This window comes from Mytilus californianus, unplaced genomic scaffold (assembly GCF_021869535.1).
Source record: "Mytilus californianus isolate M0D057914Y unplaced genomic scaffold, xbMytCali1.0.p SCAF_1, whole genome shotgun sequence".
NCBI classification, from domain to species: Eukaryota; Metazoa; Mollusca; class Bivalvia; order Mytilida; family Mytilidae; genus Mytilus; species Mytilus californianus.
In genome coordinates, this window is record NW_026262581.1 from 5,368,563 (window position 1) to 5,933,534 (window position 564,972).

The window sequence follows — 564,972 nt, forward strand, 5'->3', positions numbered from 1 at the left end:
GCAAAAATATATTCAAACAAAAAAGAAGATAAATCGTCGTTTAAGGGCAAATACTCCAACTAGGAGTCGTTGGTTGATTTCTTCCATTTTGTCTTAATTGTAGATATTGCATTGTTGATCATTTTTATTAATCAAAGTTTTTTACTATCTATTATAGTTTTCAAGATAATAGCTACAATGTAAAAATAAATGGGGAATGTGTCCATGGGACACAGATAATGCCCCCGCTTGAATAAAATGTTATAAAGGAACATATATCAAGAACAGTAAATGTGACCCTACCCAAGTTTGTTCCTAATTTGAGTTTTGTGGTAATAAGCATTTTGTATAAGTTTCGTAACATTTGGTCGAAGCAAACTTAACAGGACAGTCACAGAAACGAAAAATTCAGCATTTTTTCATCTTGTAAAGGGCCATAACACTAGAACAGTGTTGCCACCAAAATTCAAAATTTATCTGTGTTATGTGGTAATAAGCATTGTGTTTAAGTTTCAGTATATTTGGTTAAGGCAAACTAAAGTTAGAAAACAGAAATAAAAAATTTAGCAATTTTTCCATTTATAAAGGGGCATAACTCTAGAATAGTTAAATAAACTCATCATAGATACCAGGATTAAATTTTATATTAAAGTGACACCACCAAAATTCAAACTTGATCTGTGTTTTGTGGTAATAAGCATTGTGTATAAGTTTCATTTTTGTTTTGTTTTTTGTTTGACAAGTTTACAGATATAAGGAACACTTTTAATAAGAATTGTTTAGTTGTAAAAAAGTTTTATACTGATAATGTCTCATGGCTGGATATTGATTGTTGTATGTGTAAATATCACAAATACTGTAATGGTTTTATGACAATTAGTATGTGACACTTTAATAAAGAAATTCATTATTATCATGAAATTCAATATAAAAGTCAGATGAATCCTGCCAAACGGACACATAGATCTTATCATCATTTCATACTCAACACATATTTACTATTGCTTATAGTATTTGACTAATTAATAATTAAAAAGAAGTAACATCAGATGAACCCCTTCTTACAGAAATGTATACCTCTTGTGCAGAGTTAATACCAAATATAATTGTCCTTTTACTCATGATAACTGACAAAATCAGGTGACAAAAACACTTAGATCAATGACACCAGACACAAGCCAGACATCTAAATATAATTTATCAAACTCTTCTACCTTCTGAAATAAAAAAATTGAGATCAGTATCCCTATGTCTCGCATTCTGTGACATATGATTTATAATCTATTGATTGGAACAGTAATCAAGAAAATGTTCATGCTTAGTTTAACAGGAGTAATTATTTTTAAAATGGACATAGAGAAACCCAAAACAGAAGACAAATGTTTTTTTTTTATGTTATAAATTGTGGTAGTTTGAATTGATTCAGAAATATAGAAAGACAGGTATTGCATTATATTCTTATTAAGTTTATTAATCAATGAATATTAAAAACATAAGTTTCATCCATACAGATAAACTTCATTCAACATTCAGCACAATGTACAATCAAAAAACAGTACAATTTCAAATTAAACATAAATTATGCACAGAAACCCCACTGTTTCTTTTAAAGTTTGACTTTCTATAAATTTATAGCTATGAACATTTTTATTTGCATTCATAATTCTTAGAAGTATCAGTAGGTAGGATATACATTAATTTAAAATGTAATAAGTTTTTCAATTTATTGTCTTTTAAATAAAAAAAAAAGAAGTGTTCATTTGTATATGTTTGAAAATGTTACATGTCAACTTAAATTATGTTTCAAATTTACAAAACTTATTAATTACCACAGATCTAAACTGCAGAATTTCAGAATTCATCAATTCTGAATAGTTTCACAATTAAGGTTGATATAAAAAAAAAATAAGCCATTACTATGTAATAGAGGAAAAGGAACAATTAATTTTAATACATAATACAGATCATCTCTAAATTCAATAAAATGCTTCGCTGAGCGCAGCTTGATACGACCGCAGAGGTCAAACCCTGAACAGTTGGGGCAAATTTGGACACAATATTCAAGCTTGATACTGTCTGAATTTGGATTGTGATCAAATTTTTGACATAATATAGGTTTCTGACACAAAATAAATGTGGTCAAAGATCTTACAAATCTATTGCACTATACTGTGCAATTAAAAATTTCTTCTTGAAACTTTTCAAAAATTCGAAATTTGAATAATTTTGAAAAAAAATATGAATCCCTTAAAAAAATTGTAAACAAAAAATCCCGCCCCCCCTTTTCAACTTATTGAAACCCCCTTGGAGCAATAACCCCAAAACTCAATCCCAGCCTTTCCTTTGTAGTATGGAACCTTGTAGTACAATTTCAGAGAGATCTATACACTTAAACACAAGTTATTGTCTGGAAACTAGAAAAATGCTTCTTTTTGGCCCTTTTTTGGCCCCTAATTCCTACATGTTTAGGGCAATTAACCCCAAACTCAATCCCAGCCTTCCCTTTGTTATATGGAACCTTGTGGTACAATGTCAGAGAGATCCATACACTTACACACAAGTTATTGTCTGGAAACTAGAAAAATGCCTGTTTTTGGCCCCTTTTTGGCCCTTTATTCCTGAACTGTTGGCCCAATAACCCCTATATTGAATCCCAACCTTCTACTTGTGGTATTAAACATTGTGGTACAATTTCAGAGTAATCGAAATACTTATACACAAGTTATTATCCTGAAACTAGAAAAATGCTTGTTTTGGGCCCCTTATTCCAAACGGTTGGGACCATCATGCCCAAAATCAATCCCAACCTTCCTTTTGTGAAATTGAACCTTTTTAAAAAATTTCATAGAGATCCATTCACTTAAACTAAAGTTATTGTCCGGAAACCAATGTGTCTTCGGACGACGAAGCAGACGGTGACATCATACCATTATACGATCCCAAAAAATTTTTGCGGTCGTATAAAAATACTACAACTACGGGACTGTTTGACAACCTTGAATACAAATAAAGATATTGTAATTAGTATAAAATCCCACCTTGTTTACATATATAACAAACATATTCTGATAAAAAAAATATTAAAGGGACATAACTCCTGAAAGCACCATATATTTAATATAAAAGTAATACTTTAAAGCAAGGGACAATTTTGCATCAGCAGATATAATTTATCATCAATTGATATGAACGTTAATCTCTATCAAGTGGCAAATCTATCAGTCAGTGATAATACTAAAATGAGCCACTTTAATTTACTATTTCAGATAAATAATTTAGAAGTAGAGTTATCTCCCTTAGTCATGCGATTTTGAAATAAGAACTAATTTAAGTAAAAGAGTCATATTGTTTGGTTTTACAAAATGTATCTTGAATTTCTATAAACTACATTTCTCTAATACAGTGTTAAATTGTCTGTCTTCAAAAATTATCTTTACAATTCATAAAAAAAAGAGAGGAAGACTTTTACAGTTAATTAAAACATCTGTGCACAGTAGGTTTCTTTTATTTTGTTCTTGAGATAAAAGGTTGAACTCCAATCATAAAACAGTAAACAAAGAAAGAAAATTTGACACACGTTTTGACCTTTTAAAAATTTTGAATTCTAGGAGTTGGAAAATAAAGAGGCTTGCATAAGTAGTTTTTTGGAGATTAATAAGGGGAGATAATTAAAGCCTTGAAAACTTTAAATCTGACAAATTTACATTTACAATACATCGTCAAGTATATAAAAAAAGTATTTGCAAACTTTAAACTCCTACTGAAATGTAAGACTGACATTTTAAGAAACAATCTTGAACAGTATTTCTTAAGTGTATTTTTTGTTATGTGTATTATTAGATTGAAAAAATAACATTTTCACATCTATTGTTGTAATTGTAAAATCTTTTCTTTTAATTTCCTTCAGATGGAGTTGCCTTCCCTTTCTTGACAGTTGGTCAGCTTGATATCTCTTGATTCTTTAATTCACTGAAATAATAAAGCGTACATGTATTAAATTAATAATATGAAATTCAATTACGTGTGTGCTTGTGACATTTGTTAAGTGCTACAGAATCAATCAAGATAGAATGAAATAAATTGTCTGAATCAGCTAAAATCAGCCCCTTAACAAATTGTTCATGTATTTATTAAAAAAAAGATGTGGTATGATTGCCTATGAGACAACTCTTTACAAGAGACCAAATGATACAGAAATTAACAACTACAGGTCATTTGCCACTTTTGTAATATTATAGAATAATTGTCTACTTGAAACTTATATTTGCCCAATTGGATATAAACTTATTGTTTACTTTAATATGTGATAATTTATTTAGATTATGTTTAATGTAATTTATCAAACTATGTGTAAATGAATGAACAAATTATTAATTGATAAAAGGTGTGTATACATTGATTTAATTTACATTTGTATATACTATAAAATACTTAAGACATGCATATTATCATACCATAAAAAGCTGACTGTAGGCAAAAGCTGTGAAAGGACCACAAATACTTTCATTCTTTAGCTGTGATACATCTGATATCTGAACACTTTTGATGTCAATTTGGATAAGTCTGCGGAAAGAAAAACAAGATTTAGATATATAGACACACAAACTCATAAAATTGATGTACAATTAAGAATCAATAATTTAGCATATGATTTTAAATGTCACATCATAATGAACATGTCATGTTATTTATGGTTTTTTTTTTTGTTTGTTTTGGTTCTATGTATCGATCTATTAAAATATTCTTTATGTGACTGTCCCAAGTCAGGAGCCTGTTATTAAGTTGTTGCTGTTTGTTGCTGAATATCATATTTGTTTTTTCTTCTTTTTTACAAAGTTACTTCATGTTTTTGTGGTGCTTATTTCATACTACTTCATGTGCTCCTTTAGAGGGTTCTTGCCTTGAAGACAGGTAGAGCAATAGAGAATTATCATAAGAATTTTAATTTTCTGGCTTTAAAATCTCCTCATAACATTTGTTTGCATTTACACAGCTTTAAGGATAAGGACCTGTCAGTAACATTTTGTGCATACATGTAGACCAAAGGGTCTTGTGGTGCTTAATTTGTGTTTGGTAGTGCTTAATTAATTTAAGATGTCCACCATTAAAGGACTATTGACTTGTTAAACAAATCATTGGGAATTGTTGACCAATGGGTCTTAGGAATCTACTTAGATCCTTAAAGAGAACATAAGACCTCTATAATCATCAATGAGGTTGTATTACCACCTGTGTTACTAAGTTCATTTTTGGTGGTGCTTTTATATAATTAATGAAGAATACCATAAGAGGTATCCAGACTTGTCAACATGACAATGGTTGCTTGTGGACCAATAGGCTTTACAAATTAACTTAAACCTTAAAACAGTGTTTTAGACCCTTATAACTGTCTGCTGGACCAAGGGGTGGAAGCTACTTCCTGTGGTGCTAAGATCGTTTTTGGTGGTGCTTATATTTTTCTTTGATGAAATATATCATAAAAGACTCCTGGACTTGTAGATTGGACCACAGACAATGGGCCCTATAAATCAACATAGACCTCCCAAAGTTTTTTTACACCCCTATACCTGTCTGTTGGACCAAGGGGATGGAAGCAACCATCCGTGGTGCTAAGTTCATTTTTGGTGGTGCTTATATTTCTTTAATGAAATATACCACAACAGACCTCTGGACTAGAAGATTGCACCACATGTGCTTTTCAAATCATCTTAGACCCATAAAGAGTGTGTTAGACCCCTAAACCTGTCTGATGGACCAACGAGAGGAAAGCTACCTCCCATGGTGCTTAGTTTGTGTTTGGTGGTGCTTATATTTTTCTTTAATGAAAAATACCCTTATAGACCCCAGGACCTGTAAATTGGACCACAGGTGCCTGTGGACCAATGAGCCTTAAAAAATAACTAAGAACCCCAAAGAGTGTTTTAGACCCCTATACCCATCTGTTGGACCAAAAGGGAGGGAAGCTACCTCCTGTGGTGCTTAGTTTGTTTTTGGTGGTGCTTATATTTTTCTTTGGTGAAATATACCCTGAGACCCCTGGACTTGTGTAGATTGGACCACAGTTGCCTTTAGACCGACAGGCCTTACAAACCAACTCAGAATCCCAAAGAGTATTTTTGACCCATTACCCATCCTTTGGACCATTGGGAGGGAAGTTACCTCCCGTGATGCAAAGTTTGTTTTTTGGTGGTGCTTATATTTTTATCAAATAAAATATAATATAAAAGACCCCTTGACTTGTAGAGTGGACCAAAGTTGCCTGTGGACCAATGAGCCTAACAAACCAACTTAGAACACCAAAGAGCGTTTGAGACCCTTAAACCTGTCTGTTGGACCAGTGGGAAAGAAGCTATCTCCCGTAGTGATAAGTTCGTGTTTTGGTGGTGCTTGCATATTCCTTGAATGAAATATAACATAAAAGACATCTTGACTTGAAGATTGGACCAAAGGTACCTGTAGATCAACGAGCTTCACAAACCAACTTAATACCCTAAAGAGTATTTTAGACCCCTATACCAATCTGTTGGACCAAAGGGAGGGAAGCTACCTCTTGTGGTGCAAAGTTTGTTTTTGGTGGTGCTTATATTTTTATCAAATAAAATATAATATAAAAGACCCCTTGACTTGTAGATTGGACCAAAGTTGCCTGTGGACCAATGAGCCTAATAAACCAACTTAGAACACCAAAGATTGTTCGAGACCCTTAAACCTGTCTGTTGGACCAGTGGGAAGGAAGCTATCTCCTGTAGTGATAAGTTCGTTTTTTGGTGGTGCTTGTATATTTTTTGAATGAAATATAACATAAAAGACCCCTTGACTTGAAGATTGGACCAAAGGTACCTGTAGATCAACGAGCTTCTCAAACCAACTTAGAACCCCAAAGAGTATTTTAGACCCCTATACCAATCTGTTGGACCAAAGAGAGGGAAGCTACCTCATGTGGTGCAAAGTTTGTTTTTGGTGGTGCTTATATTTTTATCAAATAAAATATAATATAAAAGACCCCTTGACTTGTAGAGTGGACCAAAGTTGCCTGTGGACCAATGAGCCTAACAAACCAACTTAGAACACCAAAGAGTGTTCGAGACCCTTAAACCTGTCTGTTGGACCAGTGGGAAGGAAGCTATCTCCTGTAGTGATAAGTTCGTTTTTTGGTGGTGCTTGTATATTTCTTGAATGAAATATAACATAAAAGACCCCTTGACTTGAAGATTGGACCAAAGGTGCCTGTAGATCAACGAGCTTCACAAACCAACTTAGAACCCCAAAGAGTGTTTTAGACCCCTATACCCATCGGTTGGACTAATGGGAGGGAAGCTACATCGCATGGTGCTTAGTTCATTTTTGGTGGTGCTTGTTACTTTTTTTTAATGAAATATACATGTACCATAACCTCTATACTTAGGATTGGATCAAAAGTGTTTGTGGGTTAATGGGCCCTACAAATTAACATAGACCCCAAAAGAGGTTTGTAGACCTGTCTTCCTGCTTATTGGACATTATTTGGACAGCGGGGTGGAAGTTATCATCTGTGTTGGTAAGTTTTTTCTGGTGGTGCTGATATATAACTTTTTAATGAACAGATGAAATATACCATAAGTGGCCTCTGGAATGGACAACACAAGCTTGTGGACCAATGGCAATGCGTCTTAAAACTCAATTTGACCTCAAAAGCAGCTGCTCACATGTGATATAGACCCCATATACCCGTCTGATAGACATAAAGACAGAAGCTTCCTCCCCTGGTGTTTAGTTCATTTTTGGTGGTGCTTTATATCTAATAAAATTTCCAATGAAAAAACATTCCGGTAGACTTTTAAATTGGACTAGATGTCCCGTTAGGGACTTTGTAATACACATTTGAACCTAAACAGTTAATTAGACAACCATACATGCCTATAAAATGTGGAGCTCAATGTGGGCTAAACAAACCGGATGTTTTGATTTGATTGAGCATTCGCAGAAATAACTACGAGCTTTCGATCCATAATAATGAAAAAGCTAGAAATAAATCGAAAAAAAAAAATGGTTGGTCCCTTGTCTCAACCACTAGACAGGTTACCAGGAAAACAATAATCCAATCAAACGGTGGTGCTTATAGTGGTTTTCATCACGTTTTGATATATATATTATTACTCGAAAAAAGCTAAAAATTAAAATGCTGAAACGACAAAACTTTTAGTAGTCTAAATAACAAGCAATTAAAAAACAATAAGAAGCTACAATTGAAATCTAAAACTTCTCAGCAAATGGATCACCAGGAAAATGAAGATGTCAGAGATGATGGTCCATCAGTAGCATCCAAAGTGTTTTTTGCAGAACTCTGTGGTCTGCTAGAGAAAATATCAAAAACTCAAGGAAATGATAAAAAGAAAAAAATAATGAAAGAATTTATTGATAAATGGAGAGATTTTCATAATCAGCTCCATAAAGATGATAAGAAAACAGTGAGCATTACAGAAAACATTAGATATAATATTAATATACCCTGAAGAGTGAAGTCCAGTAATTTCCATTGCCTGATAGTTCTGTTTATTTCGTAAACATAGAATGTTAAATGTACAGACTTATGAAATGAATGAATTTACCAATGGATATTATAACTCTGTGTCTAACCAGAGACATATATACACACAAAAAAATTGGATGAATTTATACAAAATTTTTACATTTCTCATGAAAAACATGAGATTATTGTCTTGTTTTTTTTTTTTGGGGGGGGGGGGGTCAACATCCTCAATGTCACCTGGATCTGCCACTGTCCAATACTTGCCCATCAGGGTTACTATATATATATATATATATATATATATATACCATCTTTTCCGCAAGTTTATTGTTTTCTGTTTGGTTTTAAATTAATAATTTTAAAAGATCCATTTTGTAACAACTTGTGATCCGTTTATTTGGCAATCGCCAATGGCAGTCAGCAGGGTTTAAGAACATCTGTTGTTGTATAAATTCATCCAATTTAGTCAAATGCGTTTTGTTAAAATATACTTTTTCACTGTTTTGGTCTATTGGAAAATGTTGTTTGTGTTGTATTTAGACCCCTCTATGAAGAAATTTGTTTTGCATGCACACTATAAAAATTGCGGTTTTTATCCAACGCAATCATAGGTTTGAACGTTGTTTTCAATTTAGACTTGTTTATATATATATATATCTATCCTTTATATACAATGTACAAATGAAATGTATAATGAGCTATAATTCATTCCTTACAGCATGTATAGACTGATTGCATTTAAACCTTCAGGAATTAATACATTAAAGTTTTCAGTTATTAATTTGTTTATTTATATCTGTGTATCTTGAAAATTCTTTTTGTGAATAGTGTGTGAGGAATCACAAATGGTTTTCTTAAACATGTGCATGTCAATGCATGTTGAAATTGCAGAATTTACAATCATTTACTTTGGAAATCTGACTTACTCCATGTGTCAAGTTGACACTGTCAACCTAATATGAAATTATTATGTGATGAATCGCAAATGCTTTCCTAAATGAACATGTTAAAACTACAGAAGAACGAGTTCCTTCAAAAACAAAAAACGTATAAGAAAAAGACAAACCATGGTGTAATAACACACCAAGAAAACAAATTAATTTAAGAAAACAGTTTTAAAATACCCAAGAAGAGACGAGGCAAAAGAAACAAAACTGGGTATAACTTCATTTGTTGCAGTTGTTACAACTCCATTTTAGCACTTAAACTTACAATAATTATATACGAGTTTGACATGCAAAGAAATGGTTATAATCATGTTATTTGTGCTTGATAATAATTACATTCATTTTGGAGATATTAGTTACTGCTAAGTGATTGATATTCCTGTGGGGGGAATAACTTATTACAGATTTATTCCTTTACTGCTATGAATCACAGTCATGACAGTTTATGGCAAAACTTAAAAAAGAGTAAAGACTACACAAAAGATTTTAACAATGCAGATGTTCTCTTTCAACAATCAAGATTGTTTTTAAAAGTACAAGTGAAATATTCCATCTCAACTCACTTTTACTAAAACAAACATTACTAGGGACATTGGACATTTTTTGGACATCGATGTTAGAACTTCTCACTGTACACTGGACTTAGTCATTGTATGTACAAAAGAATCTTTACAAGAATGTATATGGTCCACAATTATCATATGTCTAATGACACAAATGATGAAAATAGGTTTTCATACAGTTTGTGTTTATTTCAGAATGATTCCTTTTATTCAGCAATGAGACTTTTGATCCCACATCTTGAAAAGGAAAGATTAGCCTATGGCATTAAAGAAGTAAGTAGAGATAAGAAATACTCCAGAGGATGTTTGATTTAAGACAAATCCAAATGTTTTAAAGCCATAAAACAATACAAGACTTAGACAAAGACATGGTATTGGAAAACATAGGCACATAACAGACAATATTGATAACTTTACATGTTGCTTTCAACATCATTCCCATAAAAAATCAAAGAGTTATATCAAGTGCTCAGGAAAGACAAGCCAACCTGCTCTGTTACAGCACACATTGCATTTTTCAAAAAGTCCAAACCAGTAATTTTTCTATTCAATAGTGACTGTAAGTGGAGTTCAGTAGCCTTAAGTGTAGACATGCAATAAGATACTGTTGATCCATTTATTTTCGTGGGTACCAATTTTCATAGATTGAAAAATTGCGTTTTCGTTGATATTTGATTTTGCTGTTTTACCAAAATCTGCATACATCCTTATATAAAATGTGTAATTCCTTGAATATTTGAATTAGTGGTTCACTTGTACCCTTGGAATTCACAAAAATTGGTATCAAACGAATAATAATGAATCCACAGTATACCATTTACAAAATGTAATGGGAAAATGAAAGCATATATATATATATATACCTGTATACATGTATAAAGTCACAGATAAAGAAACAGATTGGGAAAAGACTGGACCTACATGTATATGTTGTGTGGCTCAGTGAAACAGATGGATATACACATATTTACAATAAAGGATACAAATTACCACACATGGATGGACACTGTTGTATCTTTTCTATCTTTATTTATAGGGTGTTATTATGATGTCTTAAATGTTTTGAAATTTTTTAAATGAAGAGAAATGTACCAGTACCTGTATATGTCTGGTTTATGTTTACAGTTAAAAATTACTAATCGGTAACATATTTTACAGCACATGCTAGCCAAGCTGTTAATAGAGGTTTTATGTCTTGGAAAAGACAGTCCAGATGCTAATAGATTACTTAATTACAAAGCTCCTAAATCTGCTAAAATGGTAAGTAGAATACAATATTTGGAACTGATGAATGACAAAGTGGAATCAGCTATTTCCTGTGTGCATTTTATTTTTCCAGATAGAATTTGAGAATAACAACCTCAATCACCATTTTGAAAGTATCAAGTCATATCAGCTGTTTGTTGAATTTCCCAGCAGCTTCATTTTCAAAAAGAATATTCCAGAATGCTAAATGTGATTTAAAGTACTAGTAGCTAAATTTGTCATAAGATCAAATGAAAATCTTAAGTTTGCCTCAGCCAAATGTTATGAAACTTATACACAATGCTTATTACCACTAAATACAGATCAAGTTTGAATTTTGGTGGCGTCACTTTTACTGTTCTAGAGTTATGCGTCTTTACAAATGGAAAAATTGTTAAATTTTTCGTTTCCGTTCTCTTACTTAAGTTTGCCTCAACCAAATGTTATGAAACTTATACACAATGCTTATTATCACAATATATAGATCAACTTTGAATTTTGGTGCCGTCACTTTTACTGTTTTAGAGTTATGCCCTTTACAAATGGAAAAACTGTTAAATTTTTCTTTTTTTTATGCCCCCGCCGTAGCTTTTCTTAGCGTATTTTGTACTTATCTCCCATGCCTATCCATTTTGCACTTAAAAATACGTGTCTCATCCTAGCGTTTAAAAGACATCTCAGTTCCGTTAGGGCTAAGGAAAATAATTTATTTGGCCTTTGGTATAATGCAGAATGCACGAAGTCTCTAATAACAAAAAATAATGGGCGCACATATCAACCAATCAGGATTAGCTATACTCTTAATTCTGAATACCATGTTATGCTCATAAAATGGCTGCGCCCATGAAATCTAATGGTGTATTGTAACCTATACGGTATTTAATACTTTCTAGAATCATGCAATTCATAGTTCGTTAGATGCACAAATATATATGCCACACAAAAATCATCTTCAAAACGTTCTGGCATTACTCTCTGAATTTTCACAATTTTTTATCAGAGGTGACCCCAGTCAAAAAATGGGGAAACAAATTTTCTGATTTTTTGAGTAAATGCGGGTACTGCTAAAAAGGGCCTGAAGATAATGTCCACTTTCTCCAATGATTCTTTGTATGTCATCAAGTACTGATTATATTGATACCAAAACCGATCCAATATGTAACTACGATGGTGAATTTTGAACAACAGTTTTAAATGAAACCATTTTCGTATAAAAGTACATTTTTGAAACAGACTATAGCATTTCAAAATATGAAAAATGTGTAAATATTTATGTTTAAACATCGAAAACTATTCGTTAACTACAAAATGTCATGCCTATTCTATTTTTTATAGTCTGTCATTCGAGTGAACATTTCAATGTTCGAAGGGGATCATTTCTGTACATTTTCAATGAATTAGGCAATTTCGATAACAGCACTTGGATCGAGATTGTCATGTTTAAAAATCGATTTGTATATCCAAACTCTAGACATGTACGTACTTTTTTTCAAATAAATCAGCAAAAGTTCAGAAAATGACATATTCTCTCCACAGTAAGTCAAAAGTCGAACCCACCCTTGTTTCTAAGGTAAAACGCAATACAAAAATGAAACAGACTATAGCTTAAAAACTAGTTAATAATTCATTGGTCACCAAATAATACGGTTTCACATCAAATATCAAGTAAAATTACTGTTTTTGATACTTTTTGAGCACTATGATAAAGAAATGTCGACGCTGTATAGATTGAAATAAACAATTAATTTCCCCATAGGCGACAATGATAGCCTTTTTCGAGATACAGACTTCAGAAAGTTGATTTTTTTAACGAAACCTTGCTAGAATTAAAGAAAAGTTATTAGAACAGTATTTTTTGGTCCAAAAAATATAGGTTCGCGTTGCTTTTCTTAGCGTAATTTGTATTTATCTCCCATGCCTATCCATTTTGCACTTAAAAATATGTGTCTCATCCTAGCGTTTAAAAGACATCTCAGTTCCGTTAGGGCTAAGGAAAATAATTTATTTGGCCTTTGGTATAATGCAGAATGCACGAAGTCTCTAATAACAAAAAATAACGGTCGCACATATCAACCAATCAGGATTAGCTATACTCTTAATTCTGAATACCATGTTATGCTCATAAAATGGCTGCGCCCATGAAATATAATGGTGTAATGTAACCTGTTGGTGGCGTCACTTTAACCGTTCTAGAGTTATGCCCCTTTATAAATGGAAAAATTGCAAAATTTTTATTTTCTTCTAAATATCAAGTTATTTTTAAAATTGGAGTTATCTTCCTTTGTCCATGATTATAGTTGAATCAACTACAATCAATGCTTTATACAATGCAATGTTTAATTTTGACTTCCACTGATAAAACACAGATCAAGTGTCTATAAACTATGTCTAGTGCTATATCTGTGTCTTTGTAATATTTTGTATCTGTCAAATTCATGCCTTTTTATCTTGAATAAATATATATGCTATGCAAGCGGGGGCATCATCTGTGTCCACATTTATTTTTTTCTAAATATCAAGTCATTTTTATACGACCGCAAAAAAATTTTGTGGTCGTATATTGGTATGACGTTGGCGTCGTCGTCGTCGTCGTCCGAAGACACATTAGTTTTCGCACTCTAACTTTAGTTTAAGTGAATGGATCTCTTTGAAAATCTGCCATAAGGTTCTATACCACAAAAGGTAGGTGGGGATTGATTTTGGGGGTTATGGTACCAACAGTTAAGGAATTAGGGGCCAAAAAGGGGCCAAAAATAAGCATTTTCTAGATTCCAGACAATAACTGTGGAACGGTGTATGGATCTTTCTGAAATTATACTACAAGTTTCGATACCACAAAGGGATGGTTAGGATTTGCTTTGGGGGGTTATGGCTCAAACCGTTTAGGAATTATGGGTAAAAAAGGAGGAAAAACAAGGTTGTCCTGGTTAATGGACAAATACTTTAGTACAAAACATAATTTAAAGCAGTGTAAGGGAGATAAATCAAATACATCATTGAAATTATCTCCCTTACACTGCTTTTAAATTATGTATAAAGTAATGGTTAATGAACAATTAAGATAATTTAAAACGGTGTAAGGGAGGTAATCCAAATACAACGTTTTGGTTACTTCCCTTACACTGCTTTTAAATTATGTTTAAAGAAATGCATATTTATAAAGGAAGACCAGTAAAAATATCTGCAAATGTTGCATCTTTTTTTTTTACCAAAAAATCCATATGAAAGATTTGACACTATATTTTAAATTCTATTATAAAATAGATTAAGTTAGCACTATGGTAAATTTAAATGGGTAATTATGGTTGCAAACTCCATAGGAAATTTGAGAATTGAGATTATGACCATATCTTGAGGGAAAGAATTTTTTTGGGGAAAAAAGGGGGGGGGGGGGGGGGGGGGTAAAAAGAAATTGTGGGGGGTCAATTTTTTCTCATTTCAGATTTCAGAAATTAAAAAGAATTATTCTTCAAATATTATTTTTTTTTCAAATTTCAAATATTGAAAAATTTCAAGAAGTAATCTTTAATTGCACAGTATGGCGCATTAGATGTGTAAAATCTTTGACCACATTTATTTATTTGTTATGTCGAAACAAGATGCCGTATTTAGATTTTTAATTTTGGGTCCAGTTTTCAAATTGGTCTACATTAAGGTCCAAAGGGTCCAAAATTAAACTTTGTTTGATTTTAACAAAAATTGAAAATATGGGGTTCTTTGATATGCTGAATCTAATCATGTATTTAGATTTTTGATTTTTTTGGCCCAGTTTTCAAGTTGGTCCAAATTGGGGTCCAAAATTAAACTTTGTTTGATTTCAACAAAAATTTAATATATGGGGTTCTTTCATATGCTGAATCTAACCATGTATTTAGATTTTTTATTTGTGGACCCCGTTATCAAATTGGTTCATATTGAGGTCAAAAGGGTCCAAAATTAAACTTCGTTTGATTTCACCAAAAATTGAATTATTGGGGTTCTTTGATATTCCAAATCTAACCGTGTATTTAGATTTTTAATTTTGGGTCCTGTTTTTTAAATTGGTCTACATTAAGGTCCAAAGGGTCCAAAATTAAACTTAGTTTGATTTTAACAAAAATTGAATTCTTGGGGTTCTTTGATCTGCTGAATCTAAACATGTGTTTAGATTTTTGATTATGGGCCCAGTTTTCAAGTTTGTCCAAGTTGGGGTCCAAAATTAAACTTTGTTTGATTTCAACAAAAATTGAATTTATGGGGTTCTTTGATATGCTGAATCTAAACATGTATTTAGATTTTAGATTTTTGGCCCAGTTTTCAAGTTGGTCCAAATTGGGGTCCAAAATTAAACATTGTTTGATTTCAACAAAAATTGAATATATGGGGTTCTTTGATATGCTGAATCTAAGCATGTATTTAGATTTTTTATTTGTGGGCCCTCTATCAAATTGGTTCATATTGAGGTCAAAAGGGTCCAAAATTAAACTTTGTTTGATTTCATCAAAAATTGAATTATTGGGGTTCTTTGATATGCCAAATCTAACCGTGTTTTTAGATTTTTATACGACCGCAAAAATTAAAAATTTTTTTGGTCGTATATTGGTATGACGTTGTCGTCGTCGTCGTCGTCGTCATCTGGCGTCGTCCGGCGTCGTCCAAAGACACATTGGTTTTCGCACTCTAACTTTAGTTTAAGTGAATGGATCTCCATGAAATTTTACCATAAGGTTCAATACCACGAAAGGAAGGTTGGGATTGATTTTGGGGGTTATGGTACCAACAGTTAAGGAATTAGGGGCCAAAAAGGGGCCAAAAATAAGCATTTTTGTAACTTCCAGACAATAACTTGTGTGTAAGTGTATGGATCTCTCTGACATTGTACCACAAGGTTCCTTATCACAAAGGGAAGGCTGTAATTGATTTTGGGGGTAATTGCCTCAAAATTTTAGGTATTAGGGGCCAAAAAAGGGGCAAAAAAACAAGCATTTTTCTAGTTTCATGACAATAACTTGTGTGTAAGTGTTTGGATATTTCTGAAATTGTACTACAAGGTTCCATATCACAAAGGGAAAGCTGGAATTAAGTTTGGGGGATAATTGCCCGAAATGTTTAGGAATTGGGGGCCAAAAAGGGGCCAAAATAAGCATTTTTCTAGTTTCCAGACAATAACTTGTGTTCAAGTGTATGGATCTCTCTGAAATTGTACTGCAAGGTACCATACCACAAAGGGAAGGCTGGGATTGAGTTTGGGGGTGATGAATCATAAGGGGGTTCAAAAAATTTGGGGGGGGGGGGATTTTTTTTTTTTCTTTTTTTTTCTTTTTTTCCTTTTTTTTTTTCTTTTAAAATTTTCCATTTTAAGTTGGTTATTTCTGATTAATATTTAAAAGCAAATAATAATAATATGGTAGGAGATACACACCAAACAGGATGTGTAAATTATTATATAATAAGTATTGTGCAATAGCAAGAAATTTTCAATTGCACAGTATTGCACAATAGCAAGAAATCTTCAATTGCACAGTATTGCGCAATAGCAAGAAATCTTCAATTGCACAGTATTGCGCAATAGCAAGAAATATCCAATAGCACAATATTGCGCAATAGCAAGAAATTGTCAATTGTACAGTATTGCGCAATAGCAAGAAATATTCAATTGCACAGTATTGTGCAAAAGAAGATACTTCGTATAAATTGCTTATTTCTTGATCAATTTCAATGGGGTTTTATTCTTGAATTCTTGGGGTTCTTTAATATGCTGAATCTAATCGTGTATTAAGTTTTTGGATTTTGGGCCCCGTTTTTAAATTGGTCCACATTGAGGTCCAAAGGGTCCAAAATTTAACTTTGTTTGATTTCATCAAAAATTTAATTATTGGGGTTCTTTGATATGCCGAATCTAACCGTGTATTTAGATTCTTAATTTTTGGTTCCGTTTTCAAATTGGTCTACATTAAGGTCCAAAGGGTCCAAAATTAAACTTAGTTTGATTTTAACAAAAATTTAATTTTTAGGGTTCTTTGATATGCTGAATCTAAACATGTATTTAGATTTTTGATTATGGGCCCAGTTTTCAAGTTGGTCCAAATCGGGGTCCAAAATTAAACTTTGTTTGATTTCAACAAAAATTGAATATATGGGGTTCTTTGATATGCTGAATCTAACCATGCATTTAGATTTTTGATTTTTGGTCCCCGTTATCAACTTTGTCCACACTGAGGTCATAAGGGTCCAAAATTAAACTTTGTTTGATTTCATCAAAAATTGAATTCTTGGGGTTCTTTGATATGCTGAATCTAACCATGTATTTAGATTTTGGATATTAGACCATAATAGGTGAATGTCCAATTTAAAATTTTTAAGTTCTTAGACCACATTCATTCTGTGTCAGAAACCTATGCTGTGTCAAATATTTAATCACAATCCAAATTCAGAGCTGTATCAAGCTTGAATATTGTGTCCATACTTGCCCCAACTGTTCAGGGTTCGACCTCTGCGGTCGTATCAAGCTGCGCCCTGCGGAGCATTTTATTAATTTTGGGTCCCGTTTTTTAAATTGGTCTACATTAAGGTCCAAAGGGTCCAAAATTAAACTTTTTTTGATTTCAACAAAAATTGAATATATGGGGTTCTTTGATATGCTGAATCTAAACATGTGTTTAGATTTTTGATTATGGGCCCAGTTTTCAAGTTTGTCCAAGTTGGGGTCCAAAATTAAATTTTGTTTGATTTCAACAAAAATTGAATATATGGGGTTCTATGATATGCTGAATCTAACCATGTATTTTGATTTTGGACATTGGACCATAATAGGTAAATTGAAAAAAATCAAGTTCTTAGACCACATTCTTTCTGTGTCAGAAATCTATGCTGTGTCAAATATTTAATCACAATCCAAATTCAGAGCTGTATCAAGCTTGATTGTTGTGTCCATACTTGCCCCAACTGTTCAGGGTTTGACCTCTGCGGTTGTATCAAGCTGCGCCCAGCGAAGCATTTTATTGAAATTGGAGTTATCTTCCTTTGTCCATGATTATAGTTGAATCAACTACAATCAATGCTTTATACAATGCAATGTTTAATTTTGCCTTTCACTGAAAAATTAAAGCAATGTTTACCCTTCATTTCTAAAAATATTTTAAAGTCTTCTTTGAAGATTGGAGTTATCTTTCTTTGTGCATAATGGTAGTTGAATCAACTACAACCAATGCTTTATACAATGCAATGTTCAATTTTACTTCCTACTGATAAATTAAAGCTATCTTTACCATTCAGTGCTTACAAGCACTTTGATTACCGTTCTAGGGTTATGCCCCTTTACAAATGAAAAAATTGCTGAATTTTTCATTTCTGATCTCTAACTTGAGTTTGTCTTAACTAAATGTAATTTCTAAAAATATCAATGTCATTATTCAAGTAATTTTTAAAATTGGAGTTATCTTCCTTTGTCCATGATTAAAGTTGAATCAACTACAATCAATGCTTTATACAATGCAATGTTTAATTTTGACTTCCACTGATAAAACACAGATCAAGTTGAATTTGGGTAGTGTCACTTTAAGCATTATTGAGTTATGCCCCTTTATAAATCGAAAGATTGCAAAATTTTAGTTTCCATTCTGTAACTTAAGTTTGCCCCAACCAAACATTATGAAACCTATACACAATATTCATTACCACAAAACTTGATCAAGTACAATTTTTTTGTTTCTGTTTTCTAACTTGAGTTTGCCTCAACCAAATGTTATGAAACTTATACACAATGCTTATTACTACATAATACAGATTAAGTACGAAATTTGGTGGCGACACTTTTACCTTTCTTGAGTTATGTCCCTTTATAAACATAAAAATTGCTGAATTTTTCGTTTCCATTCTCTAACTTTAGTTTGTCTCAACCAAATGTTATAAAACTTATACACAACTGTTCTAGAGTTATGCGTGTTTACAAATAGAAAAATTGCTGAATTTGTAGTTTCTGTTCTCTTCTTAAGTTAGCCTCAACCAAATGTTATGAGACGTACACACAATGCTTATCACCACAAAACTCAGATCAAGTTCAAATTTGGGTAGCGTCACTTTTACCGTTCTTCAGTTATGTCCCTTTATAACTATATGATATGCAAGCGGGGGCATCATCTGTGTCCACATGTGGACACTATCCACATTTATTTTTTTTTAATTTGATTGTTACATTATAGGAAGCAGGTGATTTTGCCAGTGTAGCCTACTATGTTCTAAAGAACAGATGTCCTGAAAAAGGATCCTTAACCATTAAGGAAGTCAATAACTGTCTTGATGGAATAGCAACAAATAATGCTGCGAAGAAGAAAGAACTTGTCAGGAAGAACATCTTACATCTCCTGACCAATATGTCTGCTATAGAACTTAAATGGTTGATAAGGATGATTGTTAAAGAACTCAAGGTTGGATTAAGTCAGGCATCTGTCCTTTCTGTTTATCATCCTGATGCTGAAGAATTCTACAATGTGAACAATAATTTAGAAAAGGTTAGTGTACTGGTGTAAAATCTGATATAATTAATGAAAACAGTGATTTCCTTATCTATCCCAGTTTGCATCAGGTTATGGGATAACCAATGTATTCCATTTACGTAGACGTAAATAATCATTTTCATGATGTCTTCATTCGTAAAATTTTTAAAACAGAAACAAAGCAGGCATAGTTGCATATTCTTTCAATTTGTTTTGAAAAAAAATCTTCATTGATTTAATTTCATTGTCATGTCAACTGATAATCACCAGTTCAATGGTTTATTGTCAACAGTAGTGTTGTTAGTTTTTAAGCAAACATTAGTTGTATAACATCAGTATTTGAGTAGCAATATATCATATATAGCCAGTCTTTTGCATAACAACAAGTTTAATATCAACTATATTTTTTGAACCAATTGGCCTGACCTACTTTCGTCACAATTTTGACCTTTTCCACATCTTACTTGCTTGATTGTGGGCATTTGTGTTGGTCCAGCAAGTGTAGTTTTATACAAAGATAGTTTTAATTTTTCACAAAAAACAGGTCTTGTTATGGGCTGATCTATAGTAGTTTCTTTCATAATCAAATCAATAATATATTTAGACGACTCTTTATGATAAATTAAACTTTAATAGATGGAGGGTAAAATATCCAGTTCTATACTGCCAAAATACAGTAACAAACTGTAAATACAGTACAAAATATGCTGGTTTGAAATTAGTTTTTGTACAAATTTGAACTTATATTTTAATATTTTTTTCATTCATGATATCTTTTAGGTGTGCAGAATGTTGAGAGAAAAAGATGTGAGGGTGCATGAGATTGGAATATCTGTATTCTCTCCCTTTACACCAATGTTAGGAGAGAGGGGAGCACCTGATCAGGTATTTTATATTGATTTGTCAGATTAGAACCATCATAATTATAACTTGACTATTTGCTCATTAGGCCTTTGTAGTAAGTACATTATGTTGAGTGGAGTATCTGTAGTTGATTCATTTAAAGAGATATAGTCTACAATTTTTTCATTAACAGTCACTTTTTTTCATGTTCAAATAAAAATATTAAATATCAATTCAAATATAAATAATGCATAGTCAAGTGACCATACAATATATCTCAGAAAGGCAAGTGGAAAGATATTTACAAATCAATTCAATTTAAATTTCCATAATTGCATATAAAAAGGCTGTTTTTGCAACCTACATAAAAAGAAAACAAAAATTGATAAAACAACATTTAGTTCAATACTTTTATTTTTTTTCTATTTAAAATTTTCGTGTGATAGATAGAAAAGATAATGGAAGGAAAGCCCTACTATATAGAGACAAAGTTTGATGGTGAAAGGATGGTGTTACATAAGGATGAAGGGAACTATAAATATTTTACAAGAAGGTTTGTGTTTTGAATTGTTTAAACATTACACTGTATTCAGAAATAGTTCTGCTTTTGTTTTATTTCATGATATGCTTGAGGTATTTAATTTTTTTGGTATTTTAAAATTTTTGCTGAAAATGCTTGTAATACTTTATTGGATTTGTGACTGCGTAAAGTTACTCACAAAACCTTTAAAAACTTTAAAAGTAGAAATTTTAATTAATGCTGAAAAAAATGGCCAGGTGTATTGAGTGTCATGACTCTTGGTTTCAGTTTTTCAACTTAATATGTATGATGAGAATAGGATATATAATTGTACCAAGAAATTCAAATTCTTTATAACAACATCACAAAATATGTTTGAAGTATTAGTCTCTTGTGTATTTCTAAGTTAAAAGTTGCATGTGTTAAAAATATCTAATAAATTATATTTAAAAGTTTAATGTGAACAAAATATCTTAAAATGATATTTAAAGTTAATTCTTCAATTATAAAAATGATAATGACTGAATTCATATTTAGGAAATTTTAGAAATTAAAGCAACATTTATTTTGAAAAATTTTATTTAAACACTTAAAAAAAATGTAATTGTTTAAATAAATATCCAAATATAATTTCAGTAAATTTTTTTAAAAACCTACAAAAATTGCATAGTTCTGTTAGATTTTGTAAAAATTTACAATCTAGATCAGACCAAAAATATTTGTTCATGTGAAAATGTTCATCATTGAAATATCATGTAAAATTTCCATTTAATGACAGTGTTGTTATATTGTGTGGAGGATTTAATTACACAAGCCTAATATTCTTTGATGTCCCTGTTGTAAGATTTTCTGATTTTCTACTTATTGGTTTAAATTGAAGGGGACAAATAATGGCTAACATTACACCTCCTTTTTTTATATTGGAGTCTTTAAAATATTACTAATTTTTGCGTATGCAGAATCTAATCTATTATGTCCACAAGCTTAAAGAAATTTATGACAAGGAATGATACAGTATTTTATATTGCAGTGGTAATGAATACACCAGTACATTTGGAGCTCATGAGTTGGATGGTAACCTCACACCACACATACACAATTGTTTCAAGCCATTTGTCAAGAAATGTATCCTGGATGGAGAAATGATAGGATATGATCCTGTTACGAAAACATTTGGTAATTATCTCAGAACTACTTTACAAGTATTGTCAACCAGTTATAGTGGACTGCTGTGTATTGGTCCAGGTCTACAATAAACAGTTATCTTTTTGCTTGTAAATTTAATTTCTGAGGTTTCAATATATTTTTAAACACAATTTCTGTATGACAATATGCTTTGACAGATTATGAAAGTGTGGTTCTTTAATCAACTTATTGCAGAATTTATTTTTCATGTTTTCATTCACTCTCCTTTGAACCATCTATTTGACATGAATACACTTTAGTCAGACTAAGACAAACTGTCAATGAAAGGCATTACAACATCTGATGGCTTCTACATAAGTAAATCATCATATGAAGGTGCGAAGAACATTGATGGACACCCACATTACTTTATACACCAATTTCAAGTTTGAACGCCATTTAAAGAAATAAAATGTCCTGTAATATATTAACGTCACAACAGAAAAAATTTGACACTCCAATAGATGTATTTTGTATTTAACAGCTACAAAAGCTATGAATACAGATATAAAGAGACAACATAAAGTTTGTACACAAAAAGAGTCATGGTTGTATATATGTATTTCGTATTTAACAGCTACAAAAGCTATGAATACAGATATAAAGAGACAACATAAAGTGTGTACACAATAAGAGTCATAGTTGTATATATTGTCTTAAGATGTATTTCGTATTTGACAGCAACAAAAGCTATGAATACAGATATAAAGAGACAACATAAAGTTTGTACACAAAAAGAGTCATGGTTGTATATATGTATTTCGTATTTAACAGCTACAAAAGCTATGAATACAGATATAAAGAGACAACATAAAGTGTGTACACAATAAGAGTCATGGTTGTATATATGATGTTTAGATGTATTTCGTATTTAACAGATATAAAAGCTATGAATACAGATATAAAGAGACAACATAAAGTGTGTACACAATAAGAGTCATGGTTGTATATATGATGTTTAGATGTATTTCGTATTTAACAGCTACAAAAGCTATGAATACAGATATAAAGAGACAACAACAGGAAGGTCTACAGTCTTGTCTACATGTGTTTGATATTGTATTGTTGAATGATAAAGTCCTCACCAACCAACCTCTAACAGAAAGACTGAAGATACTAAAGACAGTGTTTGAACCTGTAGAAGGCAGAATTTTACTGAGTGAACACAAAGAGGCTAGAACAAAGTATTTCATTTATTTGCCAATTTTTGGCATTAAGTTCTCATATTGAAAAGATATAAATTATCACAAATCTTAAACTTTGCAACAAAGGAATGCATAACAGATACATTTCCAATAATTACCAGTCAGACATACATATGAAAAAAAATGGAGATATGTTATATTTGGCAATGAGACAACTATCCACCAAAGACCAAGGGACAACTAAGGTCACATCTATGCCTTCAATAATGAGCAAAACCCATACCGTATAGTAAGCTATAAAAGACTTAGAGATGGCAAACTGTGAAACAATTCTTAGAGAAAACCAACAGACAGATTTATGTTAAAAACCATAACTGAAAAACATTTATGGCAGACAGCAACGCTTCAGCTTTGGAAGAGGCACAAAAAAGTAGTGAGGTTAATCAAGTTTGTGAGTGCTCAACCCTCCCCTAGCCTAGGACAGTCGTGTAACAGGACAACAAACTAAAAAAAATCCTCCATTGAAAAGGGCTAGTCTCCTCAGGTTTTCACTAAGCACAAACATTACAAAAGACACTAATACCACCTGTAAATTACTCTCCGTTACTAAAAGTTAGTTCAAAGTAAAGTTTCAAATAATAAATACACCATTTTTTCCCAGACAAAATGTTAATTACATAAAAAATGGAGTAGATAAGGTAAAATATTCCTTCTGCAGCACTTGAACATTTGCTGTTTACTAACAGGAAATGATGTATATAAACTTATTGAAGAACAGTCTGTGTGATGTATTTATAGCAAATGATAAGTAAATTGTATCAAAGTATTTAAAAGTGCACCCGCCGATCAAGTTAACTCTGTTTAAATTCACCCATATATGTTTTATAAATACTTTTCAGTCAGGATTGTGCAGATGCACTGAATGATGCTATTGATGGAAGGGAGGAAGGAATTATGGTGAAGAATCCCGAATCTGTTTATCGTCCAAATACAAGGAAAGGAGGATGGTATAAAGTTAAACCAGAATATGTAGGCGGTTTGATGGATGAATTGGATGTATTAGTAGTTGGTGGATTTTTTGGTGTTGGACATAGATCAGGGATGATGTCACATTTTCTGTGTGCTGTAGCTGTACCACCCGAAGAAGGAGAAGAACCAAAAATATTTCATTCATTTTGTAAGGTACGATAACTTTTTTCATTCAATAAAATGGTTAGCTATGATATCACGTCACCAAGTGTTAGCAATGAATTCTATATCAAATGGAAAGTGTACTGTAAACCAACTAATTTTCTTGACTTTCGTGAGTAAAAAAAAAACACAAATATTAATTGTCGCAATAATGTATATTTAAGATATTTTCTAAAAAGTTGTTATGCCCCCTGCCGTAGCGGAGGGGGCATTAAGTTTGTACGTCCGTCCGTACGTCCCAACGTTGGTTTCTGTTCTCTAACATTAGTTTGCCTCAACCAAATGTTTTGAAACTTATACACAATACTTATTACCACAAAACTATTACCACAAAACACAGATCGAGTTTGAATTTACTTAATGCCCCCTCCGCTACGGCAGGGGGCATTAAGTTTGTACGTCCGTCCGTACGTCCCAACGTTGGTTTCTGTTCTCTAACATTAGTTTGCCTCAACCAAATGTTTTGAAACTTATACACAATACTTATTACCACAAAACTATTACCACAAAACACAGATCGAGTTTGAATTTTGGTGGCGTCAATATAACTGTTCTAGAGTTATGCCCTTTACAAATGGAAAAATTGCTGAATTTTTCGTTTCTGTTTTCTAACTTTAGTTTGCCGCAACCAAATATTATGAAACGTATACACAATGCTTATTACCACATAATACAGATCAAGTTCGAAATTGGGTGGCATCACTCTTAAAATTCTTGAGTTATGCCCCTTATTTAACAAAAACTGCTGAATTTTTCGTTTCCAATCTCTAACTTTAGTTTGCCTCAACCAAATGTTATGAAACTTATACACAATGCTTATTACCACATAATACAGATCAAGTATGGAATTGGGTGTCATCTTTTGTACCTTTCTTGAGTTATGTCCCTTTATAAACATAAAAATTGCTGAATTTTTCGTTTCGTTCTCTTACTTTAGTTTGCCTCAACCAAATGTTATGAAACTTATACACAATGCTAATTACCACAAAATACAGATCAAGTTTGAATTTTTGTGGTGTCACTTTTACCGTTCAAGAGTTATGCCTGTTTACAAAGGAAAAATTGCTGAATTTTTTGTTTCTGTTCTCTAACTTAAGTTAGCCTCAACCAAATGTTATGAGACTTATACACAATACTTATTACCACAAAACTCAGATCATGTACAAATTTGGGTAGCGTCACTTTTACTGTTCTTCAGTTATGTCCCTTTATAACTTTATATGATATGCAAGCGGGGGCATCATCTGGGTCCATGGACACATTCCCCATTTTTAGCTCACCTGGCCCGAAGGGCCAAGTGAGCTTTTCTCATCACTTGGTGTCCGTTGTCCGTCGTCGTCGTCGTCCGTCGTCGTTAGCTTTTTACAAAAATCTTCTCCTCTGAAACCACTGGGCCAAATTTAACCAAACTTGGCCACAATCATCATTAGGGTATCTAGTTTAAAAAATGACCCGGCCAACCAACCAAGATGGCCGCCATGGCTAAAAATAGAACATAGGGGTAAAATGTAGATTTTGGCCTATATCTCTGAAACCAAAGCATTTAGAGTAAATCTGATTATCAGGTCAAGATCTATCTGCCCTGAAATTTTCAGACAAATCTGACAACCTGTTGTTGGGTTGCTGGCTTGCTGCCCCTGAATTGGTAATTTTAAGGAAATTTTGCAGTTTTTGGTTATTATCTTGAATATTATTATAGATAGAGATAAACTGTAAACAACAATAATGTTCAGCAAAGTAAGATCTACAAATAAGTTGTCATGACCAAAATTGTCAGTCGACCCCTTTAGGAGTTATTGCCCTTAATAGTCAATTTTTAACAATTTTTTGTAAATTTTTGTAATCTTTTACAAAAATCTTCTTTTCTGAAACTGCTGAGACAAATTTAACCATACTTGGCCATAATCATTATAAGGGTATCTAGTTTAAAAAATTTGTCTGATGACTCTACCTTCTAACCATCATGGCCGACTTGGTTAAAAATAGAACATAGGGGTAAAATGCAGTTTTTGGTTTATATCTCTGAAACTAAAGCATTTAGAGCAAATCTGACAGGTGGCAAAAATGTTCATCAGATATAGATTCATCTGCCCTGAAATTTTCAGAAGAATCCGACAACCCGTTGTTGGGTTGCTGCCCCTGAGTTAGTAATTTTACAAAAATTTTGCATTTTTTTGTTATTATCTTAGATATCATTATAATATCTAATATCTAATACTATTAATTATGATTTTAACCTTATTTTACATGATTTCCAAAGCATCAGTAAATACAGGTGAGCGACACAGGCTCTTGAGAGCCTCTAGTTTTTAATGTTTTAGCTCAGAAACTGAAAGTACCTTATACAAATAGGGTAATCTCGTTAAAACATCATATCCATGGATAGACAACATCAGCAACTCTGAATCAATTATATGATGGTAATATTATTACAGTAGTATAAGTGTTTACCTTTAAATGAGAATTTCTGCTAATAATTAATTTAGATTTGTATAATTGATCAATTAGATTTTTAAATTGTGTACTTGTAGAATCATGCCTTTATACTCTGTAGGTTGGGTCTGGCTACAGCAAGAAAGAGCTGTCAGAATTTAACAATAAGCTAGTTGACCATTGGAAAATATTTGATAAAAAGAATCCTCCAACTAATATAATTTTGGCTTCTGGATTTAAAGAAAAGCCTGATGCATGGATAGAACCTTCTAAGTCTTGTATAGTTCAGGTACATTACATTTATTAGGAAGTTTACCTCAGAAAATCTGTTACGGTTTTGGTATATTCCACATCAGTGATTACAGAAAGGTTAAGCTCTTTAATTATTTGAACCAAGTTTCTTAAAGAGAAACAACTTTGCCATAAATAGGTTTTTAGGATTATTGTGTATTTTATACATGAAAGCAGGAAAATTGTAGAAAAGAGAGTACATTGGGTGTCTCAATGTCTATGGTCTAATGTTATATAGTCCTGTTTTCCTTACATAAATGACAACAGCAATGTAAGATCTATCGCTTGATGAATGATTATTTCCTTGTATACATTGTGAAAGGTATTTCATGTATATCCATCCATATCACTTTCCCTCTATATTTCTACATTTTTTATGTTAAAAAAATCAGAGGCAGCAGAAAAATTAATGATTTAAAAATTCTACATGGGCTTAGATAAATACAGTACAATTGGCACTTTGCCATGTTACCTTTTTGCATCAATTATCTATTTGTCTCCTTTTATAAGTCAGGGCCGGGCATTGGTGGCCAAGTGGTCTAAGTAGTTCAATTACTGTATTGCTAGCCTGTCAACACTAAGGTTGTAAGTTTGAACACCGCAAGTAGTAGGTGTCACTGTGCATTTGACTCCAATCTTAATTCACTTGGATTGTCAGTTTTCCTACCGAAGGTACAGTAGGTGGATTTCGTGACTCCCATGATATAGCCAATAGTGCTGAAAGTGGTGTTAAACACCAATAATCAATCAATCAACCTATTATAAGTCCTTTCAAAACTCTTAAGAGAATATTTTCTTAGGACGGTTTATCATTCTTTAATATTTAAAAATATTGTTTTTCATTGTCAAGTAGTTTTCCTATGTGAAATATTTCAATGTCAAAGTAGTTTTCCCAAATGAAATATCAGCCAAATATAACAGGAAGGTTCCAGGTAAGTCTTTTTATGCTGATTTCCCAAAGAATTTTCCCCAAGGAATAATAAGTTATAAACCAATATGGACCCATTAAATGTAGACAATTATTTTTAAGTAGTCAAAAACAAAATATGACATGAAGTTTTTGGGTTATTTTATTACCAAGTATTGTTACTTAAATACCAAATTTCTCCATTAAGAAAGGAGGAGGGGTAGCTTAGTTCACCTCAGATTCTATGGAAACTTCTTGTAAAATCCTCTAATTATTACTTAATTCATTGAAAAAATATGTTTTCAAGCAGTAGAGATTATCCAGGGATACAATACTATGAATGAATTTGTTCTATATAGTTTTCATACAAGACTAAAATGACAATCATACATAATATAGGGCTATGACCAAATTTCAGATAAAGGCAGCAGAAATTATTGACAGTGAAAGATTTAAGACAGGTTGTACCTTAAGATTTCCACGAGTTGAGAAGTTCCGAGACGATAAACACTGGCGTGAATGTATGACAGTCACTGATATCATAGAATTGAAAGAGGTGAGAAGAATTATAACTGTTATATTTGATACTTGCATCAAACTTAATATTTGTAACACAAAAAAAAAAGTGTTCCATGCATCCATCTTTATATCTATATTTAGCCATATTTTTGTTAGGAAAAAATACAGCATAAAATTTTGATAGATTAACCATTGAAACTTTTATTATTCATCTTTGAATTATAATCATCACATTTATAAGTGTCTACAGTGTAGTAATACATGATTAAATAATTTATTTTTACTTTGCTGCATAATTCTTACAAAAGTGATTGATGTGACAATTTCAGCTTTTCTCTTACTGACCATCTTAATCATAGGAAAATATTCAGGTTTAAAAAATTTAAAGCATAATTATTATGCAGAAAGTGTTTCATTTTCAGAAATCTGGAGGCAAATTAGCTGGTGGACGTGTAGAAATTAATGAAGAAGCTGAACCAGCCAAGAAAAAACGTAAGGTTGTAAGCAGGGTAGTACGTCCCACATTAGCTGATCGATTTAAAGGTGTTGATGCATCGTCTATCACAAAGGTATGGTCAGACTGGTTATTATTTGCATATACAATGAATAAAGTAGTATTGTCAATGATGGATCCAAGATTCTGAAAAGAAGGAGGGGAGCACTTTTTATATTATTGACATTTAAATTTTTAATGGTCCTGTGGCAAGTGGCAAATCACAAATTGGAGTCCTTAATTTAATAGATCATACTGTATTGTGTGAGTATTTTTTTAGCTCATCTGTTAAGTATGTCTTGTCTAATATATATCCACACCATGTCCATTTTCCTTAAATATACAGCCAAGGCTCAGTGTTGAAGGCCATACTTTGACCGATAATTGTTTACTTTTTACACATTGCGACTTGGATGGAAAGTTGTCTCATTGGCACTCATTCCACATCTTCTTATTTCTATGTACAAGTATTCATGATGAATACATACTTTTCTATATTTTGTAATTGTTAAAGTACATAGAATTAATTGCATGGTTTACCTATTTTATGGGATCTTTTGTCTATTATTTTAACGTTTTTTAGGTGTCAGAAATGTTAAAAGGTAAAGAATTCTGTGTTGTGAATGGATCTTCATCTTTTTCTAAATCTGACGCAGAAAAGAAGATCATAGAATATGGTGGTACTATTGTTCAAAATCCAGGTAGATGCAATACCTTTATGACTGATAGAAATTAAACACAATCCAGGTAGATGTAATACCTTTATTATTGATAGCAATTAAACAAAATTCAGGTAGATGTAATACCTGTATTGCTGAAAGAAATTAAACAAAATTCAGGTAGATGTAATACCTTTATTACTGATAGAAATTAAACAGAATCCAGGTAGATGTAATACCTTTATTATTGATAGAAATTAAACAAAATCCAGGTAGATGTAATACCTTTATTACTGATAGAAATTAAACAGAATCCAGGTAGATGTAATACCTTTATTATTGATAGAAATTAAACAAAATCCAGGTAGATGTAATACCTTTATTACTGATAGAAATTAAACAGAATCCAGGTAGATGTAATACCTTTATTACCAATTGAAATTAAACAAAATCCAGGTAGATGTCATACCTTTATTATTGATAGAAATTAAACAAAATCCAGGTAGATGTAATACCTTTTTTGCTGAAAGAAATTAAACAAAATCCAGGTAGATGTAATACCTTTATTACCGATAGAAATTAAACAAAATCCAGGTAAATGTAAAACTTTATAATCGTTTTCATAAAAGTGCGGACAAGACCATTTCTTGGCATGATCAGGTCTCCCATTGACAGGGTTAGATTAGGTGAACGTTCGTCTGTAACACCCACTTATCACGTCGTATTTATTATAGACATTTAAACTGGGGTCACCAAAGGTTCTCAATGCCTTAATCAAATAATTCGAAAAACTAGTACAGGAATAACCTTTTAGTTTTGATTAATATTGAATACTTAAACATTCTTTACTTGCCCTTTTGTTATGTTGTGATAAACAATTTATATGATATCGCATATTCTTGTGTAAAATTTTATTTTAGAACGAATGCATTATCAACTTTTGATAGTTGTGCAATTACAAAACATAGACAAAATATACTTTCGTACGGTCTTTTTCGTACTTGCAAGAGATTGGACAATAAAAAGCTATTTGGACCAAGCCTTATGAAATTTGCATTTACTTTACTAAATAGGTAAAATGTAAAGTTTGGTGTATATTGGAAACTGTAACTTTTCTGCTAACTACCATACTTGTGAAAAACCCTTGGTAGCAGAATGATTATGCACCGACTATTTTTCCTTTCTGAGTGTGTGTGTGTGTTTTTTTTTGGGGGAGGGGGGATTGTTTTTTTTTTCTCATACACATACATGAACATTACTTTTTAATCTCAGTGTCATATTTTTTTCGTCCCTAATATGAATGTAAATCAATTCATTTTTTTAAAAAAACGGTCCAACTTACACACACACACAATAATTGACGGCAGTTTATATATCAACTTCGTCCTTTTTAAGATCGCAATGAAAATGTGCATATAATATATGTATCATATTTTTTCTCTTAAGGTATTTTGTGAATTAATCCCATCGACTTAATGTTTTTACAATGAAAATCGAAATGTGTAAATGTATTTTTCGATTATTTAATGATATTAGCTCTGAACATTTATCATTCTCTAAAATGAAACTATTGTGTGTGCGAATATTTCAAAAAATTCCTTTAAAGTTTTGTGAAAAGAGTTTCATTTTATGTATCAAAATGTATAACAAGTGATTATTTAAATCCCCACTGGAAGGCCTCTGACAGACTGAGTGAGCGTAAAATCATTGTTACCGATAGCCGATGACAAACAAGTTAAAGGTAAATGATTCGGTATTATTAACAACAAAAGTACTACAGTGGTCCACATTGTTACGGGAATACAACTATTACTGATAAAAATTAAACAAAATCCAGGTGGATGTAAAACCTTTATTGCAGATAGAAATTAAACAAAATCCAGGTAGATGTAATACCTTTATTTCAGATAGAAATTAAACAAAATCCAGGTAGATGTAATACCTTTATTACCGATAGAAATTAAACAAAATCCAGGTAGATGTAATATCTTTATTTCCAATAGAAATTAAACAAAATCCAGGTAGATGTAATATCTTTATTTCCAATAGAAATTAAACAAAATCCAGGTAGATGTAATACCTTTATTACTGATAGAAATTAAACAAAATCCAGGTAGATGTAATATCTGTATTTTCGATAGAAATTAAACAAAATCCAGGTAGATGTAATACCTTTATTACCGATAGAAATTAAACAAAATCCAGGTAGATGTAATACCTTTATTACTGATAGAAATTAAACAAAATCCAGGTAGATGTAATACCTTTATTATTGATAGAAATAAAACAAAATCCAAGTAGATGTAATACCATTATTACCAATAGAAATTAAACAAATTCTAGGTAGATGTAATACCTTTATTACCAATAGAAATTAAACAAAATCCAGGTAGATGTTATACATTTATTACCGATAGAAATTAAACAGAATCCAGGTAGATGTAATACCTTTATTACTGATAGAAATTAAACAAAATCCAGGTAGATGTAATACCTTTATTACCGATAGAAATTAAACAAAATCCAGGTACAAGTAATACCTTTATTATTGATAGAAATTAAACAAAATCCAGGTAGATGTAATACCTTTATTACTACCTTTATTATTGATAGAAATTAAACAAAATCCAGGTAGATGTAATACCTTTATTACTGATAGAAATTAAACAAATTCCAGGTAGATGTAATACCTTTATAACTGATAGAAATTAAACAAATTCCAGGTAGATGTAATACCTTTATCATTGATAGAAATTAAACAAAATCCAGGTAGATGTAATACCTTTATTACTGATAGAAATTAAACAAAATCCAGGTAGATGTCATACCTTTATTACCAATAGAAATTAAACAAAATCAAGGTACAAGTAATACCTTTATTACTGATAGAAATTAAACAAATTCCAGGTAGATGTAATACCTTTATCATTGATAGAAATTAAACAAAATCCAGGTAGATGTAATACCTTTATTACTGATAGAAATTAAACAGAATCCAGGTGGATGTAATACCTTTATTACTGATAGAAATTAAACAAAATAATCCAGATCTTTACAATAATCAACCAATAATCAACCAATAACATAATTTTTTTCTTCTTTTATGACTTAGTATCTCAGTTTCATTTGATTTTTATAATTTTGAATATTTTCCTTAGATTAAGATTGTTAGCTGATAAATAGCTTTTTCAGTGTCTGCAAAAAGGTAAGCAAATATTATATGTAATGATAAAAAAACAAGATTAAAAATTATCATGAGATTTTTGAGATTAATTACTTTCTTTTTACAGGTTCATCCACATTTTGTGTTTTAGCAGAAAAGGTTGCTTTAAGAGTAACCAATCTAATTAAACGTGATATGTATGACATTGTAAAGCTTGAATGGTTTCACAGATGTATTGAAGGTAGCACATGGGTTCCATGGTAAGTGTTATAGGTACAACCCTTAATACAGTCAATAAACTAATTAGTAATAAATTTATTACTATTTACTGATAACATAGAATTGAAAGAAGTGAGAAGATGTTTTTATTATGGTGATATCTTATATTATATACCATTATATGTCCTATGAGAATCATTAAGAAAAATCAAGTTTTGTATCTATATAAATGGTCCCATTTCAATATCTTGTAATTGGTTGAAGCGTGTAATTTCTTACAAAGAATTGATGTGTTCTTTTTTGTGTGTGACATATATATATATACAGTTAGACCTGTTTTCATTTAAGAAGTAATGCTAACTAGGCATCTAAGATAATGAGACCTCCAAGAGCGTAAATTGTCGAAAAGTAAATATCTTTGTATTTATAATTTATAATGCTAAATCCATCCATGAATGAGTGAAGCGAGAGGGGGTCTGGTGGCCTTTCCCTGAAATTTCTCAATGTGTACGTTTTTTTTTCGTAAGGATTAGACCAAATAAGCTATATCATTTTATTTTACATACAGGTATATTGAAGATGTTCTTTTCTGATTGGGTTCCAGTAATAGTCATTTTTAGACATATAAGCCCCAATTTGACTACAGCGGTTATCTCAATACCTGAGTCTATTACAAATGGGATGATTTCAATTTTGAAATTATGAATTTTCCACACCTTAGTAGAAGTTTACCAACTTCATCTGCATATGGATTATGCAGTTCTCAACTCATACGATATTCAGGAACTTGCACCTGCTACTCAGAATTTGTAAAATATCATCAGTGTCTGAGAAAATAAATTAAGCAGCTAGGCTTTAGTGAAAGAACGTCTCGTTCCTTTTTCTCAAAAAGTTCATCAGAAAGTACCAAGACAGAATAGATAAATATTCTTTCTTCACAAATAATAAAAGATTGTCTATTTATAGATTCTAGGTGCTGACTCTGTGTAGGATTTTATCTACTTTACAGTTTTACGTTTATTTGTCTTTGTACTGTTATGTTCCACTTGGTCGTATAAATCTTGACATGGTTTGGTATATGTGCATCAAGCTTTCATGTTTTTGGCTTTTATGCTATTGGGTCCAGAGATGCGATTTGGACACATGAGGTTTTCATTTTGTATACCCTTGTATTTATATTTTACTTATTTTTTATTTTATCGGGAAAGAATAAAAAATAGGCAGAACCACATTATTAACCTACATACAAGTGTGCTCTTGTGAATATTCATCTGAAAGCTTTCAAAATGATATTGATCATACTGAGCAGCACTGACAGACAAGTGTAAATCAGGGTTGCCACGCTTTTCCAAGAAAACAGGAAAAAGCAAGGAATTTTATTTGAGGTACTCTTTGCCAAAAAATAAAAAAAAACTGGGGAAAATCCTTGAAAGTTAAAATCTGGAAGTTTAAAAACAAATTGAATTACCTCCAATGTGCTCGTTGATTCGTCCCTCGAAAATTTGTACCCCTATGTTAAACAGGTACTCATGAGCTCATTATGTGGGACAATATGAATGGGGCAACTTGAAAAGTGAATCCTGATCTCCATTACGCTTGATGCAAATGGTCTTGAAATGTTTTGCAATGTTATTATCAAGCTCAATTTCAACGTCGATGCAAGAAGAGCTATCCTTGAAAACTACTGATAATCCTGAAAAAACTCTGTAAAAACCCTTGAATTTCATGTCTGAAAAAAGTGGCAACCCTGGTAAATGTATAATCTCCTTCCAAGTTTTGAAAAAAAGTGGTAACCCTGGTAAATGTACAATCTCCTTCCAAGTTTTTAGACAAGGCATTAATATAGTTTTCTAAATATTAAGAACAATACTGTATTTCAGGTCACCAGGAGATATGATTCACACGTCACCAAAAACACAAAAGTCCTTCCAAGTAGATTATGATCAGTTTGGAGACAGTTTTACAGAGGATACTACAGCAGAACAACTCAAGAATGTATTTGAAAGAGTGAACCAGGTTATAAATCAATATACATAAGAACTGTATTCAGTAGAATTATCATTTTTGTCTTGAGTCTATACAGATTAAGGAGAAATAGTTCTTAGCTGTATTGAAAGATTAACGTCCAGTTGTTACCATATTTTGTTTATGATGACAAAATTACAAAACTTAGTCACAGGACTTAAAATTTGCAAATAAAGCATTGCATAATCACTATAACAAAGCAAATACTTTGTTCTTTTTTAGCTCGCCTAGCTGAAAGGCCAAGTGAGCTTTTTTGATCACTTGGCGTCCGTCGTCCTTCGTCGTCATCGTTAACTTGAACAAAAATCTTCTTCTCTGAAACTACTGGGCCAAATTTTACCAAACTTGGCCACAATCATTATTGGGATATCTAGTTAAAAAAATGTGTCCAATGACCCTGCCTGCCAACCAAGATGGCCGACATGGCTAAAAATAAAACAATAGGGTAACTGCAAGTTGTGTCTATTATCTTGAAAACCGCAATGAATAGAGAAAATCTGACAGGGACAGATTGTTCAGAATGTTGAGATCTACCTGCATTTATTTACTTCAAAATTGTCAGATGACTATTTATAGGAGTTATTACCCTTAAATGTCAAATTTTACCAATTTTTTTAATTTTTATACGACCGCAAAAAAATTTTTGTGGTCGTATATTGGTATGACGTTGGCGTCGTCGTCGTCGTCGTCCGAAGACACATTAGTTTTCGCACTCTAACTTTAGTTTAAGTGAATGGATCTCAATGAAATTTTACCATAAGGTTCAATACCACAAAAGGAAGGTTGGGATTGATTTTGGGGGTTATGGTACTAACAGTTAAGAAATTAGGGGCCAAAAGGGGCCAAAAATAAGCATTTTTGTAACTTCCAGACATAACTTGTGTGTAAGTGTATGGATCTCTCTAACATTGTACCACAAGGTTCCATATCACAAAGGGAATGCTGGGATTGATTTTGGGGGTAATTGCCTCCAAATTTTAGGAATTAGGGGCCAAAAAGGGGCAAAAAACAAGCATTTTTCTAGTTTCATGACAATAACTTGTTTGTAAGTGTATGGATCTTTATGAAATTGTACTACAAGGTTCCTTATCACAAAGGGAATACTGGGATTGATTTTTGGGGTAATTTCCTCCAAATTTTAGGAATTAGGGGCCAAAAAGGGGAAAAAAACAAGCATTTTTCTAGTTTCATGACAATAACTTGTTTGTAAGTGTATGGATCTTTATGAAATTTTACTACAAGGTTCCATATCACAAAGGGAAGGCTGGGATTGATTTTGGGGGTTTTTCCTCAAAATTTTAGTAATTAGGGGCCATAAAAGGGCAAAAAAAACATGCATTTTTCTAGTTTCAGGACAATAACTTGTGTGTAAGTGTATGGATCTTTATGAAATTGTACTGCAAGGTTCCATATCATAAAGGGAAAGCTGGAATTGAGTTTCGGGGTAATTGCCCTAAACGTTTAGGAATTTGGGGCCAAAAAGGGGCCAAAAAACAAGCATTTTTCTAGTTTCCAGACAATAACTTGTGTTCAAGTGTATGAATTTCTCTGAAATTGTACTGCAAGGTACCATACCACAAAGGGAAAGCTGGGATTGAGTTTGGGGGTGATGAATCATAAGGGGGTTCAAAAAATTGGGGGGGGGGATTTTTTTTTTCCTTTTTTTTCTTTAACATTTTCCATTTTAAATTGGTTATTTCTGATTTATATATAAAAGCAAATAATAATGATATGGTTTGAATAGGCATACATGTGAACCTCCCGACGGGAGTACAATAATCCCGTTTTCAGGGGTCTCCTCCCGACCTCCCGTTGAAGAGGAAAAAATCCCGTGTATGAAATTTTTCATGAATGAAAAATTTCTGCCCAACATATCATCTCAGGCATCTGGTGTAACTGACATTACCTGAAGTTATATTTTACCTCTAAATCAATTAACATGCATAATTATATGGCTTCACTTGTCAGCTTGGGTGTCAAACATACTGGTAATCAACGATTTTTACCTCAGGCTAACTGCCGTTGTGTAACAAAAACTGTGTATTTATTGGGTTACTTCCCTTGATTTATCCTGTTTTAAGTTACTTTCCTTTTAATAATGAAAATTTTTAAAAGAATATAAATAAAATATAAATTGAACAAATAATCATAAAAGGATGGTTATTAAATGATTTTAAATGTCTTAGGACAAATAAAAAAATAATAATTTGAAAATTATTTGAGGATTCTATACATTTTGTACTTCCTTTCAAGGCTTAAATTGAAATTTATATAATAACTAATGACCCTAATTTTACAGTTAGAATGAATTTCTGAGTTTGCAAATAAAAACTATTTGCAAGAGAAAAAAAAAAAAAATAAAAACTATTTGCAGATAGCTAAACAAATGTTCTGGTTGCAATGATTGTTTTATAGAATATGAAGTAAAAAATTTAAAGAACATACTGAAAAAAAACAATGTTAGATTGAACATGTAGAATATAAAGATGGAGAAACTTTATAAGTACAAGGGTACTATAAACATAATAAATTGGATGGAAAGTTGAAGAAAACACACTTTAAAAGACCATTTTTACAGCACACGGTTACATTTACAACAAAATTAATGTCGATTAAAAACCTCCTGATCTGAGTCCTAATCTCCTGACCAAAATTTCCAAATCTCCTGATCTGAGTTTCACAGTCCATCACATGTATGAATAGGTAAATTGAAAATTTTTAAGTTCTTAGACCACTTTCATTCTGTGATAGAAACCTATGCTGTGTCAAATATTTAATTACAATCCAAATTCAGTGCTGTATCAAGCTTGAATGTTGTGTCCATACTTGCCCCAACTGTTCAGGGTTCGACCTCTGCGGTCGTATCAAGCTGCACCCCAGCGGAGCATTTTATTGCTTATTAGTAGGAAAATTATAATAGATAGAGAGAAACTTCATTTAGTAAAAATGATCAGCAAGACAAGCTCTACAAGAAAGTCAAACATGGCTGAAATCATCATCTGTTCTGCCAACTTTAACAAAATTAATAGAGAGACATGTATCTAAACATCTGTATGATTATTTGACTAAGTTTCAAATTTTACACCCTTCCCAGTCTGGTTTTAGACCTAACCATTCGTGTCAAACTGACCTCATCAATATCATTGATAAATTGCTACAAGAAATAAATAATGGAAATATCAATTTGGCACTTCTCCTGGATTTTTAAAAAGCTTTTGATGTTGTTGATCATGAAATTGTATGTAAAAAACTTCAAATTTATGGCTTTCATGATAATAATGTTGATTTTTTAAAATTATATTTGAAAGAAAGAACACAGCAAGTCCATATAAGTAATTAATATTCTGACATAAAAATTATAAATGTTGGTGTTCCACAGGGCTCAATCCTTGGTCCCATTTTGTTTGTTTTATACATAAATGACCTTCCATTATATATCAAAAACTGCCATACAGACTTGTATGCTGATGACACAACTATGCATACATCAGGAAAGAGTATTGCTGATATGCAATTAAAAGTACAAGATGATCTCCAATGTGTTGAAAAATGGTGTCATGAAAATAACATGTTCAAAAATTCGGATATAACGAAATGTATGGTTATAGGTACTAGACAAAGGCTGTGTTTCCATTATGTACAACCAGTTCTAACTATTAAGAATAATATTCTTCAAAAATCATCAGTTGAAAAACTTTTAGGTGTTAGAATTGACCGATCTGTCATGGACAGGCCATGTTAATTTCTTATGTTCATCAATATCATCTAGACTTCATTTACTCTCTAAGATCAAAAAATTTTTAAATATTGATTCAAGAAAATTATTTTATAATGGTTATATTCTCCCACTGATAGATTATTGTTGTATTATTTGGAGTGGTTGTGCTAAAAATGAGCTAGTAAGAATAATGAAAAGAAAAGAAAGAAAAGGGCAGCAAGACAAATTTTAGATGCTGATCCACTTTCAGCATTAGCACCTCTGTTTAAAGACCAAACAGCCTATTGTTTATGCGCATCAACTAATGCAACTTGGTTGTGACATAAAAGCTCTATGACGTTGTTTCTAGCCATGAAAAAAACGTCAAATTATAACGTCCTATTTCGCGTTTTTCACGCCTCCATTCTAATAAAAATAATAAAATATAAATTTTGCACTCGGCTTTTTGCATTTGCGCCGATCTGCATTTCACTTTTTTTCTTTCACTTGCGCCGATTTTGTCTTTCATTTGCGCTGATTGTGTACAGGTAAATTATAGGTGAAAGTTAATTTTTTTATTTATCATGTAAACCTCTTCCGTTAGCCAGTTGTACATATGTCATGAATTGTCAATTATAACAGATGTATATAACTGTTGTTCCCTGCCCACAAAGGGGAGGTAGAAGTAGAATTTCGAGCAGGATAAGTCAATTTAAAAGATATTTGTGCACTCTGTTTACATCCATTAAAACGACGGAGTAAAATTCTATTTGCAGCATTTTAAAGCACCACAATAAAATCCATAAAAACGTAATACAATGAATCATTATCTGTTCTTGCCGAGTATTTATACGCTACACATCTGATATATTCCTTTCTTGTCATTTCATCTTTTCTATACTTTTTGTACTTGTCAACAACGAAGTCCATCTTTTCTTTCTAGTGTCAAAACGAAGTTCTCGAACAATATGACCAAAATTATCTTAAACATAAGGAAACACTGTTTATATCCATATATTACAATGTACCAATATACATTCTAGGTTTACTACCTGTATATGTATTTATTCGAATAGCAAATATTATATATAATAATATCAGGGCTAGTGATAAAAAAATAAAATAGGCACTAATGAAAGAATCAAATCGGCGCAAATTAAAGATCGAAATTTTTTTTAAATTGGCGCAAATCCCATTCGCCCGTGTAACTTTAATGACTTACTCTTAGAATTTGAATTTATGTGATTTTCAAAATCGAGTTTTCAGAAGGAAATTTCTCACTTTCAAAAAACTACAATGACCGGAAAGATTGAAAACAAATTTCGATTTTCAATGCCGGCAATCTATACATACAACCTTGTCTTTGTTTTAATTTCCAAAATGAGCAATATAGATTCATAATATTTCATCCTGTTTTGGGAAATACTTTATAGTTTTCAACGGAAAATTATTTCTTAGATTCTAAATTAATTTATGAATTAAAAACTTATTTGTATTTTATATTTAATGTCTCGTTTATTCATAACACGTGAGGTAGTAATAACGGGGATCGTATTTTATGATAGGTTAAATGGATGTAAAACGTTTTAGAATCAGAAACTTTAATTCATATATTATACCTATAACTTTAATTTCCTTATATTTTGAAAAATTCAGAAGTAATGAATCCACAAACTAGATGGAATAATTTGTAAACGCTCGTCTTAGTCGGGACATATAATGGTTATAAAGAAGTCCGTCCGTGCTTATGTCTGTGTGTCTGTCAACAGTGGCGTAGGAGTGCGCTAGGACAAACTTCTGAAATTGACGCAACAAAAAAACCCACACATCTTGTCTAATATAGTCAAATAGTCTGTAAGTTAGGCAGTGTCATCTTTTATTTCTCTTTTTATTTTCAATGATTTTGCTAATGAAAGGGAGAGGACAAAAACAGACTTTTCTTTCTAAAGCGCGTAACAGGTTATTTCGAAAACAATTTTTCATTCCGATGGATGGTGTTTCTGAAGGTTAATTTTGTGCGGCAACAACATGTAATCTCTTGTATTACCGGATAATAATGTAGGTGAATATAGTTGTTATTCTTAAAAATTTAAATGTGGGTTTCAAACGTCCAATTTGCGATTTTTGTCAAATAGTGTGCCAGCAAGGAAAACTTGTTTTATGACGTCAGATTCAATGTTCTGAAAAAAGACAACTCTTTTCTTCAAAACGAACGAAAAAAAAACATGAAATTTACTCATAACTTTTTTGAAAGGTCGGTGACATATACTTTTTTTTGCTTTATTTTGAAGAGCACACATGGCACTTTCCTTCTTGAAATTTTTATAAAGAAATCACTGGTAGATATTTTTTAATACTGGAAACGTTTTTCATTCTTACGTTTTATTTTTGGCGGGAATGAAATAAATCATATTTTTTAAGATCAAAACAATAAGAGTCTTAAACTCTTGAACCTGTATTTGATAGACACAAATCTACTGTTTAACGTGAAACAAGAATTATGCTTGTAGGTTTGATATAATGGGATCTTTTGAGAGTTTAAATAACAAGCAAATATCACGTTAATATTCGGGAAAACACGAAACTGAGGTTGCTATAGTGACAAAACTAAGTCGGTGACCCCCAATTTTTTTCATCATATTTTGTTCCTCAAATCATGAAATACCTTCACATAAAATTTTAAGGAAAAATCACTGGTAGAACTGAATAGGCTGTTTGGTCTTTAAACAGCTTGGGTGGATGACAGTAGAAAACAGAATCTCATACCATAAATCTGTTGTGATGCATAAATGCATTAAGAATGAAGCCCCTGTATATTTAACTGAAAAATTTATGGAAATGCCAGAATACGTCTTCCAAAAAATTGCAAGTTCCAAAAGCCAAAACAGAGCTGTATAAGAAATCTTTTATTTATTCAGGATCTATTTTATGGAATAACTTACCAATATCCCTGAAAGAATCGACCTCAAGTACAAGCTCATTCAAAAAAGATTTAAAAAATTACTTGTTGGAACATTTAGAAGCTGTGTAATTTTATATGCATACTGGTAATAATTTTTCACACACTAACCTAAACTTTAAATATTGTTGAGGTAATTTGAATGATGCCAATACTATATGAATTCATCATTTTTACCGGTTTTGAAAATTGCATATTTCATAACAATTTCTTATATGATTTTTCTTATGTGTGTGTTTGTTTCATTATTTTGTAATTTTCTGTTTGTTATATTTCAATGTATTTTATGAGGGCCTCAGGAAAGATTAGTTTTATGGCTAACTGTGTAACCCTCTTTAAAAAAAGAATTATTATTATTATTATTATTATTATTATTATTATGAATCCTTATTGGAGTTATTTCACTTTAATGATGATTTTTAACAAATTATTACATTTTTGCCTAATATCTTACAAAAATCTTCTTCTCTGAATCTACTGGGCCAAATTTTACCAAACTTGGCCACAATCATTATTGGGGTTTACCTTTTAAAAAAACGTGTCTGATGACCCCGCCTGCCAACCAAGAAGGCAGAAAAAGAAGAGTAGACTGCAAGTTTTGTCTATTACCTTGGAAATCGCTATGTATAGAGAAAATTTAACACGGTGAGAAATGTTGAGATCTACCTGCTGTGCATTTATGTCAAAACTGTCAGACGACTTCTTATAGGAGTTATTGCCCTTAAATGTTAAATTTTATCAATTTTTTTTTCGTTTTTGTCTATTATTTTGAAAATTATAATAGTTTTAAAGAAACTTCTATTAGGAAAATGATAAGCAATACAAGATCTGCAAATAAGTTAAATGTGGCTGAAATCATCAGATGACTCCTTATTGAAGTTATTGCTCTTTAATGACGATTTTTACCAATTTTTGGGGTTTTTGTTAGTATCATAAATAAACTGTAATAGATAGATAGAAACTTTAAAATGAAAAACAATCAGCAGGACAAGATCTACAAATAAGTCAACATGATAAAAATTATCAGTCAACTCCTTATTGAAGTTATTGCCCTTTCATGATGATTTTTACAACAAAGTAGCCATTGTTGAAGATGCAGGTGAGCGACACCTGCTCTTTTCAGCCTCTAGTTTAAAGAAACAATAGAAAAAACATTATTCTTTTGTCTGAGCTTTTGTCTAAATGTGTACTGCATTTAGAATTTTGCAGGAGAAATCAGAAACTTTCTACAAGCTAAAACAGGTTTTCTGAAAAATTTATGGCAATTTTTTAATAATTTGAGAGATTTCATTATTTAAGAGTAGGGTTACATTTACTTTTTGTCTATTAAAATTCAAACTGAACAATGCAAATTGTATTTGTCTTCCTTTTATGTTTTACTCAAATATATTAGTATGAGTAAGATGTAAGAACATGCATGTTTCACTTCATAATAACTATACATGTTTGTAGGATGATATAGATGAAGTCAATGAAACTGATATTGCAGAACTAGAACAGAAATATTTTCCTGATGAGTCTCCATATGGACTGTTCAGAACTTGCAGGTTTGTAAATATTATTCAGGTTATGTAAACATGGATAATAAACTTCTTTTAACCTGCATCACCAATGGTGAAAGCAGGTCTAATAACTGGTTGACTCTGTCTGTCATTCCATCATTCTGTTTGTCCATCCTAAAGACCTTGGGATAAAAACTTTTGTCAAAGTTTTCTTGGCTTCTATGAAAGGGAATGGTCCGGAGCAATTATACACCATGATGCAGGGTCAGACCCAGTATTGGTATTGTTTCAATAGCTGTAAACAGTTGAAACACACAGATTAATCAAGCACATTCAGACTGATCTTCAATACAGTGTAATCTTAGAGTAAACTGAAATGATATTCATTGAAAAAAATAACACATTTTGAAACAGCTGCCAGCAGTTTGCACATCAAAATTTATCTAGCAGTATGATTACATTTACAATTATAACACATTTTTCAGATTTTATATTGATAAATATTTGGTGATTGATGATACCACAACTCACATTAAGGATTCCAGTTTAGATCTTTTAGAATTAGAACTACGTTTCTTTGGAGGGATAACAACAGATGAACTAGATGATGAAGTGTCACATGTGTTGGTAGATAAGAAGTAGGTGTAGATACTCATTCTTTTTAAGCAGGAATAAATATTAAGGTTAATTAATCTGTTGAAACAAATTTAGTGTCTAAGGAGTCAGAAAAAAATAAGTAGATGAATTAGATTAAATTGATATTAATTCATAGATATTTTTTGGTCTGTGAAAACTTGACAAGAATTTAATGGCAGCATAGAATGTTTGGCTTATGAAAATATTTAGCAGAAAAGTGCAATTGCTCCCTTGATTCCCTGCCAACCTTAGTTGCACTGCCTATTCATGCATTTATTGATGAACAAAAATACAAATTAACACATATCATTTGCATCAAATTTCATATCATATCATGAAATGAAGACAACTGCCAAATTTTCCTTAATTTTAAGTGCTATAAAATGTTCATGCCCCCGTGCGGCAGAGGAGGCTTTAAGTGTTACCCCTGTCCATCGGTATGTGATAAGATGAGATTCCATTCTCCAACTAAGTTTGCCTCAACCAAATGTGAATCTTGTACACAATGCTTATTACCACAAAACACACATCAAGTTCGAATTTGGGTTGCGTCACATTTACTGTTCTTGAGTTATGTCCCTTTATAACATTATATGCAAGTGGAGGCATCATCTGTATCCCATGAACACATTCTCCATTTATTTGCTTTAAGGGAATGTTTTAGTAAAATTAGATTACTGTAATATTCAGTTTGATTATCTCCCCCTGAATATGATAAATTTTGTGCAATTATCTCCCCTAGCTTAATCACATACTGATCATATTCATATACATTTCTTCTAAAATAAAGATGTTGTTTGAAAATAAAAATAAAACATGATGCTGACAAATTAAACGAGCAACAAATAAATGTGATAGTTCCAATAAATACTTGGTGTAATAGAGTTAGTCCATTTCAAATACAAGCGTTGACAATGAAATTTGTTTTATTAGCAATTTCTCAAAAACCCCTGCAGGTGTTAACATTTAGCTAAGAAATAATAAAAATGCATACAAATTTGAGAAAATTATTTTTGTGATTTTATGTTTTCAGAGATTTGTCAAGAGTACCAGAGATGAAAAGAGAAAGGCGCAATAGAAGAACAAAATTTCATATTGTAACACAAGAATGGATAAAAGAATGTGTGGAGGAAGGAGAATTATCTTCAGAGAGACAATTTGAACCAACTTAATCAAACTACTTATATTTATTTCTACTTTTCAAATTTCTGTTAATTCTTTAGTAGGAAAATTAAGAAATGCTTTAAAAAGAGAAAATCATCAGTGCTGTCCTTTAAAGATTAAAATCTACATTAAAAATCTAAAAGTATGACATTATTTATGTGTGTAAATAATGTATCTGTTTTCTCCTCAGTTAAAAATTTGTTTACTTCTTAAGTGAATTTAAAAATGTGATGTAGCAGAAAGCATGTGAGAGGTTGATGTATTATAAACTTGGTTGTTGTTTTGTCACTTAAAACATGAAATCTATTTAAAATGTTTTAATATTTGATTTTTACCTTTATGACAACTTTTTATAAGACCGCAAATTTTTTGCGTTCATATAATGTTATCATGTTGTCTGCCTTGTCGTTGTCCCAAGACATTTGGTTTACAGACAATAACTTGAGTATAAGTGTATGGATCTCTATGAAATTGTACCACAACATTTCATACCACAACAGGAAGGTGGGGATTGATTTTGGAGGTTATTATTTTAACTGTTTAGGAATTAGGGGCAAAAAAGGGGCCAAAAACAAGCATTTTTTCTTGTTTCAGGACAATAACTTGTGTATAAGTGTATGGATATCTATGAAATTGTACCACAAGGTTCCATACCTCAAAAGACAAGTTGGGATTGATTTTGGGGGTTATGGCCCAAACCGTTTAGAATTAAGGGCCAAAAAAAACTATGATTTTCATGTTTCCGGTCAATAACTTGAGTATAATCTATGGATCTCTATGAAATTGTACCACAAGGTTCTTAACCAAAAAGAAAGGTTGGGAATGATTTTAGGGGTTATGGCCCTTACTGTTTGGGACAAAGGGGCCAAAAACATTACTTTTTTAATACTTTGTATAAATGGCTTATTTCTTGAGCAATATCAATGAGGTTTAATTCAAAGTCTTGAATTTTAAAGGTTCTTTATTATGCTGAATCTAACTGTACATTTAGATTTTGACCTCATTTTTTAATTGGTCCACATTGAGGTCCAAAGGGTCCAAAATTAAACTTAGTTTAATTTAAACAAAAATTGAATTCTTGAGGTTCTTTGATATGCTGAATCCAACTGTGTAAGTTAGATTTTTATACGACCGCAAACAAATTTTGTGGTCGTATATTGGTATGACCTTGGCGTCGGTGTCATCTGGTCGTCGTCGTAGTCGTCGTCGTCCGAAGACCCATTGGTTTTCGCACTCTAACTTTAGTTTAAGTGAATGGATCTCTATGAAATTTTACCATAAGGTTTAATACCACAAAAGGAAGGTTGGGATTGATTTTGGGGGTTATGGTACCAACAGTTAAGGAATTAGGGGCCAAAAAGGGGCCAAAAATAAGCATTTTTGTAACTTCCAGACATAACTTGTGTGTTAGTGTATGGATCTCTCTGACGTTGTACCACAAGGTTCCATATCACAAAGGGAATGCTTGGATTGATTTTGGGGGTATTTGCCTCAAAATTTTAGGAATTAGGGGCTAAAAAAGGGGCAAAAAACAAGCATTTTTCTAGTTTCAAGACAATAATTTGTGTGTAAGTCTATGGATCTTTCTGAAATTGTACTTTAAGGTTCCATATCACAAAGGGAAAACTGGAATTGAGTTTGGGGGTAATTGCCCTAAACGTTTAGGAATTAGGGGCCAAAAAGAAGCATTTTTCTAGTTTCCAGACAATAACTTGTGTTCAAGTGTATGGATCTCTATGAAATTGTGCTGCAAGGTACCATACCACAAAGGGAAGGCTGGGATTGAGTTTGGGGATGATGAATCATAAGGGGGTTCAAAAAATTTGGGGGGGGGGGGGGATTTTTTTTCATTTTTTTTTTCTTTAAAATTTTCCATTTTAAATTGGTTATTTCTGATTTATATATAAAAGCAAATAATAATGATATGGTTTGAATAGGTAAATTAAAATTTTTTAGGTTCTTAGAGCACATTCATTCTGTGTCAGAAACCTATGCTGTGTCAAATATTTAATCACAATCCAAATTCAGTGCTGTATCAAGCTTGAATGTTGTGTCCATACTTGCCCCAACTGTTCAGGTTTCGACCTCTGCGGTCATATCAAGCTGCACCCAGCAGAGCATTTTATTGATTTTGGTCCTGGTTTTCAAATTGGTCCAAAGGGTCCAAAATTAAACTTAGTTTAATTTAATGAAAATTGAATTCAAGGGGGTTTTGATATGCTGAATCTAAACATGTATTTAGATTTTTGATTTTGGGCCCAGTTTTCAAGTTGGTCGAAGTCAGGGTCCAAAAATTAAACTTTGTTTGATTTCAACAAAAATTTAATTGATCGGGTTCTTTGATATGCTGAATCCAACTGTGTGTTTAGATTTTGGATTTTTGGCCCCATTATCAAATTGGTCCACTTTGACATCCAACGGGTCCAAAATTAAAGTTTTGTTTGATTTACTCAAAAATTGAATTCTTGGGGTTCTTTGATATGCTGAATCTAACCATGTATTAATATTTTGAATATTGGACCATAAAAGGTATATGTCCCATTTAAAAATTTTATTTTCTAAGACCACATTCATTCTGTGGCAGATACCTATGCTATGTCAAATATTTAAATCACAATCCAAATTCAGAGATGCATTGCACAATTAATAGAAATTGAAAGTAGATTCATAGTTAAAAATAGATATAGCATCATCATATTCTAATCTAAGAAATTATGTATCAATATAGTTTGAAATTTATTGTTCATTGTTAGATATTTTGAAAAATAATTAGAGGTATGATTTATAGATTTTTAAAGACATAGTATTAATGATGAATTATTTTTTGGAAATTGTTTTTTTCATTTTTTTTGTAAATTTTTTGAAGAACTTCGTGATAGGTTTGATTTAGTATAAATTAGTTTTCAGAATGCTATATATATATATTTTATGAAGTGAAGCTCTTTTAAAATTAGCTAATATTGTCCATTTATAAATAAATAAATTGAATTCTTGGTGTACTTGGATATCAGGGTCCATTAATGAATAAATGAATTGAATTCTTGGTGTACTTGGATATGCTGAATCTAACCGTGTATTTAGATTTTGGATATTGGACCATAATAGGTAAAATCCAATTTCAAATTTTTCAGTTCTTTTACCACATTCTTTCTGTGACAGAAACCTATGCTGTGTCAAATATTTAAACACAATCCAAATTCAGAGCTGTATCAAGCTTGAATGTAGTGTCCCAACTGTTCAGGGTTCGACCTCTGGGGTCGTATCTAGCTGCACCCAGCAAAGCATTTTATTTAAGATATCGTTTTGATTGATATACCAGTATATAGTTTACCTTAGATTATATGGTTTACCATACCAAATAAAATTACTGTCATGAATTTATATGAATGTAAAGAATGTAGCTTTACACCAATATGCCAGCAAACAATTATAAAAAAAACTTGTACATGGCTGTAAGCTATATAGTTACCGAATAACTCACTGTTCGAGTTCAGCAACACATCTTAGAGAGTCTACTAAAATATACCAGTAAAAGGTTTCATTGGGCATTTTAAACCTTTAAATGTAGTTTTTCTGCACTAGGTAAAAATACAAATGAACTTTTTTTTTTACAATTACAATGCCTACACTATTTCATCACATGATTCATACTTAAAATTATGGCATCTCACTTGAGTTGTTGATTCCTGTCTTTCAGGGAAGGGAAGTAGTTGTGAAGTTTGTTAATGAATGCATAAAGGAGATAACTCTCATGGTTTAAAAAAAATGGGTATTACTTCCCTTTATTTCAGGATCAAAGGAAATACTTACTTAAAAGTATATTAAACAATTGTTGTTTGAGTTAAATAATTGATGAAAGATTGGTACTTGCATTTCAAATTGTTTTGTCATATGTATGTCTTTATTTTAATTGAATATTCTTAGGACACAATGCAACGATACTTTATATGCGTAAGTTACATTTGCATGATAGCCCATAATGCATTTGTAAAGGGAATTTACTATTGAAGCATTGTCTTTTTGTATTAAACCTGCGACTATTATACAAACGGGATTAGAATATATTATGTCCCAGATTAAACCAACTGTCTTATCTGAATGTTTTTTAAGCAGTTAGTATATTTCATTATTAATAACTACAGGTACTATTATTCAAAGTGATGGAGATATGAAGTAAATTGACAACTATAGAGGATTGAACAAAATGACAAAAATAATTAAAATATTCCAACAATTATGACAGAAAACCATTATACATGGCAAAATTTGCAGAGATCAATGATTGATCTGACTAAATTATCCAGTTGTTTAATAAATGAGAAAATCATTATCATGTCTGTTTTTGATATTCTGATGTTGTAAATTTGTATGTTTTGTCATTTTGTGTATATTTTATTATTTGAAGATGTTATGACTGAGAGATGATGGAAGGAGTGAGAAAATTTTCAAGGACATGTTGTATGTAAGAAAAATATGAGTAGATTAGAGTACATTATTATATTTTATTATATTTTTAATATGGCAGCTGTTTGTTAGAAAATAAATATTTTTACTTATAATCATTTTTGTTTCTTGTTTGTTCATAGAAGACATCTGATTTACTTCTCAGTTTCATGTGGCATAAAGTATTTCAGTCTTGGAATATGTTCAGAGAAAATCGAGATAAAGTGATGAACTTTTCCATATAATAGTTAGATAGTTATCAGTGTTTATTAAAATACATGCATATAAACAGATATTGAAGTTAGATGTTTTTAAAGAATGCACTAGAAATGATGAAAAAAGGGAGACAACTTTTAACCAATAGCAGTTTATTTCCCCTCTAATTGTCCATAGAATTACATTTTAGAAGATAAAAGGGCTGGACAAATATAATTTTGTGATTGTTCATAGACAAATTTGTGTTGAAATTATTTGTTATTGAATAATGCTATAATTCTTTCATCTCATTGTTTTTTCAACAAGATATTCTGTTAAATTTGTTAAAACTGTGCCATATGGTGTGGCCACATATCCATCATTGACAACTATATATGACATTTAGATGGCTATTGTGGTAACCTTGTGTTTTAGAATTGCTGTCTTATTTGTATTTAAGCTGTAATAATTTACATAAAAAAGTAACTCTTTCTTGTTTGTTCTGTATGGAATGGATATTTTATGGAAACAGACAAAGTTGAGGTTAGACTTGATAGTGTTACTTCAAATTTCTTGCATCTTTGATATACTCTTATTAAGCCCCAAACAAACAAAGTTTGGAAGGGTATATAGGAATCACCTTGTTTGTCTGACTGTCTGCTTGTCCCTCCATCCCATCTCCTGCACAACTTTTGTACCATTGAACTTAGGTTAAACAAACTTGGTATGCAGTTGCGTCATAGGCTGGGGTGTGTCATATACCAGTCAGGTCACTCTGACCTTGATTTTGACCCTTTGATAGTAAAACCTTGTCTGATTTGTGTCCTGCTCATAACTTTTGTACTATTGAACTTAGGTTTACCAAACTTAGTATACAGTTGCATCATGGCCTGGGGATGTGTCATATACCAAAGTCAGGTCACTCTGACCTTGACTTTGACCCTATGATAGTTAAACCTTGTCTTGTGTCCTGCTCATAACTTTTATACCGTTGAACTTAGTTTAATCAAACTTGGTATGCAGTTGCATCAAGGGCTGGGGTAAGTAATATACCAAAGTCAGGTCACTATGACCTTGACCCTATGATAGTAAAATCTTGCTTGATTTGTGTTCCGTTCATAACTTTTGTACCGTTGAACTTAGGTTTACCAAACTTGGTATGCAGTTGCATCATGGGATCGGGATGTGTCATATACCAAAATCAGGTCACTCAATGACCTTGACTTTGACCTTTGATCCTATGATAGTAAAACATTGTCTGATTTGTATTCCATGCATAACTTTTGTACCGTAGCACTTAGACTGACAAAACTTAGTATGCAGAAACATCATGGGCTGGGGATGTGTCAAATACCCAAATCAGGTCACTCTGACCTTGCCCCTATGATAGTTATTTGTGCTCCAGCCATTACTGTTCTCTGGAGAACTTAGGTTAACCAAACTAAGTCAAACTTAGTTTGCAGATGCATTATGGGAAGGTGATTTCATTAAGATATGGGAATTTTGGCTTTGACCTTTGACCCTTCAAAAGTTGATTGACCTTTAACATTGATATCAAACATTACATTTGGAATGATCATCAAGAGATTCACATTATTAAATGGATGCATTAATTTTTGAGTTTATAGTAAACAAACCTCAGACTATGTTCCTGAGTCAGTATTGTTCTGCGAGATTGAAATATCAGTAACAATGTGTCAACCTTACACAGAGGCAATGATGATATGAAATGGATAGCTGAAAGCCAAAAATCTAAATACTGAATTTCACAACAGCAATTAAAATGTATGTATGTGGGGTATTAGTCTTACTGGTTTGTTGAGCTTCCAATGTCAAACTGATTAAAATGGGAGGGTTGAGATCTAAAAACACTAATTAAACCCCAACACATTTTTTGCCTGTTCAAGTCAGGAACCTTCTTTGTTAAATCATAGTGTATGGTATTTATGGCAGATCTTTGAATGTGAGATTAAGAGTTTGACAAATAGCGTAGAAACCTGTCTATTGTTGAAGAACCAGATGTCTTTTAGTTTTTGTATATTTCTTTGACAAATTAAATATGATTAAATACATGTTTGTAATCTAAAATGAAAACTTAAAGTTATGCTAAAATGAATACAAGCTGAAATGATATGTCAATGCATCATGTATTGTTACATTGGACCTCATAAACTGTTACTCGTGTGTCAACACTAGTTCATCTAGGAGAGACTTGCAAACTTGAAGAGGAATAGGAGTTATCTGCAGGTGAACAAAAAATTCCAATAATATATGGTACTTAAAGTGTAAGTGTTGGATACAATTGTAAGGTGGTAAAAAATATTCATACAACCTTACCAATGAAACTTGTTGAATTGAGAAACAACGAGTTTGTAGTGTAAATTATTTTATTCAAGAATTTATAACATAAAGTACATCAATAAGAAAATAAAGTGTTAATTATTCAATTTTTAATAACTGCATATGATATTATTGCAGGGTTTTAACATATAAATGCCATTTTCCCCTGTATTAGTTTTCTATGTATAATCTGAGCCTTACTAACATTCACAGTGTCATAACTACATGTGTGTGTGGAAATTGAAATTTTACTAGCCCTAACAGACAGGTTGAAATCTCGCACTTTGGACAACCTGCCAATTGACATTATTTTATTATCAATTGTTGTTTACCATGTTAAAATTGACAAAATTTTTTATGAATAAAGAATTCCAAAGCTACAGTGTGTGGCCATAAATATTCTTCACTTACAATATTTCACCATATATTTCATATAAAACTACTTTATCTAAAAAATATCATTGAGGGGTCATTCCTGGTTGGATTTCAACCAACTTGGTACCAATAGAAGCAAAATTATCACAGATTTATTTGTTTATTTGGTTGTACTTTAAGTTGTGGAGCTTTATCATTTTCTGATGATATAAACACAAGCATTATTTTTTATTAAAAATTTTCTATATATTTCAACCAAATTGATTTGTACAAAAATATTATACGTGTTCACATCATGAGAAAACAAAAACAACTGAAGAATAAAACCCCATAACTTGGAAATGTAAAATCTAAAATTTATAAAAAACGAAAGGGAGCTCACGTCAATAGATATTAACAATTCACCAAAGTTTCATGCAATTTGGTTAAAGCGTTTTTGAGTTAATGTCCGACATGTTGACGACGGACGGACGGACAGACGGACAGTCAGACGGACATCGGTATGCCATAATACATCCCGTAAACGGGCGTATAAAAACTACAATCAAATAAACAAATATAATTTAGACAATTCTGCATCTTTCAACACCTGGTTTGTAAAAATCCAAAAACAAATGGTTTCAAGACATATTTTTTTAAAATGTGTTTTTATATGAAATATATAGCAAAAAATGTAGGTGAGAAATACTTTTGGCCAGGCACAGTACCTGACATGTTTCAACTTATTTATGTATTAGTGATTTGAATTTTGAATAGGAGAATTTTTCATTCTAAAAATTGAGCTGCAAAAATTAAGCTGAAATAACATTGAAATTTCTATGCCAATTCTCCATAAAAACATCTTTATAGGGAGATCTCCCACTTTTGTTTGAAAAACTTGACACCTAGGACACTCTTTAGATGTTAACAAATCATCAATCTGACGGACATCAATATTGATATATTTGAATTTGCCTAAATTATAATCTAGACAATTACATGACTATTATATATCAAATGGCATGCAGACATTGAAAAATAACCCAGTTAAATGGGGAGTATTTACATAAAAAGGTACAGTAAAAAACACCAATATCACAGTTCATTTCATACCATGAATAAACTTTATAAAATAAATAATAATAATTTTCATAACATAAAAAATAATGGTCAATAAACCTGAGCATTATATAACATTCAATATGTCTATAAAAACTGGATCATAAATTAATTTTTTTTTATTAAGCATACTATAAACAATTAGAATAAATCCTATGCCCTTTCTCCATGACTTATAATATAAAAAAATAAAAGAACAGAGTTCCAATGTCCCCCGTGTTGCAAATATTTTATCTATCCAAGGCTCAAAGGCAATAACTAAAAAAAAACCTCTTTATTTTTGTCCTTTAAACTGTTGATAAATATCTTAGAGAAATGAATGCTTCAGAGCAAAGCACAGATTTTCCAACTCGTCCAAGTCACCGGTGATATAAACCTACAATATAAGTTTCATAAAAATCTGGGAAGAATGGTACGAATGAGAGTGCTAATGATGCAATTTTCCATATAATAATGTTTCCAATGGGCATAACTCTTTTAAAATAATTGATCGGCACTGATTTTCCAACTCGTCCAAGACATTGCTGATATAACCCTACAATATAAGTTTCATAAAAATCTGGCAAGAATTGTACACATGAGAGTGCTAACGATGCAATTTTCCATATAATTATGTTTCCAGTGGGCATAACTCTTTTAAAATAATTGATCAGCACAGATTTTGGAACTCGTCCAAGACATTGCTGATATAAACCTACAATATAAGTTTCATAAAAATCTGGCAAGAATTGTACACATGAGATTGCTAACGATGCAATTTTCCATATCATAATGTTTCAAAGGGACATAACTCTTTTTAAGATAATTGATCGGCACTGATTTTCGAAACGCGTTGCACGGGGGACAATATGATATTAAGAACAAACAAAAATCACCGCCCCTTGCAAAGTCAATGCTTTGGTAAGGGAAAACAAAAAAATAATTGCTATCAAACACAAAATAAGAGCTGCACTTTGGAAATATATATTGAATATTCTGAGGTAATTTCATCAAATTCTGACCAGGCATTTTGGGGATTGAAATATGAATGTGCACATGATCTGCAGAAGGAAACCCAGAAAATTCTCCAGATAAAAACAATTTTGAACGTGCTCAATAGTATTATATTGTTAAGATTGTGAGGTTGTTTCAATAAATTGTAAAAAGGGGTTTAGGAGTTGTGGATACAAAATGGCTACACCCTAAATAAAGCAATGGCAAAGTCCTGCTTTGGTAAGGAAAACCCAAAAATGGTTCAAGTCAAAAATCAAAATAGGAGATGCACAAAAGCATTATATGGTTAACATTGTAAGAAATTGTCAATAAATTGTAATCTAAAAAAATAAACCCCAAAAATCATTCATTTAAAAGAAACTGTTGACACAGACATATGTCTTGCCTGACGGCATACAAATCAGAAAAAGACAATCTGCTGGACAACAACATTGCTAATTAATTAAAAGTCCCTGGACCATGAACTAGTGGACAGGGCCTTGAAATGGTCATCAAACTGATTTAAGCAGAAAACTTAAGAATTGTTGGCGGTTGATGACAACGACATTGCCGGAAAAGAAATACCTATGTGTCGACTTCCACCAGTCACAGCCGAGAGAAAAATGAAATAAGAGGTGCAAAAGTACATTATGTGATTAAGGTTCTGTGAAAGTTTCACATTATTCTGTCTAGCAGTTCAGGAGCAGTTTTGGATACTAAATCACAGAAGGATGAAAGAATGAATGGAATAGCCAATGGATAGTATGAACGGACACCCCCATCACTATTTAAAGTCGCTTTAGAAAGCAGGGGTATAAGAAGTTTGTACACAAAGAACCTGAGTTTATTGTAGTTGATAGGATTATGAACATGGATTAGCCACTAGTGGGAAGAGGGTAAATAAGTTTGTTATTTGTATCCCTCTAGAACCCCCAAATGCAAAAGAAAAAATACATACAGGGCCTAATTAAAAATAAATGAATTTGGCAAGAGTTCCCCTAACCTTACCCTACCTAGCTGGTGATGAGATAGGTTGTAATTGCCCAGTTATACTGCTTTAAATCAACAAGTTTATGTTATTTGCAACCCTTTTGAATGTAAAAAAAGATGCATAATCGCTTCTTTTTTAGCCCATTTAAAAAGATGACTAGACCTACCAAAAACTTGAATCAAGTCATGTAAAGAAGTTCTTGTAAGACTGGTGATTGCTTTGCAGGGCTGCTTTTTCTATTGTTTAAAACCTACTGTAAAAGAACTTTTTAAACATGACTTGATTTTTGTTTTTTGTTATGTAGTCTGTATTGCTATGGCATATTTGCCTTAATGTTAACAGTGGGTATCCAAAGATAGTGCTTGAAAACAAATATGTTTCACAACATGTTATTTGAATCATGAGTCCCAACATTCAATAACACCTCTTTTGGAAGTCCAATCATCAAAATTGGGTAACGGTTTTCCATACCCTGCTGGTCTTTATCAACTATGACCTCTTAAATGCAACTGTTCCCTTTAAGAATCAGATTCAGAAAAAGAATTGGGTAGGGATTAAATCTCAATATATCCTGAAACTAAGGTCAGTTAGATTGGTACCCTTATAATATTTGTGGACTTGTCGCATCACAAAATAAATGGGGAATGTGTCCATGGGACACAGATGATGCCCCGCTTGCATATCATATAAAGTTATAAAGGGACATAACTGAAGAACGGTTAAAGTGAGACCACCAAAATTCAAACTTGATCTGTTTTTTGTGGTAATAAGCATTGTGTATAAGTTTCATAACATTTGGTTGAGGCAAACTAAAGTTAGAGAATGGAAACCAACTTTTGGACATATGTACGTACATACGGACGGATGGACAAAGGTAAAACTTAATGCCCCCTCCACTACGGGGGGGGGGGGCATAAAATACAGATCCATATCTGCTAGGAAGCTAGACACGAGTGCCTTCAGAAAACAACCAACTTTCAGTAGGAAAACTGACAATCCTAGTCAATTAAGATTGAGCCGAACACACCTGCCACGAGCAGGATTCGAACTCACAACCTCATTGTTGACAGGCTAGTGATACAGTAGATGGCATTTTCATGAAATTGACAGACTCCATCAGTTATCATAAGGTAAAATAAAAAAGTCAAATCAAACTCAAATATAAAAGGTGACTACCCATACATTATCATATATCATTTACAGCTCACCATCTACAAGGACCGCAACAACATTGGACCAAAAAAAAAGACCAACCAAAATAAAAGTCATGTCTGATCTGTGGAGGAGAACTTGTTTCACATTCTATACCAAATACCTGCTGAAGGACAAGATACAGTAAGGGGCTTATTTGTCCCTGTAAATTCACCAAAAATAAAACATTGTCTGATGTCACCACTAATCATATTTTTCAAGCATCAAGAGAAAGGCTTTTCAAGCCTTGATGACACTATTTGACTGTGATGTCGTTAAAGTGACATCAGAAACCAGATTTGTCAGAATTTAATTAAAAATTAGCTTTATATTAGGACATTTCGGCTAAATTTACATAGAGCACAAGCTTCTCCCAAAATATTTTTGCCAGTGAATAGATGAACACAATATATATTTATTCTCTATGGTTGTGCTCTATATTATTTCTGAGTATGCACAAGTCAAATAATCAAGATTTTACATAATTTCACCGATTCACTGAATTTAAACTCATTTCATGGCTGTATACCTCATAAAAAGATCTTTAACTAAAACTGTTGTTTTACTAAAAGACATACTTCACAGATGCAGATCCAGGATTTTGAAAAAGAGGGGGCCCCCAAACTAGACATGGTAAGTAGAACATATAAAAATCCAATGCATCAACCATATACATGTAGCTCCATAAAGGACCCCACTATTTCCACCCCTAATTCAGATGCAAGGTAGATTAGACAGCCTAGACAGATGCCAAGTGATGGCAATTACTCACTTAGTAATTATTCTCATTTACTATACTATTTGTTAACTTTCTTATTTTGCTCAGTACTAGTACTGTTAATGACTCTTTCTTCAATGTTGTTCTCCATACTTTGATCATTCAATTCATTCATTTCTTGCATGTCTCCTGAAGCATCAGGATCTTTTACACCAGGTAAAATTCCAACTTTCACAGAAAAGTCTCTTCCTTTGTTCCTATCAACTGTAAGAGATCTATTTAAATGATCTTTATCATGGTCAGGCAGTGGAATTTTTAACCTCTCTATTCTAGCTCTGGTTTTTCTTGCTGTGACATAATTGTCAACCTTGACCTTCAAATCATGCAGAATACCTCGTGGATCCACCTCTGGTAATGGCGGACATTTACACTCATGCCGTACATGGGTGTACTGTAAATAAAAATGTTTCAAATATCTTTAAATTCAGTATTATGAAAAATGTTTACCTTTTTTCCAGAAATGAGATAAGAAAATGTAACAGATGTCAAATTTTTCCCTTCTATGAATTGGAAGGATCTTCCCATGAGAACAAATGCTTACCCCGGTAAAGCCTTTTTTGAAGTACATTTACAAAAACAAATAATCAAGTGCACAAGGATAACGCTAGCTTCATGTAGTATTAACCTAGCTGAAGACGATCTAGGCAGTGAACTACAATGAGCTCCAAAGCAAGCTAAAATTATCTATTTTAGAAAAAATTAGATGTGGTATGATTGCAAGTGTGACAACAATCAACCTGAGTCCTAATGATGTGGATGTAAGCAACTATAGGTCACCATACCTTAAGTTAACTTTAGTTGCTGTGTTGCTTTCTCATTTGTGTATAACCACCATCTCATTTTATACATACTGATCACTTAAATACTTCAAACATATACCCGGTATCATAAAAATATAAATAAAAACATACATATGCACACTACGGTAATCTATCTGGTATTTGTCTGATATTGCAATTTTCCAGCATTTTTTTATTTAATAAAATTTAAAAAAAAAAATTAATTCTGCACTACACTTAGCCTTAAATGAACCTATCAAAATATTGTATACCTTATGAATGAGACAATCAAATAATTCTGCTCTTTTAAAAGATGATGGGTGAGTACTCAACCATTCTGGTTTAGATCTGCCTTCAAGCTGCTCAGCAAAGCTCATCATTGTCCAGAATACAGTTCCACATCTGATGTCATAACATGCCTGTAAATAGTTTATCACATGTGTCATAAAATTGTTTCAAGCTTTTCTTGTTGAGTCAAACATAGATGAACCTTTTTGACACTTCAGAGGTAATTGCATCTATGTACAAGTTTTGGCTTTCTAAAAAGCTTTGGAGTGCTTTGCTTACCATACTTTCAAGTAAAATAGGGTCTATGTGGTTGTTTGAGTATGAGAAAGGTGTTATTTATCTCCTTTGAGCATATACTCATAAGTGTGGTATTATAAGCTCGTTTTAGATTGGACTTATTATGGTATACTGTAGTTATCCACGAACACTTCCTACAATAACTCAAATTTGCTTTAACCTTTAACAGAATATCAGGATTGATTGAAGGAAGCTTCCTTTTTGATTGTAAAACTCTTTTTGGCATCATTCCAGAGATACAATTTAATTTTGAAAATCTATGATTCTGTTATTCCACAGTTTTGGGAATTTGACAGTCAGATTAATAAAAGGAAATATTCTACATGGCATGCACTAGATCTGGTATGCTTGGATCAATTAAATACATTTTACACTTTTGTTGGTATTGGCGAATCTAGACTCACTTGTAAATTTTACGGTTAGTCGTTTCAGAGTTATAGGACTTATGACATTCATTTTTACGCTATATTTATTTTCACATATGGATATCTTCATGCATGTTTTCCTACACAGTCATTTTACTAACTTGTTATAAGATGTTTCCTAAATATTTCAGATCATTCTCACGACAATTCTAATGCACAATTTGGGGCTTTCATGTGCTGTTTGTGTAGCTATCTTTTTTTATATATATCATTTGATTTTATAACATGGAATACATGCATTCTGACAATATTCTTGAATATAATTGGCAGTATTATGTATTTCAAGTGTTGGTGTATATGCACATATAGTCAGATGATCACTTAGAAACTTGTTCATCTTTGCCCCTTCTCTTATTTATCAATATGAATTTGACTGACATTATATAAGCAAGCTCAACCAGTAAAGACAAAATATTCATAATTAATCGTGCGGTCTGGTATCGGGTATCAGATCGGATTTTGAATACCCATATTGTAATTTTGTCCGTATTTAATATCGTCTCCTATTCAGGACATGTTCCCAATTCTATATCTCATTCTAGCCAATAGAATCTTTCCCACATCATAAGGGAACCAATGAAAACCAATATTTGTTACGTAATAATTTCAAGATGGCATGAATATCGTATGAAACTAATAGCTTCGCACCGTGATGCGAAGCAAAATATGGGAAAAAAGTACATAATGAGAACATTTTAAGTGGTATTTCCTAAAGTCCATTACTAGCAAAAGTGATCTCTGGTAAGTGTATTTCTAATTGTCTTTTACAGTTATTTTTATTCATATCCTTGCTTAGGGAACAAAGGTTGTTCAGAGATGGAAAATTTATTTCTTTGTCTGCTTTGGATCCATGTATTAACTTCTAAATTATGTAGAATAAGTTCTGTTCAATACCATAGAAAATTTTTGCCAGTCTTTGCCAACTAAATGGGTCAGTTTTATATAATGCTGCAGTGGAGTATATACATTTTATTTGTAAGCTTTGATCATAGAACATACAGTTGAATCATGTTAAATAAATCACAGTGATAATAAAACTGAAAGTGATCCTACTAATGTCTGGTCAGAAATAAAAGCCGAATAGATAAAATTTTAAAATACTTAAATGTATAAAAGTGTCAATGTAATGCAACTATATGACTAACAGACAAAATTTTGATTGTACAATGGTCTTACAAATGTGAATACTGTTTTCCATGAAAGAAATAAATCAAGAATTTTGGCAACTAATACTTTGATTTATTCATTATTATTTGTAGAGATTTCTCCATAAGGCACAAACTACTTAAGCCTTCTGTTTATTCATAGTCAAAATACACTAACCTGGTGCACTTTAGTCGTTGTAAACATAAATATCAATTGAATTATAACATGTTGTTATTTTGGTGTGTGTGTTTCTTTCTTCTATTCTTTTTATTATTGCGAACCCAATGAAAGTTTTCCACAGTGCCATCTCTATCTTGACCAGGTATTTAAACTTTTGTAAGTTCACCTGTCCTATTGAATGAATACAATAGCTATTTTTCTCTGTGTAGTTTATTCACTGGGACCTTTAAATTTCTTCTAAGAGAAATCTATCACTCATTGATTAATTTACCTGATTAAAAAAAAATCTTGTAAATAGAGGAAAATAGATATAGGAAGATGTGGTATGAATGCCAATGAGACAACTCTCCATCCAAGTTTTATACTCAAAACTGCATGTGATGTTATATTTATTCAATATTGATAATATATTTTCAATCGGTTGAATGTAAACAGTGATGCAAAGTTGAAACATTAATAAAATATAAAAAAGAAGATGTGGTATGATTGCCAATGAGACAACTCTCCACAAGAGACCAAATGACACAGAAATTAACAACTATAGGTCACCGTACAGCCTTCAACAATGAGCAAAGCACATACCGCACAGTCAGCTATAAAAGGCCCCGAAATGACAATGTAAAACAATTCAAACGAGAAAACTAACGGCCTAATTTATGTACAAAAAATGAATGAAAAACAAATATGTAACACATAAACAAACGACAACCACTGAATTACAGGCTCCTGACTTGGGACAGGCACATACATACAGAATGTGGCGGGGTTAATAGATATAAGAAGATGTGGTATGAGTGCCAATGAGACAACTCCCCATCCAAGTAAAAATATAAACATGTGAAAGCTCTCTCACAGGCAAACAACCCATAATTAAAAAATATAAGGGCATACACCACAAGCACGGGGACACATTCTACTGCATCCACACAGCACGAGCAACAAACCCTGCAGTAAATAGATATAAGAAGATGTGCCAATGAGACAACTCTCCATCCAAGTAAAGATATAAACATGTGAAAGCTCTCTCACAGGCATAAACATGTTAGCGTTGATTTATGTTATATTAATAATATATTAATAATATATTTTCATTCAGTTTAATATAAACATTGATTCAATCATAAAAAGTTGATTTCTGACAAAACTTTCAACATTGTTCCTTTTAAAAAAAAATTTGTTTGACATGAATAAAAACTTGAAAATTATGAATGTTCAAATCAAGATCTTCTTAAATGTATTCTATAACTAGACAAAAAAAAATCAAATTTCTCAATACGAACATTGATAAAACTTTTGTTTGAAATCAACTTTTTATGATTGAATCAATGTTTATGTTAAACTGAATGAAAATATATTATTAATATTGAATAAATGCATCATCACACGCAGTTAATGAGTATAAAAAAAGTATTTTTGTCTATATATAAGAATTTTTTTTTACTCAGGTTAATTAATCAATGAGTGATAGATTTCTCTTAGAAGAAATTTAAAGGTCCCAGTGAATAAACTACACAGAGAAAAATAGCTATTGTATTCATTCAATAGGACAGGTGAACTTACAAAAGTTTAAATACCTGGTCAAGATAGAGATGGCACTGTGGAAAACTTTCATTGGGTTCCCAATAATTGTTTATTGTTTAAATTGCATTGCATATATTATTGTTTAAAATGATATTGTTTGTGTGTTATATGCCCTCCTGGGGACCTAATTTGGTGAATAAAAATATTCTATTCTATTTTATTCTAATCTATTCTATGGATGGTAAATTATGACTTACTTTTGCTGCCAGTTCCAACCCAACTTTATCTGCTTCACTCTCCAGGAATCTACTGTAAGGCAAATCTAACAGAACCTAAATAAATTATATGTAACAGTAAAGAATGATCTAGCCTACAAAATTACCACAATGTATGAACGAGCAACTAATATTTCTACTATCGGTAATAGAATTGAAAAAGTACCTCTCTATTAAAAATAATGGAGGGCAGTTATATATCTAATGTGATGTATAGCAGACAAATATTTCACTATAAATAATAATGAAACATGTATATGAAAGCTTTATTAAAAATTTAAAATAACCATGTTCGTTTTTTATTAACAAGTCTTTGAATTACTTGAGACTTTGTCTTTTTTTAATTATATTAGATAGTTTACATTGCAGTTTTGCCCATATTTTAAGAAATTAATGGTACATAGTAACTGTAATACATCAATCTCTTACATTGACAACTTTGTTCAGGAACCAGTGAAAAACAATAGCTATCCCATCATTTGGCATTAAGGCCCATAAAGCTGTCATGGTAGATATCACAAGGTAATCAACTAACTGTAGCCTGCTTAAATTTTCTGCCTGCAAAAATAACAATTAATGTATCTTATTATTTTTTTGTTAGGTACAGACAGTATGATGAAGGGGTGCTCCTTTCAACCTTATCAGTTGCAGAATGGCTGTTTACCAGCATACCATGTTGTAAGCTGCTGATAGTTTAAAGTCTGTGCATTCTTGTGCATAAGATATTTTATTGGAGAAAAAAATCAAGGTAAACATGAAAATATTGACCATGTCATGTGATGTTTGTTGTTATTATACCTTGCATATATTATAAACAATTCTATTGGGTAACATGTTATCACGTGACATGGAATAATTCAGTTAATTTTCATTTAATTGCAAGGAAGGACGAATAACCCTAAAAATTTACACCAGTGGTGAATAACCCTATTATTCACCGATGAATAACCTTTTGAGTTTCTTGATTTGTACTCAAGTTATCTCCCATGAAAATGACGTCACAGACGTAAGTAAACAAAATGGCAACGTTCAAGTAAGGCCTACAGGAAGCCCATCAAGTGACGAGGAAACAAGGCTTTGGAAATGCAACTAGTGCAAAGGACATCTCTTAAAAACGGTCCTTTTCAGGGCCATCAATATTTTACAAAAAGATTCTACCTTTGTTGTACAGACGAAAAATTCTAAGACACAAATTTATTTTCGAACGTTTACTTGTGTTTGTTACGATACAGTAAGGTTAGTGATTTTTCAATATTTCAAAAGGCCGTTCCACTGTTAGTTCGGTATAATAAAACAATTGTGGCCCCTTAGAATCGATGAATATCCAAAATTGACAACCCTAAAAAATTATTTCACTAGGGTGCCAGTTTTTGATATTCACCTTATCTACGGGCCATAATTGTATATTGTTTGTGTTGGTGGTTGGAATGGTCTGTTGGATTGTCTAATATTTTTGGTGAGACCTGCAATCCTTTTTGTGTATTATGACATGCTAAAATTTAACCAAGAAACAAATACTCTGATTATGTAGAAACATTTTTAACAATTTCATGATGTTTCTTTTTAAGCATGTACAATTTTATATAAGTACAAATACATACTGTGTGTTTAAGAATAGCATGAGACATTTCATGTGCTAGTACAAAAGCTAACTGATCCACATCATGTACAAACTCCATTAGTCCTCTGTCTACAAATATGTGGCCTGTCTAAAATATTAAACATTTTACTGATATGTCAAATTATTGTAGCTAATTTTAAAGCTGTTAATTTTATGCACTGCATTTGTACTCGTGGTATTAATTATGTATAAATATACAGAAACAAGACACATCAATAAAATAATAGAGAGAGCGGAGATTAAATTTTGATTAGATTGAGTGTCAAGCTGCAGGCATTTTCCAATATGAATATTATGAGAATCGAATTATCAGAATGTTTTTGTATGGTGTTTAATACTCATAATAATTGTTTGACTTATCTAAAGCTGTCAATGCATCTAGAAGAATTTTTCAAGATAAGATAAAAAATTATGATCAAGGTCAAGTTATCTCATTGACTGACAATGCTAATTCATCAGGGGTTTTCAAGGTCGTTAAACACTCCCATAGTTATAATCCTTTTACATACCATAAGCCATGATATGAGATTTTTGTAAAGAGCTGAGCAGAGTAACATAGGCATAGAGAGTACTAATAAAGTAACATAGAATACAGGATGTTTAGAGATATATGAAGATATGAAGAAATTGCAAGTGGCCTATGCAAAGTTTACCCCACTCGTAAGTAGATATTGTTAAAAAAAAAATCCTAACTCATTTGGAATAATAAGAATCACTGTATCATAAAACAGGAATTGACCGTCTGATAGATCTGAAAATAGCTTACACAGTACAACATTACATAATAAAGGTCTAGTCCAAAAATCAAATGATTCCTTAACAAAGAATTCAGTGTTCTCCCCAGGCCATTAAAGGACCACGGGCCTGCGATGTATAATTTTTTTACTGCGGTGGTATCGTTCTTACCGCGATGTATAATTTTTCTCCGTGGTGCTCAAATTTTCAGTTAAAAAATCGTAAATCAGTAAAGTGTTAAACGACTGGTTAAATCTTTTCTTTGCGGTATAAAGTTCAAACCAGTTCAACATGGATTGTTTACACCACGTGATCGATTTACCTTTATGATGTTACCTTTGTTGATTGGATTTAATCGATGTAATTAACACTTTTTACATGATTCTTTTGTGTTTTAATTTAGAGATCATAACTTTATGATCATAGATAACTATTTTAAGGCTTCACTCACCACCTGACAAGTCGGCAAATACATTGTACACAAACCGTGTTGACCCGATAGTTGTACACAAGACGGTACATATTTTGTACATTATAAAGTTAGCTCAATACTTATATTATAGTTTTATATGTCTCTGATTAAACCATGGCAAAAATTATCTTTAATTATGACATAGTTATTGCATGATATTCCGGTTTCAAACTGTCAACAAGTAATTCAAAGGGGAAGGATCACATGACCCAGTTAGTTCATGTAGAATATTCAAGATTATTTACAATTAACTGCAATCTATTCTATTTTATAAATAAAATGCATGACTGTACCTTCCAACTTGATATCTATATCCATATGATCATTAATGAATAACAGAAGTGATCTTGCAATTTTAATCCATAAGCACATGTTAAATCTATTTATATCTACTTCCTGTCATTTAGGCGGGAAAATAAGGAGACTTTGTTGTTGACATTGTTACTTATAGATCTATAGACATAAGATAAATTTATAGATTTAGGAATTCTTTTTAAATGGATCATGACAAATAAAGATTTAGATTTCAGTGCAGTATTAAGTCTGTATCTATGTTTGATTATCACCAAAGACAAGAAAGGTTAATATTTACATGTACATGAAATCTATCGCAAAATGTTTTAAAATTTATGAAAAATATCTTTTTATTAAAATTTAAGATAGAAACTGGTTCAAATTATAACACAATTTTGTTCTTGTTAATTTTATATCTCCTTATGACAGGAATCCTTTCACGTACAACAACTTTCTTTCTTGAAACTAGAAATTTTTTTTAAATTGAACATTTTTGTTCTCTTTTGAATCTGGGAACAGTATATCTTACAATATATATGTTCCTGATTGAATGATATTTTATTCTTATTGATCATGGATAAAAGATTTAATTACTTTAAATTTAGATGAATATTATGTAATGAATCATGTTTTATTTATTTTTAAGAAATATTAAAAAGAATACAAACTGCTTATTGATCTTTTTAACCAATAATATTCTGACATAACACAGTACCACAGTATTAAAACAAAACAAGAGACATAAAAACTGCAGTAACTAGAAATATAGCGATGCCACGCGACACAACTGATTGTATGAATCATTTCACCAAGCTGTTCACACGCGTTACCCTGGTGCTATCCAAAAATCCTGGGGAGAACACTGAAAGAAGCCGAGTTATATATATATATGTACAAAAAGTTATGGATGAACAAACAGACTGATGGACAGATGGACTTACAAGGGGCTTGCAGTTTTCAACTCACTCTGTGATATAGGGTTTCATATTAAGGTTTTACTGTACTTGCAAGTATTTTAATGGCATGGATGGTAAGATTGCAGTTTGGTTGTCCATATAGGTAATACAATAGCATTTATTGCAGGATTAAGGTTTCACTATACTTACTAGTAACACAATAGCATTGACTACAGGATTGAGGTTTCACTATACTTACTGGTAACACAATAGCATTGACTGCAGGATTTAGGTTTCAGTATACTTACTGGTAATACAATAGCATTGACTGCAGGATTTAGGTTTCACTATACTTACTGGTAACACAATAGCATTGACTGCAGGATTTAGGTTTCATTATACTAACTGGTAATACAATAGCAATATTGACTGCAGGATTTAGGTTTCAGTATACTTACTGGTAACACAATAGCATTGACTGCAGGATTATCAACTATAGCCACTGTCCACTTTATGTCCTTTACCTCACTGATGTCTTGATTGGCATTAATCAGTACATTCAATGTATTCAGAACTACATCATAGTACAAGTGATTAGCCGGGAGGAACTTTTCCTTTAAATTAGCACACAGCTGCAAATAATAGAAACTCAATGAATGAGACACTTACAAAATAAAAAGTTGAATATAAATTTAACTGTCCAGCTGCAAGAAATAAATACATTACCAAAAATGTACTAGGGAGTTGTTTGTGGTAATATTTTTCAAAATTTAGGTAATTTATCAATTGTTGCAAATATAGAGATTGTTATGCTTAACTTTCCATAACATTTTGAGTGTTCAGTCAAAATTCAATAACTGGAAATAACGGTTGCCTAAAACAAATACTTTGGTCACTTAAATGCTTGTTAACATTTGCAAACTTATCCGGTTATGTAACTTTAAAAGTCTCATAATTTAAACAATATTTAACAGGTGCTCAAGGTGTTTGAAGTTGGTTTTGTAAAGTAAATAAATAATTAAACAAACCTTTTGAGCATTAAATTCCATAATTTTCTCAAACTGATAATCTGTAAAAGCAATAAACCTCTCTCGTCCTGAAACTGGTGCCACCTGGAGATGTTTCCAATGGTAAACATAGAAACAGCAGCCTAACAATGTGATTAGTAATATCAGTTCATGGCGCTTTTTCCTGGCAGAATGAAAGAAGTATCTTCTTTTTTTATCTGGAAGTGATTGCCACCATTGTCTAAAACCTCTGGAATAACATAATAAAATATAATATCTTAAAAAAAATAACAAAAGCCTTATTCATTGTTATTGATAAAGGTTCTAAAAGTGTTGTTCTATCATTTGTAAGGCATTTTTTGTGGCGATCATCAATTGGCGAGTTTATAGTTTGAAGCAAGACTAGAATATTATGATTTTTCTGCATTGTACAACATCTGCTGTCTTACTGTTTTGTTTATGAAGTTGCTGTAATAAATCTACTGTTCAGTACAGAGAGTGATATTAGCACGAAGGATGATACGATTCCACATCATCAGGTCAAAGTATTGAGCTTGCTTACAGTAACTGTGAGCATTCTTTGATAAGATATTTTCTATTTTTGTTTTATTTGTGCTTGTGTTTTTTATTTATTATTCTGTTATTATAGAGTTGAGTACTTTCCCTTTACTGATTATCATGTATTCTTTATGTAACTTTGGCCACTGAACGAGATCAAATTAAGAGGGAGGGTTGAGAGCTAAAACAAATTGTTTAACACTTCACAACTTTTAAATCTCTGTGATTTAGCGCTTGACATACATGTAATATATAGACACCTTTCTGTTGTGTGACCGCCTTGTGTAGGTCTAGTACAAAGCAAGGTTCATATTCATATGACATTAACATGTTCTTGTCCTGAATATGCATTTAACTTTCCACTGGAAAAAAAACAGCCATCCAGCCATCCTTTCAATTTTTAAAGACTGTAGGTTAAAACTCTAGGTGTCTTTTGGTTATTGTTGTTGTTGTGTTGTATACCACACAAGTCGAGAGAAAAACTCAACAACACCTGAAAGCACAAACGAAACAATAATAAATACTATTGTATGCCATAACAATTGTTGTCAAAAATCGTTTTAATTCCATTTTTAATTTGATAATTGGACATATTTTCCAACCATCATGACATGGTTCAACAGATATTGTTTCATGCTTTGATTTAGCCCCCTCACTATTCTGCAATCACTTGTTTCATGAAAAAATTACCCCCTCATCACTTCATTTCTATCAACGTGAAAAAAATCATGTAATGCTGCAGAGTAAGAGACAAAGCTCTGTGCTAAATCTAGGACTAATATAAATGTATTATAAAATATATACCAGTCAGCAGTGTAGTAGTACCAGCTTAAGTTAAGACTACCCTTACGTCAAATGGGATTACCTTTACATGTTTTTTAAAAGTGTATGGTCTTAATTAAAGCATGACATCTTACACCTGGGACCAATTAGTCCAAGCTTTCACATTTACCTTCCACTGATAATCCCTGTACCTTTCAAGACATTCCTAATAATTGGCCATACTGTTGGATCAAAATGACGTCTTGGACTAGTATGAAATTTGCTGTGTTTGTTTGGTGATTGCTGGGTATAACAGAATTTTGAGAAATTAAGCTCAAATAATAAATTTGGTCTTTTGCTGTTCAGATGAAAAATATGAATAGGTTTCCATGTCTTATGCACAATGATTCTATATTGACTATGGTAGTTAAATTTTAAGAGTGATCCTGTTTTAACTGAATGCATTGCTGTAAAATGACAATCCAAGCGATCATAATCAGCTCTTCTTCTTCTTCCTGTAAGGAACCGGATTCAAAACTGAATGTGATTGGTTCCGCGCGAAAACTTCGCAAAGTGTCGGGCAACACAGAAAGTTCAACACCAGTTCAGTTCATTTATCATGACTGTTGAATACACAAGTGATTACTAATCTCGCAATTTCTTATGTTCTTAACGGAAGAAGACACGGTCATGTTTAACTCATCATGTTTATTGTGAAATGGTTGTCAAAACGAAAGTAGAACACAAGGGAGATAATAAAATAATGATTTAAGCTAATAACCAACCAAACAGTTTATTTTTTTATAAACAGTAACGGCCAATAAAAGTAAAAACTCTTTTGATAAATACAAACAAAATATACAAGATGTTATGATAGATTGTTAACATTGTCTCAGCACCGAAAAGTTTTATGGGATATTTAGTATTCTTGTTAGGGAATGCTGGGAAAGAGTTTACACTTGAGATATTGGTGATATTTTCTACTTGCCAATCTTGGGCACTTTATATGTCTCTGCCTGAGACTAGCATGCATGTAGTCTGTTCACTTTCAAAATTAAGTATGGATTATCTGAGGGATAGTTTAGAATATAATTATTTCCTCAAGTCCTTTCCATTAATCTATGTTTCCATTTTCAATATAATCATCCCTTCAGAAATAATATGAATAAAAACCAACAACAAATCCAAACAACAACAAACCACAATGTATAAAATATCACAAGATAAGTCCAAAATCCCATTAAAAATGTCAAACACTATACATCAAAACATTCTTAAATGATATAACTGGTCTAATCATACAACATTTCCTTATTTTTATAAAACTAAGGTAGCAAAATGGTGTCCTTGAAAAACTTAATAAGGCAATTGAACTTGGAAAAAAATGTTAATTTATTTTTCTTTCCATTAGTAATTAATACAATTACTTTATCAGTTGTCAATGTGACTTTTGAAAATTAAAATGTTTATCTAGTTCACTTGCCAGCCATTGTGTGTGCATCTCTTACAATGTCAAACTCTAGAAGATACCAATAACTAGTTATTTAAAAGTAATAGTAAACAAACACTGGATCTACAATTCAGGAATGTATATGTTTACAATCATGCTATCAGACATATATTTAAAACTAGATACCCAAATGATGATTGTGTCCAAGTTTGGTTAAATTTGGCCCAGTAGTTTCAGAGGAGAAGATTTTTGTAAAAGTTAACAGACAATGGAAATTTGTCATTAAAGGGCAATAACTCCAATAAGGAGTTGTCGGACAATTTCCTCCACTTGTCTTTAATGTAAATCTTGTCTTGCTGATCATTTTTGATTATTTAATTTTCTACCTATCTATTATAATTTTTAAGATATGAGGCAAAAACACTAAAAATTGTTAAAAATCGTGATCAAAGGGCAATAACTCTAATAAGGAGTTGACTGACCATTTCGACTATGATAACTTATTTGTAAAACTTGTCTTGCTGATCATTTTTGCGATTTAAAATTTCTCTTCATCTATAGTTTTCAAGATAGTAGTAAAAAATGAAAAAAAATGGTAAAATTTGTCATTTAACAGCAATAACTCCAATAAGAAGTCGTCTGACAATTTTGACGTATATGAACAATTGGTAGAGCTCAACATTCTGATTATTTTTGCCACTGTCAGATTTTCTCTATTTATAAAGGTTTTCAAAATAATAGACAAAACTTGCATTTTACCCCTATGTTCTATGTTTAGCCATGTCGGCCATCTTGGTTGGCAGGCAGGGTCATTGGACACATTTTTTAAACTAGATACCCCAATGATGATTGTGGCCAAGTTTGGTCCAGTAGTTTCAGAGGAGAAGATTTTTGTAAAAGTTAACGACAACGGACAATGACGACGACGACAGTCGCCAAGTAATGGGCCAGGTGAGCTAAAAATGAAATAATGATCACTGTATTCATTTGAACAATGAAATCAATATAACATCATCCCTTGTCCTAAGTTGTTAATAGTCCATATCTTAATCTTTCTGTAGTGATTAAGGTTTTTCTTGTTATGGGTTGCTGTCTCATCTTAATATACCCTGCATCTGCTAATATTGATATAAACATTGTGATGTACATTGTGATGGCACTTTTTGAATTAACAATACAGACTCATCAGAAAAGTTCAAACAGTAATATATACCTCATATCACTCAGACACTGATCTATTCTCAAAAAGTTCAATTAAAAATAGATTCTTTGGCCATAATTCATAAGACACTTTAAAGTTATTTTTTTATTAATCTCTTAAAATATGTAACTTTCAAATATCACAGAATAAAAATAATCAATTCTGATTTTTTTCAAGAATTGGCTTCACATAATAAATTTCATATTACAACTGAAATGTACATTTTCTCTACATGAGAACCATTTATTATTTCATGAATGTCAGAAATGTTTGCCAAGGTCCATTCCTAGGCTATCGAACCCCTAACATCAAATCCTGTGTCTGTCCCTGATTGAGACATAAAAAAAAATGTGAGCTATTGCTCACTAATGATACTCCCACAATAAGTATTCTGTTAACAGTGTGAGTGATAGATGTTAAAACACATCACACTGTAAAGCGTGCTCATATGAAGGTTGATTCCAAATTTTGGAAAGCCTTGACTGGTAGTTCTGAGAAAAATTAGCTGAAATTTCAAATATTGGCATTATGTGGAAGAATACATAAGTATTCAGTAAATAAGAAGTTGATGAACAGTCAATCTGAAAACACCACACAAAATACCATGCTCACATGAATCTTGATACTAAATTTCAGAAAGCTCTGTTTTGTAGTTCCTGAGTAAAATGTGACAAAAATTACATACATGGTCATTATGTGAAAAAATAAGTAAGTAAATAATAAATAATTTAGTAAACAGGAAGCATTACATAGTATAGCATGCTCATTCCAAATTTCAGAAAGTCTTGGTTTGAAGATCCTGAGAAAAATGAAACAAATATTTAATGACAAGGTAAGCCGTAACCTCCGCTCCTTTGGAGTGGGTGTGTAATTATATGATAAGATACAAATATCACTGCTTCAAACCTTTTCTTGAATACAGAAAATCAAAATTCCATTTAAACCATACCCTGTTTGGTCAAATCAATGGAGTAATAGATGTAAATTAACTTCCCCCACAACTAGCCCACCAAGGCCTCTATTACTGTGGCTTGACCGTATTTGCTGTCGTTTTTACTTTGACATATGCTTTTGCTTGAAGCATAACTACATGATAGAGCCTCATATACTAATAATGCAACAGGATGATACATGTACCAAATATAAATATTTATAGAATAACTAATCGAAGAATTCAAATAGAGAAAAATATTCAACGAGTGACCGAACAACACATTAATTCACGAATGCGCGTAGCGCTTGAGTTAATTATCAGTGTTGTTCGGTCACGAGTTGAATATTTTTCGATATTTGAATTCTTTGATTAGTTATTCTTTTTATTACATTGGCAAATGGCTTTTTTTAATGAAATTAATGTAGAAAATGTAAGGAACTATATCTTTTTTCCACGCATTCCCAATTTGTTTTGATCCGAAGTTATCGACGTCTTGACAACGCCTATTGTTGTATGACGTCAGAGAGTGAAATAACCATGTTTATTTCACATGTGAAATTATCGGTTTTTATTTAACTGGGAAATCAATGTAATTCAATGCTACCAATGTAATATTCTGCTGTAAATATTTCTCTTTAAATTTGTCTAACCAGAAAACTTTTCATTTGAACAATTACAAAACGTCCATAGTCAATAAAAGATGATTGAGGGACCAAAGATTAATATTTTCTCCTCAAAACTGATGAGAATGAATGCTAATGCATCAGTATTCCATTTATCAATTTCAATTTTTATATAATCATAAACAGCTTTTTATAAACAAAAGTAATCTGAAAACTTAATATTTAATTTTTGAAGTCAATGGAGCATGACTGAGGGGACAGAGCCTAACATAATACATGTATTTATTAGGAAAGTCCATTTGCATTTCATTCTTTGTTCAGAAAATTCATTTGATTAAAAAAAGAAAGAATGAACTATGGAGTCAATTTCATTTTTCTGGGGTGATTTTGAGAAAGAGAGAGCTATGCTTTTGTATTTTTTTTTAATCTTTAAACTGTTTTGGTAATATCCTTTACCCAATTCTTTAAAAAATTGGTATTCCTTTGCTCTATATCATTTCCAAACCATTGATTCGATTATGAGTAAAATCTATAAGCAAAAACTTTATAATTTCATGTTCACATAGGTAATGCATTTTTTTAATAATGTGTTTTCAATAAATAGCTTAATTAAAAAAAAGAACAGATTCCTTTCTCAATTTCTTGTTAATTTTGTTGTATATTTCTTTTATTAAGGAAAATATATGATTAGTGAAAATTGACATTATGGCTGAAAAGTTCTTATTACTAACTTTTAAGGACAACATTTGTTTAGTCACTTTAAAAGACTAAACAATTGACAATGATACATTATTGAAATCCATCAGTAAAACACATTTCTTCACCCAGCAAAGAAAAATGATTACAGGCAGCAAATAGCAATGGGAAAGAAAAAAAAACAAAAAACAATTTTTGTTTGATAGAAGGACCTGCATGTCTAGTTAAAAATGTACTCCTGCAAATCTAATCTGTCATTGTAGAAATTTCATAAAGAATTCAATATATAGTAACCCTAATTAAAAAACACTGCATACCTTCTCAATGACAGCTCAAAAAAGCTTTCTAGATTCATATGATGAGATTTTTCATAACAATATATTATGTTTGATCTTTTTAACATGTTAAAAAAATAAAGTTACAAAATATTTTCTGCTCATCAACAATAAATATAATATGTATAAAAAATATATGTGCTTGAGTTATGAATCAGAATGAATTTTGATTATTAGATTATGTCTGAATTAGCCTGATTCCATGTACTCTGATGGATAGACATAATAGAAGGAATGAGGACTGTTCCATTTACTGCTTTGTAAATGGAATGAACTATTTGAATGCGCTTAGATTGATTCAGCCTCAGGCAGAAATGAGTTATTTCTTCAAATTGCTTGAAAAAGATAGCATGAGGCTAGTCAGAAGCAGCTGCATTCCTGGATTTATGTGTTTCACTTCATTAACATAACACTGTGGATTCATTATCATTCATTGGTTCCCAATTTTTATGGATTTTATGGGTATAGGTGAACAACTAAATTTAAAGGTTCAACTAAGTACAAATTTTTTATAGGCTTCAAGGTAGACTTTGGCAAAACCACGAAATCAAATATCTATTAATTTACAATTTTTACTCGACCCACAAATACTAGTACAATGTACCCACAGAAATGAATGAATCCACAGTATTCACCAAAATACATGAACAGGGATAAAGAACTGTACTTAACTTCAAGTTATTGAAAATAAAAAAATATCAGAAATATTTGCTTTAACATTTGAATCTAACTCAGTTATGAACCTAACAAAAAGGTTAATCATGCAAGGCCAGCAATCTATATAAATGCATTTTGAGCTGATGTATTAATATTTTACCTTTAAAGTAAATAGACATTTTTAACTGAGTACACAATTGAGAATCAATGGGCAGCAATCATGATTGTTTTGCTTGGGTTTCTTTTAAAGTTGATATTAACATTTTTATAAGTTACAAAAAAGTTCAAAGAATTTAAAATGCCTTAAATCTATAAACACCATTTAATAACACTAAAATTACTAACTTCTTCATGAATAAATAATCTCTGATTTTTGCCAGGGGAGATAAATTTTGCAAAAATGAGTTTAATTCAAAGGGGGTTTATTAGATATTTTGCAAATAAACCACATTTTTCACTCTTATGTGAAATAGCAAGAAAATGAAAATGAATAATAAATTGTATTACAATTTAATTTTATAATAGAAAACTAACTTCTAAAGTGTACAACAGTATCTTAACACTTCGTGCTAAGATTGATTGACTCTTTTTAACATTCAGCACATAATATAACACAATATCATGGTCAGAAAAAGTATAAAATATTGCAATATATAATGCAAAAAAGTTTGTAAATATTATTTGAAAATAATGCTTATTCAAAAGTAAAGAGTCAATGTACTGAGTACATTTCTTCTAAAAATTCAGTGACAGAGACACATACTATGCTGAAAATTCACTTGCTAAAATTAGTATATTAACTGTGATATATAAATATGAAAGACACTCAGCTGGACACAAAGTTATGTGTTAACAATTTAACCCTGAGATATTTCTTTCCAAAAAAACTGTCAGGACTAGAATAATAATTTTATATTTTTGTAATGCAAATTGTAAAAGAAGAGCTATTTCTAAGAGCAATATATAGCTTATATACTCCAACTCCAAATGATATTTGACTGATTTATACCTTTTTGATCCCTTTCAGGAGGATAGATTTATCAAATAATATTCTTTTGACAATTCAACCCCAAATAGCCCTACACTGCACAGCTTTATTAAACAGCAGAAAGTTGACAAGTGCTTAATTTTGACCTACCAATTATAGTATCAATTGGATCTTCCACTTGCAAAAAGGAAATTAATAAAAAAAAAAACATTAATAGTTATAACTATAAAAAAACAATCTAATAATAATAAACCTAATAAATAAGTCATCAAGCCCCTATTACTTCTTCATTTCTTCCAACTTGAATATTTTTGCCTCTACTATCCAGGTCCTGTGATATAATAACATTTGGCACAAATTTAGGAGAAGAAACAGCTTTTTCACTTTCTGCTTCAACAATCCCATCATCAGGTACTTGTTTATCATTTTTATCTGACCTGATAGGAGAAGCTGTTGACATAATGTTTTCTTTTTCAGTTGTGTCTTTGTCATTAGGAATTGTTTGATTGGTCTGTTGGTTCCTTGTTGATGGGTCGTTTGCCTGATTTGGTAAAGGTAGTGGTTTACGACTTGCAGGTGCAATCCTTAATCTTTCGATGTTTCCCCTTGATCTTTTAGAAGTAATAAGATTATCAATCTTTTCTTTAAGAGGAGGAAGTAATCTTCTTGGATCTTTTTCTGATAATGGTGGACATCTACACTGTTTTCTCATCTCTATGTACTATAGAAAAAAAAATATACATTTAAAATTATGTTGGTAATGTTTTAACATTTTATTTATGCTGGTAATAATTACAGTGGATTTATTCATTTATTTTCACCTGTTGCTAGACTGGCATCTCTATTACACTTTTGTACACAAATATTTCCTGCATTTTATGGGTCATAATTATTTTTATCATTCTTGGGCAATAACATGTTTTTAAATTCTTACCAAGCAAGGATATTCATTTCCAAAATTATCCTGTCTATCTCACAGACATACGGACAGATGGGTGGACAGACAGACATATAGCAGTATACACCTCCTTCATAACAGAGGTATAAAATAAAGTGTGAATCCCCATCTATATGTTTTAATATGATAGTTATAAAGAAAAAAACATTGTAATCTATTTTTTCATAGTGAGTGTACTTTAGGTAACTGAAAAGGCAATGCTAAATTCCTGGCTGCACAGAGATCACTTTGAAGACAGTAAACTGAGCTTCTAACTGGTTGAAATATTTGAAGATTATTTCTTATTAGTTTCGTTTATAAAATTAGAATACAACTTCATATATAAATAAACATTAAGTAAACAAATTTTTTTTTAAGAATCAGAATGTAAGGGATAACAGTGAAACTATGCACATTTTGGATTATTATACGTTCTGTTGTTTTATGTGTAAACTATTGCTTTGTTTAGCAAATTTGTCATGCTATGAATTTCAAAGAAAAAAAAACAAACCTCAGGAATAAAATGTTCAAAGAAGTCTACTCTTTTATCACTGGCTGGATGAGTTGATAACCATTCTGGACGCTTTCCATTTTCAAGTTTGTCTTTAAATTCAAATTTTCTCCAGAAAACAGTTCCAAATCTCACATCAAAACATGCCTACAGTTTATAATGTGCATCATAAAAAATCAAAGACAAAATACAGTAGCTGTACAAAAGAATCTGTAACTTTTCTTAAATTAAAACTGTACTTTATAGCAGTCATTTGAAATTTTGACTATATCATTCCAGATATCTGAAGACAACAGAATAGTATACACAAATTTGGTATGCCAAGATATATACTGTACCAGTAATTTAAGTGGTTTATTTTTTCACAATTTAAATTTCATGATTAATTTTGCTAAACCAATTCACAGGGTTTTATTTTTGTGCTTAAAAAATTGTGAAATTTGTGAAAAATAAACCCCTCACATAAATTTGCAATCTTACAGTAATCTGCAAGGATTTCTTACAAGAATTTCATGAAATATCCTTTAATCAATTAAACTGTGTGCACCAAAGAGAATTCTAATAAAACCAATTTCCCTCCAAAATTGGTTTTGGTTTAGAGAGATTTCTCAGTATTTTGTGTAGTGTACACACCTGGTGTAGCATAAATGATACATGCATGTGATCACAAATACAAAGGCATGTAAAGCGAAGAAGTTCCAAGTTTGTTGTTCTTAATCTGAGAAAAGTAGATGTCTTTCAGTTGCTTGTGCCATTGGGTTGCTGTCTCACTAATATATACCCCATATCTTCTTTTATTAACATTTTCAAAATACCAGTAACTAAAATTACAGGTATGTATTCTTTCCTCAATAGTTCGGAACAAGCATTAATAGTAATATCAAACAAGAGTTGATAAGAAGAATTCTCTTATGTTTGTGGCCTGTTCTCTATATCTGACATGAAGAGATATCACACTAAATGGAATGCGATATGAATAAGTGATACAAAAATGCCTTTATTTGATTGGCCTATCCTACTATCTGTTACAAATTTAAACATTTCCATTGGCTATTCACAGCGTCAATGATGACTTTCAAAAGCATAACAGACTTCATGGCAATGGAGATTTATGATTTCTTTACTAATACATTTATGCAAAAAACACTGACATGTTTCACCTGAAAGTATTTTTTTGGTCAAATCTGATTCGTTTTTGAAGAGTGCATTAGCTTGAAAAACTCTGATGTTAACAGTAGTCTGGGTTACGTTATTTTGATTGGCTAACAGCAATCTTGCGTCATTCTGAAATTAATCTTCATTTCAACATGAAATGTAACATTCATAATGACACGAGCTTCCACAATAAAGTGCACAGGTAAACAAAAGAAAAACTTGATAGAAATCGTGTTTTCATGATCTTAGCAAGAAAATATAATGATAAGTATTGAATGCTTCTTTTAGTAATTTTATAGGGTTGTAAAAGCGTTGACCGGGTGCATATTTTTAGGAATGAAGCGCTTCTGCTTCTGCGCTTCATATAAAATGTACTTCGGTCAACGTTTTTACACCACAATAAATTTACAAAAAGAGCATTCATTTCTTAAGTGAAGATTCTGATTGTGAAATAAAAAATATTTCACTGAATTTTCTTATTTTTACCATAAGAGAAATAGGTTGAACAACTCATGACAGTGGGATATTTCTTGTCATTGATATCAACTCAATTATCTAACTTCAATAATAATAATAAACTCACCAAAGGCTCGTTTTGAAATCATAGAACAAAATAAACTTATAACTAGCTGTTCCACTCTTATTACAATTTATTCCTTTATTGTTATGAAACACAATGTCTGCCTTAACTGCATAAGACCCAATAGAACTCCACTTGGTATATATATGTAGGACTCAAATCTATTGTGGGTTCAAAATGTATGGCAGATTCCTAATCTATGGCAAATATGACGTTACAAATCAAATCTATGGCAGTTTTTTGTTTTCTCCAAATCTATGGCAGATCTTGAAATTGCGTAATTTTCCGGGGGAAAAGAGTAACATATAGTGTCACAATTAAATAACGCCATAATTACGTCAACGTTGCCAGCGCTAACGTTGGCAGAACCGGCATAGATTTGAACACCATTTATAATTTTTTTCTTTTAATTGTATGATGTAAACCAAAAACAAATATTTAACAAGGGGCTCACAGATTTCAAATTTTTACAAACAAAAACACAGAGAAACACTCTCCCTCTAAAAACAATTTGCCGATGGTTTAAAGGAAGATGTGCTGTACTGTCCGAATCCTGCGATGAATAAAGGCATGGCTGTTTTTAGTAGTGGATATTTTAGTAGGGAATTATAATTAATATTTGAGCATCTAAGCCTGGCAAAGTATATGAAGTGAGAGATGAAATTACAGGATACCACTTTGACTTCAATCATCATTAGTTAAAAAAAAATTGATTAACGCTCAAATAAATATTTTATGAAAAATTAAACTGTTTTTTAAAATTCTTTTTATAAAAAACTGCTTTCTTGTTTGTCATGGGACTACTATTTTTATTAGTTGGTTTAATAAATAGACTAAACAGGTACCATGCACAGATAAGAAATGTTCATTTTTCCGGGGCGCATCATTTTAATCCTGAAGTCTGTATTATGGTATGGAATGTTTGTTTCAAAAATGTTTATAAACATGCTTCCGTTTTCATACATTTCCACTTGTTTAAGAAAAGGCATCGGTCGTATATGTACTGCCTTGTTTTCCATATGCACAAAATCCGCCATAGATTAGAAAATTACAAAACTTGCCATAGATTAGGATTGTAACATATCTGCCATAGATTTGGGATGGCATGACGTCATATTTGCCATAGATTAGGGATCTGCCATAGATCTGGAACACACCATTGATTTGAGTCCTACATATATATGATTCATAATATCTGCAGATACTTAGGCAATTTATACACTGTCCATAAGCAAACCAGATTTGATTAAATATGCAAATGAAATTTGTCCATCTCATTCTTAATCTATCTAATTTTAATAGTAGACAATAAATGTAGATTTTTAGACCTTGATATTATAATTTCTCATAGTAATCTTCATACCAAAAATTTTAATAGATGGGACACCTTTTCCTGTCCTATTGTGAATTTTCCTTTTCTTGATAAAGATATTCTGTTGGTTCCTTTTCAAGGAGTGTACATTTCTCAGTTGGTTCTATATGCTTGTGTTAACACTGATTTCTCTAATTTCAACGCACATACATGTAACCTAATTATTACTAAAATACTTTAAAACCAGGCATATAAACTTTTACTCACTTAATTACGAATACATAAATGTATAGAATATTTTATGTGTAAGTATGATTCAACCTGCAGAATTTATTTTTAAAAGTGGGATTTCACATCCAGTTTTTTATGGTAATTTTACTAATAAATCTAACCAGTTCAGAGTTGTCCTTAATTCTTTCTTTAAGAATAATAAACTTATTGATAAAGGTTAGAATAACACTGTTGTTTTTCAATCATTGCAATCAGTTTTTAGGGGAGATGAATATCAATTCATAAATTATGTTTGCTTTTCTGTAATGAAATTCTGTTCAAGTTTGATTGGGGATAATATGGAATTTCTCACTCTTCACCCCTTTAAATATCAAGTTCTATTACATTGATTGCAATGAAATACCGTGATTTCCCAGTGTAATAAAAACCGATAATTTCACTCCTCTGATGTCATACAAAAATGGGTGTAGTCAAGACCTTGTCGATGACGTTGCAGCAATACAATTGAGAAAGTGTAGAAAAAGATATAGTTCCTTTCATTTTTTTCTTTATTTTCATTAAAAAGTCCAAGGTCAATGTAATAAAAAGAATAACTAATTCAAGAATCCAAATATCGAAACATATTCAACTTGTGACCAAACAACACTGATAATTAACGAATGTGCTATGCACATTCGTGAATTAATGTGTTATTCTGTCACTCGTATATTTTTCTATATTTGAATTCTTGGATTAATTATTCTATAAGTATTCAGATAGTATAAGAGTTATTTTAAGTGAAGTTTTAATAGAGTATTTAGAGGGTTAAACTTAACTCCAGTAATCTGAAATAAATCACTAACAAAGTGGTGAAATAATTTATGACATACTTTAGCAGCTAGTTCTAAGCCAACTTTGTCTGCCTCTGTTTCATGTAACCTGTTATGTGGTAAGTGCAACATATACTGAAAAAGAAAGTATCACTTTTTTATTCTCTTTCATGCATACTTATCTATTATCTTCATCTTTATACCCTGTTGTACTTCAAAATAACCACTTACACAAAATGAAAAATATTACCTTAAACTGGATTACACAATTGACCTTGACATTATAAGAGGTATTTCTAATAAGCCTTTTCTATGAATATGTTGCATGACATGAAAGCACAAGAGCAGAAACACAAAAAAGCACTTACATAATTTTGGGCAACGGTTGTGATTTGTATAATTCCTGAATATGTGGAAGTCAACAGTCAAGATTTTGTTTAATTTCATAATTTTACTGAATACTGCTAAATAACCAACAAAAAAGATATACATGTATTCCATTGTCTTTAAAGTATAAACATGTACTAGATTCAACATTTAATTCTGCTAATTGGAGATATATAAAAATAATTCTTATATGATTTGCATATTAGAGAATACGTTGATATGATTGGTTGAGAGGACTTCCGGTAGTTGTTCTTGACGTTGTTTATTTTTCGATAGACGACGTTGACCGAACTTCTTTTCGTAACCAACGTAAACAAGATGGCGGCGATAATGACACAATCCGGATCGACGTTAACAAAATTTATTTTCAATTCGCGTTAACAGGTCTTAATAGTTAAATTAGATAATAAACACAAAACATTCGTTTGAATGATAATAAGAGTTTTTGTAGTTTATTTTTTATCAGATTGCAAATTTCATGGAGTACATATTTTTGCGTTAATCAACAAATATATTCATGCGCTAGGCCTATTCAATGACACAAATATACAATTTACGTGTGATAGAGGTTACGAGTGTGGAAAAATAAATTCCTTATCTCCAATTTTAAAGAATTATAAGGATTAAACGCCTTTTTAAAGGAATTTATTGGTGTATAAACTGTACCAAGTCACTCACAAACATATCATAAAAGTCCTTCGTTTAATCCTATAATAACATTTGATTTGGGACCAAACTGACTTTAAATCACACCTTCTACTTTATAGAGCAGTTATCAAAATGCATGTTTTTAATCATTCACTTACAATTTTTCAGACTGAATGGCACTTTTTCAAACTTTATTCAGTAACTGATATAAGCCCATTTATGAAATGTGAAAATTTGTTACGTACTATCATTCTATGAACTATGCTTAAAAAAAATGAAGTGAACTGATATCTCATTCCAAAATATTACTTGTGCTTGTTGATTTTAGACTTACTCAAGTACAGTTAATACTATTATTGTCATTGATAGGCCCTTTCATACATTGCTCTGCCTGGTACCTCCATTATTTTCCTATTTAAGTAACTTTGTGATAGTGTTTTATATGCATGTCCACCATACTGTAACTCTTATATACATTTACCTTAGTTACTTTGTGAACAAACCAGTTGAAAACAAAAGCAATTCCATCATATGGTATTACAGCCCACAAAGCTGCCATAATCAGTATCACAAAATAATCTACCCACTGGGCCTGACTAAGTGACTCTGCCTGCAAAATCATAATTCATTAAAGGTTAAAAACAAACTGAGGGAATTAACATGTCACAACATTAATCAAAGAAATCTTCTAAAAACTGCTTTAACAACACCCACCAAAAAAAATCAGACACCAAAATATCCCTTTTTTGAAATGTTCAATTAGGACTTTATGTGGCTATTTTGTAATTCATGAAAAATAATTCTTTTGAAATACTGTGGATTCATTAACATTGGTTGGATACACATTTACGTAGATTTTGTGGTGACAATGTATGGGTATATCATGAATTTAAATGTTCAACTATGTATACATTTCCTATGGGCTTGTATGCAGACTTTGACTAATCCAGAAAAATACAATTGACCACAATTCATGAAAGTTGGTACCTACGAAAATAAATGAGTTGTTTGACTGCTAATTGAATGTATGCCATGTATGGCATGATTTATCTTACAATTAAATTTTCATTCATTTTAACTTAAATAAAGGTTATCTATTTCAATGCACAATTTTCCTTTTTCAAATAACTGAATTAGTACATATATGGAATTGGAGTAAGTTTTTAAAGCTAAAGTAATCATTATAAGTCTAACCAATTCATGTTTTTGATTTCGACTATCTTGTCTTGATCAATTGATTAAAACCGATAAATAATTTAAATTGCAAAATTGCAAATTTAAAATGATTTTCTTCCAAAATTACATTATCATAGAATCTTCAGCCATTTATTTACTGTAAGATACACACTAATAGTGTTGGATTTATTGCAATATTAAAAGGCATTATTATCAGTATACTGATATCTGATTTGTTGCATTTATATATGAACACAAAATGTTAATATCAACTTTGTAAATATATTTTAAGGCTTCCTATATAACCATTTATATTGAAAAAAAAACTCTTATCTGGCTAGAGTTATTTCCCTTGTTCAGTGAACTTTTTTCTCAAAATATCCCTAAAAGAACTTCAGAAAAATGCAGAAATTAGTCAAGATCTATTGAAATTTCAAAAGTAAATGGTTAACTCATGGCCAAACAGCTTTTTTCTTCAATAAAACTGATTGACATCAAGTTTTATAAATGTATAAAATGTTGCATTTAACTTGAGCATAATAAATATACTTTAATGTTTAGTGTTTTAGTCCTATAGTTATATACCCGTATTCAAAACTTACTGCATGTTTGAGTATAGCATGTGCCATTTCATGTCCTAATACAATTGCTAATTCATCTTCAGTTTCCACAAATTTAATCAGTCCTGTGTAAACAAACACATCACCTGTCTAAAAGTAAAACAAGCCATGTTCAAATTTTAAAACATCTTCCTTTAAAATTTTGTTTACTAGAGAAAGCACTGAGTGGTGAAAAAGTCATACCGATTTTATTTTTTTTTGATAAAGACAAACTAGGAGAAACTGCTCCACTTCATTGAATACTGGAAATTTCTTGTCATGAAGAATAAGAAACTATATGGTTATCAGATGGAATCTTAACTCTTTTTGATATAGTTAACAATTTAAGGCTATGAGAAGGGGGTGGTACATGAACCACATGATATTGGACATGTTTCTAAATGATAGAAATGACTACACTTGACCATCAAATAAAGCTGGAAAAACTATGCATTTATTAAATTTTTCCAAGAATTTCGCTGTGTAAAATCAGAGAAGTCATATCAAAAGGGCTCCTGCTAAATGATACAAAATATAGTCTCATATAGTGCCCTAATTTAAATTTAACCATGTATGTGGAAATGTCTCAGTCAGTATATCATAATTCATGATAAGGACAAAGAATTGAAGATAATGTTACTATTACCACTTACCTGAAATGTATTTCACACCTGTGCTCACACACACTAGGACTTATGTAAAAATGTAGTTCTGTCAATTTTTTGCTCAAAAACATTTGGAATTTAATAAGTTTTTATATTATTTTGACAAACTATATCATCTACTGCTAAAATTATTTAGTTGCAAACCATTTAAACATGATAAATAACTTCAAATTAATGGATCTATTTCTGATTCTGTTAATCTGTCAGGTGAAAAGGTAAATCACAGCTGTCAACTAACCCTTGTTTGTAACTGTTTTAATGACAGGGTATTTTACTGGAGCTTGTTTTTACAGTAATTACGCTTCATGTCAGTTTTATGACTGAAATAGTTTGCCTGTATAAGGGAAAACTGTTCAACCAGAAAAAAATGCCTAGACCTTCCATTTTCGTTCTTAATCATATTTTTCAGATATGCTTAGTTTTACCCCGCCACATTCTTTATGTGCCTGTCCCAAGTCAGGAGCCTGTAGTTCAGTGATTGTCGTAGGTTCATGTCTGTTATATTTGTTTTTCGTAAATTGTTTTGTTGTAAATTAGTCTGTTAGTTTCTCAATTGAATTGTTTCATATTTTTCATGTTGGGCCTCTAATAGCCGACTATACAGTATGAGTTTTTCTCATTGTTGAAGGCAGTACGGTTGCCTATAATTGCTTACATCTACTTCATTTGAACTTTGGTGGATAGTTGTCTCATTGGCAAATCATACCACATCTCCATATTTTTATACTAGTGTCTTCTATCTGGAAATTTATTGAAAGATTCGTCCGGCAAATATGACTGTTTTGAAGCCCTGTTTATAACTATATTTTCTAATTTACTATGATAAAACATCCAATGAAGTATTATATGTAATAGTAAAAAGTCAAGCTCTATTTAACTAGAGGCTCTAAAGACCCTGTGTCGCTCACCTAGATCTGTGTGCGTCTTCAACAATGGACAACCTCCAATATTGTAGACTAGAATAGTATTCATGACAAGAAATCTCTTTTTGTTGATTTTGTATTGCTGATAAAAAAATTTTTTTACAGTTTCTCTGTATCTTCTTCAGTTTTTGCCCAAAACACAAAAAAGGCTAAAAAATCATCATTGGGTAATCACTCCTATAAAGATTGTACTAACTATTTAGCCAAAATTTGACTTATTTGTAGATCTTGTCATGCTGATAATTTTTTGCTATTTAAAGTGTCTATCCATTATAGTTTTTAAGATATTAGGCAAAAACGCAAAATATTGGTAAAAATTGTCAATAAAGAGCAATAACTCAAATAAGTCTTCTGAAGATTTAGACCATTATAATCATTTGTGGACCTTGTCTTGCTTATCATTTTTGTAAAAAAAGCAGATTGCATCAAATAAAAACAATCAATGAATATACTAGAAAAATTAGGTTCCCTTTGAAATACCTACTGGTAAAACAAATGCATTGACATTATCAGGGTCATCTACAATAGCTAGTGTCCACTTCTGATTCTCTACTTCTTTAATATCTGTGTTAGCTAAATATAATCGCTGGACAATCTTTAACAAAGCAGGATATAGCGGATGGTTTGTTGGAAGAATCTTTTCTTTTAGCTGCTCCTGAAGCTAAATAGAAAAAATTTTAAAGATTTTAATTTATTATGAAATTATTGCATGTGTCAGATTTGGTACCTATAGTTAGTTGTTTACTTCCTTGTACATGTGCTTTTTGGTGGATAGCTGCCTCATTGGCAATCATACCAAATATTCTTATTCTTATATTTAAAACTAAAAGATGGCACTGATCAAACTAAAATCAAAATATCACTGAAAAATGTGATTTAAATCAGACTATTTCTAACACAAAATATGTCTTGAAATACACATCTTCTTATATTGCTCATATAAGAGTAAAACCTGGTATTGTTTGATATTCAATTATAACTCACAGAATGAGATTGTGTAAAGTTATTGCTTATATAAGAGTAAAACCTGGTATTGTTTGATATTCAATTATAACTCACAGAATGAGATTGTGTAAAAGTTTTCAATAACAAAAATTTAATTTTCCTTCAACCTACATATTGTAGATTTTATATGCTAAATGAACACTAAACTCTCCCAGTGTTCAGATATTGGTTGATACATTTTTTTAATCATATTAAAATCACAGGCAATCAACATAGAATTAATAAAGTTTACTGAAGATAGGAAGAGTAATTTGTCTTATGCTTTATATTACTATATCCCTCAGCAAACTTTTGTGCAGGTAAGGGAAACCATTAGAGTTATCTCCCTTTCATCTGAATCCTGAGTAAGGATGCAATGTCCATGGAAAAGTAAAGCATAATTATGAAAATAAGATCTGTATCAGTCACTCTAACTTATCAAACAGATTACCTCCTCAGCTTCAATACTCATCACACGTTGAAACTGTTTATCTGTAAATGCTATGAATCTTCTCCTTCCTGTTATAGGGGCCTCTTGTATATGGCTCCAGTAATAAAGACTTCCAAGAACAGAAATTCCTGATATTGCTAATAAAATTTCCTTCCACTGTTTTTTGGAAAGATGAATAAAGTGAAGTCTTTTATGGTCAGGTAAGGTTTTCCACCATTGTCTGAAACCTCTGTAAAATGTATAAGAACTCATAAAGTTAAATTAATGTTACTAACAATAACAATAAGTAAATGCAAACTAGTATCACTTTCCTGTATGAGTTGAAAATAGATAATAAAGTAACAGGTATTTATTATATGATATGGAACTGTTGAAAAAAAACATATCTTAGGTCAAATTATTGGCTGTATATTACATTGTAACCTGTACATGTATATTAAAAAAGAATACTGGAATTTAATCAAGTCACTAAAAGATGATAAAAAGGAGGGTCCAGAAAAAACAGTAAATACAAATGTTTGGTATACCTACTTTAAATCACTTAATAAAATACCAGATAAATATCAATCTAGAATTAATCAAATTGACAAGATACTCAAAAACATGGAATTAAGCCACTCGTTCAATGAACTGGATTTTAGGATAACCTCCAAGGAGGTGTTAGACACTATTTGTAAGTTAAAATGTGGAAAGGCAGTCGATTTAGATGGCCTCCCAAATGAAATACTGAAGAGTGGTGCTAGTATTTTGGCTCCATTATTTCAAAAACTTTTTAATCTTGTATTTTCTTCAGGAATATATCCCAAAAAATGGTCATCAGCATATATTTGTCCAATTTTTAAAGCTGAGGATCCATCTAAACCGAAAAACTACAGGGGTATTACAATTAATATGTGTATAGGAAAACTATTTAATTCAATACTAAACAAAAGGCTTGATAAATATTTAGAAACAAATAATATCATAAATCCATGTCAGATTGGTTTTTCAAGTAAAAGTAGGACATCGGATCATGTTTGTATTAAAAACTATAATGGATAAGTACACCAGTATGAAAGGTGGGAAACTTTATGCTTGCTTTGTTGATTTCAAAAAAGCGTTTGATAAAGTCATTCATTCAGGTTTAAAATATAAGCTATTAAAACATAATATAGGTGGTAACTTTTATGCAATCCTGAGAGATATGTACAATAAAAGTGAATTATGTGTTAAAATAGATGATGTGCTTACTCCTAATTTTTATTCTCAAATTGGAGTAAAGCAAGGGGATGTTTTAAGTCCAAACCTTTTCAAGATTTTTATAAATGATTTACCGGATGCATTTAAGGAAAGCCCAGACACTGTTGATATAAACGGTCGCAGGATTGACTGCCTCATGTATGCAGATGATATTGATATTTTATCTAGTTTCAAGGCAGGTCTTCAAAAACGACTTGATGGTTTAACCAAATTTTGTACTAAATGGTGTTTAGAGGTCAATCTATCTAAAACCAAAGTTATTATATTTAACAAACCTGGTAAACTTTTAAAAGAATATTTTTATTTCGAAAAAGTTACAATAGAATGTGTTAACAATTATAAGTATTTAGGTTTAAAATTTATATCTAGTGGACTTTTTAAGCAAGGAAAGGAAGAATTATACAAAAAATCACTAAAAGCTGTATTCAAATTGCAAAGATCTTTATCATCTTCCAATCCAAGTATTTCTACTCTATTACATATATATGACCATACAATAAAACCCATTTTAATGTATGGCAGTGAAATTACAGGTAAGTTTATAACTAGCTCTGCAGCATGCCAGAAAGAAAGTGAATATTTATTACAGCACATTTATATGAATGATTTTTTAGATAAATCCAATTTAAGATATATGAAGTATATATTAGGTGTAAACAAAAAGTCTTCTAACCTAGCTGTGCTAGGAGAGCTTGGTAGATTCCCTTTATATTTTTCAGTTGTATTATCAATGCTGAAATATTGGTTTAGAATAAAAAATATGAAAGATGGTTTACTGTATGATACCTATATGTGTAACAAAAACATGTTTAATAATAATATTGAATGCTGGTATTCATCCATACATTACATTTTTAAAAAGCTGAATATTCATAATTTGGAGGTAAAGCTCAACTTTTTTATCAAGTCAGTTAAGCAAAAAACTTTGTAATAGTTTTGTAAAGTTTTGGAACACAAAAAGAAGAGATACAAAGAGTAGTAAATTAGATACTTATTCAAACTTAAAACTTGTTTTTCGAAAGAAATGTATCTATCTTTAAACAATTTTCAATTGAGAAGTGCCATATGTAAAATCAGAATCAGTGCACATGATCTCAAAATAGAAAGAGACAGGTATAAAACTTTATATATAGAAAAAGACCAAAGGCTTTGTAAGAAATGTACTCTAAATCAGGTTGAAGATGAACAACATATTATTACTAGTTGTCCAGCATACAATAATGATAGGGAGATATTTTTCAAGGAGATAAACTGTATCTGTCCCAATTTTATATATATTTCAAATGAGGCAAAATTTGTTTGGTTATTTACTAATGAAAATTTGTCTATACTTAAATATTTAGGGAGCTATATTATTACATGTCTAGATGGGTTCATTCAACCTATGCCAACATTTTGAAATTTAGGTATAAAATTGTATGAAAAAATGTTGGCATAGGTTGAATAATTTGTAACGGATTAAACGTTATAACAACATAAATTGATCAGGAGCTAATCAATTTACAACAAGTTTAAACTTAGCTTTTAATACCATTTTTGTTATTACATGTAATAGTAAAAATGTAGGTATAATTGTATTTGTTGAGGATCTCTATTTCATAAGGAATTGATATAAAATAATATATCAAAACAATGGAAAATAAGTGTTAATTTCTATAATTTTATTAAATGATCATCTATTCATATAAAATATATACCAATGTCAATCTAATGAATTATATAAAATATTTGATAAAAATATTTAATTCTATTTCAAATAGATTCCTTCAAATACATAGAAATACTGACTATCATGACTATACTATATATAGTACTATTGAAACACATAGTTCTGTATTTTTGATATTTTACTTTTTTTTTCATAAATACTAACTCGTGTAAAATATCTATTTTGAATGTTCATTATTGAATCCTACAATATTGACACAGACAGAGAATTGTACAAAGTTCACTATGATTATCTCAAAAGTCATACACTTATTAAAACGAAGAAGATATGATGCTGCATCTGCATACATAACTGCTGAGTACTCAGTCTGGATTATTGTAACCTCAATAACTGTTTGCTGTTTCTTCAGTAGTTTTACTTTGTGGTTGTCATGATTGTACCAATTTGGTAGTTTTGTAGGTATGTTATTGCGAGTATTTTAATGTTGCTGGACAATTACGTGTAGTGCATATCATGTATATTTTATCATATAGTCTGGATTTAACTCTGAACTGGTACCCACTGTGGATTAGATTCTGCTGCCTAGTCTATTGGTAACAAACTGAATATCTATATCTAAAACATTTGTTCTTAGATGCATGATTTTTTTTATTAGTTGTTAGTGGCTTTGAAGTAGCTGTCAGTAAGTGCGAGTACTCTCAGATCTGTACTTAATGTCTTTTTGTTGTTGGGATATACAAGTACCCGGCCAAGTCCACTCTGTGTTTTTGTTAGATGTATTTCTATTTGTATCCATCGGATGAGTTAAGCTTTTTTCAACTGATTTGTTTAGTTAGTTCTTATGTTTTACTGTTAAACCACTGTCCCAGGTTAGGGGGAGGTTTGGGATCCCGCATGTTTAACTGTATGTATGTGCCTTTCAAATATTTTTAAATAAAAAACAAACCGACACCAAGCACGTATTTCTAAAGTAAAACTAAGTAAGTAAAGGCTGCACTTTTTTACTGGAAAGCCGCTGTTTAATAAATGAATTTTTTAAAAATTTTATTTGATACTTATTTTAAATTTCATTTTGCTAAATTAATTTGATTTAATACTATTTTATTTGTATGTTGCATATTTAGTATAAGAAAGTTTATCATGAAAATTCTCAAATAAAATAGCTTAATTTCATTCTTTTTCTGTAGTACTACATGTACGTGTTCAATTTTTGTGTATTTTTATAATTAATTTAGTATTTACTTCAACACAATTTTGCTAGAATCAAGTGTTCTATTTTATCATTTTAGTCTTTTTTTATTTAAATCATTTTTACTTAATAGTAACAAAACACTATTGCACATATTTTATTCTTGTTTTTTTTTTATTTTTCAAAGAGTAATATTTTAATGCTTAAAAATACTGACTGTATTTTACCTGTTATTAATTAGTAATTGTTATAACAACACCTATTGCATTTTGTTTGTAGGCATAGGTTGAATATATATTTATCAAATGTTGGCATAGGTTGAAGACACCGTCTAGATGTTAGACGAAATGTTAATTAATGTATGTAATAACAATGATAATTGTAATGATTTTATAGTTCTGATCCTGCCTGGAATTAAATGTAATAAATTTATTACATTGGTTGCAATGAATCACCTTGATTTCACATGTGAAATTAATCTGATAATTTCACTCCTCTGTTGTCATACAACCATGAGTGTTGTCAAGACCTTGTCAATGACATTGCATCATAACAATTGAGAATGCGTAGAACATGTAGAAAGGGATACAGTTCCTTAGTTAGAACTTTATGCTCATTGGTTATAATAAAAATTCAAAAAATTCATGACATCTTTAAACAGGAAGTGGTCTGAAAATTCCTAACATGGTACCACTCAATATTACATAGATCAAATTATTCGTTTTGAAGCTTAAAAAGATGTATTAAAACATGTGGATGGACAAGGTCACAGGATGGACAAGGTCATTGTAGTTTACCACTCACTCTGTGAGAGGAGGTATAGTAATTATCCGAGAATCGGTAGTTAGTTGAATCTGTCATGTGACTTTAAGTTCAAAATTATTAAACTTGTAGGTTTTTGAGTATATACTTATAGTGAAATAATCTTGTCTAGTACATGTGCAACAGGCAATGCCGTTCTCTAAAACTGACTAGGGTACTTAAAAACTGCACTAAGTCATAATGTTTACATGTACCTGCCACTAATAATACTTGCTCCCTTCATAGCCAATTTCACAACAACCCATAGATGTGGCCCAATTGCTTGCTTTCTGGAACTTGTATGGAATCCATATTTGAAGTATTTCATGCATCCTGGTGTTAGTGGTTGAAACTTTAAACTGTTAGTGCCTGAGATCAATGGGCCTGGAAAAGTTTTGAGTGTACACACAATGTGTGTTTTTGTTGTAGTTCTTTCAGATAAAAAGTTTATTATTTTATTCGTATTTGAACGTGTAAATGGGTGAAATTGAAATTTATGTAGATGCTTTAGAAAAGACATTGCTACTGATGAGTAATTATGAAAAAAATCTTGCGTTACATCATCTGTTCTTAACCAAAGCAGGTGAAATCTCAAATCAACATGAAAGTGAAACTAGAAACAAGGGAGATAATGCTGTTGGAAATGGGTCTCACTAATTAGCGACAAGAAGCGTCAAGAAGCGACAAGAAGAATAATTTAGCGACAAGAAGATTATTTAGCGACAAGAAAACATTTTTTTTTTATTAAGATTACTTATTCCAAATAAATATTAAAAAATATGCATTTATTAATATATGGGCAGAAATAAATTGATCATTTTTTATCCTAAGGGATTAAGTTTGACACGGCGACGTGACAAAATCAGTTCGTTACTCAGTATTTACCCTTGCCCAAGAGAATATAAACGAACATGTCCACTATAGTCTAATTATAATACTTCTGATATGCATTTATCGAAGATCGAGTCGTTACCTTTTTTCCTTTGCCCAAAGGGAAATTCAGTGAAACCCTGTACCAAAGGGTTTGTTTGATACCGCGCAGTACCAAAGACGTACAAAATATACTGATTTATTAATCAAAGGTAAACCAGAGAGTCTGACATATATGTCTCTGGGTAAACCAAGATGCGTTTCGGATTCTAGCAATTGCTCTTTTTTTTTTTTTTTTTCTAGCAATTGCTCAGAGCACGTACTTTTGCAAAATTAAGACTGAAATGCTGACAATTTACTTTATACAAAACATAAAAGTTGAATGGCTTCCGTCAGCTTGTTAGAGCAAAGGAAATGCACACGCTATAAAATGGAAATAAAAACAAATATTTTTCAACTTTCCTTTGAAGAATTTATTGAAACAAAAACATGAAATATTATTTCCTTTCTAACAGTGCAATTCATTGTTCTTGTTAGGAACAACATTAGATGTTGGTTTACCATAAGGTAATAACAGTACATACAATGTGAAACATCTGAGATTAACGAGGCGCGTGTCCCTTGTTTTATTGCTACAATAACATCCAATTAACACCTTCAACTTTGTACACGCGCCAGAATATACTATCATTGTAAATAGTGAACACCTGTTGAAAACTTAAAATTGTCATTAATTTCCTTTAATCTTCAATCAACATTAAACTATACATAAACATGATAAATATCGTTAAATGAGGCAATACACAAAATAAAATGATGAAAAATATTCACATTTTATGTTTTCCTCCTGTTTGATTTCAGTTCTTTGTATTTCACAATTTGTGTCTCTATTTTCTGGACAATGATGCACAAATAATGCATTTTGCAAGTTTATTATATATTGAACAAAGAGAGTTTTAAAAACAAATTATAAGATAAATATATTATTGTTCTAAAATACAAATAAAATTAATATCATAATACGACAGGGTAAACGTAATACTTGCTGTAATACATAATAAATAATAAAATATCACAAATAAATGTAGCAATTAGTTCTATGTTTCAAAAATTTGTGATGCTTTATTACTATAAAATGACTTTTTCTATCTATTTATTGATAGAATATTAACTTTCTTGTCGCTAAAATTGTTTTCTTTTGCATATTCTGTTAATAAGGGGACGAAGTCCCCTATAACGGTAGAAAAATCAATAAAAAAAAAAAAAAAAAAAAATCCGGGAAAATTTCCCGAAATTTTCATTGTACTAATGAACTCAAAATCGTTAACTTTTTTATTTTCAGACTTTTTTATTTTCCCGCATTTGCGCAGAAATCTACTTCCTTTTTCCGGTCTCGTTTGCATGAGTCTTTGAGTAAAGTATATATTTATCAGTCTAGTAAAATATAGGAAGGAACGCAATACTAATTCCATTTTTAATAATTCCTTGAATGGCTTGATATGAAAAAACGTTACCTGATAGCGTTTCTTTGTTTACATTGAATATGACGTCATACCATAAATAACGTCACAACTAAAATTCCGAACAACAGAACCGAAATCGGAAACGTAATAGTATTTCCGTTTCTTTTTGAACAGATTTTGAAGTTAAAATATGTTTGAATTAAAAAAAAATAATTCATACAGTCTTCGTCGCCTTTCACAGGTAACGCCTGCCTCATATTAAGGGGACGAAGTCCCCTATAACAGTAGAAAAATCAAAAAAAAAAAAAAAAAAAAAAAAAAAATCGGGAAAATTTCCCGAAATTTTCATTGTACTAATGAACTCAAAATCGTTAACTTTTTTTTTGTAACTTTTTTTTATTCCCGCATTTGCCCAGAAATCTACTTCCTTCTTCCGGTCTCGTTTGTCATGAGACTGAGTGAAATATATATTTATCAGTCCAGTAAAATATAGGAAGGAACACAATAACAATTTCATTTCTAATTATTCTTTGATATGAAAAAACGTTACCTGATGATAGCGTTTCTTTGTTTACATTGAATATGACGTCATAACTAAAATAACGTCACAACTAAAATCCCTAACAACAGAACCAAAATCGGAAACGTTACGGTATTTCCGTTTCTTTTTTAACAGATTTAGAACTTAAAATATGTTTGAATTAAAAAAAAATAATTTATATAGACTTCGTCCCCTTTCACAGGTAATGCCTGCCTCATATTATTTGTTTGGAATAAGTAATTTTAATAAAAAAAAATGTTTTCTTGTCGCTAAATAGTCTTCTTGTCGCTTTTTGTCGCTAAATATATTCTTCTTGACGCTTCTTGTCGCTAAAATTCTTCTTGTCGCTAATTAGTGAGACCGTTGGAAACAAGTGGGCTAACTAATTACCATAACATAAGACCATGAACAGATAAAGAAAGAATTTTTCTTATATATATCTGTAAAGAGCTGGAAAAAAACAACCTTAAAGAAGATACTCATAATATTGGTTGAAAGAAAGAAAGAAACACAAATATTTCCTCGTAGGTTAACAGATCTATCATTTAACCGGAAGTTCAAAACGCCATTTGTCGTTTTGATCTTTTAACTCTTCTAACAGAAACTGGCACGTTCCCAGTGAAACCGACGTCACGAAACCAAAATGGGATATGAATATTTGATAAAATTGTGTCATTGTACGTTACGTGCGTCTAAAACAGTGCTGCTTTGCGTTTCCACATAACGATATGGACACCATCTGGAAAACCCCTTGAAAATATAATTTTCATTTCACTTTTCATTTTCGATTTAGAAAATCAAAGCTTCTTTATACAGCTATATCTTTCGTTAAGTCCGTTGAGTTTAATTCAAACTAATTGGTAATCCATTGATTAGTTAACACATGGTAATAGAATTTATTTTGCCAGAAAAATTGACATTATTTTGCTGACATTGCAGTGATGCTAAATTTAGACAGAACACTTTAAATTTGAAAAGATGTTTTAGCATTGTAAGCATCAATGGATTTCATAGACTTAATTAAATTGAGAATAGCCAGCATAAATTGAACTCTACATGTCGATGCAATTGGTATTTGAAATCCAAAATTGAACTGGACAAGCATAAGCAACAGCAATGGGAGATCCTTTAGTAAGGAAATCTGCAGCGTTGTCTCGCTTGAGGCATCAGTTGAGAAAGAAACGTGAATCTCTAGCAGACCACTTTGAATTCAAGATGTATATTATTTTCCATTTTAAAGATAAGGTAAATGTTACCAATAAAACATGATCGTTTTTGTTGTACCATTTTGCTCTTTACCAAAAAATGTATGCAACATCATCTGTGTGAAGTCTACTAGAATTTCATTTTCCTGTCACCTGTGGTAAGTTTTATATTCCTGAGGTAATCCTCGTACTGATGTGGGGTGTCCAAATCCAAATTATGGCTACTAATGCTAATTTTATTTTGGAGACTGCATGTTACACACTTCTTCCTGGAACAATATATTTTAATTCACTCATTGTAATACTTTCAAGAAATTCAAGTACATTATTTTGATAGCATAACTGTATTTATACAAAAAAGTAACAATGTTTGTGATGTATAAGTTTATTCATTCAAAGATAATTGAAATGTATGATTTATCTTCTTCTATTTATTGAAAAGTATGAATGATCAAATGATTATTTTTTTCCATTTTTAGCAAAAGAAGAATGGTGCAGTATTTGAGGTAGCAGAAGTTATACCAGTAATGACAAACAACTACGAAGACAGTATTATGAAAGGAGTAAAGGTATTCTTATAAATAAATATAATAAAAACAGTGGTCAGCTGGTAATAGTTAATTGTAACTGTTAACACATGGTTTTATAAAAGGTAGAGAACAGGTAATAGTTAATTGTAACACATGGTTTTATAAAAGAAAGAGGAACAGTAGACCCGTCACCAAGTTCAATGTTTAAAAAAAAAACAGTAGACACATTTCAGAAGTTATCTTGTGAATGTAAGTGTATATTTTTTCATGAATAAGTTAACTATATAATTTTTTTTAATGTACAAAGTGACCTATGGTGACCTATCCATCTTTTCATGCGAAGTCAACTAGTAGACTACATTGACATGTTTGCTGGATTTAATAATCCAGGTAAGCTGCATGTACATCTACAGAATCTTGTAAAAATTATTCAAAGACAGGAAATTCTGACTAATATTTTAAGGTATCAAAATTGCTACCTTTGCATTGCCTAAAATGAACACTCTTACATACAGGCCAGGTATACAAATTTCTTGCAGTGGAAACAGCACTGACAGTTGTAATTTTGACACCTTGCTTTTTTTGAACAATTTAAAGGTTTCATGCTAGAAATTAGTGTGGCCAGGTGCAATAAGGCTTATCAACTTGTCCACATTAGCTTACTAAGCTGACATAGCAAAAAATCTCTTTTTATTCATATCTTTAAACAAAATGAATTGTTCATGTATCAGAAGGGAGATGACATGATGATTATTACTTACGACTGCGGATGTGTAAAAGCTATACTGAGATTATGTTTATGTTTTTGTTAAAACATTGGTATATTTTATTCACAATTGGTTGTATTTGTAGGAGGAAGCATACTCTTTAGAAAGCTCAAAAGAATTACTTGAAAAAGATGTAGTTCAACTTCATGCCCCAAGATGGCAGTCAATGAGAAGGGTAAGATTATTTTTTAATGTATACAAAAATGGTGAAGATTTGAATGAAAAGGTGCAAATCCACAAGGAACAAATAAAGCAGCTGCAATACAGGCAAATCCCATTGAGTTGACACATTAATCCATGTAGAAAGGGAAAATTGAAAATATTTCCATTTTCAACTGCAGTAGGGGATGCAAAATATATCGAGAGGAAATGCTGCAATGGAACAATATTTCATAAAATATATCAACCAAAGCTGAAAGCTTAATGCAAGAGTTAAAGAACTTAACCAACAATTATGTAACTTTGTAGTCACCTCTGCTGCGATGTTTCCATTGAAACCTTGCCAGAATCTTGATAAGTCCCTGCAGAAGGATGAAAGCGCTAGTTTTTCTTGAAAAAATTCTTGAATAATTATTTGTTCTGTTCATAAGATAAAAATTTCATTTGATATATATAAATGATAAATAATAAATAAATCCAAAGTGCTGAAGAGAAAAAGTTGGTTTAAGTTATGATGACATTAAAAGAACTTTGGAAAGGGAATATGCTAACATGTTTTTGCTGTGCAATTAATAAAGCATTTTTTATGCAATCAAAATTTAACAGATTGCAATTTTTATTAGCTCACCTGGCCCGAAGGGCCAAGTGAGCTTTTCTCATCACTTGGCGTCCGTCGTCGGCGTTAACTTTTTACATTTTGAACTTCTTCTAGAGAACCACTGAATGGAATGAAACCAAACATGGCATGAATGTTCCTTATGAGGTGCTGACCAAGTGTTGTTACTTTGTAGCCGATCCATCATCCAAGATGGCCGCCAGCGGGGGACTTAGTTTAACATAGGACCCTATGGGAAATGCATACAAATGACTTCTTTTAGAGAACCACTGAATGGAATGAAACCAAACATGGCATGGATGTTCCTTATGAGGTGCTCACCAAGTGTTGTTACTTTGTAGCCGATCCATCATCCAAGATGGCCGCCAGCGGGGGACTTAGTTTAACATAGGACCCTATGGGAAATGCATACAAATGACTTCTTTTAGAGAACCACTGAATGGAATAAAACCAAACATGGCATGAATGTTCCTTATGAGGTGCTGACCAAGTGTTGTTACTTTGTAGCCGATCCATCATCCAAGATGGCCGCCATCGGGGAACTTAGTTTAACATAGGACCCTATGGGAAATACATACAAATGTCTTCTTTTAGAGAACCACTGAATGGAATGAAACCAAACATGGCATGAATGTTCCTTATGAGGTGCTGACCAAGTGTTGTTACTTTGTAGCCGATCCATCATCCAAGATGGCCGCCAGCGGGGGACTTAGTTTAACATAGGACCCTATGGGAAATACATAAAAATGTCTTCTTTTAGAGAACCACTGAATGGAATGGAACCAAACATGGCATGAATGTTACTTATGAGATGCTGACCAAGTGTTGTTACTTTGCAGTCGGTCCATCATCCAAGATGGCCGCCAGCAGGGGACTTAGTTTAACATAGGACCCTATGGGAAATACATACAAATGTCTTCTTTTAGAGAACCACTGAATGGAATGAAACCAAACATGGCATGAATGTCCCTTATGAGGTGCTGACCAAGTGTTGTTACTTTGTAGCCAATCCATCATCCAAGATGGCTGCCAGCGGGGGATTTAGTTTAACATAGGACCCTATGGGAAATACATACAAATGTCTTCTTTTAGAGAACCACTGAATAGAATGAAACCAAACATGGCATGAATGTTCCTTATGAGGTGCTGACCAAGTGTTGTTACTTTGCAGTTGGTCCATCATCCAAGATGGCCGACAGCAGGGGACTTAGTTTAACAAAGGACCTATGGGAAATACATACAAATGTCTTCTTTTAGCGAACCACTGAATGGAATGAAACCAAACATGGCATGAATGTTCCTTATGAGGTACTGACCAAGTGTTGTTACTTTGCAGTCGGTCTATCATCCAAGATGGCCGACAGCAGGGGACTTAGTTTAACAAAGGACCTATGGGAAATACATACAAATGTAATCTTTTAGAGAACCACTGAATGGAATGAAACCAAACATGGCATGAATCTTCCTTATGAGATGCTGACCAAGTGTTGTTACTTAAATGTAGCCGATCCATCATCCAAGATGGCCGACAGCGGGGACTTAGTTTAACATAGGACCCTAAGGGAAATACATACAATTGTCTTCTTTTAGAGAACCACTGAATGGAATTGAATTAAACATGGTATGAATGTTCCTTATGAGTTGCTGACCAAGTGTTTTTACTTTGCAGTCGATCCATCATCCAAGATGGCCGCCAGCAGGGGACTTAGTTTAACATAGGACCCTATGGGAAATGCATACAAATGACTTCTTTTAGAGAACCACTGAATGGAATGAAACCAAACATGGCATGAATGTTCCTTATGAGGTGCTGACCAAGTGTTGTTACTTTGTAGCCGATCCATCATCCAAGATGGCCGCCATCGGGGAACTTAGTTTAACATAGGACCCTATGGGAAATACATACACATGTCTTCTTTTAGAGTACCACTGAATGGAATGAAACCAAACATGGCATGAATGTTCCTTATGAAGTGCTGACCAAGTGTTGCTACTTTGTTGCCGATTTACTGTTCAAGATGGCCACCAGGATATTTTATTAAATAACAGGACCAATATTAATCAAAATTTGGCCTCAATCATTATTTGGGTATCTGTTATGATTTTTATCTATCTTTACATGATTTCTAAAACCAAAGTAGAGTCAGGTGAGCGACACAGGCTCTTGAGAGCCTCTAGTTAGATTATGTGGTTACTTCACTTGGCAAATTGATCACAAATCAAAAGGTAGAATAATTTTGAAAAACACTCTGTATTGTACTTGAAAATGGTAATTTAAATCTTACAACCTAATTAAGATATATGGGCAATTTCAAAATATATTGCAGGATGTTCTTGGATGCACAACGGAAATAGACTTCTTTTTGTGGCCAAGAAATGATATTGAAAAAATTGAATGTATCTTATTCTCAAGATGGAAAGGAGAGGAAGCACCATTTAAACCAATTCAGGTAATTTTCTTTTTTAACTTTAAAGTTAATATTTCAGAAAAATATTGTTTATCCTTCTTTTCATTGCACAGCATGCAGATTATGTCGATAATACAAGCTTGAGCTTGTCAGTCTAACTCTTTATCTTTTATATTTTCATTCAGCATTACTTAAATACAGGCTGGTAAAATTACATAGTTTTTACTTTGTTGTATAATTTTTAACTAGTTATATGTGTTTCCTTTGATTCTGGTCCTCTATGGCAGTGATTTTGCCAGCGCTGGACATTTTCATCATTTATGAAACGGTTTTCAAAATGACGAAGTTATTTCAAATCAATTTCGTCACTTAAATTTGGAAAACGTAAAAATATTTTTGCATGAAAATACTGTAATTCTACCTGTCTTCATGTTTCTGACAAGTTTATGACCCTCAGCTAATTAACATTTAAAACATGTGTAATAAGTTGTGATTACAGATAATTCGCTTATCGCCATCAGATGGGTCACTAATCTGTTAATTATTAATAAACCTCATAATTGACCATCATAATTATTTTTTCCCCAGTAAAATCAATCAGTCGACATTTCAATTTCAATATTTCTCAAACGACCACAATTTGCAGTTTGTTTATCATAATTTTGTCATTTGAGCAAAATTGTTTCCCCCCAGACAGTTTGCATTTTAATTTCAATATTTCTCAAACGATCACAATTGGCAGTTCGTTTGTCTTAGTTTTGTCATATGAACCTATATTCGTCATATTTGATATAACTTTTCATCAAAAACTTTTGAAAATTTTGATTAAAAAGATAGAACTTTATTCAAAACGTTCAGAAATATTTTCACGAGTCAAACAGTTACCTTTTTTTTACTATGTACTGTGCATGCGTGATAGTATTCTTATAAATTTATAGACACTAAAACGTAAAATAAGAAATCATTTAGTACCAAATTAAACGAGAGAGACAAATGTATTTCTTACTTAGCAACTTAATTTAAAAAATGATTATTTCCTGCCTTTTGTTAAACACAAACTAATCCGTAGATGAATCAGGATTCATTCTGAATTTATTATCCACTTGTCACTTCCTGTTTTCTTTTCGTTTAAAAATCGAAAGTAAACGTGATCTATTCTTGATTAATTTACAATTAACAGTCATTAGAATCGTTCCAATAAGGATTTGTACAAAACCTTGGTCCCAACTTTATAGAAATGAATTCCAAATATCGATTTAAATGTTTTTACAAGGATAATGATTATGCAGGGAAATAGTCGTTACAAGTTCATTTCTGCTGTGATTCCTGGTTTTAAAAAAATGGAACCCAACTTTTGTTGATCAGGAATGTCCCCTGAAAATAACTGAAGTGAAATTGTGACCTAGATTTCTGGATCCTATATCATAATCTTCATGTTTAAGCGCCACATCAGTCAAATTATGCAATAGCTGTCTAGCATGCCTAAGTCCTTCAAAGATGTATAGCTAGTAATATACTTCCTTGTTACCTTGCTGTTACCCAAAATGAGGTTGAATTTCATCTCGCGCAAAAGTGACTAAAGCCCTCAAAATCCTAGCTTAAAACCCTGTCTATGGACATTGACCTCTTCTCTGAATCCTTCACTTGTCAAATATTTACATTGGTAAGCATGTATTAAATGTTGTTTATTGAAGCAACTTATGCCTAGCTTTCAAACATGATGATTGACCTGGAAGTCATTTGATGGCTTCCAATCAGTCCATCACATTAAACAGCAACAAATTTTGTCAGACATTAAATTAGAAATAAGCCATTTAGTCCCATCCAATCTACAAGAGAAATGGCAAAGATTCTGAAAACTTAATGTCAATCATTGTTTGAAAAGACTATCTATTCATTACTTTCATAATGAATAAGATACATGAACAAGTAATTCCCAAAAAAATTGTTACTCAAGCAGACTTGTATTTTTAAAACCAATTTTCAAGATCAGAATTATTTACCTAAAATTTGATTTATGGCCTCCAGGTCATCTGAAAAAAGCTCATATCTTTAAAAAATTTGTTGTGGTTTTTTTCAGGCAGAATTTAATTTTCTACGTGGTGACTATGAAAAACAATTAATGCGGCTGCTAACAAGAAAGGAAAAATCTGGAATGATTATCAACAACCCTGCACAATCTATGTTTCTATTTATAGACAAAAATCAATTACAGGTAACTATTCCATGCCAGTAAGGTATAAATTTGACTCCTATCTATTGAAAATGAGTTAAATGTTATTCATGATATGATAATTTGATTTAAACTTTGCCAAATTTTACATGAGTAGAATCATTATTATCTAGCAATGTATGGTCTTAGAAAGTAAGAATTGGGAATACATACTATTGTGTTGAAAATGAAACCTTTCCCCACAATCAGTTGGAATTACCTTTCCATTTAAATATTTGCAGAATGACTTATTGCAACATTGAGTAATAACAATAATTATAGATTATCTATGGTTTTTCAAATGAGAGTGTCTTTCAGCTACAATCTCATTAAAGGGTGACAGCCATGAGATGAGATGTGGCCAAAAAACATCCTAGAGTTTGAAAGACTATTGATAACTTGTTTAACGCTAATTTGTCTATGACGTCATTGATGTATACATTGCAAACAGCACATGTGCCTTTAGTTTCTAGGGATAATTTTCTATCTCCAGTGAGTAGCATGATGTGAAAAATTATCACAAAAAAAGATCAAAGGAAAAATACACAAAACAACAATAATTATAGTTCTCTGTAGAGTTCATTCAATGGGAACTTTGAATTTCACATACATGTATTTAAAATCTAAACATGTGGAGAGTTCAAGGTATAAAAAGCTGATTGTTGACTGATAATGAAAAAGTCATATAAGCAAGAATAGATAGACAAGTCAAATAAGTAAGAATAGATGGACAAGTCAAGTCAAGCAAGAATAGATGGACAAGTCAAACAAGTAAGAATAGATGGACAAGTCAAATAAGTAAGAATAGATGGACAAGTCAAATAAGTAAGAATAGATAGACAAGTCAAATAAGCAAGAATAGATGGACAAGTTAAATAAGTAAGAATAGACGGACAAGTCAAATAAGTAAGAATAGACGGACAAGTCAAATAAGCAAGAATAGATGGACAAGTCAAATAAGCAAGAATAGACGGACAAGTCAAATAAGCAAGAATAGACGAACAAGTCAAATAAGTAAGAATAGACGGACAAGTCAAATAAGCAAGAATAGATGGACAAGTCAAATAATTAAGAATAGATGGACAAGTCAAATAAGCAAGAATAGACGGACAAGTCAAATAAGTCAAATAAGTAAGAATAGACGGACAAGTCAAATAAGTAAGAATAGATGGACAAGTCAAATAAGCAAGAATAGACGGACAAGTCAAATAAGCAAGAATAGACAGACAAGTCAAATAAGCAAGAATAGACGGACAAGTCAAATAATTAAGAATAGACGGACAAGTCAAATATGCAAGAATAGACGGACAAGTCAAATAAGCAAGAATAGACGGACAAGTCAAATAAGTAAGAATAGACGGACAAGTCAAATAAGCAAGAATAGATGGACAAGTCAAATAAGTAAGAATAGATGGACAAGTCAAATAAGCAAGAATAGATGGACAAGTCAAATAAGTAAAAATAGACAGACAAGTCAAATAAGCAAGAATAGATGGACAAGTCAAATAAGCAAGAATAGATTGACAAGTCAAATAAGCAAGAATAGATAGACAAGTCAAACCATTATATTTTTTTCACAAGAAATTTTCTCCAATAATGATTTTTCTACGCCACAATTTGATATTTTTTAGCAAAACGCATATGGCAGCCAAAATCGTCCCCCTGAACTTGGGGGGAATTTCATTTTAGTCAACTTCATTTAACATTGGTTATGACTGTTAATGGATCCTTGAATGTTTTTATGATCTCATGCATTGGACATATATATATGTACTTAATCTGAAATATGAATATTGTATGTTTTGTTTTAGACAAGTAAAAACAAGGTGATTGTGTTCAAGCTGTCAAGTGTATGTCTTTACTTGCCACAGGTAAGAATTATATTCTGTTTTCTTGAATATTGTCAGCAATACATTTCTCAAATTTAGTCAGTTTTCATGTAAGGTAGTTACATTAGAACAAACTTTCAAGAAATGTCTTTATGTAAAATTCTTACAAAAGAATGTTGGCATAAAAAGAAAACATGTTTTATTTTGATATAAAACTGTACTTAGAACTTATTGTTACATCACTTGACGTATTTTATATGTCACCTTTCATTATGATTTAAAAAAAAATATTAATCCATTTGAAAAAATTTCTCCAAAGCTCACTATGTTCCACACTTCTCAATGTGAGGGAAACATGATTGATTGATTGATTGATGTTTGCTTCAAATCCAGTGACAAATTTTGCATACATAGTTAGGATGAGAACATACTCAACAATGCATCTGCAAAATGAATAAACAGGGAATTTGGACTGCCACTTGAAAAGGGTACTTTTTGTAGCTTGCTCCCAAAGTAGAATAAAAAAAGAGGATGTAGACTTGAACATGTTGAAGATACCTTTTCTGAAATATTATATGATTATTTAGAAAATCTTCAAATATTTAGGAGAAATTTATAAAAGGTATTCATTTGACTACCGTACTACTGTAGATACATTATTTTCCATGGGGTACTAACTGTTGTTGATTTTGTGGGTATACGGAAACCAAAAATTAAAATGTTCAGCAAAGTATAAATTGTCTATAGGCTTGTATACAAACTTTTGGTAAACTATGAATTCAAATATCCACGAAAATATCATATTTCTTCAATCCACAAAAATTGTTAACCATGAAAATAAATGAATCCATAGTATACCATATTTTTGGCAATTTACCATAAAGTGTGATGTGTTTTCTATTTTTCAGGATCAGCTGACATCATGGGGACCTGGTACTGTGGAAGAAATTCTCTCACAACATATTCCAGATTAAACCAAAGCATATATAAATCAGGGATGTACTGTGTCATATTACTGTTACAAAGTCAATTTGTTGATATTGGAAATATCTATTGAATTTGCCAGTGCAAAATTATTTTTATGGATACTTCATTACATGACTCATATAAAAAGCTTTTCAAAAGATATATAAAAGAATGCAGACATTTCATTTCACATTTACTTTGTACTACAGATCTATCTGTTTAAGGACAATCACAAAGATGGCATTTACATGTGCAAAGTGTAATTTTTAACTGACCAATCAACTAGGATGGTGTTGATAGAAAAAAAATCAAATTTTCATTGTTTGTTAATAAATTTATTTAAATAAATGCACAGTTATAATCCAAAGGGGTTTATGAAAACATGTTTTGGAGAATTAATTTTTATGCATTTTTTTTTTATGAAATTAATTCAATTATTAACACAGTTTTTAGTGTCCTAAATTTCATTTTAATTTTCCTAATATGAAAATTATTATTAACGACAGTACACCACAGCCAAATATGAAAAAAATAACCTATCAAATAGCAGTTTTATGTAATTGTTAAGCTTTATTATACATATTTCAAACATTTATACCTAAAAAAAAATCATATATGATGAGATCAGAGACAGATTTTTCCTTTTTGTAATTTATTTATGACTTTATATATGACTTGAGAATCTTTAACTCTAAGGGAAGGGTTAAATGGTGTCAGAAAATAACTGCCAGATATATATCTTTACTTCTTCATGTCATCCAAATAAGTTTTCTGCATTTTGATAGCTTACTTGAAATATGACATATATTTGACAAATGAACAGAATCTTTTGTGTGTCTGTAAGTCAGTTATTGAGATATTACAAAAAGCATTTTAACTGTTGACTCTAACTGGTTTCCTTATTTCCGTTTATTGCAGGTTGATATTAATGCATTGCTCATTATTTAAAAATAAATCATTTGTTTTTATGAATTTCAACAAATATAACATTGAACTACAAGCATTGTTCACATCTCAAAAAGTAGTGAAAGTGCAGATATTGGATTTTTAGGTTCCTGTGGTTGGCAGTGATTTTTATTTGTATTCAGATGGTGAACCAGAACAATAGTAATCTTCTTGGACCATTTAGGCTACTTTCATTATCCTTTTTTATTTTATCTTTCCGTATGAATTTCTAAAAGGTTTCCTTTAGGCTAATATTCAATTGTCATGAAAGTGGAAGAATGAAGTTTGTATGGTAGTAATTGTTACAAAGTTATCCTTTCTTAGTTCTATGTTAAGTCTGTAAATTGAAATTTGTGTTATGAGTATGGTTTGGTTGAAAAAAAGGTTATTGTGAGTGTATGTATTTTATTTGTTTGTATATACAGTAGTGTATTGGGTGGTCTCCTGATATTCTTTTCAAGCAAGATGTTTTTCTTTTTGAAACAAGTTGTTATTCTTTTTAAACAAGATTGTTTTTCATGTTTTTATTGTGCGATATTTATGATAAAAGGGAGGGAGAAATTGAGCAATGATATTTTGTATTAAAAACCTATGACCATTAAATTAAGTTACTATTGAGAATTGCAGTAAAGTAGGATTCCTTCATAGAATTGAGCCACGAGAATTAATTTTTCGATTCATAAGATAGGTTGTTTGACTTGCTTGTGTTTTTTGGAAATGCTTTTTTTAATGTAGAAGTTCAAAACTTTATAAATTATTCAAACCAAAAAAAGTAGGGACTCTGAAAAAATTTCTATTAACATTTTCAATAGTTCTAGGATATCAATGTTTTTGAATTGGAAAAGTTGGGAGTCATTCTAAATACAAACTACTGTATGGTATGAAATTTTGTTTTTATCATTTGTTGATTTTGTTTTTATTTTTATTTTTGCTGATATTTATATATTGATATAATCTTTGGCAGCACAGTAATTGTGATTTCCATTTTTGCATAGGGTGAAAATAGATGATGTCTGCAGCTACATATCTTCACTGTACTATTTAAACATTTAAAGTAGGATTTTGGTTTGATTTTTAAACCACATATATTCAGTAAAAACTTGTGATTTTGAATTGTAGTACTTTATATGAATTTGCCAATGTTAGAAAATGTCCATTTACTGCAATGATAGGTTGCATCTTTTGAGTCCTGAACATGTCAATTTTAACCTAAATGAATTGAAAAGCAACTGAACTGGTATTTTTGCAATTAACATAAAAAAAAACTTTTGTTTCATAATTTATAATGAAAGCCTTAACTTATGTTTTTTTTCCTTTATTTCTATTTTTTTAATCAAGAGTTGGGGTATTGCAGTAATATTATACAATATGACCTATTTTGGTCATGTTTTAAGGTCATATGCAATGGTTTTTTAAAGTAACAAACCACATTTTTGTTCTGCTACACACAAATTTAAGAGGGACATTAGATAAAATTGTTGATATTTGACATGTTTGATACTTGTTATAACTCAAGTATGCTTTGATGAATCCTAGCCAAATTTTTACAGACTGTTAAGATCCCAGAAGGTTAGCAACCTTTTAAATTTGATGATTCCCATATTGGAACTTTTAGAATTATGCAAATTATGCAACATTGATCAACCAAAACAATTTTTCTTTTGTCTTACTCTCTCAGTAACCCAGGTATGCTCTAAGCAATCATCATTAAAAATGTTATCAATGGTATGTTTTATAGATGCAAGCATATTTTCACTTTGGATAATTTTCAGATCAGAAGTTCTAGAGTTATTGGACTTTCATGGTAAAAAAAATAATCAATGTTTCAAATGACTCCTAATACTTCAAGTCGAATTTTACCAAACAAAATTTGTTTTAAATGAAAAAGCATGATTAAATAGGAATTAACAAGGCTTTGAATTTGATTCTTTTTTATCGTTTTTGGTAACAACTCAAGAATAAGCAGTTTGAATAACTAAACCTAATGATGGCTAAAAAAATGGAAGATGAAAGTATATATAAATTGATATACATTCATAAACAGTTGCATATGACCTTTAAGTAATTTAAATATGAAAGCAGTGAAAATATCACCCTAATGAAGTTTGTTCTCTATAAATTCTGATATTACAAAATGGTTGACTTATCCAGGTGCCAACATGTAGTGTTACTAGATTTAGAATTTACTATAGTATGAAATTACAGTGCAGTACATGAATTTCATTTCTCATCATATAAGGTTTGGAAAAAGCCAGTCATAGACTTGTTATGCTGTTTAAAGGATGTCATTATTTGATCATTTTATATAACAATATTCATAAGTAGAAACAAATTTACATCTGCATTTTCAGATTGCAGGCAAGTAAGCTACTGTTTCATCTGCCAGAATGTTGACATTCCTTAAAGAGACAGTAAATTAATAAATTATATTACTAAACTTATATTTTGTGTTTCTCTTTTCTGAACTACCAAAATTTCTGTATCTGAATCAAACCAGTTCCATATTCTTTGTACCTCATCTGACCCAATGGTCAATTGGATTTATTCTCATCACTTGGTGTCCTTTGCTTGTCATTGTCCGTTATATTATAAAAATCTTCACTGAAACTTTTTGCCAATTGGGACCAAACTTGGCCACAACCATCTTTGGGGTATTAAAAAAATGTGTCCAATGATCCCGCCTGCAAACCAACATGGGCAACTTGGCTTGAAATAGAACATAGGGGTAAAATAGAAGTTTTATCTAGTATCTTATATATAGATAGAAAAAATTTGTCAGGGTCACCATCAGAAATGTACAGAATGTTGAGATTTACTTGCTGTCCATTAACATTAAAATCAAGACGACTTCTTGTAGGAGTTATTGTACTGAAAGGACGAATTACCAATTTTAATACGACTGCAATTTTTTTTTGCATTCGTATAATGCTCTCATGTCGTTGGGGTTCAGAAAGTTGGGGGGGGGGGGGGGGTTTTCCTTTATATTTTGGGGGTTTATATTTTTTTTCTTCAAAATTTTTGAAATTTCAAATTTTTTGAAAAGCTTCAAGAAGAAATCTTCAGTTACACAGTATTGCGCAATAGCAAGAAATATTCAATTGCACAGTATTGCGCAATAGCACAGTTTTGCGCAATAGAACAGTATTGGGCAATAGCAAGAAATCTTCAATTGCACAGTATTGCTCAATATCAAGAAATCTTCAATTGCATAGTATTGCTCAATATCAAGAAATCCTGTGCTATTTGAAATTTCAAAAATTACTGAATTATTGCGGCTGTATGATGTGCTGAATCTTATTGTGCATTTAGATTTTTTATTTTGGTTCCTGTTTTCAAATTAGTCCATATTAAGGTTTGAAGGGTCCAAAATTAAACTTTGTTTGATTTCAACTAAAATTAAATTTTTGGTGTTTTTTATATGCTGAATCTAACCATGTTGTTAAGATTTTGGATATCAGACCATTCTAGGTAAATTAAATGTCCCATTTCAAATTTTTAAGATCTTTGACCACATTTATTTTGTGTCAGAAACCTATATTATTTCAAAAATTTGATCACAATCCAAATTCAGACAGTATCAAGTTTGAATATTGTGTCCAAACTTGCCCCAACTGTTCAGAGTTCGACCTCTGCGGTCTTATCAGTCTGCTCTCAGCGAAGCATTTTATTTCATTATTCTTATTATTTTGAAATCTATGGCAAAAATGATCAGCAGGACAAGATCTACACATAAGTCACCACAACCAAATCTTCATACAACTTTTAGCAGTAATTGCCCTTGAATGATGATTTTTGCCATTTTTTGTCGCCTGCGATAAAAGTCACGTAAAGCAAGACATAGAAATTGCTGCGACGGTGATCGCAACGCTGCCATCAACAATTGTTATATTTTCTGCTAAGTTAGTTTGATAGGAACTAATTGTGATAGATCATTGATATTTAATATAAAGTTGCATTACTATCAGTACATATCAGTTTGATGATTATTTTGATGCCCTGCTCCCTAGGTCATGGTCCAGTGACTGAAGTAATTAGCAATTTTCAATGTTAAGTTTTCTGCTTAAGTCAGTTTGATAGGAACTACTTGTGATAGATTAATGATATTTTCTATGTTAAGTTTTCTGCTTAAGTTAGTTTGATAGGATCTACTTCTGATAGATCAATGATATTTTGTATGAAGTTGCATTACTATCAAACATATCAGTTTGACGACCATTTTGAGGCCCTGCCCCCTAGGTCATGGTTCATCGACTTTGAATTATTAGCAATTTTCAATGTTAAGTTTTCTGCTTAAGTTAGTTTAATAGGATCTACTTGTGATAGATCAATAACATTTTGTATGAAGTTGCATTACTATCAGTTTATATCAGTTTGACCACTATTTGGAGGCTCAGTCCCCTATGTCATGGTCCAGTGACTTTGAATTAATTAGCAATTTTCATGGTGACTATGTTGAAAGCATCTATCCCATCGAACTTGAGATAAAGGATACAACAGATACAGTTAAGTCTGCCTCATATCTTGACTTACATCTAGAAATTGACAATGAGGGTCGGTTTAAAAAAAAAACTTTACGACAAAAGAGATGATTTAAGCTTCCCAATTGTGAACTGTCCATTCCTTTGTAGCAACATTCTAGCAGAGCCTGCATACGCATTTGATACGATATTCCAGGACTTGTATTTCCTATCATGATTTCCTTGATAGGGGTGCTGCTCACAAGGAAGCTATTAAACCAAGAGTTCCAAGTGGTGCAGTTGAAATCATCCCTTCGTAAATTTTACAGACGCCATCACGAGTTGGTTGACCGTTATGGAATATCCGTTTCACAGATGATAGCGGATATGTTCCACATGTCGTAACTACAATCCTGTCCCCTTTTCCTTGAATGTGATCTACCAAATAGACTTATTACCGAGTTTGTACTAACATGAGCAACGCCACATGTGGAGCAGGATCTGCTTACCCTTCCAGAGCACCTGAGATCACCCACCGTTTTTGGTGGGGTTCATGTTGCACAGTCTTTAGTTTTCTTTGTTATGTTTTGTGTACTATTGCTTGTCTGCTGGTCTTTTTCTTTTTTAGCCATGGCTTTGTCAGTTTATTTTCGACTTATGAGTTTGAATGTCCCTTTGATATCTTTCTCCTCTCTTTTTCTGCTTAAGTTAGATTGATAGGTACTACTTACAATAGACAACGATATTTTCTATAAAGTTACATTAATGTCTGTACATCTCAGTTTGTCAACCATTTCTAGGCCCTGCCCACAAGATCATGGTCCAGGGACTTTGAATTAATAAGCGATGTGGCTGTCAATCAGATTGTCTTTTTCTGAGTTTTATGCCAACAGGTCAGACATTGAGACATATCTCTGTGTCAACAATTTATTTCAATTTTGGTTATTATTTAAAGATTTCAGGTCTAAACTGATTCATTACACCTGTGCTAGTTCCCAATTCATATATATACTGGTTGACAACATTATTACAAGTGACCTGAACACTGTCCACAACACTTCTCTGCAATTTGTATTAACCAAAGGGCTTAAATACTGCAATCCTTAATCCATAAATTGAAAACACAACTTGAAAATACTACTTTATTCAGTTGGTAACTATGCCAGGCTATGGACTAAACATTTTAAGAAGATACCTTTGACCAATGGGTTAAGGATGTGAGGTCCTTGCTACAAATTATAATTTAAAAAACTGAATGGGTCTCTGAAATCTGCCATTTACTGTTCCATGAAACTTCTTTCCAAACTGAAGAATCATATGCGGATACTAAAATAATCCAAAGATCTGTTAAGAGTTTATATAATATAAGTCACTTTCCTCTTGTTATAGTATAAAAACATTTAACTTCTACTTCCTTTACACTTGTATTCCCCATTCTAAATTTCAAGGTTGACAGAAAGCATTAGTCCATATGTGTTTCAAAAAAAGTGTGACCGATGTAGATACAAATATCTTGTTTAAGGAAGTGATCAATCATACTAAAATACACTATGATGCAAACAAAAATTTTCAAGATGCTTGATTTTTTTTTTTATTACATATTTAAAATTTGGACAAACAATCGGAATTCCTATGGAATCCCAACTGCGCCTCTCATTTCCAACTTGTTCCTTTTTTCATACGAGGCAGGTTTCATAACGAAATATCTTGGGTAGAAAGTAGGTAAGATAGCTACATCCTTAAACTTCGTGTTCCTCTATTTAGATTATGTCCTCTCGCTAAATTATTCGAAGTTTGGTGCCTGTTGGTGGCATCTTTCCCATTGAAGTTGAAATACAGGATGCCATAGATACAGTATAATATGCCTCATATCACGACTACCATCTAGAAATGGATAATGAGTTTCGGCTGGAACAAAAGTTTACGACAAAAGGGACGTTTTCAGTTTCCCAGTTGTGAAGTTTCCATTTCTATATAGCAACATTCCAGCAGAGTCTGTGTATGGAGTACCTATCTCCGAATTAAGTTACGATATTCATGCGATCGCTATCATAGTTTATTTGATAGTGGATTGCTGCTTACATTGAATTTATTGAACCAATGATTCCAAGGGATGAGCCTGACGTCATCCCTTGGAAGGTTTACGGACTCCATCATGAGGTGGTTTATTATTATTGAATACTAGTATCTGTGTCACAGATAGTCCGAGATTACTCTGACGTCCAACGGCTGTTTTGCCAGACAAGCTGGGGCCGTGGGACGTCAGAGCTCGTCCCATATCAAAAAGTGGATATTTGCCCGTCCAAAATAGATGCGCTGCTTCGTCGCTTCTTGTGCCAACGGACGGCCTTGGAATTATATAAATCGGGTATCAATTTGTTCATTTTTCATTTATCTCTTCATTTATGTAAGTTTCACCTACCTGACACCCTTTATTTTCTCATATTTAGACAGTTTTCACAGTGACCCATCGATTCAGACATTTTTACTTTTATTTTCAAATGGACGTCAAGTTACGAGAGATTCGCGACCTCGAGACTCAACACGGCCCCAGCTTGTCTGTCAAAACAGCCGTTGGACGTCAGAGTAATCTCGGACTATGTCACAGATAGCCACGGGTATGTTCTAATTGTTGTTCCTACAACCCAGTCCTTGTTTATTACATCATCGAACGTGTCTTGTCACTTAATTTGTACTCATCATGAGCAACATGACGGGCGTCAAATGAGGAGCAGGATCTGCAAACCTTTCCGGGACACCTGAGATCACTCCTGTTGTTGGCGGGGATAGCGCTAGTGTCTTTAGTTTTCTCTGTAGTGTTTCGTAAAGTTATCTTTCCTTTTCTTTTTTTCCCATGGCGCCGTCAATGTCTCTTTGACTTTTAAGTTAGAAATTCAACTTGTTATCTTCCAACTCTTTGACCATGTTTATTCTTTTTCAGTTTTGAACAAACTATAGAAGAAAAGAGAGAAACTAAACAGCAATAGGTCAACAAGGCTGAAATTGTCAGTCCACTTTTTCTCCCTTGATTGATTATTATAACCAATTGTGTCTTGGCAAAACTATAGTAAATAGAGAAATACAAAATATTATCAACAAAAAACAGAATTCACTCATAAATTATATTCTAGTCTAAAATGTTTAAGAGTGGCAATTGTTGAAGATGCTTTCAATTCCAGGTGAGCATCACAGGCTCCTGTGAACCTCTAGTTTAATTGTACCTACTAGCATGAAATTTCGTTTCGTTATTAATTATCAAACTTCTGAATAAATGAACTACATATTTGCTATGGACATGTTTACCGTTTAGTTGAACAGTTAAAGGCGATTGTCAGGCTGCTGGGCAGTAGTCTTTTTCTGTTTGACGATAATTTGAATTTTTTGTTCATATGGCCCATCCTAATAAAGTTTTTTTTTCAAAATATCCTCCTGTATGAAACCACTAGTACATTTCAACCAATTTTTGGATACATACTTAACAGTTTTTTGTTTTTTTGTTTGTTCTTTCCAATCAACCAAAATGGCCCACATGGCGAAAAATGGAACACAAGAGGTAAGTGTTTTAAAATATCTTCAAAATAATAAATTCTTTCGTTTTGCTAGGAACCAATTTTCTGTGATTGTGAAATGGAATTCTCAAGGATACTGTATATAGTGGTTTTTAAAAATTCTGCACACAGCACTGAAGGAAATGCAGTTGCATTTTTGTTAAACGACTAATTTCATGTTTCATCCAAGAAATCAACATATATTAATGCCACACGAATAATAATATATCTTTAATGGCATTGAGTACACTTGAAAAGCTGCTGCCTATTCGAATATAAATAGTTGGTTTTTGGAAGAACAAAAACCTGAAAGCCAAAATGGTGAAAATAAATATTTATATCAACTGAGAGAAGAATTTTAAATAATATATATGTTCCGGACCATACGAGTATTTGGACCGTACGCGTATGGTCATGACCATATGAGTATATACTCGTTTGGTTATCAACGGGTCGGACCATATGATTATTTAGATCATATAGGTATTTTCGAATAAATTCAAACTTCCTTAACAGACACAGCTCGTTCTCTGAACCAAAATCGTCACAATTTATAAACTGAAATCCTTTATCTTTATTACATATTGTCTGAATCTAGGTATATTTGTTGTCTTGCTATCTCTATCTAAAGTCAATTTTAAGCACCTTTGAGCCTCCTCGTGGGGTTTTTGATTATGTGATTACTTGGCTGTTTTTATATTGATTACTTGATTACCAGACCAAAATTTCATGATTAATTGATTATTTGATAATCTAGGACAGACTGTATTTTTGATTATTTGATTATCCTGTTTAAAAAAATAATTAACGAGTAAAACAGTTGATTTCTTGCTTTTAAAACAGTCCATTTATAGTTATTCTCGGATTCGACATATTGTGTTTCGTGAAATTAATAATGACCATGCAAATTTTTTTACTTGTGCCTAAAATTTATCTTTGTTCATTAATCACGTAACAATGATTACCAAATTATTTTCTAATTCAAAATTTCATTTTTAGAAACTCTTTATGGCACCTTGAAGAGTTATCATATGCCTAAATCAATTACTGTTGATGGTCGGACCATATGACTATATACGCTGCCGCATATGGTCATGACCATACGCGTATGGTCCAGATGCTCATATGGTCCGGAACATATACATATATATATAGATTATTATGGAACGCCATAGCTGTCTTCCTATTTTCAAAAGTACTGAATATAAAGACAAATCTACTCAATAGAATAATTTACCTACTGAACATAAAGCCAAAACTGCTAAGTATATTGATTAAAGTGCTGAATATAATACCAGATCTGCACAATATAATGATTATTCTACTGATCATTATGATGTTACTGCTCAACATAATTGTTATACTACTGAACATAATGAAAAGGGCACTCATAATCAAGAAAAACCCGCTGAAAATAATTAAATGATCACAGCATATACTAAATATGAACAACGGAAGACAGCTATGGCGTTCCATAGATTATGATTTGATATAAGTTGCATTGTTCAACATAAACCCCTCAAAATTTGGTGTGATATCACGTGTTCTGGTAAGCATCTTGCTACACATGAGCCAGCATCAACTGTGTTGTGGATGATACGTACAAATTCGGTAATAAGACTAATTCGGTGATATCCTAATGGGAGAAAAGGGTCCCCTGGCTACGACATCCATGTCACAGATCTGTCATAACGGTCAACCACATCGTGATGGCGTACGTAAAATTTTCTAAGGGATAACTTAATGTTACCTGTATGAGTTGTTGGTTCCATCGATACCTTGTAAGCAGCACAGGGGTGGATTCAGGCGGGAGCGTGGCGGGCGTGCCCCCCCCTGAAATTTGCAAATCATGGGTTGTCATCAGATTAATAAAGAATATTTCGATAATTTTACCTCCAAAAAAATTTCGCCTCGCTCCGCTCGCCGAAAATTTAAGTTTGCGCCCCCTCTAACCTAAAAATCCTGGATCCACCCCTGCAGCAGCCTTCTATCATGATGGATAACGCAAGTTCTGTAATATCGTATCAATTTGGATATTTTCTTGATAAGCAGGCCCTGCTGAAATGTTGCTACATATAAATGGAAAGTTCACAATTAGGAAGATGAATTCGTCTCTTGTGTCGTAAAGTTTTGTTCTTAATTGTCTCTTATTGTCAATACTTATATTTTAATTAAGATATGAGGCAGACTTAACTGTATCGGTGGTTTTCTTTATTATCAAGTTTAATGGGATAGATGTGTTCAGCATAGTCGCCAAACTTTGAATTATTTAGTGAGAGGACATTATCTATATCGCCGACATCATGTTAAAGGAAACATAAGCTTCTTTTATTCCCCTTGGAAGATCCTGTATGAAATCGGCCCGATATGAATAAAGGAACAAATCTACAAAAGGAGGAGCACACCAGGTTCACATAGGAATGCCAATTATCTGGTGAAAAATATATCTTCAAAGCATAACAAATATGCTGCAAAAAAAATCAAGCATCTTGACGCTGTCAAATTTTCTGAGAATTTTTTGTTTGATTCAGATTTGGTTTTTAAAAAGTATGTATTATCTCTTCCTAAAAAAGATAATTGTATCAACGTTGACCGTTCTTTTTTATGAAACAAATATGGACTGATTCTTTCAAGCTGTCTCTAGATTAGAAAGTGGAATACAAGTGTAAAGGTGTAGAAGTCAAATGATTTTATATTATTTCAAGAGGAAAGAGACTTAGATTGTAGAAACTCTAGCAGATTTTTAGAATTTGTTAGTATCCAGATTTGATTCACACGCCCCAGGAGTATGTAGTTTCGTGGCAACTCTGAAGCCCGGCTTTGATTGCTCATATAATAGATCTTATCAATTTTAATTTGGAAAGCTGTTTCGTTGCGCATTTTGCAAACCTTGCAAAATAGCATTGTTTGTATGAACCCTTGTTGTGGGAATATATGTTGCGTTTTCAATTGAATTATCAATACCTAATTTATGTATCAAGCAGTTTATGTAGTATCATTTTCAAACAAATTTTGCGTTTTTTTTTTCTTCGGGGACAATATCATATTTGCCATGGAGATATACTGGTGTTTAGCAAAGGAAATTACTCTTCATTAATTTAACATTTAAAGCATCGTATTTGATTTGGCCTTCCAACTGTTTTAAATCGACCGCCACTGATTAGTCTGATGTAGACGAAACGCCTGTATGTTGTACAAAATTATCCTGAGCTTGGGATCTTCGATGAGTTTTTAAAAGCACTGGTTCGATGCCGCTGTAGGTGGCAGTTTCGTCACCGAGGGTATCACCAAATCAGCATTTTTGTGTTGACATGAAATATTATTGATATATTCGTTTTCTGTAAATTAATTGTGTATAAAATGTTTAATAATTCGAAACACTATACGATTTATAGATTATCTTGCTGAATGGAGCTACCATTTGATTTTTATCGGGGGCTAGGATGAAATTTGAAAAAAAGCTAGACAGGAGTTTTGAGTAAAAAAAAAGGCAGGATGAGCAACTTGGCAAAAAAAAAAGGCAGGATGACAATTTATGTAAAAAAAGTCAGGATAAACTAATAAAAAATAGACAGGACAGAATAGAGTGAAAAATAAAAAGGCAGGACAGAGATTACAACTAAAAAAAATGCAGGACAAAATTTTTCATCCTAGCCACAATATGGAAAATTAAAGACCGAGCAACACGAATCTACCAATAAAAAACGACTAAAAGACAAACAACAGTTCACAAAAAACAATATGGAAAATTAAAGACCGAGCAACACCAATGATATCACCCATGGTTTTGGTAGATTCGTGTTGCTCGGTCTATAATTTTCCATATTGTGTTTTGTGTACTGTTGTTTGTCTTTTAGTCGTTTTTTATTTGTTTGCCATGGAATTGTCAGTTTGTTTTCGACTTATGAGTTTGCATATCCCGTTGGTATATTTTGTTTCTCTTTTGTAACTGAACAGCTTTTCTTTTTTTCAACATTGGCATCTAGATCTATAAAGCTATACATCTAAGGTCTAATAAATGTCGGGGATAGTTTGTGAAATATACTATAACTCCCTAACGATACCATGCTTATAATTTTGTACCCCAGATACTCTACCATTTATTACTTTTATTAATGTGTTATACATATAGGAACATGTTTTACCATATAAAAATGTTTCAATACTATAATTGCTACGCCATGTATATGCTCATGCTGATTTTTTTTTCAAAATATTTTAATCCGGATTTTTTGTAAAAGGTTTTTCTTGAATGCCTCAACCCCTACACACAAAAAATGGATACTACCTTTACACTTTTAAAGGTACGCTCAGTCTGATCTTTTATGAAAAGGGGTAAATTAAGCAGTGATACTGAAAAAAAAATCTCCTCCCATTAGTCGAAGAAAATAGACAACACGATGCTGGAGAAAAAGAAAAGAACGAACAGACAAAAACAGTCACATTGTCAACAAAATACCAAAGAGATATACATAAAATAAATAAAAACACAAACTCTACCAAAACCCATGGTGAACCCCATTAACTGGAAGGGTTAGTCTAGCTAAATCATAGTTTCTACAATTTATATCCACAAAATTATTTCTCTGTCTTCTTAGTGGAACACCAAAACTCATAGCATGTTAAAGAGACATTAGCTACAATGTAGACAAAATATTAAAGCATAATTATTTTGTGTTCCAAACATTTATAAATCGGAATATTGAAAGGATAATTCGCTATAAGCAGCCGGTTGGTTCAACTTTGTAAAATTAAGCTCAAAAAGATAGCTGATATATTTTTGTATTGCAGAACAATAATTCTACCTCATTTGAATCTGTATGCATTCAACCTTTGGTAGCAATACACAGTTAGGAAAAAAACTTAAAATCGACAATCAATATTTAATTACCCTCTTTCCCTGGCTTTTTAACAAATAAGGCTTACTGTTTGGGTCAAATATGTGCATGTGTATGGAAGCAACATATTCTATAGATTTGATTTCCAATAGTTAAATTGGTGAAATATAATCTCTTTTTGGTGTAACCATGGCAACAATCTTCATTTATTTGATACAAAGTATTGCAAAAAGGGAGTGAATTTGGTCCATAGTAGAATTTCGATCCATTTGAAAGATACCTTTTCTGAAACCATTGACATTTATTTATCAAGAGGTCAAATAAAAATCATATATAGAAATAAGAAGATGTGGTATGAGTGCCAATGAGACAACTCTCCATCCAAGTCACAATGTGTAAAACGTAAACAATTATAGGTCAAAGTACGGCCTTCAACACGGAGCCTTGGCTCACACAAAACAGCAAGCTATAAAGGGTCCCAAAATGACTAGTGTAAAACAATTCAAACAGGAAAACCAACGGTCTAATCTATATAAAAACGAGAAACGAGAAACACTTAAGAACAACATCAACAAACGATAACCACTGAAACAGGTTCCTGACTTAGGGCAGGTGCAAACAAATGCAGCGGGTTTAAACGTTTTAACAGGCGCCAACCTTCACCCTCATCTGAAATAGTAGTGTAACATTACAAAATAGAAAGACACACTATAAAATATCAATTGAAATGGCTTAACTCAATCAAAAAGACATATTAACAAAAATAAGTAAATATACACTGAACGAATAAATTTGATCTATGACGCAATGTCAAAAAGACAACTATAACCTTGGACAAAATGGCGTTAAATATGATAACGTACACAGGTAAATTTAAATATAATAATTTTGTTGTTAGGAGTAAGGAGATATTTTTTCAAAATACATAAATGTGTTGTTCATAGTACGACAGCAGTGGAAATTTATCGTCAAACTAAATACTTATCAAAGGTGGTACATATTAAAAATAGTGAGACGAGATATAATACAAAATAAGTAAACATTGAATAACAAAAATGCATTACAAATTGTGTAAAAGGTCAAATTAATACGAAAGTACGATTTGAGAGTACTCGCAGTTACTGAAAGCTAGTTAAAAGCTAAAAACAATTAATAATAAATAAACATGCATCAGAGACTTAAATCAACTAAAACACATCCCAGGGATTTAGTATTTTAACGCCATGGACAGTCAAAGAAGACATGACTTGTGCGATACCAAAATAAAAGTATCGACAGGCAGTAGGATAGTTTGGATTTAACCTTTTTAAAATAAAAATGTATAATGTTATATATAGATAAAGAAATCTCTATTTAGAAAATGAACGTGGATGCATTTCACCTCATTTTTCCATAAAATTGAATTGAAAAGTTCGAGCGTAAAATATTTGTTGGAAAACACTACAATAATTTCAGGACCTATGGGTTTTCGGATGTGAAAATAGGGACTGTCAAACAAAAATGGCCTATAAAACATGCAAAAAACAATCTTGATGTTCATATAATATCAAAATAAGGAGATGTGGTATGATTGCCAATGAGACAACTATCCACCAAAGTTCAAATGAAGTTGATGTGAGCAATTATAGGCACTGAACCGTACGGCCTTCATCAATGAGAAAAACCTATACCGTATATTCGGCTATAAAAGGCCCCGACATGAAAAATATGAAACAATTCAATTGAGAAAACTGACGGCCTAATTTATAACAAAACAGTTTACGAAAAACAAATATGACAGACATTAACCCATTTCTCTGACGTCAGTCTATTGTTCTTACTGTAGATTATTTTTTTCAAGAATCCACTGATCACAGTATTAATTTAAGAGAACTTATATTATAACTTTAAACTTTTAACTTACGATCTTTTATCCTATCAAAAACGAATGGCATGTGTAGGATTCGAACCCGGGCGTATTTTCTTCATAATCAATAGAGTCTTCAGTCTATGCATGATACCACTAATCCGCGATGGCTGACATCACTGAATCATTATATGAATAGTACTCTTGAAGCGCTTAATTGTCAATACATGTCATTTAACTGTGTTTCTGTCTCATTGATAATTCGCTTTTGTAATCTAATGAAATATATATATCTTGGTTTGTTCATGTTTATTGAATTTGTTTTATTTTGGGTGTTATTTTTTTTTTAAAGAAATGGGTTAAAACTACTTCTTTGACAGTAAAAACAGAAACAAAATCATCGCCATTATATGAAAATGAAATATATAATACTTCTACATAATCTAGGATTAAAACAATATTTTGGTCCAGAAAAAAATTACAATGAAATTTTTTTATTCCAGATACAAGGTTCGAACTTTGCACTGTTAATATCACCGTAGTGACATTCGTTACCAACGACTAGACGATCACGGCTATGAACGGCTTGATGGTAAGTTTATGAAATCAACATAATTATTCATTGTACATCCGTAGGAAGAGCAATTCTGATGGGGATTCAGACTGCGTACCACAGATAAAACTAGTTTATTGAACGATATATGCCAAATGTAATAACGTTAAAATAATCTTAAGTTAATGAAACGGAAACAGTTTAAACAAAAATTAAATATAATTGTTCAAATTAAATCGTAAGCACATTATTTTAATACTTCAGGAAAGCAACATGAATTTGAGCATTATGAAATGGCAGATTTATGGCATCAACGCTAATAATATTTATTTGACTATGAACGGCTTAACGGTCTTTAGTCTTCAATATACCAAATCATGTTGCTAAATATTATATATATAAATTTTGAAGGTTCTAAATTTTGGTAATTAAATTTTTTAACTTTTCAAAACAAGATAAATAAATTCTGTATATTAATATATGTCTTTTTTGAATAAATTAAATATACCAAAATCTATTAAATTTAAATAATTTGTAATGATTAAACATTAAATGAAATATGTATATACAAAAATAAAATCTGATGTTAAAAAGTGGAGCTAACACCCCATTTAAGTTATCTTAAGTTAAACTTGTCAATTGTCTAAATATAGATGCGAACCGTGTGGATATAATCATTTCCAGCTATTATAGAATAAAAAAGACAAAATACGAAAATATTTTTACGAAATATCGTTGATTCATTGTCAAAACGTAAAACAGACAGTCGTTTTACAAGAAATGGGTTAAGCTAGAGAATTGATAAGAAGTAGTGGATTCGGAAACGATAATCAACGTGCGACTAAAGTTGACTATCGTTTACGAATCCACTACTTCTTATCAATTCTCTACTACTGAACCAACGACAACCACTGAACTACAGGCTCCTGACTTGGGACAGGCAAACAGGCGCGTAGCAACCCGTACGCAAAAATGCAGTTGCGTACACATCGAAAATTTTACAAAAATAAAATTATGGTAAATTTAGTAAGAATAAAACTAAAGTAATAGATTAAATTAAAAACTATCTTACAAACATGTTAATAATCACTTTGTAGCTATATTCCGTTCCTGAAATTACGTTTTATTTACGGAACCAGCATCAGGATTATGTTGCTGATGCAAACAATATAAATGGTCCTCGAGGTGTCAGAAAACAATTCTATGCCTCCTTACCAAGTCCTGACATCTTTTCTGAAGATTTCAAAATAACTGACGAAATAAAATATGTCGTTCTAAAGAGACCATGGACAACGATTCATTCCCATGATTTTCATGTGAGGTATGTATAGTCTTGATTACATACGTCGTCATAACAGATTTTTTTAAACAGTCCAGTCTGACTTAAGTTTAACGGGGTTGATAAAGGGTAATTTTCGTGCATAGTGATTGCCGTTTATTTGTTGTTTTTTTTAATTTTAATTTAAATTGACGATCATCGAGTTTTGACTTTTTTTGTATTTTTTAAGTTCGGTTGTGCAAGACGGGTGCCTCGTTCAAAGTGTTTCCCCAACTTAATTATACGTGCTTCGAGATTAAAAGTACTTATTTTCCATGCTTCGAGATTCAAAGTGCTTGTATTCCATGCTTGGTAAAATTAAAAGACTATCGTTTAGGAAGTTAATAAAAAGAAATCGGAAATAATTTGATGATTTTCCTTATAGATTTGATTCATATGTCGGGACTTAAAACGTATATATTATATACTTGCCAGTTAGAGGTTTCCAACCTATGATATACGTTCATTATAGTACTTTTTTTTATCAACGTTCATGGACGAAATTATTTCACGTTCACCGTGAAATTGTTATTCCTTCTTTGTATTTAACGTTTTTTCCGTGCAAGTACCACCCTTTACCACCCCTTTTAACCTAAACTAACTAGCAACGAATATTCTTTTAATTTAATTTAATTAAGCTCAACCCACTACACATTAGAAAATCCAAATTCATAAGCCAACAGTACTTGTTTGTTTTTCTCTAATTAATATTTTTTTTTTTTTTTTCAATTTTTTTTTTCAAAAGTTGACTTGTTACTCATGAAAATAAGATTTCGGTGAGGTCATTTTAAGTCCCAGGAAATTGCGAGAATGCAGGTGCGGGATTTTGCACCTTTTACCCAGAACTTGCCCCAAACCCCTGCCGTTTGACTTCCTCCTTCGGCATTGAGTACACATCATATTGGCCTAGCTACGCCCCTGGGCAAGTAAGGAATGTGGCAGGTTTAACATGTTTGAGAGCGCTCAACCCTCCCCTAACCTGGAACAGTGGTGTAACAGTACAACAGAAGAACAAACTATAAAAATCAGTTGAAAAAGGCTTAACTCATCAGATGGATACAAATAGAAATACATTTAACAAAAACATAAAGTACAGATATGAGAGTACCCGCAGTTACTGACAGCTAGTTCAAAGCCAATAACAACTAATGAAAAAAATCATGTATCTAAGACTAAAAATTTCAATCAGTACACATCCAACATCCAATGGATTTAGTGTAAAGACGTCATTAACAGTCAGAGAAAAACATGACCTTGTCCAATGCCAAACTATAAGTATCGACAGATTGTAGTACCGTGAAAGTACATATGTGTTATATTTAACATTTTATATAAACCACTTTAAAGGCTATATTATTCTTTAGCTATCTAAAAATCAATTTCATTGCACAATAACTTTTATATTTGAAAATTCACCGGGGCCAAAATGCGAAACCAAACTCCTAACTGTGTATTGCTACCTTAAGTTTGACCCCTAGATAGGTCAGATAGAGGTGACCGTTGCGTTTGTGCTCAGCATGTTCAGTTTGCAGTCAATGCCCCTTTAAACGAAGAATATATGTTGCCTCGATTATTTATGCGTTTCCGTAATTGTGATTTGCAGTTCAAAATTGTGTTTCGGTTCATTGTCAGATCCTACATAATATGGCGGGAATTTGTTGTTACGGTAACAGTAAACAAAATGGCGTCGTGCACTCTGCTATTTGTCAACAATTTAGATTTTGTCTTGTAATAATACAGTGAGTGAAATAATAATGAAAAAAAATATTCTACGATGATTTTCTCAGAACTGACAATAGAATAATTAGTTATAAGAGATAGGGGTAGGAGGAAAACCAGACAAGTCTTCACTAGTAATTACAAACTGAAAATGTGAAATACAAGCAAACACTTCCAAGCAACTCATCACTCGCACACTGATGCATAAAAAAATTAAAAAGCAGTGAAATTCAAATTAACTGCCAATTTTATAAAACAGTGTATTGCAAACTCCATGATTTCCGGTTAAATAATACCAATGTATACTGCCTTCTTTGCCTTTGGTTTAGACGATTTTCAAATTCCTGTTTTATGAATAAACTACTATGCCTATGGTTGACCTACCTTTGTTTGGCAAAAAAACATCATAGGACAATATGGCATGAAGATATTTCTTTACCACTTCTTTTTTTCAGGAATATGCACCATTAAAATATAGATTTTGGTTAATACAGCGTATCTATCATTTGAGTTTTTGGGAGTTCTCGAAAAAATCGTGGCACTGCCATTTGCCCACAGGTCCCCCGTATTATTAATTAGAAGACATGTTTTATTATTTATTTCATTCTTGTAATTGAAAGGTAAATTTATAAAGGTAAAAACAAAATTCACAATTAATTGATTTGTTGCAAGCTGTTAGGATTCATTTATCGTGTTTATAGATTGGTATTTGATAATAATTACAATAAATTTAAATAACCAGAGCTCCAGATAAGAATTCACAAATTGGGGTTTTTACACACCATTTTTTTATGTAATTGAGTGATAGAGTTTTTTAATTGCATTATCAATTCTAATTCACCCCTCAAGCAAATATCAAATTGGGTTTTTCACCGCCAAGCTCCTTAATGTATTGGGTTTTTTCATCAACACAATATTGAATATTTAGGCATGTTATAATCACATTATATCAACCCCAGATGTGTTTCCATCTTAAATGTGTTTCTTTCTTTGTATATGTGCTTAGCTGTTTTATTTGGTTTATTCACTGACAAGCAATTGTACGTTTAATTTGTGTCCCGTTTTAAACATTCTGTCAGTTTTGTATTTTCTCAAAACTTATGTAAACTGCAGCTGGTGTCACTAGTTGGACATGCAGTAACTAATTGCCTTTCTAGATCCCATATGATCACCCTACAGTTTATAGTTTGGGGTAGGTGTGGCTAAGTGTTTAGATTTTTATGTAATATATGTGAAATTTAGGTGCTGTAAGAAATTTGCCAGATCTACTTTTTAATAAAAATAAAAAGTAGTTCCCAGGCTTAAGATATACCCCAAAACCTTGAGATTTATAGGGTGGTTTAATGATGGAGACCACATTCAACTTAAATTGACAAATAATTCTGCAACATCAAGTAAATAAATGACAATGTTATACTGCACTTGCCAATAAGACAACTATCTTAAGCATCCAGAACAATTAGACCAAAACTAAGAAAGTGTCAAGCTGCATAATTTGACGTAAAAAACGGATATGTGTATTCATTCATCAACTAAAATGAAAAAAAATAATATATCAACTGTTTTTGTTTAATTCAATTTACATAAATCTGGGTTAAGTTGTCCCTTATCAGAACTTTTGGTTTCCGATGCTTTCCAACTACATATCATGTCATAATTGATTTGGCCTTTCACTTTTTCCAACTGATTTCGTTTTTGACGAAACCATGTGTTTATCGTTCTATAGCAATGTTCTCATACCTTCAAACACGCCCGTGCGTTCAATGGACGCTTCCTAAAATCACTAGCTGAGTCTTGTTATCATCATAACTTTCCCTCAGCTTTCAAAAAGAAGCTGAAAACATGCTTCTATTCAATATTTTTATCGGACATTTACTTTTGTTTTAATTCATTGTATGTTATGATAAATCACGAGCAATTCGAAAAAATATGACAGCATGTCACACGCTAATTGGATAAACGCCGAGAAGATCGAAATGTTTTCATAAACACGTGTACCTTTTGAGCAACGGAAAATTCCAACAGGGACCCATTACAGCTACTTGATGCAGGGCTCTATTTTATGAACGAAAGGACATTTCCAATTATAAATATTATAAAAATAGATTTACGCGACGACTGTAATCAGATAAGGGTAAATAACGCAAACGATAGCGAATAAAAGCGTTAAGAACTCATGGTTTTGGCATATAATTGGGTTTTCCTTTGAATTAATTGGGTTATTGAACCCTGCAATGGGCAATTGCATTGGGTTTTTGTCGAGCCTGCGACTTTTGTCGCAGAAAGCTCGACATAGGGATAGTGATCCGGCGGCGGCGGCTACGGCGGCGGCGGCGGCGTTAGCTAACTTTTTAAAAGCTTTATATTTTAGAAGCTAGAAGACCTGGATGCTTCATACTTTGTATATAGATGCCTTATGTTACGAAGTTTCCGTCTGTCATATGTCCAATGTCCTTGACCTCATTTTCATGGTTCAGTGACTACTTGAAAAAAAAGTCAACATTTTTTGTAATGTTAATTTCTTTCTTATTATGAGTAATAGGATAACTATATTTAGTATGTGCGTACCTTGCAAGGTCCTTATGCCCGTCAGACAATTTTCATTTGACCTCGACCTCATTTCATGGATCAGTGAACCAGGTTAAGTTTTCGTGGTCAAGTCCATATATCAGATACTATAAGCAGTAGGTCTACTATATTTGGTATATGGAATGATTGTAAGGTGTACATGTCCAACTGGTAGGTGTCATCTGACCTTGACCTCATTTTCATGGTTCAGTGGTCAAAGTTAAGTTTTTGAGTTTTGGTCTTTTTTTCTATTACTGTATGCAATAGGTCAACTATAAATGGTGTATTGAATGATTGTAAGGTGTACATGTCTAGCTGGCAGGTGTCATCTGACCTTGACCTCATTTTCATGGTTCAGTAGTCAAAGTTAAGTTTTTGAGTTTTGGTCTTTTTTTCTAATACTATATGTCATAGTTCAACTATATTTGGTGTATGGAAATATTTTATGATCTATATGTCAGTCACGCAGGTTTTATTTGACCTTGACCTCATTTTCAAGGTTCATTGCTCAGTGTTAAGTTTTTGTGTTTTGGTCTGTTTTTCTTATACTGTATGCAATAGGACTACTATATTTGGTGTATGGAATGATTGTAAGGTGTACATGTCTAGCTGGCAGGTGTCATCTGACCTTGACCTCATTTTCATGGATCAGTGGTCAAAGTTAAGTTTTTGAGTTTTGGTCTTTTTTTCTAATACTATATGCAATAGTTCAACTATATTTGGTGTATGGAAATATTTTATGATCTATATGTCAGTCAGGCAGGTTTTATTTGACCTTGACCTCATTTTCAAGGTTCATTGCTCAGTGTTAAGATTTTGTGTTTTGGTCTGTTTTTCTTAAACTATAAACAATAGGTCAACTATATTTGTTGTATGGAAGAATTGTTAGCTGTACATGCCTGCCTAGCATGGTTCATCTGACCTTGACCTCATTTTCATGGTTCATTGGTCAATGTTTAGTTTACTTGGTTAATGTTAAGTTTATGTGACAGTTGTAATAAAGCTTTATATTTAGGACTATCAACATAATATAAATGATTAGTAAAGAAGGCGAGACATTTCAGCGTGTGCACTCTTGTTAATTATTTGTATTGCGTGATCACGCAAATACGCAGCTTATCTGGAGCTCTGAATAACTGTTGATGGATTTATATGTATACAATGCCAATAAGAAGTTTTTGTTCTGTGGTTGATCTCAATGATTGTTGTAATATCTATATATCTTTGATGGTTTAATTATGAAAGTATCAAATTTGTGAAGTAGATTTAGTAAGCTAAAACTATGAATTACTTTATAGAAAAAAAATAATACAAATTGAACCACAAGGCAAATTTATTTCAACAGCTTGGCTTCATTTTGACAATTTTTGTCGAGCCTGCGACTTTTGTCGCAGAAAGCTCGACATAGGGATAGCGATCCGGCGGCGGCGGCGGCGTTAGCTAACTTCTTAAAAGCTTTATATTTTAGAAGATGGAAGACCTGGATGCTTCATACTTTGTATATGGATGCCTCATGTTACGAAGTTTCCGTCAGTCACATGTCCAATGTCCTTGACCTCATTTTCATGGTTCAGTGACTACTTGAAAAAAAAGTTCAGATTTTTTGTAATGTTAAATTCTCTCTTATTATAAGTAATAGGATAACTATATTTGGTATGTGCGTACCTTGCAAGGTCCTCATGCCCGTCAGACAGTTTTCACTTGACCTCGACCTCATTTCATGGATCAGTGAACAAGGTTAAGTTTTCGTGGTCAAGTCCATATCTCAGATACTATAAGCAATAGGTCTAGTATATTCAGTGTATGGAAGGACTGTAAGGTGTACATGTCCAACTGGCAGGTGTCATCTGACCTTGACCTCATTTTCATGGTTCAGTGGTTATAGTTTAGTTTTTGTGTTTTGGTCTGTTTTTCTTATACTGTATGCAATAGGTCTACTATATTTGGTGTATGGCATGATTGTAAGGTGTACATGTCTAGCTGGCAGGTGTCATCTGACCTTGACCTCATTTTCATGGTTCAGTGGTCAAAGTTAAGTTTTTGAGTTTTGGTCTTTCTTTCTAATACTGCATGCAATAGGTCAGCTATATTTGGTGTATGGAATGATTGTAAGGTGTACATGTCTAGCTGGCAGGTGTCATCTTACCTTGACCTCATTTTCATGGTTCAGTGGTCAAAGTTAAGTTTTTGAGTTTTGGTCTTTTTTTCTAATACTATATGCAATAGTTCAACTATATTTGGTGTATGGAAATATTTTATGATCTATATGTCAGTTACGCAGGTTTTATTTGACCTTGACCTCATTTTCAAGGTTCATTGCTCAGTGTTAAGTTTTTGTGTTTTCGTCTGTTTTTCTTAAACTATAAGCAATAGGTCAACTATATTTGTTGTATGGAAGAATTGTTAGCTGTACATGCCTGCCTAGCATGGTTCATCTGACCTTGACCTCATTTTCATGGTTCATTGGTCAATGTTTAGTTTACTTGGTTAATGTTAAGTTTATGTGACAGTTGTAATAAAGCTTTATATTTAGGACTATCAACATAATATCAATGATTAGTAAAGAAGGCGAGACATTTCAGCGTGTGCACTCTTGTCTTTTCTAATTAGAATTTGTTTTTTTGTAGATTTTTTATTTAGACCCCCTTTGTACCTTGAAAAATATCTATTCCTTATTTACTTTTAAAGTGATGAGATTGAAATAGCCTTCCTAGAAATCTTACTTATTTGGACTAGGATGGTGTAGTTCTCACTAGGATATATTGAATGAATGAGAACATTTAATTAATGTCATTCTTCATAATGTGATGCTAGCAAATAAAACTGTATGTTTAATGACTGACTGATCAGACAAATAAAACTGTATGTTTAATACACTGACTGATCAGACAAATAAAACTGTATGTTTAATGCACTGACTGATCAGACAAATAAAACTATGTTTAATACACTGACTGATCAGACAAATAAAACTGTATGTTTAATGCACTGACTGATCAGACAAATAAAACTGTATGTTTAATACACTGACTGATCAGACAAATAAAACTGTATGTTTAATGCACTGACTGATCAGACAAATAAAACTGTATGTTTAATACACTGACTGATCAGACAAATAAAGCTGTATGTTTAATGCACTGACTGATCAGACAAATAAAACTGTATGTTTAATACACTGACTGATCAGACAAATAAAACTGTATGTTTAATGCACTGACTGATCAGACAAATAAAACTGTATGTTTAATACACTGACTGATCAGACAAATAAAGCTGTATGTTTAATGCACTGACTGATCAGACAAATAAAACTGTATGTTTAATACACTGACTGATCAGACAAATGAAAATGAAAATTCAGTACTTTGCTGTATTGGTAATTTTTGTAGTTACTGGTCTAGTTTCGTACATACCTGATCAAACATAATAATAACATGTAACTGCCACACATTCATTCACGAGTTGGATCCAGAGTTCAAGGGAAGGGAGACATAATGTTTGTTTTTCAAATAAATAGTTTTGGGTGTTTTTTACAATTTTATGTAAAAAAAAAAGGATATTTTTTGTAATCAAGGGTTTAAAGCATATCCCCACTGAATCTGCAAATGATTCTTATGGAAAAAATAAGAAATATACTTCAGTGTTCAAGGATATAAATAAGTACAATGTTAAGAACAAGAAACCATTCAAGTAAATATGAAAAGATGTTAACACTTACCATGCTGAATTGTTTTCAGAAAATGTCTAATTTTCGTTTATTTGCAAAAATATGCAAATTATATGCAAATGAGATTTACCCTGCTGCTGAAGCATATTGATTCCTTCAAATCTAAGGTAGGGGATCACGGGGCAGGGTGGTTGGGGTGAGGAGGCAGGGGTGGGTGGGCGGGAATTTGCCCCAAAGTTGGTCATCAGGTGCAAAAGGTGTCAATTTTGACGATTTTTGATCCTTTTTCTTGACCCCAAAGACCAAGGGATGCTGATATAGGTATCCAGCTGTAGTCTGCATGTGCTGTGGACCCCAGTTAGCACATTAACCCCAGCAGTTCTTAGGTTGGAGTGAAACTGATCTGGGAACACCAATCTAAAAAAGGTCATTTGTAGCAAAAATACAGAATTTCACAATTTTTTCCGATTTTTGACTTCAACTGGACCTGAAACCAGAAGTAGTCGTTTCCTATGCACATTTCAATAATAATTATGATCATTAGATATATGCCTGTGGGTTTACACTATTTTTGAAAGTTTTAAGCCTCTGAACTTCCTGTGTAAGACACCGAAGGGACTTAGCCCACCCCTCCAGAAAAACCAGTTTTATCCGATTTCATTTTTCCAAGTTCGTATTTGAGCTCAAAATGCAACTTAAACATGAGAAACATGACAATAGATAGCCTCAGGGTGAGGGAACATGCATCAATTTCGAAATAAGTATCATAAAGGTGACCTCTAAAAGTATGGAGAGCCATTGGAGCCAAATAACGTTGGTTTGGGTAATCCCGTCATATGACGAGCACAGCATGGTAAGGGTTAATGTGTGCAATTGAAAATTAAATAAATTTATTTGAACAAAGTACTTTTTTCTTTCACTTGATTGAGGATTAATATAAATGTTCCCATCACAAATAAATTAAACTTATTTTACTTTTTTTTTACATTTGTAAATCTATATAATTTTTAATCTATAAGAATGATATAAACTACATGTACAGTAGCAAAAACATTTCCGTAAATTTTATTCCACTGAACAGTTTTTTCCAATGTGTGTATGATTCAAAAGACAATTGTTTTAATATCTTTAGTAATCATACATTTATATTTTATTCAAGAAAATGGATGGGAAGAAAAGAGGGAAACGAGCAAAAGGTAGTGTAGCACCTGATGAAAATGGATTTGCTAACAGTTCCTTTGAGCTTCATTTGGATTCAGATCATAATGTGAAAAACAACAGGTATAGATTGATTTAAACTACAATCTTGTGTTTTTTACATTTTTTTGGCAGAATGGATACTATACAGAAAAACAGTTAATTTTGTTATATTTGTGATTTAGAAATCATACAAAGACTTGTCATTTGGATAACAGTTTATTATCAGACAGTAAATTAACTCTAGACTGTTTACTTAATTCATTGCAGGATTTTGTTAAACAAAAATAATACATTTCGTAATTAAGATCTGTAGCTAGTTTTCAGTATTGCGTTAACCTATTTATTTTTTTCCCATGGAAAAAAAAAACATTCTGTGGAAAGAATCTCGTACAACACTTGATATTATTATTATATACATTTTAGTAAAATGCTAAACACATTTAGAAGTAAGGTAGACGAAACTAATAAAAAAAAGAATGCACTGGCTGCAATTGTAGAAGCAAAGAAAGGAGCACACAAATGGAGACAATATTGTGCTACAAAAAGAGCTATCACAAAGACAAGTAAGTTTGCTGTAGTTAAACTTTGTGTGTAATGTTTTTAGGAATAATATCAATGTCAAATGAAACAAATGATTTAAAGACCGGTAACTGACTTAGCCATACCCATATATACATGTAAAAATAATTGTCACTATTTATGACTCTAGTCAGATCGAGATGTCCATTGCACTGGTATTGATTAAAAAATGTCAAATAACCATGTGCCACTGAACAAATATTTGTTTTTTTATTACCATTCAAATGATGAGAAAATCTAAGAAAAACAGATTTATTTACCATAAACATTTTCCTGTAAGATAAAGAAGTAGACAGTTATACTATAGTTTGATCTCATCTAAAATGCTGAAAAATTTCAATGGTCACTGGTTACTAAATTGCAGAAATCTAGAAAATGGCTAGATTGCTGTAGTTTTGTCACTGATCTTTCCAAAATCGATTAAAGTTATTCCAGAGAATGAACACTAAAATTGTTATAGACTTACAATATTATGAATATATTAACTTTTATGATATTTTGTTAGAAGCACAATCAAAAGGTAAATTAGGTGTAGTGCATGCTTTATTTAAAATTCTAAGGATACAGACAGCACACCACTGGGTTGTTTGGCTGTTACTGTTCATCAGCAAAATTGCTTGAAATTTTTAATTGTTGAAGATATGCATGTTTATATATACATGTATTTACTAATTTTTGAATGTAGATTAATTTAGGCAGTATATAAAACAGCATGTTGTGTATGGCTTAACCATTGACAAATGAAATACTGAGGATTCGTTATTATTTGTTGGATACCAATTTTTATGGATTTTGTGGGTATAGGCGAACTGCAAATTTAAATGTTCAATGAACTACTAATTTTCTATCGGAATGTATGCAGTCTTTGCATTCACTTATATCCTTGAAATCGAATACTTGTATCAACAAAAAACACAAGTTTTCCTCAAATCCATGAAAATTAGTACCCACAAAAATTAATGAATCTGCAGTGGCTAACATGTTTGGCTTTGTATTTAAAGCAACAGTTTTTAAATTCTTATTTTTAAATGTTCTGTCTATAATAATAACATTCATGGCAATCCTTGACATTTAATACAATGCTCCAATCTTATATCTTAGGGAATATCATAAAAAATTCAGAATGTACTTATTCGAACAGATTATTAATTGATGATTTGATCTGTAAAATTCTTTCATTATCTATAACTACCGCTATTTTGATTTGATATTATAAACCATAAATTTACATTGGTAAACACCCTACATCTTATTTGATAACTTATTGAAGGTTATTTTTGGGAGAAAAGTTCTTTCATAGGGTCAGTAGAAATAGAGCATTAAATTTCTATTTTTTTTTTCATGACCCCCTCCCCCCTGAAAATTTGAGTCAACAATTGATGAACAGTAACAGATAAAAGCTTGCTTTAAATGTTGGCAAAATTTGGAATGATTTAAATTGTAAAATAATAAACTATTTTATTTTACCTGAATGTATTACATGTGTTTGTAATGATTTTGGAAATCTAGAAAAAAGGATTATATTTTCCATTCCTTTTGTGCCTTCATTTGAAGTTTGCATAACTGTAGTATTTATAGTACATTGGTAAACTTAGGTTACTATTTATGATGAGAAACACTATGTTATAGATACACTTGCTCCTTATGCCTATAAGAAGGAATACACATATATTTTCAACACACAGTTGCACCTCAAAACAACACAATACACAGGGAAAGTATTTATAATTGTCACTTCTCACACCACACATTATTATTTTTTTGGTTTTTCTTTGTCATTTAAAACTTAGTAGATAGATAAACACTTAAAAACCAAGATGATCAGCAAGACAAGATCTACAAATGATTATAATGGCCAAAATTGTTGCATATTATTTTGACTAAATGGCCTACATTTTTGAGCTATTGTAACAGTTTTTCTAAAGAAATAACCCTCAGAATTACTCTTAGTGGTAAAATATAAGTCATCCCTTCGAAAGTTTTACAGACCCCATCATGATTTAGTCGACTGTTATGGAACATCTATGTTATAGATATTTCCAATTGTCTAGCCACACTCATTTTCTCCTTTCCCTGATTGTGACAATACTGGATGATACTTTTTACCCAATTTATACATTCCATGAGCAGTATGACAGGTGCCACATGTGGAGCAGGATCTTCATACCCTTCCAGAGCACCTGCTATCAACCCCTGTATTTGTTGTGGTTTGTGTTGCTCAATCTTGAGCATCTATGTAGTAGTTTGTAAACTGTTGTTTGTCTTGGTGTTCCTTTGGGTTTTTTTTTGCAATGTATTGTTGTTTTTTATTTGACTTATGATTTTTGGTTGTCCCTTTGGTGTCTAATGACTTTTTTTTAAACAGATGAAATGAAACCAGAAATACACATATAGATATTTATTTAGACTAAAAATATATCTGTATTTTCTGTTGAACTACAGATTTAAAAGATATGTTCAGTAGGGCTGGATGATTTGTTTTATGTATAAAGGATTCTAATATCAACAATGCTATTTCAGCAATTAGAAAAAAGTATATGTAAATCAGGATTTGCACCAAATGTTATTTTAATTATGGTCTATACCACAGTAGTAAACACATATTTTATTTGGCTTTAACTGTGCTAAATAGGTTCAAATTAAACTTCAGAAATTTTCCTTTTTTAATGATTAAGATGCTGGAATTCCCTATGCCCCATCAGGTGAATTGGAGGAAATTCTGAGGTATTTAGTCCCAAATGTAAATTTGTGTATTGGCTAAAATCTCATTGACATTTTGGAAAAACAAGATAGACCACTGGATGTACATTTTTCTAAAAAACACCAATATTCTAATCAATAAATCATCAACTTTATTGAAAGTCTTTCAATTTTTTTTTTATAATTATTTGTTAAACTTCTCTCAAACTTGAAAAGTCAATTGCTACTTAGCTAAGATGCATTTTGTGCATAAGTGAATATCTTTTCGTTTTAGAAAGTGAATTAAAAGGTGAGAGGTCTAGATCTGCATCTCCCCAAAACCAGTTATTACATCTTTCAGCCTAATATTTAGTATTCTGATGTAAATGCATATATGATAGCTTCTATCTTTCTTAGGTTTTCTGTTTTGAATTAGAGTCCTGCAATGCATTAAGCATATAGTTTCTCTTTGTCCACCTATTTCTGTGCCCTGTCTGTTTGGTTAACTTAGTACTTTATGAAATTTTGCACACTAGTGAGGTATCGTACAAAGATATGCACATCATATTTTAATGAAAATGTACAAATTGATTTGAGATAAAAACTAAGTGTTTACATAAATATCTTAAATCTAGAGAAATGTATGAGAGCAAATTCTTCTACAAATTTTTTTGTACTGAGAGTAAATTTTGCAAAATTATTGAGCATTATTATCAAGTTCATCTGGATATCATTTTTTTTCATTTAATCATAGAATAGTATTATTAGGTTAAATACTTTTTTTTACCAAAATACCCACATTAGAGAATTACTTAGATTTAGTGAGGGTAAACAATTCTAGTCTGGCTTGGACTCGAAAGATGAGCACTTCACTCATTCTTGAAAAATTGGAAATTATATTTAACTAAATCACAAAAGTTCAAAATTTTGGGAATTAATTTTGGTGAGCACAAATCTCCTCTTACAGTTTATCTTGGAAAGAATTGAAATTTCACATGGTTTTAAAAATATGATATTTATTTGTAATTATCACTTTTAAAGATATTAAGAAATCAGTTTCGGATAAATAGCCACTTTTAGTGGAATGCTCAAATACTTTAGTCTTTCCCCTAAACAGGCATTCCCAAGTGGGAACTTACTGGCATGATAATTTTCTAGTTTTTCTATCATGAGCTGATCTTTATTATACTTTTTCTTAATCTGTTACTATTGACCTGTAACTTTTATGACATGTTTTGTTCGTTATTCTGTTACACAGACCTGCCAACTTTCTCTATTTTTGGCCCTATTATATATAATTAGAAGTGTTGAAGTTGTTCTTGAAATCCTCTATTATTTATATAAACTTATATCTCAAAACAGGAATGCAAAGCAGTTCAAATTGCATTTAAGCACATACATACTCAATGAAAACTATAGGATATCAGATTAAAAACACTAATGGCATGTACATTGTAAAAGACATGCTTAAGGTCATTTTGTGCTGAAAATTTCCTATGGAGATTTTGAGAAGTTGACAGGTATGCATACAGTTTTGTTTTTACAGGATCATTTTAGTACAAATTGAAATTTCAATATCTACTGGTAGAAATCTGAATTTTTATTTATACTTAGTGAAATCCAGTACAAATCAGACTTTTAATATCAACAGTGTAGTATAAATTGGGTTACCCAGATTTGTACTAGGAGGATTCTGGTTTCTACTCCACTACTGAATTCTAACTCATACACTTAACATATACATGTAGTCATGTACTGCATTTGACAAATTGATATAAGACAAGTAATTATTGTTTTTATTTGAACATTACATTAGTTGGTCTATTATGATCTTAAATCTTACAATAAAAAAACATTGTTTTGTTAAATAGAACAGGTATTGTTGAAGAAAATTGAGAAAAGTAAGTTTGAGGCATGAAGATGATATGATTTTTTAACATCTAAGGAAATTGATATTCCTGCTTTTGCTTATGTTTTAAACTAACAGACTGATCAACTTGGCCAGTTTGTAAAAATATTGTGCACCTAACTAATTCATTTTTGTCTTGCCTGTAAAAGAAGTTATGTCTTAATTCACAGGGGAACATCATGGGTGTTGCTTTACTTAATGAAGTTATGAATTAGTTAAGTTTGACAGGATCCACAAATTATTAGCCAAAGATTATTTTTTTTGCATTTATATTAATAACATTACACCTCTTTTCAATAAAGATAATTTAGCTCCTTTCCCCTGGTACATAATAGTCCATTAGGTTTGAATCTTTTTTTTTATAAAAATTATCATGCAAAGTCAATGATTAGGTTTGTTTTAGAAAAATTAACCATGCATACTTGCAACTTTCTAATGTCATATTGCTTTCCATGTCCTTCCTGCGTCATTGACTTATTCTTATGGATTTACCATTGTATATTCTTTCAACTGTTTGTACTTATTCATCTCTGTTTAATTGTCAGCAGTGCCACAGGTTGGGGGGAACATAGAATAGTGGGTGTCAGTCTGGTCTTGTAAGGGCTCTCACATGAACAATTCTTGACAGATATTTATGAAATTTAAATCAAAGGTTTATATCTGCAATGTCTCAGACAAATACAAAAATCAGTGCTTATTTACTACTCATAAAAGAGTTGTGCCCCTTAAAAATAATTATATGGAAAATTGCATTGTAAGCACTCTCAAGCCTACATTTCTTTGAAGGATTGTTATGAAATTTACATGTATATTGATGGTTTTTATCAGCTATATCTGGAAAAGTTAAAAAAATCAGCTATGATCAATTATTTTTTATCAGTTATGTCCCTTAGAAATTAGAGTTTTATACAATTGCTGGTACAAGTTCAAAAATCAGTGCCGATCAACTATTATAAGAGTAGTTATGCCCCTTGGATATGTTAATTAAGTCTCCCAAACGAAGTTTGGGAAGACTTATTGGTTTTGCTCAGTTCTTATTATTATTATTCTTCTTCTTCTTCTTCTTTTTCTTCTTCTTCTTTTTCTTCTTCTTCTTCTTCTTCTTCCGCCGCTTTTAAATTTGAACTTGTCCGCACCCGTTCTCCAAAACCGCTTGTCAGATTAACTTAGGGTTTCACAATATGCTAGACTAACATGTCTAGTGGTGCAATCAGGGTTTTGTTTGTGCATTGGGGTTTATAAAGGGGTACTTTGAGGGGCAAAAAGAAAGGAGGGTTTTACTATAGAACCCTATGGGATTTTATTTTTTTAAATTTTCAAATGATTATAAATTGAAAACCGTTTGTGATAGACACAATCTTTTAAATTGAAAATGTTCTAAATGATAAAGCACATTAAATGAAATACAGGGTTAGTCCCCAGGGGTCACCCCCACCCCCTGCCATTTAAGAAAGTTCTAATATCTTTTAAATGGTTGAGATCCCCACAACTAAACCATATATATTCTGGTTTGTCATGCTAAGATGGTTTGAATGATATACAGGGTAAGTCCCCAGGGGTCATCCCGACCCCCTGCCATTTGAGAAAGTTCTAATATCTTGTAAATGGTGGAGATCCCCACCCCTAAACCATATATATTCTGGTTTGTCATGATAAAGCACATCAAATGAAATACAGGGTTAGTCCCCAGGGGTCACCCCCACCCCCTGCCATTTAAGAACATTCTAATATCTTGTAAGTGGTCAAGATCCCCACCCCTAAACCATATATATTCTGGTTTGTCATGCTATGATGGTTTGAATGATATACAGGGTTAGTCCCCAGGGGTCATCCCGACCCCCTGCCATTTGAGAAAGTTCTAATATCTTGTAAGTGGTCAAGATCCCCACCCCTAAACCATATATATTCTGGTTTGTCATGCTATGATGGTTTGAATGATATACAGGGTTAGTCCCCAGGGGTCATCCCGACCCCCTGCCATTTGAGAAAGTTCTAATATCTTGTAAATGGTCGAGATCCCCACCCCATAACCATATATATTCTGGTTTGTCATGCTATGATGGTTTGAATGATATACAGGGTTAGTCCCCAGGGGTCATCCCGACCCCCTGCCATTTGAGAAAGTTCTAATATCTTGTAAATGGTCGAGATCCCCACCCCTAAACCATATATTCTGGTTTGTCATGATAAAGCACATCAAATGAAATACAGGGTTAGTCCCCAGGGGTCACCCCCACCCCCTGCCATTTAAGAAAGTTCTAATATCTTGTAAGTGGTCAAGATCCCCACCCCTAAACCATATATATTCTGGTTTGTCATGCTATGATGGTTTGAATGATATACAGGGTTAGTCCCCAGGGGTCATCCCGACCCCCTGCCATTTGAGAAAGTTCTAATATCTTGTAAATGGTCGAGATCCCCACCCCTAAACCATATATATTCTGGTTTGTCATGATAAAGCACATCAAATGAAATACAGGGTTAGTCCCCAGGGGTCATCCCGACCCCCTGCCATTTGAGAAAGTTCTAATATCTTGTAAATGGTGGAGATCCCCACCCCTAAACCATATATATTCATGTTCATCATATGTCTCGAACATTTGAATGACGTATACGGTCAGTCCCCAGGGGTTCCCCCCACCTCCAATGTTCTAATATCTTGTAAATGGTCGAGATCCCCACCCCTTAACCATATATATTCCTGTTCGTCGTGTCTCGAACTTTTGAATGATGTATAGGGTCAGTCCCCAGGGGTTCCCCCCACCCCCAATGTTCTAGTATCTTGTACCGGTAAATGGTCGAGATCCCCACCCCTAAACCATATATATTCTGGTTTGTCATGCCAAGATGATTTGAATGATATACAGGGTTAGTCCTCAGGCATCACTAATGCATATACTTTACTGGACCAAACCAATTTTCACTGGACTTTGTCCAATGTCAGGCGACACTGGAAATTTCGAATTATGGGAGCTTCGTTTGGGAGACTTCGTAACAGCATCCTGTTACAATCATTTCTTGTTAATATATAGAAAATTATATTGTAAGTGTTCTCAATTGTACAATTACGATTTCTTTCTAGATATATTTGACATTTATATCAAGGTTTATATCAGCAATGTCTTGGCCACCTTTCGAAAATCACTGTCAATCAACTATTTTTAAAAGAGTTATGCCCCTTAGAAATATTTGTTATATAAAAAGTTGCATTGTAAGCACTCTCACACCTACATTTCTTGAAGGATTGTTATGAAATTTATATCAAAGGTTTCTATCGGCAATGTCATGGTTGAGTTTGAAAATCTGCTGATCTAGGAGTTTGAAATGTAATTCATATTGTAAATTGCATTGTAAACACTCCCACGCCTTCATTTATTGTCAAATTTTTATGAAGTTTATATCAAAGGCTTTAATTTGAGCAAGGTCTTGGATTAGTGCTGACCAACTGTTTTTACAGGTGTTATGCCCTTAGAAATAGAAATATATGGAAATAACATTGTTAGCGATCTCATGCCTACATTTCTCTAAGATATTTATAAAGAGTTTTTAAGAACCCCCAAATTCGTTTTTTGAAAGTTATTGCCATTGGACAGATAAAATATGTGCAACACAGCGGACATTGGAACTCTGTTCTTTTATTAAACTTTGTATTTAAGTCCATTTCTCAGGGTGAATGTAAAGTTCCGTCTTTTTATCCACATCTGTGTCACTATGACCTACATGCTGATAAGGTTTTTAATTAAGTCAAACACGAAAAGAAATATAAAAAATTGTTTCACAAGTACAATTTTCTGCCATGTTTCAATACTTTTTACCAATATTTGGGCCACTATGACCTTTCTTTCACAATAGTTCAAAGTCCATTACTCAGAAGCTTATGATTGATTTACACGTATCAATGATATGTTACCACTCTAAATTTTTTAACACTTCGTTGTACTATGAGGGGTGGACAGCTTTTGAGGGAGGTGGGAGGTGGAAAGGGGGGGGGGGGGGCAGGAGGGGAGAGAGAAAAAAAGTTTCTAAAAGTGGGAGGTGGGAGAAGGGTACCCCCTGTCCACCCCCTCTACTATGCTATTCTACAATGTATGGTCACTAAAACTTGCATCTTATTCTGTTTTGATTTCTGTTAATTTTTTCATCTTCAAAAATGTATATACATTTCTGAGAAAAAACGTTGTTGAGGAACATTTAAGTCACTTTGACCTATGCTATGATTGATTTACTTGTTTTGTTTCTTCTTCCTTTTGTCAGAAACCTATTTATTTCACTACTAGTGTGCTACAATCCTTAAATATGGTAATTTTCTAATTTGTTTTTTTCACCACTACAGTTGTCTTGTATAGAACAATTAGATCACTATGACCTACATTACACAATTAAATAAAGGATTTGCTGTAATTTTTATGTTTTTTTTTCAGATATCAATATATTGCAGTATTAACACCTAAGGGATATGTGTATTAATTGCAGTATCCCATATCTGTCATGACAAACACAGTTAATACCTAGAGCAATTATACTGTATTGACCAATACATGTACATCCCTATATAATAATTTCAAATACAGGCCTTGTTCAGAAAAAATGGATAGAGGAAGGACAAGATTACAATTTTGCATAGCTCTGAACAACAAATTAAGGATCACTGTGACAATTTCATCCCCATCTTACAATTTTATAAACATAAACAGCAATTAAGATATTAAGTTGCTTCATTGTTTTTAAGTTGTAATGTACAAATTTTCCCAAAACAAAAAACGATATAAAAAGAATAATACGTCCTTTTCTAGAGAGATACATATAAACTTAATTTCTTTAAACAGTATCTTGTTATGTTTAAAAAGATTGATTTTCAGATTGCTTTTTTTTTTATTCTTTGAAATATACTTTTAACTTCAACAGTTAGATGAAAGTGATTTCTTAATTGGTATTATACTTTTTATTTACTGTAATTTATTTTGCAAATTTCTTTATACAGCATATTTCTTTTCTAATTATTTTAATTAATGTTGTACAAATGCAATTACTAAATATCATGTCTTTAAAAGATAGAAATTTTAATTTATTTCTTATTGCACTCAAAAATTTAATGAAGATAAATTGCAAATGATACCCGGTAGTTGGTTTCAAAGTAATTTGGTGTTGCTATTAAATACTGGATGGTATTTAGTGAAAAGTTTATTTTCTATAAAGGTGTAAGTACAGAGGATGATGGGAATCAACCAGGAAATAAAGGTCAAGGATTAGATGCAATTGACCCCCAAGTCCTTCATTCTTTGAATGCTGGATTTAAGAAGAAAAACAGCACCATGATTGCATCACAGACAAAGGCACTGTTTGATCATTTTAAAGAACTTGGACGGTCCAAAAATGCAGATGCTGTAGTAGACCTAGAATTTATATCAAGTTTGCTAAGGAATGGTGCCAATATAAATTGCTCAGACAGGCATGGGCAGACATTATTACATGAGGTTTGATATATTTTTGACATTTTATATGATAATGGGCATGAACTGAGTCATCAAGAGTAACTAGGCTCTACCAGTATATTCATGGAAGTGTAAAGAGATAGTTTGTAAGAAATCATAATAAATTCTGTATATGAAATATTTTAAAAGCCTCCATATCTGTTTTTTTTTTATTGTTCTTCTGAACTCAGCTGAACATCATAACACTTTTATTTACATTTTTGTTTATTGTGAGAATAAAAGGAAATAATTAACCATGGAAAGTTAAAGTCCTACCCTGCTTTTTGTCTAGCTGCAACAAGAAACATGGCACATATAAATACCAGTCATGTCTTTTATGCACTCACACACACAAATCTTGCCAGATTTACTATAAAATTTAAATATAAAATGTTTATTTCAACATTGTCTTGAACAAATTTTACCGATAAAATTTTTAAAAGGAGTTGTGTCTCATGGAAATGCAAATTCTATGGAAAATGAAATTGTGCGTCCAATCAAGCCTATTTTTCTTATTTATGAAATTTATATATGTGGTTTTTATCATAAATGACTCTAACAAGATATAAAAAACAGTGCAAATCAACTATTTTTAAAGAAGTAGTGCCCATTGGAAACAAAAATTATTTTGAAAATTGCATTGAAAGCCTTCATTTCTTTTTGGGTTTTTATGAGATTTATATCAGCTATTTTTCCATAATAAGGGCTAGTCAACTATTTTTACAGGAGTTATTCCCTTTGGAAGTAGACATTTTATGGAAAATTGCAATTGTAAACAAACCCACTCCTACATTTCTTGTTGAATATTTATGAAACAGTTTGAAAATAACAAAAACAAATTTTAATATTCCCCAGTATCCCCACTCTTTAAGGTTGGATCATTCACCTTGTCCATCCATTTATCCAACAAATATTTAAGTTAGTTGATAATATTTTGTCTAATATACGGTATATTATTCCCAATCATGAATTTGATATTGCTTTGTATTTCATAGGTTGCTCGAATGTGGCATGTAGATATAGCCAAATTTTTACTTGATGAAGGTGCCGATATAAACCATCCTGATCACCTTGGTAGGACACCATTACATGTAGCAGCAGCTGTTGACTATCCTGAAATGTGTGAAGTTTTGATGGAAAGGGGAGGTAAATCTTGTATATGTATCAGCTTTCTACATGCCAATTTTCAACATGCGTTTAAAATCATATAAGAAAGAAGAGGTCTCCCGAATAGAGGTACCACTAAAAATAACCCCTGGTTTTCTGGAAATCTTAAATTAGTATACTATGGAGTGCATTAATCCTCAATGTTGAATGCAAACTCATAGACAAGTAAATTTTGGCTCAAAATGGTCTTAATATATTTCTCTTTCACCAAAAGTTTCATTTCTGCCAATTTGTTGGTTAGTTTAAGTAAACAATGACATCAAATGCACTATTTTTTGTCCGTGTAGGCCTACTTTCACATATGTTCTAAATTGGAGGGAGTAATTGGTGGTCTGACTCCTATTGTTAGTGTTAATCTTATGTCCTACAAACATTGACCATTGCAGCAGATTTTTTCCTGCAAAAAATTATAATTACTTCTAGAATACTTTATGTATCAAAGACAGGGGCTGCTCTGGCTCCAAAAACTTGGAGCCAACTTTAAAGCCAGTCTCAGTCCTCTACCTAGATTGAATCAGCAATTGACTTATATTTCTGATGTACCCTACATGATTAAACTATAAGTGGTGATTTGCTATGTAATGTATTACCCTGTTATTTTACGTTTTTTATTCCTTAAAACATTGTCACTCCTTTAATAACACTAACAGGTATACTGCCACTGTTGTCTGAAGTTGTGGAACTAAAGCCAAATGCAGATAACTTCTTTTACTTTGAATGAGGCAAATTTTGAAAAATTATGTTTTGAGAACGATTTACCATTCTTTAGTAGATTTCAGTTCTTTGCATAGCCTATTTGTGATGTCAGACAAAATTATGCATTGTCTATCTATGGGACTTATTTTCACTCCTTAAGAAATGAAGGGGAATAACCAATGTACTAAAATTTCAAAATAGAATTAAGAGATGTGGTAGGATTGCCAATGAGACAGAAAAGAGGAGGTAGTTAACAAAGGGAGAACTACCCACCCCAAGTCCAAATGATGAAGATTTAAGCAACTATAGGTCACTGTACATAAATATACAAATCAGATGTCCATATTTACTGGCCAAGTTAAGTAAAAATTCTTCAAATGAATGTCATTGTTATATATGGTGACTGACTGTCATATTTCTCATTTGTCACAGGCACTTTGCAAATGGAAATGTTCGATTAAAACAAGTTTTTGTCTCGCCTTGAAGGAGTCAAAAAGCGAGACATAGGTATGCTGTTTCTGGCGGCGGCGGCAGCGTCAACAATGTATTAGTTTGTGATTAGGTCTAGTTCATGGTGAACCACTATTGGTAGGTCAATGATATTTGGTATGCAGTTGTATTAGCATTGGCACATCTCATTACCATGGAGATTATTTGGCCCCGCCCCCTCAGTCAAGGTCTATTGACTTTGAAACTTTTCATAGTTTACATGTATAAGTTTGTGATTAGGTGAATTTATGGGGAACCACTAGTGGTAGGTCAATGATATTTGGTATGCAGTTGTATAAGCATTGGCATATCTCATTTCCATGGAGATTATTTGGCTTTGCCCCCTTAGTCATGGTCTATTTACTTTGAAACTTTTGCTTAGTTTACATGTATTAGTTTGTGATTAGATTAGTCTAAGATGAACTGCTAATGTTAAGTCAATGATATTTGGTATGCAAATTTTTTGGCATTTGCAATTATTGTTTCCATGGAGATTATATAGCCCCACCCCTGATCATGGTTCATTGACTTTGAAACTTTTACATAGTTTACAAGTTAATGTTTGTGTTTAGGTTTGTTTAAAGGGAACGACTTATAATAAGTCAATGGTATTTGGTATGCAATTGTATTAGCATTGGCACATCTCAAATTATGGAGATTGTTTAGCCATGTACCTTCAGTCATGGTTCATCGACTTTGAATATTTGCATAACTTGCATGTTTCTTTCTTTTAATTTTACTTAATAAGGTAAATTTATTCACATCTCTTTTTTTCACTTGATAGCTGACAAAGAAGCAAAAACTAAAGGAGAAATGCAGACAGCTGTCCATTTTGCAGCCAAAAATGATGCAGCAAAATCTTTAAAGACACTGATCAAAAGAGGCTGCTTGTATGATGGTGAACATGTATTAGATTACAGACAAAGAACACCTCTTTATGTTGCTGCACAATTGGGTAAGTATAAAGTAAAGTTAACAAAATATCCAACTCCAAGGAAAATTCAAAACGAAAAGTCCCTTATCAAATGGCAAAATCAAAAGCTCAAACACATCAAATGAATGGAAAACAACTGTCATATTCCTGATTTGGTACAGGCATTTCCTTATGTAGAAAATGGTGGATTAAACCTGGTTTTATAGCTAACTAAACCTTTCACTTGTATGACAGTCATATAGCATTCATAGTATGTGATTGAATTTAGGATTGTAAGGGTTAAACACTCCATGAAAGTTGAATTGCACAGTTAGCATGTGAGAAATTCACGACTTTCCTAAGTCAAGAACCTTGTCAGTGGTGGTGGTATCTTATGGTTTTATTATTTTAAAAATTTGGTATTGATGGCAGATCTGTGATAGTCTATAGTTATTATGAGTTTTTTTTTAGAATTGGTGTGATTTCCAACTAGACATATTGGAAAGACATCTGTCTTTTGTTGAAAACGGTAAGGTTGACCTCTAAAAATATTTGGTCTAAGTCTCGCTTTTGTGGAATCCAAACTTGGGCATGCTGTTTCTGGTGTCAGCAGCTTCAACAATTGTTAACATTTGTGATAAGGTCAGTGAAAGAGGAATCTCTAAGGTAAATCAATGATATTTGGTATGAAATTATATAAGCATTGGTATATCTTATTTTCATTGAGATTATTTGGCCCTGCCTCCTCAATCATGGTTCAATGGCTTTTTTTTTAAACTTTTGAATAGTTTACATGTTAAAAGTTGTGATTAGGTCAGTTTAAAAGGAACCATTGATGGTAAGTAATTAAATTTGGTATGCAATTGTATAAGTATGGCACAAATAATTTCCATGGAGATTATTTGACCCTGACAGCTCCGTCATGGTCCAATGACTTTGAAAGTTTGCACAGTTTTCATTGTTACGTTTGTAATTACAGTATATGGACATAAATATTTATTTCATATTAAACCACATTTTCTCAATTCATCTAATAATACTTTTGTTATTACAGATAGAAGTGAGAGTGCTCAAATTTTGCTGAATAACAAAGCCTCAGCTACAACAAGAGATGTCAGTGGACAAATATGTCTGTCTTGGATGATAGTTAAAATGCCTCCTGTGGTAGGTTTTCAATCTCGTACTGTAAATTCAGAAATTATTGTGAGGGTTTTATTAATGTGAATAATGTGACTGGGTGAGTATTGCAATAAGAATTTCTGATATCCAATCCAAGGATCCGGAAATTTTCCCAAGTCATTTCGGTCATTTTTTTTTGTGATGTAATAATATCGTGATGCACAATAATGCATTTTTCTGAGGGTGACAAGTCTTGCACATGGACAAGTAAAGTCCTTTTTTGTGAAGTATTGGGTCAAACAAGTGTAACTGTACCCTGATCTAACAGTAACAGTGATGTCTCTGAGTTAGAAACTACACGAGGAGACGTTTTGTTGTTGTGTATTGCATCACTGAGGTCGTATGCATAACCCTTTAAATTTGCATAAATTAAAAGAGGAATAATTACGGCATGTTTCATCATTTTGAAATAAAGTTATGTAAACCAATTAATAAACTGTGTTGAGTTTCTTATTGCATGTACAATATATCGTTTGTATTGTTCAAATTGCTGCTGTTTGGATGAGTGTAAGTGATTACCTAATACACAACAAGATAATGTGTATTCACCTGGTTTACGATAAGAGGATCAAAAAGGGGAAACTATGATTCAACTTTTCTTTGAATAAATAACTCAAGTCTGGTATAGTGATAACAATTGAATTTAATAATAAAATTCATGATTTTAAATAAATAAATAATTTATCTGAACAGAAGTTTGTACACAATTACAACAGTTCAATGAAAAACAATTGCATTGTAATACAGTCCAGAGAGAATGTATGGCTTCACTTGGGTAAAAATCGGAAGTTTAGCCAGGAAAACAAAAGAAAGGATAACGCCCATTACATTCTGTGAGTAAGATGGTTTCAAAAAATCGGAAGTGCAAAAAAAAACAAAAAGAAATCGAGATTGTTCATTCGCTGAGTATATTTCTAAAATAGGCTGTATGGCTTCAAATCTAAATTACGTTATTTAGTTTTAATTCCTTTTTTAAACATTTTTTTTTAATTCTGCATTCCTATAAATTATACGCTTGACCACTTTTGTAAATCTATTAATATCTTTATCTGCCATTTCCTACCGAAAAGTTAACAGTAAAATCGATCTTTCAAATAAGATCATCAATTAACCCATGTTGATCCCCATTTTCCATGCGCAAACTCAGTAAACATAAATCTATATTTAACTAATGTTGACCAAATCAGCTGATCGATTATAAATGGATTATATGTTTTATTTGGATAAAAATGGACAGATTCTCGAGTCAACAGTGTTATTTGACTTCTTTAATGAATAAAATAATATCTTTTTGGGAAAATCTAGGTCAGAATGGTTAAAACGTTAAATTTGATGCACAGCAAATCGCCATATTGTTTTTATTGCTTAACAGGTGTTTACAGGTGAGATTTGTGTACATGGCCTTTATGGCTTTAATCAAGACAATAACGACACCCAAGCCGAATTCAAACTTCCTGTACATTGATTACTATCCTCAAGTGGTGATAATTACTATGTAAACAAACCTAGTGGCTTGAACCCAGACTTACCCCACGGTGTGACTCGACAGAGTCCTGTACATTGTTTTCACTTACATTATAGAATAAACAACAGACTAATGATAAATATTATTAAATCACTAACACAAATCAATAAAATTTTTATTTTGTCTCAAACAAATCCATTTTTCTTGATGACCTGAAAACAAAAATAAGTTCAAAATGGCGACCGATAAAACCCTGATCTCAATGAAATGACCGAAATTATTTCTGTAAAAAAAAAAAAAAAAGACCTAAATCCCAATAAATCATTTCGGTCTTTTCAGTTTCCAAATCGGTCATGTCTGGCATATATGACCGTTTCCGGACCCTTGATCCAATCTACATTTTTAATTGCACCTCTGGTAAATTAGTGATGATTCGGTTGGCTAAACGCTGTAAACCAGGGCTTCCAAAAAATATTTGACATTTTTTTTTGTCTTATCCCGATTTTAAAAAGGCAACCATAGTTATCAGTTGGGCATCATATATACTATGACTGACACAAAAACAATATTTAACTTGATTTTTTATACAATTTTTTTAAAACTGTTAAATTGACAGTGCACCATTCGAATTGTGCAACATCAGCGTACTAATATCTGCCTTAAACTCTCTATTTGTGCAAAATTACGTTGTCAATAACTTCACTTTCGTTTTTAAAAAGTACAATTTCCTAATACCGGATGTTGATTTGACAATGGTAAAACACGGACGAGAGACGGATGCATAAAATCCGTGTACGTTTACAAAGCATGATTGAGTTTAAGTAGCTCTTTCCGCATTATTTCTTCAGGAAAATACTGAGATAAAGGTATCAATGATATTTTAAGCATTTTTGAAAATTCGGATGCATAATTAGATCTCACACCTGCGCACATGCACACTTGTGTACTAGTTCAAACAACGTAGTTCTGGTGATTTTTCACTTTTAATCTTTATCACTACCTTTATAAATTTTCATCAAATCATATTTATATACGTTTTCTGATAATCTAAATCTTGTTGACTAAATTAATAAGATGCAAACCACTGAAATTTAAGAAAATAACTTTAAATAGACCGAACAATGTCCGGAACAAAATAGTTTACCTGTCGCCTGAACAGGTAAATTTCAGCTGTCATAGAACTAATTAACCTTGATTGTAATGAGAGGGTATTAAAGTAGGGTTTGTTTTGATAGTAATTATTAATCATGTCACTTATATGACTGAAAATGTGTGGCTGTTTTTATGCCAAAAGTCAGGTCAAAAAAATTGCATAAACTTCCAATTTTTTTTTTCTGAACTATGTTAAAATGTGCATTTCAGCCTTGGCACAACAAGTCATTTATATAATTTACTGGACAATACGTCCGTTTTGGAAGCCCTGCTGTAAACCCCTATGAATCTGAAAGGTGTCAGTAGATTTTATTGTGGTATCATGACATCACGCCTACTATTATTGTTTATATTTATTCAAAACCTGGCAGGAAACTGTCTAGTGTCTGTTTAATTTGTTATACAGTTTGCTACTGACCCCCTACAGATTTGCAGTATGCAGATCTTCCTGAAATTGCAATGATTAATCTGCATTTTTGCCATTTCTTTAAAAATGGCAATAATAAATGCACACAGTAATTTCTGAATTTACAATTATTATTTTAAAGTGAAACATTCTAAATAACTGCATAACATTCAACAATAGTAGAGGGGCCTTGATGCCAGAGTGATCATCAGGAATGGTCATACCCAAAAATTTGAGAGCCAAGACTGTATATAAACTTGAATATACATGAAGCTTTATGACCAAAAGGGATCTAAAGTGAATAGACATATCCAACTAAAGTCAACTTTGTCTGAGGGAGTTGGAACTTTAGTTTTTTTATAATATCTAATTGTATCCATGGAAAATTTAAGAAAGAATACTGTACCGGTATATATTAAAAAAAATGAATGTAGATAATTTAGAAAACTTTTAACACTAATATAACTTGCAGTCAAACATTTAATATATTGTATTTATGATTTATCAAGGCACAAGATGCTTTAAGCCAGTTTTGGACATGTGACAGACCTAATAGGAAGCAGTACTATGATTTACATCATATGGTTCATGATAAAGGTAAGACTATTATGTTTTTAACATTAAAAGTTTTTTCCTTGGTTGTCATAAATGAAAACATGTTAATGAAATTTTTATTTTTCTTATAACAGACACGACATAATGGATGTGTTTTTACATGAAGAGTTAACCAAATCTTTCTGAATGTTTATGCAAAGAGGAACCAAAAGATCAAAAATCAAATTAAGATAAAAAATCTTTTATTGTACCAAGTATATTTGCAAGATTTGACTAGATGGACACAATAGGTTGATTAGAACACTGGATTTGCTATATTGGACTCTTAGATAACTAGTTAAAAATGATGATAATCAGGGAATATATATATATATAATTGGAGAAAGTTTGCATATGATGCAATTTATAAGCAATCTGACAGTTCAATTTAAATCAAGAAGGAAAAGAAGTAAAGTTCAGAAACCTTGAAACATATCTAAACATGTACAAAAAACCTACCTAAGTCTTTGTTTTATGACATATTTTTAAGGTAGTTATGATAAATTAAAGAATTTAACTATTGCCAAAATATTGACTACTTAGAAAATTATAATGTTAGACCTAATAGAAGTTGAGGCACATGAAAGGTCAGCTTTATCATAATTTTGATTCTTTTTTATTGAATTTCTAGAAGTTGACAAAGACCTTGTTGCTGTAACTCCTGTAAGTATTGGGTAGAAGTAGTTTAGGGTTTCAAAATTGATTGTGTGTTTGGGAGGTGGAGGTTGGGAGACACTCAAGTCAATTTTTTGTGGGTGGTTGCATTTTCCTTAGAACTTTAAAAGAATGTATTATTCATATTTCATTTGTATTCTATTATGAAGGGGGATAAAGTGCTTTACAGAATCAGAAATTTATCTTTTAATGAATCAGACCTAAGGTCTGACTTTTCTGTGATATACATGTACTATGTCTGTACCAGATTATTTTGATCTACCAAGTCAGTTTAAACAACTCTTTATCAATGCTTGTTTCATTTCAAATTGAATTGCTATAAAATGTCTCATCTGCAAAAACCATCACAGAAGTGGAAATAATGCATTCTGTTGATGGGGATGGTGGTGTCCGTGTCAACAAATACATGTATTAAAGTTTTTGATTAGGTTACACAGGCAAGACATACATCTGTGTTGACAATTTATGAAATTTATTCATGAATAAAACCTTTTTATTTACTTTTAGTTGAATGCAGCTGTCAACTATAAACAATATGATTTATTGATGAACAAAACATTTATAAAACTGATTAACACACAGTGGGTTAGATTTGCAAGGTTTGTACATTCATATTATAACTCTAAAAAAAGAGTTTTATATATTACTGCTGTTATAATATTGAGGTAGCTTTTTCTCAAGATATTGATATCAGAAAAATATTAATTCTAAAATTATAATGTATAATGAACTTCCCTAAGTTGGTGTTCTCCCTAGAGCATCTTAACACATTGCACCTTCATCCAATCAAAAAGGAGTTTCCATAAGGTTTTATTGTCTTCCCTTTGACGAAAGTCTCAGAATAGAAGATATAGGGATAACAATCCAGTGACGGCACAAACTATAAAGCTTTATATTTAAGAAGGTAGAAGACCTGGATGCTTCATGCCTTGTATGCAGCAGTCAGTTTCACAAAAAAACTTACGACTAAGATTGATCGTAAGTATACTGAATTGTTCATGACTTAAGATCAATCTTAGTCGTAAGTTTTTTTGTGAAACCGACTCCAGATACCTAATGTTACGAAATTTTCGTCTGTCATATGTCCATTATTCTTGACCTCACTTTCATGGTTTAGTGACTGCTTGAAAAAAAACAACTTTTTTTTTGTCATGTGAAATACTTATTATGAGTATGGTAATAGGATAGCTATAACTATATTTGGTATTTAGGATCATTGCAATGTCTACATGTCCAGCAGACAGGGTTCACCTGACCCCACCTCATTTAATGGATCAGTGATCAAGGTTAAGTTTTCATGGTCAAGTCTGTATCTCAGATACTATAAGCAATAGTCAACTATATATGGTGTATGGAATGATTGTAAGGTTAACATGTCTGTTTGGCAGCTTCATATGACCTTGACCTCATTTTCATGGTTCATTGGTCAATGTTAAGTTTTCATAGTTTTGTCAGTTTAGCAAAAGGTCAACTATATTATGTATATTTGATGTATGGAATGATTGTAAGATGCACATGTCTGTCTGGCAAGGTTCATTTGACCTTGACATCATTTCCATGGTTCATTGGTCAATGTTAAGTTTTTGTGTTTTGGTCTATTTCTAGGATACTATAAGCAATACATTATATTTGGTATATGGAATGCTTGTAAGGTGTTCATGTCTGTCTGGCCTTGTTCATCTGACCTTGACTTCATTTTCATGGTTAATTAGTCAATGTTAAGTTTGCATGGTTGTTTCTGCTTCTCAGATAGCATAAGCAATATGCTAACTATATTTGGTGTAAGGTGTACCTATCTGTCTGGCAGGGTTTATCTGACCTTGACCTCATTAACATGGTTCATTGAAAATGGTTGTAGTAAAACCTTTATATTACAGACAGTCAGCAGACATTCAGTTATAAGTAAAGCAGACAATACATTTCAGCATGTGCACTCTTGTTTTTTTATTTAATTTACCTTGTTGCAATTATTTTTAGCAACATCATCCTATTTGAACATCAGTCTTCATCCAGGAATCCGGTTGCTTTATGCTTGGGGGAATACTGCAAAGTAAACCATTAGTATAAAAACCACATACAAAATCATTTGTTGTAAACTTTAAAAAAAACATCTTCTGAAACCTCAAGACCAATCTGTTTTGGCTTATATAATTAAATTATCACAGATAAAGAAAAAATGTGTTGATATTGGGTATGCCATAATCTACTATTCTTTCTAATGGTCCAAATTGTCAATGACTCTTTAAATGACTATTTTTGTTTATATTATCATGAAAACTATAATAAATATGACCAACAAGAGAAGATCTACAAATAACTTGACATAACCAAAGTCATCAATTGACCATTTTCTGCAGTTATTACCCAATGATGACAATTGAGGTCCTTTTTTGTGGCTTTAACCTTGGACATAGTATAAAGTATCATCAAACAAGGATCTACAAATAAGTTAACATGACAGAAAGTTCAATGGACTTCTTGTAAGATTTATTGCTCTCAATTGACAATTTAAACATGTTTATAGTTTTTTTGGCAATTTAAAAAAAAAATATAATAGATAGAGAGAAACTATAAACAGCAAAATTGAACAGCAAGATTAGATCTCCAAATTAATCAGCATGATCCAAATATCAATTCACTCCTTATGGCAGTTTTTTTTAAATGACTTTTTTTGTTGCTATTTTTGCATATTTTTTTTTGGCTATTATCTAGAAATTTATAATAGTTAGAGAGAATCAGGAAGACAATATCTACAAGAAAACCAATTGTAATAAATCGTCAATTGACTTCTACTAATGCTAATAGGTTACTTTAATTGTCTTTTAATTACTTTACAACATTTCATGAAGATTTTTTGAGTGGATCAGTTTCAAAACTTAGTAGTATTAGTATGTGACAGATGGTTGCCCCTATTGCTACTGGTTTTGATGTTGCATATTTTTTGGAGATGAGTGATTCTGGGTCCTTAGAACCTCTTGTTTAGAAATCAATTTATTACAGAAAAAATATCATGCAATGTGGATAATAATTTCTACATTTTTTACACAATAGATTTAACGGTAAATATATATGATGAAATGAGTTGTTCGTAGAATATGAATATGATTTAAAAAGTAACATTTGGAATGATGAATAATGTACATATTGAGAATGGAAAATAATGATAACTTTAAAGAATCTACAGTTGTAAATGATATTGGTATGTTTTATAGATGGAGAGCATGGCTGAATTTATTCCTCAATTTTGTGTACATCCTTTTATGGTCATTAATTGGTATCTTCATTGAGTTTGATGAAAGACATGAATATATTATGCCGGAGCAGTGGTATAGAGTTGTACTGTGGGTAAGTACCACATTATGACTGAAATATCTCTTGCATAAAGACTTATCTTTATCTATTTAAAGTTTGTTCTTATGTTGTGCTGTAACACCACTGTCACAGGCTAGGGGGAGAATTGAGTGCTCACAAACATGTTTAACCACGCCACATTTCTTATGTGCCTGTCCCAAGTCATGAGCCTGTAGTTCAGTGGTTGTCGTTGGTTCATGTCTGTCATGTCTGTCATATTTGTTTACTGTTTTGTTATAAATTAGGCTGTTAAGATTTCTCCATTGAATTGTATCACATATTTCATGTCGGGGCCTTTTATAGCTAACTATACAGTATGGGTTTTTATGATTGTTGAAGGCTGTACAGTTGCCTATAATTACTTACATCCTCTTCATTTGAAGTCTGGTGGATAGTTGTGTCATTGGCAATCATACTACATCTCCTTATTTTTATCTTTAAAATTCATAAGTTATTTATGTTTATATACTGAATTACAATGTTCAAAGTCAGATATTGCTTTGTTTATGCCAGATAATACTCACATTACATCATTAGTATGAAATCATGAATTTATTAAATGAATTGTCTGATTTGATAGACAAAATTTCAAACAAGATTTTTAATTAAACCTTAGGGCATTACAGTAAAATCTCACACAAGAAAAATCAGAATGCTACAATCTCCTCTATGTCAGATTTGATATGCATGTATGTACATCATTTATAGGTTGCTGCAATAGGTTTTACAACATGGCAAATAATAGAAGAAGTTTTAGAATATAAAAGATCCCTTCGCAAAAACTATGTAAGTATGTTATTTAAGGGTAATGTAATTTTTGAATTTAAAAAATGTTGGTCTCTGATATTTGACAGGGGAGGGGGCATTAAGTGTTACTCTAGTCTGTCTGTGTGTCTGTCCGTCCATCCGTCCGTCTGTATGTATGTAAGTCCCAAAATTTGTTTCCATTCTCTAACTTTAGTTTGCCTCAACCAAATATTATGAAACTTATACACAATGCTTATAACCACAAAACACAGATCAAGTTTGAATTTGGGTGGCGTCACCTTTACTGTTCTAGAGTTATGCCCCTTTACAAATGGAGAATTGCTGAATTTTTTTGTTTCCGTTCTCTAACAAGTTTTGACTCAACCAAATATTATGAAACTTAAACACAATGCTTATTACCACAAAGTTCAGATCAAGTTCGAATTTGGGTGGCCTCGCTTTTACCATTCTTGTTATGTCCCTTTGTAATGTTGTATGCAAGCGGGGGCATCATTTGTGTCCCATGGACACATTCTCCATTTTTGTCTCGCTTGACGGATTCAAAAAGCGAGACATAGGTATGCTGTTTCCAGCGTCGGCAGAGGCGTCAACAATGTATTAGTTTGTGATTAGGTCTAGTTTATGGTGAACCACTAGTGGTAAGTCAAAATATTTGGTATGCAGTTGTATTAGTATTGGCACATCTCATTACCATGGAGATTTTTTGGCCCCGCCCCCTCAGTTATGGTCTATTGACTTTGAAACTTTTGCTTAGTTTTCATGTATAAGTTTGTGATTAGGTCGGTTTATGGCGAACCACTAGTGGTAGGTCAATGATATTTGGTATGCAGTTGTATTAGCATTGGCACATCTCATTACCATGGAGATTATTTGACCCCGTCCCCTCAGTCATGGTTTATTGACTTTGAGATTTTGCTTAGTTTTCATGTATTAGTTTGTGTTTAGGTTTGTTTAAAGGGAACTGCATATGATAAGTCAATAGTATATGGTATGCAGTTGTATCAGCATTGGCACATCTCATTTCCATTGATATTGTTTAGCCATGTACCTTCAGTCATGGTTCATTGACTTTGAATATTTGCAAAACTTACATGTTAAAGTGTTGCTATTTTAATTTCAACATTTGCATTATCGAAATTACAAAAAAGCGAGACATATCTCTGTGATAACAGTTTATTTTTTTTAATTATAATAATATTTAGATTTTGAAGTCTGTTATTAATTAGACAATATCATAAATAAGTGAATTTTAAATATTTGAAAATAACTATTGCTTTAGAATAAAATACCATAAGAAGTAGCCAGTATTACAATCACCATTTTTGCAAGGTAAAATTACCAACACTGAAGAAAAATAAAACAATGTAGTAAAAGTAGATGTTTTGGTCAGACATGCATATATAGCTCATCTTCTAATGCCTTCTAGTTATGGGAAACAACACGCTCAAATGAAATTGATGCAGACTTGAAGTACTGCCATGAACGATGGCCAGAAGAGAAAGCCTTTCTTATATCAGAAAAAGATGAACTAAAGAACAGAGGACCATCTTACTTTACAGATTTTTGGTAAATTATTTTATATGCATCTCTACCGAATATGATAGTAAGAACCCACTATATTTTGCAGCAGAGAGGGATACTTATGCTACTCTAGGCAACACATGTTTACTAGGGTTGAAAACTTACAGCCAGCAAGAAAGTACAGTTTTCCATTCGTTTGATGTGTTTGAGCTATTGATTTTGCCATTTGCTAAAAGGTTTCCGTTTTGAATTTTCTTTGCAAGTTCGGTATTTTACTTTTTGCCTTACTTAAAAACAAACTTTATTCTTTGGTCAATGATCATAATAGACTTGAACCCAGATAAATTTCTATTGTTTTTAAAAAAAGATGTCCATTTTATTTTGACAGGAATATATTTGATTGGACCTGTTACTTGTTTCTAATGGTGTGTATTGCCACCCACATAGCTGATGTTGTGGACCACAAAACAGATGTAGCAAGAGCACACATCAGACTGATGGCAGTCACTATCATATTACTATGGCTCAGGCTGATGAAAAATGTCAGATGTTTTTCTTTACTTGGTAAGCCTAAAATACTGATGAAAATTGATTGATTTTGGCTGACTTACATGTAAATTGTTCGATGTTTAGTAAAATGTCATTGAAATTAAGATACAAATTTATTTCATCAATTTTCTACTAGTCTTTGTGTTGAAATTCAAATTTCAAAACTAAACATCCTTTAAAGGAATCTTTAATATATATATATATATATATAGTACTATTTTAATTTTTAATTCAAGTGTTTATTCAATACATGTTTTTATATTTTACAGGTCCATTTATAGTAATGTTAACTCATATGTTAAAAGATCTGGTACGATTTACATTCCTTTACTTGGAATTCTTCATTCCATTTGGTAAGTGTAAAAATATAAAAGTTTGATATCTGAAAACCTTGTATTATACAAACTCTTGAGACAGAGTATACGTCAGCTTGGTAGCTTGATCATGCAGCTCACAGACTACAAGTAACTTTTCCGTGCAACTTAGTTCAAGGATTTCATTAATATTTATTTATTCAAGCATAATGCAATTTTTTTGTTCTGCATGACATGGCATGAGCATGTATTGGGCATGTGATATTGATGAAAACTTTAAGTGATTTACTCAAAATATATGAAGTTTATTATATAGTGACCTTAGTTTCATATTCAGTGTCCATGGATTATTTTTTGGTTAAGTTTAGGTCTTGCGGAGATAGATTTGAAGATTTATTTAACTTTGTCCCTAAATTTGAAAAAGTCTTTATCAAAATGGTATTGTATTCATGTATTCACAGTATAATAATCATTCAAATATGAAATCAAGGAGATATGAGAAAATTTTAAAAAGAAAAATACCACATGCAACATCATTGTCATCCAACTGCCTCAGTGGTCTTGTAAATAGAAATTGACATGGCTTAAACAAGGATGAGAAAGAGGACCCATAAAAAACTGCTACTTAAAAAGTAACATTAACATTATACATTTATTTCCCGTGCCTGATTGAGATATGAAGATTTGTTCACCCAAGAAAATTCATATTTCACGAGGGCATTGCTGATCAAAAGTGCATTATCTATTCTTTTATTTTTTAGATCTGAAATAATTTTGAAAACGATATTACTCTACTACATGTACCTCTATTAAAAAAAAAAAAAATCAAAATGTTATAAACATTAAACGTGCGTAACATCGCACTAGGAAGTCTTGACGTTCAGAGGGGAATATGAAGTTTTGTTCAAAGTCACTTGGGATAGTCTCAACCAATCAAATGTATCAATATTAACATGCAGTGGATTAATACCTTTTGTTCAAGATTAATTCAGGGTTACCACACACCTTATTTGTACATGCAAACATTTATTTGTATACTTGTTATTCATACAATAGTTGGCTAATTGAAAGATTAACATGTTAATAACAATTTCAGTGTTTGCATTCTACATGATATTTGGTGGAAATAAAGTAGCTTATTCCGGAAATGTTGTTGTTAAAGCCGATAATGTTACTGTGTCAGGATATGAAGATTTCAATAGCGCCCTCTTCAGTTTGTTCAGATTAACTATGGTTGATGATTATGATTTTGATGTAAGTATATGAATCAAACTGTAAATTTTCTGAGCTTTATTGTCAAGTTCATAATGTGATGTAATGTTTATTTATCTCAATATAAATAAGAAGAGATATGGGGTATGTATCAATACACCTTATCGCTATTTATTCCAAAACAGATAAGTTCTTAAATTGCACAACTTTTTTTGTTGATATCACAATTTCACAAAGCAGTTGAAGCTATCTAGGACCCTGTTTTTACAATGTATTGTGCATAAAAATTTTCAAAGAGACATGTTTAAACTATCCTAAACACTTTAAACAAAGCATTTTTATTACTTTTAATTTGTGTTAAAAAAGATTGGACCATAAACTATCAAAATTTCCCAATGTTCACTTTCTAATTAAACTTTTCCCTCCCTTAGCTCATTACTGATGACCTTTGTTTTTGTGACATGACCCAAACAGGAAGTTGTCAAAGTGACTGTTTTTTTCCAGATTGGACTAAATAGCAATAAGGTGTAGGAGACAGCAATCAAATGACATATATTTTTTAAATATGTGCAAAATGAATTATGCAAAAAGAGTTATGAAAATGATATCTTCTAAAATGAAAAAAACACAGATAACCTTTGACCACCATAAATCACATTTGAAATGAGATAACAATTGCCTGACATTATGTTTCACATTTTGGTTCATATTTAAGACAACCATAGGTATATCAGTGATATTTGATTATTACAGTCCTATGATTATATTAGCACTCTGTTCATTACTTTGTCAAGTTTTGTATGAAGCTTTATGAGATAATGTATATGCCTTGTTTAAGATGGCAGGGGGTATTATGTTGTCCCGTCAGTCTGCCTGTCTGTCCTTTAGTTCATTAATCAATTCATCTGCCTGTCCTTTCTTGATAAGGTTAAAGTTTTGGTTTAAAAATTTTTACCATGAATTTGTGGTAACATCAACTGGAAACTTAGTAAAGATGTTCATTACCCAAAATTTCCATCTTATTAGGAAAAAAACATTAGGCATCATTTATATGTTGAAATCATATAATGATAATTTATTAATTTGTAGAGTATGTTAACCATTGATCCTTTAATGGTCAGACTATTGGTTGGTCTTTGGTAAGCTCTGTTAGCTGTTTCATAATCATTTATAATATTTGTAGAATATGTTGATAATTGATGCTTTAATGGCCAGACTATTGGTTGGTCTTTAATTAGCTCTGTCAGCTGTTTTATAATTATTTATGATATTTGTAGAATATGTTAATAATTGATCCTTTGATGGCCAGACTATTGGTTGGTCTTTGGTTAGCTCTGTCAGCTGTTTTATGTCTCAATCTCTTCATTGCCTTGTTATCTGACACATTTCAAAGGTAAGTAAAACATTTTTATAGACAGATTTGGTTGATTTAAGTGGAAGTTTGCATTGTTATAGGTTGCACTTCTGTAAATATAGACAATGCAATTTCCCATAGGAACTCCCTTTGCAGCTAAAGCTGTGCTACTTTTACTATGAAGTTTTGTTAAAAATTATATTCTAGAACAGAAAGTTGATATGCACTACTTTTTTATTCAAAGGTCAAAACAATGGACTCTGCGGCATATTTTCAACATTTATATGCCCCGAACTTCTAAGAGTTTAAACATATACTAAAATTCTGTACTATCCCTACCTCCACTTTGGGTGTCCCTCAGATTTCAATTATCGTCGTTACCATCTGTTTTTATACTGGTAACATTCCCAAGTTATTTCTCTATAAGATGAAACATAGAGATCATATCTGGGTCCCAGTACGTAAACAAAACAAAATATCTATGAATATTATATATCTCCCCAAAAGAGGCGTGGCTTATGAAACAGCTGTATTTACCAAGTGCAACCTATACTTGTCTTTCTCTTATTTCCTTGACATATACTGTCCCAGATATTCTACTTAGTTTTCCAAGATTCTAGTAATCCTTGAAAAAAGTTTATTTACTGTAATATACCAATATAAAAATAAGAAGATGTGGTTTAATTGCCAACGAGACAACTGTCCACAAGAGACCAAATGACACAGAAATTAACTATAGGTCACCGTTCAGCCTTCAACAATGAGCAAAACCCATACCGCATAGCTATAAAAGCCCCGAAATGACAAACGTAAAACAATTCAAACGAGAAAACAAACGTCCTATATTATGTTCAAAATAATGAACGAAAAACAAATATGATACACAGAAACGAACGACAACCACTGAATTACAACCTCACTTTCAAAACTTGGTAGATGAACGCAGAATTATTTTCCATTCAAAGATACGGTAAACTAACTTATTTTTGTGGATACTTTATTTCGTGTTTAGCCTTTTCTAGCCCCTTCACAGAGATTTAATTTCCCTATTTTCAAATTTGCTTGATGTAGTTGAATAATAAAGATTTCTTTTTTATTGCTTTAACTTTTTTAATAAAATGCAGCTTATTTTTCCAATAATTGCCTATATCATGACCTTTGCTTCTTGGTTTTGCATATAAAGTCAGTTTTTCTTAAAATAACCATGTTTTGTCAGTTTCATTTCTCGATTATTTGCAGAGTATATGATAATGCACAGGCAAATGCTATGATGCAGAAAGCTCAGTCAATCATAAGTTTCTGGGAAGGCATGTCTCACAGTAGTCGAGATAAATTTCTTCACTATATAAGTGCAAATTGTTCACCGCTAAAACAATATTATGATGATGATATGACAGACGCTGATGGAGAAGATCTGACAAAGGTCACAATTCAGATTAAGGTACGTTAACATTCAGATGGAAAAGCACTATTTCGATTAAAGTATGTAGGTTGGAAGAAAGACTTGAATTTTGGTTTTTAGGGGGGAGTTACCAATTTCTGATTAAAATTCATTGAAAGAATCAACAGAAATTTGAAATAACTGATTAAGAGTTGTACAATTTGGATAAATGAAAGTCTTCAATCTTGAAAAGAAAACAACTAATTTTGATGGGTTTTTTCACTGTTATGGGGAATTTATAGTTTCAGGGGAGCACAAACAAAAATATTTTTGTTACATTGCATTTTCAGATTTCACATTTCTTCTTCTGAAAGAGACTAAATGGGTATAGGGAATATGAATTGTGAGATCTAATAGCATCTTGTTAATATTCAAATATTTTGTGCCAAAATAAACTTGTTTAAACAAAAGTTATTATATAGATATGTGAAAAGATTTATCCTTGCTTTCATCTGTGTAACTAACTTATTCAAATAGGAATGATAACATTTCTGATCTAATTCTGATGACCACTGATTATTTCTGAGATTTTAATTATCATTATTGAATAACTAATCAAATAATTCAAATATAGAAAAATATTCAACGAGTGACCAAACAACACATTAATTTATGATTGCGCGTAGCGCATGTGTAAATTATCAGTGTTGTTTGGTCACGAGTTGAATATTTTTCTTTATTTTAATTCTTGGACTAGTTATTCTTTTTATTAAATTGACCATGGACTTTTTAATGTAAATAAATTAGAAAATGAAAGGAACTATACAGTTTTGATGGGCTGTTAATTTGAATCTGTTTGTCTGAAACGTATATTTTTTGCATGAATTGGATATGTGATTTACATTTTATTGAGTTCTTAGATGTACATGAACTTATGCTTGATTTTTTATTAAATTGTTGTTAAAAATCTAAAACCTATCGGCATCAAAAACATCAAATGATTAGAGTCCTAACTATCCAGCAAAAAAGCAACTTGTTACTAGTAGAATAAATGGGACTTAATCTGATCTTATGAATATTACTTGTGGTGTACATAATAGGCCCTTTGCTTTTCTTCTTGTATGTTAATGATATGTCTGTCAGTTTCATTTAAAAAAAATTTACTGAAGTTCCGGGTTAAGACATCAAACTTTGACAGTTTGATGGACTGGTAAATCTAAATCTGTTTGTCTGAATCGATATACTTTTCACACGGATTTGACCTACTGTAATTTACATGTTATTAATCCCTTAGACATACATAAACTGAGGATGGATCTTTTTTTTAATTATTTTTATATAGGAACAATTAGATGATCTAGAAGAAAAATGGAGTGAAAGCTTTAAGCCTTCCGGTCAAAAGGTAGCCATTTATGTTTACTTATAATCCTCTGTTAAATGTACATTATTGCAATTACTAATCTTTATTTTATGTAAATATTTAACACTGATTGAATTTTATTTGACCTTTGCTTACTACTTGTTTAATTTTTTAAATTTTTAGTTAACATTTAATTTATCTTTTGCTGACAGAGCACATATGAGGGGAGAATTTGTGAAATTTTCTTCACTCTTTTAAATTTGTTTAGTATCATGATTTTAATTCTGAAATGTTATTTCTGTCACAGACATGCCAAAAAACTGCCATTATTGTATACATTCAAAATTAATCATAGCATATTGTTCTCCAACTCTATACTAACATTAATGATACCAATTTTATTGCAACAGATGCTCATTATGACAATATCATAATTTAAAATATGTCACACTCATGCAAGTTCATAAAAATAGAAATTGTAATACAATTTTTACAGTTACACAATATGCAAATAAGGAGATGTGGTATGATTGCCAATAAGACAACAACCAACCGAGACCTAAAGGACGAAAATGCAAAGAAGTTTGCTTTGACCTGTTTTGTGGTATTTCAACTCAATGAAAGAACTGAAAGGAACAAACTTCATTTTGATTTTTTTTTTGCTTTGCTTTTTTCTTTGCATATTAAAAAATGATAATGGTTTTAATTTACCATTTTCATTTCATTTTCATATAATGCATAAAACTGTGCAGTCATGATAAATGTGCTTATATAATAGTGCTTATTTACATAGTCGTTGTTGTTGTTTGTAGACTCTCCCTATACCAAAGGTAACTAACTACCACAATCTTAATGATTAAACCATTGATGTAGTTCCATGGGTGTGGAATTTTTTTACATCTTGTCAAAGCTGTTCATATCTGCGTGCTTTTTTGTATATGTATATACCTAATACCAATTTTTATTTTTGAGCTTCTAAATTATTTTTGAAATAAAATATTTTCAAGATGTTTTGGAATAATGAACTTGCTTAAATTGGGCTCTAATGATTTATTTGGGCCAGATTAAACATTATTTTGAGCCACTATTAGAAATCAGTTGTAAAAAGGATATTACAAAGTGTAGAACATTGAATTGTTAATACAGAAATTAATACATGTATAGTGAAAAGATAATTATCTTTATAATGTTTGTAAATTGTACACATTTTAAAGGCAGCTTTTGTTTGAAAATTCAAAATGAACAGTTTTGATGGTGGTTTATATGTATACACATATTATAACAGCTTTGCTAGATAGTTTGAAAACATGCATGCTAACTGAACTGTTAGTATACATCTGTAATGTTCTCAGTGTTCAAGTGTACATCTGAAATGTTCTCAGTGTTTAAATATACATCTGTTTTGTTCTCAGTGTTTAAGTATAAAACTGCAGTATTATCCATGTTTAAGTATACATCTGCAATGTTCTCATTGTTTAAGTTTACATCTGTAATCTTCTGAGTGTTTAAGTACACGTCTGTAATCTTCTGAGTGTTTAAGTACACATCTGTAATCTTCTGAGTGTTTAAGTACACATCTGTAATCTTCTGAGTGTTTAAGTATACGTTTGTGATCTTTTGAGTGTTTAAGTATACATCTGCAATGTTCTCAGTGTTGAAGTATATATCTTCAATGTTTTCATTGTTGAAGTATACATCTTCAATGTTCCCAGTGTTTAAGTATACATCTGAAATGTTCCCAGTGATATGCCAAGAAGCATTATTTTGCTTTTCTAGATTAACATGAATCGAGACAGATTAAGGGATGGAAATATGCTCGTAAAATATTATGGTATAAAACATTATGGTCATACCTGCCAACTGTAAAATTGAGAATGGAAATGGGGAATGTGTGAAAGAGACAACAACCCGACCATAGAACAGACAACAGCAGAAGGTCACCAACAGGTCTTCAATGCAGCGAGAACTATTTGTGGGGGATTTCCGCCATTGAGACCCCCAATTAGAAATTTTAAAAGAGCAATTTGTCCACAATTTAAAACAAAACAATCAATTTTACCATGGGTATATGATTGTAAAAGTATGAAGAAGCAAATAAACATTAAAATAAATTTGAAGCCCCTTTAAAGGTTTTATGGGACAATGAGAGCCATCTTGCATGCTAAACCCCCTTTGGCATTTTGAAATGTTGGCAGGTATGTATGTGATTATTTAACAGAATTTGATAAGAAAAAAATAGTTTTCCACTAGCAAGAAGAGTATGTTGATACCTCATAAACTGGCTATTATGGAACTCCTGCATTTTACAATTACCTGTCCATAGGACCTGTCACAAACATTGATTGGTACAAATTTCTTCGTTATGACATCTATCCTTTGGTTTGATTTGTTGTTGATTATATTTCTGTGGGATTATAAGTTTACAGTAAAAGAGGTATCTGTACATGTGCACATACTTTTGTATACACTGGATAGTTGTCTGGTAAAGCACCTGTAATATGTCCTTAAGATGCACACAAAGTTTCATGTTTTTCACACATTGCATGTATCATCCCATTGTGATTATTTGTAAAGATTTACCCTCAAATTACACATTATAGCTAGACGTTGATTTTTGTCAAAATTTATTTTGCAAAAGCGAGACTTAGCGATCCTAGATTCCGTTGTCCGCGTCATCAACATTTAGGTTTAGTCTGTGGTTAAAGTTTTTTTTAGACATCAATAATTTTGTCAAACCTACATGGAATTTTATGAAATTTTGACAGAAGCTTGTTTATGACCAAAATACAGTATCCATAGCAAAAGCTTGCAAATATTTATTTTCATTTTTCCGTATTTTACTGATAAATGGATAGCCTTCGGCTGTTTTCTGCTCTATGGTCGGGTTGTTGTCTCTTTGACACATTCCCCATTTCCATTCTCAATTTTATTAGTTTTTTTTAAAGTTAACATTCAGATTTAGTCTGAGGTTCAAGTTTTTCAGTCATCAATAACTTTGTCAAAACTTCATAGAATTTTATGAAATTTTGACAGAAGCTTTTTTATGACCAAAATACAGCATCCAGAGCAAAATTTTGAAAATATTTATTTTTTTTTTCTGTATTTTTCTGATAAATGGACTTAGTTTTTTACAGCAGATGTAGACTGAGGTTAAAGTTATTTTTTCGACATCAATAACTTTGTCAAACCTACATGGAATTAAATGAAATTTGGACAGAAGCTAAATTCATGACCAAGAAACATCATCTAAAGAAAAAGCTTGATTTTTTTTTCAAATTCTTTATTTTACTGATAAATGGACTCACTTTTTATGTCAACATTACACTTTTAAACTGACAGCAGCAATTGCAGGTGAGACACAGGGTTCCGTGGAACCCCTTACAAATTTTTTATAGAACATATCTTGATGTTTTGTACTTTTGTTATTCTTTTTATAAAACCTTTGTTTGAAATATTTTAGAACAGTATTTACCTTTAGTATAAGTTTTTTTCAGATTATATAAAGTTTGTTGGTGTATTTATAATAAGTAGGTTGATACAGTGTTAAGTAGATGTCTAATGTTTATATTTGTATTGTAGGATGAAGATTCAGAATCTAATGGTCAGACTGTGTCTGTAGAGAAGTTTGAGAATGAAGTAGAGGATTTACATAAAGGTATCAGAGACCTATCACTTAGACAGGATGACATGATGGATTCTATTAAAGCTATCAAGAGATTACTTCTCAGAATGACTGGACAAGGTATGTGGTCAAGATTTTTATGGCTGACAAGAGCTATAGATGGTTACTGTTTTGTTGAAGTAAATTTTTCTGTGCAGTGTTTTGTGGACTTGTTTATGCCTGTTTGTCTTTTATTTAATTGGCCACATTGTTGTCCATCTTCTTCAACTATCATTAATTTTCTGATTCCCCCCCTCCCCCCCATGGTATCTTCTTCCCTTTTGTATGGTTGTTAGGTTCACCACTGGCCCTTTTGTATGGTTGTTAGGTTCACTGCTGGCCCTTTTGTATGGTTGTTAGGTTCACCGCTGTTCCTTTTGTATGGTTGTTAGGTTCACCGCTGGTCCTTTTGTATGGTTGTTAGGTTCACCGCTGGTCCTTTTGTATGGTTGTTAGGTTAACCGCTGGTCCTTTTGTATGGTTGTTAGGTTCACCACTTGTTATAGTTGTTAATTTTAAAAGTCAATTCTAAGAAATTGGTTTAATTGTATATATCAACATAGATGTGTTCTGTTAAGCATTTCCCAAATAATAAAAGCAAAGTATTTGATAAATTTTTTTATTTGTGTCATTGGGATTTAACTAAAATTTTCAAATTTTGAGACTTACAACATGCTTTATTCACATTTAAATCAATTCACTTTAAAGACTAAAACATTTGTACCATTATTTTTTTATGATTTTAGATGAATCGGAGGATGATGATGATGATGGAGATGAAGGGGGAGATGATGATACACCTCCAAAGAGGTATAGTTTTCTGTCATACCTCACTGAAAACACTGAAATAAATTTTGAATCAAATGAATATTATATGAGCTGCGTTGGATAGAAATCGACCTTATGCAATTGAATATCAATACATCTGTTAACCTATTTCGCATTGAAGACATCTCTACCATAAGTCTGTTACTGTTTGAAAATTGAGTTGTTATAAGAACCCCACCAAACAAACCACAGTTCAGCTTTTATTTAGTATCTGAATGTATCTGAATGTTTTAAAATCAATCAAAGTCTTATACATGTACATGTATAGGTGCGCTTGCATAAGGTAGATTTCTCTCCAATGCAGCTAATATAATAAATGCATTAAATTAACTAAAGTTGATAGCAAGATAAATATGTAATTATAAGGGCATACGATACAGAAAAGATCTGTTGATTTTTCCTTAAAATTTTTACACCATTTAAATTTTATATGCACTATTGAAATATGCAAAGAAAAATATGGTTTCATTACTTACTTTTTGAGATATTTTATTTGATGTAAAAACACAACTTTCATATTGCAAAACCGATAAAATAGTAAAGCTCTTAAACAAAAAAGAGATATTTCATCTATTATTTTTTTAAGTGTTCCTTATTTTATAAGCTCTTATGGTAGTTTCCAAGTTTGAGGTAAAATAAGATATAATTGTTCTGAAAGCATGTTATTATAATTGACAGAAGGCCAAGCTTTTTTGTCAATACAATTTATGCATGTAGAAAAACATCTATTTTTTTCGTGGAATTATGACAAAACATTCTTGAAAGCAGTACCTAATCTATTGCAAATGGAAAGAAATGGGGTCAATGTGCATGGTTTTTTTTTTTGGCTAAAAGCAGGAAACTTAATTTTTAAATGGTATTGCTGTTTTTGGCGTAAAATAATGTGTTTTACGGGAAACTCAGATGTACATTATTAGCAACGTTGCTAAAAAAAAGTTAAACTTGGATGAGTTATCGGTGTTCCCAATGCCTGTATTACTCTGCTCAGCTCTTCATAAAATTGCAAATCACGGCTTTGTGACGTCAAATAGTTAACCTGGCCTATGTAACAATGTTTTAGATTTTAACGAGAGAAATTTATGTATTACTGAAAAATTATTACACCAGGGTTTTCGATATCACAAACTAGTCAAAACATTTACTAAATTTTATCATCGGTATAAGGACATCATTCGTAAATATAGCTCAACATGCAGACTTCTTATACGTTCAGGTATTTCACATCCAATTTTTTATGGAAATATTCTTTATAAAGCACAAAAATGTCAGTATTCACCTCTGAAGCTAACTAAACCTTTAAATAGACTTATTAAGAAGGGATATAGTTACGATACTGTTGTCAGGTCATTAAAGATTGCATATTTTGGCGTTAATATTGATTCACTTATAGGGTCTTTGCATCGGCACTAAACACAATTATTTAAAAACCAGTTGTTGGCATGACACGGGTTATGTTCTTCTCATATATGTTATGATGGTATGATACTAAACCCCTAACGGGAAGGATTGTGCCTGATATTCATATGATGAAGACATAATCTTTCAATCAGTTTAATTGAAGTCTGGAGCTGGCATGTCAGTTAACTGCTAGTAGTCTGTTGTTATTTATGTATTATTGTCATTTTGTTTATTTTCTTTGGTTACATCTTCTGACATCAGACTCGGACTTCTCTTGAACTGAATTTTAATGTGCATATTGTTATGCGTTTACTTTTCTACATTGGCTAGAGGTATAGGGGGAGGGTTGAGATCTCATAAACATGTTTAACCCCGCCGCATTTTTGCGCCTGTCCCAAGTCAGGAGCCTCTAGCCTTTGTTAGTCTTGTATTATTTTTAATTTTAGTTTCTTGTGTACAATTTGGAATTTAGTATGGCGTTCATTATCACTGAACTAGTATATATATTTGTTTAGGGGCCAGCTGAAGGACGCCTCCGGGTGCGGGAATTTCTCGCTGCATTGAAGACCTGTTGGTGACCTTCTGCTGTTGTCTGTTCTATGGTCGGGTTGTTGTCTCTTTGACGCATTCCCCATTTCCATTCTCAATTTTATTTTTTACAGAGTTTGTCTTTAGTGCCGTGTGGAGACAGTAGAGTGCCTCCCCGTGCTTCAGGTTTATGCTCTTATAATATACTAGATTATGGAGTGTGTGTCCGAGCGAGAACTTCTCTAGTTCATTACTTTAGGAATATTTATCAAAAAGTAGTATTTCAATATTCAGCCCCATTCTACTATTTAGTCAGACGTCAGTCGCTACCCTGATATACCCTTTCTTTTTCGGGTAATTAATACGGATAGCGTTTGACATCTTTAGCCGAACAGATTTATCATTTTTACATAATTTAATTCATTGTATGCTGGTTCATATTCTGGACGCCAGTCTTTGCTCCTTTCTAATATAATTCACAAACAAAAAACAAATATGAAGCTAAGAAATGGAAAAATATTAAATACTAAACTCGTTCAAAGGGTATCTACACGTCTCAATCTTCAAAATCGCTTATCTAAAAATACTACCATCGCTAACATTTTTAACAATAAAAATGGTGGTTACCCTTCTATCGATAAGTGTCATGCCAAAAAATGACTTACATGTCCCCGTCTTTCCACCAACAATACGGTAAGGTCCACGTTTAATGGTCGCACATTTTCTTTAAATTTTGAAACTGATATAACTTGAAAAACAAACAGTATTATTTATTTACTCACATGAAACAAACCGGGATGTGGTATTCAGTACGTAGGTGAAACTGGACGATATTTATCTAAACGCACTCAAGAACATCTGTATCGTTTTAAAAGACCCAATAAATTCAAAAGTATCATTTATCAACACCATAAGAAGCACAATCATCCTATTAAATATTTAGCAGTTCAACCTTTAGAAGTAGTAAATAAGCAGCCTGGTGAATCTCATTCAAAGTTTGTACGATCACGGAAAATAATTGAATTAAATTGGATTAAAAAATTACAGACAGTCTACCCTCTTGGTCTTAATGATAATATCATGGGAATTGGTAATATATCAAGAACCGATTCTGTTAACATTTTGGATATAGTTTCTAAAACTGTTCGTAAAAACCGTTCTCATGGTCGTAGAAAAAATCGCAATCAAAGAAAATTTCGGACCAATCATACCAATATTTCGGACCTAATTTCTATTTCAAAAAACAACGGCAGACATTATCTGTTAACAAAGCTCTGTTCATTACCGGTTAATAAGTTAAATAAAATTTTAGAGGATTGCAACACAATTTCATATAGCAGTCCTAAGTATGAAATCGTTCAAATTATAATGGCATATTGTTATTCTAAACTGTTTCCCAAAATTGATCGCCCTGAAGATCATAAAAAACAGTTTATTAAAATAAAGTATGTTAATAAAGGTTTTGATTTTGTAAATATTGCCGGTATTTTTAACGACCATTCTGTTAAAGAACAAATTCCGGGATATTTTGATAATACTGAGCTCCCTCTTATTTGTTATATTTACAAGAAATCTACCCGGAAATTTGTGTTTAATTATAGTCAATTGTGTAAAGATGTTAATATCAGTGAAAATACACCTTCTTCATGTAATTGCAGTAATTCCAAATACATTTATGGACCCATTTCCCATGTTATAACAGGAGATCTTAACATCGTTCAAGACCGAGAGTTAAAATCATTCCTCAGTAAAGGACCTAAATATCGTCCCCCGTCAATTATTAATTGGAATGAGTGTCGTAATATCATCCACGACTCACTCCATACTTACTGTTTGAAATGGATAAAACGGGAAAAAGCTGACAAAAAATCTTTGGACTCTTTTTTTAGTTCAGTAATGAACATAGTTGATATACGTATTCAACATTTTAAAGAACATTTTACTCTTAACAATAACCACAATAAACCTATTTCTCGTATCAAACATAAACTAAAAGAACTAGCCAAGGAATTTGTTTTTGTCCCGGCCGATAAAGCTGCTAATAATATTATTATTGTTTGACGTAAATTTTACATTGAGGTTCTGAAAAAAGAAATCACCAATTCACCAACATTCCAACTGACTCCATTTTCAGAAAACGACATCTGTAACAAACATAAACTTTTAGCTACCGCTTTACAAGCAGAACCAAATACAATGAAAGTCCCAACTATGTATTGGCTTCCGAAGCTACACAAAACACCTTACAAATATAGATTTATTTCGTCTTCAAGCCATTGTTCCACTACTAAATTGTCTATTCTTCTTACCAGTACACTTGGTACAATCAAAAACCTGATAATAAATTGTTCAAATAAGGCCTTCGAAAATAGTGGAATTAATTACTTTTGGAGTGTCAAGAACTCGTTGGAAGTACTTGATAAGTTACATGCATATATTGGTGATTTTGAATCTGTTCAAAGTTTTGATTTTTCTACCCTATATACCACATTGCCTCACATTCTCATTAAGAAAAAATTCACACACCTAATTAAATGGGCATTTAAAAAGTCAGAATGTGAATATATATGTTCAAACTCTTTTAGGTCATTTTTTAGTAGCAATAAACAAAAAAACTATGTCAATTGGACATGCTTTGATACTATATATGCCCTTGAATTTTTACTAGATAACATTTTTGTTCGCTTTGGAGATTCCGTATATCGTCAGGTTATCGGAATTCCAATGGGGACTAACTGTGCATCACTTATTGCGGACCTTTTTTTGTATTGCTATGAGTTACAATTTATGACAAAAATCAGCAAAGACCCATCGAAACAACATCTGATACACAAATTTAATAATACTTTTAGATATTTGGATGATATTTTGGCTCTCAATAATGACGACTTCAGTATGTATACTAAAGAAATTTATCCTGTTGAACTTACTTTAAATAAAGCTAATACTAACAATGACCACTGCCCTTTCCTCGATCTTGATATCTATATCATTAATGGAAAGCTTAATACTAAAATATATGATAAAAGAGATGATTTTTCATTTCCTATCGTTAATTATCCATTTTTAGATGGTGACGTTCCCTTGTCACCATCTTACGGTGTTTATATATCTCAACTTGTACGATTCGCTCGTGTATGTAACAATGTTTTAGATTTTAACGAGAGAAATTTATGTATTACTGAAAAATTATTACACCAGGGTTTTCGATATCACAAACTAGTCAAAACATTTACTAAATTTTATCATCGGTATAAGGACATCATTCGTAAATATAGCTCAACATGCAGACTTCTTATACGTTCAGGTATTTCACATCCAATTTTTTATGGAAATATTCTTTATAAAGCACAAAAATGTCAGTATTCACCTCTGAAGCTAACAAAACCTTTAAATAGACTTATTAAGAAGGGATATAGTTACGATACTGTTGTCAGGTCATTAAAGATTGCATATTTTGGCGTTAATATTGATTCACTTATAGGGTCTTTGCATCGGCACTAAACACAATTATTTAAAAACCAGTTGTTGGCATGACACGGGTTATGTTCTTCTCATATATGTTATGATGGTATGATACTAAACCCCTAACGGGAAGGATTGTGCCTGATATTCATATGATGAAGACATAATCTTTCAATCAGTTTAATTGAAGTCTGGAGCTGGCATGTCAGTTAACTGCTAGTAGTCTGTTGTTATTTATGTATTATTGTCATTTTGTTTATTTTCTTTGGTTACATCTTCTGACATCAGACTCGGACTTCTCTTGAACTGAATTTTAATGTGCGTATTGTTATGCGTTTACTTTTCTACATTGGCTAGAGGTATAGGGGGAGGGTTGAGATCTCATAAACATGTTTAACCCCGCCGCATGTTTGCGCCTGTCCCAAGTCAGGAGCCTCTAGCCTTTGTTAGTCTTGTATTATTTTTAATTTTAGTTTCTTGTGTACAATTTGGAATTTAGTATGGCGTTCATTATCACTGAACTAGTATATATATTTGTTTAGGGGCCAGCTGAAGGACGCCTCCGGGTGCGGGAATTTCTCGCTGCATTGAAGACCTGTTGGTGACCTTCTGCTGTTGTCTGTTCTATGGTCGGGTTGTTGTCTCTTTGACGCATTCCCCATTTCCATTCTCAATTTTACTTAATAACTTTAACCAGGACATATTACCAACGTCATAATGAATGAACCGATGTTGATAAGTTTGACCCAAATTTATTAAGTCATCTTCCGGTTTGCTGGTGAAACATGGAAAACACTTGATTTTATCATGCAAAATACACAAATACAATCAGATATATTGATTATCAGATTTTCATCATATTTAAATTGCAAAATATCAGCTGCTCGACACAATATTATCAATCGCTGCGCTCACTTGACAAAAAGCTTCATATTGTGACTCGCAGCTGATATTGTACAATATCAATATGCAGACAACCTGATAATCAGTACTTATCAGCCCCTGCTTCTGTATAGTGTGCCCTTAAATATTGACATAGGGTGCAATCAACAGTTTTTTTCTATGACGTCATATTTTAAGGGACCATGCCTAAGTGACCCTTAGTGGTGGAATGGTTAATAAAGATACTTGTATAAAACTAGATATTACTGGAATCAGAATTTTCTCTAGTTTATATTGAAATAAAAATATACTGTACTTTTAATATAGTAAAAAAGTTCTATCCAGAGAAAATGGGGAAAAAGTTGCCTAATCTGAACATAAAAAACCTGAAATCAGGTCATGTGCATACCCATGTTAACATGATACAGGCACATTTCCCATAATCAAAACTGTATGAAATTCATAGGTTTTTACCTGGCCTTTAATAAAAATCTTGTTTCAGGGTACGGTTTCCTGCTTCGAAAAGAGCTACAGTGGCTGCAAATAAGTTTTCAATTTTCACTGCCAAAAAAACAGGATGTTTATAGTGTTGTCTCCCCTCAAAACATGAATATTTAATCTAATTTTTAAAATTATTTTAATCATTCAACCTGTTTAATTTGAAAGCTAATTAACTAATTTTTACAATCGAATACAAAAAACATGATACTTTTTCACCAATTATATGAATAAAAAGGGATTTCCCTCCATGGTTATTTTTAGTCGGGGAATAACCCCTAGTTTTTTATACGAAACTGTTTATAGCAACATTAAGCAAAACTTTGTATGCGATATATAAAAAATTCTCTACTTTTCTGAATCTGTACACTATATTGATTAAAATGATGTCTTACTTTAAGGATTGCGACCATCGATAGTGAAACTACGGCTCATTTTTTATGTTGCATAGTATTGGCATATTGGCCAGTGGCAAATAGTTAAACTGGCATATTCCAAACATTTCCTGTATCACATTTTCATCAGTTATACAAAGAAAAAAAATCATAAAATTGGGTTTCTATTGAATAAATAGAATAAAAACTATGAAATAAACATAAATAAAGTTACTTTAAACATATTTTGTCCCTAGTATTATATGAACTAAGGTGTAGCTGAGTTGAGAAAAATATTGAAATAGTGTATTTCTTAGGAACGGCACTTGTAGCTATTTGACTATAAAAAGTACCAAATATATAATTTAATGAATAAAAATGTATGTTACACTGATCAGTAGTAAAGGTCAAAGTAGAAAAAATCTACACTTTTCATGTGCAACTTTTGGTTCCAAATATATGAGAGAATGAATAAAAATATTATGACGTCGCAAAAAGATGAAAAAACTTCAAAATTTGCACACAGTCTGGTTTTCTTATATCTGGTTGCTATGTACAAATCTGTAATATTTGCATTAAATATACCAAACTGATGCTTTTAAATTAATGTATGCATGCCATATGATATTTTTCAGAATTGTTTTACTCCATTCAGTAAACATTTCTATGCTAAAACCTCACTATATTATATGTTTGACCCTTTAAGGGTGCAATCAACAGTTTTTTTCTATGACGTCATATTTTAAGGGACCATGCCTAAGTGACCCTTAGTGGTGGAATGGTTAATAAAGATACTTGTATAAAACTAGATATTACTGGAATCAGAATTTTCTCTAGTTTATATTGAAATAAAAATATACTGTACTTTTAATATAGTAAAAAAGTTCTATCCAGAGAAAATGGGGAAAAAGTTGCCTAATCTGAACATAAAAAACCTGAAATCAGGTCATGTGCATACCCATGTTAACATGATACAGGCACATTTCCCATAATCAAAACTGTATGAAATTCATAGGTTTTTACCTGGCCTTTAATAAAAATCTTGTTTCAGGGTACGGTTTCCTGCTTCGAAAAGAGCTACAGTGGCTGCAAATAAGTTTTCAATTTTCACTGCCAAAAAAACAGGATGTTTATAGTGTTGTCTCCCCTCAAAACATGAATATTTAATCTAATTTTTAAAATTATTTTAATCATTCAACCTGTTTAATTTGAAAGCTAATTAACTAATTTTTACAATCGAATACAAAAAACATGATACTTTTTCACCAATTATATGAATAAAAAGGGATTTCCCTCCATGGTTATTTTTAGTCGGGGAATAACCCCTAGTTTTTTATACGAAACTGTTTATAGCACCCATAACTTGATGTTTTTTTTTAATCAATTATGTTTGCAGCCATTTTAAATTATGTTTATTTTCTACAGGTCAAAAGGTAAATCAAAGCCAAAAAAGAAAGAAGGCCAGAGAAGAAGTAGGACACCATCTTCAGTAGTTGATGGAAGTGCATGGGAGGTAACACGTCCATCAGGTAATGCTACACTTAATAGGAGAGGTGTAACTGGCACCACAACATTTTTAAATTAAAGATATAGACTAAGACTACCTGAATTGAGTCGATGACAATGGAATAGAGCAATTGAACCTCAGGCATTTAGTAATTTCTGTATATATATAAAAATAAGAAGATGGTGTATGGTTGCCAATGAGACAACTCTCTCCCAGAGACCAAATGACGTAAAAATTAGCAACTATAGGTCACCGTAGCTTTCAGCAATGATCAACACCCATACTGCATAGCAATATTTCACATATGACATTGTGAATTTTGAAAATATATAACACAATAACTCAATACACATGTCTACGACTCAGCAGGTGTTTTTTTGTATTACTCTGTTTAGAAGCAGTGAAAAACTCTTAAGATCTGCACTGCATTCATTTTTAGGAGGCAGGTGTTTTGCTTTTGCATAATTGTGTAAAAAATGAGTTTTTCTAAATATTAAAGTAGCATTCATTTCATATAAACTACTTTAACCAAATTTGAATTGTATAACAAATCTTGTTTGAAGCAATGAAATTCTTCTCAAATTGCAGGTGTCTCAACTCCACAAGTATGGAGTACTGGACCAGTGGTAGATGTATCAACACCTAGATTTACATCAAGTGGACAGGTAAATATACAACTTTCAAACAATTTATGGCATTGCTCAAAACCATTGGTTGTCATTGAAATATATTTTTATAGAACTACAACATTGAGCTGCAGTAAATATTATGTAGACATAATCATTATCGACAGGGTATTTAAAAGATTATAACATTAGAAGTAAGAGCACGACTGACTTTGTCAGAACAAGACTAATGAGTCTTGGCCAGGTGGCATGTATTCAGGTGGACTGTTACCTTGTGAGCTAGAATGATAAGATTTGGTTTAGTACAAATTAGGATACATTAATATGAAATTCAATCATTCATGGAAGAATAATTGTCAGTTAGAATCAGAAAGTAGAAGAAATGGAAATGTTATTATACTTAGTTTCTACATTAAAAAAATATTATTGTATCAGATTTCAAGGTAAAATATCAACTCCCTTCTTCATCTATTTGTTTTAACTGTTTGTATAAACTCTACAAATTTGGTGCTTATAAAATAAAATATGTTCATGAAAGCTAATCTAAAGTTATCTGTAATTCACAAATTACACTGATGTGTATTTCATGTTTATTTCAGTTCCCAGGACAGGATCCCACAACAGAATGTTAATACTCAATGATAAATTCCAATCTGCAAAAGAAAGAAACTATCATGCCATAAAGACATCAAAATATATACATGTATTTCGTAGTACAGAAATAAGCTTACTGGGCACAGCCTTCTGTAATTTCCACAGACTTTGAATTGTGGGTACTATCACCCACAAGTTCTGTCGAGTCAGGAAAAAAGATCAGTTGATTACTTGTAGTATAGATTATGAATGCGGTACATTAGTATTTATGTCTTTTATATATTTTTTTTATTGAAAATGTTATACATATTTTAGAATTTCATCCAAATTGATATTGATATTTAGATTTTTACCAACAGTACTTACTAGAAATATATTTGTTAGCTATTTTTATATTAACATAGCTTTGATCCGTCCATTGCAGAAGCAATGTATTTATTGAAAATCAAACTTAATGTTTGAAGAAACTTTTGTGATAGAAGAAATTTTAGATATAGTGCCAATATTGATAAATGTATGTAATTCACCATAATTCTTTGTAGATAGTCATCTGTTCTGGTAGAAGTTGGTGCTATATGATTTAGTTTTCCATTAATTTACTTCAATTTGACTCCAATGATTATTGTAGAAAGTTAATATCTTTTTATTTGGTCATTAAAGGTGTATATCTTTAATTTAAAAAGTCTACTTAATATAGTGCAAAACTTTTAACAATAAGCTGTTACAATCACATTTTTTCTATTTGTGCAGTTAACATATAATGTTAGTCTGAACTGAAATACATTTTATTGAATATCTTTACTTTTTACAACAACAAAATGAATTTTAAATGTTTTTTTTTTTTTATTTATTCTCTTGACTTGCTGTCTCTTATTTGTCTTACTTTTAATATCAATTATATATTGAACAAATCTGTAATGTATAACAATGTGATATTCTTTTTTACATGATGTCTTTCTATATTTTAATGGTTGTTGTTTATACTTTTATTTTGTTCGTAATTTATTGATACATTTTGATAGAAATATATTTATTTTATGTTTGTACTTTTTCCTCGGTATGATTATGAATTTCTAATTAAAATGTAGTCTCATTTATAAACTACATAGTGATACTAATTACATTCCAAACATTGCAGTCTTAAGGTAGAACCTGTCATTGTCCTTTGATTTTTATTTTATGAATGAAAAATATTAAACTTTAGATATGAAATTTAAAGTATATTACTTTGTTTATCAATACTAAAGGCAAAAACATATTTAATGTTAAAGTAATCTGACGTTCCCTTAAATTTTGAGAATTTCAGTGAGATAAATTTAGTTATTAATATTATTGATGCAAAAGTTCCAAATATATAACAAAAATGGTGGTGTTATTTATGACAGAACTGTAGATGGATTTTTAATATTTATATTGATTCCAAGTAATCAGTGTTTTTTTTATACATACTTTTGAAATTTTATCCAAATAAGGAATCGCCTATTAACTATTAAAAGACGATAGTGATTTTGTACTAAAAAACAAACGTGAAAAATAAGATAAAAATGTTGATATCTGACTTTTACTAGAAATGGGATCTCTTAATGTTAATAGGTAAATTTAATATGTTTCAGATAGCTGATAATAATGAGAAATTTGTGCAAAAGACATAGTAAAGGAAATAGGTGAATTCTTTACATATGTAACACTAATCATACAATTTGTAAGCTATAACTATAGCTTTTACACTGCTAGCTTTCATGATGGAGAATTAAAAGTACCAATGAAACATCTTCCTAGCAAAACAATTTTGAATGGCAAAATCAAAACAGTATCAATAAAAGAAAATATGGAGTATGATATGCAAAGACACACATATATCAAACATTAATTCACTACTGTATCATATGTAATAAGATATAATTAAACAATGATACTTTTGTCTGCTGGTTTGGGCAATTTGTTAGTTGATTGTTTTTACCAGTAGTCTTGTAATCTGAAGGAAAATTTAATTTTCAGCTCTGATCTTTGAATATTTTTTTAATAGAATGTAAGCAAGTATTTATCTATTTTTATATCCAATAATGAGTTTCTACATTGATTGACATTCATGATTTTTGAACATCTGCATGTCTAAACAGAGTATCTGCCAAATGTTTACAAAATATAATCAGATTCTATTTTCAATACTTTGCTGTACAATGCCTTGCCATTCTGAATCACTGAAACTCTTACTATTATTTACTTTTTAACTGCAATATGTGATAGTATGATAAAATAAAGCCTTCATACACTTAATGTTTCATTATTACTAGCTGTCAGTTGAAAACTTCACAGTTCAATATGTTAGTTACCATATACAATTAAGGAGTAGTGGTTTGATTGTCAATGACACAAATATCCACCAGAGACCAAAAGGATGCAGATGTTAACAACTAATGGTCACCATCCAATCTTCAAATTATTCACAGGAAGATTGTACATATGTTGAAGTTATGTATCTGCTATAATGGAATTGTTAGAGGATTTTTTCATTTTTCCAGACTTGGGAACTTATTCATTTTTCTGCAAAATTCCTCCTTCAGTTTTCAAGCCAGATCCCTGAAACGTCACCAGAAGATTGCACATATGTTGAAGTTTTGCATTGCCATTATGGAATTTTTCATTATGGAATGTTTTCTCATTTTTCCAGACTATGGAACTTAATCATTTTCAGCAAAATCTAGTCACAAATATTGCAACCCAGCCATTTGAGACTTTGACCTATTTTTAAATGACTATCTTACAGTTCATGTCTAAACGTTAAATTATTTTAAAATCAATAAAAAAAATCCAAGAAACCTTTTTTTCTAGAAATACGCAGAACCAACATATTAAAAATGAAAGACTTGAATGCCAGGTATTTTTTTGTTTTATAGTAATTATAAAGATATATGTAAGAATTGAAAAAAAACAATTTACTTAACTCCAAGGCAATTTAAAATAAATTTCGTTCAGATTCTTTGTTTTGGAATATGAAATTTAATTATGGTATACTACACTTCTGACCCATCCTTGCTATGCAATACTGTCACAATTAAAATATTCAAATCATGTATGTCTTAAACCTTTACTTGTTTTGGTTTTTTTAATTTATTTTGCAGAATACTTCTATTATTAAATCACTTCCTTGACTTGGATTTTGGCTTGATTAGGGCTGTGTTAACCTTTGACTTTGTATTTGTTATATGTTGAAGTTCCATCTTGAAACTTGAATTACCACAAAGAAATGTGAAAGCCATTATTAATTTGTTCCTCTAATTGATATGAGCACTTAGTTTAAGTAAGTCATAAGAAAATTTTGCAGCAGATAATTTCAAATCAAAGAAAAATTGAATCAGAAATGTAGAATACAATAGGCTAACTATCTACAAAATATGTAGCATACAGCAAGCTAACTAGCTACATACATCATAATATCAGCCAACCATGTAGATACGGCAGATTAATTATCTTCATAAATCATAAAATGACTGAGTAAAATACATAAATACAACATGTTAACATATAAAATAAAAAACCGAGCCAGATACTAGTAAGTAGCATACAATAGGTAAGCATATGATCTGTCATTTCTCTGAAGAGTTTCTCTATCTGTAATTTCAAAGACTTTTTTTTTAAATTAATGAAATTGCTGAAAGTTGGTGTGTTCTATTCTATGCCTTGCTCAAAGGAGTGAAAATTTGGTCAATGCATCTTCTTCGTTTTCTAAAGCATACTTGTTCTACTCTTTAAGTTTTTCATCTACAGCTATTTTCTTTTCAGAAATTTTTACAGAATACTTTGTTGGTGACGGGATGTAGTGTTGTCCTTCAGTTGTAATAATAACGTAGGTTATCTTTCTTTGGGAGATTTACAATGAGACCTTTGCACCTTCTTCAAAATGATGAAAAGAATAGGATTATGCATCCAGATCTGCCTTTAACATCTATGCGTGGAGGGAATCAATGCTTGGTGTCTTGCCTGTTTTTAAAGATGTAATGGCATTCCTTGTTTATTGTAAAGTTTGTGGCTCCGTGTTGAATCCTCACCTGCTGATTGAGGATTAGTTCTGACATCAGGACCATGGCAGTTACACCTCTAAAATGTTTGACATATCTTTCTGCTTGTTCACGTTTCGTTCTGTATGAATTACCTTTTTTGTCGTTTTCATGGGCTGTTTACTTTATGTTCATAAGAGCTGCTTGTACTTTGTTCTCAACTCTCCCAGATTGGCTGTTTGTTCTTCGTTTGTATTTGTATTGACTTTTATCTTTTCATTCGTTTCTTTTAACATCCATGTCTTTTGTTTTATATGTAACTTGTAATGTATCTTGTATTTACTATTTGCCAAGTTTCAGATGTAAGCCACTCTTTGTTTTTTTTTTTTTTGGTGACCAATTGTCTTTTCTACAGTATTTACATGTTTTTCAAATTATCTTGTATACTGCCTTCTCACTAACCGAAATTGTACAGCACACAAAACCAATTTTTCAATTTTTAACTTGAAATTTTGTGACTTCAGGCTTCCTTTGTCTAATCTCTTTCTGACCTCTTTCAGTTGATGCCTTTCACGGTTGTACTTTGTGAGTTTCAATAGATTTTACTATTTAGATCTGCAACTCTGAGTACTCGAACAACTTTTACATGATTTCTACTACTTGTTCGTCAATATATGGTTTATGTGGTTTTCCATGGATGGTAATTGTTCGTCCCTATTAGTCGACTTGTTCGTCAATATATGGTAAATGTGGTTTTCCATGGATGGTAATTGTTCATCCCTATTAGTCGACTTGTTCGTCAATATATGGTAAATGTGGTTTTCCATGGATGGTAATTGTTCATCCCTATTAGTCGACTTGTTCGTCAATATATGGTAAATGTGGTTTTCCATGGATGGTAATTGTTCATCCCTATTATATGGTTTATGTGGTTTTCCATGGATGGTAATTGTTCATCCCTATTAGTCCACTTGTTTTTGTTCTCATATGAAGCAGAACTCTTTCATAACCTTTTCAAAGTTAAAAAGAAAAAGAAAACATCTTGCACAGATCCTTAATTTCATTTTTAGATATTTTATATCGATTATGTCCTGTAACTCATCAACCCACATTTCAGTGAGGGCTTGCAGCTCATATTTCTAAGTGAACTATAGATTAAGGATACTACTGAAACTAGAAGGTCTGCTCCAATTCTTGATCTTTTCTAAACTAGAATTTATTACCGACTTGATGATTTCAAAAGAGAGGCGAAAGATACCAAAGGGACATTCAAACTCATAAGTCGAAAATAACCTGCCAGCGCCATGACTAAAAAAGAAAACGACCAATAGACAAACAACAGTACACAAAACACAACATAGAAACCCAAAGACTGAGCAACACGAACCCCGCCAAAAAGCGGGGGAATCTGTTGTGCTCCGGAAGGGTATGAAGATCCTGCTCCACATGGGGCACCCGTCGTATTACTCATGTTAGTACAAACCCGGTGATAAGTCTAATTCGGTAGGTCACATTCGGGGAAAAGGGGACGGGATTGTTGTAACGACAATTGAAACATATCCGTTGTCATTCGTGAAATAGCTATTCCATAACGGTCAACCAACTCGTGATGGCGTCCGTAAAATTTACGAAGAGATGATTTCAACTTCACCACTTGGAACACTTGGTTTAATAGCTTCCTTGTGAGCAGCAACCCTCTATCAAGGAAATCATGATAGGAAATACAAGCCAAGTGACGTTAAGGAATACTGCTAACTTCTCTTTCTTCCTAAGAAGTTCCCGTATGAAGTCAGCCAAATTTGAATAAAGGAACAAGTCGACAAGAGGAGCACAGTTGATTCCCATAGGAATGCCGATTTTTTTGTTGAAAAACACGTCCTCCAAACGTTAGAAATATGTCAATCAAGAAATCAAGCATCTTGATAATGTCAGTTTCAGAGAATTTTTTGTTTGGATCAGAGTGTTTTTTTACAAAGTACGATTTATCCCTCCTCAAGACAAGATACTTGTATCTATGTTGGTCATTCTTTTTTTTTATGAAACAAAGCAGGATCAACTCCTTCAATTTATCTTTTGGGGAATACTTGTGTAAAGTGTAGAAAAGTCAAACGTTTTAATACTATTGCATTTGTGAAAGAGTCTTAGATTGTATGTACTCTAAAAGACCTTTGGAATATTTTAGTATCCACATCTGATTCATGGCACCTCTAGAATAGGTAGTTTCACAATAACTTTGAAGCTAGGTTTTGATTGCTGATAAAATTGCTGATAATAATTTAGAAAGAGGTTTCGTGGTGCACTTAGAAGACCCAGCAACATAACGTTGTTTGTAATGACACTTATGTAGTTTAGGTATCCAATACAGTAAAGGAGGCTTAAGTTCTTCATCTTAGGTTGAAATTCCAAAAGAACATAGAACAGGCCTATGATTATCCAGGATTTCCTCCTTGGCAAGTGCCGTGGGGGTATATGTTGAGTTTCCAAGTGAATTGTCATTACTTAATTCATTTACCAAGCAGTTTATGTAATGTGATTTACACACAAAAGCGATGTTGTTTGGGGCTTTATCTGCAGGGACAACAACATATTTGTCATGGAGGTAGGACAGGTGTTTTGCAACATTTGATTGATGTAGTAAGGGTATTCATAGACCCACTCAGTTTTTTCAATTCTGATTTGTATCAACGAAATCACAGCCTTAATCCATTCGGAAAGATTATCTAAGTCTTCTTTCCCGCTTTTAACCCATTGCCTGGCATAATCCTCTACTGAATCCATCAGTATTTTGAAGTTGTGTTAGACCTGGAATATCTAAGCTGAAATGCTTATATCACTGTAATAATAACTGTATGACATTCAGTTAGGATTGCCAATGTCTCATACAACTTATTTTTTTAATCGAGACATAAACAAGTTAATTTTTTGTTTGAAAATTGTAAGACTGTGAGTTACATTTTTATTTTATAAAATGACTTGTGATGAATTATCTTCCATTAAGATGGGCTTTTGGAATGTGGCGGTCTTATTAAAAGGCATACTAATAAAATACAAGACCCACTTTTTGTCTGAAGCAAATAGAAAAACTAGATTTAGTGTTCCTTGCTGAAACTCACTTGGGGTATAGTTCTAATATAACTAATATTGGATATTTCCATTGTCATCTCATATGTAGACCTGTAACGAAATCCAATTATAGACATTTTGGAAGACTTGCTATATTGCACAAGCCATCAGTAAAGCCATATATTAAAGTTCTAAAATCTTCTATCCCAGATTTTCGGTGTCAAATTAGAGAAGAATTTCTTTGGATATAACAAAGATCTTTATTTATGTGTTGTGTATAATCCCCTGGAAGGATCATCATACTCAAAAGGACTTGACCATGATATTCTTACATGCCTAGAAAAGGACATTGCATTCTAACCAAACCAACGTAATATAAATTACTGTGTGGGGACTTTAATGCCAGAGTTGCTTCAGAAACAGATTTTATTATCAATGATAATAATAATTTTGCTCCTTTATATCAGTCCTATTTCAGTGATAACCAAATTCTCGAACGAAAGAGCAAAGATGATAAACTTGATTCGAGGGACAGGGACCTGCTTGACTTGTGTATAGGTAACCAAATAAGAATATTAAATGATCGAGTTCTTGGTGACACTTTTGGTGGCTTAACTTGCTTTACACCTAATGGTTCTAGTACAGTAGATTATGGTCAGATGACTCTCCAGCCCTTTTTCAGGATGCACTTTTTTCTAAAGAAATTCAACAGCGACTTGAAAAATTTCTTAATCAAGATTCTATAGATTCCCAGGAATCAATTGATAAAGCATCTCTAGAATTAACAGATGTCATTACCTCAGCTGCTAATATAGCTCTTAAGAAGCATAAAATACACTCGACTAAGAAAGTAAAACATCAAAAGTTGTTTGACTGTAACCTTTCATATATGATAAATAACTTCCTGAATTACGGGAAAATATATTCCAGATATCCCAGAGATCCTGCTGTTAAAAATCACTATTACAAACTGCAGCATGTATATAATAAGGCTCGTAAATGCAAATATAGTAGTATAAACAATCATTACTGCAACAAATCGAAAATCTTTTTGATGAAAATCCCAAGCAGTATTGGCGACTGATTGATGAACTGCAGGGTAAAGAGAAAGATGATAAAAGTGCATTGATTGCCGCTTCAGATTAGTTAAACCATTTAAAAAATTTAACAGAACCAAAAGATGAATTTAAAGAAAGACTTCAGTATTTAGAGCAAAAACTGAATATTCTTGAAAAAAGTAAATGTTTCAATGAACTTGACAGTAGGATTTCTGAAACTGAAATATCTACTGCTTTGTCATCTATAAAGGTTAGTAAAACAGCAGGCTTAGATAATATCCCCAATTCTATGTTAAAATATGGTCAAACCTCTTTACTACCATGTTTCCTCAAAATTTTTCATCTTTGTCTTTCTTATGAAAAATACCCTGAACCCTGGACCACTGTTTTTTATTCCCAATTCATAAAGGGAACGATGCATCTGATCCAAATAATTATCAAGGAATCACAATCACTGATTCATTGGGGAAGCTTTTTAATAAGATACTTGATACACGCCTTTGTAAATTCTTAGATAAATATCATATCATTGATGATAGCCAAATTGGGTTTACCAAAAAAGCACGACCATCTGACCATATGTTCATTCTAAAAACTATTATTGATAAGTATTGTAATACAAAAGAAGGTAGAGTGTTTGCCTGCTTTGTTGATTTCCAGAAGGCTTTCGATACTGTCATTCACCCAGGGATAAAACTTAAGCTGTTAAATATAGGGATGGGTTCAAACTTTTATAATATCGTTAAGAGCATGTATGCCCAGTGTAAAACTTGTGTTCGATTAAAGAATAGGGTGACAGATCTCTTTAGAACTAAAGTAGGAGTAAAACAGGGAGACAATTTGAGTCCAAATTTGTTTAAAATTTTCATAAATGACCTTCCTGATTGTTTTAAAAGTTCCCCTGATCCAGTTGTTGTTAATTCACGACCAGTCCATTGTTTACTATATGCTGATGATATTGTCATTTTTTCAACTTGAGCAAAAGGACTTCAGAGTAAACTTGATCGATTAAGTACTAATGGTAAAGATTGGTGTTTGAAAATTAATCCCAATAAAAATAAGGTGCTAGTATTTAACAATGCAGGCAGACATATCAAATATAGATTATATTTTAATAACATACGTATTGATTGTGCTCAACATTGTAAATATTTAGGAATGACTTTGAGTGCATCTGGATCTTTTTTCTTCGCACAGAGGGAATTGTATAATAAGGCGTTAAAAGCCTATACCATAAGCTACGCAAGGACTTTCTGTCACTGAATCCAAGTTTAAAAAACACCCTTCATGTATTTAATCATACAATTAAACCTATTCTCTTATATAGTTCAGAAATTTGGGGATATTTTAACCCTTTCAAAAAAAAATTAAAATCTATGACTACAAATGTAGATCAGGCTTATCCTAAGCTTCTTTCAGAAAGACTACACATTAAATTTTGTAAACATTTACTTGGCGTTACCAAAAGGGCAACAAATTTTGCCACTCTTTCTGAACTAGGTAGATTCCCTCTGCATTTTGAAATTGCAAAGTCTATGATCAGATACTGGCACAGGCTTGAAAATATGAGATCATCTTTTCCACTACTAAATGAAGCATATTTAGAGTCAAAATTACCATCGAGTCAAAAATTCCTTCATGGTATGGATCCTTAAACTTCTTTTTAAAGAATATTAAAGGGGTTTGCAATTTAGCTTCTGCATGTAATTACAGCTTTAAATTTTTATACAAAAAAGTTCTGTACCAGTACTATGAGGATCAGTGGAGACTCCAAATGCACAACGGTTCTGATGGAAATCTCTGTAACTATGGCACTTTCTCGAAAGATATCTTATTTTATTGCGATCCCCTGAGCGGAGGAGAATTTTTACTCGATTGCGTATTTCCTCACATAGACTTAGAATTGAACAAGGTAGATATCATGGTGTTTCTCGACAAAACAGAATATGTCTCAGGTGCACCTCAAATGAAATTGATGATGAAAAACATTTTTTATTTTCATGTACATCATCTTTAACTAGAAGAAACTGCATGTACTCCATGATCAACTCACTGTGTCCTAACTTTAAGCACTTGATTCCTAGCCAAAAACTAATCTGGCTACTTAATGTAGAGAATGTTGATATATTAATATCTGTTTGTGATCTGATTGATGAAGGCAAAATATAGATCTATAGCTAATCTGCATCAGGCACGAGGATGGCATGATGGTTACCTAGACTCACCTATAATAATAATAATGCACCTTCTTGTATTTATTAACATTGACAATCAGAATTATTCCCATATACAACATATTTAAGTATTTTTCTATTTCGTACTATGAAAACTAGGGCATGTCATTTAGCATCGTCCCTTGGTGCCACTTGCAGTCGGGTCATCTTACAATATGTATCAACCCCTTCTGCATCAGGCACGAGGATGACATACCAGGTTTGTGCATCTGCTCATAATATCATAAACAAATTATCTATTTTACATTCATGTATACCATGTGAGTCTATCTCCCACCTTGCCATGCAGCCCCGTTCCTTGGTGGCTTTTGCAGTTAAGTTAAATATCCAATACATTGCCAATTTATTTTTTGGAACTTTACATGTTGGGATGTATCTGAGAAGGAGGGAAACACTGTTGAACGTATATTTATATTTTATATATATATGTGTAGTTAGTTCATGATGTTCAAACTGTCTTTTCTTTTCTTTGTATGTATACTAGACTATTGTTGTTTCTTTTTGTTATTGTCTTATTAATGTCTTATATTGTACTATGCTCCTTGTGAGCCCAATTAATGGAAATAAACTATCTTCTTCTTCTTCTTCTTCTTCTTCTTCTTCTTCTTCTTCTTCTTCTTCTTCTTCTACATGATTCGAACATTCCAAGCTCCTACGATTATTTGTTTGTTTTGGCTGGCCCTAGTAGACTCATAGTTCCTAGAATCGGGCTTTCACTAAGAAAAGTCATTTCGCTGTTGCAAGAGTCCCACGTTGGACCTATAACATAGGGTTTTTTTTTTTTTGCATTTGCTGTTTCTATGACTATGATAGTTTTTACAGGATAAGGCATTTAATCTCATGTTCAACAATCGACATTAAAAACAAGGGCATTTGCGATCAAGGTATCCATCCTCTAGAAAAGCGTCTGCCCTGTGATAATGCATAAACTAGTATTCCATACAAAGTTGATGAGAACTTTTCAACCATAACAGATACAAGTTACGATACTGTTGTCAGGTCATTAAAGATGGCATATTTTGATATTAATATTGATTCACTCATAGGGTCTTTGAATCGGAAATAAACAAATTTATTCTAAAACCAGTTGTTGGCAAAATACGGGTTATGTTCTTCTCATATATTTTATGATGGTATGATACTAAACCCCTAACGGGAGGGATTGTGTTTGATTTTCATATGATGAAGACATAATCTTTCAATCAGTTCAATTGAGGTCTGGAGCTGGCATATCAGTAACTGCTAGTAGTCCTTGTTAATTTATGTATCATTGTCATTTTGCTTAGTTTCTTTTGTTACCTATTCTGACATCGGACTTCATTTGAACTGAGTTTTACTGTGCGTATTGTTATGTGTTTCTTTATTCCAGATTGGCTAGAGGTATAGAGGGAGGGTTGAGATCTCACAAAACATGTTTAACCCCGCCGCATTTTTGCGCCTGTCCCAAGTCAGGAGCCTCTGGCCTTTGTTAGTCTTGTATGTTTTTTTAATTTTAGTTCATTTATATGTTTTGGAGTTTAGTGTGACGTCCATTTTCACTGAACTAGTACACAATTCTATTTAGGGGCCAGCTGAGGACCATCCCCGGGCGCGGGATTTTCTCGCTGCTTTGAAGACCCATTGGTGGCCTTCGGCTGTTGTCTGCCCTTTGGTCGGGTTGTTGTCTCTTTGACAGATTCACCATTTCCATTCTCAATTTTAGTTATCATATAGAGCTCAGTTGGTATAAGAACCTTTTTGACAAAATTTAATATAGCGGTAGTGTTAGACTTCTGATTTGCTCTCCCGGTGAACATATGCAACCTTGTTATTCGATCAGTTCCCCTTTACTATGAAAAGTAAAGACATTAATATGTGATGTAAAGGTTGTTTAGGATAGTACTTATAACAGAAATAAGTTACACCTGACAATTTCGCAGACTAGTGTTAAGTTTAAATTTTGTTATCAGGTCAGTTCCTAATAAACTTTTAATCATATCAATTACCTAATATAAATAAGAAGATGTGGTATGAGTGCCAATGAGACAACTTTCCATCCAAGTCACAAAACCTGTTGTTGTACATGTTGTATGGCATATCTTAATGTGTTTTGTTAGTTGGAGAATTGTGTGTTAAATGCATATGGCAGATCTATATAGAAATAAATCAATAACGTCACATATTTTAAATATCCATGGCTGTAGTTACTATCTATTATCAGAATATTTTGTATTGAATGATATTGTATGATGTCATTACGACGAAAGTGATTTAAAAACTATTTGTAACCAATGTAACAATCGAAGCGATAAACTTGTCAGACCTATTGTTTTTATTTTTGGATACCCTCGGGACCTTTCAGTGAACCTCATTCAAGTATATTTTCCGCGTGCACAGTTCAGATTCGATAACTCGAAGTCTGGTTGGTTGAAAATGTCACATGCAAAATCCTTCAGAAGTGAAACTATATACGCATCGGCGTTAGAACTCTTATGGAGATAGCGAAATCAGAGTTCTATATTTTAATTAGATTGATCCGTGACATTTAAGTATGAAAGAAAGTAGATGTGTGGTTTATTAAACATATAATCTTAACATGAGTTAAACTTAAACACACGTTTCAAAAATGTTTTGGATTCGTTTCGAAATTTGGTATCCATAAAAGCATAGATGAACGGGTTCACAATGTTGTTGATTATGAACATATCCGATACAAACAACACACCTGATCTTTTCGCTGTTGACATTTCCCCCCAAAAATTCTTGTTTATTCCTTCAATAATAAGTACTGTTACCTTTGATATATAACAAAGTAAAAATATCGAGGTTATGACGAGAAACATAATTGTTATATTATGGGTAATTCGGCGATTAGTTTTCTGTCTTCTTTGGGATCCACTCTGCTTGCAAATATTTCCCGTTGAGATTTTTATATCCTGCTTTGCATCAAAATTATCCAAACCATCCATAACGGTTGAATGTTTTTGGTGTTTATCAGGTACGGTCAGCTGCAAATGTCCGCCAAGAGAGGCAGCACTATTTTCGCTCAAACTTTCCTTTCAAGTGTACATCGTTTTGATGATGCTTGCTCTTATGTCCATTAACTATTAGCTGATGAAATATTGTATATGCGATTCTAGAGTATAAAATGATAAGTGTAGATGTTACAACAATAGCAAACGACCCCAATACAATGGAGTATACAACCTGGTTGATTGTGTTACCATCTTTAACTGATCCACAGTGAATTCCTATTACCCCACGCACAGAGCTGTAAAAGGAATTAGTATCAAACACAAACGGTATAGGCAGTGCAATAATAAATGAACACAAATTTGCAAGACACAATGAAACTCTTTTTAACGAAAATGATATAGTTGATTTCAGCCGCTGACACACTTTTAAATATCGCTGAATTGCTATAATGAGCAGAATACAGGTAGTTAATCCCTCAAAAAAAGTTCCTATCTTGCAGACTATATTGTTTGAAAAAGTTACTTGATGTAAGCACTCATAAATTTTAAAAGATCCAAGATATACACTTGCTATCATGTCGAACACCGCTAAAATTGGTATGAAATATCTTTCATCTGATAGGTTCTTTATTTGAAGTGCATAAACAAACAGAACAAGACCGTTTCCAAATATTCCAGTCATGATATAGATAGTAAGTACGATAATGTTTGGTATAAGACTTTTCACTATTTCAGCGTTCCATTCCAAAACTGTGATATTCATATTTATTCAGCCGAAAAAAATTACCATAAACTTCTTGATAATTTTACTATAAAGATAAAAAAACACTTTTATGTCTTGTTCCTCATATAATGTTATATATGTAGTAGCTGTAAACATAGAATTTCCTTCCTTGTAAAATATAATGAAAAGGATTCTTTTCACACAATACAGAGGAACGGAATTGTTATGCATACCACTTAATGACATTGAAGGTTGAGTTTCCTGATCTTAAATGTTCACTTGGGAAAATTTTAATAATTTTAATAATTTTTAAGCCGGTCACGGTTTTTCAAGAATTCCATCAGAATCTTTGTAAGGGACTTGAAATAAAGTCCTTGTCATTTTGCTTAATTTCTTCTGTTACCTGTTCTGACATCGGAATCGGACTTCTTTTTAACTGAGTTTTACTGTGCGTATTGCTGTTTTTTGTTTATTCTACATTAGCTAGAGGTATAGGGGGAGGGTTGAGATCTCACAAAACATGTTGAACCCCGCCGCAATTTTGTGTCTGTTCCAAGTCAGGAGCCTCTGGCCTTTGTTAGTCTTGTATGTTTTTTTAATTTTAGTTCATTTATATGTTTCGGAGTTAAGTGTGACGTCCATTTTCACTGAACTAGTACACATTTTTATTTAGGGGCCGACTGAGGCCCGCCTCCGGGTGCGAGATTTTTCGCTGTGTTGAAGACCCATGGGTGGCCTTTGGCTGTTTTCTGCTCTTTGGTCGGGTGGTTGTCTCTTTGACACATTCCTCCTTTCCATTCTCAATTTTATTGATGAGAGCTAACGGTCAGCCTACACAATGCATCTTTACTGTCTTGCTGCTCCAAGGTCTGCAGTTTAGCATAGAGTATAGAGTAGTTCCAGTTTACATGGACTTGCGGGGAGGCACTACAAGAGTCTTTGTAGTACTGACGAGAAAGAGTTACTTTTCGCAAAGCAAGTACTAGCATACTAGTAATTTTTGCTCCCATAGTATCTTCTTTCCCTGTAATCAACAAAAACGTTTACCAAACATTTTAAACTCCTTAAAATGAACACTATAGAAAAAAAACCTTAATCTTCATGAATTATGTTGTTCAATCTCAGCGTCATCGAGATAAGTCCAAAAAAGTAAAAAAGTCGGATGTTTAAGTGATGCAGCACCGTTTCTTGAATTGGTCTATTGCCTAGTGTACTATTGTATTTTTTCTATATAAATTATTCAGAAACCGACACCACAAATAGAATCTAATAAAAATGATATGGAAAGCATTTTAAAATAATTGACACATCATTATACAACGTTTAAGATCAACCACATAACTCATCATTTCTTTATATAGACGTTGAGAATTTTGTGACGAAACAATCCCTGCTCAGTGAAAATGATAAAAAAAAAAAACGAAAGGGACTGCCACCCATATAAGAAATTCGCCACACAGTACATTTTCCAGACCATGTATCAGATCAAATCATTCATTTATACAGAGGCTGAGTAATATGTAACCAAAATACTCCATGCCTAGTGGGGACATGGGGACAAGAAGAGACTGCCTGACAGCTTTGAAAACTAGTTACACAGTACCACTAAACTTAGACCGAATTTTTCTGTCTCTGTATAGCATATATTTCCTGATCTTCATTTGCTTTTTACTAATTTTGCTTTTTTCTATTTTTTTTTTTTTTTTGCAATATAGATATCTTTTTTTTGCAATATAGATCTATATTGCGGGGAAAAAAATAATAAAAAAAGAAAAAATTGTAAAAAGCAAATGAAGATCAGGAAATATATGCTATATAGAGACAGAAGATGTCGGTCTACACTAAACTTTATAAAGTTCAATACAAAAATCGTTCCTGATAACAGAAGACGAGTAACTTGTTCATTTTCGGCAGGTATGATAACCCATTTAAAGTATCGTCAAAAGGAAGTGACTTTGGGGAGATGTAAAAATCATTACACAGTTTAACTCCACAATATACAGCTCCTGACCAAATTTCAAATATTTCTTTCATACGTAAACAGGGTAATATGTAATGACAGTTTTGAATAAACGGACAAGAACATTGCAGTATATCACCAACTCCTTGAGTGGGGTATGATAATTTTAATGTTTTCGCAGTCTTAGATCTTTCGATACCAGAATAGTCGTTTTTTCTGTGATTTTTCCTATTGTGTCCTATTCCCGGTTGTGACATTTTGACTGAATAAAATTGAGAATGGAAATGGGGAATATGTCAAAGAGACAACAACCAAACCAAAGAGCAGACAACAGCCAAAGGCCACCAATGGGTCTTCAATGCAGCGAGAAAATCCCGCACCCGGAGGTGAGTATGGATTCATATGGCTGCTGATGAGTTCATATTAGGAGACGCTTGACCTAAAGACACACCCGGTCTCACTTCCTTTGGAGTTAATGCAATTCCCCAAGTTTGTGTTTGTTACCTTGGTTTGTCTTCCTAATCGATTTATGAGATGTGAATACGGTAAACTACTGTTGTCTTATTCTACTGTTGTATGTATAAAGTATTTATTGTACGATATTTGTTGCAGGTCTATAGCAGTAAATAAACAAGAGTTTTAGTATAATTCCATCATGGTTAATTTGCACCGGCATCGCAGCCAATACAATCCGTGTTAATCTTATTTCGCCTTATATTTTTACTTACATCCTCTGACTTACATCTAGAAACTGACTGTTCGGTTGATTTTTGTCTTTTCTAGTGGTTTCAATTTCCCCATTATGAACTTTCAAATTCCATGTAGCAACATTCAATAAGCGCCTCCTAATTGAGTATATGTCTCCCAGCTGATAAGACATCCCAAGGTTTGCGTTTCCATCATGAATTGATTCCTTGATAGAAGGTTGGTTCTCACAATGAAGCTATTGAATCCCGGATTTTAGGTGGGGTCTATGAGCCTCATTCTTTTGTTTTCTGTATAGTGTCTTGGGACTGTTGTTTGTCTTTTCGGCTTTTTCTTTTGCCATTGTGTTGTCTTAACTATAAGTAAGCGACAATAAACAAAAAATATTGAAAAACTATGAATTAAAAGGAAAGCCTATATTGAAATAGTTACGATAGTATAATTTACCGGCTGGAATATTTCTGTTAAACGAAAGGGATATTAATTAATCAGATTCATGTATTCCCTTCTTTGTTGGTATATATCCGTATTATCGAAAAAATATATACCACGTGACCAACATTTGCAATACCATTCTGGAGCCGACAAAAATTCTTTATTCGAGAACTGCAAACTGCAACACCCATTGATGACCCAGATATATTTTTTAAGGCAAGTGTTTTTTGGCATTTTTGTTGACATGAGGGACATTTCCTGTCCATGTATGTTGCCCCTACATATAACCGAAACGTACAGATGTTTCAATAAATGACCTTCTATCATAAATACAGAAGATGTACGATTTACTCATGTCATATCCGCACGAAACGTTATTTATTGCCTTTGTAAATTGAATTCTATGTGCGAATTAAGTCAGACCTTGTTATAGATACCTATTCATTTTTTTATTTGCCAACGAAGGATGTGCTGTTTTTAAGTAGAAAAATTTCCTTCATTAAAAATAAGTTAAAATATATTGGGTGTCTTCCGTCATCTTGGATTGTAACAATAGCAGAAGACAATCGGTCTAGATCTTTAATAAAATATACAAACTTTGAGAGAGGAATGTAGTTCATTTATAAGTCTTTTCCTCTTAATTAAAAATAATTATGTGTTTTTTCCTGCTATTATGGCTGTCTTTGAAAAAGAAGGAACCTTTTGTATGGTTCAATTTTTGTTTATTTCGCATTATAATGGGAGATAACTCAGATAACCTTACTTTGAAGGAATGTGTAGGGAATTTACCTATTTTATTTTGTAGCAAGAAAACGAGTCATGCGACCCTACTTCAATTTTGTTATTTTCTGAAAGCCTATTGTAATAATTATCTTCCTATATTTTATCTTAAAAAATATTGCTTATTTTTCTTTTTATCACAAAAAATTGGTTTTTCCATGTATAATCTAGACAGAATCTGACAATATTTCTCAACCGATCGCTTGAAAAAGTTCGTAACCCATACTTATTATCATATGTTTGAAAAAATCATGATATAACATTTTGGAAAATTATCAAATAAATCTATCGATTTTAATTTAGAACACTGATCTACCTGAAATCTATCATTTTTTACATATTTTTTAGTTCAGACTATTCCAATCATCTCGTATAACTGTAACACACATCTATTGCTACAAGGCTTTCCAAGGTGGTCAACTTCAAATTTGTCAACAATATTTCTCTTCGAAGCTTGGTAGCCAAAGGGTCGAAATACCATGTGCTTAAATTAACATAACAGAGTTGTTATGGATTATGTCGATGTCTGGCAAAACGTAATATCTTTAAATGGTTAATAGCTGTGAGGGCGTTGATTACAGCACATTATACTTTGAAAAAATTAGCAGGTCTATCAACGCTCATTTCACACCTTCAGTGTCGAAAATATTGCTAGAACCGGCCACTCTCCATGAAAAATTAAGTGCTGTCCTCGTTCACGTTATAACTGTTTGTTAGAAAAAGAAATTAGGTATTGACAATTCACGTGGATACCAAACATTGACTCAAACAACTACAAACAAGTGAGAAACTACCAAGGTATAATCAAATTCACAAGTTGCAGAAGAAAGACAATACAGTGGCTAAAAAATACAGAAAAAGGACAAACAACAGTCTTCAAGACACTAATTACTAAACATAAAGAATTGGCAACAATCGGAGTTTAAATTCATGTGTCGTGGAAGGGTCTGTCTTACTGCTCATGACAAATAAAAATACGATGATAAGTCGCGTTTTGCATATATATCATTACCGTGATTTGGAGGATAACAAAAGAAATCCTTGACAATCATCACTTATTTTAAATTTCTTTGGAATTTTCAAGATAAATTTCAGGCAACAGTAGTTTACTGATGTTCATACCTATGAGACATTCAAAAGTCGTAGAGAAAATGACAAAAACATGACAAAGAAAGAATAAAGGACAACCATACGGTTGCATATAATGCTTACATCCACGTCATTTGAACTTTGGTGGATAGTTGTCTCACTGAAAATCAAGCCACATCTTCCTTTTTCATAACAACAGTCAACAAAACACTACATAGAAAACTAAAGACTTAGCAAAACGAACCGAACCAAAAGCAGGGATGAACCGTAGGGGTAAGAAGGTCCTGCTCCACGTGTGGCACTTGTCGTGTTGATCAAGGCAAGTACAAATTCGGTAATCAGTCCAATTACACATTACCTCACTAACAGCGTTGTATTGCAGGGTTTGCTGAATAGTCAACGAAACGTCTTTACATACGACTAACTTGAATGTTATCAGCAATTAACACCAGGCTTCAAAGTTACATTGTAACTAACTTGACAAGAGAAAAGAGGCTAACATCATACGTAAACAGCACGTTCCCCTTATAGACAATTTCCCTCTTGTTTGCATCTACCAAATGAAATAAAAGATAAAGTTAGGTCTGCTTCTAAGGATTAAAAGTTGAAAAGGTCAACCTTTAGTTTGCTTATACCTAAAAAGTGAGGATCGATTGAAAACAAAACTTTACAATACGAGAAATTATTTCATTTTCTCATTGTGAACTTTCCATATTTATGTACCAATACTTCAGTAGCAACTGCACATGTAATGCATATCTATCAGTTGATGCTATATCAAAGAGTTTGTCTTTCTTATCAGGTTTCCTTGATGGAGAGTTGTTGCTTAGAATGAAGCTACTTGACCAAGGGTGCTCTTTTCGAAAGTTTTACGGACGTCATCGTGATTCGCTTGATCGTTTCAGAAATGTTTGTTACAGATGAATTTGGACACGTTCCATTTGTCGCCGCTCTTTTCTTGTTTATGCCTATTATCGAAGATTACTTATGACCTGATTTTAACGTGTCATGTAATGTTTCTTTTGCGTGCATGTCTTCAATTTCTTGGAAGAGTTGTTGTAGGTTAGTAAAACTTGCTTGCTAAGGTGTCAGCAATTATCGTTGCTGTTTTAAATATTTATTATAGTAAAACTGGAAGCAATAGTTTGCCTTTAGGAAAACCTTGATATGAGACAAAGGACAGAAGAAGTTGAAGCAGCTTGTTGAAGTATTATCTCCATACGGGATCAAAGGTGCTTATTAAGTACTGATAAGATATACCCTTCTGCGCTTATACATTTCTATTTTAGTTCGTTTAACATAACATGATAATAAGTGCTCTTTTTTTTTAAAGCTTGTACCAAGTGAGCAGTATGGCAATCGAGATACACAGTTTATTTGTTTTTCTTGGTTTTGTAATTTTTTTAAGGTACCAATGGTTAATATTCACGTCTATATTCGTTTCATGAGGATGTGCTGACTTACATTTTCCTTAATTTAAATTGTCTAACACATGTTACTATATAAAAATAAGGATACTGTTTCAGTATTAATCTTTTTTTTTTATCTTGTACATTGCTTTGTAAATGTTGTACCATATCACTGAGGGTCTGGGTGGGGTTTACAGAATATAGAATAATGGACAAAAAGTGCAGAATAAAGGGTTAAAAAATAAACAATAGAGAAGAATAGGAAAAAAAAGAAAAAAATAGAGAATAATGGAGTATTAAAGTAAACAGAATAGAGAATAATGGAGTTTTAACATATACAGAATAGAGAATAATGGGCAAAATACAGAAAGAAAAGAGAAAAATGATCTAAATAATTAAAGATTAACGAATTGGGGGAACCCCCAACCAGACACTCATCACTTGTGTGTTGCACAAAAGGGAAAAAAGATATGTAGCTAGATGATAGCTCTTTACTCTATGCTTAGTTGGAAAGTTTCTTCTTAAATACCATCTTCAAGATCTACGACAATGCTTTTATAAATAAACGCCATTTTAAGATTCCGCAATTATATATACCTTAATGGCATACTATTGTTCATGTAAAATATATATAACTAAACACATTTATTTAAAAACCAGTTGTTGGCATGACACGGGTTATGTTTTTCTCATATATGTTATGATGGTATGATACTAAACCCCTAACGGGAAGGATTGTGCCTGATATTCATATGATGAAGACATAATCTTTCAATCAGTTTAATTGAAGTCTGGAGCTGGCATGTGAGTTAACTGCTAGTAGTCTGTTGTTATTTATGTATCATTGTCATTTTGTTTATTTTCTTTGGTTACATCTTCTGACATCAGACTCGGACTTCTCTTGAACTGAATTTTAATTTGCGTATTGTTATGCGTTTACTTTTCTACATTGGCTAGAGGTATAGGGGGAGGGTTGAGATCTCATAAAAATGTTTAACCCCGCCGCATTTTTGCGCCTGTCCCAAGTCAGGAGCCTCTAGCCTTTGTTAGTCTTGTATTATTTTTAATTTTTGTTTCTTGTGTACAATTTGGAGTTTAGTATGGCGTTCATTATCACTGAACTAGTATATATATTTGTTTAGGGGCCAGCTGAAGGACGCCTCCGGGTGCGGGAATTTCTCGCTGCATTGAAGACCTGTTGGTGACCTTCTGCTGTTGTCTGTTGTTCTATGGTCGGGTTGTTGTCTCTTTGACACATTCCCCATTTCCATTCTCAATTTTATATGCTTTGTTTCCTAAATACTGAGTGGGAAAACACTGTTACATTCATTGCATTTCCATATATATTTCTCTTTTGAAAGGTGTATGTATATACTGCATTAACATTACAAAGTGTAGGTTTATTGTAGTCATACCGTCATTTAACAAATTTAGACCCGTACCATAATTTAAAACAATTTTTCCGCTAGTATTAAGACATTTATGTGAGGGCCATCTGACAAAAAAGTAGTGCGAAAAAGGCTTAGTCATTTAAGTATTTCAGAAAAAAGATTTAATGCAAGCAGTATTGTCATTTCAATACAGTTTTAAATAGACACAGATTTCGTAAATATCATCGATTAGAAAAATATTAGAAATACCCGAATTTACCCATAGACCCATTAAAGTTACTATTTTGAAAGAATATATTGTTCTTTAACATTTAAACGAAATTATTTTGTCAAAATATTTCCATCAGAAGTTGAAAGGGCTTTATGTAAAATTTAAAAACTTATTTGTATTTGTATAATAGGTATAAATCATTCTTTTGGCTTGCATTATTCTTTATAACTTGCAGACGACAGAAGAACAATTTAGTTCGCGGTGACGTAATCGAAAGAAATGGTAAGTTAGGATTTTATATTAGATTTTGTGTCTGCTTTAATTTACATATTTAATTTGACATAAGAACTGTTTGCACAACCCAGCATCTTCACTTACTTTGTTTATTTAACATTGATTATATTTTTGATACTTATTGTGTCTAAACTACTAGTGGGAACACAAAATCCCCAAGAAGTCGATTTGGAAAAAAAAAGATATGATTTTTCCCAAAGATATTTCAATGATTTTTCACAGTACAAAAAAAATAAGAAAACACAATAGAAAAGAGGGTCAAGACATTGTTGTTGGCAAACTTTTTAAAGTTGTCATACAAGTCAATGATGTCGGTTCTTACATAAATTGTCACTGGATATTTTTGCCATCAGTTTCTTCTTTCCATCAAAATACACATGTTAAATATCCTGCGGTATATGCCTTTTATAATGTGACCTTTTTTAAATGATATTTCAGATCTAGGTTCTATTTTTCTTAGAAATTGTTATATTGACACAATGAGGATTTTTAAAACAAAACCCTGGATGGCGATAACATTTTTATAATTAAAGCTAAAGTCAATAAAAGAAATGTTTTCACAATATAGGGAACTTCTGATATATAATTTTGGATTTTTGCTCACAACGCTTTTGATTTTTTACAAATATCCAAACTTTTGTCTCTTTCTGTACCTAACAAAGAAATATAGCTTGAACTAAAAAAAAAAAATATTGCTTTCTCTCATTTCTTATTGGATGAGGCGCAACAATTATACTTTGTATGTAATTTTTGTATTAAAGAGTTATGTTTCACCATCGTTCTACCAAACACCTCTGTGACTAGAACTACTTGACCCTTGAAAAACACCCTGTTTGTCCTATGAACACACAACATGGCAAGACCGCATAGTCATCGGTCATCGTTGAAGATTCCATGATTAATAATTAAAACAAAAAACTTGCGAGATATTTTTTTCTCTTTAAAGAGCCCATAAAGTGACAGTTTTGCAGTGTTCATATTTAACGTGAATATACTCCTACATTTTCATAGTTGTAACGGAGAACCAAATACTGTAACTATATGCATCTTGACAAACGGATTATCTTATTTCAACCTCTGGTACAATTTTCATATATATCAAGACCAAACAATTTTTGCATTTTACTGACACTGGTTCTAAAAACAGTGGAAAATAAGGGAACAACCATTTGGCAGCTATGTTCACGTTTGAAGTGAGGTCAATGTCTCATTTGCTTACTCAAGTTGTTGTACTTGTATGTTGCCTTTTTAAAGCAAATTGTTTTCAAATGCATACATTTTTTACCAATTTCATAGACCATAAAGTATCCAATAATTATATACTAGTGCTGCTTTATCTTGTCTATTAGCACCGAGGTGGTTTTCTACTTCACAGTCCTAATCCTTGGTAAGTTAGGAACTACATGTAGTATCAAACATTTCCCATTTAAAGATAGGTGTCTGAATGAAATAAGTTCATAGTTCACTGATAGAAATGTTCCCAAATCAGAATGTAGAATTTATGTGTAATATTGGATAGATTTATCACCAGTCGTTTTCATTTACAAAGGTATTATCGCGCTCAGGTGGGAATTGAAAAATAAAATAATTTGTCGTAAAATCGATTGTGTATAATTTCTCAACAAATTTACCTCTTTATATTGCATTCTATCTTAGACAATTTATCTATTATTGATGTTCTCTTCAAATCCCGTCATTTGATCCCCTCGTGTAATAATTGGGTTAAAACAACGTGAGAATTGTATGACCAGTTGTCTATAGAATATTTAAAAATACAGAAGTGAATCCAGACAAAAAATGGGTGGGGGGACAAGGAGTTTCCACCTCTAATGGGACAAAGGGGAGTATAATCAAACATATCAGTTGAATTTTTTTAAACAAATTCACAGAAAAAGCATATATCTATAAGTACTAATGCTTGTTGTTTGTAGTTTCTTCACTATTTGTTTGTTTGTAAAAGTTGACGTATTTTTGGGCCAGAATAAAGGGGGCGACATAAGGTTTTGAATTTATTGAGATATACTTGGAAATGACCAAATATGAAAGAAACAGGGTTTTTATTAAAAGGTTTTTGTGTTGCTTTTTATGGAAAAGAGGGGGTGTAATGTATTAATTCATGACACAATTGTTTGTTGATTTTTTATTTCGATAAAAAAGTGTACCACAAATAATAGAATGTTTATGTAAGGCTTTATTTTTTCTGACATTAATCGGAAAGTGTTCGTGTCCCACTGTTATCAAGATATACAAGTATACTTTTTCTTAAAACTTTTAACAAATAAGTTAATGTATCCCTTTAATAAAAGCACGAAAACGACATTAACAGTGCGACCCTCCGTTAAAAATCCAGACCGTAGAACTACGGCTTTATTGAACACAAGAAAACATAATTTATATGGAAAAACAACATGACAATCTACGAATCAATAATAATATTTTGGTAATTTGATTAAAATATCCTGAAGTCAGATGTTCAACAATATTTTTAATTTCTACACAAAGCCATAATTGATTGATTTTCCACCTATTCCTTCGTTTTTTAAATCCTACAGAAATAATAAGATTCATACATGCAATGTTGAGATAAGTGACTCTCGATAGATAGCAACGAGTTTCGACCTGCTTAGTAAATATTGAACTGTCGGTAGGAGATCTCACCGGAGGGATAAATATACCTCTATATAACCGGACATAAAATACATATTGTGAAAAAATATTTCGACAGAATCTAACTAATATTTTAATTGAGTTTGAGAAAAAAAATAAACGATTTAAACAAGGTAGGTGTATCGTTAAATACTTAAAAGTTACTTTTCTGTCTACTTTTCTATTTAAACTTTATGTATGTGTTTCATTATTTGTTTATTTTTCAGGTTATTCTACCCACATAAAAATGAAAGATGGAAGTTGGATAATGTGATTCAATGAAAAACAAATATGAAGTTCACAATTTAGCTTTTGTAAAAACGTACTGAAAATGAAATACCGGGGGAGAGGGAAATCCGCTCCCATAGCTCGCTTGACAGATATAATTTCGAGAGGATATTTCCAACAAGTTCGATTTTTCGTTGATTTGGGAATTGATATCGACCAACAAGATGTCAATAATCGTTCCCCTCTTGTACTATGTGCGGTTATGGAACCTTCACAATGGGGAACTGGAATAGCTCGTTTACTTATAGAAAAAGGAGCAATAATTGACAGTCAAGATAAATATGGTATGAACGCTTTACATCTAGCGTGTATCTACAACAGATTAGAATTAGTAAAAGTTCTTTTACATGCAATTGATTTTGATTTAGTTCATACCGACAAATGGGGAAATACTGCCCTCCATTATGCCGTAAGAAGTGGAAATAGTGCCTTAGTTGAGATACTCAAAGATACATACTTACATTACAAATATACACTAGACACAAAGAACAAAGAAGGACTGACGGCTTTGGATGAAGGCTACAGGTACTCACAATCAGCATGTGTAGCAGTACTCCAAATAAAACATACCATGGCTAACAGCGATGATGAGTCTGTCAGTCAACATTCTGTTCCACAGTTACAGCTATCACATGATCATTTGTCCTCTCGGAGTATTTCAAATTTTAGCTTTAGACGGACCTTGAACAGACCAAAAACAGCACATTTTCCGCACAAACCTGATTTTCCCCGGGAATGTTCTACTATGTCAAATTCGTCTAGTACTTTACTGTATCCATTTCCAGAACCACGCAAATTTATACGACAACCCCGTCGCGAATTACAACCAAACGAGAAAGATCCGTCAAAACTGATCTTTTGTTCGGATACTACCGATTTTAGAAACCATCCGGAATACCTTTATCAACTAGTAGAACCTGGAGTTTTACCTATGACTTACATTTTCAATTCAAGGCGACCGAAATCAGCAATGCCAAATCGAGCATCCCCAGTATCAGACAATGGAGGCACGTTTTTCAATTGGCGAATCGAGTTTAAGAAACTGTATGTTCATTATGAATATCAGTGTACACAATCGTATCGAGATTCTATGAAAACTGTACCAACCTTAAGTCTTACAGAGGACAAATCCAACTCACCGTTACAGACGGACAATGAAAGTGAGGATTTCGACAAGGGAAGCAAGAAGGGTAGAAAACACAGTTCTAAACATGGAGAACGAAAACTACAGACATCGCAACAAGGCAAACGGAAGTTGTCTATAGTAGGTAGACATTCGCATTCGCCTACTTCTCTAGATGGGTCTTTGGCATCTAGCAGTGAATCATTGAGCAGTGGAACATCGTCCAAAAGAATGCTTTCTGCCCAGAAAGACCGCCTGAAAGTGCCAAGTGACCAGCAAATTATACCAAATGGAAGGACTAGTCGAGCGTCTAATCGGGAGCATTCTGCCAGTAAACTGAGGGTATCTTAGATGGAATGCTACTTAAGGAAGTACTAGTAGTTAAATGTGATAAAATTTTGATGTACACAATTTAAAATGAGTGTTTAAACTAGATAACTCGAGTATAAGCCAATTTGGCTTCAAATTTAGTGTATAGTTTGGTGAATAATGCAGTACTTTTAACATTTTGTAATATTGCCGACTCACTGACACCAAATCTACACATAACTCTACGCAATATTTACTTCATATCAAGTCATTAAAGACATTTAAAAGTCGTAATTTTGATTTTTGAATAGTTTTACCTACTTGTATATTGTACATGATGTGTGAACATACAGGTAGGCTTTTAAAGAATGATAAGTTTTATAAACACTTCACCCCATAATCATCTTAACATGGTTCGGTTATCTCTCATAATAAAATAGGTAAGAATTTGTGAACAACTTTCATAATTTAAATAAAACTCTACTAACTATCTTACCAATGGATTATTTGTTTAAATAGCTCGACTGTTTTGACGACAGAAGAATTTACAGTTACATAGGGATATACAGAAAATGTATAAATATAGTTCTTTTATCCGCTACAAAATAAGGATCTATCCTAATATATCGTCTTTCAAACAGCATATACATTTATGAATTCGCTTTAACGCTATGTTTTGTTCCACTGAAGACGGAATTGAATTTGATTTGAAGGATTAAGACAAGAGAGTTAAAAGATACATTTCTGAATGACATAATATATTGTCCGCCTAAAAAATAATTTTATTTACGACTCTTATCTTTGTTAGCTCGCCTGTCCCAGTCTCAGTGTGCGATTTGGACATCGCATGGCGTATGTCTGTTGTCTGTTAGTTATAAAAATTTCAAAACTATTCACCAATAAACTGGTCAAATGAAACATGAAATGACCAAAACATTTTATGAATTTTAGTTTCAATTTAGATCTAAAATAATTAATGTTCCCTGCCATAAAACAACATGGTTGGCGTTACTGTAAATAGAACAAATGAGTAAAACACCAGTGTTGATAATTTTTCTGTTAAAGTATTTAGTTTCTGAGAACTAAACAAGAGAAATTATTCCTTTGGCGTTCTCCATTCGGAATTGTGTCGGAGCTTTCTCGCCGTCACAGGAATATAACGGTTTGCCGTTACTACAACAACAAAATTAAATGGAAATACTAAAAATGATAATACTTGTATTTAGCTTTGTAATCTTTGCAAAAAGTTGGTAGAATTCCAATTTTACATTCAACTTCCCAGCTCGGCATTCAATATGGCCGAATAGATATTTTTTTTCAATTTGGATCTTGTCGGATATTATTAGATTTTTCCATCTGAAACGATTAGACCAAGCGTGCAATTTTGACAAAACTGATATCAGCTATTATATATTGAATCACTAAAAAGTTGTCTTGTTTAAAATAATATTTGGATGACACAGACTTCATTAAAGAATATTTCATCGGATATTTTGTAATATGATGAAGTAATATTATTAAGACCTAAACAGACATCTTTGCCTGTAATTTTATTGGACAATTTTAGCTGTCATGTTTTTGAGGCATGTATCATTTGAAAAACCCGATGGACATGGTCTAACCTCGTCGTTTTCGGTGTAGTGTTTGATTGAATCTTATAGTCCGTGCAATGTTTGCGGATACAGATGTTGGTATGCAAACATGAAAGGACTGGTTAGTTATATTTTAAGGGTAAAACTAATTTAGCAATAATTATTATAAATCTACATTAAATATGTGCAGTAAATCTTTGGTAAACATTCCGTTTTACTTTGTCCGTCCAGCATTGATTCCAATTGTGTTTGTGTGTTATACGGGTGTACATTTTCATGTCTTAACAAGATATTGAATACTAGTTTTTTTTATCCGCTTGAGATGGGACAAATAATATAAGATTTAGGAAAATTGAATAATTGAAACATCTTTCAACTTTTTAAAACAAGACAAAAGCTGTCAACTGCATGATTTTTCTTTTATTTTGCCATGCATTTTTTTCAATCATAATTGTAACAAGACATGAAGTTCAAGCAACTGATTATATTTACCACTACGTGCACGCTCTTCAGAAGCGACGATGCTGACGTGCACATTTGTTATTAATATGGATATAATTTTAGAGTAGGTTCATTTTCAAAAGGGTTTTCATTGATATGCTTGCAAATATATTTGTCTTTGTTTCGTTGGGTTGATGTCTCATCGACGTATGTATTTTTACTTGATGTAAGCGGCCTCAGACCTATGGCAGTTGTCTCATGCGGCTCACGTTGTAACAACTGATATGTTTTTTCCTTTCTTTTTTCTTCCCATTTTTACATAGAATTTCAATATTTTGAATTGTTCTTCGTCATATTAATAGATAACAATAATTTCGACTAGAGGGTTATTAAAACACTGTTGTTTGCTTGCTAATTTACAAGTTTAAAACTGTAATTGCAAAGAACTCAAAATTGAAAATCAATGAGAATATAACATAATTATGAGTGTTACCGCCTACTGTTATTGGATTTGTATTGAATATACATTAGAGAACAATAGTCCTATTAAAAGTTTTCAATATTACTTCCAGAAATCATTGATCACGTTACAAAAAATAATGCCAATCGACATTTCTTTAAACAGTTTGTTCTGAGTGTTTGGTTTCGTAACATATAAAGTTTACTTTTACAAGTATCATTTTCTTTTTAAAAAATGCCATCATGATAATTTTCAATTTACTAAGAACAAATGACGATTATCTTAATGCATTATTAAAGAATAATTCCATGATAAATCAAATTCTGTAAGAAGCAAATAGTTTCATGATTTGGTTGATGGTGAGTAAAGGTTGTACATACGCTTCCAACAAAGGAAGATGTTTTAAATCGACAGGTTTTGTTTAAGAAACTATATAAAAATTAATTTTCCCTTTATCAAATACTAGGATTCACACCTTTCATATATCTGTTTACAAGTAACATTTAGCATTTGCACACCCAGTTATTTTTTTAACACCTGCTCCATGAAAATATATGATATATGTAAAATCTTGAAAATTAAATAAGATTATTTACTGAGATTCCTGTTGCATCCTGTTGACCAAGACAGCAATATAACTGTAAAAAATTCCATGCGACTATGTAATTCTTCCGTATGATTATTCCGAAGAATGTAACATGAAGTTTATGTTTGAACACAGCCAATGAAAATATGGTTCTAATGCGTAACACTTGGTGTCATAGACATCACTTAAACGTACATGTAGAACGTTTTTAGTAAAATAAAACAAAAAAGCAAGGGTGAACTCAGGTGCTCCAGAAGAGTAAGCAGTTCCTGCTTCACATGTGACATCCGTCGTGTGGTATTATACATATAAATGAATCTACAGTTCTTCTGTTTTATATACAAATAGTAAGACCATTAATGATGCCAGTCATAGATTACATCTAGGAAAAAGAATGAGAGGAAACATATATATCTATTTTTCAGGACTTGTGGTCCCATGAACAAACTTTTTTTGCGTAAATTGTTTTAATGATGTTTTATGTCCATTTCAAAAATCAAAAACCAAAAGCATCTCATGGCCACTTCAGTCGGTTCTCTTTTTACACAATGATTGTTCTTAAAAATAAACTTCCAGAATTTTTTGCCACTAGACATTAAACTGCTATCATACTTCAAATACAAAAATTTGTATACGTTTTATATACTTGAATGGCTAAGTTTTACTATTAAAACATGTGTACATGGACTTTCTTTTAAAATAACATCCTTTATCTTATCAAAATCTTCAGAAATGTACTGGTACTGCATTATTGTCTTTCTGTACTGTAATTAACCGATAGCTTTTCCGTGTGCAGTGACCTTAACAACGAGATCGCTCGTTAGTACTTCGACAACAGCACAACGCAAATGCAAGGGAAAAACCGTGATGAAAGAAAAAGTAAACAAATGTGGAAGTTTGAGACTAAAAGAAAAATTTTGATACACCAAATTATTTAATAACTGTTACGAAAAAGTTTAATTTACAAATGAAAACGCATGGAAAATATAAAAAAACAATTAAACATCGCTCTATTGCATGTCTATTACCTCACGTATTTTTCACGTGGTCCATGATTCTGTATTGATTGTTTATTAACTTCACGATTGGTAAACTTCGGCAATAAAACCCGAAAGTTAATTAGCACGCAAAGTTTTCACTGTATAAAATATTTTCTGTCGACAAAACGTTATAGATTCGTAATTAATTTTAAAAAATCGTGCATGAAGGACTTTGGTTAATAGAAAAACAAAGGATATGGGGTATCCATCCATGACACAAAATCAGTACATGCACAACAAAAAACACAAAAAGCAAAATAAACAGCGTTTTGTTGCTGTTCTTCATCGCAAAGTCACAGTGAGGTCTTGAACACGGAGCAAAAGAGTTTAGTAAAGTATATATATACATGCATTGGTTCAATATTTTCCTTAACATTGTTATTTATAGAAACTTGTTGCATATGACTTTAAGCAAACAACAATCAATCATCATATGAAACTATGAACATATTTTGGAAGAATATTTCAAAACATCAAACAGTGTTTCTCGTGAGATATTCAGACAAGTTAAACAAAATGGAAAGTATAATGAATATTTGTATAGAGCTCATGTAGATAATAGAATGAAACATTTCTGACACCTACGGGTGTAGTTCTGTCAAATATAAAGAAACAAAAATATCTATATTGAATAATTTAAAATTGGTTGTGTTATCAAGTACATTAAATAAAGAACCATTTCAAAGGTTTGTTTACTTTATGTGTATTGAATTCTTCAAAAGACCATTAATCTTTCTTAAGACGACGTACAAATAAAGGATCAAAAACTATCGTACAAAGAAAATCTTTAATTAACGTTGACCAATCCAATAGATCGGTTATATAAAGCACACAAGGCTCATATTGGATAAACTTCTTCCTCGTAATTACCATCAAAAATGGCATGTTTTAAAGGAGGAAATCGTCGTTTCCAAGTTAAAGTATAGATCCTGTACTTAAAACGTGAAATATCTTTAAAGAAATTGGATAATGAAATGTTCCATAAAATGAACTTAATAAAAGTTTAGTAACATTGATCATACACATTTTATGTGAAGAATCACGAGGGCAGTAGAAACTGAGTAACCAGGTAAAACAATGAAGATTGCAAGATAAACTGAAGAGTCCAGATTACCCGAATTAAGAAACGTAATTCGTACCGATTGTCAGGTTGTCTGCATATTGATATTGTAAAATATCAGCTGCGAGTCACAATATAAAGTTTTTTGTCGAGTGAGCGCAGCGAACGAGTTCAAAAAGGCTTCATATTGTGTCGAGCAGCTGACATTTTACAATATCAATATGCAGACAACCAGATAATCGATTTATCGGGTTGTATTTGCATATTTTGCATGATAGAAACAAGTGTTTTCTTTGTTTCACCAGCAAACGTGAAGATGATAAGTTCGGGTCAAATTTATCAACGTCGGGTCATACATAATGACGTCGCTGATATGACCGGGTCAAAGTTATTTTAAAGCCGGATCAACGTATTTTACGTCACAAAGCAGTGATATGCAATTTTATTACCGATAAAGTCTAATATTCACTTAAATGAAAGATTGATTGATTGATTGGTGTTTAACGCCACTTTTTGCAATAATGGCTATATCGTGGCGGTCTGTTTCGATTGGTGGAGGGGGCTGAGTGCCCAGAGAGAACCACCGTCCTCCGGCAAGGAAACTGACTATCCTTGTCATTTAAGAATGGAGTCGAGTGCATCTGCCTCGTGCGGGGTTCGGACTCACAACCTCAGTGTTGACAGACTACATAGAAAAGACTATATAAAGAATATTAAATAATTGCTACATTGTGATATGGTTTTGCTATGAAATCAGTCGCACGACACTGTATCACATGCACCCAAATAGTAAGGCAGATTATACTTAATCATTTCTTTTAGTGACCACTTTACACACATGTCTAAATATATAACAATTTTATATACGTTCTCCATCGGATAACAAAAGGCTTGCACCCTACAGGGGCGTAGCTACCCGGAGGCACGGCAGCACGTGCATCCACGTCGTTTTCACAAAAAAAAAAAGAGAGAGAGAGAGAGAGAGAGAGAGAGAGAGAGAGAGAGAGAGAGAGAAAGACAAAGTTAACATATAGGAATTGGTCTTTCTATGTATGCATATTAAAAACTACACAAAGAATAAAAGCAAGAGGAATACACATGCAGCGGAATTTTTAACCCTGTAAGACATGTATGTGTACGATAAATACATACAACTGGTGTAAACTTAGAGGAACTTTTTATATTACGGGCATTGTTTAGAAAATACCAGCTACATAGTTGTTGGTACCACAACCATACCGTATACTCGCTTTGAGTGCAAAAAAAACATAATCCCTTTAGGGTTAACAAAAAAACTTGAAAATTATTATTTTCCGCTTCGCCCCAAAACACTCATCTTACTAGAATGAAGACTCTTCAACTTGTATCGATCCGGGAATAATAACTGTTACCTTGTGAACTAGTTCAATATTGACTAAGTATGTAGGTCTTGACAACACGAATAGTTCATTTTCACATCACGTCAACGTATCTCGTCCTGTGTGCATGTAATATTTGCTACCGGACATTAATAACCATTCAATCAATCAATAGTTTCCGTATACTAGTAGATGAGAAGTTGGAACTGTTGTTATTATAAAAAAAGTACACATTTTCCAGTACATGTTTTACGTTTTTATTTATTTTACAAAAAAAATCTTTTATATAGATTCGACAATTCGAAGTCGTTTCTATATGGGCCGGCTATACGAATGGTTGATTGTAAAACCATTTAAATAAATTGTTAATTCTAACTCGTTTTACTGGACTATTAGGTCATTCAATTTTAAAAAGAACTGTCTGTCCGAGTAGGACACTAAACTGCTGATTCTTGTTCGAAAGATACACCAAACTTTTATTACACGTATCTTCACTGTTATCATCTAGATATGGCCATACAACTGGTCGAATGCATATGCATTTGTTAATTAGCTGGCTAATTAAAAACGCAGATCTGATCATGAAAAAGATCGTGATCAAAGTACCATTTACTCTGAAAAAGTTCATTGATTTCAACTTCGAATATTCCTAACTACGTAAAATTTGAAATTCCCATCTCTCTCTTGTAGAGTTTACCCACAAAATTTTTAAACATCTAAATACATATGTTAAGCAAAATATATGAGAATGTGTCCACCAAGTATTTGGTATCCATGATGTTTTGCTAACAGAAACTCCACATATAGTATTGTGTTTATGTTTATTGTTTGTTTTTTTAAATCTACTTTGCTCAATACAAATACTAGCATATGGAACAAATCTCCGTGATTTTAAAAGCTTTCACGTACAAAAAACGCAAGCGACAATGTTAAGTCTTCATTCGACTCGAAGTTAAACAAATAGTTGACCAAAAATCACAACAAAAATGTCTAAGTTTTATTTCGGTTGTGATTGTTTTTAAACGCTATATATTCTCTCTCTCTCTATCCCTCTCTCTCTCTCTCTCTCTCTCTCTCTCTCTCTCTCTCTCTCTCTCTCTCTCTCTCTCTCTCTCTCTCTCTCTCATTTCTTGTCAATGCGGGTAGCAGACGTTATTTTTATTGAGAGCAAAATATTACAATAAAAACTATTTTATTCATGTTTATTTGTGTCCTTAACATGTAAAAGTCTCCCAAGGATACAGAAGTCGATCCGTCACTATTAACCTTGGAACGCTTTTCCATTAATGAATTATTTAACTCCATTCCAAAATAAAGATCTTTTATTATCAGAGAACATTCTTACAGAAAGTATAACTCCGTAAAACCTTTACTGCATGTATATTTGTAGCATAGCTCGATTTAGTATTGATAAGAAAATGAAATATATCTACGTTTGAATATAAAATATCAGTATATAAGAAACACAACTCTAGTAGACTATTATATGAAAGCTTCGACCAGTTTTGTATCAAATAAAACAGTGGATGTCACTATGATATGCATGCAGAACAGACAATTGTCTTGCCTGGTGCTTATCTATTCTTTGTTTTTCAAATTTTGTTTGGTTTTGAAAATTGCTTTTCAATAAAAAATTAATAAATGTTTGTGAAAGAAATCCTTTTTTCAGATGAATACGGAGGAATTTTTCAAAGTTTTGTAAATCTGTGCATAATTTTGCCCATTGAACAAATCTTATATAAAATATTTGCCCAACTTCTATAAGTAAACTTCCGGCAAAGACTTAAATTTAGGAAAGGCTTGAAAAATAATTAAACAGATTATACTTTGATTTTCGTCCGTTGAACGATAAAATAGTCTAATAGCACAATTAAGAAAAATCATACAGTTCTTTTAATGTCGTATGTATCACAAACGTCCACACAAGCAAGTCTTTTCAAACTTGTTATATCAACCTTGAGACAAAATATTGTAAAACTGTTAAATAAGCAAATCGAGAAAGCATTATATTTTGAAAAGAAATAGAAGTAAAATTACTAATTAGAAACATGGTTAAACAGGTTCAGTTTTCCGTGGAAATTTCTTTCGAAAAAGGGAAATACAATATAAGGTTATAAATATATATATATTGATGTTATTGTTGTATGATATAACATGCAAAGTACAGCAAGCGATATGATGGCATGATTGCATATATAGCAGCATGCTTTCAGTATCTGCGATTAATTTTGATACGGCGTAGGTTGTTATTGTTTTTGAAATATTTATTTTATTTTGTATAAAATTAAGAAGATGCAGTATGATTGCCAATGGGGCAATTATCCACCTGGGTACAAATGCCGTACATGTAAGCAACTATTAGCCATCGTACGGCCACCAACAACAAGCAAAACCCGAACTGTATTGTAAGCTATAAAAGTCCAAGAAATGTCACAATGTAAAACAAATCAACAAGAAATCTTACTGCCTGATTTATGTTAAAAAAGAATAAACAAAAAACAAATATAAAAGACAGCAACAGCAACCAACGACAACCAATGAATTATATAGTCTTCTGACTTGAAACAGGCACATATATAATGTGGTGGAGTTAAACATGTTAGCGAGTGTTTTCAAACCTCCCCCTAACCTGTGACAATGGTGGAACAGCACAACATAGAAACAAACTATAACAATGAGTTGAAAAAGGCTTGACTCCTCAGATCGACACAAAGCATCTATTATACCATTATTATGAAATCATTTACTTTTCTTCTAAAAACTCTATTTCATGTTCTGTTGTGTACCTTTGTGATAGTACGCGGAACGAGATTAAAGAGGGGAGGGTTGAGATTTAAATAAAAACGAAGTTTCCCCCGCGACATGTTCATGTTAGTGGTTGTTTTATGTCATATCTTACTGTTTAAATCGTTTTTTATTTGGAATTTCTTGTTTTGGTGGCATATATATGATTTTATCGTTTTCATAACAATGTTCATTTCACATTTTTTAGGCTGATACTATTCTTAGAGCTACACATATTATATAAACACCTGTCTATGATTGAAGGCTGTACAGGTTACCGATGAGAAGTCCCAGAAAAGCAAAATATTATATGATACAGTGCTTGCAAGGTGTGGTGATCCAGTATCAGTCGAAGATGTTTGAGAACTCCGTTACTATTTAAGATTATGCAAGCGTTATTTCAGTAGGTTTATCATCCTCATACTAATTCAAACAGTGTGTGAATGAACAGAACTACAGTCTATTCACTCTCATTAGCAGAACTGGTTTTGACAGTCGTTTTAGTAGGGCACAAATTATTTTCAGATTCAAGAAAAAATTCACGAATCAATTACTTGTAATAAGCAAGATTATGATAATATATTAATTTCTACTTGTTCATTCATGGACTTCTCCGGACCAGCATTTAAATCCTTGATGAAGCGGGCCGTCTGTTTGACGGTGAGGAATGTATGAATACGCTGCCACGTCCAGTTGGAATGGGAAATTTAAATCCGATGTAGAGTAAGATGAGGACTACGCTCTCTACAACAACAACTATTGCAACAACTCGCTAACGAGTCTGTAGATGCCCTGTTAAAATGCCACTTTTTGTGCCCTATCTAACATACCCTCATTTTCCAGTGGCAATCCCAAAATTTCCGGCCGAGCTACTTATCAGGACCTACATACTGTAGTAATTTTTAATTGTTAAATATGCATGTAATATTTGCCACTGGACACACAAAAACACTAAACAATTAATCACCTTTATAGGAAAAAACTGTTCCTTTAATGGTCGATTTTTCATATTTTATCTTCGTGTGGAATTTTGAACATCAATATCTGTATTTTTCTACAACGTACGTGTTATATATTTGTGTATATTTGGGCTTCGAACATATATTGGTAAGTGAGGTGCATAGTACTATGAGTACAACTAATATCAATTTTAAGTCGGACTTGATATTAGGGGAAGTAACAATAGGTGTTAAATTAAGGCAACAGTAGTTTACCAATGTTCAAACAAAACTTGAGGGTATATAAGCTTATAATTTGGTACGCCAGACGCGCGTTTCATCTACATAAGACTCATCACTAGCGCTCGAAACAGTAAGACAGCCATATTAAATACGAAGTTGTAGAGCATTAAAAACCGAAAATTCTGACAATTAATGTGTTCCTATGATGTATACAACACTCAGAAATATACGTTGATTTCGCATGTTCCAAAGACAAATAATGATATCATTTTAAATGCTGGTTTTATTCTTGTTTGCATTCTTTACAACTATTTACCATGAAGCATCTTAAAACTTTTTGAAAGTTTCAGCATATTGTTAATAATGTCTACACGACAGTATTTGTATTTTAAGCAGGTTTATTTCATAATACAAGAGAAACACATGAAAGGTAAAAATTACTCTTTTAAGTGCCCCTATGTGATCTCTCTCTCTCTCTCTCTCTCAGTTCCTTACACGTGTATTCCAAAATGTAAAAAAATAAATAAAATAAGATAAAATATATACAAATATTAAAGGGACATTAGCTACGGGATATAGAAAAAATAAAATTTGATTTCTTTTTGTTCAATCATTAATGAAAGTGAAATGGTGATATTATAATTCGCTTTTAGCAGCCTGTTTGGTTCAGTTTTGTCAAAATAAGCAAAGAAACATCGCTAATGAATAACTCGACCTCATTAAATCCGTATTTATGTGAACTTCAACTAAACCCCCTAGCTAGAGATGGGCTACGCATGAACTAGGCGTGTTCAGCTTTTAAAAAGAAAAGAATGTCAACATTGGAAGTGAAACAAGGGTAAAACATTTGGTTGACTGATTCGATCTACAAAAAAACCTAGAAAAATCCAACTGCCCGAGTTCGCTATCTTTTTATATCTGTGTTTATGTTTATTTGGGTGATATGACCGTCGGCAGTCTTCGGAGGTCACCTCGATGGTTAATTAGATGGCGTCTAGACTAAAATACACACGAAATGCTGATACATATTATCGAGTTCGTGCATCGTAAATTGTCGTAAATTGTTTAGACTTTTCATTATTTGGATATACGTTTTAGTATGTTATAAATCAAATATGAAAATTTGAGTGAAATCGGTGATCATGAATTTGACAGCTAATGCCCCTTTAATAATTCAAGTACTATTTAGGATACCACCTTATAGACGTACTCAAAGGGTATCCTGTCCACAAGTACCTGTGACAACAATGATTTGTGATGGAGGAACGTAGTTGTGCGGACAGTGTTAAAGAGGAGAGGGAAGATACCTAGGGGACATTCAAAACAATGAAAAAACTAAAGACTGAGCAACACAAACCCAACAAAAAACCGGGAGTGACCTCAGGTGCTCCAAAAGGGTAAGCAATAATAATAATAATAATAATAATAATAATAATAATAATAATAATAATAATAATAAAACACTTAACAAAGACACAAACATAAATTAAATATTTCAAGAACAGACAAGCTAAGACGAGAACTGTTATAGTTTTAATTCACAAACATTAGAGCTGATACCAGACAAAAATGTAACAATACTACAAAACAAAATAAAGAATACTCGTATTCCATTATACATAAAAAAAAAAAGAAAGCGATAAATTTGTTTATGTGTGACTATATGCCTAATAAAAAAAAATAGTATTATGATAAAAGTAAAAGCAGGTATTAAGAAGGGAACGCTGCATACTTTTTGTATATATTCACATGCTGAAAAGATGGAAAAAAAATACAAGTGACAATACACGCATAAGGAAACCAGGAATCGCCAACAATATCACACAGTATTCATTTTGTAACAACACCACATCAACAACCGTCTCCTTCCCCAAAACAGCCATGCAAACAAAGACAAACAACAACGTACAACACATGATGATGATCATGATCTTAAATGTGATGAGATAACACACATACATTTTTGTTAAACGGAAGGTAACTTTACTGTTTTATTTTCGATCTTCTGCAGAAGTCTTTAATTACAATTCATAGAACTTATATAGCTTTATTCAATTTGACCACTTTTAATAAGAAATATATTCACTTATTTATAGTTCATAGAACTCATACAGCTTCATTCAATTTGAACATCTTATAATAAGAAATATGTTTACAGTATATTTTATTTTAATATCAAATCAGGCACGTACAGCCTCTTTCATTTTTTGCCAGAAAACAACGTTCCCATATTCGTCACCAGGATATTCTATATAAGAGTTAGAATGAATGTATTCCATCAGAACCAAGGGGAGTTCCTTTGGGAGAATGCTGGTCAGAAAAACCAGAAAAAGTGTTTTCCCAATTTCTCGCGAGTACATACTTTCCATTCTTGCCATATTGAATTCAAACATGCACCACTGAGAATTTAAGTAATGGCGAGTCAGAATGATTACCGTTTTACGGCTGTTATGGATAGCACTCGTTATGTTTGCTGAAATCTCATTTCCAGGAAGGAAATCACGTCTGTGGACACAGAGCTTTAGGTTGCCTTCTTTCTCTAGATTGTCAATTACATCATGGTGAACAAAATTACCATCTTGTTCTGCGTAAGATATGAAAGCGTCGTAGAGGTATGATTTGTTTGAATTCTCTATGACAGGAACATATCCACGGAATCTATTTTTAGTCATATAATACAAATAACGGAGGTTCCATCGATATCTGTAGAATAGTCCAAACAGAATAATTGAAACAGACAAAAATATCGTGCCAGTGATACCTATGATGACTCCTGGATACGAAGAACAGTCCTTTTCCAATTTGTTTATTATATTGTTGACGTTTGCAAGTGAAGCTTTTGTTCCGTTTTCGTACTTGCATTCGTATTTTCTGCGATCAAGTAACAGGATTTTCGTTTGCGATATCCATTTTAGGAATTTCAATGAGGCACACGAACAAACAAACGGATTTCCTTTTAAATTCAAGGAAAACTTGCGATCGTCCGCCAAGGATTCCAAGTTATTAATCGCTGCAGATCCCAAAAGTTGTATTCGATTTTTAGATAAATCGACATGGGATAAGTTTTTCATTTGAATCAATTTGAAGTCAATATCTTCAATTAGATTGTCACGTAAATTCAATATTTCGAGTTGTTTCAGAAATATGAAAAACAAAGACGGGAGTTCAGGTATTCTGTTCTGCGATAGGTCAATAGTTTTTAAATGTTGAAGCGGCTTTAAAATTTCGCCTTTTACATCAGATGGAATGTTGAATCCTAGCAAATTATTTTGTATGTATAATGTTTCCAGTTTTGTCGTTCCTTTAAAAAAATACGATGATATATTAGAGCAATAATTACTGGATAAATTCAAAAATTTCAGGTGAATGAAATTCACTGTTGGTCCCCACCAGTTTGCAAGAAGGTTAAGACTTACATCAAAATATTCCAGCTTATTTTCCATTAGTTCCAACCTCGGAATATCAAATTGTAATTGACTTCTCCTAAAGTGGAGTTCACGAATATTTTTTGGGAACGGAAGAGGAAAATTAATTCCAACGTCTCTTTTTATACGGTGCGTTCTGTGCTGCGATATATATCTGTTGATGGACTCAAAGGATCCCAACGAAGGTGTATGTGAAGTAAACTGAAATGACACGTTCATAAAAGAAATGTTCATGTTTTTTCCTTCCAAAATATAAGTCCCAAAAGAGAGCATGTTATCTGCCATTGACAGTCTGTCAAGGGTTTTCGGCAATATCGAAATTACCCCACTTTTAACATATTGTAATCTGTTACTATCCATGTACATCTCTTTTAAATTCGTATTCTGAAGATATTTCAATGTTTTGCGACCTATTTCTGTGTTCATCTCGAATGTTTTATGTACTTTGTTGAATTTTAGTACCTCAATGGAAGTGAACTGTAAGTCATAAGTTATATTTTCGACACCTGCGAAATTCAACTTCTCATTATAAGAAACGTTAAGATGTGTCAGATTTTTCAAATGTCTTAAGCAATTTTTCCAAACTTTTACCACTGAACAGTTTGAAATATCAATATACTGAAGATTTAAAAGGGATTGGAAAAACTTTGAATCTATGATTCCAATGTCACAATCCTTACTCGACAAATCCAAGTCTGCTAGTTTACTTAGTTTTTCATATCCACGTTGAAAACTATCATGTGGTAATCCATCTAATTTGAGAGTTTCAAGTTCAGCGAGTGACGACAAATTTGGATATTTTTGGGCAGATGGATAAAAACCTACGTTATTTTTTAGGTTAAGGTATCTTAGTTGAGGAGTATTTTTGAAACAGTTCGGATGAATGAATTTGACATCATACAGTACGTTATTCCATTCGAGGTCTAAAGTCACGAGTTGTTCAAGTCCATTGAAGGATTCTGGTAATATTAATGATATGTTGTTATAAGATAAATCCAGCTTAATTACGCTTTTGGCATTTCCAAAAATATAATTTGGTATACACTCGATTTTGTTATGGCTTCCATCAAATGAATCCAAAAGATGCGATATGTTGCCAAAATTTGGAAGAGCTAACAGACCTCTATCGGAGCATTTTGCTGACATAAGATTTGTTGTTGTGTTTAAGACACACTCACAGGATGAATCAAACGAGCATTTGAAACAAAGGTCACTGTAAACCAAAACTGATAATAAGAGTATATGTTGATGCACGTTTAAGCGCATAGTTACATAGGCTGGTTGATGCTACTGTAGTGAAACTGAAAATAAAATACACAATTTCTCATTATAAAATTCAGTCAATGAAAGGAGAAACAATGCCGATCCTTTAAAGATCTTTCTTGAAATAAAGTAATTGAAAGACACGACAAAAGAATTCAATTTATAGCTTCAACAACACATGGTCTTACAATATCATTTTCTTTTATACTTTTAAAATTTGATTTGAGAACTTTCTAATGTGCGCATAAACATTGACTATAAGAAGAAAAAAGTGTATATAAAATATAAATGAAAATAACACTTTACCTATTTAGCCAGACTCTTTCTACTGCATTGCAAGCTATGAGGAAATCTATCATAATGTGAACGACAATGATAGAAATAACAATAGCGTAAACATTTCCAAATTTCTTGTTATCAATAAGGACGGAAATAAAAAAAAATAAAAAACCACTCGGAAATTGTATATTCAAAATCAAGAGTCCAATATCTAATTAAAACGTAGAACTCAAACTTATGAAGTAACCACACTTTCTCGAATCCCCCATGAAAATGAACAGGGTAGACGGAAAATCTGAAAACCAATACCCACTTCCGCAAATGAACTTATAACATGACCGATGGTTTGCGAATTTTGTGATGTTTTATGGTAAGATAAGAGTTAATTACCAATTCGAAATTATGTGATACCTTATCACTTGATATAAATTTTCAAAGTTTTTATAAGAGTAATACGACGGGTGTCTCTAGTGGATCTGCTTACCGTTCTGGAACACCTGCGATTTACCAAGATTCATTTTTCGGGGGAAGGGGAGGGGCGTGTTCCCTAGTCTTTAGTTTTTTATGTAGTGTTGTCTGAACTTGTTTGTTTTGTCGTCGTCTTTGTTTTTTGCTATGGCGTTGGCATCTATCTCGACTAATGAGTTTTGAATGTGCCCTTGGAATCTTTCACAATTGGAACCGGCTATCCGTTACATAGAGTCTGAGGTCGATGTCATTTCAGTCTATTTAGAGTATAACCATCCAGTTGCAAGTGGTATGGTACTGATATTATAAGATATATCTATTTTGATTGTATATTTCTACTAAATGCTATCCAAATGTTTTGGTTTTGAGCTTTTCTGAAAAAGGTTAGTCAAAAGGACACGCGTCATTCAAATTAAAAACAAAATACTTTATCCAGTTGTACAGGTGCTCTCTTCTTACAATTTCGTGTCTTTGCTATACGTTAAATAATGACCTAGTTATTTTGTTTGTTGCTTTGTGTGCCTATTTGATAAGTAAAGGCCTTACAAGTGCCTATAATTGCTTACATCCACTTCATTTGAACTTTGGGGGATAGTTGTCTCATTGGCAGTTGTACCACATCTCCTTATTTTTATAACGCTTGTTCCGATAATTTTTGTGCAGTTTGTTCTTATGTTGTGCTGATACACCATTGTCCAAGGTTTATAATGGGGGTTAGATTGAACAAATATGTTAACCCCACTATATTTTGTATGTGACTGTCCCAATTCAGGAGCCCATAATTAAGTGGTTGTTGTTTTTGTTTACCATATGCCATATTTGTTCTTTCGTTTACCAAGCGTCACATCTCTTTATATTTATACATAGAACAACGCACAACAAAATTTCTTTAGAACAACACTAATCATAAAAAAATTTGCAATTTCATTGGACGATATGTGACAGCCATCACCATATGCAATGGTATAAGGGTCAACTGTGGCCTCTCGTTAATTGGCATGCACTTACAAATCAATCTGTTGTTAGTTTGATGAATGTTTTAAGAATGTTCGATGAAGTAGGTCAACAATGTTGACTTTACAATTGAACGACTCGCTAAACTGTACGTCTAGTAAACGGTTTACACGACTAATCATTCTTGACGTCTTATAGCTGTGACGTTACGTTAAAGTCAAACTTTTGTACAGACTACCGATGCAAGAACCTGTTGGAACAAACGATGCAGGACTTGTAAGCAAAAACTGCATACCCAGACTTTCAACAACTACTTAGCTAGGAAAACTTCTTGAAATAAACCCCAGATAATATGTAAAAATGCTACAATGTTATTACGCTTTGCAATGTGTAAGTTGTTTTCCATTCGTTTGATGTGTTTGAGGTTTTGATTTTGCCATTTGTTAAGGGACTTTTCGTTTTGAATTTTCCTTGGAGTTCGGTATTTTTGTTATTTTACTTTTACTAAGAACAGCCATTTCATAAACTTATGAAATGCCACCGAAGTGAATATGACTGTACAATTTACATTGATCAATTGTCATTTAGGATCGCCTGATTAAACTAAATGTAGGCAATAGCTACGGGGCGCCGAACGGGACTCTTGTGGTTTTGTACTTGAAATTCAATTTTGTACGGACAAAAGTGAGTTTTGTTCAACAAAAATGAGTTCAGTTTAACAAAATTTGTAGCATACTACAAATTTAAATTTTGTCATACAAAATTATCTTTCAGAGGACAAAAGTTACCTTTATCATGACAAAATTCATGTTTGTATCACAGTCTTTACTTTTGTTACCAAATTTGAAAATTGGGCGACAAAAGTCAATTTTGTATGCAAATTAGTTTAGTTTGGATTCTGTGAACTAATTTGCATACAAAACTGAGATTTTGTCACAAAATTCAATTTTGTGTTTATTTTTGTGTATACAAAATTGAGTTTTGTTAAACAGAAGTGAAAATTTAACAAAAGTCAATTTTGTGTCACAAAAGTCAATTTTGTGTGTAATTTTACCTTCTGTCTAACAAAACTCAATTTTGTCTACACAAAAAATTATTTTAATTACAAAATCACAGGATGCTAATTTAATCAACATGTTAATTGCGTACAAATTCAATTTTGTCTCACAAAATTGACTTTTGTGTTTTAATTCCCATATCAGGTAACAAAAGTTTATATTTGCATACCTATTTGACAAAATTGAATTTTGTCATGACAAAAATGAATTTTGTCTACAAAAAAGAATTTTGTCATTACAAAATTGAAGTTCTCATAAAACAAGTCTGTATCACATAGTTTTGAAAGTCAAAAATGATTTTGTTATGACAGAATTGAATTTTGTGTACACAAAATTGATTTCGTTTACAAAAAGTTCAAGTCCCATTCGGCGCCCGGTAACAGTAGTTTGTCGATGTTAAAATCTCATGAATTGATTAATAGCATTTTAAAACAGTACCATTTTTTTACAGCACCAGATGCGCATTTCGAAAATAAATGTCTCTTCGGTGATGCTCGAGGCCAAAACATGTTTTAAGATTAAGAAGACAAATCGAGGTAAAAAAACAAATCTGAGGGAATCGCATTAACTCTAAAGGAGAAAGACCATATGCGACGACAAGGTAACTGAAGCGTCTCCTGCTAGGTATGCATCACCCACCATGCGAATCCATACCCAGTCAAAACGTCACAATCGAGGATAGGACATAGTCGGTAAAATTACAGACTTGGCTAGATGACCAGTTTGAGGATATAAGACAATCTAATAATTTGCAGACATAATACTAAAAAAAACTTTTAAAATAGTATAATTTGTATTTAATTTTACTTTTAGCGTGAAAATCAAATTGTCTAAAAATTATCATAAGTTAAAATTTTGTATTCAAAAATATTCAGACAAACGTCACCCGTTCCTTTGGGAAAGAATACAGTGCAAGAAACGACAAAAACAACAAAAACAAAACATTTCTTTGAAGACTTTGAAAAACTGTTGAATAAGAATATAGTTTAATTAGAGATATTTTATCGTCCAACTCCTAACCACCTTCCACACAAAAATCAAAAATGTAAAAAGAAACAATATTTTTTTCACTTCTTAAACTTCAAGAAAATGAAAAAGACCACTGTTATCCTTTTTTGGTATTATTAATTGACTGGGTAACGAAAGAATGACGATCTATGAATTAATTTGATGTGGCTTAAACATAGATAAACAAGACAGAAAAAAATATGTCGTAGAATGAAGAAAATTGACTTTTGGTGTTTGAGCTTTTGATTTTGCCATTTGATAAGGGACTTTCCGTTTTGAATTTTCCTTGGATTTCGGTATCTTTGTTGTTTTACTTTTTGCATGACTATTTTCACTGATGGTCCTAATTTTAATTTATATCAGCACAGTGTGATCCAAATACACATTTGTTTGGTTTCGAGATGTTAGCCCTTGTAAACCTCCTAGGTTTGTTAGCAGTACAAAACTGTAGTCTTACAAACATTTCTTTCGAATGAGGAGTAAGTTTACAAAGCATCTAAAAGAATACGTCATTGAAAATACAAAATTCGTCGTGAAATTTATGAATATTCGTTTAGAAATGAAGCGAAAAATTTACTACCAAGTATCTTCGTTTAGTAATGTAGTTTGGATCACATATGTCGATGGACTCAAGGAATCCTGACTTGGGTGTATGTTGTATACGACGCAGCTCAATTATGTTATTTTTTAGGTAAAGGTATTCTAGCTGAGGAGTATTTTTGAAACAGTTCGGAAGAATGAAATCCATGGAAGGATTCCGGAAATAAAAAAAAAATGTTATTATGAGATAAATCCCGGTTAAAAATAAATCCAGTATATGCGATAAGTCATTTATAAAAGAAATATGGACGAGCCAACATACCTCCGTTGGAGCATATTTGACATAAGATTTGTTAAAGTGTTTAAAGAAGAAACATCAGACAGGCGTTTGAAAAAAGACACCAATACTAATAATAAATAACGAAAGCCTATTAGAGTCACAAAAAAAAACATATTTAACTCGTAATTACGAGATAAATATCTCGTAATTACGAGAAAACTATCGCGTAATTACGAGATAATTATCGCGTAATTACGAGAAAACTATCTCGTAATTACGAAATAATCATTTTTTAACTCGTAATTACGAGATAATTATCGCGTAATAACGAGAAAACTATCGCGTAATTATGAGATAAGAAGTTTTTTTATCTCGTAATTACGAGATAAAAAACTTCTTATCTCGTAAATACGCGATAGTTTTTTTTTATCTCGTAATTACGAGATAATCATCGCATAATTACGAGAAAACTATCGCGTAATTACGAGATAAAATAAACTGCTTTGCTGAGCGCAGCTGAATACGCCCGTAGAGGTCCAACCCTGAACAGTTGGGGCAAAAATGGACACACTATTCAAGCTTGATACAGGTCTGAATTTGGATTGTAATTAAATATTTGACATATTATAGGTTTCTTAATAAATGTAGTCAAAGAACTTGAAATTGGTTATATGAATTGAATTTATATTCAATTAAAGATTTCTTTCTGTTGTGCAATTCACTGTGCTGTTGCGCAATACTTAGTAAATCTGTTGTCAGACTATAAACAAATAAAGTTCAATCAATTCTCAATGTCATATTAGAAATTTATGAAAATGTAAAGGGAGCTTACATCAATAGATATAAACTATTCACCAAAGTTTCATGAGAATTGCTGACAGCATTTTTGAGTTATTGTCCGAAAACTGGAAAATCCCCCTTTTTTATGAATAAAACCCTGTAACTCGGAAACGTAAAATCTAAAATATATAAAAATCGAAAGGGAGCTCATGTCAATAAATATAAACAATTCACCAAAATTTCTTGCAAGTTGGTGAAAGCATTCTTGAGTTATTGTCCGAAAACTGGAAAATATCCCTTTTTTTAATGAATAAAACCCAATAACTCAGAAATGATAAATGAAAAATTTATAAAATTCTAAACAGAGCTTATATCAATAGATATAAACAATTCACCACAGTTTTATAAGAACTGCTGAAAGCATTTTTTATTTTTTGTCCGAAAACTAGAAAATCCCCCTTTTTATGAATAAAACACCATAATTCGGAAACGTAAAATCTAAAATTTATAAAAAAAACGAAAGGGAGCTCACGCCAATAGACATAAACAATTTACCAAAGTTTTATGCAAATTAGTTAAAGCGTTTTTTGACAGACGGACGGACGGACAACGGTATACCATAATACGTCCCGTAAACGGCCGTATAAAAATGATAATCTCGTAATTACGAGATAAAAAAATGATTATCTCGTAATTACGCGATAGTTTTCTCGTAATTACGCGATGATGATCTCGTAATAATCTCGTAATTACGTGATAGTTATCTCGTAATAACGCGATAATTATCTCGTAATTACGCGATAGTTTTCTCGTTATTACGCGATAATTATCTCGTAATTACGAGATAAAAAATTATTATCTCGTAATTACGAGATAAAAAATGATTATCTCGTAATTACGCGATAAATATTTTTTTGTGTGACCCTAATAGGCTTTCGTAATAAATAGTATAGGTTGATGCAAGTGTAAACTCGTTGCAACAGAGGCTTGTTGATTGGTTGAAAAAGAAAGACAAAATGAACTGAAATTTCTGAAAATATAAACAGGTCAACAAAGGTAGATATATTGAAGTGTGATCATGGATTATTTTTTTAAAAAGTCAATAAATAATTGACAAAACCTCAAGGTATAATCAAATTAGTTTTGTTATACCTTCAACAGTTTGAAGAAAAAACATGTGCATGTCTGAATTTTTTTCTTATAAAATACATGTACATATAACCAGACTCTTTGCAATGCAATATTAGCCATGAGAATTATTTCATAGTTTTATTGTAAAAACCAGAAAAAAATAGAATACTTCCAATTTTAGCCTTTTTTTTTTAGAACGGAAGGAAACGAAAATCATATGATGAGAACCAATGGACCCGGAAGTTATACACGCTAAAGCAAGAAATGGATAACAAATTATACATACACATATTAACAATAATGTTTCCGGGTGCTTTCCGTCATGGCACATCTTATTCGGTTGGTTATTAGTACATAACATTACAATTTAAAAACCACCCCAATCTAATGAACACATGTGTAAGAGCATTTACGAAATCTCCTATTTCCACATCAACCTTTTATGTACGAAAATAGAATCAAATCTTGAAGAAAAAAAATCATAAACCAAACAACTGGGGTCATTTAGACAGACTGACCACAACAGTATAAACCCTTTGACTATATATGAAGGGACTGAAGACATAGTTGGCTGAGCGGTCTAGTGCGCTTGATACTGTGCAGGCGGGGGAAACCATGATGTTACAAAAGCATGGATATAAGTCCCACAGATCTAACATTTATGGGATAATTTGAGACGAAGTATACATTTTTATTAGTCTTGTTAAAAGTTAAAGATTGTGTATGATTTAAAGTAATACGCCATAGAATTTTAACTAAACCTGTTTAATTGTGACGTTAGTTTAGGCTGATGATATTTAAAATGACCGAGTCATTGTCCGATAATATTGCCCTCCGCTACTTTCCAGGATATATCATCGTACATATATTCACATGTATCCATTTGTCGACCACTTTATATTAGGTAATGTCAAATTTAATCATTTACGATGAGTACCTTCAACATCACACTCATAGTCGAAGTGCTTTTTTGTAAAATAACTTGACACCAATAATTCAGTATTTTTATTGAATAAGCACTTACGGCCTCCATAGTTTCATGCCAAAAATACGATTTCCCCATACTCGTCATCCGGGAATTCTATATCAAAGTTAAAATCAATGTATTCAATCATTATCAAATGTGTGATGAGTATTCGTTAGAAACACCATGAGAAATATATTTTCATTTTCTTGTGTGTACATGCTTTCATTTTTGGCTATATTGAACCCAAACATGCTTTGAACATTTGGAGGTCCATACAATGTATTGGATAGATCAACTTCACAAAAAACCTGTCAAATATCCTTTCGGCTACTTTAAGAAAAATCATATGAATTAAACAAGAATACTCTGGAAAAAACTACTCACGCGTTCACTCGCTTCTTACACACTGCAATCTTTCCAGTAGTTTACATAGATACAAAGATTTGGTTTGCAAGTTTGGCTGTACCTGTTAAAAACTTATTTCAGACGGAATAGCACATCCTAAATTTTACGATATATTGTTTACCGAGCCCGGACATTTATATACGACCCGGGTAAACTTATCAATCCTTTAAATAAACCTCTAAAAGGTTACCAATTCAACACTGTATTTGAATATTGTTTTGATTGGTATAAATATTGATTTTGTTGATTTTGTTATCAGTAAATTAAAATCATACTAACTAGTTTTGTTATACACATGCACTTTAACGGTACTGCAATCTGTCGATACCTTTCATTTGGCATTGCACAAGGCCATGTTTTTCTCTGACTGTTAATGACGTCTTTACACTAAATCCATTGGATGTTGGATGTGTACTGATTGATATTTTAGTCATAAAAAAATCATGATTTTTTTTATAAGTTGTAATTAGCTTTGAACTAGCTGTCAGTAGCTACGAGTACTCTCAAATCTGTACTTAGTGTCTTTTTTGTTGTTAGGGATGAGGGATGGATAATACCCTGCCACGTCCAGTCTGTGTTTTTGTTTGGTGTTTTTCTGCTTTGTATCGACCTGATGAGTTAAGCCTTTTTCAAACGATTTTTATAGTTTGTTCTTATGTTGTGCTGTTACACCACTGTTCCAGGTTAGGGAGAGGGTTGAGCGCTCATAAACATGTTTAACCCCGCCACATTCTTTATGTGCCTGTCCCAAGTCAGGAGCCTGTAGTTCAGTGGTTGTTGTTGGTTCATGTTTGTCATATTTGTTTTTCGTAAATTTTGTTGTTATAAATCAGGCCGTTATAGTTTTCTCAATTGAATTGTTTCTTATTTTTAATTACGGGGCCATTTATAGCCGACAATACGGTATGGAGTTTTCTTATTGTTGAAGGCCGTACGGTTGCCTATAATTGCTTACATCCACTTCATTTGAACTTTGGTGGATAGTTGTCTCATTGGCAATCATACCACATTCCTTATTTTTATATTGACAATATCATGGCAAAAAAACGAGAAACGATTGAAAGACAAACAATAGTCTACAAAACTCAACATACAAAAAAAAAAAAACTGAACAACACGAATCCCACCAAAAACCGGTGGTGGTCTTAGGTGCTACTGAAGGGTAATCAGATCCTGCACCACATGTGATCCTGTCGTGTTGCTAATGTAAGTACAAACACTGTGAAAAGTCCAATTAATACCTTACGCTCGTGCATGTTCACGCTATACGGGTTTCATCAGCAATTTGTAGGCTCCTTACACAAAAACTGCTCAAACAAAGTGATGATTAAGAACTACTGAAATCGACATTTACATAAGTTTAACGGTCACAATCAGGAATTGGTTGATCTATATGACCTGTCTGTGTCTCAACTCACTAGCGACATCGTTTCACAGTCTTAACTCTTTGAGATACCAGAACAGTTGTTTTATCTGTAGTTTTACCGATTGTGTCCTATTGCTGATTGTGACTTTTGGCTGAGAGTGGATTTGCATGGAGTGTGATGCATGTATAGCATGCGACGCTTACCCTAGGCCTGTTGACCCGATCTCGCTCCTTTAGGAATTCATGCGATTCCCTTGTTTTTTGGCTTGTTTCCTTGATTTATCTTCTAAATCGATTGGAATATCGGTAAACTACTGTGGCCTAATTTTAATTTTTTTCCATTTTCATATTTACAATAATAATTTTCACATCTTAGTAAATCAATTTTTGTTTCTGTCATTTATTGACGAAATCTTAACGAAACAGTTGAACAAATGAATATATTTTCACTTAGGTTCAAGGACAACATGTGTTCGTCTCCAACGGATTCTAACTGGATAACTGCCACAGATTGCAAACATTGAACATATTTTTAGATAGGTCAATACAGTTTCTCATTTGAGTCAGTCTGAAATCAATATCTCCGAGAGATTATCATGTAAGTTTTAATGCTTCAGTCGTTCCAGAAATATGAAAAATAAAGGTGGCAATTCCAGAATTCTGTTTTGTGAAAAATTGTTGGTTTTTTTTTACCTTGATTTGTATCTTCTTAATGGGTTTTTGAGATTTGAACATCGGAAAAAAGAAACTTTTTGGTGTGATTGTATAAATCATATTCAAAACAAATTCCAGTAAGCTTTTATACAAAACTTTTTATTTTATGAATGGAAATGTGTAAAGATAGTTATTATGTACATGTTCGTTGAGAGGCTCCTGTAATACTGTAATTGCGAGAAATCTTTGTTGTCGACCGCCAGTGACATACACGAAAAGGTTTAAATACCAGGTGTCTTTAATCTACGCTGTTATGAAAAAGTGTTAAATTTTGAAAAAAATAATTTGATTGATAGCTTTGCGCGAAAAAAAAAAAATTCTGACTCAGACAAAAAACCATAACCCCCCTTGAAGTTAAATGGTTTCTCCCCTAGAACTGAAATGATCAGTTTCATTTTAGATTTATCTTCTAAATTTACTAATTTTAAATTTTTGAATTAACTATCAAATTTTATATGGTTGAAGTCAAATAAAGATCCAATAGTTAATAATATAATGATAAAATTGATAGATAGTTTGATGAAGACTAGAAGAGCTAGCAAAATTAAGTAATAAGACATAAGTGGCCCACCAGCTCTTCCTTCCTGAGCGACGTACAATGGCTCTGTTTCGCTCCGGTTCACTTCCACTTGCGTGTGAGACAGGAAGATACTCCCGGCCGCCTATACCCATTGAACACGGAATATGTGTGTTGTGCGAATCCAACAGCGTTGAAACAGAAAAACACTTTCTAATGGAATGCTCATTATATGACGATCTTCGAAACAATGATCTCTTTAATGAATGCTCAAAACTAATTTAAGACTTCAAGATCTTGATATAAAAAGAAAATTTATTGAAATTATGAATTGTACCAATATCCAGTATTATTTTTGCAAATGGTTACATAAATTTTATTTGCGTAGAAAATTATTTTTACATTAATATTTTCCTATAATCAATTTTTAATGCTTTTATTTATCAGATGTTTACCCAATTGTGATCATTTTATAATATTTCATAGTTGATATATATCTTTTTTAATCTAAGATTTATTTATATTTTATGTGACTTGTCCAATTTTGAGTAAAAATATTACGAGATTATTAACAAGTTTAAATAGTATATTTTTGTATATATTTTGGTTTTAAGGATCAGTGTCTATAAGTCATTTTTTGGCTGGATATTGATTGTTATTTGTGTGTATATGAATATTATGTGAATGTCTTGTTTCAATCAATATGTGACACTATAATAAACATTTTTTATTCTTTATTCTATTCTTTTATAATTCGGCGGTACTGATTGTGCTCACTCACTCATTATCTTTGGGAATACAGTGTGTTTGTTGTCTCCCTTTTCATATATAGTTTTAGTTTTATAGTAATTTTTCAATCAAAAAAATTATCACAATTATTTCTACACTTTAATTAAACTGTAATTGTTCTGCTCCTCGGGGCGTCTTGATTGGTAAATAAAAATTGGTGGTGCTGTTGTTGTTGCAGGGGACTATATTCAAAGTATGTTTTATCAGAATTTCTATCAATTAAAGGAAAAGGTCCGGTAAGGGCCAATTTTGGCCTACAATTTGAAGTACATCTGATGAAAGATTTTTGACATTTTTTAAACAATTAAGTATCTACTTCAGTTGATTCAATTATGGTATGGGAAAGATTTTAACTGATTTGGTAATTGAAGACGCTCAAATTCAAGCTTTCATATGAAAAATCTATCAAAATATGCCATAAAACGTCACTTTTCAGATGGTTTTTGTCCAAAACAATAGTGGCCACATTCGTGTTCAGTCTTAACCTTTATATATGTTATGTAGTATTACCAAATACATGTAGTACTAGAATATTAAGACTGATCACAAGAGCGGCCACTTCCATTTTAGACAAAAACCATCTAAAAACTTATAGCACAAATGCTAAAATTGTGAAGATTTCAGTAATTTTGCATGAAGTAATGATGATAGTTCACGATGCATGTGTATTGTATTGTCAAAAACAGCATATATCTGTTTAACAAAAGTATTCTACTTTCTAATAAATATCTAAAAGTTTACATTTTTAACAAATTTATAAAATGCTATATTTTGAGGTCAAAAGAGGGTCTAATCGGGCCTACTCCTTTGTGAAGATCATCATCCAAATATCAACTGTGGTGCAACTATATGGCGTTAACTTACCTCATGTCTCCTTTCATTCATATAACACGATTTGTTTATTGCGAGGAAAAATAAACAAGAGATACAAAATGTAGTCAAATATTTTAATACTTGCATAGGTCATATAATAAAAAAAATGTGTCGTAACTATACAAGTTAAAAAACAAATAGTATTTATTTCAACAAATTACAATCAAATTGTATGATCAAATGCATTTCTTCTACAGTTATCAGCATAAACACATTTACAGAGACTATGATTAAAGTAATAGACCTGCTGTTGGAATTAAACAGCTGAAGTTCCAAAATAAGCCTCGAAATTTGAACTATGCTATATTCCCTCCAATTACCAATATATAACATCTAGTTATGCGAGTCAAAATTAACCAATCGTTTGTCTGTCTATGTTTTGCTATAGATGGTATTGACAACTTCAAATGGCAATGAAACAACTAAACCATTGTGATTTGAATCGTTAACAGAATTCATTATTAATCCACTTACAGTCATAATGCATGTATGGGTAATAAAGCAATAATATATCAATTCATCTATAAGTTATGAAGCTACTATTGCTCATACGATTGAAAACTGAACTCAACATTTGTATCGGCACATGTCTCTGTTTGAATACTGTATCTTGCCTTCTAGACGTATTTGGTTATTTCTGTCGTTAGGTGTTTGTCTCATTGACACTTTCTTATTATTCATATCAAGTTGCTGTCTCGTTGACATATCCCTATATCTCTTATTATTCATATCAAGTTGTTGTCTCGTTGACATATCCCTATATCTCTTATTATTCATATCAAGTTGCTGTCTCGTTGACATATCTCTATATCTCTTATTATTCATATCAAGTTGCTGTCTCGTTGACATATCCCTATATCTCTTATTATTCATATCAAGTTGCTGTCTCGTTGACATATCCCTATATCTCTTATTATTCATATCAAGTTGCTGTCTCGTTGACATATCCCTATATCTCTTATTATTCATACCAAGTTGCTGTCTCGTTGACATATCCCTATATCTCTTATTATTCATATCAAGTTGCTGTCTCGTTGACATATCCCTATATCTCTTATTATTCATATCAAGTTGCTGTCTCGTTGACATATCCCTATATCTCTTATTATTCATATCAAGTTGCTGTCTCGTTGACATATCCCTATATCTCTTATTATTCATATCAAGTTGCTGTCTCGTTGACATATCCCTATATCTCTTATTATTCATATCAAGTTGCTGTCTCGTTGACATATCCCTATATCTCTTATTATTCATATCAAGTTGCTGTCTCGTTGACATATCCCTATATCTCTTATTATTCATACCAACAACAGTTACATGTTATTAATTAAGAGACTGTGTGGGGTAAGTATTAATGAAACAGCAACAAAAAATCCAAAAGTCAAAAGAGATTAACATGCAGTATTCAACTATCAGTGTGTCAAGGTCTAAAAAACCCAAAAAAGTTGCGGATAAATTTGATAGAGACGACCAATATCTGAAAAGAGCATTACATTCACAAAATTGACAAAACCTTGGTTTATAACTTTAGACATTGACGAAGTTCCTGACTTAGGACGGGCCCATGATCATATGGCTGGGATAAACTAGTTTTCTTAGCAATAAACCTTCCAATCCCTTTTTTTTATCTCGGATTTCGTTTTTTTTTTGTGAATTTACATGTATTCAAAAAATAAATAGTTTTCCTAACTTTTCTTCACTTGATATTTAGGTATAAATTCACTCACCATAGTTGGCCTCTTATCATCTAATTGTACGTCTATTATTGTTTTGCATTGCTCAGTTTCTCTTTGAATAAAATGTTACATTTAATATTAATCTTTCTTATTTTGTAGCGAAGACGTCAAAGTCTTCTTGAAAAGATTATTTTGCAAGTGAACATCTTGTATAGATATATATTTTATATAAATGTGAAAAGAGTATTGTTGTTATTCAATGGACAATAATCCATCAAAAACTGACCATTCAATATCAGTGTCACATGAATTGAGTGGATCACGTTTTGGATCTAATCAAAGGGAAAACGTAATCAATGGGAAACATTTTCCCACAGATTGGTTTCAGGATGAAATAAGTGAAGAACTGACAAAACACTGTCACATATTTAATCAAATAAGACCGAAATCTGATTTCTCAAGTTAATTGACAGTGAAACGCTTAAATTTTTCTATATTACGGTGGGTCTGAACAAGTAATATTTATTTAATTATACTTTAGTTATAAACTGTGGTATTTTTTTGTTTGTCTGTTGGTGTTGTTAAAGAAACTTTCAGCTACCTTGACAATATCATGGCGACCAGATTGTATTGGTGGAGGAAGTTGAAGTACCCGAGGAGAACCACCGAGCTTTGGCAGGAATATTGGTAATGCTTGTCAATTAAGATTTGAGTCGAACATACCTCGCCACAAGCGAAGTTGGAAATCTGCGGTATTTGATAAATTTCATTAACAAAACTAGAGTAACTGAATATTCACATCCATAAAATACTATACAGTAAAACAAAATGATACAAGAAAAAATACTAATACCTCAAAAACAACACTTTTTACTGACATTTTGAAGTCTTAGTTGTAAGTCTTTTTATGTTCTTTGGTATTGTTGAGTTATTGAAGAAATATTCGGCTCTGTTACCAATGTCATTTCATCTCTATCAGCTGGTTTTCTGATGCCTTCTAGAACTTTCATTTAACTGTGAGTTTACGACCATCGTTTAATAAAATGCGCTGAGGTTGGCTGACAGTTTTTTTTATCTGACTTGGACCATGTTTAATCTTCCAAATATATATATTTTTTTTATTTATGATTGCAAATGCATACTTAATTGAATGGCTGAATGTGCCAAAACAGTGTGTTTAACTTATTGACTTTTTTATATTGATTTTGACCCATTTCCCTTTTGTATCACTCATGTTGTAAAACAACTGTTTCCGTTTTTGAAATATAAGACACCTAAACGGGATCAATACAAAAAAAAATGGAAGTTTTATCTTACTAGATAAAATTTTGGCAGATTTTCATGAGAATATTTTTGTACTTAAGTCAATTGATCGTATTCTCACAGTTCCCAATTAAAAATGGATAGAAACAGAGTAAAATTGAAAAGTTTGAAAACTTTATGTCGCATAATTTACCTCCAAATGCTATTAAAACTTTTACTTGTCCCTTTACCAACATGAGAGTTCGTGTCATGTTAAACAATGCACATGTATTATAATCTAAGCAGGAGGAAAGTCCTGCCACTTAGTCAAAATCAAATGCATGTATTTTTAGACTTTGTATAACCACCAGTCTAAAACTACAAGAAACGCTGCAATATATAAAACTTTACACACATATATAAACAGATAATTAAGTTTTAGGAATGTCGTTGTTTAAAGGTGAAGGTTCGAAAAATTTCATGACTTCTTCGTTGACGGTCAACGAATTTAATGAAGAATTATCACCATCATCTCGATCATGTTTGTTAACAATATTTCTTATTCTGTGTAAGCAAGATTCACTTCTGAATACCCCAATGCAGGTCTTATAAGGACCTCTTTTACCAATGACATCAAGTCGATCCTGGCTCTTATGTAAACTCTTTCTCTTTTTGTTAGCTTTTGAGATTGCACCCGTACCTCTTTCTGTATGAATTTCTGATACTACTGAACAACCATCATTGATGCCTGGAATGGCTCTTTCTTGAATCTTCTTCGAACTTGTAACATTGCTAGAACAACTATGCCTCCTCTCTGTAAATTCCCGACCATCAAACACTGTTTCGTGCGCATCAATGTGAATAACGACTTCTGACTGACGTGATTTTTCTGATATATTCGATTTGTCTAGAAGAAAATCGGTAGAAATATCGTCCAGTTCTATTGTTTCCGTTGGGGATCCGCGGAACGCTGGATTAGAAAAACAAGTTTCAGAGTTTTTCTCGGTTGTTTCAGTGTCGTGTGCGGACTTATCATCGGTGTTACAATGATAATATTTTGGAATATTATTCTTATCACCACAGTATTTAGAATATTTTGAAAACCTTCGCTGTATTCGCTTGAAAGACTTTGGACGGATATTTGGCATAGATGACGTTTTTAACCATGTTTCGTGATCACTTAAACACCTTTTTCGTTTGTGTTTTGGAGTCACTTTTTTGTCATTTAGCCATTTTCTTTGAACTTCCGGTGTTATCAGTAAGGCGGGTGTACTGATACTCAATGCTTTATATAATGTTGGCATTTTGGAAGCCACTTTATTAGAACGTTTACTTGGTTTTCTAATCGGCACTTCGATGCCTCGAAAGTAGTTCTTTCTAAATTCGTCTATTACCATATCATACAATACACCTTTCTTTGTATTTGAAATGTTTCTACTAGGTAGGATACTTTGAACGAATTTATCTCTTATTTCACAATATAACACAACCGCTACCATTAGCACAAAAAATCCTATTCCCATTAGAACTGGACCAACATAAGCTAATGATTTCAACTGCGTATATTTTGTTTCAACTGGTATTTTCGTTGTAACATTCGATGTTTTTGTACTGTTGTTAATGGACGAGTTTGCAGAAATGTCGAAGAATTTCTGTGGATTATATCCAATGTAACACAAAAGAGCACCACTACACAATACAGTGAATCCAATAATAGATCCTACTACATTCGGAACTAAATATGGCATTCTGATAAACTCGAACCATTTCAATTCTCGCTTCGGTAAGTTTCGTTTTCTTGAAGGTCCACCAAACCAACTTGGTCTTGTGTTTCCAAGCTTTATCCGTGCTTGAGGCACAAACATGGTCACTTACATTCATGTTTTACGTTATCATGTTCCTTTTTTCATAAAAAATTGTCATTTACATGCAGTAATTAAAATTATTTCACAAACTTCACGATATCTTCTCTAAAGTGCCGTACACCTAAAAAAGGAAAAGAAAAGAGAAATAGAAGAAATATAGAAAGACAATATAGTTGTCATAAAATCAGTTTTCCTCTATATTTTCGTTAAGTTATTTATCGTAAGTCACTTTTGTTTCTCAATGTATGAGAATATATATTTATATATAGATTTTTTTATATATTGACGTAAGTGTTTGGATGTGACGTAAGATTTATATAAATCATGACAAAATTCCATCAAGGTATATAGCACTCTCGAAGATAGCACTTGGGATCTTGATTAAATATACATAATTGGTGTTAGAATAGATTGTACCTATATATATATCTAGCAAATCTGAAAATAGTTCCAAATGTAACATTTCATTTAAACGATCCATTAAAACCGTATTTCTATGAATAACAAAGTATTCCCATAACATTAATGCAAAAAACTTTCACATTCAATAGACGGAAAATTGGAAAAAGGAATAACGACGCGACATTTTTTGTGTCAATGTAAAGGATGAATTTGCATTTGTGATATTAAAAGGTACGTTCGATTGTATAGGCTTTGATTAAAAGATATTTTCGTTGAATTGGGTATATTTATATATTGCCTACTTTTAGGCGTATATAGTTTATTTATTGTGTACAGTATTGTTTTTCACAACGACCAAAGTCCTCGTGAGAAAAATCGTTAAATACTATCTAGACGTCTAAAAACGGTACAAAAACACCAGAATTGAAAAAAAAGGAAAAAATTCATATATATTTGCTGCGACCGACAGGCGTTAATTGTTGAATTTCCTAAAAACGAAAATGAAACTGTAAGTAAAAGTTGGGTACAGTTAACTAAAACTTGATCTTTTGAATCTCGAAATGTCCATCTTGTAACAATGGAAAGACACTCTACACAGCAAAAAAAAAATGTGTAGGAATTTGTGCTTGATACGTAACTATTGATATAGGAAGGGGACAATAGAAAAGCGGATAAGATTGCGTTTGGTATACATAGTTAGATCCTACATATCATTCATCAACATCAATTGATAGAACAATATCTAGATAAAAAGCAGACATTTTGCATCTGTAGTTTTCTTAATTCTAATTTCACTTGACTGTTTGTCTGGTGCAAGTTTTCATTGAAATCGGGATAATTTTTTTTTTACTAATTCTATGTTTTATTAGTACAAGAACAACTCAGCAGGTAGGGGTGCACAATAAGTACCAACTTGTATACAGACTGTTGAAATATTTATCCGCCATACTCAAAACAAATATATTATCTATCATTTGTAAAGCTTTGGTTCATACAATGTATACTTCGATGTATTTATTGCTCGCGTCAGTATGGTACAATGTTCTAAACCTGGACAAGACATTGATATCTGCATTACCATTCTTATAAAAGATACATTGTTTTAAGAGTAGACAATCTTGCACTAAGGAATAAGGAATATAATCGCAGATTATAAAGTAAATTTTTAGTAAAACTGAGGAAATCCTTGGTGTCTTTCTGATTACTGTTCGAAAAGTGCACTTTTATTTAAGCGCAAATTATTTATTCATCATTTCTGAAGTTTTAATTGCTCGAAATGTTCAATCATGCGTAACATAAAAGGTTCTTTGCTCTGAACTGACATGCCATACGATGCGTAATTCATTGCACGTTCAAAGGACAATGAAACAATAGCAAACACATGTACGTATATATGTTTAAATACAATGATGATGTAAGAGTTCGTAATTATATTAATAATAGGAAAAACTCACCAGGAAACATAACTTGTAGGAAAAGATACTCAGGAGTTTAGTATGGCGTTCATTATCGCTGAACTAGTATATATATTTGTTTAGGGGCCAGCTGAAGGACGCCTCCGGGTGCGGGAATTTCTCGCTGCATTGAAGACCTGTTTGTGACCTTCTGCTGTTGTCTGTTCTATGGTCGGGTTGTTGTCTCTTTGACACATTCCCCATTTCCATTCTCAATTTTATTATCGTTATCTTTTTTTTTTTTAAATTTATTTATTTATGATTGATTGTTGGTCGCTTAACGTCCAGTGGTAAATATTTCATGCATGTTAAGGGCGAGAACAAATTAACAATAAATACAATAGGTAGGTCCTGTAAGGTCGTCCGGGATGAAGGTCTGGGAAATTTGGACTGCCACGGGAAAATGAGGATATATTGGATAGGGACAGAAATTTAGCCTTGCAACAGGCCACCTACGGACCCCTCAAAGAGTTGTTACAAGGGTTCTTAACGTACAAAGAGCGTGGCACTCTCTCTACACGAGGCATCGGATTTAACGTCCCCATTCTGACAGGACGTGGCTGCCAACTTGTACATCCCGCACAGCCAAACGGACGCCCCACTTTTGCGAGGGTTTTATTGCCAATCGGAGGAAGACCAATGGTGACCATATTTCTATTCCCCAGTCACCTTTGGTGGGGGGGGGGGGGGGTTAAAACATAAACAAAAACTAGTATTTTGTCGGTTTCTGTTTTTATTTATGGGTTGTGTTTTCTGTCCTTTTTATGCTTATTTACGATATTTATAGTTAAGTTAATCTTCGTTTTATGCCAAATATCAAATATTACGTAGAATTATTTGAATAGTTTGAAAAAACCCATGCCATGAGCATTATTTATTTCAAATATTTGAATTAGATACATAAGAGTGAAATTCTTGCTATCGAAGTAAGAGTTGATATTGTTAAGAGCCAGGTGATAGCGTCTGTAACAATTAGACCATCATTATTCTCTTTAATGATTAGTAAAACCAATTAACAGGTACAATTTTACTTTCATCACCTCCTTATTATAAAGATAAATTAAACAAAAGATCGGAATTGTACACAATGATTTGGCAGTTGCTAGTAAGAAAAATGTGATAGACACTTGTGAGATATACCATAAATTTCAACACTGCTACAAATTGTTCCATCGATCTTTTGATTTTAATCCAGCATGAATTAAAGAAAATAAGATTGTAATTAGTTACATCACGATCCAAGAGAATACAATAAGTGAAGCCTTTCTAGGCTTATTACGTCATTTCGCTTACTTCTCTTAAGACACAAAGAACCAAAATTAAAATTCTACTTTAGGTATCTGAAGATAAATAATTTATAGGATGTTATACTTGATTATCGAAAATTAGCAATCATAAATATCCAAATGAGCCAACTAGTTAAAGGCTTTTAATTGTGAAACTATTACGACTATTACACTTTTTGGTAAATTGGGCCTTTAAATGATTTATAATATAGGTATGCTTTCAACCTTGAGCTAAATGCCCATATTGTATGGTAAGCCGGAACCTCATCCATTCAGAAATGCATTTAAGTCAACGGTCATCCGCCTTTGCATGGCTTCAATCAAATGACTTGAAAAACAAAGAACCAATAGCAACGTTAATATAGATTTTAAATGCCAATATATACATGAAAGGACAACGCAGATTAACGTGTACACGACCTTGGATGACCTTCATAAAGTAACCTCGAAACCAAAATAAAATTGAGAATGGAAATGGGGAATGTGTCAAAGAGACAACAACCTGACCATAGAGCAGACAACAGCCGAAGGCCACCAATGGGTCCCGCACCCGGAGGCGTCCTTCAGCTGGCCCCTAAACAAATATGTATACTAGTTCAGTGATAATGGACTTCATACTAAACTCCAAATTATACACAAGAAACTAAAATTAAAAATGATACAAGACTAACAAAGGCCAGAGGCTCCTGACTTGGGACAGGCGCAAACATGCGGCGGGGTTAAACATGTTTTTTGAGATCTCAACCTTCCCCCTATACCTCTAGCCAATGTAGAAAAAACAAACGTACAACAGTACGCACAGTAAAACTCAGTTTAAGAGAAGCCCGAGTCCGATGTCAGAATAGGAAACAAAAGAAAATATTAAACAAAATGACAATAATACATAAATAACAACAGACTACTAGCAGCTACTGACATGCCAGCTCCAGACCTCAATTAAACTGATTGAAAGATTATGTCTTCATCATATGAATATCAGGCACAATCCCTCCTGTTAGGGGTTAAGTATTATACCATCATAAAATATATGAGAAGAACATAACCCGTGTCATGCCAGCAACTGGTTTTAGAATAAATATATTTAATTCCGATGCAAAGACCCTATGAGTGAATCAATATTAAAGCCAAAATATGCAATCTTTAATGACATGACAGTATCGTAACTATATCCCTTCTTAATAAGTCTGTTTTAAGGTTTTGTTAGCTTTTGAGGTGAATACTGACATTTTTGTGTTTTGTAAAGAATATTTCCATAAAAGATTGGATGTGAAATACCCGAACGTATAAGATGTCTGCATGTTGAGTTATATTTACGAATGATGTCCTTATACCGATGATAAAATTTAGTAAATGTTTTGACTAGTTTATGATATCGAAAACCCTGGTGTAATAATTTTTCAGTAATACATGAATTTCTCTCGCTAAAAGTCCTTTTGTATAATCAGTTAGTTTATATTTGCTCGACTACTATAGTGTTATTACTCTGACTGTCTTTTTTAAATATTTTATTTCAAATATCAAAGCTATCAGAGCATTATAAAGTAGGCCAAATGAAATGCTTAGGCCATCTGCGATATACCATTGACTGTACTAATTGCCGTTTCAAAGACCAAAAGAATTGGTGAAAAGACAAAAAGACAAAACTGGATTGTCATGCACAAGGTTAAAAGACAAAGTATTTAATAAAATGTAGAAAGGTTGAGGTCAAATCTTGTGAATAAAAAGATTCTACATAATTAAATTCTTTAAGATAATTCCTTTGTAAAGTATGAATATAATTTTTTGTGATTTTAAAATGAAACTGGCAAGGATATTTGAAAGTCTCAGAGTGACATGTATTCAGCCTACTGCATTAAGTATTTCATACCTAAAGTGAAGCAACGAGTATCAAATATCCTTTAGGATTATATTGACAACTCGTGTCATCGTTCAGTGCAGGATTTGCTGGACCTATCGTTATTCGCTTGTGGTGTTCTTTTGTATTTTTGTTTGTTCATTGTTCGTTTGGTTTATTCGTTGTTAATCTGTTTGTTCCGACTGATTTAGCATTCACTACGTGCTATTAGATACCATCGTAAAGTAAAACAATAGTACACACGCTAAAATGTCTCGCCCACTATACTGACCATTGATTTTATGTTGATAGTCCTAAATATGAATATTTACTACAAGTATCACATTAACATGTATGATCCAAGGAAATGAGGTCAAGGTCAGATAAACCAAGCCGGAAATACATGTACACCTTTGATACAATCATTCCATACAAACAATATAAATGACATATTGCTTATAGTATAAAAGAAACAGACCAAACCATGGAAATTCTATATTGACCAATGAACAATGAAAATGAAGTCAACTATGTATGAACCCTGCCAAACAGACATGTACACCTTAAAATCATTCCATGCATCAAACATTGTTGACCTATTGCTTATAGTATCTAAGAAACAAAGTTAATCAGAAAAACTGAGCATTGACCAATGAGACATGAAAATGAGGTGAAGGTCAGATGATACCTGCCAGACAGACATATACACCTTATAATCATTCCATACACCAAATATAGTTGACCTATTGCTTAAAGTTTAAGAAAAACAGACCAAAACACAAAAACTTCACATTGAGCAATGAACCATGAAAATGAGGTCAAGGTCAAATAAAACCTGCCATACTGACATGTACATCGTAAAATATTTCCATACACCAAATAAAGTTCACCTACTGCATACAGTATTAGAAAAACAGACCAAAACACAAAAACTTAACATTGAGCAATGAACCGTAAATGAGGTCAAGGTCCAACAAAACCTGCCAGATTGACATGTACATCATAAAAAATATTTCCATACACCAAATATAGTTGACCTATTGCATACAGTATTAGACAAACAGACCAAAACACAAAACGTAACATTGAGCAATGAACTGTGAGGTCAAGGTCAAATTAAACCTGCCAGACTGACATGTACATCGTAAAATATTTCCATACACCAAATATAGTTAACCTACTGCATACAGTATTAGAAAAACAGACCAAAACACAAAAACTTAACATTGACCAATGAACCGTGAAAATGAGGTCAAGGTCAAATGAAACCTGCCAGACTGACATGTACATCGAAATATTTCCATACACCAAATATAGTTAACCTACTGCATACAGTATTAGAAAAACAGACCAAAACACAAAAACTTAACTATTACCACTGAACCATGAAATGAGGTCAAGGTCAGATGACACCTGCCAGTTGGACATGTACACCTTTCAATCATTACATACACCAAATATAGTAGACCTATTGCTTATAGTATCTGATATATGGATTTGACCACGAAAAGTTAACCTTGTTCACTGATCCATGAAATGAGGTCGAGGTCAAGTGAAAACTGTTTGACAGACATGAGAACCTTGCAAGGTACGCACATACCAAATATAGTTATCCTATTACTCATAATAAGAGAGAAATTAACATTACAAAAAATCTTAACTTTTTTTCAAGTAGTCACTGAACCATGAAAATGAGGTCAAGAACAATGGACATATAACAGACGGAAACTTCATATCATAAGGCATCTATATACAAAGTATAAAGCATCCAGGTCTTCTACCTTTTGAAATATTAAGCTTTTAAGAAGTTAGTTAACGCCGCGGCCGCCGCCGCCACCGCCGCCGGATCATTATCCCTATGTCCAGCTTTCTGCGACAAAAGTCGCAGGCTCTACAACAAATTAAGTCGAGAAACCTTCTGGTGGCAGGATTTCCAGCACCCCCTCCAGAAAATCAAATGATTGTCCCTAACGTTTAACATTAAGATAATGGTTAATTTACAAATCAGATGTTCAGCTTGTAGAGGGGGAATGATGACAATGTTTGTCACTATGACAAGACTGAAGCAATTTTCGAAGAGGGCGTTAAATATAATAATCATAATAATAATGAAAATAATTATTTGAAATGCTCCCCCCTTAATAATTTAAAATTTTGATCAAAGTATTATATTTGATTTATAATTACATTTGAATTGTCACTCGAAGCTATGTCTAATTTGTCCATACAATACTTGATCATGATTTTAACACTTTTATAAGAAACATGACAAAAAGTTGTCCAACCATTTTGTAACTTTTCCCCATAAAACAAGTGAATTAAATTTAAGATAACAAAGTATCACATTAATGATTATGCCACTTTATCTGGACATAAATATTTTGAATATAGAAAAATGAACATTAAATAATTTAAATAATCTATCAGATAATTAATCAAAATAAATTAAACAAGCTATACCTTGGAAAGTGATAAATCCACTGCTCTAGAGCATTTTTCTTTGTGATGATTGTTTAGGAGGGTGATTGGTTTTGTGTTTAATTGGAGCCCTACTAAAATGATATAACTTATCGGAGGTGAATTACAAAAACACATTGCCTATCATTTCTTTCAGTAGGGTTTTGATAGATAATACTTCTATCGTGTGAATCTATCATTTCTAATCTCCACTTTTTTTAATTGAACACTTGGTTTGAATTTTTTGATAAAAGGAATTTTGAAATGCCACTGTATGTTCGGACCGATAATATCTACCGACACTTGATAATAGAAGACAGAATCGTACTCTAAATTAACAAAAAATCATTATGTTTGTACGTTATAAGTTAACCTTTCTAAAAATATTATCAATTTCAGCTTTAAGTTACCATTTCATGTGTCAAAACTTTGAAGTTGCAATTTTGTACGTCAAAACTTGCCTACAATTTTTTTTTAAAGAAAAGGCGATAGCTCCTCTCAGATAAAGAGAAAAAAATGAACAGCTCGTCAACAATAAAAAAAAATGATATGAAGAAAAAATTGCAAGGTAAATGAAATTTGGTAAAATAAATTAAAGGTCAGGAAAAAAAGAAGAAAAATCAAGGTAAAAAGGGGACACAAAGATACCAAGGGACAAGTAAAAAGATACATCAACCCGGACAAAAATAAAACAACAGTCTATTCTTTATTGGGTTTTATCTGATATCGTATGACTGATGGCAGTTTAATATGATCTTAGTCGCGGACAGAACTTAAAAAAAATAACAATTGAAAGTATATCTTTGTCTTCATTTTCTTTTAATTATTGTTATGTGGTAAATGGCTGAATCCCATTGCATTCAAGTTATAAGCCAGGAGCCTGTAGTACATTTGTTGCCGAATCTAACTGTAGGTCACGGTTATATTTGTTTTACGCATGGATAATGTTGTGTATGTTGTAATGAAATAGATTTTCGGCAATGTTAATATAATCTTTTGTAATGAAATAGATTTTTGGCATTGTTTATATCTGTATATTATTTTGTTATCAACGTGAAACTCGGCATTATTTATAGAGGAAATTTGTTATGAGATATCTTTAAAGCATTATTATATTTGCTATTTTAACATTTGTACTTGTGTAGATCCAAATAAATTAAAATTTGTATGTTTGCTAGCCGTATTATGAAATCAATATAACCATTGTTTTCCACCTATTGAAAAAAAGTTGTTATTATTTGCCAAAAAATTGGGGAGCAGGTATTTCAAGATTGACTGAAAAACCCTGCTTGACCAATTTGTTTCTATGTTTACAAAAGTTAAACAGAATTAATGGTAAAAAACTATACTTAAAAAACAAGCAAACATATCAAGTTCAAATTAAGTAGAAACAAACAACAGTCTACTAATCTCTACAGAAATAATCAAAGATTGAGCAACACGAACCAAAGTCACAAAGCACAACAAGTTAAGCGGTTAACTGAAGGTATATCACCTTCTACTATGATAAAGATTATCGGTATTTTCAAACTTATATGGTCATTTGTTATGTAATATTTTCTTAGTAAACGCTCATCGTCAAGGACAATACGACGAGTTATTAGTCTATGTTTGAATATTGTCAATTATGCATTTTCCCACCCGTATATCTTTTTATTTCTAGATCATTGTCATTCCATTCATTGATCGACCCGATAATCTGTCCTTTTCTTACACTAAGAGTTGCTCAATACTTCTGAATAAACTATCCTTCTCATTCACGACACAGACTAGTTTAGACAAAACAATCATTTCTTACATCAGAAATTTGGTATCCACTGAATAATTAAATGAACCCCAAAACCACAATATCTTGAAGAGAGTGAAAGTTTCTGTAAAAAATTTAGTTGACACACAAACGTATCATTCAAACTTGCGGAAAGCCAAAGAACAAATCGGTGAGATATTTAGATATTTTTCCAATGCACTCAAATAACCATATTTACAGGCATCTTCTGTGTATACAAACAAAATAGATTAAGTAATAAAAAAAAATATTCACAACACGAAAAGCTGGCTATAACCTATAGCAAGAGAAAACCTTCCCATCCTCTCGGATATCTTTGATCATTATCTAACAGAATCATCAGATATAAAGTAAACTATTGACTCCTCTTTTATGTCAGAATTTTTGAAGTGTACAAAATTAATAACTAGTATCTGATTACTACTTGAGACTGTCATTAGATGTTTTTTTTATATTAAAAATGAATTATGCAATTTAAAAATTTTTCAGATATGCACTTGATAACTCATAAAGTATCTTTAAATAATTAGGCTTGCATCGTGTATCATATTCATTAAAGTATTGATATAGTTATAGTACAGAAACGTCAAATGCATTGTCTGGTATTGGTCCTCATGTACATCGTATTAGCAACATTTTGATCATAAGCATTTAACCTCGACCTTTAATGACATTTTTGAATATTGACCTAAACCTCTAACGGCAACACTCTTTTATCCTCTGAACCAGATATTGATCTTTAAAAGATCACACAAAAAAAATCCCAACATATTTCTTTATCCTGTATGATAAGATTTTGGTTGTAAACTGTTTCGATATATAGGAATCTATCGTGTTTACAAACAGCGATGTGGTATGGAATTAAATATTAATACGTCATGAATTGTTGTTATCAGACTTGAAATACGTCTTTTGAAATAACACGGTGTTTGTGTATCATTTAAAAGATAAATCGAAGATAATGGATGCAGCTTGATTGATTTCACGAATGACTTACGTACCTTATACTCAACTAATTGATTTGGTGAATATTTGCTATCAACGGAATAAAAATCAGCAAGTTCAGCGATTTTAATCTACAGATATAAGATATATAACTGATGTCATTTGTTCAATAATGTTGTAACCGATAACATACATATAGAAATATATGTATTAGAGCCGCAATTCCGATTTTACTTAAACTAAGATTGCTTCTCCCTCAGTAAATATTAACAAAAGGTTTTCGCTGTTCTGTTTTTAAGTTTATATTTTAGCTTTCCAAGCATTTGATCTCGAACGTACCCATTTAAAAAACTGTGTATGTTTTAAAAATTTCTTTCAATAGTTTGTTGACAAAAAAACAAACTATGAGTCAAGGCGACTGCAACGTAACAGCATATGTTTATTATAACTTAAAAACAAAACAAAAAATACAGAGAAAGAAAATAGTGATGACTTTGTATTTATCAGTTGTTTACTAATATATGTGTTTAATACTAGCACATTCACAACTTCGACAATCATATGTAGCAAAGGTGCTAATTTTTCATTTTTATTATATCGAATAATATCAAAATATAAAATGTAAATTGGCATCTTCAATTATAGATGACCGTCGAAGTTGTCAATCCTTGTGAGGTTGTTTTGCATGGACTTAAAACACCGTGCCAATCCTCGCGATGTTGTATAACGTTTTTAAGAGATCACAGGACCACAAATCCCGATGTTATGTTATTTAACATGTACTAAAGACGCTGGCTCAATGCTTGTGAGGTTTGTTTAACAAGTACTTAAGATCCTGGTAATATCCTTGTGAGGTTGTTTTGTACTAAATAACCGAAGCAATCCTTGTAAGTTGTTTTCAGATGTTATTAAGACGCCGGGGCTCTCCTTGTGATATATTTTTTTTTATATCTGAATATCCCTTGTGAGATTATCTCACATGTACTAAGGATCCCGGGGTAATTTAACACTGAGGTTTTTATTTACATGTAATTGTTTAACATGTCCTTAGACCCCGAGTGTTTTTACACTTACTTAATACTCAAGGCAATCCTTAACAAGTTCCGAAAGATACTAGGACAAGCCTCGAGAGATTGCTTCAACATAAGACTTCTGGGTCAAGGAATGTAAACTTCGTTTCAGCCATGTGAGTTGGAAAAAAAAAAGGAAAATTTGTTAAAAGATTGGCTTAGTTTTCAGAGAAAAAAAAAATATGAAAGAGTGAGTATCGATGTTTGGTAAAGGAGGAGGTAAGAAAAGAGCCCTGAAATTGCAAAAAGTTGTTCAGGCTTCAATACTATGTTAATTCTATTGATAAATGAACAGGATGATTTAATCTGGACTATTGAGTGCAGACAGGTCACTTGTAAAGTCACTATGATGACATGATCATGTCCAAATTTTCGTATTTATCAGATATTTTACACATGTTTTATGAAAAAATCTTTTTTTTTTGTTTACCTTGTATCAAAATGTCTTTTTTGGTAAAGCCAAAATTTTAATTAAAAAACGAGTCTATTTTGGCAGTTTCTTTTTGCAATGTTTGGACTACATGCATGAAGTTTGAAGCCCAAATACAAATTTGTAAGAAAAAAATTCAAAACTGTAAATACTGATATCTGACAGACTAATGACATTAGTAATTTCTGACGAGGATCTGAAGGAAGTTATTTTGTAGGTTTATAATTTTCTAATTCAAGCGGTCAAAATAAAATAGCCTCTTTTACAGAAATAAGATATTATGTGTTGATTTTTTGGTTTTATGTATAATTTTAATCCATTTGTGAAATTTAGGGAATAACTATTGGTGTTAAGGTTACCCCTAATGGATTTGCTTAAAGTTTAGGTGTTGTTAAGGACTGTTCAATTAGTACGGTGTGGACCCCAAAGTAAGTACATGTACTGAAGTAAATCATTAATTAAAACATCAATATGTAACATTGGGCATTGCGAAAGATTTTTGTATTTGATTTTACGAAAAATAATTGACAGCACAGGTTTATGTACCGTGCAACCAAAATAGTACATATAAACTTTAAAAAGTACAAAAATGAACAAATGTATAATTAAACACCGATGATATAATTAGCCGTAAAGACTGTGTGCATGCATAAATGTATGAACAAATAGTATTATGTAAAATGGTAGTAACTTCATTACTAACATTTGTCTGGTGCACGGGATAGAAGATATTATAAAAGAAAACAAAATCATGATATCTTATATTAACTGGATGAGATCGTGATAAATGCACAAATTAATACGATGTGAAATGCCATCAATTCAATATATCATTTTAGTAAATAACTTTACTTATCGCTGATAAAATCAGAAGCGCTTCTATGATAAATGACCAGTGTAAAATTATAAATTGAACAAATATAACTATAGTAATTGACACATTTATCTTTTATTGATTTGAACAATTTCTTAGTAATGTTTGGAAGGTTCCGTGTAAACTATCATATGTATATCATATCTGTAACAAATACAAGTCTTAAGAATTCGAAAAATACACAAAACATATATTCTTAGTCTTATTGGATTGTTTGCACACATCACACTACTCGTTAGAAGATGCCCAATATGGATTTTGACGAGTAATGCCGTTAAAGTTGAATTTGAATGTTAAGCAACGAACAATCAACCATTCAATAAATAAATCACAACGACAAGAGAAGCAAATAATGATATTTGGATTAAAATTTACGTATGGGGTTTTCTCATTGCTGAAGGTCGCACGGTTGCCTATAATTGCTTATATCCACTTCATTTGAACTCTGGTGGATAGTTGTCCCATTGGCAATCATACCACATCTCCTTATTTTTATATAACTTACAGTTGAAATAATACATTGATTGGTTAATTGTCACTTGCCTAACATTCAGTGGCAAATATTTCATACATATTCAGGACGACTGAGAACAAATTAACAATTAATACAAAAGGAAGGTTCTGTAAGCTAGGTCGACCGGGATGTAGGGCGAGAGATTTGGACTGCTGCTTGAAAATGAGTTTTAATATTGGATAGAGACAGGAATTTTGCCTTTCAAAATGTCATATACGGACCTCTCAGAGAGTTGTTGCAAGGGTTCATTAACGTCACATCAGAGAGCGTCCCAGTCTCCCTACACGAGGCATAATAATTTTAAAACTTCCCCATTCCAAACGGAGTGGCTGCATATTTATCATTCCGCACAGCACAGCCAAAGTGAACACCCCACTTAAGCAATGGTTAAAGTTAAAATTTCAATATCACAGTCAACCTTTGAGGTACAATTAGTCAATAGTTCTATCAAAATGAATCGGGAAAAGGGTGGTCAATATGCCTCACCTAGTGACATCCTACATTATAAAGATATTATTATTTAACGAGTAATATTTATATAGTCGGTGATAAGGTTCATACCTTAGTTTAGCGCATCTTTGAAAATACAAAAAACCTGAACTGGTTGACAAGTTTGATGCCAATTGTTGAAATACAAATCACAGAAAATTGATTAATTTTATGTCAATGTGCGGTCTTCGCCATTTGACAAACGTCTATAGTAAATGTCAAGATCTTCATCGCACAGACTTAAGAAACAGTGGAAAACGTACAGTATGTAGATATAATTACAATAAAAAAACAGCTTTGACAATTAATTTGATTCATAGTGAGGATATTCCAGACGAAAAAACACAGGTATAATACTAAACAAACAGTTAACACTCACAGTTACCAACTGTACTTCCGAGTAGATCTTATTGTTATCAAACGAAGACTGATTTTTCTTTGAAACTCAAGTAAATGTATAGAAGTAGCATCAGTAAACTAAGGCTTATCCTATACCTTTAGAAAAATTGACAAATAGTAAATGAACTTACACCTCTTTGTTGTGTTCCTAGTCGGTGCAGTTGTATTTGGTCTCTCTAATTGTTTTCAGATTTCTAAACAATTAACATACTTGAAGTATAAACAATCGAGAACGAGAACGATCATGCACATTTAAAAAAAAAGACAGTCTCCTGATCAATGGCCAGTAGTATCATCTAATTTGAAAGTCCTTATGCTGAGGGCTTACATGTAAAAGTCCTTTTAGGCAAAATGGGTCGCTCAACTTCATGTTCTAAACTAAGAGTTTAAAAAATCAACGTTGATCTGTTAAAAGTTCTGTAAGAATCCATGATAACTAAAAGGTTATTGTTCTTTAATGGATTTAACATGACGATTTGTCCCGTTACCCCAGAAAACATATGTTGTTGAGAGCTTTAAGCAATAAAATTTCCACAAAGCAACTTAGAATATCTAAAAGGTTCAGATTTGTCAGTCGTATCGTATAACAGTAACATGTAACAGCAAAAGAGATTTTATGTGTCATTATATCTTTTTAGCAAATTATGTATTTTCGATATTATAAATGTGTCAACTTAACTAAAAGGATTTTGCCTTTATTACGGTCATCTAGGTCATATTTCTAAATAGGTTGTTAGAGGACAATTGTTCTTAAGGGCATACGATACAGTTTTGATCCCACAGTGATTTTGTTTATGAAAATTTGCATACAAGCTATTTTTCACCTAGTCAAATCAAATATTTAATAAACCATATACCTTCATGTGCTACTTAAAGAGATAAATGGGGTCGAAATTTTAGACATTTACTCAAAATTGTGGTTTCTCGGATATTTCTATCCATTGGATAGACATACCTAACTTTTTGGTTTCAAAAGATAAACACAAAAAGGTTTTTGTAAAAACAATTGGAATATCGTATTTGCATAAGTATGCTCTAAATTTGTTCAAAAATTCTATGGAAATACATTTTTATTAGCTTTTCATAATTTTAGATAAAAAACGGCAAATTGGTATGAATAATCTTCATACATAATCAAGCCATATGTCATTTTTACAGATAGGGGTACATGCACTCGTTTTGGAGCTAATGATTGAAATGAGTTGAAAAATGCAGCTTTTTCCAATATGTCACAGTTTGACGTCGCGAAAAATAACATCTTACGTTAAGCTGCGGTCACACCTTACCTGATAGCTCGAACGGGCGCCGAACGGATGCAAAAAAAGTTTTCCGTTGACAAAATTTTTATCCGTTGGGAGTCCGTTGGTGTACTGACCAAATAAAACGGACGCGTAACGAATGCCTAACGGACACACACAGGGTATGCAACGTACGAGAAACGGAAACGTACCGGACAGAACGGATGTCGACGTACATCCAACGGACGAGTACTGCATAAAACGGACACCTAATGGAAACGTACCGGATAAAACGGATGAACAAGATAAGCGGAAAATTAAAGGCTGCAATATTAATACATGTAAATCACATAGGCCTACACGTGACCTTTTAAATAATTATAAAGTTTCCGTGTGACTGGTTTTAGTTTATTCTTCAAAATGCCGCCAAAGGGTAGGGGTTGCAAAGTCTGGCCTGAATAAGAGCTGCTTGATAGTGAAGACGTGCTCTTACTCCAAGATCCATCATGAATAATAAACATTCATGACACTCAAGGAATCTGACATACCAATAATTTGCATTTCTGACGCGAAATTTTCAATTGGCCTTTATTCGTTTTACATTCGGTACGTATCCGTTTTATCCATTATCCATCCGTTCATGTCCGTTTCACATCCGTTCATCATCCGTTTTATCCGTTATACGTCCGGTAGAAGTCCGTTGGTGAATTTGTCTACCGGACCTCCAACGGATGTATAACGGGTAAGTTACGGATACAAAACGGAAACGGAACGGATGAGTACCGTAAAAAACGGGCGCCTACCGGACGTTCAACGGACACTTTATCCGTTGCACGTCCGTTCAAAGTTTTGAACATGCTCAAAATTTTCCACCGAACAGAACGGCCATCGACGGATAAAACGGACGCTGAACGGACATTAAACGGATATGGACGGACGTCTAACGGATAAGAACGGACGTCTAACGGACATGAACGGATTGAAAAAAAGGTATCCGTTCGGCGTCCGTTCGCGCTATTCGGTAAGGTGTGACCGGGGCTTTAGCGACGTCATTATCTCCCCTGTAACTGTATCGTATGCCCTAAAAGGGATACTTCGCAAAAAAATGAAAAATTGATATTATGTTGATTATCATGTATAAAAAAACCACTAATTCATAAATATTAAAGTTTAATTCTGCTAGATAAGAGATCACCATCGATTTTTAAATTTAGAGTATCATTTCTCCGCGTGCGGCCATTTTGACATCATCCCTGAATAGAAACCACGATGTATCTATAAACCACAAAGGACCAAAACAAGCAGTAACCTAACGTAGCCGTAATTGAGTGTCGATATCTTGTCAAGCGTGCGGTTGTTTTACCCGACAAGGAAAGCCTAAACAGTTTCCCAGGTCACAAAAAAAGTTTATAATAGACGTAAATATAGCTCAACATGCAGACTTCTTATACGTTCAGGTATTTCACATCCAATTTTTTATGGAAATATTCTTTATAAAGCACAAAAATGTCAGTATTCACCTCTGAAGCTAACAAAACCTTTAAATAGACTTATTAAGAAGGGATATAGTTACGATACTGTTGTCAGGTCATTAAAGATTGCATATTTTGGCGTTAATATTGATTCACTTATAGGGTCTTTGCATCGGCACTAAACACATTTATTTAAAAACCAGTTGTTGTCATGACACGGGTTATGTTCTCATATATGTTATGATGGTATGATACTAAACCCCTAACGGGAAGGATTGTGCCTGATATTCATATGATGAAGACATAATCTTTCAATCAGTTTAATTGAAGTCTGGAGCTGGCATGTCAGTTAACTGCTAGTAGTCTGTTGTTATTTATGTATTATTGTCATTTTGTTTATTTTCTTTGGTTACATCTTCTGACATCAGACTCGGACTTCTCTTGAACTGAATTTTAATGTGCGTATTGTTATGCGTTTACTTTTCTACATTGGCTAGAGGTATAGGGGGAGGGTTGAGATCTCATAAACATGTTTAACCCCGCCGCATTTTTGCGCCTGTTCCAAGTCAGTAGCCTCTAGCCTTTGTTAGTCTTGTATTATTTTTAATTTTAGTTTCTTGTGTACAATTTGGAGTTAAGTATGGCGTTCATTATCACTGAACTAGTATATATATTTGTTTAGGGGCCAGCTGAAGGACGCCTCCGGGTGCGGGAATTTCTCGCTGCATTGAGGACCTGTTGGTGACCTTCTGCTGTTGTCTGTTCTATGGTCGGGTTGTTGTCTCTTTGACACATTCCCCATTTCCATTCTCAATTTTATGGTTGCGCATGCAACCTTTCCTAACTAACTTGATACGGAAAATGTAATTATATATAATTTTTTTTGAATATCTAGTACTATGGTCTGTCATTTTAAAACTGTTTTTTTTACTAAGTTTTTGAAACAAGAAATTTTAATGGAAATTAGTTCAAAAGTTCAAAGTGATAAATTAAGTATTCCGTGTAAAAATGTTTTCGAAAATCTAGTGTGTTCATAATTCATTTATGTAATAATCTTATTTAAATAAATTCGGACCTTCCCTTATCTGATCACCAGCATGGCTAAAGGAATTGTTCCCAGAATTATTGTGAGTTGACACGTCCAGGTATTCAAGCGATTTCCTGTCGGGCTTTAAAACTCTTATTACACAATTACATAAAGCAAGTTCGTGCATCACTTCACCTCTGAGGGTATTGAGAAGTGTACACGGCCGATAACTTGTAACTTTCCATTTCGAAACTATCAGGTGAATATACATCTTTGTCTTGCGTGTCCGATAGTGATATGCTAGTCGATCGATCTTTACTAAACCATAGATATAATAGCCATTATATATGTGACTAAACGCATACGCTTGTTTATAAATAACATTTATGGTGTAAAGAATATTTATGAAAATCTAAATAATTCCAAAAAAAGATTTGATGAAATAAAAATATATTTACATATTTTTCAACGTAAATTGGGGAAAATGTAAGTAATTACTCGTTGTCAATAATTATGGACATTTTGAAACGTACAAATATTGATTTAACAAAATGTACGCACTTGTCGATCATTGGATTACACGCCTAGATAGAAGGCTTCGGAACTATTGATAGTCGCAATTTAGAATATATACATGTATATTGAATATACGAGAGAAACATCCAAAACCAATCTGATTTAAATACAGGTCGATATCTAACTTGCTTTGGTTCATCGAAGTTATGCACATAGTAAAATCACAGATTTGTATTTCAATTAGATTATTTTGAACAGTTTAAGAAAGTCGTCGTCATCTCAATGGTTGTGTGTTATGTATAATAATGTAATAATGTGAACATGGTTCTATTATACCGGTAGTACCACATGTCAATTTTCCTGTTCCGACTTGCATGTGATATATATGCCACTGGACGTACACTAATGATCCCCGAAGAGCTTATTTGAAGAAATAAAGAAACTTCACTCCGAATAGACTGATAGTAGATGTATTAACGTCTGGTCAGCTAGAGGGTTGATTAGTTTATTTAGTTAGCTTAAAACGGAGGGGGGACAAACCATTCCTAATATTGCACTTATGCATAAAATATTAAATGAGAGTAATATAAGAGAAAATACAAATACGAAAAGTCGCATATCTGGCAAAAAAAAAAGTCTCACTGGCAACTATAGAATTTCACGTACAATTGTCATTCTTAATCGAAATAACGGACAGTCATTAAAATACATGCATGTACACTTTGATAAAAAGGGGTGCTGCAGTTGCATATTATTCATCATAAATCTATTTCAAGTATATACTTTCCTGTCATTCTTATAAGTTAACGCAGAGACATTTAACTATACATCTCTAGTTAACGACAATCAACCATATAAATATATGAATCTGATGTGACTTACCGTTCATTTCTTTCTTTTTTTTTTCTTCTTTTTTTGTTTTTGTTTGATTTGGGCACTGAGGTACACAAACATTGTAATGTTAGATATACTGTTCCCAGGTTGGGAGGGGGCGGTGGTTGGAGGTGAAGTATATCGAAAGTTACAAAATAAGAACGTTGTATTTATGAATTTACATGAAGAATTCTGATCTTGGGAGTAGGTTTCTTTTTTTTTAAGTTCAGTGATTTAAATTGAGAGAAAAAAATCTAGTCAGAATTTAAATCGTACCGGCAATTTCCACCTAAGACTCCTCTAAAATCATGAATGGTCATGCTTCACAATCATCAGAATTTTCTTTGCATTGGTACATTCTATATCGGTAGTTATTTACCTTGACATTTCCGGGTATAACAGAGCTACTTGTATATTACATGTATGTGGTTAGGTGACGTCCCATGAGGTCTTACGTATACAGGTTCACATTTATAATGGTTTCTGATATAACAAGGTTTTATGACATTCACACTTCTGCATGTTCTGTATACCAAATTCTTATCTTATTTTCAGACCAAACGAGGATGTGAATATTTTCCAGAAAAATATTGAGTATCAAAGTATCAAATTAATTTCGGGATTTTTTTCTTTCTTGGTATTAAATCACAGAAACTTAAAGAATATACTGCTTGTCCGCTTTAGGTGTATTCTTGTCAGTTAAGACTGACATATATGTCTCTGGTATATAGTGGGTTTATGAATGAATGATAAGTCTTGCAAAGGTACAAGATATTATAAAGCACATTGAAAATTGATTCCGCCGGTATGTCTCCATTCAAAAAAAGGAAAGTTGACGTTAGATTGATTCTGTTATTTTTTTAAACAGCGATGGTCAAATAGCTAAAGTATGTATACGTTGTGAGATTTTAAATATTTTAATAAGGGCATTCCCGATTAGGTAAATGTAGATCGCTGTGGACGGACCAAGCTATATTAATCATGTAACCGCGATAATTTTCTCTAAACATTGAAATATTCAAGGTTAATACCCATGATAAACATTTGAAAAACTAAGTACAGTGTTTGGTTTATACGCTCGTTTTTGTGGGCCATTTTTATTTATAAAATTATTTAATTGAAAGTAATTCAGTAAAAATATTTAAACAGAACTTCTATTCACTTCGATTCTATTTTAACAGAATTTCGATGTTACAACAAAATACTCACCTATCTATTTTAAAATTAAGCTTACGCAAAATATAAAAGATATACATGTATATAACGGCGATTCAGGTATTTTGCCACCATATTCCTCCCTAAATAATTAATGTTTTTATCATTCATACGAAATGTTGTTCACACCTGTAACGGTGAACCGTGTTGGCTAAAATTCACTGAGTGAAGATCAAAAGAATGCTAATCTTTTAATTACCTTGAATTTAACCACGCATTCAACAGGTAGTCACTAAGTGTCTCAGTACAATACACATTGTATTTACACAGTACTAGTGGGAAATGTTTGCTAGACTGAAGTAAAAGCCTTCAGGTGAGAATACAAACATGCATTTGTAAAACAATATCAGTTATATATGTTTGTTCAAAATATCCGTCGGAAAAAAATTCATAAAATATATTCTATTGTATGATTTACTTTTATTACTATTATCATATCAGAAATCCTTTAAATATAAATCGTACATTTTAATTTTGAAAGTTGCACGGCTGATCACTTTACTTTCATAATTATTAGTTGGTTAATAGCTACGTCAAAAGTCGTCGATGCGCTTTAAATTGCGTTATTAGATGATTAACGAACAAGACTTACAATGAGATTTATTCACTCCCGGCATGCAAAAAGACTTAAACTACGTCACATAAGTCAGGAAGTTGGAATAAATTAAATTATTAATTCCCAATTTTCTTCTTTATTAGTGTTCATATCCAGATAAAACTTGGTAAATATGTTTTTTATGGTATTATGAACATAATAAGAAGAAAAATAAAAAATCGCGAATTTTCCCTTTAACTGTACGATATAAATGGTTTTTGGACAACGTTACCACGGCGCATATACATGTATACAATATGAATAAAAGGAGAGACGTAGTGTATATGTCAATAAGACAGCAACCCAACAACTACATTGAATCGAAAACAATCACAAAGAGGTCAACATATGGTCTTAAATTAATATGAAACACGTGTTGCCTTTGAAAGAGGACGAAGTCCCGTACGTATTATTTTCGTGATTATTTTTAGTAATCTGATCTATACAAATTAGCATGAAATCGTATGCTATACAACAAGGCCGTCTACGTCGACAGCGTGAATGCGCAAGTACAACTGTTGTAAAAAAGTTAAAGGTTAAAGTTAAAGGTTTTGGATTCACTCTTTATTAATTTTTATATTGATTTTCCTACTGTTCTTGGGACTTATAGTCCTCTATAAACTAAACAAGCGCCTACCCCAGATGGAATCGATGTCAAGACAATGTGTGAAAGAATTCAACAGAAACCATCAAAGATATGCCAGCAACACCGATTCCTTAATAAATAAAACATAAGTTGCTTTTTTTAAAAAAAAAAGACAATACGTGAACCTTAGAACTTTTTTATTCTAATTATTAATTCAACTGAATAAGAAATTATATATCAGTGTTATCTTGGCCATGTGTGTGGAGGATAATATTTTCTTTTTATAGTAAATCATTAAAATTTTGGCATGTTGAGAGAAGTGTTAAATATAAAGCAAGGAGAGAAAAAAAAAAAAAGATTCCCAGACGTATAATTTCTTAAAGAATAATAATAATTCAAAACATGGAGGACACATGTACCTTCTTCCAAAAATTCATAAAATTAATGTAGAAATAAGTAATGAGGCATTGCGAACTGGTCAGCTAGCAGGACACATTAATGTTCGTTACCGACCAATCATTAATAAGTGTAACTCTCCCGCGAGAGATACTTACTTGATTTAATTTTAAATATAAAAAAGAAGATGTGGTATGATTGCCAATGAGACAACTCTCCACAAGAGACCAAATGACACAGAAATTAACAACTATAGGTCACCGTACGGCCTTCAACAATGAGAAAAGCCCATACCGCATAGTCAGCTATAAAAGGCCCCGAAATGACAAATGTAAAACAATTCAAACGAGAAAACTAACGGCCTAATTTATGTACAAAAAATGAACGAAAAACAAATATGTAACACATCAACAAAAAACAACCACTGAAATACAGGCTCCTGACTTAGGATAGGCACATACATACAGAATGTGGCGGGGTTAAACATGTTAGCGGGATCCCAACCCCCCCCCCCCCCCCTAACCTGTGACAGTGGTGTAACAGTACAACATAAGAACGGACTATAAAAATCAGTTGAAAAAGGCTTAACTCATCAGATGGATACAAACAGAAATATTACAGAGTGGACGTGGCCGGGTACTTGTATATCCCAACAACAAATAGACACTAAGTACAGATCTGAGAGTACTCGCAGTTACTGACAGCTAGTTAAAAGGCCACTAACAACTAATTAAAAAAATCATGCATCTAAGACTAAATTATCAATTAGTACACATCCAACATCCAATAATTGAAGAGGCTTAACTTTTACATTCAAGATACAAAAAATTTCATTAATAAAATAGAGTCACACGAGGTAAAAAAAGTATGCATTCTTATTGCCTATGATGAACGTCAATGTACACAAATATGATCATTGATAATTTAGAAGAAACTGTTATCAACGCATTAAAATTTATTGACACACAGGAGAATATACTTTAAAGATTCACAACAAAATAGATTTAACTGCATTTGTTAAATTAATTCTTAGAAACAATGAATTTGAGTTTAACGGACTGTTATACAAACACATTATAGGAGCGGCCATTGTCACCAACATGCACAGATCTGCATATGTCTGCCCTATTCATTAAAATCTTAGATAAGTTCCAATGGAGAGAAAACATCAAATTACACTGTCAATAGGGATGACGGTTTTATGGTCTTCACAGGCAAATTAGAGCAAGTTGAAGATTTCTTTAACCTTGCAAACGAAATCTACTTAAGTTCTGATATGAGGTGTCGACATCTAGTATGGCCTATTTAGAGGGTGGTAAAGGGTAATTTTCGTGCAACGTTTTCGGCCTTTTTATTTCACGTGTTTCCGTGTTTCGACGTTTTATTTCTCGTTTTCTCGTGTTTGATTCGATGTACGTGCTTCGTGTTTTCCCATAATTATTTTCCGTGTTTCGTGTTGGTACTCGTATTTTCTCGTGCTTGTCCCGCATTTGATTAAAAAGTAAACCGGGACTAATTCAAAGTCAGGCCAAATATTGTTTTAAATTATAAACTAATTAACTGGTCCCAAGATATTTATTAATAGCCTATTGTATTACTATGATAAATCGGATGCAACTAACGGACGCTAAAAGGTGACCACATGCAGGGTCGCCATGTCAATTTATAATGACTGCATGATCTCCAAGAACGGCTAAGTAATAACGTTTGGTACTTTTTCCCTTAATATTTACGATTTTATTCCTTGGCTTCGTTTTTCCAGAGTGGTTTTTTTCCGTGCAACGTTTTTGCGATTTGTTATTTCACGTGTTTCCGTGTTCAGACCCTCCCTTTTACCACCCTCTATTTAGATACCGAAGTGTACAAAAGTGAACGATTCCATAATAATGAAATTTTTGATGTTAAGTCACATATATTAAAAACACAGAAACGTATCAATATTTACCAATCACAAGTGCACATCCAAAACACACATGAATTTAAGAGCATTACAGTGTGTGAATAATATAAGAAATTTCTACTTCTACCACTAAGTGACCACCGTCATTTGGTTGACTATCCTGTCACTGTTTGGTGTGCGCTTGCATACTTAACAAGTCCAAAAATAATTTTAACAGAAAGGAAATAATTTGTGCTGTACATAACATTTATACATGGTGCAAATAAAAACATGGGCCTTGAAATTTAATGTGCATGCAGTAGTCTCTTGAACGAGTCAAGACTTTCTGCAGCGGTCACTGAAATAATAGTGACATCAATGAATTAAATAAACATTTAATTAACTTACATGATAACTTAATTGATAGAGAATACTGTAAAAAGGAAACAGTAAAAGTGGTAAAAATGTATATTAAAGAACAGTCTTTATTTTACTTGTTTTATTTTCATTTGAAACAGATTTTTTTTATCTGATTTGTCAAAATGACAAGTGTGCATAATGATTTTATTGTTACAAATCAAATTCCAAAGCCCACTATAACTCATTATGAAGAAACCACAGCACTATTTTAAAATATCTCTCTGTGAATATCTAGACACAGATGTTTGATACCATAGGTCGTTATAATTAAATCTTGACCATGTAACTTTCACTTGTTTATCAAAGGGTACAACTGTCAACTATGCTCAAGTCAGGAATCCCTTGCAATGCATAAAATGTAGCTTTACAATAAATATACATGTTTGAAAAAGGATCTATAGATTGTTTATTATCATATATCAGATAAGTGAATTAGCGATCTTCGAAAATTCTTTATTGCCATGTTTTAAATATCTTAGATACACCGTATGGAGGTGCTCTTAATTGCAGGAAGCTAAAACAGATAAGACGAATAGGTGTTCCGAATGAACAATAATTTAGCTTCCGAATATTCCTCCATAGACTATATTTCTAACTAATAAATATGCGTGAACCCGCAGGGGTTCACGCAATAAGCCAAAACAATGACAACCACATCACCACTTAGTTTTGTGAATAATCTGCCCTGTCCTGTACGTTTTATCCCCCTTCAATGGAATTCAGAAGTTAAAAACTCCGTAATTTAAAAGGCTTTTCAACAATATTGGTTCGACAGAGATAAAAAATAGCCACAAGATAACAACGTTAAATAACATCACATCAATGAACGCTCGCAGTTACTGAAAGTTTTTTTCTATAATAAAAGGAAATTGATGTTTCGAAATTATGGTCTCACAGTCTCATGCAGATTATTCTTCTTATGCATAACCTCTCGTTTAATATGTATATGCCATTTTGCAAATGGAAGAAATATCCTTCAAACAGTAGAACAAAGATATTTCATGTTTATTTATTATCATTATATATTTTCTTTTGTAGTAATATTCTTTGGTATAAAGTGCATTGTACTTTTAAACCTTAGTATTAAACAGACTGTTTTGTTTGGTCTTAATACAACGTTTAAGCAGGTTTCGTAGAAATTAATTAGCATGCATGAAATCGATACATGCTGATAACTTAAAGTATCAAACATGTTGATTATGCAACAAAGATGCACATTCAGTACAAACGAATTAAAATAAAATCGTAGTCTCTAATCTAATAGCAGAGTCAATGATACATTCGAGTGGTTTAAAACAAATACGCTTAAATAGTATAGTATATTTGGTTTATTTTTTGCTTGTCGGTTTTCTATTTTATAACTTTATCTTTACCGGTGCTGTATTAAAAATACCCCTCAGCATCATTCGTCAATATACGGTACTTAGAGACCAATTTTGCAGCTAAATTTTCATACCATACCCAACTTTCAATATATATTTTCTGTGACAATCAAAATTCTGTTTCCCTTATGTGTCCCATCCCACCCAGTTTTCATTACATTTTCAATCACCCGTTTCATGATAGACGCCTAATATTCTTGATTGAGAACAATAAAGCATGCAGAATTGGCTTACTATAAATTTAAATTTACGAAAGCAGAATATATCATATCCTCAGAGATCAAATCAAAGACAAAATGCCCCTGAACAAGAGTGTTGAAAAATAAACCATCAGTATATTTTCTGAGATGAAGCTGTAAATTAGAATTTAAAATTATTTACCGTGCAGGTGAGCTTACATTCGGATAGAAGTGAATCTGTTGTTGCATTTTTTTCAACAGTTTTATAATTGAACAACTAATTTATCCTTAACTGGTACTTGATACAGAAACTTGATGATACAATTTTCCCTACTGGCATTTTTTTGGCATACTATATATTGTAATTATTAGATCATTCTTGCTTCAGAAAGTGAACGAGGAGGAAATGAGAATACAACCATACTGCAGGGAACGAACGATGGATTAATTAACAAAAGGTCATGTATCTCTTTCAATCAGTGTTGCTCTAGAATTTTATGCAATATCATAGTACTTTTGGATTTAAAGGTGCTGAGGAATTTATACAATTACAGCTTTCAAATTTTGTTACTCTAGTTTTAATGCAGAGGACGGCTTCAAACAGTAGGAAATGTAACATCGGTATTTTAATTTAATTTATAACCACTCATCGTCTGGGTCGTTAAAACTGCTAGTGTATGTATCTCCCCAGCGCTTCAACACAGACATTCATTTGTGATAACGTACATTTTCATTGATTTTTAGTGATACTTTTTGTAATTTGTAAACAGGAATTATTTAACCCTCCGAAGCTCTTGCGTTCCGTACTGGTGTTTGGTTGGATTCTAGTTGCTCAGTCTTTAGTTTTTTATGTGATGTATTGTGGACTGTTGATTGTATTTTTATCATTTTTCTTTTTGACCATGGTGTTGTTTGTATTTCTTGGACTATTGGTTTTTGGTTGCCCCATGGTATCTTTTTACATAACTTAAGTTCCAACTGCATACGGCAAAGTTACTGTTATACGACTTTTTTCGATATTTTCGGTCCCCTTTTTGTTTGATAGCTTCCAATATATTCGTTAGTCTTTTGCTTAACATTTCATTTAGTCATGAGCGTTCCTGATGACACTTAATGCAGGAAAACGCGCCAAATGCATGTCTCTTTTGTTTCACTTTAATCAAAAGTCTTTTCACATTGGATATACTAAGAATTAGCTTCAAATACCTAAAAGACAATCTTACCTGCATTGTGTTCCAATACCTTACACCTTAATTGTATACGTCACTGGTTCTGTACTGGACATCTGGACAATTCACATTATACAGTGGACTGTGAACACAAAGAAACAAAAAGAACAATCAATTACAATGTGTATTAAAGGTACACGTGAAATAGATTTTAAATTAAAAAAAAAGACCATGTCTAAAATTAACCTTTGTTATACGAATGGTTATATAGACACTATTGATAAAATACCTGTTAGTTTAAAAATATGTGTAAATGAACCTATTAAATGGAGATATTAAAGTCAATATAGAAGAAAGTTAATTATATACTTATATCATCTCAATATATTTTCATTTTGTCTTTTTGTAGAATAATACAAAATTAAAGATGAGCAATGCAAACAACACACACGATGGTCAAATAAAAAAAGATCTGTTTTAAATACGAACCCCTTTACATCAAACTCAAGGGAAGAAATTTTGTTTTGAGAGGGTGGGAAGGGGAACCAAATAACACCCTGCCATGGTATCTCCCCGATTATCAAGAAAATAACATCCGCTGTAGTATATTACCAGGCCGGTGATGTACTGGTCACCAAAGGACGTTGGACACTCAGCAAAACCCACACCGTATAGTAAGCTATCAAAGTCTCCGGAATATATAACTATGGTCAAATTGCAACTCTCATTCTTAATTTCCGTCCTTCATGCTGATCGACATACCTTGCAGACCTACCTTTTTATTGCTCTCGTCCTGAGTATGTTTAACTCCTACGCTGGTGGGTACATCAAGGTCCGTTTAGTCAATATTCGACACTGTGAATGAACTGAATGAAGTACATAACGTTTTCAATATATTCCGATTTACTTACAAACAATCCTGGGGAGGCTATCTTTCATTTAAACTTAATTATATGAAAAGACAACTATGTGTTCTTGTAAGATATTTACTATTATTGTCCAATCTTATAAGATTTAAACGGATAAGTGTCATCGAGCCAAACTTCATAAAATAGCGATCATTGTTTCTTTCAAGTTGGCGAGTGTTAAAACACTATTATTCGCACCTTTTATTGCCATCGATTAAGTTGTAAACCGATAAACTCAGTAATCAAATCTGGTTCTTAAAAATAAAGAAACAATTCAAGATTTAAAGCAATAAAAATACAGATGATTCCATTCATTTTGAAACTCACTGTTAAAAATTATACATTCTGAGCAAAATGTTCAATTCGTAAATCAAATGTAAAAATAAGATGGTATATGATTGTCAAAAAGTGAAGTATCCACTGGAGATCCAAGGACAAGGATTTGAACAACTACTGGTCACCGTAGGGTGAACAAAACCCACACCTTATAGTAATCTATAAAAGTCTCCGGGATATATACTTATATCATCTCAATATATTTTCATTTTGTCTTTTTGCAGAATAATACAAAATTAAAGATGAGCAATGCAATCAACACACACGATGGTCAAATAAAAAAAATCTGGTCTAAATACGAACCCCTTCACATCAAACTCAAGGGCAGAAATTATTTTTTTGAGAGGGGGGAAGGAGGACACCAGATAAAAAAAAAACCCTGCCATGGTATCCCCCCGATTATCAAGAAAATAACATTCGCTGTAGTACATAATATACAACTGAGTCTGCAACTTACAGATGGCAGGTATACATAAGCAGCTACGTCCATTATGAATAAGGAATCAATGTTAGATATAATTTTTTGTGGAGTTTCAAATTTACTTCATACAACTGTTAATAAATATCTATTTTGTTATTACTTAGGGACTTTCAACCACAGTTTATTAAATGATATTTTTTGTTCTGTTTTATAGTTGTGTAAATCATATTAGTGTTATTATTTAAGAATGTATGTAGAAATTCCCACGTTCCTTCCTGATATCACAGTTTTATATATCTTCGTAACATTATATTTGTTGGTTGGTATATGGTACGATTATGCACAATTCAATAAGTATACTTAGTATTGACTTTGTTATTTTAGAATATACATGTACCTTAAAGTTTAGTATGTTGTTTTCTATCTTTACCAATGTTTGGCACGCTTTTAGAACATGAATACTCAGTTTGAACTTCCTTTGTCTGGGACATACATTTGTAGTTTTGAATGATTAAATTAGGAGAAATTAGTTTGAATGAAATAACGAAAACAATAATGATAATTTGCTGAGGAAATCAATGTTCTTTCATCTTAAGATTGTCTTCAACGTAACCAAATTTATCCCATTGACACGCAATACAAAATTTAATAATAATGATCATGTAGGATTCCCATTATCCAGATTATCTTCAAATAAGTCGCTTATTTTTCAAATTGAATAAGAACTTAACTGTGAAATGATGTAACGTTCTGTATGTTCTGAAGGTTAATTGATCGTTTTTATGTAAATTTCGTTTACTTTTCAAATCTGTAACCTACAAATTCAATAATGATTTTCTGCCAGAAGGGAATTGTCTCCTGAAAATGTGAAATTATCAATGATTTACTGACGAATTTATCCTCGATGAAATAAATGACTCTGGGTCAATTCATTTCCGGATCGAGACCCTTAAATCAGTAAAAATCCCAAGTCACTACAGCCCCATCAAACTGTTGACTCAGAGAAAAATATCATTTTAGAAAAATAATCAAAACACCAATTCTCCTGTTGTAAACTCGTCAAATCAATCACCAAAGATATAGAAAAATAGCAAAACATCATATTTGTTCAAGTGCGACATATTGGCACATACTTTAAAATTGAACTGCTACAAAATTGCATGGTTAACAACAGAGTAAGTAGTTTAAATAGTTCAAACATAATTGATTTACATAATACAAATTTCTCACGAAATACTGAGAAAAGATTTTATAAACATCTACATCCGCTGCTTTGACAAGGAAGCTTTATAGTAATATTTTCGCAAAAAAAAAATGACTTACATTTCTTTAAGTGGCACTGAATTATTTTTCTTCTTAAAATCCGTACTCTAATATACACATAAAGCAAATCCCTTTATCAGTATTCAGTATTATATATATATATGAGTGCCATTTCGGGAGAAAAACGGTAAATTAATGTTTAAACGAAGCACCTCTGAAATATTAAAATCACTGTATTACTTCAGTTATATATACCCTGGTATTAATCATGAAAAAGAAGTTCTTGTAACAAAAACAACATAATAATGATATCATACAGGGAAGAAGAAAAGATTAACTTCCAGACGTATTTTGCTTTTGCTTTTTTTTTTTTTTTGGAATACAAACAAAAACAACAACAACAAAAAACAAGAGGAAGCACATTGTTTACAACTGACAAATATCATGTTTTCTCTCCGGTAAACATGTAACTTACTTGCTCACAAACTAACAGAAGAAAATCAACACTTAACAAATAAATATAGCATGACCAACACAGTTTGACAGCTGATTTTCTTTATAAACTCTATGACACGAAGTAGTTTATCTTAACAGCTGATACAAATTAATTGTTTATCCTTCATGTTTCAATTACCACCTCAAATATTATACACAAATTCCTATTGTTGAAAAGATTTTTGTGTTGAAACGCAAGGAATGTTTATTTTATATATATCTTCAAAACTAGTCGTACATTGAACTGCGCCATGATGTACTATGGGGGAAAAAAACCCTTTTCTATTGTAATGAGACTAGAGGCACTTTTGCTGGTTATCTACTATTTCCAAAATATACCCTCATAATTAATTTGGCTGACTCTACAGAATAATCCAAAATAAACAATATAAAAATAAGAACATGTGGTATGATTGCAAATGAGACAACTCCCCAGCAGAGACCAAATGACGTAGAAGGTAAGAAACTATAATTCACCGTACGGCCTTTATAATCAACAAGCGAAGCCCACATCGCATAGTAAGTTGTAAAAGGCCCCAAAATGACAAATGTCAAACAATTCAAACAAGTAAACCAACGACCTGATTTATGTACAAAACAATGAATGAAAAACAAATATGGCAAACAGCAAAAAACGACAAACACTGAATTACAGGCTCTTGACATGGGACAGGCACACACAGAATGTGGCGGGGCTAAACATGTTTGCGGGGCGCCAACCCTCACCCTAACCTGGGACAGTGGTGTAACAGCACAACATAAGAACAAACTATAAAAGATCAGTGAAAAGGACTTAACTCATCATATCGATACAAAGCACAAAAACAACTAACAAAAGACACAAGGTACAGATCTGAGAGTACTTGCAGTTACTGGAAGCTAGATCAAAGCCAATAACAACTAATAAGAACATCATGTACATTTTGTACCTAAGACTAAAGTATATTCTGACAAATGTCAGGATACACAAGCTGCATTATTAAATATGAAAAAAGAAATCAATTTTGTCGCATTATGGTGCAATATATTGATTCTTTGTTACGAGTATATATCTCTCATTGATTCGATACTCCATGTCTTGTAGCTTGCAGTTTGCTGCTTACAAGGAAACTACTTAAGAGGTAAAGATAAAGTCTTCCATTTATATTCTTACGGATGCAAACATGATTTGGTTGGCCGTTACATAATATCTGTTGAACTGAGAATTACGGATATGTTCCATTTGTCATAACTACAGTCACATACTCTTTTCGTCATGATGAAGAAAGCAAAAGTAATTTTAATGATTCATAATTGCACGAATCAACATAACATCAATAAGTTTACTTACATGTACATACACATGATAATTCAATTAAGTTTTGATTCCGTATATGCGGCCGATAATAGTTGATCAAGATGTACTCGATGAAAGCGAATCAAGATGTACTCGATGAAAGCGACCGATAATAGTCGATCAAGGTGAACTGGACGATACGCGACCGATAATTATAGTCGATCAAGGTATACTTGATCAAGCAGGCGATCAAAATGACTCGATCAATGTGCACTTGATGAAGGTATAAACTAACAATCTGGTCACCGACGGACATAAACAATGACGTAAGGATAATTATGAACGGACTACCAATAAATTAAAAATTACATTTTTAAAATGTCATTGTGAAAATAAAAAATCAATGTTCACCGGTTTCCCCTTCTCTTTGTTGAACGTTTTGTTACTTTACATGAGGTTTTTTGGTCGTACTAATTCATCTCTAAGTTAATACTTTACATTAATATTTTTATGGATGTATGGAAGTTGATGAATTATCAGTTTTGTTTCCACATCATTTCTTTTTGATATTATTTTTAGTTTTAACGGACCGACTAACGCAACTTCTGAAGGGAATCTTTCAAATGCATTTATTGTAGCCTTGATTAAAATTCTCATTAGAATTGTTCCTACCTTCTGTTAATATTCTTCAAGTTTCACGATTATTGACCAGACCTGCTATGACCAAACAAAATATTCCATAACGCATCCATAAAAGAATACAGCCATAATCCATTTAATAACTTATTGTGTTCAAAGTCATGACATTGACACTGCAAAATGAATAGTTTGTCCTCAGAGCAAATACAAATACATTTATTAATTGTGTTGTGTTTCATGCTGAGTTTAGACATTAATATTACAAAATGATTGTAAAGCTACTACTCTCAAAGGCAGCATTTAGTAATGAATATTTCAATAACCATGCAACTTGAACAGTGTTAATTGTATACGTTTATATATATCCATGTGTGCAGTGTCATTCATATTGCAGACTAATTGCATCTACGGAAAGTGAAAACCGAGAAAAGGTTGATTGGTGTATGTACCCTGATAAAATGGTTGATTTGTGATCCTACAATGAGAACTAATCAACCGTCCAATCGTTTCGCAAAGAACACTTATCGTTCATTTTATCGGATGCGTATTCACCGATCAATCATTTTCTGTGCATTGAACACTGGCCAATGAAATTGCTTGTGACTTGAACACAAGCATAAGCAACATCTTTGATCTTTTACTGAAATAATACCAGCTAATGGAGTGGCAACTATAACATGTATGCTTGGTAATACCTGTTCTGTTACACATTGTACAATTATTTGCCGTCCATGCTGTGTAAGCAAACCTTAAAATATTGTTTTTTAAAATGGCAACAAATAAATAAAAACAAATATATCAACTTGTCTTTAAATGATTACCGGGTACGTATGCAAATTAAAGAGGACAGCAAATTAAACAATACATCAAATATGTAGGTTGTCCAAAGTGGGTGGATCGGGGGGGGAGGGGGGTCAGACTGTCATTAGAAAAGGAGGCTTTGGATAGAGGCAGAAATTTAAACATCTTGTCCTACGAATCCCTCACAAAGTTTTTGCAAAGGTTTATTGACTGACAGAGAGCTTCGGATTTAACGTTAAAAATTCCGAACGGATGTAGTAGATGCTTTTTTATACACAGCACCTCCTTCCTTTTTCTTTTTGCATATGTCTTACTGCCAGACGGACAGCACGAAACAAATAGAAAAGTTTGTATAGTTAAGAATAACGGTAGCCAGTTAAGTGACAATGGAATCAGATTGATAAACCTACAACTTAAACTGAGGTAACAACAAAGTTATTTGGATTAGAATAGATTCGTCTATAAATAATACATAGCTGAGAGGGTGATATTGTCGATTGTTACCCCGAGAAAAAACCATTACCAACCAGTGCGAAAATATAGTAGATCTGTATTATCACCTTCTTAGAAGTGTTTTATTCAATTTATTCTATTGAATATTTTGTAATTATTGTCTTTTGAATAATGGATTTTAACGAGTTTTATTAGTTGTTAATAGTAGAATATGGTAAATGTTAATCCAGTATCAATGATGAGTTTATTTACCTACTGAGCCTTGTGTTGGAATAGAATGGCACCCTCGTATCACAACCTATTTCCGGCTATAGAATAGGATATATGTTCCGGATTGGCATTATAAAGTATTATTTTTGCTATAGTGACAACAGATTTTGCGATCGTATACAGCAGATTTTGATCTTCGATTTCTATACCGATAGCCGGGTACTAGGGTGTGCGTATTAACTAATAAAAACCAACATTATAACATGAGGTATGATAAATATTTTATTGTCTAATCAAGGGCCCATAAGAGTCATACACCATAGCTAACAGTAATGAATATATAGTACTCCATTAACATGTATAAAAACAAATACAGTAAACGATTAAAATGATAAACATAAACAGAAAGAATATGATATTTTTCTATAGCAGATTCAACAGTGACCATACGACCATACGAGTACTGCATTATAAAAAAAATCATTACAAAAATACTGAACTCCAACTAATTAATGCCCAGTCCTTCTAGAGGTTGTCAATCGGATACCAATGGTAGATACTAGACAGCTCAGATCAGCGACAATACCATCATAATAAGGAAGTAAATATATGTATCATAACTTGCATGTGTTTATAATCTAGACGGAAACACACATTACACAATCAAGTTAGACCTCTTCGTATCTGAACTGCAAATACAAGACCAGAATGACTGTGCATGAGAATGAAACTGTGATTTTATTGTTTCATTTTTGGAAATAAACTGAGCAATACACGAAAGAAAAGGATAACTTCACAGTCTTTTTATCAAATTAATATGTAGCGCTCTCATAGATTTGTAGAATGTGCACCACTTTTACAGTTTAACACAAATAAATTGGTTCAGTCAAGTGCATGTTTGGTACAATAGAACGTTTAATGAATATCATCTTCTAATTTGTTTAATGCGCACGTCGAATAGATACCAGTATGGATCTGGGTGGGCATAACTAGGTACCTATCCTGTTCTGTCTTAAGTATGTGTTCCGAAAAAAGAAATACTTTTTTTTTATGCTACGAAATACTTTATATACCATGTATTTCTGAAAAATAAATTTGTTTTTAATAGGATATATGTTTTCTAAATTGCCCTGTAGCATTCAAATATTTTTTTCTTACTCTCTTTTGGTCACATGTTCAATCGCAATTTTCTTAAAACCATAGCTTCCAATACTACTTTTATGTTGGGAAATATTAGGCATTTTATCATCAGCCTCGTGCCTTTACGACTGTCTGATGTTGATCATTCTTTTTGAACAGATATAGGTATCATTCAGCAGTGGAATGGATGTTCATAACTTTTATAGTCTGTCACTAAATTTTGATATGCATTTTTGTTTATCTTTGTTGACATAGTTGTTCGTTTATTATAGTGATTAAGATACAACACAATGTTGACTGTTGTACCCCAATTTTTGACATTTTTACCTATTTTGACTGTTTGTTTTGCTCAAACATTTTTGTCGATATAATGGAATTCTATGCGATAGTCATACAAGCAAAAGGTTTAGCTAGCTATAAAACCAGGTTTAATCCACCATTTTCTACATAAGGAAATGACGGTACCAAGTCAGGAATATGATAGTTGTTTTCCATTCGTTTGATTTGTTTGAGCTTTTGATTTTTCCATTTGATAAGGGAATTTCCGTTTTGAATTTTCCTTGGAGTTCGGTATTTTTGTTATTTTACTGTTTAGCAATATTGAAATGTATAATAGATGAAACTTTCCAATCTCTAATAAAACTGCTATAATTCTAGACTTTTAATATGTTCTTTGAATATGCTTTCACAGTTTTATGTGCATTTTTTTGAAATCAGGTTACCAAAAGAAATAAATCCATATCAATTCGCGCTGCAAATGGATTGAAAGTACTCCAGACCTCACAACCATAAACAAATATAGTTTGATAGTTTGATCATACACATGTACGCTTGTCTTAACACTTGGATTATGGGCAAATAAGTGTTTACACAACTTATTATAGCATTTAAGTGATTTTTGAAACAATTCCTTTTGACACAAAGAAAAGGTAACAGTAGCACTAAAGTTTAAAACAAATTATCTATAGGTATGAACACAATTTGATAAACATATTAAACAATTAAAAAAAATATTGTTATCAATTTAAGTTTACGATGCACTTTAAGCCATGATGACAACAATGTTTTTATGGCATATGTTAATGGATTTCAAAAACAATCCTTGAAAGAGTACATAAAATAGGCAATGAACATTTATTCAAAACATTTTATAATCAAATGGGTTTTTAATTCAGAAGAAGAGGAGTGAAATTAATGCACGTGTTTAACAATGGTTTGTTCTCCAAGATGATGAATAGGTTGTAAAAAATTTGGTGAACGCGTGACATTTAAGTATGAAAGAAAGTAGATGTGTGGTAATCTTAACATAAGCAAAACATAAACACACGTTTTAAAAATGTTTTGGATTCGTTTCGAAATTTGGTATCCATAAAAGCATAGATAAAGGGGTTCACAATGTTGTTGGTTATAAACATATCCGATACAAACAACACACCTGATCTTTTCGCTGTTGACATTTCCCCCCAAAACTTCTTGTTTATTCCTTCAATAATAAGTACTGTTACCTTTGATATATAACAAAGTAAAAATATCGAGGTTATGACGAGAAACATTATAGTTATATTATGGGTAATTCGACGATTAATTTTCTGTCTTCTTTGGGATCCACTCTGCTTGGCAATGTCCCCCGTCGAGGTTTTCATATCATGCTTTGCATCACAATATTTTGGACCATCGATAACGGTTGAAGGTAGTTGACGTTTTTCAGGTCTGATTAATTGTAAATCTCCACTAAGAGACGTAGCACTGATATCGCTCGAAATTGTCTTTCCTTCTAAGTCTACATCGTTTTGCGTATGTTTGCCCTTATGTCCATTTACTTTTAGCTGATGAAATATTGTGTACGCGATTCTAGAGTATAAAATGATAAGTGTGGATGTTACACCAATAGCAAACGTCCCCAATACAATGGAGTATACAATCCGGACTATTGTTTTACCATCTTTAACTCCTCCACAGTGCATTCCTATTACACCATAATCAGAGCTGTAAAAGGGATTCGTATCAAACACAAACGGTATAGGCAGTGCAATAAAAAATGAACACAAATTTGCGAGACACAATAAAACTCTTTTTAACGAACGTTGCATAGGGGATTTTAGAGGATGACACACTTTCAAATATCGCTGAATTGCTATAATAAGCAGAATAAATATTGGAACGAAAGTAGTAAATCCAGCAAAAAACTCTGCAATCTTGCAGGCTATACTGTTTGAAAAAGTTACTTGATTTAGACACTCATAAATTGCAAAAGATCCAAGATATACAGCTGCTAGCATGTCAAAAACAGCTAAAATTGGTATGAAATATCTTTCATCTGATAGGTCCTTCATACGAAGTGCATACACGATCAAAACAAGACTGTTTCCAAATATTCCAGTCATGATATACATAGAAAGTAAGACAATGTTTGCTATAAGACTTTTCACTATTTCATCATTCCATTCCAAAGCCGTGATGTTCATATTGATACAGAGGAATTTATTCAGTCGTCAAAACCCCAACAATCTGCTTGAAATGTTTAATACATATATTTAAAAATATGTCTTTTTTTTAGTCCTTTTATACTGTGGTAGTTAAAAAATAGAAGTTGTACAAAGTATTTGTTTCATTTCATATAAAAGACAGTTAAGGAAATATTTGTGTTCAAGGTGGGTAAAAGCTAATCTTACTTTACTATCACCTTTCTTTTTTTTGTGTGAACTCGATTTAATGTTAAAATTAGAATATTTGAATGTACGACTAGCTGACGCTATTGTCGTCGTCTGAAAATGAAGGTCATGTTTGGTATAACATTACAGGAGGTGATGACGTTAACCGAAATAATTCTATGCTCGCTTATTTGATTTAAGTTTTCATATCCTATATATTTATATGACATTCTTATACTAACTCACAGTCAGATTATGTCTTTATGACATTATTACTCCTATCTATCTAAGTAAGTGTTCTATTCATGGGTGTGTTAATTACTTCTTTCTTATTCGTTGCAAATTCGTTTTATATTCAAGCGTCCTCTTCTCTCCAAAAGACAAATTAACATAAAAGTACAACGTTGTCATTTGACGGGTATATTGTAATTTATAATATCACAATGGAGGATACGCGAAGGTGAACTAGATTAGAAATATTAAGCATAGATCACGATGACATTCCCATGGGGAATTCTTGTTAGTCTTATTACCCATTGACCCCATTCAAATTACGAACCATATCATATGCAAATTTACTGGTCTGAAACAAATATGGATTGGTTGTAGTAACGTGTTTTAAAAAAAATGTTGTTCCGAAAAAGGTTGTCTAAAATCTTCTACAAGAAGAATGTTTTTCATATCATTTAAATATAGAAGATGTGTTCAAATACAGGGGCGGATCCAGCCATTTTTAAAAAAGGGGGGGGGGGGATTCCAACCCAGGAGAAAGGGGGTTCCAAATATATGTCCCCATTCAAATGCATTGATCGTCAAAAAATGGGGGACCCCCCCTCTGGATCCACCACTGAAATGATTAAATTTCATACAAAAGGGAAAGTGCAGCAGAATATTTGGAATAGGACCCAAGTTAACAGGACACGTGTCCGGTACATTCGAATGAGGTCCATAAATTTATCTGTTATCTTTCGACAGTGACATTGTATCTAGTTGAAAAATTGTAAAGGTGCTTTAATTTGAAGTCTTTAAAAGATTTTTCTTCCATCTTTTAACTTTCATGAATTTTATGTGAATCAGAAAACAATCTGAGTAAATTGCCTAATTTTAATAATACTTTTATCCAAAAAGTGAGTAAATTTATCCTATATAGATATAAGAAGATGTGGTATGGATGTCAATGAGACAACTCTCCATCCAAGTCAAAATTTATAAAAGTAAACCATTATAGGTCACAGTACGGGCTTCAACACGGAGCCTTGGCTCACACCGAACAGTAAGCTACAAAGGGCCCCAAAAATTACTAGTGTAAAACCATTCAAAGAGGAAAACCAACGGTCTAATCTATATAAAAAACGAGAAACGAGAAACACTTATGAACCACATCAACAAACGACAACTACTGAACATCAGTTCCTGACTTAGGACAGGTGCAATACTTTTTTTTTAGTGTCTGTGTGTGTGTAAGAAAGAGACACGGACAATTAAGATATTTATACCGATCGATATTTCTTAACTTTATTTAATTTTACACACATAATATGCATATTTTGTTGATCATGTTAATAAATTTCCTGCAGTTTTTAGATATTTATACTGGCGATGATATTGAAGCAGATGGTCGAAAGTGTTCCAACTCTTTTCATATCAACTGAGTTGGGTAAAAATTCAGGTTCTTTTATTATGTTTTAAAATATTGACGTTATACTAAAAAGCAATACTTTTCAGACGAGAAGAATAAATAATACAGACATGAAAAACCTGTTGAATAATGTGGAGATTAAGTAGTATGTAACAAAACAAATGTATTTCTAAATTAGCGACACAAAATTAAGAGAGGATAAATTTCGACTTAGGTTGCAGTTGTCCTCTTCAGTCAAAAAATGAAACCATTCACTATATATATATTATGTTACAGGCATTTTCTAAATTTAGGCATTATATAAAATGACTAAAAATACCTAGTTATTTTGTAAAATGACTGAAATTTTGAAACAAAATTCAGCAAATTGCCTGTTAATTTTCAGGTAATTTGTAGAAAAAGGATATCATTGAAATGCATGTGGATAAAAGTGGAAAAATAAAATTGAGAATGGAAATGGGGAATGTGTCAAAGAGACAACAACCCGACCAAAGAGCAGAAAACAGCCGACGGCCACCAATGGGTCTTCAACACAGCGAGAAAATCCCTCACCCGGAAGCGGGCTTCAGCTGGCCCCTAAACAAACATGTGTACTAGTTCAATGAAAATGGACGTCACACTAAACTCCAAAACATAAATGAACTGAAATTTAAAAAAAACACAAGACTAACAAAGGCCAGAGGCTCCTGACTTGGGACATGCGCAAACATGCGGCGGGGTTAAATATGTTTTGTGAGATCTCAACCCCCCCCCCCCCCCCTATACCTCTAGTTAATGTAGAATAAACAAACACACATCAATATGCGCGGTAAAACTCAGTTTAAAAGAAGTCTGAGTCCGATGTCAGAATAGGTAACAAAAGAAAACACAGCATCTTGCAAAGAAAATAACAAATGGTTCGGTAAAATTAATTAATTCTTCAAAAACCACCTGGGAAAGTTTTTAGTAACGTTAAGTATGTACTCATTCTGTATGTCGGATAGTAATTTTATGATATTGTCAAAAAGGCAGAAGGAGTTATCCTTTCAATAGAACAGAATTAACAAACGAATTTTTAGAAAATGTAGATTCAAATCAGAAGTGAAGCATATGAAGCAAGGAAAAAGAAGTTTGTTTTTAATTTACTGATTGCTGTTTGTTTGCATTAAGTAGACAAAAACAAATTGGTTATAATTCAAATAGGTTATTTCTATTGACAGGGTAAGCGTCTCCTGCTTTAGGTACATCACCCGTCATGGTTAGATCTGCTTCAGTCCGTTAAAAGCTATGATAAGCCAAAAGATAAAAGTCAAACTAATCATGATAATGTACTTTGAATCTTTTGGGAACATATGAAAAAGAAGATATTCATGTATGAAGTGTGTGCTTATTGCGAAACCCAATGTTGTCAAACGTTAAGTGTTTTATCAGAAAGGGTATTGAAAGAGCTAAATGTGTCATGGTCCAGATTTCTCCAACGTGGTTGAAGTGCTAAAACCAGATTTTACGCCAAACAATGTATTTGCAAAAAATCAGGACAAGTATTGTGTAACAGTTCAGCCATCCAAACATTTTATGAAATAACAAATAATTGTGCTTGTGTGATATAATTCCACAGAATATATTTTTGATTAGTAAAACTCTGCAACTCTCATAGATAAAACTGCTCTGTTGTTCCAAACTTTTAATTGTTCAGTTTTTTTTAATATTTCATTCTATAGAATAATTTCAGGCATTTTGTAAAATGCCTTTCAATTTTTCCAGGCATTTTGTAAAATGCCTACAAAAATTAGTCAATATATAAAATGCCTGAATCTTACAGAAATTTTACAAAATGCCTAAATTTAGAAAAAGCCTGTAACATAAATATATATAACATTTTGAGATTTGCATAACCATACCGGCAATATAAGATGGTAATATACGAAGAGGATGTTTAAAAATCGTATCGACAAATAATTGGGTGAACAAAAAGCCACTGAATGACACTGAAGAATGCTATTTGTTCCCCTGAAATATTTGTTAATACGATTAAAAAAGATATAGCATAAACGTGAATATGGAATCAATCCAACAACATAGGATAACAACAAAATGAACATCCAAAGGTCAACACACAATCTTCTGTTTTATCATTGAAATCATTCTTTAACAAAATTGAGACATTGAACCAAAAATGTCGTTAATTTCGTTGAAATGCTAACAAGCCGAAATTTAGAATATATCTAGAATATCAATATTTTTATTATGGGTTTTTTTCTTTAGTTTTGACGAAAAATGTGTCATACCACCAAATCATAGTACTTCACATCCCGTTTCGTACGAAAAAGGGTTAAAAAAATATTCCCTTGAATGTAACAGTTGTAGGAAATTAACCCTGTATGTCATTGCAGAAAAAAATTTCTAAGTCATAAACATATGTCTTGGGTGTTTCAAAGTACCATTCTTTTTTTTATTTGGTGTTTCTATAAAATATTTTGGAAACTTGAGGTGACATGGTTACTAAAGCTTGTTAACAGCAAAAAAAGGGCTGAAAATTTGATTGGTTATTATCTTATATGCAATGAAATGTTATGTGAAATTTTCACTGTAGTACTGGACAGGATAAAACTTTACTCATGCAAAATATTTCTTTATTTAAAACAAAGATAAATCTGCACAATTTTTTGAAAAATACCAATCTAACAAAGACTAATAGTGTTAAAAGAATGGTGGTATTACTCCTATTTAGGGAAGCTGCAAATGCACCTTTGACCTTGTATGTACTCTCATTTTTTTGTAAATGTCATGCTATTCCTCTGCAATTTTGTAAACATGAAATATTCTGAATGGATTGAGTCTCAAAAAAACATTTTAGGAAAAATTGCCTTGAAATAAGGCTCTACCATGACTATTAGTAGGCAGAGCAAGCCATACACAGTGTTTTTGGGAGCTTTTTCTGACTTTGTCTCCTTATTTCCTATATTGGGCTATAACAGAAAACTTTTTCCTAAATAATTATTCAAGAAATATACAGTAATAAGTAAATGAAATATCTTTTTGAAGTAGTAACAACAAATTATTTACTAAAAAGGAACCATTATATGTCCCTCTCTTGAACGTGGCGTAAACTTAAGTTTGATGTAAGGATTTATTGAAATATCCATGGAGTCAGTAAAGTTTTATATGGATAGTTAATTCAGCTTGAACACTTCAATACTCATTTGTTATCACACTTCTTACATAAATGTGATAGTTACCCCCAAATTTTGATATATTAGCCTAAAAGTAAAAATTTGTGAGTAAACTAGAGGTATAAATTGACCAAAAGGGACCTTATTATGAAAACAAAGAGGTACATTAGGGATGTTTATCATCTTAGATTCATCTTTTGTATCATATTAAATTGTTTTTATGCAGATGAGATGAATATTTGATTATTTATTAATGGATTTATTGGTCCACATTATATTCTATCATGATGCGGCGTAATTTGGATTTTTCAAAGATATTTTGCTCAAATCGTTTTAGATATTGTCTTACATTATACTAAATTTCTCTCTAATTATGATAAACTTGACAGTATTGCTTGAAATGACCTGTATTTCAAAGCAAAAAAATCAAATTCAATTTATTCAAAAAAAATGTCTTGTTTAGGTGCAATAACAACAAATCTAGTACGCCACATCCGGTTTCATACGAAAAAGGATCGAAAAAAATCCTACTTTCTCAGTTGAAGGAAATTAACCCTGCATTTTATTGCAGAAACAAATTTATGTAACTACAATTGTATCAACTACACAAAAAACAAATTTGTTAATCTGCCTGCCCAATCCTGGGTAAATGATAGCAAAAAAAACCTAAGACGGTAAAGAGGAGAGATTAACAAACTCGTTATTTGGCACTTAAAACTGGTTAATCAGTGAGATAAAACTCATAATCTTATCTCTGCATGAAAGAAAAACTAGGAAAAACTAAGAAATTGGTTGCCAATTAATCAACTTGATGAAGTGTTTTGCATCTGCATAAATATGTATAAGAATATGTATATATATATATATATAAAAAAAAAAATTTCTTGTTTTCAATATTTAATGTAGATATATTTATTATAAAATAGAATAAAAACAATTCATGCCACTTACCGTTCAAACTGGGAATTGGGAGCATATCCTGGAACACAATATATGATCATTTTTTTCCCTAACTGATGTTTACAAAACATTAAAGATTCAATAACAATATGAAATGCAATTACTTTTTGCCGGAAACAGGTGCGCGTTTAGCTTTATCTTGAGTGATCAATAATCTTCTGAATCTTATATCTAGATAAGTACAAGGATTTGACATGTGAACATTGATTAATTTTCCTTAAAAATATCAGGAAAGTACCAATTGCCTCAGTGATTTGATTTCAAGGATTTTTCAATCAATACATCAATGTGCGTTTTCTACCAAGTATATTTTTCTGTTGTATTAACTAATGAGCATACACATGACTCTTTACATTGCAGTTAATTACATCAAAAAATTAATTTCGAAAGCAATCACAGAAAACATGTTGATTTCAATCTTCACGTCATTTTAAATACAATATTCAAGTCATGCAAATTATAAATCAAGAAGTTATCGAGTTGATTCATTGCATGCTGAAATTTTTGGTTATAAAAAAACAACAGTGTGCATACAATATTCTAAACGCAGCGTCGTCCTGAAAATGCATGGAATATTTGCCTCTGGACGTTAAACAAGCGAACATCAATCAATTAATCTAAATGCAGCAAATAACAAAAAAATTATTTCATATAAAGAGGTTATATATATTTAAAAAGTTCACATTATAAAAAACGTATGTTCTAAAAGAGGGACGAAAGATACCAGAGGGACAGTCAAACTCATAGATCGAAAACAAACTGACAACGCCATGGCCAAAAATAAAAAGACAAACAGACAAATAATAGTACAGATGACACAACATAGAAAACTAAAGACTAAGCAACACGAACCCCACCAAAAACTGGGGGTGATCTCAGGTGCTCCGGAAGGGTAAGCAGATCCAGCTCCACATGTGGCACCCGTCGAGTTGCTTATGTTATTACAAATCCGGTAAATAGTCTAATTCGGTAAGTCACATTCGTGAAAAGGGAGAGTATTGTAGTTACGACATAAGGAACATATCCGATATCATCTGTGAAACGGTTATTCCATAACGGTCAACCAACTCGTGATGGCGTCCGTAAAATTTACGAAGGGATGATTTCAACTTCACCATTTGGAACTCTTGGTTTTTTAGCTTCCGTGAGAGCAGCAATCCTCTATCAAGGAAATCATGATAGGAAAACAAAAGCCCGGGAATATCGTATCAATTGGGAGATATATACTCCGTATGCAGGCGCTGCTGGAATGTTGCTGCATAGAAATGGAAAGTTCACAATTGGGAAGCTGAAATCATCTCTTTTGTCGTAAACTTTTGTTTTCAACCGACCCTCATGGTCAATTTCTAGATGTAAGTCAAGATATGAGGCAGACTAACCGTATCTGTAGTATCCTTTATCTCTAGTTCGATGGGATAGATTCGTTCATCATAGTCACCAAATTTTGTATTATCTAGTGAGAGAACATCATTTATATAGCGGAACGTAAAGTTAAAGGATATTGCCAACTTCTTCTAAGTTGCAAGTTAATATGACGACAACTTTATGGTAAGCTAACTTTTAACCAAAATCTGAAACCTGATTTGGGTCGGACTAACGGACGGATGGACGCACAACTAGTGTCGCTCACCTTTGTCTATGTGCATATTCAACAAAGGACACTCTTAATATTGAAGACGATAATAGAATTCATGACAAAAATCTCTGTTTTGTTGATCTCGTATAACCGATCATTTAATCTGTTTAGTTTCTCTCTATCTTCTTTATTTTTGCTCAAAACACAAAGGAGGGTAAAACAATCCCCATATAAGGGCTGTCAATCTTAAAAGAGTGACAGTCTACTAACTATATCCACAAAACTTGACTTGTTAGTGGATCTTGCCTTGCTGATCATTTTTGTGATTTAAAGTGTCTATTTATCTTTCATAATTTTTATCATATAAGGCAAAACGCAAAAAAAAAAATCGTAAAAATCGTCGTTAAAGGGCAATAACTCCAATAAGGAGATGTTGGACGATTTCCTCCATTTGTTTTAATTGTAGATCTTGTATTGCTTATCATTTTTGCTTATTTAAGCTTCTATCTATCTATTATAGTTTTCAAGATAAAAGGAAAAAATAAAAAAAATGGTAAAATTTGACATTTAAGGGCAATAACTGCTATAAGGAGTTGTCAGACAGTTTTTACGTATATAGACAATTGGAAGAGATCAACATTCGGAACATTTCTGTACCTGTCAGATTTTCTCTATTACTAACGGTTTTCAAAATAAAAGACAAAGCTTGCTATTTACTCCTATGTTCTATTTTCAGCTATGTCAGCCATCTTGGTTGGCAGGCGGGGTCATTGGACACATTTTGTAAACTAGATACCTTAATGCTAATTGTGGCCAAGTTTGGTAAAATTTGGTCCAGTAGTTCAGAGGAGAACATTTTTGTAAAAGTTAACGGACGACGACGACAACGACGACGGACGACGGAAGCCAAGTGATGAGAAAAGCTCACTTGGCCTTTTGGGCCAGGTGAGCTAAAAAAGTACACTTTTGTTGTAAATTTGTGCTTATAATTCGATAATCCTGCAGTTGCAGTCCTCATATCCCCGAGTGATGGCATTTTAAAAAAGTACTTACATTCATCAAGTACCAATAGTCAAATGAATATATGAAGAATAAAGGAAACAGTAGTATACCGCTGTTCAAAAGTCATAAATCGATTGAGAGAAAACAAATCCGGGTTACAAACTAAATACTCAGAGAGCCCATACCGTATACTCAGCTGTAAAAGTTGCCTTCCGACAAGTGCCTGTTCGAAACATGAACAATTAGTAGGGAAATTAGTGTTGAAAATCTTTTGTTTGATAGTCTCTTAAATATATTTAACATTTGTCAAGGCTAAAGGCGATTTAGAACTTCAAATCGTATATATACACTAGAAATTTGGAGTTAAAATCTAGAAGTCTTGATGTATTGTATCTTTGGGTTGTCGTCACATAGACGTATACCCCATATTTCTTTTATCTATTCATATGTCAAAAAATGAGGACCTACATTCCAGCAATTATAGATAAAAAAAATAATTCAAACAATGTCTTTTGTAGACAAAATGCGCGTCTGGCGTAAATATAAAATTTGAATCCTGGTATCTATGATGAGTTTATTCACACCAACTGTTTCCATCATATCTTGACATCTCGTAAAGTTAACATCAACATTTTTTAAACAAGGATATAAATGTTTCAACCAATCAAAGGTCATAAACAGCCGTAAGGATGAATTGTATATTTCAGCAAGGTCAATATTTTATTTATTATCATCATTACTGTATTTTCCCACTGTTTTCTATTGATAGTGTAGGCGAATAATTTCTTTGTCAATGCCTCAGTTATAATGTCGAATATAATATTAATTTGAAAGGATGACTTGTCAATTTTGTTCCAACTAACCGGTTGGTCTCAAAGACTGTCTTTGTCCAGTAGTTAACTTTTTATATACATGTTTCCATATCAAATCAACTCAAATCAAATGTCTGTATTCCTTATTAAAGGGCACATATAGAGCATATAAATCAATACAACTCACAAAGTTTATACAATATCCACACAAACAACACATGCAATCTAACATACATAGTGATGGTTAATGATTAAAAATATTTTTACTAAATGTAATCGCTCTTTTCGCCGGTTGCATAGCACTTTGTAGAAATCATGACAACTGAAAAGAAGGAAGTTCCAAAACACACAATAAACAGCGCAGGGTGATGATTCATATCAGTTTTCTCTGTACAACTTTGCCGAAATAATTGTAAATCTGGAGGTCACTGTCGATACTATAGTATATAGACTGTTGGTGTCATAAAGCTATGTATCATCAGCCTGCTCACATGAAATATCATTAACGCGGCCTTTCTGTAATTTCCTGTTAAAACATATTAAAGCCAATTAAAACAAATTGTTTTGCTACTTTTAGGGTTGATAGCCTGATGCACATTTCGCAAAACTTACGCATGTTTTGGTTTTAAATGCCCTTCAACTTTGAAATTGATTTGGCTTTCCTACGGCTTGATTCGGGTGCGACTGATGATCGAGTCTTATATAGACGAAATACACGTCGGAGGACTAATTTAAAAACCTGATATCTTTGATGTCTACTTGACTACTGATTAGGTCGAAACCACTTTTGGAAGACGTTCGTTCTGAACGGTATCACCAGTCCTGTGCAGTCATGAAATATCATAGATAATGTCATTTTCTGCAAACATAATGTTCATGAAATAATCAAATCATTTAAAATAATAAGGTTCTCTACTCAAAGTATATATGGCCTAAGTAATATTTGGCAAAAAACGCCCAACTGAATTAGAAGTCTGGTATTTCTATGACTTTACTACAACCACTGGGTTGATACCATTACTGGTAAACGTTATGGATTTACGAGTTTTGAACATCAAAATACTGATAGACAAACTATTATCAAGATATCATCAATTTCATTTAAATATGCGGAAGTCCAAAACATATTTGTTATGTAAAAATGTAAAAATACTATTTATTATAAATATCCTTACTAAAGCTTAAATATTATAATTTACATGTCGATGTTTTCTGTGTATTCCTTTGTTTGAATGTTATTTCTTAATATGACAATTAAACTATATGCAACACTGTTCCATTTCTTCCTTTTACATTCTATTATTTATTTTCTTTAGCGCCTTGGTTAGAATTTTAGATAGTTTTGCCGCTTTGTTTCAGCTTCTCGGCTTTTATCAAAAGTCGTTCATATGTTCTTTTACGTTAATTTAAAGTATATTTAGATTTTTGGTTTCAGGTTTTCATCTATTTACAATTCTAAAAACACAGTCTGAAGATTTATAAAGATGTTTTTATATTTTTTTTCAATTTCAGTGTAGATGCTAACTTTCATACAAAACATAGGCAAATGTTGAACACATGATTGTGAAATAAAAGCCTAAAAATGATGAAGCTGTTTTAAAGTTTTGATAATGATGCACAATTGGTAGATGTGCCATTATGCTTTGAATTTGTAATGATGAATCTAAGGATATAAATTTCCAACAAAACGGGTCCGATTTTTGTTTTTGGTGTACGATTCATTGAATTTCTTAACATTGATATTTGCATAACTTTTAGATAATTATACATATTTCTATTACTTAGAGTGAATGTGATTTGCATATCTACAAATACTAAATGTGAATGGTCCTTTAGAATCTGTTTCCTTGGTTTATATTTCGATATGCCATGTTCTCAAAACTACTTTCGTATACTATGTTAACAAAATTTTGATTTCACTCTGATATACATGTGGAATGCAAATGAATAGAATTCGGAGGTTTCAAGAAAAGGGAAATAACGATTATTTTGGTTTAGAATGATGAAGATTAAACACCTTTTTTGTATAGGTTATTGATGTGTAAACCGGGCCATTGACTAACAAACTTAGCATAATCATTCAGTATGAAAGTTTGATTGACCACAGTTAACACACCAATAGCCTCTAGAAAATATGTTTAATTCTATAACATTAAAAAATTTTGATGTTTAAGTTGATAATTTTTAAATTTAATATATGACCATTTTATGTTAAAAGGGCATCAAGAATGATTTGTATTAGTATGTTATGTTTATACATTCCAGGCTTTTATATATTTCGTTTCAGGACTGTAAGTCCCGATGGTATTACTAGCTAAATTGTCAGTGCTTGAAATGATTAATAACATATACTTGTTTAAAACTCCTCGTTTATAAATTAAGAATTGTTTTAATAGCTAAGGTTCCAACTCCTTCCGGCAAAGTTGATTTTTAACGAATTTGGCTATTCTGTTTATGTCCATTTTTGTCATATCGATCATAACTTTGCAGTGTATTTACGCAAAAAAATGCTTTCAAATGTTAGGCTTTGAGCTTTCCCGATAAAGGTAAGTCCAGTAAAGCGGTTCGGACGCACGAAATGTGTGTTTATTTCATTTTATAACATATTTGTTTTAAATTTATACTAGCATTGTGTCGGTACCACTCCTAGTGGACTGTTAGTCCCCGAAGATATTATTAGCTCAGTAGTCATTGCTTCGGTACTGACATAATTTAAAACATATTCTTATTAAAAAAATCACCGTTCATAAAAGGAGAAATTAATAAGAAAATAAGGTTCTAACTCCCTCGGGAAAAGAGGACTTTACATGATATGGCTATTCTGTTTAGGTTCTTTTTGTTCATAAAGCACTTCGGACAAACGGAATTTGTAAATTGTTTCGGTTTAACATTTTGGAAATGTAATTAAGTAGAGGGAATCATTTGCACTGTATTTCTGAACGAGTCAGTTGGAATAAACTATACAAAATAAAATTTTCTATCTCACCTTTAAGTAAGCTAATATTTGTATAAGAATGTACAAAAATACTATTGGAAGAAAATGCGTGTAAAAGAATGCTACTGCTTTCTTGACTTTCAAAATCATGAATTTCGGTATAGTACATGGGAGAAAAGATAGTGAAAAATTTTAATTTTTCATCGAAAAAGACTAATTTCATCGTGCATTTAACACAATAAAACTTTCATTGGAGTATTTTACAGAGTAAAAAAAGTGGTTTGCTTAATCACCTTTTTTTTTAAATGGTTCACCCTTCAGACGGCAACAAATTCATATTCGATTGCAACTATTAAAGCCACGACCAGAACAAAACAGTTAGTAATGTCAGGTGTGACCCAAAATGTCACTTGTAAGTTAAGAAAATGGTTAGACATTTCATCGATTTTGATTGCGACTGAAGAAATTGTGAAGTGTTCCTCTTTACATTGCTTGAGTAAAACTTTAAGTAACGAATAAACAACTTGTAGAGAAATCGGTATAAAGAGCATATCACTTGTATGTCTTGTCAACTGAAATGTGCAAACGTCATAGAAATGGACAGATATTTATATTATCACCAAAAATGGGTAGTTTACAATGAGAAAACTGAAACCATTGCGTTAGTCAAGAATTTAAATACAAGCATCAATTTCAAGACAAAGATAACAATACGTATCAGACCGTCTTGTCTCCTTAATTTTGCAATCTACAGAATATGTGGGATGTAATTACTTACTTAAAGAAAAATTATTGAGACAAAGTAAACCATCAATATATCTGAAAGTGAATAACTTGACGATATAACCTGGCATTTGTGTTCTTCAATGCGAAGATGAAGCGTTATTGAAATGTAGCAAACTACTGTCTCGAACTGTTTCTATGGCTAATTTGTATATTTAATAATTAATAATTTAATAAGTCAGGAATATGACTGTTATTTTCCATTCGTTTGATGCGTTTGAGCTTTTGATTTTGACATTTGATAAGGAACTTTCCGTTTTGAATTTTCTTTGGAGTTTTTACTTTTTGAACCTGAAGTGACACGTGATCTTAAAGCTCCGGTTTTTTTTTTATTCGAGCGTCACTGATGAGTCTTTTGTAGACGAAACGCGCGTCTGGCGCAAATACAAAATTTCAATCCTGGTATTTATGATGAGTTTATTGAAACTGTTCCCTTTTCATGAAGACGAGCAATTACAATTCTGTCTGAAAAATACCCATTACGAGTCAGTCGGTCACAAACTTTTGTTCTGAGACATTTCGATTCAAATAATTTTTCTAGACAACTCTTTGAATTGTGCTTTTAATTAATGTTCAATATTTGATCACAACTGGTATGTACTTTTTGTCATATCAGGCAGAGTCGATGGACCATTAATTATATGAATAGCAAGTGTTTGTCAGTAATTACTAACATATATATGTGGATAACTAGTCTATATCAGTATTCAGTAAGCCAAATCAATCTCAAAAAGAGAGGAAATATTGATTCTTTGTAATTATAACAAGTTTTTTTACTTCATATTATGTAACCGTCTACTTAGATATAAAAGTAAAAAAAATTGTCTAGGTTTACAGAACAATAACTAGTTACTTACGATTCAAATATAAAATAGCATAGCCTTGTTACTTTTAATTCCTCATATTTTATATTTGAGAGCAATTGATTTGAAAGGATTGTTCCTGCCAAAGAACCCACTCCACTTCACTTGAAAAAAAAATGCATATATGTATCTTTCTAGAATATTCCATTAATTTTGCTTTTCATATCGTAATGTAATTTTCCTATCATAGCTGCAAACCCAAGAATTTGGAAGTCAGGGATGTTTGAATAATTGACAACTTGAGGAGCAACGATCAAAGGGCATTTCATGAATAGCGATCCCACCTAATGTCAATTTTGCTTGAGAGAGTTAGAACCTTAGTTTCTTACAATATATTATTTTATCAAAGGATAAAAAGCATTAAAGAGAGGTATATCATAAATCATGGCAGTACCGGCGCACTGACTACTGGTAATACATATATAGCAGGAGATTGTTATCATGCCGACTCACACTTTAGTCTTTGTACCTCACAATGAGTTCTCCAATAATATACGAATGTCTATCCAATAGTCCAGAGACTAGAAAAAGGGAATAAATTAATCAGGCTAAGATACTAATACTACCAAACGACTAAACATAAACATTTAGATATAACTAAAGACACGCTGGGGCTTGGTTCCTTACTTTGGACAGGCTCATGAACATATCGCAGGGTTAAAGTAGTTTTATACGACTTCAACCCTCCTTTTTTATCTCGATCATCTCTATTCATTCTAAAAGATGCTATTTTCCGACATATCGAATACCATCCTAAATTTCACACGGTCCTTTTTGGCATATTTAGTTCCAAACTTAAAACAGTCTTTATATTTCGTAAAAAGATACAATTTGGAACTTTTGATTACAACAGGAAACACTCGTGCAGTATTTGTATTTCAAGTGATTGCACAAGCGACGGACGATAGTTTGGAGTACAATATATATTTGGACGTGTAGTCGTCTTTGGCGACTTTACAGTATCTTTAGTTTTTACTGCTTTTAACAAATCTGTCATGCAACATGGACGGGACATAATCATAAAAGTTGCTCATACATACGGAAATACCCACCGTCTATGAGTGATTGAGTGTTTCTCAATGATATATTTTTCGGTTACGTCTAATGAAAATCAGAGTCGCTCTTCCATGGTTATCGAATTGGAAGTACACATCAAAGATACAAGGGTTATAATTTGGCACGCCAGATGCGCGTTTCCACACAAAACGCATCAGAGGCGCTCTAATAAAGGAAAAATCAAATACGAGTTTGAATATAATTAAAACCAAAAATTTCGAAAAGTTAGGCCAAATACGACCAAAGACTTCCTTTTTTGAGGTGTGGAAAAACCGTGGTGTTTTGAATAATTCAAAATGTTATGGACAAAAAAATTTTACAGAAAAAGAACATGTGAATGGTATTTCATGTCAACACAAAAGTGGTGACTACTGGACTTGCGATTCCATCGAGTAATAAACGATCATTACCAGTAGTTGTAAAATCTCATCAAATATATCAGGCTTATTCTTTGGTACTCTAAACGCACGATTCGTCTACATCAGAATTACCTGCTGGGCTCAAATAAAAACAGATGGAATGCCAAACCAAGTCCTAAGTAAAATAGCATAAAAGACCGATGTACAGCGTAGAGACGCACTCTTTCTGTACTTGATTTCCGGGAAAATTTCTTCCTACTTAATGAAACTGGTTAACCAGTACTCATGAAGGAATTTTAACCATATATGTTAACCGGGATACAATATAAAACTGTCACATTAGCTGGACAAATGAAACCAAAGTAACAACTTTATTTTAATCATCAATTAGTTATCATCTTTTAGTTTGTTTTAAAGAAATTATGTATTAAAAAAATCTGCAGGTTCAGATTAAATATCAATGGTTTGGCAGATCGGCACCGAATAACAATTATGCTCGTGAAACATAGTTTTCATATAGTCCAATGTATAATTGAATCTCAAAACAAAAACAAAATAATTCCATCTTTTTAATCTGTATTCCTTTTGCTTCTCTTTAAAAGGCAATGACCAATAAGTCTAAGAAATGCATATCACGAAAGAAACTCGTTCTTCTTATTACAATATTGTATTTCTTCGGTGAAACGGGAAATTTCATTTTTTGCTTTTTGAATTAACAATGTTTATTTTGATGGACAATTTTATCAAGAGGTATGTTGTTGAATGCTCGAGAAGTATTATTATAATATGCATAAATTTAAAAATTGTTTGTGACATGTATAAATGTGTTTTAATCTTAATTGGAATTTAAATACTCTTCGTAATCCCTATTCCAAACCAAGAGTTTAAGTAACGCTGAATTGAAGTGAAGATCGACAATCAAAAACATCTTAACGTATAAACTGTCTGTTGACATGGGGACAATATAAGTAACAACAATAAAGGTTGTTCTAAGTCGTAATCTTTTTATACAATTCGAATACTTTTTCCCGCATGCATATGCTGATGTAAAAGTCGTTCATTCTATATGGCTTGTCTCGCTATCAATATAGTCACTTCGAATGAAGGGAAATTGCAATTTGTGATTGTTTACGTAATACTTTCTTCCTCCGAGCGTCACTGATGAGTCTTTTGAAGACGGTTCGCGCGTCTAGCGTACAAAATTTTAATCCTGGTATCTATGATGAGTTAATTTCCTATTATCTTTATTGTTTCTGCACTGACATGACTTGAAGTTACGTTTTTGATAAAATATTAATATGAAATTCAAGTACAACTAAGGCTCTATTCCCTCGTGTTTAGACTTGTTTGTATTGCTTATTGTATCTGGCATCTCTAATGAGTTTATATGTATTTGGTGTCATGTGTATTACATAAAAGGTTATCCAGAAAAATATGAAATGAGCAAAGAACGTGACATCTTATCCTGTTATTGTTATTTTCTTTTCTTCATTTCCTAGAAATTAGCAGTGTTGTTTTACACCTGCCTTATTTAGAAAACTTTGAAATGCCCCTGTTATATTGACAAAACTTTGTACTGTCCCTGTCATACTGAGAAAACTATGTAATGCACTTGTCATTTTGAAAAAAGCTATGTTATGTCCCTGTCATATTGAGAAAACAGTGCAATGCCCTGTTATATTGAGGAGAAAACTATGTTATGCCTCTGTCTTTTAAAAAAATTATGTAGTGACCTGTCACATGGAGCTATTTCTGTATAACCAGGTAAAAGAGAGGCGAAAGATAACAAAGGGACATTCAAACTCACAAGTCGAAAATAAACTGACAACGCCTTGGCTAAAAAAGAAAAAGACCAACAGACAAACAATAGTCAAAAAACACAACATAGAAAAATAAAGACTGAGCAACACGAACTACACCAACAACTGGGGGTGATCTCAGGTGCTCCGGAAAGGTAAGCAGATCCTGCTCCACATGTGGCACCCGTCGTGTGGCTCATGCTAGTACAAACCCGGTGATAAGTCTAAATTGGTAAAAGGGCAGGATAGTAGTTACGACTTTTGGAACATATCCGCTTTCATCTGTGAAACGGATATTCCATAACGGTCAACCAACTCGTGATGGCGTCCTTACAATTTAAGAAGGGATGATTTCAACTTCACCATTTGGAACTCTTGGTTTAATAGCTTCCTTGTGAGCAGTAACCCTCTATCAAGGAAATCATGATAGGAAATAAAAGCTCTGGAATATCGTATCAACTGGGAGATATATACTCCGTATGCAGGCGCTGCTGGAATCTTGCTACATAGAAATGGAAAGTTCACAATTGGGAGGCTGAAATCATCTCTTTTGTCGTAAAGTTTTGTTTTCAACCGACCCTCATTGTCAATTTCTAGATGTAAGCCAAGATATAAGGCAGACTTAACTGTATCTGTTGTATCCTTTATCTCAAATTCGATGGGATAGATACGTTCAACATAGTCACCAAATTTTGAATTATTTAGTGAGAGAATGCCTTTTAAAAGGCTGATTAAATTAGAAATTAGTTCGAAAATGTTAAAAGTATTTAAACATCATAATTAAAGTTTTTTTTAAACCAAAAAATAAATTAACGTACACTAGATTCACCACCTGATTTATGGTAAGGACTAAAAACGGTGATACATATGGCGGCAAGGAATTTGAAAGGAGTTTAAAAAATTCAGAAACACCTATAAGAAAAATAAAAAGGGCATGATAAGAACCTTAAACTGGCCTATTTATTCTTAAAAAAGTATATTTTTGAACCTTTTCCAAAATATTACTATATTGATGAATGAATAGGGGGATATAATCTGGATATTTTTAAAAAGTCAGTTGTGGTGTGACAATGACATCATATATATATATGTTGAAATTGACATATTTGACTTTAAAAAAAAATGCCCTTTTGCACATTTTTTGTTGCTGCAAAATTTAATATTTGCTAACAAAATGTTTTCACACATTCAGATCTGTATAAGGCATCTTGTAGCAAATCATGTTTGTTTTGTTGTCAGGTCTTTGCTTGTATCCCAATATTGTTTACAAGGACCCAACATGATGTTTTTTTTTTGTTGCATTTATTTCCGTTTTTCATGAAATCGCGTGAAGTTTAAAGCCCTTATGCAAATATGTAACACACAATTAACAAATTAAAATAGTCATTATTGAGAGAATAAAATGTCTTGTGAACATAGGATAGATGTTATTTGATAGATTTATATAAAAAGAAATAATTTGAATTCGAGAGGCCAAATTGTCATATTTTCTCCATTCCAATGTTACAGAAATATTGCTTTTCGTTAAACTTGTCATTTTATTATTACTAATTCATCACAAAAAAACTGAAAATAGTAATTTTATGAAATAGTGATTTATTTGTCAATATTTTCTATACTATAGTTCGTTTCAATGTAAACATTCAGATAATCACATAACGCAATTTTATAGAGCTAAATATTCGTTCATTAAACTCCATAATTAGATATCCTTATTGTGTTTGAAACTTGATTATTGAATTATCGCTCTTTGTACAAACATTTAAAAGTTTTCATCAAAATTTGATAATTTTCTTTGATCTTGCTAAATAATCCCAATAACGTCTGGTTATTGGTAACTTCGATTAATCATTTTCTTATCGGGTAAACTGATAGCTAATTAAAGGTTCTTTTCCCTGAATATTTTATTGTTCTAATTTGTCTAAAACATTTACAAACAAAAAACTGTAAGCAAGGGATTAGCTTAAAGATGTATTTAATAACATTAACGGTACCTATTTTTCTGCACCAGATGCGCATTTAGACAATAAATGTCTCTTCGGTGATTCTCTTCAGTGATGCTCGAAGCCTAGCTATTTGAAAATCCAAAACTTATTAAAAAAATGAAGAGCTTATAATCCAAAAAGAAGAAAGAATAGTCAAAGCTGGTGAAGGATTCAGATCTTTGCATGATAGTTTCAGTTTGAATTATTCATAACTTTAAATCAATATACTCGGAACGAGATACAATTTGAGATAGTGTGTACACATATTTCTTTGCTAAAGACTGAATGATTCTCTCCGGATGTCTTCTGGTTATTTCGTCGTATGGTTGTTGTATCATTAGTGTTCACCTCACATCTATCAATCACGTTATTCATTTTAACAACGAATGTTCAGTGCAACAAAATAATGTGATGACAAGAAAATATTTTCAGCTCTTCAAAATAACAAAACATTATACATCCATTCACTCATCAGAAACTCCTAAACAATCAACAACACTTAAGCAGCCCTCAGGCATATACTCAAAATCAAGTGAATAATATACAAAAAAGGATAACAGTGTATTAACGCAGTTCTAAGGCCTAATCAAATACGAAGTTGCAAGGCCTATTCATATACAAAGTTGAAGAGCATTGAAAACCAAACGTTCCAAAAAGTGGTATCAAATACGTTCATTTGTGCCTGGGTAGAAAAAAACTTAATGTTTCGAATAATTCAACATTTTATGAACACTCAATTTAAGAAAATGACAGTATGAGTGATATGTCATGTAAACACAGAAATGTCGACTACTGGGCTGGTGATATCACTGGGGAAAAACAACCACCGGCAGTGGCATCGACCCAGTGCTTGTTCAAACTAATTAAAGATACCATGATTTGTTACGCCGGACTCGCATTTTTTCTTCCAAAGATTCACCAGTGGCGCTCGAATAAAAACAGTTTGAAGGCCTAAAAAAAATAAAGTTAAAGAGCATTGAAAGCCATTTTTCCTGGGAGAATTCAGTATCTGTGTGCCCCATTTCAATCAAATATCAATTTGCCTATCTCAAAAGTTATATTAAAATTTGGATGTTAGAGATTAGGTCAGTTTAAGGGGAACAACTACAGAGTTGTGTAAGTTTTGTCATATCTCATTTTCATGGAAATAATATGACCCCTCACCCTTCAAAAAATGACGGGAAATCATCGTTCAACGAAGTCTCTTTTTTATTATACATAAATGTCCATTATATAAACAGAGTTTGTCTTCCAAAGTCTTCTAATAGTTTACAAAAAATTACCATTGATTTTATAAAATAGTTAAATATGACAAACATATTTCAGAATAAAGAAAAAAATTGCTGTTAGAATATCAAATAATGAACTGAAAGAACATCTTAATCACAACAGATTTTATAAATTCACAATTACTTATTAAAAAACAATATGTTTACCATAAATTAACATTTTTTGTAAAATTTTAGTAACAATAGACAGCTCCTACCTAAAACACAATTAAAGTCCTTCCTTATATTAGTCCTAAATTTATTAGATCTTGCATATACGTCTTATATATAACAAACGTGATGATTTTAGCATTCCAATTGTCAACCTTCCATTTCTCAGTAGTAACAAACCCTTTGTTCCGTCTTATGGCGTTTACATACTAGTGTCTCAATTAATACGTTAGGCCCATTTATGTTACACTCTACGGGCTTTATCAACAGGGTGTGCCCTTGACACAAACAACTGATCCAACAGAGTTATTCGGTAGAACGACACTCCTAAAGCCTGAAAGTAACCGGTACGATATGTTTGTGTCTCAATTCACTAGAGATATGCATTCTCATTCTAAGTTCTTTACTTACAAGAATAGAAAACTAGAACAACACGAATCCCACCTTACACCGGGGGTGATCTCATTTGCTCCGAAAGGAAAACAGAGCCTGCTTCACATGTTTCACCCGTCATGTTGCTCATGGTAAGAATAAATTCGGTGATGTCACAATGGAGGAAGAGAGGAAAGAATTGTAGTTGGGAAAGTGTTTGAATATATCCATGACACTTATATTCCATAACGATAAAATCTAGCTCTTTAACTTTTTTATAAGGTCGAAGACACTGTAAATCGTGGGGTATGATTATGGGATCGCTATTTTTAATCATATGGTTAGTCTTTCAAAGGTGCACATGCGCACAAAGATATGGTAGTATTTCGGGCAGTATCTGAGTTGTGATTGTTTTCTACTTCATTGTGATTAACTAAATGCATCCGATTGATGTGTAGCAAAGCTGTATCATTGCATAAATTATTAGTTATTGTGCTTAGTAATAAAGGTTTGGACGGAGTCTACATTTCTGTATTCTTTAATTTTTCATGCCATTATTCTCTATTCGTTATTTGTTTGTCCATTGTTCTTTATTCCTTATGTTTTAGCACCCTATTATTTTTCTGTTCTTTTTCCCCCCGTTTTTCTCTACTCCCCTATTTTGTGCCCAATATTTTCTAGTCTGCAACCCCATCCAGACCCTAACCAAGGAAGTTTTTTTTATCAAAAGAATGAATAATAACTGATAAGGAAATGTTTCAAGTTTTTATCTTCATTTTCAACATCAAAACTCAAAAGTTATATTAAAATTTGGAAGTTAGAGATTAGGTCATTTTAAGGGGAACAACTAAAGAGTTGTGTAAGTTTTGTCATATCTCATTTTCATGGAAATAATATGACCCCTCACCCTTCAAAAAATGACGGGAAATCATCGTTCAACGAAGTCTCTTTTTTATTATACATAAATGTCCATTATATAAACAGAGTTTATATTCCAAAGTCTTCTAATAGTTTACAAAAAATTACCATTGATTTTATAAAATAGTTAAATATGACAAACATATTTCAGAATAAAGAAAAAAATTGCTGTTAGAATATCAAATAATGAACTGAAAGAACATCTTAATCACAGCAGATTTTATAAATTCACAATTACTTATTAAAAAATAATATGTTTACCACAAATAAACATTTTTTGTAAAATTTTAGTAACAGTAGACAGCTCCTACCAAAAACACAATTAAATTCCTTCCTTATATTAGTCCTAAATTTATTAGATCTTGCATATACGTCTTATATATAACAAACGTGATGATTTTAGCATTCCAATTGTCAACCTTCCATTTCTTAGTTGTAATAAACCCTCTGTTCCGTCTTATGGCGTTTACATACTAGTGTCTCAATTAATACGTTAGGCCCATTTATGTTACACTCTACGGGTTTTATCAACATGGTGTGCCCTTGACACAAAAACTGATCTAACAGAGTTATTCGGTAGAACGACACTCCTAAAGCCTGAAAGTAACCGGTACGATATGTTTGTGTCTCAATTCACTAGAGATATGCATTCTCATGCTAAGTTCTTTACTTACAAGAATAGTCGTTTGATCTGTAAATTATGTTCAGATTATGCACTACTCCTGATTGTGAAATTTTTTCCGAGTGTTGAATCGCATGACGGAAGAGACGTTTACCGCGTCGACGCACCGGTCTCGATTCTTTTGGAGTTGATGCGATACCCTCAGTTTTTGATTTTTACCTTCAATTGTATTTTCTTTATTGATATATGAGATTTGAACATCGTTAAACTACTGTTTATTCATTGACTAGTTGTTAGTGATTGTAAGTCAGCTTTAAAAAAAGATGAAGATACCAAAATGACATTTAAAACTCATAAGTCAAAGAGAAACCGACGAAAAGACAAGCAAGTCCACAAGTTAAAACACTCCATAGAAAACTAGAACAACACGAATCCCACCTAACACCGGGGGTGATCTCATTTGCTCCGAAAGGAAAACAGAGCCTGCTTCACATGTGGCACCCGTCATGTTGCTCATGGTAAGAATAAATTCGGTGATGTCACAATGGAGGAAGAGAGGAAAGAATTGTAGTTGGGGAAAGTGTTTGAATATATCCATGACACTTATATTCCATAACGATAAAATCTAGCTCTTTAACTTTTTTATAAGGTCGAAGACACTGTAAACCGTGGGGTATGATTATGGGATCGCTATTTTTAATCATATGGTTAGTCTTTCAAAGGTGCACATGCGCACAAAGATATGGTAGTATTTCGGGCAGTATCTGAGTTGTGATGGTTTTCTACTTCATTGTGAAAAACTAAATGCATCCGATTGATGTGTAGCAAAGCTGTATTATTGCATAAATTATTAGTTATTGTGCTTAGTAATAAAGGTTTGGACGGAGTCTACATTTCTGTATTCTTTAATTTTTCATGCCATTATTCTCTATTCGTTATTTGTTTGTCCATTGTTCTTTATTCCTAATGTTTTAGCACCCCATTATTTTTCTGTTCTTTTTCCCCCCGTTTTTCTCTACTCCCCTATTTTGTGCCCAATATTTTCTAGTCTGCAACCCCATCCAGACCCTAACCAAGGAAGTTTTTTTTATCAAAAGAATCAATAATAACTGATAAGGAAATGTTTCAAGTAAATATCTTCATTTTCAGCATCAAAACTTGCACGATATTCTTTGGACCTAATGTGAAGATAGAAACATATTAAATACAAAGTAAGTTGGCATAAAATATTTCATTTTAAATTTATTTCAAACACGCGTTAGAATATCATCGAAATATCAAATACCTAAACTGAAAACTGCAGTTTGAGTATCTATCTATAATGAGAAGAACATTCTTTAGCCAAAGTAAAAACTCTATTGGAAGGAAAGTAAAAATTAATGTATTTTGGCTAAAGCTCTCATAAAACCAATATCTTACAAAAATATGTAAAATTTTTAATATTATATCAACATTATCTTTAACAGTCAAATGTAGCACTGAACTGAATAATGAGATATTATCGATTTATGTAAAATTGTTGAAACTATTTCAAAAAAGGTATATGGACTCTTAAAAACGTTCGAACTTGATCCTGTGAAATAAAAACAGGAAAAATTGGCCATACGTCTTGGTATAAGATTGACATTCTTAACATGGTTATTAGCGTGCTGCTAACTGTTATGGTAAATAACAGTCCTCAAAGAGACACACAACTATACCGTACACATTATTATACTCGAACCTACTAGTCTTTTCTCCTACTCCTAGATGTCTTTTGCTTGACGGAGAAGTTTAAACCCGACCGGAGATTTTACCAACGCCTTCCCGCGCTCAAGATGAGCTTGATAACCTACCAATAGTCCACACAGACGGTTTATACTAATATGATGTCTGCATCATTATTGTTTTATAATCGAATGAATACTCAACATAACATATTTTGATTATTTTTCCGCCTGCCTCTGAACGAAACTGTTTTAAATTGAGGAACTTTTAATTAATCATAATTGTTCTAAAATTTCCTTGTTTACAATAGGTTTACAATGTACAATTCATATTTAAACAATAAGGAAATGTTTTTGTCAAGTTAATTCGACATTGTTTTTCTATTTCAACAATAACAACATTTTTTTTATTAACGTTTACAACTCAAACGGGCAATATCAAGAGAAAACTTATATTGCCAGTCCAGTCCGAGTTTGATACTAACAGGTAGTGTTTATACTCCGAAATAGTAAATAGTATCGAAAATCATATAGAAAAAACTCATTTAAGATACCAGGCTTATAATTTTGTATGACGGACGCACGTTTCGTCTACATAAGACTCTACGTCAAAAACAATAAAAAACACAATTCGATCGGTGAAGACATCTACAGATCAACAGACGGCGTTTTATGCCATATTTAAAGCTCGATATCACCCGAGGCAGATACGTTGTTAATAAATGCACAGCTTTGTCATCAACATTGAATTCAATAATGAAAATAATAAATTCAGTGGACACAGAGATCTGCCATCGACATAAAGTGCAATAATGGACAACATACAGTTAGCGGTCACAGAGATCTTCCATCAACATAAAGTGCAATAATTGACAATATACAGTTAGTGGACAAAGAGATCTACCATCAACATAAAGTGCAATAATGGACAACATACAGTTAGTGGACACAGAGATCTACCATCAACATAAAGTGCAATAATGGACAACAAACAGTTAGCGGTCACAGAGATCTGCCATCAACAAAGAATTCAATTTATTCTTTACTTTTCTGAAATTCGAGTGATTTACATGTAGTTTTTATGAATTGAAAAAAAGTAGATGCCTTTCATACGTGTTATTGTGTTATTTTGTTGTTGATAGATTAAAAAATTATCCAGAATCAAGATTCCAACTCTCTCAGGTAAAGTTGACCTTAGATGAATAGGGCTATTTGTCAGCTCACTCTTGGTCATAAAGCTTTTCACGTGTTCAAGTCTTAATTGGTCCTGCTTATTTTCATAAAAAAGAGTGGCCAACGTAGTTTCAAGTATCATGTCTTCGGGAGAGATAAATCGTACATTGTAAAAATTTCACTCTGATTCAAAAACAAAAAAAAATCCTATGAAACTGACATTTTCTAGATGCTTGATTTGTTGATTGACATAATATTTGTTACGTTTGGGTACGTGTTTTTCAACAAAGAATCGGCATTCCCATGGGAACCAACTGTGCTCCTCTTCTCATGCAAGTACAAATCCTTTAACTTCACTTTTCGCTATAAAGATGATGTTCTCTAGCTAAATAATTCAAAGTGTGGTGACTATAGTGAACGCATCTATCCCATCGAACTTGAGATAAAGGATACAACAGATACAGTTAAGTCTGTCTCATATCTTGACTTACATCTAGAAATTGACAATTAGGGTCGGTTGAAAACAAATCTTTACGACAAAAGAGATGCTTTCAGCTTCCCAATTGTGAACTTTCCATTTTTATGTAGCAACATTCCAGCAGCGCCTGCACACGGAGTATATGTCTCCCAGTTGATATTCCAGAGCTTGTATTTCCTATCATGATTTCCTTAAAAAAGGTTTACCGCTCACAAGGAAGCTATTTAACCGCGAGTTCCAAGTGGAGAAGTAGAAATCGTCCCTTCGTAAATTTTATGGACCCCATCACGAGATGGTTGACCATTATGGAATATCTGTTTCACAGATGACGACGGATATGTTCCAATTGTCGTAACTACAATCCCGTCTCTCCTCTTCCCCGAATGTGACCTACCAAATTAGACTTATCACCGTTTTTGTACTTACCTGAGCAACAATACGGGTGCCACATGTGGAGCAGGAATTGCTTACTCTTCCGGAGCACCTGAGATCACACCCATTTTTTGGTGGAGTTCGTGTTGCTCAGTCTTTAGTTTTCTATGTTGTGTTTTGTGTACTGTTGTTTGTCTGTTGGTCTTTTTCCTTTTTAGCCATGGTGTCGTCAGTTTATTTTTGAAATGAGTTTGAATGCCCCTTTGGTATCATTGGCTTCTCTTTCTATACATACTTGGTTTTCAAATGGTTGGATTTGAGCGTTCCTGATGAAAGTAAATCAAGAAAACGCCACGAACGCACTTAATTAGTAAAGTGTTTTTTAAGTTCATTTGGTAACTCATTAACGAATATCTGACAATTGAATTGATTCTGGAGACATATTCTTGTACAAACAGCAGCTATCAACTTTCAAAATGAGCAATATGATACCTTACCATATTATTGACCAAGTCTATGAAAAAAAGATACGTGCCCTATAAGATAGGCAAAAATAACCGTTTGTTTTAATCGAAGGAATGCTCCAAAACGGTGAAACAAATGTAAAACTATAGGTGTTACGGCAATAATTTTGAATGCGGCCGTGGTAATTGACAGGTTCTACCCCCAAATAGTACATATCAGATACAAAAGGAATTCAAATATCTCTGAAAAAATACTATTATATTGTAACGGTAATATATTTAAATGCATTACAATTAAAGTCATCAAGCTGTTATACGAAGTTTGTCTTGGTTGATGTCCAATTTCTTCTTACCAAGAGCTGTTTTAAAAATTGATAGATATTGAAACCAAAATTGCTCAGGTCGGACTAGGGTGAACGTAAGGTGAATTGATCAAATCTTTTTAACCTGAGCAAAATTGCTTTGAGTACCTTACACTATATATATATACATATATATCTGTATACACTGTATTTTTTCAGGTTGTGAATATATAATCAGAATGAGTAAAGCAAAAGACTGGTGTAAAGCGATGTTTATTCTTCCATTGACAGCGGGGAACTTCAAGAAGGAAATGCACTATAATTACATTTCCCATGATGGGAGTATCGCTGGACTAATCATGCTCACCAGTTTAGTAGTCATTCTAGCTGAAATAATGTACATTTGCAATTCATATCAGCAAAAAAGCAAAACAGCACCTGATATCTCCCGACCACTTCTGATTTTATTGAGCTGCCTTGGAATTGTGTCTTGTATCTCAGTCGGTATACGAGAACACATAAGAAAAAGATGTATCTTAGACATTGAATCTCACGATAAAAGCAAATCCCTTAAGTTGAAATTTTTATGTTTGTTTTTTCTGGGATGCGTAGTATATCGTATCCTTAAGATAGCTGCCCTTATCAAATGCAAGGTGTATGTCCGTATCAACGATAGTCTTGGTGTAGCCATTTTATATGATATTTCGTGTCTTTTATTTTATCTGGTACAAACATGTTTTATCTATCATTTTTGTAAATATACATTTGTGAAATCTTTGTTTACCTTTTATGCTTTGATCATAATTGTAGCGACAAATATTTCCTCTTGGACATATAAAGCTACTTGGGAACACGATCTGTCTACAGATTCTGCGGAAAACACCACATATCGATGCTCGGAAAGTAACTCATCATTTTCCATAATTCAACTGTTTCAAAATGCAAGACCTTTTACGGAACCAATGCTCGCTGAGTACCCGCTACTGAGCTTGATATTTTTGTCTGGAATATGGCCGAAGACATCGAATGAGCAACGTAATAAAGAAGAAGATAGTAATGAATCGTTTGAAGCGTCAGAAATGACAACATTGTTAAAAAGCCAAAGTAGCATATCATGTAGATCAGACGCTGATGCACGAAGGATAGGGGCAACATTGTGTATTGTACTAATAAGCGGGATGGTATGCTTACCTGTACTAGTGATTCATGTACTCAGAATAAATGGAAATTTAGGAAATGATTTTTTCTGGATCAGTTTTGCTATAACTACAATACTTGAACATGTTATTTTACTACTTGCTCTTGTGATATGCTTCCATGCTGTGCAACATCAATGTAGGCCGTGTAAAGAGAAAACCTCTTTCGAAATCGGTACTGTTCTGTTCATTCTTAGTTTTATAATAACGACGGGATATTTTACTCTGCACTTGATGACACAATTACGTCCGTATCGAAGTTTATTAATTACAACAGATATCTTTACGATTATCGTCATGTATCTCCAAACCGTATACATTTTGCAGATGACAAAATACACAATAACATCTTCCAGATCACGGTTTTTGTCAGTTCATTATACGTGTCTACTAATTGGCCTAATTAATTTTGGTTATTGGATTTCAGATACATTCCTCGTAGCTCCATATATCTACAAATTCCGAGGTTCAGCTTACTACAGCGAAATACATATAGAAAATACTGAAATTTTCTGGTTTCCTTTCGTTATATTTTACAGATTTGAATGTTTCATGTGTTTTTATTCTTTGTACAGGTCTTAATTTGCATTGTATATGTTGATTCGTATCTGGAAATAACAAATAAAAACCATTTATTTATTTCCAGACAACTCATCAAGCTCGTTATTTTCAAATTAAAAGCTCTAAGTAGTCCTACCATCTATGATGTTTCTGTTGAGTAAGTATCAATAATAAATGTGGGGTATACATCAATGAGACATCAACCTAAAGACATAAAAAAAAAGATATAAGTAACAGTCTTTAACAAGAGACACGTGTCTATACAATATATCAAGCTAACTCGCACGTGTAATGGAAATTTTGTGGTTTCATATACCCAGCTGTTTGCACAAAGACTCTAACACAACTAAGTCTATTAAGGTTTCCGAATTTCTATCTCTTTTTTTAAAGCTAACAACCACAGCATTTAACGGAACTGAAACTAGAAGGCCTTGCAGTACACATTTATTGACATGAACATCTATATCAACCGCTATATTACGCAGTGAAATTCATCAGAAGACCGAGTGTCTTATTTTACATTTTATTCCAGTGGTCTACATTTAACTTGTATTGCAACTCAAAGTCAAACTGTATTTTGTATTGTACTCTAATTTTAACTCTAATTCAATTATGTACTCTAATCTTATACCTCAAAAGTTAACTTAAAGTTGAACTTAAAACTTAAATTGAACTTTAAATATACTTGAACTTTACCTCGAAAATGAACTTTAACTCTAACAGACAGTCGGTATTCCAAAGTGGACAATTACGCATACATATCTCAATTTATACGTCACGCTCATGCATGTTCACACAATACGGAATTTATTAACAGGATAGAGCTTCTGACATCAAAACTACTGAAAATTAAACAACTTAATTAAGCTTCATCAAGCTGTATAAATTTTAGGAATTGTATGACAAAAAGGGACCGAACAAGAATAGCTACATTGTTTATACCCACCAAAGTCAACTTTGCCTGAGGGGGATTTGGAACCTAAGTACCGAGCTGGTGATACCCTCGGAACTATCAGTTCACAAGTAGTGGTATCGACCCAGTGCTACTAGATGAAAATAACACATTAAAAATTTCGTGATTCCGCAGCGCTTTTGGGATTTACCTACACCAGAAACGCTCAACCATAGATAGTTCACAGGCAGGAATGCATAAATACGTAGAAACAGTAGGAGACATATGACCAAAGAGGGACCTAAATAAGAAAAGCCAAATTCATCTAAGTTCTTTGTCTGAGATGTTGGAACATAAGTTTTTTAATAATTTTTTAAATTATGCACAAGAAATTTTAGAAAAGTAAATTACAAATTCTACAAAATTATGAGGAAAAAAGACGGAAATCGACACTTCATAAGCTGTACGGTCACCATCACGAATTGGTTGACCGATATGTTGTGTCTGTGTCCCAACTCCTAGTGACATGTTTCCGCATTCTTAGATCTTAAGTTAACAGAAAAGTCGTCTAATCTTTAAATTTTGCGACGTGTCACATTCCGAATTATAACATTTTGACTGAGTTTGGATTCGCATAGCGGGTGATGTATGCGTATCAGGAGACGCTTTACATGTCGACGCATCCAGTCTCGCTCCTTTTATGGTTTGTGCGTTTCCCTAAATTTTTTTTAACTCGATTTGTATCTTCATAATGGATTTATGAGATTTGAACATCGAATAACTACTGTTGTCTCTAATTGATGGTAGGTTTCTCTTTTTATAAGTTGTTGGCATGTGTTTACTTCCAATATGACTCTTCATTTTAATGAAATGGTAGGTACGTATATGTGTAATTAATTTTGATCCATCAACGTCAAAGAAAGGTTTGTGTGTCCCTCCATTGTAACATATGGATACTGTATGTGTTCTTCCAAAATGTCCCTCCGTTTGTACTAGCGATATTATACCACATTATACAATGCTTGTTAAGTTTGTTCTTCTAGAGGATCACTGCATACGTGGTAGAAATGTCATGAGCCTGTGGTTCAGTGTTTATCGTTTGTTCAGGTCTGTAATATTTTTTTTTTTAGAAAATTGTATTGTTATAGATTAGTCCGTACGTTTTCTCGTTTGAATTGTTTATACTTTTTAATGTCGGGGCCTTTCAAGCCGACTATATGGTTTGGTTTTTACACATTGTTGAAGGCCGTATGGTTGCCTATAATTGCTTACATCCACTTCATTTGAACTCTGGTTTAAAGTTGTCACATTAGCAATTATACCAGAACTCCTTGTGTTTATATTGACAATGCCATGGCAAAAGACAAAATAAACGACCGAAAGACATACAACAGTATGCAAATCACAACATAGAAAACTAAAGGCAGCAAAACGAACCCAACCAGAAGTCTGGGGTGATCTTAGCTGCTCCGGAAGGTTAGCAGATCCTGCTCCATAAGCGACAACCCTAAAGATTATATGTCGTTATATAAATGATTGATATGTTTGTACTTCACTTTAATTGGTTTGCGATATTTATGGATTTTTCAGTCGGGTACAAATTTTTGTAAGTTTGGTGATGAATACTATACATCTGCAGACAATTTGCGTTAAATTACCAAATCAATAAGGTCACAGTGAAAATAATATCATCAACATGGCTGTCAAAATATAAATTAGGATTTGGATTTTCAAATAGTTTGGCTTCGAGCATTACTGAACAGAAAATTATTGTCGAAATGCTTATTTGCTGCAGAAAAATTGGTACAACAAATGTTAATACTACCACTGGGGCGATCCCTATGCTGGTGGACAGTTAATCGCCGAGGGTATTACCAGCCCAGTAGTCAGTACTTTTTAAAATTTTAATTTACTGTTACAAAATTTTATGAATTATTTAACATTATGGAATGTATCTCCCTCATGCAAAACTCTAATTACATGCCCGGCTTTGGCTATACTTTTTGGTTTATAAGCTCTTCATTGTTTGAATAAGTTCTGGATTTTCAAATAGTTTGGCCTCGCTCATCACTGAAGATACATTTATTGTCGAAATACACATCTGGTGCAAAAGAAAATGGTACAGTTTATATTATTAGAAGATGCGATATGCTTACCAATGATACAACTATCCACAAGAGAACAAACAATGTAGGTTTAAACAACTTAATAAAACTGTACTAATTTCTCCATTAAGTAAACACATAGCATATGATAAGCTATAAAAAGACCCCAACATGACAAAATGTAAATCAATACAAACGAGAAAACAAACGATCTGATTTATGTGGAAAACAATAATTCAAAAAAGTAAATATGAAAAACATCAAATAACAACAACCACTGAATTACAGGCTCATTATAGTTCGTTTCTGTGTGTGTTACATTTTAATTTTGTGTTTCTGTTGTGTCGTAGTTGTAGAGACAATACAACTTAGGACCAAAATGTGTTTCACAAAAGCATCCTCTACATAGTTTTAGAAACAGAATTTTTTTAAGTTTTTGACTGTAATAACTTTCAAGCTTTCTCACAAAATAAGATATCAATGTCTTGTATTATACAATACAAAATAATGCAATAAAACTTTTGATCCTGTTATCGAAAATGTCTTATTTAAGTAAAACAAAATAATATTTTTCGAAAATGTGTATTAGAAAATCCCCAAAATTACACCATGATTCGAGATGCCATATTTATGGATTTTTGAGTCGGCTACTTATTTTTTGTAAGTTTGGTGATGAATACTATACATTCTGCAGACAATTTGCGTTAAATGATTGAAAATGGTGTTGTGACCTTGTCCTTTGAACTATAGACCAGACTTATTGTTCAAAAGATATAACAGGTAAACCAAATTTTGACCCAATTTTAGTCCTTCAATTGCATCTGTGACCTTCATTTTTGACCTAATGGTCTTTGAAAGTCTTCTTCGTCCCATAGGGAATAGTCGAACCGAGTTGGTACAAATTGAACATATGGTTCGAAAGATAACATCTTGAAATCGAATTTTTGCCGAAATTTCATTCTATTGATAGCTGCAGTGAGCGTGACCTTTGATATAGTAACCTCTAGTTTACTTCTTCGTCCGATATGGCATTATAAAACCAAGTTTGGTAAAAGTTGAACATATGGTTCGTAAGATAATAATAGGAAACAAAATTGTTGCACAAATTTCAGTTTATTAAAGATATTTTTAATCCAAAACGTTGACGAACAGGTGACGAACGCCCGAACATCATTAATTGTATCATATGTGTATAAGCCAAGTTCGACTTCGTTTCAATTCATCTTAATATTCTGGACAATATCAAACTGGCAGGATCTAATTAGTCAGTTTTACAAGACAAAAGTAATATCTTGAATATGGGTCAATATCATTTCAACAATTACCTCAATGATCCTTTCAGATACACAAAATTTACTTACTAATTCTTTTAGTTAAAAAAAAACAACTTGTAAGTTGATTTATACATGACAGAATAATAAATAGAAATCGGAAATAAGTATATGTTTCACATAGTTAGTTGCAACTACTGAATCAGTGTAAAATGAGTGTTAATATGGACGATATTAACAGGTAAATTCAATTTTTCACTTACTATATCAATTATATACATTATACAAGATTCTGTTCAATTTTTTTTAAGAAATGAGTCTAAACGGATAAAGTAAACCGAATAGCGAAATCATATTGGCTAAGTCGAAAAAATATTTGGCTGTAAGGTACCTTTTGTCAATCGGAAGTGACTTTTAGGTTTAAACTGATAGCTTATGCCCCTCCCCCTTAAATCGAAGTATATGGGTGTTTGGTATTGTTCGGAAAAAAACTACTTCTAGTTTGACAAAGGTTCATTATTTTTATTAAGTTCACATTTCAAGGAGTCCAAAAATGAAAACACTAGATCCCTATGGATTATAGTTTCTGAGTTAGGGCCACTTACGACATTCCTGGAAACTTCGACGGAGATTATGTCTGTCGACGCTATTCCATCAAGACATAATGAAATTGCGGCTTGATATCCAAAACATATTTCATCATTAAATTGTCTATATCTCTTACGGTTTCCGACATATATTTACATAAATCAAATAGTGAATAAATAAATTAGTAACATAAACTCACTGTCATTTTCACTCAAGCATTTATATAACATCGGTATATTAGAAGTGAAAACTATATTATTTTACAGTGATTTTGCTATTAAACGTGTTATACATTCCTAGTTATGTTAAAGTGGACAATCTGAAACTACCAGAAAACTTCAAAAACTTATTTCATTAGAAGTAAAATAAATACTGCTGTATACCATCGTGTAATTATCAAACTCTGATACTATCCTACTTTTTAGATGATGTTTTATGTTGCTTTCTCATTATGTATATTAAAACAAAACTAAAAAAAAGCCCTGCACTGTGACTTGACTGTGAGTGTTTCTCTCAACCTATTGCAGTTTATTCAAAATTCTGACCAAATTACAATTTGTTTTATCAAACCAAACTGATCAACTGGTCAGAAATTTCAACAAACTGCTGTAGAAAACCACAGTCATACGTATCATTATTGAAATTGTCATTCGAAAGGTGATAGGTAGTAATTTTTGAATTGCTACAAAAATGTCCAAATTTATGTTATTGAATTATTTATTCTAAAATGATGTTTATCTATGCATTCTACACAGTTTTCTTTAAATTAATCTCAAAAATACTTGGAGAAATATGTTAGTTTTTTCGTTTGAATTGTTTTACATTTCTCATTTCGGGGCCTTTTATAGCTGACTATGCGGTATGGGTTTTGCTCATTGTTGAAGTCCGTACAGTGACCTATAGTTGTAAATTTCTGTGTCATTTTGTCTCTTGTGGAGAGTTGTCTCGTTGGCAATTATACCACATCTTCTTATTTTTATATTTAAGCTTAAATATGTTCTCTTGATGTTTTAAAGGAAGATAAGATCAATATTTTAAAAGATCAATGATTTTAGATTATCTCCCATGGAAACCTATCAACATTGTATTTTAATTTCACATCTATTTTACTGAATATAACATGTTTTAAATCAAGCTGATGTCTGCTTCTTGTGAATATAGAAGACTTTTTATTGTAAAGAAAAAATTGTATGAAAGAAAAGTTTGGAGTTTTTTATAGCAATTCAAAAATTACTACCTATCACTTTTCGCATGACAATTATATAAAATCATGTATACAAATTCTGACAATGATTTACATAATATCAAGGAAGAGGAATTAAAGTCTAATAGGCTTGTAAGTATGCTTGGATTTCTAGTAAACTGCAATAAGTGGAGAGCAACACTTCCAGTCAAGTCACAGTAAAGAACCTGTCTAGCTGGTACATACAGGGCACAACTTATCTGATACTCTTTATATTGATATCATGCATGTATTCCCTCAAAAACATTTTCACACACAAAACTAATTTGACTCTATATCAATTTGAACAGTCATCCACCAATAGATAACTTATCTCCCTACTGTAAAAATTGGTGTAAACGCGAAAAATCTGATAAAAAATCTCTAGACAGTTATTTGAATAAAATTATGAATACTGTTGATATTCGTTTATCTCATTTTGAAAACAATTCTGAAATTAATAATAGGGTTCATGATATACCCATTTCTAGAATAAAAAATAAACTCCAAGTACTCGCAAAGCGGTTTGCGTTCGTACCGGCAGACAAAGCAGCCAATAATGCAGTGGTGGTGTGACACATACACTACACGGAAGTTCTCCAAAACGAAATTATCAATTCTTCTACATTCAGGTCCGTACGCTCCACAGAGAGTCAAATTGTAAACAAGCATATCACTTCCACTACCCAGCTTAAAGCCTCTTCCGAACATTTGAAAGTCCCGACTATGTACTGGTTACCTAAATTACACAAACAACCATTTAAATTTCGTTTCATCTCCGCATCTAGTAAGTGTTCTACTACTAATCTGTCAGTACTTCTAACTACCTCCCTTACTACTATCAAAGAAGTTGTTATTAACTTTTGTAATAAAGTTTATGAAAATAATGGTATTAATTATTTTGGGAGTGTTAAAAATTCTTTAGAGGTTTTAGATAAAATACGTGCTTTTGATGGTCCTTTTAATTCTGTTGACATTTATGCTTTTTCTACTCTCTACACTTCACTTCCACACAATCTTATCAAGAAAAGGTTTTCATATTTGATTAAATGGTCTTTTAAAAAATCTCATTGCAAATTTATTTGCTGTAACTCTTTAAAGCCTTTTTCTGTAACGAAAAAGGAAAGTATGCTAGATACACTTACTGGAAATGTGAAGATATGGTTGAAGCTTTAAATTTTCTCCTGGACAACATATATGTACGTTTCGGCGATAAAGTGTATTGACAGGTAGTAGGTAATCCTATAGGCACTAACTGCGCCCCTTTAATAGCAGATTTATTCCTATATAGCTATGAATCACAGTTTATGGCCAAAATCAGTAAAGACATGTCATTGTTATATTAAGTTGACACATTCAACAATACCTACCGTTATCTTGATGATATCTTTTCATTAAATAATCCAGAATTCTCTAAATATACTACCGAAATTTACCCAAAGGAACTTACTTTAAATAAATCTAACATAAACAGCAGTAGTTGTCCTTTTTCTAGATTTAGACATTTCAATTTCTAAAGGGAAACTCCATACACATATTTACAACAAAAGAGACGATTTTTCATTCCCTATTGTTAATTTTCCTTTCTAGACGGCGATGTTCCTTTGGCTCCTTCATACGGGGTTTATATATCCCAACTCGTTCGTTATGCCCGTGTGTGTAGTGATGTCATAGATTTTAACGAACGTAATCAATGTATCACTGGTAAATTATTAAGTCAGGGATTTCGTTACCATAAATTACTTAAAACATTTACTAAATTCTTTCATAGATTCAAAGATTTGATTAGTAAATTTGGCTGTACCTGTAGAAAACTTATTAAAAATGGTATTTCACATCCTAAATTTTACGGTAATATTGTACTAAAAGCGCGGAAATCACTATGTGATCCGTGTAAACTTATCGAACATTTACACAAACTTATTTGTAAAGGTTATCTTAGTAATATTGTAATAAGATCTTTGAATATTGTTTTCATTGGCACTAACATCGATTTTGTCATCAACAAATTAAAACATAACTAAATTTGTATTCTTTTCGAATGGTTTTTTGGGATGTATATATACACATCCACGTTTATTTTCTATTTAGAAATTGTTTTATCTGTACATAACATCATACATATTTATTATAAGGTTAAATCCTAACTATCCTACTGCCTGTCGTCACTTTTTATTTTGGCATTGCACAAGTCATGTCTTCTTTGACTGTCCATGGCGTTAAAACACTAAATCCCTGCCTGGGATGTGTTTTAATTGATTTTAGTCTCTGATGCATGATTCTGTATTCTTAATTGTTTTTGGCTTTTCACTAGCTTTCAGTAACTGCGAGTACTCTCAAATCGTACTTTCGTGTTAATTTGACCTGTTGACATAATTTGTAATGCACTTCTGTATTCAATGTTTACTTATTTTGTGTTATATCTAGTCTTACTATGTACCACCTTTGATAAGTATTTAGTATGACGAAAACAATTTTCACTTCTGTACTCGTACTATGAATAACAAATATATTTTGTAAAAAATGTTTCTGTACTCCTAACAACAAAATTATTATATTTAAATTTACCTGTGTACGTTACTTTATTTAACGCCATTTTGTCCTAGGTTAAAGTTGCCTTATTGACATTGAAACATCTTTTTTATTTATATTGTGTCATAGATCAAACTTATTCGTTCAGTGTATATTTTTATTTGTTTTTGTGTATTGTCTTTTTGATCGAGTTAAGTCATTTCAATTGATATTTTATTTTGTGTCTTTTTATGTTGTAATGTTATACCACTGTTTCAGGTTAGGATGAAGGTTGGCGCAACGTTTAAACTCGCAGCATTTTATGCACCTGTCCTAAGTCAGGAGCCTGTTGTTCAGAGGTTGTCGTTTGTTGGTGTGGTTCATAAGTGTTTCTCGTTTCTCGTTTTTTATATAGATTAGACCGTTGGTTTTCATGTTTGAATTGTTTACACTAGTCTGTTTGGGGACCTTTATAGCTTGCTGTTCGGTGTGAGCCAACGCTCCGTGTTGAATGCCGTACTTTGACATATAATTGCTTACTTTTTACACATTGTGACTTGGGTGGATAGTTGTCTTATTGGCACTCATACCACATCTTCTTATTTATATTATAACTATTTACCAATATCGTTCACTTCACTTTAAGCACAAGTCCACCAGGTCACAATGGCAATGAAATCATGAACATGGCTGTCAAAATATGTATTAGAAGATGTGCAAATGAGATAACTATCCACGAGAGACCGAATGACATGTATTTAAACAACTAAAGGTCACTGTACGACCTTAAACAATGAGAAAAAACCCATACCGTATAGTAATCTATAAAATGCACCGACATTGCAAAATGTTATATCAATTCAAACCAGAAAACAAACGGCCCGATTAGGTGGAAAACTAAAAACCGAAAAAAGCAAATATGATAAACAGCAACCAACGACAACCACTGAAGTACAGGTTCCTAACTTGTGAAAGGCACATGCAACATGTGGCGGTTTGAAAATGGTTGCAAGCGCTAAACCCTCCCAATACCTGGGACAGTTGTATAACAGCACAACTTAGGAACAAAAAATGTTTGGTATTCTACATAGTTTAAGAAGTGGATTTATTAAAGTTGATTACAATATCTTTCAAGCTTTGTGACAAAATTAGATACCAATGTCTTGCATTAGACAATACAAATGTATGCAATAGCATTTTTTTTCTGTTATGAAAAAGGTTTTACATAAAACAAAATATTTTTTTCAAAATTTGGATCTTGAAAAACCAAAAATTACACAATGAGTTGAGATGCGATATTTATGGATTTGTATTGATGTTTGGTGACGAATATAATGATGGAAAATAGTGTTGTGACCTAGGCCTTTAGCCCACTGGCCAACTTAAGGTTAAAAATGTGTAATATGTAAACCAAATTTATCCCATTTTCAGTCCACCAATTGTACCATTTTGACCTTATGGCATCACAATCATTCATAGGGAATAATCAAACCAAATTGGTAAAAATCGGACATATGGTTCAAAAGATTACATCTTGAAATCAAGTTTTTGTCATTCTATAAATAGCTGCTATTACTGTGACCTTTGAACTTATAACCTCTAATTCAATAGTGGGGTCTTCTTCATCCCATAGCGCACTATAACACCCAAGTTTTTATGAAAGTTTAACATATGGTTTGTAAGATAACATCCGGAAACAAAATTGTTACACAAATTTCAGTCTATATATTGTTAATTGCTCACAAGATTTTGTACGGAAACCAAAGCGTTGATGAACAGGTGCCAGACGCCTGGACATCATTCATCATATTATTTATGGGTAAACCGAGTTCGACTTTGTTTCGTTTTGATATTATGTACAATATCAAATTGGTTGGATCTTATTTGTTAAACAAAAACAAAGTTGTATTCCTTTCAACTACACAAAATTAACTTACTATTTTTTTTAAGTTAAAAAACTTGTTAGTTAAATTATACATGACAGAATATAAATAGATGTATGTTTGACATAGTTGAATGCAACTACCGAATCAGTGTAAATTGAGTGTTTATATGGACGATATTTACAGGTAAATTCAATATTTCACTTACTATATCAATTGTATACATTGTACAAGAAATGTGTCTTAACGCATATGGTAAATACGAAGAGTGAAATCACACTGGCTGAATCGAAAAATATTTGGCTGTAAGTTACCTTTTGTCAATCGGAAGTGACTTTTGAAAACCGGAATTGCCTTTTTTGTTTAAATTGATAGCTTATGTCCCCCATTAAATCCAAGTATATGGGTGTTTGGTATTGTTCAGAAGAAAAGCTACTTCCATTTTGACAAAGGTTTATTACCTTTATTTAAGTTCACATTTCGCGGAGTCCAATGATGAAAACACTAGATCCCTACGACTTATAGTTTCTGAGTTAGGGCCAATTAAGCCATTTCTGGAAACTTCGACGGGGATTATGCTGTCAACGCTCTTCCAAGAAAACATAATGAAATTGCGGCTTGATATCCTAATATAAAAATAAGAAGATGTGGTATGATTTCCAATGAGACAACTCTCCACAAGAGACCAAATGACACAGAAATTAACAACTATAGGTTACCGTATCAAATATGATATACAGCAACAAACGACAACCACTGAATTACAGGCTCCTGACTTGGGACAGGCACATGCAGAATGTGGCGGGGTTAAACATGTTAGCGGGCGTCCAACCCTTCCCCTAACCTGGGACAGTGGTGTAAAAGTACAACATATGAACAAACTATAAAAATCATTTGAATAGTCTTAACTCACCAGATGGATACAAAAGCACAAAAACAAGTAACAAAAACACATAGTGCACGCGGCAGGGTACTTATACATCCCCACAACAAAAAGACACTAAGTACAGATCTGAGAGTACTCGCAGTTATGTTATATAGATACAATGGATAAGCGTTGATTCTTGAAAAAGAAACCATGAGCACCGCAGGGCGAATGGTTTGTTTTTCATGAATCAACGCTTATCCATTGTATCTATAACTTAAACTATTGTGTTAATGTCTTTTTAAAATTAAAGCCTTTTCTTAATTAGAAGGTATTGTAAGTGAGTTTAAATAACCATTTTATCATGTTCAACGATGCATTAATAAATCTAAGATCACAATTAATTGGTTAGAAAAATACAAATATAACACAACACGTCTGCTTTTGAGTTATCAGGCATCTGAATATTATCTGTGTTTACAAAATAAGACATATTCGAACTAATTTCAAATTAAATTGAGAATTGAAATGGGAAATGTGTCAAAGAGACATCCACCCCACCAAAGAGCATATATTAAGTATATATGAAGTATGTTACGGAAATTTCTAGCAAGAAGCCTAATTCTAGACACATCACGATTTACTCGCATAGGAATTTGCGAATAAACATTTGTAAAATAATGTAGTAAAACAGATGAAATCATACTATATTTATAAAACAAAAATGAACAAATAGAATGTAATCATTTTCGTTTCAAATATGTGAAATAGCCAATAATAATCCAAAAATATACGGCATATCTACAATCCTATTAGACTTTAACTCTACTTCATTGGTGTTAAGAAATTTACTTGATGAATTTCATACGTATTATCATTCGAAATGTGATAGGTAGTAATTTTTGAATTGCTACAAAAATGTCCAAATTTAAGTTTTTGAATTATTTCTTCTAATATGGTGTTTATTTATGCATGCTACAAAGCTTTCTTTAAATTAATCTCTTAAAGACTCGGTGAATTACGTTAGTATTTTCGTTTGAATTGTTTTACATTCGTCATTTCGTGGCTTTTTATAGCTGACTATGTGGTATGGGTTTTGCTCATTGTTGAAGGCTGTACGGTGACCTATAGTTTTTAATTTCTGTGTCAGTTGGTCTCTAGTGGAGAGTTGTCTCGTTGGCAATTATACCACATTTTCTTATTTTTATATTTAAGCTTAAATGTGTTCTCTTGATGTTTTAAAGGGAGATAAGATCAATATTTCAAAAGATCAATGATTTTAGATTATCTCCCATGGAACAACAATGTATTGTAATTTCACACATATTTTACTGAATATAACATGTTTTACTTGTTTGGCTTTCTAACTATTTTGATCTGAGCGTCACTGATGGGTTTTATGTAGACGAACCGCGCGTCTGGCGTATTAAATTATAAGCCTGGTACTTTTGATAACTAATTAAATCAAACTGTCCGCTTCTTATGAATATAGAAGACTTTTTAAAGAAAAAAAATGTATGAAAGCTTAGTTTGGAGATTTTTATAGCAATTCCAAATTTACTACCTATCACCTTTCGCATGACAATTATATAAAAACATGTTTACAAATTCTGACAATGATTAACATAATATCAACGTGGCCCTTTATAGCTTGCTGTTCGGTGTTGAAGGCCGTACTTTGACCTATAATGGTTTACTTTTACAAATTGTGACTTGGATGGAGAGTTGTCTCACTTATCTGATACTCTTTATATGGATAGCAAGCATGTATTGACTCAAAAGCATTTTCACACACAAAAAGTATTTGATTCTATATCAATTTGAATAGTCTAGATATTAGGTCATCCACCAATAGAGAACTTATAAATATTTACCAATATCGTTCACTTCACTTTAAGCACAATTCCATCAGGTCACAATGGCAATGAAATCATATGTATTAGAAGATGTGCTAATGAGATAACTATCCACCAGAGACCGAATGACGTGTATTTAAACAACTATATGTCACTGTACGACCTTGAGCAAGACCCATACCGTATAGTAATCTATAAAAGGCACCGACATTGTAAAATGTTAATCAATTCAAACCAGAAAACAAACGGCCTGATTATGTGGAAAACAAAAATCGAAAAAAGCAAATATGATAAACAGCAACCAACGACAACCACTGAATTACAGGTTCCTGACTTGTGAAAGGCACATGCTTAAATGTGTTCTCTTGATGTTTTAAAGGGAGATAAGATCAATATTTCAAAAGATCAATGATTTTAGATTATCTCCCATGGAACAACAATGTATTGTAATTTCACACATATTTTACTGAATATAACATGTTTTACTTGTTTGGCTTTCTAACTATTTTGATCTGAGCGTCACTGATGGGTTTTATGTAGACGAAACCGCGCGTCTGGCGTATTAAATTATAAGCCTGGTACTTTTGATAACTAATTAAATCAAACCGTCCGCTTCTTATGAATATAGAAGACTTTTTAAAGAAAAAAAATGTATGAAAGCTTAGTTTGGAGATTTTTATAGCAATTCCAAATTTACTACCTATCACCTTTCGCATGACAATTATATAAAAACATGTTTACAAATTCTGACAATGATTAACATAATATCAATGAAGTGGAATTAAAGTCTAATAGGATTGTAAGTATGCTAGATACTAAGATTTGATTAGTAAATTTGGCTGTACCTGTAGAAAACTGATTAAAAACGGTATTTCACATCCTAAATTTTACGGTAATATTGTACTAAAAGCGCGGATCCGTGTAAACTCATCGAACCTTTAAACAATCTTATTAGTAAAGGTTATCTTACCAATGTTGTAATTAGATGTTTGAATATAGTTTACTTTGCACCAATATCGATTTTTGTCATCAGCAAATTAAAACATAACTAAATTTGTATTCTTTTCAAACGTTTTTTTTGGGATGTATAAATACACAACCACGTTCATTTTCTATATAGAGATTACTCTATCTATATATAACATTATACATATTTATTAAAAGGTTAACTCCTAACTATCCTACTGCCTGTCGACACTTTTATTTTGGCATTGCACAAGTCATGTCTTCTTTGACTGTCCATGACGTTAAAACACTAAATCCCTGGGATGTGTTTTAGTTGATATTAGTCTCTGTTGCATGATTTTTTATTATTAATTGTTTTTGGCTTTTAACTAGCTTTCAGTAACTGCGGTATTTTCAAATCGTACTTTCGTGTTATTTGACCTGTTGATACAATTTGTAATGTATTTTTGTTATTTAATGTTTACTTATTTAGTTTTATATATCGTCTCACTATTTTTAATATTTACCACGTTTGATAAGTGTTTAGTATGACGATAAATTTTCACTTCTGTTATCGTACTATGAACAACAAAAGTATTTATTTTGTAAAAAATATTTCCGTACTCCATGTATACCTAACAACAAAATTATTTTTATTTATCTGTGTACGTTATTTTATTTGGCGGCATTTTGTCCAAGGTTATGGCTGTCTTTGTGATATTGTTTTAAATCTAACCACCTTGTTTTTATTAATTTTGTATTTACATTGTGTCATAGATCAAATTTATTCGTTCAGTGTATGTTCACTTGTTTTTGTTAATATGTCTTTTGATTGAGTTAAGCCATTGCAATTGATATTTTATAGTATGTCTTTCTATGTTGTGTATTACACTATTGTTTCATGTTAGGGTGAAGGTTGGCGCCTATTAAAACGTTTAAACCCGCTGCATTTGTTTGCGCCTGTCCTAAGTCAGGACCCTGATGTTCAGTGGTTGTAGTTTGTTGATGTGGTTCATAAGTGTTTCTCGTTTCTCGTTTTCTATATAGATTGGTTTTCCTGTTTGAATGGTTTTACACTAGTCATTTTCGTGGCCCTTTATAGCTTGCTGTTCGGTGTTGAAGGCCGTACTTTGACCTATAATGGTTTACTTTTACAAATTGTGACTTGGATGGAGAGTTGTCTCACTTATCTGATACTCTTTATATGGATAGCAAGCATGTATTGACTCAAAAGCATTTTCACACACAAAAAGTATTTGATTCTATATCAATTTGAATAGTCTAGATATTAGGTCATCCACCAATAGAGAACTTATAAATATTTACCAATATCGTTCACTTCACTTTAACCACAATTCCATCAGGTCACACTGGCAATGAAATCATATGTATTAGAAGATGTGCTAATGAGATAACTATCCACCAGAGACCGAATGACGTGTATTTAAACAACTATATGTCACTGTACGACCTTGAGCAAGACCCATACCGTATAGTAATCTATAAAAGGCACCGACATTGTAAAATGTTAATCAATTCAAACCAGAAAACAAACGGCCTGATTATGTGGAAAACAAAAATCGAAAAAAGCAAATATGATAAACAGCAACCAACGACAACCACTGAATTACAGGTTCCTGACTTGTGAAAGGCACATGCAACATGTGGCGGTTTGAAAATGGTTGCAAGCGCTAAACCCTCCCATACCTGGGACAGTTGTTTAACAGCACAACTTAGGAACGAAATGTGTTAGGTATTCCACATAGTTTTAGAAGTGGATTTTTTTTAAAGTTGATTGCAATATCTTTCAAGCTTTGTGACAAAATTAGATACCAATGTCTTGCATTAGACAATACAAATGTATGCAATAGCATTTTTGTTTCTTTTATGAAAAAGGTTTTATATTTAACAAAATATTTTTTCAAAATGTGTATCTTGAAAAACCAAAATTTACACCATGAGTTGAGTTGCGATATTTATGGATTTGAATTGATGTTTGGTGACGAATATAATGATGGAAAATAGTGTTGTGACATAGGCCTTTGACCTGCTGGTCAATTTAAGGTTAAAATGTATAACATGTAAGCCAAATTTTACCAAAATTTCAGTCCACCAATTGCACCATTTTGACCTTATGGCATCACAATCATTTATAGCGAATAATCAAACCAAGTTGGTAGAAGTCGGACATGTGGTTCAAAAGATTACATCTTGAAATCAAGTTTTTGTCATTCTATAAACACCTGCTATGAGCGTGACTTTTGAACTTATAACCTGTAATTCAATAGTGGGGTCTTCTTCACCCCGTATTGCATTATAACACCAGGTTTTTGTGAAAGTTCAACATATAGTTCGTAAGATAACATCCGGAAACAAAATTGTTACACAAATTTCAGTTTAGTAAAGATATTGTTAATTGCTCACAAGATTTTATACGGAAACCAAAGCGTTTATGAACAGGTGCCAGACGCCTTGACATCATTCATCATATTATTTATTTGTAAGCCAAGTTCGAATTCGTTTCAATTCGTTTTAATATTATGAACAATATCAAATTGGCTGGATCTAAAATAAAATTGAGAATGAAAATGGGAAATGTGTCAAGGAGACAACAACCCGACCAAAGAGCAGAAAACAGCCGAAGGCCACAAATGGGTCTTCAACAAAGCGAGAAAATCCCGCACCCGGATGCGGGCTTCATCTGGCCCCTGAACAAAAATGTGTACTAGTTCAGTGAAAATGGACGTCACACTAAACTCTGAAACATATAAATGAACTAAAATTAAGAAAACATACAAGACTAACAAAGGCCAGAGGCTCCTGACTTGGGACAGGCGCAAAAATGCGGCGGGGTTAAACATGTTTTGTGAGATCTCAACCCTGCCCCTATACCTCTAGCCAATGTAGAATAAACAAACACACAGCAATACGCACAGTAAAACTCAGTTTAAAAGAAGTCCGAGTCCGATGTCAGAATAGGTAACAGAAGAAACTAAGCAAAATGACAATGATACATAAATTAACAAAGGACTACTAGCAGTTACTGACATGCAAGTTCCGGACCTCAATTAAACTAATTGAAAGATTATGTCTTCATCATATGAAAATCAAGCACAATCCCCCCGTTAGGGATTTAGTATCATACCATCATAAAATATATGAGAAGAACATAACCCGAGTCATGCCAACAACTGGTTTTAGAATAAATGTGTTTATTTACGATGCAAAGACCCTATGAGTGAATCAATATTACTTCCAAAATATGCCATCTTTAATGACCTGACAACAGTATCGTAACTATATCCCTTCTGGATAAGTCTGTTTAAAGGTTTGGTTAGCTTTTGAGGTGAATGGCGACATATTTGTGCTTTGTATAGAATATTACCATAAAAGATTGGATGTGAAATACCGGAACGTATAAGATGTCTGCATGTTGATTTATATTTACGAATGATGTCCTTGTACCGATGATAAAATTTAGTAAATGTTTTGACTAGTTTGCGATATCGAAAACCCTGGTGTAATATTTTTTCTGTAATACAGAGAGTTCTTTCGTTAAAATCAAATAAGTTGTTGCATACACAAGCGAATCGAATAATTTGAGATATATAAACACCATAAGATGATGACAAGGGAACGTCACCATCTTAAAATGGATAGTTAACAATAGGAAATGAAAAATCATCTGTTTTATCGTACATTTTGGTATTGAGCTTCCCTTTAAAGATATATATATCAAGATCCAGGAAAGGGCAGTGTTCATTGTTAGTATTAGTCTTATTTAAAGTCAGTTTAGCAGGATAAATCTTTTTAGTGTATATACTGAAGTCGTCATTATTGAGAGACAATATATCATCCAAATATCTAAAAGTGTTATTAAATTTTTGTATCAGATGTTGTTTCGTTGGGTCTTTGCTGATTTTAGTCACAAATTGTAATTCATAACAATACAGAAACAGGTCCTTTTTGTTAAACAAGAACAAAGTTGTATCTTGAATTTAATGGTTCTTTCAGATACACAACTTTAACTTTCGTTACTATTTTTTTACGTTAAAAGACTTGTTAATTGAATTATACATGACAGAATAAAAATAGAAGTCGGACATAAGTGTATGTTTGACATAGCTGATTGCAACTACTGAATCAGTGTAAATTGAGTGTTTATATGGACGATATTTACAGGTAAATTCAACTTTTCACTTACTATAAAAATTATATACATTATACAAGAAATGAGTCTTTAAAACGCATAAAGTAAATACGAAGAGTGAAATCACACTGGTTGAATCGAAAAATATTTGGCTGTAAGGTACCTTTTGTCAATCGGAAGTGACTTTTGAAAACCGGAATTGCCTTTTTGGTTTAAATTGATAGCTTATGTACATGTCCCCCTTAAATCCAAGTATATGGGTGTTTGGTATTTTTCGGAAGAAAAACTACTTCCAGTTTGACAAAGGTTTATTACCTTTATTAAGTTCAAATTTCAACGAGTCCAATGATGAAAACACTAAATCCCTACGACTTATAGTTTCTGAGTTAGGACCTCTTACGACATTTCTGGAAACTTCGACGGGGATTATGCTGTCGACGCTCTTCCATCAAAACATAATGAAGTTGCGGCTTGATATCCTAAACATATTTCATCATTAAATTTTCTATATCTCTTACGGTTTCCGACATATATTTACATAAAAATTTCTTATGTGGAAAGGTCACATTATAATGAGTCCAATAGTGAATACCTTATGTCCCTACGACAAATAGTTTCCGAGTTATTGCCACTTACATTCTTACTGAATTATTTGATGGGGCTTGTGTCCCTTACGAAGAGTTCATTCACGAAATTAATGAATGAATAAATAAATTAGTAACATACACTCACTGTCATTTTTACCCAAGCATTTATATAACATCGGTATCTTTGAAGTGAAAACTATATTATTTTACACTGACTTTGTTATCAAACGTGTTATACATTCCTAGTTATGTTAATGTGGACAATCTGAAACTACCAGAAAAATAAGTACTGCTGTATAGCATCGTGTAATTATCAAACTCTGCTACTATCCTACTTTTTATATGATGGTTTATGTTGCTTTGTCATTATGTATATTTAAAAAAAAAAGGGACCCCCCCCCCCCCTCCCCCAAAAAAAAAATAAAGTACTATAAGGACTTTTGGTGGTATGTATTCATGAGAGAAAACAAACTGGTCTCTTTCGGCTTTTCAATATACCTGTCCTTGTAAAATGTCATCCAGATATTAATACAAAACAAGTGATACCTGTTTCCATGCATGATGACGCTTTCTGAAGGTTGTATCTCCCAATAAATGTCTAGTAGACTATCTTTTTTTTAAAAACACCAAAGTCGCCTTGTTTACTAATTTTAAAGAGATCAAAATAGTGAGAGCAAATATTTTGCCATAGGAGGTTCAAATGAACCTGTTGACTGCTCTCCATATTTTCATAACACTTTCTTTATCACGTTGAATGTGATATCTCCATATTAAGTTTTTACCACAAATATGAATAAAGGGCGACAGCAAACTAAAAGCTAAAAAGAAAAAAAAGATAATATAGATCAAGATATAGTAGTTTCCCTTTTATTCGATTTAACATGTTATTTATGCTAATTTTCATTATTTCGGTTAACGTAAACTTGTCTTTCATTTCATTTTTAAAATGTAAAAGTTTACTTTGTTCTCTTGCATTGCTAATTTCATCGAGCTTTGTATGGCTCAGTATTGAATGAAACATGTATGATACACTGATGATGTATGAACATCAATGTTTATTTCGTTTGAGTTCTTTGAGTTATAATTATCATACTAATGATTATCTGAAACTCAGATATCAGTATATGAAAATTGTTATATTGCGTGCCTTTGTTTGTATATATCTTGTATTGTGGCGAATAAAAGACTGTTAACTATATTTTCACACATAGATTGCAATAATAAAAATGTTCATCTAAAAACTCACATGCTGTATGTACGTTATATATTGGTAAATCTGAAACTATGTATTTATTCACAATTAAATTCTGTATTCTCTTAAACCATTGTTACATTCATTTGAACAGAGGTACTATACAATATATTGATAAAACATAACGATTCTGATAGTAGCTAAGGGGGTACATGTTTTAAATGTATTGATAAATTTGCATAATTGACGAAGCTTAATAGGACTTACTTCTTTAATTTCAAATGCATTCATATCAGATCTTGATATTTTCTGAATGTAAAAACAAGGAGAAGTGGTATGATTCCCATTGAGACAACTCTCGTACTTTATTTGCCCTTTTTATCTTTTTGATTTGAACGTCACTGGTGAATCTTTTATAGACGATACGCACGTCCAGGCGTACAAAATTTTAAGCCTGGTATATATGATGACTTTATATCCACCAGAGTTAATATGAGAAGTGGATGTAAGCGATAATTTGTCTGTACGGTCTTCGACAATGAGTTAAACATATACCGTATAGTTGGCTATAAAAGGCCCCGACATGAAAAATGTGAAACAATTCAAACGAGAAAATTAACGGCATAATTTATAACAAAACAATTTCGAAAAACAAATATGACAGACATGACTGTCCATGACGTTAAAATACTAAATCCCTGGGATGTGTTTTAGTTGATTTTAATCTCTGATGCATGATTTTTTATTATTAATTGTTTTGGCTTTTAACTAGCTGTCAGTAACTGCGAGTACTCTCAAATCGTACTTTCTTGTTTATTTGACCTGTTGATACTAATTGTAATGCTTTTTTTGTTATTTAATGTTATTCAGGGTTATATCTGGTCTATATACCAGCTTTGATAAGTGTTTGGTATTACTATAAATTTTCACTTCGTACTATGAACATCAAAATTATTTATTTTGTAAAAATATTTCCTTTCTCTATTGGAACTGTACACGTATACCTAACAACAAAATTATTTTCATTTACCTGTGTTTAAAGTTATTGCAAATGGCTGATATTTTTGTTCGAGCATATTGTTTTTCTTAAATTGTTTAACATTTCATACCGATATAACATGTTACTTTTATTATTCTTCCCTTAGTTTGTTTATTTTGTATTTACATTGTATCATAGGTCAAATTTGTTTTTTCAGTGTATGTTCACTGGTGTTGATATGTCCTTTGATTGAGTTAAGCTATTTCAGTTGATATTTTATAGTGTGTCTTTCTATGTGGTGATGTTACACTATTGTTTCAGGAAAAAGGGTGAAGGTTTGGTACCATTAAAACGTTTAAACCCGCTGCATTTGTTTGCACCTGTCCTAAGTCAGGAATCTGATGTTCAGTAGTTGTCGTTTGTTGATGTGGTTCATAAGTGTTTCTCGTTTCTCGTTTTTTATATAGATTAGACCGTTGGTTTTCCCGTTTGAATGGTTTTACACTAGTAATTTTTGGGGCCCTTTATAGCTTACTGTTCGGTGTGAGCCAAGGCTCCGTGTTGAAGACCGTACTGTGACCTATAATGGTTTACTTTTATAAATTTTGACTTGGATGGAGAGTTGTCTCATTGGCACTCATACCACATCTTCTTATATCTATGAACCAACGACAACCACTGAACTACAGGCTCCTGACTTGTGACAGGCACATAAAGAACGTTGCGGGGTTAAACATGTTTGTGTGCGCTCAATCCAACCCCTAACCTGAGACAGTGGTGTAACAGCACAACATAAGAACATACTGTAAAAATCAGTTGTCATTGACATACCTAAAATGATCGATACGAGGCACAAAAATAACTAACATAAAAAACAATAGACACAAAGCACTAAAATCAGAGTACTCGCAGTTACTGAAAGCAATCCAAAGCCAATTACAACTAATAAATAAATTATTTTCTCCCACCCTAAATATCAATCGGTACACATCCAACGGATTGAGTGTAAAGACGTCATTAACAGTCCGAGAAACGCATGACCTTGTGCAATGCCAAAATACAAGTAAACAGTATCGACAGGATGTAGTATAATTAGTTCTCATAACTGTCCATATATAGCAATATAAATTTAGTTATGTTTTCATTTTTCAAAAATAAAATCAATGCAAGTATCAATAAAACAATATTCAAAGATTTTGCTACCGTGTTAAATTGATAACCTTTAATCACGTTTATTCAACGAATCAATTAGTTTACATGTATCTCATCTAAATTTACGGGCTTTATAAACAACATCAACTCAATTTTGAATTGTTTGATATTCAGGATATGTTAGAAAATTTGTATGCAATAAAAATATAAATTTATACAAAAGTAAACATTTTGCATTCATTTTCTATAATTTCACAGTATACCACGTCAATCATTATGGCCATTTTCTTTCCACCAGGAAATCAAAGCGGAAAGTGCTGTAGGAGAAATGTCTTATGCAATGTGGTTACTGTACGCATTTGAAATAAAACACACCATAAACACATAATACAGCGAAAAGAGAATGCAAATTCATATATGTAATTGGACTAAGGAAATACAATCATAGAGGTTATTTTGAACAATAAATGATTTAATTCTGTAACAAATATTCATTTTGCACATATAAGTAGGTCTACTGATAGATAATTTATATACTAAACTCTTTCATTATACAGTGCATGTCAAAAGATATCTTAATGTAATTGATACTAAAATATTTAGAATTATGAATATTGAATTAGATTAAAAGCCTGCAGCAATATTAAAATGTCATACTATTTACATATTGCTTTATTTAAAGCCCTAATACCAATATGTAAGACAAAATTGAAATTTCGAATTTAAGGGGCAAAAAACTGGTCTTATCATACCTTCCATCTTTTATTTATTTGAAAAAAATAACTGACATTATATATCTATATAACTGTTAATATGAATAATTGATACAAAAATGCAAAATTGATAGATTATTATCCTATGATCTACATGTTTTATAATTATTGAAATTTAATTAATATTTTAAGAGCTATTGTTTATTTTGAAATCGACATCTAAATCATTATGCAAATTTCAGCTATATGACGTGGATTGCTATTTTTAAAGATTTATTTTTATTCAAATTCTGAGTAACATATATACTACTATTTCGAAGGTCTGTACAAAATGAAAATAACACTTCATAATTGTAAATACTTTGAAGCGCTTTTCTGGATTACCTTCATCAGGAACGCATAAAGCCGAATATGTGAAAGCCAAGAATGTACAAATACTAAAACTGTTGAAGAGCTACATGACCAAAAAGGACCTAAAACATATTAAAGGGGCACTAGCTACGAGATACATAAAAAATATGAAAGCATTAACGAAAGTGAAATAGTGGAATAATAATTCGCTTTTAGTAGCCAGTATGGACGAATTTTGTCAAAATAAGCTAAGAAACATTGATGTTGAATTATTCACTTGCAAGTGAATAATTCGACCTCATTGAATCCGTATTCATGTGAACTTCAATATAACCCCTTAGCTAGAGATGGATAACGCATGAATTGTGTGCGTGTTTGATTATTTAAAGGAAAAGAATGTCAACATTGAAAGTGAAACAAAGGTAAATCATTTGATTGACTGATTCGATCTTCAAAAAAATCATTCTTATACAGGTAAAAATGACGATTAACATATATTTTTCACTATAAATGAAATTAAATGGACCTAGAAGAATCCAATTCCACGAGTTCCGCTATCTATTTATATCTATATTTATGTTTATATCGCTAATATGGGCATCGGTGGTATTCGGGAGGTCAACTCGATAGTTAATTAGATGACGTCTAAACTAAAAAATACACGAAACGAAGCTACATATTATGATGCCCATGCCATGTACACTGTTTATTTTAGACTTTTTATAATTTGGATAAATGTTTTACATTGTTATAAAACAAATATGAGAATTTGAGTCAAATCGGTGAACATGAACTTGACAGCTAGTGCCCCTTTAATATAAACGTAAATCAATAAATGTATGCTGTTTTTTTATCACGAAATGAAAGCAAGTTACGCAAGAAAAAATTCAATTACATATTAATTCTCTAGGAATGGTATCCCTAACTCATGCTATAAACATGCATATGCATGTCAGTATTTGATTTTTCATAACTGTCTTGTAATAATGAGAGTAGAATGAACAATGAACGAATGAATAAAGGAATGAACGAACTTACAAAAATATACAAACAAACAAACAAGCGAACAAATCAATCAATCAACCAATGCGATTTCTTCAGACAAAAAAATATTTCCACTTTGGGATAGATAGTATTTATTTTGCAAATGACTTTCTCCATGAATAATCGTCCAAGAAGTGCTTCTGTCATCTGATGCCGTGATTGAAAAAATATGACGGATAAGCGTCACCGTGCAATTTGATGGTTTCTGGTCAGTGAATAATTACATTTTGCTGAACGTTTCCATTTTGTTGTAATATATGAATTCGATAATTGAACTGGGAAAGTGTTAATGAAATTGATGTATTTATGTTATTATTTGATAATGAAAACTCCTTTCAGCACAATGGACTGTGGGTTATTAATAGTTATGTTTATAATTGAAATAACGACTTACGACAATGTTTATAATTGAAATCACAACTGTCATAAGTCGATTTCTCCAATTTTCTTTTTGATCTTCGTGCGATTTGTCACGTTTTTACATTATCTTTTATCAAAATTGGAAATAGATTGCTTCATGGACTTCTTGAACAATAACACGATTCACAGCAAGTTTATTTAATTTAACAACAGAGTAATGGATTTCCATTATAAAGTACAAGTGCTCATATTCAAACAACATGGAGATAAGTACAAATGCATTCACATCTGTTTACAATCCGAGGACATGTTCGAATAACATGTAGATTCGAAAACTGTATGATAATTGGTTGATTCATACAGTATTCACTTTATACTTTAATATAAATGAAGCAATGACAATAAGTGATATTGATACAGGTTCCAGCATGAGATTAATTGGTTTGGTTAATATTTCAGAATCAAAACGAGCATATTAATATAAATTTCAAAATATGTAAACAAATTCTAATGCAACTGAGGAAGTTTTGTTGACTAAACATACGTTTGCATGGATTACACAAAAAATAAAAATAAACTGGTTAAAATCTATAATATATGTATCCTCTGACATTTTATGTATCCCTAGGCACCTTTTCTACATAGCATATGACGTGTGTTTGCTAAAAGGAAGATTTACGTTGTACATCTTCATTTTCTACCTGTTTGTTTTCACTGCTTGTTCAAAGACCACGTGTGTAATTAATGAATCTTGACAAAGCTTCCTAGGAATTGCCATAAAGGAAACGAAATATAATCATTAATTTACTACTGTGTGATTTCATATGACATCTGCTGCAGGTAAAAATGGCACTGACCGCTGATCTGACGATACAACTATAATGGCTAGTGAGGATTTAATACCAAAAACAGCTAAGAATGGCACAAAATCTTGTAAGTATTTCATATTTATAACTCCATTTTAACTGAAATTATTTTTTTTTTACAAAAGCCTAGTGTTTGATTTAGATGTAGTAATGTAATTAGTATATTGTCTTTAATAGTAATCAGATAGTAATATCTTCCAATGACGTTTTTAATTGTCAAATAGACAGATTGTCTGCATTTTATTTCTCTGTAACAATTTTTGTCAATCCCTATCATGTCCTTGAGTAATAACCATTAAGTGATTACCATTTTATTTTGAATGAGATGGGATTTCGCTGAGATAAGAGAAAATTTGATATTTTAAATGATTACAGTTTTAATCCGAGTCAAATGGTCCTTGAGATAACAGCGAATGTTGGTATTAATTTTATAGGGATTATCGTTTTATTTCGGGTGAAATGGCGTGTCCCTAAGAAATCAGTGAATGTTGGTATTATGAAGTGATATACCGTTTTAAAATCCGATGTAAATGGCATAGAAGGGATTAACCCTAACGCGAAGACGGTATTGTCAAAAGTTCTCCCAATTTTCTCAAATTTTGAAGATAGAATCTCTGTTTCCATTGCATAGACACTTTGTCTCCTTTTTCTATTATTTTATTTATGGGGAGTGGTCCAAACCTTTGGTATCGAGCTTACCAGATGAATGTTACATATATTGTTAAATTTATATAACTACCACTGGCAGCTGCTGCTAATAGATTGACATTGCTACTTAAATTATTTATAGAGGTAGTTGCACAAAAATTAAGGTACTAACTCCCGAAGGCCCTTCATTGTTTTGATTTTAATAGATATTTTCTTAATCTTAATCTCGAGTGAACTTGGTTAGAGTTATTCAAGAAACATGTATATATTTTGGACCCCAATTTGGACCAACTTAAAAACTGGGCCCATAATCAAAAATCTAAATACATGTTTAGATTCAGCATATCAAAGAACCCCATATATTCAATTTTTGTTAAAATCAAACTAAGTTTAATTTTGGACCCTTTGGACCTTAATGTAGAATAATTTGAAAACTGGACCCAAAATTAAAAATCTAAATACACGGTCAGATTTGGCATAACAAATAAATAAATGTGGTCAAAGATTTTACAAATATAATGCGCCATACTGTGCAATTAAAGATTACTTCTTGAAATTTTTCAATATTTGAAATTTGAAAAAAAAAAAAATGGAATTTGCAACCATAATTACCCATTTAAATTTACCATAGTGCTAACTTAATCTATTTTATAATAGAATTAAAAATATGGTGTCAAATCTTTCATATGGATTTTTTTGTAAAAAAAAAAAAGATTCAACATTTGCAGATATTTTTACTGGTCTTCCTTTATAAATATGCATTTCTTTAAACATAATTTTAAAGCAGTGTAAGGGAAGTAATCAAAACGTTGTATGTGGTTTACCTCCCTTACACTGTTTTAAATTGTCTTAATTGTTCATTAACCATTACTTTATACATAATTTAAAAGAAGTGTAAGGGGGTTATTCAAATGATGTATTTGATTTATCTCCCTTACACTGCTTTAAATTATGTTTTGTACTAAAGTATTTTCCATATAAAAATGCTTGTTTTTTGCCCCTTTTTTGGCCCCTAATTCCTAAAATTTTGAGGCAATTACCCCCAAAATCAATCCCAGCATTCCCTTTGTGATATGGAACCTTGTGGTACAATGTCAGAGAGATCCATACACTAACACACAAGTTATGTCTGGAAGTTACAAAAATGCTTATTTTTGGCCCCTTTTTGGCCCCTAATTCCTTAACTGTTGGTACCATAACCCCCAAAATCAATCCCAACCTTCCTTTCGTGGTATTGAACCTTATGGTAAAATTCCATAGAGATCCATTCACTTCAACTTAAGTTAGAGTGCGAAAACCAATGTGTCTTCGAACGACGACGACGACGACGACGCCGGACGACAACGACAACGACGACGACGCCGGACGACAACGAGTGCGAAAACCAATGTGTCTTCGGACGACGACGACGACGACGACGCCGGACGACAACGACGACGACGACGACGCCGGACGACGACGCCGGACGACAACGACGACGACGACGCCGGACGACGACGACGACGACGACGACGCCAACGTCATACCAATATACGATCGCAAAATTTTTTTGCGGTCGTATAAAAATTAGATTTGATAAAACATGTGTGCACTTCAAATATGTTATTGCCGTCGGTAGTTTTCGAAACCAAATATAGAAAAACCCCTGAGTATCAACCACTGTAGTAAAATTAATCATTATCCATATTGAGGAACATTTGGGGAATAACATTATAATAAAAAAAATGTTATGAAGGAGAATATTTCTCAACAAGCAAAATATATAAGTAACATTTTTATACAAACACTCAAAACCAAGCTAGTAATACCCCTGATCCATCAATAGTGGTATTGACCCAGAGGTATTTATGCAGTACTGACACTATGTTAGAGAAACCCAGGATCCACCAGCAAAGTTATCAACTCATTGGTAAAAATGCAGTAGTAATACCCAGGATCCTTCAACCACCGACAACCATGCTATTGATATATCCTCTACTGAAAACCATGCTACTGATCTACCAGCCATTAACAGCCAAGACAGTGATATACGGAACCATCGGTAGTGTCATCGAACAAGTAGTATTAATGCAGCATTGACAACTAACCTAGTCATAATCCGGATCCAGCAGCAACGGACAACCATGCTAGTGATATTCCGAATCCATCGGCAACTGACAACCATGCTAGTGATATTCCGGATCCATCGGCAACTGACAACCATGCTAGAGATATTCCGGATCCATCGGCAACTGACAAACATGCTAGTGATATTGAGGATTCATCAGTCACTGACAACCTTGTTAGTGATATTCCAGATCCATCAGCAACTTACAACCTTGTTAGTGATATTCCAGATCCATCAGTCGCTGACAACCTTGCTAGTGATATTCCAGATCCATCAATCGCTGACAACCATGCTTGTGATATTCCGGATTCATCAGCAACTGACAACCAAGCTATTCATATCTGGATTCATCAGCAGCTGACAACCATGCTCCAAATATATTCATGCTAGTGATGTACCGGATCCATCAGCATCTGACAGCAACGGACAACCATGCTAGTGATATTCCGTATTCATCGGCAACTGACAACCATGCTAGTAATATTTCGAATCCACCGGCAACTGACAACCATACTATTGATATCCCGGATCCATCGGCAACTGTCAACCATGCTAGTGATATTTCCAATACATCGGCTTTTGACAACCATGCTAGTGATACATCCTCTACTGAAAACCATGCTCTGATCTACCAGCCATTAACAGCCAAGAATATGATATACCGGAACCATCGGCAGTGTCATCGAACCTGCAATGACTAGTATTAATTGCAGCATTGACACCTAACCTAGTCAAAACCCGGATTCAGCAGCAACGGACAACCATGCTAGTGATATTCCGTATTCATCGGCAACTGACAACCATGCTAGTAATATTGCGAATCCATCGGCAACTGACAACCATGTTAGTGATATTCCGGATCCATCGGCAACTGACAACCATGCTTGTGATATTTCGAATACCTCGGCAACTGACAACCATGCTAGAGATATTCCGGCTCCATCTGCAATTGACAGCCATGCTTGTGATATTTCGAATCCATCGGCAACTGACAACCGTGCTAGTGATATTAAGGATCCATCAGCAACTTACAACCATGTTAGTAATATTCCAGATCCATCAGTCGCTGACAACCATGCTTGTGATATTCCGGATTCATCAGCAACTGACAACCAAGCCATTCACACCTGGATTCATCAGCAGCTGACAACCATGCTCCGAATATATTCATGCTAGTGATGTACCGGATCCCTCAGCATCAGCAACTGATAACCATGCTAGTCATTGTTGAAAACCCTGAATCATCGGCAGTAGCATTAACCCAGTTGTAGTAATGCAAAACCATCGCTGAAAATTTACTTCTCGTCCATGATGCTCATAATCCCACCGTAATGTACAATAACCCCACAATAACATCCATAATGGACGTTGTGTCATTTTGTTATGTGTTTTCTAATGAAAATGTATGTTCTATAAATCGTAATGATGTTCAAGGGGAGGTGCTAGCCTATTCTATAAATTCCACTAAGTGACGTCATACCGTACAAATGACATCCATTTTACGGTGATTACAGGATAGGAAGTTATTGTGTGTTCCACTGGAAAAAAGACCACGACGAACAAATAAAAAAATATGTCATATGACCAAAGTGTGTCACGTTCTACCCCTGTCTTGAACAAAGGTCACTTGCAAAAAATTAAAAAAAATATTAGCCATATACCTATTTTTCTCCAATCTGTTAACAATTAACGAAAATTAGCAATGATATTCATCATAATTACGTCTTTGATCAATTCATTTAATACAAGAGGCTGCCAAATTACAGCAATCCCAGTTAAATGTCAACATAAACAAATTTAACCGCCATTTCGTCACCAGTAACACCATATAAAAATATGAAAGCATTGGTTGAACGGTTCTCAAGCTATTGCACAGAAACAGGTATTATCGACAGCCCCTCGTACTACCCAAAATCAATAACCTGATTTTTGGTCGGAAAACTCTGTTAAAACTTGAATTTTGGGAATAGCGATTCTCTAGATTGTGAAAAGAAGTTTTCTTATAAAATTTTGTATAACAACTTCCCGATGAATTTCTTTCACTCAGTCACGTTGCCAAATCCCGAAAGAATTAAAACCTAATGGAATTTTCCTTAAATAGTTTAACAATAATTTTCCCGTGTGTTCAGGACATATATTTCAATGATTGCTTAGGTGGCGACCATTTGTTCTTTTGGGGGAGAGGGCAGAAGGATTCTGAAAATAATTACTAGGCCTGGTTAAAAAAAAAATAAAAAATTTGCGTAGCAACAGATGAAAATAAATTATCAATCCGGGAAGTTGAGGCTAAACCGCTTTGCAATGAAATACTCTTACCTTCCGAGCAATATCTCCTTGTTTGTCAAATCCCCTGCCATGTAAATTTGACCAAGAAATAAGGTTGCAATTCTCTCGGGAAAAGTGGACTTTCAGAAGGATATGTATGTTCTCCTGATGTCGGTTTGTTTGTTTGATGCTTGCGAATGTTTTATGTTTCTGGCTTTCCAAATAAAAGTCTGGAACTTTCCTTTTAGAACTAACCGTCCATAAGCACTTTCAATTTTTTGCCGTTTATTTTATATCAAAAGGATGGTGTGATAACAATTTTATGGTTGATTTTTTAGAATTAAGAAAATGGTGACAATTGATTGATTATGTGTTGTTTGTTTTACGTCCAGTGGTAAATATTTCATTCATGTTCAGGACGAGAACAAATTAACAATTCATACAATAGGTTCTGCAATAGGGGACGATCCGGATGATGGGCAGGAAATTTAGAATGCTACTAGAAAATGAGATTTGGATAGGAACAGAAATTTAGCAGTGCAACAGGCAACCTACGGACCCCTCAAAGAGTTGTTGCAAGAGTTTTTAACGCACATAGAGCTTGGCGCTCTCTCTATACAAGGCATTGGATTAAACGTCCCCATTCTGACATGACGTGAATGTTATGAAAATTAAGACTTGCATTCAATTTTAAGATAGTTTGATGAGAAAATGTGACATAATCATGAAACTACGAAACTTTTAAACGTGATAACAGATGAGAACTATTCGCCAGTATGTCAAAATGGTACAGATAAAGTTTCGCATGAATCTTTAAAATTAATCATTTGGAGAAAAATTAAACTCCACTTATAAAAGTTCGGAACTAATTACATGCACGATTTAAACATATAGCCAATATCATCTGAAACTTTTGTAGTAGTCATTGATGTTTTTCTTTGTATCGATCTGATGAGTTAATCCTTTTTCAACTGATTTTTATAGTTTGTTCTTATGTTGTGCTGTTACACCACTGTCCCATGTTATTGGGAGGGTTGAGCTCTCATAAACATGTTTAACCCCCCCCCCCCCCCCCCACATTCTTTATGTGCCTGTCCCAAGTTAGGAGCCTGTAGTTCGGTGGTTGTCGTTGGTTCATGTCTGTCATATTTGTTTTTCGTAAATTGTTCTTTTTATAAATTAGGCCGTTTGTTTTCTCAATTGAATTGTTTCATATTTTTCATGTCGGGGCCTTTTATAGCTGACTATACGGTATGGGTTTTTCTCATTGTTGAAGGCCGTACGGTTGCCTATAGTTGCTTACATTCACTTCATTTGAACTTTGGTGGATAGTTGTCTCATTGGCAATCATACCACTTCTGCTTATTTTTATATAAACTAACATTTAAGGTGGCATGGGAGTATAAAAAAAAATGATAGATTTTTTTCATATTTTGCCAAAATATATTGTGTACTGTAATATGTTCAAAAATGTAATAAAAATGATAGGTCACCGAGCTTGATTTCAAGATTCAGGTTGTGAAAAAATACACATTTTGTATGGATTATACAGGGGAAAAAAGCATGATAATGTTAATAGAAGATATTAAACTAAATGATAGAATTTTAAAATAAAATATGAATTATAAAATGCTTTCAGAATATCAAAAGAAATAAAAAAAAATGGGCTCACCGCTCGGTTTTCCTGAGATAACATTAAATATAAAAAATTTCTGAAGATTCCTTTATAAATTTTATTTTTTTCTGTCGAATGTTTAAAAAAATTGAAATCAAGCAAAAAATTCGACTTTTGTAAAAATATGAGTGATAATAACCCAAGATCGCATTAAGGTGTTCCTTTAAATGAATATTCTTATTAGTAAGTTGATCCCTGCATTGAAATATGCTGACCTAATTAAAATTTTATTGTGTTCTGCTATTTTACAATCCAAGATGGCGAAAAACACACTTCTCTTGTCCGGCCAGGGCCCATCAAGTCTTCAACAAAGACTATCGGACATCAAAATAATCTCGGCTTACTATCTAATTGAACTGTCTACCTATAAGTAAATAAAAAAAAAGTGCAACTATTACGTGCACATTCAGGGTGATAAAGATTTCAATAACATTAATCCAATAGGTAGGTTCGGGATTCATGGTGGGAAATGTATCTGTCGTTGGAAAAAGATGGGATGTTGGACAAGGACAAGAACTTTTTCTTGCAAGAAACACTCTCTGGATCCCTCAAAGGGTTGTCATTCGGGTTCTTTGACGTGAAGTTAGAGTGACACTCTACCTATACGAGTGGCATCGGATTTAACGCCCACGTTCATATCGGACGTGACTGCGTATTTATACATCCCGAATAGCCAAACGAACGCCCCTCTTTGGCAAAGGTTTTACTGCTGATCTGAAGAATTTCAGGTGATCATTCACATTTAAAAACCCAGTTAACCCTTGGTGATCAAAACAGCTGTATATGCTAATGTGTTTTTCCATTTATAATAGATTAATACTATGTAATATCTCCCTCATGCAAAGTTCTGACTCCTTGCCCGGCTTTGTCTTTACTTTTTGTCTTTTTTGGTTTAGAAGCTCTTCATTTTTAACCGGATTTTCGAAGGAAAAATCGGTTATTGATTTGGGGATGTTCGGCGGGCGGGCGGGCAGGCGGTATCGGCTGCCAAACAGGGTCCGTTCATTTACATGAAGACGCTTTGATGTTGTTTCCTGTGACTAAAAGAAGGTCAAGTTCAATTTTCACGACTTTAGCTTTTCTCGTTCTTGAATATTGGACCCTTTTAGAAACCAGAAATTTACTTATTATGTGATTGAGTTATTTCCCTTTGAACAGAAATTAAAAAGTTTATGTATAGCTGAGATGTATAGATAATCAATGATTGTATCTGTGCAATTGATTAGTCAGGAGTTGTCAAAAATTTATACTATTTTTTTTAAGTCATGTGTGTTTTGAAGGTATATGTCACAGTTGTTATGTGGTATTTTATTTTTGTTGTGTGTGTTAATGTTAAATTTTTACTTGATCCTGTTTGGGTGTCCAAATTTGCAAATATCATTTTCATTAAATAATAATCTATTTTTATTAAAGGATATATTTCATTACATTACATTGTGTAGATAAAGTTGTTGACATTGATAGATAAGTTGCAGATAAGATATCAGTTTGTGACAAATGAAAGAAAAAATATTGGAAACTATTAATTATATTTGATTATAATTTGAAAACATCATATCTAATTTTAGAGAACAATTTTTAGTGGTGAAATCATATTTAATTTTAGATTTGCATTACTGGTTCATGGAAACAAGTTTGAGTTATTTCCCTTTGAACAGAAATAGTTTTAAATATTAAGTATTTCATCAAAAATTGAATTTTTGGGGTTCTTTGATAAGCTGATTCTAACAATGTACTTAGATTTTGGATATTGGACCATAATAGGTAAATGTCCAATTTCAAATTTTTCAGTTCTTCGACCACATTTATTTTGATTGATTGATTGATTGTTGGTGTTTTAACGCCACTTTTAAGCGCCACTTTTGGGCTATTTCGTGGAGGCCAGTTTTTATTGGTGGAGGAAGCCGGAGTGCCCGGAGAAAACCACCGACCTTCGATAGGAAAACTGGCAATCCTAGTCAATTAAGAATGGAGTCGAGTGCACCCGCACAAGCGGGGTTGGAACTCACAACCTCATTTTGTGTCACAAACCTATGCTGTATCAAATATTCAATCACAATCCAAATTCAGAGCTGTTTTAAGCTTAAATGTTGTGCCCATACTTGCTCAACTGTTCAGAGTTCGACCTCTGCAGGAAAATCTGGTTTGCTGTCACTCTGACAGCCTCTTGTTTTAAAGAAGTTTTGGATTTTCAAATATTTTGGCCTCGCGTATCACTGAAGAGACATTTATTGTCTAAATGCGCAACTGGTGCTGCAGAAGATTGCTACCGTTAATGATATTAATGTGAAGAACTGTATATGTATTTTGCTCGTTATTTTAATTAGTATTTCGTGAAATGTTAACGGGAATGCTTATTTAGAAATTCTAATCATCTGAAAGAAATTTCCGCCAATGATAAATTTATATATAAAGTCTGTTTAAAGATGATGTGGCAGAAATGGCAACAAATAATGCATACTCATTAGTCGCATTATGTATGTCTTAGATTTGATTAATGTTACGCTTCTTAATGTAATATAGCATTAGTAAATACGGACCATAAATCAAACGTCGCTTGTAACATCTGCTATAATGTTGTCATGCGATATAGTGTATATTCTATTAACACGGTTTACACAAAAATGTCAAGAGAAAGACAAGTGAAAATTAAGAAGGTCTTAATGTAAAATGGACTGAATTTACAAATGGGTGGAACAAAGGATAATTGTACCAATAAGACTGACACTAAGGAAAGTGGCTTTAAAGGTAAAGAAATAACTATCTCGAACGTGTTAGTTGTGGAAAACGGTTAACTAGTGTTTTCTCTTGTACAGCACAGTTCATACACCATTCAACCGTTTTGTCTATAAGTGTGTGGTTTGGGGGGGGGGGGGGGGGGGGGGAATGATTTCGATGGCATTTAGATACAGGAGTTTTACTGGTTGCAATATTATTACTGCTGTCCATGACAATTCTATAATATCTATAATTAATAAAACACTTTGAAAGTTGTTATGATCATAAATCGTGACCTTGTGTGGTATTATACTATTACAATTTGTTAATTATTGATTATTAATATTTATATAAATGTGTGTATTTTTGTTACTCAATTAATCGGTGAATTTTTTCTTTGTTTTTTTCGTTTTTCGTTTTTTGTTTTTGTTTTATTTTTCATTTCGTGTTGGCCATTGTAGGTTAATTAATATGGAATAAAGTATTCTTCTTACATGTATATGCAGTTGTTAACATATAAAAGAAAATCCGAACAATGGCTCTTATGGGACATGATAAAGCTAAAGTAAATAAAAAGATTAATACGTTTTAAAAACAACTGTGTCATTGACTTCGCTATCAATCAATAAATCAGTAATACTATAATAATTAGATAAAAAAATGATTAAATTGTTAAAATAAGCATTATGAATAAATATATATGTATCTAAAAAATACTATCAATTTGATATTTTTAATAACATAATCAAATTCGGCTACAATAAAATTAATGATACTTTTATTAATACATTTGGCCTTTTAAACTTTTTTTATTCGAGCGTCACTGATGAGTCTTTTGTAGACAAAACGCGCGTCTGGCTTACACAATTTTAAGCCTGGTATCTATGATGAGTTTATTGGTATCATCATGCATAAGCTTTGTTGGAATTTTGTTCTAGCAGTTTTATGAACTGGTTTCAATCTTACGGAAGATGAACAATTAAAAGAAAGTTTCTTCAACCTGTCAATTATCCTTTCACCAAAAAAATATTGCTTAAAGAAAATGGAACAATTGTACTTATGAATTGATGAATGAGAAGGTATGAAAATCACAAAGTATTACAAATCTATCAATTAGCATACTTCAGATATACATGTACAAAATTTCCTAAGACATCTGTAAACTAAAGTTTGAAAATTCATTTCGCACATTTTAGGATTGAGATCTTCTTGCATTTAAGGAAAACTTAACAAACCGCCGAAAATCCCTCATTTTATAATTTTCTCATCTTAATCGTCGCCCAGTATAAAAAGGTCCGAAACACGTCACCATGGACACGGTGTCGTCTGATAAGGCAGGTGTCCCCTCATCACCAGACATGACAAATATCCCAAACATGACTCAGTCAGATCATCATACTAGTGACAATAGCAATAGTACACACACACAGCCATGTTCAGTTCTCCTTAAAACATTTTGGATTTTGATGACTCTGAACAACACTGTCTCATTTCGAAATGTGGAACTAATGGCTGCGAAACTTGTGAAATTTTAATAACAGACGCTCAATTCACCTAAAAAGTCTTACCTTACTAGAAGTTACGATGATCTGAATTGTAAATCTATAAATGTCGTCTACGGATTAGAGTGTAACCTTTGTGGATTGGTTTACGTCGGTGAAACGAAAGGAAGGCTAAACAAACGTATGTGCGGCCGTAGATCAGATATCAATCTCAATGCAAACGACATTCTGTACCAGCATTTTAATCAGCCTGATCATTCCATCGTTTCTATGACAGTTTTATAATCGAAAAAATATACCACAAGACTAACAATCCTCAACTTGCAACGCCTCTCCGTAGACAAAAAGAGGACTACTGGATTCGACAAATGGGAACTGCGTCACCATATGGTTGCAATGACAAAATTGATGGTATAGGTATTCTATCTAGTCCTTCCTGTAGCTCGGTGAATGTGATGAATATTTTCAACTCTACTCCTCGACGTAGACGCAGTCATGGTCATCGTCATTATACATCACCTACTTTGCATGATGTCTCTATTAATGACTTGCTGCCATTTATACAAAAGCCGTTAGGTATTCATCACATTCGCACGAAACTGTATTCATTACCCCTTTTAAAACTTCATTCTCTGTTCAATTTATGTTTGGGAACCACTGTTACAAACCCTCATTCAAACCAATACAAACTTACAGCTATTATTTCGGATATTGCAAGTCACAGACTTTTCAAACCAGTTCGCATTGGAAAAGATGAAAAAGAGAAAAGATCTTTTCTTAAACTTTCCTTTGCCAACAAGGGTCTCGATGGCGTCAACTTAGGTAATATCCTTCATCATAAATTAGTTCAGTCGAAAATACCTCCTTATTTTAAAGATCAGTCTGAAGCAATAATTTCTTATACCTATACCAAACCAATTGCAACTAAAATTTCAATTACAAACACGTTTTGCAGGATCTCAACATTGACGACTTCAAGTCTAAACCTCCTGATTGCACCTGTGCTAGTTCCCAATTTACATTTAATCCGGCTGGCCACGTTATTACCGGAGACCTCAACATTGTCAATAACACTTCCCTGCGAAATTTGTTATCCAAAGGTCCGAAATATCGTGAGCCTAAATCCATCAATTGGAAATACAACTTCAAAATACTGATGGATTCAGTCGAGGATTATGCCAGGCAATGGGCTAAACGCGAGAAAGAAGACGTAGATACTCTTTTCGAATGGATAAAGGCTGTGAGGTCGTTGATACAAATCCGAATTAAGAAACTAAATGGGCATATAAATACCCACGCTACATCAATTTTTAAAGACCCAAATGTTGAAAAACACTTGTCCTACCTCCATGACAAAGATGTTGTTGTCCCCGCAGATAAAGCCCCAAACAACATCGTTTTTGCGTGTAAATATCATTACATAAACTGCTTGATAAATGAATTAGGTATTGACAATTCACTTGGAAACTCAACATATACCCTCACGACACTTACCAAAGAGGAAATCCTGGATAATCATAGGTCTGTTCTATGTTCCTTTGGAATTTCAACCAAAGATGAAGAACTGGATCTTCCATCACTGTATTGGATACCTAAACTACACAAGTGTCCTTACAAACAACGGTATATTGCTGGGTCTTCCAAGTGCTCCACGAAACCTCTTTCTAAACTATTAACATTTATTTTATCAGCAATCAAAGCCGGGCTCCAAATTTATTGTGAAACTGCCTATTCTAGAGGTGGCGTGAATCAGATGTGGATGCTAAAAAATTCCAAAGATCTTTTAGAGTACATACAATCTAAGACTCTCTCATCTTGCAATAGCATTAACACATTTGACTTTTCTACACTTTACACAAGTATTCCCCATTCCAAACTAAAAGACAAATTGAAAGAGTTGGTATTACTTTGTTTCATTAAAAAAAATGGCGAACGTGGATACAAGTATCTTGTCTTGGGGAGGGATAAATCCTACTTTGTAAAGAATCACTCTGATTCAAACAGAAAATTCTCTGAAACTGACATTATCAAGATGCTTGATTTCTTGATTGACAACATATTTGTTACGTTTGGAGGACGTGTTTTTCAACAGACTGTCGGAATTCCAATGGGAACCAATTGTGCCCCTCTTCTTGCCGACTTGTTTCTTTATTATTATGAGGCTGACTTCATACAGGAACTTCTTAGGAAGAAAGATAGGAAGTTAGCAATATCCTTTAACTCTACATTCCGCTATATAGATGATGTTCTCTCACTAAATAATACAAAATTTGGTGACTATGTTGAACGAATCTATCCCATCGAACTAGAGATAAAGGATACTACAGATACAGTTAAGTCTGTCTCATATCTTGACTTACATCTAGAAATTGACAATGAGGGTCGGTTGAAAACAAAACTTTACGACAAAAGAGATGCTTTCAGCTTCCCAATTGTGAACTTTCCATTTCTATGTAGCCACATTCCAGCAGCGCCTGCATACGGAGTATATATCTCCCAATTGATACGATATTCCCGGGCTTGTGTTTCCTATCATGATTTCCTTGATAGAGGATTGCTGCTCACAAGGAAGCTATTAAACCAAGAGTTCCAAATGGTAAAGTTGAAATCATCCCTTCGTAAATTTTACGGACGCCATTACGAGTTGGTTGACCGTTATGGAATAACCGTTTCACAGATGATGTCGGATATGTTCCTTATGTCGTAACTACAATCCCCTTCCCTTTTCACGAATGTGACTTACCGAATTAGACTATTTACCGGATTTGTAATAACATAAGCAACACGACGGGTGCCACATGTGGAGCAGGATCTGCTTACCCTTCCGGAGCACCTGAGATCACCCCCAGTTTTTGGTGGGGTTCGTGTTGCTTAGTCTTTAGTTTTCTATGTTGTGTCATCTGTACTATTGTTTGTCTGTTTGTCTTTTTATTTTTGGCCATGGCGTTGTCAGTTTGTTTTCGATCTATGAGTTTGACTGTCCCTCTGGTATCTTTCGTCCCTCTTTTATTGATGTATTTTCACATAGTTTTAAAAGAGATGTAGAATTTTATTATTTTTACAAATTCAGGGACCAGATAATAACTTATCACCCCCTCTCCTTTTATCGTGCAGATTATAAGTGATACTGAGCATGACTGATACTAACTTAGGTAGAAGAGGACCAATACATACAATCTGTGTTGTTATTGCTTGTATAGGACTTGATAAATACAAATTGTATAATAGCAAGTCGAATACTATATATATATATAGTACTTATTACATCATTATTTCTATTTTCCGACATTGCTTTCATCCCCATTGTTCATATGGCACATTTCGCTAGGAAAAAACAATAATACAATTATTTCTCTGAATGATTGTTCTTTTTCAGCAAAATCAAGAAAATGTTGTGTCTGGATATGCCAAATCACATCGGAAGCATTCCTTGAGGAAGAAGATTTACTTCATTATATTGGTCGAATTGAATCAACTGTTAGCAAATCAGGTAAAATAGGTTAATATTAGATTTGCATTGTTATCCAGGATTAAGTGACTTATCAACGATGTCACCATTATAACTACCGTTTTCTCATATTCTAAACGTTGATTTTTGTGACAATTGTTCAATAGGCAATACTTCTCATATGTCGTGTTAAAGACATTCGTGGAGTAGCGCAAAAAAATAAGTTTCGTACGATTATCTTTAATTGCTTCCTAACACTTGATATGGTTTTAAACACAGGAGATAACTCCTTTACGAAATTGAATTGTACAATACAGGATCATTTGATGTATTAAATGTTTCGTGTTTATTTTTGGCAAATGACGCGAATAAAATCAATCAAGACGTTTGAATCGTGTGTTGCAAGTGACGGGATGACAAATCTTTGAACTGCTCTTCTGTCTTATTTCGTACTCACTTTTTTAATCCAAGACTTAATTTTGTTAACAATACAGTTGTTACCACATGTCAATATCGGACGATTCCTATTTTATTTGACAGAATCATTAATTCCAAATGCTAGTTATAAATCAATTGGAAAAGCAAATCACAACAAATTTTAAATAAGCCGGTCATAGAAAGAAAGTGAATTGTTTTATTTTTATTTTGTAGCTATTGGTGCAGTATTGTTAATTCTCAGCTATGCTCTATCGATTATGTCTCTTGCCATTGGTAAGTTTATCTTACTATTTCAGAGTAAATCTTGAAAATCCAAATGCAAAAGTGAAGACGACACACGTATTTCAACAGTAAACAAGAAATATGCGAATCCCACAAAATAAATGGACAAAAGACATTTTAATTATTTTAGATTTATTATTGATGTATCAAAGAACGTCAGAAGTTCGGTTACTATTTTCTAATGAACATCAATATTTCGAAAAAATAAAAAAAAAGAAGCGAGTGCATTTGTTTTTTAAACTGAGAAATTAATGCATCTAGTTAAATATTGGTAGCTAAATTTAAACAAACTTGCTGACATGCAGGAATGCGAATTAAACATTGTTAAAGGTCGTTCGGTGACCTATAGTTGCTAACTTCTACATCATTTGGTCTCTGGTGGAGAGTTGTCTCATTGGCAATCATACCACATTTTCCTATTTTTATATAATCTGTTTTACATATTTGCATTTTCAAATAAATAATTATTAATGATGAAGGAGTTAAGAGATTGGTTATCGTCAAGTGCAATAATATTTGCTCCGCTTGCTTTAGCTTCATTTGCTTCATTCGTCACTTTTATTTCATGCGTGAATTTTACTTATCGTTTCTTACACAAGTATATTGAAATCTACACACCGATTCCAATAAAATTACTTTTTAATTCATCGCTGCTATTACCTAACAGTAGTATATTCCTAGAACACTACCAAACAAAAATTTAGAAGAGCAAAGAAAAAAAAAAAACCGATAATTCCTCTGTAATAACATCCGGGTGATCCCGCAGCGGAGCAGGAGCTGTTTAACTTTCTCGAGTACTGCTTAGTAGGATTGATGTTTTAACCATGCTTTTTCTGCTTTTTCGTTTTTGGTACGTTATACTACTGTGTACTTTTGTTTAGAAATTGTGTTTGTTTTTTTCGTTCAATTTTAATTTTGTTTAGATATATATCTTATTGTTAGTTTTTGTTCGGAATTTTTTTGCTGGCTTTTTAGTTCCTTTTAAATTATTTCGTAAAAAAATGAAAGGATAGGATCCCTGATTGAAAAACTTATATGAAAAGTAGTAAAACTAGGAAAATTAACTGAATCTAAATACAGATGTATGACGGGCATATCGTAACATTCGAATGTCACATCTAATCATTTAACTTTGTATCGTGTTTGTCGACCGTGCGAGACCCCCATGGGTAGTCAAGGTCGTTAAACACACCTTGGTAGTAGATTAAATAAGGAATTGGGTCTAAAATAAAGGTTTCAAATTCAATACTATAGATTTGCCATTAATTGCAAAAGATAAAAAAAGACATTAAACACTCATTAACACTTATTATTTTTTCAGGTTTTTTACGCATAGGAACTTGTCAATGCCAACCAGTTTTGCCGATATTTCTTATTGTGCATGGATCTGCGATGTGTGTTCGTAGTTTATTTGAAACTGGAAAATTATGTAAACAAACAAAGCGGGAAGATGCTTCTTCTAATGCATGTTCTCCGTTGCAAACATTGAGCAAGATATCCAGTGTTCTTGTTGCTTTCTGGACCATTACAGGTACGTAAAGCACAATAAACCGCAGTAATAATATTCATCAAACCAAACATGTCAATGTGGAATAAATTTTTAATCCTTAAAAAATAATTTCACACAGACATAAAACGGTTAGAAGATACGAAACTACATTTTGACTATGCTGGAAAGGTAACCAGAAACCGAAATCCAGAGCACATTAACTATACTGAGTCAACAACGGAAATCTAATTTACATATTTGTGTGTTTCGTTATTTATATGATAAAAATTTACAGTTTTCTAATCAAAAGTTATATTTTTTTTATTTACAATATAAATACAGAATGTAAAATGTATGAATTTATCATTGTAGGATCAGTATGGGTGTTTAGCATCGTTACAGAGGTGAATGTGAATGAAGCTAACAATATGAACTACTGTGATCCAATGCTTTACTGGTACTCTCTAGTACTTGTTTCCGTTATCTTAACAGGACTGATACTGAAAGCAATATTTTTATTGGTCATCAGTTTAGTATATTGTAGATACGAAGATAGGTCATGGTACTCCGAACTAATGGCTGACAATTTGGGTGCGTTTGTATAACTATATTCTTGAAATGAATTATCATATGTATATATAAATATTTATTTATTTACTTATTTATTTTTAATAAATAGTGATAACAATACTCAAAAAAATTCGACGGGAACTTTCTAATAAATCTTGGAATGTCATCTCAGTCAAGATCAAGATATAAAGATATAATTTTTTTCTCACAAAATGATGATAACAGCGCGTTTTTTATATGAAAAGCGATAAGATCCTTTTGGAAAAAAGCTATATAATAACAACTTAGTGTAATGAACAAAAATAGTAAAATTCAGTCACACCTTTCAAAAGCCGTTAGCATGTGTTTGTTCGTCGCTAATTCTGACTTACTTCCTAATGCAGATGTGAATATCACTCTTAAAGGAGTCTAGTGAATCATCTTATTCCCAATCAAAAGACGATAATTGTTTACTTCATTTACAGAGGGAATATTTTTTATTGAATTATAACCTACGTTCTAAACAAATTGTCATGTATTAACTGCAATAACATTTTCCATCCAGTAAAATGTCAAGTGGTGTGTGACATTTAGCGTGATGAATAAAATCTCTTCATGATCAAATCAAATTTATTTCATATTTACGGAGACATATAAAAATTTAGCAATTTGTAAAGAACGATTTCAATTTTAGCAGTCTTGTGATCTTTTTGATTCTAGTTTTTTTTCAAAATCCTGTACTACAATGTTCAAGCCATATAACCTGGCATATTATATATTTATATTCTAGTATAGTATTTATAAGTTGATATTATTGATGATACATGTAACCAATAAATGGTGCTCTGATGGTTGTACATTCATGAAGAATTATCAAACTATTGATTATATAATTGTTGAAAATTTTTTTCATGTTTTCTAATATTTAATCATGTTTAATAAACGAAAGAACTGTAACGTTAAACTTTAATTTTTTTTTTGTCCAGATTATACAAATGAAAGCTGTTTGATTCAAGTGTAGCGTTCTTTTTGTCAATTACATAGTTTATATTATACAAATGTCAATCACTCAATGACAAATCTTATTTGGTGTATTTTATCTTTAAGTAATTACGTTTTTTAAAGACTATACTTCTGGTTCAAAATTATTTTCATCAGAAACATTGAGATGTCGTCGGCTATCTGACATATGTTTTTTAGATGAAACAGACTCTGATCGTTCAGAAGAATTTTCATTATTGTCAATCGTTTTAGCTAGACTCGATTCGTCATTTGAGTCATTTGTGATGACAGATCCAGATCGATAAGTTTCATCCTTACTAACAACAGGAGAAGGACAATGTTCTTTAGTACTGTCTTTATACAGTTCTTGAATATTTTCATCATCACTATCAGCACTTTTTTCGTTAACGTGTAAACTTTTTTCAAGGTCATCAGCATTTAACTGTGGTTCAGATTTGTACTCAAACTCCTTATCATTTATATCCTTATCGGACATATAATCTTCCATGTTGTCCTTAGTTTCTAAATTTACTATAGCAACAATGCCAGCGTTTGTTCTTTTGTGGTCTTCCTCTTGTTCAATTGTAGATGTAGATTTACAACTAGCGCCATCTATATTTCTTTCGTTTTCTGTAGAGTCCAAATCATTCAGTTCTACTTTGTTGGATTTTGTATCGTCTAGATTTTGATCGTCCTGACTCTCCACCGTCATTGGCCTTATTCTTACTTTTTCGTGGAGACGAGTGAAGACTTGACACGAGAGCATTCCACTTACTATCTGTAAACAAATTAAGTTTGGATCATAAGGTGAACAGCCATGACTTGTATATATCTGATATCTTTATCCTAACTCGACACAAAAGAATCAGAGCAGAGGAACCCGACGAACTTCGCTCCATTTCTACCTATTTGTATGCCTCTAGCCAAGCAATTATGATTTCCGAAGTATTGATTGATCATTCCGTTATTCAATATGCAAACAGACCAGCTTGATATAAATGTGAATAATTTGTAATTTTGTACATATTATAATTTGTAATACTCTATAACTTTTTAAGCTTGGTATCTTTAACGAGTTATTTAAAACCACTGATTCGATACCACTGTTGGTAGAGGTTTCATCCCCGATGGTATATTCGTACTGAATTTGGCCAATCAACTTTTTTATTCGAGCGTCACTGATGAGTCTTTTGTAGACGAAACGCGCGTCTGGCGTACAAAATAATAAGCCTGGTATCCTTGACGATTTTTTTGAAGTTATGCACACCGTTTTTGATTTATCTCATTGCTATATCATTATTGTATGGACTCTTGCTACGGTCTTATACATAACACTGATACAAAGTATTTATAAGATAGTTTCGGGAATTATAATCTGGTATAAGCAAAACATATAACAAAGATCTAACATAATAAAGTGTCATCATTTGCAGCCTTATGCCAGAGAGGACAGTATATAATGTTATGTTAAAGTATATCAATGTGTGAGTTAAACACCAAGCTAATAAATTATTGAAGATAATCTTGTATCACTCGGTGAAAGAAGGTGGGTTCCAAAATACCGATAACTTGTACCGGTCTGTGAATTAACAAATTTCATGCATATTAGTTATCTTCTATCTCTTTTTGTGATTTCGTGCAAAGATGACAATGCGTTTAAACAACAAAACATAATAGTAGATCTGAAAATATTGGCATTCTCATACGCTTCTGTTAAGCTTGTTGTAACAGCTGCCAAAGCCTTTATGCCGTAAACCGATAATATCTAAGTTGTGTAAGCTTGCTATACCATCTGACAAAGCCTATATATCTCTACTTGTATCAGTTATGTTATGCTTGCTATACCATGTGCCAAACCCTATTTCGCTTAATTATCCCAGTTGTATAAGGCTTGCTACATTATCTCCCAAAGCATTTGTCTTTTACTTATCTCGGTTCAAGCAATAAATAAGAAAATGTTTTCATTATGGCTCGATCTCACGAACAGAGCTATGCTCTAAACGTTAACAATAATTCAGCGTCTGGCGCAAATACAAAATTTCAATCCTGGTATCTATGATGAGTTTATTTTCAGCAAGGTTAGTAGGAAGAATAACTGACGCCATTATTATATACATGTTTTCCGGTTGCCACCATCAAAAAGTTTATTGTTACAGTGTATCAATTGTTCAATTTACCAAACAAAACATATAAATTCTAGCATAGATCTAACATGCTCACTGTCGTCTGGTGAGATGCAAGGTAAACGTGAATGAGGATGCAACCAAAATACACAAGAAAAAAAACCATATATAAGTCAACATACGATTTTTAAACAATTACATTCATTATTTCAAATTTTGAACTACGATAGTCATTTTCAATATAAATTATGAAGAATGTGTTATCTTTTAAAATTTTGAAAGATACCAAAGGGACATCCAAACTCATAAGTCGAAAATAAATTGACAACGACATGGCAAACAAAAGAAAAAAAACTAAAAAAACAAGTATAAAAATACAACATAGCAAACTAAAGATTGAGCTTTTAGATACTTTAACGTCGGTCACATCATTCATCAATAAAACAAACTAATTTGTTTTCTCAAGCCATGTTTAATAGACTATAGTCTGAATTATTATGACATCATGTTACATTCCCTTCGTATAGTGTGTGATGGTAACTGTTTCATCACGAACATCATACTATCCCACATTTTAATTTTGAGCATATATCAATAAATTATACTCATTTGTTGTACGATAAAACGATATTTGTACAATGTTTCCTATAGTAAGAATTGTGTACTCGCACGCAATAGGTACTGGTTTAAACCGAGTACAAATTATAATCAATCAACTACTTTATATATATTGCCTTTAAATTGTGATAACCATTAAACTGTTGTCTTTTAAAAGATTGATCGCAATGTTTCATGGCATGACATGGTTTTGTTCACGTCTGGCTTAAATTTCAACTATTTAAGTTTCTTTTATTTTTACAAAATTTAGCCAATCTTAATTGGTCCGAGTACACAGTTATCGTCCTTTGATTTTCGTTGTCCCAAATATAGTCCCTAGTGTGGACAGTGTGTTACTTGCCAGTTTTTTTTATACCCCTTCCAAATTTATTTCTCTATATTTTATGCCTCAAATAGCAAGTAGGGGGATGAAATTACACTGTAAAAAAATTTGGGTCATGAATTTTAAAGTAAAGTAGTGATTTGGTCCAGCTGAAAAAGGTTAAAAATTAGCACTTCGGAAGCTGTCAAAAGATTTCAAGACCCCCTTAACATAAAATTGTCCATATTTTGAGTTAGAGCCGATGAAGTTTTCTATAATTTTGATATAATTTGTCCCAAAAGTAGTACAACACACTGTAAAAATATTATTGAGAAAGCGCAGGTGGGATTTTTTAATTTTCATTTATTGTCTAAAAGAAATGCACTACGAAATAACTGTGTACTCGGACCAATTACGCTAATAATGAAATCATGAGTGGGGGGACAGTGCCGGAACACATATAAAAACTTGCTGTTCCGTGAATGAGAATTGTTACAATATACTAAAAAGAATGTGTAGTTTGTTACTTTTTGGCATAGTTTGGAGTAAGAGAATGTCGGTTATATGGGGTTTATTGCCATATCACTAACCAATAAAACAATTTTTATAATATTGAACTTAATTACATTAAACAAGAAGAGTATGCCAATTCAAAATTATAAGCCTGGTATCTATGATAATCTATGATGACTTTGTCCGAAAATGTTACATAACTTGTCAGTTGTAAGACCGTTATGGAATATATGTTTCCCAGATGACGACGGATATGCTCCAATTGTCGTTACCAAGATCCCGTCCTTTGTTCCTCGAATGTAACCTACCGAATTAGACTTATCACTGGGTTTATACTTTCATGAGCAACACGACAGGTGCCACTAGTGGAGCAGCATCTGTTTACCCTTCCCGCGCACTTGCCTGAGATCGCCCCCGGTTTTTAGTGGAGTTTTTGTTGCTAAGTCTTAAGTTATCTATGTTGTGATTTGTGTACTGTTGTTAGTCGTTTCGTCGTTTTTCGTTTTTGCCATGACATTGTCAGTTTGTTTTCGACTTATGAGTGTTAATGTCCCTTTGGTATCTTTTGTCTCTCTTTTTGGTATCTTCAAAGCAATTTAAACTAGGATCTCTGACAAGCGTGACGATTTTAGATTCTACATTGTCAACTTCCAATTTCTCAGTAGTAACATGTCTTCAGTCCCATCGTATAGCGTTCTTATATCTCAATTGAAACGTAACGTAAATGCATGTTTACAATATCTAGACGTCATTAACAGGGGTGTGCAAATAATGAAAATCTGCTTCATCAGGGTTTTGAGGACGAACGACTAAAACATACACTACACGAGTTTTGTGGTCACCAACACGAATTGGTTGACCGATACGATGTGTTGGTGTCTCAACTCGCATGAGACATGCTTTCGCAGTCTTGAATCTTAAGATACCATAAATAGTCGTCTGGTCGGTGAATCTATAGATTGTCTTATAAACCGTATCGTGACGTTTTGACTGATTCCTAATTTGCATGACGGGTGATGCCTGCATATCAGCAGACGATTACCCTGTCTACATATATACGCGGTCTCACTTCTATTGGAGCTAGAGCAATTCCCTCAGTTGTTTGCACTTGATTTGTATATTTTGATTGATTAAAATAATAAACATCAGTAAACTACTGTTGTTCATATTAACGATACCAAAGGGGACTAAAGCACACTTGATGTCACAGTAACAAGTATTCCTGCAAATGAAGTTTATTCTCTATAAAACGTAGTTTTTCGCTATAATATTTACTTTAAAAACTTAAATTTAGTTCCAGAATTTTTATATGAATTATTACATTATGGAAATATTTTTCGAGTCGATTCATTACAATAAATATATTAGTCAATAAATAAGGTTTTGTCTGTTTACAAAGTGTGTAGTGATTTATATAATTACCTGTACTAGAGCGATGCCAACGAGGACAGCGATCCATATTGCCATATTGTCTGTCAGCCATGTTTGGATTGCAGATAAACACGATATCTAAAAATTAATGTAAATATTTACTCTCAACACAAAATCTAATGAAAAAGTACAAATTTTAGAATTAAAATATAAATTCAATCGATTAAATCAAGAAGAAAGATACGTGGTTAAACAAAATAGATTGCAGTAAATTTTATGTTAATTTGCACTGTAGTATTTTAACCTCCTAATGTTTATATGTATTTGTATATTCTGACTTTCAAATATATGGGTTTGAACGTTCCCGGTGAATGTAAATCAAGAAAAGCGGTTCGGACTCGTATAATTTATGAAATGTTATTTTTCATCTTGAAATAAGACAATTAAAGTATGACAACAGGACAAAAATATATAGTACATATAAAAAAGAAAATAACAATAATATCGAAATTTAAGAAAATTCAAAACGGAAAGTCCCTTATCAAATGGTAAAATCAAAAGCTCAAACACATCAAACAAATAGAAAACAACTGTCATATTCCTGACTTTGTACAGGCATTTCCTTATGTAGAAAATGGTGGATAAAGCCTGGTCTTATAGCTAGCTAAACCTCTCATTTGTATGACAGTCGCGTATAATTTCATTATATTGACAACAATATGTGAGCAAAACAAACAGACATAATAGGTAAAAATTTCAAAAATTGGGGTACAGCAGTCAACAAGGTTCTTGCTTAAAGCATTATAAAGTAAAAACATTTTTTTAATAAGTATGTATTTAGCGTTAAGATATTTACAGTAAAGATTCTTACTTGCAAATAAGAGTTGATTACTACTTGAGTATATGCAAGTTTTTGATTCATACTTACAGTAATGATGATGATGGATGGTTGCTTAACGTCCAGCGAAAAATTAATATGCATATTTAGGACGAGAACATGTAGGTGTATTATGAATATTTACCCTGCTTTGTACTAGACCGACACGCTGAGCCGGATTTTAACGTGCTAGCTCACAAGGTAACAGTCCACAGGAAGATATGTCACCTTACCCGGACACATTATTCTGACTCCGAGCCGACCAGTCTTTGCTCTTACTCCTTAATGCCGCGTGCTTAGCGGTGAAGCAGCAAATACCAATTTTAAAGTCTTTGGCGGTTACTTACAGTAATGCGTGCTGATTTGAAAATATAGTAAAATGCAAAATGTTGTTTTATACTTCTAGTTAAACGTGGTACTTTCATACTTATAGTATAGAGTGTTTATACATACTTAAGTAAATAAATAAAATAAAATAAATAAATAATCTTTATTTCAAGAGGATAATCCCATTAGTGAAAATTAATCTTCCTGAGAGTCCTCAAAATAATAATTCAAACGAAAAAACGTAAAAGATGCTGATTCATAATTGAATTAAAAGGTGTTGATTCATACTTGAAGTAAAAGGTGTTGATTCATACTTGAAGTAAAAGGTGCTGACCCATACTTGAAGTAAATGGTGTTGATTCATATACACATTCTGTATGTGTCTGTCACAAGTCAGGAACCTGTAATTCAGTGGTTGTCGTTTGTTGCTATATATCATATTTGTTTTTCGTTAATTGTTTTGTACATAAATCAGGCCGTTAGTTTTTTGTTTGAATTGTTTTACTTTGTCATTTCGGGCCTTTTATAGCTGACTATGCGGTATGGGTTTTGCTAATTGTTGAAGGCCGTACGGTGACCTATAGTTGTTAACTTCTATGTCATTTGGTCTCTGGTGGAGAGTTGTCTCATTGGTAATCATACCACATCTTCTTAATTTTATATTTTAAGTAAAGGGTGCTGATTCATACTTGAATCAAAAAGATTTGAGTCTTATTTACAGTAAACAATGTTGATTCATACTTACGGCAAAGAATGTTGATTCATACTTACGGTATAGAGTGTTGATTCTTACTTACAGTAAACAATGTTGATTCATACTTACGGTATAGAGAGTTGATTCATACTTACGGTATAGAGTGTTGATTCATACTTACGGTATAGAGAGTTGATTCATACTTACGGTATAGAGTGTTGATTCATACTTACGGCATACAGTGTTGATTCATACTTACGGTAGGTATAAAGAGTTGATTCATACTTACGGTATAGAGTGTTGATTCATACTTACGGTATAGAGTGTTGATTCATACTTACGGTATAGAGTGTTGATTAATACTAACGGTATAGAGAGTTGATTCATACTTACGGTATAGAGTGTTGATTCATACTTACGGCATGGAGTGTTGATTCATACCTACGGTAGGTATAAAGAGTTGATTCATACTTACGATATAGAGTGTTGATTCATACTTACGGTATAGAGTGTTGATTCATACTTACGGTATAGAGTGTTGATTCATACTTACGGTATAGAGTGTTGATTCATACTAACGGTATAGAGAGTTGATTCATACTTACGGTATAGAGTGTTGTTTCATACTTACGGCATAGAGTGTTGATTCATACTTACGGTAGGTATAAAGAGTTGATTCATACTTACTGTATAGAGTGTTGATTCATACTTACGGTATAGAGTGTTGATTCATACTAACGGTATAGAGTGTTGATTCATACTTACGGTATAGAGTGTTGATTCATTACATACGGCATAGAGTGTTGATTCATACTTACGGTATAGAGTGTTGATTCAAACTTACGGTATAGAGTGTTGATTCATACTTACGGTATAGAGTGTTGATTCATACTTACGGTATAGAGTGTTGATTCATACTTACTGTATAGGGTGTTGATTCATACTTACGGTATAGAGTGTTGATTCATACTTACGGTATAGAGTGTTGATTCATACTTACGGCATAGAGTGTTGATTCATACTTACGGTAGGTATAAAGAGTTGATTCATACTTACGGTATAGAGTGTTGATTCATACTTACGGTATAGAGTGTTGATTCATACTTACGGTATAGAGTGTTGATTCATACTTACGGTATAGAGTGTTGACTAATACTTACGGTATAGAGAGTTGATTCATACTTACGGTATAGAGTGTTGATTCATACTAACGGTATAGAGAGTTGATTCATACTTACGGTATAGAGTGTTGATTCATATTAAAGGTAGGTATAAAGAGTTGATTCATACTTACGGTGTAGAGTGTTGATTCATACTTACGGTATAGAATGTTGATTCATACTAATGGTATAGAGAGTTGATTCATACTTACGGTATAGAGTGTTGATTCATACTTACGGCATAGAGTGTTGATTCATACTTACGGTAGGTATAAAGAGTTGATTCATACTTACGGTATAGAGTGTTGATTCATACTTACAGTATAGAATGTTGATTCATACTTACTGTATAGGGTGTTGATTCATACTTACGGTATAGAGTGTTGATTCATACTTACGGTATATAATGTTGATTCATACTTACGGTATAGAGTGTTGATTCATACTTACGGTATAGAATTTTCATTCATACTTACGGTATAGAGAGTTGATTCATACTTACGGTATAGAGTGTTGATTCATACTTACGGTATAGAGTATTGATTCATACTTACGGTATAGAGTGTTGATTCTTGTTTTGCAGAAACTGTTCCAAATATCTCTGATACTTTGAAGCAGCTGTCTGGAAAGCTTGTATAGTCAGTGCCATATTCACTGTAACTTTTTATTCCACAACATTTCAACTGAAAAGAACTATAACTATTTAAAATGTAATCTTCGTATTTTCCTTATTTATTTTTTTTTTTTTTTTACATTTCCCAACATACACTTTAAGTTTAAATCCACAACAAAAATGAAGAAATAAGAAACGTAGAATTGTTACCGGATAAATCAGTCAATTTACCATTTACAATATTTAATGAAACATATAGCATAAGAAATGAATTTAGTAGACTAGATTTATACCTCAGAATGCTTTAAAACAACTGATATAAGCTTGAAAATTAATATCAAAATAAGATATTTGCAAAACTGAAAGAATTAAGGTTGTCTCATGAATATCGACAAGACCATTTGAAAACTGTAGTACCAACTTACACCAGTCTGTATTGTGTATCTTGCTTCATCGTTCACTTCATTCCATGTGGCTTCTAATATGGAAGGTATCTAAATGTTAACAATGAAAAACCCTATTAGCATTTTTATCATATTACTTTTTCACACAAATCTTTCATATGTATACTTTTCAGAGGATATCATATCAAGTGCTTCATTTCCGTCATTTCAAAAGTTGCTTATATTTCCAATTTGCAAATATTCAACTCCATACAAGTGAATAGACAAATATGGCTCCTAATAGCACAATTTGGAGATGCCAGTATAACTGTTTTATACCCGTGTACCGTTATTGTTTTATTTGATTCGAAGGTGCTATTTGTTTCCCTTTATCATTTATTAGCCATCCGCCATTATTTTACCTAAAAAATTTTTTATAAATAATGTCTTTTAGCAAAATATGGATGGCATTCCCGTTTTATCGGTTATTGATTTCATTCAAAGTTTGATAGAGAATCTTTCAAACATTTACAAACTAGCATTTACATCTTTAGATAGGATTTTATTTTACACAATTTGTCATAACATTAACGGTACCAGTTGTATGCTCTAAGCCAGAATATTTTTAAAATCTCAAACTAAATACAAACGTTCAAGAGATGATAAAACCTAAAAGAAACAATAGTAAATCCATACACAGACAGTGTTACAGAGCTTTGCATGATGGAGATGTATTCCATTATTTCAAAATGGCTTACAAAATTTTCATCACAGGAAATTTAAGAAAAATAATATCCGTATTTTCATGCCAGAGCTGAAGTACTGGCTACTGGGCTGGTGATACCCTCGGTAACTAACAGCCCGCCAGCAGATGTATCGACGTCACCCAGTTGTAAAAGTTACATTGACGGTACACATTTTACTTCACCATATACGAATTTCGTAAAGTAATGTCTCTACAGTGATGCTGGAAGACCAAATATTTTGATTTATGTTGCAAAGCGGCCTGCTTCAACTATTACCAGGTAAACTCTGAAACACGGAAAACAACTTTTATACTCGATTGATGTCCTAAAGATGAAATCAAAATTACAAAATAATATGCGAGGAAATGTGTGTGTATTTCTCTCTCTGTCTCTCTCTCTTAATCTTACATTGTTTATATTTCACGAAGAAAATAAATTTCTACTTTTTTGGATATCAACGATACCACAAACATATCACCATAAATGACACTAAAGATAGCAAATTTGTTAATACATAGACTGTCCAACTTATTAGTACAAGGAGATCAATTTATCAGGAATAAAAAGGGATGTGTGGTGTACAAAAAAACACGAGAACAAACAACAGAAAAGACAAATAGAGGGTAGCAAAAAAGTTTTCAGCTGTTAACACATGATTATACCATATGTCAAGCTTTAAAATATAAAATGAAACTAGCAGTTAACGCGATTAATCAAATATATAAAATTAATTGCTCATATACAATCGAACTGACGTAACCAAGTAAGTGCACCGAGATGGACCTGACAAGATAAATCTCTATAGGAAGATGACAGAGCAAGACACGCTACCCCAAATTATGTCGCAACGGCGACCGATATATTATGATGGTCTTAATCTTAACTATGTTTCTGAAGTTTATCGATGAATGAGATTGACGGTTACCGTTATATTATGATGGTTTTAATCTTAACTATGTTTCTGAAGTATATCGATGAATGAGATTGACGGTTACCGTTATATTATGATGGTTTTAATCTTATAACTATGTTTCTGAAGTATATCGATGAATGAGATTGACGGTTACCGTTATATTATGATGGTTTTAATCTTAACTATGTTTCTGAAGTATATCTGCCTCATTTTAAGTTGTTGCATGGTCTTTGAATTTCTGAACATTCTTAATACAATCAAGTTAGTAATCTGCAAGTCGCTATACATACATTACTAAATTAAGAACCATACCTCATCTTTTTGCATGTAAACTACGATAATCAGAATAATCTCTATGATTCCAAAGGTCATTGAAAGTCCAAGGTACTGGAATGTAAAGAAAATGTTAATATTTATATGCTATTTTGATTAGTGAGTAAATATGGTAAAACAAATAGATGTTATAAATGCTTTACCAATAAAATGGACAATCAACTTCAGGTGTGAGTAGTCCGCCACATGAGAAATTGGAACTGAAGCTGTTCATCCTTCTGTAAGACGGGTTCATATACTTACTTCCTTACTTTTCATGGATTTAAAAAAAAATGTAAATGCGTCCGTATAAAGATATTTGAAATTATTACAGAATGTGCAGTATAAAAAGTTAGAAAATGTGTTACCAGGCATGGGTTATATAGGTCTCTCGTTGTTGTTTTATATTGATATTGTTTTGTTTATATTTTTTATTTTCATTTTAAGCATGTTGTATGTAGATGACAAAATGATTTTCGAGTGTCTTTTCCCTTGTGAACAAAGTGTTAAGATCTGTGAACAGTAAATGAGTGGTGTTACAGATTTTTGTAGGATTGGGCATATAACCTGAACTATTACTGAAAATAAATAAAAAAAATCGTTGTTTCATTTTCTTAAATATGATTGAACAAAATTCTGAAATTAGAATATATTGAGCAGGATTCGAACCCTTGCTTTTGTGACATCGTGGCAAGACCACCCGACCAACTAAGCTATATGTATATATACATAGAATTTAATAATCGTAACATCTGTTAAAAATGTTGTCTAAATAATCTTCGACTTCTCATTCTTCCGAAACTAGTCCATATATATTTCATTCCTTTTTACAATTTCCTTATAAATAATGTAAACTAACCACTTTCAATAACAGCATGCTTCCAAACATTCCTCCAAGACATCCTATAAGTCCTGCAATAGTTAGTATGAAAGCATAGGAGTATAACGTTTCAATAATCGTATCTACATTTATTCAACTAAAATGTTTAAACAAAAGTGCATTATCGCAGGTTTGATATCCAGCACTTGTTTTTACTCCCCTCCTCCCGCACTTTAAAATTTCTAATGAACGTTTTCCGTTGAATCTGTATTTAGATGTTGATTTTCATGGTTTTCTCACGTGTCTCTCATTGCTATCTATATTTCTTGAAAAAAATTTATGTCAATACTATCATTGTGCAAAATGTTTTTAGCAATTTTGTTGAAATGCTTCTAGTCGACGTTCAAAAGTTGTTCTTGGACGAAGCGGCATAACTGGAATAAATAGTTCTGGTACAACGTTGGTCTACTATGGTCCCTGTTCTCCTTGTTACTGATAAGGGAGCGTGAAAAAATGAGAGAAAAAAATGATTACTTGGGAAGATTATAAATGTATGTATAGAATAACTTGAGTACTATTTGAGGATTTATTTTTAATTTTTGATGCATGCACATATCATTTAACACATTTTCTTAAATCTGTTTTTCCTTATGATTATCTTGAATATTTTAAAAGTACTGGTTTTCCACTTACCACCAAGAGATATAAGGATTCCAATGGCTATACCGGCATATAGTACTAACTGAAATAAAACAGCATTGTTATATTCTAGAAAAAGAGTTATAAATAAATTCCTTATCAACATATTTTTAGTTCAAAATGGGCATACGAACAAAGGTCAAAGTAATAATTATTTGAAGCATAGGTACTTGGTCACTGATATATTCTCTATATAATATATCAGTGACCACTGTGGATATTAAACTGAGAATTGATAGTAAATAGCAAATACAAGTTATTTGTAGTATATTTATGTTCGTATAATACAGCAAAACGCGAAAATAATTGAAATTAATAGAAAACAAAAACAAAATAACGGATTTTGGAAAAAAAAGGGGGAGGGCTAAAAAAAAGTGTCCTGTCCCCAAGTACCTATGATTTGGAGGCTTGTATATTCACTATAACACTTATCTATATTCGAATGTTATATTACTGTATACTAGTTACTTATACTATAATATAGAAAACTGTTGCATTGATTTTTGATATAAAGTAAGCTACATGAGTTAATTTTGTTTAAAACATACACAACTACTGCCCATTGGGTTTTTTAATTCATACTAAAATGTGCCAGTTATGTACCTTTAGAATACAAGTAACATTTATAGGTAAATATAAAATGGTATATACAACGTTAGTCGACGCTAGGACCTTTTGGATCTTTCAAAATTTTTTCCAGGGTCTACATTCTTTAGCTAGTCGTTGACGAACTTTAAGTTACTGTCAGGATGGAAAACCCGCAATAAAAGCGATGTTTAATTTTAGTGTTTTTTCTGAGTTTTGTACATTTATCCTATATTTCTTTTCAAAACAAAATAGTAAGATGATACGAGACGGGTAGGCAATCAAAAACATAAATCGGAGAAAGACAGACAACACCATTGTCAAAAAGAAAAACATTAAGAAAATTCAACTAAAAGTATTATTCGTCTAGAATAGAGAAAATCCATGCATGTTTGACGTATTCACGACTACCGATATATTTTTTCTACACTGGAATGTCGCGAAAAAAGATTTGGTTTTGATAATAAATAACTTTTTTAATATTGTATTATACTCATATTTTCAAAGGAGAAAGGCAATGTATGGGCGTTTTCTTTACACTACATTCAGAGGATGACTACATCCAAGTATAAACCGTAACGTTTAGTTCATTAATGACTGTAAACAATCACGCAAATGTCATTTACGTTAAGAGGCGGCTGGCGATTTGAGGAAACAAATACTATAGGAAGTAATCGATCATATATTAAAAACAAAACAACATTTTACTGTAAAAGCTGGTTTTCATCTCGATGGTTGCTTGAGGGTCTTTACATAAAGTTTATGCCTTTATTCTATTTATACATATAGGACTCTAAAGTGCGGTGGTACTCTAAAGTACGATGGTCACGCTAAAGTGCGATGGTCTACGCTAAAGTACGATGGTGTCTAACGCTAAAGTGCGATGGTTGTTTGTTTGCTAAAGTACGATGGTATATCACGCTAAAGTGCGATGGACCAAAAGGGTAAGGTTAGAGGGCTTAAAACGTTAAAGTACATAATAGTCTTTGTCCAAATTAGTATGCTAAGATATAACATATTTGATAGGCTTTATAATTTACCGGTAGGCTTAAGTGATTGTTTCTAAATTTAAAAGACAGACCACGTAATAATTGCTAAAAAAAGTAATTTAGGTGTCACAAAATACTATATTTCCTGTAAATGATTTTTTAACAATTCAAGCGTATTAAATATTTGGATTATTTGTGTAGCTTGCCGTTCACACAGTCTCTCAATAATGTGAACACCTCCCCTTAAAGTCGTCATTGTAAATAATAAATACAAAATTCGTTCATTGTCGGAATATGTATAACATTTATTTGTTTAAGATTTCATTTAAATGAGAGAGAAATGCGATGTTCTCCCAGCTTTCTCCTTTTTCGTATAAAGCGAGTACAAATACATGTCATATTTTCCTACAATGTACAAACTAATGTTTTAGCCGACAATTTATAATTTACGCATGAAAACATGTACCTTTATTTTAGCGACCATCGGACTTTAGCGTATGGAGGCGTCGCACTTTAGCGCAGACCATCGCACTTTAGCGTGACATCGTACTTTAGCGTCCCCATCGCACTTTAGAGTCCTACATATATAATTTGTTCTATCTATGAGGGTATTCACATACATGCATTTTTTTATTTATTTATCTTAATTTTTTTTAAATATTTACTATAATTCCGTATGTGTAAAAGCAACTTTTAAACTTATTAGTATCATGAAGAAGCAAGTATAAAATGAATAAAAAGCTAATAGATAAATCAACTGTATTGCATGTGTCGAGTCGCTTTTCTATGCGGATCAACTTTCACCGTGAAAAAATCAAGGAAACTTAAAGAGATATGGAAACTTTTTTATCAGTAAAAATCAAAAACGTCTGATCAGAACAATTAAGCAAACCATTCACATATAAGACAGTTATTGTAATTTGAGCTAGTTCAAATGAAAATTTTCAACAATCTTCGTTTAAATTTATTTCAGGATCCTGGGTTTGGATGCAATTTGTAACAGATAAAATATTTTTTTCCAAAAAGGAAATTTTTATTATAATGAAATGGAATTACGATCTTACTTTATAATACTCACAAAACTACCGGACATAAATCCTGATGTATTTGGCAATGTACTCAGAGTCCATCCTACAAACCCAAGAAGTCCTCCGCCAATAAACTAAATACAAAAATATACATAGATAAATACATTTTTGAACAATTTGACAAAATTCTTATTTTATATTCATCTAAAATTCTATGTTTTGATATCGATCTTACCCAGAAAAACAGGTTTGCTGCTAAAAACAGTAATCTCAGTGTTCCTATGTCTGCCATAACGTTTGTGTCATGTTTCAATTTACAAAATACAGAAATAATTTTCAGAATAAGAATATTAATTAGTGTTATGAAAGGGATTTTCTTTGTTTGCTTTTCTGATTTCCGATTAGCAGAAACGTTTAAAAACAAATACAAAAGTTAATATTTATTTTCGAAGTTTCAAAACTAAGTCATCGTGACACATGTATGACAATATATATTTATCTGAAAATATAAAAATCCACACTTTCATCAAATTATTCAACCTATTAAATAAAGGTAATTATCGGGAAAGTGCACGCCTCTTGATTTATTTAAGCATGATACGAGAGTTCCCAAAATGTGGCCATAGTAAATTTTAGATGTTTAAAAAATTACTGAAAACATTCCCAAGGTATAAATCATCTATAAAGACTAAAAAATAACTGTCACTACAAACTGCTGTAACTGGTAAAATAAGTAGAAGTTTCAAAATGAAACTATTCGGATACAAATCTGGTTGAGCGATCCTCTCTAGATTTTTTAATAGCTAAGATGTATATTGAAGATTACTATAAGAAAGAAATTGATGTAACATGATTAATTGATTATGAATGCGATAGTATTGCTATTCTTCTTCTTGGCAGTCGTTGGAGAGTCTTCTCTTCAAAAATACGATAAAAGAGATCACACCTGAAATTGAGAGAAGATTTCATATTATGAATTAAAGAAGATGAGGGGTATATGTCATTGAGACAGCAACCCATCGACCACAGTCTTCAACAATACACAGGTGTCTAAATGATATATCAATCTATAAATCAACCCGAGTCTATAAAACTTTGTGAATAATATTCACAGCAACAACCAAAGATCTGCCGTTAACACGCATTGTACAAATACATGTAACGGAAAACATTAAGACATTAGATACGAATAACTACTGAAGAGGTTCCTGACAAGAGATAGGCATATGAAATGTGACGAGGTTAAACTATGTTATGAGATCTCAACCCTCCCACTTTTTAATCTCGATCAGATTAACAAAAATTACATTAAATAACATACAATAAAAACCAGTACAGGAAAAGCACTTAACTCTACTTTTTGTATCATTAATCGATAACCATGTACCTTTAAATAAATTAATTAATATTAGGTATACTTCAAATGATTTGAGTAAATAATGATATAGTTTATGGCTACATATTCCAAAGTCTTTGTACCTCTGAGTCAAAGGCCCAGATTATCCCAAATACCTTCCCGAAAATACCGCCATTAAAAATACGACTCTTGAATCGTTTACCAATACTGAAATAATCTTTAATTTCGTCTTTATAGCATTTTTTCTTTAATATCATTATTTTTCTGAAGTTCTCAAAATACACAATCAATGGAGATAACTTGGCTTCTTCAAATATTCCTCGTTTTCAATAGGTTATCTTTCGTTGCACACAAATGTGTTTAAAGTATTTCTATACTATCAGTTTTTCATTTTTAAAGCACTGGAATGTAAGGATTTTTTATCATTTGCTCAAACACTAATACACTGCAATGAATGAAAGGATTTTTTTCTTAATTGAATTTCCTTTTTTTTTATTCGAGGAGAAACTCAAGATCAAAATGCTTGGTTAGGGTATAAAGACAGGGTCGGCTGTACTCTCCCACCATATAGTGCCAGAAATACGCAGTAATATCCGATCAGAATCATTTATTTCAATCCGATACATCTCGTAAGGAGAGTGACATGCTCTCTGACCACTGACTGAGGACTATAGCTGTCGCCCTATATACTAGTATTTATAAAATATTTTGCACTGGTGGTTTAACTTAGTCAAACAACAATCAATTAATCAACAAATAAGATGAACATGAAAGTAAAAATTCTGCATGGTAAATGCATTTCAAATTTGATTTAAATCTTTCACACCTGGAACTCGTTATCTAGTATTACAACGCATGATTGGTGACTATATCTCCATTCTGTCTGTTCTTCAAGCCTGGAATGAGAAAGTATCGCATTCTTCGTTATTTACTAAACACGGAAAAAGCCTCGAGCTTCAAGAGTACCAGTATTATAGAAGTGATCTCCATATTGACATAGGATAAGTATTGATAGGAATATTTTTTTGTCCTGAAAGGGACTCAGTGGTATTCTACGGCTATCGCATATCTACGTTCTAGATAAAACAAGAATAAAAAATAGTATCCGCTAAAATGCTGTAATCGCCCAAAGTGCGACACAATCCTGTTGATGGTAACAGCTAATCTTGATAATACACAATCTTGTCAGAGGAATTTAACAATACAAAACTTTTTAAAACAAAGTTCTCTCTATCATCAAAGTTGTTTTTCATAATAGTGAAATCGAACAATTGATTTTAATTTTTTGTTAGACGTTGTAAAACATTTAAAATTTGGCAATTAGCAGTGCACCTAAATTATGCAACAAAACGGAAGCAAAGCGATTTATGAAATGTGATATCTGTTGATGATTGAACATCCTTACTATCAGACATTTAACTACCAGGCGGATGGAAAGTAACTGAGGTGAGTGGCGCACTAACTATATTTCTAATGTAAGCATGTCAAAAACATTTTTAAATGATCATTCAATTGTAAACTGAATTAATGTTTATTTCCAGTTATAGGTCTACATCACACAAAGATTTAGGAACAATATTTATTCGTATTAACTTTCTTGTATGAAAACAAGTGAAATGTGTGATCATTTTACCAAATATTCCTGGTACTGTAGTTGAATAACAGATAAGAAAATTTACCAGGAAATCTGTTCCATCTGCTTATGTGTATGAATGTATGTATGGATGTATGGATGTTCTCATTTTATCAATGAATATGCACCTGCTGTAATGTTTTCTGCGAGGCAATTTAACGATAAGTACAATTTCAGTTACCCGAGGGAAAAGTGTTATAATTTATGACATGATATCAGTGCTTTAAGATTTTTAAAGTATAATAAGGAGATGTGGTATGCATGGTAGCCTTGGAGACAAATGCCAAATTTTTAAGACTTCCAACAGTGAGTATTTTTTTCGACACATTTAATTGCAATAGTAGATTGAGACTGCCTTCATTAAACATGTTAAACAACAGGGTTGCGTTCAATATCGTAGCGGCTACGTAGTGCTACGTAGATTTATGACTATTGAACGAGTAGCTAGCCTAGCTGCTATCAATATCTATATAGCAGCTAGGCTATAGCTACACGTTCAATAGTCATAAATCTACGTAGCCCTATGTAGCCGCTACGATATTGAACGCAACCCAGATGATATATCTTATCACAAATTAAGTTAATGAATTATTCCGTTTCTGAGTAGGGATATACTGAATGTAGTTATTGTCTTGTATTTTGATAAAACTGAGGAGTGCGACATGTGTTTATATGTTTTCTCCAAGTAAGATATAGTATCCTTACAACACCATAATGTAAAATAGGTTTATTTGTATTTACAAAATAATATATGCATTGCAAAAGAAAAACATACTCCTCTTTCTCCTAGAAAAAAAAATCGACATAAATTATTGGCACATTTCTAAAGCGTTTTAAAGAAATTGCACTCTCCCAAGGGATATTATTGTACATAAAAGTGATTGCATGTTTACCGTGATTATATCTTTTATTTGTATCGACTACTGCGTTCAATATCATTATATTTCATTTTCACTGAAATGTTAAATATCAGTTGGAACGTTTTTCATCTTTTTGGTTTTATCATTGTTACTTTGGTAACCAGAAAAACGTACAAAACATCTCATTGTTGATTTTTTGTTTGTTTGTTTTGGAAACGAAACGAAATGTTTTGTATCTCTATAATTAACTTAACAACTGCCAAACATGATACATTGCGTAACATGTGTTATCGTAACGGTTGTAATACCTATAGTCAACGAGATAAGTGCTGCATTTTATTTCTGTTTTATTTATTGAGTGAGCAATTGAGGTCACATTTATCCTCACCCTGATGATGGTGTGTGTCAATCTCCCATTATAGATTCTTATAACATGTGCAAAACAAATAACACCCGATTTTTTCATATTGTTTATTTCACTTATTTATAACTTGAGGAAAAAGCACTGTCAGTACTGCTTTCGGCATTCAGGTGATCTTTTTCCACTTAGTATAAATATACAATTATCTTTCTACTATTGCTATTTGCTATTACCATTTGCTATTTTATCCAATGACGAGTCTTACATATCCTAAATCGGTTACAGATATCATACTTAACCCCTTATTTCACATTATTAAAGGGACATAGCAATGTAATAGACGTACAATGACTGACAGTAACCTTTTTATTGAACTTGATAATCAACTGTTATGATTGTTAATTCTTTGTGAAACACCCTTATACAGTTGCAAAATGACTGATTAAGTTTTGCTTATATCTAAAATTCTTTTTATCTGTGTAATAACGATCTTATTTTGCTTCTTCGGTGAACAATTCCTTTTAAACCTTTACATGATGTCACATATAAAGCTAATGTTTACCTATTGATTGTTGAACAAAACACGATTTCAATTTCCTTGTAGTGAATTTTCCTTTTTTGAGCGTACTGGTCCCGTGTTTACTTCGTATACTGTTTTTATGTTTTAATGATATTGAATTATTTTGTTAAATAACACTGTTACTTCCTTGACATGGCTATATTCATTTATAAACTTGTCAGTCAGGGTAATATACAGACTTTTATCGGGTTGATATCGCATATGTAGACTTACACCCAACACCTCGTTTTATTCATTGATTGGTATCCTTGTCCAAATTTATTTGTTGTTTACATGGGCAAAGAACTTCATTATTTTTTGGGGTTATTTTTAATCTCTGAATTAAGTGTTTTGTTTGTGTCGGTCTTGTCTTATTTAGTTCCGATAATTTCCCGTTTATAATTGTCGCTTCGGTATTGTACTATTTACAAGCTGGTGTTCAGTAGTTCTAATCAATGCTATCATCTCTCTCAACATAATAAAAAAAAAAAAGTTATTGAAAAAACATAAATTTGAGTACGAGACTAAATCATTGGTTAGATAAATCATGGGCAATGTTTCCATGTTGGCGCGACATATAGTTATTTAAGAAAACTAACCTCGCAGCTTGCAGAATGTGACCTAAATTTTTTCAGTTTTCTACCGAATTAGACTTATCACCAGAGCAACTCGACGGGTGCCACATGTGGAGTAGGATCTGTTTACCCTTTCGGAGCACCTGAGATCACCACCGGTTTTTGGTGGGGGTCGTGTTGCTCAGTCTTTAGTTTTTTATGTTGTTTTCTACACTGTTGTTTGTATTTTTGTCTTTTTCGTTTTTTGCCAGTATATTTTCGACCATTGATATCTTTCGCCTGTCTTTTGCAAAGTCAGAGTCTATCTGCAAATGAGGAACGTGTGCAAGTAGAAAACTTTTCTACCGTTGTGTAGTACAGCAAGTATTTTCTGATCATTTCTGATAAATAAACGGAACAGGTTGTCAGGTCTGTGGTTTCCTAAAACACATTCTATCAAGTAAATGTCAAAGATCAGTCATTTTAGATATTCAATATACATGCTTAAAGTGCGGATCGGGATAATGTCTTTTCGTTATACATTCCAATGATATAACTAACTGTACGATTAAATACACCAGAAAAGGAACCAGGTTTTAAAACCAGATTCTATATCTAAATGTTGGTTCACATGTATAAAGATGGAAACAAGTTTGCTGTTTGCATTAAATGATAACCGGTCCAAAAGAGAATAGAAGTATCAAATATTATGATATGATTGCAGTAGGAGATCTGTTGATTCCATGCTGAAAGAGTACACTCTTTAAGAATTTTTCCAGTGTCAACTGGATTTGAATACAACTTTCCAATAGAGTATTGAAATAAAAACGCTCTGTAAAAAGAGGGAAAAGATCATCAATAAGGAGGTTTTTTTACCTTCATGAATTACTTACAGTAACAATTACATTATTGGGTGGTCGGTCGGGAAAAAATGATATTGTCGTTCCTCCTGGTATAGATTTGTTCCAACCTCTTTTAACGCAGATTTATTGTATAGGATAGAATGTTAAACGGACACTATACATATAATGGCAATAAAATTAACCAAAATTTAATTGGAATGAAATTACCTAAGTATGTGCGCATTTCATGAGCGTGCATCTCTGTATTTTGCTATTCCTGTGAACTTATTTTCTATTTGTTCTCACATGCTGATCTTTTTGAAGTCAGTTATCACAAATACAAGGTCGCCTGCCTTCTGCAATCGATAAAACTGTAAATATCAAGGTCCATTTAGATCATGCTTTAGGTCATCGTGATCAAATCATCAATATTTCAGATACCAATTAATTAAATGCAAAATGTTTTTCAGTTAAATTTAAGGAAATATGGAGTTGAGAGCAATAATAATAAAACACCACAGTCCTAAAGGCAGACTTAATCGATGCTTTCAGTCATTTATAGGTCTATGATTTGCAACATTAGTGCACAGCGTCGATCGACCTTCTTTCACTTACTTTTTTGTGTCACATCTCTGATTATGCAACTCGTATCAAAAAATGCTTTGGGCATCAATAATATTTAAATTCATCACGATCAGCTACAAAATTTGAAATGAAAACAATGTAAACATTGAAAACGTAAAATGAGCTGAGATCCATTCCCTTTGTTTGATGCATACAATTACAAAATTGATCTGTTAAATACAATTTTGTCATGATATTTGCCACAATTACGCTCCACGCATGTCATTCTCTTATTATATTAACAAGAACTATTTGGATCTTTTGTCAAAGTTGCACACAGACGATATATTTTAAAGTAAGTTTGACATGATACTCTATGTACCCGTATTGTTAAATTACTATTGAAGTATCATCCGAGCGACATTTTTTTCTTTTGGACAAAATAATAGATTAGCTGGAGTGTAACAATCTTACCATTGATCACATAACAAAAGATGGTGGCGTAAGTTGTGTCTTTTTGTTTACAGAAATAATTCAAAGCAGTTATAGAGAATTGGATAAGGAATATTCGAAAATCTAGTATTTCAATCAATTCTAAGCAAGACAAGATTCTTTTTTAAACAAAAAATTAACTGATTTGACATAAAGAAGTAAATATACATATATTTTTCTAGGAGTAGAGTATTCGTTAGGAGAAACCATGGCCGAAGAAAAGGAGAAAATCGAAGAAATGAATTCTCCTGAGACAGAAAAGTTTCTATCAGACAAAGTGGATGATAATAAAGCTGAGAAAAATTTCGAGAAACAAGTGATAAACTGTGACCACTCAGTGATGAATGGACCCGGTGTTTCACCCTCTCAGTCTGTGGATTCTGACAGCAACCTCAAAACTGAGACATCAGAGTCTAATTCTATGGAATTTTCGCCGGATTTACAAAATGATATGGACGACGATACAAAACTTCCTGAAAACGATATTCAAACTCAATCAGTACCTCAGGAAGTAACTGCAAACGGTGAAGAGGCAAATAACATTACGGAGAGCCCATCTTCTACATTAGCTGACAATAATGATGTAAATCCAAGTCAACCAGAAGAAATAATAGAGTCTATTGAAACACCTCCAAACGTTGAGGTAGAACAAGACACTGAACAGAATGTACCTAAAGAGAACATGAAAACTGGCAATGGATCAGTAAGTAAAATAAAATGTTGTCATAGATGTTGTTTCAGATTGCAACTGTACACAAGACTATCCAAATTGTATACTAGTACCGTCTATAGATTATGAATTTGTTCTATGGTTTATACAAATGTACCTACTGGATGTTCAACTGGTCATCTAAATGTGTGTAACTTTTTGAATTGCTGCTCTGCCTTATTGACCATTTCTTTCCTAATTCACTTTATTTTTAAGGATAGACCAAAAAAAAAAAAAAAAAAGTGTAAATGAGAACCGATATATTCAGTTTTATTGATAAGTATTCCATTCAAACACATACATGAAACAATATTATTCAGTTTCAATTTTGTTATGCCATATGCGCATTTTGACAACGAATCTCTCTCTGGTGGCACTGGAGGCCAGCATGTGTGGAAATCCGACACTTACAATAAAACTAACTTAAAGATGACAAAAAATAACAGCCAATAAACTGTTATCACAGAGAGATGTCTCGCCTCTTTGTAATTTTGACAATACAAATGTTGAAATTAAAATAGCAATACTTTAACATGCAAGTTATGCAAATATTCAAACTCGATGAACCATGACTGAAGGTACATGGCTACACAATCTCCATGGAAATGAGATATGCCAATGCTTATACAACTGCATGCCAAATACAATTGACTTATTATAAGTCGTTCCCTTTAAACAAACCTAAACACAAACATTAACTTGTAAACTATTTAAAAGCTACAAAGTCAGTGAATCATGATGAGGGGTGGGGCTATATAATCTCCATAGAAACGATACTTGCAAATGCCAATACATTTGCTTACCAAATATCATTGACTTAACATTAGCAGTTCATCTTAAACTGATCTAATCACAAACTAATAGATGTATACTTAGCAAAAGTTTCAAAGTCAATAGACCATGACTGAGGGGCGGGGCCAAATATTCGCCATGAAAATGAGATATGCCAATGCTTATACAACTACATACCAAATATCATTGACCTACCACTAGTGGTTCCCCATAAACTGATCTAATCACAAATGTAATACATGTAAACTAAGCAAAAGTTTCAGTCTATAGACCATGATTGAGGGGGCAGGGCCAAATAATCTCTATGAAAATGAGATGTGCCAATGTTTATACAACTGCATACCAAATATCATTGACCTACCACTTGTGGTTCACAATAAACTAGACCCAATCACAAACTAATACATTGTTGACGCCGCCGCCGCCGATACCGGAAACAGCATACTTATGTCTCTCTTTTTGACTCCGTCAAGTAGAGACAAAAACGACCGAGGATTCAGAGCTTAAGAGTATACAAGTGGTAAACGATGACAAATTAACAAAGACACCATACGGAGTTCTAATCTAACCTAATTCTAAATGATCATAGAGAGCGTAAAAGTATTCAGAAAAATGCTGCCAAATTGTAATACCCTATACTAAATTAACCTTTTATTGTTGACAGTAAATACATTTTCTTCCAAGAAAAAATACGCTATTATAAACTATAACATACATAGGTCAAAATATTCTAGGTTAAATTAACACTTGAGAAATAAGGTAACAAGCTGTAAGCTTTTCCTAATTACTGGGAAGCAGAAACAAAGCTACAGGATATGTTTTATCTGACATCAGGAGCTAAAATCACTGCCATTAAAATGCCTTCTTTAATATACAAATGTTAGATCGTTCAATGGACTGTCAGTTGATAAGAAGCCAGGCCTGTAATGATGATTGCAATATGATATCTGGCTATAATCTTCGAATTATCTTTTTTTGAAGTTAGTCATGTTAGTTATGTTGCACAGATATCCAAGGTTCAGTGATTCCTACAGATATGACCAGGCTAGATCTTGTCTTAATAATCCTGTCAAATAATTAAAAAGATTTCATAAAACATCCGAATAGTTACGACCATAATAACAAAAAAGATTGTCAGTTATAGATCCTCAGATGATTTGAACTTGTGCAAAACTTTATAAATAAGGGAGCTACCATTTGATTTTTATGGGGGGGGGGGGGGGGGGGGCTAGGATGAAATTTGAAAATAAAAGGCAGGACAGAAGTTCTGAGTAAAAAAAAAAAGGCAGGATGACAAATTATGTATAAAAAGTCAGGATCAACTAATCCTAGCCCCCCCCCCCCCCCCCCCATAAAAATCAAATGGTAGCTCCCTAAGTAAGTCTACAATGTATTTCTTTTTTTTAATATCTAAAGACCTATATAATTGGTACCTTTTTAATAATTGTATCTTAAAGTCAACATTCAAATTATTTTTGTAATTACTGATAATTGCATACATGTATGGAAATCCCAGCAATTTAAACTCATGATTATTGTAAAGCAAGTTTTGCAATAGAAAGGGAACATCCAGCCGTTTGGTCTTCTGCTCTATAACAATTCAAACTTGTTATATAACAATTCAAGTATAAAAGTACATTTGGAATTTTATATTTGGTCAATGATAGTGTGTGAAATAAATTTACATTATTAAAAGTAGTAAATTAAAATACTGACTTATGACAGGGTGTCAACAGACAAATTGAAAGTGAAAACTTGAGATACCAGGCTACGTGATCCGAAATTGTCTAACATATAGACGTAACAACCATCCAAAATATGAACACATTCATATTCCTAAGTATGACAGAGTGTAGGTGTTGAACTGTCAAATTGAAAGTGAATAAGATATCAGACCAAGTGATCCGAAATTGACTAACAAAGATTTTAAATGCCTGTTGTTGACACTAATTTTAAAATTTGGCGCAAGAGACACCAACATAGTCATTCAATGGGAAACCTTCACGAATTTCACGTCCGTGTATTTTTAAGCTGTTTGCATTTCGAATTTATGATAATCCTTATAATAACATTATTTTGGCATCTTCTTACCATTAACAATGCCTTTTATTTGTAAGTTATCTATCGAACTTTTTCTCGACACAGCAGCCATCTTTGATTTGAGGCTGCATAGTATCAAAAGATGTGTGGACCTATACACCAGCTCATTGTTTTTGCGTTATATTCATTAGGTGCAATGCTTTTTTTTTTTCAATAATTGCTTTTAAAAACGAAGGAGTTCCAGCCCCAAGGATCTAACCATGGACCTGTCACTAATGGATCGAAGGTCGACTACCTTGCATTCTTTCAGTCTGTCGACCTTGAGAATATTTTCAGGTCAAAGCTTTTGAAATCCACTAATTTTATCCGCCTTATATAAAAAAAAAATACAGTACAGATAAGTTGTATGAATCAATATACCTGTGGAGTCATTTAATTCTATTAAAAGTAACTTATGGAAAAGATAATTGTATATTGGACAGACTTGACTGAGATTAATGTTATGTTATTGATTGAACCACCAAAAAAATCCTCCCCTTTCTCACATCGGTGAGGATATTACCAGACAATCAAGTCAAGGTAAGACGCTATTGTCAATCTTAAAGGTATTATTTTTCCATTGTTCAGTACGTTTAACACCTTTTAATAGGTTTTCGATTAAGGTGTTTGGTTATTCTGTAGCCTTCAAAAATTATACATTTAAATTAGCTGTAACAAGACATATATAAGTGTTATGTCATAAGATGTAAGGTGGATGAGGGGCATGCACTTCCTGGATAAGGTGAAAAATAAACAACGTTTAATTTGCAAAATACGATAATTTGTTTTTATATACTTATAACATGCAAGTTGCATGAGGGGCATGCTCCTACTAAAGAGGTGAAAATTAGAAAAAAATATAATTTGCGAAATATGACAATTTTTGCATTGGTGCAACTTATAGAAAATGTAAAAACTGTCAGATGTTTATACCAAACCTCTCAAAAGTTTATATTTGAGCACTTGTAAATTCTTAAATCTACATATAATCCATATCATTTTGTAAACAAATTATGTCCACATGGTAAACTTATTATAGGTCTATATACAATGGCCAGCATTCCTCAGATACCTAACTTACCTATTGAAAGGTATGTGTATCTTGAATTTAATCAGCATCTGGCCAATTTTAAACAAACCTCTGCATAAATCATCCATAAATTAATCCTGGCTTTAATGTCTTTATAGACTACTTGACTTAACCAATCCAAATGTTTAGGTAGGTGTTGATGAACAAGTTAGGGTCATATATTATATCCATTACTATCACAGTTGTTTTCATTAAGGTTGAAAACCTAAATTTTTCTATAATTATAAAAGAAAAATTAATTTAGATTACGAAATAATTGCATCCTACTGCAAATAGAAATTTTACTTCGATCATCCATCCATCCTTCATAAGACTCCATACATGCTTCAAACAATATCTCTTATACAGGATAAGACTTTGAATCAGTTAAGAACTTACAATAAAGGGTCTGGGTGTCTGTCATATTTGAATCCAAGCTATTGTAAATAAAAAATAAACACAAGAAGCACTAGTAAAAAATAAACATTTTCAAAAAGACATGCTGAACTTCAAACTCACATTACTATCTCGCATATACCTTATGATGCACTGCTTTCTGACATAGCTTGGGGCCTAAACCTAGCCAATCATAACCTATAACTTATCTGTTCAATGATTTAAATGTTACAAATGCAATCATGTTTACATATGAAAGCATGAACTTTGGACTTCTTTTATTCTACTCATTTAGAACTATTCTATTTGATTTTATACTGTTGCATTTAAAAATCAAGAAAAAAGCAGTTGTCAAGTCCCATTTCTCTTCTGGGTGAAGAACAAGTAATTAAATAAACATATTTAATATGGGCACAGTGAGCTACACAATGCCATTAAATACCAGTACTGACCTCATGTCATGCATGTTGATATATTTTTTGTAAATTATTCAAAGGCATGTCTATGTTGGCTTTCTAAAAAATGGGAAAATGTATGCAAATAATGTTTTTGCTACACAGTAAAACTGCAAAATATTTCTCCCTATCAACAGTTTTAAATACTATACATTTAGAAATGTTTATGATGCATTAACTAATTTGAAAAATTATTACAAGATAGGTGCATTTTTCATTTTGATTACATCATTTGTTTGCAACATTTCCACGAATCTCAATAACTAAATTTGCATTTGTGAACATTGTTGAATAATTGTACCGGTAACAAGAATGTGTTCATAGTACACGGATGCCCCACTCGCACTATCATATACTATGTTCAATGGACCATGAAATTGGGGTCAAAACTCTAATTTGGCATTAAAATTAGAAAGATCATATCATAGGGAACATGTGTACTAAGTTTCAAGTTGATTGGACTTCAACTTCGGCAAAAACTACCTTGACCAAAAACTTTAACCTGACTTGACCAAAAACTTTAACCTGAAGCGGGACAGACAGACAGACGGATGGACGGACGAAGGAATGAATGCACAGACCGAAAAAAACATAATGCCCCTAGGTGGGGCATAAAAATAAATAATTTCTGAATTTTCACTTTACCAGGATACAATCATGTTTTACTTGTGTATGCCACATTTTCAATGGCTTTTGCCTGATCTACTAAACAAAAATACAATACATCACTGCGCATTTAATGTTTGTATGTGGGATGTGCTTATAGTGGTATCCCTTTCGTTTGTTACATATATGTGTTTGTATGTGGGATGTGCTTATAGTGGTATCCCTTTCGTTTGTAACATATATGTAACACTCTTTAATAACTGTTCAAGTCATTTATAAAAAATCTTGGCAAAGTTAAGAATCAATTTAAGACCCAAAAGATCAATAAAATATTTGTTATAAACTATATATCAGAAGAAAAAAGATAAATGACTTAATTTTATGGGGTTGAACAACCAACCAGTTACTGTTCCCATCATATTTAATGAAGCATTTGTAAAAGTTGTACAGAAAGGTAAATAGCCTTTTGACTTTTGACCCCTTACAAAGGAAAAGAATAAAACATTCATCACTGCAAATTAGCTTTTGACCAAGACAAATTACAGGTAAAACATTTCACAAAAGATAATGACTGAATGCAAAACACTTTGTCAAATCTGTGAAATGACAGGTTTTCCATGGTGACTCATTTAAGTACAGCATGATATATTGTTGCTTTACCTGAGACAACCTTGTGGAATTAATTGTTTACTTTATGGATAAGCCATATGTACATTAAAGGGCCTTCTAACACAAGGCAATATGAGTTCAAAATTGTATCAGTTCATAAAAATGTTTGTTGAAAAAAACTGTCAAATCTGTCACTATCTAAAAGCTAATTAAGGAAGAAGACCTGACATAAAAAGGCAGGAGATCCCTAAATGAGCTCAAAGATAGTTCAAAGGCTACCTGTAAATAAACATCTATGTTAAAAACATAAGAGGGCTGTGATTATTCTAAAGGCTAATAGGTTGTCAGATTTATTTTACAAAGTAAAAAGCTGGCATAGCGGCTATAGCCTGCAGATACTCTCCAAAAAGCTCACTGGGAGAAAAGAAAAAAAGTTAAAGCCAGTGGTGGATCCAGAACTTTTTGTAAGGGGGGGCCTGCTCCAGTCACGCTTCAGTGATTCCCTATATAATCAACCAAATTTTTCCCACAAAAGGGGGGCCTGGGCCCCGCAGGCCCTCCCCCCGGATCTGCCTATGAAAGCCTGTATCTTAGTACAAAAACGATGCCGCCCATGTAATCATTGAGAAACTACTTGTTCAAGACAGACAAAAAGCAAATGAATGCATTCCTACTTAAAAAAAAAAACTCATAATGTAATTCATATAAACAAGCATATTATCTATCCTCCTTTTGGTGTCAGCATGGAGTTTAACTTTGGAATAGTAAATGGGATAACACTAAACCTTGAACTTGCCATATATTTGATATGAGAACTCCCATTGAGAGCAAAGAGATTTAATTATACTTCATGATTATACTTAGTACTTGATATAAATGATAGCATGGAAATAGATACAACTTTACAATACAAACTTCTGCTATACAAAGTTATAAGATCATACCTAATATAGCAACAGTAGTCCTTTATAATGAACATAAATGTCCATTTCCCAATTGAGTCAAGGGCATAATAAAAAAAATATACATATATAATAATAAAAAAAAAAACATGCACAGAATTTCTGATTTTCATGGTAGATTATAATGATACAAATGGGTATTTTACAATGGAAAAGGTTTGCCTTGTTTGAAAATGACCCAAACTGCATAAATGCATTTTGTCTGGAAATGACAGAATATTGTCACTTTGTTGTTACCATTCTGAAGAAAAAGAAGGGACATAATAAAACTGATAATGGAAATGGGGAATGTGTCAAAGAGAAAACAACCCGACCATAGAGCAGACAACAGCCGAAGGCCACCAATGGGTCTTCAATGCAGCGAGAAACTCCCGCACCCGGAGGTGTCCTACAGCTGGCCCCTAAAGTCTGGAACAATTATTTAGGTAACAGTGAAAATTAAATTTGACCTACACTTCATGCAAAGTGGTAATGTTGCAAAGTTATATAGAGGTCCTATTCCAGAGAAAATTAAGTTATCACCTGGAAACTTTTTGTTTTTGATGGACAGCCAGGCCAGCAGGCATACAAAGAGGAATCATATTGGAACTCATCCCAAATCCTTTTTGAAATTTTCTACTTGATCATCTGTAAACAGTCTTAATGTATTTATCATCTTAGTATATTATTTACAATTTTGTGAAATGTGAAAGAATGGAAATTCTATCAGTCTCAAGATCTACATTTATCACTGTCTCAGACAGAAGCTAGGATTTCTTTTGATTAATTCATTTTAAAATTGTATCTTATCCTACTATTACATAAAACAGATCTCTGTATATCAAATTATTTTCATCAAACTAAAGAAATAGATCGAAATTATCAGTTTTTGTTAAAATTGTATTAAACACACAAGCTAATCTTAACCAGATCAATAGAAAACATTGTGAACATCTATTTTCACTTACATTCAAACAAAGCAAAATTTACAAGTAGGCTAAGCAGGATCAATGTATTCTACAATCACATTTATAAACAAGTCTCCTTTTTTAAAATGATTCATATTGATTATACTAATTTTCATTCTCAGATCACCATGCAAACAAAAGTTTTCATTTATAAGATATTTAACTAGACATGCAAGGAGCTCATCTGTATGTAACCTCTGCACACTCAAACTTGGATCCAGAACACAAAAATAGATCCTATACATAGGAAACGGTTTAGTGCACATTTCACTGTTTCAGTCTCACTGAAACATATTGGTTCCAGATTTTTTCAAAACACACAATTATTTTTGTAACGTCTGGTTATGACAAGTGTCACATCATCTTTTAAGATTTTATTGGTATATGCTTGCTTACCATCTTGGTTGATGTGATGAAAGTGTTAAAAGATTTTAAACAGTACTAACTAAATTGTATAGTATCTCTTAGAAGTTAATTATTTCTGCAAGAACAATCAGTCACCAAATATTAACTTGACAGACATGATTTAAGTCACATGAGAAAAACACTTAATGCTGTCCTACCCCCACCTCCTGAAATGAGAGTTTATGGTGCATCATTTTCAAGATGTCACTCTTATTAAACACATTTTGAAACTTATTTTTGATTTTGAAAGAAATGAAATAGGTTTGAAACTGAAGAAAATCATGTATTACAATAAATGTATCATACAGGTTTTGGTCTTATGATTTGATGATGATTTCCATTATTAATATGTGTACACATTTAAGTATAAAATAACCATATTAAAGTACAATATATAAATCACACATTCCATTGTAAAATGTGTTACCACAAGCTTGTCATTGTAAACATTTCTGATCAATATTTAAAAAAAGTGAAAAATGCATACAAAAGAGTCTCAAGGTTAAAAATAGAAATGGAAACAGATTTTGCTGACTGCGTTGTACTAAGTTACTGGCCCAATATGGATTTTAAGGAAAGGGGTCTTATTTAGCACCCAATATTAAGTACATAACTTGAAGATGTAAACTATTTCAAGTTGATGCATTAAAGGGAAATAGGATTTTTAAGGTTTTTTTTTTAATGAATTGAAATTTACGTGCCAAATTGGCCAATGGTAGAATTGGGTGAAAGTTGTCAAAATATTTTGAATTTCAACCACATTTAGGCTAACCGAACATAAAGCCCAGGGCTCAACAAACTAAATATTCTAGTCCAATAGGTTATATGCTTAAACAAACTTAAGACTAAATGATTTTGTTTTGATGACACATGCACTATATTTGTCCAGACCTAATAACCAATTTTAAAAAGTTCGCCTGATTTCATTGAACTTTGAGAAGATTTAAGCTATGCTAATGTCAACATCATAAAACTGCTGATACCTTAGTTAAGAGAAAAAGAACATAAATTCTATCTAGTCTTTGTTTAAAGAATGATAATTGAAATTTTAGCTAAATACAGGGCCATATTTGGGGTCGATCATAATACTTCTACATATTCATTTATAAAATATATGACTTGTTCCAAAAATATTTGGTTTATAATAAAAGTGAACTTAGGTTTCTAGAGGCTTAGGGTTTGAAAACCCTCAAATATAAAAACTAGTGTATTCAGATGTTTTTGCACCTTAAATTTAAATAAAATTTGGGGTTAAACATCACATGAATTATACATCTGAATGTTCTATTAATCACTTCTGGTGAAGAAGTTGATTTTATAAATTACCATGAATCGCCCAGGCATTGTGATCTCTCTCAAAAAGTAATAAACAAATGCAAAACTGTAGAAATTCTATTAACTTTGTTAATTTGATTGCTGATTTAAATGAACAGATGCTACTATACCAGAAACTAGTAGTGTTTTATGAACTCTTCTCTCGATGGAAAAGGTTAAAAAATGTAATCATGCAGAGTAACAGGAGGCTTATAAAACTTCATCATGTCAAGATAAAAATATCTATTGATGTTTCTAGATAAATAAAGTTTCGGATTGCCTGGGGAAATAAATTGTATAGTTCTGCTCTATCAGCAACTATTGACGCAAATTTCTGCTCGTAAAAAATTCAATTAATAAAATATGTGTATATAATTTTTCAAAATTTCTATGTTGTTGTGAGATAATTTTCTCATTGAGGACTTGTAAAAAGGTTACCTGGATGGATATTTAACAACATACACTTTGACATAACCCCCTAGAGCATGAAATAATTGTCAATATCAGTCTAGTCAGATATTGTGTTCAAATACTTCAGTCATACAGGATAATAATTCTTTAAGGAATAAATAAAACAAAAAGAACAATTCCCAGGTGTGGGAAATAAACTACAAAAAGGTAAGTACTTTTAATTAGATCTTAAATATCATGTTTCCCATTAGGAAGTAATTAACACTTTTTACAGTTTGATCATATATTCATTACTTTAGGACTGGATTAGTGCCAGTTTTTAGTGATTTATCACCAAAATAAGGTATAAGGATTTGTGTACAAAAATGTCTTACATCATCAATTATGGGAAATTCCATAAGAAAAACATATATAAAGACTAGGTAAGTCACTATCTTTAATTGAATAATATCACTTGTGTTGTACTAAATATGATGATCTGTATATTAAATGAATAGTTACAATGACTCTCCTAGGGATTTCTAGAAAGAAATAAATGTGGATAGTGTCCACATGTGGACACAGATGATGCCCCCGCTTGCATATCATATAGTTATAAAGGGACATAACTGAAGAACAGTAAAAGTGATGCTACCCAAATTTGAACTTGATCTGAGTTTTGTGTGTAAGTCTCATAACATTTGGTTGAGGCTTACTCAAGTAGAGAACAGACACTAAAAATTCAGCAATTTTTCTATTTAACTCCAATTTTAAAAATAACTTGATATTTAGAAGAAAATAAAAATTTTGCAATTTTTCCATTTATAAAGGGGCATAACTCTAGAACAGTTAAAGTGACGCCACCAAAATTCAAACTTGATCTGTGTTTTGTGGTAATAAGCCTTGTGTATAAGTTTCATAACATTTGGTTGAGGCAAACTTAAGTTAGAGGACGGAAACTAAAAATTTTGCAATTTTTCCATTTATAAAGGGGCATAACTCTAGAACGGTTGAAGTGACGCCACCAAAATTCAAAATTGATCTGTGTTTTGTGGTAATAAGCCTTGTGTATAAGTTTCATAACATTCTGTTGAGGCAAACTTAAGTTAGAGAATGGAAACTAAAAATTTTGCAATTTTTCCATTTATAAAGGGGCATAACTCTAGAACGGTTAAAGTGATGCCACCAAAATTCAAACTTGATTTGCGTTTTGTGGTAATAAGCATTGTGTATAAGTTTCATAACATTTGGTTGAGGCAAACTCAAGTTAGAGAACGGAAACCAATTTTGGGACGTACGGACGGACGTACGTACATACGTACGTACAGACGGACAAGGGTAAAACTTAATGCCCCCACCGCTACGGCGGGGGTATAAAAATGACTCTCCTAGGGATTTCTAGAAAGTAAAAATGACTCTCCTAGGGAGTCCTAGGAAGTATATGTCTAACAGTCATAAGTCCAACTGTGGTTCCTAATGTAGTTACTGAACTTCCTGCATTATTATTAATCTTGATATGATCAGAAACATGTCCATGTTCTTTCAGTCAGTATTATCCTGGGATTTTCCTCCTACAAAATATATCAGTGGGAATTATATATTCTGTTGATTCCTTGGCAAATATATCAGCTAGACTGACCTCAAATTATTTATGATCTGTGGTAGTAGGTTTGTTTCTCCAATATTATCTTTTTCTTACAATGGTAAAACAGTGCTATACTTTCTACCACAATTAACTACCGGTATGTTTTATCGTTGTTTAAATCATGTGCTCTTTTCTTAGACCTTACTTTTCATAAAGTAACCATTGTTTGTCAAACAATATCAAGGTATTTCATGAAAATTGCTGCACTTGCAATAAACAGGAGCAAAACATTGTACTTCACCTTTAGTATTTGTCAACACATAAAGATTTATCCAAAATGATGGTAACTATTAAATTGACTAATCAATTTTATTCAGTGAAATCTGATACAAAAGAATTGTATGAAACTTGATGTATTTTTTTGGGGTTTACAGCAAGATTTTTCATTCTCATTCATTTTTTGTTGTTTTGTGGTGAAAAATGATGTCAACACAGATGCATATCATATGATGTCATCATAGAAATGAAAGTTGCTTTTGAAGGTAAGAGCATATTAGGGAATATTTACATGATAACTTGGGCACAGGTACATGATATGTGTTTACCATTCTAAGGAAATCTATTTCTGAAATAAGTTCAATACACAGTAAAAAAAAGAACATAGAACAAAAAGTATATTGTACAAACACTGTGAGGGAATACTTGTTTGGTTAGTATACAATGACTGAAACAAAACAAAAATAGGCTATTCACCATTTTAAGTTTTTAATACAAAAACATATAATCTTCTCATATTGAAACTCCCTAGGGGACATTAAAAAAACTTTATGAATTTTAGTAATATTCAAATAGAATTGCTCTTCATATATAAATAAGAAGATGTTGTATGATTGCCAATGAGACAACTCTTCACCAGAGACCAAATGACGTAGAAGTTAGCATCAGCTAATGATACATGCACAATATTACTCTATCTATATTTAAACAGTGATCAAACAATTTCCTGTTAATTATTTTTGTAAAATTTTCATTTGGTGAATTATTTTTCTCCTCCATCTTGAATTATGACAGTAAGATTTAATAACAAGCCCTGTATAATCTGTGTTAAGCATCTCATAACAGATTACACTTGTCAAATTACAGGCCTGTTTTTCAGTAAGGTAAATACCCACTGTCCAGTTTTATCACCAATAAAGATAACATGGCCTTTGAGGGCACTGACTGTTATGGTCATAATGACACTTATCAGATCTAAATCAAATATTAGATTTAGGGCAAGAGTTGATTTTATTATCGTGACTTTGAATTTAAATTAGAATTCTAGGTTTAAAAACAAAAAAACAGTAAAATTATATTTGTGAATATGTGTTATAAATGTTTATACTAATTTAAGTGCATATTTCAGTCTTGCTCTCTTGCCTAAGATTGTAATGTACAAATTATTAGAGTACATAGCCATATCAATTTAATCATATAAGAACTTTTCAATATTTTCACCTCCATTGCACATACAATATGCTGACAACTTTTGCCTTGACTGAGGTTTCAACTCTTGTATGTCCACTAATCCTCTACAAAAGAACTCTAACATCCACATCATTTGGACTCTGGCAGACAGTTGTCTCAATCCACAATCATAACATATTTCCTTATCTTTATATTGGCAACTTAGTTAAAACTTTGGTGGATATTTATATGAAAATTGGAAAACATTATCAATTCTGACAATAATATGTACAACTCATATTATAGTTAAATCGGTTTATAATACAAACTCTTTAAAATTCATGAGCAGGTTTCAACTGTCTGTTACAAATCACAGCACTTAATGTCAATGTCTATTTCATAAAGGTAACTTATGCTTTTAAGGCAAATTATCTGCACTTAAATATAAAACGAATTACGAACGGATATGTGAAATTATTATTATGAATAATCTAATTTGTCTGTTTTGCATAATCAAAGGTCACAGTTCATTTTCATTGACTTGAAGTCTGAATGTAACAATCTGTAAGATATGTCCTTGGAAAAGGTGTTATGTTATTCAATGACCATTAGCTTTTCTCACCTCTCTTGTCAATCGATAACTCGTACATGGACTGGTCCCATTACTTATTACTCTGTTGTAATCCTATTGATAAGAGATCATCCTTTCTGCCTGTAAAAATAAAATTAATCATTTAGAACAATATAGGGGGGGTTATTTCTGTGTTTTTTCATACTATTCTTGTGTTGTCTGTCTTCCTTCCTCCTATGGTTTTTTATTTCCTCCCCACACCCTAAGACTGGTGGCCTCTTGACATTTAACACGAGTAATTACTACTTTTCAGTATATGCTGTAACACTTGCTTATTTTGGTTGCTTGTATCTTTTTTGTTTATTTCTTCCCAGTGTATACTTTCATGTAAGGAGTTTTCAATGACATATTTCCAAATCTTATTACAATTTGTAGTATTAAAAGGCGGGAAAATAAGGCAGTATGTTTTAAGAGTGTTAGACTATATTTGTGTAATGATAAACTGTCTAACATATCTGGATTTCAGCTTAACTGAAAATAGTTTTTAAACAGGTTTAATGTTTCCTTTAATCTTTATATTGATAGAAAAATAAAGTTTACATGTTTTCATTCTAAATGAAAAACCCAGTGAACTGGAATAGATTCATTTCAAGGTCAAATTATTACAATCTCAGCTGGTTTCAGTAAACATCAATAATAGAGGAAGTCACTAGCACAGGTTTAAAGTCTTCAAAAAAACTGGTGTAATTTTAAGATAAAATCTGTTTATTCAAAATGAAGGTATAAAGGGGGTCTCATAAGGGGGGTTCTGATCCTGGATCCCGCTTATTGTTTTGTCAGAATCCTGTATCCTGCTTATCATTGTAATAATAGAGCTTGTAATTTCACGTGTCCCGCCCAACTTCGTTTCCCGTTTTTACGCAAAATAATTTGACTTTCACATGTCAAGCTTACAAAAAATTGGCAAATCCCGCATCACGCTTACACCCCAATGAGACCCACTATAAAGTGGATACTTATTTTGAGCATGGAAGCACTGAACATTACCTATCAAAAAGACCCTTTTGACAAACTTTGATATATATAAATTCAATGCATGACAAGAAGTTGTCAAAATGACACTAAACCAGGGTTTTTTGTTACATATATATTAATTAATACCATTGTTCAAGCAATCAAGGATCATATCTCCTGATCAGCAAAAGTAAAATCGCTAAAACTAATCCTGACCTCCATTATGTAATGAGCATATTTGAAAAATTTAATTGGATCAAATTATCCTGAACTTATTGAACAGAATGGACATAATGTGTCAATATCCAATTAATCAGGGAATATAAATCTTGAACAGCAAAAGAGAAAACTTTCAATAACTAACTTGACCTCTATTTTGTCATGAGAAACAAAATATCCAAATTTGAAATACATTGGCTGAATGGTTCTCAAATGCTTAATTGAATAGTTCTTGTTAATACATGAAAACAGCTAATTCTCTTGCCATCTGCCTGTCCAGCCGCCATACTACCACAAATTGATAATTAAATTTTCGATCAGAAATTGAATTCTTTATATAAGGAATGCAGGTTCCCGATTTTTTTATCTGTTTTTATACGTCCGTTTATGGGACGTATTATTGTATACCGTTGTCCGTCTGTCAAGTCCGTCCATCTGTCCGTCAGTCGTCAACATGTCAGACATTTACTCAAAAACGCTTCAACCAATTTGCATAAAAGTTTGGTGAATTGTTCATATCACTTGATGTGAGCTCCCTTTCGTTTTTTATAAAATTTAGATTTTACGTTTCTGAGTTGTGGGGTTTTATTCATTAATAAACTGCTTCGCTGAGCGCAGCTAGATACGCCCGCAGAGGTCCAACCCTGAACAGTTTGGGCAAAAATGGACACAATATTCAAGCTTGATTCAGGTCTGAATTTGGATTGTAATTAAATATTTGACATATTATAGGTTTCTGAATAAATGTAGTCAAAGATCTTGAAATTGGTTTTATGAATTGAATTTATATTCAATTAAAGATTTCTTGCTGTTGTGCAATACTTAGTAAATCTTTTGTCAGACTATAAACAAATAAAGTTCAATTAATTCTCAATGTCATATTAGAAATTTATGAAAATTAAAAGGGAGCTTACATCAATAGATATAAACAATTCACCAAAGTTTCATGAGAATTGGTGACAGCATTTTTGAGTTATTGGCTGAAAACTGGAAAATCACCCCTTTTTTTAATGAATAAAACCCCATAACTCAGAAATGTAAAATGTAAAATTTATAAAATTCGAAAGGGAGCTTACATCAATACATACAAACAATTCACCAAAGTTTCATAAGAATTGCTGAAAGCATTTTTGAGATTTTGTCCGAAAAACTGGAAAATTCCCCCTTTTTTAATGAATAAAACCCTGTAACTCGGAAACGTTAAATCTAAAATTTATAAAAATCGAAAGGGAGCTCATGTCAATAGATATAAACAATTCACCACAATTTCTTGCAAGTTGGTGAAAGCATTTTTGAGTTAATGTCCGACATGTTGACGACGGACAGACGGACGGACAGACGGACAACGGTATACCATAATACGTCCCGTAAACGGGCGTATAAAAAAGGGGGGATTTTCCAGTTTTTGGACAATAACTCAAAAATGCTTTCACCAATTTGCAAGAAACTTTGGAGAATTGTTTATATCTATTGATGTTAGCTCCCTTTCAATTTTCAGATTTTACACTTCCGAGTCATGGGATTTTATTCATAAAAAAGGGGTGATTTCCTAGTTTTCGAACAATACCTTTAAAGTGCTTTGAGCAGTTTTCAATAAACATTGGTGACTGGTTTATATCAATTAAGATAACCTCCCTTTAATTTTTCACAAATTTCTGATATGACTTTGAGAAGTTATTGAACTTTATTCATAAAAAATGCGACGGGCGTATCATGCGCTCATGGCGCAGCTGTTTTTAATTTTTGCTAATTGAAAATAAGGTGTTGGTGTAGTGTCAGATGCATGGTCTTCTCTAATGAATTAATTCACAACTTGTCTATAGAATGTAAAAAATTAAGAGCTTGTTATATGGTGTGGATGCTTGTCCACTGCTGGTCATTGAATAGTGACCTCTGGATTTATTTTCTATTTAACTTGTGTTGTTGGGACCTAACATATTGTTTTATTCAAAAATGCCATTTCGATTTTAAATCTATGTTGGTTCTCATATACTATGGTAAGAAACAGTTTTTGCAATTCATTTATCATGTATGTATCATGCAAATACAATTAAAATAACCACAATTATTCTAAATTTCATTATTTACTACATGTTATTCTGATTATTACATAATTATTTTTGTAAGTTTTTCTATTTCACTGTCAACATTTCTTCCACCATTCAAATGCCATTAACATATAAGATTGATCATAAATTTTACAAGTGAAGTTAAGCAAAAAGTTATTTTCCTAGAGGGCATTAAAGAGAAGGAGCCACAAAGAATGTGTGGTTATTGTTCCTTTGCCAGTTCCAAATGTGCGTGCTTAATAAAAGATGTCCTTGGTTTTTTGTCTCATTAATGTAATTACAAGTATCTCTGCTTTAATCACAAAACAAAGGCAGATTTAGTGGGTGGGACAGGAGGCCTGGGCCCCCTTGTGGAACTTCATATATGGTTAACGAAAAGACTTTCTACATGTCCAACTTCTAACTTTGCCTAGTTCTGTTTTTTTTTTCAAAATCCTGGATCTGAACAATAGTATTCAGTAGCAGTATTATTTTCCTGCTTTTTTGTATTTTTCGGAAAATTTCCACTTTTGCATTATCACTGGAAAGGAGTATGACAGAGGAATAATATCATAACAGGGAAGTGATCCAATTCACCTATCAACACCTGTGTATGTTGTCCTCAGGTTGAGGTACATCTGTATTTGTATACAGTGTATTAATCTGGTACCTAATGTTATAGAATGATTGATAGGACTGTCATTAAATGAAATTACTGATTATCATCACCTACTATAATCTATATATAATTTCCTGTAATTATTTCACATTGTAGGGTATCTAGTTGTTACTAATACAACACAGCATATCACGTTTTAATAACTAAACCTATATCAATCTGTAATGAAAAATTCATTATTCTTACGAGCTTGGTTGCATACAGTAAAAAAGTTATTACCAGAAGTGTGTAAATAAATGACATACTTTGCAGTTACCAATTATATTTACTTTAGAGTGTTATGTAATTAGTCGTAGAAAATGAAACTGTTTTAAGGGTTTGTATTAATTTTTCTTTGGAAAACTGCTTAAAATCAGATTGTTGGACACTGGTGGCAACTCTCATGGTTACCTAGTGAGTCAGAAGGCAGTGGATAGGCAATGCCATTTTTTGGGGAGCTGTCAGGTTATAACAATTACAAGTCATGTTTTGAGGAAACTTTCAAAGCACACTCCTTTTGTAGATCTTGAAAAATGGTAGCCAAATCTTATTGGACGTCTCAAGACCCTAACCAATTACCCAACTTTCTTTACTTTTTCAGAGTTTATGTCAAATGGTGTTGCTTTTTTTTTGGTGTACAAGCCATTATCTTTTTGGATGAATTAAATATGGACCAGAGGGTTTAACTTGCAGATATTTTTCGTATAATGCACTGTGAGATTGCTATTAAGATTTCAGTGGAAATGGAGAAAAATATGACTAGAGGCACACAAAAAAACCAAACAAAATAACAACTTTCTAAACATTAAACTATGCACATTAAAATCTTAAAGAACATGTTTCAAAGCATACTAGGCCATTTTTTAAAAAAATTGTTTAACATTTTGAAATTCTGAGCCCTTTTTAAACTTACTATATAGATTACAGAATGAGTTTTCCTCATTGTTGATGGCCCTACAGTGACCTGTTCACATTCTTGGCACATGATCTTTGGTTAGTTGTATTAAGGGCAATCATACCACATCTCCTTATTTTTAAATAGGCAGATTTTTAAGGCAAGACTTTTACAAGAACAGTTATATTTTTGGAAATGTTATCTTCAGGGAATTGATTCTTTCGTCCATAATTCATTGGTGCTCATTTCCCAAATCTGGCAAATCATGCTTTTTTTGTTATTGGTTTTCCCTCTTCCTAATTTTTTCCCCTTCTCTTTCCCAAATCTCACTTTTTTTATCCCCGATATCAGACACCTCAACATTTTTTTACCCCTTAGTTATATCTCCCTTTTTTAACCCCTAAATCCCCTCATGGGTTTCTTATCTTAAAATTGGATACATTCTGATTACAAGATTTGTGCTGAACCTACACTTCAAACATGGACTGCGTTTATTTTTAAGTTTTTAAAGCTGTAAATGATTATTCATACACACAAAGTTTATTTCTTGGTTAACCTATATTAATTACAAAGATGTAAACCTGTGATACAAATAAATCTTAAACATGACTGTACATATGTTTTTCACAGAGCATTTGAGGAGAAAACGTAGACGATCTTATTTTATTTTACCTTATTTTATTTTACCGTTTTTCTTCAGCAAACATTTTGATCAAATGGACTGAGTGAACCATTAGAAAAAGAGTACATTTTAAGAGATAAAATTGTTGTTACAAAAAAAGAATTACATCTTCAAATCAGTCATCTGAGAACCTTTCTATGTTGCATTTGGATGTTTAGTATCAAATTATGGATTTCATGTAAGCATTTAGTTGCTGAGAAACAATCTTTATAAATAAAAACCCTTTAAATTATTGACAATTTTTTGTCCAAACATGCACACTGAATGATCAAATTTACCTTGTCAGTCGTCTTCTAAATGCAAAAATTAAAAGGTGTGGGTGTAAGGTGGATTAAAGTGCTTTTGAAGTTTGAATTTTTTTGTAGATTCATTATTCAAATTGACTTTTTCTACTAAGACTGTTAAGCATGGTGATGAACTATGACTCTTATCTCAAAATTTAGTGTGTACTGCACTCTGCATTTATTCCAAACACATTTAAGCACAGTCCTATGCTATAATGGCTTTTCTGGTTAGACCTTTTTTCTAACATTTTCATGCTCAAGTTATTTCAATATGTATGCAGTTTGAGCATATATAAGTAAAACATGCATTATAAGGTTTTTATGTTGCAGTTTTAGCATACAAATTAACAATACATGCTTCATAAATTGTTTTGTTATAAATAAGCCGTTAGTTTTCTCAATTGAATTTTTCATATTTTTCATATTGGGGCCTTTAATAGCCGACCATACAGTATGGGTTTTTCTCATTGTTGAAGGCCGTACACTTGCCTATAATTGCTTACATCCACTTCATTTGAACTTTGGTGGATAGTTGTCTCATTGGCAATCATACTACATCTCCTTATTTTTATATTTAAAATGTTTTTAAGTTTGTTGAGAGTTCAGTTCTATCAGAGGAAGCAAAACTGCAAAAATTTGAAAGACCACATAATCTTTATTTAAATTTCCAGCAGCCTACACTAAATTCTTGTTGTCATTCCTGTGTGTGGTTCTAAATGATTAAAATACTTTTCATATAATACCTCAGTTCTCTATGGGAATCCTGACATTTAGATAGTAGATACTAGTGAATCTATTTATAACTGCCTCACTACAAAAGTTTACAAATCTTCTATTTGAAGTAAACCACACTGTTTACTAAAGTTTAACATTATTTATACAAATATTCTTAATAGACAGAAATATATAGGGTAGCTCAAACCATTTATTAAAAGAACATCCTGTGAAAGCACAAGATGAAGTTTCTCAAAAAGATTTTGATAAAATTCATCATTTACCCAGCAGCTGTTACATTTTTCAATCTCGTTAATTATGGCAGCACACAGACATAGAATGCAGTCCTACTGATTGTAATTTTGATCAATTTCAAAACTTTTAATCAAACGTGTGTACCTTTCTAAGTCTGGTTATACTTGATGAAACAACATTTTTACCTGCCAGGTAATCTAACACCCACATGTCTCCCGGATTTATTTTGCTATTATTTAAGACTAGAGGATATTATAAATGTGGACTATAAATTAGGTAAGGGTATTTTAAATTATCAAGTTCTGGCTTATTTTACACACTGTGAGAAACAGTAACAGTTTTCTACTACATGTACTAGTAAATATAATGACCTTTTTGTAAATAGAACAGGAAAAAATGAAATTAATTTGATCCAATCTAATCATATTAATGTACTTTAAAAAAAAAACAAAGTTACCATTTAGGTTAAATAGTTTTATAAACAAACAAAAATCTGTTTCTTTTTTGTTTTACAACAATTACCTTATTATTCCTGTAAGTACAATAATACTCACAAAATCATTTTTACCTAGACATCTCTATTTACATATATAACTAGTGGCGGATCCAGGGGGGTTCCAGGGGTTGGAACCCCCCTTTTTTTTTGACGATCAATGCATTTGAATGGGGACATATAGTTGGAACCCCCTTTATCCTGGGTTGGGAACCCCCTTTTAAAAATGGCTGGATCCGCCCCTGATCAAACAGAATCAAAGTCTTAAATGACACAACAATAAGATTATATATCAGCAGGGAACTAATTATAGGTTTTGGACCTATATTTATTGATGAAATTCACAAAGTAAATATGTATTTAAATACCTAGTACATACAGGTTTCGCATTTTCGCTATTAAATAAATATGAAAAATAAATTTAACGTATTTTATCACAGGGTCAAGGTAATTTCTTTTTTAAAAATTCAAATAAATATTACAACAAATAGTGATACAATCTTCAAAAGATAAGCTGCTTTAGGACATGTAAAGTAAGTCCCTGTTTGATGACATCTCTTATGTGAAAATTGAATATCAGTACGGTAACCCAGGGGATTTTACAGGAACATGCATTTATTCTTTCAATGTAGACACCATGGCATTTTAAAATGAAAAGAGAGTGGAAGTTAATAGTGTATGTTCATGGCTAAATCTTCAGATGAAAAGGGGATATGCAAACCATAAAAACAAAACAAAAATATTGAATACATATATATTAAATAGAAATGTTTGGATAGTATATAAAAGCTTTTGGTACATTTTGTAGCCATTCTTAATACTCATCAATTCCTTAAATGTAGTTCAATTATTAAAGTAATTGACATTTATCACTATCTATAGCGCCAGCTATCACCAATTTTGCAAGATATTAATATTTGTATTCACCAGGGACAGTGTTGCCGTATAAGTGAAAAGTGAATGTAAAGGTTCAGCTTCGATCCAGCCCTGGTTTAGAAGAAATAAAACACAAGATCTACTTTCATACTGTAAGGCTGATTTACTACTTAACACCATCTTTCAGCAATTTCCCCTCCCATTCCAAAAAAAAAAATTGTGTTGGCCTTCATTCCAAAAATTGCTGGAAAAGAAATTCAGTATCATGTAGACTCTATTTTAATACATTGATGATTGCACATTGCAATCCGGAATAACATATTTTCTTAATTTTTACATAATAGATATATATGTCTTACTTTTGGATTCATCTTCACAAAAGGTATTTATAAACTTGTTAGCATTTCAGACAGTGTGGCTTCTTATCTCACAAAAATGATTCCCTGTTTCTCTGAAAATAAAAATATCAATTAATTGTAATGATCCATCGTTTATTGCCTTCTATACAAAATGATACAGCCTATGTCTTAGTCAAGCAGTTAACAACATCTTCTTATCTACATACTAATGTACATTTTCACTATCTGAAAACTGAAGATCTATATAGAATGGTCTAGTCATAAATCTATGTGTAGAAAAAAAGATGGGGCAAAAAAATCAATGGATAAATATTGCTGATATAGGATCTGGAAGAAACTGAATACAATTCCAATGGAAAGTTATCATAATCAGTATGATTAAAATGATTATCTGTTTAAGACTATTGTTACAACAGCCTGTAAAATATAGCATATGCTCTTGTAATGTCCATGCTTAAACTGATATAAAATAACAGCTAATCAATGAAGTGTGGAAAATAAACCTGATAAAAAGACAATCATTTCTGCATTAATAGAAGATTACAATTGAGGTTCCATATGCATACCAATGCTGATGATACAATTCAATAGGGAATAATAGTTACATCAGGTCTCCACTTATATAATGTCAAATGTGCATCTGGAAAATATGTCAAATGTGTGCTGTATTCAATACAAAACATAGGGAGAGGACATCACTAATGTTGTTATAACTTGTGTCCAATCCCTTTTGCTACTTTTGCAAATAAAATATGTTTAAACTAAACTACAAAACATATGGTTTTTCAAAATCTCTTCAGAATTCTAATAAAATGTCTTTCTATAATATCCTAAATCAAAACAATTTCATCACCATACAACTTCTAAGCAATATATGTAAATGAAAGTTTAACATCAGTATAAATATGGTTCTTAGAAAATTGCTTATATATGATTATCTCCTTCAAATATTTTTCTGTTTTAGTCTCAACCTAAACAGCAAAACAGAAAGAAATTAAAAGATTATTTTTGGAAAGTTTTGTTACTTCAGAGAGTATATAATGCTTAACCCCTTCCTTTTATTTTACTCCTTTTAATGCGAGTCTTGTCATGTAACATTCACTTTTGTAAGAAATTTCTATATAGACCCTCATGTCTATCAACAGGATTTATAATGTTATATTTAAGAGACAGGCTATATAAAGTCGACTAGAATTCCAATTTTCCCAGATGGTCTTTGTTCTTACATTAGAAACCTCACAATATGGACTATTGTGTTTTAATGTACCATTTAATCAAAATTCAATATTGTGTCTGTGATTAATATAAAAGCATTAATTTTTATGCTAATGGGAAACGGAAAGTCAATAGTAAGAGAAAACGATAACTTTGAATCACTACTAATCATTTTCCCATTGTCTGTGTGGTATGACTGGTAACTTATATATTTTATCAGATAGTTTATAGTGCACTTAAAGAAATCAATTATTTATTATAAACAAACAACTACAGCAAATATATAAAACCTATATCTCATGTTAAAAAGGTTCACAATGGTGTTCTTTACATTCATTTTGTGAAAGTTTAAAAATGGAAATACATTATGATTTAAAAGCATCCCATTTTAGTTCCCACTTGATTAAACATAATTGTATCTACAACTTCAAATAAAATACACATATATGTATTTGATATTCTTTCCAATAATGTGAAAATAGTTTAATGACTTTAAAATGTAAACCCACTGATGGGGTCCAGCTTTGCCATTTTAAAAAGTGAACTTGACATATAAAAGATTACTGCTAATTACAGGAATCATGTATATGTATCAAATTCTTATCAAAATGTATTTGAACTGTCTGATAATACTTTCACTTGAGAGATAAATTATACCCATAAATTATAGTAGATTATCATGTCATCTTGCCAATTAATATCCCATAAAGAGGTAATTACCTCAACATATGGTTTACATGTAAGCCACTGTCTGTAGGGAAAGGATCTTATTAATCGCTACTTAATCCTCAAGTCCCCAGAAAATGTAAACAAACATTGAAATGTCAAGGAATTCAAAATCATGTTCTTAAAATAGCCTTGTGGAGTTTCTGTAAGCTTAATTTCATTGAAGCCATGGATTTAATTTTTCTTTTGTTTATATGGCTGACATGCCATAAGGGTTCCTGGAACTGTTTGACCTGTTCCTGAACTAGGTTGATATCATTTAATCAATGTCTGTCTTTACTAGCATGCATATCTCTCTTTCATCTTGGAAATATTGATAACATGTACAGTTTCAATTTCTGACCTCTACTTATGCTTTTATGCTACTTTTTGTATTTGTCAATCAACAAATCAACATGGGCTCATGATCAATGAAGATTTTTATGGGGTTCCTCTCAATTCTCCAACGACTATAAATAAACAAAATTTCCCCATCTGTCTACTTAAAGGTATCTTTTGGGTTTTATACTTCTACCGTTATTTTGTTTATTTCAATTCATACTGAGTGTACCTTAGAAATATAATGTAATATTTTGTTTGTTTGAGATCCATGCTTAGTTTTGCTTACATGTTTTCACTAATATTCCATATTGGAATTTTACAGATTTTTTTATTTCATCAAAGTAATCAGTTTGGCAAAATTTGATAATAAAAAGTAAAAATACATTGATTCTTAATGTTATATGGCAATACATGTAATATGTACCTTCATTAAAACAAGAGTTCCTGAGGATCAAGATAATTTTTTTGATTTATTAGTTATTGGGCACAAATTGAACAATTATTCATCACATGACCTTTGAACAGTAGCCAAAAAACATTAAGTGACCTGTAACTGACAAAGGTCAATTGTGTGTGAATTCAAATGTCAAATTAAATCATACTTGTCAACGAAAATGAGTTTTCACTTTTTATCATTAAAATGCCTCACTGCTTTACTATAGCTGTTTATAGATTTTATCTGTAAATGAGTGCATGTCAAAATGTTGTTTTAAATATAGGCCTAGGTCTTAACACTTTCACAGAACTAACTAATTTATTTATAACAGTACACAGAGGTTTTTAATAATATTCTTCACAATCCTGAGAGTTAAAAACAGCCTTAAAACATTAAAATTTAATGTTGATAAAAATCACCTGTAATTAGATTTGATATCTAAAAACAAAACAGACCTCAGATTATGTGGTCATCTTGACCATAAATTTAAGGTGCAGACATTGCTCTGATTAGAAACAGGTGTGGTTAACCTTAACTTCCCACCCACATCCTGGATAACTCTGACTCAAATTTGTAAGTGAAATTTATTCAGAGAATCATAGGTAAAATATCTTTTGTCATTTCTATGATGTCAGTTCATTATGTAAACAAATGATAAAACTGACAAGGGGAGATCTCAAAGTAGTTTCTCTTATACAATGAGTAAGATATTGTTCTATGGTATGCATAACTTCTACACTTTATCGTGTGGTATCAGAAAATGTCATCAACTATTGGATGTAAAGTGTGAACAGATATAAAATCCTCACTTTAAGCAGCAAAAGATAATTATCAAGCCTTTCTTTCTACTACTCATTACATAATAAAACTATAGTTACCCCAATGTCTTAGAGTCAAACTGTAGATATTTCTTCTTTTCCCATTTTTTTTTTGGATCAAGTATTATTGTGTAGTTAAAATTTCTCAGAGCAATTACAACCCTGTGCATAGTGCTCGGACCTGTGACTCCCTTATGGCCAATTTTTTTTTTTTTTTCATTTTTCTGATTTTTTTACTGCTGGGCCTCCCTAATTTTATAGGGAAAAGTCCTTTGATCTGCCACTGGTGTTCTATATATTTCATCAACATATTGATTCATTAGACAATGTACTTTAAAGATGTTACCATTATTCTTGTTGCATATTTAAAAAACATGAAAGTGGTTGTGAAAAAAAAATAAAATGATTGTCATATTGTTTGTAAATTGTTTGAATTTTTGCAAAGATCATTCTGACTCCATATGTATCTATATAAGTGATTAGCTTATGTACAGATTATCTATAGTACTTGTCACTTCTTTTCAATCATGGCATTACAGCTCTTTGCAGGGGGCAGATCCAGGATTTTAAGTTAGGGGGGGGCGTAAACTTAATTTTTTTTTAGGTAAAATTATCGAAATATTCTTTATTAAGCTGAGGACAACCAATGCTTTGCAAATGTTAGGGGGGAGGGTGCACGCCCGCCATGCCCCCGCCTGAATCCACCCCTGCTTTGGTCATTTAGACAAGGAAATATTAATACATAAAATTGTCTAAATTATACTTCACAAAGTTTGACAATTGTTTGTTTAATAAATGATTGGTTTCATTTTGTTTGGTTTTTCTTTTTTTTTCTTTTTGACCATTAAAGAAATTTTTTTTTGTCTTTCCAATTTTGAACTTTCAAAATGAAGTAACTTACGAAAACGTGGGAGGTGAGTGCAAAGGAGGCAATACAATATGGTTGCATCCGGTTGGTTTCTCAGAAAATGTTAAAATTTAGTGATATGTTGAATTTGATGTTATCATAGCAATAAAATGGGGGATTGTTGCTATAGCAAGTCAAATATATCTGTATTAGCTTCAACATAGGACATCAAGCTATTATTCTGATAAAGTTGGTCAATGTCAACTGTGCACTGAGGGTATCTGTAATGTTTTCATTTTAAGCAAGTCACAAAAATTAAGCTAGTGCCTTTAAATCTCAATGTTTACAGGTGTTGTTTTTTTTAACTGGTGAATGCCTAACCTGTGAATACCTAGTTCATTCATTTATACAGCTTGCCAAAATCAAATTATGTATTGTATGTCTGTGTTTCAGGAAACTCAAATTTCTGTGACTTGTTTATTTAACACTAGATTGACTAAATCAGAAAACTTTATCCGATTATATTGCAATGTTCTGATGGTTATTAAAATGAAGATAAAAGCGAATTCATTTCTTAACTTTTGTGTGAGAATGGACATTTTATTTTAATACTATTTGCTTTGAACTAATATGTTCATTGCAAAATGCTTCTGTAGTGTTTTTTTTTTAAATCATGATGGCATATTTTTAGCATAGACCTGTTATATGTTTACATAGATCTAAGAGATAGTCAGGAACCTGTTGTTCAGTGGTTGTCGTTTGCTGATGTGGTTCATAAGTGTTTCTCGTTTTATATATAGATTAGACCATTGGTTTTCCTGTTTGAATGGTTTTACACTAGTCATTTTTTGGGGCCCTTTATAGCTTGCTGTTCGGTGTGAGCTAAGGCTCGGTGAGTTGTCTCATTGGCACTCATACCACATCTTCTTATATCTATATACATCAATTCATTTGAATGCCCATATACAATGTAAACATTTCAAGGGAAAAAGTAAAGAAAATATTGTTTCTTCCATAAGAGGGTGTATGTTATATTTTACAACATATGTATATACTAGTATACCCTCAACTTGTTTTCACTGGTTGACTTCCTCTTTACATCTCTGATTGACAAGCATCTTGTCATCTTTCTGCCCTGAAGGATGACCATGTAGGAAGTCTAATTTACCTGTAAAGATTCAGTACAATACGCGTGGACAGTTAAATCATGGTGTATCAATTACATCAGTAAACATAACAATGTGTTGACAATTGATATGATATACTACACAAACTATCAATACTCTATATCTTGGACTATTATCTGACCATAACAGTCCCAGTCTTTATATGGAAATTTCTTTTCAACTTAAAAAAATAGATTTAGATAAGATATGACATTATTTCTTCAAACAGCTAATAGAGAAATTTATATGACAGTGACTAGAGAAAAATTACTAAATATATACATCTTTGATCAAAAAGATTCTATTCCAATCCAACTTTGGTTCTTAGTTTTAAATGGTGCAACCATTGTAATTCTGCTAAAGTCATAAAAATCTTACAGCTCTTCAATATTTAATTCTATCCTGGTTACACCCAAATGGTTATACCTTCACTTGATAGATATATGCATGTATTGATCCACTCAGAAAACATCTTTATAGTATCATATTCTTGGTGCATACAGATTTTTGTTTATAGTTTGGCAACACCAATTTGACATAAAATATATATTCAAGAGAGGGGCGTGAAAGAAAAAAAACAGGCACAAGAGCAAATTGACTAATTACTTGCTGAAAACAAAAGGCTCATGTACAGACAAGAATTATGATAATAATAGCAAACCATGCTATATCCACCTATTTCTTAAAATTCAGCCTGACACATGAAAATGAAAGGAATTTCCTAACAAAAGTTGTTGTTCAACATCTCAACAAATCCTTGGCAAAATAAAGATAATTACTGTATTATTGTGACAATAGAACTCTTTCATTCATTATGGAGATGTGTAAATTGCATTCTTAGGGTGTGTGATGTCATATTTAATCCTTTATCATCCAATTGATGTTTGTCTTTACCCCAAAACCCTGTAAGATTTAAAACTTGTATTTCATTTGTCAGTGATGTCAAAAAATTTAAAATGGGAATAAAAAAAGCCTTGTTTAGTATGCATGAACTCCATACCTGTTCTTTTTTTTTTTATCAAAATTTGCTTGAAAACTGCTTTTTCCTAAAGAAAATCTTTCAAAACTTAAATGACAGGCTTCACAACAAAAATAAAACCAAATAAACCTGTGGCAATTGTGCTTCTATTGTTACATTAGTACCAAGTTCATCATGATGAAGAAAATCCAAATAGATATGACCTCACAATAATTTTTTGAAAATATTTAGTTTTATAGGAAATATATATATATAGCAAAAATTGTAGTTGACAAATATTTGTACAAGAATTTATCATTTCTGTTTCATGAATGAATTGTCCAAGCTGACCTGGGGTCATTTGAAAAAAAAACATGTCATAAGACATTGTGACATCAAATTTTTCTAGGAAAATGCACTAATTTGAAGATCGTGCGTTGCATAACACTGTTTGTCAATTAGTTGAAAAGTTAAAATTGAGAATGGAAATGGGGAATGTGTCAAAGAGACAACAACCCGACCAAAGAGCAGACGTTACAGCCAAAGGTTGTATATTAAAAATAATTAGCTTGGTCATACTTTGATAACTTTCTTTATAAATACACTGATGTGTCATTATAACGTTTAAGTGAGACAACTGTTTAATTGGGGTCTTCTTAAAAGGGCATTATACAATTGTGGATCCAGAATTTTGAAAAAGGGGTCCATGCCAACAAGGCAACTTGTAAAAAGTTGAAGCATTAACCATTTATGTAGCTCCAGAATCCCCCCTTTTCCACCTGTTATTCAACTGTGCATTGTGACGCATTCACAAACTTATTGTCAATGCCAATAATGAGGAATGATTTAAGTATAAAACAAGTATAAGAAGTTGCAAAATTATTCTGATTTATTGAATTTATATTCAATTTCAAGAATTTGTATACAGTAGCATTAGTCTATACCTATACTATAGTTTATAAATCCTGGGATTATTCAAGAGGATACTATTTATTGACTCTAATTTTCTGATTTTTTTTTATGCAGCAAACCAATATGATCATAATAATTTACTTGTGACAAATTAAATTTTGGGTAAGAAGGCTTTCGTCCACCTGTTTGTTTACTTTACCTTGAGCGCCTAAAAATAGACTACTCTGGGAATTGTGGGAAGGAAGTGCGTGTGTGATATCATTTGTGTACTGGAGGCTTCCATGATTTTTTCGAACACGGAACTTTGTGTATATTTTTACTTAGTATTACAGCTATATAGGTAAAATATTAACATACGTATGTCCTGACTATTGTGTTAGTATCACAGGAAATCAGCATTTAACTTTTCCTTGACATGTCATTGCACTTGACCCAGTTTTTGTAGAGAAATTTGAAAAGTGTGAAATGGCGGCAGAAAAGGTCAATTTTGACTCCGTCTTTTTCTTAGTTAAGCAAAGCTTGACGTACCTAATGACCGCCCCATTGAAAAATGAGATTAAAAAAGCTTTAAAGGTGTTCAATTAAGACCGAAATAATTGACAAATTATTTGCCATAATATATCCCCCTTTTCTTATTTTCGTATACTCTTGTATCTGTATTCAAATCATTTATTTCAGTTATTCTTGAATCATTCAGTAAAGTGTAGCAGTGCTTTTCTTTTCTAATTATAGTTGAACAGTGACAGTCTTCATGATTTTACTAAAAAATCAGTTAGATTCTATTGGCATGAGAGATTTTTACAGGCCAGACAGCATTTTTTTCAAGCCTGATAAAACCATCCTTTACTGCTTTAGCTGGCAAATGAACGTACTCCTTAAGCCTGGATGGAGAGGGGACTCTGTTACCAAACCCTTTTCATATAATTTAAGATTTAAATAAATATATACCTTTTTATTATATGGTCAGATCATATGTTTTCGTACGTCATATGAATTCGTACTATGCATGCTTTTTCAATAGAAATTATGACATCACAATGCATTCTTTGAATAGCACGAAAACCCATGAGACGGGGATATATATATTGCGTAGGTAAAAATGTAACCTTTTCCCATATTGGTTGGGTTTTGTGTGTGATGTGTTGGAAAAATCGAATACAAAAGTGTCAAAAAGAGGGGAAATTTGTGGATAAAACCACAGCCGGGAACACCAAGAAAGTTACAGGGCTTTTCATATAACAAGTAATGAGTAGTCCTTTAAAATAAGCATTGTCCGATAATCATACAGTTTTGTCAGCTGCTGTAGAAGAACATTTAAGACAACTTGAAATAAAGGATATAATGTTAACAATTAAAACTCAGAGTTCTCGAAAAGTGGTGGTCCAAATGATTTGACCACCAAATTTTGTAAAGGACCTACACAATATTTGGTATTTTGAAATTGAAATACATGTAATAGTGAGGACCGGCAGATTTTCTGCAAGGACCACCAGGGAAAAAATATTTTGAGAACACTGAAAAATGCCTTGAATCTTGTCTAGAAATTGACCATGAGGGTTGATTGAAAAAATTTGCTACAAAAGAATTCAGCTTCCCAATTGTGAACTTTCCATTTGTATGTAGCAACCAACAGTGTCTGCATATGGAGTACTGTAAATTCAGAAATTATTCCGTGGTTTTTATTAATGCGAATAATACAACTGGTTGAGTTTCGCAATAATAAGAACTTGCATTCTGATAACTGTTACATATATCTATATGAAGAATTTCCTGAAATCGTAATAATTAATCTCGCATTTTTGTCCATTCTTTTAAAATTGCAATGATTTCTGAATTTACAGTATACATGTATATCCCCCAGTTGATACAATATTCCAGAGCATGCATTTCTTATCTGAGGCCGCAATTAAAAATATCTTTGTTTCCCCTTACCCTACCCACCATTTTGGAAGTGGGTAGGTAGGTAGGCTTTTTTTTTTTTTTTTAGAGAAAATCCCTGAAATATATCTAACACACAGGAAAACACAGAAAAAAAACAAATTGAACTTTATTGATACTAAAACAACATACTGTATAATGTATTATCATGATTATGCATGACTAGAAGACCCTACAATTTCAGACTAAAAAATGTTTGTAAATATCAATGTCTTTGTGACTTAGAGTAGACCACATATAAATTGAGACACGGTTCTATATTTTTCTTATAGTTTTATTAATTCAATTGAAAATATAAAACCCCAACGAGACTGCTACCTAGAAACATTCGATGCAAAAAATATGTACACTTGTTTTTCATTTAAGGAAATACTAGAAGCCACAAACTGTGATCCAAGCGAGTATGACTACGCCTATTAAGGCTTATTCTAGAAAACTATGAATTTATTTTTAACAATAAACTTTACCATGAAACCTTGGGCGTGCCTATGTGCGGATCAGCATTTGCAGAGTTATCAGACCTTACAATGTTTGTTAATTCTTGAACACATTTTACAACGCTTTCAACACAGAGAAACAAAATGATAATGATAGTTGAAGTTCACTTACGAATTTTCCTGTAATGAAATAATATTCTTAGACACTGTCATAATTATACAAAGGAGAAAGATTCTTTAACGAAGGCATAGTATGATACAAGATATCAAAACCAATATCAAACCAACTGAAACATATCAATATCTGCACAGACACTGCTCACACCCAAAAAGTGTTTTCATTGAAAGGATTTATCAAGGGTGAAGTATTGAGGTATCTCAGAAACACAAGCAGCAAAACTGATCTTAAAAAAACAGTAAGAAGCTCAAACGAGGATATCAAATATCTGAAATCAACGATTTTTTTTATCAAACACAAAATACAGAAAGGGAAAACTTGCTAACACATTGCCCAGCGAAACGGGAGCAACCGCTAGTAGTGTTAACAAAATTCAACCCATCTATACAGAAACTAAAAATATAATAATGAAACACTGGCATCTTATTTCACAAAACCCTGAACATGTGACCATATTTAATCATCAGCCCATTATAGCTTATAAAAGACATAAGAACTTACAAGAACTTTTATCAAAGCATTAGCTGGTATATATATAGTCATCTCGACTTTTCACAACACAATATGATACTGAGCTCGAAAAAAATCAACTACTATTTTATCCAAAGACAACTAGTGTATGGTCCAATATCACATACGAAATGAAACAAAATAGCATAAATAGCACGCCAATATACAACTTATTGAGTCGCCCACTGATAAAGACGAACTCAGGGATTTACCACAAACACGGCAGAATTTCAGAAACACCGGGCCTAACATTTTAGCTCAAGGGTGAGCTCGGATGTGCAATCGTAACTTCTCGGCCATTCTCGATACGCATTTTGTTATTGGAGGCGTAACTAGAATGGAAGAGTAGTTAAGATTGCTCGGATGCATTTATTAAAAACATTATTCCATTCCAATTTCAGTATCCTTGCATACGTAGTTTACCCTTTGCTGCAAACACACGGGCGACAAGGATTTCGCGGAATGTTGAAAATACGGACCATTCAAGGAAACGAATTTAAAAAACGAACTTTTGAGCGAAACGAGAAAAAAAAACAACAACGTGATTTTCGAAAAAAATTATTTCAGTCGGCGGATTTTTAGTGGGTCGGTCGGGTAAGGGGAAACAAACTTAATTTTAATTTTGGCCTGACATGACTTCCTTGATAGACAGAGGGTTGCTGTTTTCAAGAAAGCTATTTAACCAAGAGTTCCAAGCTTTAATGGATGCCATTATCAGTTGGTTGACTGCTACATGTACAATGTGTGGAATATCTATTTCACAGATGGTGGCAGATACGTTTCAGTTGTCGTAACCACAATTCTGTCCTCTTTTCCTCAGATGTTACATGCATGTACCTACCAAATTAGACTTATTATTTCGACTTATGTGTCTGTATATCCCTTTGCCAGGTATCTTTCACCTCTTTTCTAAATGAACACAAATCATGAACTGAATAAAAAAAAATTGAAATAATAGAATATACTTTTTGTTGGTAAAATTAATTACTTAGTCAACCAGTATTTTAGATGTTGATAAGTTTTATCAAATTGAAGGAGCAGTCATGAGTAAGAATCTGACATGTTAGACATAATGTTTAATTACTTAATATATATAACTTGGTCTTCAATACACTTGACAGATATATAATATTTTAAAAGATGTAATACTAATAAATATCAAAGGATGAAAGCAATTGATGTGCATACCTTTACCATATATTTACAGATGTTTTCTGAAATCAAAGCATATGAATCCTCCAATCATATATATATTTCTTGAACTTTTAGAAGGAAGTACTACAAAGATAAGACCTGGGTTTTCATGCAACCGCAAAAAAAATTGTCGTATATTGGTATCACATCGTTGTCGTCGTCCGAAGACATTTGGTTTCCGGACAATAACTTTAAATAGAAATTTATGAAATTGAAACACAAGGTTTATAACCACAAAAGGAAGGTTGGCATTGATTTTGGGGGTTATGATCCTAACAGTTTAGGAATTAGGGGCCAAAAAAGGGCCCAAATAAGCATTTTTCTAGTTTCCAGACAATAACTTGTGAAACAGTGTATGAATCTCTCTGAAATTATACCATAAGTTTCCATACCACAAAGGGATGGTTAGGATTGACTTTGGGGGGTTGTGGCTCAAACCTTTTAGGAATTAGGGCCAAAAAAGGGGGGAAAACAAAGGTTTCCTGGTTAATGGACAATTTAAAAGCAGTGTAAGGGAGGTAATCCAAACATTTAAAGTACAATGTTGTGTATGTTTGGATTACCTCCCTTACACTGCTTTTTAATTGTGTATAAAAAAAATTTGTACTGTCTTGAGGTGATTAGCTGTCAATTTATTCTTAGAAGTTACTATTAAAGGAATATTAATTTTAGCAATGATTATGTATGTCATTTTCTATTTTAAGACTTTTATGATGTATTTAAATTGGTAATTATGGTTTCAAACTCCATTGGAAATTTGAATTGAGATTATGACCATATCTTGAGGGAAAGAATTTTTTTTTGGAAAAGGAAGGGGGAGGGGAGGGGAAAAAAAGAATTTGTGGGAGGCAATTTTTTTTTTCATTTCAGATTTCAGAAATTTTCTTCAGATATTTTTTTTGGCAAAAAAAAGGGGGGGTTCAATACGCAACAGCATAGTGTATTTCACAAAAGCAAAAAAAAGGGGGGGTTCAATTCGCAACAGCATAGTGTATTGCACAAAAGCAAAAATTGAATATAAATTCAAATCATACAACCAATTCTAAGTTCTTTGACTACAGTTATTCGGTGTCAGATACCTATTATGTGTCAAATATTTAATTACAATCCAAATTCAGACCTGTATTAAGCGCGAATATTGTGTCCATTTTTGCCCCAGCTGTTCAGGGTTGGACCTCTGTGGTCATATCCAGCTGCGCTCAGCGAAGCATTTTATTTAATTTGTTGGTTTACAGATCCCTGACCCTATTTTTCAGATTTTCAGAAAAAAAAATTGAAATTTCATGCATTTTTGTCGAGCCTTCGACTTTTGTCGAAAAAGCGAGACATAGCGATTCTACATTCCGTCGTCGTCGTTGTCGTCGGCGCCGTCCACAAATATTCACTCTGTGGTTAAAGTTTTTGAAATTTTAATAACTTTCTTAAACTATCCTGGATTTCTACCAAACTTGGACAGAAGCTTGTTTATGATCATAAGATAATATTCTAAAGTAAATTTTGTAAAAAATGAATTCCATTTTTTCCGTATTTTACTTATAAATGGACTTAGTTTTTCTGCCAGGAAACATTACATTCACTCTGTGGTTAAAGTTTTTGAAATTTTAATAACTTTCTTAAACTATCTTGGATTTCTACCAAACTTGTTAAGAAGTTTGTTTATGATCATAAGATAATATTCAGAAGTAAATTTTGTAAAAAAAAAAATTCCATTTTTTCCTTATTTTACTTATAAATGGACTTAATTTTTCTGCCAGGAAACATTACATTCACTCTGTGGTTAAAGTTTTTGAAATTTTAATAACTTTCTTAAACTAACCTGGATTTCTACCAAACTTAGAAAAAAGCTTGTTTATGATTATAAGATAGTATCCAGAAGTAAATTTTGTAAAAAAAAAAATCCATTTTTTCTGTATTTCACTTATAAATGGACTTAGTTTTTCTGCCAGGAAACATTACATTCACTCTGTGGTTAAAGTTTTTAAAATTTTAACAACTTTCTTAAACTATCCTGAATTTGTACCAAACTTGGACAGAAGCTTGTTTATGATTAAAAGCTAGTATCTAGAAGGAAATTTTGTTAAAATTTTGTTCCATTTTTTCCGTATTTTACTTATAAATGGACTTAGTTTTTCTTCAAGTTAACATTACATACAGTCTGCAGTTTAAGTTTTTAAAACATTTATTACATTCATAAACTATCCTGGATTTTTACCAAACTTGGACAGAAGCTACTTACAATCAAAACATAGTATAGAGAGGAATATTTTTATTAATTTTTTTTCCTCATTTTTGTTGAGCCTGCGATTAACAGCAAAAGTAGGCGAGACACTGGGTTCCGCGGAACCCTTACGAATTTTTATTCCTGTCTACCCTAACAAATACATTATCCCTGAAATATAAATAAAAATATCTGCTTAGCAGCATTTTCATGAAATTGCATGCATTAAACATTAACAGAAATGATTACTAATTGTATTCTAAAAAAATAATAAAATCCGTAGTATGCGTTTCGAAACAATAGAAATCATAGCTGACCTTGAAATTTTTGACGAATGAAACCTGTGTTAAAAACCAATAACAATAAGTTCATTTTCCTTTTTTTGTCATATTTCTGTAAAATTTAACATCTTATATATGAAATGGACCCGTCCAAACGTGAAAGACATCAAGTTAAAAGTAAGAGATTTTCACAAACAATTTGGGATTTTCATGTTTTGTAGATCGAAAAAAAAATTCATCTATTTCGATATCAAAAATGGGATTGCAATTTGCATGACAAAGGATGAAACAGATATTACGTCTTTCCAATGGACGAGTCTACTTCATTTTTTTACATGCATGGTAAAGTGTTATTTTTGTGCAACGTTTTTGCAATTTTTATTTTACATGCTTTCGTGCTTGAAGCTCATTATTCACCATGTTTCCTGAAATATGATAAAAAGCAATGTATAGCTGTGTTTTCTTGTTCATGAAATGACCATTTTATTTTCCTGTTTGTCTGTGGACATGTACCCCATTTTTTACAAAATTAAATGACTATGGCATGCATTGTATATTTAAAGCAGCTGAGCAATAACATTTGAAACTAAAATAATAGAAATGATGGCAAAATTCAGCATACAAAAAAGATTGTTTATAACAATATATATTTATTTTGTTCAGATTTATGTCTTCAAAGATATTTTTTTCGACCAATCGACCATACTTTTTCATGTAAAAAAATCGTAAACCAACAAATTTTAAAATCCTGCCCTAAGTAAGCAAATAAAGGTGGCAATGTACATAATTTAAGTCTGTTAGTTATTGCCCTTTTCAATGTACCGCATCCTCTGCCCTCAGATTTGAGCTAGAATATTAAATCATCTAGAGATATAAATTTCTTCTGCAGCAGTTTCAGTTTTGCATAGAATATATATATATTAAAAAAAAAAAGGTTCAAGGCATCAAGAATCCAAGAAAAATACAAAGAACAACATTAAGGTAGATGGGGGGTCTAAATTAAAATCCATAGATTTTTTTAATAATTTGTCAAAATGTAGTTTATGTCATACTTTTTTCAAAGGTATAATAAAAAGTATGGGTCACCCAGCTTTTTGTCACACTACAGGTTGTGCAAAATTGTCAGATTTTGTATAGATTATGCATGGAAAATCCAATTTTGTGTGATAAAAAGAAAACTGCACCGTAGAATTTTAAGATAAAATATGAGAAGATAGCTCTAATGATATGCTTTCAGATAAGCAAAAGAAAAAATGGGGTCACCGGACTCGTTTCTTGCTACATTATAAAATAGGTAAATTCACAACACATTCTATTATAAAAGTAACTTTATCTGTGTTATGTCCCCTTATATCTGAGTTATCTACCCTTACGTGGCAAAGTTGGGGAAAAAGTGAATCAAACAAAAATATTCTGTATTTTTTGTAAAATACAGCTGTAAATATGATAAAACACGTAATTTTCTATATTAGCATGACAAGTCTTACACATGAATTACATACTACCTTCGAAATTTGCACATTTCATTAAAGATATAGACTGATTGCTATCTGCTATTTCAAAATCCAAGATGGAGGAAGACACCCCAGCTACCTTAAAAGCCATGAAACAGAAACCAAGAAATAATAATTGAGCAAATTATTGACCAAATCTTATTGCTATTACAGCTTTTCTGTAAAAGCATGCAAAGCAAACCTTTGATCAACTTGCTTGCTATGTTTGTTTGGATGTTTGTAAACAACAGGTAGGTAGTCTATTTCAGTCTGTTTACTATATACTGGAATTTGATTGGACAATAAACATTAACTTCATTTAAATGTTAAGTTTCACATTGTATGTCAATTTTTATTGTCCTGTAATAGGAATGGATTATTTCCCTTTTCATTACTTAATTATTTCAGGCTGCTAATTGATTTGCTTGATAATATTTCATTTACATTTGATTTATTCTATTTAGTATTCATATATGAGGGGCCTGATGGGTTATTTTCGTTCTTCGTGATCGGCGCATATTCGCTATGGTGATCCGTTTTTCTACAGATTTATACTCTTTTTATATTTTCGTGATCCGTGATCATGGAAATTTATTTTCTGTGAATTGTGATTGACAAAAAAATCAACTCGTGAATCGTTATGAGACCCCCCCCATCAGGCCCCTCATATATTGAGCAAGACTGACATTTGAGTTCCTTTATTTATTTGGCGTTTGCGATAATTTTGCAATGTTATTTATTTTTGCTTACCATTTTGAAAGAAGTTATTTAAATGAAATAATTAAATATTTGAATATGAACTAATTGCCTAAAGACGGGTTGCCTGTCTGAGTGCGATGCACATTAAAAGTAACTACAATAAGATGGTTTGACTGTCTGAATTTAAGCTCTATAGGCAAGCCTCGTGGCGTCATGATGGCTGAGTTATACCTGGGTTTGCATAAATGTTTCCAAGGGTTTCTGTCTATATGTTACTAAGATGTTTTGATGTGTTAAATGTTGAATCGAATATGTCTTTACTTTCTTTTTATTAAATTGTTATTCGTTTTGCTGCTTTGAGTATTATTTGAAGTGCCTTGGAATATACCCCATACACTGTATCCAGAACCATCCCCTCACAGTCCAATCAAATACCAGTATATATTAAACAGACTGAAACTCCGCCTACCCTTTTGTTTACAAACATCCAAGCAAACATAGCAAGCAAGTCGATCAAAGGTTTGCTTTGCATGCTTTTATAGAAAAGCTGTAATGGAAATAATTGATAAGAATGAATATTGTTCTGCAAAACAAAACCATCAGAGTTTCACTTGGACCATCAGATTTGTAGTCTTAGCATTCTTTTTTTCTAATACCCCAAAAAAAAAATTATTTGGAAAACTTGGGTTCAAATACTATTATATAACAACCCTGTTGACTGAACTTAACATCTGAAAATTCTTACAGGTTTGGAGATTTATCAAGCCTTGGGCTGCACAGGTCTGGCAAGGAAGACAACTATTGGTCTAAGCTGATAATTCATTAGTATCATATAGAATGAAAATATATAAGTCATAAGTTGGTTAATTTCTAAGTTATATTTTCTATTTCAGTAGAATGAGATTATTAGTCCCCTACCTATGAAGTCGAAGGGGACTTAAGGTTTGCACTCCGTCCGTCTGTCTGTCTGTCCATCCGTCAGTCTGGTAAATCAGTTTTCCACATTTTTTTTCTTCTTGCTTGAAGATATTGATTTGATATTTGGTATATTGTTGTATCATGACAAGTTACAGATCAAGTTTGAATTTTGTTCTGGTCTGATAATTTTGTGCAGAGTTATGGTCCTTGGACTTAGAAAATTCACTTAAATAATCAGTTTTCCACACTTTTTGTCATCATGCTTGAAGGTATTGACTTGATATTTGTTATATAGTTTACACCATGACAAGTTATAGATCAAGTTAGCATATTGTTCCAGTACAACTGATTTTTAACCGGTAGGGGACTATGTATTGCCACACAATACTCTCAGAATGCTTGTTTATTTTAAAAAAAATGACAAATAGAAAATTAAATTAAAAGTTGTCTGTATTTTGCAGGTAGAAGAGAAAAAAGAAGTCTGTCCTAAAACAACAAAACCACCATCAAAGGCCAAGCCAAGATCTGGCAAAATGGTGTTTTGTAAAATTCATCTTTTAGATGGACAGTTATATGAAACAGATGTTACAGTAAGTACTTGTAGCTAGCTTTGGTTAAAGGAACAAAATGGAAAACTAAGCATAGGAAAAAAATATATAGTGGTTTTATATTTAAAATATACCATGGGTTCATTTATTTTCGTTGATACCAATTTTAAAGAATTGAGGAAAATTATATTTTCGTGGATATTTCAATTCGTGGTTTTGCCAAAGTCTGCATCCAATCCTATAGAAAATTTATACTTCTTTGAACAAATAGATTCATGGTTTACCTTTTAAATATACCTTCAAAATCTATGAAAATTGGTATCCAACAAATAATGAATCCACAGTATGTAGAAATTTTGGTGACATGCAAAATGATACATATTAACATGTGCTATTTTGGTATATCACATTACAGGAAGGTGGTAGGTACATTTGAAGGACAATTGTGACATATTCAGTAGAAATTTACTGCTCATACAGAATTAATTTTTTTACACTGAACTTATTGCAGGATTTATGACTTAAGAACGTGAGATGGCATACCATAAATAAAGAAATGTTGGCTTTCGTCTTATTGTGGTTCATTTAATTTGGTGCCTACATGTATGATGAAATTGCCAAAAATAAAAAAACAAAAATAAAACATTTAATCAAATGTAAAAATGCAAGATTTTAATTATTCATGAGAAGAACATTATGAGCGTTGACAATGAATAAACAGTGAAATTAGCCTACATTGTTGTATTTTACAATAATTTTCAAAATGTTTGCTTAGAAACCATGTTTTGCTTAAAAAAGAAATGTTTTGACTAGTCCGTTGTTTAGTATTGAAGGAATTTTGTCAGTATTTGAGACTTGAGAATGTCCAGTTCTAAATTATTATTTCTGAAAATTTGGCAGTGAAAAGGTACTAAAATTCAGTGTTTTAATGTTGAAAAAACATGTATGATTTCTTTAAAAACAACTAACATGTGTCATGGTGTAAAATGGAAGATTTCAATGGTGTGCATACACTGAAACAACAAGGTAGTTAAATCATGAAATATGAAATGGGAAATTTGACAGGAAATACTTATTTTCCATTAAAATTGTTAATGGGATATCATCACACCTATGTGTTATTGCAGGTGACATTTTTTTGCATTATAATAGATGCATGTTATTATAGCTATGTTTCCTTATGAAGACCTAGGGATCCTCTCAAAAAACTACTGAACAGAATGACTACATATTTGATCAGCAGCTTTAATAACAGTGTTTTCCATTATTTTGAATTACCCATGGGGTATGCTTTATAGCATGGGATATGGGTACAACAACATTATTCCTGTATGGCTGGCATATGTCCATAACTGTTGACCTCATTTTCATGTATCATGCTTAAAAAAGACGAAAGGTGTTCGGATACTTTATTTTCTTTCTTATATATATAAGTAATAGGACAACTATATTTGTTGTCACAGGATTTATTTGACTTTGAGCACATTTTCATGGATTATTAATTGATACTGTTAACAAAATACTCTTAACACATAATTCAATCATGATCAATAAAGCAGACAAGAGATTCACTGTTCACCTCTTTATACTGTTACTCCATCATAACCAGGGAAAACTTTCATTACATAATAGCATTATGTGCCAACTGTTTCATTATGTGATCCAGATGACTACTGCAATTTTTCGATACCAAATCTTTGTCTTTTCCCTATCTACACAGTAGGACCAAAAATAAAGTACCTGTGTTTCCGCTAACCCAACCTTTCCTTATTTTAAGTGCCTACTTTAAAGGTTTTTCATCACTTTCTAACAAGCACTATTAAATTTTTTGCCTATATACCAATCCTAATTTTTTTCAGCATGTTAGCGGATACATACTATTTTTTAGGCCTAGAAGAATGAAGAATTTGAGTTGATGAGCTGTATGTTCAAGGTTTTTTAAGTTTTTGTTTACAATCAGTGATTACTCAGGTTTGTAAAGAAAATGAAAAAATCTAGAAAATATTAATTAGAAGTAATGTAATAAATTATTTTGCAGATTTGAATGAATTTTTTTTTCCTTTCAGAAAAATGCAACTGGCAAAGAACTGTTTGATAAAGTATGTGCTTATTTAACATTACAAGAGAAAGATTATTTTGGTTTACAGTATCAGAATAACAATGTAAAAGTAAGTATACAAATGCAAGATTTAGAACTGAGATACATGACTAATAACCAGCCTGAAGATATTGAAACCAGAGAAACAATTTTGAATGGTTTTTGTTGGCCATTTTTTGCACAAAAATGTAATATGTTTTAATTTTTCCATAAAGGTCAAGGAAAATCGGATAACTGAAACTGGCTTTGATCATTGTGTTTTAGTTGTAAACCTTACGAAGTAGCTAGAGTATATATAGTTATAAGTCAGTCAGTCTGTCTGTCAGTTCATCTTGCAAATTGGGTTTCTGGAGGATAGATAAATAAGGTCAGGGGAAAATGATTGTTGGTTTCTCCTAACCCGACTGGGTCTATTTTAAACTGATGGGTCGTTTATTTTTTTGGACTGAACAAAAAAAACAAAAAAAAACCGACCGTGTCTTTTTCCGATCCAGCAATGTTAACAAATATTTGTTCATATATGTTTTAGTTTTGTTGTTTAGAAGCCAATGTCAAGGTAATTTTTTCTCGCCTTGGTTTCTAGATCACCGAAGTACTTAAATAATTGGAAAGATAATGATTTAAAGCGTTTCTCTCCCCTGTTGTTTAGATCCCCAAAATGGCCAACTTGGCACCAAGGGCCAGTATTCTATCAAGATTGAATACATGGACACCAGTTCTAAATGTTATTAAAGTCACATAAGTATAATACCAGTTGTCAAGTAAATAAATATTTGTTCTACACTCAGTCTATAGCAACACTATTTGATACACACAAAAAAGAAAACTCCTGCCTGCCGGGCCTTGAAAATTTTCCAATGTTAGGGGAAACCAACAATCATTTTTCCCTGGCTTGAATAAATATTAGATTGCAATCTTTATACTTGGATATATATTAATATATATATATATGATGAACGATCTCTCTATGGATATTGAGATCACTACCTCTTAGGTCAAGGTCATAGTTATAAAAAATTGATTTAAATAAAGAAAAGGGTACTTAGTTACATAAAAACTCTAAAGAACCTTACAAAATAAATAGTCACATATAAAGAGAGAAACATATCTATTCATTTTTAGATCACAACATATATCCACAATCAAGGTTAATGTAACTGAAAAGTAGAAAAAGGGGTTTCAGAGAACCTAATGGGGAATTTCGATTATACGTGAATATATCATATTATGACAGGAAGATCCTTTTGATTTTAAAGTTACTATGTCAGAGGTCAATGTCATAGGTTACTTTTACCTAATTTATGAATGACTTGGTAAAGTTCTGTATAAGTTACTTCAAGTTCATGTCATAGAGGAATAATATTATACATCAGTTTACATTTTTGGAATAGACATCAAGGTCAGTTCAAAAATTTAAGTCACCATAACTTGCTTTTCAAGCATGAGTGACTTGTTCTTTGTATATTGGAATGTCTTTAATGTACAATAATATATTGTTAAATTTTTATTTTCAGTTCTGGTTGAATAATGAAAAGAAAATATTGAAACAAGTTAAGGGTAAGTTTCAGAAATAATATGTTTTTTAAACCTCAACATAAAACTGAGCTTGACAAAATGTCTCTATGGGAGGCTGTTCAACTGGCTGTGGTATTTGCAGAGGGTTGATGGTAGTGTTGTGAACTATAATTAAAAAGTATTTTTTTGTATGTTTTGTATTTAAAATAGTCACAAATAATGGTGCAGTCAATAAAAAATATTCCACAGTTGAAAAGGCACAAATTAATATCTGGTTTCTTTATTTCCTTTTAATCGTTGGACATATAATTTAGAAAAGCATCAATTGTTACATATAGCTTTGAAAATTAGTTTATCCTGGTCTTGTAGTCTATTTCGTCATTAGAAAATTACCAGGACATAACTAAATGGTTATATTTCTTTAGTACTTCTTACAATTTTGAGGAGTTATAATTATTTTATTCAGAGATGAATTTCCAAAAGATGCCGACATCAATGAGACAAACAACCCAACAACACACCAAAAAACAATATATTTTCAGATTTATAATTGACATACAGTCTTGAACAATACTTAAAAGAGTTATTCTTCTTGAAAAGCAAAATAAAAGATTGAGTTTTATGCTCAGAAAAGCTTTCTTATTTAAAATTCACATTTAACTGGGTCCTGCTTATGTTGACCTATTAAGTATCCTATCACTTGTAGATATACTAGAATGTTGTTTATTAACTCAATATCCAGTAGATCTGTGGATTGAACATTTTAATTTAGACTCATTGAAAGGAAATGCAATCACAGTTTTAAAAAGAATCCAGATTTAACTGAAATAGTCGATTTAAAACACTATCTTCTTAGGAGATACAGTTTTATAAATCTGAATGGTCTCCCATAGATTTATATAAAGACTAAGATCACAGTGTGATAAATACTATTGTTAGTGTATTAAGATCTGCCATGGGTATCAGTTGTCAACAAGACATTATTTATGATTGCCTAACCTATTGTTTATTGTTTGGTATGTGATCATAAATGGTCATCCATGGCTGATCACAGGTTTTCATTCAAGCCAAGATTGCATTGACCTACATGAAATGTCAATATTTACACATTATATATGTATTTCCAATATCTAGGTCATTAAAAGGTATAATTGTCTCAGTTCTGTGTTGTATTTGAAGTATTAATTGAGTTAACAGCTTGGTTTATTAGCTTGATAAATTAAAAAAAAAAAACAACATTAATGAATATTTAATAGGATGAATGACCACAACACAAAAATTCTGTCAATTTAAATTTGTGTTGAATTTGATTGAAGTATGTAGTTTCATTACTTCTGGAAATATGTACATGCAGTGTCAGTCATATTTGATTGACTGCCATGTCATTGGAATTCCAGAAAAAGTTTAACAGGCCAAATGAAATCCATGATAATTGGTATTGATTTGAAGAAATGATATTGACTGTTCAGAAGGTCACAATATGGTATTCCCTATTAGCATTTGCCAATTAAGTTGTACACATATAAATCCCTAATGGCCATGTCAAATTGTTATCTTTTGATTTAATGATAGATGTATAACACTTTGAAACATTTCCCCTTAGTTGTTCTGGTATCTTATTGTGATATACTACATAAAGTATACATCATACCTACTTTTGTCTCAAATATAGTACATAAAATAGACATCATACCTTCTTTGTCTCAGGTGTCCTCTAATAAAAAAAGACAGGTGTAAAATAAGGTGAACAACATGTACATTGTATGTATGACATTCAGTATCAAAACAAATCTTATTTATGGCAGATAAAATTGGTAATGAAACAGGGGATAGAGTATCACTATGTAGAATATTTTGTAGGAATATGACAGCAAAAACATAAATCAGCGGGTGAAAGTATTCAGATTTTTTTTACCAATAATAGGATGGAAAACTCCTTCAAATAAACCTACCCTCAAAAAATTTACTTGGTTTTTGAAAAAAAATAAGCAAAAATTTTGGAAGTTACTACGTAGTTTGACTGGCCCAGTTTTAATATTGCTTAAGTAACTTGAAGTAAGTGTTTCATACTAAGTTTTGATGACTGAATTTTTTTGTGACTTCCTGATAAACTTGAAATATAACTTCCTTGTTTTTAAAGCAGATTCTATGGCCCTCCACCTTACTTGTCTTTTTCTCCTCAGCACTTTTGCATATTTAAAGTAGACTCTTCACAATATATATTAATAGCTTCAAAGAAAAATAAAGTCGTAGCAGAAGTACTAATATATAACATTGCACTTTTTTTCAGGTGGGACCAGTGTTTTTGACTTTTCAGTGAAATTTTATCCACCAGAACCCATGGCAATGTTAGAGGACCTTTCTAGGTGAGATAAACTACATCAGGATTAAAAGGAAAATTTAACATCTGTTAAAGAAGTGAATTAACATGCAGATGCCTTATTTCAGTTTTAAGAGCAGTTTGCAGTAGAAATATTATGTAATATAAGTTTATGATTCATCTCACAAGTGTATCTCATTTGAATCCAATTATTTTGCCGCTAATATAATCATTATATTGTTATAATGAAACTTATCACATATACACACGAAAAGCATAGGTAAAGCAGACTATTTTAAATTCAGTGATACCAAATTGAAAAATTAAAATGAGATTGGGTGGTGCATAATTTCACACAACAGCTGAATATTAGATTCACACATGACTACATATGTTTTATTTCAATCACCTACACAAAACTTTAAAGTACATTTCATATATAATTTATGTGAAAACATCACTAGAGGCATATTGACATTAAAGGATTGCATAAATCATAGATATATTTATGCAAACATGTTGTAAAATTTGTTGTATGTTGATAGTGCAATTGTACCGTTAAAAGGCTTGTATAGTCCGCGGTTTTATTCTCCAAAATTAACTATTTTTATAGTTATAGACTATAGAGTACAATAAGCAAGAAATAAGAGAAAAAATTCAATTTCCCGAGATGGTTTATTTTCGTTCTGCCATGTTTGTTATTGATATTGTAGAGGGCGCTCATCATTTTTCAAACTAATAATTTTACATAATCCATATTAATAAGTTATTATTATTCAATATCAAATTAATATTGATAAATTTAAAAATTAAACACTTCATAACAAATTTCTCGTTTCTTTTCAATGCATTGCTTATAAAATAAACTGGTATCTGCTTGAATGAAACTGTACAAAAAAAGTAAAAAAGACAACAGTAAACCGGCTTATGATGTGTAAATTACAAAACGTAATCGGTTATTATACGTTTCGTTTTGGTGTTTCATACTGACTAATATGTTATTTATTAGCTTAAAACCCTTCAAACATTAATGTGATAGATATATTTAATACTATTTTACATCGGGATGGAACTGTTTTACTTTCAAAGTCCTATTATATTGATATCTAGTATGTACGGATTTCGACTCTCACCGTTTTTTCTCTTCTTTTACACGTGCTTTTCAAACTTCCAGTTTAAACATAAGCAAGTTTCTAAATTGTTTTTTGTGTGATTTAGACTTATTTTAACAATCGTGAAGGCTTTTAGAATCATTTACAAGCAGTTTCAGCTTCTGTTTGTTGATGGAAAATAGGTTTTTCCAAGAAAATACCGCATACGACCACACAAGATTTGAAATTACCAGAGTTTCATTAGATCTTTTCTAACAGTTACAAAAAGTTTTTTACCAAAAATTTCGTGGTGAGAATGGGGTGCGGACTATGTACCAGTGTGAACTATACAAGCCTGATTACAGTAGATATTACAGTTTTACTTCTACATTTACAGTTTTAAGTCTGATTTTACATTGTTTGTAGGGAAAATTTAGAAAAAGTTTTAATGTTTTATTTTATTTACTCTCATTTTTGACATTCCATAAATAATCTTGTAATATTTCAGGTTTCAACTTTGTTTACAAGTCAGATTTGACATCTTTAACGGAAAGTAAGTATTTTTAAATGAAAATCGTCATCAAAATAGCATGCTGAATAGCCAATTTATAGGGGAGGGGGGAGGCGGTAAAAAAGTTAGTGTTAGCTGTGCATGGGGGCCTCACAATTCAAAGGGATGAAGAGAATTCAGTGAACATAGGTAAAGGGAAAAAAGAAAGAATATTGAGACCATTGAATGTCAACTATGCCTTGTCACTTCTGCTGACTTTTTATGCCCCCGCTGTAGCGGAGGGGTCATTAAGTTTTACCCTTGTCCGTCTGTACATCCGTACGTACGTCCCAAAATTGGTTTCCGTTCTTTAACTTTAGTTTGCCTCAATCAAATGTTATGAAACTTATACACAATGCTTATTACCACAAAACACAGATCAAGTTGAATTTTGGTGGCATCACTTTAACCGTTCTAGAGTTATGCCCTCTAGAAATGGAAAAATTACTGAATTTTTCGTTTCCGTTCTCTCACTTTAGTTTGCCTCAACCAAATGTTTTGAAACGTATACACAATGCTTATTATCACAAAACTCAGATCAATTACAAATTTGGGTAGCGTCCCTTTTACAGTTCTTGAGTTATATCCCTTTATAACATTATATGCAAGCGGGACATCATCTGTGTCCCATGGACACGTTCCCCATTTATTTCAATCAACAAACCAATTGTATCTGTGGTCTGCATATGAAGTATAGTGTAAAAAAAACGAAGTCAGAAATTTGGAGGGACATTACAATGAATAAGACATTAATTTGGTGTTTCCTTAATAAAAAAATTCAAAATGTTTTTTTTTTTTATGTTAGGACTTAGTTTTGTTCATGATGTTTTGAAATCTTAGATGATACAAATTTATTTTTATAGATTACCCTGTTCCTTTACCACCTTGGCTGTTGTTGGCTCTTACATGGTACAGGCAGAAGTTGGTGACTATGACAATATTGATGAGTATGAGTTTGGTCCAGGAGATAGTTATTTAGATAAAATAGAATATGCACCAGACAAATCACCAGAAATGAGATCCAAAGTTTATGAATTACACAAAACACACAAGTAAGTAGGTCAATATTGTGTATAAAAGAATATTTTTTCATGTTTTTCATGTAATTTAAATAGAAATGTTAATATATGCTATAGAAGATTTTAAAAATTTTCTATACAGATTTGCTAACGACTGCAGATATGGCTGGTTGGAAAGCATTCTAAACATCTTCTATTAAATTTGATTAGTTTTGTAAATTTTGTAATTTGGGTCTGTACAAAAGTAAGGATGCTAGTTGAAATAATATGCTTAAAGCCACAATGCAATAGAATACCACTACCTTAAATAAGATTTTTTAATGTATTATCCGACAGCGTCTTGCTATAGCAATGCTAAGAAATCACTTCTGTTGTCATTCTTCGTCTTTGTCAGCACAACACTGTTTATCAGCAACTCCCTGAAAATGGTTCTTCAGGATTCAACTTACTTGGTAAAATTCTTGTATAAGACATGATATTGTGTACCAGCTAATTTGATTTTTCAAACTGGGTAATTTTTGGGTTTTTCATAATTTACATGGATTCTGGAGTTGGCAGACGACACATATCTTCCTAAGAAGACTCGTACATTTTTAGAGTGACCACAGCCTGTAGCTTTTGGCATTGATTCAATCTTCAAAATAGTTATTGAATTTACAATAAATATAATGATTAATTTCATGATGAGAAGGGGTATTAAAATAATTTCTGAAAGCACAATTAAAGAAATATATTTCATGATATGAATGTTTAAAGATCTCTTAATCTCCCTTTGCATGTATTTCTGGAAAAATTGAAATTAGAATTAGACAAAAGCAATGAATTAGAATATTGTAATAACCAAATAATGTAAATTTCATTTTTTCCAGAGGTTTAACACCAGAAGAAGCAGAATTGCAATATTTAGAAAATGCCAAAAAATTAGCTATGTATGGTGTTGATTTACATCAAGCTAGAGTAAGTTTTCACTAGAATAAAATACATAATTTTGAGACATTCAAGACAGTGATACTCTCTTAATCTTTCAAATGTTATATCAAATTTATATGAGAAGAATGTTTTGGTCATTATCTACAAGGATATGACATTACCAAATGCATCTTATCACAAGATCTTTACCTGCCAGAAACAATGCCATGAGTGCCACTAGTGGAGAGAAGGAACTGCCTACCCTCCTGGAACACAAGATCACCCACAGTTTCATTAAGGTTGACCCTTTGTTCATCTGTACATGTGTCCTGAAATTGGTTTCCTTTCTTTACTTTAGTTTGCTTCATGTAAATGTTATGAAACTTATATGCTATGTTTATTACCACCAAGGACAAATCAAGTTCGTATTTTGGTAGTGTCATTTTCACTGTTCTCGAGTTATGTCCCTTTATAAATTCAAAAATTGCTGAATTTGCTGTTCCCACACTTTAACTTTTCTTGCCTCAACCAAATTATATGAAACTAATTCACAATGCTTATTACCACCACACAGATGAAGTTGGAATTTGGGTGTCTTCACTTTCATAGTTCTTGAGTTCTGTCCTCTTATAAAGGGAAAAGTTGCTGAATTTGCTGTTTCCACATTATAACTTTACTTTGCCTCAACCAAATGTTATAAAACTTATACTCAATGCATATTACCACCAAACACAGATCAAGTTTAAATATGGGTGGTGTCACTTTTACAGTTTCAAGTTATGTTCCTTTGTAGGTGGAAAAATTGTTGAATTTGCTGTATGTTTACCAGGGGTCTTCTTTTCTTCAAGTAATAATTTAAATAGTAAAAACTGTCAAATGTTTTAGGCCCAGGTGGAGATGCCCCTCAGACAGAATTCAAAATGTATACCTTTTGATAATTGTGATTTAAGCATCATGTTTTAAATCGTCTGAAGGCTCAATATTGATGTTTTGCATTATTATAAAATGTTTACCATAAATTATGAAGGTTTTTGCATTTTGATTAACACCAAATATTTTCTTTTTCAGGATTCAACAGGAGTAAAGTTAATGTTAGGTGTTTGTGCCAGTGGTATACAAGTATATAAAGACAAATTACGAATTAACAGATTTGTGTGGCCTGCCATTTTAAAACTTTCATACAAAAGGAATAATTTCTATGTCAAGAAAAGACCTACAGAGGTATGATAATGAATAATATAATATGATATATATATAGGACACACATCCATGGCGGGATTTATGGTAAATATGACGTCATGCCATCCCAAATCTATGGCAAATTTTCTAGTGACCTAATCTCTGTTGGATTTTCTAGTTTCCAAATGTATGGCATGATATGAATGTGGCACCCGTCACAATGTCCATAGGTAACGAAAAAGTTGGCAGTAAGTAAAAGTCAGTATTAGAAAAACGGATTAGGAGTACAACAATGGAAGCTTATTCATAAACATTTGTAAAATGGACCTTCCATAATGGTCAACCAAATCGTGATGGCGACCATAATATTTCCTAAGTGAGAGGAAGTGATATACACTGAAACAAACTTTAGAGTGAAATGATGTGCTCAGGGACAATAAGCATTCCCTACTCTGTGCATGATGGTAACTGTTTAACCCGTCATTTAACCAACTAGTCAAAATGAAAGTCCATTAACAAACCAAAATGTAGTTTGAATAAAAAGAATTAAACAATTTGCCTTTTTACATAATATTTATTTGGGTGTTAATAAAAAGATACGAACAATGAAATTACCCATGGTCCTTTAGCTTCTGGAACGGAGAATTGTTTATCTTGCTTTCTTTGATTATATTCTGATCCTTTCAGATCAAGGTATTTTGCCTCCTTGCTAATCACCAAAATAGCTTTGTGCTTTGGTATAAAGAAATAGACGTGCTTTTATCTAAAGGAATAGAAGTTTTGCCCTCATTATTATGATTGTTCCGTTACCTAAAATTTTAGAGGTTTCCTAAGAAAAGTCATGGATTCTGTGTGTTGTTGCATTGAATTCTAGTATTGATGAAATGCAAAATAATAGGTGACATATGTCTTCAATGACTGACTCACATTTTAATGGAGTGATTGCAAATCAAAATATAGGAATTATGAGGAAAAATCTACATATTAAGAATGTTAATTGAAAAAACACATAAATAGAAAAAATATTTGTTTCAGAATGAAAAAGATGGTGAGACGATTGGTTTTAAATTAGAAAATCATAAAATGGCAAAAAGATTATGGAAGACCTGTGTTGAACACCATGCTTTCTTTAGGTAAGAATAAAGCTTTGTAAGAAAAATTCAACCAAAAAGAACATTAAAGTAATTTTATTGTTGTATTTAAGCCTTTTTAGGAAAATTGAAAAATTCGACTTGTCATCAGTCTGAAACCAGGTGTAGCATCTTCTCTATTATGTTTCCTATCTGAAAAAAGGTTCCCAAATATTAGGACTTTTTATTTGTAGCTTAAGTTCATAAAATGATAGGGGGACATGCATTTCTAACACATGTTAATTTACTTATATGAACAAGGCAAAGTAGGATTTTGAAGAGGCTGTAGTTTTCAAAATAGTTGATATTTGATTATTCTGCACATGTAGGTGAATGACAAAAACAATTGTGCAGTCTAGTAGTACAGTTTCTCAGGATGAAAGATATCATTTTAATCAGATTGAATTTTCATAATAATATCCCTGAAAAAGCTTCCTATGAAGTAACATTTTTGTGAATTAGAAGTTCTCGGTATTTCTAATGTTTAGATTCAAGGATCCTTTGTATTTATTGTACTGATTATGAAATTTAAAAAATTATTAATTTTAGTTCTAATTTAAGCTATGTGCTCCCTCCTTTTTCAGATTACATCAATCAGATCCACCGAAAAGTTCAACGTTTCCTAGATTTAACTCAAAGTTTAGATATTCTGGTAGAACACAAAAACAAGTCCGAGATGAAGTTGAGAAGATTGAAAACAAACCAAAATTCGACAGATCACACTTCAAATACAGCTCAATGCCACAAACAAATAATACAGAAGGTATAGTACAACACCATCATGTTTTTGTAGACAGCCTGCTAGGCTATGAAAGTTATCTCTCTTATTGATGAATTTGAATTAACCTATTTAATATTTAATGGTTTAAATTATGCATATTTCTTTCACTGTAAGAAAGTAAATTTTTTAGCTCACCTGGTCACAGGACCAGCATAAGAAAATGCCATCACTTTGGGTACTTGGTCATCCGTCATTGTTAACCTATGCAAAAATCTTCTCTCTCATTAGAACCAAACTTTATGACAATTATCCTCTCGATATCTTGTTAACAAAAAAATAGTCTGAAGAATTCACTTGTCAAATTTGTCAGTAGGAGATATTGCCAATTTTTTAAGATTTTAAAAACACTAATAGATAGAAACAACTCTGAGCAGCAGAATGATCAGGAAGACAAGATCTACAAATAAGTCAAACATTAGAGAAACCTTTTATACAGCACACCATATTCCTTTTATAGCTGACTATGCAGTATGGTCTTTGCTCATTGTTGAAGGTGGGTGACCTATAGTTGTTAATTTCTGTGTCATTTGGTCTCTTGTGGAGAGTTGTCTCATTGGCAATCATACCACATCTTCTTATTTTTATAGGTATTGTAATTTTCTTTAGGTTATAATCATGGTTACCCAGACGAGAAAGATAGAACAGATCAGAAAGGTGTGACAACCCCATCAACAGAGAGTGGACCTCCTCCATATTTTACCGATAGCCAGGGGCCTGATGGTTACAATACACTGGAATCGTCAGCAGACAAACCAAACTCTATGGGCAATATGTCAGAGGACAGAACAGACAGAACTCCAGGTCATGAGGTAAGTTACATGGCATATTCATACTGCTATATTATGTTAAATTAATTTTTAATGCTGAATACTATTTTACTATTATTTTCACCTGATTGGTTGGGAATGAACATCTATGTAATTAAAAGATATTTGTTAACATAATACAACAAATTTGTCTTTTCAAAGCATTAATTTAATAAATAATAATCAGACCTATTTACCACTACGATTATCGGCACTCAAATTACGCTCTATGCCCAAATAGGTCATTTCTACCCTTTCAAAGATGTTACGGTAAAATAAATCGGCAGTATGTAATTTTGTGTCTAAAGGAAGTTATCAGAACGTAAAAAGGAGTCTGTCTTTTACGTGCTTGATAATGATTATATAAGTTTGTCTTACAAACGTCTGGTGATCGTGACTGTCAAGTTTGACCCACATAGCGTGATGTTGAAACATAAGTATCATGGAGGAAACGTTGAAGGGTTGAAAGGAAAAGACGAGAAGAAGAAGCTTCATCAGAGTTTTGGATGGGTATGCTGAGATTTGGAAGTATCTCGATTCATACAAGAAGGAAGACCAATACATACACTTCAGATTATGCCGAACAGACTTTTCATGCAAGCATGTTTTACAGTCTTTTCATTAAAAGTTTGAATAAATAATTTGAACTGTTTAAAAGTTTTCTATTAGTTAGATATATTGTGATGCCAGACTATATTCATGATGCGTTAGAGATTTAACACAAACTGAAAACAAGAAGCTGTACCATACACTATAAGTTCATATTACAAGACAAAACAACTTTGAACAACAATCGAGATAATTTTTTGTCTCATGATAGGAATTTAGTAAAAGAATGTTGATGTCTTAGCATTTAAATGTACCTCATAATACTATCAAGTTGCAGGAAAAGGACAACTTCTATTCAAAATTTTCTTGGGGGGAGCAATCTCACAACAAAATTCAGACAGCAATACAGCCTTCAATAAAACTACACTTAAATATTGAAAACTACAATACTAGCTTAAAGGGATGAACAGGTGTGAATAATACACAGACACAGCAAAATCATTACTTATGGTATAATATAGAAACATTGAATTCCCTTTGACACAAAAATTTTGTAACAGTATAATTGTTTTATTATAAAGCTGACGGCCATTAGTTTTCTCTTTTGAATTGGTCCTCGTTTTGTCATCCTTGGACCTGTAAGTAAGATAATTTTAAGGGGATAAAGTATTCACATGGTCATACAGCAAATATAAGATGCACAAAACTTGTCAAAAGTTTCAATACTTGGTAGTATTCCAAACAAAGTTATCTGTAACAAATCCAGAAGTATATGTAATACTGTAAACCAACTAGTATTCACGAGAGATTTATTTTTGTTACTTTCACGAGTTGAAAAATAACGCAAATTTAAATCGTCGCGAATATGTGAAACTTGGATCTTCCCTTGTATAAATAAAACAAGAAAATGAGAATATCCCTAAAACAAGTTGGTTCACAGAATTTTTGTAGGGTTTTGACTTATCAATCCAATAAAAAGTGAAACATACAAAACTAAGAGCCAGTCTAAGATGAACCAATGCGGTGTGTGAAAACATTTCATGGAATCTGTATTTTAGGATGCTACACAAGAATGGTCACCTGGAGCTGGTGATGCAGCTACCTTAGAAGCTCAAAGAAGAGGTAAAAAGTCAAAAGAAGATAAAGAAAGAGAAAAGAGAGAAAAGGAAGAAGAAAAGAGAAGGAAAAAGGAAGAGGAGAAGGAAAGAAAACGATTAGAAAAAGAAAGAAAACAGGGAAAAGGTGCTGAAGACAGAACAGATAAATTGGTAAGGTTTGATTGACTATCCTATTTTCATGAACTAAAATTATTACGGACTATAATTCAAATAGATATGAATGTCTATAATAAAACTTTATTCTCCAAGATGATGGTGACATAGTTTTATAACACCAGGCCTTTCTCATAAATTGCAGTTTATGTAAATTTCCAGATATATAAAAACATGAAGTACATCTGAAGTATAAATAATCACATGTCAATGTAACTTTTGTAACCCCTCACAATCTACAAACCTTGTCTGAAAGATGAAGTTTAAGTTTAAAATTAAAAGTTATTGAAAAACATTGCATATGAAAATAAGAAGATGTGATATGATTGCCAATGAGACAAATCTCCACCAGAAACCAAATGATGTAGAAGTTGGCAACTAATTTTCACCCTACAGCCTTCAATGATTTGCAAAACCCATACTGCATAGTCAGCTATAAAATGCCCCGAAATGACAAATGTAAAACATTTCAAACAAGAAAACTAATGGCCTGATTTATGTACAAAACAAAACAAATATGATATACATCAACACACTACAACCACTGAATTACAGGCTTCTGACTTGGGACACACACATACAGAATGTGGTGGGGTTAATCATTTTTGCAAGTGCCCAATGCTCCCTAACCAGGGACAGTGGTGTAACAGCACAACATAAGAAAAAACTATCTAAATATTCCTATTATTATAAATTTGAGGTTTAAAAGGATACTTATACTGATGATACAATGTTTCAGGGTGATGAAACAGCAACACTAGGTTTGAATGGTGAACATTACCCAGGATCTGCAGGTCTGGATTCTGTAAGTTTCTTGAAGAAGATTTTATTGACCCCAAACGGCAGGTTAAATCTAAGCGTCTCCCAGTTCTTACTTTGGTTTGTTTATTTTTAAACATTTGACAGTCTTTCAATGGATTTTTCTTGGCAATTGTATATGGTATATTATCTCTTATAGTTCTCCATGTATTTCATTGCTGTTTTAAGGAAAGTTTTTGAAGTTAACCCAAATCGTTGAAAATTTTGTAAGAAAGATGTTGATATTCTTGAAACAGAAAATCTCAAAGTTAAGAATATGAAGAGTGTCAAGAGACCTAAAGGGACCCAACTGTATTTTTAGGCTAGTTGCATGAGCAGAAACTGACTTGTCTTTTTTTAGAGCAGGTTCAGTTTCTCCCTGATAAATTGGAGAAGCATAGATTGAATATACTGGCTAGTAAGATCTGAATAAAATGTTTTCAGAACTGAAGATTCCATTTAGTGTCAGATATTCTACCATAAGTTTATATCCAAAACAGCTACAACAATTATTAAGTTTTTCTGATCATTTATAATTTTTCACTGAATATCACCTCGTCAAAAATTCTGTGATATATTTTTAGAAGTATTTATAATGCAGCAATTATTTTTTTCTTGTTTAATGTAATTTTAAAAACATGCTTTTATCAAGGTAAATTAAATAACAAAGTGTAGTTGTGATTGTATTGAAGCATGTAGTGTGTATTTAACAAAACGTTTGTGCATCATATTAACATGTATTTATGTTATACCAGGGGAAGATAACTGCACCAGCACCACCAGATGGAGCTGATTCTAGAAAGGTTAAAATTCATTTATTCCCATATTACATATAAGCATTAGACCACTAATTTCCTTTTTGTTTAATGGAACTCATTTATGATTTCACTTTTAAGTTTCTTTGTTTGCAGTTTTAAAAATATCAACTCTTTTTTAATTTTCAATTCAATAATTTTATTTTATCATCATTATTATTTAAAAGAGACTTTTTTCTCAAATATTTTTAAGTTTATTAATTACTATTTTCATTCAGTTAAAAAAAAATGCAGAAAAGAGCATTTTATTTTTCTGTAAACCTGATTTTGTAATTTCAAAAATCCTTTTCAAAACAGGATTTAGAACAACAGCCAAAGGCTGAGACAACAATTGATGATTCTTATGACAATATGGGTACTGGGCCTGGAATTGGAATTGTAGCGCCACTGGTATCAGAAAAACAAAAGTCAGTTGCCTCCCCTGAAACTGACATAAATGATGATGATGCTGAAAGAAGGAAAAGAGATGCCGAAGATAAATTAAATAGAGATAATGATCCTACAATGAATAGAGGTGATGATCCTAAAATGAATAGAGGTGATGGTCATAGAAAGTCTGATAAATTTGATGACGAAAAAAAGAAGGGCGACAAATCTAAAAGAAAAGAGTCAGACAAATCTAAAGACAAGAAATCTGGTTTCTTCGGAAGGCTCAGGTCTCCAAAGGACAAGGATTCTAAGAAAGGAAAGGGGAAGGAAACTGACATTGATTCTCCTCCTGGAAGTCCAACGAGCCCTGATTCAGCTTATCAGGTTAAAAAACACACCTGCTTGCTTAAAAATTATATTAGTAGGGCAATGCATTTGTATATGCTTAAAACCATTTTATTTATAAAATTTTTACATGTATTTTTTATATTCATAAATATATAAATTTAATTTCTCAAACATTTTACATAAAATATAGCTTCCAGCAATATATATATATATATATATATATATATGTAACTCCTGTTTCAACATAGTATATTAAATTTTGCATTGTAGAATAGTCTGCCATGTTGCTTTTATTGTTGGGGAAATTAGTTTTTAGAAATGCCTCTGCTTTTATAAAGATGTTTCTGAAACTTTTACATTTGTTTGATTTTTTCAATCAATGTTGATGACTTCCTGGTACATTTAAATTATATTGTGTACTTAGTATATTAAGATTTTAAAGTATTATCTATTATGACTTCCCCTACTTGGCTAGCTTGTGTTTGAAGTGTGTAAAGCAGGGACTGGGCCTAAAAGTCATATAGGTTTGCTTCTTGAAAAGAAAACTGTAGTTAAAAATAGAAGTAATTATTATAAGCATTTTGTTTGTTTTTTTTATAGAATTTATTATGTAGAAATAAGCATGTTTTGATACTTACAGTTTACAGCATGATCTTACTTCCTTTAACAAAGTACGACAATAGTGACAAGATGATGTGTTTCCTGAAACATCACAAAGTACTTTTAAAAGGAAGTAATATGACAATTACTGTGTATATTTTTATCCTAGATTTGTGAAGAACTAATTATAGATTGAGAATTAGCATGACAAGCTTGGAACAGTAATGAACTAGCACAATGGAGTTTTAAAGAGGTAAAATTATGCATGGACACATAGAGCAAGATGATAAATCTACTGGCTGCCAAGCAGCATGAAATTATCTTGCCATTCAGCATGGACATCAAAGTTTTACCAAAGCATGGTGAAAATTTATAGCCATTTGTTATCAGATTTGTGAAAAGAAAAAATTGATCAAAGACTCCAGATATTTTGCATACTTGTAATTGAGCATGGCATGGAAATAATACGCAAGGCATGAGTTTCAATTAGAATAAAATAAATAATATTAGCTGTACGGCTAATTTTATCTTATCTTTTTCTGTAGAAAGAGACAATAGTCAAAGAAACACAAATCACCAATATTGTCCAACCTGCTGTTATTGAAGCTTCTGAAAAAATAAGAGAGGTAGTGATAACGGAGGTTACTAAAGAAGAAATGAAAACTGTGAAACCAGAAATACAGGTTGAAGAAAAAGTTGTAGAAACGGTCACAAATGTAGATACTTCTGAAAAAGTTATCGAGGAAGGTGATGCTTATTGTATAGGAAGGAACTCAAATACTAAAACTGAGGAAATTAAAATGGAAGAAGTTACTGAGGAAGTAGCTGCCGAAAAAGAAACCAAAGATGTTGAGAAAATAATGGAGAATAAAGTTGAAGGAGAAATTTTAGCAGTTTTGTCAAAGTCAGAGGAAATTAAAACAATTATAAAACAAGAGGAGACTGTAATAGAGGATAAGACCATCAACAAACTGGAGGAAGTTAAAAAAAAAACATGTAACGGTCCTAATGAGATTATAGAAGATGAAGTATTTACAGAAGTACATAAAACAGAATCAGTGGATAAGCCAGTGATTTGTAATCATGTTGGATCGGAGACAGGTAGTTTAAGTAGCGATAGTAGTGATGATGAGGAGGTGTGTGGCTCTTATCATGTAGAATCTCCCATAGAAGAAACTCCACCCAAAATAAAAGTAGAAACAATTGTAGAAGAGGAACAAAGTGAACGTAGGGTTGAAATTGTTAATTGTAATGAAACAGAAACTATTCCTGTAAAACTGACTGAGGTTGAAGAAAAAACTGAAATTAAAGTAAAAGAGAGTCCTGTAATATCTGTAGAAGAAAAGCTAATAGAGAATGAAAAAGAAACTGTGACTACAGAGAAGAAAGACATAGTTGATAGTATGAAAGTTACTAAAACAGAAACAGTATCTGAAGTCAAGCAGGACATCCAAACTGAGGTTCAGAAAGATTTAAATGTATCAAGTGAAGTTCATGATGAAAAACAAAATAATCAGGAAATATTGGTTGAGGATAAAAAGGATAATTGTGAGAGAAAAGTGGATGAAAAAAGGGATTTTGATGTTGTAGTTTCTGAACAAAAGTGTGTATCGCCTGATGGTAGTCAAGTTGTATCACATCGTTCTGAAAGAAGGACTGAAACCATTCAAAAAGAGGTTTTAACACATACACGGAGAGAACTGAAGCCTGAAGAATTTGAGAAATATCAAAAAGAAATAGAAGCTGCAGACAAGAAGAACAGAATGGGATTACAAGATGAATTAGGGGAAGTTAGACAAGTCATAGAAACTGTTGTAGTCACAGATATTAAAAATGATAGTGGAAATATTGTATCGGAGGAAACAAAAGAAAAATCTAAATTAGAAGAACCAAAGGAGGTAAATACACCTGTTGAATCAGATGATAAGAAAGAGGAGAGTGTTATTGAGGTAAAGGTTGTCAAATCTGAAAATACGTTAGAAGAAAATGTCAAAAAGATGAAATATATTGATGACAGCTCTGGGGATAGTGTCAGTGAAAAAGTGAAAGAAAATGATGAAACACCAGAAGTTGTAAAACAGGTAGTTAACGAAGAGGCTGGGAATGAAAATGTTGCTCCAAAGTTGGACAAAAAGGAAAGCATGCGATTAAAAAAAGAAGAGAAAGAAAGGAAAAAGAAAGAACTTGCTGAAGAGAAAGAACGAAAGAAAAGGGAAATGCAGGAAGAAAAGGAGAGGGTTAAAAGGGAAAAGCTAGAAGAGAAAGAGAGGAAGAAGAAGGAAAAGGAAGCAGAAAAGGAGAAGAAAAAGAAGGAAAAGGATGAGAAAAAATCCAAGAAAAATAAAAAAACTGAGGCAGTTGTAGAACAAGGCATAGAAGAGATATCAGATAAAAATGTTGAAAAGACAGAATCAGAAAAAGAAAAGACGGGAGAGTCTGCAGAAGAGGTTGTAGAGGAACGTGTACCAACAGCTATAGCTTTGGTCATGGCAAAACAGAAAGAAGATGAAAAAATGGAGGAGATAAATCTGAAAGATGAACCAGCTGAAGTGGAAACCCCAAAACCAGAAGAACCAGTTGTAGAAGCAAACAAAAAACAGAAAAAGTCTAAAAAAGAGAAAAAGGAAAAACAAAGTAAAAAGGAAAAGGAAAAGAAAACTCCCAAAAATAAGAAAAAACATAAATCAACAAGCTGTTTTGCAATGTCTGCTGAACCAAGTTCTGATGAAGAAGAAAAAGTTGAGGAGAAACCACCTGAAGAAGTAATAGAGGAAATAGTGCAAGAGGTTCTTATATTTCAATTCTTGAAAAAAAAAATCTTACGAGTAATTATATTTTGAAAAGTAATTCATGGACAATAAATGAATTTTGTTTTCAAGTAGTACTACTTTTGAAAATGATGTAAATTGATTTAACATTTTTTTTACACATTATCTAATTGTAAAGTAACATTTTGTTTCTGTTTTCATGATTTATTGATTTGAAAAAAATTATATACAGTTTATGATATATTTGTGTGTATTATTAATATAGGAAGTAAAACCGGTAGAAGAGGTGAAGGTCAGTCCAAAACAGGTGCTATATCACAAGCATGACAAATGTCATACTAAAGCTTGTCAATGGTTACTAATAAATAGTTGTATAACAACCTTTATTAGGTTTATAACTTGTTCTTAATATTGTTCATGAGCTCACAATGTAATGATTGTTTCACTAATACTTTCATGTCAAATAGTTTTGTTGAACTGTTTCTTTTTCATGACTGCACCAATTCCTTTTATTTCCATACATTTTTTCTTACACTTTTCTATCAATATTCCCACCCCCATCTTTTATTTATGTCAACACTTTTTGCCTGTTTGCTTTGTTTACATTCCTCTAAATATAACATTTCTTAACATATAATGATGTAGTACCCTAGTCTTGATAGTCATATTTCCTGTACTGTATGTTGCTAATTTCATACTGTATAGGATGTGATATATGAACTGCATGGTAGTTCAGTTCACCCAATAACATTTGTACTCTTTTCTATTTATATTGAGGCCAAACAAAAATATATGTCTGTTTACGGTTACCCGACCGACCCTACTTTTGAGCGCCAACCCTAAGTCATTTTATTTCCAACTTGAAGTGAAAAGTTAATTGAACTTGTGTCAAAAGCGTAGTTAGAGTTGCCAATAAAAGAAATCACTTTGCCTGATACATCCTAATGTTCACAATCGTGAATATGACAGCTGTTTTAAGGAAATTCGCAACTCGTGATGAAATAAAACACTTTGCCGCCATTTTTTCCAATCAATAACAATGGGAAATAATCCAATTATTAAAAATACGGGTAAACTGGACCCATGGACAACATCGGACCACGACAAGAAGGACCGCATGACTCATTATCATGTCAAAAAAAATAAAATGAAAAAAAATTTAAAAATGGAAATACCGACCTACCTACCCTATTTTTTTAATGATATAACCTTAAACAGACATTTATTTTTTTTTTGGCCTGAATTATGTATTTATAAATACACATTGTTTATTATTTAATTTTTAATCATTGGTAAATTGTCAGTTGAAATCAGCTTTATTAGTGATAATCTTAGATAATAGTTAAGATACTTATAATAAGATATGTCTCAAAGGAATTTCCGATTCATGTTAGTAGTTATTAACTGGAAAGTAATTGTACATAAAGGATATTTAGTAAACATATTCATACATAAAGATGTAAATATGATGTATTATTTCAGAAAGGGAAAGGTCTCGGTTGGGCTTTACCAGGGATGGAAGAGTTGCAGCAGAAAGGAACAAAGGTTTGAGCTCATTCTTACAAAGCATGCAGCCAGTAACTTTGTTTCTGTCATTTGCAATTGTTTTTGTTTTGGGGTTTTGAAAATGCTAAAATTGGATCTTACAGTAATTCCCTTCCTAGCATGACTGTTCAGATACCAGGATACATAGCTTTTCTTTTGTTTATTTTGTGGCAGTGTTATTCCTGCCTTTTGGATTTCATATTTGAAGGCTTTTCCTATGAAGTTTCCTTTATTTTGTTTTGTTGCATGTCACAATGCATTTTTATACGACCGCAAAAATTGAAAATTTTTTGGTCGTATATTGGTATGACGTTGGCGTCGTCGTCGTCGTCGTCGTCGTCTGGCGTCGTCCGGCGTCGTCCGAAGACACATTGGTTTTCGCACTCTAACTTTAGTTTAAGTGAATGGATCTCCATGAAATTTTACCATAAGGTTCAATACCACGAAAGGAAGGTTGGGATTGATTTTGGGGGTTATGGTACCAACAGTTAAGGAATTAGGGGCCAAAAAGGGGCCAAAATAAGCATTTTTGTAATTCCAGACAATAACTTGTGTGTAAGTGTATGGATCTCTCTGACATTGTACCACAAGGTTCCATATCACAAAGGGAAGGCTGTAATTGATTTTGGGGGTAATTGCCTCAAAATTTTAGGAATTAGGGGCCAAAAAAGGGGCAAAAAACAAGCATTTTTCTAGTTTCATGACAATAACTTGTGTGTAAGTGTTTGGATATTTCTGAAATTGTACTACAAGGTTCCATATCACAAAGGGAAAGCTGGAATTGAGTTTGGGGGTAATTGCCTGAAACGCTTAGGAATTGGGGGCCAAAAAGGGGCCAAAAATAAGCATTTTTCTAGTTTCCAGACAATAACTTGTGTTCAAGTGTATGGATCTCTCTGAAATTGTACTGCAAGGTACCATACCACAAAGGGAAGGCTGGGATTGAGTTTGGGGGTGATGAATCATAAGGGGGTTCAAAAAATTTGGGGGGGGGATTTTTTTTTTCTTTTTTTTTCTTTTTTTCCTTTTTTTTTTCTTTTAAAATTTTCCATTTTAAGTTGGTTATTTCTGATTAATATTTAAAAGCAAATAATAATGATATGGTAGGAGTTACACACCAAACAGGATGTGTAAATTATTATATAATAAGTATTGTGCAATAGCAAGAAATTTTCAATTGCACAGTATTGCACAATTGCAAGAAATCTTCAATTGCACAGTATTGCGCAATAGCAAGAAATCTTCAATTGCACAGTATTGCGCAATAGCAAGAAATATCCAATAGCACAATATTGCGCAATAGCAAGAAATTGTCAATTGTACAGTATTGCACAATAGCAAGAAATATTCAATTGCACAGTATTGTGCAAAAGAAGATACTTCGTATAAATTGCTTATTTCTTGATCAATTTCAATGGGGTTTTATTCTTGAATTCTTGGGGTTCTTTAATATGCTGAATCTAACCGTGTATTAAGTTTTTGGATTTTGGGCCCTGTTTTTAAATTGGTCTACATTAAGGTCAAAAGGGTCCAAAATTAAACTTAGTTTGATTTTAACAAAAATTGAATTATTGGGGTTCTTTGATATGCCGAATCTAACCGTGTATTTAGATTCTTGATTATGGGCCCAGTTTTCAAGTTGGTCCAAATCGGGGTCCAAAATTAAACTTTGTTTGATTTCAACAAAAATTGAATATATGGGGTTCTTTGATATGCTGAATACAACCATGTATTTAGATTTTTGATTTTTGGGCCCCGTTATCAACTTTGTCCACATTGAGGTCAAAAGGGTCCAAAATTAAACTTTGTTTGATTTCATCAAAAAATGAATTCTTGGGGTTCTTTGATATGCTGAATCTAACCATGTATTTAGATTTTTTATTTGTGGACCCGCTATCAAATTGGTTCATATTGAGGTCAAAAGGGTCCAAAATTAAACTTTGTTTGATTTCATCAAAAATTGAATTATTGGGGTTCTTTGATATGCCAAATCTAACCGTGTATTTAGATTTTTAATTTTGGGTCCCGTTTTTAAATTGGTCTACATTAAGGTCCAAAGGGTCCAAAATTAAACTTAGTTTGATTTTAACAAAAATTGAATTCTTGGGGTTCTTTGATATGCTGAATCTAAACATGTGTTTAGAATTTTGATTATGGGCCCAGTTTTCAAGTTGGTCCAAGTTGGGGTCCAAAATTAAACTTTGTTTGATTTCAACAAAAATTGAATATATGGGGTTCTTTGATATGCTGAATCTAAACATGTATTTAGATTTTAGATTTTTGGCCCAGTTTTCAAGTTGGTCCAAATTGGGGTCCAAAATTAAACTTTGTTTGATTTCAACAAAAATTGAATATATGGGGTTCTTTGATATGCTGAATCTTACCATGTATTTAGATTTTTTATTTGTGGGCCCGCTATCAAATTGGTTCATATTGAGGTCAAAAGGGTCCAAAATTAAACTTTGTTTGATTTCATAAAAAATTTAATTATTGGGGTTCTTTGATATGCCAAATCTAACCGTGTATTTAGATTTTTAATTTTGGGTCCCGTTTTTTAAATTGGTCTACATTAAGGTCCAAAGGGTCCAAAATTAAACTTAGTTTGATTTTAACAAAAATTGAATTTTTGGGGTTCTTTGATATGCTGAATCTAAACATGTGTTTAGATTTTTGATTATGGGACCAGTTTTCAAGTTGGTCCAAGTTGGGGTCCATAATTAAACTTTGTTTGATTTCAACAAAAATTGAATATATGGGGTTCTTTGATATGCTGAATCTAAACATGTATTTAGATTTTTGATTTTTGGCCCAGTTTTCAAGTTGGTCCAAATTGGGGTCCAAAATTAAACTTTGTTTGATTTCAACAAAAATTGAATATATGGGGTTCTTTGATATGCTGAATCTTACCATGTATTTAGATTTTTTATTTTGTAGGCCCGCTATCAAATTGGTTCATATTGTGGTCAAAAGGGTCCAAAATTAAACTTTGTTTGATTTCATCAAAAATTGAATTATTGGGGTTCTTTGATATGCCAAATCTAAACGTGTTTTTAGATTTTTAATTTTGGGTCTTGTTTTTTAAATTGGTCTACATTAAGGTCCAAAGGGTCCAAAATTAAACTTAGTTTGATTTTAACAAAAATTGAATTCTTGGGGTACTTTGATATGCTGAATCTAAACATGTGTTTAGATTTTTGATTATGGGACCAGTTTTCAAGTTTGTCCAAGTTGGGGTGCAAAATTAAACTTTGTTTGATTTCAACAAAAATTGAATATATGGGGTTCTTTGATATGCTGAATCTAACCATGTATTTTGATTTTGGACATTGGACCATAATAGGTAAATTAAAAAAATTGAAGTTCTTAGACCACATTCTTTCTGTGTCAGAAACCTATGCTGTGTCAAATATTTAATCACAATCCAAATTCAGAGCTGTATCAAGCTTGAATGTTGTGTCCATACTTGCCCCAACTGTTCAGGGTTCGACCTCTGCGGTCGTATCAAGCTGCGCCCAGCGAAGCATTTTATTAGGGAGGTATTATGATATAATCATTGATAATTTCTTGTTTTTATGTAAAGGGTGCAGTCTTATTTGGCCATGAAAGTTTAGGGTTTTATCAAAAAATAGTTTTACCAGAGCAATTGTTTTTTAATTTTTGTTTCTTGTTTTCTGCTGTAGTATTGCTTTGCTGTGGTAGATTTTGGTTTACATGGCACTACTTGAATGGTTTATTGGAGTGTTTTATTTTGAATGGGTTGGTTCTACCCTTCATTTTGAATTATATAATAAGATATATGTATAAAAAGATATTTCTAGTTGGTTTCTCAAAGCATGAAGTACTGATCATGCATTACAGCTTATATACAATACTGTGGATTCATATGTTTTCGTGAATTCGGCAAAGTCTGCATACAAGCCAATAGAAAATTTGTACTTTGTTGAACATCGTAATTCTTGGTTCACCTTTACCCCTGAAATCCACAAAAATTGGTATCCCACGAATGATAATGAATTCACAGTAGATCAATAGATATTTTATTCTGTTATTGCTGATATCATTGTTTTAGTCGATAGACAGTAATAAGTATAAGTATTAGTGATAACTTTTAGTCAGTAGATTAAATTCATCCTACAGCATGAAGACAGCACTAAACGACATAGTACTACCTCATCCCATTCAACACACTCTACTCACGACGACAACGCCAAAGCACCTATAGCTGAGCTGACCGAAATACAGGATCATAATATGCTGAATTTAGAACCCGTCAGTATGAATGAAGAAAAAACAACGGAATCTGCATCGGAAGATGTTCCAGAATCATGTGCTACACAGGTAGAGGAAGTAACTGATCTGGTAGAGAAGACTGAAAATGTTATGACTGAAGCCGCTATTACAACTCCAGAGGTTTGAAATATCGTGCATGGGAGTGATTTGAATGTTTGCCTGTTTCCCTCAAATTGCTTGTTGTTACCAGAATGATTGAATTGACTTTTTATAAAATGAAATGCATGAACCTTCAGAGTGGAGTTTTGTATTGTTAAATTTAGAAAAAATTGTTTTAATTTTGTGACTGATTTTTAAAAAAAATGTTTGAAGAGTGAAGTAACTTATACATTGTAAATATAAGAAATCTATTATGTATTTGTTTGCATGTATATTGTAACACATCTTCAGGGACATGAAAACACTTTAGTTTCATTGATCATCTGTATTAGAGTATTTCAAGTGAAAATGTTCCAGCCAAACATATGATAAGAGTGCTTTTTCAAGGATTTGAGGGGATTTTTTTTATTAAACTGCACACAGTATATATGTTTTCAGACTAATTCAAGTACAAGACTTGACTGGTCGTAAGATGTGACTAGTTGTAATATAGTGAATATCAAAATAGTATAACAATATTTATACCTGAAATATTCCAAAATTTTCTTATATAAACAGAATATGCAAGCTTTCTAATTAATCAAATTGACATTAAAATGATTGAAAAATATTGCTAATCAAGTTATAATCATGTATATTTGATGTTTAATATATTACAGAAACTAGCAGATATCATTAATGGAACTCTCCTACTATCCAACTGTTTATTTAATTTGCAACATAAAACTAAACATTAGCTTATGTACTTCAGACCATCTTTTATGACCTTGACCAATCTCTTGCTTGTATATGTATTGTTAACTGTCAGTTATTGTACTCAAATATATTCAGTGTATAGGGATAAGAGTAAAGTTAATTTCATGAACAAACTGTGTGTAGCTTTCTTGTAAAAGAGTATTTTTAAAAACTTTCATTGCATTTTACAGTTAAGAAAGCTAAAACATATTTTACAGAGGAGTTGCACATCAGTATTTTAACACAGATTTTGTAACAAAACTATCTGTATATCATTTATATCATTTTTCTCCAAAATAAATGTTGCTAAGCATGTGTAATGTTCAAATTTGTGTTTTTTGCAGTTGAATAGTAACTTGTAAGAAATAAGTAGTTTGCTTTTTAGTGCAGCTTTCTCTTTAGTTGATGCATACTTTTCCATGCAGTAAGATATATGCTTCTGGGTTAGTTGTTCCATTAATTTTTTTTACTGAAAATTGATAAAAGAATTTCTTTCTTTTTCAATGTTTTAAATGGAAATGAAGAAAAAGGTCCGCCTTGGACTGGTTTTGTAATGTAAGAGTTAGTATTTTCTTAGACTTATTTTATGATATAAGATAGAGTTTTTGAAAGTTCTATGCATTACTTGTCCAAAAATAATGAAATTTTGTGTCTTCATAGGTTGGATTGGGTGTTGATGGAGATATGATCAACAGAGTTTTACCTGAAGGAGAAGGTTCTATAGATAGAAGAATGCAATTTATGCCAGTTACACCTCCAGTACAGGTTAATATTTTGTTTTTGTCCATGTTGTTAAACATTTACAGACCACTCCTCTTGTTGTCCATGTTGTTAAACATTTACAGACCACTCCTCTTGAAGCTTTTTGCCAGCGACCAATAATGAAGTGATCCATCCAACTTGTGCAATTGATACATGAATTTCACTGATTTGACCAATGTTTTATATGTGAAAATCCTGGGTCATTGAGCATGTTGAGTGATTTTTTTATACGACCGCAAAAATTGAAAATTTTTTGGTCGTATATTGGTATGACGTTGGCGTCGTCGTCGTCGTCGTCGTCGTCGTCGTCGTCGTCGTCGTCCGGCGTCGTCTGGCGTCGTCCGAAGACACATTGGTTTTCGCACTCTAACTTTAGTTTAAGTGAATGGATCTCCATGAAATTTTACCATAAGGTTCAATACCATGAAAGGAAGGTTGGGATTGATTTTGGGGGTTATGGTACCAACAGTTAAGGAATTAGGGGCCAAAAAGGGGCCAACAATAAGCATTTTTGTAACTTCCAGACAATAACTTGTGTGTAAGTGTATGGATCTCTCTGACATTGTACCACAAGGTTCCATATCACAAAGGGAAGGCTGTAATTGATTTTGGGGGTAATTGCCTCAAAATGTTAGGAATTAGGGGCCAAAAAAGGGGCAAAAAACAAGCATTTTTCTAGTTTCATGACAATAACTTGTGTGTAAGTGTTTGGATATTTCTGAAATTGTACTACAAGGTTCCATATCACAAAGGGAAAGCTGGAATTGAGTTTGGGGGTAATTGCCCGAAACGTTTAGGAATTGGGGGCCAAAAAGGGGCCAAAAATAAGCATTTTTCTAGTTTCCAGACAATAACTTGTGTTCAAGTGTATGGATCTCTCTGAAATTGTACTGCAAGGTACCATACCACAAAGGGAAGGCTGGGATTGAGTTTGGGGGTGATGAATCATAAGGGGGTTCAAAACATTTTGGGGGGGGGGATTTTTTTTTTTCTTTTTTTTTTCTTTTTTTCCTTTTTTTTTTCTTTTAAAATTTTCCATTTTAAGTTGGTTATTTCTGATTTATATTTAAAAGCAAATAATAATGATATGGTAGGAGATACACACCAAACAGGATGTGTAAATTATTATATAATAAGTATTGTGCAATAGCAAGAAATTTTCAATTGCACAGTATTGCACAAAAGCAAGAAATCTTCAATTGCACAGTATTGCGCAATAGCAAGAAATCTTCAATTGCACAGTATTGCGCAATAGCAAGAAATATCCAATAGCACAATATTGCGCAATAGCAAGAAATTGTCAATTGTACAGTATTGCGCAATAGCAAGAAATAATCAATTGCACAGTATTGTGCAAAAGAAGATACTTCGTATAAATTGCTTATTTCTTGATCAATTTCAATGGGGTTTTATTCTTGAATTCTTGGGGTTCTTTAATATGCTGAATCTAACCGTGTATTAAGTTTTTGGATTTTGGGCCCTGTTTTTAAATTGGTCCACATTGAGGTCCAAAGGGTCCAAAATTTAACTTTGTTTGATTTCATCAAAAATTGAATTATTGGGGTTCTTTGATATGCCGAATCTAACCGTGTATTTAGATTCTTAATTTTTGTTTCTGTTTTCAAATTGGTCTACATAAAGGTCCAAAGGGTCCAAAATTAAACTTAGTTTGATTTCAACAAAAATTGAATATATGGGGTTCTTTGATATGCTGAATCTAACCATGTATTTAGATTTTTGATTATGGGCCCAGTTTTCGAGTTGGTCCAAATCGGGGTCCAAAATTAAACTTTGTTTGATTTCAACAAAAATTGAATATATGGGGTTCTTTGATATGCTGAATCTGACCATGTATTTAGATTTTTGATTATGGGCCCAGTTTTCAAGTTGGTCCAAATCGGGGTCCAAAATTAAACTTTGTTTGATTTCAACAAAAATTGAATATATGGGGTTCTTTGATATGCTGAATCTAACCATGTATTTAGATTTTTGATTGTTGGGCCCCGTTATCAACTTTGTCCACATTGAGATCAAAAGGGTCCAAAATTAAACTTTATTTGATTTCATCAAAAATTGAATATATGGGGTTCTTTGATATGCTGAATCTAACCATGTATTTAGATTTTTGATTATGGGCCCAGTTTTCAAGTTGGTCCAAATCGGGGTCCAAAATTAAACTTTGTTTGATTTCAACAAAAATTGAATATATGGGGTTCTTTGATATGCTGAATCTAACCATGTTATTAGATTTTTGATTATGGGCCCAGTTTTCAAGTTGGTCCAAATCGGGGTCCAAAATTAAACTTTGTTTGATTTCAACAAAAATTGAATATAAGGGGTTCTGTAATATGCTGAATCTAACCGTGTATTAAGTTTTTGGATTTTGGGCCCCGTTTTTAAATTGGTCCACATTGAAGTCCAAAGGGTCCAAAATTTAACTTTGTTTGATTTCATCAAAAATTGAATTATTGGGGTTCTTTGATATGCCGAATCTAACCGTGTATTTAGATTTTTGATTATAGGCCCAGTTTTCGAGTTGGTCCAAATCGGGGTCCAAAATTAAACTTTGTTTGATTTCAACAAAAATTGAATATATGGGGTTCTTTGATATGCTGAATCTAACCATGTATTTAGATTTTTGATTATGGGCCCAGTTTTCAAGTTGGTCCAAATCGGGGTCCAAAATTAAACTTTGTTTGATTTCAACAAAAATTGAATATATGGGGTTCTTTGATATGCTGAATCTAACCATGTATTTAGATTTTTGATTGTTGGGCCCCGTTATCAACTTTGTCCACATTGAGATCAAAAGGGTCCAAAATTAAACTTTGTTTGATTTCATCAAAAATTGAATATATGGGGTTCTTTGATATGCTGAATCTAACCATGTATTTAGATTTTTGATTATGGGCCCAGTTTTCAAGTTGGTCCAAATCGGGGTCCAGAATTAAACTTTGTTTGATTTCAACAAAAATTGAATATATGGGGTTCTTTGATATGCTGAATCTAACCATGTATTTAGATTTTTGATTATGGGCCCAGTTTTCAAGTTGGACCTAATCGGGGTCCAAAATTAAACTTTGTTTGATTTCAACAAAAATTGAATATATGGGGTTCTGTAATATGCTGAATCTAACCGTGTATTAAGTTTTTGGATTTTGGGCCCCGTTTTTAAATTGGTCCACATTGAAGTCCAAAGGGTCCAAAATTTAACTTTGTTTGATATCATCAAAAATTGAATTATTGGGGTTCTTTGATATGCCGAATCTTATCGTGTATTTAGATTCTTAATTTTTGGTTCCGTTTTCAAATTGGTCTACATAAAGGTCCAAAGGGTCCAAAATTAAACTTAGTTTGATTTTAACAAAAATTGAATTTTTAGGGTTCTTTGATATGCTGAATCTAAACATGTATTTAGATTTTTGATTATGGGCCCAGTTTTCAAGTTGGTCCAAATCGGGGTCCAAAATTAAACTTTGTTTGATTTCAACAAAAATTGAATATATGGGGTTCTTTGATATGCTGAATCTAACCATGTATTTAGATTTTTGATTTTTGGGCCCTGTTATCATTTTTGTCCACATTGAGATCAAAAGGGTCCAAAATTAAACTTTATTTCATTTCATCAAAAATTGAATTCTTGGGGTTCTTTGATATGCTGAATCTAACCATGTATTTAGATTTTGGATATTGGACCATAATAGGTGAATGTCCAATTTAAAATTTTTAAGTTCTTAGACCACATTCATTCTGTGTCAGAAACCTATGCTGTGTCAAATATTTAATCACAATCCAAATTCAGAGCTGTATCAAGCTTGAATGTTGTGTCCATACTTGCCCCAACTGTTCAGGGTTCGACCTCTGCGGTCGTATCAAGCTGCGCCCTGCGGAGCATTTTATTTCTCTTAAACTGAAGATATTAATGGACAGAAAGAAATCTGTGATCCTTTGTAATTTCTTGTCTTCTAACAAAAGCAAGTAACTTCTTTTCTTTGCTGCTGCCATCAAGTTGTTTACGTAAATAATGATATAAAGAATAGTAAATTTTCATGCTTAATATTGAAAAAAGATCTTTGGTATATGGAAGTACACATCCTGTGAAGAACACTGTTAGTCAACATGGCCATGATGACTTAAAATAGTCAATAGGGGCCAAAAATCCTATAACAGGCCAGGTTTTGTGATTATGAATCTAACATCACTTGCACTGTATTTCAAAATAAAAAATTTGAAAAATTCTAAATTGTAGCAAAATTTTAGTGAATCTAAATGTTGATTACATGCTGTGCAAGTATTGTTTAGGATCTCAGCATCCAGCAAACATATCCACCACTGTAAAACAAAAATATATAAATACATGTACCTGTAAAATGACATCTGCCACCAAATTTGAGTGAAACACATTTCTAATTCTTTTTTATACGACCGACCGCTAAAAAAGGGGGGGGGGTATTTTTTCTCATTTCAGATTTCAGAAATTAAAAAGAAAAATTCTTCAAATATTTTATATTTTTTTTTGGGGCGGAGGGGTTACTATGCAACAGCATAGTGTATTGCACAAAAGCAAAAAAAAGGGGGGGGGGGGTAATTTTTTTTTTTTTTTTTGTGGGTGGGTGGGGGGGTGTCAGTTCGCAACAGCAAAGTGTATTGCACAAAATCAAAAAATTGAATATAAATTCAAATCATATAACCAATTCTAAGTTCTTTGACTACAGTTATTCTGTGTCAGAAATCTTTTATGTGTCAAATATTTAATTACAATCCAAATTCAGACCTGTATCAAGTGCGAATATTGCGTCCATTTTTGCCCCAGCTGCGGTCGTATCCAGCTGCGCTCGGCGAAGCAATTTATTGATTATTGCTGACAACTGAAACTACTATTAATATAGTCACCATTATTTTTTTGAAAAAATAGAAAATTATGGGAAAAAATTTAATTTTAACAGCAGTTAACGTTTGAACAGGAGTATAAAGATGGGATTTTTTCTAGGACAGGAATTTCAGGAAAGAAAAACAATTGCAAAAATCTGTTCATCAAGTGATATATGGACACAGATGAGCTTCTAATAGCATGTGATTGTTCTTTGCAAAGCTTTCAAAAGGTTAAGCAGTGTAGTTTGACAATTAAAACAAATGATGTAGAAGAAAATGAGTGTTGATTTTTATCACACTCAGTTTTATTGTAGTTAACTCTCCAAAGTAAGCTGTACTAATGTTTTTTGTTTGTTTCCTCTTCAGGAGACTAAAGATTCACTGAAGGGCACTAGCAATTCAACAATGCCATTTTTCGATTCTGCATCAGGAGATACTCTTGGCAAAAAGGTTCCACCCCCAGTTCCTCCAAAAGGCATGAGGAATGGATTTTCGGAAGAAGACAGACTAATGCAAGACATGGTAACTTTTTAAAAATTTTATTATTAAATGTTTTTCTTCTTCATATTTAGGTGTAAAGTTTATTTTAATGGGTTTTTCATTATGGAAAAGGTGATGGTAGATTATTGTTTTTCAGTTTACTAATTTACACACTGATTTTAGATGACTCAGCTACGTTCAAAATCTGATAAATCTTTTATTCCTTGAAAGGATTAATGCTGATTTATAGGAAATCAAAAGACCATCTTTCAGGATAACATAGAGATGATGCCAGAAGTACTTGCTCCATTAATTTAACCTAGAACGGAACAATCATCAATCAATAATTTAGGTTATTGAAAAGATATTTGCCTCCATAATTACCACTTAGAAATTAGAAAATATATCTGTTCTTTTATACCAACTTTTCAGGTAGATCTTTTAATGTTTATTAACACTAACCTCTGATGTATATGTTGTCAAAATATGTCAATAACAAATGGAATGTTTGTCCTGTCCATGTTCTAATGTGACACAATGTCCTGTCCATGTTTTCTAATGTGACACAATGTCCTGTCCATGTTTTCTAATGTGACACAATGTCCTCCATGTTTTCTAATGTGACAATGTTTGTATTGTTGTATACCTGATTGGTTGTCTCTGTCATGTAGGTACCACAGTCAGTAAACAAAATATTATAGAATTTTATCCAATCTGTTGGTAGAACATTAAAATTTAATGATATTTGATAAAGAGTTTATTTTTCAAAGTTAATTTAATGATGTGATTTTGATCACAGAGAGTTATTTCCCTTTTAGGAATGTTTTGATTTTGCCCTGGCTTTTGCTGTTGGAATGGTTTATTTCAGGTTTTAATGGCTAGTGTTATGCATTGTTTTTGGCTTTTATGAGCTACATTTCTCCATGAGCATTTGTGGCACTGTTTAGATTAAACAATTTCTGTCTCTCTGCCAAGTATATTTGTTTATCAGCAGGTTAAAGGTTCTTGCGCTGCCTATAGTAAGCTTCAAGCAGATTCCATCTTTCTGTTTTTCAGCCACCAACTATTCCTACAGAAAGTTTTACTTATGAAAATAATACGGATGACATCCCTATTTCAACGAAAAATGTTCCTTTTGTAAAGACAAAAACACAAACAGTTACATATGAAAAAGACGGTAATCCTTATGAAACGGAAGATGGAATCCTGATAAGTTCACAGTCCCATAGTACACGAACACAAACCATTGAAACTACCACAGTAAGTTCTTCAGTATAGGCAGACTGTGGTTTCTTAATTACTAACATTTTTTTTTTTGCTCTTTGTATGTTTATATTTTTCTTTAACTTTAGTATAATGGAGAATGCAGTAACAAAATCAGCATGTTGCATTATGCAAACTGGAATGTTAATAAATATATAGAATTAAAAAAGCATCAGCATTTTAGCGTTCATATTTTTTCAGAGCCATCTGTTAGATCTTGACCAAACTTGGATATTGCCTCTTTGGAAGCAATGACCATGACTTACTTCAATAAAATCCCTTTGGTATATTCTACCTCTCTTTTATAAGTTCACTAGATCAATGTTTCAGGTCATAGTAAACTAATATACAATAGAATATAAAGTTCAATTTGTTTGAAGGAAATTTGTTTTGAATTGGTTCTTTGAAGTTTCAATTTCAAGGATCAAGTTCACAGCAGCTAACAATAGAATAAAATTTAGGAAGAAATTTTAATTTCATATAGTCTTTATATGCCCGTTTACGGGACGTATTATGGTATACCCTTGTCCGTCTGTCCGTCCGTCCTCAACATGTCGGACATTAACTCAAAAACGTTTTAACCAATTTGCATAAAACTTTGGTGAATTGTTTATATCTATTGACGTGAGCTCCCTTTCGTTTTTTATAAATTTTAGAATTTACGTTTCTGAGTTATGGGGTTTTATTCATTAAAAAAAGGGGGGTTTTCCAGTTTTCGGACAATAACTCAAGAATGCTTTCACCAACTTGCAAGAAATTGTGGTGAATTGTTTATATCTATTGACATGAGCTCCCTTTCAATTTTTATATATTTTAGATTTTACGTTTCCAAGTTACAGGGTTTTATTCATAAAAAAAGGGGGATTTTCCAGTTTTCGGACAAAAAAATCAAAAACGCTTTCAGCAGTTCGTATGAAACTTTGGTGAATTGTTTATATCTATTGATGTAAGCTCCGTTTAGAATTTTATAAATTTTACATTTTACATTTCTGAGTTATGGGGTTTTATTCATTAAAAAAATGGGGATTTTCCAGTTTTCGGACAATACCTCAAAAATGCTGTCAGCAATTCTCATGAAACTTTGGTGAATTGTTTATATCTATTGATGTAAGCTCCCTTTACATTTTCATAAATTTCTAATATGACATTGAGAATTAATTGAACTTTATTTGTTTATAGTCTGACAACAGATTTATTAAGTATTGCGCAACAGCACAGTGTATTGCACAACAGAAAGAAATCTTTAATTGAATATAAATTCAATTCATATAACCAATTTCAAGTTCTTTGACTACATTTATTCAGAAACCTATAATATGTCAAATATTTAATACAATCCAAGTTCAGACCTGTATCAAGCTTGAATATTGTGTCCATTTTTGCCCCAACTGTTCAGGGTTGGACCTTTGCGGGCGTATCTAGCTGCGCTCAGCGAAGCAGTTTATTATTACAAGACATTAAACACGCTCCAGGCCTTGGTTGCTAAGGCACCATATAGAGGGGCTTCTAGAAATATTTAAAAGTAACTGTTGAGTTCTGTTTAATTGACATTTAATTATTTTGTCATTACTTAAAACCACAATTTATAGTCTTGCAGCACTGTTCATATGTAAACTTTCTTGATCTTATCATCTTTAAAAACTCCTTAAACATTTGGAACAAATCAGTCTATAGTTGAATAATTACATTAGATGTATGTTTCATTATTATACGTTATTTTGATTGGCTAACAGCAATCTCGTGTCATTCTTCATTTCAAAATGAATTTCATGAATTGTAACATACATGATGACACACGTTTCTACAATAAAGTGCGCAGGTAAATAAAAGAAAAAAAAATGATAGTAATCGTGTTTTCATGATCATAGCGAAAAAATGTAATTATAAGTATTGAATGCTTCTTTTAGTAATTTCATAGGGTTGTAAAAGCGTCGATCTCGCGCTTCATACAAAATGTACTTCGGTCAACGCTTTTACACCCCAATGAATTTACAAAAAGAAGCATTCAATTCTTAATTGATATTGCAGTGGTTCCTTTTCAGAAATATATTCATTAGCTTGATCTGTGATCCAAAATATAACAGCCTTAGTCTCTGTAATCTCCAAGCAATAAAAATCAGATCAATGAAACTTTTTCTAAGGTGCTTAACTTTGAAGACTAGATCTTGGGAGTCCATTTGTTATGACATTCATTAAGACACTCATTTAAATATCTTGGACATTTTATTTGGAAAATATGTTGACAGAAACTTTTTTTTCCCCAATTTTCAAAATATTAAAAAAGGAACAAGATAAAATTGTGTTCGAATCATAATTTAACAAACACATGTTCAAATCTGGAACTTTCATTCAAGTAAAACATCATTGAAATTTGGTTTAGAAAAGTTGGATATTTTCATGAATATTTTTTGCCAATTTTGTGCTTAAGAATTATTTTCAATGAAGCCTACAATATTATTCCAAATAAGATGTGTACTACCAAGCTGTTATTTGTTTACCATATACAGAAGTAATTTCATAACCTAATGATTGAGGAAAGATCGATGAAATATTATAATTTCTGTATTTCCCCAAAAATTACAATGTTAATGCGGCATATATTCACAGAAACTCAATTGAACATTAAAATATTAGAAATTTTTTTTTTCTTTAAAAGCAGTTTTTCTGGTGTGGAAAACAACTGTACTTCGATCATTCATCATAGTGGTGGCACGGGAAAACCTTTTTCATACCCCTTTTCTTTGCTCCTAAATTTCTTGGAATCAGTTTGATGCATTGATGCTAAATATTGAGACTTGCAGCTTCTTTTTTTTTTATCTTATTTATAATTTTTAGAAAACTAATTAAAATGTTAGATTTTGCATATTTTTTTAGAATTATAAAATGTTATTTTAAGAGATAAAGATAATGTAGCATAAATGCTATTATTTGCTCTAATAAATAATATTTTCTGCAATGATTCATTTTTTTGGGAAGTAAAAAAGTAATTTCAAATGACAATCGCAAAATATTGTTTAATGTAGTATAAATCGGTAAAATAGATGTTGTCAGATATTTCAGAATACACTGTTTGATTGTTAAATGCTTTAGTAATTTTTACTAACATTTAATTTTATCCTAAAAGTATCTGAAAAATAGTTTTAAATCTTGTAGATTCAATAACTTTTCCTGTATTTTCATTTTAAAAAGAAAAGTTATTTTACAGAGGATAAGTGAGAATTCAAAGTAATTTTATTATAAATGCATTTAGATCTTGATAAATTGAAACTTTTCCTTTCTTTTTCAGATATTAGTAGCTAATTGCTTTGTATAACAGTGTTAGCATGCTTAATAGATATAACAATGTCATATATGATTTAATGAGGTTTTTTTATGTGAAATATTCACATTTTAAAAATTCAACTTTATTTTGAAACTTTCTTGCAATTTAGTATAACACCATTACTGCCTAAAAATATATTTTTTGAATTTGTCTTGGAGATAATGATGTTCAGTACTGAATTTAACAGATATACCATTAAGGTATACCATTAATATGGCTGTAAACCAATTATTAGACAGGCCTCTTTAAAGCTGCTACAATTTGAAAAGCATTAAAAATATTCAGGTCAATAACATAGGTTAATATTTGATTGTGTTATATCAATTGGTAGGAACTGTTATATTTGTGTACCACTTATATTTGCTGCGTTTCATATTTTACCATTTCAATTTTGAGTTGGAAATTGACATTGAAATACAAAAAGCTTTTAGCTGTATGTTTTGATCAGATTATTCTTAATACTGTGGCAATGTTTGTAATACTATTTTTAATTGTTTTACAGTATAAAACAGAAAAAGATGGCAAGGTAGAAACACGGGTGGAGAAAAAGGTTGTGATAACAGATGAAGGAGATGATGATGATTTAGATCATGATGATGTAAGATTCTCAAATGAACTCTCTGAAAATTTTATATCCCTTTGGTAAAAGATCAGGAAAAGTCGAGTCCCTTGGATTTGAAAATGAAAATTTCTGGCACAAAAAATTTGAAATTTACATGAAAGGTTGACATAGTGCCAGTGATTTTTTGTCTCGCCTTGATGGAGTAAAAGAGCGAGACATAGGTATGCTGTTTCAGGCAGCGGCGGTGGTGGCAGCTGTGGCATCAACAATGTATAAGTTTATGATTAGGTCAGTTTATGGGGAACCACTAGTGGTAGGTCAATGATATTTGGTATGCAGTTGTATTAGCATTGGCACATCTCATTTCCATGGAGATTATTAAGCCCCGCCCCCTCAGTCATGGTCTATTGACTTTGAAACTTTTGCTTAGTTTACATGTATTAGTTTGTGATTAGGTCAGTTTATGGGGAACTATTAGTGGTAGGTCAATGATGTTTGGTATGTAGTTGTATTAGCATTGCCACATCTTATTTCCATGGAGATTGATTGGCCCTGTACCTTCAGTCATGGTTCATTGACTTTGAATATTTTGCACAGCTTACACGTTAAAGTATTGTCATTTTCATATCAACATTTGTATTTAACTATCAAAATAACCAAAAGGCAAGTGTTAATGTTGAGATGTTGCCAGTGGCTTTTTAAATAAGGAGTTGCATCAGAGTTGATGAATTCACTCAAAACTCGGTAACACACATGAGGTAGGGCTTTGTTTGTGGAATTAAGATAGAAAAATTAAATATTTAGGTCAGACAATGACAAATACAATATTAATGTCCTGTACCCAGATGCCTGTTGTGATTGCATTTAATTATTCATTAAAAAATAAGAAACCCCTTCCCCTTCTCAAAAACTGAAAAAATTTACCATATTTCAAGAAAAGTTCAAAGCCAAAACCAGCAAATATAACCACAGAATTGAATAAAACCACTGGAAATCAACTGTCATACTTAGACTTGGTACTGACATTGACCTTGGGAAATGATGTGGTCAAACATTTGTTACTAGCCCAAACTAATTGAAATGAATTATGAAAGATGCCAGACAGTTTCAAAAAGAATTTATAATGTGCTGTATATATTCCATAGTGATTATTATACTGTTATATTCTGCTAGTCAAATTGCTAAGTGTTATTATACTAACAATAAACTAATGTGTTATATTATTTGATTTTAGCTCTTAGCAGAAGCTATCCGTTCAGTAACAGAAATGAATCCAGATTTGTCAGTAGAAAGAATAGAATGCATGAGACAAATTGAAGAAGTAGAAAAATAGAAACATCATCATAGGTATGGAAAGTTTTACTTAATATCTGTTATTGGAATCTAGCTATATGTAATTACTATTAATGATAGAAAGATAGGTTATATCATAATATCAGCAATGTCTGGGATGAGTCAGAAAATCAGCACTGATAAATTATTTTTTTACCGGAGTTATGTCCCTCAAAATATATAAATTCTATAGGAAATTGCATTGTAAGTGCTCTCAAGTATGCAATTCTTGACAGATTAAAAAAAATCAGCAATGTCTGGTGAGTGCTGATCAACTATTTTTAAAGGATTTATGAAAATTATATAAAGCAAGGATGTCAAGTTTAAAAACTAGTGCATAAGACCTCATGGGATAGTTTAGTGGGAGATATTGTTTTCTGAACAATGCAGTTTAAACCAGACTATGGTTTAAATTATTCCAAGGGCTTCAAGTTGAAGAATTATATCTAAAGTATGGGCACTACAAAATGTGAACACAGTTGATCATTACTTGTATATCGAGTTGATATAATGAATTACTGATGCCAGTTTATATTTAGCTTCACTGTCTCTTTGAAGACAGTATTTTAGATCTAATTTTGATAAGTAGAATAAAAATGAAAATACAATTTTCTAGCAGTTTACTTTTCTGCTGATTGATAAATGTTTGCTTTATGCATAAAAGGCTATATTTGGGCAAGCCTTTCTATTGAAGATCTTTATACGTAGAACATAAATTGACCTAATTGTTTATATTTGATTTTAGGGTGCAAGTGTTGAATGGAGTGCTTCAGAAGAGACAGAGGATCATTTAGTGCCTAAAGACTTGTTTTATTGCTCTTTATATAAGATGTTGGCCTGTTATATTGTACTGGTGGTACTAAACCACAGCACCAGACTGGTTTAGAAAGAAAAAAGTCAAATGTAATAACAACCTTCCCTTTCCCAAGTTAATTATAATCAGTTAGTGTTATTTTAATGGACATTTGAAATTATAAGCAGTTTTATAGTTTTATTTGATTGTTTCATATTTTCATTTGATAAGTATACCAGGATTGTCTGTTTAAGTGTAGTTGTGTCTGTCATATTAACTGCCTTCAGTAGCTTAGAATTCTGTAAAATAAATTATGAAAAGTGTGGTTTCTGGGGAATTATTCAGGATTGTTATAAACATTTTTTTTTCATAATAACATTCATTTGTTCATTTTTTTCTAATCCAGTCTGGTTATAAATGCAATAATTTATATGTGAAAGTGTTTAGTTTTATTGTTTTAACATCATTATAGATAAATCATGACATATTTTGTATAGCTCATCAATTGTAAAGAAAAATCCATTTTTATCATGCATTTGTTTTATATATGTTTAGTCCATTTATTTTTTATCTTTCGTTGATCAACACATTTGTGATGAAGACATATATTATGATCCTTTTAAGAAATGAGGTTCTGAACCTGAATATTCATTAGTTTTCATTTATCCATGAAGCAAAAGTCATTTAGGTTTGATTCAGTTTAATTTTAAAGGAAAATTGAGATTTAGAAATTTTTATTATATTTTTGTTAAAATTATTTAAGAAAATGAGGATTTTAATAATTAAAAACAAAATTGTATTCATAAGAGGGATCGATCACATACCACTGAAAATGGAAATAGTAATGAAAATATGATACATGATGAAATATTAAAATATTATACATAGATATATTGTTACTGAATATATCATTTTATAGTTTTTATTGAATTCTAATGTTTTACAAAAAAAGTGCATTTTCTTATTTCTTTTATAATTCTATTTGAAAATGCTTATTTTATTTATGAATCAATGTTGTGTGGGAGGCAGCCGGTAAACAGTTGATGATAATTATACAAATAAATTTGTTTTTGTATAGAAATGTAGTTATAACAAATTTTATGAATTTGCAAATTTGTCTTTGGTCAAAAGAAATTTCTGTTTTTTACCACAAGAAATTATTTGACAAAGAAGATTTACAAATTATTTATATAGACTATTTTATGTTGCATTTTGCTCAATGCTTGTTTCACTTGAATTTGCTTTATGTTTTAAAATAGATGTACATGTAGCATAGATTTTGAAGCTTGCAAACAGATAAAGCCTTCTATCTTGCTGTTAGTCTTTTGTAGGTGATAAGGCTGCAACATTCTTCTGATCTCTTAAAAGTTTATTTTTTATGAAGTTTTTGTCAAGAATTTATTTTAAGCCAACGAATCAGTGAGATCTGTTCTTGTTTCTAATACATGTTATTCTAAAGCAGTTTGTATTCGTTTCGTTATTAGAAAAGTGAGGACTACTTTTACTCATACATTTTGTTTTTACCTAAAACAATATATTTCACAAATAATATTGAAAGATGTACTTCTTCAGTAGCAGAATGACAAATTTTCACACCCATGCCATTATTGAGTTTTTGTTAATCACATCAAATACCTTTTGCTATTTTTTTATGTTTCTCAAGATAAAGGAATACTTTACTATAAAAAAAGAGTTATATCATATTAATTGATATTCGTGGTACATGGTAACGAGTAATCTCAGATTTTAATCATTATTAGTGTGAAGAAAAATTAGTCATTCTGCTAAACTGTCCTGTCATAAACTTTCTGTAGTTGTCACAAGCAAATTTTCATACATTTTATGGTTGTTTTAATGTCGCCTTGAAAAGGCATTATTTATTTTGTCTGTTTCCCCACATATTATAGCAGCTGTTCAGAACATCATTTTATTCTTAAAAGCATATTAATAAATTTTTAAATGACATTTTTAATTTTTGTTCTGCCATTTGATTTCAGGAAGTTTATCCACTAATTGTCTTTTAAATGTGAAATCAAGGAAAATCCTGTCATAATTTAATAGAAAAATTATGGAAATTTCTGAAAACCAGATTTTACTCAGAAGCACATACTACCCTAGCTCATTTTCTACTTTCTACTGATCAGTCCATGTAATCTAGCTACAATGGAGCAGGCACTCCTCAAAACACAATCTACCGTATTTGTATAAAGCTTAATATTTCTGAAGGTAGAAGACTAAATGTAGTTATCCTTTCACTCAGAAATATTAAGCTTTATACAAATAGTTTATGCAATCACTTGATTAAAAACTGTATGTCTCACATTCTGCAACAAAAATTAAATGCTATACATCAAAACTAGCAGAAACACTGTTGTGGACCCTTAAGACCAAATCCCTTAAAAATTTTCCAGCCTTCATTTTAATCCTAACAAGAAATAAGAAGATGTGGTATGAGTACTAATGAGACAACTCTCCATCCAAGTCACATTTTGTAAAAAGTTAACAATTATAAGTCAAAGTACGGCCTTCAACACAGAGCCTTGGCTCACACAGAACAGCAAGCTATGAAATGCCCCAAAATGACTAGTGTAAAACCATTCAAACAGGAAAACCAACGGTCTAATCTATATAAAAAAAAAGAAACCCTTTAATAGGAACCACATCAACAAACAACCACCACTGAACAACAGGCTCCTGACTTAGGACAGGTGCATACAAAAGTCCATTTTCAGATTCTATAAGTCAACTAAATATGGAATGACTGTAAGGTGCACATGTCTGTCTGGCAGGTTTTATCTGACCTCTTTTTCATGGTTAGGGCTGTTTCTAAGATACCATAAGCAAAGGGTCAACTATATTTGGTGAAGTGTACATTATGCTCTCAATGTATAGAACAACTAACTCTGCATTTCACAAAAATTATCAGAAGACTCCTTATAGGAGTTTTCAGCCTCAATGAAACTAGAATCGGTCGTTAAGATCACTTCTCTCTCTAAAAAGAAGTAGAATCAAAACTCATTATTGGGAGAGAGATGATCGAATCACAGCAAAAAAAACAAGAAAAGTAGACCCGTCTACAAAACATTACATAAACAATTCAAATACTGGGGTTGACCTCAAGTGCTCTGGACGGGTAAGAAGGTCCTACTTTACATGTGGCACCTGTTATCTAAGCTGATTTTAGTCCAATCATATAGACCTTAAAATGCGATTTTTTAACAACTATGTTGAAAAACTATAATTATTCTACAGAAAAGAAATGTACAACAGCAACCATGATACTCGACGACTGGCGAACTGCAAATGTCACTCCGGCATATAAGAAAGGCCAGAAATACATAGTAGCTAACTATAGGCCAATATCCCTAACATGTATTTGCTGCAAAATGATAGAACATATAGTCACCAGTAACATCATGAAACATGCAGAGGTAAATAACATCCTATACCAACTACAACACGGCTTCAGAAGTAAAAGATCATGCGAAACACAACTCCTTGAATGTATTGATGACATCACAAAAAACCTGGAAAACGGAAAACAATCAGATCTGCTAATACTTGACTTTTCAAAAGCTTTTGATAAGGTGTCCCACAGCTTATTCCTCCATAAATTACACCATTATGGCACCCGAAGTAAAACAAACAAATGGATAAAGGAATTTCTCACCAATAGAACCCAGGTAGTAGTTGTTGAAGGCGAAACATCTGACAAAGTAAAAGTAGAATCCGGAGTACCGCAAGGATCAGTATTAGGACCCAGTCTTTTTCTGTTTTACATCAACGACCTACCAGAAGGCTTACACTCCACAGTGAGACTGTTTGCGGACGATACTGTGGTCTATTTGACAATTTCATCAGACAGCGACTGCCATACACTCCAAGAAGACCTGGACAATCTGGCAAAATGGGAAGATCTCTGGAAAATGGAGTTCCATCCTGAAAAATGCAGTGTCCTCACAGTTACAAAAAAGAAAAAGCCAATCAAGTGGGACTATAAACTCCACGGTCATACTCTGGTGCATGAAACATCAACTAAATACCTAGGCTGCACCATCGCAAATCCATCAAAGAGCATGCCTATAAAATATTAGTAAGACCGCAAATGGAATACGCCACGACAGTATGGGACCCGTACCAGCAAAACCACATAGATAAAATTGAAAAGGTACAAAGAAGAGCTGCATGATATGTAACCAGCAGACATAGAAATAGATCAAGTGTCAGCAACATGATAAATGATTTAGGATGGAAAAGCTTACAATCAAGACGAAAAGAAGCACGACTCATCATGAGTTACAAAATAACAAACGACCTTGTAGCCATAGACAAGAATAAATATCTACAAAAACCAACAAGAAGCTCAAACCGGACAGGACAACATACTTACCTATTACAGCCAGCCACCAAAGACTGTAGGAAATGGTCCTTCTTCATAAACACCGTCAAGGATTGGAACAAACTGCCACCAGATACCGCCAAAGCAAAAGTCTCTTGAGATATTCAAGTCTCAAGTGACAAAACCACAAACTAAATCAACAAAACAATTTGTTTTTATCCTGTTTTTAACCTGTTTTTAATCATGCGCAACTTGCCAGAATATTCATCATGTTGAATGTGGGCAGAATTTGGAAGGAGAAGAAGACATTGGTGCTAAAATATCCCATCAATTCGCTAAAATGTTCACAACCGAAATATGTTTTTTTCTTGAAAATATATGGTTTTAACGGGTTAATAAAATCATAAAACATGAGACTAAATTACCTTGCCTAACATATCACCTGGTACACAAGTCGAAATTTTTATTACTCAATGACGACACAACAGCCCCAATAAATGTTTACATAACAGGAAACATATAATAAAACAGATTATTGGCGATTGCTTAAAACAACGAATTGTTTACTGTCCATTCAACTGTAAGGCACGAGGCATGCAGTAAATGGAAAAAAGTCAAATATGGAAGGTAAAAACTCACACATTTGGTATAGGTAGGAACAAACACATTTGGTACAGGTAGGAACAAACACATTTGGTATAGGTAGGAACACACGCATTTGTTATAGGTAGGAACAAACACATTTAGTATAGGTAAGAACAAACACATTTGGTATAGGTAGGAACAAACACATTTGGTATAGGTAGGAACAAACACATCTGTTGTAGGTAGGAACAAACACATTTGGTATATGTAGGAACAAACACATATGGTGTTGGTAAGAACAAGAACATTTGGTGTAGGTACAGGAAGGAACAAACACATTTGGTGTAGGTAAGAACAAACACATTTGGTGTAGGTAAGAACAAACACATTTGGTGTAGGTAAGAACAAACACATTTGGTATAGGTAGGAACACACGCATTTGGTGTAGGTAGGAACAAACATATTTGGTATAGGTAGGAACATACACATTTGGTGTAGGTAGGAACAAACACATTTGGTATAGGTAGGAACATACACATTTGGTGTAGGTAGGAACAAACACATTTGGTGTAGGTAGGAATAAACACATTTGGTGTAGGTAGGAACAATTTGAAACACATTTGGTGTAGGTAGGAACAACCACATTTGGTATAGGTAAGAACAAACACATTTGGTATAGGTAGGAACAAACACATTTGGTGTAGGTAGGAACAAACACATTTGGTATAGGTAGGAACATACACATTTGGTGTAGGTAGGAACAAACACATTTGGTGTAGGTACAGGTAGGTATAAACATATTTGGTGTAGGTAGGAACAATTTGAAACACATTTGGTGTAGGTAGGAACAAACACATATAGTTTTGGTAGGAACAAGCACATTTGGTGTAGGTAAGAACAAACACATTTGGTGTAGGTAGGAACAAACACATTTGGTATAGGTAGGAACAAACACATTTGGTATAGGTAGGAACAAACATATTTGGTGTAGGAATAGGTAGGAATAAACACATTTGATATAGGTAGGAATAAACACATTTGATGTAGGTAGGAATAAACACATTTGGTGTAGATATTAACAAACACATTTGGTATAGGTAGGAACAAACACATTTGGTTTAGGTAAGAACATACACATTTGGTGTAGGTAAGAACATACACATTTGGTGTAGGTAGGAACAAACACATTTGGTACAGCTAGGAATAAACACATTTGGTGTAGGTAGTAACAACCACATTTGGTATAGGTATGAACAAACACATTTGGTATAGGTAGGAACAAACACATTTGGCATAGGTACAGGTAGGAACAAACACATTTGGTGTAGGTAGGAACAAACACATTTAGTGTAGTTAGGTACAAACACAATTGGTAGGAATAAACACATTTGGTGCAGGTTAGAACAAACACATTTGATGCAGGTAGGAACAAACACATTGGGTGCAAGTATGAATTAACAAACACATTTGGTGTAGGTAGGAACAAACACATTTGGTATAGGTACAGGTTGGAACAAACACATTTGGTGTAGGTAGGAACGAACACATTTAGTGTAGTTAGGTACAAACACAATTGGTAGGAATAAACACATTCGGTGCAGGTAAGAACAAACACATTTGATGCAGGTAGGAACAAACACATTTGGTGTAGGTAGGAACAAACACAATTGGTGTAGGTACAGGTAGGAACATATACATTTGGTTTAGGTAGGAACAAACGCATTTGGTGTAGGTAGGAACAAACTCATTTGGTATAGGTAGGAACATACACATTTGTTGTAGGTAGGAAGAAACACATTAGGTGTAGGTACAGGTAGGAATAAACACATTTGGTGTAGGAAGGAACAACCACATTTGGCGTAGGTAGGAACAAACACATTTGGTGTAGGTAGGAACAAACACAATTGGTAGGAACAAACACATTTGGTGCAGGTAGGAACAAACACATTTGATGCAGGTAGGAACAAACACATTTGGTGTAGGTAGGAACAAACACAATTGGTAGGAACAAACACATTTGATGCAGGTAGGAACAAACACATTTGGTGTAGGTAGGAACAAACACATTTGGTACAGGTAGGAATTAACAAACACATTTGGTGTAGGTTGGAACAAACACATTTGGTGCAGGTAGGAACAAACACATTTGGTGCAGGTACGGATTAACAAACACATTTGGTGTAGGTAGGAACAAACACATTTGGTGTAGGTTGGAACAAACACATTTGGTGTAGGTAGGAAGAAACACATTTGGTGTAGGTAGGAACACACGCATTTGTTATAGGTAGGAACAAACACATTTGGTATAGGTAGGAACAAACACATTTGGTGTAGGTACAGGTAGGAACAAACACATTTGGTATATGTAGGAACAAACACATTTAGTGTAGGTAGGAACAAACACAATTGGTGTAGGTACAGGTAGGAAGAAACACATTTGGTGCAGATACAGGAAGGAAAAATCGCATTTGGTGAAGGTAGAAACAAACGCATTTGTTATAGGTAGGATCAAACACATTTGGTGTAGGTAGGAACTAACACATTTGGTATAGGAAGGAACATACACATTTGGTGTAGGTAGGAACAAACACATTTGGCGTAGGTACTGGTAGGAATAAAAACATTTGGTGTAGGTAGGAACAAACACATTTGGTATAGGTAGGAACACGCGCATTTGTTATAGGCAGGAACAAACACATTTGGTGTAGGTAGGAACAAACACATTTGGTACAGGTAGGGACAAACACATTTGGTATAGATAGGAACAAAAAGTCACAGAAGATATTACAAATCAGGAAGAAAGCATTTCTCAATGTTTCTAATAAAACATTGTGCTAGGTACAATAGAATTACAATAGATTAATCTATTCCTGGTTATAAACAAAATGCAGTCCATGTAGATTTCAAGTTTATAAAACAAAACAACAGACTAATGATATGGCTTCAATTTAACGAATTTGCAATTAACATTTCCTGCAAATCTACTTACAATTGGCTATACAGAGTATATATATATATATATATATATATATATATATATATATATGTATATAACACTATAAACGCTTTGCAAGAAATTGAAATATTTTTCTTAGAATAAAGTTTTTTGAATATTCTTTCATTTATTTATAATGTGAATTAATCAAAATTATATAAATTCTACAAAAGTCCTCTTTTCCTCGAATGTGACCTACCGAATTAGACTTATCACCAGGTTTGTGTTTACTTGAGTAACACGACGGGTGCCACAAGTGGAGCAGGATCTGCTTACCCTTCCGAAGCACCTATGATAAGAACCAGTTCTTGGTGGAGTTCGTGTTGATCAGTCTTTTAATAAATTAGTTTTACATGTTGTGTTTTGTTTACTGTTGTTTGTCTGTTGGTCTTTTTCGGTTTTTTTTCCTTGGCGTTGTCAGTTTATTTTCGACTTATAAGTTTGGATGTCCCTTTGGCTTTGGTATCTTTCGCCTCACTTGAAAGAAAGAAAATGAAAACAGTCAAACATTTTAAAACGATTAAATGAATTTCTAATGTAAATCATAACTTAAAAAAGAAAAAGAAAAGAATACAAGTGAAAAATTCATTTATACAAATTACTTATTTAATTTTTTTTTACTATTGTGACTTTTTTCTTATGAATGACTTTTTTCCTACATACGAGGCATACATTTTACTCTTAGCCTACCTATCGAACACACCACTCTGTCGTTCAACGTGAAACCTCAAATACTTTCGATGTTTATTGTTAGTAACAAAAATAAGGAAAAGTCTCCTGGTAATTTTTAAAGCCACCTGATGACCGGCATTGACAAGAACGAAACAAATTTTTATCTGAATTTTTCAAAACTAAAAATTCCATTTCTACGTGAATTTCGATAAATAAAAAAGAGAACACTTACTCGTGTGATACTGGCTTATATAGGTTTTCAAAGAAGTAAGACAAATAGTCACAATTCAGTCTTGCGACAATATTGTCTTTGAATGATATTTCAGTTTTTCAAATCAGTTTTGTATAGTCCGATGTCATTTCAATGTCACAAGCCGGACTCAACTTTTCAACATTTGAATTATTCTTTGATTCCCTGATAAATGTGTTTCATTGGTGTTTTTTTTAATAACGAAAATCATATAAATAAAAAAGATTAAAAAGGAATTACGAAAGATATTTAATATAAGTAATTATAACCGTTGTTTCCCTACCAGCTACATTATGTATTTACTTCAGGTCAAGTCACAAGTCGTAACTGGGTTGTGCATAAACAAATGAGTTGTATCCTTGCATAAACTTATAAAAGGGTTATTTCATCCCTTTAATATATAAAAAGAAATATAGTTTGAATCCAGGTTTTAATCCATTTCCAGTCTGCCAGAGTTTTGATAAACATATACAGTGGCGGATCCAGAGGGGGCGTAGAGGGCGTACGCCCCCCCTTTGCTTGCACTTTTTTTTTTTGTAAAATGATTAATCAGACTAGACTTCGTGAACTTTGCCATTTTCCGCGTATTTAATTTTATGCGGCAATTCTTTACTTATAAAGATATGTTTCGCTCGTATTTACTGTAATATATTATTGATTAAGTCAAAATCATGTGCCATTCGCTACGGTGGAGTTGACCAGTGCGTCGAAAAAACGTCACTCAGTCATTTTGAAATTCAAATTACAGTAGCACATTGCTTAGGCTGAGGATGACAAGCATGACACCTTCAAAGCGACAAAGGATTGAGCAAGAGCGTATTTATTGACTTCTATTTCACAATTCCACCGAACAGAAAGAAATACTCTATTACACTTTCATGAAAAAAAAGTTCAGGAGCAATATTGTTTACCTACGAAAACATGTTTAACCCAACATGCCGCAGCTTATTAATAACATAGCTGAATAATGATCCCCAGTCAATAAGCTCTAGATAGATTTAAAGTCTAAGGTACGGACCATTTGATTTGAGGGGGCAGTCTGAGATGTTTGAGAGAAAAAATTCTGACCCTGATTTTTGCCTTTAACAAAAATTCTGGCCGTATCTGGATTGAAAACAATAATCTTGTTCACTTTTTTTGCTATTAGAAACAAAAATTTCCAACAGAATTATTTAGCATTAAATGTACATGATGAATAAAAAAACGGGCGTAATTTTTTTGGGGCCGTGGGTTTGCATGTAAATCCCATATCTGACCGGAATGTCTGTTTCGTCGAACTGATAAAATGAATACTTTTTCAAGGCCCGACTGCAACCTGCCTGCTGGGTGTGGCCTTTATGTCTCCATTTGTCGACCGTCATTCATGTATTCGTTGTCATTTCAGACTCATTCGTAGCCTTTGGCTGATTTGAAACCCCTCACTTCCCTTGTTGGGTGAAACATTTCAACCAAACATTTGGATAAAAATTTGTTGTTTGTCTTTTTTAACTCTTGTCGGTCGTATTGTAAATATCATTGAATAGCCCGGCGTATATCTTGTTTACAACAAGAAATCCGTGACGTTCTGCTAACTAAACATACAACAAACGAGAATTTTCCATGTCAATTTTTTACTGACAAGTCCCACATCAAATATATTAGTACATAGCTTTGGATCCATCCAATCATTTTATAATAGACAATTAATGGGGAGAATACGGCATCAAAAATGTCCAACCCTTACACTTTAACTATAAAATATACATGCCTTACGTCAGGAACCGTTAAAAAAGTGCATTTTACACTTATTTTATGTTTTTTAGCCAAAAAAAGGTCCAAAAAAATTTTCGCCTCGCTCCGCTCGGCAATCTTTACATACTTCGCCCCCCCTTTCCAAAATCTTGGATCCGCCCCTGATATAAATGAAAACTACAGCTGATCCATTATTACCAGACTTTATTGATTATAACTGAGGCTTCTATAACTACCGTTATAGTAAACAGCAGAAGAAGAAACGGAAGAAAATGAAAAAGAAGAAGACTGTTATTAGTTTAGAATCCAAACAGTAAGATTGTAATTAAATAAAACTAAACTGGCAAGTGGGTGTGGTAGGTTCATGTCTGTCATATTAGTTTTTCGTAATTTGTTTTGTTATAAGTTAGGCCGATAGTTTTCTCAATTGAATTGTTTCATATTTTTCATGTCGGGGCTTTTTATAGCCGACTATACGGTATGGGTTTTTCTCGTTGTTGAAGGCCGTACGGTTGCCTATAATTGCTTATATCCACTTCATTTGCACTTTGATGGATAGTTGACTCATTGGCAATCATACCACATCTCCTTATTTTTATAATACAAGATTGTAACGGAGACAAACTATTTTAATTTGTTTTTCATGATTTTTTAGCAACCTGTCTCCTCATAATAGTTTAAAAATAAATATGTTTATCCCGACAGTAATCTTTAAAGTACTCAAAGTATTAACTCTGGACCAGCTTCGAAATTTTCAGTCCAGGTCCAGAGTCCGGTCCAGTCCGGGTTTCAGTGCGTACCCTTTTACTTTTATTATTAAACATATTATCAAAACATAAATAACTATTATCTTTTAAACTAATTTAGATATTAAGGTAGCCTGGAACTGAAAAAAAATGTGATTTAATGTCTTGATTTCGCTTGAATGAGGAATACATTTATCGTGATTCAAAATGGCATAATTTTGCCAGATGAGTGACTCAGTGGACTTTTCAATCATAACTTTTTTTTTTGTTTCCTTTAGTGAAATAAAAACGATATACAAAGAAAAAAATACAATCAAAGTGATTTAAGAAAATAACACCACTCTTCTATTTCGATGTTACAGACTACCAAAACAAAGTTGCAAGTGACACACTTAAAAAAAAACGCTCAAAATGATTGACTGAAAGCTTGCTCCTAGAATTAAATCTGTGAATATAGAAAGCACTTAAGTCTCTAATATCGGTCGCTGTAATTCCAAATGTGTCTTACATTCATTGTTTGCAATGTTTTGGCAATAGTTTGTCATGATCTACAAGACAAACAACTATAATTATATGATTAAGCTACATGTTCAGAAATATATTAGATCCTCAAATTAAAGTACACACGTGATTAAAAAAGTTTTGGAAAATGAATCGGTCTATCTCTTTAATCCATGCGTTGTTAAACAAGTGGCGAGTGCAAAAGCTGCCAACATAGTTAGCTAAAAATCCCACCCACCTCCCAATCCACCCCCCAAAAATAAAGATAAGAAAAATTCTGCTGCTGTGTTCAAACTTTTCAGGTTTTAAAGTGATCGGATGCAGTTATGTAGAGCTGTAAAACAGATATGGATATACCGCCACTGGAAAAAACAGCTCTGACAGCATGACAAGAACGTGCCATATTGCCAGTGAATGAGACACCAGTTAATCGAATCGAATTCTTGTTTAATTGACATATTTTCAAAATTATTGACAGTTCATATTTTCAATATATATCTGTATGACTTTTAATTCAGTATTTTATCATTTCAAATTTGTTGTAAATTAAAAATAAATAAGTCGTTACAGTATAGCCAGCGGGATATGGCAAGATGAAAATGGAACATGTCCCCACATTGTACGCTAGCTTATATTTGGGGTTCTCTTCTGTGTTCCCACAGAGTTTAGCTTGGGTCTTCTTTGAAGAGACCGGTTCCTGAATTGGTCTCAGTTTGGAACTTAGGGTGTTCTCTTTGAATTTTATAATTAATAAGCTGCAATGGAAACCAAAGAGTTCATGGGGGGAATATTTGCTACGTATCGGGGCTAATTTTTCATACGATCTCTCTATTTAGCATTTAACGTAGAGGATTGTAGCTTGCATTGCCTACCAGTGAAGCACAGGCTTGCCAAAAATAATGGTTCGGCGGTTTGTACGTTCATCTTGCCTTATCTTGTCTGCGCAAAAAATTATTACTGTAGCCATATCATTCCAAATTCTAGATCTTTGTTGATTATATTTATCTATAGTTATATTCAGGATTCTGATTTAGCAGATATAAGGCTGATTTTCATTGTAAGAATGTAATGAGCGGTTATAAATTCTATAATTGACTATATATTATTGCTTTAATTATTTGGAGAATTTGGTGCTGATGGGAGATTTTTAAGGCTTGCCGTGCTGTGTACTGACATTAGACCGTGACTTGTGACTACTGTAGAAGACTACATATTTACCGCTGGAAATCTTTGATTATTTGTGTTTGGGTGCTGTCTCATTGACGTATACACAACATCTTCTTTTTACAGTGAGGATCTAGTCAGAATTAAGCGTAACGACGAAATAGATTAATTCAAATTTTTCATAGTAAAGTTTCCATTTCTATACAGCAACATTTAAGAAGCACCTGATATTTTTTGTACTCTCCAAGTTAGTATAAATGGTTTTCCGGGGCATGTGTTTTCTATCGTGAGTTTCTTGATAGGAGTTGGTGATGACAACGAAGCTATTCTACCAATGGTTCTTAATGGTCAAGTTTAGTCCTTTACGGACTCCATATCAGGACTTGGGTTTACCGTTCTAACTTCACGAATATCTGTGTCGCAGATTATCACGGATATCTATCTTTTTGTTAGTTAGTATTTGTTCTTCGTGTCGATATATTGGGTTAAGTCATTTGCAACTGATTTTTACAGTTTGTTGATGGATAATGTTGTGTTGTTACACTACTGTGTTCTCATTAGGAGAGAGTAGAGCTGGAAACATGTTTAACTCCGCCACACTAATTCTATATGTACCGGCCCCACGTCAATAGTCTGCAATTCAATGATTGTTGTTGGTTGCCCGGCGTCTTGTCTGTCACAATTGTCACAGTATCGTATGTTGTTTTACTTTATGTCATTTCTTGTTCCTGTATGTTATTAATAAAAGTAGCTTTTTCTTATCAGAGTAGAAAAATTGTTTGTCCTGAGAAAAAAAAAAACATGCCTCCACACTTGAAAAGAGTAATGATTATTAATGGTCGGTGTGAGTAACAATTTATGTTCCTTCAATTCAGCAAGATGTTAAATACTAATCGAGGCATACATTTATTTTTAATAGGTTTTATTATGGTTTCTTGTAATGTATGGCCGGCTTTGGGACTTCGATAATCGGTATCACTTGAAAGAGAACAACTAAAAATGGCATTAAAAATATTATTAAAAGCCGGAGGCCAGTTCGATAATAGGTCCAACTTCAAAGAGGACAGCTAAAAATTGTATGAAAAATTTATTATGCCTCAGAGCCCATGTTCGAAAACATGTTAGTTTTGATCATATTTGTCTGAAAGTGTCAGCATTAGGCTGTATTTACGCGACTACAGAGTCAGTATTGGTTCCGACAGTGAGACATATAATACAAAATTGTATTATATATGTCTCTGTTTCCAATAATTCTAATTAAAATCAGAGACATATAATACCAGAGACATATAATAATGTATTATATCACGGTCTCTGTTAAAATATATAAACAAATAATTTATTTTCATAGGGCTCATTTCAAGCGTATTAATCAAGTTACAGATAAAGACAATACAGTATAATTATGATTTTTAATTCATATAACAAACAATAATTGTTCTATACTAAAAGGGGATAATACTCATTCAATACTACAGTTCGAATTTCGTGGGAGTATAAACTGTTTTCATTGGTGGATATAACACGTTCTCATCTAAAATTAGAAATTCTCATTAACGGTCATTTGCCATAATTCGTACTCAAATAGGTAGATTTTTCGCTCATAAGACAAACTTGTGCAAAAACGAGAAAAATAAAAGAAAAACACGTTTTTCTTTTTATCAAGCACTTGGAAATCGTGAATCTGACATATTGAACACCTGGTGTATGCTGAACTGAATTGTAATAAATTAACTTGCATTTCTCAGGCCTGTATGCCAGCATACGAACCTGGTGTATGCTAAAGTCTACATTTGATTTATACATTGTATTTCTCAGGTCTGTATGCCTGCATACGAACCTGGTGTATGTTAAAGTATACATTTAATTTATGTATACATTGTATTTCTCAGGTCTGTATGCCTGCATACGAACCTGGTGTATGCAGAACGGCAAATATTGAATCAAATGTTGTATTTCGCAGGTCTGTATGCTAGCATACGAACCTGGGTGTTTCCAAAAAATCCTTTACTTCAGTAGTTGTGTTTTAACGCTGATTTCGATTTTTTTTTTTAAACTATAAGCCTACCACTGACCTCTATATTTTCTCCCGATAGGTAAACAGAAAAGCGTTAATTTGCAAGGCAAACCGGTATTTTTAAAGCGTTTACTGTTGTAAATCTAAAAATGAAAACCGATTCTCAAGTTCCACGACTATGATCACTTTATTGACAAGACAGTTATCTGTTTTTTGCAAATTAAAATTACGGAAAAATGAGGCGATCATAATTTGTACAAGGTTCCAAGTTGTTGACAAAATTTTAAATGACGTCAGGGACCTTCTGACGTAAGGCGGAGGGAATTATAGACGGATAGCACTTGACTTACGCGAGTTACTTTTTACCAGTACACTTAATTAAAATAATAGCAATTGATTACAAAACAAAATGTTTTTTTTATACTTTGTATTGGTAAATGATAAAAAGTCAAAGAACAAATGGACTATTTATCTGCGTTGAATTACCTAATAACACCTTATGTCACGCACTCCTATATGACGTCATTTACAAATGTAAACAATGTGAATGATCAATGAAGGAGTTCCCGTAACGGAGAAGAAAATGGACAATTCATTGAAAAATACGCTCTATTATCTAAATTTTAATATACCAGAAGCAAAACAGAATGTCAGATACATTTACGGTAAGTAAACCTAGCTGTTTTTGTACATTTTCCACGAATTTCATAGAACACCCTCTGTTTTTAGAAGTGACTGACTGATTTAATCCGGCTTGAAAACTATAATACAAGATTATTGATTACGCTAAGTTTGTTTTCTCAAGAGGTTTGTTCACTTCAATCAATTTCATGCTAGACATCATGTGGCGAAATTTACTGCTGTTTTACTATCAAGCTACCCCCCCCCCCCCCCCCCCCCCCCAAAAAAATAGCCTTGCAAGACGTCATAAGTATTTGGACTACCTATCCAGATTTTCAAAATGCATGGCCAATGCCCTTCAGTTAACCCATTCAGGTCTTATTCTAACAACTTTTAGGGAAACAAAAGTCCAAGGTAAAAAGGGGGGGGGGGGTGAGCGCTCACATGTTAAAACCGGCCACACTAGTCTTTATGTACCTGTCCCAAGTCAGGATCCTGTAGTTGAAGTTGTCATTGGTTCATGTATGTCGTATTTCTTTTTCGTAAATTATTTTGCTATAAATTATTGTTTCTTATTTTTCATGTTGGGTCCTTTTATCATCTGACTATACAGTATAGGTTTTTCTCATTGTTGAAGTCCGTACAGTTGCCTATACTTGCTTACATCCACTTCATTTGGACTTTGGTGGATAGTTGTCTCATTTGCAATCATCCCACATCTCCTTATTTTTACAAGGAGGTTGTATGATGTGTCCTTGTTTTGGAAAACTGTACAGTACATTTGTCACATGATCACTGCAGCATTCTGTGATGTGTGTATGTAAGAAGCTGTTACTGTAACAGGGTAATATGAAAAGCTATCAACAAAATCGAAAGACAGACAGAAAATTTTAAAATTTAGTGAGCAATAAAAAACAAAAAAAGAAGTAATTCAAACAAAGTAAACATACATTTATTGCGAAAGGATCAGAACAGCACATTTCAAGAGTGTTCAAATTAGAAAAATGAATGTTTATAAGGAAATGACATATTTCATTGATCTTCAATCAGATGCATGGCGACAAAAATACTTTCAAGGGAACGACTTCAATTCAACCACTAAGAACCCTTAGTTCATATAAATTCTAAAATCAGTAATTGTGATAATGTTAAAGTTGTGAAGTGTATAATATTCACACATATATATAATATGTATATAATATGTAGTTTCCATTTCTCGTTTCAGCATTTTTCAAACAGTGGCTATACCTTTCATGTAACTATTTATGTGTTGCTTATGAATTGAATTGTAACACTTCTTAGTGACTGGATAGGTTAAACCAATGCCTTCCTAGAAAACTACGACATCAATGAACAACACCTGACATTTTGCTGTTCCTGCTAATAAAGTAAAAATGGCTTCACTAGAAAAGGACGACACCTAGAACATGTAGAAAAAGCATCAATTCTTTGGCTTTCCTGATTGAAGGATTTATTTTTACAACTCCAGTGTATAATATGCCATTATAAACAATTTTTACCATAGTATAATGCTATAAATTCACTAATTTTCATATCTATTAGCTAATCCAGTTAGATATCGACTTATGATATGCAGTGAAGACAGATCATTGCAAATTGTTTACATTACCGATAATTAAAATACATGTATGCATGTTTGGCATACATCTTTGTAAAGCAAATTGTATACAGACATCCCCCTAAAAGCATTAAAAAAAACCCAAGAACTTTGGCATACACCATGTTGACAGGCAGAGATGCAAACACAATGACTTAAACACTTTGCTGTATCACTGTCTATTTAGTATGCATATTGCCAACTATATCAGATTTTAAGACAGTTTCATTTTCTCTCCATCAATTTCTAACCAAGAGTTCCAAATGGTGAAGTTGAAATCATCCCTTCGTAAATTATACGGACGCCATCACGAGTTGGTTGACCGTTATGGAATAACCGTTTCACAGATGATATCGGATATGTTTCTTACGTCGTAACTACAATCCCCTTCCCTTTTCATGAATGTGACTTACCGAATTAGACTATTTACCGGGTTTGTAATAGCATGAGCAACACGACGGGTGCCACATGTGGAGCAGGATCTGCTTACCCTTCCGGAGCACCTGAGATCACCCCCAGTTTTTGGTGGGGTTCGTGTTGCTCAGACTTTAGTTTTCTATGTTGTTTCTTGTGTACTATTAATATTTGTCTGTTTGTCTTTTTCTTGCCATGGTGTTGTCAGTTTATTTTCGATTTATGAGTTTGACTGTTCCTCTGGTATCTTTCGCCCCTCTTGACACAATGCTTGAAGTTACTAACTTAGAGCATGATGAAAAATAATAGTTTTACAATTTAAAATATGAATACATGTACAACATACAGCTGGTTAGAATGCAAACCATTCAGCTTGCTAAATATCCATTAAGTGCCACAAAATATGCAGAAATTTTAGACTGGAGGCAAACCCTACACAAATACACTAGCTCAATGAACACCAGCTTGGTTTGACAATACTAAAATGTATGTAAAACTATAATTTAATAGAACATAGGTGGGTATACAGGCAATCAAATCTTGTATATATCCAAGTAAAAAAAAAATAAGTGTTCACCGTACACCAGTGTTGTATGCAAGAATACCGTGAACTGAAAATGTCAAACAAATATGCAAACTTTTATGTTCCAATGTGTATAGGACTATAGGTCGGTATGCCGACAATCAAACCTATGAATTCCATTTTTTTACAAGAGTTTATTGAAAAGCGGGTTGATATACAGGAATAAACCCCTGAGTGTTGCAGTTAAGAATTGAGAGCTTTCTTTCAAATTCAAACGAAGTTGAAGGCTATACATAAGTAATTCCTTACATCGATGTAATTCGGCCTTTGACATGTTTGATGGAGATACATTTGTATGTCTCTTTCAAAATCATACACATCTCCTTATTTTCTATGGGGGGTTGGTTATGCAAACATAAGTAAATAAGAAATGTTACTACACAGTAAATGCTTAGCATTCAGGCAGACAGACTTGCCAATACAAACATGAATCCAGAATAAAATTTAAGAATTCATGCAGGCATACAAGTACCTGGCAGAAAAATGCCAAAATAAATAATAATTTGAGTCTATATGCAGGCATACAGACCTGACAAATACTAATATACGCAGAAAGTGAGAGTTTAGAATACGCCAGGTCGGTATGCAGGCATACAGACTTGACAAATACTAGTATACGCATACATTGAGAGTTTAGCACACACCAAGTCAGTATGCTGGCATACAGACCTGACAAATTCTAGTATACATTTGTACACATAGAGTAAGAGTTAAGCATACACCAGGTCGGTATGCAGGCATACAGACCTGACAAATACTAGTATATGAATAGAGTGAGAGTTTAGCATACACCAGGTCGGTATGCTGGCATACCGACCTGACAAATTCTAGTATACACATAGAGTGAGCGTTTAGCATACACCAGGTCGGTATGCAGGCATACAGACCTGACAAATACTAGTATATGAATAGAGTGAGAGTTTAGCATACACCAGGTCGGTATGCTGGCATACCGACCTGACAAATTCTAGTATACACATAGAGTGAGGGTTTAGCATACACCAGGTCGGTATGCTGGCATACAGACCTGACAAATACAAGTAAGAGAAAAAAGACTGAATTTAGCATACTTTTCATTGAAACATCCGAAATAAAGATGGGCAAATGCTATGTTATGTATATATTTCAAAAATGGCATAAAAGTATAACAAAAATGCAGAATGAGTAATTTTTTAAGGTTTATTTGCTTCAACTATTTCCTGGGTGTTGAAATAGTTCATTCTAGCATCCTATGAAAAAGGTTTATCATAAAATGATGAAGTTTTGGATTCGTATTTACAAAAAAAGACCACAAATCTTGCAAAAAAATGACAGACAAATATTAATAATGCTATACAGTGACTTTTTAACGCGAAATATATCAATCACCCCAAAAGATGTAGCTTTTTCACACAAAAATCAGTTAAGTGGCATATGAGAATTTCTAATTTTAGATGAGAACGTGTTCTATGAACACACCTCCCATGTTGCATTCTTATTCCTAGGAAACTAATTTTATGTGGCTCAAAAGACATTACTTTATTTCAATAGAATTAGTATTCTGTAAATTGAAATGCAAATGCACCTAAAATATGCACAATTTAGAATGTTTATAAACAAAACACATTATTCTATTTGGTTGTCTCCCTTGATCCAGACTCAATTTATCTCCCTTTTTGTGTACAACCATGGCCTGTGTCCTGCAAATCTTCAGAACAAACGTCAATCCGTCAAAATTGAGGCTAACTGCAAACTGTCTTCCATTAATAAGTGTATGTTGAGGAGGTTTTTTTGTTGACATGATTGTTATTTGAACTAATGAATCTATTGAGAAGTCATTCACATTCCTGACCCCTAAACAGATTACCTAAAATCAACCAAGACATCTTGTTTTTAACTGTTTAACAGTTGTTGCTTACATTGACTTAGTATGTACACTAAACACACCCACCCACTAGAACTTGCATATTTTACAGACCCACCCTTCCTTGTCCCCTCTTTTAGTAGTATGGTGCTCAATTTCATTTTCAACAGCATTATATTTTATAGACGAATATTATATTAGTATACGGTAGTGTCACCTATATTCGTGGATATAAGACTATTCAAACGGAATGCGGTAAAACTAATAAATAGCCATTTGATTTTTATGTCGATAATGTTACCTTAGAACTTCATTAAAATAATACAAGTTAGTTTGATTCTTTCCGTTTCATAGTTTCTTTGATATGACCTACATTTCTAGTGTAAACAAATCGGCATTGGATGCCAAGTACGTCACCTATTTTCGTGGGAAAAGTTCGTTCTAAAAATAACACAAGAAGAACACAGAGTATGGAAGCCCAGTGGTGAGCATAAAATTGTAATTTTATACAATAATATTTTTGTACGTGTTCAGTTCAGTAAAAATAAAAACATTGTTTTTAAAGACTAAGTATTTAATTTTAATTCTTTGGAGACTGATAACCTTACAAAAATAAAAAATGGAAACACCAAAAAAATTTAAAAAAAAATTTTAACTTTTAAAAAAATATTAAAATTATAAGTAACAAAATAAAATCAAAAGTTGCTAATAACAATTATTTTTACTTACCATTAATTAAAAAAAATGTGCTTAAAGATACAGTTCAGTCAATTTTTTCCTTTGGAATCATGATTTAATTTCTTTCCACAGAAGATAAAGTTCATATTTATAAAATCAAGCAAATGTTCACAACTCAAAAGTGTTCCAACTGTTAATAAAAAACTGGCAACAGTAAATGTCTTTAAATATAAATAACTGGAAACAGTCAAACAATTATCAAATGTATATCGTTATCATTATTCTTCAGTTTCTTTCTGTTTGCAGGGTAAGCCATGGCATGGGCAGTAAAATTTATCTGACCTGCGTAGGACGGAGACATCACAGCAAAATTTAAGATGAGTCCAATGATCACATTGTAGAAATTCACATTTGGCCCATTGTGTGAATACAATGGAGATGCAATCCTGTAACTCCTGTGGCTGCCACATGTTACAAACACAACACAATGTGTTATCATCATCTTGATCATCTTCATCTGTAATTGAACCGTCAGAAACAACTATTTTTTGTAGTCCTGATGGACCTGGCTGTTGTGAATCTTGTTGATTCTTCTTTAATTTCTTGTTTGTGGTTATTGAACTGGAAGAAGATGATGAACCATTTTGTTTTCGTTTAGTTGTTGTTTTCTTAGCATTTTGGTTAATGTTATGTTTTGTTGATTTATTGTTTGTTTTAGACTTGGTCCTTGACTTTGACTGTGCAATGTACTCCTTTATTTCTTGACGTGTCTCTGGTTCTGTAATTGCCTTTCCTGCTACTATCTTGTAGATGGAACGTCTTTCCTGTTTTGGTGGATTTTTCTTGGACAAATTTGTTGATTTTGCAGTGAAGAAAGTTGTATTTTCATCTGGTTTTTCGTCAGTAATTTTTTCAGCTACATAAATCTGAATGTTTTCATTTTCCTGGTTTGATAATAAAGGTTCTGTGTCTGCATTGATCTCTGAATCAGACATTAAATTAACTGGTTCAGTTGTTTCATTTTCAATGGCAGGGACATCATCAACTTTGGTATTTTCCTCTGATTGGCTCTGTCTATGAATAGCATCAGAAATAGAAAACAAGGACTGATCTATAGCATCTTTATCTAACGGGTAAATACCAGATTTACGGAAAGCAGACTGCAAATTTGAAGGAGAAAGAGCAGAATTGTAAGATTTGCAGGCAATAGAGCATAAGTTGTATTTGTTAATTACTGCTGAATGGGTACGTTGGAATTTATGACATTCTGAACTGTAGATTCTTGCGAAAGGCCCAAAACAACCAACATCCATGGGCTGAAGAACATGGCTGGTGTGAGGAGGCAAAACATACAAGATAATTTTTTTCTCTACTGCCCAATCAATGATATCTGGTGTTATGTGAGTCCTGTGACCATCATACAGAAGAAGAATATGTTTGTCCTGCATACCAGTGACGTATTTAATGAAATGATTTTCCAGGTAGGACTGAAATATCTCTGAATTGGACCATCCAGTTTCACTGACAGACCCATCAGCACCAGGTGTGGCCCCTTCTAACAACTCCTGTCTCATACGTTTACCAGCGAAAATAAAATATGGTGGAATTTGATGTCCTAAGGCATTACCACATCCCATTACAGTTGTTGTTTGACCTTTTTCTGAAGACAAGGTAGAGGGTACATACTCTGCAGAGGCCACAACATTTGGTGGTTTATAGTTTGGTTGTAAACCCTTCTCATCAACATTATATATACTCTGTGGCTTGTCTTTTAGCTGATATTTTTCCATTATACGGTTAAGTTCATCAAAGTACCTGTAAATTGATGCCCTTGAGGTTGACTTTGCTCTAAGTTCTGAGATGGTTTTAGGTCTCCATACCTTTAGTTCAGGCCATCTACCCATGAAGCTGTAAAACCATCTCAATGACAGCTGCTTGTCGTCTTTTGTCTTTATACCCAAGTGAACAGCATACTCAGATCCAAGATCCACCACTTCAGCTCTGGTGTATGCATATCCTACTGCACCCATTTCTTTTATGTGCTTAACCAATCTTGCCTCCTGTTCACAGTCAAACACTGGTGGTGGTCCAGACTTTACGTTGTCTATAGAGATGTGGCCCAATACACGGTCTCTTAGTGTCTGTTCAGGAAGACAATACTTTCTTGCAGCCTTGGCAACACTAAGCTTCTTGTCAGTAACATCCAGATAAGCATTAGTCAGTTTTGTTGGTGAATACGACTTGTATTTCTGCCTTTTAAGTTGAACCTGTAAAATATTAAAAAAATAACACTAATAATTTTGTGATACACAAAACTTTTAACAAAACAAACAAATACACAATAAAATAAAATTGTGTATACAAATCCTCTATACTACCCAGTAATCAACGTAAGTTGAACTTAATTTACAAGAACTGTGCTCAATAACTCTTTTGAAGTTCATTTGATAAACCAAAATTCATCTTTTATCGCTAAAATACATCAAAAACATATAAGATTATGACACTGATTGCGTTCCATAGATTTTTTTTGCTGACAGGGAATCTCCTTGTTAGTCACGTGATATTGTTCATTGGAAAGTAGAGTAACCAGACGACACTTGGATTTTGGATAATAACTTTGGAATAAAGGTATCGAGGTCGATGGAAATTAGTCAAATTAGGAAATAAGTAAAATCAGCCATTTTGCTAATTAAATGAATAAGTAATAAGTCTTACCTTGCTTGAAACGACGAGATTCATTTTGTATGTTGACGTTGTAGGGATATCCTATAGCAATCAAAACATGCGAATGATGACGTCATAACAATATCACGCATGCGAAATATTTGGGATTTCCGGAAGTCCACGAACTTATGTATCCACGAAATTATGTGACTAGACTGTACCATACAGTAGTCCAAATAATTATGACATCTTGAAAGGCTATTTTAACTTTTTTCTGTGATGCTTTCCTACGACTAATTATGACGTCTTAAAAGGCTATTTAAATTTTTTCTCTGTGACGCCTTCCTACGTTACACGTCACAGAAAAAATTTAAATAGCCTTTCAAGAGGTCATAATTATTTGGACTAACTGAACAGAAAACATCAGCTTTATGAGCTTTTATATTATCTTATTGAAACAAAACATTTAAGACAAAACAAGCATACAAAATGCACAGGAACTACATAATGAAAGCAAATCATTACATGAAGCATCCATATACAATATTATAATATGACGTGCTTCTTTCGCTTTTTAAACAATAGCGTGATATATCTATACTTAACGCAGACTCAGAGATGTACATATTAATGGCTGTTACTATTTACCCCCCAAGTAAATCCACATGTATCGTAACCTATGTGCAAACACTTTGTGGATTTCGTTGTGTTCAAATTGAAATTGAAAAATAAACTACAGAACTGTTTTCCCTATTCTAATGCATAACAAAATGAATTTAAAATGCATAAGATCTTAAAAAAAGTATAAAATCAGAATAAAATAAATTTCCACGAAATTTCATGAATAATCTTGGCGCATTAAAGTCATGTCAAACCATGCATCATACAAATGAAAACTCTCAAGCTGAAGATTATTCCGTTACGTGTATGTTCTAAATTCCAATAATCTCGCATTAAAATGGAGTTTTGAGGTAGATGTTGTTTCTAAAACTGCAACTAAAAAAAAAGAAGAAAAAATAAAAAACCTACTAACATTATAATTTTTAGGAAATGCAACCCTCATATTTTTGTATGGGCTTTCACAATGTGCAATTCTTGTATATTTCTTTTCTGTAGGCATCCAACAATTTCAGTACATCCAGCAGAAGATATAAAGCCAAATTCTTTGCTACAGCTGATGAAGCCATACAAGATATAACAGATGGATCAAAACTATTGGTTGGAGGTTTGTTAACTTTATTGTTGTTAATTTTCAAATACAAATAAATGTGAAAAGTATGTCTAGCAATCACATGTGATTTCTTTTTCATTTTCCAAAATTGTAAGTACAATATAGATGTCTATTGTGGTTGTTGGGTTGTTCTCTGTAACAAAAACATAAGGCTGATATCTTGTAGTTCTGAATGGTTCATATTAAACTAAAAATTATTATCTTTTAGGGATGTATTGTTCCATAAGGTATGATTTTCATATACATACTTTTGTAACAAAGATTACCCTATTATTGTTTGCACCTTATCCTAGGGTATTGGCCTGTACAAGTAATGTTTGTTTGCCTGTTGATGTAAGTTGATTTCTAAAATAGTAGCAAAAGTATGTTTCCAAATAAATAAAAATTTGGCTTCACTATATTATAGTACAATATATAAAAGGGGTGTAGGTTTGCACATTTTGCGATCCTAGAGTATCTTATATGAAATACTTTTGCTCATTGTTGAAGGACATACTATTAATGTGTAGTTGTATATGTCCTTATCTTTGGTTGATAGTTGTCTCATTGGCAATCATACCACATCTCCTCATTTTATATCTACCAAAACAAGCAATAGAATTGATCAAACCATATTACCGTCATCACTTTGTTCATTGACAGATTACTATTGGCAAACTACTGGAACCAGATTCAGTGAGGACACAACATTTTCCTGTTTGTAACCTAAAAAATCCTGGCTTAATGAACCTATAATTCTTTTGCAAGAAACCGTAAACACAAACATATTTTTTTGGCTCAAGAAAGGATGAGGATGAAGCATATTTTGTTTATACATGTCAGATTATTAGGAAATTTATTTACCCGGTACTGTATTATTTTCGGAAAAAGGCTATTGTATGATGATCAAGATTTGAATGATGGCATTGAAGTCATATCTTTGTAGATTAATTAGGTGTTTTCAGCTGAAGCACATAACTCAGTTCACAAAAACAAATCCTCAAAGTAAGAAACTGTGTATATTTTTAGTCATATGTGTATTACTATGTTCTGTAGATAATTATCAAATTAATAACATAACTATTGTGTTTATTTTTAAACAGGATTTGGTTTGTGTGGAATACCTGAAAACCTAATTCAAGCCTTACTGAAAACAAAGGCGAAAGATTTAACAATTGTCAGTAACAATGCTGGTGTGGACGATTTTGGTCTTGGATTATTACTTCAACAGAAACAGGTATCTACCATTGATATGACCATAAAGTAACTAGATACAAGAAGATGTGGTATGAGTGCCAATGAGACAACTCTCCATCCTAGTCACTATATGTAAAAGTAAAGCATTATAGGTCAAAGTACGGCCTTCAACACAGAGCCTTGGCTCACACCTAACAGCAAACTATAAAGGGCCCCAAAAATGATTAGTGTAAAACCATTCAAACAGGAAAACCAATGGTCTAATCTATATAAAAAACGAGAAACGAGAAACACTTATGAACCACATCAACAAACGACAACCACTGAACATCAGTTTCCTACCGGTTTTTGGTAGGGTTTGAATAATAATAATAATGTAAATATAACTGATAGCATCTTCTGTAAAAATTGAACAATGAAGGTACAGTTATGGAATATGATATGTGACATTTTTAGTTTATGAACTTTTAAATAAGACAGAAAAATCAATTATTATTAGTAATTGTAAATAGTTATTAGTAATTTTTCTCTGGTTGTAGAAATAGATTGTAAATGTGATGATTGAATATTTTAAGCACCTGAAAACTTTATCTAAGAATTTTTCATTGAAACAGATTTTCAAAGTATTTGTTTATGTTACTTTTAAAAGGGAGACTAATTATTTAAAAAAGACTGTCTTTGTATTGCTTAATTATTTTTCAGGTCAAGCGGATGATATCATCATATGTAGGGGAAAATGCAGAATTTGAACGTCAGTATTTGTCAGGTGAATTAGAAGTGGAGCTAACACCGCAGGTATTTGTGTTTTGAAAAAAAAATAACAAGGTTACATTTGATGTTGTATGTTAGCAGTCTCATTAACTTGTATTCCACAAGATGTGTAATTTAAGTAAATGAGACATCAACCATACAACACATTTTTTCCATCCATCTTTCCTTCCATTTGTCCATCCATCCATTTGTCAAACATATTTTCGTCACACTTTTATCAGGTACTACTTAACTTAATGTCTTTAAAGTTGTGATGTGAGTACTTTTTGTCTCCTACTTCCTGTTTGTAGATACTTTGAATCTTCAATATGTTGAATGAACTTAGTATTTTTGTCACACATTTCTGCAGTATACTGAACAAAATATTATGACTCCATATTTGGTCAGCAGTTAAAAAGTAATGACTTGTAACATGTGAGAGCTTTTCAGATCTATCAGACACCCAAGTCCTATTTCTGATAATTCAAATTATAAGTGGGGATATACTGGTACTTAACACAACAATGTGCACAACTGCTGGTTTCATGTTAAATATTGATGATAATAAACACATTTATTCCTAACTTTTTGTATTACCGTAGATCATTTACACTTTAGGGTACATTGGCAGAGAGAATAAGAGCTGGCGGAGCAGGTATCCCAGCATTCTTCACACCTACTGGTTATGGAACTTTAATACAGAAAGGTGGCGCTCCAATTAAATATAACAGTGATAAATCAATAGCCATTGCTAGTCAACCAAGGGAGGTAAGTCATCTGATTTTTTATGTACTTTTTACAATAAATTTAAACATGGAAAGGCTTTGCAGAATCCCATTTAAATCATTAAAATGGATCATATTCTAAAAGTAAAATTTCTAGGTTTTTAAACACTAATATAAATATGCTGGAATCAGTTGTTTATTTTCATGCTTTTAAACCAGTTTTGACCAGTTGCATACATTTTTATACGCCCGTTTACGGGACGTATTATGGTATACCTCTGTCCGTCCCTCTGTCCGTCGTCAACATGTCGGACATTAACTCAAAAATGCTTTAAACAATTTGCATAAAACTTTGGTGAATTGTTTATATCTATTGACGTGAGCTCCCTTTCGTTTTTTATAAATTTTAGGTTTTACGTTTCCGAGTTATGGGGTTTTATTCATTAAAAAAAGGGGGATTTTCCAGTTTTCGGACAATAAGTCAAGAATGCTTTCACCAACTTGCAAGAAATTGTGGTGAATTGTTTATATCTATTAACATGAGCTCCCTTTCGATTTTTATTAATTTTAGATTTTACGTTTCCGAGTTACATGGTTTTATTCATAAAAAAAGGGGGGATTTTCCAGTTTTCGGACAAAAATACTAAAAAATGCTTTCAGCAATTCTTATGAAACTTTGGTGAATTGTTTATATGTATTGATGTAAGCTCCCTTTAGAATTTTATAAATTTTACATTTTACATTTCTGAGTTATGGGGTTTATTCATTAAAAAAAGGGGTGATTTTCCAGTTTTCGAACAATAACTCAAAAATGCTGTCACCAATTCTCATGAAACTTTGGTGAATTGTTTATATCTATTGATGTAAGCTCCCTTTTTATTTTCATAAATTTCTAATATGACATTGAGAATTGATTGAACTTTATTTGTTTATAGTCTGACAACAGATTTACTAAGTATTGCACATCAGCAAGAAATCTTTAATTGAATATAAATTCAATTCATATAATAATTTCTAGTTCTTTGACTACATTTATTCAGAAACCTATAATTTGTCAAATATTTACTTACAATCCAAATTCAGACCTGAATCAAGCTTGAATATTGTGTCCATTTTTGCCCCAACTGTTCAGGGTTGGACCTGTGCGGGCGTATCTAGCTGCATTCAGCGAAGCAGTTTATTGATTAACCAGTGCTGAAGACCATATACTAAGTGTCCTATAGTTTACATCTTCATCCTTTGGTCCCCCATAGATAGGCAATGGTACTGCATCTCCTTATTTTTATACACACATTTATATAACTATGGTATTTTATTTCCGACCAAATCCATTTGTTATATAACTCAGAGTTTTATCAAATCTGTGAGAATCTTTTATCCTGTTATTTGTGATGATTATCATACATCGTATTATAACCATATATAAGGATGATGAAGTCTGCCCATCCATTCATCCTTCTGCCTCAATTTCTTATTTCTAACCGCTCCTGAATTTCAGAATTTTATAAAAACTTTCACAGAATTTACTCATGTGAGGTTCCTATGGAACCATTTGTACATTTTTTTGGCCTAAATGGCTGCTGCAAATAATGCATTAGATTTGGTTTCCAAACAATTATTTTCATAATTTAATCTCTGTTGATGTTTGAATTTCCAAACCTTAGGTCATTAAAATAATGTAGGTTCTGGACTTGCATGAAAAGTATATTAATTGGCAATACTTTAGTACCTTCAAAAATGGACAGCACTGGTATTTAATGTCATAATATTTCTTCAGCGGTTAATAATGTAATACATAAAAAGGATGAATAACCAAACATTTGGACAGCATAAGAGCCACACCAACCACCAACACCCTACTCCTTAGAGTATAGGGTATATTGGTTCCTTGCAAGGTCAACATGTTTGTCAGACAGGGTTCACCTGACCTTGAACTCATTTCATGGATAAGTGATCAAGGTTAAAGTTACACGATAAGGTCTTTTTCTCAGATACTGTAAGCAGTAGATCAACTATGTTTGGTGTATGAATGATTGTAAGGTGTACATGTCAGTCTGGCAGGTTTCATCTGACCTTGACCTCATTTTCACAGTTTATTGGTCAATGCTAATTTTTGTGTTTTTGTCTGTTTTATAATACTATAAACAATAGGTCAACTATGTTTGGTGTATGGAATGATTGTAACATAAACATGTCTGTCTGGCAGGTATCATCTGTCCTTGACCTCATTTTAATGGTTCATTGGTCAGTAGTTATGTCCTTTTCTAAGCTACTAGAAGCAATAGGTAAACTATACTTGGTGTATGGAATGTTGTAAGGTGTACATGTCAGCCTGGTTCATTTGACCTTGACCTCATTTCATGGTTCATTGGTCAATATTAAGTTTTCCTGGTTTGGGTCATAAAGAGATGAGGATGATAACATTAAACAAAAATTAAATGTATAGTAAAAATTAAATAGTCCATGTTTTGAAAGATGAGAAAGAAGTATAAATAATTAGGAAAGACAGAAGAAAAAGGTTTAGAAAAATAAGCTACTTGCATATCATCATTACTTGACAGATATATTAATACAAATAGTAAGCAGCATTGTTGTATATAGATGGTACATTTATGCAGGTTATATGCATATAAGACCAATTGATAATTGTCTTGGTTTTAACATCTGTTACACCTCAGTATCTATATGTATGCAAATCATATGTACCTATTATATTATGGTCTTATCATAGTTAAATATGTTGATGTTTGTCTAGTTTGTCCAAAGTTGGAATTCTTACAAGAATTTATATTCTTACAAGGATGAATCAATATAATATCTCTAGTAGCTTTGGTCCTTTCTGTGATAAAACAGTATTTTTTTCTAAACCAGCAACTACTATAAGTTTATTATATGGCAATAGGATGGAGAAATTGGGACATTTTTAACTGAATTTCCAAAGGAAAATATCTGTTATTAATTTGGTGATGTACTGTGGGTGGCTGGGCCAAACAGTCTCCATGCAATAACTTGAAAACGCTTTGACGAAATCTTTTCAAATTTAGATATGTTGTTTCCTGTGACTAAAAGAAGGTCAAGTTTAATTTTCACGATTTTAGCTTTTATTGTTGTTGAGTTTAGACCTTTAAGTAACGAAAAGTGATACTTAGAGCAATGGCCATTATGTAACTTGAAAAGGCTTAGATGAAAATCTTGTGATACTTTGAAGAAACAAGACAACAACCGTTTGAAAGTGGGTTTCTGGAAAGTTATTGGAGTGACCACAAGATTCTATGCTTTCATATTAAATTAGGTTATAACCTCATAAACATATTTCTCGCTGTGTTGAAGACCCATTGGTGGCCTTCGTCTGTTTCCTGCTCTTTGGTCGAGTTGTTGTCTCTTTGACACTTTCCCCATTTCCATTCTAAATTTTATTATTCTTTCATTATTGACTTCATGATTTCTGCATTCCCACTCCTGCTGAACAAATGTGTGTGAACTTACTCTCTTTAATTCCAATATTATGTCCCTTAATACTAATATGATAAATAGGAGATCAAGATTGATTTTGCACTTTCCATTTCTGAACCCTACAAAAATTAATTTATTTATTTACTTGATCCTGTTTTGGGGTCCAGATTTGCAAATATCATTTTCATGAAGAAAAATCCAGTTTGCTGTTAATCTGACAGCCTCTTGTTTTCTCTAAAATGGGAGATTGACGTCAATGCATGGTGACTAGGCCTCACAGGGAGATTGACCTCCCTGCCAGGTTACTGGGCCTCAGAGGGAAATTTCACAAATATTAAAATATGTTGGGAGGCTCCCACCAATATTTCAAGAGTTTAAACAAAGAAACTAAAAATGTCTTTAAAAGAGGAAACGTTTGATGGGGGGAAGATTTAAGGGTTTTGTAAGGTGCAGAGAGTGTTACACTTTCCTCACATTAACCTTTGATTAAATTACCCCTCACTAACTAGACTAGCCTCATGTTTATGATGTAACTTTGTCTCGCCTTGACAGAGTCAAAAAGCGAGACTTAAGTATGCTGTATCCGATGGTGTTGTTGGCGGTGGAGGCTGCCAACAATGTTTTAGTTGGTGATTAGGTGAGTTTAAAGGGAACCACTACTGATAGGTCAATGATATTTCGTATGCTGTTGTATTAGCATTGGAACATCTCATTTCAATGGAATTTTTTTGGCCCCACCCCCTCAGTCATGGTCAATTGACTATGAAACTTTTTCTAGCTTAACATGTATTAGTTTGTGATTAGGTTAGTTTAAGTGGAACCACTAGTGGTTGGTCAATGACATTTTGTATATAGATGCATAAGCATTGGCTCATCTCATTTCCATGGAGATCATTTGGCTCTGTCCCCACAGTCATGGTCTATTGACTTTGAATGTTTTGCATAGTTTACATGGTAAAGTTTGTGATTAGATCAGTTTAAGAGGAACCACTAATGTTAAGTCAATGATAGTATTAGCATTTGCAAGTCTTCTTTTCCATGAGATTATTTGGCCCAACCACCTCTCAAGGTTCATTGACTTTGAAACTTTTACATTGTTTTACAAGTTAAAGTTTGTGTTTAGGATAGTGTTTAGGGAGCCACTTATGATAAGTCAATGGTATTTGGTATGCTGTTTAATAAGTGTTGGCATTTCTCATTTCCATTGAGATTATTTGGTCCTGCACTTTAAGTCATGGTTCATTGTTTTGCATAGTTTATATGTTTAAATATTGCCAGTTGGATTCAAAATTTGCATTATACTATCAAAATTACAAAAAGACGAGACATATCTCTGTGTCAACAGTTTATTTTTCAAAATAAAGATGTTCCATTTATCAAACATCCATTATGGACCACCAGGTGTATGATTGGCATACATTATTCCACTATTGGAAGCCAAACGTCAGGTCATCTTTCAAAATTATGTTTTAATTTGTATAAACTACTGTGGATTCATTTATTTTCTTGGGTACCAATTTTTGTGAATTGAGGAAAAATTGTATTTTCGTGATTATCTAATTGGATGGATTTGCCAATTTCTGCATGCAAGCTTATAGAAAATATACATATTTCGTTGAACATTTAAATTTGTGGTTCACAGATACCCATGAATTCCAGGAAAATGTGTATCCCATGAAAATAATGAATCCATATTTATATTATTAAATACCTTCTAAAATCAAAATGCATGTGGCAAGTGTAATTTTATAGCAAAGGCCAACTGTCTTCCAAATTAGCAGCCTTGGAGTATGTATCTATTTATGATTGAAAGGTTTTTAAATATGACATGCATTCCAGGATCATCTCTATTAACAAGAGATAATAATGTTATTTATATTATCAATCTATATATGCAAATGACCGGGGATTTAATCTACTTGGATTTAAAATAAAGATTTAGAAATTATTTGTTTTAGGACATTTTGAGTATTTTTCCTTGAAGAGTATATGAAAAGAATATTTATTTTGTTATACCTGGCTAACCACAAATGGTTGAAAACTAGAGGACAAAGTCATTGAAACACTTGAGTACACATTAACTATTTATCTTTAATATCTTAGCAGATGTAATATTCTGTACTTGATAGACTTGTTAAGAGCCAATTCACTGATAAAAATGACACCTTCAATTACATGTACATTTTGATATATATATACAGTAGTAGCAGGTTTTGATTGACAAAAAGATAAAAAATATTGTAGCAATTACTGTAGTAAAACACGTAATAAATATCTTTGAGGCAAAAAAAAAACAATAAGTGACTTCCCCAGTTGTAGGCCTCCAGATATTTGTATGCATTTATATTTAGACTATTACTACACTTTGTATTGTTGTAATATGATTAAAAGGTGATGTAGAGGGGAATAATAAAATGTTTTATAATATAAATGAACAAATATTAAAAATTACTGATCTTGTATTATACACAAGGGTATATGTAATGATTGTTTAGGATTTAAAAAAATAAAAGTAAATGTAATTAGTGGCAAGTTGTGTATGTGTAATGGTATTTACATTTAACAAGGGGATAAAGTTCAGGATTATCTACTATGTAAATATGATTTCTATGTGATTTAATTATCTGTTTGGTGTAACAAAAACATATATTGTATTAAAAAATGTATACCAGTTAAAACTTGATTTTTAATTATATTATCTGGTAATCTATGACATACCCCTTAGCATGGCCTTTATTACATGAGGTCTTACTTGAGTCATTGGAGTGTGACCAGTAACAAGGTTGTACTAGATCACAGTCATTTCTATTTTCATTTTATAAATTGTGTGCAACATAAATTTATGGATATAGATTGATCAGAAACTTTGATAAAAGTTGGCATATCAATAACTGCAACAGGTGTTGGTGAAGTTATACTTTGTGATAAAACTTTTTACCTGAGTTTTAATGCAAATTTACCTTTTGGATGTGATTCACACTATAGGACTATATATATTGTCTGTCTAGAGGGAAAAACTACTTCTTTTCGATTAATTGAATATATTTTGAAGCCTTGATGTCAACTTGACTTGAAGAATTAGTCAGGAAGAACATTATAAGTGAAGACAAGTGAAATTTTTAATTTTGATGCGACTATGAATACTATTGATATTTAAATTAGGTGATGTCTTTTTTGAATTCGGCGTCAGTTTAAATTCATTTAACAAATATTATTTTATGTGGCTCATTTAGTGCGTTTAAGGATTTTAGAAAGAGCATTTAGTGACATTATCATTCAATATGGTAAAGGATAGGTTACAAGAGATGCAGGAAAAGAGGGAAGAATATGAAAAACAGAGTAAAAAGAAAAAGAAAAAGGAGAAGAGTGAGGACAATGGAGATATGAATGTGTTTATAGACAAAGTTAACATGGTGGAAAACCAGTTAGAAGAACTCAAAAAAGATGTTGCTCAAATTAAAAAGACTCAAAGTAATTTATACTGTTCTCCGTTCGTTACTACTGCTAATTTACAGGATATGGAAAGTAAGGCAGATTCAATTATATCTAGTTCTAGTAAAATACGAAAAGACATTGAACTTATAGCTGCAGAAAACTTTCCAAAATCACAAAAAGATTCTTTACTTAATACAAGTACTCAAGAACGTGTTCATACCTCACAGGTTGAAAGACTGCAATATGAATTGAGAGAAGCAATGAACGATTTTAGAACAAGTCAAGCTGATTATGTAGAGAAAACTAGAGCAAGGTTCCGGAGACAAATGGAAATTGTCAAAGACAGTGGTGAAATAAATGGAAATGAGCAAGGTGATAATTTTCAAAACCAAGCCCTGTTTACAGGGAATATTATATTAGAAATGCAACAAGCAAAGGGAGAATTGCAGATGATTGATGAACGAGAGCAAGAACTACAACATTTAGAAAGTCAAATTCATGAAGTTAATAAACTATTTAAGGAAATGCATGTGTTAGTAGAGGAACAGGGTGAAATGGTTGATAATATCGAAAAGAATATAGAACAGGCTGTTGATGATGTTGAAAAAGGGAAAGGACAATTAACTGAGGCTGAAAAAAATCAAAAGAAAGCACGAAAAAAGAAAATTTGTTGTGTTTCTATTGTAGCAGTTATTTTAATTATTGTTATTATAATAGTGGTTATAATGATTATGCAGAATACAGAATAAAAGGAGATCGGAAAAAATTATTTGAAGTGCTTGGTGTGTGAATTTGCTTAATGTGTAAATGTGAGAAAGCTTCAGAACATTGCAGATATACTATTGAACTAATGTTCAAATTCTGGTTTTTATATTGTTTAATGAGGGTCATATAGAATGTGCCAATACTCATCAAGTGTTAAAACTCAAGGCATTATTTCATATCATGCTTGTGCAACTCATTAAATTTTAAACCTTTAACAACTTTGTTTATTGTACTTCATGTACTTGGAAAGAACAAGGAACTTGTTTTGTCAATGAAAGGTCAAATGATGTCATAAGTAAACAGTTAGATTAATGATAATATCCTACTTGGGAACACAAACAGTTTCTTCCTGACAAGCCTTATAGTAAAACTTCCTTTGTATAAGTTTTGGCTTTTAGTATCAGTTTCTTGGGTAAAGTTAACGAGGGTTAGATAAAGGAGTTTCTCTAATTCTTCGTCAATTTATCCCTTTCTGCACCCATTGTATATAAAAAATTTAATCAACGTGTGGTTCGTTTGATCTCAGTTCTCCAATGGTTAAAATCCGATTATGACGTCGAATTTTCTTGCTTTCCTCTGAATTTCCTATTGTGACGGCATGAAAAAAGGCGACCATGTCTGATGACGTCACATAGAAAGAACACATCTTTTTGCAGATCATTCGAAAAGAAGGAATAAATTTGCCTGCGTATTGTTTGAAAATCATTAGAGAAACAGATTCCACCACCAAATCTCGTGTAATACGATATTTATCCACTCTTGACAGTTAAATTTTAAATATTTAAAACGCTTGGCGAGCCTCGTGTTTTAAATTTGAAAATTTAACTGTCTCGAGTGGATAAATATCGTATCACACTCGATGCAGTGGTAGAATCTATATAAATCCGTTTCCGTTACTTTTGATAGAAAGTTAAAAAACAACAAACTATATATATATATATATTTAATTAAATAATTTCATCGAATGTCATGGTTCATAGGTGAAAGGAAGGAATTAACTGAAACTACACACAGTTTAAAGTGTTAGTTTAAAGTTTACTATATAGAAATTAAGGCACATTTGGGAAAAATAAAATGAAAAAATATTAAACAATTGAAAATAAATATTACTGAAATTGACATGGTGGTAAATTTGTTTGTTTTGATTAAATTTCAAGTTTATATTCTATGTAGTTGCAACCAAAGTAAAGTGGAGTTTAGGCCATTGGCTCTTCTATTTAAACTGCAGGTGTCAAGGTATTGACTGTGCAGTTTGGGCCTTTGACTCTGCTGTTTAGGCCTTTGACTTTGCTGTTTAGACCACAGGCATCAAGGTTTTGACTGTGCTATTTAGGCCTTTGACTGTGCTGTTAAGACTACAGGCTTCAAGGTTTGACTGTGCTGTTTAGACCCCAGGCATCAAGTTTTTGACTGTATGGTTAAGGCCCCTTTTGTTTTAATGCTCATTTTAGGCTTTTCAAACTCTTGGTGTTGTTTACTGGATTCCTGTTGTTCCTGATACATGTGTTGTGTACATCGATACCATACCTGTGTATTAGCTTTTATATAAATTAAGATTTTATATTGAGATTGGTATGCATCATCCTGTTATATTTCCTTCTTGGCAACCTACTTTTTACAGTCAAAAAATGTCAAAACATTATTAAGAGAAAAATATTTCTGAATACGATTCTATCAGCTGTTCATTGAATCAGAATAACTGTTTAACTTACTTAATTCATAATGCATGACAATGCAGTGAAAGTATCAGCTTCCTATCTGAAGTCTTTGGCAGGGCAAAGCATGGATAACTATAATTTTAAGATAAATAACTTCAAGAGAAATAATTCAAATGCTTGTCAACTTGAATGAAACTCAAACTTGTTTGTAACGATCCTGATACAAAATGTAAGATAAAAAATCGACCCAAGTCCAGCAGCAAGTACATAAACATGATAAAGACATGAAGATAATTATTGTATTAAAGAAAGACAGAAGGATGGAATAAGTGACATTGATAAAATTCATCTCTGAAATAGAAAATAACATTTAATAAAGTTTGTGCGTATGAAGCACTTTCCTTGATTTACCTTCTGAGTAAATCAGGAATGGGAATGCTCAAACTTAAAAAAGTGAAAGCCATGGATGTATAAATATGTAGAAACCGATTCTGTTAACATTTTGGATATAGTTTCTAAAACTGTTCGTAAAAACCGTTCTCATGGTCGTAGAAAAAATCGCAATCAAAGAAAATTTCGGACCAATCATACCAATATTTCGGACCTAATTTCTATTTCAAAAAACAACGGCAGACATTATCTGTTAACAAAGCTCTGTTCATTACCGGTTAATAAGTTAAATAAAATTTTAGAGGATTGCAACACAATTTCATATAGCAGTCCTAAGTATGAAATCGTTCAAATTATAATGGCATATTGTTATTCTAAACTGTTTCCCAAAATTGATCGCCCTGAAGATCATAAAAAACAGTTTATTAAAATAAAGTATGTCAATAAAGGTTTTGATTTTGTAAATATTGCCGGTATTTTTAACGACCATTCTGTTAAAGAACAAATTCCGGGATATTTTGATAATACTGAGCTCCCTCTTATTTGTTATATTTACAAGAAATCTACCCGGAAATTTGTGTTTAATTATAGCCAATTGTGTAAAGATGTTAATATCAGTGAAAATACACCTACTTCATGTAATTGCAGTAATTCCGAATACATTTATGGACCCATTTCCCATGTTATAACAGGAGATCTTAACATCGTTCAAGACCGAGAGTTAAAATCATTCCTCAGTAAAGGACCTAAATATCGTCCCCCGTCAATTATTAATTGGAATGAGTGTCGTAATATCATCCACGACTCACTCCATACTTACTGTTTGAAATGGATAAAACGGGAAAAAGCTGAAAAAAAATCTTTGGACTCTTTTTTTAAATCAGTAATGAACATAGTTGATATACGTATTCAACATTTTAAAGAACATTTTACTCTTAACAATAACCACAATAAACCTATTTCTCGTATCAAACATAAACTAAAAGAACTAGCCAAGGAATTTGTTTTTGTCCCGGTCGATAAAGCTGCTAATAATATTATTATTGTTTGACGTAAATTTTACATTGAGGTTCTGAAAAAAGAAATCACCAATTCACCAACATTCCAACTGACTCCATTTTCAGAAAACGACATCTGTAACAAACATAAACTTTTAGCTACCGCTTTACAAGCAGAACCAAATACAATGAAAGTCCCAACTATGTATTGGCTTCCGAAGCTACACAAAACACCTTACAAATATAGATTCATTTCGTCTTCAAGCCATTGTTCCACTACTAAATTGTCTATTCTTCTTACCAGTACACTTGGTACAATCAAAAACCTGATAATAAATTGTTCAAATAAGGCCTTCAAAAATAGTGGAATTAATTACTTTTGGAGTGTCAAGAACTCGTTGGAAGTACTTGATAAATTGCATGCATATATTGGTGATTTTGAATCTGTTCAAAGTTTTGATTTTTCTACCCTATATACCACATTGCCTCACATTCTCATTAAGAAAAAATTCACACACCTAATTAAATGGGCATTTAAAAAGTCAGAATGTGAATATATATGTTCAAACTCTTTTAGGTCATTTTTTAGTAGCAATAAACAAAAAAACTATGTCAATTGGACATGCTTTGATACTATATATGCCCTTGAATTTTTACTAGATAACATTTTTGTTCGCTTTGGAGATTCCGTATATCGTCAGGTTATCGGAATTCCAATGGGGACTAACTGTGCACCACTTATTGCGGACCTTTTTTTGTATTGCTATGAGTTACAATTTATGACAAAAATCAGTAAAGACCCATCGAAACAACATCTGATACACAAATTTAATAATACTTTTAGATATTTGGATGATATTTTGGCTCTCAATAATGACGACTTCAGTATGTATACTAAAGAAATTTATCCTGTTGAACTTACTTTAAATAAAGCTAATACTAACAATGACCACTGCCCTTTCCTCGATCTTGATATCTATATCATTAACGGAAAGCTTAATACTAAAATATATGATAAAAGAGATGATTTTTCATTTCCTATCGTTAATTATCCATTTTTAGATGGTGACGTTCCCTTGTCACCATCTTACGGTGTTTATATATCTCAACTTGTACGATTCGCTCGTGTATGTAACAATGTTTTAGATTTTAACGAGAGAAATGTATGTATTACTGAAAAATTATTACACCAGGGTTTTCGATATCACAAACTAGTCAAAACATTTACTAAATTTTATCATCGGTATAAGGACATCATTCGTAAATATAGCTCAACATGCAGACTTCTTATACGTTCAGGTATTTCACATCCAATTTTTTATGGAAATATTCTTTATAAAGCACAAAAATGTCAGTATTCACCTCTGAAACTAACAAAACCTTTAAATAGACTTATTAAGAAGGGATATAGTTACGATACTGTTGTCAGGTCATTAAAGATTGCATATTTTGGCGTTGATATTGATTCACTTATAAGGTCTTTGCATCTGTACTAAACACATTTATTTAAAAACCAGTTGTTGGCATGACACGGGTTATGTTCTTCTCATATATGTTATGATGGTATGATACTAAACCCCTAACGGGAAGGATTGTGCCTGATATTCATATGATGAAGACATAATCTTTCAATCAGTTTAATTGAAGTCTGGAGCTGGCATGTCAGTTAACTGCTAGTAGTCTGTTGTTATTTATGTATTATTGTCATTTTGTTTATTTTCTTTGGTTACATCTTCTGACATCAGACTCGGACTTCTCTTGAACTGAATTTTAATGTGCGTATTGTTATGCGTTTACTTTTCTACATTGGCTAGAGGTATAGGGGGAGGGTTGAGATCTCATAAACATGTTAAACCCCGCCGCATTTTTGCGCCTGTCCCAAGTCAGGAGCCTCTAGCCTTTGTTAGTCTTGTATTATTTTTAATTTTAGTTTCTTGTGTACAATTTGGAGTTTAGTATGACGTTCATTATCACTGAACTAGTATATATATTTGTTTAGGGGCCAGCTGAAGGACGCCTCCGGGTGCGGGAATTTCTCGCTGCATTGAAGACCTGTTGGTGGCCTTCTGCTGTTGTCTGTTCTGTGGTCGGGTTGTTGTCTCTTTGACACATTCCCCATTTCCATTCTCAATTTTACCTTAGGAGCTTTATCACCAAAAGGAACCTAGAAAAAATAGCCAAATTCAGCCAAGGTCAACTTTGTCTGATGTTTATCATTACTTATGATGATTTCATTTGTCACATCAAATAACTCATGCTGTTTGATGTTAATTATTTGTCCATCTGTTATATAATGGAAATCAATATATTTGACCAGATATTTATTCAAAATGTTGAAGTTTATACCAGTAAGGAGTAAGGAGTACATAAGACAGACATTGAAATTTGCTTATGCATATAATGAAGGGGATAATTATTTATTGAACACAATGAGAATTAAGTAAACAAATTACAGTGTATTCTGTATGATAAATTTGTTATATAAGTAAAACATCCCCATGGTTGACTGGGGTATTGAAATATGGTCACCTGTCAGGACTTCTCCCATTTGGCAGTAAAAAAAACATGCTAAAGCAAGGTGTCTGTTTGGCTGTACCAGATGTACAGTAAGACCTAGTTTGAATGGGAATGTAAAATCAGATACCTTGTAAAGGGAGAGAACCACATTATCTTCATGTTAAAGTACCCTTACATGTAACAACTCATTGAGGGATCAATAGGAGGCCTGCATGTAACTTTTATTGTTGCAAAGCAAAATGTCTGCCCCCATCTAACATCACCTATTTTCCAGTTGCAATCTAAACTTTCTGCCCTTCATCTCAGTCTACCTTTTGTCCATAACTTACCAATTAGATTTATAGTTAATTTGTTCTCATCCTGAATATGTATGAACTAATATCACAACAACAATCATTATAAACAAAGCATAAGCAAAAAAATCTCAAACAAATTTCTTTTTACTTTGGAAAGTTGAACGAACATTTGCAGACTTTTCACCCATATATCATCCAATGCCTGATTCCATAGTTGGAATGATACTATTAAAAAAATGAATAAAGCATGATAGACATTTCTGCTTATATCAGTTTGTTAATCCTGAACTCCTTGAAACCAGCTGTACAGAATTCCACTAAACTTGCATTGATTGTTCTACAGAACATGAAGTTGTGCACCAGCTATTTTGATATATTTTTTTTATCAATATTAAAATAAGAAGATGTGGTATGATTGCCAATGAGACAACTCTCCACCAGAGACCAAATGATGTAGAAGTTGACAACTATAGGTCACTGTACGACCTTTTACAATGAGCAAAACTCATACTGCATAGCAAGCCATATCAGGGAACCCCCATTCTTATTATACTTAATGGTGGCCATTTCTGTATCAGTAGGTGACACTCGTCTTATTTGGAAGATTTGTACACATTGATGTACCATGGACACTCAGTATAAATGACTACTTTGATATTGTAGGACTGTGCATAAACATGTGTTAAGCCTATGAAATATATTGAATAAGCACAATGATTTATGAAAGTATTTGTGTGGTTTTATGAGGATGTGACTTTATATTTTGGTCAGTTATTGCTAAGGTAGTCAACAAAATAAGTAAGGACTTACTGGGTACATATGGTAACATTTATCAGTAAGTATTTGGTACACATTAATTCAAAGGAGGAATAGTACTAGTGCTATGTAATACAACTGTTACATAGTATTGCTTGATAACAATGAGATAAAGATAATGAATGGCTATTTATATGGTAATTTAGTTTTCTTGTCTTATTACTGAGTCACAAGCTTCCCTTTAATGATTTTTATTGGGTTTCTAATGTCTGTTTAACTTTATATTTGTATGAGATCTGGGTACATCCACAAAACTGTTTAATTTTCTGAATTGATGTTTCTCAGAAGTTAAGTCATTTATTAGTGTTTTCTGAATCTCATGACCTGCTGCAAAAACTTTTGCAGAGTTGTACGGTATGTAAAGGCCATGTGAGATAATCAAACCATTTTAAAATTCAAACAGAAAAAAATGTTGTTAAGAAGACAAGATAGATGTGCAGCTTACAAAATAATAAAAAAAAACCACAAAGCAGAGAGCTAGTTCTATTAATATGATTTATAATGATTCAATTATTGCACACCTTACATTCCAGGTAACACCCACCACCAACAAAATAAATGTCATAAATTCAGATGAACTGCACTTAGTGTTAGTGATACACATTGTGCTTAAACTTTTAATTTTTAAATGGGGTGAATATTGAAACCCTATGATTGGTCTATACAGAAACACGTCTATAGATATGATTAAATGAATGGAGTGAAAACCGCAACAAAAGTTGATACAAATGCTATGATCTCATAATTGTAAATGAAAGGATTATGAACATCACAGGGTATTTGTACTTGTCTTAGGGCATAGTCTTCCTCATGAAGATTAAATCAAAGGCTAAAAAGCCAGATTAAGCTGCTAGGCGTTTTATAGCTTACTATACGTTATAGGTTTTGCTCATTGTTGAAGGCTGTACAGTGCCCTATAGTTGTCTAAATTCTTGTCCTTTGCTCTCTGGTGGATAGCTGTCTCATTGGCAGTCATACCTCATCTCCTTATTGTTATAAAAGGTATTTCTGACCATTAGAGTACATTCTGTAAGTTATCAATTGAAGAAAAATTGTACAAAACAATATAACATGACTTCAACAGAACTCTATCACTGTCTTGTTTAATATTAAAAATTATAAAGATTTAGCTGGATGAAATGGAAACTGCCAACAAGCTCTTCTATCGCAAGGCAAATCTTGCACCAAAGTTCAGAATCCTTTTTGTGATTTTTTTTTTTACCATCAACACCTCACCAGGGGCCTCTATTATAAGGTCACATTTACTCTGTTGATAGGATGGGGATCAAAGAGGTGGATTACTGTTGCAAAAAATATTGTTATGATTAACATGGCTGTTGAACTCAAAACTTTTAAATGCCTATTTGGTCATTAAAAGTTATGTAGTATAAAGTTTGTAGATATACAAATGTATCTAAAATTTTGTGTAAAGTTGCTGATTTATGCATGTATGTACAGGTGTGATGACAAAAAGTATTCTACAATAAAAACATTTTGTATTTATTCAAAGGTGAAAACTTTAATATTGTCATCATTCCTTCTTGAAAATTAAATGAAAAATCTGCTGTTTTTTAAATAGAGACATTTTTAGCTACACTTGAAAGAAAATATAACTTTAAGTAATTTATATATCAATACACATTCAAAAAACTTATTTTGTTACAGGTTCGAGATTTTAATGGATTTCAGTATATAATGGAAGAGGCCATCACAGGAGATTTTGGTCTGATCAAAGCATGGAAAGCTGATAAGGCAGGGAATCTAACTTTCAGGTGTCTATTCAGTTGTCAAAGTTCTAAATTAATCTTCATATACAGTTATTTATATTAACCAAGTTTCCGTTATTGCAGAAAATATTGAACATTTCTGATACTTCACTTTTGAGTTATTCAGTTTTATATATTAATATAATTTATATCACAGTCTGTCATTAAGTAAATAATCCACATATATAACATGGTAATTGTTGTTTTTATTGAAACACCTGTAATATATTCTTTGAAAGGTAGTTAATCAGTTTTTGTGAATAAGAAATTGATTAAATGTTAACAATATCAACTTTAATCAAAATACAAAAAATGAACAGGTTCTTGGTTCTTTAAATATCTTTTAGGCATATACTCAAACCTGTTAAACTAAAAAAATAGTAAAAGAAGATGAAAGAAAAATAAGCTAATTCAGCTTTGACTTGTGGTGGCTTCTTTTCAGTTTTTAAGAATTATAAAAATTTCGTAAAAAGGATTTTTTCCCCTAACGATGACTTAAACCATGTTTTTTTAAATAACCAAATCAAAAAGATCATCTCCCTAGTACCAGGTAAATTATTATATAAATAAATAGTATTAGCATCATTTCAAAGTCTGTCGTCAATAATCAGAAATCAAAAATGACTGGAACATATTATGAGTTATATGGTTTGCTACTGACCCCCTACGGATCCATAGAGGGTTAGTAAAATCCATAGGGGGTGAGGCCGAAGGCAGAATCTCCTATGGATTTTACTAACCCTCTATGGATCCGTACGGGATCAGCAGTGAACCATATAACGGATTTATCACACACTGGACTTTTCCGGCCATGTTTTGCTTCAAATTAAACAATGAAATACAATAACATTTATAGATGACATCACTAGTAATAGTAGACGTGACATCATGAAACCCATAGTAAATCTACTGACCCCATACAGATCCATAGGGGTCACCAATCAAAACGTCACTATTAACTGAGGAGGTGCATAAAATCTCGTGCAAATTACAAGTCATAGTTCAGTTTGTTCTATCAAACAAATAAACATTCCAATTTTATACAACTGTTGCAGACTGGATTTATTGTGGTATAATATTGTTGTCCATCAACCCCTCCTCTGTCATTGTAAGCTAGAGAATGCTTTGATCTAATTTTATGAAACTTGTATGAAATCTTTATCATATCTGGCGCATTGGGCACAGCTGTTTACCTGTTGTTGATTTTATGTTTTCCATGTATTACTTTAATATATATCTGAAAAAAGAATTTAAAGTAAGATGCATTTTTTTTAGGAAAACAGCAAGAAATTTTAATCCTCCAATGTGTAAGGCAGCTAAGATAACAATAGCAGAGGTAGAGGAGATTGTCCCATGTGGTGCTATAGCTCCAGAAGATGTCCATGTACCACATGCCTTTGTACAAAGAGTCATCAAAGGGCCAAAATATGAGAAAAGAATAGAGGTAGATAATTTGAATCATCATATTCAAATGTTTGGGTTTAAGTTTTGGTAAATCCAGAAAATCAATTCCAACACGCCAAATTTATAAAGGATCGTTTTCATTTCCTTATGCAACAAAATTAAGAAAATTTAGTTGCATTCAAATGTAATTCTTGATGGTAGAGATGTGTTGAGCTAATTCCAACATGTACATTTATTATCAAAATTAATGCACCAAATTAACATATAAAGCAAAATATCCAATTACATTAATTGGAAGAGATGATGAGGGAAATTTTGATCTCCCTAGGAGAAGACATGTCTTTTTGTTAAGGGAATGTCACCCCTAATAAGGAGAGATCAACAGATATGGGGCAATATGCGCAATTGTTTCTCCATAGGCGGTAATGGTAACCTTTTCTTCTGTAGCTCAGTCCATATCGTAAACTTGGATATGTATGATGGCTCGTTTCAAAGCTGAGACATTTTTCACATATGTGGTTAAATTTTCGGGGTACGAAGTGTGATTCATTTTTCCGTAAATTAGCATACCCCGAAAATCTTTTCGTGATGCGGCTGTTCATGGTAAAAAGTCCCTTTTTTCACACAATAATTTCTTTGAAAATTTAATACTTTGAATACACATAGTTTTTACACATTTATTCTATGGTCCTATACTTTCCAGATCAACACAAATGGTTAAGCTCAGTCACTTGTTAAAAATAGAAACATGTCCAATATCACTACACAGAGATCTTTTGTTTACACACAACTTTTGTGTTCCTCAATTGGAAGCGCATTAGGGATATTAACCCATATGACCGGTTACGCAACAGATTTTTTACACAATAAGATAAATTTTATTTCCAATAGAGGACCCATTATGGGCATAATCAGTATAGTGATTTTTTTTTTTATATTAAACAATTGCAATACAGACAATACACAAGAAAAACAACTCAAACATGATATATAAATTGAGTTAATAATATATATATGATCTAACTACATTCTAATAACATAGGAAGCAACAAAAAACTGTTTAACAGATGAGTATTCTTATTTTCACTTCAGTTTTACCCACAAAAAGAACAGAAAGTAAATAGACTGAAATTTCTTCAATTATTTTCAGAGATTGAAAATTCGTAAAGAAAAAGGAAGCACCACACATGCTACAGATCCAGCATCACTTATGAGAGAAAGAATAATAAGGAGGGCAGCACTAGAATTCCATGATGGTATCTATGGTATGTTCATTCATGTAACCTTTTTTACAATATTTCTGCAAAGGTGAAAAGATGATCAAAGAATGAAAATAAGAGACATGTATAATTCATGTTGTGGTTCTTTGTATATGTTTGTACGTGAAAAATTCTTGCCGTGTCACTGTTAATGTGTACGTTGTTTTGATGAATGAAAATATGAATGTGTTCATTGTCAGTGGTATACAGTTATTATTCTTATATTCAAACATATAATTAATGTCAGTTTTTCAACTGTTTAATTGGTAGAAATAAACAGTGATTATATATTAGTTAATGTAAATTGTAAACCAATAAATTTTTAAGAGTGATTTATTTATGTGGTTTTCATGAGTAGAAAAATAACATGAATATAAATTGTCACAATTATGTTAAACTTAGATCTTCTATTTCATGAATTAATGTAAACAATTGCAAAAATGAATTGCAGGGAAGTCATTTGAAAAGGCTAAGCACAAAAAAAAAAGGTATAAACAAAAAATATATTGGTTTACCAATAATTTCGACTTAGTTCTGCAGATTAAAGGTTATGTTTCTTTTCTCCACAGCAAACCTTGGTATTGGTATGCCTATGTTAGCCAGTAATTATATAACACCTGGAATGACAGTACATTTACAGAGTGAAAATGGAATTCTGGGGCTGGTAACTAGTTTATTTAAACCAAAAAATAGGAATGCAGTGTATTTATGAGTTTATTAATCTACTGGTACAAAATCTCTTTGCATGGCCTTTTTGGTTTTTATGCATCATCATCTGAGATGAAGACTTCAGTTAAGAGAATTTAACTTTTTTCGAATTATGACCTTTGTGGGATGCAGGGGCGGATCCAGCCATTTTTAAAAGGGAAAGGGGGGGGGGGGGGGGGGGGGGTCAACCATATGTCCCCATTCAAAAGCATTGATCGTAAAAAAAAAGGGGGGGGGGGGTGTTTGTAGGGCAACATCTCAGATGAGATGTAGCCAAGAAACATTCTAGAGTTAATCTGTTTATCAATGTTTTCTACTCAACATCAATGACATAGGCTACTGATGTCACATTCTCTTTCTCTAGACTGTCAAAAACTCGTATCGCTTGAGTAGCATTATATGAAAAAGTATCACAAAATAAAATCAAAGCAAAATTTTAGAAAAAGCGATAATTCCTGTTATCCTTAATTAATTATTCAAGTAAATGTTGTCTTCTTCCCTAGGGTCTATTTCCAAGATAAGGAGATGCTAATCCAGATCTAATTAATGTTATATTTTCTTCCTTAGGGTCCATTTCCAGCACAAGGAGAGGCAGATCCAGACCTTATTAATGCTGGTAAAGAAACAGTAACAAATATTCCTGGTAGTTCTTTCTTTTCCAGTGATGAATCTTTTGCAATGATCAGAGGGTAGGTTATTGTAATGATTTTGTGGCTATACAATTCAGAGCTTTGAAGATGAAGCATTTCAGTTTTTGTTACTCATCTTAAGATTTATGTATTTTATAACAAACACTATTCTTTATTGTCAAAACCAAATTTTGTAAATGTTGCTTAAAATACAAAGACAGAAAGCCAAAGTGCAGAAGAAATGTGGTTAATGAATTCATTTTTAAGGCACTTGTATGATGATATCACATGATCACTAAAGATTCGATACATATGTCCCATGAGTACTTAAGATACAAATATATATAACATGATACATGTACCATAATGTGTCTTATGATTATACTTAAGATACAGTAATATACCATTATGTTGATAGTTAACATTTTAAATACTTCTAGCTGTGACCATTGGCAGACACTTGTTCTAGATGGTTAAAGTATTTGCAAATGACATTGCTGTATAACAAAAATTAAAACTCTTTGTCCTGTACAGTCAATATTGAGAAATTTAGAAAATGGCTGTACTTTACCTTAAGATTTGAGGCACAATTACTATTTTAGGAATGTTAGCCAAGAGAAGTTTATTATTCTTTTGAATTCAATAGAATGGTGTTCTTTATCTTTACAGTGGTCACATTGACTTAACAATATTAGGTGCCATGCAAGTGTCAAAATATGGAGATCTTGCCAATTGGATGATACCGGTAAGTCCTATGCTTCTGTATGATGACGATGTTGATATAAAGTTAATTCATTATACCTGTGCCGAACAGAATGAAAAAATATGGCTAAGAAATGTACATGGGACAATGTATTCCCTTCGAGCCCCAAGCATTAAGTACTTTTACTGGCATTTTGACTTTAATAATAAAAACAAAACAAAGAAAACAATGCTCTGCAGTTTAAGGTGTAAAAGGTGGTAAAGAAATAGTTTAAAAGGTTAAAAAGCAGGTTTGTTAGTTCATAAATGATGTATTGTATTGTGAAAAATCTTTTAAACCCTACACAGAAGACAGACAGATTTTGTGCTTACATTTGGTATATAATTAAATACTGTAAATTGAGAAATGTTTGTGTGCATTTATTATTGGGATTTTTGAGTAATGGATGAAAATGGATGATTATATTAATGTTTGAAGAAATTGTTCCTATAAATAATGTTATCAAAGGTGAAATGGGAGTTTTTATTTATGCAAAACCTAATCCTTCACAATTTTCGCAATAATTAAAACATCTAAAATATTTCTGAATTCACAGTAATTAGTAATCACAAATCACATGAAAATTGTTATGTTTCACATTCTTTTGTAGAATTATTTGTGAATTTTATACATAAATGCCAGATGAGCATTATAGACACTTTCAAGCTTCTAATGTATTGAGACTGTCATTTAAAATTTTCAGGGTAAAATGGTAAAAGGAATGGGAGGAGCTATGGACCTTGTATCAAGTCATCAAACTAAAGTTATAGTCACTATGGAACATGCTGCTAAGGTAAGCAGTTTGTGTGTTTGTTTGTTGGTGTTTAATGCCACTTTCAGCTACTTTTGCTATATCATGGTGGCAAATTTTTATTGATGATGGAAACCAGAATAACCCCAGAGAAACACCAACCTTTGACAGTAAAACTGGAAATTCTTGTCAATTTAGATTTAGTTGAACACACCTTGCTATAAGCAGGGATGGAACTTGTAACTACATTTATGAGTGGTGACATTCTTGATTTGTGTATGTAGTTATAATTAGTATACAGTGATAAAAAGTACATAAATAACATTAATATAAGTATGTATATCATTTTAGAATTGTCTATGCATCTAATACATAACTCATTTGTAACAAAGTTTCTGTGTCATTTGCAACAATTAACACCAATTCTGAAACTATTTAAATTAAGTTTTCCATAGATAGTCTTTAAAAAAAGTATGTCTGGCAGATCCATTATTCATATTTTTCTGACCATTATGTGTATGGAAGCAGTTATGTTTTCTTCTTCAGAAAAAATGCACCATGTCATACTCAAGTTGGTATAAATGCACCTTGTTCAATTACTTTTTGGTAAAAGAAAACAACATCATCAATAGTATCATAGCCTAACATTTCAGCCCAGATGCGGTCATGGACAAAAGTAGTTATGGTTGATTTCTTTGTTTTTTGTTTTAAAATGGTTCAGTGTTAGTTGATAGAACTAAGAGAATAAATGTTATAATTGTTATTTCAGAATGGTGAACATAAGATTCTTGAAGACTGTAGTTTACCATTGACTGGTAAAAACTGTGTCAACACAATCATAACAGAGAAGGTCAGTTTGGATTTACTATATTTTTCTTAATTTTCTAATTTGATCATAAAAAGGTGTGAAACAATACATTTCATTTGCTTGTTATCCATTTTTATCAACTTTGTTTCCAATTTTAGATTTTTTGTGAAAGGAAACAACACCTTTGTAACTTTATAACTGAATGTATTTTCATTTGAAATTTATATCTTTTACCATAAGATTATTGAGTCTTTTCTTCTTTTACATACTAATATTTGGTTCTTACTGATATAAATGACAGAAAAATACAGTTTTGTACAAATGAAATAAAATATGCATATAAATACTATTTAGATTTTGTACAAACCAAACATTACAAGTAAGTAATTAATATATGTAAGTCCACATGATTGAAATATTAACAAATTGTGTTTTATACAAGTGGGGGGGGGGGTCCCTTCCTGTATAAAAGATACACAGGCATGCTGCTGCTATAGCATAAATAAGAAGTCATGATAGCTGGGAAATATTATAATTAGGTTGTGATTTTTTTTATGAAATATATGAATGGATAGGGATTTTCACGGAAATTAATATATGAATGGGGGGAGGGGGTGTTTTTTAAACCCCAATTGGACGTCTGTACCCAAATTTGATTGTTGAGACTCCCTCCCCCTCCCCCCTGTGGTTTTTCATTTTCTTTTTTTCCTTCATATTCAGTGGCATTCAGCTCTTTTATTTAACCACAAATCTTTCAAAATATGAGCAAATTCATACACTTTTCATCGTTTGATTGAGTAACTTTCTTTACTAATTTTTCAATTCCTAAAATATATGTATAATCTAGTTCCATGTTCAAGTGCCTGTTTCATGTGAGGAATCTTACCATTAATGCCTATCTTTTTGTTTTTTTATCATTTGTCATTTAGGGAATTTGGTATTGATGGCAGACGTTGATATTCTCTGTTTAAATTATTCTGAAATTTAGTTGTTTCTACTCAGGGCGATTTGGAAAGACATTTGATATATGGTAAAGTCACTTATTACATGTTCATTTAAGATTTCAAATATCTAATATGGGTAAGAGGGATAAAATTAATGTTGCTTTTCATAAAACAATGTAACAGTTTATGCAGAAAAACATTAATGTCTAATGTGTCACATCAGTGTGAAACTAGCTACGGGAACTTTTACATACAAGAATAAGCTCATTATTTTGAAACAGATTCCATGTTTTGAGGCTTGAAAATTTCTTTGTCCCTATTGGTTGAAAATGAAAGGAGAGTGCATAAAGTGCTGATGAAATTGAAAGAGCATCTAGGTTTTGTCTCACCTCGATGAAGTAAAAAAAGCAAGACTAAGCTATCCTGTTTCCCTTGTGGGCAGTGTCAACAATGTATTAGTTTGTGATTAGGTCAGTTTTATGGGGAATAACTTCTCGTAGGTCAATGATATTTGGTAAGCAGTAGTATAAGCAAATGCACATCTCATTTCCATGGAAATTATTTGGCCCTACCCCTCAGTTATGGTCTATTGATTTATAAAAGTTTGCTTAGTTTACATGTGTTAGTTTGTGATTAGGTCAGTTAATGGGTAACAACTAGTGGTAGTTTAAGGATATTTGGTATGCAGTTGTATTAGTATTGGCACATTTCATTTCCATGGAGATTATAAGGCCCCACCCTCTCAGTCATGGTTTATTGACTTTTAATGTTTTGCATAGTTTACATGTTAAAGTATTGCCAATTTAATTTCAACATTTCCTTTATACTTTCAAAATTACATGAAGGAGAGACATATCTCTGTCTGTCTGTCAACAGTTTATTTATTTATTTTTTTGCCTTTTGTGTTCACTACTAAATGATGTTTAGGCTGAAACGGTCATTTTGATCTTCACACCATCTGAAAAGTCTAACCAATAAATTATTTAGTCATGTTCAGACTATTCACTCTTCAGTATGTTGTACATGTAAATAACAACTACTAAACAGTCTTAATATTCACTGAACAGATCTTATTTGACGAAAAGCGAATTGTCTGAACAGTACTAAATTTACCACAGTGGATAAAATTAACCGATAGACTGAAAATGACTTACCGGTAATAATTTATTGTTCAGTCTTTTAAGAGCTATTCAGATCAAAATGACCGTTTCAGATCAAAACTGGTTTACTAGTGGTTACCATTAAATGTGCTGTAATTTTTAGGGTGTGTTTGATGTATCACCTGACCAAGGATTGATATTAATAGAAATAGCTGATGGTTTATCTGTTGAGGATATAAAACAGTGTACAGGATGTTCATTTCAGGTAAGTACCTATAAGTATGGACAGTCTTATATGGCAGTGGACGATGTTTCTGATAATATGTACAAGATGAACACTTTTGTAGCGTATAACTACAACTGGCCAAAGTTAAATTATTTAAATAAAAATAGTCTAGATCTGTTTGTGGCGTTGTTGATTTTTTTTTATTTTGTACATAAAATAAAATGTAAACTTGGTGTATTCTGTTAAAAGCGATTTAAATCAATCATGTTTCTTTCTAAAGATTGATCAGTTTATTAAGTGTCAACATACAAAATTAAAAGGTAGATTTATTTTAATTTTGAAATAACATCACAGATAAATATGTTTAAACATACATATACATGTGTCTTTGACAATGTAAGGCAATACTTTGAAATATTAAAAAGAAATATTTTGGAGAAAAATGTGAACTTGGGACGTTCCATTCATTAACATGAACTTTTTTGTGAATAAAATGGAATTTCTAAGGAAGTATAATTTAAAAGTAAAAAAATAATGGTTTTATTCAGACAGTGATTTTGACTGCAGAAAAAGTAATGTTGCATTTTAAATGCTATTTTGTTATTCACTACGTGCATGTGCACAGTTTTGGACATAACTAGCATGTTCTTAAAATAATTGTATATTATTATACTTTTAGGTTGCATCAGATTTAAAACCAATGGGACAGATTGATGATCCACATGCATAACATATGATATTGTTATCATTGTTTTGTTAGAGGTGCTACCTTAGAAGAATTCTTCATTATTAAGAAGTGCTATGTTGAAATAAAAACATATACAATACTATTATAAAGTGTGGAATGAAATGTTCATAATGGTTTAAATCATGGTAAATGGTCCTGTCTGCATTTTATATCATAGGAGTTTAACTAAACTAAAATTACAGTTTTCTGTGAACTGTATGTACTGTATATTATGCAGCTTTCATTGGAAAATAAGAAGTACACAATTTGGGTGTTTCCTTTTTAATGTGTTGTGGTTGACATGACGAGCATTTTAAAGCAGATGGATTTAACATTAAATGATGCTGAGCATTTTTTCATGTTTATGTTATTTGTATGGTGAGGGATAAGATACATTTTTAGCTCACTGGGGCCCAAAGGGCCCCATGTGAGCTTATGCCATCACTTGGCGTCCGTCGTCTGTCGTTGTCGTCGTCGTAAACTATTTAAAAAATCTTCTCCTCTGAAACTACTGGGCCAAATACCTTCAAACTTTAACTAAATGTTCCTTAGGGTATCTAGTTTATAAATTGTATCCGAAGTTTTGATCCATCGACAAACATGGCCACCATGGCTAAAAATAGAACATAGGGGTCAAATGCAGTTTTTGGCTTATATCTCAAAAACTAAAGCTTTTAGAGCAAATCTGACACGGGGTAAAATTATTCAATTGGTCAAGATCTATCAGTTCTGAAATTTTCAGACGAATCGAACAATCCATTGTTGGGTTGCTGCCACCGAATTGGTAGTTTTAACAAAATTTTGCAGTTTTTTTTGTTATTATTTTGAATATTATTATAGATATATATAAACTGTAAGCAGCAATAATGTTCAGCAAAGTAAGATCTACAAAAAAGTTCAAATGACCATAATTGTCAATTGACCCCTTAAGGAGTTATTGCCCTTTAAAGACAATTTTACACAATTTGTTCATCAAGTTTGCTAACATTTAAAAATCTTCTCTTCTGAAACTACTGGGCCAATTACCTTCAAACTTTAACTAAATGTTACTTAGGGTATCTTGTTTATAAATTGTATCCGAAGTTTGTATCCATTGACGAACATGGCCGCCATGGCTAAAAATAGAACATAAGGGTCAAATGCAGTTTTTGGCTTATATCTCAAAAACTAAATCTTTTAGAGCAAATGTGACATGGGGTAAAATTGTTAAATTGGTCAAGATCTGTCGGCCCTGAAATTATCAGACGAATCGAACAACTCATTGTTGGGTTGCTGCCACCGAATTGGTAGTTTTAACAAAATTTTGTAGTTTTTTGTTATTATTTTGAATATTATTATAGATATATATAAACTGTAAGCAGCAATAATGTTCAGCAAAGTAAGATCTACAAAAAAGTTAATATTACCAAAATTGTCAATTGACCCCTTAAGGAGTTATTGCCCTTTAAAGACAATTTTACACAATTTGTTCATCAAGTTTGCTAACATCTAAAAATCTTTTCCTCTGAAATACAGGTGAGCGATTCAGGCTCTTGAGAGCCACTTGTTAAGACATCAATTACTTTGTCATATTAGTGCTATGTTTTTGCTTTAATCTGCATATACATGTTCATGAATAGATCTTTTATATAAGGACTGTTCCATAAAAAACATGCATCGAACCCAGGGAAGTCACTTTAAAATCTCAACTATGGGTGGGTGTCAAGTACAGTGAAATTCTAAATTTACCTATACAGGTGTTTCCTTGTTTTTAAAAGTGCCTTCTCTTAGTACCATGTATGTTTAATTGGAACAGCTCTAGATTCTTTGAAGGAGGTTAGTGTGAGTAAATTTTTAATGATTGTAATTTTTAAGACTATGAGTGTGGAAAAGTACCATTTCGGCAGTGAATAGATTAGTCCATATTAGTCTTTATATTGTGAGGGAATTTTATTTTCTCCCTTGAACAAAAGGTATATTTATTTTCTCTCTTGAACAAAAAATATTTTTATATTCTCCCTTGAACAAAATAGATTCTATCACTGTTCAAAACATTTTATAATATGAATTCCAATCATTCCAAACCAAAAGCAGTCAACAATGTTGTTACATCATTGTATTTACAATGGGTTTGGGATGGTATTAATCCATACAGAATTCAAGAAAATGCTATTTATAAATTAACATTACCAAGAGTTTTTTTATTTTGTTCTTCATTTAATAACAGACTTTATTTTTGCCTTTTTTTGAATTGATAAAAAAATAATTTTGCTTGATTAAAATCCAACATTTCCATTTTGTAAGATATGAATTGTTAAAAGTCTTTGAATTCAAATGAAAATTTTAATAGGACTTCTTTGATAGAGTATGCCCTTTTATTTTTTTTGCAAAGAACTAAGGATACATGTATTCATAAACTATGCGATATTTAGTGTAACACCTACCTCTTTTGGGCATTGTATGATTTAATATATACATTTTATATGTCTAATTTCAAACATAAGTAACTGAAAGGATTTGTTGTATCTTTATGTTTTAACATGATCCATCAGTAAGCATGGAAAAAATATCATATTTTAAGTTTTTTCCATCGTGGTTTATCATTGATGATGTATTGGAAGACTAAGATTTGATCTGATCTGATATTGGAGATATTCATTCAACAGTCAAATTCCCACAGTCCATTCCAGGAAATTATTTTCAATCTATATACTACATAAAAACCACCAATAATTCATACCTTTGCCAAATCATGCAACAATGAATACTAAATCTGTACTTTTGAACTAGTCATTTTATTTCAGATATGTTTAACTAGAAAATATAAACCTCATTATAATCAGAAATGCATTTATTCATGTAAAAAAAAGAGGATTTTCTCGCTGTGTTGAAGACCCATTGGTGGCCTTGGGCTGTTTTCTGCTCTTTGGTTGGGTTGTCGTCTCTTTGACACATTCCCCATTTCCATTCTCAATTTTACTATGAAAGTTCTGCTTATAAAGATTTTGTCTACACTATAAAGCATGTAGTACATTTTGTAAATAATGAATTTAAGTGGAGTTTAAAAAATCATGTTGACAAATTTTTTAGCATAAAATAATCAGCTGAAAATGTAAAAAAACTGTGATATTGATATCTGATGATGACAGCTAATAAAAGGTGTCTTTGTTTTATTTTTAGTTATTTATGGAATGTTTTCATTGCCTTTATACCATTGTACCTAAAATTATATTTTAAAGATTTTTTAGGTTAATCCTTTAAATGTGTAAATGCATAAACCAACCATTCTGAGACACAATTTACCCTTTAAAATAACCTGATCTATGATACCAAAGTTAATTATTTGGTAAGACAGATGCGCATTTCATCACATCAGATTCATCAGTGGTGTTTGAATCAAAACATGTAAAAGGTCAAATCAAAAGACTGTATTTGATAAAAGATGTTAGTATTGGCCATAAGTTTTAGTATGAAAAACAGAGGTGTTGGGTATATTTTAATCAGACAACAACCCAACAATATAAAAACCAAAAAAAATTAAAAGGTCAGCATTCAATATTCAACAAAAGACAAGTGTCTAGAGTTTAGAAAAGTTATCAATTTATTTATGAGTTTTTATAAGCCCTGCATTATAATTTTTACAATATGACAATTTTCTTTGGCCCTAGCTTATAAATATAAGAGATAGACAGTTTTCTTTGGCCTTAACTAATCTGTGTAACAGTTGGACAGTTACCTTTTGCACTACATCATCTATGTAACAGGATCTATAGTTTTCTTTGGTCAACCTAATCTATGTTACTGTAGACAGTTTGTTTTGGCCCTAGTTAATAAAAAAGAATACTTTATAGATTTCATACAATCCTATGCCTTTTTCTGGATTAACCTTCACCTTACACCTAATCTATGTAATATGTGAATAGATTTTAGTTGAACCTATCAATTAATGTAACAGTTAGATATTTTTTTGGCCTTCATAATTTATTTAACAATTGAATATTTTTCGTATACCCTTCATAATCTATATAACAGGTTGATAGTTTTCTTTGGCCTTACGCAAACAATGTTACAGGTGGATCGTTTTATATATGTAACAAAACATATTACTTTACCTTACCTAATCTACGGACACATTATGTTGCCTTACCTAATCTACGGAACAGGACATGTTATTTTGCCTTACTTAATCTATTAAACAGATTTTATTTGGTCCAACCTTTTCTTTATAACACAATTTTCTATGCTTTGTAGCATGTATACAATTTTCTTTGTTTTTTTTCCTTTGATCACATGCAGAGCAGGATCTGTTAACCCTTCTGGAGCACCTGAGATCACCACTGGTTTTGGTGGAGTGTTTAGTTGTCTTTGTTAGTTTAAAACAGCTGTTTGCTTTTTCTTCGACTTATGAGTTTGTATGTCCCTTTTTAGCTCACCGGGCCCAAAGGGCCCCATGTGAGCTTATGCCATCACTTGGCGTCCGTCGTCGTCCGTCGTCTGTCGTCGTCTGTTGTCGTCTGTCGTCGTCGTAAACTATTTCAAAAATCTTCTTCTCTGAAACTACTGGGCCAAATACCTTCAAACTTTAACTAAATGTTCCTTAGGGTATCTAGTTTATAAATTGTATCCGAAGTTTTGTTCCATCGACAAACATGGCCGCCATGGCTAAAAATAGAACATAGGGGTCAAATGCATTTTTGGCTTATATCTCCAAAACTAAAGCTTTAAGAGCAAATCTGACATGGGCAAAAATGTTCAATTGGTCAAGATCTATCATCCCTGAAATTTTCAGACAAATCGAACAACCCATTGTTGGGTTGCTTCCACTAAATTGGTAGTTTTGAGGAAATTTTGCAGTTTTTTGTTATTATCTTGAATATTATTATAGATAGATATAAACTGTAAACAGCAATAATGTTCAGCAAAGTAAGATCTACAGAAAAGTTAAATGACCAAATTTGTCAATTGACCCCTTAACGAGTTATTGACCTTTAAAGACAATTTTACGCAATGTGTTCATCAAGTTTGCTAACATTTAAAAATCTTCTCTTCTGAAACTATTGTGCTTAATACTTCTTAACTTTGAATGAATGTTCCTTTAGGAGTCTAGTTTATGAATTGTATCCGAAATTTTGATCCATCAACAAACATGGCCGCTATGGCTAAAAATAGAAGATAGGGGTGAAATGCAGTTTTTGGCTTATATCTCAGAAACTAAAGCATTTAGAGCAAATCTGACATGGGGTAAACATTTTCAAAAGGTCAAGATCTAGCAGCCTTGAAATTTTCAGACACACTGAACAACCCATTGTTGGGTTGCTGCCACTAAATTGGTTGTTTTAAGGAAATTTTGCAGTTTTTGGTTATTATCTTGAATATTATTGAAGATAAAGATAAACTGTAAACAGCAAAAATGTTCAGCAAAGTAAGATCTACAAAAAAGTTTAATATGACAAAAATTGTCAACTGACCCCTTAAGGAGTTATTGCCCTTTAAGGGCAATTTTACACAAGTTGTTTTATGTTTTTTAACTTTAAAAATCTTCTCAAATGAATCTAGTATAAATTTTGTATTTCATTTCCTTGTATGTCAAGAAACATAGACACTATGGCTAAAATGGAACATATGGGTAAAAAGCAAAAATAATCATTGATGAAAGATTTAAGCAAAAAAAAAAACAGGTGAGCGATTCAGGCTCTTGAGAGCCTCCTGTTTATCTTCTGTCGTTTTCTTTGTAATAGGGACAACATTTGATGTGTCATTACATAATCTATGTACCATGGACACTTTTTTTGCCGAACATTATCTTTGCTACATATAGACAGTTTTCATTTGTCCTACCTAATCTTTGATACAGGAGTACAGTTTTTTGCCTTACCCTATCAATGCAACAGGTTAAATTTATTTTCTTCCTACCTAGTCTTTGTTAAAGGTAGGCACTTATTTTGGCCCTGGCAAATCTTTACAGGTAGACCGTTTTCCTTTTGACCTACTTAAACTGTGCAACAGCAAGACCATTTTATTTTGCCCCACCTCAACAAACGATGACACACAAAGACACTATCTTTCGCCTTTCCTAATCTGTGTTACAGATAACCAGTTTTCTTTGCCCATGCATAATCTATGTAACTGATAGACAGTGAGTTTTCTTTTGTCTATTTTATCTTTGTTACAAGAAGACAATTTATTAGGCCCTACATAATCTATGTTACAGATAGCCAGTTTTCTCTGTCCTTACTTAATCAAAGTTGACAATTTTAAAATGTGGGTCTTTTTTATGGACAACACTTTTGTTGAATTTCAGTGGATTGATATTTCAGCAGACATTCCGTATTCCAATGGGTACTGATTGTGCAACTCTACTGACTGAACAGTTTTGTACTCAAATGAAGCAGATTTCATAAAGAACCTTCTCAAAGACTAAAAAAATCATCTTGCACTTTCAGATATTGATGTTCTGTCACTTAACAACCCACATTTTAATGACCGATTACATCTTATATATCCTAGTGAACTTGAGATTAAGGATTCTAAAGTAGGAGGTCGGCTTGATATCCTGATCTTTTCGTGGATAATGACACAGATTGGCGACTTCAAATTAGTATCTATGACAAACGTGATGGTTTCAACTTTCCAATTGTTAATTTCCCATTACTCTCAGCAGTAACATAACCCTCCGGCCCATTGTATGGCGTTTTCATATATCAGTAAACGTTACGTTTGTGCATGTTCACACTATTCCGACTTCATCAACAGGGATGTGATCCTAACATAAGAGAACGCTCCAACAGAGGTACGAACGAGGAAGAACGACTAAAATCGGTACTGCATAATTTCTACGGCCACAATTACGAAATAGCTAACTGATACTCTGTGTCGAGGTCTTAACTTACCAGCGACATCTTTTGCAGTCTTAGATCTTTAGATACCAGCATAGTTATCCTATCTGTAATTTTACCGATTGTGACCTACTTGCGATTTGGAAATTTTGACTGGATGAGAAATTGCATGGCAGGTGATGCATACATATCAGGAGACGCTAACTCTGTCTATGCACCCGGTCTCGCTCATTTGGAGTTGATGCTATTCTCTCAGTTTTAATTTATTACCTTGATTTATCTCCTAATCAATTTACAAGATTTGAACATCGGTAAACTACCTTGACTTTATAACAGTCAGACAGTTTACTTTAGCCCTACCTAACCTATGTAAAAGGTAGACAGACAGTTTCTGCCTATGATCATACCTAAGGTATATAAATATATGTCTGAGGTAGACAGTTTTCGTTAACCCTTCTTAATCCATGTAACAAAATACTTTCGTATCGAAAGAATTAAAATTATTTGCGCTTATTTTTAGAATGACAATGAAACGGTTACAACATAACAATGACTTTGTCAGATGACCGAGTTTTTAATGAAATTGCTACAAAGATCAGCCAAGTTTAAATTCTTCACTGTTTTATCAAAATTACATATGATAGAAGTATGATTTGTTCCTGGAAAGATCACGTGATCAGACATCCCTTCATTTAACTGGTTACTTTGCCTGTTGAAATCAACTGCTCCATCTTTAATGAGATTGATGTCTCTCTCTGCTGTCACAATCAAGAATGGCGGTATGTATTCGGTATTCTCTATCAAACTTTGAGATGGACATCGTTTCAACCATCCATCTGGTTTATTTCCAAAAGTTGGATGGAGGTAGAGTGGTCTTGTAAACGTTGTATTCATGAGACTGATCTGTAGAACTGCTGAAATAGTGATAACTCCCTTCAAAAATAACAATCATCTGATATTAGTGGTTAACCGAGTTTTGTTTTTGATAAATCAACTGCAAGATTGACGAAGTTTAAAAAATAGAGATTCTATGACCATAATTATCCCGACATCAATGTTGTGTTTAGGGAATGATCCTAATTGTGTGTTCATTTAAAGAATATCCAAAGCCCAGGCTTATACCTATACCTTTTTTAAATCAAAGCCAGAACTAGCATATTTTCAGTGGACACAAAACATAAGGTAAGATAAATTTTTATTTATCTTCCAATTGCACAGGAGTTCTTTATCTGTGTTTGGCTTCTCTCCTGTGTTAATACATTATTCTTTATGTTTGATACTTTTAAGTTATTTTCGATCATCACTGCTGAGAAATCTTTTTTTGTAAGCACATCTATAACTGCTGGTGGGCCAATGTAACTAGAAGCTGACTAAAACTTTCCACAGGTATAAGAAAACTGAATAATTGATGCTATTACTATGTAAAAATAAAAACACTGATTAAAATAAAGTTCTCTAAAACTGACAACATGATGCTTGATTTTTTTATATGAAAATTTATTTTTTTAGGTGTAAATGATTTGTTTTTCAGCTGCAGACGATTGCCATGCATATGGAAAGCAATTGTGTTCCTCTTCTTGTCGACTTTCTTTTTTAGTAATATATATGTCATACAGGAGATTCTCAAAAAGATTGAAAAGAAGCTTCTTAAACTACAATTTCGCTATATAGATGATGTCCTCTCAATGAATAACACAATTTGGGGACTATGTTGATTCATCTATCCAATTCAATTTGAAATATATGTATACCACAGATGCACTTGAGTATGTTCCATATCTTTACTAACATTTCGAAACTGCCAATGAGAGCCGGAAGAAAATGAAACTCTACGACAAATGAGATGATTTTAAGTTCCCTAATGTGAATTATCGATATCTTTGTGTGTAGCTACATTCCAGCAGCGCCGGCATATGGAGTATATCTCTCTCATTTGATACGACATCCAAAGGCATTAGTTTCATGCATGGCTTCATATGTTGCGGATTGCTGCTAACAAGACAGCTATGGAACCAAAGGTTCCAAATAGTGACACCATAATAATTCAGTTGACCGTTATGGAATTTTTTTTTCACAGATGACCATGTTCTTCAACTCGTAGTTACAATTCTGTCCTCTTTTCTTCGATTCTGACATCACTGGATACGGCTTATCACCGGATTTGTACTTGTTTTGAGGAACACGACGTGTGCTACTAATGGACCAGGAACTGATTACCTTTCCGGAGCACCCAAAATCACCCTAGCTTTTGGTGGATTTCATGTTCAATTGTTAGTATGTAGTAATTGTGGACTGTTGTTTATCTTATGTTACTTTTTTAGCAAGGTTATTGTGTTTTCTTCAACGTAATTTGTATGTTCCACCCTTTTGGAATTGTCCCCTTCTAGTTTGACCCTCAATGTCAATTTCTGTATGTTATTCAAGCTATGAAGCATATTTAAATGTGTCTGTTGTATTCTTTAGTTTAATTTTAATCATCATAGTCACCGAACTTATAATTATTCAGTGACTGGACATCATCTATATATCTGAACAAGGGGTTAAAGGTTATTTCCAACTTCTATTAAATTCTCAAGAAGTTCCTGCATAGAGACTACATCAAAAGAAATGAAATCGGAACAAGTCGGTAGGAAGTCGATCATAGTTGATTTCTATAGGAATGTAGATTAGTTTTTGAAAAACACGTCCTCCAGACGTAAAACGTAAGTTGTCAATGAAAATATCAAAGATCTTGAGGATGTCAGTTTCACAGGACTTGCTGTTTGAATCAGACAGATATTTTCGTATGATTTAACCCTTCCTTTAAGATATTTGTATATGCATTTGAGAGGGTTGTGTTGCTCAGTCTTTTGATTAGTTACCTGTGTATTTTTTGTGGAAAGTGTTTTGTTATTGTTTTGTTTTCTTATGCTGATGTCTTTTACGACTTGCTTTTTTATTTCCTCTAGTATCTTCTCATTTAAATATAATGAGAAATATGTAGCTAAAGCTATTGCTTATTTCCAGGAGTAGGTTTTTTGGTCGCGTGAACATCCAATCTGTATCCTATATTAAAAAAATAGTTGTTTTGGGGATATCACCCACTAAATTCATTACCGTTAGCAGTATCAAAAATGCTTAATCCTAAATACCTTGATGTCAGCTTTTGAAATGCCCTGCTTTATAAAGTTATAGTCATGGAGAGCCGCAATAGAGCATAGATGACCTCCGGCAGAATGACCCATCAGGAACATGTCTGTAGGGTTAAATTTTCTCGTCTGATTACCAATGTTCTGAATTTTCTTTATACATTTAACCACAGCTTCAACTTGTTGATCAAGATTAAGGTGCTGAACTTGAAGATTCGTGTTTAATAAAATAACTTGACCAATTAAGAATGTAACTACAGTCGCAAAATTGAGAAAATACTCTTTTTGCCCTGATAACGTAAAAACTATTAACACTGTCCAAATAAGAACAACTTGGAACCGGGATAGTTTATGATATCTATATTGGACGCTAATAATTGTCAATATAAACATATTCGTTACAAATGTAACCGCTAAAACTATAGTACTTGGTTGTATCGGTCCAGCGACGAATTTCCATGATAAAATACTTCCAATGGGCCATACAATAGCAGCCAAGATTCCGAATAAAGCGACTAATACTGCTAAAGAAGAAATGTATGAAGTAGTTAGTTCAAACAGTAACCAAGCTGTTGACAATTTAGTCAATGGATAAGACATAACAGCACAGGCAATTCCTCGACGTGCTAAAGCCTTTCCAACATTTCCATATAGTCCAAAGATGCCATAAATAATGGCAGCCAGTAAGTTTATATCACGACTCAGATAATACTTCCATGCAGCTTTGTCACCACGTCTCCATCCACCTCCATGAACAAACAGCACCACAGGAACCTCTTGATGTTCTCCGCTGATTTCTGGGGTATATAGGTCAACTACAGATTTTCTTTCATCATTGAAATGACAGTCCCGTCTTTCCTTATCATATAGAATATCGTACTCCACTGAATAATCACATACACTAACGTCCATTGCTTTACATACTATAGTAAATAAACTATATGAACTATTTAAAAATCTGTCAAAAAAAGAATGTATCAGGTAAACATGAAGACACGTGGTTATAAGTGTATATATTATTATGCCACGGGACAGTCCAGAATGACACATGTGACGTATCATTAAACAAATAAAAGTCACAGTTTTCTATGATCTAGAAAACATTTCTAGAGCAGAGGTTAAAATTTAGATCAAAGATAATTTTATTTATATCTAATTTATTGATTGAGCAAAAAATCTCGTATTTGAAATTTATAAAGAATTTTATTTTATGCAAAAAGTAGCTATCTATTTTTAAAATATGAACCCTTCAATCTTCTTACAATTTTGTTGTTTTCCCAATATATATCCGAAACCAGTCATATAAAATTTAGTCAGATTTATTTTTAGAAGGAAGTATAATATATATATATATATATAGCTTCTGAAATAATAACAACATGGAAGATATTACCGATGAGTATGTTGTAAACGATTTCCATAAACATCAAATACAACAGGCGATGGACGAACTGCATCGTATAAAAGTAACTGGAAGCATGAAGTTTTGCCAAGCAAGGAAAGCCATATTTAAACAGAAAGAATCGTTTAAGAGAAAGATAGACGAATACGTAGATGAACTTACCAATGTTTTAAATGTCAAATGGACAAATTTCCAAGCTGAATTGTCTGAAAAGATGGAGAAGCTCAGAGACGATAGTAAACATAATTGTAAAGAAGGAGCAGCATTCTTTCAACAACATGAGGAACTAAATTCATCTTTGAACGAACTAGAAAAATTAAATCTGGATCATATTTGTGTTCCGAAGTTTACCCCTGGTAAGGAAAACAAAGACAATTTTGGAATCATAGAAGACAAGTATATTCATTACGAAGATAAATATAGAACTAAATTTAAAATACGAAGGCATTACAACACAGGCCTGTCATATATTAACTACATAGGTGTGTGCTCTGACAACTCACTATGGCTTTGCGATACCGTTGATCCAACTGGCATACATAGAATAGAATTTGAAGGAAGTGACCGTAAAAGCGTTACTAGATTTTATACAAATGAATTCAAAATAAATGGTATAGCTGTTTTGCCAACGGACGATCTCCTGGTTGCAACTGCTGGTTCCGTTATCAAACGAGTAGATTATGAAACTGGAGAAGTGTCAGACACAAACTACAATGTTAGCCCGTTACAATCAAGAGCAGTTCATATTACGCCTATTGGACATGTACTTGTGGCAGCAATGACGTATGGGACAGCCTTCAAGTTCCCTGTTTCTGGACATCGGGTCGTATATGTATTTGACAAGCAAGGAGAAAAACTTACCATGTACAAGTATGACAAGTTCGGAGCTCCTTTATTCAAAATGCCGTACAGCCTTACCAGTACCAATAATGGAAATATTAGTATAGCGGATTTTTATGCAGACGGGGGAAAAGGAAGGGTAATAGTGATTAATGAAGCAGGAAGCGTTCTAAATATCTACTCAGGACACCCAGGTATTAGTAAAAAGGAATTGACACCAGTCGGTCTGACAACAACAGATATGGACACCATAATAGTTTCTGATATGAATAGTCATACTCTGCATATTTTAAATGATATTGGACAGTTATTGACTTACGTAAATACAATGGAAGCCAAATTCCCATATTGTACAACATTTAACACATATGGGAAATTGTACCTCGGATGTTCAGCACCCATAGGAAAGTCCGACAAAATCAAACTGTATGAAATAGAATTGTCTAGTTATAAACAGGGTAAAACGGAAAATAGACCTTCTGGTTTATCGGACGAAAACAAATTAGCCAGTATAAATGACCTTAGTATACTATCTAATTCATTTTTAGTTTAGATATACACATTAAAAGTCTTTATAATATTTTAATACAAAAAGTCTGCCATAGAAGAAAATGTGTTTTAGTGTAATTTTACAAGGGGGTAAACATTTGATAACCGTTATTAAAACACCTTTGTAAACATTCGATAACCGTTATTAAAAATATCTTTTGCTCAGTTAGAATCTGGTTTTGTTCTTGGTGGAAATAATGTTCATCAGAATAGTACGTCACAGTTTATTTTTCTGTTTTTTGATACTATATGTCGTCTGCAAATTACAAAAGCAAAACATTGATAAATAAAAGTGAAATTAAGGTCGCATGTTCGTTCAGAAACATTGAAGTCCAAACACTGTAAGATAAGGATTATTTTATTTACTGCCCTTATAGGATCGATGTAACCTTTAATAGGAGGAAAGCTTTGATGTAACTTCTTCAAAGAGCGTAGTACCTTTGTGAGTCAATACTAGACTAACTCATCCAGATCCGAGTTTTATTTTCTTTATGTGATAATAATGTTCGTTTATGGGATAAAAATTGGTATTCCGACAAACACTAATTGTTCCCTATTATCGCAGAGTAATTTCTTTACTGTTACAAATCGCAGTTTATGGCGATAATTCCCAACAAACCACCACTTGATAGATATTTCCAACAGTACCAGTAGCTATTTACAGTCGGTCAATGCAAAGAAGCAGAGATTATGAGGCCTGTATTTGACTTCATATACTTAGGAATTTTCATTTTACTGAACTAGTATACATTATTGTTTATAGGGGCCAGCTAAAGCCCGCCTCCGAGTAAGGAATTTTCTCGCAGCGTTGAAGACCCATTTGTGGCCTTTAGCTGTTTTCTGCTCTTCAGTCGGGTTGTTGTCTCTTTGACACATTCCCCGTTGCCATTCTCTATTTTAATATGTCAAACTAAACTCCGTGTATAGATAAGATCAATATCTGTCTCTGGATTGGTTCTTTTGTGTGATAATGATAGTATAAAGCAAGATTCCTGGTCGCTGATGATATCATACAAACAAAACTTCTCGTTCTCTAAGTAATGTGGAACCTAGTATGCAATAAACATGTACATATGAGTACATGAAGAGTAGAGACCGTACGCCTAAATATGTTTTTCTTAATCAATTTAAAATTGTATTAGTTGCAGCCTTTGTATCATTATTTTCATTGAAATTGATAAAATTATTAAACAACAAATATTCTTTTCACATTGTATTCATCAAAGATCTTTCGAAAACGATTTTCTTATTTGAATCGATTTTCTGCCAACTTATGTATAATTACTTTAGCGGATTATGTTTTTTGTAAAACGAAAACATCTTAAAACAATATATTATTTATCCTAAATCCATTAACTAAACTATGATTAAAATAATCAACTGCTTTTTTTTATTAAGCTGTGTTTAACATTCAAGATTTGAAAAGAAGTGTTAACATTCGATTAAAAAAATCCCCATTAAACACGTATGCCAGTAGGAGGCCACATTCGATTTGAAAACGGCCAAGATAAGAAAAAAAAAACATCAATGTAGGTAGATTGGATTTTAAATCAAATTAAGTGCAATTATATCATAGTTGATGTCGCCTATTTAACTCCAAAGAAAGTAGCGTGAAAGTACAAGAACAATCAAATGAGTATCAACTGTAAAAGAAATAACCTGTTAACAATTGTTTATAATTGTTTCTCATGGGTCAGCTTTGTATGGTGTGTGGTTTTATTTGAAAAATAATTAAATATCATGTCACAACCAAATTTTGATCTTCATTTGGATATGTGTCATAAATCTGTTCGATTTATCCAGTTAAATGAATTTCTATTGAGTGCAGGTCAAATCATAATGATGTCAACGTATTTTTGTTCCGCCTAACAGAAGTTTCCCTGGAAACTTTGGTTTAAACAATGCCATACTAACTGTTCCTGTTAGAACATATATTATATACCCTTTATTCCGTTATGAACAAATACTGTAATATTTGTTCCAGTGGAAATAATATTACATAATATTTCTTCCATTTGGAACTTCTATTCTAAAAGAACTTCTAATTTATGACAAAGATACTGAGTTTGCAATTACTTTATCGCAAACATATTTTCTGGTTGTTGCTTGTTTATGGTGTGGTTCAGATATGTGGGTAGAATACCAATGTATATAAAACTTAATTATATTGATATTTAACAGGTATGAGGTCTACTTCGAGGTGCTGTAGTTAACAGGTATGAAGTCTACTTCAAGGTGCTGTAGCTAACAGGTATGAAGTCTACTTCGAGGTGCTGTAGTTAACAGGTATGAAGTCTACTTCGTGGTGCTGTACATCCGATGATATTTATTTGAAGGTTGTAATATCAGCAATTTTTAGCGTACACTTCTAAGCTTGCTATCAGTAGCCGATCATTCTTTGGTCCAGTTTTACTTACTGTGCTTTTGTTGTCTTTTATACTGGTATTTTAATGAACTAGCTGGTATTTTTGTTTTGCTTTTTCTAAACTAGGCAGAGATCTATAACAAGAGTGCTAACGCTGAAATGTCTAGCCTGATTTACTAACCATGAATGATTTTATGTTGATAGCCTTCAAGATAAAGTTTTTCTACAAGTATCATATAAACTTATCAACGATCCATGACAATGTGGACAAGGTCAGAACAAGCCAGACAGATGTGTACACCTTACAATCATTCCATACACCAAATATAGTTGCCTATTGCTTATAGTATACACGAAACAGACAAAAAACATGAAAACTTAATATTGACAAATGAATATAAAAATGAGGTCAAGGGTATATTTTAAATGCCAGACACATTTGTTCACCTTACGATCATTCCACGCATCAAATGTAGTTGACCTATTGATTCTAGTATCTAAGAAACAAACTTAACTAGGAAAACTTAACATTGACCAATAAACCATGAAAAAGAGGTCAAAGTCAGATGATACATACATGCAAGACAGGCATGTACACCTTACAATCATTCCATGCACCAAATATATTTGACCATTTGCTTATAGTATCTGAGAAACGGACCTAATCACGTAACTTTAACCTTGATCACTGATCCCTGAAATGAGGTCGAGTGCATGTGAACCCTGTAAGACAGACATATAGACCTTATAAGGAACCCATGTACCAAATATAGTTATTTTATTACTCAAAATAAGAAATTCACATGATGAAAACTACACATTTTTAAGCAGTCGCTGAACCATGAAAATGAGGCCAAGACAATGGACATATGACAGGAGGAACTTTTGTTTCATAAGGCATCTGTATACAAGATATGAAGCCTTAATGTCGTCTACTCTCTGCAATATAAAAGCTTTATACCAATAGTTTACGCCGATTCCGCCGGTTGAGTGTAATATTGCCTATATCTTGCATTCAGCGACAAAAGTCGCAAACGAGACAAAAAAATCTAGTTCAACTCCATTACATGTTAAGTTGTCAGTTCTCAAAGTGAGGAACCAGGTCAATGGTTGTCTTTAGTGAAATAATAGATTGTTGTTCGCGAAACGTCCAGTGGCAAATTCTATCTCGATGGTTTTTTTTCCCTTTAGTGAACTTGGTATTGATAGCAGATCTTTGAAAGTCTCTTTAAATTATTATCTTTGTCATTCATGTTTTTTTTTTGTATCGGCATAATTTTGATGGGCAGTTTGCACGTGAGGAATGCTTTGGGTTTAAACTCGACTGAATGTTGCCAAGTGTATTCCTCTTAAATAATGCAATACATGTCTTTCCTATCTGAAATCTTCTATCAAGATTTAAATTTTAAGATTTTGTTGAATAATACTTGTTTTTGAATTTAAGAGAGGAATGTGTGTCTTTTTAAACCATAAAATGGAATAAAATATACAAAAGTCAATGTATTTAAATTGCAATCACGACGAAACAAAACCTTTTGTGATTAATTTATCAATATAGAAAACAATTGCAACAAATAAAATGCAAAATAGAAATGTATACAGATAACATTGATTGAAATGTAGCATATTTCATACGAAAACAATCGTAACTCTATATTTCCGTAAATAGCAAATTTCGGTATCGTGTTCTTCATTGTAAGCAGTGATTGACCCAGGACATTTCCATCTAAACATAGAGGTCACTTACACAAAGAAAACAAAATCAATCTGGGTGTATTCTTTACGTGTATGTTGAAAATAACTTTTGTCGCTTTGAAGTTGTACTATAATTGTTTTCAGCTGTTACCATGGTTACTGTTATGTTTCAATAGTTGGTAATTCTGTTGATGTGCTAGAACTGACAGTGAAAGATGATGGAAACTTCTTATTTTTCTCTTTTCGCCAATCTGGCTGATACTGATCACAATATATTTTGAATAATGTCGTCATGTCTGGGACAACCAAGGACTTGCTTCTTTTATTTAGTGCCAGCAACTTTGCCGTTGAAGGGTGAAGTCGTTTTGCGCGATGTGATCTCAGAGAATGTGGTCGATGTACCATTTCGTAATCTTCTATTTCGCGCATGAGCATTCGACGAGCATCTCTACCTTGAATAAATGCTTCATCTGACAATCGGTCATTCAATGACGACATGAATGTGTTCCCAAATCGAACTGGTGACGACATTGGTAAAGCAAGATGCTTCACGTGCTGGCAAGGAGGAACCAGGGGCTGAGAATACATTGTAGATTCTCTTGAAAAAGACAAAGCAGATAAAGTTGGAGCGCTCGCAGAGACGGGATACCGTCTATGCTCAAAGCCTCTGTTTATTTCTGCACTCTTTTGAACCCAATCTGAAGCATTTAAGTATACTTCGTTGTCTCTAAGTGTTGGACAAGCCCTACCTTTTACCAGCAGTTGATACGCAGACGCATAATGTCCATTTTTACAAGCTAACAACAATGCCGTATAGCCAAGATTGTTACGTGTATCAATGTCTAATCCAAATTTGACAAAGCAGTCCGTTAGAGCTTGAACGACTTTAGGGTTTTTGCTTGCTGTAGCATGATGCAGAGGTGTATCACCATCATTGTCTCCCTCATTGATGTCTATTACATCTTCTCTAATTAAACACTGCACTATCAAGTGTCGACCGTTCATGCATGCATAACTCAAAGCCGTTCGGCCAAACACGTCTCGTAAGTTCAGAAATGCTCCAGCTTGTATTAAAATCTTTGCCATTCTATACCCGTATTCCTCATCCACCATACATGCTAACATTAATGGGGTCCTCCCATTTAAGTCTTTACTGTCCATGTTTGAATTATGTTTCGCGACCAGTAACCGGACCTGATGTAGTCTACAGTCTAGCACGGCCTGGTGGAGAGCAGTTTTAACCAATCTCCTTGTCGCCGAAGGTGGCGATATTTGTACTTGACTTGACATTGCACTCATCTAAAAAAAAAATGGAACGGAATTTTCAAGAAACTCATATAAAAACTCTTAAGGCATGTTTTAGTCACAAAACAGTCTATGAAAGGCGGGATATATGTAAATGTGTATGACGGGCGTCACATGTTCAGTAGTTTCATTTGTTATCGTTCAAGGCTTTTGTTGAGAGTTTCAATTTCCAGTGGAGATGGAACATAGTGTTGTGAAGGATGATGATCAAAATATTTTGACGCGAAAAAAAGTAGAAAAGAATTCACGACATAAAGGATTTAAAGTTTTTTTTAGGGCATAAGTTGGTACTTTAAGAATTGTTTCTGCAAAATCTTGAAATTTTTACCGGACAATTTGGTACCGATGCTAAAAAAACATATCTTTGACTTCTCCCTATCTCAGTATCTTTAAATCTATAATAGAGCAGTTGCCCTCTACCTTAGATACACCGTGTTTTTGTATTGCCAAAGTGTAAGTCTTTTTTCAATTTTTTACACGTACACCTACTTTATTTCAATTAAGGGTTGCAACAGTATTGAAATAACTTCTGTAAGAATGGTGAATTCGGTTGTCTTGCGGGGTTGTTATAAGATCTTTTATTGTTGTAGTTTTCTTAAAACATGTCGTCTTAAATAATGTTGCTTTTACGTAATCGATGAACAAATTACATGCATGTAATGAAAAAATACAATACACAATACAGAAAACTAACCTCCTATGAGTTAAATATTCAATCCTTTAAAAAATCAACAATACTTCTTTACTTCACGAAACATTGAATAACGTATGTGTTAATCCCATAACGGTTAATCTGCATATGTATAATCCAGTTTTAATAAATCTGTTACTAATTTCACATGGATTTGCAGTTAATACACATTGGATTGAATTGCAGTCTTCACTTCCGATTGGCTTGCGTTGCCATGGTCCTGAAACAAGAACCCCAGTGTCCAAATAAAGGTAAAGTTCGATTATTATTCCCCACTTGGACGATTTGTTCGAATATTGAATTTCTAACCTCTGACTTATTATTAAAAGACTGATCAGTTAACAAAGCAGATACAGTTCAAACTCAATGAAGTGATACCTAGCGTGGAAGAACAACTTTAAGATTATTTGTATCGCGAATTGATAGCCCGTAAACTTTTTATTAAAGGATAACAGAATAAGGCAACATTGTGTCAAGAGGATTGTATCATTGTCAAGATATAAAGCAGCTATTCAGAAATCGTGCATGCAATTTGAATTTTAATAAGTATATTATTATTTGTTTCACTGTGCAAATTGATTTAAATCTTTAACAAATTTAATCTACTTCAAAACCACTTTAATATTCGACGCGAAATTGAGATGTAAATGTTTAAGTGGCTCATAGTTTGATTTAATTGTATTTTTTAGAATATTTTTCCTTTGATAATGGACCATGCCATTTACTTATCAAACTGACTAAACATTTCAATGTATTGTTATTATTTGAATATTGTTATGCTCAACTGCCACAGGGCCCTTCTGTTAAGCAAATAATTAAATGGTATATCGTGATATGTGAATTTCCCTTTTTACGCTTACAGAACTGCTGACTGAAGCAGGGGGATAAGGGGGAGGGGATTGCTACAAACAACAGATACTATACAGACTCCTGGACTTTAAATCAATGATCTGACGCAAACAACATACTAATAATATGAAATTTATTGATTGATTGGTGATTGCTTAACGTCGCGTCAACGTATACAGTCCCTAAAACGTACTAAAATTCAATGCTAATTAAATCAAGAGTGGACACGCTTGAATAACTATCGTTACTAATGTGATATAATACTCAGACAAATAAACATGTGTAACAAGAGGCGAAATATTGCGGAAACATAATCGTAACAATATACTAGTATTTCGTACTGTTCAGCTTGAACATTAAGTCATGGTCAAGTGTCTAGTGTCAAAGATATAATAATTTTACAGACCAAATATATTCGACCAATTAAATTATAGACTAGAATAATAATGGCTTCCTATAAACACACAAATAAATCGAACGAATTCGTCGCAAGCGAGACAAAAATCAATTCTTTAACAAAAGTGCGACAAACAAATAAAACGAAATGAAAATGGACAATTTATTCAGTCTGTCACAAATATTTAAACTGTGTACTTCAATCTATTTTTTAATTTAAATAGGAGACGATTTAAAAACTGTTGTCATGAAATGTCGTTAAAAGCAATTAAAGATATGTGGATATTAGACTTTTGAACCTTTAATACATTGATTGGTGTTAATTTCAAATATCAGAGGAACAAATTACGCGTAAAAGCAACAAAAGTTTATTCTAAAAAAAAATATACATAAACTTTATTCGAAGTAAAAAAAACAACAAATAAAGTGTGCAATAACTTTTCAATTAAAAAGTCGAATGATTTTTATTTTTAATTCCCTAAATTCATAAGATTTATTTATTAATTTGAGAGCCTAAAAATTTGTGAAATTTCTTTAGAAAATTATGACATTCTTCTTTATCGTCTACCAGAAGTAAGAGAGAATACCTTAGGATGACATAATCTTCGGTTTAGTTATTTATTATTTATAACATCTTTCAAAATCAGAGTACTTGACATATCTTTATGAATTTGACGCTACTCTAATATTGAGGAAAAAGTAAACGTAAATTTTAAGTGCATTACAAAAAATGGAATCAAAATATAAAAAAAACATTGAACAAAATTGCAGGAAAGTTCAACAAATTGTCAATTTCTATACAAATTTATAACTTAGTACACTCACCGTTTCAACATGCTTTCTAACCCCACTGTCGTTCAAGTGAAACTAAATTTAGATAAATACTACATATGTGGTCGTAAAACCGACTTTTAAATCTTTTCATCATTTGATTAAATAGAAGTGAAGTCAGTAAAAGCCTAACAATTCAATAATTATATAAATCGTAACAGATTTATCTACTAAAGCACCGGGAGAGGGTCTACTAGAGATTTATAACAAAAGACAGTTATTCAATAATTTCATATCAAACCTGGTGGATCAATGTTTTTGGACTTAATAAACATTGCACGGATTTATTCCTATATACAAAATTTCTACAATGGTTTAATCGTTAATCAAGAGAGGGAATAAAATCATGAAAAAGATATGATAGCGGAGGTGTCAACACAGTGAAAAATTATGACTTATTAAACTTCAAAATAATTCGAGGATTACTTCGATTCTAAATAATATTATTTTTATTTATAATCCCACAAATAGAGAAATACTATACACATCGATTTAAATTTCCATGGTATTCTTTCGATCTCATCTGAAACAAATTTTTCCTATCCATATACCGTAAATCAGTAATATTCACAGTAAAATGGAATAGATCGTGCCCTTTTTCTCATAACACCCAATTTTACTTATTTACTTAATGTCGGCTATGTATACCTCTTGACACATGGGACAAGGATAAGTTGCCACCCATCGCTTCTGTTTTCTCTTTTGTTTCCCAAGTGTAACCTCTATCTTCCATCTCGGATTCTATGGTCTGGCTACACTCTGTTTTTGGATAAGGATACTACTGATACTAGAAGGACTGCTTCATACCTTGCTCTTTTCCTCAATATTGACACAGATGGAAGACTTCACACTAAAATCCATGACAAACGGGACGATTTCAACTTCCCATTTCTCAGCAGTAGCATACCCTCTGCCCCATCATATGGTGTTTACATATCTCAGTTGATACGTTATGCTCGTGCAGGAGGAAAGATTAAAAATGATTCTCCGTTAATTTTATGGACACAATCACGAATTGGTTGATCTGTACGATGTGTCTGTGTCTAAAACAACTAACGACATTTTTACCACATCTTAGATTGTGGTTCACCATCTACGTCGTCTGGTCTGCTAAGTACCGAACGTGACCTATTCCCGAATATGACTGTTTTGTCGAGTGTGAATTCGCATTGCTATTAGACGTGTCTCGTTGTTTTTATACATCCAACATTCATGTATTTAGTAATGATGTTTCTTTTGTAAGTCTAGTTGGATATTGTGTTATGTCTTATTGTTTGTGGTTTGAATTCTATTTTTATTTTCTATATGTATGTAAAAGTAAAGATAATTAATAAGCTAGTTCATTTGTATGATTTTTAGTTTAAAGCAACTATATGCACAGGATTTATTTGTTTTTACAGTTTTGATTTAGAAGAAAAACCGAAATGGTTAGAAAATACAAATAATTACACCATTACTAACACAATTCTATAATAATATTCTTGTAATGGTTAGAAAATACATAAAATAACACCATTACAAACTTAATCCCAATTTTTTTATTCTATTTTTAGAAATTTACATGTGACGTCACTTTTTGTGGCGTTGATACATTCGTGTGACGCACAGTTCATAATTCTCTTGTGGTGTACTGGTGTACTGTCGTACTGTCGTAAATTGATTGAAGGTGTCCGTTGTTATTCTGTGGTTTACATGTTGTAATGTACTATTATATTATTTATTTATGTATTTCTCTGTCCTGTGTGTTCTTGCGTTTATTTGTACTGTATTCCTGTCATGTAATGTTGTCATTTAAATTTAGCGGTATTTCTAACATTGCCATATAAGCCATATAATTCTTAAAATGTCATGTACCAAGTCAGGATTATGGCAGTTGTTATCAAATAGTCCGTTTCTATGTATGTTGGCGTTTGTTTTTGTAGCAGTTCAGTATTTCTGTTGTCCGTTGTTTTCCTCTTATAGTTGATGTGTTTCCCTCGGTTTTGGTTTGTGACCCAGATTTGTTTTCGCTTAATCGATTTATGACTATTGAACAGCGGTATACTACTGTTGCCTTTATTTGTTCGTCCTCTTTTTCTTTTTCACTCAGGTGTCATCTTTTTGAAGAGGAGACGACCAAGCCATCTCCATTTTTCTGTTACAAGAAGGTCTTTTCTTTGATGCTAGTTATATTGTGTAGTACTTCGTTAGTTATCTTGTTTGGCAATTAATATTTTCAGATTTCTCCATAGATTTGTTATTGAAGCCAACTGATGTCCCTCTCGGACATTCTACAGCATTATGTGCCGTTCAGTAATACACAACTGTTATAGATTTTCAATTTTGTCTTATTGCTGCAAGTTGCTGTTTTCCAAATATTCCGAAGTCTGTGAAAAGTAGATGTTGTTATTGCAATTCTGGTGTTGATGTCTTGTACAGTTCCTCTTCTGATGTTACCACGCTAGCCAAAGAACTTACCACCTGTTCTTTTCACAGTATAGTGTCTCTAGAGATAATTTGATTTGTGAAATTATAATCTTGAAGAATATTTTGTTTGGAATGAAAACTAGCGAGGTATCTCAGTTGCTACAATTAGTAAGATATCAGCCTTTTTGGTATCCTGATGAATTCACCTTTGTATTAGTTTTCAGGGATGATATTTTTTTAACAACTGCTGTAAGTTAAGGGTCAGCTTTCAAAATTTTAATTTTTTGTTTTTTTTTCTCTATTGAGAACTTCTTGAATATATTTTTTCCATCTTGCCAGTTGTTCTTTCTCTGATGTTAATGTGTTGTTGTTGATGGTGATATTGTCGGTAGCGAAGACTTCACCATTTATTCAGTGCGTTTTTTTAACACGAAGTGAGACATGAAAGTTTATCACTTTACTTTCAATTTCAGGTTTTAACATTCAATCTCTGACCTGGGACTCATGGCCGTAATTAGGCCCTGGAAACAGACGAGGTAGGGGTTTGGAGGCCGAAAATTGTAATATTAGGGTTCGAAACATATGTTGTTACATCCGTTTTTGTATCATATTTACCGTTTTTGTTTCAAATTTACCGTATGAAGAACTGCATTAGGCTATCAGAGCCGGCTGACAGATACTTGCCTCGAATTTTGTACCACCAAACATGTATCCATTTACAGTAGGGTACATGTCTGATAGTAGAAAAAGCGGAAGAAGTGTGTGTGGTCAACGCTTCATTAAAAATAACACACATTTTCAAAAAACTTTAATAAAGCCCAAAGAGTGGAACCTAATCACTGTCTGCGAATGATAGTTTGACCTTTCCTGTGTCACTAAGATCCCATCGTTTGACTACTTTCTTGAAATTGAATAAGAATAATTAATTTATTTTGCTAATTTTATAAATGCATAAAACCCGAATCAATAATGATACATGTTTAATTCTGCGACCGTCTTTTTTCGCAAGCCCGAAGTACTCCCACAATACTCCATGAAAATTCATAGTATCAAGGAATCAAATTGTCAGTCTGCCAAGGTCTTGTCCTGTCCATTTAACATTCAAATGGAATGATCACATAACCTGCTCTCCAATATCATGATTATGTAGCTAAAATAAAGCCCACTTGGCGTTAAACCAAACAAATTCTCCATCCATCCGAAATATATGTTTTGTTTTCGAATAGCAGCCAGGTTTGTAGCAAAACATTTGCCGAAAATGCCTCAAATCTTTATTTGATTTGAGAGAAATGCAAACAAATTGTTGGGTGTTTTGATACTCCTGCGTGAACTGTGAATGCTTCTTTAATAATATTGACCTAGCAAGTTGAAGAACTCGAATAATATTTGAATTTTGATTTACTTTGCGCACTGATAAAATGGGAAAAAATCCATTATCATTTTCGAGGGAAATCATTGAAATAATTGCAGAACCCAGTGGCGGATCCAGAAATTTTCATAAGGGGGGCCCACCGACTGCCTAAGAAGGGACCCGCTCTAATCATGCTTCAGTGATTCCCTATAAAATCAACCAAATTTTTCCCACAAAAAGGGGGGTCACCCTACCCCCCCTCACAAATCCACCTTTGAAACCAAATGCCGGTTTATCGGTTTATTGGCGATGGTGATCAGGCTGGGAGTTCGATGCCTAACGAAGTTGAAATAAAAGTACAGAAGCTGCACGTCAACATTAATTACTATTCCAATAATGCATTACTTAATTCTTTATATGAAAATTATGCAAGGATGTGTTCTACCCCTGCATGCCTAGCTTTCTCCATTTTCTTTTTTTTCCGTATTATTATTATTTTTTTTTCCAGACATTCAGACGAGGCAATTGCCTCGTCTGAATTGCCTCGTCTGCCTCATCAGTAGTTACGGCCCTGGGACTATTATACTAACGTCAATATATTATGATCCAGCTCTGACAGATCGATTGAAGTGACATATAATTATCAGAATCAGGCTTAATCAGAATATTTCATGTCAGGTAATATGGGTGAAGATACCATACCATAATTCACTCAATCTTTTACTTTTCCCAAACCAGCACATTTGTAGTATATTCGTTCAACTGAGAACATGATACAGATACCTACAACTCAACCATTACAAGAAAAGCTGTCGAGTCATGCACACCTCACCATGGGAAATATGTACTACATCTACTAACCAGACTGTTTCTAGACGGAGAAAAAACATCTTGGAAACAAAAAACAAAACTAAAGATAGTGGCCAATTTCATCGACAAAACAGGCAGATTTGATTCTTTGGTTCCTCAATCCCAATCTTAACCAGTGCATACCTATTTTTATAGATGCAGAGGAGAAATTACATTGAGCATAAAATACAAGAGGGAAGATCCGCACCTTCGAGACAAGTGCCAACAAGACTTAAAATTGAGGATTTAGGATAGTCAATAGTGTTAGCCACTTCCGTAGTAAAAGTGAAAAAGTACCATTTTGTCTTCCAGTGGAAAGACCAAGGATCACCTGAACTTGGCGATCACAGTATGTTAACAATACTGGTATAAAATTTTATTGCAGTATTGTGTGTGTGTTTTTTTTTTTAAATACTCCAATACTAGAATATGAGTGTATACCAGCATTGTTAGAAGTAATGATCTAATTAAGTTATTTTATTTGTTGATAAAGCATGATAATTGTGTATAAGCAAAGTTAAGCATGGTTGCAACATAGTCCCCTACCGGTTAAAAATTCATTGTATTGGAACAAAATTCAGACATGATCTTTAACTTGTCATGATAAAACTTTATACCAATAATCAAATCAATATCTTCAAGCAAGAAGAAAAAAAGTGTGGAAAACTGATTTGCCGGACTGACGGATGGACAAACAGACGGACAAAGGGAGTGCAAACCTTAAGTCCCATTCGACTTCGTCGGTAGGGGACTAATTAGGATACATCTACAAAAATAAACACCGAATGGACGCTTTTGTCTACTTTTTAAAAAGTAAAGTACCGAAGAAATGGGCACAATTTGTGACATTTAGGGTATATCACGTTAAAATTAACATTAATGGCAATTCCTGTGTATGAACATTATGCATAATTTAATTATAAACCAGCAATTTGATATCAGAGACATATTGTATTATATGTCTCTGTTGATATTGATATTAGTGCTACTTGCTATCTTATAAAAACAATCAAGACAATACTAGTGCAACATGGATGTATCGTTTTTGAAAATATAATAGTATGGATGTTTTTACAATTTAGAATAAAATGTCCAAAAGTCATGTCATCTGATATCTTGATGTAATATTTCCATTATTATACAATACAAAATAACAAAAAAAAACCCAACAATACTGGTACAATACTGGAAGACAATACTGAATAAACAGTATTGTGATCGCCAAGTTCAGGTGATCCATGGAGTGCTCGATTTCTTAATTCCACATGCAGGGAATGCAAGTATAAAGTTTCCTGAGAGCTGAATCATTAAGTACAAACGACGTTTCATTAAAGTTTTGCCACTGCTTTTTGTTGTCTTCTTATACACACAAATGCAATAACTGTTTGCTGAGAAGACCATGATACATTCATTCTATGTTCAGGTACTGTTACTTTTGGTTCAGAAACGGGTAGTAAAAAATTATAAGCCTGGTATTGCCTTCATTTTTGTTTTATTCTTTCGACATGAAACAAGTTTTAAATAGATAGGTATTTCACATACTAAATTTTACGGTAATATTGTACTTAAAGCGCGGAAATCACTATGTGATCCATGTAAACTCATCGAACCTTTAAACAAACTTATTAGTAAAGGTTATCTTACCAATGTTGTAATTAGATCTTTGAATATAGTTTACATTGGCACTAATATCGATTTTGTCATCAGCAAATTAAAACATAACTAAATTTGTATTTTTTTCAAGCGGGATGTATAGAGACACACCCATGTTCGTTTAGATCTATAAAGAGGTTAAACTCCTAACTATCCTACTGTCTGTCGATACATTTATTTTTGGCATTGCACTAGTCATGTCTTCTTTGACTGTCCATGACGTTAAAATACTAAATCCGTGGGATGTGTTTTATATGATTTTAGTCTCTGATGCATGATTTTTTATTATTAATTGTTTTGGCTTTTAACTAGCTGTCAGTAACTGCGAGTACTCTCAAATCGTACTTTCTTGTTTATTTGACCTGTTGATACTAATTGTCTTGCTTTTTTGTTATTTAATGTTATTCAGGGTTATATCTGGTCTATATACCAGCTTTGATAAGTGTTTGGTATAACTATATAAATTTTCACTCCGTAAAATGAACATCAAAATTATTTATTTTGTAAAAATATTTCCTTTCTCTATTGGTACTGTACACATATACCTAACAACAAAATTATTTTCATTTACCTGTGTTTAAAGTTATTGCAAATGGCTGATATTTTTGTTCGAGCATATTGTATTTCTTTAATTGTTTAACATTTCTTACCGATATAACATGTTACTTTTATTATTCTTCCCTTAGTTTATTTATTTTGTATTTACATTGTGTCATAGGTCAAATTTATTTGTTCAGTGTATGTTCAATGGTGTTAATATGTCCTTTGATTGAGTTAAGCTATTTCAGTTGATATTTTATAGTGTGTCTTTCTATGTTGTGATGTTACACTATTGTTTCAGAAAAAGGGTGAAGGTTTGGTACCATTAAAACGTTTAAACCCGCTGCATTTGTATGCACCTGTCCTAAGTCAGGAATCTGATGTTCAGTAGTTGTCGTTTGTTGATGTGGTTCATAGTGTTTCTTGTTTCTCGTTTTTTATATACTAGTAGATTAGACTGTTGGTTTTCCTGTTTGAATGGTTTTACACTAGTAATTTTTTGGGGCCCTTTATAGCTTACTGTTCGGTGTGAGCCAAGGCCCCGTGTTGAAGACCGTACTGTGACCTATAATGGTTTACTTTTATAAATTTTGACTTGGATGGAGAGTTGTCTCATTGGCACTCATACCACATTTTCTTATATCTATGTGAAGTCACAGGTTTGAAGCAGTTTCTTTTACAGAATTTGCGAACCTACATATAAATAGTAAATACAGAGAAGAAGTGCAAGATCTAACAGTTGTCAGGATGGCTGTTATTTTTTAATGTAGGTTCACAGCTAGTGTTTGATTTATCTTTGAGGTTTCATTGTTTTATACCTTTTTTTCAAATCCAAGTAAACTGGTATGAATCCCAAGTTTATAAATATATTCACCCTGGTCCCACTATAATATCTTGTACAAATTAGGATAGGTTTTTTATTATTGTTTTTAAAGTCTGATATTTTTTCTTCATTTTTGTGTTTACCTTTTATAGTTGTTGATTGTGCCTTTCACCAGTTCTTTATTTTTACACATTATAATATCACCCCAAAATGGCCACATTAATATGGCTCTAGAATGAACACCTTGATATCCCTCTTGCTTGAATCATAAACATTATGCCCTCCCTTTAACAGTTGAAGTCAAAATTTCAGGGGTACCTACATCTACCTGCTCAAACCTCTTTTCAGAGCCAACGATTTCAATCAAATTTTCCTGAAACATTTCAAGTCATTAAACAATCAACATCACTTTAACATGACCAAAGAGATTATGTATTTCCAGCAAATGAAAATAACACTTTATAACGTTCGTGCATCTGAATGGCTTCTCTGGATTTACCTTCACCAGGAACACTCATATCTAAACATTTAAAAGCCAGGGATATATATATATGTAACTAGAAACGTTGGGAGCTATATAACCAAAAGAAACCTTACGATCATTGATGGCACCATAAATGCTACATTCATGAAGTGCGAGCACATAGGCACATTGCAACTCTAGCATTGATATGTTTATGTCATCCTAACATGAACATATATTAATGATTCATCATGAAAATTTAAGTGCAACCTATTCTTGAGACATCAATGTTACTTTTAAAATGGGGATATGAATGTAAAACCAGCATTAATACTTTTTGTCCTATGGTAAGAAAACATTGTTGACACATTAGAATAGACAAACTGATGTTACTTTATTCCAACCACACTAATGTCATTCTAATGTATTGATTGATTGGTGTTTAACGCAATTCTCAGCACTATTGTGCTATTTCATGGCGGTCAGTATTTTATTGGTGGAGGAAGCCGAGGTACTGGGAGAGAACCACGACCTCCGATCGGAAAACTGAAAATCATGGTCAATTAAGATTGGAGTCAAATGTAAATGTCACAGCAGCACTAAAAATTTTATGTCACTCCGCAAATGAATTTTAATGGTGCTCAAACCTGCAGAAGTAACTCAACAAATAAAAATATTATGTCACTTCAAAATAGTAAAATTGATGTCAGTTCTGTATATTAAAGCAAGTTAATATCTCCAGCATAGAAACATATGTTTCAAGCATTCAAGCATGCCACACAGATTGTATGGAATGTAAAAAAAATGAGCTTTGTCTGATTTAAATTGTCTAATCTGATGACTCATGGTGTGGAAATTTAAACTGAGAAACAGACATAAGCAAGGAAAATAGTTCTTCATTGAATCATGAAAAGAGTTAAAAGTTTGGTGGCTCCTGTAAGATGGACATGCACACCCTTCAACCATACTAATGTGTACTGACTCGTCTGACTGACTTATGACTGCTTATTGTTCAGCTGCAAATATATGGTGCAAATTTAAGATTGCTCTGATGTCTGATGGACCTTTTTGGGACTTGCTGGTGTCATTGAAGGTCAGAGTGCAGCCTCAGTGAAAAACATGGAAATTACCTAACCAGATTGGATGGGAAGTGGGCACGTTTCTGTTTTGAAAGCACAGAAGATTAACTGTCAAGCAGTTTAGCCATACACCATTTTTCTTCATTCTTTTCCATTAAAGAATTTGTACCTGCAATTTACTGGCTATCCCCCAGTAACTCCTGGTTTCAAATATTAAAGTCACACATCCATGGATAAAATCTGAACATCTCCTATTGGTCGTTTGGCTAGCTTAGGTTTATGCCTTTTTTCATGAAATAATTGTGTATGCCACTGAAATTCATTGAATGAATAGGCAGAATTGCCGCGGTGATAATCCCTCTTTGACTGGTTTCTAACTAATGGTTTGAGAGAAGTTGAAGATTTTTATTTATTGACCAATCAACACAAAAAGAGGGAAGAATCAGAGAGCTTGGTAACTCTACGGGAAAATGCTAAAGTCTGAAACTGTTTAAAGTTTACAAAAGTAATAATTTCAAGTTCTAAATATTATCAAACATAATATTACTGATAAACCAAAATCTAAATCTATTTACTGTATTCAATTTCTTAACAATTTAGCACTTTGTGAAAGGATAATAAGAAATTGTTGAGTTTATAAAGGGAGATTATTCAAATCACTTGCATTAATGTAAAGCCTTAAAGAGTTGTTGTGAGAGACTTTGAATTTGGACCATTAGTGTTGTAAGAAGATGGCTTTGAAACAAGAATATGTGTCTATAGGACAAATGCTCTGCTTGCACCATCATGTGTCCATGTTAGGTTAACTGTGAAATCTGGGTTAAAATCGTATTGGGCATAACATTTTAAAAGTTCCCCTCACTATTATAATTGATTGATTGTTGGTGTTGAATGCCACTTTCAGCATTATTGGCTATAACGTGGCGGTCAGTTTTTATTGGTGGAGGAAGCCGGAGAGACTGGAGAAAACCACACACCTTCGTCATAAAACTGACAAATCTAGTCAATTAAGATTGGAGACTAAAGCACCTTCAACATGCGAGTTGGAACTCACAACCTAAGTGTTGACAAGCAAGTGATACATTTGATGAACTAATTGAACAACTTAGACCACTCGGCCACTGGGCCCCATTCACTTTGAAAATGTCAAATAATTTCAAGTTGATATGAACAGAACTTATTGTTAAACTACCTTTACCAAAAAATCTAACCTATGAATGTACCAATTTCACACTAGCACATTTCTATGTTCAATGAACAATGTAAGGCTTTTTAGTTAAGGAAATTCACAATTAAGACAACAAGCAGAATAGGTCCATATTTAATCGATAAGGACTTAAAAACTTACATACAAAATCAAAACAAAATTTATCAAAAGATGTTCTCATATGAATAGAAGAGAAATATTAGTTCAAAAGGTATAAAAGGTGGTATAGATTGTTTCCAAAATTTGTATTTCCTGTCTACTTTTTTTCAAAGATTTCTAATAATACCAATAAAAAACTCTGTCTAGAACTAATCATAAGTCCTTTTTCTATGAAAATGTTTTCAGTTAATCCCATCATTCCTGAGCATATACCTGTCAGCTAACTGGACAGTCTGTCACACATTTAAATATAATGTTCTCTAAAATCTGTCTTTCTAAATTCTTCCCTACAACGAAAAAGTGGGAATGGATATTTTGATAAAACGTCTCATTACTTTACCTGTCTAAAAAAGCTATTTTTCAATACTTTGATATACTTTTATAACATGTTTCTATTTTCAGCTCTTTCCTGATACTCACTTCAAGAGTTATGAATCTGACTAAAACGTTAAAATATAAGGGTCATTTTGAAACGCCCGTCTGGCGCAAATACAAAATTTCAATCCTGGTATCTATGATGAGTTTATTTAATTCACTTGTTGGTAAGCAGAAGTGGTTAAAAATGTGCAATGGAAAGCATCATGAATAAGTAAATAGAATTTTTTATTTTCATATACAAACACTTCTAAATTTACAAATAAGTTTGATTACATGTATGTTAGAAGCAAAACTTTGATATAAATGAACGAAATTATTTCAATGTGCTCAAATACCATAACACATGAATTCTAGAACAACCTTCATCCAGTACCCTCTAATACAAAAGTTTTGAAACACATATACCAATATCGAACATTTCAAAGCTTCAAAATAGAAATGGGGTCTAAAAAAATCAGCCAAAATCGGCTTTTAACACTTTGTTCCTGGAATAACCTTTGAGGTATGTAATGCCAAAAAATTTAGATGAGTAGTTACCAAAAAAATATATTAACTGATTACTTGTGTTAATAAACAGGGAATAAAAGCTGTTTACACATGACTCGAGCTCTTCATATCCAGAAAAATTATTCCATAATTGAGTTTCAGAGAGATTGGTAGTGCTTGAAAGTACATGTTCAGAGAGATTGGTAGTGCTTAAAAGTACATGTTCAGAGAGATTGGTAGTGCTTAAAAGTACATGTATATAAAAATACAAATATACTGTGGATTCATTATCATTCATGGGATACCTGTTTTTTAGGTAAACCACGAATTAAAAGGTTCAACAAAGTACAATTATTCTATAGGCTTGCATGCAGACTTTGACAAAACCAAGAAATCAAATATCCACAAAAATACAATTTTTCCTCAATCCACAAAAATTGATATCCACGAAAATAAATGGATCCACAGCACCTGAGGCTATGTTTCAGAGTCAGTGTATGGTATTGCTTAACAAAGTTCATATCAGAAAATATAACAAGCTTTAACAAGGTGAATTCTAAACTGTCCTTCTAAGAGATATGATAATAATAAATGTTGCAAATAATTATGAGCACATACTGTACTATTGGTTTTCCAACTTATTGTTGATAAGTCATATATTGAAGTGTCTGAGATGTCTAGTTAAAAGATATCTATATATACAGAACATCTCTGTCAGTGACCTCTATCTATAAAATCTTGTTCCTGTTATGTAATAAAATGGCTGTGTCACCCAACCAAATATAGTTTATGATGAGTTTGCATAAATGGATATGTTGGGTATACGTCAATGAGACAGCAATTCAACCACACAAAAGACATTAAAAGGTCAACGTATACAGTCTTCAACAATAGACATGTGTCTTTACAATATACCAAATGTTTTGTTTAAGATTTAAAACCAAAAATTCTAAAGCAAGGTGTTACCTATAAAAACAATTCTATTAATTCTGTCTTCTGGTTTTTCCCATGATGTTGTATAAAATGAATCATATAGTTCTTGTACTCCTTGTATTACTAAACGTCTATCTTCTGAAGTAGATAACAAACCCTACAACAAAAAGGATATATAAAATTATAATATATGCTTTTGTCTAATTCATAGCAGATTTATCCTTTTCCTGACCTGTTGATTATTTTATTTAATCAACGTGTGGTTTGTTCGATCTCAGTTCTTCAGTGCCAAAATTCAATTATGACATAAAATTTTCTTGCTTTCTTTTGAATTTTCTTTTTTGACGTCACCAAAAAAGACAACCATGCCTGCACACCTTTTTGCAGATCATTGGAAACGAAGGATACGTATTGTCTAAAAATCATAAGAGAAACAGAATCTACCACCAAATCTCATGCAATACAATATTTCTCCACTCTCTGCAGTTAAATTTTAAATATTAAAACGCTCATCGAGCCTTGCATTTTAAAATTGAAAATTTAACTGTCTCTAGTAGAGAAATATTGTATCACACTCGATGCAGTGGTGGAATCTATATTTATACAATGGAATTTCTATTTATTTTTACAGAGTAGATAATGATAATGACATACTACAAATGGTAATACTGTAAATTCAGAAATCATTGTGTGAATTTATTTTTTGCTTTCATTGTGCAACAGACGTGAAAAGCAACTTAAATTGTGATTTCAAGAAATGCTGCATTTAACTAAAGCGACAATTTAAAATTTGAGTTCTTTTATGCTAAATAAATCCTGTCACAGATTTTGCAATAATGAAATAAAGCAAAAGTTGTTAAACACATATACAATATATGTACATTGTCGGAAAATATAAAATTTATTTGTATGAGCTTTAGAAACAGGACGAAAAGCGAGGCTAGCCGAGCTTTTCTCCTGTTTCGCAGCGAGTACAAATAAATCTTATATTTTCCGACAATGTACATATATTGTTTTTATCCTGAAATTTACACCCAACACTTGAAACTTTAGTGGTTAAAATCTAAATCATTGTCTCTAATTTTTCAAAGAAATCGACATAGTTTAAACGCGGACCGCGAAGAGGACCCCAAAATGAACTGGTACGCAAAAAGAAATATCCACATTACCGCTTGCTCAATATGGAAGAGGGGTAACAGAGACTTTATTTGTACAAGTACAAATGAAGCAAACATTTATTTGTGTACCTGTTATTTGTACAATAGTTGGCTGATTGCAGGATAAAAAGGATAATAACATTGTTGTAAAATAGCAAAAATCATATTTAGTTTGGGTATCATCAGCATTTTCCTAGCTTAAAATCTGAAAGGTAATGATATTTTATCTTGAGGATAAAAACAAGGCTATTTTGTGGTTAATATAAATCTACATATATTTATACAAGGTTATAATAGATCATGAACATGTAAGCAATAAATAACACTCTTTAATCTGGATTATATAGTCTTTAAATAAAACTTTGACAGTAATTCTGAATTATTTATCAAGTAATCTGATGTATTCATTTGTATGTGCTGACACTTTATAATCTATCTAAAAGTGCCAATGAAAAAAAAAGGAATTTTAATTATATATTAGTTATCATGAAATCTTAAGGTTTGCCAATGAATGACAAAATGAAGGTTTTTATTAATCATCCAACATTAGCATGATTATGGTAAAATACCAATATTTTTTTGTGATTGTTTTTTGTTTAAATGAAAATTTGGTGAGATAATTAATGTCTCCACTTTTTAAATTGGAGATCAAAGGTTAGCATTTAATATCAGAAAACATAAGTAATAATAATTCAATAACATTTGTCCTATCTGTAAAAAATATTGACGACATTTGTTTAGATTAATCAAACAAGAGTGGACATGCTTAAATGACTTGCCTTCTTTACTGATTATAACTGATTTTTTTTTCAGTCATTGAGATCAAACTCTTACTACAGTTATCACAAACTTAACATTGATCAATGAACCATGTAAATGAGGTCAATTATGATGAACCCTGTCAGACAGACATGTACTCCTTACAATCACTCATTACAACATATATCATTCACCACTATTTACAGTTTCTGAGAAAATGACCTTATGAAAACTTCTAATTGACCAATGGACCATGAAAATGAGGTCAAAGTCAGGTAAACCTTGTCAGACAAACAGGAACAACTTAAAATGACTAGAAACAAAATAAAGTTGACCTATTACATCCTAATAGAGAATGTGATATGAACACTAAAACTTAAAATCAATCAATGAACAGTGAAAATGAGATCAAGGTCAAGTGAACATTGTCTGATGGGCATTTATACCATGCAACAATTGTATATCCCAATTATAGTTGTCAATTTGCATACATGGAACTGAAACAAAGTTCATAAGCAGAAGCAGAAATGCTTCATCCACTTTACTGATAATGACCCATCACAATCATATGATACACATCCTTGATTAAAACCATGTATGCTTATTATGGTTGTCAAATTCACAGACAAAAATGCCAAAGTTGATGAAAAATTGTCAATTAACGACAAGAACTATAAAGAATCATTTAATGATATTGGTACCATTAGATAGAAAGTAGATATTTACATACTGAGCATTTTGCCCGTCAGATTTTCTGTTTTAATACATGTTATTATTTTCCAGGTATTGGACAATTAACCTCAATTTACCGTATGTTCCATTTTATTAGCCACGGTGGCCATTATGGTTGATTTAATATCAAATTTTAATCAAGATGCAATAATTTCAAAGATGTACATAAAAACTTAGTACTTGTGTCCTTGTTACAATACGATTTATGATAATTAATATTTAACTCATGTTATAGTACAGATTATATCTTTGTTTAGATAAGTACAACAATTAAGTATATAAGCACTGATATAACCTAAGCAAATATCTGTTACCTTGACACAAGAAGATAGTTTGAACACCTAATAATAATCAACTGATATAGAATGTCCAGGATCCAACCAATATAGCAGTTGAATAAAATAGATCCCTGAAATGGCATTATCAAATTCATTCCAAGAGGGACAAGTTCCAATGTTATGTCAGATGTGTGAAGAATCCATTGAGATCAAATGGAAATGTTTACAGTGTGACTTTTTTTTTGTGTATAAAATGTCAGAAATTTCATCAAAAAGTTAAATCAAAAGACCAGCATGCAATTATAGACATCAAAGACATTGCTACATACCAACAACTAATTGAGGATAGTCCAGACTTTAGTAATATACCATGTGGAGTTCATAGTGGACAAAACAGTTGTTTATTCTGTCATATATGTACAGAAGTTATCTGCTCTTTGTGCATTCGTAAAACCCACGAAGACCACAATATCATTGAATTAACTGAAGGTTATAACCTTACAGTGAAAGCTGAAGTGTTACATTCTGAACTTGAGGAGAACATTTTACAAACTGGGAAAGGATTATCTAAATTGGATTTTATGAAATATTCAGAAGAATCAACATTTGAATCAGAGAAGCAGAAAATTTTGAAGGACGAAGTTGAAAAGCATACAAAGAACCTTTTAAAAAAACTTGGTCAAAGGAAGGACATTCCGTGGAAATCCCTAATTAATGAAGAAAACAGATTACAAAAGATCAACAAGGATTTAGAATTTAGAAGAAATAGCTTAAGTAAAACCTTAGGTCTCAAAAAATGCAAATGAAATTTTCAGCATAATCAAACAAGAAAGAACAGCCAGGACAGATAAGATTCAAGTGAACATCAGATTTAAAGGATTGCCACAATATGTACCTAGAATGCAACCAATTTTACAGTCACAACATGGGGAACTGACTGAACTGGAAGATGATAATGCACAGGAGAAACCGGAATTTACAGTGGTACAAAAATATAAAACTGAACTACCACTGGTTGAAGATTTAGTTTGCTGTGAAAACAGAACATTGTGGATAAACCAATGTGAAAGTGAAATCTTACAGAAAATACAGCTTACTAAAGGATCAGTTCAGGTAGTTGAGAATATTAAAACATATTCATCTAGCATAGCTTCATTACCAACAGGAAATCTACTGATACCAAAGATCCTTTCCTTCAAATATTTTCACACACCACTGGAGAGATACATGAATCAATATACAACTTTGCTCCTCTTCAAACAATAGCTGTCCATGTAACCAAAACTAATCGAATCATAGTAGGGGCAAGAGAAAATGGAAAATCCTTTCCTGTCAATGGTCTAAGACAAGTGATTGTGATGGATATTGATGGAAGTGAAGAGAAAGTGTACCATTTAGATAACAATAGAAAACACATCTTTACAGTTCCTAGACGAATAGCTACTGACAATGATGATGACATTTATGTCATAGATATTCTAGATAAAAACTGGAGTGGTAGGATTGTTGCCTTAGATAAAATTAATGGAGTGAGATGGGTATATAGTGGCCAGTCAGATGTGTACAAAATGTTTCAACCTAAAGACTTAGTGACAATATTATAATAACAGACGATAATCATCATATGATTTATATAGTCAACAATACTGGACAGTGTCTTCATTACATGAACACTAAGGATCAGTTAGATATTCATTGGCTACCTCAATAGACATTGACAATAGAGGTATACTGTATGTAGGTTGTAATACATACCAAGGTAAACCTCCAGGAGCCCTAATATATACTGTTCATTTTTCTGGCTGCTGATTTGCTGTCCAGTTTTGGGGTTCTAATTTCTGGCTATGATTAATATATACTGCCTAGTTTTCTGGAAACTGAATTAAAATCCAGTTTTCTAGATTCTAAATTACAAATTGTGATTGCTACATAATGTTCAGTTTTCTAGATTCTGAATTACCAAGTGCAATTACTATAAACTTTCAAGATTTCTGACTTCTGAATTACCAATTAGGATTACTATATACTAACTAGTTTTCAGGATTTGGAATAACAGATTGCATTTCTATCCAGTACTATGTAGATATTGTGTCCAAACACCTTATTGCTATTTGTCCGCCATTACTGGACATCACAAAGGTTCCAGTAAAATTTAGACGTAATAAAAGACAATAACTGACGCCACAATGGAAAAGTGATTGTTGTATGACATCAATAGTTCAAGAGGCGCAGATTCTAGGGTCAAGCGGCGCAGATTTCCAAATAGCGATAAGGTCTATTCTGAACTATTAATTGTGAATAAAATAAACTGTTCGATTATATTCCGTTCGTTTTTCTGTTGCGCTGAGTTGACATTAAACAAACCATCAATAGTCAACCAATAAAGTTTTCTGGATTCTGATTTACCGATTTTGATAACCATACACTGTTCAGTTTTTTAATTCCAGATTTACTTTGACTGTTTCTGAATTACTGATTGTGATTAGTATAAACTGTTCCTTTTCCTTGCATCCGATTTAAAGGGGCACTAGCTGTCAAATTCATGTTCACCGATTTGACTCAAATTCTCATATTAGATTTATAACAATGTAAAACATTTATCCAAATTATAAAAAGTTTTAAATAAACAATTTACAGGGCATGGGCTCGATTATATGTAGCTTCATTTCGTGTGTATTTTAGTCTAGACGCCATCTAATTAACTATCGAGATGACCCCGAAAACAACCGACAGTCACATGACATGATATAAACATACACATAAATATCAATAGATATATGGACCTCGTGCAAATGGTTTTTCTATGTCTGTTTGATTTCAATTTAAGATTAATAAAATGCTCCGCAGGGCGCAGCTTGATACGACCGCAGAGGTCGAACCCTGAACAGTTGGGGCAAGTATGGACACAACATTCAAGCTTGATACAGCTCTGAATTTGGATTGTGATTAAATATTTGACACAGCATAGGTTTCTGACACAGAATGAATGTGGTCTAAGAACTTAAAAATTTTAAATTGGACATTCACCTATTATGGTCCAATATCCAAAATCTAAATACATGGTTAGATTCAGCATATCAAAGAACCCCAAGAATTCAATTTTTGATGAAATAAAACAAAGTTTAATTTTGGACCCTTTTGATCTCAATGTGGACAAAGTTGATAACGGGGCCCAAAAATCAAAAATCTAAATACATGGTTAGATTCAGCATATCAAAGAACCCCATATATTCAATTTTTGTTGAAATCAAACAAAGTTTAATTTTGGACCCCGATTTGGACCAACTTGAAAACTGGGCCCATAATCAAAAATCTAAATACATGTTTAGATTCAGCATATCAAAGAACCCTAAAAATTCAATTTTTGTTAAAATCAAACTAAGTTTAATTTTGGACCCTTTGGACCTTTATGTAGACCAATTTGAAAACGGAACCAAAAATTAAGAATCTAAATACACGGTTAGATTCGGCATATCAAAGAACCCCAATAATTCAATTTTTGATGAAATCAAACAAAGTTAAATTTTGGACCCTTTGGACCTCAATGTGGACCAATTTAAAAACGGGGCCTAAAATCCAAAAACTTAATACACGGTTAGATTCAGCATATTAAAGAACCCCAAGAATTCAAGAATAAAACCCCATTGAAATTGATCAAGAAATAAGCAATTTATATGAAGTATCTTCTTTTGCACAATACTGTGCAATTGAATATTTCTTGCTATTGCGCAATACTGTACAATTGACAATTTCTTGCTATTGCGCAATATTGTGCTATTGGATATTTCTTGCTATTGCGCAATACTGTGCAATTGAAGATTTCTTGCTATTGCGCAATACTGTGCAATTGAAGATTTCTTGCTATTGTGCAATACTGTGCAATTGAAAATTTCTTGCTATTGCACAATACTTATTATATAATAATTTACACATCCTGTTTGGTGTGTATCTCCTACCATATCATTATTATTTGCTTTTAAATATAAATCAGAAATAACCAACTTAAAATGGAAAATTTTAAAAGAAAAAAAAAAGGAAAAGAAAAAAAAAGAAAAAAAAAAAATCCCCCCCCCCAAATTTTTTGAACCCCCTTATGATTCATCACCCCCAAACTCAATCCCAGCCTTCCCTTTGTGGTATGGTACCTTGCAGTACAATTTCAGAGAGATCCATACACTTGAACACAAGTTATTGTCTGGAAACTAGAAAAATGCTTATTTTTGGCCCCTTTTTGGCCCCCAATCCCTAAACGTTTCGGGCAATTACCCCCAAACTCAATTCCAGCTTTCCGTTTGTGATATGGAACCTTGTAGTACAATTTCAGAAATATCCAAACACTTACACACAAGTTATTGTCATGAAACTAGAAAAATGCTTGTTTTTTGCCCCTTTTTTTGGCCCCTAATTCCTAAAATTTTGAGGCAATTACCCCCAAAATCAATTACAGCCTTCCCTTTGTGATATGGATCTTGTGGTACAATGTCAGAGAGATCCATACACTTACACACAAGTTATTGTCTGGAAGTTACAAAAATGCTTATTTTTGGCCCCTTTTTGGCCCCTAATTCCTTAACTGTTGGTACCATAACCCCCAAAATCAATCCCAACCTTCCTTTCGTGGTATTAAACCTTATGGTAAAATTTCATGGAGATCTATTCACTTAAACTAAAGTTAGAGTGCGAAAACCAATGTGTCTTCGGACGACGACGACGACGCCAACGTCATACCAATATACGACCAAAAAATTTTTAATTTTTGCGGTCGTAAAAAATTTTTTTATTTTTTGCGGTCGTATAAAAAAATAAGTTAATTTTAGATTTCACCTGTATCAGAATGATTTTTTGTGGATCAAATCAGTCAATCAAATGTTTTACTTTTGTTTCACTTTCAATGTTGACATTCTTTTCTTTTATTAGCCTAACACGCATCAATCATGCATAATCCATCTCTAGCTAAGGGGTTTAATTGAAGTTCACATGAATACGGATTCTAAGAGGTCGAATTATTCACTTACAAGTGAATAATTCATCATCGATGATTCGTAGCTTATTTTGACAAAACAGAACCATACTGGCTGCTAATAGTGAATAATTATTTCACTATTTCACTTTCATTAATGATTGAACAAAAAAAAAATCATAATTTAATGTTTTTATGTATCTCGTAGCTAGTGCCCCTTTAAAGATTACTATAAATTCTCCAGTTTTCTTAATTTTGTAATCATTATATATCATCAAAAAATAAAGAGATGTGGTATTATTGTCAATGAGACAACTATCCACCAGAGTTCAAATGAAGTTGATATAAGCAATTATAGGCCACTGTATTGCTTTCAACAATGAGAAAATCCCATATTGTATAGTTGGCTTTAAAAGGCCATGACAAGAAAAATGTGAAACAATTCAAACCAGAAAACTAACAGCCTAATTTACCGGTATAACAAAAAAATTTATGAAAAATAAATATTAAAGACATGAACCAACGACAACCACAGAACTACAGGCTCCTGACTTGGGACAGGCAAATTAAGAATATGGCTGCATTAAACATGTTTGTAAGCACTCAACTCTCTCTAACCTGGGACAGTGGTGTATCAGCACAACATAAGAACAAACTGTAAATATCGGTTGCAAATTATTGGCTATAATCAAAGGATAGGTACAAGGGAAAAAAAAACTAACATAAAAACAATAGACACAAAGCACTGATATAAGAGCACTGCAGTTACTGAAAGCTAGTTCAAAGTCAATTACAACTTATAAAAAAATCATGTTCTCCCAGACATAAGTATGTCCAGTTTTTTTTTCGGGATTCAGAATTAATAATTGTAAAACTTTGACACCCAGAGAAATTTTCAATGATCCATGTAAATGAAGTCAAGGTCAGAAGAACCCTTTCAGAAGGACATGTACACTAACAATCATTCCATACACCTTAATAGTTGACCTATTACTTTTAGTATGTGACAAACAGACCTAACCATGAAAATTTAACATAAGACTATTGAATCATGAAAATGAAGTCAAGGTCAGATAAATCCTACCTGAAAATCAGTCAATCATACCACATCTTCTTATTTTTATACAAAACCTAACCAAAGTTAAAAAAGTATGAAATGTAGGGCATAGTGATTCATAATTGGCTGGATGTGACTTACTCCTCAAAATGCAAATTAACGTATGTTCAGATGAGCCTATTACTTATAATTACAAAGATATGAACTTATATTGGACCAACATAGGCCAGAAGAATCATACACTGTTTAACACCTAGATATGTCTTGCTTATATTACCTTATTTCAAACTTTCAAAACTTTTTGAAGCACAGAAGCTTGAATCAGCTCAATTCTATGACTTTTAATTTGTTGCAGGCAAATTGAAAATAATGTCAAGATCAGGTGACCATTGTCAGATGAAAATGTACACTTTACCACAATTCTAGAGATCTAACATTGATGGTACAAAGCAAAAAAGTTGATTTTTTTTATGAATATGACATTTTTCTTCCTTTTAGGGCAAATTACATTTAGTTGGTGGTAGATGATAAAATGATTCTCTATATTTTTGGCTAGTCCTTAACACTATGGTTTTATTCAATTGTAAAAAATGAAAACAACACTTTATAAATTCCATGCGTCTGAAGCGTAAACATGGATATTTTGGTGGGCTGTTATTCAATGCATTAACTTCTCTCCCCCACCCCCCCCCCCCCCCCCCCCATTCTGACCATCTTCGCTAGCCAAGGGTTACGATCCACTTCCCTCATCTCCACCCTTGGCGGATTGAGATCGAATTTCGGAGACACAAGGTAATGATTTTCATTGGTTGCAGTCGAAACACACTGCATCCAATCAAAAAGCGCCTATAACATGATCATGTGTAAATGTAGAAATATAGATTTTTACATTGATACCAGTGGATTATCGGATTTATCCAATCGAGATAGTTAAATTATCAATTTTAAAGTCCGAGCCTCGGCGAGGACTTTAAAATTCATAATTTAACTATCGAGATTGGATAAATCCGATAATCCACGAGTAACTATGTAAGAATCTGTTTCTCTAATGATTAATAAATAAATTTTCATTTTTTGTTAAACGAAAGTCCCCTTCCAGTGCCTTCCACATTCCCCGAAGTTGTCAATTTCATTAACACCTGTTGGCATATTTTGATACATCCAGTGTGCTGCTAAAGGTTATGACCCTTAAATTCATCCAATCATCTTCTGAGATCAACGGCAACCATACGTTGATTAAATTTTTTTATACAATAGGTTCGGAAAGGGATAAATTTCCTTAGAATTAGAGAAAGTGTATGTAAACAATTTCCACGTGCTTATTGTGCAACAAGTCTTTACATCCCTAAACATACGACTATATTTAATGACAATTTGAATGTTTTCAATCAACTAATAGAAGTTCCTGTGTATGTTTCTTGGACAAATGCATTAATATCAACGTATATTTTCGTTTCCTGCTTTACCAAGTGTGTAGAATCTAGACGCTACCGTGTTTTTACCTCCTAATTGAAGAGTTCAAGTGCTACCATTGGTCAAGAATAATGTATTAGGAATGGGTGTGACTTTAATCTACCGATAGATGGCGCAACATTGTTATCACAAATGTTGGCTTAATCTGCCAAGGGTGGAGAGAAGGGAAGTGGATCGTAACCCTTGGCTAGCGAAGATGCCATCTGACTTGATAGTGAAATAAGAAAAAATAACACTAAGCCAAAATTTACACATTTACAGTATGTCTTAAATCAAGAATCCTACCCCATCTTAGAAACCACTAGTAATGACATATTAAGCATCTTATACAAAATAACTACACTATGAATAGCCTTTTTTGTCTTTCTAATGTTAAACAAACTGCATTGAGAAATACCTCCGTACTTTAATGTATTTGAATTGCATCTAGTTAGATTTTTTTTTTTATCAAAATGTTTGTAATTTTACTTACTATAGCTATAGAATATGTACTTGTTAGCAATATAATGGGTAACAGAAAAAACAGTCCAATGTGATGCACATATTTTATCAGTCTAAGGGCAATAACCACAAAAAAGTTTTGTTTTTGTTCTTTTAACCTTTTTCATAGATATGATACATAAATGTATGCATGGGATTGCTATCAAACTTGTTTTCCATATAATTTCTATTTCCAAGGTGCATTACTCCTGTAATAATATTTGATGAGCACCTATCTAAATAGAAATGTAGTATTGAGAGAGCTTACAGTGCAATTTCCAATAGAATTTACATTTATAAAGGGATATAACTCCTGAAAAAAAATCAGGGGTGATTGTTAAACTTGTCCTCAACATTGCTGATATAAACTTTTGATGAAAATTTCATAATAATCTTATAAGAAATGTAAGCTTAAAAGTGCTTACAATGAAATTTCTATATAATTCATATTTTCAAGGGTCAGAATTCCTTATAAAATAATTTATCAGCACTAATTTTCAAACTCAACCAAGACATTGCTGATATAAAACATTGATAATAAAATGCTTTGCTGAGCGCAGCTGGATACGACCACAGAGGTCCAACCCTGAACAGTTGGGGCAAAAATGGACACAATATTCACGCTTGATACAGGTTTGAATTTGGATTGTAATTAAATATTTGACACATAATAGGTTTCTGACACCGAATAACTGTATTCAAAGAACTTAGAATTGGTTATGATTTGAATTTATTTTCAATTTTTTGCTTTTGTGCAATACACTATGCTGTTGTGAATTTCCAATGGTGTTTGCAACCATAATTACCAATTTAAGGTAGATAGGGTGTCTTCCTCCATCTTGGATTTTGAAAAACCAGAAAACAATTGGTCTAGATCTTTAATAAAATGTGCAAATTTTGAGAGTAGTAGGTAATACATGTGTAAGAATTTTGAATTCAAAATATAGAAAATGACATGTTTTATCATATTTATAGTTGTATTTTACAAAAAACAGAATACTTCTTGTTTGATTCAATTTTTTCCAACTTTACCATATAAGGGGAGGCAACTCAAATGTAAGGGCAGCTAATTCAGATAAAGTTACTTTTACAATAGAATGTGTTAGGAATTTACCTTTTTTATTATGTAGCAAGAAAACGGGTCCCGTGACCCCATTTTTTCTTTTTCTTATCTGAAAGCACAATATTAGAGCTATCTTCTCATACTTTATCTCAAAATTCTATGGTGTAGTTTTCGTTTTAAGGCAGAAAATTGGGTTTTCCATGCATAATCTATACAAAATCTGTCAATTTTGCACAACCTGTAGCGTGAAAATAAGTCCCGTGACCCATTCTTTTTATTATTTTTTTAAAAAGGCATGATATAAGCTACATTTTGGCAAATTATTAAAAAAATCTATGGATTATAATTTAGACACCCCATCTACCTTAAATACATCATAAAATTCTTAAAATAGAAAATGACATACATAATCATTGCTAAAATTAATATTCCTTTAATAGTAACTTCTAAGAATAAATTGACAGCTAATCACCTCAAGACAATACAAAATTTCTTTATACATAATTTAAAAGCAGTGTAAGGGAGGAAATCCAAACATACACAACATTGTACTTTAAATGTGTTTGGATTACCTCCCTTACACTGCTCCATTAACCAGGAAACCTTTGTTTTCCCCCCTTTTTTGCCCCTAATTCCTAAACGCTTTGAGCCATAACCCCCCAAAGTCAATCCTAACCATCCCTTTGTGGTATGGAAACTTGTGGTATAATTTCAGAGAGATTCATACACCGTTCCGAAAGTTATTGTCTGGAAACTAGAAAAATGCTTATTTGGGCCCTTTTTTGGCCCCTAATTCCTAAACTGTTAGGACCATAACCCCTAAAATCAATTCCAACCTTCCTTTTGTGGTTATAAACCTTGTGTTTAAATTTCATAGATTTCTATTTACTGATACTAAAGTTATTGTCTGGAAACCAAATGTCTTCGGACGATGACGACTTGATACCGTTATCTGGCAAGAATTGCACATGTTAGAGCACTTACAAGACAGGACAAATGGACAGATGGACACCAGGTATTTACATTGCAGTGGGATACAATGAATTAAGTAATACAAAAAATAAATCATACATACTTTCAACCTGAGAATTTCCATCACATGTCCATTTGAATTTTTAGTATTTTTGTCCCACAGTATATTCTGTATAGCTTTGTCAAACAACTGCTTATTCATACAACCTTTGCATTCTATAGTTAGTGTACCCACATCCTGAAACAGAATAAACTATTCACATTTTTGCTTTCAAATCATACTGAAACAATTTACTGTACTATGTTCTGATATACACTTTTAACATACACTAATGGAAATATATGAATAAAATGGGAAAGAGGAAATAATCAATGAACAAGATTGCTACGTCACAGTGAAATGTTCCCTGTGCTGTATAAATGAGGAATTAATTAGAGTGTCACAATGTGTCATTAAGGGAGGATATGCATATAAGCATTAATGCATGATACAAGTCTACTTTTTGCAAAGTTTTTCAGAAAGAATCCTTTACACACGATTTTTTATTGTATTGTATTTTAAATGATACTCAGCAGTTGCAGGCATTTTAAATTTCAGATCAGCTTTAAATCATGATACTAAATGTAAAACCATATTAATGAAAGATGTCTTTTATTTTAACCTTGATGTTATACTTTTTGTCTTGTTAGTCACATTTAAAGGTCATCATGAAAATTATATATTTACTTTAATACAGACACCAACAAGATGTGTCGGAACAACACGAAAGTTCCTGGTCGCAAATTTTCAAAGTCCAAAACCTAACATTTTTCAGCAAAAATCAGCGGAGCGGAACCAAAACTAAACTTGATCTGTAACTCATCATAGTAGACTAACATACTAAAAATCAGCTCGATGTGAAGGTGTTTAGAAAAAAAGTCTGTATAACTGTTATTTTCAAGAAATTTTTGAATTCCAAGGCCCGTAATTTCAACAAAAATCAGCAGAGCGGATCAAAATGTAAACTCATCATCAATCTGTAACTCATCATAGTAGACTCACATACTAAAAATCAGCTCAATATGTGATGGTGTTTAGAAAAAAAGTCTGTATAATTGTTCGTTGCATAATGACGGAATGACGGACATGGGTAAAACTAAATGGACCCGACCACTTTGTGGCGGGGCCATAAAAAAAAAGTTTTAGGTTGGGTGGTTTTCTTGATGGCCCTGTGCATTCACCAAGAAAGCTTGTTAAAAATGTTTTAATGCCTAACATCAGAGAATGAGAACACTAAGTGAAGGCAAAATCTCACTTGGTTTTCTGCCAGCATAGCTAATTTGTGACATCCATCTGTATAGCTACAACTAACATCTCAATAAAAATGATTTAAATAGTGGAGATAAAATCAAAGTGAAACCTTTAGTTATATACTGCTCTATTTGTATTTCATTAATGATAAAAAATAAATTAAAAAGACATAATTACCTCATCAATTTTATGTAAATTGTCTGTTGAATATCCTCTTGTTTTGAATAAATCTTCCAAACTGAAATTCATAGAGCAAAGTATGATCACTATATAAAAGTTCCATCAGTAATTATTCAATAGTTTATGAATTTATAGTTGAAGGTATCTATTACGCACATGATTTTTTTAAAGGGGAGATTTAATATTTTGCAAACTTGTATAGGTCCAATAAATCCTGTATTTTTTTAAACTCATTTTCGTTGGCAAATTGCTGGAATTTCCCATTTTAAGTCCAGCGAATAAATTGCAGGTTCTTGGGTTTTTAGCCCTTCTTTGTATAATCAGTGAACACCACATACACACTTGAAATTTATTTTATGGATTAAAACAATGTGAATATTTTCAGAAAGATATAATATAGCATACTTGAGTAATTCTAAGTCATGTTCCCAACATTGAATTATCATGAATTAGTCTCCACAACTCTGTAATGACATCCCCAAAATTGTCATTTAGCTTGTCTTCATGGAAAAAAACAATTGTAAATGTTCCTTTAAGCAAACTTTGATGTTTAAAATCAAAAGGAGCTTGATTTCATGGAACCAATGAATAAAATTTGTAAAGATTTCTTTAAAAGAACTTAAAATGACATGTGCTTATAGAACTACAGATTTTAAATATCAGGTGCTAGCTTGAGTAATTTTCAACTAACCTATGTTTACCTTTTCCATCATAAGCATTCAGATCTAGTATATTATTTAAATCAGTTTTTGACTGTGCTGTTTCTAAAAAGGTTGCATAACTATTTATATTTCTGAAATAAGAAAAAAAAGCATTATGAAAACTAACTTGTTACCAACAGACTTGTAGTACAGTAACTATACAAGAATGATTGATTGTTGCTGGCTTAATGTACAGTGGTTATTTTTTCATGTATTACTACATAAGAAGACTGTTGTCTAATATTTTCATAGTTTTTTACAGTGGTTATTTTTTCATGTATTACTACACAAGAAGACTGTAGTCTGATATTTTCATAGTTTTCTAAATGAATGTAAATAATAAAAAAAAATCAAATTGGAATGAATGGAAGAACAGGGTAAATCAGCATGACTTGCTGTTTGACAGTGGTAGGACAAAAAAAATGAGGTGTGACTGATTTATTCTTGTTTGTTGAACTTCCACCCGAACGATTTCATGCATGTCCCTGAGTTTAACAAAGTTTAATGAATAGATATAGAATGACAAACTGCAAGATTTCACTCTAATGCAAAGATGACAACTGGGTCTCAAAGACTGTTAGTAATACAAGACAAAGTTACCAACCTGATTCTAGATTTAAGCTGATGCAATTCTTCTTCTGTAACCAAATCTATTTTGTTAATTATTATCACATCGGACATTGCAATCTGTCTGGGCAAACAGAAATAATAACAACATTAATACAAAATATTCAATAAATATTGCGATTACATGTGTAAGATGGTATTTCTTGACTAAAATATACATTTAAAATTTTAAAAGTTTGTTAAAAATCCTGACCTTATACACCTATGCCTTCTTCATGAATAAAAAAATATATGTCCTTGGAACACTGTAAATATACGTTTAGTTCACCTAGTGGACTCTAAAACTAAAGGATTAAAAAGCAAAAAAGACTTTTAGTTTATATAGTATCTTATACATTATAACACTTAAAAGTACATTCAGTTTACCTAGTTGCCTCATTAATAGTGTTATCCATCTTCTTTTGATTTAGATACTGAAAGCATAAAATATGATATTGAAAAAAAAATTTCATATTAACAATAATTAAATATGTTTAATACTAGATCTTAACAAATAAATATAAAAGTGTGAGTGTTTCAAGGAAGACATGCTACGAGCCATCTCCATATAATATACCCACATTAATGGTTAAGTTCATGTTTAGGGATGAGAAATCCATAAAATCTCTACAATCAAACATTAAAATAGAAGGTGAACAACTACATGTTCTGTAGAAGAATCTGTGCAAGATTGGTGGACTTTTTCAAGGAGTTGTGGATCAACATAAAGTGTGACTTGGACGATAGAAGTGATCCCTATGTGTTGCTTTTGACAGCTGGAAGCTGCCAGGAGACGAAATATAATATTTATCTGAAGAAATAGAAATGAAATATAAAGGATGGAGGAGTTGCATTTCATTCTATAAATTTATCAAATTACACATTACTTAACCAAAGGCAGAGTTTCTACAATAAAGCCGAAGATAAATGTCACCAAACCCTAAAAAAAAACAGTCTAAATATTTTATTTGTCTTGTTTATTTTATTACTGTTTAGGCCTAAATTGTCAACATAAAATAAAAATTCTAGCAATTTTACAAAAAATTCCCTGTATTGTAATTTACAGTTTTAAAAAATATTTATCTATATTTTGTGCAATAAAGTTTTGTGTAAAATCTACAATTGTTCTTTACCTGTTCACAATATTTAGCATCAACAACTGTAATAATACCTGAAAAGAATAATGTAAATCAATCACCTACATTCTTTATCTTGCCAATAAAATTAATCAATTAAAGTATTTGAAAAACAAAAATTGCATATCATTAACAAGTAAAGCATTGGGATAGATAAAAAGTGAATTTTGAAAGGAACTAGACTAGCAAATGGATCTGAAAATGAAGCTCATAATATAACTAGTAGAAGAGCTCAATATATTATGGAACAAATATCAAGAATTTATGATCTATAGTTGATGAAAAATGTGCTAAAGACACATGGATAAAGACAAACTAAGATAATAACACATGCACAATAAATGAAAATCAATTAGTTCTTACTTCTTACTCAACTATGCCTTATTTATTTTGCTTTTAGAGTTAAAGATTTTTTTGAATAGTCAAATCATATAATATTTTAAACTTCAGCTTAATTTTTTTTTATTCCTAACAAAATCTGAGTACTAATAGTATACAGGGAAATAACTCTTGGTTTCCTATAAATAATGAAACTCCAGTTACAGCAGGTACATCACTAAAAATCCAATGGTTATTTCTTGCACTTGTAAGAGCCAAATTTTAATTATCTTTAAATTTCTGTTAATATTTAGGAGAGTATGTGTCCCCTTTAAAGAGGGTGGTAAAGGGGGGGTGCTTGCATGGAAAAAACGTGAAATAAGACATAATTTCACGTTGAACGTGAAATCATTTCTGTCATGAACGTTGCACGAAAAATAAAGACTTTGATGTGAACCTTTTGTGACTGAGTCACTGTCTTCTTGTGTAAATAAATTCTCTGTTTTACTTGTTATTCCCGATTTAGTATACACATTTATGATATAAATGGTTTACGGCTTTTCAAAAAGTATTTCTTGACGATCCCTGCCAAGTGTTTGAATTTTATTTGAAAAATACCGAGCACGCAAAATAAGCATTTGAAAATCATGATGCACGTAAAATTAAATAAGCAGAACACGTTGAACGAGGCACCTGTCTTGCACGACTGAACGTCAAATAAAAAAGTAAAAACACGTTGAACGTCAAATAAAAAACGGCGATCACGTTGCACGAAAATAACCCTTTACCACCCTCTTTAAACCACTAAATTATCAAAACTAATTGATTAATTCAATCATACAAACCATCTAGAAATAAATCACTGCATAACTCTTCGTCTAACCAAAATATAGAAGCTATAGGACCTGAAAAGGAAAGAGAAAATACAGTTATCAAAAAGAGAAAACAATCCAAACTTTACTCTCATATTCAAGCTAAGTATTTTTTTTTATCATACAATTACTATTCTAATCTACAAGAGAATGTTTTAACATCATTTATTCAGCTTCAATTAATTTTTCTTTAAGAATTATCTGCAGATTTTTTTTTAAAAGTTTTAAGCAAATGGAATACAAGTTACATTTTGCATGAAGTATAAAAGTGCTACTTATTTTTTATAAATATATATTAAAAAAGAAATCTGGGCAAGTACTGTTATGAAGGGCACTCAAGCAGCTATTTATGCATACATCAGTTATAGAGATTGGAAAACTTGTTCCCGAAAAAAGATTGAATGTCATACTTTTTTTTTCTTAAATTCAATTTAAAATGAATTTTCCAGCATATAAAATATTCTCATTATTACCTAAAAATAATTTAGATAAAGAAATGAAATAGTAGGTGCTATGACAATACCTGGATCAGCAAGGCCTGTTGTTTCTAATAAAACATAATCAAATTTTCCTTTCTTTGTCATTAAATTTTCTATAGCTTTGACTCCATTGTCTCTGTAAAAGAAAGATAAAAACACATTTTATAAGCACATCAATGTATACAAATAACTATTTTTTAACAGAATCTCCAATATAAATTATAAATGTCTGGTAGTTTCAGATGCATATATATCTTAAAAATAAATATACTACAGATCAGAGCACTTTTTAGTAAATAACATACATGTGGGTAGTGAATATGGACAATGATACTGGAAATTTAGACACATAGTTGGGGTTAACATGGTTTAAAAAAATCATATTAACAGGACTTATATCCATTTCAAATATATTTCTTCATCTCCAAGTTTTAAAGTACTGGAGTTCACGGCCAAAATGTCCTCATCTTAATATATTTCAAAATGGGTAAATAAAATAAACAAATAGAATTACTTAACAGAACAGCAAAGACATCCATTTCTAAGTTCTAACCATTCCTCGAACAGCTCTCCTTCCTGTCCAATAGACATGGACTTTTCTATAGAATCGCCTGAAATGTATAATTATAATTTATGTACATGCAAAATATAAACAGGTACCCACATAGGCTTTTTTAAATAAAGGTTGTGCTTCACAGTCCTCGAATTTTGAATACAAACCTTTGGATCTCAAGCTAACACCACACTTGAGATTAGAGATTTGTCAAAAATGTTATTAAAAAAATGAACACATACCAATAAGCAAGAAGTCCAGTTTTGACTACATTTATTCAGAGCTTTCTCTGGGCCTTATAGAATAACTCTATTGAGTCCTATGTTGTTTACCATGATATTATCTGAACAAATTTCAAAATAGTAAGTATTATAAACATGGAGCTATAAATTTAAGAAAACAGTGTTATTTCAAACCCAATGGTGCCTATTTGAAATGCTTGGATAGAACACTCACATTACTCAAATCTATTACAGCAAAATAGACCTAAATTGTTAATTATGTTGAAATAAAATTTAACAGTACCAATTTTTCTGCACTAGATGAGCGCATTTCGACAATATATGTCATTTGAGTGATGCTCGAGGCCAAAATATTTGAAAATCCAAAACTTATTAAAAAAATGAAGAACTTATAAACCAAAAAGAACAAACAAGTATAGCAAAAACAGGGTGCCACTACACTTGGAATTTTGTCTGTTATTACCAACATATGTCACATACTATTGTTGCTATATTATTTATTTCTTCTTGGAATCCAATGTACCACATTTTCTGTAGAAGATTTCTTTTACTGTAGTTTACATTAATTTGACTTAAATTTCAAAATATTTTTTTCTGTTCTAACCTATTCTTAAATGGCACCACATTACCTAACTGGATGAATTAAGAAATTTTAGGATAAATTTGTCAAACTAACCTTCACCAAATTCATTCATTATAACTGCTATCTTTTTCCCATGCTGCTCAGTAAGGACATAGTTCAATAAAGTTGTTTTCCCTGATCCTTAAAAAAGAAGAACATTTATTATTTCTAGAGATGAATATTAATTTTACATGACAATGTGTTTATACAAGGATTTTTGTGCATCATGGAACTGTATCTCTCTAATAACATAAACTACATCTATTAATTAGTCTAACCAAGAACCCATCATAGTTTATGATATACATTTCACAACTTATAGTAATAATGGTGGTCATATTTGATGGCAATTAGATTGAGCATCAACTGTAACACTGACAGAAATCCTATAAGTTAAATAGTAAGTTTTTCTTAATTTTATTTATTATTTTGTTTTGTCAAGTTTTCTATTTTTATAACAAGGGAATCACAAATTTATCTATAAATTCATCGAAGTTAAGTGCATGTTGCACTTTAGTCTTTACAGGATTATTGAATTGAATGTTTCGATACTTTTACTTAATATTCAATTTTTAAAAAATGGTTACCATTGTCAATGTTGTGATTGATTAGAATGTATATAATTTTTTATAAAGTATTACCTAGAAAGCCAGTAATAATTGTAATAGGTACTCTGTTGTTCTCTGCTGGTACAAGGTCAGGGATATCATCATCTTCACTATCAGACATGGTGTAATATCTAGTTATTGTAACAGAAACAAAATAACATAAAGATGATAAAATTTAAGCATAATAGGAATCATAACAAGATTTCAACATTTTACTAGTCTACAAATTGTAGTTTGAGTAATTCATGTTATTCCTATAAACAATACAGCGATACCAAAAATCTATAACTATCTATATATGTTATGTACAATGAACTAAAATATACACACAGACTCTTTGTTGATATAAAGTAACAATGAACAATAATATATACAAGTATCATACAATCTAACAGCCTGTTCTCCAAATGGGATGGTCTGTCACTACAAGACAGTGCAGGCTAGTACAACCTGTCCTCCGAGTGGGACAGTCTGTCACTACCAGACAGTGTGGGCTGGTACAGTCTGTCCTCCGAGTGGGACAGTCCGTCACTACCAGGCAGTGCGGGCTGGTGCAGTCTGTCCTCGGAATGGGACAGTCTGTTCTGCCAACTTGCTATATTAGACCAACTTATACCTTGTACATGTTGTCCTCACAATGTTATAGCTCTTATGTAACTTAAAACTAAGTAACATACTACTGCATATAAACTGGTCTTCTTTATAAGAACATTGACAGAACCCGGTGTATTCCTCACCCGCTTATATACTTCAGGGCGAATACAATATTTCCTGGATAGGGGTGTTTCCTAAATTTTCCCCTTACTGAACACAAGAATCCCTCACAAACACCCCTATAACCTTCGACCCATCCACTGACTTTCCTGCCAAACATCTAAATCTACACAACGCTTTCTCCACTGTATACCATGTATTACTACAATACAATCCTTCTTATTTGTAACCATAATGACTAATAAACATTACAACAATATGGTATTCAGAAAAGTTGCTAACCAAAAGTTGTTGCCTTTTATGTAATCATTTGCAATATTTTTCCCTTGATTCTAAAAAAAATTTTGCACAGTAAAATTATATCCTATTTGGGTATTATATCCCAAATGGGATTTTATAACCCATTACGAAGATAAATTCCTCAACCTGCTCGGTATCAGGTCGTTGCCGCCCCAAAGTCAATCTGTCCCAAGTCGATATATAATATTATATTTCTATATGAAATCTAAATATAAATTAGAAAAAATATTCAAATAAATGTCTCATCTTATGAAAATTTTCAAATATTCGTCAATATTTTTACTGTGGATCTATCATATTATTATAAAATTCATAAACATTTATCAATGACACTGAGATCATAAATATCTTTATTTTTATTCCTTGTTAATATTTTTATATTGGGGACAGATCGACTTTAAATATGGGGCCGGATCAACTTGGGACGGAACGACTTGGGGCCGGATCGACATGAAAGCAACCTGCTCAAGTCAACAAGTCAACTCTTTTTACAGTTTGTTTACAGTTTGTTCTTATGAGTTGCTGCACCACTTTCCCCGGTCAGGGCAAGGTTGAACGATCGAAAACACGTTAAACCCCGGAACATTCTGTATGTGCCTGTCCTAAGTTGTTGTTCAACTTGTTGTCTATATCATTTTGTTTTTCGCTTGTCTGTTTTGACTTTTGTACATAAATCGTGTTGTTTTACAGCTAGTATCAAGCATAATTGTATAAATAGCTTTTGGATTAACCGAATAGATTTTTAAATACTTATATATTTCTCAGACAAGGAAGCCTACATTTAAAGAAGGATATTCGATATGTTTATGTTTTTTTTTCTGTTCATCTAAGGGAGATAACTTAATTTACAAAATAATGTTAAGCACAATGTCGGACAAATAAAAAATCCGGAAAAAATAGGTATAAATATATTAGACATATTATGTAACTCTTGCTATGAGCTATGCACAAAGTCTACGAACGTTAATTATTTTTGTTTGTCCCTAATTAAATTTATTGTATCTTTTTATTGAAGTAGAATTTATGTCGGGTGGTGCACCTTTGAAAAAAGAAGGCGTTCTTGTAACAGACACTACCGAAAAAGCAAACATACTAAACCAACAATTTCAGTCAGTATTTACTAATGAACCATTGACCAATATTCCTGACAAAGGTCCAAGCCCATTCACAAAAATGCCAGAAATAAAAATCACATCACCAGGTTTCGAAAAATTATTACACCAAACTAAATCCCCACAAAACGGCTAGCGGTCCAGATAACATCAGTGGACGTGTATTAAAAGAACTAAAAATACAGATCGCACCAATCTTGACCATCATTTTTACTAAATCTCTACAAACAGGCAATACACTAAAAGACTGGAAACATGCAAACGTCGCAACTGCATTTAAAAAGGGCGAACGATACAAGGCTAAAAATTATAGACCAATTTCAATAACTTGTATTTGTTGTAAATTGATGGAGCACATTGTGACAAGTAACATCATGCATGGACTATCTAGAGGCAAATAACATCATTTACGACCTCCAACATAGTTTCCGTAAATCGAGATCATGCGAATCACAACTCATTCAATTTATAAAAGAACTTCATAACAACAATAACAAAAATATACAAACAGACCTCATTTATTATGGAATTTGGCAAAGCCTTCGATAAAGTACTCCACAAACTTTTACTCTACAAACTTAAATACTATGGCATAAAAGACTACAATCTAAAATGGATTCAGGTTTTTTTAACAGACCGTACACAAACAGTGGTTATAGAAGGAATAACATCAAACACAGTACCAGTTACATCATGTGTGCCACAAGGAACTGTCCTTGGACCTATACTTTTTTTAATATACATAAATGATTTTCCAGAATACCTTAATCACAGCAAATAACGACTCTTTGCTGATGATAGCATTATATACCGTGAAATAACATGTCAACAAGATTGCAAAAAACTACAAGCGGATCTAAATGCGGCCGCTAACATCCTGCATAACCATACCTTAGAACCAATAACATCAGCAAAATATGTTGGTGTAACCTTACAGTCAAATTTAAAATGGAACAATCACTACGACAACATCATATTAAATGCAAACAAATCTCTTGGATTTCTGAAGAGAAACCTAAAAATTTCAAACACCAACATCAAATCCCGTGCATACATATTCATAGTGAGACACTGAAACTTGAATACGCGTGTAGTATATGGGATCTACATACAACAGAATACAAAAACAAACTAGAAATGATACAGAGGCGTGCTGCCCGTTATGTATGTAACAAATATCATAACACCAGTAGTGTTACATCCATGATAAACCATCTTCAATGGCCCTCACTTGCTGAGCGCCGCCCCAAAACCAGACTGATAATGTTCTATAAAGTCATCAATGGACTCATAGCATTTCCATCGCTGGTCCTAATACCAACAGATACAAGAACAACAAATACTCACAACCAATCATTTCGACAAATATCCACCTCAAAAGAAAGTTACAAATGGTTATTTTTCCCACACACAATAATCCAATGGAACATGTTACCGTAAGTTGTGGTAGTATGTCAAACAATTGAAACCTTTAGAGAACAGTTGACACCAACCGTTCTCCACAACATAAAGTAACTCAATAAATATCAATGTTCATATTTTTAATCACTATATGAAGTTTTCTACAATTTCAACAAATTTTGTTGTGTAACTATTATTTGAATATTTTTTAAACATATACTCCGCGCATGCAACAGTTCATAATCTTCAATCATATGAAGCTGATACTGTATAGAAGAAGAAGAAGTGAAAAGAAGTGTAAGGCGACTTATGAATTGTGACAGTAACATTGATATCTTGGTGGCACGCGAGATGCTTTTAGATTTGAGTAAATGCCACAGTCAATAGACTTTTACAGTGTTGTACATAGATTAGTGCTAAAAATATTAACGTTATAACATTTGTGCCTTAAATGGACAGTCCAAATGTATATAGTAAGGTGATGGTACAGATCCCTGCATGTATAAAACTGAATTATATAGTTTTATGCTACTTGTGCTTTATGTTTTGAATTGAGCACCCTGCTGAGATAGAATCCCTAGCTTATAGTTGGATGTGACAATCTGCCTTTGCGATTTTAACTTGGTGTTGGGTACGCCAGGCAGTGTTGATATCCTTTATACCCAGTATTTTGAACAATTGAGTTATAGGCGTAATTATATTGGTATGTGCACCGAAATTTTTCACTGTAAATTGTTTCCTGCACATGTACACAGTTGCTTAACCGTATTACACTACAAAAGTAGTGGTACTCCAGATAGTGGAGGGAAGAATAAAGAAGAATGTGCTTTGATACTGCCAAAATTAGTATTCATTCATAGACCCCATAAGAAACGCAAGAAACCCTTCGTTCTCGATCCCAATCCTGTAAATATTTCGAGACACAGTCATGCGGTATATTTGTCTGGTTAAAAAAAAACAACAAGAAACAATCACAACCGCCTTGGTTACAGGATATGGATTTGTTTTCAATTCTTTGCACTGAATATTCAATTATCTATTTTGATTTTTAATACCTTGTTTTGGACGAATTTGAAAAATGTGATTTAATCTCTTTTTTTACTATCCCAACTCAAATTCAACTGTTATGGATAGTCAAATAATGGATTGTATCAATGTTAATGGTTGATTCACCCGAGAAGTATGTGTATATCAGAAGAAGAAGAAGTGAAAAGAAGTGTAAGGCGACTTATGAAAAGTACTTATCAATGAAAGATGTGTTTGTTGGCTTAGAATGAACAATAGAATGTAAGAGCCTATATTCTGCGTAACAAATTGTGACAGTAACATTGATATCTTGGTGGCACGCGAGATGCTTTTAGATTTTGAGTAAATACCACAGTGCATAGACTTTTACAGTGTTGTACATAGATTAGTGCTAAAATATTAACGTTATAACATCTGTACCTTAAAATTTATGGACAGTCCAAATGTATATAGTAAGGTGATGGTACGGATCCCTGCATGTATAAAACTGAATTATATAGTTTTATGCTACTTGTGATTCATGTTTTGAATTGAGCACCCTGCTGAGATAGAATCCCTAGCTTATAGTTGGATGTGACAATCTGCCTTTGCGATTTTAACTTGGTGTTGGGTACGCCAGGCAGTGTTGATATCCTTTATACCAGTATCTTGAACAATTGAGTTATAGGCGTAATTATACTGGTTTGTGCACCGAAATTTTTCACTGTAAATTGTTTCCTGCACATGTACACAGTTGCTTAACCGTATTACACTACAAAAGTAGTGGTACTCCAGATAGTGGAGGGAAGAATAAAGAAGAATGTGCTTCGATACTGCCAAAATTAGTATTCATTCATAGACACCATAAGAAATGCAAGAAACCCTTCGTTCTCGATCCCAATCCTGTAAATATTTCGAGACACAGTCATGCGGTATATTTGTCTGGTTTAAAAAAAAAACAACAAGAAACAACCACAACCGCCTTGGTTACAGGATATGGATTTGTTTTCAATTCTTTGCACTGAATATTCAATTATCTATTTTGGTTTTTAATACCTTGTTTTGGACGAATTTGCCAAATGTGATTTAATCTCTTATTTTACTATCCCAACTCAAATTCAACTGTTATGGATAGTCAAATAAGGAATGTATCAATGTTAATGATTCACCCGAGAAGTATGTGGTATACTGTGACTACTCAGTGTCGGACCAAGGAAAGGCCGCGTAGAGGGCGAACGACCCCCCTCCCCATTTTGATCTCAAATTAAAAAAAAGAACATGTTTCTCACGATTTATATAATTAATATTGAGCCTTAGTTCGTCCACAAAATGTATCCAAACCCTGTACACATTTGCCTGTTGGTACAACACTTTCAATCAATTTTGCTGTAATTTACTGAAGAGAATGTGCAAACACGAAATGTAAAGACATTGTAAACAAAAATGCTAAATCTAAATTTGGAAATTGATTAATAAATAAGATGAAAACAAAATTTATTGTGAGCTAATTTGTTCTCGTCCTGAACTTGCATGAGATATTTGCAACTGGACACTTTAGCAAACATCAATCAATCAATAAAGATTAGAAAATCGGGCAAACCGTGACAAAGAAAGAAGAAACCAACTGATGTTCGTTTATTTGCATCTACAAACTGACACTAGAATTTCCAGGACTGCTTCATTGATCATGTTCTGTCCGGACCCGTCTTTTAGGAGGAGTTTATTCTCATAGAAACTGCTTGCGCAGAACAGATGTAATTTGTTGATTGCTTATATAAAATGTGTATTTTTTAGTCACATTAACAGTTTGCTTTATTTTGAATTACACATTTAAGTACTAAGTTTTCAGATTAATGCAATATTTACGTATTTAAATGTTATCTTCCTTTCATGAATCACATGTACATTTAATGAAAAGGGTAAGTACTTTGTCTAACACTGCATACCTGGTGGACTTTCGCTATAGAAATATCGAGAAACATAAAAAAGCGTTGTCAACGTTATATGGTGTTGCAACTCTAGAATCTGAAAATAATTAAATCATGGCCGATCTCGAGATATCGACTTTTGGACGTATCATGCTCTCGGGACTATCAGTCATCGACCATTAACATTGTAACGGGGTAGTATAATTATATTTTAACGCACATATTTTGCTGTCTTCACGTTTGACCTTGATCAAGGGTATAGAAGTATAAACAAATGAAGAACAATGTAAAACCAAATATCTGATCAAATCTCCCTAGGGAGTTTGCAGTCGTTTTCGTTTAATTTCTAATTTCTATAAATAAAGAATTTAACAAAATATACATGATGAATTTTTACCAACGCTGAAACATAAGCTCCGTACTAAACAGGTGATATAATAACAGTAAACAGGCATTGGAATTGACTCAATTTTAGTAAATCAAGGTAAATGGTATCGAAATTGCTGCTTTATATGTCCATTTCTACATTTACTTCTGTCAAGATCCAAATATTTGGAACGCGAAAGACACATACATACAGAGATGTATGTAATCAAAGGGGGGCATAAAAAGAATGGTCAAAACCTTCTGATTTCCCTGAAGGAAGTGCACATCCAGTTATCGTAAGAGGAAACAAATCAGCGGATAAGGCAGCAAACTGTACGTATTATGTCAAATCAGAGCCAAAGCAGAAGCATTACTTTTGGAGGGGAGGGAAAGATACAAGAAGACAAAAAGCAACAATGATCGATATGATATCGACTCCAGCGTAGCAAATTAAAGTAAATATCTAGTATACCAATTTCGATGCACAATCTGGATCTACTTGGGAAAGTTTACAGTCAAAAACTTTCTAACCTAGGCTCCTTGATTACTAGTACAGATTCGGTCAGATTTTAATGCATAGATAAACAACATTTGACGTCTCATTCAATGTACGAGAATAAAAAAATACCTGTTAACTATAAAACTGTAATGTTTACATAAGGTGATTTCCTGCAGTCACAACGAAAAACAAAACTCGATAGTTTCATTAATTCGAAATTGTATATTGATAGAACATTTTTGTTTTAAACAGTAATTGATCTTGTGATGTATTCAAGGTAAACGTACAAGGTAATCTATATTCTGGTGGACTGAAACGTTCGTATGACAAAGACAAATATCTACCTGACGTTACATTGACCATATTATTGTCAATGATATGGTTATTAAATTGATCATATCACCTGAAATGATTGATTGAGGTACAATTCTACCATAATCATAAGATCTATGATGATAAAGGTACTGTAAGTATGATTTATTGTTTGTATGAATGATCTCAAGATTATTTTTAACGAGTAGTTTCTCCAGTGCTATTTAAAAGACTTAGTTTCCAACTTTCCGTTTTTTATATATTGATACTTGGTCAAGCGTAATTGGCATTAGAAGAAAAAATCAATCGAAAAGTTTAAAATGTATATATTGCGTGAAATAGGAATACACTTCATTTTATAATATACATTTATGCGTGAAAAAACATTCATATTTTATCTATTGCTTAACATCGGAATACACTTCCTTTGAAAATATATATTTATAAGTGATACATATGATTGTGGTAAACTGATGCCTTGGGCAAAGATTAAACATCTTGTATTGCGAATTTAACAAAATGACACAAACCAGGTACATGTACAGATCTAAAGGTGTATTGTTTTAATGTTTCAGTGCATAATCATCTACGCAATTATAAATAGTTGTTCACATGGTCAGAAAAAAATCTGATGATAAATGTTGATAAAAAAAAGGTTATTTTTCTCCATGACTTCATGTAGGTATGCTTATATGTAATATGACTAATATGTAATATTCTAAGAAGGATG

The 564,972-nt window shown here is 32.3% G+C and overlaps 19 protein-coding genes and 3 long non-coding RNA genes across 43 annotated transcripts; 11 read left to right on the forward strand and 11 right to left on the reverse strand.

Moving 5' to 3' along the window:
• Positions 1 to 1,424: 1,424 nt before the first annotated feature.
• On the reverse strand, positions 1,425 to 7,955 carry LOC127698426 (uncharacterized). The gene is made up of 3 exons (XR_007980830.1): positions 7,872 to 7,955; positions 4,434 to 4,542; positions 1,425 to 3,948 (listed from the first exon to the last, which is right to left on the reverse strand). It is a non-coding gene; the product is annotated as an uncharacterized LOC127698426 (long non-coding RNA).
• Positions 7,956 to 8,119: 164 nt separating this feature from the next.
• On the forward strand, positions 8,120 to 45,596 carry LOC127739256 (DNA ligase 4-like). Its single transcript, XM_052250882.1, has 18 exons — positions 8,120 to 8,426; positions 10,194 to 10,271; positions 11,157 to 11,258; positions 19,424 to 19,732; positions 20,498 to 20,602; positions 21,007 to 21,113; positions 22,111 to 22,256; positions 23,248 to 23,449; positions 24,310 to 24,592; positions 27,156 to 27,323; positions 28,651 to 28,788; positions 29,174 to 29,320; positions 29,828 to 29,945; positions 33,194 to 33,326; positions 35,166 to 35,301; positions 43,419 to 43,513; positions 43,954 to 44,106; positions 45,138 to 45,596. The coding sequence occupies exons 1-18, from the start codon at positions 8,229 to 8,231 to the stop codon at positions 45,274 to 45,276; spliced, it is 2,757 nt and encodes a 918-aa protein (XP_052106842.1). The 5' UTR covers positions 8,120 to 8,228; the 3' UTR covers positions 45,277 to 45,596.
• Positions 45,597 to 52,275: 6,679 nt separating this feature from the next.
• LOC127698184 (metalloendopeptidase OMA1, mitochondrial-like) lies at positions 52,276 to 69,641 on the reverse strand. Of its 2 annotated transcripts, XR_007980740.1 has the most exons (9): positions 69,098 to 69,641; positions 67,609 to 67,837; positions 67,039 to 67,212; positions 64,164 to 64,271; positions 62,992 to 63,120; positions 62,545 to 62,619; positions 58,703 to 58,849; positions 54,414 to 58,042; positions 52,276 to 54,254 (listed from the first exon to the last, which is right to left on the reverse strand). XR_007980740.1 is itself a non-coding variant. In XM_052201542.1 (8 exons), the coding sequence occupies exons 1-8, from the start codon at positions 69,370 to 69,372 to the stop codon at positions 57,671 to 57,673; spliced, it is 1,509 nt and encodes a 502-aa protein (XP_052057502.1). In that variant the 5' UTR covers positions 69,373 to 69,641; the 3' UTR covers positions 52,276 to 57,670. The 2 variants fall into 2 exon arrangements, 1 of the variants encoding a protein (XP_052057502.1); XM_052201542.1 differs by having other exon boundaries at positions 52,276 to 58,042.
• Positions 69,642 to 71,648: 2,007 nt separating this feature from the next.
• Positions 71,649 to 92,675, reverse strand: LOC127739460 (metalloendopeptidase OMA1, mitochondrial-like). The gene is made up of 8 exons (XM_052201519.1): positions 92,273 to 92,675; positions 87,160 to 87,388; positions 86,209 to 86,385; positions 84,140 to 84,247; positions 82,843 to 82,971; positions 81,387 to 81,461; positions 77,240 to 77,386; positions 71,649 to 76,512 (listed from the first exon to the last, which is right to left on the reverse strand). Exons 1-8 carry the CDS (start codon positions 92,575 to 92,577, stop codon positions 76,060 to 76,062), a joined length of 1,623 nt encoding a protein of 540 aa, XP_052057479.1. The 5' UTR covers positions 92,578 to 92,675; the 3' UTR covers positions 71,649 to 76,059.
• A 2,812-nt stretch (positions 92,676 to 95,487) lies between these two features.
• On the forward strand, positions 95,488 to 109,007 carry LOC127698381 (uncharacterized protein C6orf62 homolog). Its single transcript, XM_052201805.1, has 7 exons — positions 95,488 to 96,176; positions 96,616 to 96,705; positions 97,519 to 97,608; positions 100,536 to 100,658; positions 102,697 to 102,831; positions 104,640 to 104,699; positions 105,566 to 109,007. Exons 1-7 carry the CDS (start codon positions 96,048 to 96,050, stop codon positions 105,629 to 105,631), a joined length of 693 nt encoding a protein of 230 aa, XP_052057765.1. The 5' UTR covers positions 95,488 to 96,047; the 3' UTR covers positions 105,632 to 109,007.
• Positions 109,008 to 124,793: 15,786 nt separating this feature from the next.
• On the forward strand, positions 124,794 to 180,107 carry LOC127739228 (transient receptor potential cation channel subfamily A member 1-like). Of its 4 annotated transcripts, none has more exons than XM_052250858.1 (26): positions 124,794 to 124,867; positions 132,245 to 132,366; positions 132,709 to 132,848; positions 133,370 to 133,384; positions 142,649 to 142,926; positions 143,919 to 144,069; positions 146,060 to 146,230; positions 147,243 to 147,352; positions 150,900 to 150,987; positions 151,616 to 151,647; positions 152,167 to 152,258; positions 154,872 to 155,004; positions 155,719 to 155,796; positions 157,205 to 157,344; positions 157,688 to 157,863; positions 158,118 to 158,201; positions 159,259 to 159,416; positions 160,652 to 160,767; positions 161,968 to 162,169; positions 163,452 to 163,511; positions 164,282 to 164,299; positions 167,049 to 167,211; positions 167,877 to 167,940; positions 176,529 to 176,632; positions 177,199 to 177,275; positions 177,836 to 180,107. In XM_052250858.1, exons 2-26 carry the CDS (start codon positions 132,248 to 132,250, stop codon positions 177,866 to 177,868), a joined length of 2,802 nt encoding a protein of 933 aa, XP_052106818.1. In that variant the 5' UTR covers positions 124,794 to 124,867; positions 132,245 to 132,247; the 3' UTR covers positions 177,869 to 180,107. The 4 variants fall into 4 exon arrangements, with proteins under 4 accessions (XP_052106818.1, XP_052106810.1, XP_052106827.1 ...); XM_052250850.1 differs by lacking the exon at positions 133,370 to 133,384 and adding an exon at positions 137,415 to 137,444; XM_052250867.1 differs by lacking the exons at positions 133,370 to 133,384; positions 164,282 to 164,299 and adding an exon at positions 137,415 to 137,444.
• A 10,646-nt stretch (positions 180,108 to 190,753) lies between these two features.
• On the reverse strand, positions 190,754 to 274,015 carry LOC127725588 (cholecystokinin receptor-like). Its single transcript, XM_052233074.1, has 2 exons — positions 272,941 to 274,015; positions 190,754 to 190,957 (listed from the first exon to the last, which is right to left on the reverse strand). The coding sequence occupies exons 1-2, from the start codon at positions 273,898 to 273,900 to the stop codon at positions 190,754 to 190,756; spliced, it is 1,164 nt and encodes a 387-aa protein (XP_052089034.1). The 5' UTR covers positions 273,901 to 274,015.
• LOC127698227 (uncharacterized) lies at positions 200,051 to 204,996 on the forward strand. 2 transcript variants are annotated; one of them, XM_052201588.1, is made up of 2 exons: positions 200,051 to 200,123; positions 203,009 to 204,996. In XM_052201588.1, exon 2 carries the CDS (start codon positions 203,113 to 203,115, stop codon positions 204,541 to 204,543), a length of 1,431 nt encoding a protein of 476 aa, XP_052057548.1. In that variant the 5' UTR covers positions 200,051 to 200,123; positions 203,009 to 203,112; the 3' UTR covers positions 204,544 to 204,996. The 2 variants fall into 2 exon arrangements, with proteins under 2 accessions (XP_052057548.1, XP_052057556.1); XM_052201596.1 differs by lacking the exon at positions 200,051 to 200,123 and adding an exon at positions 202,715 to 202,915.
• LOC127739315 (toll-like receptor 4) lies at positions 216,522 to 220,065 on the reverse strand. Its single transcript, XM_052250988.1, has 2 exons — positions 219,998 to 220,065; positions 216,522 to 219,729 (listed from the first exon to the last, which is right to left on the reverse strand). Exon 2 carries the CDS (start codon positions 219,692 to 219,694, stop codon positions 217,184 to 217,186), a length of 2,511 nt encoding a protein of 836 aa, XP_052106948.1. The 5' UTR covers positions 219,695 to 219,729; positions 219,998 to 220,065; the 3' UTR covers positions 216,522 to 217,183.
• LOC127698219 (uncharacterized) lies at positions 231,881 to 236,719 on the reverse strand. Its single transcript, XM_052201576.1, has one exon. The coding sequence runs from the start codon at positions 236,604 to 236,606 to the stop codon at positions 235,173 to 235,175; it is 1,434 nt and encodes a 477-aa protein (XP_052057536.1). The 5' UTR covers positions 236,607 to 236,719; the 3' UTR covers positions 231,881 to 235,172.
• Positions 274,016 to 297,474: 23,459 nt separating the features above from the next.
• Positions 297,475 to 302,745, forward strand: LOC127698176 (uncharacterized). Its single transcript, XM_052201531.1, has 2 exons — positions 297,475 to 297,569; positions 301,073 to 302,745. The coding sequence occupies exon 2, from the start codon at positions 301,093 to 301,095 to the stop codon at positions 302,629 to 302,631; it is 1,539 nt and encodes a 512-aa protein (XP_052057491.1). The 5' UTR covers positions 297,475 to 297,569; positions 301,073 to 301,092; the 3' UTR covers positions 302,632 to 302,745.
• Positions 302,746 to 313,212: 10,467 nt separating this feature from the next.
• LOC127698383 (uncharacterized) lies at positions 313,213 to 346,227 on the forward strand. 2 transcript variants are annotated; one of them, XM_052201820.1, is made up of 6 exons: positions 313,213 to 313,268; positions 328,117 to 328,209; positions 342,434 to 342,547; positions 343,157 to 343,216; positions 344,547 to 344,756; positions 345,087 to 346,227. In XM_052201820.1, the coding sequence occupies exons 2-6, from the start codon at positions 328,158 to 328,160 to the stop codon at positions 345,317 to 345,319; spliced, it is 669 nt and encodes a 222-aa protein (XP_052057780.1). In that variant the 5' UTR covers positions 313,213 to 313,268; positions 328,117 to 328,157; the 3' UTR covers positions 345,320 to 346,227. The 2 variants fall into 2 exon arrangements, with proteins under 2 accessions (XP_052057780.1, XP_052057789.1); XM_052201829.1 differs by lacking the exon at positions 313,213 to 313,268 and adding an exon at positions 320,891 to 320,930.
• LOC127698260 (uncharacterized) lies at positions 345,876 to 361,503 on the reverse strand. The gene is made up of 8 exons (XM_052201641.1): positions 361,388 to 361,503; positions 358,730 to 358,778; positions 358,076 to 358,128; positions 357,217 to 357,291; positions 355,288 to 355,356; positions 354,804 to 354,932; positions 351,243 to 351,329; positions 345,876 to 347,043 (listed from the first exon to the last, which is right to left on the reverse strand). Exons 1-8 carry the CDS (start codon positions 361,400 to 361,402, stop codon positions 346,390 to 346,392), a joined length of 1,131 nt encoding a protein of 376 aa, XP_052057601.1. The 5' UTR covers positions 361,403 to 361,503; the 3' UTR covers positions 345,876 to 346,389.
• Positions 361,504 to 364,036: 2,533 nt separating this feature from the next.
• LOC127736479 (band 4.1-like protein 2) lies at positions 364,037 to 452,140 on the forward strand. 12 transcript variants are annotated; one of them, XM_052247176.1, is made up of 27 exons: positions 364,037 to 364,140; positions 368,742 to 369,262; positions 409,118 to 409,246; positions 411,271 to 411,372; positions 412,817 to 412,859; positions 415,108 to 415,183; positions 416,737 to 416,781; positions 417,642 to 417,830; positions 418,667 to 418,754; positions 419,775 to 419,927; positions 420,921 to 421,018; positions 421,600 to 421,778; positions 422,403 to 422,605; positions 424,210 to 424,419; positions 425,162 to 425,227; positions 425,976 to 426,023; positions 426,333 to 426,788; positions 427,898 to 430,138; positions 430,386 to 430,427; positions 431,603 to 431,665; positions 435,803 to 436,075; positions 437,450 to 437,554; positions 442,790 to 442,945; positions 443,960 to 444,163; positions 447,991 to 448,086; positions 449,285 to 449,397; positions 450,128 to 452,140. In XM_052247176.1, exons 2-26 carry the CDS (start codon positions 368,768 to 368,770, stop codon positions 449,381 to 449,383), a joined length of 5,859 nt encoding a protein of 1,952 aa, XP_052103136.1. In that variant the 5' UTR covers positions 364,037 to 364,140; positions 368,742 to 368,767; the 3' UTR covers positions 449,384 to 449,397; positions 450,128 to 452,140. The 12 variants fall into 12 exon arrangements, with proteins under 12 accessions (XP_052103136.1, XP_052103021.1, XP_052103086.1 ...); XM_052247061.1 differs by lacking the exon at positions 364,037 to 364,140 and adding an exon at positions 364,570 to 364,633; XM_052247126.1 differs by lacking the exon at positions 364,037 to 364,140 and adding an exon at positions 364,570 to 364,633 and having other exon boundaries at positions 430,386 to 430,412.
• LOC127698170 (uncharacterized) lies at positions 380,673 to 396,958 on the reverse strand. Its single transcript, XR_007980742.1, has 4 exons — positions 396,818 to 396,958; positions 391,392 to 391,483; positions 382,946 to 383,035; positions 380,673 to 380,863 (listed from the first exon to the last, which is right to left on the reverse strand). It is a non-coding gene; the product is annotated as an uncharacterized LOC127698170 (long non-coding RNA).
• Positions 452,141 to 465,666: 13,526 nt separating the features above from the next.
• LOC127698231 (uncharacterized) lies at positions 465,667 to 467,478 on the forward strand. The gene is made up of 2 exons (XR_007980775.1): positions 465,667 to 465,840; positions 467,022 to 467,478. It is a non-coding gene; the product is annotated as an uncharacterized LOC127698231 (long non-coding RNA).
• Positions 467,479 to 470,049: 2,571 nt separating this feature from the next.
• LOC127737996 (succinyl-CoA:3-ketoacid coenzyme A transferase 1, mitochondrial-like) lies at positions 470,050 to 506,025 on the forward strand. Its single transcript, XM_052249020.1, has 15 exons — positions 470,050 to 470,162; positions 474,716 to 474,824; positions 475,913 to 476,046; positions 476,709 to 476,801; positions 477,375 to 477,524; positions 493,475 to 493,581; positions 494,851 to 495,019; positions 496,130 to 496,244; positions 496,808 to 496,902; positions 497,514 to 497,635; positions 498,245 to 498,320; positions 499,021 to 499,110; positions 499,838 to 499,918; positions 502,084 to 502,185; positions 502,826 to 506,025. Exons 1-15 carry the CDS (start codon positions 470,079 to 470,081, stop codon positions 502,874 to 502,876), a joined length of 1,578 nt encoding a protein of 525 aa, XP_052104980.1. The 5' UTR covers positions 470,050 to 470,078; the 3' UTR covers positions 502,877 to 506,025.
• On the forward strand, positions 483,681 to 485,352 carry LOC127739023 (syntaxin-like). Its single transcript, XM_052250617.1, has one exon. It carries the CDS (start codon positions 484,216 to 484,218, stop codon positions 485,116 to 485,118), a length of 903 nt encoding a protein of 300 aa, XP_052106577.1. The 5' UTR covers positions 483,681 to 484,215; the 3' UTR covers positions 485,119 to 485,352.
• A 4,217-nt stretch (positions 506,026 to 510,242) lies between the features above and the next one.
• On the reverse strand, positions 510,243 to 514,133 carry LOC127738214 (uncharacterized). Of its 2 annotated transcripts, XM_052249497.1 has the most exons (3): positions 514,079 to 514,133; positions 512,820 to 513,774; positions 510,243 to 510,621 (listed from the first exon to the last, which is right to left on the reverse strand). In XM_052249497.1, the coding sequence occupies exons 2-3, from the start codon at positions 513,726 to 513,728 to the stop codon at positions 510,247 to 510,249; spliced, it is 1,284 nt and encodes a 427-aa protein (XP_052105457.1). In that variant the 5' UTR covers positions 513,729 to 513,774; positions 514,079 to 514,133; the 3' UTR covers positions 510,243 to 510,246. The 2 variants fall into 2 exon arrangements, with proteins under 2 accessions (XP_052105457.1, XP_052105385.1); XM_052249425.1 differs by lacking the exon at positions 514,079 to 514,133 and having other exon boundaries at positions 512,820 to 513,944.
• Position 514,134: 1 nt separating this feature from the next.
• On the forward strand, positions 514,135 to 515,779 carry LOC127738353 (uncharacterized). Its single transcript, XM_052249598.1, has one exon. It carries the CDS (start codon positions 514,196 to 514,198, stop codon positions 515,609 to 515,611), a length of 1,416 nt encoding a protein of 471 aa, XP_052105558.1. The 5' UTR covers positions 514,135 to 514,195; the 3' UTR covers positions 515,612 to 515,779.
• Positions 515,780 to 519,502: 3,723 nt separating this feature from the next.
• On the reverse strand, positions 519,503 to 523,842 carry LOC127738432 (death-associated protein kinase dapk-1-like). 4 transcript variants are annotated; one of them, XM_052249714.1, is made up of 3 exons: positions 523,734 to 523,781; positions 521,667 to 521,883; positions 519,503 to 520,966 (listed from the first exon to the last, which is right to left on the reverse strand). In XM_052249714.1, exon 3 carries the CDS (start codon positions 520,964 to 520,966, stop codon positions 519,830 to 519,832), a length of 1,137 nt encoding a protein of 378 aa, XP_052105674.1. In that variant the 5' UTR covers positions 521,667 to 521,883; positions 523,734 to 523,781; the 3' UTR covers positions 519,503 to 519,829. The 4 variants fall into 4 exon arrangements, with proteins under 4 accessions (XP_052105674.1, XP_052105754.1, XP_052105808.1 ...); XM_052249794.1 differs by lacking the exon at positions 521,667 to 521,883 and having other exon boundaries at positions 523,734 to 523,842; XM_052249848.1 differs by lacking the exons at positions 521,667 to 521,883; positions 523,734 to 523,781 and adding an exon at positions 521,500 to 521,586.
• A 10,370-nt stretch (positions 523,843 to 534,212) lies between these two features.
• LOC127738755 (zinc-regulated GTPase metalloprotein activator 1B-like) lies at positions 534,213 to 558,469 on the reverse strand. Its single transcript, XM_052250150.1, has 14 exons — positions 558,399 to 558,469; positions 556,639 to 556,736; positions 556,052 to 556,138; positions 555,095 to 555,191; positions 554,625 to 554,716; positions 554,075 to 554,134; positions 552,909 to 552,946; positions 552,163 to 552,209; positions 551,774 to 551,860; positions 551,160 to 551,261; positions 550,466 to 550,526; positions 549,101 to 549,235; positions 536,100 to 536,223; positions 534,213 to 534,556 (listed from the first exon to the last, which is right to left on the reverse strand). The coding sequence occupies exons 2-14, from the start codon at positions 556,724 to 556,726 to the stop codon at positions 534,486 to 534,488; spliced, it is 1,089 nt and encodes a 362-aa protein (XP_052106110.1). The 5' UTR covers positions 556,727 to 556,736; positions 558,399 to 558,469; the 3' UTR covers positions 534,213 to 534,485.
• Between the last annotated feature and the right edge of the window lie 6,503 nt (positions 558,470 to 564,972).

What these genes read in the sequence shown, in the direction of transcription:
- LOC127739256 (XM_052250882.1), top strand. Translation starts at nt 8,229, where the DNA reads ATGGATCACCAGGAAAATGAAGATGTCAGAGATGATGGTCCATCAGTA. An exon ending in CTAAGTCTTGTATAGTTCAG is followed by an intron (nt 27,324 to 28,650) that starts GTACATTACATT and finishes ACCAAATTTCAG; the next exon opens with ATAAAGGCAGCAGAAATTAT. An exon ending in GGACTGTTCAGAACTTGCAG is followed by an intron (nt 43,514 to 43,953) that starts GTTTGTAAATAT and finishes CACATTTTTCAG; the next exon opens with ATTTTATATTGATAAATATT.
- LOC127698184 (XM_052201542.1), bottom strand. Translation starts at nt 69,372, where the DNA reads ATGCATTCAGTTAAAACAGGATCACTCTTAAAATTTAACTACCATAGT. An exon ending in TCAATGCTATTGTGTTACCA is followed by an intron (nt 64,272 to 67,038) that starts GTAAGTATACTG and finishes TTAATATTTTAG; the next exon opens with ACAGGCCACATATTTGTAGA. An exon ending in GGTTGGAACTGGCAGCAAAA is followed by an intron (nt 58,850 to 62,544) that starts GTAAGTCATAAT and finishes AACTATTTACAG; the next exon opens with GCATGTTATGACATCAGATG.
- LOC127739460 (XM_052201519.1), bottom strand. Translation starts at nt 92,577, where the DNA reads ATGTCTTTTCTAAAGCATCTACATAAATTTCAATTTCACCCATTTACA. An exon ending in TCAATGCATTTGTTTTACCA is followed by an intron (nt 84,248 to 86,208) that starts GTAGGTATTTCA and finishes TTTTACTTTTAG; the next exon opens with ACAGGTGATGTGTTTGTTTA. An exon ending in ATGCTATACTCAAACATGCA is followed by an intron (nt 82,972 to 84,139) that starts GTAAGTTTTGAA and finishes ATGATTTTGCAG; the next exon opens with GCAGAGTCACTTAGTCAGGC.
- LOC127698381 (XM_052201805.1), top strand. Translation starts at nt 96,048, where the DNA reads ATGGGAGATCCTTTAGTAAGGAAATCTGCAGCGTTGTCTCGCTTGAGG. An exon ending in TTTTCCATTTTAAAGATAAG is followed by an intron (nt 96,177 to 96,615) that starts GTAAATGTTACC and finishes TTCCATTTTTAG; the next exon opens with CAAAAGAAGAATGGTGCAGT. An exon ending in TATGTCTTTACTTGCCACAG is followed by an intron (nt 104,700 to 105,565) that starts GTAAGAATTATA and finishes TCTATTTTTCAG; the next exon opens with GATCAGCTGACATCATGGGG.
- LOC127739228 (XM_052250850.1), top strand. Translation starts at nt 132,248, where the DNA reads ATGGATGGGAAGAAAAGAGGGAAACGAGCAAAAGGTAGTGTAGCACCT. An exon ending in TTATGTTGCTGCACAATTGG is followed by an intron (nt 146,231 to 147,242) that starts GTAAGTATAAAG and finishes TTGTTATTACAG; the next exon opens with ATAGAAGTGAGAGTGCTCAA. An exon ending in CAGTGGGTTAGATTTGCAAG is followed by an intron (nt 152,259 to 154,871) that starts GTTTGTACATTC and finishes TATGTTTTATAG; the next exon opens with ATGGAGAGCATGGCTGAATT.
- LOC127698227 (XM_052201588.1), top strand. Translation starts at nt 203,113, where the DNA reads ATGAAATACCGGGGGAGAGGGAAATCCGCTCCCATAGCTCGCTTGACA.
- LOC127739315 (XM_052250988.1), bottom strand. Translation starts at nt 219,694, where the DNA reads ATGCGCTTAAACGTGCATCAACATATACTCTTATTATCAGTTTTGGTT.
- LOC127698219 (XM_052201576.1), bottom strand. Translation starts at nt 236,606, where the DNA reads ATGTTTGTGCCTCAAGCACGGATAAAGCTTGGAAACACAAGACCAAGT.
- LOC127725588 (XM_052233074.1), bottom strand. Translation starts at nt 273,900, where the DNA reads ATGAACATCACGGCTTTGGAATGGAATGATGAAATAGTGAAAAGTCTT. An exon ending in TACTTTGTTATATATCAAAG is followed by an intron (nt 190,958 to 272,940) that starts GTAACAGTACTT and finishes TATATATCAAAG; the next exon opens with GTAACAGTACTTATTATTGA.
- LOC127698176 (XM_052201531.1), top strand. Translation starts at nt 301,093, where the DNA reads ATGAGTAAAGCAAAAGACTGGTGTAAAGCGATGTTTATTCTTCCATTG.
- LOC127698383 (XM_052201820.1), top strand. Translation starts at nt 328,158, where the DNA reads ATGGCTAGTGAGGATTTAATACCAAAAACAGCTAAGAATGGCACAAAA. An exon ending in ATCAACTGTTAGCAAATCAG is followed by an intron (nt 342,548 to 343,156) that starts GTAAAATAGGTT and finishes TTTATTTTGTAG; the next exon opens with CTATTGGTGCAGTATTGTTA. An exon ending in TGCTTTCTGGACCATTACAG is followed by an intron (nt 344,757 to 345,086) that starts GTACGTAAAGCA and finishes TTATCATTGTAG; the next exon opens with GATCAGTATGGGTGTTTAGC.
- LOC127698260 (XM_052201641.1), bottom strand. An exon ending in AATCCTTATATCTCTTGGTG is followed by an intron (nt 358,129 to 358,729) that starts GTAAGTGGAAAA and finishes TAACTATTGCAG; the next exon opens with GACTTATAGGATGTCTTGGA. An exon ending in GATACACAATACAGACTGGT is followed by an intron (nt 354,933 to 355,287) that starts GTAAGTTGGTAC and finishes AGTTCTTTTCAG; the next exon opens with TTGAAATGTTGTGGAATAAA.
- LOC127736479 (XM_052247061.1), top strand. Translation starts at nt 364,585, where the DNA reads ATGCATGGTAGCCTTGGAGACAAATGCCAAATTTTTAAGACTTCCAAC. An exon ending in TATATGAAACAGATGTTACA is followed by an intron (nt 409,247 to 411,270) that starts GTAAGTACTTGT and finishes TTTTCCTTTCAG; the next exon opens with AAAAATGCAACTGGCAAAGA. An exon ending in ATGATTTAGATCATGATGAT is followed by an intron (nt 448,087 to 449,284) that starts GTAAGATTCTCA and finishes ATTTGATTTTAG; the next exon opens with CTCTTAGCAGAAGCTATCCG.
- LOC127737996 (XM_052249020.1), top strand. Translation starts at nt 470,079, where the DNA reads ATGGCCTGTGTCCTGCAAATCTTCAGAACAAACGTCAATCCGTCAAAA. An exon ending in TTGCCAATTGGATGATACCG is followed by an intron (nt 498,321 to 499,020) that starts GTAAGTCCTATG and finishes TAAAATTTTCAG; the next exon opens with GGTAAAATGGTAAAAGGAAT. An exon ending in ACACAATCATAACAGAGAAG is followed by an intron (nt 499,919 to 502,083) that starts GTCAGTTTGGAT and finishes TGTAATTTTTAG; the next exon opens with GGTGTGTTTGATGTATCACC.
- LOC127739023 (XM_052250617.1), top strand. Translation starts at nt 484,216, where the DNA reads ATGGTAAAGGATAGGTTACAAGAGATGCAGGAAAAGAGGGAAGAATAT.
- LOC127738214 (XM_052249425.1), bottom strand. Translation starts at nt 513,878, where the DNA reads ATGATACGTCACATGTGTCATTCTGGACTGTCCCGTGGCATAATAATA. An exon ending in TTTCAAAAGCTGACATCAAG is followed by an intron (nt 510,622 to 512,819) that starts GTATTTAGGATT and finishes TTATTTTTGAAG; the next exon opens with GGAGTTATCACTATTTCAGC.
- LOC127738353 (XM_052249598.1), top strand. Translation starts at nt 514,196, where the DNA reads ATGGAAGATATTACCGATGAGTATGTTGTAAACGATTTCCATAAACAT.
- LOC127738432 (XM_052249794.1), bottom strand. Translation starts at nt 520,966, where the DNA reads ATGAGTGCAATGTCAAGTCAAGTACAAATATCGCCACCTTCGGCGACA.
- LOC127738755 (XM_052250150.1), bottom strand. Translation starts at nt 556,726, where the DNA reads ATGTCTGATAGTGAAGATGATGATATCCCTGACCTTGTACCAGCAGAG. An exon ending in ATTTACATAAAATTGATGAG is followed by an intron (nt 549,236 to 550,465) that starts GTAATTATGTCT and finishes ATTCTGTTTCAG; the next exon opens with GATGTGGGTACACTAACTAT. An exon ending in TAATAGAATTGTTTTTATAG is followed by an intron (nt 534,557 to 536,099) that starts GTAACACCTTGC and finishes TTTTCGTTGTAG; the next exon opens with GGAAGAATTTAGAAAGACAG.